Here is a 449536-nt window from a genome sequence, read left to right on the forward strand (position 1 = left end):
TATAAATGCAATGTTGGCACTCATTTTGAGAAAACTAGAATATAAGAGCAAGGATGTGATGCTGAGGCTTTATAAGCCACTAGTCAGGCCACACTTGGAGGATTGTGAGCAGTTCTGGGCTCCTTATCCAAGGAAAGATGTGCTGGTATTGGAGAGGGTCCAGAGGAGCTTCATGAGAATGATTCCTGGAATGAAACGGTTAATATTTGAGGAGTGTTTGATGGCTCTGTTCCTGTACTTGCTGCAGTTTAGAATAAAGAAGGGGGAAGCTCATTAAAACCTATAGAATATTGAAAGGTCTAGATAGAGTAGATGAGGGGAAGATGTTTTCTATACTGGAGGTTCGAGAATAAGGGGGCACAGCTTCAGAAAAGAGGAACATCCATTTAGAACAGAGATGAAGAGGAACTTCTTTAGTCAAGATGATGGGGAATCTGTGGAGGCTAAGTCAATGAGGATATTCAAAACAGAGGTTGATAGGTTCTTGATTAGTCAGGGCATCAAATTTTATGAGGAGTTGGCAGGAGAATGGGATTGAGAAGGATAAATCAGCCATGGTGGAATGGCAAAGCAAACTTGATGGGCTGAATGGCCTAATTCTGATCCTGGGTGTTGTGGTCTTATTATCTATATGTTCTTGCACCTAACGTTCTCCGTCATTTCTGCCTGCACCATCCCCGGCACTGCAGTCCAGGCATTCACCACTCTCTGGTAACAAAACTTAACCCGTACATCTACTTCAAATTTTCCCCTTCTTACCTTAAGTGCCAGTTGTGCCTAGACGCAGTTTGCCTCATCCCTTCTCTCAGGACAATGCCCCAAGGGGCAAAGCTCGAACCGCTCAGATGGAATTGCACCTATTCCACTAGCCCCTCTCTCCCCACTCCTCTTCATTCTTTAAAGCTGATATTCTTGGCCTTAATTTTGGGCACATAAAGTCTCCTTTTGGGTTCCTTTGGTATTTTGCCCAGTTCTACACCTGCATTTGGAGTAACCTACCTTGGTAATGGTACAGATTGCTGCTTTTCATGACATTTTGCTGAGACAGCGTAGCAGCACCATCTGCTGGTGGAATCCTGGAGCATCTGCCAACTGTGAAACCCAAACTTTGTCCACACAATCCCATCAGCTGATTTTACTGCCCTTTCTTAAACTCTGAGGGCTTTTGATTGTCATTTAACTAAAGCCTTGGTGACAATGAAAAACAGTGAAGTTTTTCATAAACTGTTGAAAGTCGTTCTTTTACAAACCTACTGACTCTCAGTTATCTTGACTGCACCTTTTCCCACCCAGACACTTGTAAAAATACTCTTCTCTTTTCTTAATTCTTCCATTTCTGCCACATCTGTTCTCAGAATGAGGCTTTCCATTCCAGAACGTATAAGATGTCCTCCTTCCTCAAGGAGCATGGTGTACCTTCCACTACCATTAATGCTGCCCCTACCCACATCTCCTCCATTTCCAGTACATCTGCCTCACAATATTCTCCTGCCACCATTCCCCTTATCCATAACTAAAAACCCATGAGCCTCAGTATGCAGCACATCATACTGCATGATTTCCACCGTCTACAATGGATCCTACTACTGTGCTCATCTTTCCCTACCCACCACCCACCCCCCAACTCTCTGCTTTCTGTAATGATGGGTCTCTACATGGCCCTCCTGTCCACTCGTCCCTTCCCACTGATCTCCCTTCTGGCATGTATCCCTTTAAGCATGGAAGGGGCTACAGTTGCCCCTACACCTCCTCCCTCACCATCGCTCAGGTCCCCAAACAGTCCTTCCAGATGTAACCGGCGTGGCCTCCTCAGTGAGAAGGTGCATGATGAAAAAGTCCACCAATGGGACTGCTTCAACAAACACCATCGTTCCATCCGCTGCAAAAAGCAGCATCTTCTGACAGCCACCCATTTTAATTTGACTGCCCATTCCCATTCCAATATGTCTGTCCATGGTCACAGTGAGACCACACTTACACTGGAGGAGCAATATCTCATATTTAATCTGGGTAGCCTCCAACCTGATGGCATGAACATTGATTCCTCTTACCCCTTCTCTTCTCCTTGCTAGGCTATCATCTCCTTCCCTTTCTTCCACAGTACACTGTGCTCACCTATTACAATGCTTCCACAGCCCCTTACCTCTTCCGCCTGTCAACTCCTCCCTCACCCACCCACCTTCTCCTCACCTGGTTTCACCTGTCACCTGCCAGCTTATTCTCCTTCCCCTCCCCCTACCTTCATATTTAGGCTTCTGCCTCCTTCCTTTCCAGTTCTGATTAAGGGTCTCAGTCCAAAATATCAAGTGTTTCCTCCCTTCCACCGAAGCTGCCTGGCCTGCTGAGTTCCTTGAGCATTTTGTGCATGTTGCTCAAGATTTCCAGTATCTGTTGTGTTTATGTGAGGTTTGGTCGCCTCTTGCAATCCTGTAATTTGAGAAGTTTAAATCAAAAGTTTTATTGACCTGAAATATTGCTTCACTCTCCATTGATGCTGCTAGACCTACATGCTGTTTTACTTCAGATTTTTAGCATTTATAGTTTTGTATCTCACAGTTCCAGTGTTAGATATTTTCCCCCTCTGCTCATTTATTCCTCTTTCAAAGTCAAGGTCTAGTCCAGCCTTTCTTAACCTTTTTGCCCTGGAGGAAACCTTGAAATAATTTTCAGGTCTCAGGGAACCCCTGCGTAAAAATTATTATACTTACAGCTCACAGTATGTTAGTGTGATCAGTAAGCTGTAAATACAACAATCTTAAAATAATTGTCAATGCTCTTTTGAGTGGAGGCTGAACTCTCTGCCAACCTTAACAGGTAGTTAAGCTTAGATTACTTTGTTGAAATTAATCTCTCTTTCTCTTTCATAAAAACTCATAAGGTGAACATAATAAATTACTGTTAAATAACTGCCTTAAACCAAAATGGGATTTAATTTTTCTAAAAGTACGCTCAGTAGATTTAATTTAAATAAAGGTTGTAAATTTATTTTAATTAATGCTACTTACAACATGGAAATGTATTGACAATGTTGAATAGTAAAGTTACTAAAAACCGTAAGTCAAAGCAACATAAGTAAAAATATAGCCTAAGACACAATTTTATACATGACTTTGCGAAAACATTTTCTTATTAAGTGACATAATGAAACTCAAATATAGGCTTAGCCTGTGAAACCTGTGCTTGTATTTTGCTGAACAAATACTCAGTTCTGGGTTGAACTTAAGATAAGCACACACGGATTTCATCTTCAACTGAAAGAGATGATTTCTATCTTGATGCTTGACACTCTTGATGCTTGTTAAACAGGAAAAAGCTTGCTCACACATGTAAGAGGTTGAAAACTGCAGCAAAATGTTTGTTGGTTTCCTATGAATGGCAGGATACTCTTCTTTCATGGAAGTCCAGAGCTTGTCCAGGGGCAGGTCAGTAAATCTCACCTTGAGTGCATGATCAGACTGCAGCTCACAAAGCTCTTCCTCTTCTCTCAAAACACCCAGCAAAATTTGGCCTACTATTTTCTTAAAAGTACTCCTGCAATTCATCTTTTAGCTCAGACACCCTGTTGAGAAGTCCTCCTCTGCTAAGCCACCAGATATCTATATGTAGCAGGAGATTGATGTGCTCTTTGTCCAGGTTTTCACACAGTTTTTCAAACATTCTCGAGAGAACTGGTCTTTATTTAATAAAGTTAACTATTTTTGTAGCATCATCCAGAACTTTTTTCATATCATCTCCAAGAGTTCTTAATATCAGCACCTCTCTGTGAAGAAAGCAGTGAGTTGTGACACCACCAGAATTTTCTTTTTTTTACAAGGGAAACAAAACCTTTCATGGAGCTAACCATTGGTGGAGCACCACCAGAACAGATGCCAACACAGTTCCTCCAAGACAGATCTTTTCTTTCCAGGTATGAAGACAAAACATCAAATATATCTTGCTCTTTGCTTGTTTCGGGCAGCTCTTTGCAACAGAAGAAGCTTTCTTGAATTTCACCATCACTTACACATCCTGCAAATGCTATAACATGACATTTATTGGTGAAATCTGTTGACTTTTCAACTTGGATAGAGAAGCTGTTGTTTTTCAGTTTATCACACAAAACCTCTTCAGCATCATGTGCCATGTCTTGAATACATCGATTTATCATACTGTTTGGGAGTGAAACCGTTTCAATTTTTCTTACTGCATCTTGTCCTAGCATTTTACCCACCTTAATTTTGTATGCTGGCATTATTAAGTTCTCCCCAACTGTGTGACTTTTCTACTACACCAGTGGTTTGTTTGCTCCCATAAGTCAGGCAGCAGCTGGGGGAGGAAAATCGGGAGGAAGAGGCTGACGTCACAGCCCAATTGGAGATTCCATTTAACGCTTGGAAAATACACTTATCAGCCTACCATCCTCCCCTTCATGCAATACAGCACTCACCAGTTATGAACAGCTAAAAACTGAGAAGAGACTCAACCAAATAAACACGGTCTTACTGCACCCTGCCATACAGGGCTGAGAGACCGCTGAGATTGCTAACAGGGTTCCACCATTGTGCAAAGTTAAAAACACAACGTTTATTTTTTTAATCACAATCTCTTGTGGATCCCCTAGTGACCTCTCACGGAACCCTAGGGTTTTGTGGAACCCCAGTAAGAAACCCTGGTCTAGTGTGCTTTCACCTGCACCAGGACATGTCTGCCCAGGTACACTGAAAACCTTTCCTGAGGTAGCTTCACAGGTACAGTACATAGCTTCATATAAGCAGCATTCACACGAAAAAAAACACAATTATACACAGTTTTTACAAGCAAGAACTGAATTTTTTTTAAGTGTCCATTGTAGAGCAAATTGATGGAAGTAGTCATGTTGTTGCTCTACTGTGATAGAGATTAGGATTATACAGGTTGGTTCAAAGAAGTCAATGGCGGAAAGGAAGCAGATATTCTTGAAGCTGATGGTGTGGGACTTCAGACTTCTGTAACTCCTACCTGATGGTAGCTGTGCGAATTTGACGTGGCCCGGATGATGGGGATCTGTAATGACAGATGTTGCCTTCCAGAGGCAGCACCTGCTATAGATACTGATGGTGGAGAGAGATGTACCTGTGATGGATTGGGCTGAGTCCCAACAGATCAGCTGTCATTAATAAAACCTTCCCCAACCTTTCTCCATCAACGCCAACACCATTTATGTTTTCCAGGCCCCTCATCTGCACTGGATCAACATCACCCCTCATCTGCAAATTCAGCCCTAACTTTTTTTCCAACACTGATATATTTTTGAAAATAATCATCAGCCTGAAACTTTAGCTCTATCTGCCTGGCCTGCTGAATATTTCCAACACTGTCTCGTTTAATTTCATTTCTAAGACTTACAGCTGGCTGAAGTTATAAAACTACCTGCTTAAAGTCTCACACTTATTTGGTCACCATTTGTCTCACATATCCCCTGGATCCCTGAGGGCACTAGCAAAAAGTTCTGTTGTCTTCAGACTGTTCTACTTCACTCTGGCCAGATTCAGATCACCTGTCTGCCAGTAAACAAGTGCTTCTATTCTGCCTTGCCCTCCCTTCCTGCTATACCCCCTCCACCCTTCCCTGCCTTCACCCTGCCCTTTGTTCCTCCTATACCCCCTCCACCCTTCCCTGCCTTCACCCTGCCCTTCCTTCCTCTTATACCCCTCCACCCTTCCCTGCCTTCGCCCTACCCTCCCTTCCTCCTATACCCCCTCCACCCTTCCCTGCCTTCACCCTGCCCTTCCTTCCTCTTATACCCCTCCACCCTTCCCTGCCTCCACCCTTCCCTCCCTTCCTCCTATACCCCCTCCACCCTTCCCTGCCTTCACCCTGCCCTCCCTTCCTCCTATATTCCCTCCACCCTTCCCTGCCTCCACCCTTCCCTCCCTTCCTCCTATACCCCCTCCACCCTTCCCTGCCTTCACCCTGCCCTCCCTTCCTCCTATATTCCCTCCACCCTTCCCTGCCTTCACCCTGCCTTCCCTTCCTCTTATACCCCCTCCACCCTTCCCTCCCTTCCTCCTATACCCCCTCCACCCTTCCCTGCCTTCCCCTGCCCTCCCTTCCTCCTATACCCCCTCCACCCTTCCCTGCCTTCACCCTGCCCTCCCTTCCTCCTATACCCCCTCCACCCTTCCCTGCCTTCACACTGCCCTCTGTTCTTCCTATACCCCCTTCACCCTTCCCTGCCTTCTCCCTGCCCTCCCTTCCTCCTATACCCCCTCCACCCTTCCCTGTCTTCACCCTGTCCTCTGTTCCTCATCTTCCACTCTTCTTATGCATAGAAGACAGAGGGTAGTAGTTGAAGTGACTTATTCCATCTGGAGGTTTGTAATTAACGCTGTTCTGCAGAGATCGGTTCTGGGACATCTGCTGTTTGTGATGTATGTAAATGACCTGGATGAAAATGTAGATGGGTGGGTTAGTAAGTTTGCAGATGATACCAAGATTGGTGGAGTTGTGGATAGTTTGAAGACTGGCAAAAAATACAGCATGATATAGATCAGTTGCAGATATGGGCAGAAAAATGGCAGATGGAGAAATGTGAGGTGTTGCACCTTGGTAAGGCAAATGCTTTACATTGTCAAGGGCAAGGTACTTACCAGTGTTGCTGAGCAGAGACATCTTGGGATCTAAGTTCATAGCACCTGGAAAGTGGTTATGCAGGTCAACAGGGAGGTTAGAAGGCTTATGGAATGCTTGCTTTTATTAGTTGAGGAACTGAGTTCAAAAGGTTATCTTGCAACTTTATAAAACTCTGGTTAGGTCACATCTGGAGTACTGCATACAGATCTGGTTGCTCCACTTTAGGAAGAACATTGAAGATTTGGAGAGGGAGCAGAAGAGTTTGACCAGGTTGCTGTCTGGTTTAGAGGGCATGTGCTATCATGAGAGGCTGGATAAACTCGAGTTGTTTTCTTTTGGAGCAGTGGAGGCTGGGGGGAGATCTGATGGAGGTTTACAAGATTATGAGAGGCAGAGATAGAGTAGACGGGAGTATCTATTTGACAGGGTAGAAATGTCTAATACCAGAGGGCATGCATTGAAGATGAGAAGGGGTAGGTTCAAAGGGGATGTGAGGGGTAAGTTTTTTTATTCACAGTGGTGAATGCCTGGAACGCAATGTCTAGTATAGTGGTAAAGGCAAATACTCTAAGAGATGTTTAGATTGACACATAGGTATGAGAAGGATAGAGGGAAATGACATTGTGTGGGTAGGAGGATCTAGTTTTTGGCTGTCTTGACTCACTTTTCAGCTGGTTTGGCATAACACTGTGGGCTGAAGGGCCTGTTCCTGTGCTGTACTGTTCTATGTTCTAAGTTCCTGCCCTCCCTTCTTCCTGACTCCCGCTCCACTTGACCTCCACTCCACCTGTTCCCCATTCCTCCTGTCAACCACTCAACCTCCTATCTCTCCGCTCCTCCTTCTCTCCGCTCCTCCTTCTCTTCACTCCTCCTTCTCTTCACTCCTCCTTCCCTCTGTTCCTCCTCCCCTCCACTCCTCCTTCCCTCCACTCCTCCTTCTCTTCACTCCTCCTTCCCTCCATTCCTCCTGACCACTCCTCTTTCCCTCTGCTCCTCCTTCCCTTCACTCCACTCATCCTTCCCTCCACTCCTCCTTCTATCCACTCTTCCACCTATCCTTTCATCCTCCCCTCCACTCCTCCTGACCTCTGCTCTTCTTGACCTCTGCTCTTCTTGACCTCTGCTCCTCTTGACCTCTGCTCCTCCTGACCTCTGCTCCAGTTGTCCTCAACTCCTGTTCTCTGATCCTCCTGCCCTCCATTTCTCCTTCCCTCCATTCCTTCTGCTCTCCCTTCTTTTTGTAATATGAAGTTTCAATGACATGTTTCTGAAGGTAGGTGTACAAGTGGTATAAACGCAATTATGTCTCTGTTTTTCTTTGAATGAAACAACTGAAGATCACTGGGAGATGGTCATTGAAGAATTTAACATGAAAGAAGATCCGTGTATAATGGCCAAGAGCTCAGAATCTTGGTATTGGATCACGTAGCCAATAGTTCTGACATCAGAGGTTAGAAACATTAGGAGTTTAAATCATGCATCACTGTTATATAACTGGTGTGCTGACTCATTTGTTGGACTAAATCACGGCATTACGTGAGAGTTGCACCCACCTACTGGAAAGATGCTCTGTAGATCATTGCTAACACTGTGTCTCCAGTCTCCCTCTCGCTCATCCATCCACAAAGCAACACCCGCATCTAGTGCTAGAAGAAGGGATTACACCTCGACAGGGTACCATGCAATTTGCTATTTGTTCAATTCAGAGTTTAGCTGATTGGACTAGAGCTGTTTGCAAGTGTTTCATAATGGAAGCTGAAAATGCACAGTATGTTTTTTGCCAGGGCAGTGGTATCAGCTGTTGGTGAAGAGTGTCTGGGAACTCCCCAACACTGGCCTTCGGTTGAACAGTGACATTGATGCTAGCTATACAGCTGGCAAGCCATTTAACATCAAATATAGTTGGGAACAGATATCAGATGACATTCAATGGGACCTTTCTCAATTAAAAGCATAGCAAAAGTCTTGTGATGTATGGCTTGTAGTGTGTGAGAATTCTGAGCTACACTTTGTGATCTGGATGACTACAGCTGCGGAGGAGAGACTGGTTTCGCCAACTTTACATACTGGGCGTTAGAGCTCGTGTACTGACTGGATCCTCTATGGCTTGGATTTAGAAACGCAAACACGAGGAAACCTGCAGATACTGGAATTTCAAGCAATGCACATAGAAGTTGCTGGTGAACACAGCAGGCCAGGCAGCATCTCTAGGAAGAGGTACAGTCGACGTTTCGGGCCGAGACCCTTCGTCAGGAATAACTGAAAGAAGATCTAGTAAGAGATTTGAAAGTGGGAGGGGGAGATCCGAAATGATAGGAGAAGACAGGAGGGGGAGGGATGGAGCCAAGAGCTGGACAGGTGATTGGCAAAAGGGATATGAGAGGATCATGGAGGATTGCTCCCTATGCGACTTCCTTGTACATTCATCCCCCCCATCCCTCCCCACTGATCTCCCTCCCGGCACTTTTCCTTGTAAGCGGAACAAGTGCTACACATGGCCTTACACTTCCTCCCTCACTACCATTCAGGGCCCCAGACAGTCCTTCCAGATGAGGCAACACTTCACCTGTGAGTCGGCTGGGGTGATATACTGCGTCCGGTACTCCCGATGTGGCCTTCTATATATTGGCAAGATCCAACGCAGACTGGGAGATCGTTTCGCTGAACACCTACGCTCTGTCCACCAGAGAAAGCAGGATCTCCCAGTGGCCACACATTTTAATTCCACGTCCCATTCCCATTCTGATATGAATATCCATGGCCTCCTCTACTGTAAAGATGAAGCCACACTCAGGTTGGAGGAACAACACCTTATATTCTCTCTGGGTAGCCTCCAACCTGATGGCATGAACACTGACTTCTCTAACTTCCGCTAATGCCCCACCTCCCCCTCCTACCCCATCCGTTATTTATTTATATACACACATTATTTCTCTCTCTCTCTCCTTTTTCTCCCTCTGTCCCTCTCACTATACCCCTTGCTCATCCTCTGGGCTTCCCCCCCCCACCTTTTCCTTCTCCCTGGGCCTCCTGTCCCATGATCCTCTCGTATCCCTTTTGCTAATTACCTGTCCAGCTCTTGGCTCCATCTCTCCCCCTCCTGTCTTCTCCTGTCATTTTGGATCTCCCCCTCCCCCTCCCACTTTCAAATCTCTTACTAGCTCTTCTTTCAGTTAGTCCTGACGAAGGGTCTCAGCCCAGAATGTCGACTGTACCTCTTCCTAGAGATGCTGCCTGGCCTGCTGCATTCACCAGCAACTTTGATGTGTGTGGCTTGGATTTCGATTTAGATTTATGTATTTATTTATTTATCTTCTTCTTCTTCCTGCGTGTTACATGCTTGGGCGATCATGGCTCTCCACATTGAATGATCCCTCATAGCGTCAATGATATCTCGCACACTTAGATCTGTTAGTTCTTTCACAGTGTCCATATATTTTCTTCCTTGCCTTCCTCTTCCCCATTTCCTGGGCGTACGGCTTTGTAATGTGAGGCATTCTATTTCTCCCTTTCTGACGACATGGCCCAGGAACTTAAATTTCCTCTCATTTAATGTTCTCGTTAAAGATCTTTTTGTATGGGCACGTTGGAGTACTGTCTCATTAGTTACCCTATCTCTATGTGATATTTTCAGCATTCTTCTAAGAAACCATATTTCTGTTGCTTCGAAGTTTCTTTGGAGTTCTGGTGTTATAGTCCATGTTTCGGAAGCATACAGCAAGATTGAACAGATGTAACATTTTAGTAGCCTCAGCCTTGTTGTCGTAGAAACGTGTCTGCTGGTAAAAATGGGCTTCATTTTTTGGAAGTTGGTTTTGGCAATGGCAATTCTTCTTTTTATCTCTACTTTACTTCTAGCATCTTGCGATATAAAGCTAGCAAGGTAATTAAAACTGGTCTTTTGTTCAGTCTCTTGTTACCAATGTACAATTGGCAGTTGGGAGTATCCTGCTGTTTTGATATTACCATACATTTGGTTTTTTTGCAGTTGATGGTTAAACCAAAATCTGCACTTGTTTGTACTACTTTGTCTAGGAGGATTTGTAGGTCTTCTGCAGCACTTGCTATTAGGGTGGTATTGTCTGCATACCTTATATATGCCTCCAAAACCTCCAATTTTTATCCCATCTAGGTCTTCTATTTCTCTGAGAATCATTTCACTATAGCTCTCCGGTGAAAAATGATGTCGTATCTGTTAAATAGGGGCCGTGGACAATTCTGATTTGATGGAGAATGGACGTGAAATCACAGAGGAAAATCTGGAGAAATTTCTGAAACACCCGTCCGCTGCTGTCGTTACTGTGTGGTCGGGAATCTTTCGGAGGGTAGGCCTCAAAATCCCCGGCCTTGCCTGCTTTTGGCGACCGAGAAAGAGGTCGAATTGCTCGAACAGAGATGGCGCTCAGTACTCGGTGTTGGAGAGCTGATCAGAGCTCGAAGTTTTCGGATGACTCAGAGTCAGATTGTGGTCGGCATGGCAGGGGGAGTTTTTCTTCCATCTCCCGACTGCGTGAAATGTGGGACATTTGAGAAACTTTGAACTCTACTGTGCTCACGGACTTTCTTCATCAAGTTATGGTATTGTGCACTGTTGCAACTATATGTATAATTATGTGGTTTTGTCAGTTTTTTCAGTCTTGGTTTGTCCTGTGTTTTGTGATATCACACCGGAGAAAATAATGTATCATTTCTTAATGCATGCATTACTAAATGACAATAAAAGGGGACTACGTGTCTTCATAATCTAAATAATTCTGGTGAGGCAACGCATTCCTGTCTAACTCCTCTTTAAATCTTAGTCCAACTGCTTATATTATCATCAATTTTTACCGCCGCCGTTTGATTCCAATATAAATTTTGAAGCAGTTGTTGGTCCCTTCCGTCAATGTTTAGCTTAGCGAGAATTTGAAATAAGTTTTCATGTTGCACTTTGTTGAATGCTTTAGTGAAATCAATAAAACATAAAAAGACATCATTTTAAAATTCAATTGCCCTTTCTGAAAGCATCCGTAGTGTGAAAATTGCGTTCCTAGTTCCTCTATCCTCCATAAACCCATATTGCAGTTTGAAGTTTCTGGTCTTAACTTGTTTTTAATTCGACTCAGAACAACTCTCAACAAAATCTTTATTATGTGACTCATAAGACTGATTGTTCTATAATTTTCGCAATCAATAGTTCCAGGAATTTTTGGCAGAGCTATAAATACTGATTTCAAGAGATCATCAGGCAATACACCAGACTTGTATATGCCATTAAACAGTTCAAAAAGAATATCTATGCCCAGATCTTCTAGGGCTTGTATCATTTCCACTGAAATTCCATCAGGTCCAGTGGCTTTACCATGTTTCATGTTTTTCATTGCTTTAGTTATTTCTTCTTTGGTAATAGGTGGGCCAGAATTAGGGCGTTTAATATCTGGGGGTTCCCCTCTATTATCTTCAAAAAGCTGCTCTATATACTGAATCCACCTCTCACATACCTTATCTGGATCTGATAGCATGGATCTGTCTGCTGATGTTATGCATTCTGTAGAGGAGGTTTTCTTAATTCCAGTAATTTCCTTAATTTTCTTGTGCATTTCTTTGCTGTTGTCAATATGGCCTTCTACTTCATTGCATTTTTGATTCAGCCATTCTTCCTTTACAATATTGCACAATTGTCTGGTCTGTCTGTCTAGCTCTCTGTATTGTACTTCATTATTCTTCACTAACCTTCTTTGTTCCATCAGATCTAGAATTTCTTGGGTTATCCACCCCTTGATGTGTGTTGGATTTCTTGTACTGGGATTATCTCCTCTGCTGATTGCTGTATCGCATATTTAAATCTGTCCCAAATAGGTGTTGTTTCGTTTTCGTCGAGGTGTTCTTCTACAGCTGTTTTGAATTGTTGCTTAAGTATGCCATCATTTTTAAGTTCTCCCAACATATACTTTCTCCTTTTTCCACGTTGCAGTTTCTTTAATTTTGCTTTGATGGTAGTTATTACTGGATGGTGATTTGAACCACCGTCTACTCCTGGGTAGGTTTTAGAATTTGTGATACTATTTCTAAAGCGTTCATTGATAGTAATGAAATCTATTTGATTCCTTGTTCTATCTCCAGGGCTAATCCAAGTACACAATCTACGTGGATGGTTTTTATACCAAGTATTGGTGATCACTTGGTTGTTTCTGACACACCAGTCAGTAAACCTTTCTCCATTTTCATTTTTCTCCCTAATCCAAAAGGTCCTATGATGTTATCAACCCTTTCCTATTCAACTTTGGAGTTAAAATCTCCCATGACTAGTTCTATATCCTGAGATTTACATCGCTCATAAGCACTGTCAAGATCTTCATAAAACTTGCTGATATCCTTTTCATCCGCATCATTTGTTGGCGCATAGGCATGGATTATGCTAGTGTTAAAAGGGTTACTCCTTAATTTAACTAAAAGCAGCCGGTCGGATATCACCCAAAATCCCATAATACATTTTGATACTTGTTTGTTTAAAATAATTCCAACTCCATACATATGCTGTTGACCTCCAAGAATACATTATTAGAGAACTATTCTTAGTTTATTTATTTATTTATCTATTTATCCATTAATCATGTGTATATGGAAACATACTTCTCAACTGTGCCATTTGCATTAACAACCAACACTATCTGAAGACTTGCCGACCTCTGGGCTTCAACTCCAGGATTTGTCAATCATGGGCCTCTGACCTCAGGACCTGGCATCCAACCTCAGGACTCGCTGACCTTGGACCTCTGACTCCAGGCTCGCTGACCAGCCCTCTTTCTTGGGGCCCCACAGATCACAGATCTCCATCCTTGGGTATTGTTGGCCTTTGTTCTCTGAGTGCTCCAACCCCTTCCCCTTCCCCTCTACGCTCTCATTTCTGATACAGGTCTTGAACCAAAACATCAACAATTCTTTACTGCCACAGGCACACTCATCTGCTGAGTTCCTCCAGTAACGTGTTTTTTGCCATAAAATATGAGGAAGTAAATTACTGTACAGCTTCACAAAACATTGTCTATGCACTGTTCCATGTGCAGTTTGGTGGGCCACACAATAGCAAAGATATGATTACAGAAAAGATTCAACAAGATGTGTCCTGTGCTTCAAATATGAGGAGAGATTGCATAGGCTGAGTTTGTTTTCCTTGGAATGAAAACGGTTGATGGGGTGCTTGATAGTAGTACACAAAACTGAAGGGCGTAGATAGGGCAGAGAGTAGTGAACCTTTCCTCACAGCAGTGGTATCTATAACCAAAGAGCATAACTTTAAGGCAATGGGTCATGTTGCGTTCAATATTGAGGGAGAGTGCAGAGCATGCAGGATATTCAAATGAACTTTGTTGATAACTCTGCTTGTACAGTATGTGAACTCCTCCCGTATGGAGGTGGCTAGCTGAGTGGAATGGGAATAACCTATTAACTACCACTACACCTCCCCTTCTTGAAAAAAATGAAAAACTATGTGACATGCACAACACGCTGGAGGAGCTCAGCAGGTTGGGCAGCATCAGTGGAAATGATCAGTCAACGTTTCGGGCCGGAACCCTTCATCAGGACTGTAGGGGGAAGGGGCAGAGGCCCTATAAAGAAGGTGGGGGGAGGGTGGGAAGGAGAAGGCTGGTAGGTTCCAGGTGAAAAACCAGTAAGGGGAAAGATAAAGAGGTGGGGGAGGGGATAGGCAGGAAAGGTGAAGAAGGAATAGGGGAAAGCACAATGGGTAGTAGAAAGAGGCGGAACCATGAGGGAGGTGATAGGCAGCTGGGGGAGGGGGCAGAGAGAAACTGGGATTGGGGAAAGGAGGGAGAGGGAATTACCGGAAGTTGGAGAATTCTATGTTCATACCAAGGGGCTGGAGACTACCTAGACGGTATATGAGGTGTTGTTCCTCCAACCTGAGTTTGGCCTCATCATGGCAGTAGAGGAGGCCATGTATGGACATATCTGAATGGGAGTGGGAAGCAGAGTTGAAGTGGGTGGCTACCGGGAGATCCTGTCTGTTGTGGCGGGCGGACGGAGTGGAGGTGCTCAACGAAGCAGTCCCCCAATCTGCGTCGGGTTTCACCGATGTAGAGGAGGCTGCACTGGGAGCACCGGGAGCACCGGATGCAATAGATGACCCCATCAGACTCACAAATGAAAAACTATGTGTGTACTTCTTATCAATGGAACCGCATTGAAATTATAGTCACTGAAATTGAGCAATTCAGTTCACTTTACCCCCATAGCACTTAACTTATCCTCCTTACATAAACATAAGAAAGTATTGCCAGTGTACAATTGTCTTTCTTTTTGTTTTTAATGGTCTCTCTCCTTGTTTTCCTCCTTTATTCACCAATTCCTTTTATATATACACAAGTCTCATTTGTGAAGTATTTTCATCATTAGAACTCTTTTTAACAAACTCTAAATCTGATGGAGGTCAGGGTATGAAGTACATCTCTGAACACTCAAACAACGTGAGAGGATTATTCTGCCTCTTTAGTCACCTGCCCTCAGCTATTAGGCTATGGAGAATATCTCTGGTGGGACAGATAGACGACCCGATCTGGTATAGGTTCCTGGAAGTGTTGGAGCAGATGGAGATGCTTGAACAGGTGCTTCCACCTCAGGTAAGTGGTCCCTATCATGAGGATCAGGCCACTCTGTTTCTTTCTCCACCTTTCATGAATTTTGAAGGCACACAAACACACACCTGTTTCGCCTGATTTCACCTTGTGATGTTCTGATCACAAACACTCGTGGTGCATGCTCCAGGACTATTGTTCCTTCGGTGAATTTGTCTGAAACCCAAACAGCTTCACCATTCCTGAGTGGCGACAAAGATGTTGCTCTGTGACTGAGATCATGCGTGCTCTATGTTTTCTCACTGTGTTGTCTCAAAGTTTCTCACTTTGACTAAGTCTGACAAGTGAAGTTGGAGAAGGGAAGGAAGAATGAGCAGGCTTGTTCTCAGTCTCCTGCCCATTGACAGCTCTGATGGACTGTAGCCATTCACAAGAGCTGTGGAGTGATAAGTTCGCAGTTCTTTGTATGGGTTTTTTCCTTCACTGGGAGACTCTTCACGGTTTGCACTGTTCTTTCCACTTCTCCATTTGCCTGTGGTACCGTGGACGACTTGTTTGGTGTTTGAAATCGTAGCTCCAAGAAAAGGCTTTGAATTCTGAGTAGCTGAATTGTGGACAGTTATCTGACACCAGTGTCTGGTATTCCATTACACAGCTTTCAGGTGCTGTGTAATCACTGCTAAGAATATAGAGGACAGCTTGGACACCTCAACATTCTCTGAGTAGTAATCCACAGTGAGAAGATACTTGTCTCTTTTCAGCTCCAATGTGTCTGTGTCTTTAATTTGCTATAGGAAGTCTGAGGAACAGTGGAACAGAGTAGTTCACCATGATTTTTGTGCTGTTTTCAGCATGCTTCTCATTGCTTTACATAATCTGCTCTGTGCTTAGATAGACCAGGCCACCACATTGATTGCCTTGCTCGTAGGTGGCATTTTTGAAGTCTTTGATGGATTTGACTGATGATTTTGACATACATAGAAGCAGGAGTCTGGAGCCCCTTAGCAGCAAAACACCAAGAATGGTGACTGTGTCTCTTTCAATCCAGTAAGCTCTGAGATCGTGAGCTCCTTTTGGAACAGCTGGCGATCCATGTTCACAGTATTGCATGACCTTGCTGAAGATTTGGTCCTTTTTCAACATAGTGTGAACTTTGTCCCGTTTACTCTGTGATGCACAAAAGCTTTCATACACCTGAGTTAAGTAGATGTTGGTATCCTCCATGAGCAGTGAGTAAGCTCCTGTCCACTCACTTTTGCGTTGCATTCTCAACATTGTTTGATGTTGTGAAAAATTTGCCAGGGACATGTTCAATGTCATAACAGCATTGGATAAGCCTAATTCTGAATCTTTGCAGACGTGGAGGTAGGTCATCCAAGTGTTTTGAGCTAAGGAGGCTGACAAGTGGCTTGTGGTCTGTTTCAAGAAGGAACTTAGTACCTATCAAGTAGTAGCTAAAGCATTCACAAGATCACAAGAAAGCCAATGTCTCCTTCTCAATTTGCCTGTTATGCTGTTCAGTAGGAGTCAGTGCTCTTGATGCATATACCACCAGTTTCCACTGCAATTTTGCATGAGCTCCCCCGACCCCCAGGTCAAAGGAAGAAGCGTCTGTTGAGACCTTGGTTGCTTTGTTCAGATCAATGTTGGCAGAGAGATGAGCTCTGTTTGAAATGGTGAGAATGACTTCTCTGTCATGTGTCCCAGGTCTGAGAGAGGAGGTCACCTAATGGCTTGGTTTCTCTGCCAAATTTGGATTAAACTTTCCCAACTGGTTTACCCTGCCAAGGAAGCTATGGATCTCTGATACATTTGTACATTGTTCCATGTTCCGAGCTCCTGCCAGTTTGCCTGAATCTGATTGCACTCACATTGAGGACTGTTGGTGGCCTATGAACTTCACCTCTAACTTTGCAAATTTGTATTTTTCTGGTCAGAGTGATTCCAGCCTCAGTTTCTCCAAGGCAACTTCCACTCTTTTGTCATGTTCCTCACTTGAGCATCCGAAGATGAGTATATCATCCATATGGCAGACTACTCCTTCCAGTCCCTCCAAAATTTCATTCATCCTCATCTAAAAGAGTACAAGGGCTGATGAGATGCCAAAAGAGAGTCACTTGAAGTCATAGCATCCATTTGATCTGATAAAGGTTGCGAGCTTCTGCGACTCAGGAGATAAACAGATCTGCCAGAACCCTGAGTTTGCATCTAGCTTGGTAAAGATCTTTGCTCCACCCTGCATACCCAATGCGTGCTCAATAGAGGACAAAATAAACTTCTCCCTCCTCATTACATTATTCAATTTTGTTCAAGTAACACAGATCTTCGCCATGCCATCTGGCTTAGGAACAGGAACAATGCCCGCACACTAGTCAGTAGGTCCCTTCACTCTCGTTATGATGTCAAGCGCCTCCCTTCTCTCAAGTTCATCTTTGAGAATAGTGTCACTCCTGGCCTCAGTTGGATAAGGTGCTTTTCTTTCAGTGCCCCCAGTCCTGTGAACAACTCTGGGGACTTCTCCTGCCACTGAACATTGTTTAGTGAATCCAACCTTGCAATGAGGTTCAGCTTCTCAATGGCATTTGGTGAGAAAAGGTTCTGACCAATAGACATCCTCTCTTGACTGTTTCTCATTTGTACAGATGGAAGTAGTATACACCCCTTTCACACTGAGCTTATGTTTCCCTGGCCCCATGAGCACTGTCTTTGTTGAGTTTAGCGTAATGCCAGATTTCTTCACCAGTTTTCTGAACAGACATTCAGGGATGGTTGTGATATCTGCCCCAGTGTCTATTTTGCAACTGAACCATAGTACACCTGGCTTGTCTATTTAAATCTAGAGCCCCAAGGAAAGTTCTCTCTTAATCTGAAATATGGTATTCTTTGAGCTCCTGAAGAACTGTTTTTGAGTGACATGGGCCATGGCTATGACATTGGTGGCATTTCACTTCTTTTGCTGGACAGAGCTCTTTGACGTGGAGTGGAGATTTGTCTCATCTCTTGCAGATGGACATTTTACTTGCTTTTTGTTTCACGTATCTGTTTTATTTGAGCTGAGCTCTACTGTCATCTCTTTCTGCAGTCTTTCTGGCTGCATCTTGTTTGTTTCCTTCTCTTTGTACAACTTCTAGCTTTTTCTCAGCATTGTTTTCCTGCCTGATTTCTGCCTAATGCTGATGAACACTCTCACTCTGCCTGTCCATAGTAATAGCTTTCTCCAGTGTGAGATTTGCCTGCGAGATCTGACAATTTGGTGTTTAGTAGCCCGACAACAATCATGGCTCTAATGAGCTTATCTCTCAGATTTTCGTACGTACAATTGTCTGACAGGGGATACAATACTGTGATAAAATCATTTACACTTTGATCTGGCTCCTGTTTTCTGAAGTTGAACTTTGCCTTCTCATATAACACATTTTGCTTTCCTGTGAAATATTATTTGAATTGGTCCTGCACTGTTTTGAACTCCTTTTTCTGAGCATTTTTCAGTCCTAATCCACCCATGATGTCGTCTGCTTTGTCAGCAATGCAGTATGTCAGTGTGCTTACTTGATGCCTTTGTGAAGCCTGAGTGAGATTGCTTACAACCCTAAATCTAACAAAATATCTGAGCCATCTCTTAAAGTCCCTTGTTTTTTTTGGGGGGGGGGCTTTATAGAGTAAGTAGATGAGGTACTGCAGATATTTACTCCATTTTCCTATTTGTTTGTCTATCATTTTATTTATTTGGACTACAAAAGTCCTCTTTTCTCTCCGTGAGAGTTTGACCGACTTCTCTGACTTCTCTGCTGTATCTGTGTCTCTGTGCACTTCCCCAGGCTAGTGGCCCACAGATTACAATGTATCCACTTTCAAGTGCAGCTTGAGGGTGTTGTCTACCAACCCTGGTCAGTTCTCAGTTCATGCAGTGCATAAAACTAGTAATTAGGATAGGCAGTTTAGGTTGATAAGTCTCTGGATATTTTTTCATAGATATATGCAAACAAGAACAGTCTTACTGTAAATTCTTTCTTGTTGGGTATCTTACCTGGTCTGTAGCACCAATTCATTGACAATCAATCACCTCTGTAACCATGTTATGTTGTATTCCATATTGAGGGATATTTCAGAGCACACCAGAAGGCAAGCATGCAGGATACTCAACTAAACTTAACTGATAACATTGCTTGTACAATATATGTGTCATGGTCTGGTCCGTGAAGTCTGCATTCCGGTTCACCGTCCGGTTCATCAATCCGTATTCCAGATTTTCTGATTTTCCCTTGTCCTGTTATGTTCCTTAATTGAGGCACATGATTCTGATTTTGGGCTGGCTACATAAACAGCTCCTGGGTTTAGCTTCATTCACTGGACTGTTCCCTCCCCTTCCCCTTACTTCACCTGAAGCCTTGCCTGCTACCTTCGTCTGTGTCCCCGCCTGTAATGCCGTCAGATCGGGGCCTTACTGTGTCTACATTAGGAACTGTCTTTCATTGTTTGGAACTATCTCCTTGTGTCCCCACCTTCACTAGGTAGGTCCGGCCATTTACCACTACCTTGAGTTGGGAACTGTCTCTGTGTCCACACCTTCGCTAGGTAGGTCCGGCTGTTTGCCACTACCTTGTGTTGGGAACCGTCTCTTTGTGCCCTCGCCTCCGCTGAGTAGGTCCGGCCATTTGCTGCTACCTTGAGTGGAGATCTGTCTCTCAGTGTTCTGTGTATGAGTCCCGGCCCTACGTCCTACTCCCTAGGAGGGCTCCTGACTCTGTGTAGAGCTCCGGCCCCAAGTCCTGTTCCCAAGGAGGGGCCCCGGCTCTGTGTTCCATGTTCCTGTTCTCCCTCAACCAAGGCTCTGCGTTCCTGTTCTCCCTCAACCAAGTCAAGGCTTCGTATTCTCGTCCTGTCCATGTGCCTCGCCCAGCCTGGGACTGGGGTTTCTTCATTGTGTCCAGGAGTCTCACATCCAGTCCTGTTGCCACTCCTCATCCTGTAGCCACATCTTGTCCTCGCCCGGATCCAGAGCCCAAGCCCAACTCAAGACCCAGGTTCCGGGTCCCTGGAATCAGTCCTGGACACACTTAACAAACTCTGCCCCATCTAAACCATTAGAACTAATTAGATACCAATCAATATTAGGGAAGTTAAAATCACCCATGATAACAACCCTGTTATTTTTGCACCTTTCCAAAATCTGCCTCCCAATCTGCTCCTCAGTATCTCAGTAAAGGGAGCATTCGCGGGCTTTTGGCTTTTTCCAGCAGCTGAAATGAATCGAGATTCACTGGCAAGGGCAAATAAAAATAAATAGTGGCCAGTGTTGAAGTGGGAAGGCTTTGGCTCAAGACTTCGGCAAGAATAGCCTTGGACAAGGTAAGTTTCTGTTAAGTTTCTTCTTCATTCTTCATCTGTTAGTACATAGAGCAGTGAGGATGGCTCCAGGGACTGTGTTGTGTTCTTTGTGTGAGATGTGGGAATTCCGGGAGACCTCCAGCCATCTAAATGTGCAATCATAGTAATTTATAATAATTTATGATAAGTAGAACAGTCAATGTAATATAGAGTACACAAATCAGAGTGAGTTAATCAGTCTGATAGCCTGGCAGATGAAGCTGTCCTGGATCCTGTTGGTCCTGGCTTTTATGCTGTGGTACCGCTTCCCGGATGGTAGCAGCTGGAGTAGATTGTGGTTGGGGTGACTCGGGTCTCCAATGATCCTACGAGCCCTTTTTACACACCTGTCCTTGTAAATGTCCAGAATCATGGGAAGTTCACAACTACAGATGTGCTGGGCTGTCTGCACCACTCTCTGCAGAGTCCTGCGATTAAGGGAGGTACAGTTCCCATACTAGGCAGTGATGCAGCCAGTCAGGATGCTCTCAATTGTGCCCCTGTAGAAAGTTCTTAGGATTTGGGAGCCCATACCAAACTTCCTCAACCATCTGAGTTGAAAGAGGCATTGTTGTGCTTTTTTCACAACACAGCTGGTGTGTACTGACCATGTGAGGTCCTCGGTGATGTGGATGCCGAGAAACTTGAAGCTGTTAACCCTCTCAACCCCAGATCCATTGATGTCAATAGGGGCTAGCCTGTCTCCATTCCTCCTGTAGTCCACAACCAGCTCCTTTGTTTTTGCAACATTGAGGGAGAGGTTGTTTTCTTGACACCGCTGTGTCAGAGAGATGACTTCTTCCCTGTAGGCCACCTTGTTATTGTTTGAGATAAGGCCAATCAATGTAGTATCATCAGCAAACTTAACTTACAGATTGGAGTTGTGGGTGACGATTAAGTCATGGGTATATAGGGAGTAAAGCAGGGGACTCAGTACACAGCCCTGAGGGGCTCCTGTATTGAGAGTCAGAGGGGTGGAGGTGAGGAAGCCCATTCTTACAACCTGCTGGCGATCTGATAGGAAGTCCAGGATCCAGCTGAACAAGGCAGGGTGAAGGCCAAGGTCTCTGAACTTCTTGTCGAGCCTGGATGGAACTATGGTGTTGAATACTGAACTGTAGTCCAAGAACAGCATTCTCACATAAGCATCCTTCTCCAGATGTGCAAGGACAGTATGTAGAACAGTGGCTATTGCATCATCTGTCAATTGGTTGTGTTGGTAGGCGAATTGTAGGGAATCCAGTCTGGGTGGTAGCAAGCTGCAGATGTAATCCTTGACCAGCCTCTCAAAGCATTTGCTTATTATTGAGGTGAGTGCGACAGGACACCAGTCGTTCAGGCATGTTACCTTGGTCTGTTTTGGTACAGGGACAATGGTGGATGTTTTGAAGCAGGAGGGCACTCTACACCGGGAGAGGGAAAGATTAAAAATGTCTGTAAACACACCTGCCAGTTGTGCTGCGTATATCTTGAGAACTTGCCCTGGGATGCCATCCGGTCCCGCAGCCTTGTGACTGTCCAGTCGTTGGAAACATCTGCATACCTCAGTCTCAGAGATGACCAGGTTGCAGGTTGTAGCGGTGGCTTTTCTCAGAGGCTAAGAGTTAGCGACATCGAACTGAGCGTAAAAACAATTGAGCTCATCTGGGAGAGAGGCCGCGATGTTGGCGGCACCACGACGTTTGGCTTTGAAGTCTGCGATGGTATGGAGCTCTCGCCACAAGTCACGTGTGCTGTTCATTGTGAATCTTGACTCAATCTTCTCCCTATATCGTTGTTTCACAGCCTTAATAGCTTTGCACAGATCATAGCTGCTTTTCTTGAGCTCTAGTTGATCGCCAGCGATGTAAGCTCAATGTCGCGCTGTAAATGCTGTTCGCATGGAACCATTGATCCAGGGTTTCTGGTTCGGGAAGATCCTGACTGACTTCTGTGGGACAACATCATCAGTGCACTTCCAGATGAAGCAAGTGACTTCATCAGTGAACTCGGAGACATCCTCATCAAGGAAGACATTCCAGTCGATGTCACTGAAGCAGTCCTGCAGCATGGAGGCCGATTGGTCGGACCAACAGCGGATGGTTTTAACTATGGCCGCCTCTTGTTTCAGTTTCTGCCTGTACATTGGCAAAAGCAGGATTGAAGAGTGATCTGATTTTCCAAAAGCTGGGTGAAGGAGAGCTTTGTAAGCATGGCAGAAGGGAGTGTAGCAGTGGTCAAGTATCTTATCTCCACGAGTGCTCACCTGGATGTGCTGACAAAACTTCGGAGAGACTTTCATCAGTAAAGTTTGATTAAAATCACTGGTGACGATGAAGGTAGCCTCTGGGTGTGCAGTCTCCAGTGTGTTGGTCTCATACAGTTCCTTGAGAGGCAGGTCAGTATCAGCCTGCGGCGGAATGTACACCGCTATGATGATAACAGCCGTGAACTCCCTAGGCAGCCAGTAGGGTCTGCACAACAGCACCAGGAACTCCAGGTCTGGGGAATAAAAGGATTTGAGTGCATGCACATTCTGGGGTTTGCACCCAGCATTATTGACCATGAAGCATACCCCTCCTCCTTTACTCTTCCTGTGAGGTTTTTTGACCTGTCCAACCGGAACAGAGAGAACCCAAAGAGCTCAATGGCATGATCCGGTATCTCCTCCGTCAGCCAGGTCTCCACGAAGCACAAAACGTTGCATTCCTTTGTTTCCTGCTGATAGGAGATTCTGGTTCTCAGTTCACAAAGCCTGTTATCCAGGGACTGAACATTAGTCAGGAGTATGCTTGGGAGCGGTGGTTGATTAGGAGCTACAGTGAGGTAGCCACACCAATTTGTAGGAGGTGGGTACCTGGGTCAGGAAGGGGATAGGGAATAGGAAACCAGTGCAGAGTAACCCTACGGCCATTCCCCTCAATAATAAGTATATTGTTTTGGATACTGTTGAGAGGAACAACCTACAAGGGGAGTCAGAACAACCGGGTCTCTGGTACTGTGACTCAGAAAGTAAGGCGGGAAGAGGGGAGTGCAGTAGTGACAGGAGTCTGTAGTTAGAGAAGCAGACCCGAGATTCTGTGGACATGAAATAGACATCCAGATGGCCTGTTGCCTCCCGGGTGCCAGGGTTAGGATGTCTCAGATTGGGTCCATGGCATTCTAAACGGGGAGGGCAAGTCGCTAGAAGTCATGGTACATATTGGCATCAATGACATGGGTAGGAAAAGAGAAGAAATCCTGAAGACAGAATTTAGGAATTTAGGTAGAAAGCTGAAATGCGGGACCCCCAGGCCAGTAGTCTTTGGATTACTGCCTGTGCCACACACCAGTGAGGATTGACACACGCCAGTAAGATGTTTGACAGATGAATGTACAGCTGAGAAACTGCTGCAGGGGGCAGGGCTTCAGATTTCTGGATCACTGGGACCTCTCCTGGGAAAGGAATGACCTGTTCAAAAGGACAGGTTACACCTGAACACAGGGGTTGTTGGGAGAGGAACAAAATCCTTGTGGGCAGGTTTGCTAGAGCTGTTAGAGAGGGTTTAAACTAAATTAGCAGGGGTATGGGAACCAGAGTGATAGGGCAGAGGGTGGGATAGTTGATATACAGTCCGATGAAGTCTGTAATGAGACTGTGAGGAAGGACAGGCAGATGATAGGACAAAATTGCAGTCTGTGGAATGAGTTGCAGTGTAATATGGGGATAAAACCAAAAGGGTGATGAACACAGGACTGAAGTTGTTAGGTTTCAATGCACACAGTATACGGAATGAGCTAGATGACCTGGAGGCACAGTTTGAGATTGGCAGGTATGACGTTGTGAGCATCACTGAGTCGTGGCTCGAAGAATATTATAGTTGGGAGCTTAACATCCAAGGATATACAGGCAGGTAGATGGAGGGGATAATATGGCTCTGTTGGTAAAAAATAAAATCAAAATGCATGTCAAAAGGGCAATGTTATAACTGTCATGAAAGATTTCAATATGCAGGTAGATTGGGAATATTAGGTTGGTGCTGGATCCCAGGAGAGATAACACTGGACAACAAAGATATTGCTTCCTGAATATTCTTGGATGTATCTAAGCAATTTTGCACTGCTGATCATGAAAATCACCCTGACATTTCCCTATCATGCATCATTTATTTGAATTACCTATATTTTTAACTGATGCCAAGATTCAGGAAGGCATTTTTGTTGGTCCTCAAATCAAACAGGTCATCAATGACAGGCAATTCAAAGAACTTCCGGTGGGGACTGGAGAAAACCACATGGAAGGCATCCAAGGATGATGTTAAAAATGTTTTTTGGCAACTACAGAGCACCAAATTATGTACAGCTAGTTGACAGCATACTTCAAGCATATAAAACCATGAGGTGCGACATGTCCCTAAAGATTCATTTTCTGCAGTCCCACTTAGACTTCTTCCCTGCAAATCTTGTCACTGTCAGTGACGAGCATGGTGAAAGGTTTCACCAGGACATTGCAGTAATGGAGAAACAGTATCAGGGCAACTGGAATCCATCAAGGCTGATTGATTATTGTTGGGCACAACCGAGAGAACTCAGACACTGAGTACAAACGAAAATCAGCAACAAAACATTTTTAGCTTAGTTGAACAGTTGCAAAGCATCAGCACCATTATGCAATTAAATGCATTGTATTCAATAGACATTAATTTCTTGTTTCTCCAAATTCCCACATAATACAAGTAGCATGAAATTATATTTGAAGCAACACTTGAAAAAAGTTGTTGTCCAATGTAATTTATAGAATGCCTGAAGGATGGCTTTTCAGAGCAGCATGATTGAGCCCACTAGGAGAAATGCTATTCTGGATTAGGCGTTGTGTAATAAAGCTAATTTGATGAGGGAGCTTAAGGTAAAGAAGCCCTCAGGAGACATTGATCATGATATGATAGAATTCATTCTGCAATTTGAGAGGGAGAAGATAAAGTCAGATGTATCAGTTTAAATACAGAGGCATGAGCAAGAAGTTGGCTGTTTGATTGGAAGGGAGCACCAGATTGGATGATAGCAGAACAGCAGCGACTGGCGTTTCTGGGAGAAATTCAGAAGGCACAGGATAGATACATCCCAAACAAGAGGAACTATTCTAAAAGCAGGATGACCCAACCTTGGCTGACAAAGGAAGTCAAAGACACATAAAAGCAAAAGAGAGGGCATATAATAGAGCAAAAATTAGTGGGAAGTTGGAGAATTGGGAAGCTTTTAAAACCCAACAGAAAGCAACTAAGAAAAGTCATTGGGGAAAAAGATGAAATTTTAAGGTAAGCTAGCCAATAATATCAAAGAGGAAACCAAAAGTTTTTTTTTTCCAGATATACAAAGAGTAAAAGAGAGGTGAGAGTAGATATCAGACCACTGGAAAACGATGGTGGAGAGGTAGTAATGGAGGACAAGAAAATGTCGGATGAACTGAATAAGTATTTTGTATCAACCTTCAGTGTGGAAGACACTAGCTATATGCTGGAAGTTCGATGGTGTCAAGGGGCAGAAGTGAGTGCAGTTGCTATTAGTAGGGCAATAATGCTTGGGAAGCTGAAATGTCTGAAGTTAGATAAGTCACCAGGAGCAGATGGACTACACCCCACGGTTCTGAAAGTGGTAGCTGAAGAGATTGTTGAGGCATTAGTAATGATGTTTCAAGTATCACTAGACTCTGGCATGGTTCCAGAGGACTGGAAAATTGGAAATGTTACTCCACTGTTCATGAAGGGAGGAAGGTAGAAGAAAGGAAATTACAGGCCAGTTAGCCTGACCTCAGTGGTTGGGAAGATGTTGGAGTTGATTGTTATGGATGTGTTTTCAGGGTACTTGGAATCATGTGATAAAATAAGACTGTAGCCAGCATGGTTTCCCCAAGGGAAAATCTTGCCTGACAAATTGGTTGGAATTCTTTGAAGAAATAACAAGCATAGATAAAGGCGAATGGGTGGATGTTATGAAATTAGATTTTCAGAATGCCTTTGAAAAGATACCACACATGGAAACATAGAAAACCTACAGCACAATACAGGCCCTTCGGCCTACAAAATTGTGCTAAACATGTCTCTACCTTAGAAATTAACATGAGGATGCTTAACAAGATAAGAGCCCATGGTATTACAGGGAAGATGTTAGCATGGATAGAGGATTGGCTGACTGGCAGGAAATAAAGCCTGGGAATAAAGAGATACTTCTCTGCTTGACTGCCGGTGACCAGTGGGTTTTTGCAGGGGTTGGGTTTGTAAATGCTTCTTTTTACTTTATAGGTCAATGATTTGAATGATGGAATTGATGGCTTTGTGGCCAAGTTTGCAAATGTTACAAAAATAGGTGCAGGTGCAGGTAGTGTTGAGAAAGCAGGAAGGCTGCAATAGGACTCAGGCAGATTGGGAGAATGGGCAAAGAAATGGCAGATAGAATATAGTGCCATGCACTTTGGTAGAAGGAATAAAAGTGAATATTATTTTCTAAGCAGAGAGAAAATTCAAAAATCGAAGGTGCAACAGTACCTGGCGTCAGCGTGCAGGATTCCCTGAAGGATAACTTGTAGGTTGAAACATAGGAACATAGAAAACCTACAGCATCATACAGGCCTTTCAACCCACATTGCTGTGACAAGCATGTACTTACATTAGAAATTGCCTCGGGTTACCCATAGCCCTCAATTTTTCTAAGTCCCATGTACCTATCCAGGAGCCTCTTAAAAGACCCTATTGTATCCACCAAAACCACTGTCGCTGGCAGCCCATTGCACACACTCACCACTCTCTGCGTAAAAAAACTTACCCCTGACATCTCTGTACCTACTTCCAAGCATCTTAAAACTGTGTCCTCCTGTGTTAGCCATTTCAGCCCTGGGGAAAAGCCTCCGACTACCCACACGATCAATGCTTCTCATCATCCTATACCTCTATCAGGTCCAGTAGTGGCACCAGAGATTTTTTCTTGCTGGTGCTACAGTGGGGTTGAATTATTCAGTGATGATGCTGAAGGATGTACTGTATGGTAATATAGGCCAAACGTTTCAAGCATTATGTGCCTACTATAAACGCCTCTGTTGATCACAAGCAGCAGCAATTGACAGATATAATATAGAAGTGAACTGTGACAGTGTCAACAGCATTAGAGACAACCCGGGCTGCACAGAGCATAAACAAACAAACCAACAGAGTATCCGACCCACAGCGCACAACATGAATCACGCACCAATCCCACAATCAGCGTTAAATGCGTGCTTTTCAACTGAAAAACACAACACTAGCCCACAATGTCCATTGCTATTCACATTACATAGACAGACAATGTCAAAGGATACACCGTTATTAAAGTCAAATAAGGCAAACAGCAGATGCAAGGCTTTACCAGGAGTTGGACAAATCGTACTCTGACCATGCAATACCTCAATTAATTCGGCTACTGAATTTAAAACAAAAATCAACAGAATCACCGCTTGGAAGTCTAAGAAAAACCAGTAAGCTTAATAGCAGTAAAAATAATATTTCGAGTTTTGCAGGAAAAATAAGGACAATGGGGTATCCACCACAAAATAATAATAATAATCAGCATTAGTCTTGGCCCAAATTAAAATAAAAACAACTGCACTCACCATTGATGTTTTCAGAGAAGCACAATCCGTCTGTTGTTGTGATTGGTGGCGAAAGCATTAGTGATTTTCTGGATGTCAAGTGCCTTGGTCTTCTGGTTGTTTATGGCCAACAGGGCCAAGTTGCTGTTCTGAGCATCGCCGCTGCTATTCCTTAGGTAGTTTTTGAGGCGTCTGAGGCAAGAGAAACTCCGTTTGCATGAGGCAAATGTCACAGGTAGAGTCAGTGATATGCAGATTAGTTTGTATAAACCTGTGGTAGGGTCTCATTAGAGCTAGAAATTGCACTGTGTCATTCACTGTCTGTCCTTGCTAGAGACTCAGCCACAGCTCTCATATACTCACGATTTTCTTGGACAATCTTTGCATGTCCTTTGTCAAACATATTTCCCAATCTTGAACCATCTTGTTTTCTCAATCTGAATTCGGCCATTACCTCCATAGCAAACTTATGAGCTGCACTTACATGGTGGGTTTTGAAAGCTGTTATAGCTTTCTGCCAGTTGTGGTAACCGGTAACAGTGAAGGTAGACTCAGAATGGAACCCATGTCCTCCACACAGGAAATGCCTGTATGCGAAACAGAATGTAGTATCTTTCGTGATTGAATACTCCAGTCAGTCAAACCAGCCACAAATAAAACTCCTTTGCTGATTGCCAAACTGTTGCGAAGGGTACTTTTTCAATGCTGACCGACGGGGTCCTTCCTCAGGCTGCTGGCTAACATCGCTGACAGTATTCCCACTCGCACTAAGAGCAGCTTCATCCACGTTCTCTTCCGAATCCCGCTCCGTTTCTTGTTCCTCTACTTCGCCCTCACACTCCTTCGATGAACTGCTGTCGTCCTCATCCCCACTTACTCCTTTCTGCATGTCACTTTCAATTCAGACCGGCTCAGGCTAAGACACCACTGACTCCTATGGACAAGGTCGTTTTCTTACTAAAAATTGATCCATTTTTCACGCCGGCCAAAATAATGCACGTGCCAGGCCCACGCTAGCTTGTAAAAACACAATGTGTCTGAGCGGCATCCGTTAGTCTCGCGAGACCATGGATCTGCGCCTGGATGTATACTATCGATCTCTCGTGTGAGTGACATCACCACTTTAAGTGATCTTAGGTCAGTTTAACTATCTGAGGACAACAATGGCAAGACATTGACAACGAATGAATAAGCATATCTGACAGAGTTTATAACTTTATTGCTGCGTGGGTTCTATGGTAATTGGGGGCGCTGTTTCACTAGATCAACTGGAGAAACAAGCTGTATTCAAAACTATACAAAGAAAGCAAAGCAGCTGCAATTTGTATGTGAAATTTCAGTTAATTTCTTGGTGGTGCTACAGTGGTGCTATTGTAATTTCTGCTGGGGCTATAGCACCAGCTAGCACCACCTTAGCGCCACCCCCGATCAGGTCACCTCTCATCCTCTGTCACTCCAAGGAGAAAAGGCCAAGTTCACTCAATCTATTCTCATAAGGCATGCTCTCCAATCCAGGCAACATCCTAGTAAATCTCCCCTGCACCCTTTCTATAGTTACCACATCCTTCCTGTAGTGATGTGACCAGAATTGAGCACGTACTCCAAGTGGGGTCTGACCAGGGTCCTAGAAAGCTGTAACATTACCTCTCGGCTCTTGAACTCAATCCCATGGTTGATGAAGGCCAATACTCCGTCAACCTGCACAGCAGCTTTGAGTGTCCTATGGACTCAGACCCCGAGATCCCTCTGATCTTCCACACTGCCATTAATACTATATTCTGCCATCATATTTGACCTGCCAAAATGAACCACCTCACACTTAGCTAGGTTGAACTCATCTGCCACTTCTCAGTCCAGTTTTGCATTCTATCAATGTCCTGTTGTAACCTTTGACAGTCCTCCAGGGTGAGTTGGTGGTGAAGAAGGCAAATACAATTTTAGCATTCATTTTGAGAGGACTAGAACATAAAAGCAAGGATGTAATGTTAAGACTTTATAATGCACTGGTGAGGCTTCATCTGGAGTATTGTGAGCAGCTTTGGGCCCTTTATCTATGAAAGCATGTCCTGACATTGGAGGAGGTCGAGGTTTATGAGAATAATTCTGGGAATGAAAGTGTTGTCACATGAGGAGCATTTGATGGCTCTGGGCCTGTAGTCACTGGAATTTAGAAGAATGAGGTTGGATCTCATTGAAACCTATTGAATGCTGAAAGGACTGAATAGAATAGACGTTGTTACATACCCCGTAACTGGGTTCCCAAACCAGCAGAAGTGGAACGCTCGTTGGAGTCTGAATTACTAGGAACTAATAAAGTCTTATTAAAGAAATAAGTAATACAGTACACTAATTGTAAGGATATAAATGTAACAGGTTAGCAATGATATTACACACGTATACACAGAACTAGGGTAATAGGAATCAACCAAGCTCTACCGCAGTCTAGGGGTAAAATGATCAGTCTTAAGTGAAGCAGAGTTCAGTTCAGTTTAGTGCAGTTTGCTGTAATTGCTATTGTTGTACCGTTGGAGAGAAAGAGAGAGAGAGAGAGATGCAATTTGGTTCAGGCAGACCTTTGATGTCTTCACAGTTGGCTTCGGTCAGACACTTTTATGTCTTCTAATCTCCGCTGAGGTCACCGACTGTGACCCCTCCGTTCTGGATACGATCATTCTTCTGCGGTGAACCCGGGACCCAGGCAAGGGCGGACACACACCCCAGGTTCCCACCGATCGTACTTTTACACCCTGTGAGCCTCTGGTTGGTTCCCGTGAACTGGAATTCCAAACTCCCACCACTTGTGGGGGTACACAGCTCTTTCCAGGGTCTTGTGGTCTCGTGGTGTGTTGTGTGCCTTAGCAAACCTGCGTTTTTTATTCCCCTGCTGGGGTATCACCTGTCGATCAAACTTCAAACAGTTCAGGTTCAAAGCAACCGGTCTGTCAATATTCTAAATTGTGTTTCTTTTCCATTAATCCCTCTCTTCTCTCTCATTAGCATCAATTGTCCGATAGCTTTGCTTGGCGTCACAACGTAGAGAGGATATTTCCTATGGTGGGGAAGATTAGGACTCGAGGGCACAGCCTCAGGATAGAGGGACATCCATTTAGAACAGAGATGAGGAGGAATTTCTTTAGTCAGAGAGTGGTGAATCCATAAAATTCTTCGCTGTATGCAGCTGTGGAGGTCAGGTTATTCGGTGTATTTAAGGCAGAAGTTGATAGGTTCTTGATTAGTCAGGGTCCAAAAGGTTACAAGGAGAAAGCAAGATAATGGATTTGAGAGGGAAAATGGATCAGCCAGGATGAAATGGCAGAGCAAACCTCTTGGATTAAATGGCAAAATTCTGCTCCTATGTCTTATAGTCTTACAGAGGGGCAGCATCGGTACAGCGAGAAACAGTTCCTGGTTCAGTCAGATTTGAACTTCGTATGAATGTGAAAAAGCTCGCAGTTACAGCATCGGATGGTCTGGATGAGTGAAGGTAACGCTGATACTGTTTCATTATATTAAGCAGCACATTCCAGCATCTCCAGGTTTATAAGGAGTTGCAGAAGGTGGTCTTGCGTCCTCAACACGCAGTGGCATGGTAGGACAGCGGCTTATAACGCTGTTGCAGTGCCATCCACCCAGTTCAATTGCAGCAATAAGCAGTTTGTACATTCTCCCTGTGCCTGGGTGGGTCTCTCCCGGGTGCTCCAGTTTATTCCCAGATTGCCAGGGGGTTTGGTTAGTGGGTTAATTGGGAAGTGCAGGTTCAGTGGGTTGGTTGGAAAGGTCTGTAACCATTCTGTTTCTCTAAACAAACAAATGATAAGTAAATAAATAAACAAGTAGGTAAACACATTGGAAAGTGACTTGGTAAATAGGTCCTAAACAAACAGGCAGACAGATAGATAGGAGATTATGTGAATAAGTAATTACGTTAATTAATTTATTTATTTATTGAGATACAGCGCAGAATAGGCCTTTTTGACCATTCGAGCTGCACCACCCAGCAACCCCCATTTTAACCCTAGCCTAATCATGGGTCAATTCACAATGATCAAAATAACCTATTAACCAGTACGTCTTTGGACTATGGGAGAAAACTGGAGCACCCAGAGGAAACCCACACAGTCATGGGAAGAACGTACAAACTCCTGATAGACAGCTGAGGGAATTGAACCCGGGTCACTACTACTGTAAAACATTGCGCTAACCACTACACAGCCTGTTCTATCCCAAGATATTGTGAGATCCCTGTATCAAAGCGAAACATTTCAAACAGTTTGTACGCTGGAAAGGGAATCCAAAAGTAAGATCCACAAACCTGCCTGTCCAGGTAGACCCATTGTCTCAGCTTGCTCCTGCCCCAACAAACTCATTTCTGCATACCTCGACACTGTTTTATCACACCTTGTTCAATCCCTTCCCACCTATCTTCGTGACACTTCACACACTCTGAATTTTTTCAATGATTTTAAGTTCCCTGGCCACCACCACTTATTTTCACCATGTCCAGTCCCTATATACTTCCATCCCCCATCAGGAAGGTCTCAAAGCTCTCCGCTTCTTTTTGGATTACAGACTTAACCAGTTCCCCTCTACCACCACTCTCCTCTGTCTAGCGTAATTAGTCCTTACTCTTAATAATTTCTCCTTTGGCTCCTCCGACTTCCGCCAAACTAAAGGTGTAGCCATGTGCACCCGTATGGGTCCCAGCTATGCCTGCCTTTTTGTTGGCTTTGTGGAACAGTCCATGTTCCAAGCCTATACTGGTATCCGTCCCCACTTTTCCTTCGCTACATCGACGACTGCATTGGTGCTGCTTCCTGCATGCATGCTGAGCTCGTTGACTTCGTTAACTTTGCCTCCAACTTTCACCCTGCCCTCAAATTTACCTGATCCATTTCTGACACCTCCCTCCCCTTTCTTGATCTTTCTGTCTCTATCTCTGGGGACAGCTTATCTACTGATGTCTACTATAAGCCTACAGATTCTCACAGCTACCTGGACTATTCCTCTTCCCACCCCGTCTTTTGCAAAGATGCCATCCCCATCTCGCAATTCCTCCGTCTCCACCGCGTCTGCTCTCAGGATGAAGCTTTTCATTGCAGGACGAGGGAGATGCCTTCATTTTTTAAATAAAGGGGCTTCCCTTCCTCCACCATCAACTCTGCTCTCAAACGCATCTCCCCCATTTCACGTACATCTGCTCTCACTCCATCCTCCCGCCACCCCAGAAGGGATAGGGTTCCCCTTGTCCTCACCTACCACCCCACCAGCCTCCAGGTCCAACATATTATTCTCCGTAACTTCCGCCACCTCCAAAGGGATCCACCCACCAAGCACATCGTTCCCTCCCTCCCCTCTCTCTGCTTTCGGCAGGGATCGCTCCCTACGCGACTCTCTTGTCCATTCGTCCCCCCCATCCCTTCCCACCGATCTCCCTCCCAGCACTTATCCTTGTAAGCGGAACAAGTGCTACACATGCCCTTACACTTCCTCCCTCACCACCATTCAGGGCCCCAGACAGTCCTTCCAGGTGAGGCAACACTTCACCTGTGAGTCGGCTGGGGTGATATGCTGCGTCCGGTGCTCCCGATGTGGCCTTCTATATATTGGTGAGACCTGACGCAGACTGGGAGACTGTTTTGCCGAACACCTACACTCTGTCCACCAGAGAAGGCAGGATCTCCCAGGAGCCACACATTTCAATTCCACATCTCATTCCCATTCTGGTAAGTCAACCCATGGCCTCCTCTACTGTCAAGATGAAGCCACACTCAGGTTGGAGGAACAACACCTTATATTCTGTCTGGGTAGCCTCCAACCTGATGGCATGAACATTGATTTCTCTAACTTCCGTTAATGCCCCTCCTCCCCTTCTTACTCCATCCCTTATTTATTTGTTTGTTTGTTTATTTAGCTATTATTTTTCCTTTTTTTTCTTCTCTCTCCTTTTTCTCTCTCTGTCCTTCTCACAATAATGCCTTGCCTGCTCTCCATCTTCCTCTAGTGCTCCCCTGCCCCTTTCTTTCTCCCTAGGCCTCCCGTCCCATGATCCTCTCCCTTCTCCAGCCTTGTATCCCTTTTGCCAATCAACTTTCCAGCTCTTAGTTTCATCCCTCCCCCTCCTGTCTTCTCCTATCATTTCAGATCTCCCACTCCCCCTCCCACTTTCAAATCTCTTACTACCTCTTCTTTCAGTTAGTCCTGATGAAGGGTCTCGGCCCAAAACGTCGACTGTACTTCTTGCAATAGATGCTGCCTGGCCTGCTGCATTCACCAGCATTTTGTGTGTGTTGGCTGAATTTTCAGCATCTGCAGATTTCCTCGTGTTTGCGGAATCCAGAGGTATTTGCTTTACGCCAAGACCAACTTCACAGGATCTCTGCGACACGATCACATCCGTAAAATGTTATTAAGTCAGTCATTGAAAGATGTGAATATCAGGAGAGGTACAACTTCTAGACCATTGATGAATTCAAATGTTTTCCTGTCTTTGTTGTGCTAATGTCTAAGCATAATCATTATCATTATGTGCTGTGTTGTACAACGTGAGCAAATATAGTCAATGACCATGATTGTTTTTGACAAAATTTCTCTGCGGAAGTGGTTTGCTGTTGCCTTCTTCTGGACAGTGTCTGTGCAAGATGGGTAACCTCCAGAGATTGTCTGTCTGGCATCAATGGTTGTATAAACAGGACTTGAGATATGCATCAGCGGCTCATATGACCATCCACTACCTGCGCCCATGGCTTCAAGTGACTCTGATCAGGGGGCTAAGTAGGTGCTACACCCAGCAAGGGTGACCTGCAGGTGAGCAAAGGGAAGGAGAGCTTTAAACCTTCTTTGGTGGATACATATCTGCACACTGTCATCCAGTCTAAACATAAAATATTCCTATATTGGGCAAACAGACTGGGGATGAGACAATCAAAAAGGAAGATTGTCTCAATCTAATGGCCTTACTGTGATTTCTTAACTAATATTTAGAGTCTGAGGACAGTTTGTAAGAGAACTACAAAGGGGTTTGACATCCTGTAGAGATAGGAACATAGAAAGCCTACAGCACAATACAGGCCCTTTGGCTCACAAAGCTGTGCCAGACATGTCCTTACCTTAGAAATTACCTAGGCTTACCCATAGCCCTCTGTTTTTCTAAGCTCCATGTACCTATCCAGGAGTCTCTTAAAAGACCTTATCGTATCTGCCTCCACTACTGTCGCTGGCAGTCCATTCCATGCACTCACCACTCTCTACGTTTATACAAAAAAAACTTATCCCTGACATCTCCTCTGTACCTACTTCCTAGCACCTTATAACTGTGCCCTCTCCTGCTAGCTGTTTCAGCCCTAGGAAAAAGACTCTGACTATCCACATGATCAATGCCTCTCATCATCTTATACACGTCTATCAGGTCACCTCTCATCCTCTGTCACTCCAAGGAGAAAAGGCTGAGTTCACTCAACCTATTCCCATAAGGCATGCTGTCCAATCCAGGCAACATCCTTGTAAATCTCCTCTGCACCCTTTCTATGGTTTCCACATCCTTCCTGTAGTGAGGTGACCAGAAATGAGCACAGTACTCCAAGTAGAGTCTGACCAGGATGCTATAGAGCTGCAACATTACCCCTCGGCTCCTAAACTCAATCCCATGTTTGATGAAGGCCTTATGCGTTCTTAACCACAGAGTCAACCTGTGCAGCAGCTTTAAGTGTCCTATGGACTTGGACCCCAAGATCCCTCAGATCCTCCACACCGCCAAGAGTCTTACCATTAATACTATATTCTGCCAACATATTTGACCTACCAAAATGAAGCACCTCACACATCTGAATTGAACTCTATCTGCCATTTCTCAGCCCAGTTTTGCATCCTATCAATGTCCCGCTGTAGCCTCTGACAGCTCTCCACACCATCCACAACACCCATAACCTTTGTGTCATCGGCAAATTTACTAACCCATCCCTCCAGTTCCTCATCCAAGTAATTTATAAAAATCATGAAGAGAAGGGGTCACAGAACAGATCCCTGAGGCACACCACTGGTCACTGGCCTCCATGCAGAATATGACCCATCTACAAAAACTCTTTGCCTTCTGTGGGCAAGTCAGTTCTGGATCCACAAAGCAAGGTCCCCTTGGATCCCATGCCTCCTTACTTTCTCAATAAGCCTTGCATGGGGTACCTTATCAAATACCTTACAGAAATCCATATACACTACATTGACTGCTCTACATTCATCAATGTGATAAGTCACTGCCTCAAAAAATTCAACCAGGCTCACAAAGCACGACCTGCCTTTCACAAAGCCATGCTGACTATTCCTAATCATATTATGCTTCTCCAAATGTTCATAAATCTTGCTTCTCAGGATCTTCTCCATCAACTTACCAACCACTGAAGTACAACTCACTAGTCTATAATTTCCTGGGCTACATTTATTCCCTTTCTTGAATAAGGGAACAACATCTGCAACCTTCCAATCCTCCGGAACCTCTCCCATCCCCGTTGATGATGCAAAGATCATCGCCAGAGGCTCAGCAGTCTCCTCCTTCACCTCCCACAGTAGCCTGGGGTACATCTCGTCCTGTCCCGTTGACTTATCCAACTTGGTGATTTCCAAAATCTCCAGCACATCCTCTTTCTTAATATCTACATACTCAAGTTTTTCAGTCCACTGTAAGTCATCCCTACAATCACCAAGATCCTTTTCTGTAGTGAGTACTGAAGCAAAGTATTCATTAAGTACCTCTGCCATCTCCTCCAGTTCCATACACACTTTTCCATTGTCACACTTGATTGGTCCTATTGTCTCACGACTTATCCTCTTGCTCTTCACATACTTGTTGAATGCCTTGGAGTTTTCCTTAATCCTGTCCCCCAAGGCCACCTCATGGCCCCTTCTGGCTCTCCTAATTTCATTCTTAAACTGCTTCCTGCTAGCTTTATAATCTTCTAGATTTCTAACATTACCTAGTTTTTTGAACCTTTTGTAAGCTTTTCTTCTCTTGACTATATTTTCAACAGCCTTTGTACATCACGGTTCCTGTATCCTACCATCTTTTCCGTTTCATTGCAATGTACCTATGCAGAACTCCACGCAAATATCCCCTGAACATTTGCCACATTTCTTCCATACATTTCCCTGAGAACAACTGTTCCCAATTTATGCTTCCAAGTTCCTGCCTGATAGCCTCATATTTTCCCTTACTCCAATTAAATGCTTTCCTAACTTGTCTGTTCCTATCCCTCTCCAATGCTATGGTAAAGGAGATAGATTTGATAAAGGAGATACTGTGATTATGCGTTAACACTGCATGTAGTGTAGAATACAGAGCTCTTGTTACGGTGGTTTGCAGTATTATACTTCAGTAATTTTATGTGTCATTTGTGTAATTTTGTGTGTAATGTTTGTAATTATTCACCGTGATTGGTTGGATTTGATGGACTCTGGAAGAGTTTTAAATTGTGCTGTTCTGTGAGCTTTCACTAATCTTTTCCCCACCAGGATCGGTTCAAGCCAAACAACAGATCAGTCACAGCAAACGCTACCTATAGGAGAGGATGTTAAGCCCAGCTCTTTAGTGAGTGAGCAGTTTATTTGAGAATTGCTCTTGGACTGCCCTTTCCTAATGTGGAAGTTTACCAAAGAACAGCCTTGTGCTTAAGACAGTCCAGTTCTGTAACTGAATTTTGAAGCCCCCCACACCCCACCACCCACCCAATATGTCGGCATGGATCCATTGGGCTGAAGGGCCTGTATCTGCACTGTATTGTTCTGACTCTTGAATACCTAGCTGAGCTCAGCAGCTAGGCTGTTACCGCTACAGTGCTGCTGCTTAAACAGTTTGCTTACTAACAGGAAACGTGTGACTAAATCAATTACTGCTTTTTAATGTAGAATCTCACAGAAGTTGTCAGCCTTGGCCTACCCAAGTGTGTGCTCCATACAGTATGTGTTGTGTGTTTGATAGTTCAGTGATATTCGAGTAAGTATCTTTGTTCATTTAAAATAATTAATTATGGGTTAAATGTATTAATACATGAATTGCGTACATCATCACACTACCACGTGATACATACATGTCTCGCTTGAAGTAAACTCAAAGTAGGATGCACATTTTGGACTCCTGTGTCTTCCTTTGAATTAGTTTAATGCTTTGAAGTTACAAAACATTACATTCTCCTCCCTGTTCAGCTAAAAACCCCATACTCAATGTAGAAAGCACCTCAGCACAGTATATTATTTCTATATACAGACAGCCACAGCATAGTAAACTTTAACTGTCCCATTCAGATCTAAAGATTAATTGTAGTGGAGGCTTTCTTACTCTTGTGGAATAATGTCTTTCCTGACAAGGGGGATCTCTCTACTTGGCAGGTGAGAGTTGTGGCAGTAAACCAGTCGCAGGTTCTGGGACCTCCTCCCTGGTGACTGTAGGAGCTGACTCTGATCTACAGGAAGTGGTTCTGATAGTGGTGGCCAACTTTCTTCTCTAACAATTAACGCTGTTCTCAACTAATCGATGTGTCATTTCTAGATGATATCAGATGCACTCTCCATGGTGTATAGTGGCCCAGTTCCGTCCTTAATCTTTCCAAGTCACCATTTTTTGATCAGCTCCATAGTCCGTCACCAGGACTGCTTGTCGGGAGTAAAACACTGAACCTTCTTGTTTGGGAAGCTTTCAATTTGCCTCAGCCAATCACACCCCCACAATACTGATCCTTATGTATTACCACATGCAAGCTCAATTTTGCTTGTTGGTTATTGTATTTCACTGTTACAAATTTTTTTTTCAAAATATACTTTATTCAAAAATAAATATATACAATAAACCATTCAATAACTTTTCATCCTTTACATACGTTTCCATTATACTCAGTAAAATATCCGTGTTTATAGCCACCCACGTGGCACTCCAGTAGTTCAGCTTAGCATCTCATTGTTGAGGGGTATACTCCTCGCCCACCGACCCCTCCCACTCCCACGGGTGGAGAAACCTATACTGTGGTCCTTCCCCACCGGGCCCTTGCGGTGGCTGCACCAAGTTTCAGTGCGTCCCTCAGCACGTACTCCTGCAGCCGAGAGTGTGCCAGTCGGCAGCATTCTCCCACGGACATCTCCATGTGCTGGTAGATCATCAAGTTTCGGGCTGACCAAAGAGCGTCTTTCACCGAGTTGATGATCTGCCAGCAGCACCGGATGTTGGTCTCCGTGTGCGTCCCCGGGAACAGCCTGTAGATCAGAGAGTCCTCTGTTACGCAGCTGCTGGGGATAAAACGTGACACTAGCCCGTCCATCCTCCTCCACACCCTCTTTGCAAACTGGCAGTGTGCAAAGAGGTGGGTCACAGACTCCTCCTCACTGCAGTCCTCCCGTGGGCAGTGGGGTGCGGGGACGACATTCCGGTGTCACTGTTACAAATGTCATTCCCTCAGAAGCTTTCTTCTCTCCTGTATAAGTTCTTAGTGGGATATCTGCAGGGTTCAGTTCTTTGAAATGCCTCTCAAACTCATAGTGTGGAATGACTGAAACAGCTGAGGCAGTCTCCAATTCCGTTTTAATTAATTTGCTGTTCACTTCTGGCATAACCCCTATTGCTTGTTTATTAGTTTTCATAATATAAATCTCAAGGCTACACAGTCCTGTGCCACTCTCAGAATCAGAATCAGGTTTAATATCATAAGACCATAAGACAAAGGAGCAGAATTAGGCCATTCAGCCCCTCAAGCCCACTCCACCATTTCATCATAGCTGATCCTGGATCCCATTCAACCCCAGAGACCTCCCTTCTCACCATATCCTTTGATGCCCCAACCAATCAGGAACCTATTAACGTCTGCTTTGAATATACCCACAGATTTGGCCTCCACCGCAGTCTGTGGCAGAGCGTTAGGGTTCACCCACTCTTTGACTCAAAAAAATTCCTCCCTCTGTTCTAAAAGGTCGCCCCTCAATTTTGAGGCTGTGCCCTCTAGTTCTGGATACCCCCACCAGAGGGAACATCCTCTCCACATCCACCGTATCTAGTCCTTTCAAAATTTGGTAGGTTTCAATGAGATCCTCATGCAGTCCTCTAAATTCCAGTGAGTACAGGCCCAAAGCTGCCAAATGCTCCTCATGTGTTAACCCCTTCAATCCCAGAATCATCCTCATGAACCTCAGCTCGTGAATCATCAGCAAATGTTGTGAGATTTCGTAGTTTAGAGGCAGCAATACAATAAAACACATGATAATATAGCAACAAAAAATAAATTAATTACAGTAAGTGTATATATATATATGTATATTAAATAGTTAAATTAAAAATACTGCAAAAATGTAATAATAAAAAATTTAGGTAGTGTCCAAGGGTTCAGTGTCCATTTGGGAATCAGATGGCAGAGGGGAAGAAGCTGTTCCTGAATCGCTGAGTATGTGCCTTCAGGCTTCTGTACCTCCTTCCCGACAGTAACAATAAAAAAGAGTATGTACTGGGCAATGGGGGTTCTTAATAATGGATGCTGCCTCTCTGAGGCATGGCTCCTTGGATACTACAGAGGCTAGTACCCATGATGGAGCTGACTAATTTAATAACTTTCTGTAGCTTCTTTTGATCCTGTGCAGTAGCCCCACCATCCACACCCCCCCCCCCCAATACCAGATGGTGGTGCAACCAGTCAAAATGCTCTCCACAATACATCTGCTGAACTTTTCGAGTGCTTTAGGTGATAAACCAAATGTCCTCAAACTCCTAATGAAATATAACCACTGTCTTGCCTTCTTTATAGCTGCATCGATATTTTGTCACCAGGTTAGATCTTCAGAGATATTGACACCCAGGAACTGGAAATTGCTCACTCTCTCCACTTCTGATCCCTCTATGAGGATTGATTTGTGTTCCCTCATCTTCTCCTTTTTGAAGTCCACAATCAGCTGTTAGTTTTACTGACATTGAGTACAAGGTTGTACGTCTCACTCATGTACACCCTTTCATCTTCATCTGAAATTCTGCCAACAATGGTTCTACTATCAACAAATTTATAGCTGGAATTTGAGTAATGCCTAGCCAGACAGTCATGGGTATAGAGAGAGTAGAGCAGTGAGCTAAGCACACACTCCTGAGGTGCACTAGTGTTTATCATCTGCGAGGAGGAGATGTTATGACGAATCTGCACAGATTGTGGTCTTCCAGTTAGGAAGTCGAGGATCTAATTGCAGAGGGAGTTACAATGGCCCAGGTTTTGTAGCTTTTTGATCAGCTGTAGGAATGATGGTGTTAAACAGCATCCTAGCATAGGTTTTTGTATTGTCCAGATGATCTAAGGCCGCTTGAAGAGCTTTTAAGATTGTGTCTGCCATAGACCTACTGTGGCAATAGGCAAATTGCAGTGGGTCCAGGTCCTTGCTGAGGCAGGAGTTGATTCTAGCCATAACCAACCTCTCAAAGCATTTCATCGCCGTAGATATGAGTACTACTGAATAATTTGCTACTGTTGATTTTTCATCAACAGTGTGCAGATTAGTGCTCTTTCTGAAATTGCAACTTGACATTTTATCTTTTCACTTCTCTGTGCAGTCCACTTATTTTTGTAGGCCCAACATGCCCTTTTTATGTGTCCTAATTTGTTGCATTTTCCGCAATTTCACCTTTAAGCCTGCATTGGTCTGGTGTATGCGAGCCCCTGCCACAATAGTAATTTGTTCAGCCGTGCCGGTTTCTGGTTAGATGTTGAAATTTTGTTCATCTTCACTTTCATTACATACAACTCAAATGTGTCTCTGTCTGTGGTTTCCACTGAAACAGTGATTTCAATTGCTCTTTTAAATGTAAGTTGTGCTTCAGTTAGTGGCTGTTTTTGAATGTTTTCTTTTAAGATTCCACAAACTGAACGTCACAATATTTATTTACTTATTTATTAACTACTATTTGTGGGGATTTTTTGGATTTGCTGTTTGTTTTCTTTTACCCGTTAGTTGTTTTTCAGTCTTTGTGTGTAGTTTTTCATTGATTCCATTGTATGTTCTACTGTAAATGCCCACAAGAAAGTGAATCTCAAGTTAATAAATGGTGACATATATATACTTTGATAATAAATTTATTTTGAACTTTGAAATGTGAAATTTTGAAAACTATTCACCACTGCCTCATGAATGACTGAGTGGGGAAGCATGCACAGGGGCAGCAGATGACCCTGTGGGGGAAGAAAATGTGGTCCTTGAGATAGAACAAGCATTGCATGAGCTTTGTACAGCTGGGTTCAGCTGAAGCAACGCACATGACTTGGGCAGTTTGCTGGACGACCTGAATGCATGCAAGGTTCTAATTGAGAAGGAAGCTCAGTTCAGTCCGTGAATAGTTGCCAGCTTAAAGGATTGCAAGAAAATCCAATAGCCTGTGAACAAGAAATGTGGTAGGATTTTACAACCTTGCATAAAAAGGTGAGTTCTGCAATGTGACATCATGGAAGTGTCCAAAAAGCTACTGTATCTTCTCAGTACACTGTGGCTGAGAGAGAGTCAGTGTCATGGCAACAGTATGGGAACCATCCAGAGAGCAAAAGTCAACCAGTGACTTCTTAGCTTCAACAGCATCAGCAAGGAGAAGGAAAAGCCTGCAGTTCACAGGCCTGTTGAGAGCTGTGATGTAAAGCTGAGTGTGCTCAAATTCTTCAAGGAAATCTTAGGCAAGATAGACACAGTGGATGTTGGTTATTTGGATTTTCAGAAGGCCTCTGACAAGGTGCCGCTCGAGAGGTTGCTAAATAAGGTGAGAGCTCATGGTATGACAGGAAAGGTACCAGCATGAACAGAAGTTTGGATGACCAGCAGGAGGCAAACAGTGGTAATGGGGGCCTCTTCCAGTTTTCTGTCATTTACGAGTGGTGTTCCGCATGGGTCACTACTTTTCACGTTATATGTTAGTAATCTGGACAGCAGAATTTTTAGTTTTGTGGCCAGGTTTTCGGATGATACAAAGATAAGTGAAGGCACAGGTAGACTTGCAGAAGTAAAGAGTCTGCAGAAGGTCTTAGACAGATTAGGAAAATGGGTAAAGAAGTGGCAGATGGAATAAAGTGAAGGGAGGTGTATGGTCATGCACTTTGGTACAAGGAATAAAGACAAAACTATTTTCTAAATGGGGAGAAAATTCAAAAATTGGAGGTGCAAAGGCACTTGGGAGTCCCAGTGCAAGGGACTGTATCACTGAGTATACTTAAAACGGAGATTCATAGGTTCTTGATTAGCAGGGGTGTCAAATGTTATGGGGAGAATGTAGGATAATGGGATTGAGAGGGAAAACAAATCAGCCATGAAGAAATGACAGAGCAGACTCAATGGGCTGAATAGTCTAATTCTGCTCCTATGTCTTATTGGCTTAAAACTAGAAAATTTAAAGATTACTATTGACTTTGTGATATTTCAAGAATATTTTGGGGCAATATAATTTTACTGCTGCAATTACTATAATGATGAATTGTATAGGGTTTGCAAATGATTTCAAAAATGCATGTAATGCACTGTATTCAGTTTATATGTTATTTAAGTAATTCTTCTGTAGATGATGTATGACTTCAGGATCAGCTTCTTCCCCTCTGTCATCTGATTCCTAAATGAACATTGAACCTATGGACACTACCTCACTTTTTCTTAACATTTCTGTTTTTGCATTACTTTAGTTTAACTACTTAATATACATATATATACTTACTGTAATTGATTTACTTACTTATTTTTTTCTATATTATCATGTATTACATTGAACTGCTGCTGCTAAGTTAACAAATTTCAGGACATATGGCAGTGTTATTAAACCTCCCTCTGATTCTGATTTGTCATGTGAAGTACGCTCGGCAGCTGCTTTATTAGGTACACCTGTATGGCTGCTCTTTAATACAAATACCTATCAGCCTATCACGTGGCAACAAATCAATGCATAAATGCATGCAGGCAAGGTCAAGAGGTTCAGTTGTTGTTCAGACCAAACGTCAGAATGGGGAAGTAATTTGATTTAAGTGAATTTGACCATGGAATGATTATTGGTGCCAGACAGGGTGGTTTGAGTATCTCAGAAACTGCTGATCTCCTGGGATTTTCACGCATAACGGTCTCTAGAGTTTACAGAGAATGGTGCAAAAAAACATCCAGTAAAAGATAGTTCTGTGGATGAAAACACCTTAGTAATGAGAGAGTGCAGAACAGAATGGCCAAAGCTGACGGGAAGGTGACAGCAACTCAAATAACCACACATTACAACAGTGGCGTGCAGAAGAACATCTCTGAACTCACAACTCTTCAAACCTTGACGTAGATAAGCTACAAGACCAGAGGACCACCAATGTCCACTTTGTGGCCACTTTATTAGATACAGGAGGCACTTGATAAAGAGTCTACTGAATTTATATTGGAGAAGTTATTCATTGGGTACTTTGCTGTAGGTGTCATGTTGTAAGTTTACTTTGCCAGGTAGATGTGAAGATCAGAAAATGATTTGATCAATGTTTAGTTAATTTTATAGTTGTTCACTGTATGTAAATGTTTTTTGAATATTTTTATCATATTACACTAAACATAAACAGTAATCTGATTGTATAATTTTATCTGTGTAGACAACTGTGTGTCTGTGACTGTGCTATGTGGTCAGTGTGAACCAGCTGGTCTGAGGCAACTGTCTCTGTGCTGTATCGCTCTGTGACTCCAACTAGGTTTAATATGGGCTTGTTTGTTACATTTTTTTAGGGAAACTAAAACACAATAAATGTGTCTGTACGTTTGTATAATGATTATGTGTACTGTGTCATAGAACGTAGAAATAGGCCCCTTGGTCCACTATATCCATGTTCATTGTGGTACCCACTTAAACCCCAGTTACCAACATGTACGTAGTTTATAATCTTCCATGCCTTAGCATGTATTGTTGTATCAGCTACTGCTGTTTGTTACGTGCTATTATCCATTGACTGCTTTGTTGTTTCCATGCCATAATGAAATGCAGCTTAGAAAGAATGCTTAAGTACTCGCATCACTAAACCTCCAGCTCTACTTCTATGTCCATCTTACTTTCTGTTTAGGTCCCTACTGTTCTTCCTCTGTCATTTCTGTCTTCTGCCATTTCATTTTCTCTCTCTCTTTGTCACTGTCTCCGTCTCTGTCTTTGTCTCTGTCTCTCTCTGTCTGCCTCTCTCTCTCTCACTGCCTCTCTCTCTCTGTCACTGTCTCTGTCTCTGTCTCTCTCTTACTGCCCCTCCCTCTCTCTCTCTTTTACTGCCTCTCTCTCTCTGTCATTGTCTCTCTCTCTCTCTCTCTTTTACTGCCTCTCCCTCTCTCTCTCTCACACACACACTCTCTCTCTCTGCTTGTCTCTATACTTCTCTCTGTCTCAGGTCTCTATTGTCATGTGCACAAGTAGGGTGAGATACAGGTACAAAGACAAACTGCATGTACTGTAGTAGCATACAGACATACATGTTCGACAACACACAGAAATTACATAACACAATGAAGAAAAACTGTGTGAAACATGACATTAGTGCAAAAACTAATGGTATACCTGGTAGGGCATTGAAAACCTGTGCCAACCAAATGGCGAGTATGTTTAAGGCATCTTCAATCTTTCACTGCTGCATTTTGGAGGTTCCTATCTACTACAAAAGGGCAACAATCATAGCAGATCAGGGTGAGCTGCCTCAACAACTATTTCCCGGTTCAAAGGTTCATTTATTAACAAAGCACATATTCATATACAACTCTGAAATTTGTGTTCTCCAGATAGCCACAAAACAAAGAAAGAACATGAAAGTCATTCGGAGAGGAACATAGAAACATAGAAAACCTACAGCACAATACAGGCCCTTCAGCCCACAATGCTGTGCTGACCATGTACTTACTTTAGAAATTACATAGGGTTACCCATAGCCCGCTATTTTTCTGAGCTCCATATATCTATCCAAGAGTCTCTTAAAAGACCCTATCGTATCCGCCTCCACCACTGTCGCCGGCAGCCTATTCCACGCACTCACCACTCTCCGCGTAAAAAACTTACCCCTGACATCTCCTCTGTACCTACTTTTAAGCACCTTAAAACTGTGCCCTCTCATGTTAGCCATTTCAGCCCTGGGAAAAAGCCTCTGACTATCCACACGATCAATGCCTCTCATCATCTTATACACCTCTCTCAAATCACCTCTCATCCTCCATCGCTCCAAGGAGAAAAGGCCGAGTTCACTCAACCTATTCTCATAAGGCATGCTCCCCAATCCAGACAACATCCTTGTAAATCTCCTCTGCACACTTTCTATAATTTCCTTCCTGTAGTGAGGTGACCAGAAATGAGCACAGTACTCCAAGTGGGGTCTGACCACGGTACTATGTAACTGTAGCATTACCTCTCGGCTCTTGAACTCAATCCTACGGTTGATGAAGGCCAATACGCCATATGCCTTCTTAACCACACAGTCAACCTGCGCAGCAAGTGTCCTATGGACTCAGACCCCAAGATCCTTCTGCTCCTCCAAACTGCTATTAGTACTATATTCTGCCATCATATTTGACCTATCAGTATGAACCACCTCACACGTATCTGGCTTGAACTCCACCTGCCACTTCTCAGCCCAGTTGTGCAACCTCTCGATGTCCCACTATAACCTCGGACAGCCCTCCACACTATTCACAACACACCTAACCTTTGTGTCATCAGCAAATTTAGTAACGCATCCCTCCACTTCCTCATCCAGGTCATTTATAAAAATCACAAAGAGAAGGGGTCCCAGAACAGATCCCTGGTGCACACCACTGGTCACTGACCTCCATGCAGAATATGACCCGTCTACAACCACTCTTTGCCTTCTGTGGGCAAGCCAGTTCTGGATCCACAAGGCAAGGTCCCCTTGGATCCCATGCCTCCTTACCTTCTCAATAAGCCTTACATGGGGTACCTTATCAAATGCCTTGCTGAAATCCATATACACTACATCTACTACTCTACCTCCATCAATGTGTTTAGTCATATCCTTAAAAAATTCAGTCAGGCTCGTAAAGCATGGCTGCCTTTAACAAAGCCATGCTGACTATTCCTAATCATATTATACCTCTCCAAATGTTCATAAATCCTGCCTCTCAGGATCTTCTCCATCAGCTTACCAACCACTGAAGTAAGATTCACTAGTCTATAATTTCCTAGGCTATTCCTAACTCCTTTTCTTCCCATTTAGGAATCCCATTCAATTCCTAAATAGACTTTGAAGCTTTGGACACTACCTCACTTTTTAAATATACAGTATTTCTGTTTTTGCACATTTTTAAAATAATCTATTCAATATACATAATTGATTTACTTGTTTATTTATTATTGTGTTTTATTTTTTTTCTCTCTCCCTGCTAGATTATGTATTGCATTGAACTGCTGCTGCTAAGTTAACAAATTTCATGTCACATGCCGGTGATAATAAACCTGATTCTGATTCTGAATAAGGGAACAACATCTGCAACCCTCCTGGAACTTCTCCCGTCCCCATTGCTGATGCAAAGATCATTGTCAGAGGCTCAGCAATCTCCTCCCTCGCCTCCCACAGTAGCCTGGGTTACATCTTGTCTGGTCCTGGTGAATTATCCAACTTGATGCTTTCCAAAAGCTCCAGCACATCCTCTTCCTTAATGTCTATATGCTCAAGCTTTTCAGTCCACTGTAAGTCATCCCTACAAGAGCCAAGGTCCTTTTCCGTAGTGAATACTGAATCAAAGTATTCATTAAGTACCTCTTTTACCTCCTCCGGTTCCATACACACTCTTCCACTGTCACACTTGATTGGTCCTATTCCCTCACATCTTATCCTCTTGTTCTTAGAATACTTGGGGTTTTCCTTAATCCTGCTTGCCAAGGCCTTCTCATGGCCTCTTCTGGCTCTCCTAATTTCATTCTTAAGCTCCTTCCTGCTAGCCTTATAATCTTCTAGATCTCTATCATTGCCTAGTTTTTTGAACCTTTTGTAAGCTTTGCTTTTCTTCTTGACTAGATTTACAACAGCCTTTGTACACCACGGTTCCTGTACCCTACCATCCTTTCCCTGTCTCATTGGAACATACCTATGCAGAACTCCACGCAAATATCCCCTGAACATTTGCCACATTTCTTCCATATATTTCCCTGAGAACATTTGTTCCCAATTTATGCTTCCAAGTTTCTGCCTGATAGCCTCATTTTTCTCCTTACTCCAACTAAACACTTTCCTAACTTGTCTGTTCCTATCCCTCTCCAATATTATGGTAAAGGAGACAGAATTAGAAACATAGAAAACCTACAGCACAATACAGGCCATTCAGCCCACAAAGTTGTGCCGAATATGTCCCTGCCTTAGAAATTACTAGGCTTACCCATAGCCCTCTATTTTTCTAAGCTCCATGTACCTATCCAAAAGTCTCCTAAAAGACCCTATCGTATCCGCTTCCACCATCGTTGCCGGCAGCCCATTCTATGCACTCAACACCTCTGAGTAAAAAACTTACCCCTGACATCTCCTCTGTACCTACTCCCCAGCACCTTAAACCTGTGTCCTCTTGTGGCAACCATTTCAGCCCTGAGGAAAAAGCCTCTGACTATCCACATGATCAATGCCCCTCATCATCTTATACACCTCTATCAGGTCACCTCTCATCCTCCGTTGCTCCAAGGAGAAAAGGCCGAGTTCACTCAACCTATTCTCATAAGGCATGCTCCCCCAATCCAGGCAACATCCTTGTAAATCTCCTCTGCACCCTTCTGATGGTTTCCACGTCCTTCCTGTAGTGAGGTGAACAGAACTGAGCACAGTACTCCAAGTGGAGTCTGACCAGGGCCCTATATAGCTGCAACATTACCTCTCGGCTCCTAAATTCAATTCCACGACTGATGAAGGGCAATACACCGTACGCCTTCTTAACCACAGAGTCAAACTGCGCAGCTGGTTTGAGCGTCCTATGGACTCGGACCCCAAGATCCCTCGGATCCTCCACACTGCTAAGAGTCTTACGATTAATATTATATTCTGCCATCATATTTAACCTACCAAAATGAACCACCTCACACTTACCTGGGTTGAACTCCATCTGCTACTTCTCAGCTCAGTTTTGCATCCTATCAATGTCCCGCTGTAACCTTTGACAGCCCTCCACACTATCCACAGCACCTCCAACCTTTGTGTCATTGGCATATTTACTAACCCATCCCTCCACTTCCTCATCCAGGTCACTTATAAAAATCACAAAGAGAAGGGGTCCCAGAACAGATCCCTGAGGCACACCACTGGTGACCAACCTCCATGCAGAATATGACCCATCTACAAACACTCTTTGGCTTCTGTGGGCAAGCCAGTTCTGGATCCAAATTGTGATCAGTATCTCCAAAATGCTCTCCCTCTGAGAGACCTGACACCTGACCAGGTTCATTTCCCATTACCAGATCAAGAACAGCCTCTCCTCTTGTAGGCTTATCTACATACTGTGTCAGGAAACCTTCCTGAACACACCTAACAAACTCTACCCCATCTAAGCCCCTCGCTCTAGGGAGATGCCAATCAATATTGGGGAAATTAAAATCTCCTGTTACGACAACCCTGTTATTACTGCACCGTTCCAGAATCAGAATCAGAGGCAGGTCCACGGCAGTACAAAAGCTGTATTTTTCAGCCAATGTGACATCACTGAGATGTCTGATCTATGTTCTTTTCATTCATTACAGCATGGAAAGGGCCATTCAATACTTTGGGTCCAGCCAACTCCCAGCAGAGCAATTCCATCAGTCTTGCTCCTATTCAGCTTAATTTCTTATGACTTACTTTCACACGTATGTCCATTAACTCCCTTTTGATTGCTTGGACACTCACTTACCCACTGGCAATTAACCAGCAATGCCTCTTTGGTTTGTGGGCGGAAACCAGAGTACCTGGGGAGGGGTGGGGGGAAAATCCATGTAGTCAAGGTCAGGATTAACCCAGGTCCCTGGAGAACTGAGACAGCAGCACCATCTGCTGCAGAACACAGCCCGTTAATGGACCTACATGTAAGTGTGTAACCAATTCTCTTCCCTTCCTGATTCCATTATCCTCAACAATACATCCTGGGCCTCCTCTTTTTTCACTAGCTTCATTATGTCTAATTTTGTTAATTTTGCTGTTTAAGTAGTCTATAATTTAAGTAATGTACATGTAATTTATATTTGTCATGCTTGTAATGTACTGTGCTGCTGCAGCAAACGGGTGATGTTTGTGTTACTTATACCCGGAGAATGAACGGTATGCCCATGTCAATAAACTTGAACTTAGTTCTGATCCCCCTGCTTCCCCTGCCTCGGTGACATTTCTGGCCCAGCTCTCCCTCAGTGACATCCCATTATCTGGATGTTGTCAGTCTGTGAGATTCTTCACACTCCTCTTGTCTCCAGAGGAGCTCCTTGCTGGAGTAATGGAGAATGGAGTGTAACAGGACAGGAACAGAGCATGCCTGTGTTGTCCATTGTACCTGTCTACAGTAATCCTATGTTTGCTTACCTGTCTCTTTATCAACTGCATGGACAATGCTGGCCAGCAAGAACCAGACTTTTTTTTAATTCTCTCAGTTCCACCTTTTCACTCCAGAGATGCTGCCTGACCCTTTGAGTTCCTCCAACCACTTATTTTTCTGTTCCAGATTCCAGCCACTGCCACCTCCTCTGTCTCCAATTTTGAAACTATCTTGCTTACAGGCCCTTGGCTCCATCCTGGGGCTGAGCTGAGGCTCTGGGCCATCCCAAAGGCTGCCAGCATCCTGTCCCCACTGATGCTCTTGTCCCAGTCCTGATGGTGTCCGATCTCCATCCCGACGCTCTAGCCTCGACCACAAACAGTGCTTCCACGTCCCAGGCAACACCACAGCTCTTCTGTCCTTTGCCCTGCTCTGGGCAACAAGTTACCATTCTCATCATGTCAGTATTCCTCTGTAACTGTCTTCCCCTCCTGGGCTCCAGGTCCTTGTGCTGCTGCCTCTACCATTTGCACACCCAGACTCCATCACTCCACCATTTGCACACCCAGACTCCATCACTCCACCATTTGCACACCCAATCTCCATCATTCCACCATTTGCACACCCAGACTCCATCACTCTAGCATTTGCACACACCTTCAGTAGAACATGTTTCCTTCCTACTTCAATCTCTCTCATTGCCACCTGTCCCCCTCCCCCCACCGGCTTGGTGTCACTCTTTGCCTAACTCTGCCTCAAAAGAATGTTTACTGCAGTAAAATTGCTCTGTGAATGTAGATTGCTGCTGTATGTGGTAGTTAGCTACAAGCAAGAAAGGGTACAGGAAAGATTATGAGCATGTTATGAGGTCTGGTTATTAGAAAATGCTGGATAGGCTGAGGTTTCTTTCCCTGGAGCAAAGGAGGTTCAGAGATGACCTTACAGAGGTTTATAAAACTAGAGGTGTATAAGGGGCCAAAGGCACGTTGCCAGGGTAGTGCAGACCAAAACTAGTAAGCAGAGGTTTAAAGTGAAAGAAGAGGCTTGAAGGGCAAAATTTTCACATGGGGTGGTGAGTGTATGGAATGAGCTGGCAGAGGTAGTGGTGGAGGTGATCACGTTTACAATGGTTAAAAGATATTTGGATATGGATAGGAAAAGCTTAGATGGATATGGGCCAAATGCAGGAAAATGGGATTGGCTTCATGAAGGGAGGTGGTCTGCATTGATCAGTGAAGCGGGCGGTGGGGGGGGGGGCTGTCTCCGTGCGGTCTAACTCTGCGACGCTAACTGTGTACCTTTGCCAGGAGTGGTGTTCAAACTTTCTGGGTTCAATCCCCTGCCTGCTAGGCTAGTCTGATACTCCCCTTCTGTTCTGAGGGAGTGCTGCTGTGTCAAAGATGTCACTTTTCAAGTACAGCACGAAACCAGACCACACCTTCCCGCCTCCCCAACAGTCCTGGGAATCCTGTGTGTTTACCGGATCAACACCCGGATGTTTCCCAACAACATCGCCAAAGAATAGCTACCTTGCAGGGAGTCTGTCCCCCGAATTGGCAATTGTATGTAATATGTCACAAGGGTGGCCGGCTTGGGGAGTATTTCATTGGCCGAGACCTTCCTGAGCCTGCATCGCTAGTCCTTGTCGTTAGTCCTATTTCTGTTATCCCATCTGCAATTATTGCAGCCAAGCGCAGACAATAAAGACTTCAGATTCTGGGTGTTTTGCGCGAAGTGACTGTCCCCTGCGTGACACCGGTTTTTAATTGAATTGCACAGAGCATCACCCTCGGGCAGCTCCGCGCTTGGCAATCGGCAATGCTGGCAGTCTCCAGTAGGGGTGCGGCGACACTGCCGCAAGTGGAGCTTGCGAGCTGGGTGAGCACAGGACAGAGCCACTGAGATGTGAATCTGTTCGCGGATATCAGGCTGTCAAAGCAAGGGGGGAGCTTTCTGAGTGAAACAAGCACCCTCCGACTGTGCACACAGACCTGACTGCACCTCCTCCACCCGGATCACACAGACACTCTCCTCCCTAACCAGCCGCAGCGCGGGGCGAATGGCACTGGCAATGGAGTAAGTGACTTCAATGTGATCCTATGGAACAGGCTACTGATCCACGGGTCCGGTGTGGGTGGGAGTGGGTGTAGCACTAGACTGCTGTCTGTGGGCATTTCACTGGAAGGGTACACAGTGCCTCGGGCTGGGACAGTGCCTGTACACTACTGCTGCGAAACTGAGTGCTTTGCGTTCAGCTGAGATTTCATTGTGGTCACACCTTTCCTTTGTTGCGGCACGCTGGTTTAGACTGTATTTTGATTTGAAATTGTGAAATGGCTGGGATGCGAGCGGTGTTTCTCACTGAACCCAATATGGCTGCAAAGCCGAAGATCTTGAAGCTGGGAGTGGGTGCCCGCTTAGCGCCGATCTCCGGGCTGCGTCACCCGGGTTCGTTCTTCCATTGAAGAATATGACCGCCGTGATCCGTTGTCGCCTCTGACCAGTTGTAAGCTGACGCTCCATCCTGACAGAAAGTTGGCTGCTTCAATTCTCTCTGTCTATTTCATGGGTGTAGCGAGAAAGCAAATTAACCATTTATTGGACAATTTGTTTCAGCATGGTACCTAGGGTAGTTTGAAGCTTTCGGCGAATGGAGAACGAGGCAGTTTTTGTTTTTTCCGAATGAACTAAAATCCACTACTGTGGACTGTTTTGATGACAGGTTGGCATTTTGAGAAGTGTTTTACCGGGCAGGTTCTGGAAATGCAACCCCCTCCCCTGCAGCTGTGGACAGGGTGGGTGGGTGGTGGGTGTTGAGGGGAGGGGAGGTGCTACGTCTTCCTTCAGCTTCCGGAGCAGCAACCCGGGTGAGCTACCACCTACCGCTTGGAGGGCAGCGAGTGAGCTGGGCTAGTCCGGAGCTCCGGGTCTCCAGGTCTCTGCCGCTTGGAGGGCAGCGAGTGAGCCGGGCTAGTCCGGATCTCTGGATCTCCGGGTCTCTGACAGTGCATTGCATTGACAGAGAGCCCAGGACTCCCGAACTGTAGTGGCTGGGCCACTCACTATCTCCCAACACAGGAGAAGTTCTTCAGATGTTCTTAGATGTTCAAATTTGCAGCGGTCGGAGACATTACAAATGACATTCCGATAATGCATAATTAATTTTGCACATACATATACAGGCGCATTCTCACATATGAACATAGCATGCATATACATATACTTACACCTACAAACTTGCATATGGACACACACAGAGAATGCTGGAGGAACTCAGCAGTCCAGGCAGCGTCTATGGAAAAGAGTCTGATGAAGGATCTCGGCCCGAAACGTCGACTGTACTCTTTTCCATACATGCTGCCTGGCCTGCTGAGTTCCTCCAGCATCTTGTGCGTGTTGCTCGGATTTCCAGCATCTGCAGATTTTCTCTTGTTTGTATATGGACATGCTATGCAGCTCATACACATTTTTACACGTAGGCACATGTTTTTCAGGTAGGCACAGATACACGTGGATTTTTATCCATTGCACCCACATACAAACTTTGAGCAATTTTCCTTTAGGTTGCTCAGGAGTCACAGTGCCAGAGATTGATCCAGCTCTATTGGAATATCATGCAATGAATTAGAAGTGTTTTATGTTATGTTCAATAACTGGTTGGTGTACAGCTAGAAGATGGACATCTTCCTGTACAACTGAATTAATGTCAGCATGCAAGACATATTCAGAATTTCGTCACTGAGAACAGTCATTGCTGAGATTAACAGGGCAGTGTCATGAGAACTGTGCTGTAAATGGTGCCAGTGAAGTAAATAAATAGAAAATTTTCAATGCACATCTTCACACCTTGAAGTAGAGTTGTACAAGCATACTCACAGAATGTGTTGGAGCCAAGGTGTACAGTCTGTCTACAGTGTGTATTGGACCATGGTGTACAGTCTGTCTACAGTGTGTATTGGACCATGGTGTACAGTCTGTCTACAGTGTGTATTGGACCATGGTGTACAGTCTGTCTACAGTGTGTATTGGACCATGGTGTACAGTCTGTCTACAGTGTGAATTGGATAACGGTGTACAGTCTGTCTACAGTGTGTATTGGATCACGGTGTACAGTCTGTCTACAGTGTGTATTGGACCATGGTCTACAGTCTGTCTACATTGTGTATTGGGCCATGGTGTACAGTCTGTCTACAGTGTGTATTGGAGCATGGTGTACAGTCTGTCTATGGTGTGTATTGGAGCATGGTATACTATCTGTCTTCAGTGTGTATTGGACCATGGTCTACAGTCTGTCTACATTGTGCATTGAGCCATGGTGTACAGTCTGTCTACAGTGTGTATTGGGCCGTGGTGTACAGTCTGTCTACAGTGTGTATTGGGCCATGGTGTACAGTCTGTCTACAGTGTGTATTGGGCCATGGTGTACAGTCTGTCTACAGTGTGTATTGGGCCATGGTGTACAGTCTGTCTACGGTGTGAATTGGGCCATGGCGTACAGTCTGTCTACAGTCTATATTGGAGCACGGTGAACAGTCTGTCTATGGTGTGTATTGGAGCATAGTGTACAGTCTGTCTATGGTGTGTATTGGAGCATGGTGTACAGTCTGTCTATGGTGTGTTGGGCCATGGTGTACAGTCTGTCTACGGTGTGAATTGGGCCGTGGTGTACAGTCTGTCTACGGTGTGTATTGGAGCATAGTGTACACTTTTGTCTACGGTGTGTATTGGGCCCTAGTGTATAGTCTGTCTACAGTGTGTATTGGAGCATGGTCTACAGTCTGTCTACAGTGTGTATTGGGTCATTTTGTACAGTCTGTCTACGGTGTGTATTGGAGCATGGTGTACAGTCTGTCTACGGTGTGTATTGGGCCATGGTGTACAGTCTGTCTATGGTGTGTATTCAATCATGGTGTACAGTCTGTCTACGGTGAGTATTGGAGCATGGTGAACTGTCTGTTTAGGGTGTGTATTGGGCCATGGTGTACAGTCTGTCTACGGTGTGTATTGGACCATGGTGAACAGTCTGACTACAGTGTGTATTGGAGCGTGGTGTACAGTCTGTCTACGGTGTGTATTGGAGCATTGTGTACCATCTGTTTTCGGTGTGTATTGGAGCATGGTCTACAGTCTGTCTACAGTGTGTATTGGAGCATGGTGTACAGTCTGTCTACGGTGTGTATTGGACCATGGTGTACAGTATGTCTACGGTGTGTATTGGGCCATGGTGTACAGTCTGTCAACAGTGTGTATTGGACCATGGCGTACAGTCTGTCTACGGTGTGTATTGGAGCATGGTGTATAGTCTGTCTACGGTGTGTATTGGGCCATGGTCTACAGTCTGTCTACAGTGTGTATTGGACCATGGCGTACAGTTTGTCTACGGTGTGTATTCGGCCATGGTGTACGGTCTGTCTACAGTGTGTATTGGACCATGGTGTACAGTCTGTCTACAGTGTGTATTGGACCATGGTGTACAGTCTGTCTACAGTGTCTATAGGACCGTTGCGTACAGTTTGTCTACGGTGTCTATTGGACCATGGTGTACAGTCTGTCTACGGTGTGTATTGGAGCATGATGTACAGTCTGTCTATGGTGTGTATTGGACCATGGTGTACAGTCTGTCTATGGTGTGTATTGGACCATGGTGTACAGTCTGTCTATGGTGTGTATTGGAGCATGGTGTATAGTCTGTCTACGGTGTGTATTGGAGCATGGTGTACAGTCTGTCTACAGTGTGTATTGGACCATGGTGTACAGTCTGTCTACAGTGTCTATAGGACCGTTGCGTACAGTTTGTCTACGGTGTCTATTGGACCATGGTGTACAGTCTGTCTACGGTGTGTATTGGAGCATGATGTACAGTCTGTCTACGGTGTGTATTGGACCATGGTGTACAGTCTGTCTACGGTGTGTATTGGAGCATGGTGTATAGTCTGTCTACGGTGTGTATTGGAGCATGGTGTACAGTCTGGGGTGTGTTTTGGGCCATGCTGAACAGTCTGTCTACGGTGTGTATTGGGCCATAGTGTACAGTCTGTCTACTGTGTGTATTGGAGCATGGCGTACAGTCTGTCTACATTGTGTATTGGACCATGGCGTACAGTTTGTCTACGGTGTGTATTCGGCCATGGTGTACGGTCTGTCTACAGTGCGTATTGGACCATGGTGTACAGTCTGTCTACGGTGTGTATTGGACCATGGTGTACAGTCTGTCTACAGTGTGTATTGGACCATGGTGTACAGTCTGTCTACAGTGTCTATAGGACCGTTGCGTACAGTTTGTCTACGGTGTCTATTGGACCATGGTGTACAGTCTGTCTACGGTGTGTATTGGAGCATGATGTACAGTCTGTCTACGGTGTGTATTGGACCATGGTGTATAGTCTGTCTACGGTGTGTATTGAGCCATAGTGTACAGCCTGTCTACAGTATGTATTAGGGCATGGTGTACAGTCTGTCTACTGTGTGTATTGGAGCATGGCGTACAGTCTGTCTACATTGTGTATTGGACCATGGCGTACAGGTTGTCTACAGTTTGTGTATTGGACCATGGCGTACAGTCTGTCTGCAGTGTGCATTGGGCCATGGCGTACAGTCTGTCTACAGTGTCAATTGGGCCATGGCATACGGTCTATGTTGTGTATTGGGCCATGGTGTACAGTCTGTCTACGGTGTGTATTGGAGCATGGCGTACAGGTTGTCTACAGTTTGTGTATTGGACCATGGCGTACAGTCTGTCTACAGTGTGAAATGGGCCATGGCGTACAGTCTATATTGGAGCATGGTGAACAGTCTGTCTACGGTGTGTATTGGACCATGGCGTACAGGTTGTCTACAGTTTGTGTATTGGACCATGGCGTACAGTCTGTCTACAGTGTGAAATGGGCCATGGCGTACAGTCTATATTGGAGCATAGTGAACAGTCTGTCTACGGTGTGTATTGGACCATGGTGTATAGTCTTGTCTACAGTGTTACGTACCCCGTAACTGGGTTACCAAACCAGCAGAAATGGATCACTCAGTTGGAGTCTGGATTACTAGAACTAAGAAAGTTTTATTAAAGAAACAAGTAACACAGTAATCGAAAGGATAATAAATGCAACAGTTCAGCAGTGATAAACCCACATGTGCACAGAATTAAGATAACAGCATCAATCAAGCTCTATCGTTGTCTAGGGATAAATGACCAATTCAAAGTGACACAAAGTTCAGTCCAATTTAGTAGTTCAGTTCGCAGTAATCGTTGCCATGGTGATGGACAACATGGGGGGGGAGAGAGAGCGAGAGAGAGAGAGAACGGGAACGACTGATCATTCAGGAACGGTTTCCACTCACAGACCGGCGATATTGCTCACAAGCAGCTTTCGGGCGGGTCCTTTGTGATGTCACCTGAGGTCACCGACTGTGAACCCTCCTCCAGATGCGGTCGATCCTCTGCAGTGAACCCGGCACCCAAGCGAGGGTGGACACACACCGGGTTCCTGCTGATCGTACCTTTCCACCCTGTGCGTTTATGGTCCGGTACTTCCCACCGACTCGTGAGAGGCGCACCGCTTCCAGGGTCTCGTTACCTCGGGTGTCGTCGTGTGTCCTTCCTTAGCGAACCTGTCCCTTTCTATCCCCCTGCTGGGGTATCGCCTGTCCATCACTTCAAACAGTTCAGGGTTCAAAGGGGGAGCCGCTCCAGACAGCTCTCTCTCCCATCCCTTCATTACACATCTCCAGATCGCCTGTCCATCACTTCAAACAGTTCAGGGTTCAAAAGGGGAGCCGCTCCAGACAGCTCTCTCACCCGTCCCTTCATTACACATCTCCAGATGCTGCTTCATTGTTCCTTATCTCTCCCTCCCCTGAGGACAGGTGGCAGACCAACTGCTGATCTCACAGGACAGCTAACATCTATGTGTATTCTCGTCACACTTCCCCCCTTTAAGGATTTTTACCGGGAGGTAAAAATTACAAACATGAATACATTATTTGATACACACACAAATATACATCTTTATCAGCTATTTGGCTAACACAGCGAGTTTGAAGTTGTCAACACCTTGACAGACAGTCACCACATTTTCTGCCCCTTTTTATATGTGTTATTAATAATCCCTTAGACCAGGCTCCAACTCAGCAAACTTCATAGTGGCCAAAAACACTGATGAATTTCGATCAATGTAACCTCTCATTTGGTTTTGTCCCGGACCACAATAACAAGGGTCGTCCCATTCCGACTCAGTTTTCTCTCGCAAGGGCTTAGTAGGAGAGGGAGGGGTAGTGACCGCAGAGTTATTGCAAAACTTCCTACAGTACCCCACCATCTCCAAGAGCCTTCTGAGGGCCCTGTTGTCTGTCGGGGTTGGGAGGTCAGCGATAGCCTGCACTGTAGCTTGCATCGCTGCCAGCTGCCCCTGTGTCACCACAATTCCCGGGTAAGTGGCCCTCGTGTGGCCGAATTCATTTTCTTCAAGGTTCACTATCAAGCTGGCTTCAGACAGCCGTATTAAATTGGCAATACACACCTCTGTGTTCATCAGCCCTTTAGTCACTGAATTACTCATTATATATGATTGTTGTTTGCTAGGCTGCCCTATTGTAACAGACATCACCCAACGTCCCAGTTCTTTGCATCGCCTCGGGACAATCAACCACACGGGTGCGAGTCGTTTCATTACTCCTAAAGAGTCGCTTTGTTCGGGGATTAAGGGAGAGACCTTATCAGTAGACCTGGCCAAAACAATAACCTTCTCCCATCTAATCTTTTCAAAATGGTTTTTCTCCCTTATCAGGGGGCCCCTAGCTTCATTGATTTCCACGCTAACACCAACTAGGTTTGTTAGCATATCAAAAGCCGGTGACCGTCTCAGTTTGCGTCGGTCATGATCAATAACATTCTTCCCCCTGGGCAGCCGGTAAATCTCTTTCATGATTCCACCAACTGTTTCCTCCAGCACCGCAAAATGTCCACCGGGGGGTACCTCGTGGGCCAGGTTAAAAAATCTCATCCCCATAACCCTTTTGCACCACCCCCCACTCCTCATCTGCGGGTACTGTACTTGATTTCCCTTTTTTCCTTAGCACTTCCTCCTCCACACAATAGCCTACAAGTTCCCTTGTCAAAGCTGTGTCAGAGAGAGCTGTCTGTGCCGAAACCATCAGCCCCTCATCTCGCTCCTGCGTCTGCACAAATTCTTTCCTGGCTACTGCTACGTCTGTCCCAGCTCCCTCACTGCCTCTTGTCTCACTACACTCTTTCTTTTCATTTTCTACCCTCTTCTCGTACAAGGTTGGCAGAAACGTTTCAGCTAAATTCACTACCGCGGTCCCGTGATGAACCTGTGAGTCCATGGGCGGGGCCTCAATGCTGGCAGGCTGACCTGTCAATCTCACTGCTTCGAACGTGATTCCCCCGGCGAGGTCATTACCGAGCAAGACTTCCACGCCTTTCATCGGTAATTCGGACCTCACCCCGATCGTGACTAGTCCAGAGACCAGGTTGCTTTGTAAGTGTATCTGGTGCAAAGGGACTGACTCTATCCCTTCCCCAACACCTTTGACCTCTACCTCCCCAGTCTGGGTCTCTGTGCTAAACTCTAATACACTCTTCAGTATTAGTGACTGACACGCTCCCGTGTCTCTCCAGATCCGCACTGGAACTGGTTTTAATCCCTCCTTCACTGACACCAATCCAGCCGAGATAAACCTCTCGCGCCCTTCCTGAAATTTGGCAGACCTGACTGTCCCTAGCGGTTCGCTTAACAACTCGATACAGCCATTCAAAATTTCCGCTTTTCCTTTCTCCGTCTCCTTCTTTGGGGCAAAGCACCTGGACACAAAGTGTCTGACTTTCCCGCAATTATAACAGACGACCCCAGGAGACTTCCTACCAGACTGCTCCCGGTCTACCTTATCCTTCTCACTAGTCCCCGGCTTACTTTCTGACTTTTCCGGCGGACTCTCCCCGCCGTCCTGACTACCCTCCTGGTAGGCTTTACTCGGGGCAAACTTCATTTTGTGCGTCAACCATAATCATCCGCTAACTTAGCAGTTGCGGCTAACGTGGCTGACTCTTTCTCATCGAGGTAGGGTCTCATACCCTCAGGGACACAACCTTTAAACTGCTCAATCAGGATCAGCTGTAGCAGTCTGTCATAATCCCCCTCTACCCCCTTTGAGGCGCACCAATGCTCACAATATGTCTGCATCTCACGGGCAAACTCCAAATACGTGCGGTCCCACTGCTTCCTCACATTCCGGAACCTCTGCCGGTATGCCTCCGGGACCAACTCATAAATCCTGAGGATGGCCTCTTTTACCACCTCATACCTCTGGGCATCTTCCGCGGACAAAGCGGAGTAAGCTTCTTGGGCTTTCCCTTTCAGTACACTCTGAAGTAAGACAACCCACTTATCCCTCGGCCAGTCCTGACTTATAGCCACTTTTTCGAAGTGGAGAAAGTACCGATCCACGTCGGTATCGTCAAATGGGGGAACCAGCCTAACCTCCTGGGTCGCCCGGAACCCTCCACCTTGGTTCGGCATGAGCCCCTGCTCGGCCCTTATCTTTAACTTCTCCAGCTCAAATTCCCTTTCCCTCTGTTTCCCTCTCTCTCTTCTCGCTCCCATTGCCTCTCTTTCTCCTCTCTCTCCAACTGTCTCTCTCTCTCTTGCCTTTCTACCTCTTTCTCTTTCTCCCGCCTTTCTAACTCTCTCTCCTGCCTTTCTAACTGCTTCTCTTCGTGTTCTAACTGTCGTACCCGGAACTCGTGCTCGAGTCTCAGTTTTTCCAGCTGCACCTGTACCACGTCTCCAGAAGGTTTTTCAATAGACACCACCCCCAGCTCGCCTTGGGGAAACACACCTTTAGATACATAGTGCTCTACGATAGCTCTGTGTATCTCCTCTCTCCTCATTGTCGACTTCTGGCATCCTCTAATGCCTCCAAGGTCGGCGCCTTTATAAATTCCTCAACCTCCATTTCTGCTGTTTGTCTTTTCTTTCTTTCGGGAATTTTAACCCAATCAATTTACTCCGTCCCAAATTTAGCGTTCAAAATCCCGGACGAGCCCCCACTTATGTTACGTACCCTGTAACTGGGTTGCCAAACCAGCAGAAATGGATCACTCAGTTGGAGTCTGGATTACTAGAACTAAGAAAGTTTTATTAAAGAAACAAGCAACACAGTAATCGAAAGGATAATAAGTGCAACAGTTCAGCAATGATAAACCCACATGTGCACAGAATTAAGATAACAGCATCAATCAAGCTCTATCGTTGTCTAGGGATAAATGACCAATTTCAAAGTGACACAAAGTTCAGTCCAATTTAGTAGTTCAGTTCGCAGTAATTGTTGCCATGGCGATGGACAACATGGGGGGAGAGAGAGAGAGAGAGAGAGAACGGGAACAACTGATCATTCAGGAACGGCTTCCACTCACAGACCGGCGATATTTCTCACAAGCAGCTTTCGGGCGGGTCCTTTGTGATGTCACCTAAGGTCACCAACTGTGACCCCTCCTCCAGATGCGGTCGATCCTCTGCAGTGAACTCGGCACCCAAGCGAGGGTGGACACACGCCGGGTTCCTGCTGATCGTACCTTTCCACCCTGTGCGTTTAAGATGCGGTACTTCCCACCGACTCGTGAGAGGCGCACCGCTTCCAGGGTCTCGTTACCTCGGGTGTCGTGTGTCCCTGCTTTAGCGAACCTGTCCCTTTTTATCCCCCTGCCGGGGTATCGCCTGTCCATCACTTCAAACAGTTCAGGGTTCAAAGGGGGAGCCGCTCCAGAAAGCTCTCTCTCCCGTCCCTTATCTCCCCTTCCCCTGAGGACAGGTGGCAGACCAACTGCTGATCTCACAGGACAGCTAACATCTATGTGTATTCTCGTCACAACAGTGTGTGTTGGATCATGGTGTACAGTCTGTCTGCAGTGTGCATTGGGCCATGGCGTACAGTCTGTCTACAGTGTCAATTGGGCCATGGCATACGGTCTGTCTATGTTGTGTATTGGACCATGGCGTACAGTCTGTCTACGGTGTGTATTGGAGCATGGCGTACAGGTTGTCTACAGTTTGTGTATTGGACCATGGCGTACAGTCTGTCTACAGTGTGAAATGGGCCATGGCGTACAGTCTATATTGGAGCATGGTGAACAGTCTGTCTACGGTGTGTATTGGACCATGGTGTACAGTCTGTCTACGGTGTGTATTGGACCGTGGTGAACAGTCTGTCTACGGTGTGTATTGGAGCATAGTGAACAGTCTGTCTACGGTGTCTATTGGACCATAGTGTACAGTCTGTCTACGGTGTGTATTGGACCATGGTGTCTAGTCTGTCTACAGTGTGTGTTGGATCATGGTGTACAGTCTGTCTACAGTGTCAATTGGGCCATGGCGTACGGTCTGTCTACGTTGTGTATTGGACCATGGTGTACAGTCTGTCTAGGGTGTGTATTGGACCATGGTGTACAGTCTGTCTACGGTGTGTATTGTATCACAGTGTACAGTCTGCCTGCAGTGTGTATTGGACCATGGTGTACAGTCTGTCCATGGTTTGTATTGGACCATGGTGTACAGTCTGTCTAGGGTGTGTATTGGGCCATGGTGTACAGTCTGTCTACGGTGTGTATTGTATCACAGTGTACAGTCTGTCTGCAGTGTGTATTGGACCATGGTGTACAGTCTGTCCATGGTGTGTATTGTACCATGGTGTACAGTCTGTCTACAGTGTGAGTTGGGCCGTGGTGTACAGTCTGTCTACGGTGTGTATTGGACCATAGTGAACTGTCTGTCAATGGTTTGTATTGGACCATGGTGTACAGTCTGTCTGCAGTGTGCATTGGGCCATGGCGTACAGTATGTCTACAGTGTCAATTGGGCCATGGCATACAGTCTGTCTACGTTGTGTATTGGACCATGGCGTACAGTCTGTCTAGGGTGTGTATTGGGCCATGGTGTACAGTCTGTCTACAGTTTGTATTGGGCCATGGTCTACAGTCTGTCTACAGTTTGTATTGGGCCATGGTGTACAGTCTGTCCATGGTGTGTATTGTACCGTGGTGTACAGTCTGTCTACAGTGTGAATTGGCCGTGGTGTACAGTCTGTCTACGGTGTGTATTGGACCATAGTGAACTGTCTGTCAATGGTTTGTATTGGACCATGGTGTACAGTCTGTCTGCAGTGTGCATTGGGCCATGGCGTACAGTATGTCTACAGTGTCAATTGGGCCATAGCATACAGTCTGTCTACGTTGTGTATTGGACCATGGCGTACAGTCTGTCTAGGGTGTGTATTGGGCCATGGTGTACAGTCTGTCTACAGTTTGTATTGGGCCATGGTCTACAGTCTGTCTACAGTTTGTATTGGGCCATGGTGTACAGTCTGTCCATGGTGTGTATTGGGCCGTGGTGTACAGTCTGTCTACGGTGTGTATTGGAGCATAGTGAACTGTCTGTCTACGGTGTGTATTGGGCCATGGTGTACAGTCTGTCTACGATGTGTATTGGAGCATAGTGAACAGTCTGTCTACGGTGTCTATTGGACCATGGTGTACAGTCTGTCTACGGTGTGTATTGGACCATGGTGTCTAGTCAGTCTACAGTGTGTGTTGGATCATGGTGTACAGTCTGTCTACAGTGTCAATTGGGCCATGGCATACGGTCTGTCTACGTTGTGTATTGGACCATGGTGTACAGTCTGTCTAGGGTGTGTATTGGACCATGGTGTACAGTCTGTCTACGGTGTGTATTGGATCATGGTGTGCAGTCTGTCTACGCTGTGTATTGGGCCATGGTGTACAGTCTGTCTGTGGTGTGTATTGAGCCTGTATTGGGCCATGGTGTACAGTGTCTACGGTGTGTATTGGGCCATGGTGTACGGTCTGTCTACTGTGTGTATTGGACCACGGTGTACAGTCTGTCTACGGTGTGTATTGGATCATGGCGTTTGGTCTGTCTACTGTGTGTATTAGAGCATGGTGTACATTCTGTCTACAGTGTGTATTGGACCATGATGTACTGTCTTGTCTATAGTGTGTAATGGATCATAGTGTATAGCCTGTCTACAGTGTGTATTGGACCACGGTATACAGTCTGTCTACAGCGTGTATTGGACCACGGTATACAGTCTGTCTACACTGTGTATTCGATCATGGTTTACAGTCTGTCTACGGTGTGTATTGGACCATGGTGTATAGTCTGTCTACAGTGTGTCTTGGACCATGGTGTATAGTCTGTCATCAGTGTGTATTGGAGCATGTTGTACAGTCTGTCATCAGTGTGTATTGGAGCATGGTGTACAGTCTGTCTATGGTGTGTATTGGATAATGATGTACAGTCTGTCTACAGTGTGTGTTGTATCATGGTGTACAGTCTGTTTATGGTGTGTATTGAACCATGGTGTACAGTCTGTCTATGGTGTGTTTTGGAGCATGGTGTACAGCCTGCCTACGGTGTGTATTGGTGCATAGTGTACAGTCTTGTCTACGGTGTGTATTGGAGCACGGTGTACAGCCTGTCTACAGTTTGTATTGGACCATGGTGTACAGTCTGTCTACGGTGTGTATTGGATCATGGTGTACAGTCTGTCCATGGTGTTTATTGGAGCATGATGTACCATCTGTCTTCAGTGTGTATTGGGCAATGGTGTCCAGTCTGTCTACAGTGTATATTGGACCATAGTGTACAGTCTTGTCTACAGTGTGTAATGGATTATGGTGTACCGTCTGTCTACAGTGTGTATTGGACCACAGTGTACAGTGTGTATTGGATCATGGTGTACAGTCTGTCTGCCGTGTGTATTGGGCCATGGTGTACAGTCTGTCTATGGTGTGTATTGGATCATGGTGTACAGTCTGTCTGCAGTGTGTATTGGACCATGGTGTACAGTCTGTCCATGGTGTGTATTGGACCATGGTGTACAGTCTGTCTACGGTGTGTATTGGAGCATGTTGTACGGTCAATCTATGGTGTGTATTTAGCATGGTGTACAGTCAGTCTACTGTGTGTATTTAGCATGGTGTACAGTCTGTCTTCAGTGTGTATTGGACCATGGTGCACAGGCTGGTCTACGGTGTGTATTGGGCTGTGGTGTACATGCCTGTCTACGGTGTGTATTGGGTTGTGGTGTACAGTCTGTCTATGGTGTGTATTGGGCCGTGGTGTACAGTTTGTGTGCTGTGTGTATTGGATCATGGTGTACATGCATGACTATAGTGTGTGTCCCTAGACGACAGCGAGGCGAGTGACCCTGAGGCTGGCCAGGGGGGCTACATGTGTTTTGGAGTCTTACATACAGCATGCTTACAATACATATTGGAGGGTTGGAGTACAGCATGCCTACAGTGTGTTCTGGAGCCATGGTGTACAGGAATGCCTACAGAATGTATTGCAGCAATGTTGCAGAAACCTGCCTGTCGTATTTTTTGGAGACACATTGTACAGTTGTGTCTGCAGCATTGATTGGAGCTGTGTTTTGCAGTCATGTCAACAATATATACTGTGTATTGAGACTTGGTTTAAAGACTTGCCTATACTATGCATTGCAGCAGTGTTGCACAGACATTCCTTCGATATTGACTGGAGACACGTTTGTGCCTGCAAGATACATTGGAGCTGTATTGTACAAGCATGCCTGCAGCATGCATTGGAGCCACGTTGTATCGAGGCATGCATATTCTATATAGAAACTGCACATCATGTCCAAAATGAAGGCTTTTTCTCTAAGGTCTCACCACATGGTGGGCAGTGGGTATTATGGGGAATGTGGAGGGGTCAGGTTGTGTTAGGTGAAGTGGAAAGTTTTGGGAATGACTAATGGAGAGTTAATCACAGGATGAGTTGGAGTGCTTTGTGTTAACTACAAAAGAACAAGAGGGTGGGAGAGTAGATAAGGGGATAAGATAATGAAGGGACGGTTGGGTCGGGAGGCCAGAATGAGAAGATTGGAGGTGAGAGGCTTCTTTGGGAAACTCGGAGAGAATGTTGGTGCCAGGATGATGATCAGAAAAAGAGCAAAATATTGGGAAAGAGCTAAAGCACTTTTGATATGGGTTTGGCAGTGCTCACATGGAGTACCTGGTGCACTGGATCAGTGGAAGGGATGTGAGTTACCCTGGGGAATGAGAAGAGTGTGGAGCTTGCTGCTGACTGCAGTGGTAGATGGAAGTGGTCATTCAGTTGATGCATCTTGAAGTACATGGTGCATGGAATGAGGCTATTCAGCCCATTTTGCCTGCTGGGCAAAGAGCTACCCACTTCCCAGCCCTTAACCTATGTTCTTGGCTTATGACACCTCAAGCATTCATAATTCTGAGGTGACAAGTGTTTCTGTCCCTGTCACCCTTTCAAGCAGTGAGTTCAAGACCTGGGTAGAAGGTAGTTTTAACTTTCTTATAATGCTTTGTTATATGACCCAAAATCCACCCCCATACTGACCTAACCCCTCCTTACCCTCAGCTTCTGACTTGCAAAGGCAAAGAGATCCTTCCTGTTTGCTTCACAGTTGAACTCCTCAATTAAATCCTCACTCAGTCTCCACTGTTAAAGGGAAATCACTATCATGGTATACACTGAAGCAGCTGAGAGAACACTTCACTTCACACAGCCAGACTTCATTCCTATGGTAAGGCTGAAGACCTGCTCTCCAGAACTACCTGTGTCTCATGCCAAGATGTTCCAGTATATTATTGCACTAGCATGTACCCAGTAAAGTAGTTATGTGCAATGCACAAAATCAACACATATCCAGACAATTCAATTACTTCCCTATCAGTCTGTCCTCAACCATCAGCACATAATGGAAGATGTCATTGACATTGGTGTTGTGACCCTCACCAATAAGCTACTGATTCAGGGTCACTTGCACCAGGACCATTGTGGTCCAATTGTGGCTCAAAGAGCTGGTTCCAGATGAGGTGCAACTGACTGCTTTGAAAGTATTTATCCAGTGGACTCAGACCTCTACATCACAGACACATCTATCCCTACTATCAGTAGTATTTACAGGATGTGCTCCTTCAACAAAAAGCAATTTCCATCATCAAAGATCCTTACCAAACGGGCTCTGCCATCTTCTCACATCTGCCACTGGGCAGGAGGTACAGAAGCTGAAATCCCTCACCACCGGCTTCAGAAGTGGTTCAGCTATTCTGTTCCTGAACCAACCTGCACAACCTTAATCACTGCAGCTTAGCCACACTCCGATTGCTTGGGCTGCTTTTGTACTGCAATAGCTATTATTTGTTCAAACGATGTTCATCCTTGTATAATTGTAGTTAATTTATATTTAGTTTGTGTTTTTCTTGTGATGCTGTGTGCAAATGACAATAAAATCAAACTTGACTTTCACTTTGACTAAATACGATGTCGAGACACCCTGATAAAACTGGCTAATGGGAATCAATAAAAAAACTTCCAGTGGCTGGAGTCACAGCTCACAGTGAGTATTGTGGTTGTTGGAGGTCTGTCATCCCAGCCGCACAACACTGCACGAGCAACTCAGGGTGGTGTTCTTGGCCTATCTATCTTTCCGTCACTCTCAATGCCATGGTAAATTCTCAACAAACTCACAGTGCATTATCGTGCACAATTCCTCATACAGCAAGACCTGGATAACCAAGGGTGAAAAGTGGTGAGGAATATTTGAACTACATCTCCATATAACTGCATATCCAAATAGAGAAGGTCTTTATTGACACTCTGTACTTTTACCTTTGCTGGGTTCCTCACCATTAACATTCTGGGAGGCACCATTGATCAGAAATTCATAAGTACCAGCCACATAAATCCTATGGCTTCAAGCACACATCAGTGGCTGGGTGTCCAGTGATGAGGGTCTCAGTTCCTGACTTCCCAACGTCTACAACTATCTGCAATGCATGATGGACACCCTGTACTTGCTGGAGCAGTACAGTCCCAACAACTCCCAAGAAGCCCAACACTAACTTCCCTCAGCTACGCCTTCCCATGACTCCAGAATTCTGTAGCCATTTTATATGAACAACTTGTGACTTCTGCGCTGGGAAGAATAAGCAGCAGCCCATCATTCTGTAGTATCAGCAGAGCTACTCGGCTGCACATTTCCAACAAGTGGTGATAGGGACACAGCGTGTTCCAGGTGCAATTCTAAAGAGGATTTCACTCTGAGAGGCAGACGCCGGAAAATTCTATTGAGCAGTTCTCATGTCCACGTATCATGGAGCTTTATCTAAAGCACTGCTCCCTAAATCCACCTGGGTGTAATAATTGTACGTAATTCCAGTATGTGCCTGGAAACTTGCTAAGCTCAGCCCCTATCCTCTGTGCATAGGGTGTACGACTATTGTCACATGCATGCCTTTTTGTGTGCATGGATGATGCCTCTACATTCTGCTCAGGCGCAGAAGGAAACTATTGGGGCCTCCTCCTGTGATAATTAAACGTCTTACTTCTATGAGAGATGCTGTCGGTATTAGCCCAGTGTAGATTTCCTGAAGGTGAGACAACATTACTTGCTTGTAGGAGAGTGAACAGTGCAGACGTGTCAGAGGATCTTGGAGAACATGTCCCTAGATCCCTGAAGGTAGCGGCAAAGCTAAATGGGATACATACAGTATTTATAATGAATTTATAGGATTACAGGCAGAACTAGCAATTATTGCCCAAAATATATCTCCCTTGAGAAGGAGGCAGTGAGCTGCAGTCCTTCTGGTGAAGATGGGCTGCTCGGGAGGAGATAAACCCTGTGACAATGAAGGATTGGTGATCTTTTTTCAAGTGCTGGAAGGGTTCTGAGGTTCCTGCAGACTTTGTGTCTCCTAGAAGCAAAACTCGCACTTTCTACAGGTGCTTTGAAGTGACTAGGACCAGCAGCTATGGTGTATTTTGCAGGTGAACGTATCATAGGGTATTAGAAGTAAAACTGGAATGTGCCAACTTGTTCAGCATGACAACAAATACACAAAGATCCACATCAGGAGAAACACACAGAGAAAACACCAGGGCAGATACAACACACACGAAATGCTGGAGCAACTCAGCAGGCCAAACAGCATCTAGGGGAAAGAGTAAACAGTCGATGTTTCAGGCCAAGACCCTTCACCAGGACTGGAAACATCTTTGGATTATGGGAGGTCTTCACCCATGATGGGCTGGGCCATATATCCATTATGGTTTGTGGGATTTTCTGTTCAAGGGCATTGGTTTTTCCATAACAGGCTGTGACTCAGCCAGTCAATATACTCTCCACTACACATCTATAGAAGCTTGTCGAAAAGTTTTAGATGTCATGCTGAATCTTTGTAAATTTCTAAGGAAGTGTAGGTGCTGCTGTGCTTTCTTTGCAATTGCTGTTAAGTGCTGGGTCCAGAACAGGTCCTCTGAACTAGTAACACTGAGGAATTTAAAGTTGCTGACCCTCTTCACTTCTGATCCTCCAGTGAGGACTGGCTCATGGGCCTCTGGTTTCCTCCTCCAGCTCAATAATCAGCTCTTTGATTTTGCTGACACTGAGCAAGTGATTGTTGTTATGGCATCACAGCCCCCTCAATCTCCCTCCTATATGCTGATTTGGCCAGCAGCAGTGGTGTCATCAGCCAACTTGAATACAGCATTGGAGCTGAGCATAGCCTCACAGTCACAAGTGTAAAGCGGATAGAACAAAGAGCTACGGGCACAACCTTGTGGTGCACCTGTGCTGATGGAGATTGTGGAGGAGATGTTGTTGCCAATCCAAACCGATTAGAGTCTGCAAGTGAGGAAATTGTGGAGATCATAGAGAGAGGGTGGTAGGAGCATTGGGGGTAGGGCTGAGGAGGTTGGATCATCGAGGAGGGGGTGAAAGAGCGACGCATGCAAGATTTGTATGTTGTTCTGTTGCATTGAGAAGGAAGGTCAGTACATTTTCCCAGCAGCTCGTGCACTCCCACAGATACTCTCAGCAGAAGGGGTCTGAGTGTTACCTGAACTTTTCCAAGCAGCACACTGTGTGGCCTGGTATCCCAGGTGAACCAGGAGAAGGCTGGAAGTTACAAAGAACCAATGCAATGGGTTATTGAAATCCAATGCCTTCAGCTGTTGGCTAAGCTACCCAGTGATTACAGCCATGTGCTTTACTCTCCTGCAAGTTGTTGACATTTTGCAGGGTTAGGTCAGATAAATCTTCATTTTCCAGAGCTGGCTTGGCTGGCAAGTGGAGATTAATGAACCAGCTCTACAGTATTTTAAAACATTCACCAGTAGATCATTGCAAAAAATCTGCCTTGACATCAGACTCCAAATTGAAGCTTGCAATTTAGTTAGTTCCTACTAAACTTTATATACTTTACTTTGCTTTATTGTTGCCAAACAATTGATTCTAGAGCGTACAATCATCACAGCGATATTTGATTCTGCGCTTTGCGCTCCCTGGAGTACAAATCGATAGTAAATATTAAAAATTTAAATTATAAATCATAAATAGAAAATAGAAAAGGGAAAGTAAGGTAGTGCAAAAAAACCGAGAGGCAGGTCCGGATATTTGCAGGGTACGGCCCAGATCCGGGTCAGGATCTGTTCAGCAGCCTTATCACAGTTGGAAAGAAGCTGTTCCCAAAACTAGTTGTACGAGTCTTCAAGCCCCTGAGCCTTCTCCCGGAGGGAAGAGGGATGAAAAGTGTGTTGGCTGGGTGGGTCGTGTCCTTGATTATCCTGGCAGCACTGCTCCGACAGCGTGCGGTGTAAAGTGAGTCCAAGGACAGAAGATTGGTTTGTGTGATGTGCTGGGCTGTGTTCACGATCTTCTGTAGCTTCTTTTGGTCTTGGACAGGACAGCCTCCATACCAGGTTGTGATGCACCCTAGAAGAATGCTTTCTACAGTGCATCTATAAAAATTAGTGAGGGTTTTAGGGGACAGGCCAAATTTCTTTCGCTTTCTCAGGAAGTAAAGGCACTGGTGGGCCTTCTTGGCAGTGGACTCTGCTCGGTTGGACCAAGTCAGGTCATTTGTGATATTGACCCCGAGGAACTTTTGACCATTTCCCAGTTTCAGAAAGTCAACTTTCAATTTGCAGTCAATTTTTTTTCAATGCAACGTTGCCAGAATGCAATCAAAATATTTAAAGAAAGAAAGAACCTGTATTCAAATGTCCACAATTCATACCGTAAGGATATCCTAAGTGCTTTGCAACCAGCTATGTATTTTTAGTGTGGTTACTGTTCAATGTTTCCTCTAATTTTTTTTAATAGCTGCGTGGACCAGCCATTGGTCTGAGCAGGAAATTTGTACACAGCCTGAAAACTGCGCGGCACTTTAAATGTTTTTTGAAAAATGTCAGTGTTCAGCATGATGGCGGTTTTCAGTGTTGTAACTTGAAACACAGGCAATGTAAATACACTGAAGTTCTAAAATGTTTCAAAGTAAGGCTGTAACACACATATTTTAGAAAATTTATGGAATATATTCATTAACATAATTAATTACAGGGTATTCACAATCATAGTAACATAGATTTCAAGACTATATCAACATAATTTCAAAATTATATTAACATTATATAAAAAAAACTTCCAGCTGCATGGCAACAAAGGTTATGTGCGTGGGAGCATTCTAGTTACTGTGCAGCCGTGCACCGCACAGCTTAGAGGGAACAGTGTTACAGTTGTAGTACAGGGACATGTCAGCAGAAATGATTAGGAGACCACCTATTTTCCTGGAAAATCTGTAGGTCATGTTCTGAACCATGAGGATTTGTACCTGGATGGAGTCTTCCTAAGAGAAGTCCACTCATAGCGATGGCTGCCCAGTATCCTTTGCAGCTCAATGTCTTCAGGTTATCTGTCACTGAACCTTCATTTTCTAACAAAGATGGAAGAATACCAACAAAGATTTTTTATTGCGAGTTGAAATGGAAACAGAAATCTGTCAGCTTGAAAGAGTTGATCTGGTTCACATGTGGGAGGAAATACTCTGGGGTTAAAGGTCAAATGAACTACTCATGAAAACATAATGGGAAGATTACTGTAAATGTTAAAGGGGAAGGTGATATATAAAATCAGCCTTGAAACCTCTCTGTACCCAGAACCCAAAAGCCATGATGGCAACACAGCTTAAATGTACTCCATATGCACTGCCTTTTGAATGAGATTTTTAACTGTAGTCTCATTGGTCTGATGCATGTGTCATAGTCATAAAGTCATTAAGCTTAGAAATGGGCCCTTTGGCCTAACTGATCCATGACGGCCAAGGTTCCCATCTGTGCTAGTCCCATTTGCCTGTGTTTAGCCTATATCCCTCAAAACCTTACGTCTCTGTGTCCCTGTCCACAGCAGGATTTTGGAGAATGGGAATTCTGGGCAATAAAAAATGGAGTCATTGCTCAAGTCTATTCCAGCCCATTCCCTGTGCTCGGTCTCTGCTTCACTCCATTGATGTTTCACAGCCTCGTGTTGCCACGGAGACCACAGTCATCCCATGAGGCAGACGAGACCTCAGGTGGCAGATACTGAGGCACGTCTCTCAGACTATTCCCGCTGGCCATTAAACATTACAGCTTTTAAGCTTTCCTTAAAAGCAGATAAAACAATTTAAATAATGAATAAAAATCTTAAAGAAACTTAAAATTGTTTAAAAGAATATTAAGTTTATTTAAAACACCTTTAAGTGTTGTGAATTAGTTAAAAAGCATTGATAAAGTTAAAAAAACATTTAGGTACACTTATTGAATCAGTAACCTAGCTCTTCCCACTTCCATCTGCTGTCAGATTTCCCAGAAACCCTGGGAGACTGACTTAAATACAGTACAAGGACGTTCATCTTGCAATCTACAACCATAAAATAGCAGCGGGGGGGGGGGGGTGTGATGGGATGAAAGCACTATTCCATCTTTCAATATTAGCTCCTCTCCTTTCACCTAACTGTGTCCTGGCCACTGTTACGTGGGAAGGGAAGTTTAATATTTCACACTATATGTTTCTTCATGGCTTTTAAAGTTGCTTCATGTTGTCCTAGTAGCCTGGCTTAGATATTATTCCACAAAAGGTGGTGCACGTCAGACCAACTGTCCACCATTGTCCCTGTACCTAAAAAGGCCAAGGTAACATGTCTGAACGACTGGCGTTCTGTCGCACTCACCTCAATAATAAGCAAATGCTTTAAGAGGCTGGTCAAGGATTACATCTGCAGCATACTACCACCCACACTGGACCCCCTACAATTCGCCTACTGACACAACCGATTGACAGATGACGCAATAACCACAGCTCAACATACTGTCCTGACACATCTGGAGAAGAAGGATGCTTATGTGAGAATGCTGTCCTTGCATTACAGTTCAGCATTCAACACCATAATTCCCTCCATGCTCAACAAGAAGCTCAGAGACCTCAGCCTTCACCCTGCCTTGTGCAGCTGGATCCTGGACTTCCTGTCAGATCCCTGGCAGGTGGTAAGAGTGGATTCCCTCAGGGCTGTGTATTAAGCCCCCTCCTTTACTCTCTGTATACCCATGACTGTGTTGCTCCAATCTGCTAATTAAATTTGTTGACGACACCACACTGATTGGTCTAATCTCAAATAATAATGAGGCAGCCTACAGAGAAGAAATCACCATGACACAGTGGTGTCAAGAAAACAACCTCTCCCTCAATGTCACAAAAACAAAGGAGCTGGTTGTGGACTACAGGAGGACTGGAGACAGGCTAAACCCTATTGACATGAATAGGTCTGAGGTTGAGAAGGTGAACAGCTTTAAGTTCCTTTGCATAAACATCATTGGGGATTTCACGTGGTCTGTACATACTGGCTGTATGGTGAAAAAGGCACAACAGCAATACTTTCACCTCAGACAGTTGAAGAAGTTTGGTATGGGCCCCCAAACATTCGACAGGGGCACAACTGAGAGCATCCTGACTGGCTGCATCACTGCCTGGTATGGGAACTGTACTTCCCTCAATCACAGGACTCTGCAGAGAGTGGTGCAGACAGCCCAGCACATCTGTAGATGTGAGCTTCCCACTATTCAGGACATTTACAAAGACAGGTGTGTAAAAAAGGCCCGAAGGATCATTGGAGACCCGAGTCACCCCAACAACAAACCATTCCAGCAGCTACTGTCCGGGAAACAGTACCGCAGCTTAAAAACCAAGAACAACTGACTCCGGGACAGCTTCTTTCATCAGGTCATCAGACTGCTTAATTCATGCTGATGCAACTGTATTTCTATGTTATATTGACTGTTCTGTCGTACATATATTGATTATAAATTACTATAATTGCACATTGCACATTTAGACGGAGACGTAACCTAAAGATTTTTACTCCTCATGTATATGAAGGATGTAAGAAATAAAGTCAATTCAATTCAATGGGATTGTTCTTTAATTTCTGCAGTGGCTTCTACATCATCCACACGGCAAAACAGACCAATGGCATTTGGTCTCTGCCAGGGAAAAGAAAATGCTCAGAAATGCCAAATGAAAGCAAAATAAATCAACCTTATATCAAAAACATTTATTTATTTTAGTCAGCGCATCCTGTGGAAAATCTGTCTTTGAGAGTGATAGTGGGTAAGTTCAGGAGGAAGAAGACCAATTTCTCAATGTTTATTTTCAAAGACAATGTGAAAGACTAAAAGGATTTGGCTGAATTTTTGATGTGTTGCATTCTAGATAATGGATTGGAGAAAGCTTTCTATAGAGTCTGCAAGTAAGGAATGAAAGTTAACAGAATCAAGATCGGATTAATTATTACTGATGTAGTTACAAAATACACGTGGACTAAGATGTTAACTGTCCTGTGCTATCACCAGTGGGATCATCAGTTGATCTGCCACCTGTCTTCAGGAGTTTCGGCCCGCTTATGATCAAGACTCCCTCGAGGTGGTGGGCCAGCAGGGCTAAAGCACCACTTCCCACTGGTGAGCTTAAAAACTTGGCATCTGCCTCTATCAGAGTTGTTGGTCGCTTCCATCCAACAGATAGCCTGCTCTTCAGGTGTCTATGCAACTACTGAAGGGTTTGCAAGGTACGTATACACTGTCAGACTATCTGCCCCTCTGGACATACTTGGTCCACACCCATGCTGATCCTTTCTCTGCTCCCTCAGCTACAGCCCTGCTGGTTGACTTGATCTCTTTTCTAGTGAAGCCAAGGTCACGCAGCCACTTCTGGAGAGTGAACGCAATAAACACACGGCAGCCTACTTCGAATGGATAGCATGAGACCTTCCACCCTCTGTCTCTGCACTCTGATCTTAACTCTGCATACTTGGTTAACTTGCGCTCATGGGCTTCATCGATGTTGTCTTCCCAGGGGATTGTGAGTTCACCAATAACCGCTTCTACTGGTGTCAGACCATACGATCATACCTGGACGCAATGTGGTGAAAGCTATTTGCTCCGGGAAACTGCCTTTCCCGTTCAGGTCAGCCTTGACACACCAATCATTGGCTGAAGAAAGTATGCTTTATTGTGGGCCTGCGCTGTGCACCCTTGACTTGTGATGTGAATTCTACTGTGTTGTGGCAGCAGTACAAGGCAAGACATAAAATCCATAAATTACAAAAATAAAGAAATAGTACAATGAGAAAAGGAATAATGAGGTAGTGTTTATGAGTTTATGGACTATTCAGAAATCTGATGGCGGAAGGGATTAGTGGGTCTTCCAGCTCCAGTATGCTTTCTCTGATGGTGGTAATAAGATGAGGACCTGTCCCAGATGCTGAAGGTCCTTAATAATGGAAGCCGACGACTTGAGGCACTGCCCCTTGAAGGTGTTCTTGATGGTGGGGAGGGTTGTGTCATGATGGAGATGGCTCCCCTTGCTTAATGATATTGGTCCATGGCATAAAGAAGGTTGGGAGCGCCTTCTCCACAGCCTCTTGTGATCCGGTACGTTGGACCTTCCATACCAGGCTGTGATGCAGCCAGTCAGAATGCTTGCCACTCTACATCTGTAGAAATTTGCTACGGTCTGTGGTGACATTCCAAATCTCCTTGATGCCCAAGAGCTTGAAGCGTTAGCTCTATCCACCACTGACCCCTCAATGGACACTGATGTGTGTTCTCCCAACTTTCCCTTGGTCTTACTGGTGTTGAATGCAAGGTCGTTGTTGTAACACCACTCAACCAGCTGATTTATCTCACTCCTGTACACCTCCTTATCACCATCTGAGATTCTACCAACAGTGATGCTATCAACAAATTTATAGGTGGCATTTGAGCTGTGCTTAGCCGTACAGTCATGAGTGTAGAGAGAGAACAATGGGCTATGGACAGTTCCTTGAGGTGTGAGTGTGTTGATTGTCAGCGAGGACAAGATGTTATAACTGATCCACACTGACTGTGGTCTCCGAGTGAGAAAGTTAAGGATCCAGTTGAAGAAGGAGGTATGGAGGCCCAGGTTTTGAAGCTTGCTTAGCACTGAGGCCACTGAGAGTACTGAGGTGCTGAACATTGAATTGTAATCAGCAAACAGTAGTCTTATGTATGGCTTGTAGCTATCTAGGTGTTCTCAAACAGAGTGGCGAGCCGGTGAGTTTGCATCCACCCTAGACCTGTTGAAGCAGTAGGTGAGTTGCAGGGGGTCTGGGACCTTGCTCAGCTAGGAGTTAATTCCAGCCGTAACTAACGTCCTGAAGCATTTCATCACAGTAGGCAATAGTTGATGAAGCACCCCGACCTTCATACGCACTGGTATGATTGATGCCTTTTTGAAGCAGGTGGGAACCTCTAACTACAGCAGTGGAGAGATTGAAGACTCTCGTCAGTTGGTCAGCACAGGTTTTCAGTACCTTGTCAAGTACACTGTTGGGGCCTGGTGCCTTGCTAGGGGTTCACCCTTTTCTTCATTTACCTCTGAGACAGAGAAAACAGGATCATCTGATACTGTGAAGATTTGCCCTGTTATTCTTCCCTTCAAAGTGTTCACAAAAGGCGTGAGCTCATTGATACTGTTAGGTTTCACCTTGCGGGAAGCCAAGGCATGCAGACCCTGCCATAGCTATCGTGCATCCGACTGTGTCACTAATTTCACATGGAAGTGCCTTTTTGCTCTCACAATGTCCTTCTGTGGCTTGCAACTAGACTTACAATGTTGTAGGATTCTGAATCAGTAGTCTTGAATGCCACAGATCTAACCTTCAGCAGACTGTGAATCTCTTGGTTCATCCAGGGCTTTTTTGTTTGGGAAGACTTGATATGTTCTTGAAGGCATACGCTCATCCCTGCAGGTCTTGATGAAGCCAGTGATGGCTGTGACATATTCATTCAAATTCAATGATGAATCCCTGAATATAGTCCTGTCCACCGATTGGAAGCAGACCTGTAAACACTCTTGTGCCTCTGTTGACCTTAACTTCACAGTCCTCACCACTGGTGCTATTATGTTTTGCCTTATAGGAAGTAATGTCTCATCTCTCCCATGAGCTGAGTGCCTTTTGTGCACACTTGAAAGGGAGAATAACACTATTATTTCTACTTCTAGCATACTTGCATAAAATCTCTGCCTGTATGCTGGGAGTAAACCTTCAGCCAGGTGACTGGACTTGACCAAGTGTGGGCATGGGCGCAGTAAGCTTTCTTATTGAGGATGTAGCAGTGATTGAGTATGTTGGCTTCTCTGGTTCTGCAGGTAACCTGTTGGTGGTAACTGAACAGTGTGAACTTAGTGAATAAACATTTTTATTGATTCTGTGGAAAGGTCATGTTTACACTTGGAATATCATCACTGGCCACAATATCTCTGACCTGTATGAGTAATGTGAGTCATTATATTGAATACGAATCCTAGCCAATGTACGTGACAAGAGAGGTGAAGATAATTCGAGCACCCCTGTTTAAGAGTCTGTCCAAGTTCGATGTCAATGACTGAGAAACACAGCAAACAGCCAAACCAGTACTAATCAGAGCTTGTGGCAGAAAAACAAGTTTCTGCAGGTTCTGCATCTTTTGTAATTAGTAATCATACTGAGTAATGATCTGGTCATTTTCTGTAGGTTCCTATTCTAATGATAATATGCAGCCGTTCATGTTTTGCACTTTAACGGCTAAGTCACATCTAACATGCATGATTAATTTATTGGGGTAGCGTTTAAAAATAGCAAAAGGTGCAATGTAAAGTATGTAGCTTATTTGCACTTCTTAGAAGCATTTAATAAACTTTCACACAAGAAGCTGTTAAGTAAAATTAAAACATAAAAATCTTAGATAAATTAATAACCTGTGTAGGGGATTGAACAGGCAGTAAAAGACAGAGAATTGGTTTAATGTATTTGTAGTCAAGGTAGATGGAGTGACGAGTGGTATCTCACTAGGATCAGTGCTGGCCCTTAACTAAGTCTATTGTCCATTTGGTCACTGTTTCAACAATTCGTGGCACTCTGTGTGAGGGGAAAACTCACACATTGTTAGGGTAAGTGACAAGACAAAGATGTGACAAATGGATTTCAACTTTGGATAATGTGACGTTATCCAGTTTGGATCATAAAGGGACATGTTTCATGTAATAATTGGGTGGTCGAAAGCCAGAAACAGATGTAATTCAAGGAGGTTTAGTTCTCCATGTCAACAGATAATTAAAAATTAGATGCAAGAAGTAATCAAAGAGTGAGTATAATGTCATCTCTGGTAAATGGAAGGCTCGAGTTAGTAAGGAGGAAAGCTCGAGACCCAACCATAGGGTAGTGTTATTAACAGACCACCTTATTTGGAATTATATCGAAAAAACTCCAATTGCTGTCTAACCTCTTTTGTCAGGTACAGACCAGGGATATTGTTAAGCGACTGAGACCAAACTCAGACATCCCACCCTGCAAAAACTCATTACAGGGAGGTAGCACCCCTGCCCCCGCAACCCCATATCTCCCCCTCCCAGTTGACCTCCAAGGGTGTATGTAATACTATGTTTAGTGATTTTGTCTAATCTGTAAACCAAGTTGGGTATATGCAGAAAATGTGACATTAAAATATGTACTTATATTATATTATCATTTTTATTCTATTACAACCTTAAGCAAGTCTACAGGGAGTTTGGCCTCATCACGTAGGACATCAATAGAGTAGCTCCTTAGCAGCCAGCCTGCTAGGTTAAATAACGTTAGCTGTGCTAATGAACGAATGACACCTGTTAAACTCACCTCAACATGTCTTTTACATTTTAACCCACCATGGGCAATAGAAAAGTCACTGTTGCAAACAGTGCAGTGAGCAACACTGTCATTATTTTTGAGGTCGACTGTAAAGCCCGCCCACAGAGAAAACTGATAGGTCTACTTAGCACGAAGAGAGACCAATCACGATGCTCACTCTCATTCTCCCTCTCCCTCTCAAAAAAATTGATTTCCGGGATATTGTATATAATTTCCGGGAGACTCCCGGAACTCCCAGGAGAGGTGGGATGTCTGCAAACTCTCTAATGCAGTTGAGTGTTGTTGCCCTCTCTTCCTGTATGCCTTTTCCTGAGGCAATCAACTCAGTAACAATAATGCACTTTTAACACAAAAACATAATCAGACTAAAATGGAAACACAGTGGGTAGACCAAAAGAAAACTTAAGTCTGTGCTGGAGGTAGAGAGAAGGCAACATTAGCGCAGCTGATTCCTAGCTCCAGTGATCTGGGTTCGGTCCTGGCCTTCGATGCTGTCGGTGTGGATTTTGCATGTTCGTGCTTGGATTTCCTCCAGATGCTGTATGGTTTCTTCCTCTTGCCAAAGAAGAGCTGGTTGGTGGGATAACTGGCCACGAGTGTAAGTGAAAGGTAGGATCTGGCGGAGCTGATGCAAATGTCTAGAGGAATGAAGTAAGCTGAGTGGAAATGGGGGCCTGATGGTGTGCATGGGCTGGATAGGCCTTGTCAGTGCTCTGTGACTACATTTCCATGACAGCTCTCTGGAGCAAGGATTTCCAGACTCAGTGGAAAGAAATGTCAACACACTTTAGTAATTAAAAGGCTTCCTCATTCGAGACTCTCCCACTGTTGGGAAGTTCTCAACTTCTGTCCTGCCACACACTCTCAGGATTTTACATGTTTCAGTAATATCTCCCCTTATTCCTCTCAACTCTAAAGAATAACAATCTAATTCCTTCAGTTGTTCATGACAGGGGAACACTCTCATCCCGGGAATTAGCCTTTTGAATCTCTGTGGACTGTCCAAAGCCATTGTGTCCTTACATAAGTAAAGGGCTCAAAACTGTGAATGATATTCTGGGTGAAGCCCCTGTAAAACCTCTCAAGTTATAATCTCTAATCTCTTGCTGTACCTGCACACAAGAACACCTAGATCCCTCTGTATCCCACACATTTGCAGTCAACTCATCATTTAAATATCAGTCTGTCTTTCGATCCCTCTTACTGAAGTGGCTGACTTCACCTTTCCTACACTTAATTTCATTCGCCAACTTTTCAGCCATCCCTTCTACCTTTTGCAGAGTCCAAATTACTCCTGCCCTCCCACCCATTTTCATGTCATTAGTAAACGGATACCTCAGCTGCTCTCGCTCTTATATATAATAAATAAATTAATGGTGGAGAACCAAGGGCTGATTTGTGGGAACTTGACTAGCTACATTATTTCTTATTTATTCCAACTGAGTGTCTTCAATGTGATAACCAGCCTTCAATCCATTGTTATCACGTCTCCAAGCTTTGTGTTATCCTGTGTGCTAAGCTTTTATGGGGCACCTTATCGATTGCCCTTTGAAATTTAAGCACACAGCATCTACAAGTTCTCCTTCATCAAGCCTACTTGAAGATATCTATTATAGACTCATAGAGCTATAAAGCATGGAAATTGGTCATTCACTGCAATTCGCCCATCCAAATCAACTTGCCCGCGTTTTGCTGATATCCCTCCAGGCTTTTTCTACCTATGTACCTGTTCAGACGTCTTAAACATTGTAATTGCATCCACACCGCAACTTCTTTCAGCTGTTTGTTTCATATAATCACCACCCGCACGTGAAATATTTGCCTCTGAGGACCATTTTAAATCTTTCTCCTCTCCTCCTCTCACTTTAAACCAATGCCCACTTGCTTTGGACTCTCCTACCCTGGGAAAAGACTTTGCCTTTTCACCTTATCTGTAATGTCAGCCTCTTATTCTCCAGGGAAGCAAGTCCCAGCCTACCTAACCTACAACTCAAGCCCTTCAATCCCAGCAACATCCTTCTGAACCTTCTTTGCACCTTCTCCAGGTTAATGACATCTTTCCTGCAGCAAAACAACTAGAACTATTCACAGTAGTCAAAATGTGGCCTGACCAATGTCTTGTACAACTGTAAAATGAAGTTCCAACTCATTGGGGATAGGGATAGAATGTAGAAACAGGAGGAGTTTATGCACGTGACAATGGGTGACCTTAATGATGCTGTACTAGGTGTCTTTCCCATAAGTTGTGTTTACAAAATTCAATGCCATACACAGAGCACTGTTGCATGTCCCTTACTGGAACTCATAGATAGGTCCGATAAGCCATTAAGTGGTTGTGTTTCAGTGGGCAGCCTCTTGCCTTCGTTAGGACAAAGTCCCAATCAGAGTCACATCTTCAGTCCAAGTCAAAGTCGAATTTGTTGTCATACACACAACTACATGTATGCAAAGGTGCAATGAGAAACTTCCTTGCAGCAACATTGTAGGTACATAGCATTCACAAGAAAAACAAATTAAGTACAGTGATACAAAATTTTTAACAAGAAAGAAAACAATTAGAACAAAAACAAGTCAATATTGGTGCAAAGTGATCAATGTAGTCATATTGCTGCTAAACTATAGTGACTAGGGTAGTGCTAGTTGGGCCAAGAACTGAATGGTTGAAGGGAAGTAGCTGTTGTTGAACCTGGCAGTGTAGGACTGAAAGGCTACATGTGTCTCCTGCCTGATGGTGGCAGTGAGAAGCTGGCATGGCCCAGTGCTGGGGACGTTTGATGATCGATGTTGCCTTCTTGAGACAGTGTGTCCTGGAGATACTACTGTTGGTGGGGAAAGATGTGCCCATGATGGGCAGAGTTTATTTCTCTCTACAACTTCTTTCATTCCAATACCTTTGAATTATTGTACTAGGCAATGATGCAAACAGTCAGGACACCTTCGACAGTAGATCTGCAGGAGTTCGTTACAGTGTTTAGGTCCTTGTCGTGCAAAATCCAGTGTTGATTGTCTTTGCTGTACAAAGTCCAGCTGCTGTGCTTGCTGCACAGTAGCTACACTGCATAAGACGCGTGCCGTTGTCTGTGAAGGGCTCTAGGAGGTGCTGTGACTGGGAAAGGTGCTGCAAGTCTTTGTTTAACACTGTTTGTAAGATAGTAATGAGCTTTACCTGTATCAGCTCATCATTACCTCCATGATCCTGCCGCACCATCAGCAGCAGACAGTACCTGCCCCCGGGCTCTCTTCTGTTTAATTATTCTAGAGACGTTGCACAATGAGGTCAGACAGAGCTCTCGCCGCCGACTGCAGTCAGTCTGGTTAACGGGCTCCCCAAGGCCTTTGCTTTCATGCAATATTCAGTGCACTCGCTAGTGGTTTTCGCACATTAACACAATTCCACAGTCACTCAATAATGTATATGGATAATAGTTAGGATTATTTGCTTTAAAAGTGTTTGTTTCATTAGAGTCAAGATCCTTTGCCAATTCTTCAGCCTTCTTCTATGGGATTGTTGTTTAGATACAGCAGCTTCTTGGTCAGATCTCTGTGAAATTTCTCCAGTTAATTCTACTCCTTGTCTATTGCTACAGATCTCCCATCTTCAGGTAATCGCACGACTGAACCTAATTGCAGTGATTTTTTAAACCTAGCAGATCAAACCTTGCAGTTCTACGTGCAACAATAGTCATCTGACCTCTGGAGCTTTTGTTCTTCAGGGTCTACCACCCAATTACTGCCCACACCCCCTGCCAGACTCTCTCCAGCACCACCTCACCACACTCCCTCCCAGGGAAATATGTTCCTTTACCCGATCAAAATTTAAACAAACACTCTGTCCCTAACCTCTGAATTTGAAGTATTCACCTTTGCACAGGCGAAAGTAACCTGGCTCCGTTAGGGGAAATGCAAAATGTGCAGAAGCCTTTTCTCCCTGGAAGATGTCAGACATGTTTGATTCATTCCTTGGTCTTTGCCTTCTGCTGGTAAAGGAGCAGTGAAAAGAGCAGGGATGAGAGCTAGGGAAGACTTGGAGTAAAGTGCCAATGTTATCTGGAAATTGCTGGATGGGATGGGGAAAATGAGAAAGAAATGGATTAAGGGACAGAGATCTCTTCCAGTAGGAGTTGAAAGCTTTACCCATCCTCTCTGTGTTTCTGATTGAAGAGAGGAGTTCATCATTGTTCCCAGTAGAGGAGGGTTCCTGCCCTCACAGCAAGAAAGGTCACCTCATCTCTCCACCACCCTGTACCAACATTGTACCGATATTTCATTAAGGGGAGAGTATATTCACAGTGACATCCAGGACAGAGCATCAAACATGCCATCTTGGTCAATCTCAGCAGAGGACAGGAGATGACCACTAGGAGCATGTTAATGCCTTATCCCACTCCTTGACACTAAATCCATTCCACAGCTTCTGTTACCTCCCAGCCAGATTGAAGATGGGGTGTGTGTGATAAGTGTGTGATGGGATCTGGTATGAAGATCTTCCCAATCCAAGTGGCCTCACCATGGTAGGTCCTCCCACCAGCCTGGCTGGGTTGTCTGCCATCTTCACTACCAGGCTAGAGGTTTGCAGGGACCCTATGTGTGTTACTGCCATTTGATTGGCCTCTTTGCCCTTCCCCATGGCTTGCTAGGGTAAGTGAGAACATAAAGCACAGTCCTGTGCTCCCAGCACCAACATTGTCCATTGAATGCATGCAAAGATAGCAGACCATCACAAGTGATTTCTGGAAGGTCATTAGTTTAATGGAGACCTGTTACTTTTGGATCACTGCCGGCCTTGTTAGAAGACCGAACTACACTTACTGGAGGAACTCAGTAGCTCAGGAAAATCAACAGTCGATGTTTCGGGCTGAGAACCTTCAGCAGGACTGTTAGAAAGTTTTGGCTTTCAGTTCCATAACCTTCCAAAACAGCCAGGAACAATCCAAGAATTCAGAACTACACCTAACATGTTGATCCAAGGCATTACTGAGGGAGAGCTGACTGTTAGAGGTGCTAACTTTTGGACAAGATGTTAACTGAAGACACATCTGTACCTCCAGATTGATCACATGGTGCAGTTTTGCATTTTCACTGGTCAATACATTTCCCTCAGTTGACATCAATGAAGCAGATGTTTATTTCTGTTGCAGAGCCACTGCATCACACTTAGAGGTGAATGTGTCCAAATGCAGCAGCTGATGCAAAACCAATGGCAAGCAACTGCTCTGTCCTGGATGTCACTGTGAATATGCTCTCCCCTTATGAAATATCAGTACAATGTTGGTACAGGGTGGTGGAGAGATGAGGTGACCTTTCTTGCTGTGAGAGCAGGAACCCTCCTCTACTGGGAACAATGATGAACTCCTCTCTTCAAACAGAAACACAGAGAGGATGGGTAAAGCTTTCAACTCCTACTGGAAGAGATCTCTGTCCCTTAATCCATTTCTTTCTCATTTTCCCCATCCCATCCAGCAATTTCCAGACAACATTGGCACTTTACTCCAAGTCTTCCCTAGCTCTCATCCCTGCTCTTTTCACTGCTCCTTCACCAGCAGAAGGCAAAGACCAAGGAATGAACACCCAACCTTGCAGTGCATCATGAGAAGCCAGTCACTCTCCCATCTGCTTGACATCAGGCCCTGAGATGTGAAACACTCACAAAACCATGGCTGTGTAACTGCTGGTGGAGACTGCTTCACACCAGTTTAATCAACATTAGAGCTTTGAAGGAAATATTAATAGGAAACAATTATTTTGGGACTTTGAAGAATAATCAGTTCCAGCAAAAGAAAGAGTGGAGAGAAATGATGAGGCAGGCCGGCAATAAGGCAGCTGGTGAATCCACAGTAGTAGTTCTGTCTAGGCTCCCAATGAAGTAATCCAGCTGTGGTTAATAGGCTGATCTATTAATTCTGTCAAATGCTCCCACACCACTATCACATTATTGAATATCTGAATTGAATTCTTTGCTATAAATTACTACAAATTTGCTTTGAACATTGCTTGAGAGCGATCATAGCAAGCCTTTCTTTTCAAAATGGCCTCTGTTGCTTTGCGATTGGTAAGGCATTCACCCCACAGAGCAATGGAAATTTTACACAGTTCAGCATCTCAGAGTTTTGAATAACCCAGTTCACTTGCATCCATTTATGATGCAAGTACCGAGCTGTTCGAGGGGGCAGAAGATACAGGACAAATGACATTCAAGAAGAAGGAGTAGGTCATTGTGATGGCTGAAAGCTCCCCAGAAGGTGTGGAGGCTGTGAAAATGACAGTGGGCTGGAACAGTTTCAGAAGCAGTTTGCCAGGGCACTGGGGCCCTGACAGTTGCAGTGTGGGTATGGGAAGCCAACACTGGAGGTTGGGGAGTTTGTGGGAGAGCTTCTACTGCTGGAGAGGAGATTCTGGAGAGAGGGAAGAGACACATCCACAAGTTGTGAACTCAAGTACCTGGGGTCCACATTTGAGCAGAAAAATGCAGGATTAAATTAGAATTTATTTGACTGTTAAACAATTGTAGGCAGGCTGAGGTAGGTCAAGGATTAGGTAATGTATTAATAAATGGTTTAGGTGAGGATTAGGTCATCGTTAATAAGTGGGTTAATAGGTTTGGTAGTGAATTAGTTAGTGCATTGGGTAGTGAATTAGGTAAAGGAATAATCATGGAATATCTCATGTTTTAGGCAATGGATTAGTAAGTGGATAACTAACTCAGTAGTCGACTCAGTAATGATCAAGTAATAGACCATAGGACCATAAGACATTGGAGCAGAATTAGGCCATTCAGCCCATTGAGTCTGTTCTGCCATTTTATCATAGCTGATCCCCGATCCCACTCAACCCCATACATCTGACTTCTCGCCATATCCTTTGATGCCCTGACCAATCAGGAAACTATCAACTTCCACCTTAAATATACCCACGGACTTGGCCTCCACTGCAGTCTGTGGTAGAGCATTCCACAGATTCACCACTCTCTGGCTAACAAAATTTCTCGTTACTTCTGTTCTAAATGGCCACCCTGCAAATCTGAGGCTGTGCCCTCTAGTTCTGGATACCCCCACCATAGGAAACATCCCCTCCACATCCACCTTATCTTGTCGATTCAACATTCGTTAGATTTCAGTCAGATCCCCTTCCACCCATTTCTTTTAAATTCCAGTGAGTACAGGCCCAAAGCTGCCAAACACTCCTCATATGTTAACCCCCTCATTCCCAGAATCATCCTTGTGAACCTCCTCTGGATTCTTTCTAATGACAACATATCCTTTCTGAGATATAGGGCCCAAAACCGTTGATAATATTCCAAGTACAGCCTGACTAGTGTCTTATAAAGGCTCAGCATTATCTTCTTGCTTTTATATTCTACTCCCCTTGAAATAAATGCCAACATTGCATTTGCTTTCTTTATCAAGGCTCGCCCTGTATATTAACCTACTGGGAGTCTTGCACAAGGACTCCTAAGTTCCTCTGCATCTCTGATGTTTGAACCATCTCCCCATTTAGATAATAGTCTGCACTACTGTTCCATTTACCTAAATGCATTATCATACATTTCCCATGTATGATAATGCATTTAGGTATTCCATCTTCCACTTTTTTCCCATTCTTCCAATTTGTCTAAGTCCTGCTGCAATCACATTACTTCCTCAGCACTGCCTACCCCTCCACCTATCTATATACCATCCACAAACTTTGCCTTAAAGCCATCAATTCCATTATCTGAATCATTGACCAACAATGTGAAAAGTAGCAGTCCCAATACTGACCCTGAGGAACACTACTCATCACCGGCAGCCAACAAGAAAAGGTCCCCTTTATTCCCACTCGCTGCCTCCTGCCAGTCAGCCATTCTTCAGTCCATGCCAGTATCTTTACTGTAACGCCATATAGGATTTTATCTTGCTAAGCAGCCTCATGTGTGCCACTTTATCAAATGCCTTCTGAAAATCTGAGTAAATGACATCCTCTGCCTCTCCTTTGTCCATCCTGCAGGTTACTTCCTCGAAGAACTCGAACAGATTTTTCAGGCAAGATTCCCCTTTACAGAAACCATGCTGACTCTGACTTATTTTATTATTAGCCTCCAAGTACCCAAAACCTCATCCTTAAAAATAGACCGCAACACTTTCCCGACTACTGAGATTAGGCTAACTGGCCTATAATTTCCCTTCTCTTGCCTTCCTCCCTTCTTAAAGAGCGGAGCGACGTTTGCAATCTTCCAGTCCTCCGGGACCGTACCAAGTGATTCTTGAAAGATCATGACCAATGCATCTGTTATTTTTTCAGCAACCTCTCTCAGGACTCTGGGATGTAGTTCATCTGGTCCAGGTGACTTATCCACCTTAAGATCTTTCAATTTGCTTAACAATTCTTCCATTGCAATAGCAATGGCACCCACTCCTGCTCCCTGTCACTCTCGGACCTCTGGCACACAGTGAAGTCTGATGCAAAGTATTCATTAATTTCATCTGCCATTTGTATCAAAAGGACAGGCAAGAAGGCATAGGCGATAGTGTGGTAAGAGATGGAATTACATCTTTAGAAAGAGGTGCAGATGCGGTCATCGGGGAGGCAGGTGCTCTGGTGGAAACCCCTCGTCTTTTAGTGGACAGCAATGCACCATTCAGACCACCATATATCATGCTGACCTTTTTACACTAATCCCATTTGCCTACGTGAGCCCCATAACATTCTATACCTTGCCTATTTAAGTGTGTGCCTTCAATGCCTCTTAAAGAAAGGGTTTGCACCTGCTTCAGCCACCTCCTCTGACACTATTTTCTACATATTGACCTCCTTCTCTGTAATAAATTTACCCCCCTGATCCATTTAAAACTCCTTCCTCTCACGTTAAACCTATTCCTTGATCTTGATACCTCTGCCGTGAGAAAAGGATGTATCTTATCTGTCCCATTCACAGTTTTATATGCCTCTGTCACATCACTTCTGACCTTCCCAGCACCAGCATCGCATGCACAAGCTCCCTAACCCTAATGGAAGAGTTGTGGAATGTGAGAGGAAACTGGAGCACAGGGAGAACAGACTGTGCAGACTGCAGTAGAGTTTGAACCCAGGCACTGTAAAGCAATGCGCTAACCACTACATTACCTTGCTGCTCCTAACATATGCCTTCTTCATCATTCTATCTAGCTGCATTGCTACTTTCGGTGGAGTCTCTGCTATCAACATTCCTTAGTACCCTACCCTTTACTGTATATGTCCTCCCAAATTTGACTAAATAGTCATGCAATAAATGTCTAAAGACTTTCTGGATGTTTCATTTGAGCACAGGCTCCACCAGGGCTTCCCCCCTCTTACTGCAAGACTCTACGCTTCTTCCCATCACACACAGTGCCCATTGGCTTTCACTCTTAAGTCCTGCTCTTATTCCACAGCCTTTCCCAGTTTAATCCCAGTTGGAATTCTGAACAGTTATACTGTACTGCATTTCAGAATTCAGGTCTTGATGCACATCAGAGACAACGATGGCCCCAGCACTGTGCTTGAAGCAGAGCATGCAGAATTGACCCATGTCGTTACAGTTCTTCCTTCTGCTTAACCACAGAGGCAGAGGACATTACAGCACAGTAACAGTCTCTTTGGCCACCTAGTCCATGCCATACTACTATTCTGCTTGTTTTCATTAACCTGCATCCAGACTATTGCCCTCTGTTCCTCTCCCATCCATGTACAGTTCTTATCCAAATTCCTGTTAAATGTTGGAATCGACCCACATCCACCACTTACGCTGGCAGCTCATTCCACACTCTCACCCCCCTCTGAGTGAAGAAGTTCCCCCTCATGTTCCCTTTAAACATTTTACCTTTCATCCTTATCCTTTGACCTCTAATTCTAGTCTCACCCAACGTCTGTGGAAAAAGCCTGCGTGCATTTACCCTATCTACATCCTTCATAATTCTCCCCTCATTCTCCTACACTCCAGGGAATAATGTCCTAATCTTTCCCCATAAGTCAGGTCCTTGAGTACAGGCAACCTTCTTGTAATTATTCTCTGCACTCTTTCATCTTATTCATATGTTTCCTGTAGGCAGGTGACCACAACTGCAAACAATACTTCAGATTAGATCTCACCAACGTCTTACACAACTTCAACATAACATCCCAGCTCCTGTATTCAATAGTTTGATTTATGAAACCGATGTGCCAAAAGCTGTTTTTATGACCCTATCTACCTGTGATGCCACTTTCAAGGAATTATGGATTTTGGCTCACAGCTGTGAGTCAGATCTGTAATCCTCACAGCTTTCTGTTGAAGTGGCAACCTTTCTTGAGGAAATTCATCTAAAAACCTGTGGAAACCCTGACACAGCATATTTCTGTCAATCCTGTCCCTCAAAGATGATAGGGAGGTCCACCTTCCCAGTTGGGATCCATGCCAACTGCTGCCAATCCCAGTATAGCTGCATCAAGAGTTACTCGAATTGGGTTGGGTCTGTAATGAGCTTTCCTGACGTTCAAATATAGCCACTGCACAACCCTTTGTAGTAAAAGTGGATGTCAGTAACACTGATGTCAGCCCTGGCTCGATGTTGTCACATTCAGTTCTGGGTCAGGATGTCATGAGGAAAGTCCCTGCTCTAAAATCCAAGCTGATATTGCAGTGTAGCTGTTAGGGAGTGCTGCACACTGAAGGTGGCACCTGTCACTTTAACTTGAGATCCTGTCTCCCTTTTCAGCTGGGTGCCATGGTAAAGCCCTTTGTTCGTTCAGCAATGAGCACTACTCTCCTCACAGGGGAAGGGACTTACAGCACATGAAGATTGAGTGAGGAGATCACTGAGGTTGACTTACTAGGGAGCTATGCAATGATCAAAAGTACAGTTAGAACTTCAGGCCCAAGAGTAGAAGATGGCAAATCCTGGCCCTGTTTCTTGTCCCATTGTTAGAAAATATGCTGAAAGATGAAATCAGTTTAAATGGGAATCATGATCAGCACAGACATGGTGGCCAGTGGACTTGTCTTTGTGCTGTTCTGTTTTATGTTATATATTCTCTTCAGGAAGGACCCAAGATCATCTTGCCACAGAGCTGCAAATCAGAATGATGTTCCAAACTGATTTTCTCTTCTTTCCCCTTGTCCATTTTTGGGTTAGTATTTATTGACTTGGAGTAAGTGGAGAAGCCTGGGGCTTCTGTGGAGAGGGAGGGTACCTGTGTAGAAACCAGTTATGTTTGATGTAGAACGAAAAATGTGTCAGATGTTTGGAGAGCTGGGGTGGATGTGGAGAAGAAAATCTTTTCACTGGAAATTAAAATGTTGGGCTGCATCCAGCATCCATTGTTCTGATTTCCAATCGTCTGTCATTCCATGTTCTCCTGCATTCTAAATCATAAATTTAAAGAGTATACAGCACAGAAATAATCCCTTCAGCCCAACTCAGTCATGCTGACTAAGTTGTCTATTTTGGCGAGTGCCGTTTCCCCATGTTTGGCCCATATCCCTCAAAGCCTTCATGCTGTCCCCATTCATGTACTTGTCCAATTGTCTTTCAAGTGTTGTAATTGTACTCACATCTACCACGTTCTCCGGCAGCTTGTTCCATGTACCCAGCACCTTCTGTATGGAAAAGAATCTAATATTACTGCCTCAGTTACTACATTTTGTCTTTGTTCAGCATTCCCACCATTTTGTATATAAATAAACCTTTATTTGTCCCTTTGTTTCACATTCATTATAGTGTCTTGATTGTAGAAGAGGTGATCTCAAAATGAGACATAGAGATCAAGAGTCATCACTGTTGGCAACTAACCAGTCTTGTTACCATGACTGAGACACTTTTCAATTTGGCTTGTTGTAAGACAATATGGGCACTGATCTTACCTTGAAGTTGTTACCATCTCATTAAAAATATACGATGAACTCTGGTTTGACAACTTCTTGAAGATTTCATCAAAGCAGTCAATCAGAGTGACAGCTCAAAATCACATGTCATCTTATCATTTATTCTCTTTGAATGTCTAAACTTCACTAAGACCCAAAATAAATATTTGACACTTTGTTTTATTGTTATATGTGTGAGTTAATATTTAAGTCAAAGGACATAAATAAACCTACTCCTGATATTTGAGTATTCTGGATTACAATTGCAAATGACAAGTAAATACCACTGATTGCCCAGCAATGTCTGATCAGAGATTTCAGACACAGTCATGCTATTCTTCACATAAAATAAAAACAAACCCAAATCTAATTAAATTCACTGGCATACACTCCCATCACTAAAGTCCCAGGTGTATTGTCCCTCTTTCAAATTTGGATTAATCACTCCTCCCCATTTGTAAATCCCTCTATTTCTATTTCCGGGATCTTGGCTGTTATTGAAGACCTGTTCCACAATTTCTATTGAATGTGTCAAAGAAAGTATAATGATCTAGAAATTCATCAGCATTTTAGTCAGAGAGGTGAGTTGGTAAACTGGCTAGGTTGGAGAAGACAGAGAGTGGGTTTGAGGGGTATTTTTCTTAATGGAAGTCTGTGACCAGTTGTGTTCCATAATGATTAGTGCTGATGTACATATAATTGCTTTGGATGAAGATATTGTTGATCTGATTAGTAAATTTGCAGATGCCACAAAAATTGACGGAGTTAATGGATTAAGAGAAAGATTGTCAAAAGATGCAGCAGGATAATGGTCAGTTGAGTATCTAGGAGGAGGAACAGCAGATGAAGGTATGTAAATTGATGCATTTTGGGAGGTTAGGTGCAAGAGGAAGATACACAGAAAATGGTGAGACACTTGCGAGCATTGATGTCCAGAGGCATCTTGGGCACAAGTTCAGAACTCCCTGAAAATGTCAACACTAGTGGTAAAGAAGGCATGCGGCATGAGAGTAAAACTTGAGGGGTCATATTGCAACTGTATAAAACTTTGATTCAAAGTCTAAGTCAAGTTTATTATTATAGGCACAAGTACACGTGTTTAGTGCAAAGTGATTATAATGTTGCCAAACTGTTATGTTTAGAGATTTGCTGGTAGGTTCAAGAACCGAATGTTTGAAGGGAAGTAGCTGTTGTTGAGCCCGGTGATATGGAATTTCAGGTTGCGGTGCCACGTAATGATGCTTGTGAGAAGATGGCATGCTCTGGATGGTGGGGTCTATAATGATAGATATTGCCTTCTTGAGGCAGTGCATCCTGCAGATACTTCCAACGGTGGCGAAGGATATGCCCATAAGACATAAGCAGCAGAATTAGGCCATTTGGCCCATCATCTCTGCTGTCATTTGGCTCATTGTCTTTGCTGGCATTCGGCTTATTTATAGTCCCTTTCAGCCTCAGTCTCCTGTGTTCTGCCCATAAACTTCGACAACACTACTGATCCAGATTCTGTCAGCCTCCACTTTAAATACACCCAATTACTTAGCCTCCACAGCTGAAAATCGCAGTGAATTCCACAGATTTACCATCCTCTGGCTAAAGAAATTCCTCTTCCTCTTCATTCTAAAGGGACATCCTTCTGTTTTGATGCTGTGCCCTCTGGCCCTAGACCCCACCATTATTAGAAACACCCTTTCCGCATTCAGTCTACCTAGGCTTTTCAAAATTTAGTAGGTTTCTTTGAGATCTTATGTTATACTTCTAAACAGCAGCAAACACAGGCCCAGAGCCATCATACTCCGCACATATTAACCCTTTCATTCCCAGGAGTGGTATGGGTGCAGGCCATCCCTCCATGAGGTCCTCACTCACTTGCCCACAGCTGTGCCCCTGAAAACCTGCCCTTGCAGTGAAGGTCAGGGTAGTTGTCACTGTCAGGAATGTGGCCTCTGGGTCACAGTGACTCTTTGCCGCATAATGGTGTGTTGCAGAGGCTGGGACAGTACAGAATCTCGACTATGTAGGGGTGTGTTCAGTGGGTTTCCTGAGCGGGTGACTCGCTTGAGGTACATGGGTGTGCAGCGGGCGGCACGAGTTTAGTGCTTACTTGGGGATAGAGATCCATTGATGAATGTTTGTACAGACTGTTGGAGGTTGGGGATAGCTTGATTTAAAGGTTATAGACTAAAGACTAGGGGTTGGTCAGAGTGTCCAGTGAGCTGGGATTGGTTGTGGAGTTAAGGGCTATTTTGGAGATCAGGACCATGAGGGCAGCGTCACTCTGGATGACTCTGTCCCACTGGCCAAGCAGATCTACCAGAGGCGTCACCACAGTGGTAGAGGAGTGAATGAGTAGCCCAACAATGTCTTCAACTCTTTGAAATCTCATAAAATTTCATCCTATGGCTACAATCCCACCATCACCACCATTCAGGGACCCAAGCAGCTCTTCTAGGTGAGGCAGTTTTTCACATGCATATCCCCTGGTGTTGCTGATTGCATCCAGTGCTGCCATCATGGCCTCCTCTACATTGCTGAGACTGGATGCAGACTGGGCGTCCACTTTGTTCAGCACCTTTGCTCCATCTGCCTTGTCTGCTGGAAGCTCATGGTTGGCAGCCATTTTAATTTTCTCCCATTTCCTACACTGAAATGTCTGTCCTCAGCCTCCTGCCCTTTCAGGGTGGGCTAAGTGTAAACTAGAGGAGCAGTACATCGTATTCCCCATGGGTAGTCTACAAACCAACAGCATGAACAACAAGTTCTCCAGCTTCCAGTAACTGCTGCCCTCTGTCCCTTTTCTCCTCTCAGCTGATCTACCCAGTTTCACATACAATCATCACAGTCCCTGTTACCCCATCCCTTTCCTCTGCTCCATCTAGCCAACACCCACTGGTTTCCCTCCCCCACTGATCCCATCTGCTCTCCGCTTCCCCCAATTATATACTCTACATTCAAAGGAGGTGATGTTTATATGTATAACTGGATGGAGTTGTTTTTCTTTAAAACTGGTTGGGACTTGAACTGGACTTCCTGAATCTATGGTTCCAGTGTGAATTTCCAGGTGGAATTAACATGGCAATGGGAAAAGGCTCAGAGCTAGAACTGGAGGGTTGCTGTTGTACATGGAGGCTGATTATGCTGTGCCCATTCAATAATCGGATGTCCTAGTGGTACCTTTCACAACATGAAACTATGAATTAGAAACAATGGAGCATCTGACGTGTAATGTATCTTATTTGTAGTGATGTATCTGATTTGTAGTGGCATAGCTGACATTTAGTGTATCTGATGTGTAGTGGTGCATCTGATGTGTAATGTGTATCTGATGTGTAGTGGTGTGTCTGCTGTGTAATGCTGTATCTGATGTGTAGTGCATCTGATGTGTAAGAGTGTATTTGATGTGTAGTGATGTATCTGATGTGGGGTATCTGATATGTAGGGATGTATCTGAAGTGTAGTGGTGTATCTGAAGTGTAGATCTGAATGTTAAGGCCCAGGTTCCGGAGCTTCCAAATAAACTGATTCCTAAGCTCCAGAACCTGGGCCTTAGCACTCAGATCTGCAGCTGGATCTTCAACTTCCTCACAGACAGGACTCAGGCTGTAAAAATAGGGGACAAGCTCTCCTCTACAATCACTCTGAGCACCGGAACCCCACAAGGCTGTGTACTCTGCCCCCTGCTGTACTCACTGTACACCCATGATTGTGTGACCAAGTTTCCATCAAACTCAATATATAAGTTTGCTGATGACACAACAATTGTAGGCCGTATCTCGGGTAATGATGAGTTTGAGGACAGAGAGGAAATTAAGAACCTGGTGGCATGGTGCGAAGACAATAACCTATCCCTCAACGTCAGCAAGACGAAGGAATTGGTTGTTGGTGGTGCGCAAGTGGAACAGGTCAGAAGCTTTAAGTTCCTCGGGGTCAATATCACAAATGACCTGGTCCAACCAAGCAGAGTTCACTGCCAAGAAGGCCCACCAGCGCCTTTACTTCCTGAGAAATTTGGCCTGTCTGCTAAAACCCTCACTAATTTTTATAGATGCACCGTAGAAAGAATTCTTCTAGGGTGCATCACAACCTGGTGTGGAAGTTGTCCTGTCCAAGACCGAAAGAAGCTGCAGAAGATCGTGAACACGGCGCAGCACATCACACAAACCAATCTTCCGTCCTTGGACTCACTTTACACCGCACGCTGTCGGAGCAGTGCTACCAGGATAATCAAGGACACGACCCACCCAGCCAACACACTTTTCGTCCCTCTTCCCTCTGGGAGAAGGCTCAAGAGCTTGAAGACTCGTACGGCCAGATTTGGGAACAGCTTCTTTCCAACTGTGATAAGACTGCTGAACGGATCCTGACCCAGATCTGGGCTGTACCCTCCAAATATCCGGACCTGCCTCTCAGTTTTTTGCACTACATTACTTTCCATTTTTCTATTTTCTATTTATGATTTATAATTTAAATGTTTAATATTTGCTAATTTTTACGATTTTAAATATTTTTAATATTTAATATTTGTAATCCAGGGAGCAGGAAGCACAGAATCAAATATCACTGTGATGATTGTATGTTCTAGTATCAATTGTTTGGCAACAATAAAGTATAAACTACAAAGTATAAAGTATCTAATGTGTAATGGTGTATCTGATGTGTAGTGGTGTATCTGATGTGTAATGATGTGTCTGATGTGTAATGGTGTATCGGATGTGTAGTGGTGTATCTGATGTGTAATGATGTGTCTGATGTGTAATGGTGTATCGGATGTGTAGTGGTGTATCTGATGTGTCTGATGTGTAGTGGGGTATCGGATGTGTAGTGGTGTATCTGATGTGTCATGGTGTGTCTGATGTGTAGTGGGGTATCGGATGCGTAGTGGTGTGTCTGATGTGTCATGGTGTGTCTGATGTATAGTGGGGTCCTTGGTGTCGGCAGAAGACAGCTGTTTAATCATAAGCAGAAAGCCGCCTACAAACACGACGATGCCAAGGTAACCTGTTTTTTAGCCAAGGATACCAGAGAGAGAGAGCTGGTGCTGTTCTTGGGAGTGGAATCAAAAGGTTTTTTTTTGCTTCCACAAACAGCAGTTAGCCTTACACCTTTTTACAAAGGAAGGTAATGGCAACGTTGGAGCTTTCCCTCATTCCTGCAACAGGCATGTCTCTTCAGTACATCTTGAACCCACTTTCATCAGATCAGTGAAGCTACATTGTACCAATCTTAGCTAAAATATCACCAAAGGTTTGGTCATATTTTAGAGGTCGTAATAGGAGGTGAAAAAAGCAATGATACCTAGACAACTGATGACACATCACCCAACTGTAGGGTGAAAACTGGGAGCTGGAAAGGAGACTAAAATTAGCAGCATGCAGCCTTGCAAGGCAGTGTGTGAGGCTGAGGGGCAAAGGAGAGGCCAAGGGACGGGCAGGACTCACGAATCTGGATCTGGGGCCAATGTAGGCTAGTCATTGTGTGGATATCCTTTCCACTCCTTGTGCATCTTCATCCTTCTCTGGACCCTACCTTTCTTCCCTTTAGTGACGACAGAGTCACAAGCTCTCTGCTCTTTTTGGCTTTTCTTTATCCTATGGATCCACGTAGATCTTGCTGATTTGCCAGGTTGAGCTCATGCGCAATGTCATGTGTGTCTTTTAAATCAGGCAGAATGCCCTGCAACGCTCTCGCCGCAGGTTTATGTAAGCACAGTCATAAGAAAGTAAGGATTTGTACATGATGTCGTTTACTGTGCAAACCACTGAGCTCAACAGCCACTCTTAAAACGTAAGTGTAGATGCAAGGTAGGGAAATGTGGTAGCCTGTGACAGCTGGAAACAACAAAACCTCAAAGATCCTCCTTCAGGTTATAGGGCGGTGCATGGTGTGCTGGCCTTCATTAGTCAGGGTTGGGGGAGTTCAAGGACCACGAGGTACTGTTGCAGTTTTATAAAACTGTGGTGAGATTGCACTTGAAGTATTGCATTCAGTTCTGGTTACGTCATTTATAGGAAGGACATGAAAGCATTCCAGAGGCTGCAGAGGAGGTTTCCCAGGGTACGGCCTGGATGAGAGAACACGTCTTATGAGGATAGGCTGAGCCAGCTGAAACTTTTCTCTTTGGAGCAGAGGAGGATAATAGAGGTATATAAAACTTTAAGAGGTATGGATTGAGTGACCAGCCACTGCCTTTTCCTCAGGGTGGAAATGACTATTACCAGAGGACATCATTTTAAAGTGAATGGAAGAAAGTTTCGGGGAGATGTCAGAGGTAGGATTTTATTACGCAGAGGGTGATGAGTGCGTGCATCGCAATGCCGGGGGTGGTGGTAGAGGCTGATACATTTGGGGCATTTAAGGTTCTCTTAGATCAGTACACGGGTGAAAGAAAAATAGATGCTAAGGTTGTGTAGGAAGGAAGGGTTAGATTGATCTTGCAGTAGGTTAAAAATCAGCACATCGTGGGGCGAATGGCCTGTACTAGACCATAAGGCCTTAAGGCATAGGAGCAGAATTAGGCCATTTGGCCCATTGAGCCTGCTCTGCCATTCCGTCATGACTGATTTATTTATTTTCCTTCTCAACCTTGGTCTCCTGCCTTCTCTCCATGACCTTTGACCTCCTGACTAATCAAGAACCTATCGACCTCCACTTTAAATGTACTCCATGACGGTCTCCACAGCCATCCGGGGCAATGAATCCCACAGATTTGGCACCCTCTGGCTAAAAATTTCTCCTTATCTTTGTTGTAAATGGACGTCCCTCTTTTCTGAGGCTGTGCCCTCTAGTCCTAGACTCTCCCACTGTTGGAAACATCCTCTCCACATCCACTCTATTTAGGCCTTTCAATATTTTATAGGTTTCAATGAGATCCTCTCTCATTCTTGTAAACTGCAGCGAGTTACAGGCCCAGAGCCATCAAATGCTTTTCATGCATTATTCCTTTCATTCCCAGAATCATTCTCATGAACCTCCTCTGGACCCCCTCCAATGCCACCACATCTTGTCTTAGATACGGGGCCCAAAGCAGCTCACAATACTCCAAGGGCAGTCTGACCAGCATCTTACAAAACCTCAGCATCACATCCTTGCTCTTATATTCTAGTGCTCTTGAAATGGATGCTAACATTGCATTTGCCTTCCTTATCACTAGCTCAACCTGCAAGTTAACCTGCATAGAATATTATGCAAGGACTTCCTAGTCCCTTTGCACCTCTGATTTTTGATTTTTCTCCCCATTTAAAAAATGTCTATGTCTTTATTGCTTCTACCAAAGTGGATGACCATACATTTCCTGACACTATTCCATCTGCCACTTCTTTGCCCATTCACCCAGTCTGCCTGGCCTGCTGCGAGTTTCCTGCTTCCTGATTTTATTTCCAATTTCCAGCCTCTGCCGGTTTTTGATTTACATTTATCAGTTTTACCATTCACGCTGTGCTATTCTATGTTCTAAAACTGGGAAATAGAAATAGAAACCAAAAACCTGCAGAGGCTGGAAACTGGAAATAAAATCCGAGAACAGGAAACACACAGGTCTGGCAGTATTAAGAAGTAACTTTTCAGGCCAAGCTCCCTCATCGGAGCTGATGGCCTTTCTCCAGCAGGCCGGTTCGGTTATCGTTGTGGAAAAGTGGGCAGCCAGCAGGATTCTCTGTGACTGACTCTCACAGAGGAGGAGTTCCTCTTCCTGGCTACATGGTGCCCAATGGTTATATTTCTCCAGAGACTGAATGCAATTGTTCTGCTGCTACCACTGATTCTACTGATACAAGACCACTGATTCCATTGGTAGAGGACTACTGAACTGACCATGGGCACAAGGCATGTCTAAGCAGCAGCCAAGGCAGAGAGTCTGGCACACCCTTGGTACTTAATGCAGTGCATCTAACAGGTGCTCTCGGCCTGTCTATCGTTCTGCTATAGTAGCTAACATTGTATTCCGCACAATGTCAGAGACACCCACATTTTAAGAATCAATAAAAACTAAGCTGGCTGGCGACAAAGGGTTACTTTCTCATTGATTCTGACTTCATTGCCGTCCTTGTGATGTGATCCTGGTATCTGGTTCTCCAATTCATAAAACGTAGCTGATAAAGTGGTTCCTGAATTATTACCAATGAAGTCCAGATAATTTAGAATTATATGGCAATAATGAATGTTTAATTATGAACATCCCTCAGAATAAAAATGTGCAGCATTTACTTAATGGTCAGTCGAACTTTTATTTTAATCTCTCAAGGATCTCTTATGAACACTCAGCAAACACACATCAAACTCCTGCTTACACGCACACATCCCATACTAACCATCTACTTGCACACAGCCCACACAAACAATTGCTCACACACAGCTATGTATATCCTTTTGGCTAATAAATAAAGATGTCTTCTTTTCTACCCACTTTCTATCTCTGTCTTAGTTTGATTTCAGTTCCATAGTTACCCAAACCCTGATGAAGGGTCTTAGCCCAAAATAATTTTGTGTTGGCGCGTGGCCAAGTGGTTAAGGCATCGATCTAGTGATCTGAAGGTCACTAGTTTGAGCCTCAGCTGAGGCAGCATGTTGTGTCCTTGAACAAGCCACTTAACCACGCTTTGCTCTGTGATGACACTGGTGCCAAGCTGTATCAGCCCTAGTGCCCTTCCCTTGGACAACATCGGTGGCGTGGAGAGGGAAGACTTGCAGCATGGGCAACTGCCGGTCTTCCATACAATGTTGCCTAGGCCTGTGCCCTGGAAACCTTCCAAGGCGCAAATCCATGGTCTCACGAGACTAACGGATGCCTATACGATTGACTATTTATTCCTCTCCATAGATGCTGCCTGACCTGCTGAGTTCCTCTAGTATTTTGTGTGTGTTACCCAAGTCTTCTTTACAGATTATATGTTAAGATATCAGATCCAAGTTCATAGCTCCCTGAAAGTGGTCACACAAGCAGATAGAATAATCAGCCCATATCGGAGGCGAGAGCCAAATTTGCTTGCTCTCCGTGACGTTCATTCCTCTGTCCAGGGGTCTGGAGCCTTTCACTTTCCCATTGTTGGGTCAGTTTAACTGCTGGCCCAGATGGACTGAGAAGACAGGGAGTCAGTCAGGACGAGAGACGCTTTTGCTCATTCTCCGCGATGGTCACCTCCCTGGTGCTGAGGCTATGAAGACTGCTGTGCTCCATTCCTGCTAATATGGTGAACTGATAAGCGAGACCTTGGGCCTACTTCAGGCTGCCCTGGGGTTCAGATATGAGAATCCATTTTTGGTTCGGAATACAGTACTGTTGTTTACTTCAATCATCTGCATAATGTGTATTTTTTTCTTTCTCATGCACATTGAGTATTAGTCTTTGTTTTCTATAAATTAGGTTCTTTTCAGCTTTCTTGCTTTGTGGCTACCTTTGAGCAAGCAAATCTCAATGCTTTTTCATTCTTTGGTGATTAATGTTCTTGAATCTTGAAGGAGGCAGATGGCATGTTTGCCTTCATTGGTTGGATCATAGACTATAAGAGTCAGGAAGACATGTTGCATCTGTGTTAGGCAGTGCATGGAGTATTGCATGCATTTCTGCTCACCCTGTTACAGGAAGAATGTGGGGACTCGAGAGAAGGTACAGAAAAGGTTTATAAAATTATAAGATACATTGATAAAGTAGGCGTGCGTGGAATATCAAACTTGAAGGCAGAGTACAGAGTTAATGGCAGGATTATTAGCAGTGTGGAAGAACAGAGGGATCTTGGCCCAAATCCATAGATCCCTCAAAGTGGCTGCACAAATTGATAGAGTTGTTAAGAAGACGTGGTGTGTTGGCCTTCATTAGTCAGGAGATTGAGTTCAAGATCCTTGAGGTAACATAAAACTCTGGTTAGACCTCAATTGGAGTATTGTGTTCAGTTCTTTGACTCATTATAGGAAGGATGTGGCAGCTTTAGAGAGGGTGCAGAGGAGATTTACCAGGATGCTGTCTGGATTAGAAAGCATGTCTTATGAGGAGAGGTGGAGTGAGCTAAAGCATTTCTCTTTGGAGCAAAGGAGGATGAGAGGCAACTTGATAGAGATGCATAAGGTGATGAGGCATTGATAGAGTGGACAGCCAGTGCCATTGTCCCAGAGCTACAATGGCTAATACAAGAGGACATACTTTTAGGTGGTTTGAAGAAATTTTAGGGGAGGTGTGAGAAATAGGCTGAAGACCCCTCATCAGAACTGTTTTCACAGTTGCAGTCTGACCCGCTTAATATTTAAGGCGGGAGGAGGAGATAGCAGCGTGTCACGCGTGCACAGCCCTCTGGTGAAAATGATATCGTATCCGTTAAATAGGGGCCATGGACAACTCTGATTTGATGGAGACAGACATGAAAGCACAGAGGAACATCTGGAGAAATTTCTGAAACGCAAGTTCACTGCTGTCGTTACTGCGCGATCGAGAATCTTCCGGAAGGAAGGCCTCAAATCCACGGCTTTGCCTGCTGTTGGCAACTGAGATTAAGGATGAATCGTTTGGATAGAGATGGTGCTCAGTACTCGGTGTCGGAGAGCTGATTGGAGGCTCGAAGTTTTCGGACGACTCGGAGTCGGACTGTGGTCAGCATGGCAGGGAGAGTTTTTCTTCCTTCTCCCATCTGCGTGAGATGTGGGACATTTGAGAGACTTTGAACTTTTTACTGTGCTCATGGTCTGTTCTTCATCAAGTTATGGTATTGTTGCACTGTTGCAACTATATGCTATAATTATGTGGTTTTGTTAGTTATTTCAGTCTTGGTCTGTCCTGTGTTTTGTGATATCACACTGGAGGAAATATTGTATCATTTCTTAATGCATGCATTACTAAATGACAATAAGAGAGGGCTGCGTGTCTTCATAATCTAAAAAAATCTAATATTTATAGCGTTTTTTTACTGTTCTTAAATCAGGGATGTAATGTCAGGCTGGTGGGGAGTCAGTGAAGCCTAGGATGGAAGAGGGAGCAGCTGAGAGCTTTGGAAGTGAGGGAGCAGCTGAGAGCTTTGAGAGTGAGCGAGCTGTATCGGTGTAGCCCTGTGTCACAGTCAGAGGTTGAGCACTCTCGTCATCAATGAGAGTTGGATGTCCTTGGCATTAACAACAGCGAGGCTGGAGGGGGATTCTACTAAACCAGTGGCAACTTACCAAAGAGGTTAAACCTTTCGAAAGCATCCGATTTGGCATTAGTCAGAGATAAGGTGAAATGTTTCCTCTCAGATGATCAGGAGTATTTGGTATAATCTTCCTCAAAGGGAAGTGGAGTCAGACACTTTAGACATTTTTTAAGATCGAGTTAGTTGGGTAATTGAAAAATAAATGGGAGAAACGTTCCTGAGAATCAGTGAGATCAGTCATGGTCCTGATGAATGGGGAGCAGGTTGAGAGCTGAGTTGTCTAATTCACGTGTCACAGTTCTACAGGCTCTTTGTCCTACTGAGTCCACATGGACATTTCAAATACCCATTGAAACACACCGGTGTGTTTCTTGCTGTTACAGTCACCAGGGGCAGTGGGGACTTTACATGGAATATTTTTCAGAGTGCCCACTAACCATGCAAATAGCATTGGCTTAGAAAATCTACTGTGCAGAATAATCAACTTTTGGGAAGTTTAATTCCATTGAATTTCTGCCCCAGATTCCAACACTGCTCTATCAAGCAGCCCGAGGTTCAGGGTTAATGTCTGGCTGGTGAGATGTTGGTTCCACATGCGATTTACTGCACTCCCTTCCCGTGAGCTGCAAGGAGCACGAGTGAGACACGATCAAAATTTCCGTATTACAGGCACAGCCAACGCCTCGCCCCAAGAAGCACTAGGAGGCTAAATCCATCCCATAATATCCCTGACCAGACCCTGACACATTCTCACCTCCTCCCACTGCTCACAGACAACCCGAAGAGTTTGCCTGAGCTGATGCTGTCATTAGCACACTGTGAAACTGGGAGTGCAGGACGGGTCTTCCTATCAGGGCATCTGCTGTTTAACCCTGGTTGACCTGGCTCCGTGTTTCCTGTGAAGGTGCTTCCTCTCTAAGTTTCTGCTTAGCTCAGGGGGAAGTCACTTTCTGCCCCTTACCATGAAGAGAATCCCCCTCCGTTAAAGAGAAAGCCACAGGGCTTCAAGAATTCCTTGCCTGAAAGTGTTATTGCAAGATTTCACACACTCAGTACTGTAAAATGCTGATAGTTCAGCACCCTTGGGACTTTGAGAGTGACAGACAAGCAAATTTTCCAATCTACATTACTCCTGTTAATCCCCAGCACATGATTATGTCACTTTTAATAATACTACGCGGTGGTGTTGCAATTTTCCAGTGAACCCAGTGAGTTTACAGGGAGGGAAATGAGAGCTGGTACTGTCACACCAGCTCCAAGAGACCAGAACATGACCCACACTCTAGACCCTGGGACTAATGAGTGAGCCAAATGCCACACCAGTGCTACGTTGAAACAGCTGGATACCAAAATATCAGGGTCTAACCATAAAAGAATTCTGTTTCAAATCCCGATGGCATTGTGTGTCAGTCACACCCATTCTGGTGATCCATCCAGGCCTCCTGAACATGAGCTAGGCTCACACCATGACATCAGAGAGTGGACAGTGCTCATTTTGAGGACACCTTCAAAATTTTACTCCGCCCATTACAAATATTAGAACTAACAGTGAAGGCTAATTTGGCGTTATCCTATCTGAGTGCAGTGTGTTGGATAGTCCAAGATGTCCTCCGCTTTCACATTTTCTCCTTTAGCTTATCATTGTTAATCAGCCCACTCACGGTACAACTTAATTCCTTGCCACTGTCTTCATACCGCACAAGACCTCCCTCAATCTCCTGCTCCAGTATCCTCCCACGTTCCACCCTAAAGACATCTCTAATCAAAGCCCCAGCCAAGTCATTTCCACATCCAATCCCAGACTTGCCCAAAATCAACTCTCTCATTCCGAGACTCCTCCCTGTCTCCCTTTCACAACACACTTCCTTCATGACTGTTATTCTCTGTGGGAAATGATGGAGAAAACGATCTTGTGAATGGCTATCATTACAGCACCACTCAATATATCAAAGCTTCAAGTAGAAGCAGCATTCACAATTCAGCAGTAAAGTCCATATGCAGCTGTAGGTGAGACACTATTATTTTATGTTCACCCATTCACTGGAGAGCATTGATAATAATACAATTACAAGTTGGGGCAGTAAGGTACACTCAACCACACATGTCATTGGATCTCTTCCATCTAGATGAAAACCTTCAATAAATACAGTCAAAGGCGCAGCGTTGACTGCCATGTGTCTGGCAGCTCCCTTACTCATTGTTTAGGACATAGTTTACCTTGTGCTGGAGTACCACAGGCAGCTGTTAATATTTCATTTAGAGATGTCCTCTTTCACGTTGGTTACAATAGGAGAGGAAACCACGTTCAGGAAATATTCAACCTCGTCAAATACAGATTACGGGCTCTGTTGGGTGTTCCAGCAGGGAAATAAGTAACATCAATGTTTGCTGTAACTTCACTTCCTTTCTCCTTTCATTGTCTCAACTGCCTTTAATGCTAAGGTGTTTGAGGTTGATGGATAGGACTGTGCAAGTTTGATTAATTCCGGTCCTTGTGTGGAAGTCAGCAATTTCAGAGGAGACACATGATACTGAAACAGTAAACAATCTGCTGGAAAGACTCAATGGGTTGGGCAGCATCTGTGGGGTTGGGGTGATGGGAAGAATTGTTGATGTTTCAGGTTGAAACTACACATAAGACGATAAGACATAGGAGCAGAATTAGGCCATTCAGCCCATCTAGTCTACTCCACCTTTCAATCATGGCTGATATATTATCCCTCTCAATCCCATTCTGTTTTCTGCCTGTAACCTTTGATGCCCTTACTAATTATGAACCTACCGATCTCTGCTTTAAATATACCAATGACCTAGTCTCCACAGCCATATATGGCAATGAATTCACAGATTCACCACTCCCTGGTGAAAGAAATTCCCCCTCATCTCTGTTCTAAATCAATGTCCTTCTATTTTGAGGCTGTGCTCTCTGGCTCTAGCCTCGCCCACTATCGGAAGCACCATCTCCATGTCCACTCTAGTTAGGCCTTTCAATATTCAGTAGGTTTCAGTAAGATCTCCCCCTCATTCTTCTAAACTCCAAGGACCACAACATATCACCAAAAGGCGATGTTAATTGAGATATCGAATGCTACCATCACCAAACAACGAACTGCTCACCCTGCTGCATGTCGAATAATTGATGGGGACTTCAAAATAGCCTCTTTGCATTTAACACACATCAAAGTTGCTGGTGAACATAGCAGGCCAGGCAGCATCTCTAGGAAGAGGTACAGTCGACGTTTTAAGCCGAGACCCTTCGGCAGTCCTGCCGAAGGGTCTCGGCCTGAAACGTCAACTGTACCTCTTCCTAGAGATGCTGCCTGGCCTGCTGTGTTCACCAGCAACTTTGATGTGTGTTGCTTGAGTTTCCAGCATCTGCAGAATTCCTGTTGTTTGCCTCTTTGCATTTACCCTATTTATACCCTCATAATTTGGCAGAGCTCTCCCCTCAATCTTCCCTAATTCTTCTACAATCCAAGGAATAAAGTCCTAACCTATTCAATTTTTCCTTATAACTCAGATCCTCCAGCCCCAGCAACATCCTTGTACTCTTTCAACCTTATTTACATCTATCTTTCCTGTAGGATAGGTGACCGGAACTGCACACGATACTGTGAATTAAGCCTCACCAATGTCATATAACTTCAACATGACAAGCTGTCTTCAACAAACATCCCATTTCCTGTACTCAGTACCTTGATTTATGAAGATCAATGTGCCAAAAGCTTTCTTTATGATCCTGTCTATTAGTGACGCTACTTTCAATGGATTATGGACCTGTATTCCCATATCCCTTTGTCGTACCACATTCCTCAGTGCCCTATATTCACTGTGTGAGACCTACCTTGGTTGGTCTCACCGAAGTGCAACACCTTGCACATGGCTGCATTAAGATCCATCTGCTACTTTCTAGCCCCTTTTTCCAGCTGGTCCAGATTCCGCTGCAAGCTCTGATAGTCTTCTTTGCTGTCCACTACACCCTAGTCTTACTGTCATTCAGAAATCTGTTGATCCAGTTGACCACATAATCATCCAGATCATTGATAAAGATGATAAACAACGACAGGCCCAGCACTGATTCCAGCAACACTTCTCTAGTCACAGGTCTCCAGACAGAAAGGCAACCATCTACTACTCCTCTCTGGCTTCTCCCACAAAGCCAATATCTAATCCAATTTACTACCTCATCTTGAATGCTGAGAGTCTGAACCTTCTTGACCAAACTCTCATGCAGCATCTTGTCAAATGCCTTACTAAAGTCTGTGTAAATAACATCCACTGCCTTGTCTTCATCAACTTTCCTGGTAACTTCCTCAAAAAACTCTGTTAAAATTGGATAGACAAGACCCACCACACACGAAGCTATGCTGACTTTCCATAATCAGTCCGTGTCTATCCAAATAGTAGCAGCGATATTTAAATCATCCTTAGCGACAGGTGAAGTACAGGAGGATTGGAAGACAGCTGATGCTGGTCCGCTGTTTAAGAAAGGCTGTAATAATAAACCAGGAAATTATAGGCCGGTGAGCCTGACATCAATTGCGGGACAGTTACTGAGAGACTGGATCCATATCTTCCAATAACCTATGCTAAGCACCTCTTTTTTTCAATATCTCATGAAAACCAAGATTCCTTACACAGGCTATCACTACTTTTTATTCTGACAGGGACATACAAGCGTTCCACTCTTAAAATTTCACTTTTGAAGGCCTCCTTCTTACCAAGTACACCTTTGCCAGAAAACAGCCTGTCTCAATTCACACTTGCCAGATCCTTTCTGATACCATCAAATTGGCCTTTCTCTAATTTGGAATCTCAATTCACAGACCTGACCTATCTCTTTCCATACTTGCTTTGAAACTGATGGCATTATGATAACTAGATGCAGAGCATTCCCCCACACAAACTCTGTCACCTCTCATGTCGCATTCCTAACAAGGGACCAAGTATCACAAACTTTCTCATTGGGACCTCCATATATAACCATATAACCATAACCATATAACAATTACAGCACGGAAACAGGCCATTTCGGCCCTTCTAGTCCGTGCCGAACTCTTATCCTATCCTATTCCCACTGACCTGCACTCAGCCTATAACCCTCCATTCCTTTCCTGTCCATATATCTATCCAATTTAACTTTAAACGACAACATAGAACCTGCCTCAACCACTTCTGCTGGAAGCTCATTCCACACAGCTACCACTCTCTGAGTAAAGAAGTTCCCCCTCATGTTACCCCTAACCTTTTGTCCTCTAATTCTCAACCCATGCCCTCTTGTTTGAATCTTCCTCACTCTCAATGGAAAAGGTCTAACCATGTCAACTCTATCAATCCCCCTCATAATTTTAAACACCTCTATCAAGTCTCCCCTCAACCTTCTACGCTCCAAAGAATAAAGACCTAACTTGTTCAACCTTTCTCTGTAACTTAGGAGATGAAACCCAGGCAACATTTTAGTAAACCTCCTCTGTACTCTCTCAATTATATTGACATCCTTCCTATAATTCAGTGACCAGAACTGCACACAATACTCCAGATTTGGCCTTACCAATGCCTTATACAAATTCAACATTACATCCCAACTCCTATACTCAATGCTCTGATCAATAAAGGCCAGCAAACCAAAAGCTTTCTTCACCACCCTATCCACATGAGGTTCCATCTTCAGGGAACCATGCACCATTATTCCTAGATCCCTCTGTTCTAGAGCATTCTTTAATTCCCTACCATTTACCATGTATGTCCTATTTTGATTAGTTCTACTAAAATGTAGCACCTCACATTTTTCAGCATTAAATTCCATCTACCATCTTTCAGCCCACTCTTCTAACTGTCCTAAGTCTCTCTGCAAGTTTTGAAAACCTACCTCATCATCCACAACACCACCTATCTTAGTATCATCTGCATACTTACTAATCCAATTTACCACCCCATCATCCAGATCATTAATATATATGACAAACAACATTGGACCCACTACAGATCCCTGAGGCACACCGCTACAAACTGTCCTCCAATCTGACACACAGTTATCCAGCACTACTCTCTGGCGTCTCCCATCCAGCCACTGCTGAATCCATTTTACTACTTCCATATTAATGCCGAATGATTGAACCTTCCTAACAAACCTTCCGTATGGAACCTTGTCAAAGGCCTTACTGAAGTCCATATAGACAACATCCACCATTTTACCCTCGTCAACTTTCTTAGTAACCTCAATAAAAAATTCAATAAGATTTGTCAAACATGACCTTCCACGCACAAATCCATGTTGACTGTTCCTAATCAGACCCTGTCTATCCAGATAATTATATATACCATCTCTAAGAATACCTTCCATCAATTTACCCACCACTGATGTCAAACTCACAGACCGATAATTGCCAGGTTTACTCTTAAAACCCTTTTTAAACAATGGAACCACATGAGCAATACACCAATCCTCCGGCACCATTCTCGTTTCTAATGACATTTGAAATATTTCTGTCAGAGCCCCTGTTATTTCTGCACTAAGTTCCCTCAAAGTCCTAGGGAATATCTTGTCTGGACCCGGAGACTTATCCACTTTTATATTCCTTAATAGTGTCAGTACTTCCTCTTCTTTAATTGTCATACTTTCCAAAGCTACCCCACTTGTTTTTGCAATCCAAAAATCCATGCACTGATTAAGGAAACTTTCCAGAATACATTCGACAAGTTCTACCCCACCTACTCCTTTTACAGTACAGGAGTCCCAGTGAGTATGTGGAAAGTCAAAATCGCCTACTATAATAACCTTATGTTTTTTGCAACAGTCTTGTGATGTTGCTACAGATTTGGTCCTCTAAATCCCACAGACTGTTGGTGGTCTATAATATAGCCCCATTCATGTGGTCATACCTTTCTTATTTCTTATTTCCACCCATAAAGCCTCACTAGATGAGTTCTCCAGTCTGTCTTGACTGAGCTCTGCTGTGACGTTTTCTCTGACTAGTAACACCACCCTCTCCCTTTAATCTCTCCAGCTCTGCCACATCTAAAACAATGGAACCTCAGAATCTTACAACCAAGCCTCACTAATGGTCACAATATCACAATTCCGAGTGTTGATCCACGCCCTGAGTTCATCTGCCTTTCCTACATTACCGTTCAGACGTTCTGCCTGAATCAGTGACAGCGGTTTCAGCAGGAAGCTGATTCTGGCGGTTAACCTTGCACTGCACACAGCAGGACTGGGGGTGCACCAGCCACTCAACTGCTCAATCACTTTAGCTTCAAGTGCCTTCAAGTGTCTCCCTCCTTGCCTGGCTGGAACCAGCACATTCTTACTGCACGCTATATTTGTCCCAGCCATTCCGCATAGTCAATGCTTGCCTTACTGACTACTGAAAGAATCTGAAGTAGCAAATGTGTGACACAATACAAAGAACAAACAAACCTTACTCCCAAGATTAGCCTTTGTTTATCCTCATCATTAATGTTTATAATGACACCATTCAATGTGTTCAAACAAGGAGACAGACAGTTCAGCCCCTGAATTCATGTGCAGCTTTATTATTGCTATTTAGAATTGTCCTCCACTGGCAGCCATTGATAAAAATATAATTACAATGGAAGATTTCTTTGGGGTAAGAATAACCTCACAACACATGTTCAAAGTTCAAAGTAGGTTTATTATTGAAGTATATACATGTCACCATGTACAGTCCTGTGATTCGTTTCCTTGTGTGCATATTCAGTAAATGCCTGAAACATAATAAGTCAACGAAAGATCACTCCAGCAGGATAGACAAACAACCAACGTGCAAAAGGCAACAAACTGTTCAAATACCAAAGAAAAATGAAGAAATAATAATATTAAATAAATAAGCAATAAATATCGAAAACATGAAATAAAAAGTCCTTGAAAATGAGTCTATAGGTTCTAGTGATAGGGCAAGGGAGGCTGAGGGAAGTTAGGTAAAACCATCCCCACCAGCTCAAGAGCCTGATGGTTGAGAGGTAATGACTGGACCTGAATCTGCTGGCGTGTGTCCTGTGGTTCAAATAACTTCTTCCTGATGGCCCTTGTAGTGGAAGTCCTTGATGATGGATGTTGCTTTCCTGTGACACTGCATTATGTAGATAAGCTCCGTGATGGAGAGGAACTGAGCCATGTCCACTACTTTCTGTAAGATTTTCCATTCAAGGGCATTGTTTTCACCTTGCCAGGGCATCATGCAACCAGTCAATAAATTCTCCACCACATATCTATAGAACTTTGTCAAAGTTTCAGATGGCATGCTGAATCTCTGCAAACTTCAAAAGTTCATTTATTACCAAAGTATCCAACTTTGAAATTCTTCTCTTTTGATCATAAATAAAGAAAGGACGTAGAAGTGTTGCCATGCTTTCTTCATAATTGCACTCACATGCTGGGCCCAGGACAGGTGCTCTGAAACAATAACACCAAGGAATTTGAAATTGCTAACTCTCTTCACCTCTGATCCCTGATGAGGACTGGCTCATGGACTTCCAGTTTCCTCTGGAATGATCTCTGGAAGTTAATGATCTGCTCCTTGGTCTGGCTGACATTGAGTGAGAAGTTGCTGTTATCTCAGTTATTCAATTCTGTGGTCCAGGATCCTACAAACCTTACATTGGCTACCCCTCAACACTATTTTAAAATGTGTTCCAATCCCAGCCTAACTGTTGTGATGCTCTCTACCCTAAACCTTTACAGGGTCCCATATCTTACATCGACAAGTTACTCCAAAGGTTCAAAGGTTCAAAGCTTCACTTTGTTGTCAAAGTATGCATGTACAATACAACTCTGATATTCGTCTTCTCCAGATAGCCATAAAATACAGAAAGACCATGGGAGCTGAATCATGGAGACCACGGAAAGACATCAACTCCCACCACCAGCATGAAAAAGAAAAGAAATAGAACTCGCCGACTCCAAAATCCCCCATCCCAACCCGCAGAAAAAAACAGTGACAATAACAGTCCCCAACCCCCTTAGCTGCAGAAAACAAACAGCGACAGTAACAATCCCCGACCTCCTCACCCATAGAAAAAAAAGAGCAGCTGTTCACATTGAGCCGGTATTGAATTTAGACAGGAACCCACATCTTCATAATCATACTACTGGAATCACATATTGATTGGGAAGATAATAGGATTATTTTTTCCCTGAGGAATGTCAGAATCAGATTTAATATTAATACTCATTGTTGTGAAATTTGTTAACTTTGCAGTAGCAATACATGATGAATATAGAAAACAATGGAACATTATTTGTTTGTATATAAAATAGTTAAGTTAAAATAAGTAAGTGCAAAACAGAAACTAATCAAAATGTAGTGAGGTAGTAGTGTTTTTAAAAACACAAACACCAGGAATTCTGCAGATGCTGGAAATTCAAGCAACGCACATCAAAGTTGCTGGTGAACGCAGCAGGCCAGGCAGCATCTCTAGGAAGAGGGACAGTCGACGTTTTAATGCCCCACCTCCGCCTCGTACCCCATCTCTTATTTATTTTTATACACACATTCTTTCTCTCACTCTCCTTTTTCTCCCTCTGTCCATCTTACTATACCCCTTACCCATCCTCTAGGTTTTCCCCCCTCCCCCTTTTCCTTCTCCCTAGGCCTCCTGTCCCATGATCCTCTCATATCCCCTTTGCCAATCACCTGTCCAGCTCTTGGCTCCATCCCTCCCCCTCCTGTCTTCTCCTATCATTTTGGATCTCCCCTCCCCCTCCCACTTTCAAATCTCTTACTCACTCTTCCTTCAGTTAGTCCTGACGAAGGGTCTCGGCCTGAAACGTCGACTGTTCCTCTTCCTAGAGATGCTGCCTGGCCTGCTGCGTTCACCAGCAACTTTGATGTGTGTTGCTTGAGGTAGTAGTGTTTTTGAGTTCAGTGTCCATTTAGGAATTCTATGGCAGAGGGGAAGAAGCTGTTCCTGAATCACTGATTATGTGCCTTCAGGCTTCTGTATCTTCTTGCTGAAGGTATCAGTGGAAAGAGGGCGTGTCCTGGGTGGTGCGGGTCTTTAATGATGGATACCGCCTCCCTGAGGCAACACTCCTCGAAGATGTCTAATCTCCATCATGGAGCTGATTAATTTTACAACTTTCTGCCACTTGTTTTGATCCTGTGCAGTAGCCCTCACGCACCCCCCCCCCATCCCACCCCCGCCATAGCAGATGGTGATACCGCCAATCAGAACGCTCTCCATGGTAAATTTGTAGAAGTTTTCAAGTGTTTTAGGTGACAAACCAAATCCCCTCAAACTGCTAATGAAATATAGTCACTGTCTTGCCTTCTTTAAAGCTGAATCAACATGTTGCGACCAGGTCACCATCTGAGTTTCTCCCAACAATGGTTTATCATCTGCAAAGTTATAGGTGGCGTTTGGGTTATGCCTAGCTACACAGTCATGGGTGTAGAGAGAGTAGAGCTGTGGCTAAGCACACATCCCGTGGTGCCCCAGTGTTGATTGTCAGCAAGGTGGGGATGTTCCTTCCAATCCGCACAGATTGTGGTATTCCGGTTAGGAAGTTGAGGATCCAGTTGCAGAGGGAGGTACAGAGAACCAAGTTCTGTAGCTTTTTGATCAGGACTGTAGGAATGATGGCGTTGAACACTAAGCCACTGTCAATAAACTGCATTCTGACATAGTCTGTGTGTTGTCCAGAATATTGTAGGTTGTTCAGAAGGCAGTTAATGCTGAGAGAAGATGGGTCCCATTACTTCTTCCAAATTGTGATGCAGGAACCACTTCCATCCTTGGTCAGGTAAAGAAAGGAATGTCCCTGTGGTTCTTCTCTAGAATGGATCAGAATAGGGCAGACTGACCCTGAATATCAGAGATTCTGGAGCGGTGCTGGAGATTGGCAGCACCATGACCGACTCAACAGAAAAGTGAGAAGCTGAAGGTATCCCCTTCGCCCACTCAGCCCTGAACGTTTTGCAAAGTTGATTGCAGGACAGTCTAGGAATGGGAAATTACTCCTCTAATCACATCAGCCGCAGCTGATATTTGAATGAGATTCTGTGGAGGTTCAGACCTTGCGTGTGCACCCACTTCCTCACGTAACAAGCTGAACAGTTAGCTGACCTCTCCTCCCTTGTCCCACCCACGTCAATAAGTAACTGAACGTAGAACAGGACCTTCGACCCACCATGTCTCTGCTGACCATGATGACAAATTGAACGAATCTCATCTGCTTGCACATGATCTGTACCCCTATGCTTTGCCTGTAGTTTAATTATTTTTTAATGTTTAATTTTTTTAAATTATTTTTTCAGTTCGTAACATAGTTCTAGGGACAGAGAGGGTGGTTAGAGGTCAGAATATCGTTTAGGGAGAGTTGTGGGGTAATTAGAGGCCAGGTTGCAATCTAAGATTCTGCTCCGCATTTGAAAACCTGAAAATGCAGACTTGCGACATTACTGGTTGGGTATTGAACTTGACAGAAAGTAAACAGGAGTTCTCCAAGTCGAGTGGAGTTGGAGTTCCAAGTGGGCAGGAGGAATGAGTACAATGGCTCCGTGGATTCATGAATTAGTGAAAGTGGACTTTGAAGCCTAGTTTTCAGGAGCCCATCCAAAGATCAATGTCAAGGATCAAGGCTTGAGGGCCAAATCGGAAGTCCAGAAGGGGAGGCCAAATCTAAGAATCTCTGTAAGTCCACTGGGGAGGTGGAAGCCCCATGTCTGCGGGCTGAAATCTGTGTCTGCTGGAGGCTGTAGCGGTAGGCCTGTCCTATATGTGTGTGGGTGGGAGGGAGGAATGGGGTTTCTTTCTGCTGTCCTTGTGTAGCTGCGCCTTTATTCCTTGTTGTTCTGCCAAGCATTGTGGGCATGCTGTGTTGGCACTGGAATGTGTGGTGACAGCTGTGGGCTGCCCCCAGCACAGCCTTGGGTTTATTGGTTGTTAATACAAATGATGCATTTCACTGTATGTTTCAATGTACTGTACACGTGACAAGTAAACTTGAATCATATCATCTGCAATCTTTGCCACAAAGCCATCAATTCCATTATCCAAATCACTGACAAACAATGTGAAAAGTAGCGGTCCCAGTACTGAGCCCTGAGGAACACCACTAGTCACCGGCAGCTAACCACAACAAGGTATCTCCAGCAAGTTGGAAAAACCAACATTATGAAGGCAGGAATTTGTCTGCATTTCATTTTGAGCAGCACTGGGTGGGTGGTATATGTCCGGGTGATGTGTGTGTTTCAATCTCACAAGCTATTGTATAACAGTGCTCAGCTCTGAGAAGAGGCACTTAAGTTCAGTTGGTTTTCAACTTGACAGAAGCATGCATGCTCATACCTGAAAGAGGAAAAATAGTGCCCTTGAAGTTGTGCTGAAGGAATTGTGGTTGACGATATTTGCACAGCAAGCTCCCAAGAACATGTGATGAAGATAAGTACTACCCAGGCCATGCTCTCTTCTCGTCGCTGCCATCAGGAAGAAGGTACAGGAGTTTCAGGACTCACACCACCAGGCTCAGGAACAGTTATTAACCCTCAAATATCAGGCTCTTGGATCAGTGGGGATATAACTTCACTCAACTTCACTCACTTTCAAAGACTCTTCATCTCACATTCTTAATATTTATTGCTTATTTATTTTCTATTATTATTTTTATTTTGTATTTGCACAGTTTGATGTCCTTTGCACATTGGTGGTTTGTCTGTCCTGTTGGGTGCTGTCTTTCAATGTGTTTCTGGTGTTTCAGTGTGTATTGTGTTTCTTGGAGTTGCTGAGTGTGCCCGCAAGAAAATGAATCTCGTGGTTGTGTATGGTGACAGATATGTACTTGGACGATAAATTTACTTTCAGCTTCGAAGTGGCAGTGGCGCAGCGGTGCTGCTGTTGGATCGGGTGCCTCACAGAACTAGCATCGTGGGTTCAATTCCGACTTCAGGATCTTGTGCCCTCTCCTTTGATAGCATGTATTCACCCGGAGTGGCCCAGTTCCCTCCCGTTCCTGAAGACGTGCAGGATGATTGATCAATGCAAATTGTTTCCAAAGAGGTGACGGGTGATGAAACTGGGCCAATGGAGGGGGATGGTTAGTTGATGGAGTGTGGGGACAATAAAACAGGTTATTGTATCTTTAGTGTCAGTGGGTATTTGGTAGTTGACACAGACTGGGTGAGCCGAATGGCCTGTTTCTGTGTTGTATCTCTCTATGATTCTATGATTAGTTGTTGCGGGGTTGTAGGGTCAAGAACAAAATGTTGTCCGGGATTTTCCTTGGACTTCCCCAGCATTGTACGAGACCTGGTACATCTCCCAAAGAGAGCCAAGTGGCTCTTGGTTTAACACGTCAGCCAAAGAGTGTCATTCCACGCTACCTTTCATGTCCTCAGTAGTGAAAACATCACCTCCTGATTCAGAGAAGAAAAATTGACCATCTGAGCCACACCGACAGATTTTCCAGGAATCTGCCTTCACGGTACCACATCTGAACCCAAGTCTGCCCATATTTCAGATCATTAAGTCTAACCTCTCAGTAACTTGTAGATACAAACCTATTAGATCTATTAGAAAGGTAGCCGTCCCTACACGCCCTCCCCAATGTCACACACACCAGCCTGACTTGGAGATACAGTACCGTGCAAAAGTCTTAGGCACATATGTATATTAAGGCTTTTTCATAGTACTGTATTTGTCAACATGGAGCAGAGAGTGAGTTTGTAAATCTGGCTGGAGCAAAGGATGTTGGGAATGGTGAGGCTGGGGCACTGTGGGAGGTGTGTGGCATGGGTGGCAGAGAAGGAATGCCGGGGGCAGGGGGTGACGCGGATGGAGACACATCCAACCTCGAGGCACCAGTTAAGGTCACATAACTCTAAACAATTGGTTTATTGTTCATTACAGGATGTCTCTCTGGTGCTTCCTGCTCCTTCCCCTTCCCTTTCCCCTTTTCCGGACCATGATTCCCCACTCCCTGCCCCCTTCCCACTGTCAGTCCACAATAGACCCATATCAGAATCGGGTTTATCATCACTCGAGTCGCATACGTTGTGAAATTTGTTTATTCTGTGGCAGCAGTACAGAGCAGTGCTAGGTCCTGCAAGTCCTTCCCCGTCTGAGATTCAATCCAAGTGGCTCACCATCAGCTTCTCAAAGGCAATTAGGGATGACCAACGTATGTGTGCCCAGCACCGTGGCGACAGAATTAGAAAGATTCAATCCCTTCATAGAGAAAAAAACCTCCTCCTCCTCGCTGAACAGTGTTTCAACAGAGTAGGTTTAAAATGGAAACCCCCTCAGCTGAAACAAAACCCTAAAAGCACATACCATCAGGCTTAAGGACAGCTTCTATCGCACTGTTATCGGACTATTGAACAGATCTCTTGTACGATAAAGCAGACTCTTAATCTCACAATCCATCTCATTATGACCTTGCGCCTGTTGTTTACCTGAACTGCTGTGACATTTTATCCTGTGCTGCTGATATTTTACCTTGTTCTACCTCACTGCACTGTGTGATGATTTAATCTGTATAAACAGTGTGCTGGGCAAGCTTTCCACTGTACCCTGGTACATGTGACCATAGTAAACCAACACCAATACTGTACCGTCAGTACCCTCCCAAAGGCAGCGGAGAGGCAGACACAGCAGTGTTGCTATTCCACATTGCCTCAGTTAATCCTGACCTTCTGTGTGAATTTTACACCTTATCCCTCTGACAACGGGTCTCCAGTTCCCTTCCTCAGCCCAAAGCTGTTAACTGGCCACTGTAAGTTGCCCCTAGTGTAGTTAGGGGGTAGGGACATGGACTTCGAAGGGGGAAGGTGGACTGATGGGAGGTAAGTCGGACAAATAGACTGCTGGGATTGTTCTGATATTGGCAAGGACTGAGTGGAACAAATGGACTCCTGTGTTGTAAGGAAAATATGCAAAATGATGTGGCCACCATATACAAACGAGAATGGGAGCTGAACTTTGGGACTGTTAGCAATGGATAAATGAAATAGATCTGGGTCTCACTGCCAAGGCCAACATTTACTGGTCACCCCAAATTGCCCTTGAGATGATGGTGGTGAGCCACATTGACTGAATCTCAGTCAGTGTAGGTGCTGAAGAGGAGAGAATTCCAGGATTTACTCCCAATGACACTGACCGACTGGTAATCTATTTCAAGGTCAGGGTGATGTGTGGGACGTTGGGTGGTGCCGGCAGGTGCTGCTGCCTCTTCATCTCTGATGTCTGAGGTGAAAGGCTTGGAAAGAGTTATTGCAATTACCAAATCGCAGCACGAGAAGGAAACTGCTCAACCCACTGAGTTTGCACCTCTTCACTGCACAGTAGTTGGATGATGATACATACCGCAGGCACTGGGAGCTTGTCATAGCAGAATGAAGGTATGTGAAGGAACGAAGGCTGTCAGAATAGGGACCATGCTTTGTCCTGGATGGCGTTGCACCTCTTAAGAGTTGGAGCTATATTCATCCAGGCAAGTTAGAGGTTTTCTACACGGCCTTCACTTGTGCCTTCCAGATCCTAAAGGCTTTATGATAGACAAACACTGTAGTCCATCACCACATCACCACAGAGGTCTATGGAGACCGAGTCACTGAGTAGATTTAAAATGGACATTGTTAGGTTCTTTATTGGTAAGGGTATCAGAGGTTACTGGGAGAAGGCAGGAGAATGACTGGGCTGAGAGAGATAATAAATCAGCCACGCTGGAATGGTGGAGCAGTTTCGTTGGTCAGGATTGCCTAATTCGGCTCCTATGTCTTATGGACATAATCATTTGCCGCAGGATGCCCGCTCTCTGACCTGCCTTAACAGTCAAAGTGTTTATGGAACTGGTCAGTGAGGTGACCCCCAGCATATGATAGTGGGAGAGGGGGACCTGGCAATGCTAGTGCCAATCAATGTCAAAGGTGGACTTCCTAACTCTCTCTGATTGAAAATGGTTATTGCCTGGCACAGATGTTACTTGCCACTCGGCGACCCATGCCTGAATGTTGCCTTGGTCTGCCTGTCTGCAAGCACAGACCGCTTTAACTGCTGAAGAGCTGTGTAACTAAACGTTGTGCAGCCATCAGCAAACATCTCCGCTCGTGATAGAAGGATGGACATTGGTGAGGGTGGTTGGGCTCAGGACACAGTCCTGGCCTTGGGTTGATTGACTTCTAGTGACCACAACCATCTTCCTTTGGACGAAGTATGACTCCCACTACTGGAGAGCTGTCACTTGCTGCCATTTGACTTCAATTTGTCAGAGCTCCTTGATTGTGTCCTTGGTTAATCCCATCCTGATGGAAAGAACTGTTCGCCTGATCATAATTAACTTCTTGTGCGCACTAGGTCCACTTCCTATCAGATGTTAGGCAGTATCTCTCTTCTGTTTCACTGTCTGGATTGCTCGAGGGAGACATGCTGGTGTTTACAACATCCAAAATTATCTAAAGTATCATCAGATCGTACTTGAATTAAAGCTTAGCAATCTGCCAAAGAAAAGAAGTCTTTCATAGCCTTCGCAACATGGTACTTGCATATAATTGAGTTGATGATTGTAGTCAACAGTGTCATTTTCAGTTCATTAGAGGCCAAGTTAAAGCCAGGAGGGCAAGGCTGCACTATGTGCACCAGGGTCGTCAGGCAGCTCAGTACAAAGCAGTTGATTAACGGAGTACAATAAACAATGGTAGTTCTTCAGAAAGAAGGCGCTCTTTGCTCTTTGTGGATGCCTCACATTTCTTATTAATATACTGACCACAAGTCATTCGATGATTTGGAAGAGCTTTCATGTCCTGGAAAATGTGTGGGTCTGAGTTTGGGGCATGTTACTTTGCTCAGCTCCCGACTGCTTTCCGTGATGAGAAAGAGTGATGGGTTTGACTCCATTGCCAGCTGACCCAGTGTTGCACAGCCATGTAACACAATTTACAGCAGCATTTCCAGCTTGATACAGGGCAGAAGCTTCTTTCACTTTGCAAGGGTGCAGCACCTCATATGTCTGCTGCTGATATTACTACACGAACTGACCCGGATAGATCCAAACTAGTGTAAATTCCTTCAACTTTGCCCAGTCAAACTGATTTTCAATTAATTCTGGCTCAGCAGATTTGTGCTGGTGAACTTTAGCAGCAGACCAAAGAGGCAAAATGCCAGGGTAATCATGGAGTTTCAATAAGTGCAGACTTATCTCTCTGCTGCATTGCTGTGGGCTTTTAGGTTTTAAAGGTAAGAAAGTTTGAATTGCTTCATTGTGTCCTTGACTGTTGTATTCTGAGGCATAAAAAACCTCTTGAACTGGCCAATGAAGTTATCTTACTGAGGGTTTATATAAACAGACTAATTAATTACAATTTGTAGCATCGTGTGTACAATTTGACACATCATGCACCTCAATTCTCAGTCATGGATCCAGTTTAATGCAATTTTGATGCCTTAGAGTTTGGCTTTCAAACCATGAGCATTTATTTTAACTGAACGATAATCACATGGTGCCTGTTTTGAGAATTTACATAACCGTGACCCGCATTAATGCAGAGGGACTGGAGTTGAACTTTTGGAATGAGTTCCTGTGTAAATAATCTTGAGCAAGCCAGAAAACTGAAGCCAAAATGAGCTGGCACTCAGTGAGAGAACTTTTACTGTGGACAGTGCATTATGTGTGTATGTGGGTGAGCAGCTTCTGGCTGAGGGACATGTGGGATAACTCTCCAGTGGGAGAGCAGAATGACCGGATAACTGACTTGCATGCAATGGGTTGCAACAAAGCTCGGACCAAGTGGCTCGTCTGATCCACTTAGATTGCCACTGGGTGAATTGGGATTGAATCTCCTGGAATCAGAATCTGGTTTATTGTCACTGACACTAACTGTTTGAAATCCATGCCTAGGTCTGTGCAAGCGGGTGTACGTAATCCAACCTTTATACCCATGCAATAGCTGCAGTGTTCTGAGCCAGCAGAAATAGCGCTTATAGAAAGTAGAACAGCACAGCGCAGGAACGGGCCTGTGCCACAACAATGTCAAGTTAATCTCTTCACCCTTTACATGATCCTATATCTCAGAAAGGATGTGTTGTCACATCCAGAGGAGGTTCACGAGGATGATTCCGGGAATGATAGGGTTAACATATGAGGAGTCTTTGGCAGCTTTGGGCCTGTACTCACTGGAATTTACAAGAATGCGGGGGGATCTCATTGAAACCTACCAACTGTTGAATGGACTAGATAGGGTGGATGTGGAGAGGATATTTCCTATGGTGAGGGCATCCGAAACTAGAGGGCACAGCCTCAAAATTGAGGGGTGACCTTTTAGAACAGAGGTAAAGAGGAACTTTTTTTAGCCAGAGAGTAGTGAATCTGTGGAATGCTCTGCCACAGACTGCAGTGGAGGCCAAGACCATGGGTATATTTAAGGCAGAAGTTGATAGTTTCCTGATTGGTCAGGGCATCAAAGGATATGGGAAGAAAACAGGTTGAGTGGGATCCGGGATTGGCCATGATGGAATGGCGGAGCAGACTCGAAGAGCTGAATGGCCTAATTCTGCTCCTATGTCTTGTGGTCTTATGATCCATATCCTTCTATTCTCTACACATTGATGTATTTATGGGCTCCTACTGCTCAGTCGAAATACACCACAGTGCAACTAGGTGTTGGACTTCCTAACCAACAGACCTCCGATAGTCAGGATGCACAACCACTCCTCCCTCCCCATCACCCTCAACACGGGTGCCCCCAGGGCTGTGTGCCAAGCCCATTGCTGTACACCCTGCTCACACACGATTGCACGGCCAAACACCCGAGTAATCACATTGTCAGTTCACTGATGACACAACTGTGGTGGGGCTCGTCACCAACAACGATGAGATGGCCTCCAGATAGGAGGTGAAAGAGTTCGAGGCAAATAACCTCATCCTCAGTGTCAACAGGGCAAATGAGATGGTCATCGACTTCAAGAGAACTCACAACACTCACACCCCTCTTTCCATCGGCAGCACAACAGTGGAAACTGCAAGCGGTTTCAAACTCCTGCGAGCGCACATTTTGCACAACCTCTTGTGGCCCCCGAACATATTCCACACAATTAGGAAAACTCACCAATGCTTCTACTTTCTCAGGAGTCTGATGAGAGCTGGACTATGCAGATCGATACTCACGTCTTTCGACATCTGCAGAGTAGAGAGCATTCTGACAAGCTGCATTACTGAAACTACACTGAACTGAATTGACTTTATCACTGCGGCAGACACGAAGACTCTACAGCGGGTGGGCAAAGCTATCCAACGCATCTTTGGCACCAGCCTACCCGTTATCGAGGACATGTATACAGAAAAGTGCTGGAAAACAGCCAGTAATATCATGAAATATCCCACCCACTCCCATCAGGGAGGAGGCTATGTAGCATCCACCCCAGGGCCACCAGGCTCAAGAAGAGTTACTTTCCCCAGCAGTACTGCTGATCAAAATCTCCACCCACTAATCCAACCCTCCATACACCCCACCACCAACACTACTTCATCATTTCCTGTCAGTCACCTTATGTACAGACACTCCTGTGCATAATCCGACTTTATGGACAGACAATCAATCTCTGTATATGAGCTATCAGGTATTTAAATGTATTGTGTTTTTTATTATTATTCTGTTCTTTATCTTTTTTTTTGTGCTGTATCAGATCTGGAGTAACAATTAGTTCTCCTTTACACTTGTGTACTGGAGATGACATTAACCAATCTTGAATCTTGTCTGAAAGCTTTTTAAAACACCCCTGCTGGCAGCCTGTTTCAGGCAACCCCCATTCTCTGTATAAAAATACACACCCTGCACATCTGCTTTAAAGTTGCCCCCTTCACCATAAATGCATTGCCTACCCTATCTATGCCACTCATAATATTATAATCAAATACCTGGGCTCTCCTCAGCCTCTGATGGTTCAAAGAGAACAACTCAAGTTTCTCCAACCTTTCCTGATGGCTCATACTCTCTAATCCAGGGAAAATCCTGATAAACCTCTTCTATACCCTCTCCAAAGACTCTACATTCTTCCTGTAATGGGTCAACTAGAACTGTACACAATACTCTAAACATGGTCTCACCAAAGCTGCAACATGACTTCCTGCTTCTATATTCAGTGCACTGAACAACGATTACAATCATGCCATGTGCTTTCTTTACCACCCTACCTACAAGGCTGGTCACTTTCAGGAAGCCTCCTGCAGCCTTAGGACACATCAGTGCAGCATTATATTTTGAAGTAGATTCACTGTTATAGTTTAGAAAAAGGCATGCACGGTGTGCACAGCAAGCTTCCACACACAGCAATGTGATAATGACCAACTACTCTGTTTCAGAGATGCTGGCAGAGGGATAGCTCACCATATTCCCATTTAAGGATTTATGTGTTCCTGAGCAACAACATTCCAACTCATGGGAGAAAGTTTACCGTTGAAACTTGTTGCTGGAGTGGTAGAAATCTGATGTTGTAGAAATGTGACTTGAAGAAGGATGTCAGTAGTGGAGGTGTATGTTTATTAAACTGTCAACACTGCAGGCACTGTAGAAAGACCCACTCCTTGATTCCTCTTTAGATCAAGTAAAAGCAGTTATGCAACTCACACTGATATTCTTCTCCCACTGACTTTTAATTCCTTCTGGAAGACATTCAGCCAATTCCTTCAACCCACAAACCAGTTTTATGGCCAGTTAACCACAGTGCTAAGTAGCTAATTGCTTTCCAGCATATGATTCAATATACTAAGAACAGAAAAATCAGGAGCAAAAATAGGCTATCTGGCCCTGATCTACCAGTTATGAAAACCATAGCTGATCTTCTATCTCAGCGCTATTTTCCTGTACTAGACTTGACTTTTGTCCAGAAAACATTGACAGTCTGTTTCCCTCCTCAAATGCTGCCTGACCTGTTGAGTTTGTTCTGTAACACCAGATGACAGCATTTGCAGTCCCTCTGAGTGAAGAAATATCCCCTAATTTCATGATTAAATGTCCAGTCCCTTATTTTGAGACCTTGACCCTTGGCTTAGGAGTCTGCATCCAGTGGCAGGAAAAATATTGAAAAAAATTTTTGAGAGAGAGGATTAATCTGCACTTGGAAAGACAGACTTTCTTAAGATTAATTTGATTGAATATTTTGGGAAGGTGACTATGTTGTTGAGGATGACGTGGTTGATGTTGTCTAGATAGACTTTTCTATGGCCTTTGACAACATCCCATGCAGGAGACTGGGCTGAAAGTGTGGGACCATCAGATCCAGGGTAGGGTGGAAAATTGGAAACAAAATCAGTTTGGTAATAGAAGGGCGATTTTGTGATTGAAAGCCCATGGCAGGTGATGTTCAACAGAGTTCAGACCTTGTTCTTTTTTTACATGTACTAGTAATTTGGACTTGGATGTAGGTGGTACAGATGACATGAAAATTGATGACGTGGTTGATAGTGAGGAGGGTCATCCGATGGACAGAAAAACGGCAGGTGGAATTTAATGCTGAAAAATATGAAGATATGTGTTTCGAGAGGATGAAGATTTGGTGATACACAAAGTATAGTGCACTAGGAAGCAGGGAGAAATAGGGGGGCCTTGCTGTACACATCCTCCACAACAGTACAGAAAGTTAAGTTGGTACAGAATGCACAGGCGATATTTGTATTTATTAGAACGTAACAGCAAAGATATTATGAGACAATTAAAAAAAGCTTCGGGGAACAGTTGGAGTATTGTGTAGAATTCTTGTCACCACGCTCTTGGAAGTGTGTGATTGCACTGGAGAAGACATTGAGGAGACTCGCCAGGTACCACTTGGGAGATCTTTTTCACAAGATCGAAATTTAAGGTGAGAGGGGGAATTCCAAGGAGATGTGTGGGGCGAGTATTTTCAGCAGAGAGTGGTAGGTGCCTGGTATATGCTCCTGAAGTAGTGATAGGGACAAATACAATCGTGAGATCTAATAGGATGTGAGGTAGGTGCATGAATCTACAGAAAATTTTGGATATGGACATGTACTAGCAGAAAGGATTAGGTGTCAGTGGCTTAAATAGTTTGGCACAATATTGTGGACTGGAGGGTCTGTCCCTGTGCTATATTATATGTTCTAAGTGTCTGTTGTCAGGGAGCATAGACTTAAGGTGAGAGGAGAAAGATCTAGTGAGGACTTGAGGGTACATCCAGAGGATGGTTAGAATCTGGTACATGCTGTTGGTGCTAGGACTCTCCAAAAAATTGGAGAGTGTTTAGATGAGAACTTGAAACACAGTACACAACATGGAAGACAATGAGGTCTGTGGATACAAGGACATGACCAACCTGGGGCCTGTTTCTACTCCAGTGCTCTATAGAATTGCATTTAAGGTACCTTTACTCCTGTAGTCAAATCCTCTCATAAATAAAGGCCAACATGCAATTTCTCTTCTAAGTCATTTGCTCCACTTGCATACTAGCTTTCAATGACTGGTAGACAAATATTCCTTGGGTCCCATTTCTCAATCTATCACCTTTTAGAAAGTACTCTGCTTTTCTGTTACACGCACCAAAGTGGATATCCCACATTTTTTTATCTGCCATATTCTTGTCCACTCACTCAGCTCTGTTCAAGTCCCCTTGAATTCTCTTCCCTTCTTCCCCCTCCCATAGAACCATAGAAACTACAGCACAGAAACAGGCCTTTTGGCCCTTCTAGGCTGTGCAGAACCATTTTCTGCCTCGTCCCACTGACCTGCACACGGACCATATCCCTCCATACACCTCCTATCCATGTATCTGTCCAATTTATTCTTAAATGTTAAAAAAGAACCAGCATTTACCACCTCATCTGGCAGCTCATTCCATACTCCCACCACTCTCTGTGTGAAGAAGCTCCCCCTAATGTTCCCTTTAAACTTTTCCCCCCTCACCCTTAACCCATGTCCTCTGGTTTTTTTCTCCCCTTGCCTCAGTGGAAAAAGCCTGCTTGCATTCACTCTATCTATACCCATCATAATTTTATATACCTCTATCAAATCTCCCCTTATTCTTCTACGCTCCAGGGAATAAAGTCCTAACCTATTCAACCTTTCTCTGTAACTGAGTTTCTCAAGTCCCGGCAACATCCTTGTAAACCTTCTCTGCACTCTTTCAACCTTATTTATATCCTTCCTGTAATTTGGTGACCAAAACTGAACACAATACTCCAGATTCGGCCTCACCAATGCCTTATACAACCTCATCATAACATTCCAGCTCTTATACTCAATACTTTGATTAATAAAGGCCAATGTACCAAAAACTCTCTTTATGACCCTATCTACCTGTGATGCCACTTTTAGGGAATTTTGTATCTGTATTCCCAGATCCCTCTGTTCCACTGCACTCCTCAGTGCCTTACTATTAACCCTGTATGTTCTACTTTGGTTTGTCCTTCCAACGTGCAATACCTCACACTTGTCTGTATTAAACTCCATCTGCCATTTTTCAGCCCATTTTTCCAGCTGGTCCAAGTCCCTCTGCAGGCTCTGAAAACCTTCCTCACTGTCTACTACACCTCTAATCTCTGTATCATCAGCAAATTTGCTGATCCAATTTACCACATTATCATCCAGATCATTGATATAGATGACAAATAACAATGGACCCAGCACTGATCCCTGTGGCACACCACTAGTCACAGGCCTCCAATCGGAGAAGCAATTCCCCTCCCCTCCCCAATCCTAGTTTTGTATCATGTTAAGTTATAAATACGACATTTGGACGCAAAGGCCAAATTATTGTTTGTGAATGTTTGAGGCCCAAGGACCAATTCCTGAGGTGCCTTACAGGTCATAAACTGCCTGAGGAAAACATTTATTCCTACTCAAACAACAGGAATTCTTCAGATGCTGGAAATTCAAGCAACACACATCAAAGTTGCTGGTGAACGCAGCAGGCCTGACGAAGGGTCTCGACCTGAAACGTCGACTGCACCTCTTCCTAGAGATGCTGCCTGGCCTGCTGCGTTCACCAGCAACTTTGATGTGTGTTGCATTTATTCCTACTCTTTGTTTTCTATCTCTAAGCTGTAATCTTGTAACCAAGTTTTTGTGTGAGACCTTATTGAAAGGCTTTTAAAATCCTAAATATTTCACATCTACACGGTCTTCTTACTATTCTGCTGATCATATCCTACAAGAACTCTAACAGATCACTCAAATTTATTTATCTTTCATAAATCCATGCTGCTCAGACCTATATTCTTTTTATTATGTTGCTACATTCTTCATTATACAATAGTTTGCAAAAGCCAGTAGTTCCTGCTTCCCTTCTCCGTTCTTCCCCAAGTATTGGGGTCACATTTATTTCCCCAGTCATCTGTAGGATTCATTCCAGAACCTAGGCAGCTTTGGAGGATAATATTCAGAGCAGCTACCATCTTCAAAGAAACCACATTGAAAACACAGGGGTAACGATCAGGAGCTTCGGGATTTATCATCATTCAAGTTCACCAACTTCTCCAATACTGTTTATTACTGATTCTAAATCCCTTCATTTTCACCCGACACGTAGTTTTCTGGTATTTCTGGTCAGTCTTTCTTCCATGAAGACAGGCACTACATATTTCTTGAGCTTCTCTGCTATTTCTTTATATCCCGTTATAACTTGCCTATCGAGTGTTCCCATATGAAAGCACTAAATTCTTCAGCAAAATGTTGATGCAGTAATGGCTACCACCATTGAGAAGCAAGGCAGAATGAGGCTGATGCAAGGACATAATCTTGTTTCCTCCTGCTCCTGCAGGCATTAGCTTTTTCCTTCATTTTGTCCCCAATTTAAAAGGTTTGGTCTTCATTGAACATAGCAAGCAAGCTCAAAGAGAGGGCTATTACTTACTTTTTGTCTTTCTATTATTGATTGATTGATTGATTCATGAGGTTTTTGTTTCAGCTTCAGGATGTTCCAGAATAAAACCAGAAAATGCTAGAAGCACCTCTCAGGTCAGGCAGCATCTGTGGGAAGGAAAACAGACCAATTGGTGAAGGGTCTGCCACTTGATACATCCACTATTCTCTCCACAGATGCCACCCGACCTTCTAAGTGTCTCCAGCACTTTCTGTTTTGATTTCAGATTTCCGGCAGCTGCCTTCAAAATGCCTCAAAATTCTTCGCAGCCAAGATATACTTTTGAAGTGAAGATTTTATTTTATAAAATGTGACAATCAGTTTGCAAAGCATGATCCCACAGGAATAATTCTATGAACTACTGTAATGAGTCTTGGCTGGGAGATGAATATCCTGGGGACATCAGGGAATTTATTCAGCCAGAGGGGTGGTGAACCAATGAAAATCATTGCCACAATGCGTTCTGGAAATCGAGTCGTTGGGTATACTTAATGAAGAGACTGTTAGGTTCCTGATTGATAAGAGGGTTAAGGGTTATGGGGAGAAGATGAAAAAAAAAATCAGCCATGATTGAATGACAGCACAGCCACGATGGGCTGAATGGTGTAATACTGCTCCTGTGACTTACGGCTTTATGAGAACTCCCTATCCTTTATCAAAAATGTGCGATGTGATTGTTTCTACTCTTGGGACACCAGACAAAGCCTGGATTTAGCACACAGTCAGATTGCTTGCTAAAGGTTATTCTGCCCTTATCTGATGGAAGCTCCCATCTATCATTCTGCCCTTTCTCCCAATTACCACACCATCTCCTCTAATGCCTCACCCCATGATGACGTACTGCAAACAAAAATCAACGGTCAATATTCCAAAATAATTTAAATGGGGACCACATCCCAATTTCACTCTTACCTATCGTTTCCAATGCAGACTTAATCCAGTGGTCAAATGCCCTCTTCAGTTTCCAGTCTCTGATAAACACAGTGTGAGGAGTTGAAGAGAGTATTTAAATGTGTGGGTAAGGATTTAAATTGACTGCGTACGTGTGATGCAGGGTTTGTATAGGTCAGCAAAAGGAAGAATTTAGCCTTTTTTCCCACTATAGATGTCTTGTTGCTAAGGTTATTTTTTTGTAAATAAAATATAGCAATTGCACTCAGACTTTACAATATCGCTGAGCTTCCTGACATCTGGTCTGCACAGAAAGCCAGGAACTCATAAACAAGGCTTTGCCAGGGACAAAGTTTGTGGATTAGCTCAGTGATCAGCTTAAAGTGGGTCAGCTTTGTGTAAACACAGATATTTTACACTGAGCAGTTATTGGCCAGACTTTAGATTTCATTAACAGATTTCTTCAGTGCAACAAGTCCTTATGGTTCAGACTGTGCTTCCAGGGCAGGAGCGGAGTCAAACTCAGCCACAGTGTTTAAAGGGATCTGGGTAAGTATCTGAAGGCATGGGCTTGCAAGGCTCTGGGGAAAGGGTGGGGGAGCAGGTTGAAATCGCTCCAGGGCTGTGCTGAGCTGAAGAAAGGGATAGATACTGAGGCACTGTGACTGAGAGATAACCCTCGCTAGTACTTTACCCTCAGAAATACGTGTGAGGTAGACCGAGGAATGGAAGGACATGATTAATAGGGGCCTACAGCGTATCGAGGAAGGAAGGGATTAAAGAATGATTGAAGATGGCAGAGGGAGTAGAGTGATGAAGAAGTGGCACAGATTTGCCTTCATTAACTGGTGCTAAATTATAAGATAGGAGCGTCTTAAAACATCTCCTATTGGTATTGGTATGGGTTAATATTGTCACGGCAGTGGGCCAGCTTCTCTTGCTTGTCGCTCGTACAGATCAAATCATTGCACAGTGCTTTGAGGTAGAACAAGGGAAAACAGTAACAGTGCAGAATAAAGTGTAACAGCCCCAGAGGAAGTGCAGTGCGGGTAAATAATGTGTGAGGTAGATTGTGAGGTCAAGGGTCCAGCTTATACCCAGAAGCTATTTAATAGTGTTATTACGATGGGATAGAAGCTGTCCTTGAGCACGTACTTTGAGGTGTTTGTATCTGTTGCCGTATGAAAGTGAAAAGAAGCAGGAATATCCAAGTTGCAGCTGGAATACTGTCTACAATTTTGAGTAGCACACAACTGGAAGAACACAATTTCACTGGAGAAGATGCAAAGGATTCACCAGTGTGTCACCTGAATAGAATGTTTCAGTTATGAGGAGAGACTACGGGCTGGATTTGCTTTGGAACGGAGGAGGCTGAGGAAGGATTTGATAGAGGTGCAGAAAATATGGTAGTTAATGAGAAAAATTCTCATTGTTGAGGTGTCTAAGACCACAGGACATAGGCTTAGGTGAAGGGAAGAGATTTAGAGAGGAAGGATTTTTTTCACCCAGGGGTTGGATTCTGGAATGCACTGCCTGAGTGGGTGGTAGAAGCAGAGATTCTCAGAATATTTCAAGTTCAGGTTCAGTTTTTATTGTCATTCAACCATAAAAAATGTCTATAAAAAGTCCTCATCTCCCTTGGAAGTTTTCATGTTTTATTGTTTTACAACATTGAATCACTGTGGATTTAATTTGGCTTTTTTTTGACACTGATCAACAGAAAAAGACTTTTTTCTGTCAAAGTGAAAACAAATTTCTACAAAGTGATCTAAATTAATGACAGATATAAAACACAAAAGAATTGATTCCCCCTTTAATATGACACACTATATCATCACTGGTGCAGCCAATTAGTTTTAGAAGTCACATAATTATTTAAATGGAAATCTGTTTTTTGGAGACCTGTGTGCAGTCAAGATGTTTCAATTGATTGTAGTAAAAATACACCTATATCTGGAAGGTCCAACTGCTGGTGAGTCAGTATCCTGGCAAAAACTCTACCATGAATTCAACAAAACACTCCAAGCAACTCTGCAAAAAGGTTATTGAAAAGCACAAGTCAGGAGATTGATACAAGAATATTTGCAAGTCACTGAGTATCCCTTGGAGTACAGTTAAGTCAAGAAATGGAAAGAATATAGCACGGCTGTAAATCTACCTAGAACTGGCCATCCTCAAAAAGACTGAGTGACCATGCAAGAAGGGGACTAGTGAGGGAGGCCACCAAGAGACCTGTGCCAACTCTGGAGGAGTTACAGCTTCAGTGGCTGAGATGGGAGAGACTGCACAAACAACAATTGTTGTCCAGATACTTCACCAGTTGCAGCTTTATGGGAAAATGGCAAAGAGAAAAGCACTATTGAAAAAAATTCACAGGAAATTTAAGCTGGAGTTTGCCAGAAAGCATGTAGGAGACTCTGAAGTCAGCTGGAAGAAGGTTCTATGGTCTGATGAAACCAAAATTGACCTTTTTGGACAACAGACTAAATGCAATGTTTGGTGTAAGCCAAACACCGAATATCATCAAAAACGCACCATCCCTGCCGTGAAGCATGATGGTGGCTGCATCATGCTGTGGGGATGCTTCACTGCAGCAGACGATGGAAAGCTTGTGAAGGCAGAGGATGAAATGAATGCAGCAAAATACAGGGAAATCCTGGAGGAAAACTGATGCGGTCGGCAAGAGAACTGAGACTTGGGGGAAGATTTGTTTTCTAGCAAGACTGTGATCCCAAGCATAAAGCCAAAGCTTACAGGGATGGCTTAAGAACAACAAAGTTAATGTCCTGGAATGGCCAAGTCAGAGTCCAGGCCTCAATCCAATTGAGAATTTGTGGCTGGTCTTGAAAAGGGCTATTCATTCACATCCCCATGTAATCTGACAGAGCTTGAACACGAGGAAATCTGCAGATGCTGGAATTTCAAGCAACACACATAAAAATTGCTGGTGGAGCGCAGCTCAGCCCGAAACGTCGACTGTACCTGTTCCTATAGATGCTGCCTGGCCTGCTGCGTTCACCAGCAATTTTTATATGTGTTGCTTGACAGAGCTTGAACAGTTTTGTAAAGAAGAATGGGGAAGGGTTGTGGTGTCTTGATGTGAAAGCTGATAGAGACCTATCCACATAGATTCAAGGCTGTAACTACTGCCAAAGCTGCATTTACTAAATACTGGGAGTGAGTAATTATGCTATCAATTATTTTGTGTTTAATAATTATAACAAATTGAGACCAATTTGTGTGTTTATTTTCACTCACTTTGACACAAAAGAGTCTTTTCTGTTTATCAGTTAAAAAAGCCAAATTAAATCCACTTGTCAAAGTTGTAAAACAATGAAACGTGAAAACTTAGGCAGGGATGAGTAGTTTTTATAGGCATTGTTTATGTATACCACCAAAAGAAACAACGTTCTTCCAGACCAAGGTGCACAACACAGTCCATATAACTCACACATATTGCCACAAAGTAATATTGCAACAAATATATTAACAAATAATAAGGTGCATTTATGACACAAGTTTAAAAGTAAACAGCAAAATACTACTGGCACTTGATTAGTGATGAGACCTGAGTAGTGGCAGTCACATGGCCTGAGGGAATTGGCTGCTTCCCATCCTAACAGTCCTTACCCTAATGCTATGGGACCTCCTGTCTGATGGTAGGGGGTAAAAGAGATTATTGGACTGACCTGAAGCATCTGGACCAGCACTTGCATGGCCACAGTATAAGACACCGCAGAGCAGTGCAGGTAAATGGGGTCACAATAGGTCAGTAACTGACGGTCGACGCGAACATGTTGTGTTGAAGGGCTGGTCCCTCTGTGCACAACTTGATGTTTCCATGAGAACGGGAGGGTGGTTGAAGCTAAAGTAGGGTAGCTATTACATGGAGCATTTATTGAAGAAATAGTTCAACAATTTGTCTTTTTAGGGTATCTTCTTGCAATAAACCCACTGAGAAAATAGAGAGAGGAAGACCATTAGCATGGATAGGAAATTCAGCCCTTCAATGTTGTTCCTTCACCTCACTGCCAATTTCTTGCACAAACCTCAAATCCTTTGATAACTTTAATATCCAAAAATCTATTTATCTCCACCTCGAATACACTCAGTGACTGACCCTCCATATAGAGACCTCCATATAAAGAGTCATGGGTGAAGACATTTTTCTTCACTTGTGTCTGGAATGGTTGACTTCATATTTCAAATCTGTGACCACCCCCCCCCCCACCATTCTGAATACTCAACTGTAAAGAACGTTAATTTCTACACTGTCAGGCCCTAGAAGAACTTGAATTTTTTCTTTTGTTTGAACGGAGAAGGAACTTGTGTGCATTTCCCTAGCACCTGTCCCATCCTCAATTTATCCTTTTACAGAGAATGCAGTACTTCCAGGTCACTGAGAATGGAGAATGAAGCAGCTGATTTGCAATGTAACAGCCAGCTGAGAAATCAGTTCTAACAACATAGGTAAAGGGAAAAGGTGGCCTGAACTGCCTTCTACCCCATTGCTTGTAACCCGAGCAGCCAGGAAACTGCAACCTCCTTGAGAGAGTGCAATTCTGACAGTGCAACATTCCACCTGAACTGTGATAGGACACAAACCAATAACTTCCCACATCGAGTGGTGTGGTTGGCACCCACTGGCATCACAAGATCACAGGACAAAGGAGCAGAAGTAGGCCATTCGGCCCATTGAATCTACTCTGCCACTCCACCGTGAGCTAAACTATTCTCCCATCTAGTTCCAATTTCCGGCTTTTTCCCCATACCCCTTGATACCCTGAATAGTCAGATACCTATCAATCTCCTCCTTAAACGCCCCCAATGATCGGGCCTCCACAGCCATATGTGGCAACGAATTCCATAAATCCACGATCCTCTGGCTAAAAAAATTTCTCCTCATCTCTGTTTGAAATGGGTACCCTCTAATTCTAAAACTGTGGCCTCTTGTCCTGGACTCACCCACCAAGGGAAACAGCCTTTCCACATCTACTCTGTCCAACCCTTTCAACATTCGAACTGTTTCTATGAGATCCCCTCTCATTCTTCTATACTCTAATGAATACAGTCCAACAACCAACAAGTGCTCCTCATATGTTAGCTGTATTCCTCCCTGTACTCCAGGAATCATCCTCATAAATCTTCTCTGATCTCTGTCCAACATCAGAACATCCCTTAGGGGGTCCAAAACTGCACCATGTTGACATTTTTTAGGCAAACCCAGCATGGGAGATTTTGTCTAACAAAGAAGTTATATCTGATCTAACAGGATGTATTTTTACCATAGGACCTTGCAGATGTTCAAAACGTTGTCCTGTTTTAGGTGACAGGCCAACCTTAAGATGAACAGTAAATCCGGCCTTATAATGGCTGATCTTCCTCGGCTACAAAGGCTAGACTTACCTACAGCCCATACATATGAGTGAGCATTTGGGAGACTGGCAGGATGGATTTGCTAGATGCTGCACTCAACGTCAGCAAGACCAAGGAATTGATTGTGGGCCTCAGGAAGGTGAAGTCAGGAGAATTCGTTCAAGTCCTCATTGAGGAGTCAGTGGTAGAAAGAGAGGCTGCTTCAAGTTCCTGAGCATCATTATCTCAGAGGATCTAGCCTGGACCCAGCAGACTGACGCAATCACGAAGAAGGCAGCTTGACTACATTGGAAGTTTTGGGGATTCGGTATGACACCAAAGACTCCAGCAAATTCCTACACCTACAGTGGAGAGCGCTCTGACTAGTTGCATCACCACCCGGTACAAAGGCTCCAATGCACGTAACTGCAAAGTGTTGCAGGCTCTCCGTCACAGACAAAACCTCTCCACCACTGAGGACACCTTTAAAACGTGGTGCCTCAGGAAGGTGACATCCATCTGACCATCCAGAGCATGCCCGTTGCACATCGCTACCACCTGGGAAGAGGTACAGAAGCCTGAAGACCCACACACAACACTTTGGGAACAGCGTTTTCCCTTCCGCCATCAGATTTCTGAATGGTCCATGAACCGATGAACACCACCTCGCTATCCCGCTTTTGCACCACCTATTTATTTATGGTTATAGTCACGGAAACAGGCCCTTTGGCCCATCTAGTCCATGCCAACCTGTCAACCTGCCTGGTGCCATCAACATGCAGCTGGACCATTGCTCTCCATGTGCCTCCCATCTTCGTATCTATCCAAATGTCTCTTAAATGGTGAAATCAAACCCGTATCCATCACTTGCGTGCCAGCTCTTTCCACACTCTCACCACCCTCTGAGTGACGAAGTTCCCTCTCATGTTCCCATTAAATATTTCCCCCTTCACCCTTAACCCATGGCCTCTAGTTCTAATTTCACCCAACCTCAGTGGAAAATACCTGCCTGCATTTACTTTATCTATATCCCTCTCAATTGTCTATACCTCTGTCAAGTCTCCTCTCATTCTCCTGTGCTCCAGGAAATAAAGAACTAACCTATTCAACCTTTCCCGATAACCCAGATCACCAAGTCCTGGCAACATCCTTGTAAATTTTCCTTGCACTCTTTCAATCTTACTGATATCTTTTCTGAAGATAGGTGACCAAAACTGCACACAATACTTCAAATTATTATGCCTCACCGACATCTTGTACAACTTCAACATAACATCTAACTCTTGTATTCAATATGTTGATATATAAAGGCCAATGTGCCAAAAGCTCTCTTTATAACCCTACCTACCTGTGGCACCACTTTCAAGGAATTATGCACCTATATTCTCCAATCCCTCTACTCTTCGTTGTAAATTATTGTAATTTTTATGTCTTACATTGTACTGCTGCCACAAATTGACAAATATCATGACATCTGTTCATTATAATAAGTCTGATTTTGATTGTGGCCACATTTCCAATCTGAAAACAGTTTGGGTTACGGGCTGTAACCTTCCTTAACTTGGGGATGCCATGTACAGAGGAATCAGCTTCCATCTGAGGTGTGAATGTGTCAAGATATGTGCAGATCTCACTCCAGCCTGCTGTGTGGATGATGGAGGGGAAGGGACAGTAAAAGGCAGGGCCCAAAAAATAAGGAGGACAATAAGACTAATCTTGGACAAATGGACATCTATGTTCACAAATCCTGCTGTTAAATGCTCATTAGATAGAAGGACAAAGGAAAGAAATATTGAGCAGCCAACAGCCCTTGTGCTCTCTCAGCCGAGGTGAAAGTGGAGGCAGGGAGACAGGCTAGCGTGACGAGCAACTAGTGCTGTGGTACGGAAGAATGTCAACTTATCTTGGCCGGCACGCACTTCGAAGGAAGAATGGTTTCATTTCCTGAGGCACCCCATTGCCCCTGGCCAGTTCATGCACAAAGATCACACGGTGCAGAAGTCAGCCCAGCTGAATTTTTGGAACTGTAATAAAAATAACAGACAAAACCATTCTGCAGGAAGGGAAAACCTCAGCAGGAGCTTGAAGCTGTGCTGAAAGCCCCACTGACATACAGACAGCCAAGGTGCTGGGATTGGAGACTGCATAATGTTTCCATGGCCACCAGCTTTGGCTTCCTCCTCATTTCACGTCCCAAGCCTCAGTGTTAAGGAAATAGATATTGAGCATGGTTTCTTTCACGCCCCTCCCCCCTCCCCCCACCCCCCCACCCCGACTTGTCTTCTTCCGTCTGTGATTATTTGGAAATTTGTATCAAGACCCATACTCTGTGCTGAGTTGGGAATGTGATGAGTAAATAGTTTTCAGTTAACTGAACAGGTCCCTCTTGTTCATTCCCAGGGTGACAATTCTTGAAAAGCCATAGCCATTTCAATACCTTTCCTGGGCTGCTGATTGAGTGCTCCAGTCATCATCTATTCCAGTACACATGGGCTCTCACCAGAGCCGAGAGCACAAAATCCAGATGAAGGAGAGAGGGGGAAAGATTAAAGGAAGTGTGTGGGATAAGTTTTTTACAGATAGGGCCAGGTGCCTCGAATGTACTTTTGGGTGGTACTGGAAGCAAATGAAATGGTGATGTCTAAGAGGCTGTTAGACAAATACATGAATATGCAGGAATAAAGGGATGTTGGATCCTGTACAGGCAGAAATGATTAATTTGTCATTATGTTTTGACAGACATTCTGGGCTGAAGTGTCTGTTCTCGTGCTATACAATTCTATGTTATGTGTTATATTTTGAGTTCAAAGTCAGGAACAAGAGCCAACGCATGTATAATGTTTGAGAAACTCAGTGGGCTAGGCAGCATCTGTGGAGGGGAATAAACAGTCAATGTTTCAGGACAAAACACTTCATCAGGACTGAAACTCAGCCTAAGACGTCAACTGTTTACTCTCCTCCATAGATGCTGCCTGACATTCTGAGTTCCTCCAATATTTTGTGTGTGTCGCTCTAGATTTCCAGCACCTGCCAAATCTTTTGTGTCAGAAACGAGAGGTATTGCCTTTGCACATGGCATCAAAACAAGGCCACGTCTGGTATTTCGAAAATGAGCTGGGACTTATTCCTCAACTCCCAGAGCTAAAAGCTGGTGACTGGTCATTTCATCCATCACAGTTTGAGGGAGCTCTTTATGAGCTCGCTGGCGGAATAGCTTACAGTGCTGGTAGAGTGAATACACTTTGAAAATACTTCATTGGCTGTCCCCTCATTGAGGCAGTCAAAGATCATGAAATATCCTCTAGAAATGCAAGTCTTTCTGTTCTGCATGCATCCTGATTTGCCACTGTCCTTCAGGACTTGTTTCTATAGAAGATCCAGTGGTGACTTGCTTTACGGTAACTAAGAGCTCATTGTCTGCAATTTGGATCGCACAGCTGTTGATCTTCAGTGCTGTAAAATGAACAAGGCACTTACACAGAGTGAACCAGTAAGATAAACATATCTCTGTAGCTCTAGAAATTCCACTAGGTGCTTCCTGCCTTGAGTCGTACTGTGCATTTAATGCAAATTCCTAGTTGGTCATCTACTGAATGACGTACTTCGCCCAACCACTATCCCCTTAGAGGAAATTAGACCATGTTGCTCTGGGAGCAGCTCACATGCACACCTTTAAGTCAGCTGTGTTTTCTCGATGCAGCACCACACTGATAGATCACCATGGTAACCCCTGTACCATCCTTACACAACAGAAGGGCATTGTACAGGAGTGTCTCCTCAACTTCCCCTTCCTGAAATGTACAGTCAAGTCCTTGGTCTTACTGATGTTGAGTGCAAGGTTGTTGTTATGACACCACTCAACCAGCTGATCCATCTCACTCCCGTACGCCTCCTCATCACCATCTGAAATTCTGGCAACAATATCAAATCAACACATTTGTAGATGGCATTTGTGCTGTGCCTTGCCACACATTCGTGGGTGTAGAGAGATTAGAGCAGTGTGCTAAGCACACATCCTTGAGATCAGAAGCAGCTCAGGCTTTCCACACAGACAACCTGTACCCATGCAGCAGGGTCTTGGCAATTTTCAGACTGTGAATAACAAGTGATTTGATAGCACAACAAGTAGTATATTTGAAAGGCAGAAAGTGGGAAATACTCAACTGGTCAGGCAGTATCTGCGAAGAGAAAAACAGAGTTAATATTTCAGGCTTTTCTTGCATTTCATCTTGCTTTTCATACAGCTGCCTACCCTGGATGACTTAGGTATTGATTTGACGTTTTCTGTGTTGATTTTCATGGGTCCAAAGATAATCAACAGCAGGGGGATGACATCAGTGCAGCTTATCCCTAACTCAGCAGTAAAGCAGCTCACCCCTAACTAGCACTGAGGATGGAGAGGAACTACTGCCAAGCTTGTGGAGAGAGCTCCAAACTTGCAGTAAAGGAGACTGTTCTAACATGGTCAACTGAGGCATATGTGGGAAAGGAAAGAAACACTTCTACATAAATTGACTATGTGATGGATTCCTTTCAATGAACATTAGAAAGTTTTTGACAAGAACAGGCCATTTGGCCCAACAAAGCTTGCCAAATTCCTATTCATATTGTGTTTTGAAATAACTATCAAGTTTTGATTTGGAAGTCTCTGAGGTACTACTCTTAACAAGACAACGAGATAGTTTGTTCCATGTGTCCACAACTTGCTGTGTAAAGAAATGCTTCCTGATGTTAGTCTGAAATCTCCTTTTAACCAGTCTCCACCTATGTCTCTGTGTTCTTGACGATGGATTACCTTTGAAGTAGCTGCTGGCATCCACCTTACTTATACCCTTAATGATTTTGAACACTTCTATCATGTCTCCTCTCATTCTACATCTACTTAGGCTAAAAAGATTTAATTCTTTCAATCTTTCTTCATTGCTCATACCTTGCAGACCTGAAATGAGTCCTTCTCTGAACTCTGTCCAGTGCCTTTACATCCCTCACACAATATGAAGACCAAAATTGTACACAGTACTCAAGGTGAGGTCTTACAAGTGCATTATTCAGCTTAAGGAGAACATCTCTAGACTTGAGCTCCACTGAGCACATAATATATCCCAATATTCTATTAGCCTTCCTAACTGCTTCTGTGCATTGTTGAGATGTTGATAGTGATGAATCTACCAGGACGCCCAAATCCTTCTCATACAGTGCGCTTTCTCACTCAAACCATCCACCCTCACCATTGTATACTTATATCTCATATTTCTACTTCCTATATGTAATACTCTACATTTACTTACGTTAAATTTCATCAGCCACATATCTGCCCACATCTAGATTTTGTTTAGATCTACCTGTATTGATTCTGCTGCCTGAATGTTATCCATGTCATGAGCCCCATGGCTTGCCATAGAGCATTGAGCTTCTAGGGTTTTGGAGCACCTCTATTTACTAATCAACATCTTAACTAGAGTTGTTAAGGCCTTGTGTTTTTGGTTTAATCTTGTTAAATTGACTGTCACTGACATGTGCTTCCTGCATTTTATGATTACTTAAAGAGGTCTCTTATTCAGTGCCTGAGTGGGGTCATTGTGTCGGACAGGATAAATTGCCTCGTAGTGTCACTCAGTTGCTCTGATTCCAATGTCTATCCTCTTGTTTCCCTCTCTTCCTGGAGATCCTGCCGTTCCTCTACTCCTGGGTCCAGTCCTTCACGAGTGCACCTTGACGATCAGCCCATCCTCCTAATTTTGTGTCATCTGCAAACTTCACTAGTTTATTTGTTTTGTGCTTACCCAAATCATTAATGTAAATTAAAAACAGAAGCGGCCCTAAAACTGATCCCTGAGGAACCTCACTTTTAACATCTTCTAGGTGTGAAAATGATGCTCTCATCACAACTCGTTGTTTTCAGTTTTTGAGCCAATTCTGCAACCATTTGCACACCTTACCCTGAATTCCCATACCCTGTAATTTGGTTGATAACTTGAGGTGTACCTTGTCAAAAGTCTGCTGAAAGTCCAAGTAAGTAATATCAACTGTTCTATTGTTATCATAAATTTTAGTTGCCTCTTCATAGAACTCCAGCATATTAGTAAAACATGATTTCCCCTTTTGGAACCCATGCTGGCTTCACTGACTTTTGTAAAATAGATTTCAGGGGTTTGTCTATATAATCACAGACCTCTTTAAGTACTCTTGGATATATATTGTTTGGCTCCGGAGATTTCCTAATGTTCAGCCTTCTCCGCTGAAGCAGGACCTCACTTTCTAAGATCTGTAAGACACTAAAACAACCTTATTTTTCTCTGGACCTTCTTCCATATTGCTAACATCTTCGCAGGTGAATATTTGTGCAAAATATGAGTTAAGAGTATCCGCTATGTCCTTCTCTGCATAATTTAACACCCCACTATTATTCCTAATACACTTAACTTCTTCCTTGCATTTTCTTTTATGACTAAAGTATTGAAAAAATCTCTTGGGGTCAATCTTAGCATTATCTGCAATATCCTTCTCAACCTCCCTTTTGGCAATCCAAATGTCCCTCTTGACTATAACTCTAATCTTTCCATTTGCTTTACGGTTAACATCATTACTATCAACATCTCCCTCTGACATAGACAACCATCGCTAATTTCTCCACCACACTGACAAAAACAAATATTACTTTGATTATAGTGTTAATTAAAAAGGTTGTTAGAACATAACAGAGGCAATATATTGTATGTGTATTCAACACTTTGAACTCCCCACCCTGGAAAGTCATTGTAACTCCTATAAGCCGTAATTCCCTCGATTGTCCAGAGATAGTGAAGAATTCTCTCCACTTTATGCTCTGAATGCTTCTCTAAAGTCATTGCATTGAACATGAAGGCAGCCTTAAACTGCTATTCCCTGAACTTCACCAAATTTCCTCTGCAGTCCAACACTGACACAATGCTGGAGTGTGTACTGTGTGTAGAGGGAAAGAAACAAGTTGCTAAAATGGTCTTCCCATTATTAGGAGATGCATTAAACTATACCACCCAAAAGCAAGGGCTGCTTCATTTTAAAATTTTGCCATCAACAGGAAGGAGTCTGTCTTAGAGGCATATAGAACATATACAGGCCTTTGGTTCAACCATGGCCATGCTACTCATTGTACTTTGCAGAATCGGAGTCAGGTTTAATATCATCAACATACATGGTGAAATTTGTTAACTTTGCGGCAGCAGTACAATGCAATACATGATAAATAAACAAAAAGAAAACTGAATTACAGTAAGTATATATGTACATTAAATAATTAAATTAAGATAAGCATTGCAAAAAACAGAAATGAAAAAAAAGTGAAGTAGTGTCCAAGGGTTCAATGTCCAATTAGGAATTGGATGGCAGAGGGGACAAAGCTGTTGCTGAATCGCTGAGTGTGTGCCTTCAGGCTTCTGTACCTCCTTTCTGACGCTTTTGTACTGCTGGATGTTGCTTGTACTGGCTGGTTACTTGATTTTATTTATTGTTTATTTATTTTATTTGTTGATTTATAGCATTGAGTATGAGAGTTGCAAACTCATTTTCGCTGTATTGGTGTGGTGCATGACAAATTGTACTATGCAATGACAAGAAGGATATTTCATTTCATTTCACCATGAGAAGAGCGTATGTCCTGGGTGGTGTGGGCCCTTGATAGTCAAAGCCGATTTTCTGAGGCACCACTCCTTGAAGTTGTCTTGGATGCCGGGAGGCTAGTACCCACGATGGAGCTGACTAATCTTACCACTCTCTGCAGATTACTTCAATCCTATGCAGTAGCACCACACCCAGACTCCCATACCAGACGATGACGCAGCCAGTCAGAATGCTCTCCACGGTACATCTGTAGAAGTTTTTGAGTGTTTTAGGTGACAAACCACATCTCCTCAAACTCCTGATAGCCACTGTCTTGCCTTCTTTATAGCTGCATCAATATGTTGGGACCAGGTCAGATGCTCAAAGATCTTGACAAGCCAGGAACCTGAATTTGCTCACTTCTGATCCCTCTGTGAGCATTGGTTTGTTTTCCCTCGACGTACCCTTTCTGAAGTCCACAATCAGCTCCTTGGTCTTACTGACGCTGAGTCCTTGGTCTTACTGACACTCCACTTGTTGGTATATCTTGCTCTGTAGGCCCTCTCATCACCACCTGAGATTCTACCAACAATGGATGTATCATCAGCCAATTTATAGATGGTATTTGATCTATGCCTAGCCACAATATCATGGGTATAGAGAGAGTAGAGCAGTGGGCTAAGCACACACCCCAGAGGTGCACCAGTGTTGATTGTCAGTGAGGAGGCGATGTTATTACCAATCCATACAGATTGTAGTCTTCCGGTTAGAAAGTCAAGAATCCAATTACAGAGGGAGGTACAGAGACATAGACTCCATAGCTTTTTGATCAGGGGAGTAGGAATGATGGTGCAAAACGCTGAGCTACAGTCAGTGAACTGAATCCTGACATAGGTATTTGCAAAGCTCAGATGATCCAAGGCCTCGTGGAGAGCCATTGAGGTTGCTTCTGCTGTAGACCTATCGTGGTGTGGGTCCAGGTCCTTGGTGAGGCAGGAGTTGATTCTAGCCATTACCAACCTCTCAAAGTAATTCATCACAGTAGATGTGAGTGCTACTGGGTGATAGTGATTAATGCACCTCACCCTGCTCTTCTTTGGAACTGGTATAATTGTTGCCCTTTGGAAGCAGGTGGGAACTTCCGACCATAGCAGTGAGAGATCGAAAATGTATTTGAATACTCCCACCAGTTGGCTGGCACAATTTTCAGAGCCTTACCAGCAATCCCATTTATCTACATTAGGTACCTAGGAGGCTGGTACTGTATACCAACCATTTCTGCAGTAGGACTGTTGTGCTCTGACCATCTCTACAGCATCACCACTGAACCCCGCCCTTTTCTGCATGAATTTCAACTGTCTGTGCAGTGGGATACTAAAATGACCAATACTGAGCTGCATTCTTTATTCCCACCAAGAGCTGCATCCTGTGATCAATACGGGCCCTGTAGCTGATGGTTCTGGCTGTGGAAATCAGGGTTTTCCCAGCCTCAGATCCATTCCAGGCTGCTGACCTCTGCCACGTCTCTCTGAGGCTGCTTCTTGCTGCGTTAGAGAAGACACAGAAACTTCATGCTGAAGAAGAGGAGTCTTCACTTACTTTTCCAGGTAGCGTGTTGTATTAAATTCAATGAGCCAGCATATTACTGGCAACTTTGGCCAGTGCCGCACAATTGAAGATCCTGATCTCATGAGACTTGGGTAATCAAGGCAGAGAGGTTTCCTCAAAGTTCCTAATTATGACTTCACAGAGATGTCCCTGGCAAATTCCAGCCTGGAGAACTTGTGCTGTATTGACAGAGGGTCCCTATGTACAAAAATATAATTCCCATCAGCAATGTCTACTCTCCTGTTGAGGTCCCTCGTGCTCCCTGGGAGCATTCTCCCTTAGCTTGGTCTCTCCATGTCCTTGGGACCATTCACACAACCTCTCCAACGCTGTTGATCCCGGCCATTCAACAACACTGCCCAGCAGCTGGAAATGTGTGGATTGTACAGTGATAACAAAGATCATATTTTCAGGGTTAAGTGACAGGAGTAAGTAGAACTTGGGATAGATCGGAGAACGTTGCACTGAATTCAACATGGCAGGATGCTGCTGGCAACATTGGCCAATGCCTTGCAGTTGAAAATCCTGATTTCATGAGATTTAGGTAATCAGTATCATGTTGACCCACTAGCCTGTTTAAGGTTACTAATATATCGCTGTGCAATTTCTAGCCCTCAGTTAACAACGCATCTCTGGTTAAAGGCCACATGCCATTCACCAAACAGCAACAGACATCTTCTCGTTCCCCCCGTAAATAACAGACCCGAAACAAGCAGATTAATTGGTCATTTGTCACACAGATATTTTGCGAGTTCTTGCTGTGCACATAATGGCTACCTCAGTCAACAACAGCTTGCTTCAAACTATTAGAAAACATTCTAAGTGATACTGTGAACGCCTTTATTAAATGCAAGTTAATTTCTTTTACTTGGTTAAAAATAAGGAATGGTTCCTGTGAAATAAATTTCAGGTCAACAGTGTTAGAACACTCCTCGACTGAACGTCTTATGCAGTACAACTTGGAATCCGCTGCATGGAACAAAGCTCCTCTGAGCAGAAAATAACCTTGAGACCGTTTGAAAGAATGTGTCCTAAGGTTGCTATGTGACCTTTGCCAGAAGAGAAAGCTAAATAGGCACTCCTCCCCTGCTTCCTTTCACTTGATTGGCCCCTTGCATTTGTCCTCTTAAGAACTGGTGTCAAAGTATTGTAGAAATATTAACCAGAGTGGGAATCAACACATTGCCTTGAATAAATCTAAGTCAGCTGCACAGTTCAGTTTTTCCACACTGCTAACACTAATGCAGAATGTTAGTTTTAGGCTGCAATGATGGACTGCAATCTCTCAGAGGAGACATTGGGCCAAGTGGTAGGGTTCAACAGTTCAGGTGTTCCATTGCACCAATCATTTGGGTTGGAGGCTGACCAATAATTTGCAGGGCTACCTGACAAGACATAGGACAGGAGATACCACCTCCCAGCTAAATGGAAGTGGACCAGCTGCACTACGAGGTTGTGGTTGGAAGACAACTGGCCCAATTTGTAGCCAGACCCAGCTACTTTCTGGCTGGAAACGATGACGTATGTTGGTATTATCCCAGTAACTGCCCATCACCAAATCCAGGCCATTAACTTAAGGCTCAGCCCACACTCTAAAGCAGGAGCTCCCAGACTGAGGTCCACAAACCCCTCAGTTAATGTAGAGGTCCATGGCATGAAAAAGGTTGGGAACCCCTGCACTAAAGCTTATGCAAAAACATGCTAAGTATATTTGGGATGGGGAACATTCTGTCCAATGCCTGGTTGATATCCATTCCTGCAGCCAGTACCCAGAAAAATCTGATCTGGTTATTTATCCCCTTATTGATCATGAGAGTCTGCAAATTGACAGAGGTGTTTCCCACATTACACTGCATTGCATCCTGAACTTTAGAAAGTTCTATTCAAATACTTTCTTTGTTTTTACTTAATCTTCAAAAACAGCATGACTTCAGAGAGTTGTGACCTTCTACATGCAGTGCCTCTGAAAACTGCCACATATTACCACATATATTATTTATTCTGTGAGCCCCATGTGACCAATAAGTTTCATTCTACTTATTTTTCGTTCACCGACCGAAAAACTAAAATGCACCTAATTTCAACCCTTTGGGTGATGACATTCTGTAAGGACTCTGATCCCTCCGTTTGGGCCCTGGCTCCTTGTCTCAAAGATAAAGACGAAGATAACTTGCTGAGGTTCCTCCACTCAAGACTGAACCTCTGAGAAGGGTGAAGGACTTTGTCAGTGCTTCCTTGACGACTCTGGTTGAAGCCCATTGACCCCCTGTTAGACGTCACTATCAAGGGAAGCAGGGGTTGTAGAATTCCACTTTGGGCCTCAGCTGCGAACTGAGCACTGTGGCTTCCCAGCTTGGCCAAGCAGCCTGAAAGAGAAGCAAGATACATCAAATGTGGAATCTCCCAAGGGACAAAGTTTTTATAGTACAGAATCTGTTCTGATGCTTTCAGAGATGAAATCTGATAGCCTCAACAGATATGCATAATACATGACATTAGGAATCTACAATGGCTGATAATGAACTTGTGCATTAGAGTAATGTCTGAAACACAAAATTGCATCGAGATTGTTGCACACTGCAATCTATATAGGGTCTGTTAAAAAAAACATTCCTCGTGTTGTAATTCGTGTACTAATTGAAGTATCTCTCACCAAAGTGATTCCTATATTAGGACACATGCATTTCATCAGATCCAAAGTTGTTCATGTAGATAATGTGATAACCAGGTTACTAGCTCACAGTTGCTAAGCCCAGTAGACCATTACCTAACTTGATCACTAACATGTGGTCACAACCTTTAAGTCATTGCTATCTAACAGGCCACTAACTCTTAATCATACAGCTCAGTAAACCGTCAGCTATTTTGTCTGGTGCTTGCACTATGGACTCATATGTGGCAGGTACCATTCATGTCACACTGTGATATTCTGATGGTGACTCCAAGAATTATTGTGGTCCCTTCATTCAACTCCCACTCCAGACAGATGACAACAAAAGTAAGATGCTTTCATATGCAGAGAAAGCCTAGTGTTAAAATTATAGAACTATGAGTCTTGTTCTCACTTCATATGTGGCTGTCCCCTATGTGATGCAACCTGACTTCCTCCACTTGACATCTAATTCAACTGACACCATTGATCTGAGCCATAAAAGAACAAGTCAAAATGTGAGGTTAAAAGAGAAGATCAGCTACTGGGTATTCTGTGTCTTAGATTAAAGCCCTAAACTCAAAAGAAGGTTTATTACTGGTTTTTGTTTATTACAGTATTGTCATATGTACCAAGAGACAACGAAAAGTTTCTCTCGCACTCCGTCCATACTCATCAAATCACTGCATAGTGCATTGTGGTGGAACAAAGAAACACAATAACAAGACAGAATGAAGTGTAAAAGCTACGGAGAAAGTACAGTGCAGACAAACAATAAAGCACAAGATCATAAGGAGGTCAACTGTAAGGTCAGGAGTCCATCTTATCATACAAGAGGTCCATTACGAGTCTGGTAACAGTGGGATCAAAGTTGACATTTGTGAATCCCTTACTCACTCTTCCTTCAGTTAGTCCTGACGAAGGGTCTCGGCCTGAAACGTCGACTGCACCTCTTCCTAGAAATGCTGCCTGGCCTGCTGTGTTCACCAGCAACTTTTATTTGTGATGGTACTGAGTTCCCTGTGTGCAAAGCCTTAGACTCAAAAGGAGATTTTAATCCCTATCCAAATGTATGGGTACCTCACTTTTGGGGGGCTCTACTGTGTCTACCTACTCTTCAAGGACTAATTTACTTCACTGTCTAGTCTCTGCGGCGAGGCTAGATGCCATTATCCACTGGTTGAGTGGTAGGTCGCCCCTCTCTACCAGGGAGCAAGTACTTCCACCGAATGAAGTAGTTTAAGCAATTTAACACCAAAAGGATTTCTAATTTATAAATGATTTTCTGGATTACAAAGGATTTCCAAACACAGGTACAGTTCTTATGAACTAGAAGGGCATACCAGCAAGTTGCAGATGACTGAATGGTCTGTCGCAGAAACCAAAGGTTGAGAAATGAATTCTAGTTCTTTCTTCTGTAATCCAGTCTTTCTGACATTCTCCTTGTCAGTCCCAACGACCCTCAATGATTGTTATTATTAATAATCCCCAATGAAATATTTATAATATTTTCTATTAGATTACATCATTTGCACGATTTTTTCCTAGATACCTTTGCTGGGACAAAGCAAATCACACAGATGGTCTTAAAAGCTTCTGATGACAGAGATCCTAAACATCTACAATTAATGGTGTGAGGGCTGACCCTCTGAGTACACAAACATCCCAATTTGCAATCACAAGGAATTCTGCAGATGCTGGAAATTCAAGCAACACACATCAAAGTTACTGGTGAACACGAAGGGTCTCGGCGTGAAACGTCAACTGTACTGCTTCCTAGAGATGCTGCCTGGCCTGCTGTGTTCACCAGCAACTTTGATGTGTGTTGCTTCAATTTGCAATCACATTTGCTGTGCTAGGTGGCATAACTGCATTGTGTGCATTTGGCTAATCCAGATAAGAAATCTCCTGGTCACTTGATTTTGCAAAGCTGTGTCTCCAACTTCAAACTGATTGCTGCTTCCAATTTACATTAAGAACTGGAAGCTGGTTTTTGTTTACAACAAAAAGCTCAGCAAAGGACATTCATTCAAAATTTAATTTTATCACCAACAACTCTGACCCTTTGAAAAGGCCTTGCCGCTCTGCTAAAAAGCTGAGTTTAGCAGTAAGTCTCTTGGAGCCTGGAAAGTAAATATCCATCACACCTTAAGCCTGGTAGTACATATATTCCTGTTAAGGTGAGGAACTTTGTTATGTAGTACTACAACGATTTCCAGATGAGGTTTTCCACTCAGCAGTTTACAACTAGATGGCAAAACTTGGATGTTGGAATCCCAATGGGATGTGCAATTTCACCCATCCTTTTTGTGTTAGCCATGGAGGTCATTGTGAGGGCTGCAGAATCAGTGGGACTAGGTGTTGCACTTGATGGCGGAGAGGAGTTACCAGCAATACGGAGAGGAGTTACCACCAATCGTTCATGGACGATCTGACCCTTTGGGGTCCCAGCACGGAGGCAGTGGAAAGTATGCTATCTAGACTCAAGGAGTTAATGGATTGGGAAGGATGAAGTTCAAGACCCAGAAGTCAAGGAGCCTTGTTGTTAGGAGAGGAAAGCTGTTTGACTTTCATTTCACCCTTTGTGGAGAGGAGATTCCATCCATTCAGAACCAACCAGTTAAGAGCCTCGGGTGATGGTACACAGAGGAGCTGAGAGACACCAAAAGGGTTCAAGAGACAGGAGAACAGATCAGCAGAGGTCTGATGTCTGTCGACAAGTGTGGCTTGCCTGGCAAGTTGAAGTTGTGGTGCTTGTAGTACGGACTGATGCCATGGATAATGTGGCCACTAACTGTCTAAGAAATGGCAATGTCCCATGTTGAGGTAATGGAACGGAAGATCAACAAGTATGTGAAGAAGTGGCTTGGAGTACCGAGCAGCTTCACCAATGTTGCAATCCACAGTAGCCAGACAAGGCTTACCATCCCAGTGCAATCCCTCGTTGAAGAGGTCAAGGTTGCCAAGGTAAGATCATTCTTGATGCTTTGAGACTCAAAAGACCCTGTCATCAAGAACACTCAGCCAGATGTGAGATCGGGCAGGAAGTGGTCAGCCCATGTAGCAGTTGATGAGGCAGAGTCTAGACTGAAGCACAAAGAGACGGTTGGGGCTATCCAGCTAGGCCGCCAGGGACTTGGATGGACAACCCACAAGTGGTGGTCATCTTCTACGGGTAAGGAGCACCGTGAGCTTGTAACACAAGAAATACGAGAGGTAGAAGAGGAGAAGAGGTTAGCTAAAACAGCTGGCCTGGCCAAACAAGGGGCTTGGACCTGGTGGGAAAGTGTTGAACAACGACATCTATCTTGGAATGTTCTGTGGCAGATGGAACCACTCTGCATTTCTTTTCTATGCAGAGCGGCATACGATCTGCTCCCAACACCTGCCAACCTCAGCACCTGGTATGAAGATAAGACAGACAGGTGTGCTGCTTGTGGCGAGAAGGGAACACTTCAACATATTTTAAGTGCATGCAGAGTCAATCTTTCCAGCAGCATATACACTTGGAGACATAACAACGTTCTCAAAGTTGTAACAGAAGCGGTTGAGCAGAGAGTACTGCAGCACAACTTATCTCATGCCCCATGCTGCACAGAACATCGCATATCATTTGTGAAAGAATGCTCTAAGTCAAGGGTGTACAGCGCAGGCCCACAATAAAGCATACTTTCTTCAGCCAATGGTTGGTGTGTCAAGGCCAACCTGGATGGGGAAGGCAGTTTCCCGGAGCAAATAGCTTTCACCACATTGCATCCAGATATAATCGTATGGTCTGACACCAGTAGAGAAGTGGTTATTGGTGAACTCACAGTCCCCTGGGAAGACAACATCGATGAAGCCCAGGAGCGCAAGTTAACCAAGTATGCAGAATTAAGATCAGAGTGCAGAGACAGAGGGTGGAAGGTCTCATGCTATCCATTCGAAGTAGGCTCCCGTGGGTTTATTGCGTTCACTTTCCAGAAGTGGCTGCGTGACCTTGGCTTCACTAGAAGAGAGATCAAGTCAACCAGCAGGGCTGTAGCTGAGGCAGCAGAGAAAGTATCAGCATGGGTGTGGACCAAGTATGTCCAGAGGGACAGATAGTCTGACAGTGTATACATACCTTGCAAACCCTTCAGTAGTTGCATAGACACCTGAAGAGCAGACTATCTGTTGGATGGAAGCGACCAACAACTCTGATAGAGGCAGATGCCAAGTCTTTAAGCTCACCAGTGGGAGGTGGTGCTTTAGCACTGCTGGCCCACCACCTCGAGGGAGCCTTGATCATAAGTGGGCCGAAACTCCTGAAGACAGGTGGCAGATCAACTGATGATCCCACTGGTGATAGTACAGGACAGTTAACATCTTGTATTTAACAACAGTTAACAACTTCCAAGTGTATTTTCAATTCTTATTATTTATTCTTCCAGATCACAAGGTTAGTGATTAGTCATTAAAAACAGAGATGTGGCTGCTTCTTGCAGAGGCAGGAGAATCTGTGGAATTCTCTGCCCAAGCGGGTTGTGGAGGCTGAAGCACTGGACATATTTATAGAGGAAGTAAGCAAAATTTTTAAAGCTAAGGGCTCTAGGGAATTGGCATAAGGCCTGGAGCAGATCAGCCATGATCATATTGAATGGCACAGCAGGCATGAGGGACCAAGTGGCCTATTGTGCTCCTGCTTAAGTTCTCAAGTTCTTGATTGCCTGGACACTATCTATTATCCAAAAGGGATGAGTCGGGAGTTCCCTGAATGAGTGCAGCTCCAACAATATTCAAAAAGCTCAACACCATCAGAACATAGCCTCCTTCAGGAAGGACACATCATTCAAAGTTCAGAGTAAACCTTATTATCAGAGTACATACATGTCACCACATACAATCCTGAGATTCTTTTTCTGCGGGTACGCTTAGCAAATCTATAGAACAGTAACTGTAAACTGTAAACATCAAGAACTGTTGTCTGTAAACAACCTGTACAAATGCAGATATAAATAAATAGCAATAAATAACAAGCATGAAATAACAAGATAACAGAGTCCTTAAATGAATCTGGCTATCCCCTTTGTTGGAGCTTAGTAACTAATCTTGAACCTGTGGTACGAGACCCGAGGCTCCTGTACCTTCTACCTGATGGCAGCAGCACGAGAAGAGCATGGGGTGGGTGGTGAGAATCTTTGGTGATCCTCCCACTCCCCCAAATATTCACTCCTTTCACCATCTGTATATTATGTTGGCAGTGTTTGCTATGTACAGATGGTTGTGGCCAATGCTTTTCTGATAGTACTTGTCAAATTACCTAGACAAGAAAGGATGGCAAACACAAGGAAAAGCAAATTCCTCTGCAGTTTGATGGCATAAAAATATACTGGTGTTTTTCACCACTGCTGCATTGAAATCCTGACATTTCTAACCCTGGTAGCAATGTTGGAGCACCAGAAAGTACCAGAATGATGGGACTAGTCAAAGAAGACAGTTCACCTTCACCTTCTGAAGGGCAATAATGGGTGTGTAATAAATTTTGTCTGGTCATCAGATCCACATCTTGTAAATCAATAGAGAAATGTAGAAGATTATTGAATTATTGAATAATTGTTGGATCTTAAATGCTGAAACATTAAACATGAGAACAGAGAGAGCCACACAGACTATGTGTCCAATCATTTGCAAATTGATAGCAGGTGTTGTTGGCAGCATTATCAGGTAACATTTAATCACAGTGACCTGCTGAGCTGTGTCCATCTTGGATTTGATCAGAATCACTGTTCTCTTGACCTCATCACAGCTGTGGTCCAAACAGTGGTCAGAGTCGTGCCTTCCATTTGGGAAAGTGGTTGTGGTTATTTGGAGCTCAGATACTCCATTGCTTTAAGTGGTCGTCTGGGCAACATCCTTGACCCACTGCCCTCAGCTGCTCCATCAAAAGGTCAGAGAGCAGATGCTCAGTAATGAATATATTTTGTTCATTTCTGTCCACAATTCTTTAGCAGGTGAAGCAGCTCATTTCTGTGTGCACTGAGAGCTGCACAATGTACAGGCGTAGGCTGAGAAGTGGCCATTAATATGTTCTGATGCACAGTTTTTGATCCTTAGTGAGCTTGCGTTGTAAGGAGTTTATACATTCTGTCCGTGACCACGTGGCTTTCCTTCAAGCATTCCATTTTCCTCCCACTCTCCAAAGGTGCATGGAATTTATACAGAATTTTTCGAGGAAGTTACCAGGAAAGTGGATGAAGGCAAGGCAGTGGATGTTGTCTACATGGACTTTACTGAGGCATTTGACGAGATCCTGCATGGGAGGTTGATCAAGAAAGTTCAGTCACAAGCTATTCAGGATGAGGTAGTACATTGGATTGGATATTGGCTTTATGGTTGAAGCCAGAGAGTGGCGGTAGAGGGTTGTCTATCTGACTGGAGGTCTGCGACTAGTGGTCTGCCACAGGGTTCGGTACTGGTTCCTTTGTTGTTTGCCACCTATATCAATTATCTGGATGATAATGTGAACTGGATCAGCAAATTTGTGGATAACACCAAGATTGGGGGTGTAGTGGATAGTGTGGAAGGCATCGTAGTTTGCAGACGGATCTGCTCACCTGGAAAAATGGGCTAAAAGATGGCAGATGGAACTTGATGCAGACAAGAGTGAGGTTTTGCATTTCAGTAAGACCAATCAGGGTAGGTCTTACACAGTGAACAGCAGGGAACTGAGGAGTGTGGTAGAGCAAAAGGATCTGGGAATACAGGTGCATACTTCATTGAAAGTGGCGTCACAGCTAGATAAGGTCACGAAGAAAGCTTTTGGCACATTGGCCTTCATAAATTAATGTATTGAGTACAGAATTTGGGATGTTATGTTGAAGTTCTATAAGACATTGGTGAGGCCTAATTTGGAGTATTGTGTGCACTTTTGGTCACCTACCTACAGGAAAGATGTAAACAAGGTTGAAAAAGTGCTGAGAAAATTTAATGTTGCTGAGTCTGGAGGACCTGAGTTATAAGGAGAGATTGAATAGATTAGGGCCATATTCTTTAGAACACAGTGTGGCGCGTGGCCAAGTGGTTAGGGCGTTGGACTAGTGATCTGAAGGTCGTGGGTTTGAGCCTCGGCCAAGGCAGAGTGTGTGTCCTTGAGCAAGGCACTTAACCACACAATGCTCCAGTCTACCCAGCTGAGAATGGGTACCGGCAAAAATGCTGGGGGTTAACCTTGCAATGCTGTGGGTTAACTGGCGTCCTATCCGGGGGGAGTCTCGTACTCTCAGTCGCTTCATGCCACAGAAACCAGCATAAGCACCAGCCTGATGGGCCACAAGGCTCGTGACAGACATTAATCTTAACCTTTAGAATGTAGAAGACTGAGAGGAGATTTGATAAAGGTATACAAAATTATGAGGAGTATAGATAGGGTAAATGCAAGCAGGCTTTTTCCACTGAGGTTGGGTGGGACTACAACCAGAAGTCATGGGTTAAGGGTGAAAGCTGAAAAGTTTAAGGGGAACAAGAGGGGAAACTTCTTCACTTAGAGGGTCATGACAGTATGGTGTGAGCTGCCAGCACAAGGTCCATGAGAGCTTCATTTCAACATTTAAGAGAAGTTTGGACAGGTACTCGGATAGTAGGGATATGGAGGGCTATGGTCCAGGTGCAGGTCGATGGGGGTAGGCAGTTTAAATGGTTTCAGCATGGACTAGAAGGGCCAAAGGGCCTGTTTCTCTATGCCTGTGACTGTATGTATGGTTAGAGTTAGGGTTAGAGAGTTGTGGCAAGCTATGGTGGTGCTAGAAGCGTAGCAACACTTGCAGGCTTCCTTCAGCACAATCCTTGGACTATGTTCGTCATTGATGTAAAACAATGTAAAAAATACATACACTGTATGTATCAATGTACATGTGACAAAGCTAATCTCTTTTCTTTAAAAGATACAGCTGGCCTCCTCAAGATGAGGTACTGCTGCCTGTATCAGTCGGCGAAGGGGAGGGAGTGGCGGTCTCACAGTTCACACATAACAGATGAGGGGGCTGCCTGACAATGGTGCTAATCAAAGCTAGTCTCAGGAAAGAGTTAGAGGATCAAGGAGACTGAAAGACTGAGGGCTTGGAGGCAGAAGAAGGAGAATGGTGGCTCCAAGAATAACAGGAGGAATAGGACCAGCATTGAATGCCATCAGTGAAAGTGCTTTCAAACCTTTGCTGCTCTTTGTGGTTTGATGCATTTTTTACCTTTGCACCTACCTCCTCATCGCTACCTCCTGTAACTCTATCTTCTGGTCCTCCCCTCCAAATCCACCGGGAGTACTCTGGATGGGAAAACGCAGACCCCTTTATTTTGTAAGAATTGAATTACCCCTTATCCTCTCCCTTTAAATCCTGGGAAGTATATTGCTGTGTTGTATCATCTCTCCTTATAATCTAGCTCCACCAATATTCACACTGCAAGACCTCCAAAGGTAAAATTTTCACCTGAGGGTGATCCTGTGTTGTTCAGAATCAGGTTAATTATCACTGATGCTTGTTGTGAAATGTGATCACCCTCTATGTAAGTTGTATTATATGTACTATACATAATATGGTGTGTGTGTATGTACTTCACCTTTTGCAAATGTCCATGATGCTAGTCCCCTTGATGGAGCTTGCTGGGTTTACAACCCTCTGCAGCTTTTTACCATCCAGACGATGATGCAACCAGTGAGGATGCTCTTCATTGTCCATCTGTGGAAATTTGCTCAAGTCTTTTGTGACATACAAAGTCTCCTCTAAACTCCTAATGAACTAGAGTAGATGTTTTGCCTTCTTTGTAATTGCATCAGTAAGTTGGGCCCAGGAGAGATCTACAGAGAGGCTGACACACAGGACGTTGAAGCTACTCACGCTTTCCACTGTGGATCGAGGAATGATAGTGTTCTCCCAATTTCCCCTTCCTGAAGTCCACAATCAATTCCTTGGTCTTACTGACATTGAGTGCAAGGTTGTTGTCAACCCCACTCAATTAACCAATCTATTTCACTCCTGTACCTTACAGCACCTTACCTCATCTTCTGTCCGGTCTCTAGAGATCATGAATAACTTGATTCCACTCCCGTTCTGTGGGTTTTGAGGTGCCTGATGAGGCAAGTGTCTGCCCCCATAGGCTTTAATGTATTCTTTCTGCTGTTCACAGTGGTCTTCAGTGTGTTCCCAACCATGACGTTACAGCCCCACTTGAAATGCTCACATTGCTCTTGGTTTAGTTTAACCAGGGCTTTCTACAGTTGCCACACTCCCCTTGTGCCTCACTCTGCTAACTGCAAAGGTGAAGGTCCAGTTAGCCTTTCTGAACTAGGTAAATTCAAAGATTCAAGATTCAAAAAACTTTATTGTCATTCTAACCATACATCAGCTCTGCAGGGCAGAATGAGACGGCGTTTCTCAGGGGCAGTGCAATCATAACATAACAAACGCAACACTAAATAATAAACATAGCAATAAATAGTAAAACGCAATAGCCACATGTCAGTTAAAATCAAGTTATAAGTGTCCAGTGCAAGTTAAAAGTGTCCAAAGCAGAGTCAGGTGGAGCAGTTATTTAGCAGTCTGACTGCCCGTGGGGGGAAGCTGTTTAGTAGCCTTGTGGTGTACCTTTCTGTGATGGCTAAAGTAGAACGACAGTTAAATTAGTGAGCTAATGTCTGAAGGCCTGGGTGATTGAACCAGGGATATGAGTTCAGATCCCAGGAAAGCAAGTGGGAATGTGAGTTTGTGTTATCAAGTAACTTTGGAAACAAAAAGCTAGCATTAGTAATAGTAGACATGAAGCTGTGAGATTATCATTAAAAAGAACTATTTTCAGGGGAGGAAATCTGTCATCCTCACCTGTCTGATTTATATGTGACCCCAGACCAACTATTTCAGGGTTATTGCACTCACCTTTGTATCAAGTCATATGGCAGCTCAAGATGGCCCAGTCTAGAACATTGGGTTGTTTCAATGGCCCAGGAAACATTACTTGCAAAACTGATCTCATTTGACAAATGACCCTGTACTCACGAATGTCAGAAGTGAAAACAGATGAAGCTGGTCAGGCAGCATCAGTGGATGGAGAAACAGTTAATGCTTCAGGTCAATGACCCTTCATCAGAAACACCCTTCCTCAGGTAAAACAAAGTTCAGAGGAGGCACTGCTGCTCGAACCCTTCTCTCCCCTTGCCATGATGAACCCCTTCAACGTGAGTGACCTGTCTCAGGATGTTCCCACAGACTCCACTCGACACATCAGGACTTTTGCATGTCTCATTTTGATTACAAGCATTGAATAAAAACTGAGATACAAGAGACTGCAGATGCTTGCACCTGGAGCAAAAACTAAATGAATTGGTGGAGGAACACAGCAACATCTGTGTTCCTCCAGGATTTGTTTATTATTTCATATTAATATCACTCACGATCACTGCAGTAAAATTAAATGTATACCTTTGCTCCTTATCACAAAGAAGAGGAGGTTATGGTAAAAGGATCAGTAACAAAGGATGCAAATTTGTTGCTAGAAGAACCAGGAGGGAGGTGAACCTTGTGCAACAGGGAGTGATGGAAAGTACATCACCCCGTAGAACAGTGGTAGCTGACTTAACAGGATTTCTCAGGAGGTATTAACTGCAAACTTGTAAAGGATCTCCGAAAGGCCGCGTAGAGGTACACAGATTGGAAATCTCTTACCGTGAGGCTCAGTGTGCTGAAGTGGTTTCCTACATCAGTCTGGCATTTGTTGAATTGGATGGCTAAATCTATTATAGCATAAATCAATGCAATTTCTCTGGTGTTTGATTGGCAGAGCTGTACATCCCTGATCAGAATATGCTGATTATACTTGATAGTCTCCTCGTGCTCAGGGCATTACGGTACTGTGAGATTTTACTGAACAGCATCTTGAAATACTGGAGCTGGGCTAGGCTGCACTTTGCTGCTGAACCTTCTACAAGCAGACATTATGAGGCTAGACCAGAGCAGGTTCTCAAAGCTTTCTTCGTTCAATCATTTCTGATTGATTGTACTATTTTTTTTCAGTAGAACTGCTCTTAATGTCTCTGTTTTCTCTTAACAATTATCTTTTTTAACTGTAGGATGTCCGAGACATTGTTTCAGCAGGAGAGGCTCCAAGCGATTGCGGTGAGTCTAAATTTAACATTCTAATCTTTCCATTTTACCACCTCGCGGGATTCTTGCAAACATTCAGCTAAGGAAATAGTGCCCAGAGATCTAGAATCCCCAGTCTCCTTTACTTTAGAAGTCCATAAGGTTTGTAGGCCAAAGCCCAGCCAGATCTCACAGAGAATCAACAGCTGTGGCAAAGAGCGATTATGCTGAAAATATCCTCCAGATAGTAGGATGGCCTCACTGAAATAATCCCACTTCAATGCATCTCTTAGTAACCCTATGTATGAGATGATTGGCTGCTCTCTGAGAACGAGTAGGAAGATCAGTTAACTTTTCAACTGGAGCCCTCTCCCAGTTTCAACTAAGACCTGCCTCTCAGGTGGAAAGTCCTGACTGTCTGCGACTCATATCTCCTCTTTATAGGAGGGATGTTGTCTGGTGCAGGTAACTGAGACAAGGCAGAAGATCAGGCTGGCATGGTCTGTATTGTAGTACTCTTTGACCCTTTGACTCTATGAGAACTGAGCCTCAGTGAAATCCCGCCTCTACCCACAGTTTGCAGTCATTCTCATCAATGAGTTGCCATTCTGTGCAATCTCCATCAAACAACACCAATTATCCAGGTACTTTAAGGATTAAATTAATATATGTTAAAAGATATAAAACATTCAGTTAGTATAAGATTAATTTCCTGCCTTGTTCCGCTGTAAATAAATGGATTCTTGGGGAAATACAACCAGCAAAGCAGCTTTAATAATTTTGTGCTGATGCAGCAAATTCTATTGTTGCTGTGCTTGATTGATGAGACTACTCAGATGTCCCTCTGTGAACAGCCTAAATGGGACAATGTATTGAAATCCGTTGCACCGGCAAACGAAAGCTCTGGGTTGTGCTTGTCTTCAGCTAGTGCTTCTGTAGAGAACCACCTACGAACACAGGTAAATATGCTCCTGACTCACCGGCCTGTGCATTACAGCGCACAAGACAAAATTGTGCTGGGATTTCAGGTGCCAGTCCATCTGACCTTGCTTTCTGCTCCAGCACTGAAACCTGGTGTAGACATCAGTCACACCTCTCTGACCGTCAATGTAACCAGCACAACCCCAGTTATTTGAAAAGGCTCACTGACATGGCTAGAAATGGTAAATGATTTTTAAAATTTCAATTAATATTAATTTTTGGATGATTTATTTCATTGTTTTAAATAGTAATTCATTTATTATTGTCCTTAAGGACATGGTTGTTTACTATCATCCTGAGATACAGTGAACAGCTTTGTATGCTTACCATCCAAAGAAGGTAATTCCATACATAAGTACACTGAAGTAGCACAAAAGCAAAAAAACAATAACAGAATGCAGAATAAAGTGTGGCAGTTTTAAAAGAGATTTAATTTAATATTGTTAATGATTTAACTCTCATTTGCAGATTGTTCAGTGGTCTTTAGTGCAGGAAAACTTTGATAGGCCATGGGGTTGGTCTGTGACAGGCACAGCCCGGACAGTGGGGGGTCTTTGATGACAGGCGTTGTCTTCTTGAGAGAGTGGCAAAGCTACTGCCCTCCCCTATGAGCAATCCTGGATTCCCCTAAAAGCTGACTTGGAACTGGCAACCTGCAGCCACGCTGGACTCGACTGGCTCCCAGCGATGCTCCAGCCGAGTGATTCAGTCACAGGGGCAGGCTGCCATTGGAACTCAGTGGCATTTTTCACCTCTTTCCCCCTGCACCACCAAACCATTACTCTGTCACCACATGCTACCAATGTGCTGGCATGAGGTCATGGGCTGAATGGTCCCGCAGCACCTTTCTGACGAACAGCAAAGGAGATCTTCCCCGCGTCGGGTAATATTTATCACCTACCTAAGGTTACCCGAATATTTTCTCATTTGTGGTTTGTGGGATATAACAATTTTTAGATTGCCTCCACTAAAGTTAAGCTTCAGTATAAGTACTTCATTAACAGTGCAATGCTTGGAGCATTGAGAGCTCTTGCTTAACTTATTTGAAAAAACCAGGCTCCACTATTTACTGGACTGATTCACTTTCTTGATTCATATTTATGATTTCAAACGGTAAGTTGGGCTCCCTTCTCTGTATTCCCTTCCTTGTTCTCTCTCAGAAGGCCTCAGAATAATAACCACTGGCAATGATAGCCCCAGTTCTGACAGCTCAACATCTAACCACCTATGTCCAACCTTTAGTTTTCCTCAAAGGACAAACATCTGGCCTATCATGCTACCTTCTGGCACGTTTACATCCCAGACATCCCACCTCTCCCGGAAGTTCCGGGAGTCTCCCGCATATTAATAGTGGCTCCCTGATGCCCGCAAATTATATACAATATCACGGAAATCAATTTTTTTGAGAGCGAGCGAGGGAAAGCAAGAGAGGCAGAGAGTGCGAGAGCGACCACGAAAGAGAGCGCGTGCGAGAGAGAGAGCTGGAGCAAGCAAGCGAGCGAGAGAGAAAGCAAGCAAGAGCGCGCCCACTAGAGAGAAAGCAAGCGAGAGCGCTTGAGAGCGAGAGAGAAAGCAAGCGAGAGAGAGAGCGAGAGAGAGCGAGAGAGAAAGCAAGCGAGAGCGCTTGAGTGCGCGCGAGCGACCACGAGAGAGAGAGAGAGTGCGAGCGAGAGCACGCCATGGCAGAGTGTTCCAAAAAAATATGAAACATACGTCACCCCAGACTACACTAAAGTGTACCCCTGCCTAATAGGGGTCAAAAATAATGACAGTGTTGCTCTCTGCACTGTTTGCAACAGTGACTTTTGTATTGCCGGTGGTGGGTTAAAATGTAAAAGACATGTTGAGGTGAGTTTAACAGGTGTCATTCGTTCATTAGCATAGCTAATGTTATTTAAACTAGCTGGCTCGCTGCTAAGGAGCTACTCTATTGCAGACTTCCCACCTCTCCCGGAAGTCTCCCGCAAATTGATGGTGCTACCTCCCTGAAATGAGTTTTTGCAGGGTGGGATGTCTGATATTCAATGTACATAACCCGAACAGTGACGGTGCAAGCAGTAGCAGGGTGATGGGGGTAAGAGCAAATTAGAAGCTCATTTGTCTCCTAAACCCAATTTCTACTCTGTAACTTGGGCAAGTTACTGATCACCTTTACCATCAGCGAGGCTGGATTTGATGCAGCAACCTCTTTGCCAACACCTGTCCGTTAGGACAGCTTGGCCCCTTTTTGTTGTTGTGGTGTATACTTACAGCTCATTTGCACTCCATTCCATATATATGACAAAACCATAAATGAATGTGGTTAGCAATTCAAAACAGAAAATCAGATCAGCCAGTCTAACCAGAAGATCAAACAGCCACTTGAACCTGCATCAGTCAGCACTCATCAGCCCAGTGAGATTGTTCTTAGATCCTTTGTTTTGAATCTCAGCCTGGGAATTGAAGACTAATTTGACAGGGGACATGAGAACAGACACATGCAGAACTCCAACCATTTCCCTCATCAACAGCAACCCTCCGCTGAACAATGAAAGGAACATTGTAGCATTTGCCTTTTACATCAGATTTATGGTGGGGTTCCACGCCCTCCCCCTGTCACCTCCCCTTCTGCAGGGCTGTCTTAGCTCTCCCAAAACAAATACATTTGGGTCAACTTTTTCCACTTCTTCCCAAACTACTGCTACTTATCCTCCATCCCTTAAGCACAATTTAAAAATATTTCAATGCATTTATAATCATATTTCAGCTAAGAAAATTATGTTGGCACAGAATCACATTTTGATGATTAAGAAAGTTATTCTGGAGATAGAGACACTGGAAGATTAATTACTCTCTGCTGAGGAGTCTAGGGATTATGTTTAGGATAACTGTAAAGTGGTTACAGCAACTGGAGTGGGATGGCAAGGGGTTGGTGGATATGTGACAGTGATTAGCACACAGTTTCTGAGAAAGCATATCCGACATCTTTATAAAGAGGGAGAGCTTCCTTCCCAAAAGCTTCTGTGTGTATTCTTTGCAGATGTTTCTTCATTTTGTTTCTAGATATGATGAGTAATTTGAATGTCCATAATTGTTACTCACAAGTCTTTCACATAGATTCTTCAAGTCAAAGATGCAGGAAATCGAGGCTTAATTGCCCTTTCATTAGCCAGTGTAATATGAATGTCATGTTCCTTTTCTGGTGGGTTAATGGACAGAGACGCCAGGCTCAACGGCAGCTTCTATTCCACAGTTATAAAACTATTAAATAATTCCCTAGTACAATAAGTTGGGCTCTAGCCCTCACAACCTACCACTGTATGATCTTGCACCTCTCTTGTTTACCTGCGCTGTGCTTTCTCTGTAGCAGATACACTTTATTCTGCATTGTTATTTTACCTCAATGCACTGTAGAATGATTTGATCTGAATGAACATTATGCAAGAGAAGCTTTTCACTGTATCGTGGTACAGATAATAATAATGAAGCGATTTCAATTCCGGTCTATGACAGGGCAAAATGCACAAGGCAGTCAGTCCCCTGAAGAGAGTCGGTGATTTGGGGGTGAGGGGCCATGCCTGTAACAAGATGGCTGCCTGTTATTGCTGTGCTAGTAATTGAAATGTTGGGGTTGAAAACCAGCCTTCTTCTGAACAACTATTAAATAAGTTTCCAGTCTCACAGCCACTGTTTCTGCTGTTCACAAACCTCATGGAGACACATTGGTGGCACTCCAGGACATGGTTACTTCTGCTCACATCACAGAAAGATATGCTGATCTTGCAGGGCACCTTGGTTTAAAGCAGGATGTGGTATTAAGTCTGTTGAAGAGCATTAAGGTAGGTGGGTCCCCAGGACCTGATGGGATCTATGCCAGGTCACTGAGAGAGACAAGAGAGGTGGTTGCTGGGTCCTGACAGAGACCACTGCATCCGCACTAGCCACAGTAATTGAAATTGCAATTAGACACTTATTTTTGGTAATGTGTGTACCTCTGGCCTCTGTATTACAGGAAGAACCTGGAGACTTTGGAGAGGGTGCACAGAATGTTCTCTGGATTAGAGAATATTAGCAATGAGGAGAAGTTAGACAGACGGATTATTTTCTCTGCATCATCAGAAGCTGAGGGTCTGATAAAAAGCTGTAAAGTTAGAAGTATAGACGAAGTGGAAATGTCAAATACAAGAGGCCATAGCTTTAAGGTGAGAGGAGGAAAGTTTAAAGGAGATCTTTCCCACAACTGATGTTCAGCACCCTTCATCACCGACAGTGAACGTTATGACATTATCTGTCTGGGACAGGGTTCCCGAGTACAGTGCATCACACACAGAGGCTATGCTCTGACTGATGAGCCCTAAAGCATATTTGTTGTAAAGCCCTTCAGCACTCTCCAATACATTCACTGGCAACGATCTGTCAGGATTATTACTCCCTTTTTGATTTGCATAACAGTGGGCATTGTCTCTACCTTTAGGGAAGATATTAGACCATAAGACCATAAGACAAAGGAGCAGAAGTCGGCCATTCGGCCCATCGAGAGTGCTCTGCCATTTTATCATGAGTTGATCCATTCTCCCATTAGTCCCAGTCCCCCGCCTTCTCACCATAACCTTTGATGCCCTGGCTACTCAGATACCTATCAATCTCTACCCTAAATACACCCAATGACTTGGCCTCCACTGCTGCCAATTCCATAGATTCACCACCCTCTGGCTAAAAAAATTTCTTTGCATCTCTGTTCTGAATGGGCGCCTTTCAATCCTTAAGTCATGTCCTCTCATACTAGACTCCCCCATCATGGGAAACAACTTTGCCACATCCACTCTGTCCATGCCTTTCAACATTCGAAATGTTTCTATGAGGTCCCCCCTCATTCTTCTAAACTCCAAGGAATACAGTCCAAGAGTGGACAAACATTCCTCATATGTTAACCCTCTCATTCCCGGAATCATTTTAGTGAATCTTCTCTGTACCCTCTCCAACATCAGCACATCCTTTCTTAAATAAGGAGCCCAAAACTGCCCACAGTACTCCAAGTGAGGTCTCACCAGCGCCTTATAGAGCCTCAACATCACATCCCTGCTCCTATACTCTATTCCTCTAGAAATGAATGCCAACATTGCATTCACCTTCTTCACCACCAACTCAACCTGGAGGTTAACCTTAAGGGTATCCTGTACAAGGACTCCCAAGTCCCATTGCATCTCAGAATTTTGAATTCTCTCCCCATTTAAGTAATAGTCTGCCCATTTATTTCTTCTGCCAAAGTGCAAAACCATACACTTTCCAACATTGTATTTCATTTGCCACTTCTTTGCCCATTCTCCCAATCTATCCAAGTCTCTCTGCAGACTGTCTGTTTCCTCAGCACTACCGGCCCCTCCACCTATCTTCGTATCATCAGCAAACTTAGCCACAAAGCCATCTATTCCATAATCCAAATCGTTGATGTACAATGTAAAAAGAAGCAGCCCCAACACGGACCCCTGTGGAACACCACTGGTAACCGGCAGCCAACCAGAATGGGATCCCTTTATTCCCACTCTCTGTTTCCTGCCAATCAGCTAACGCTCTATCCACGTAAGTAACTTTCCCGTAATTCCATGGGCTCTTATCTTGTTTAGCAGCCTCATGTGAGGCAGCTTGTCAAAGGCCTTCTGAAAGTCCAAATTTACACCATCCACTGCATCTCCCTTGTCTAGCCTACTTGTAATTTCCTCAAAAAATTGTAATAGGTTTGTCAGGCAAGATTTTCCTATAAGTAAACCATGCTGAGTTCTGCCTATCTTGTCATATGCCTCCAGGTACTCTGTAACCTCATCCTTGACAATCGACTCCAACAACTTCCCAACCACCGATGTCAAGCTAACAGGTCTATAATTTCCTTTTTGCTTCCTTGCTCCCTTCTTAAATAGCAGAGTGACATTTGCAATTTTACAGTCTTTCGGAACCAAGCCAGAATCTATCGACTTTTGAAAGATCATTGCTAATGGCTCCGCAATCTCCACAGCTACTTCCTTCAGAACACGAGGGTGCATTCCATCTGGTCCGGGAGATTTATCTACCCTTAGACTATTCAGCTTCCTGAGTACTTTCTCTGTCATAATTGTGATTGCACACACTTCTCTTCCCTGCCACCCTTGAGAGTCTGGTATACTGCTGATATCTTCCTCAGTGAAGACTGATGCAAAATACTCATTCAGTTCCTCCACCATCTCCTTATCTCCCATTACAATTTCTCCAGCATCATTTTCTATTTGTCCTATATCTACTCTCACCTGTCTTTTACTCTTTATATACTTGAAAAAGATTTTAGTATCCTCTTTGATATTATTTGCTAGCTTCCTTTCGTAGTTCATCTTTTCCCTCTTAATGACCTCCTTAGTTTCCTTTTGTGAGCTTTTAAAACTTCCCAATCTTCTATCTTCCCACTAATTTTTGCTTCCTTGTATGCCTTCTCCTTTGCTTTAACTTTGGCTTTGACTTCTCTTGTCAGCCACGGTTGCATCCTTTTTCCACTCGAAAATTTCTTCTTTTTTGGAAGATACCTGTCTTGCACCTTCCTCACTTCTCACATAAACTCCAGCCACTGCTGCTCTGCCGTCATTCCCACCAGTGTCCCTTTCCAGTCAACTTTGGCCAGTTCCTCTCTCATGCCAATGTAATTTCTTTTACTCCACTGAAATACCGACACATCGGATTTCGGCTTCTCTTTTTCAAATTTCACAGTGAACTCAATCATGTTATGATCACTGCCTCCTAAGGGTTCCTTCACCTCAATCTCTCTAATCACCTCTGGTTCATTACACAATACTCAATCCAGTACAGCCGATCCCCTAGTGGGCTCAACAACAAGCTGTTCTAAAAAGCCATCTCGCAGACATTCTACAAATTCTCTCTCTTAAGATCCAGTGCCGACCTGATTTTTCCAATCTACTCGCATGTTAAATTCCCCCACAATTATCATAACACTGCCCTTCTGACGAGCTTCTGAATATCTGACAATATTCACAGTCATTTTCTTATGGTAGGAGTATCCTGAACATGAGAGTATTGGTTTAAGGTGAAGAGATAGAAATCTGTGTAGTAGGTTTTTTACACAGAGTGGTTGATACCTGGAACTCACTGGCAGAGGAGGTGGTGACACCAGAAACAATTGCTACATTTAAGAGGCATCCTGAGAAGGATACCGACCTAAGGCAAGTAAATAGGATTAGTGTAGGTGGGCAAATTATTCAACATTGATGTCTTGGCCTATTTCTGTGCTGTACATTTCTATGACTCTATGGCTGCAGCATAATAGTGAAGTGATCGGGCTGGGGTCACCACTACCATCTGTCTTGGTGTTGCCAGTACTCACTGAGAATGTACATTTCTCTGACCTGTGAGAGGGAAGTCCAAGAGGGAGCAGCAGGAGTGGATGGATCGGGAGGAGACCATAAAGAGCGAGGGTGTGATGTTGAAGACAAGAGAGGGAGAGTCAGTCTACTTGATCCTGTTTCAGAGGCAGTTAAGTGTGAGGATTAGGTTAGAGGGTAATGTTCCACATGCAGTGAGAGCAAGCATAAATGGCTGCAGATGTAAAGATGAAGGTGTGTGATTCACTGTGTGTGTGTGTGTGTGTGTGTGTGTGTGTGTGTGTGTGATTCACTGTGTGTGTGTGTGCGCGCGTATATGTGCATGTGTTTGTGCGCGCTTGTGCGTGTGCATGTGTGTGTGTGTATGTGCTTGTGTGTCTGTGTGTGCGCGCGTATATGTGCAGGTGTGTATGTGTATGTAGCCCCCCCCCCCCCAGCCACCCTCAGGGTCGCTCGGCTCGCTGTTGTCTAGGGAAACAGCCCTCGGCCCCGCCAAACTGGGTAATTAGTTTGTGTGGATGCTGTGTGATGTACCCCACCCCACCCAAATAACAGACAATACACCAGATGCAATTAAATGATATACAGTTTATAGATATTACCGGAACTATATCATTAAGAGAGAATAAAATATAAAAGGAAAATAAAAGGTGCCACACTTATCAAAGTTCAATCTCTTCGTGCACGAACAGTTGGAGCTCAAGGACCTTCTTCTTCACCCTGCAACCCCCTCGGACCACCTCGACCGGCCACCTGGGACCAACAACGGTGGTCGACCAGATGCTCCACACGAGTCCGTCTCCTGTCCTCATCGAATGTCCCGCTCGGGGTCCGACCCCATTAGCGGACATCACAGCACCTCGTCTATCCTCTGTCTCGCTCTCCCACCTTCTGCCCCAAAACCCCGCGCATACAGTATCTTCAAATAGACCAAAACCATAACAACTATCCCAATTGGTTAATAGCACCCTCTTATCACCATCTAAACCAAAACAAGCTTCTGGCGCAAACTTTCTCAGTGTTTAACACAACAAAGCCGCATTCCCCACATTAACATAACAACGACGCCATTTTAATTAGCCTCCGCAGTAACATAAAAGTCGAAACCCCCTTACATTCTCCCCCCCACCAAATAAAGTCATGTCCTCATGACTTCTAAATAACTCGCCAGGCAGTCCTGCAGACACACAATACACCCATACACAGATACACACAGTAACAGAGCTCCCCAAACAGTGGACCTTACTCCCGTCCCATGGGCGCTACATAGGCCAACCTATCTGGGAGCTTCTTAACCCTCCGAGACCTCCGTACCCCCTCACCTAAACCCAAAAGGCTCAGACACTACTAGGGATACCTCGGGCCTGCTTGCCAACTCCTCCCTCACTCAAGCCACCACTACAGCTCGGAGCTCCCTGTCCCATGTCCGGGGCCCAGCCTCTCCTCCTTCCTGATCCTGCTGTAACTCAGTCTGCCCACAGCTAGCCCTCCCCACTACACCTGACTCAGTGGGAGAAGGGCCAAAGGTCTCTTCCTCAATCACGGGGAAGTTAGCGAAAGGCAGCATATACCACATGTGCAGCACATCATCCTTCGAATCCGTATCCTTCCTCATTCCCGCGATCGGTAGCTGCTGTTTAAGTTTCTCCAAATTGAAACATTTAGCCGGGGCTATCCCTTCAGCCTCCTGCAGTCGAGACGTCAGTTTCTTCGGGGACTCCTTCAACTCTTGCCACAGCCTCAACAGTTCTGACTCAGGGTTCCTCCCTGACCTGAAAAGCAGCAGTTAAAGGATGTTCAGCCTCCGGTTGTTTCTTCCTGAGGATGTCTTCCAGGTCAACTTTCAGTTTTTCCACTTCATTTAAACTCGCGATAATCACCTTCAGGTTCCTTTCAAGCGTCCGCCTCCCTTTTCCGAGATCTGTCCTCCATTTCTTCACCTCCTCGGGAGTGTGGTCAAACTCCCCTCCCTGGCCGCTGGATTTTCTGTTGACCTTAGTCAGAACACTTCCTTGATCTTCCCCACCTTGCAAGTCTTCCAATCTGTTCTGAATCGACGTCTTGAGTTTCTGCTGATCCCTTCGAAGGTGGGTCATTGCTTCTTCTCGCTGGATTAATTCATAAGTACATGACCGCAGTGCGGTGCAAATCCCCTCACTTCCCTGGGTTTCCATCCCCCGGTCCACCACCGTCTGTTCCAACACCAGGAAGTTCAACTGGTATGTCGGGTCATTTTCCTCACATTGCACCAAACTCCTCCGGCCAAAAACTCCTCCACATTGACACTTCGCTTCAGTCGCCCAGGCTCAGCCACTCGCCTCGCCTCATAGTCCCCCCAGGCGAATCCAAACTCTAGGCAGTCATCCACATACGCCAAAACTCCACACACCTTCACTTCCCCCATGGTCTTCCTCATGCCCCGCGGGAAGGATGCAGGGGCTCCGGATATGCACTTGGGCATCTTTTCGGATCGGAAGAATCCTAGGGAACTAGTAACGGCCGTCTTCGGCTCAACGGCCGCACTCCTCAGGATCTGGCAACATCCACCCCTCAGATCCAGCACATTAAACCACGTCGCATAATCCACACACACGCTGCCCTCATCTTCCACGCCGCTAGGGTCCAGTTGCCGCGACCTCTCTCTCACTGAGGTGTCTTCAGCGGTCAACTCCCCTCCCTCGTGGTAGTTCAGAGCGTCTACTAAGAGGGTCTCACTCTCAGCTACTTTCCCCAAGCCGTACCACCGCTGGGTCTCGTTTAAATTCAGTACTGGCTCAAGGCTGCTACACACGTCCTCAGAAGCAACTCGACATGCTGGGTGCCCAGACAATGCCCCCATGAACTCCAGGGTCATTAATCAATCATCGTTTTCTGGATAACTACTGGCACTAGTACCCAAAGTCTCCGGTGCCCTTGCGGTTGTCAAGGATAAATGCTTCAGACACCGGTTGTAAAACAAACTGTACAACAACTTGATCTGTGCCCCGGGGTCGAGGATGGCTTTAGCATCGCTTCCCTCTATCCATAATGACACCCTGGGGCGTGGCCCCTCTAAGCCTTCAGGAATGGGGTCTTTTCCTTTCGGAAGTTCATTGGTACATTGCTGGGAACGTACTTCCCCAGAGACCCCAAGCCGTTCCCCCACTGGGCCTCCGCTAAGTTTCCCGACACCTCTCAGATCAGCTGAACAACTGATCCCCTGAAATGATCCCCCTGGCACTGCAAACAATTTAGCTGCCCTCCTCGCCAGAGAAGACACACTGAAAACTTTCCCCCCTCTTTCAAATTACTGACAGCTGTCACTATGGTGTAAGTGAACCTGACAGCTCTAACACCGTCACCAGCCCGCCTACTCAAACTTTCAACCAATCCCTGTCGCTCTCCCTCAACCGAGCACTGCCACTCATCTAACAACTGTGAGATCCGCTCCACCCACGTCTCGCACGCCTCCGCTCCTCCTGGGGTGGACACTATCCCAAGTGCCAGGCAGAGCCTGCCAGAGCTAGAACATTTATTCGCAGACTCTACTTCCAAATCAGACCACTCTTTCCTCTCTCCCCCAACCGCATGGACAGCCCCGAGTGCCATCTCCAACTCGTCAATGCCAGCCCGAACTCGAACAAAGACCACACCCACAATGCATACAGCAATCACCAGCAAATAACCCACAGAGACACACATTACAGATTTAAACAGGGCACCCACGCAGCATACCAGCAGACTCAAGCATCCCGGACAAAGCCCACACAATGTAGCCCCCCTGGCCGCCCTCAGGGTCACTCGGCTCGCTGTCGTCTAGGGAAACAGCCTCCGCCCCGGCAAACTGGGTAATTAGTTTGTGTGGATGCTGTGTGATGTACCCCACCCCACCCAAATAACAGACAATACACCAGATACGATTAAATGATATACAGTTTATAGATATTACTGGAACTATATCATTAAGAGAGAATAAAATATAAAAGGAAAATAAAAGGCGCCACACTTATCAAAGTTCAATCTCTTCGTGCACGAACAGTTGGAGCTCAAGGACCTTCTTCTTCACCCTGCGACCTCCTCGGACCACCTCGACCGGCCACCTGGGACCAACAACGGTGGTCGACCAGACGCTCCACATGAGTCCGTCTCCGTCTCCTGTCCTCATCGAATGTCCCGCTCGGGGTCCGACCCCGTTAGCGGACATCACAGCACCTCGTCCATCCTCTGTCTCGCTCTCCTGCCTTCTGCCCCAAAAGCCCACACATACAGTATCTTCAAATAGACCAAAACCATAACAACTATCCCAATTGGTTAATAGCACCTTCTTATCACCATCTAAACCAAAACAAGCTGCTAGCGCAAACTTTCTCAGTGTTTAACACAACAAAGCCGCATTCCTCATATTAACATAACAAAGACGCCATTTTAATTAGCCTCTGCAGTAACATAAAAGTCGAAACCCCCTTACATATATGTGTGTGTTTGTGTGTGTGTGTGTGTCTGTCTGTCTGTCTGTCTGTGTTCACCCATGTGTTACTGTTGCGTTATGCTCAGGTTTAACTTCATTTGTTTATTCCAAGACGTGTTTATTTTCCTCATCCAGTGTTTCCAGCCCCGTCTCTGCCCACACACACAGGGTGCGTTTATTCATACTGAGTAAATTGAATTGCACACGCTGCATTGAGTCCTAAAACAAATTATCTCTAATGTTTGAAAGCAGCTAAAATGCCTACTCAGAGATTCTATCCTTGTAGCAATTAATTGTACTTAAGTAATTGAAACTTTGAAGGACAGCCAAAAGGTATATTAGGTGGTCATGGACAGGGCTGAAAAGAATGGGTCTTGAGGAAACTTCAATGAGGAGGAGTTAGGGAGGAGGTGAGTGCTGAATGCGTGGGAGAAGGTCGGGAGGTGATGACCTAGAGGGAGATAGGGAGGTGACTGTGCAGTGAGAGGCGGGTGGAGGGAGATGGGGAGTGGATTGGATGTGAGAAGGTGGGGAGGTGATTCGCCTTGAAAATTACTGGGTCATGGGTGATGGGTGATAGTGGTGATGGGCGATGGGTGATGGGTGACGGGTGATGGGTGATAGTGGTGATGGGTGACGGGTAATGGGTGATAGTGGTGAGCTGTCTGAGGAGGTAGTGGGTAACGGACTTCTGAAGAGCGGAGAGCAGGAAGTGAGGAGGAGATCAAAGGCCCTGAACTTTTGGCAGTGATGAGTTACTGAGGTGGGAAATTAGGTGTGGGATTGGTTATTATTCAGGAACATCTAAGGAAGAACCTAGTTGGGAAGAGTAACAGCCTTCAGACAATAAACTGAGTATGGTTAGACCCTCTTCACATAACAATGAAGCTACCCTAAACCATTTCTCTTCAATGTGGGCAATCTCACCATCTGCACACCTCGTCTATGTGGTATGGTTTGATACCACATGAGTGAAGCATGCTGCTGGCCCAGCTGTCTCCTTCTGTGTCCATCATCTCCAACTGTATATTCTTCATAAGATCCACTTCTCAGTACAGGTATACTGTACAAATTATACTATATCTGTGTTAATTGTTGGCACAGAGTTTCCATCCAATGTTGCTCAAACTTCCCTCTGTCACTACAGGGTAGTCATGGAGTGTAAGCGCCTTCCTCCTGTACAACGCCCTGTTAGACTCCTCAAGGAGTCCAAAAGAGCTGAGTGAACTTCCACAGGTCACTGGGCCTCCAGCAGGTCTAGCACCCGCACTGAAATCAGTGGAAGAAATGACTACTGAACGAACAAGGAACTGGACCTATTCTCAATGTTAATTTATAGAGTTTTACTTTAAGTGTGATGATCTTAAAGATCAATATTTAATATTTTTTTTAATATTTGGTTGTTCCTGAATGTTTTCTGAATGCTTGTGAATGCCTTTCAATGACAGCTTTGACAGGGACTGAGGTATCTGTTGGGACCACACCAGTGGTTCATGCTGGTCATCAAGTGCCCATTGACACTTATCACACATTTATCAGCACCAAGATCTGACCTTTCTATGTCTTGGCAATTCAAGTCTAGGCAATGCACTCTAAATCCCAACCACCAAGATGGAGAGTGCTTTCTTATATCCCCTAAATAGTTGCGTCCAATTTTGCTTAGTGCATTTTACACAGGATATGAGGGTTTGCATGAAGGTAAGGAAGAGATTTATTTGAATAGTTTTAATGATGAGGAATTACAATAACTTAGACTGGAGAAGCTGGGGTCAATCTTAAAAAGAGGAGATTTGGTTGAGGTGTTTAAAATTGTGAAAGGTTGCAGTAAAACAAAAGCAATGCAACTGATGGCTGGTGGGTTGATAACGAAAGACCAAAGACTGAGCATACATATCATTCAGCACAGTTTCCATCCGCTGTTACAGACCCTTGAATGGGCCTCTCATACATTAAAAGATGTATTCTTGATGTCTCGGTCTACCAAATCATGGTGTTCTTTGCACTTTATTTGCCTGCTTGCATCAACTATATTCTGTATTCTGTTTTCCTGTTTACTACATTGACGTACTTACGATGGAATGAACTCTGGACAGCACACTGACCAACGAATTTCACTCCATCTCAGTAATAACCCAATACAAAGTGATACCAAATTGAGGTCCCTTGAACAAAGAACCAGAGACTAATGAGGAACATCTTTTTACATAATGAGTCATCAGGATTTGGAACGTGTTGCCTGAAATTGTAACTGGTAGAAGATCAGTAGTAGCTTGCTGTTTCTAGCAGTGGGACTGGGACCATGGTCCGGGACCAGACTCCAGCCCATGGTTTCATGAACCATGCTGGTGAATGGCAGCTTGCAGAGCTGGAGGAAGGAGCTGGGTTCCACACCCAGAATGGTGATGCTCCTTTGCCGAATGGGCAAAGAGCTGGTTCCAGTGTTGGTGAGCTTCAGCCAGGATCGGAGAACCAGTGGCTCCACAGCGCTAGTTACAGCCCCAGGGCTGGAAACGCAATTCACAGCCAGTATATTATTAATAAAATGCTGTCATTCTTGTAATATAATGTGACCTTAAGTCCTGAGGTCTCCATCACACTGACTCAACTATGAAAGTTTACAATGCAAGAACAATTTAAATTGCAAATTTAATTAAAATGCTTGGTGGTGAGGACCATGGCCCAGGATGAAAAGCTGTTCTCAGGCAGCCGTCCAAGTGAGACGTTTCCAAGTGCAAGCTGCAGAGGAAATCCTCCAGGCTGTTCTTTATTTGTGTTTCTTATGAGATTCTTTGAGTAGATTCCGGTCACATAAATCTTATCATAAGACTCAGGACATCAATTAGACCATAAGACAAAAGAGCAGAATTAGGCCACTCGGCCCATCGAGTCTGCTGCACCATTGGTTGATTTATTATCCCTCTCAACGCCATTCTCCAGCCTTCCCCCATAACTGTTCTGGTTGCCTTCCAATTGACGGGGTGCAGAAAAGACATATTGCCTTGTTAATTCACGCCTAATCTCTCTACAATAAAAGGAAAAGTGATTTAGATTTTTCTTCTGTAAAGTGCTGACTCACTCTGGTGACTCTTTCTTTCAAGTTACTAACCCAACAGCAGCTCCCCAATCTGGACCCTGTGCAGCCAGATTCTGCCATTCTGTGTGAGTGGCTGGGAGGGCCCTTTTATGCAGGAATATCCTATATTCATAAACCTTGTGAGAGCAACAACCTAGGCAGTGTCACTACCTCACAGCTCCTGTGACCCCGTCCTGACCTCGGGTGCTGTCTTGTCTGTGAAGACTTGGCGCATTCTCTCTGTGACACTATAGGTTTCCCCCGGGTGCTCCAGTTTCCTCCCACATTCCAATGCCATAGGTTAGCTGGCCATCTAGGTGAATGGTGGGAGAATCAGGGTGGGCACGTGAGGAAGGAATTGGGGATTAGGATTGATGGGACAGCTCCGCGAGCAGCCAGTGACTCGAAGGGCTGAATGGTTCCTTCACCATATAAAAATACAAAGGAGGGGCATTGTCATTCATTGTACCAGACACACCAATACAGTTTCTTGAGTTGTTTACTTAATATTAAGATTGCATCAGGTTTTTGTTTCCCAACATTCCATCAGCGATAAGCTTGTGAGTGAGTTACACTGGGCCCAGGCCCTCCATGTCCACTGTTACCCTTCACTTTTCACGCTCAGCCCTTACGGGGGCTGCACTGGGTTTCAGAGTGTCCCTCACCACATAGTGAAACGTGGAATGTGCCATTCGTCAGCATTCAGTTCATAATCTTCCTTGCTTTGGAAAATCGGCAAGTTTCTGGCCAGAGCAAAGTCTATCTTTCATTCAGTTGGTGATGGTCCTGCAGCAGTTGACGATTGTGTCAGCGTGTGTGGATCTGGGAGCAGTCCATAGATAAGAAAGTCCTCTTTGTGGGATAACCCTTGCTATTCTCTGTGGGATGACCCTCGCCCGGCACCACCCATTTTCTTTCTTGGCAAACACACAGTCTACGAGGAGGTGGATCTCTGTCTCACCCTCACTGCAGCCCCCTCAAGTGCAGCATGCATTGGGAGTGAGATTCTGGCTATACAGAAAGGATCTGATGGGGAGAGCCCCTCTCCCTGTCAGCCAAGCAAGGCCTTAGTGCTTGTTTGTGAGATCTGGAAAAGAGACATTCTGTCGAGTGACTTTGCAGCCTTCTTCGGGAACTGTCCCACAGGATCCATTATCTCCTTCTCTCACAGGGACCCAGAGAAATTCTGTGAGGAACACTATCTAATTACTTTATGACCAAAGGAGTTTTATTGAACCATGTTCTCTGCAAGGAATGGGTGGAACGGGAGTGTCCAGCTAAATAGATCATTCTGTGGCAGCGTGGCCTGTCCCATCCCTCATGTCACCAATACAAGTCGTGACACATGGCGCTCTACTTTCCCTTGCCTGGAGCTAACAGGAGTGCTCAGAGGTTAGAGAGGACAGTGGTGCTAGGGTTAATTTACTGGATTTTATGTAAAAGGAGATGAAATCCCACCATTGAAGCCTGCATATCTGAAATCAGATGGAACAGAGATCGCGATATAAAAAGCTCATTTTGATAAACTTAGTTACAGTTTGTCGTAAAGGCCCATTTGGTTCAGGGAAGGGAAAAGAAATTGGGTTTACATTGTACTTTCAACACCTCCAACAATGTCCCTAAACATTTTTAACCAAATCCAGTGATTCAGGAAACACAGGAGCTAACTTGTGACTTGTAATTTCCCTATGACCATGTGCGTTTCTCCCAGCTGCTCTGGATTCCTCCTACACCCCAAAGACATGCAAGTTGGTGGGTGAACTAGATACTGTCAATTGCCCCCAATGTGTAGGTGAGTGGTAGAAACTGGGAGTTGCTGAGACCGAGGGGAGAATAAAGTCAATGAGATTAATGAAATGTTATTGAAACTGAGGAACTGGTGATTGGTACCACCCCGCAGCCCAAGTACATATATGGCTCTATGAGATAAACCGGGCCCAGTTTGTCCAGGAAAACAGAGAAAATTAGTGTGGCAACAGGATTGCTCTGAGAGCTGGCATATTCTCTAATGGCCAAAATGTCTTACTTCTTACGTAAGGAAATACAAAGCTGGTTGTCTTAGAACATAAGACCATAAGACAAACTATAGGACAGAAGACAGAATTATATAAGACAGAATTAGGCCTTTTGCCCCATTGAATCTGCTCCATCGTTCATCATGGCAGATTTATTTTCCCTCTCAACTCCATTCTCCTGCCTTCTCCCTGTAACATTTGATGCCCTTACTATTGAAGAACCTACCAGCCTTCGCTTTAAATACACCCAATGACTTGTCCTCAACACCTAGTTGTGGCAATGAATTCCACAGATGTACCACCCTCTGACTAAAGAAGTTCCTGTTTATCTCTGTTCTAAAAGGACACCCTTCTATACTGAGGCTGTACCCTCTGTGTCGTAGACCCTCACCTATAGGAAACAAACTCTCCACGTCCACTTTATTTCCATATACCTATCTAAGAGACTTTTAAATGTTTCTATTGCATCAGTCTCCATCACCAGCCTTGACAGTGTGTTCCAGGTACCCATCACTTTCCATGTAAAAGTCTTACCTCTGATGTCTCCCCTACACTTTCCTCTACTTACCTCAAATGGATGTCCTCTGGCATTGACTGTTGATGTCCTGGGAAAAAGGCACTAGCTGTCCACTGTATCTATGGATTTTATAATATTCTATGCCTCACAGGTCATCTCTCATCCCCCTTTCTGCAAAGGAAAAAAACACTCTTTCACTCAAACCTTCCCCATAAATCATGCTCCCTAATCCAGACAGCATCCTGGCAAATCTCTGAACTCTCTCTAAAGCTTCCACATCCATCCACATGAGGTGAACAGTACTGAACACAATATTCCAAGTGGGGTCTAATCAGAGTTTTATATAGATTCAACATTACCTTGCAGCTCACTAACTTAGTCACCTGACTAATGAAGACCAACACACCATATGCCTTCTTAACCACCTTATCAACTTGCGTGTCAACCTTGAGGTAATCTATGGATGTTATCCTCAAGATCCCCTATTCCTCCACACTGCTAAGAATCCTGCCTCTAACCTTATGCTGTACTCTGTCTTCATCTTCAACCTTCCAAAATGTATCACTTCATACTTTCCTGGATTGAACTCCATTTGCCCCTTCTCCACCCAGTGCTGCATCCTGTCTGTTTCCTTTTGTCACCTACAACAACCTCTTCATCTACAGCACCACCAACCTCCATATTATCTTGAAAGTTTCTAACCAACCCACCCACTTTCTCATCCAAGGCATTTATGAAACTCAGAACAGGTCCCTGAAGAACACCAGTAGTAACTGTCCTCCAGGAAGAATATGCTCCATCAACTACCACCCTCTTGATCTTCCTTTGGTGGGAGGCCAATTCCATGAATCTGGTGCCTCATAACTTTTAGTCCAGATCTCCCTTGGTTCTAAACTGGAGTTTAAATGTAGTCAAGGAGCTGAAGTCCCTGGGTTGCGTCTTGGACCCACAGACCTGGCCCTAATATGACTTACCCTTTATGGACCAACATATTTCAAGAAAGATCTCTGTTGACTTTTATTCAGCCTTCCCCCCTCCATGGCTCCTGCCCACATGGAAGCGATTGACTCTAACTTGTGCTTTAAAGTGATTCATCACCACCTTCTGATACCCATAAAACTGATGATGACTGCCAAATCTGAGAAGAGTGATGACGTCCCAAAACGCTTTTCTCACCCAAGTTTTGGTTTGTGTACTGTAGGGAAATGAAACCACTGCAGATCCAGCAGCTCGGAAAGAATAGTTGTACAATGCCCCTCACGGGCAGTTGGAGTTGTGCAATTAATGTTCGTCTTTCCATTCCCGTCAATGAGTTTTTAGAAGATGGTAATTTAGTCCCTTTTGCCTGCGCTAACGTTCAATGAGATCCTGATAAAAACAAACAAAAAATCTATAGGTCTGTTTTATCTCTTATCTGGAATAAAACAAAAATGTGGGAACACAGAGCAGGTCAGGCAGCATCTGTGGAGGGGGGAACAGAAATGATGTTTCAAATCAAACACCATTCACAGGTACTGGTAAGATGGAAACAATTTAGATTTAAATTGTAGGGAAGGTGAGGTGAAGGAGGGAATGGGAAATATCTCTGACTGGAAGAAGCAGTGGTTGCCAGATTGATGCACCCCATCCACTCAGAGTCTGTCCCATCTATCCCTTCTCCCTCCCTCTCTATAACTAAAAGTAACTTATTTACTATCTTTTCCAGTCTGATGAACAGTCGATAATGTGAAACATCAACTCTGTTTCTCCTTCCATATATCATGGCTGATCTTTGAGCTCAGTTTCTCTTTCCGCCCAATCCCCTGATCTGTTGTTCCAATTAGAATTCAAAGACCTATTATTCTCCAGCTTGGATACACACCAGCATTGGACACCCACAGCTCTCTGCAGTAGAAAATTGCCAAGTTTCATAACTGTCTGAGTGAATACATTCCTTATCCAGCCCAAGAGTCTAGCCAGGGACTCCAGCCAGGCCAAGCCTCCCTTTAGGGCTCATTCTGAGAAGCCCACGTTTCAATGCAATCAACTTCTGATCAGCTGTCCAGACAAAAGACTTTATACCCATCTAGCAACAATCTCTCCTCTTCGAGCAAACCTATTGTTCCAGAGATTGTGTGAGTGAATCTACATCTCACTGCCTTTATGCAAGTGTATTCTCCCCACAGTGCAGGAAGTAAAGGGTCAGGCCATAGGGTGTATTGAAGAGCAGCGATACCTCAATATACATGTGTAGGAGCAGAGCAGCAAATAGATAACAGGGTGAAGAAGGCATTAGGATACTCGCCTTCATTAGTTGAGGCACAGGATTTGGGACGAGGAAAGATATCATACGGCTTTATAAATATTGAATAGGTCACAGCTGGAATACCATGTACAGTTTTGGTCACCGCGCTATAGAAGGAGGTGGTTGCGTTAAAAAGGGTGTTTTCTGGGATTAAGTGTTACAGGAGAGAATGGACAGGTTCGGCTTCTTTTCATAGGGTGGGGCAGTGCAGGCGGAAGGAAATCTGATAGAGATTTACAAAATTATGAGTGGCAGAGAGAGGTTAGATAGAAGGATACTTTTCTCCATGGCAGAGGTGTATAAAACTAAAAGATATTTATTTAGGGTAAGGGGTAGGAGGTTTAGAAAGAATCAGAGAAAGAACTTTTTCACCCAGGCAGTTCAAGTGTTGGGAGATTGGATTGCTATAGATGGTCAGGGTGGACATGGTGAGGCAAAGGATATGCTTCTGTGCCTTCATATCTCACATGTCCATGGCTCATTTCCAGTTATGTCTCACCATAAGACCATAAAGACTCAAGGAATAGAAGCAGGAGTAGGGCATTCTACCCCTCGAGCCTGTTCCACTGCTCAGTAAAATCATGGCTCACCAAACTTTCCTTGTTCATTTTCCCACAATCCCCACAACCCTCCATTCCATTATTGACTAAATACATGTATGTTCCAGCTTTGAAAATCTTACCTCCAAGGCTTTCTGGGGCAAAGTATTCCACAGGTCCACAAGCTTTTGAGAGAAGACAACTTTTCCTTTCCTCACTCTGAAATGAGAACCTCCTTTTACAGGGATGGTGCCCTCTTGTTCAAAGTGCTGACGTCACAAAGGGGAAATATGTTCATTGTAGCTGTATTAACCTAACAGCCTCTTGAAAAATCTTAGAATTCTGTTAAGATGGCTTCTCATTTACCTAAACTCCAGTCAGTAAATGTAGACGGATTCTCTTTTATCCTGAACTCTAAGCACTTTACACAAGGCTCTCTCCTTCTTAGCCTGTCATGACTGAGGGTGATTTTCTTCCTTTCCAGTTCTGTGTGTTCTGGGATGGTTAATGAATCCAATATGAGAAAAGCAGACTCTTCCGTAGACGGGGAAGCAGGTGCCTGACTAGAGAAGCAGGTGGACGGTTTGTATGGAGGTGCACTCCTTCCTCCCATTACATAGTACTCCCAAAGCCTTGAGGTGCTCAATAAAATCCCAAATCCTTCTTGTGTGGCTGTAGGCCAAATATTCTCAGGAACTAGAGGGGATGTTGACTTCCTTCAAACAGGCTGTCAATACGTCCTTGAATCTTTTCAAAATCAAGGTCAAACTCAAGTTTATTGTCATATGGATAAGTACAGGTAAAATGAAAACTTTACTGGCAGCAGCAATCCAGGCACATGGCTTCACATAAGCAGCATTCACAAGAAAAAAAACATAAATTAATCATAATTTATACACAATTTTTACAAGAAAACAAAATTCGTATATAAAGACAATTTTAGTGCAAAGTGATCAATGTAGTCATAGTGTTTCTGAACTGCTGTAAGTGATTAGGTTTGGTTCCAGTTGGTTCAAGAAGCAAATGGTTGAAGGAAAATACTGTATATGTTCTTGAACCTAGTTGTGTGGGACTTCATTCTTCTGAACCTCCTGCCTGATGGTAGCTGCGGGACATGGCATAGCCCTGATGGTGCAGGTTTTGATGATGAATGTTGCATTTTTGAGGCAGCATCTGCTGTTAATACCATGTTTGGTGGGAAGTAATGTTCCCGTGATACATTAGGCAGAGCCCACGACACCCTTCAACTTCTTATGTTCCTGCCCATTTGAATTAATGTGCCAGACCAAGACGGGATACTTTCAACAGTACATCTGTAAAAGTTTCCGTAAGCATTCAGCAACACGCCTCCTTCTGCAGGGGGCAGTGTTGGGGCCACTACTTTTCACCGATATGTCAATAATTTGGATTATGGATTTGATGGCTTTTTGGCCAAGTTTGTGGATGATGCAAAGTCAGGCAGTGTTGAGGAAGCAAGCAATCTGCAGAAAGCCGTGGACAGATTTGGAGAATGAGCAAAGAAATGTCAGATGGAATGCAGTGTAGGAAAGTGTATGGTCATGCATTTTGGTAGAAGAAATGTAAGCATAGACTATTTTCTAAACAGGGAGCAAGTTCAAAATCAGAAGTGCAAAGGGCTTAGTAGTCCTTTTGCGGGATTCCCTGAAGGTTAACTTGCAAGTTGAGTCAAAAGCAAGGAAGGCAAATGCAATGTTAGCATTCATTTTGGGAGGACCAGAAAATAAAAGCAAGGGTACAACGTTGAGGCTTTATAAGACATTGGTCTGCCTATATTTGGGAAATGGTGAGCAGTTGTGGGCCCCATTTCTAAGAAAGGATGTGCTGGCATTGGAGGGGTTCTAGAGGAGGTTCTGATGATTCTGGAATGAAAGGGTTAAGTTATGAGGCGTGTTTGATGGCTCTGGGCCTGTACTCACTGGATTTAGAAGAGTCGAAGGTGGGGGGAGGGGAATCTCATTGAAATCTACTAAATATTGAAAAGCCTGGACAGAGTGAATCTGGAGAAGGTATTTTCAGTTGTGGGAGAGTCTGGGAGCAAAGGGCACGGCCTCAGAATAGAAGGATGTCCCTTTAGATGAGGAAAAAATTCTCATCGCACAGATGAGGGTGATACATCTGTGAAATTCAGAGTTCAGTGCTTCAGATGACTGTGAAGGCAAGTCATTGGCTATGTTTAGAGTGGAGGTTGATAGGTTCTCAATTAATAAGGACACCAAAGGTTATAGAGAGGTGGTAGGAGAATGAGGTCGAGAGGGTGGAATGGTGGAGTGGTGGAGCAAACTCAACGGTCTAATTCTGCTTTTATGTCCTATGGTGTCATGGTCTTATAGACATGCCCTCTTCTCATTACTACCATAATGGAAGAGCTATAGAAACCAGAAGATCCATATTTAATGATTTTGGAACAGTTTCTTGCTCACCGCCATCAAATTCCTTAAAGGTCCAGGAATTCATGAACACGACTTCTTTATTCCTTTTTTTGCATGTTTATTTATTTTGTAATTTTGTAATCTATAGTAACTTTATGTCTTGCACTGTACTGCTGCCATAAAACTGTAAATTTCATTGCATATGTCAGTGATATAGCTGATTCTGATTGTGGCATACCTTCCTTGTGATTGCCACTACGTGCTGGGCCCAGGAACTTACGTCTGCTGGTGAACAGGAGAAAATCTGCAGATGCTGCAAATCCAAAGCAACACACACAAAATGCTGGAGAAACTCAGCAGGTCAGGCAGCAGCTATGGAAAAGAGTACTGTCAATGCTTCGGGCCGACTCTCTCCACAACTACATCTGCTGACTCCACCACTGATCACCATTGTAGATCAAAGTTCTTCAAAATTCAAAGTTCAAAGTAAAATTTATTATCAGAGTACATACATGTCACCACATACCTGAGATTCTTTTTCAGCGGGCATACTCAGCAAATCTATAGAACAGAAACTGTAAACAGTATCAGTAAACTGTAAACACACTGTACAAATGCAGATTATAAATAAATAGCAATAAATGAGGAGCATGAAATAACAAGATAACAGAGTCCTTAAACGAGTGCAGTTATCCCCTTTAGTCACAATTGCAATCCAGGAAATATTGTAGCATTTCGCACTCAACACAGTCCAACAAACAGCAATGGGATAATGATTAGAAAGTCATAATTGAATTGAATCAACTTTTAATTGAAAGTTGAGGGATGTTTATTATTTAAGACATTGTTCTTCCCAAGAGAATCATGGGACAGTTTACATCAGTAAGTACTGAAAATGACAGACAGTAATCTCACGGAAAAGTTTCCAACTAGCAAGATGCATTGTTTTAACCCTTTGTTTTTACCCGGTATACAAAGTTTATAAATATGCTCTCCTCTTTTGCTGAGAGTTTAAATCTAAATTTACCCAACATTTACAGAAGTTCACCAAGGTTTTTAATGACAAGCCAAATCTGCGCAGACTCCTGAGGAAGTAGAGGCGCTGTCGTGCTTTCTTCACAATTATATTTATATGAAGGGTTCAGGACCGGACCTCTGAAAGAGTGACACCCAGGAGTTTAAGGTTACTGATCCTGTCCACCTCTGATCCTCCATTGACTAGTGGTTCATGGACATCTGGTTTCTCTCTCCTGAAGTCTACTATCAGTTCCTTGGTCTTACTGGCATTGTTGTTATTACACCACTCAGCCAAATCTTCAATCTCCCTCCTGTATGCTGATTCATCACCACCTTTGATACAGCCCACAACAGTGGTGTCATCAGCCAACTTGTACATGGTGTTGGAGCTGTAATTAGTTACACAGTCATAGGCGTAAAGAGAGTCAATTCACACATATTTGCTCTCCTTACCCCTTCTCCAAGTCAACAACCAACTTTTTAAGTTACTGACACTGAGTAAGAGGTTGTGGCAGCACTGAACCATCTCCTGTGTCTGCCTGGAAATCTGTTGCTGTAGCAGAATTTATAACTTGCATGCTACATGGCTTACTAGTGCTTTGTTGTACCTTGGTGTTACCTTCCTTTTGATCTAGCCACAAATGTCCCTTCTCCTCCACACCATCCTGTCAAAGTTAGCCAGCCAGCACAGAGATAGAAACAACAACAGCTCCCCACTGTTCAAAGTTCCAAGTAAATTTATTATCAAAGTACATACAGTATATGTCACCATATACAACCCTGCAGTTCATTTTCTTCACAACTCCCTGCAGTAATAGCTCAGTCATTCAGCATGCTGATCAATGTTAATCAAGGTTACAAGTACAATCTATATGACTGATAACCCCACTCAACAAAATTACTCTGTTTCTGGCATCAATTCCACCATCAATTTCTGTATCTGTACTTAACAGAGTAATCTGCAAGATTGGAAGGTCACTCCATACAGTGATACTATACTGGTGCACATATCGGGCGATAAATTGATAGATAGACTGGCTGTGAGCGCACTGGGAGAATGGACACTGGGCTGGTGCTCCCTCTCACTGCTTTGCTCAGCAGTTATCGGGCATGTTGAATGTAATGTAATCCAGAGAGCAGGGTGAAAGAGTAGTGCTGCCTGGCCTGCAGCCTTGTGAGCTGGCCGCTAGCAGGTGGGAATACAGATACGGGCTGTGCAGTTTCCCTACACCTCGCCTGCCAACCCTTATCCATTCAGTCACCCTTCACCATCTCTCCTGATCTCCTCTTCTTCCTACCTAGGTGAGGTGCATACAATTAAAGGAGGAGGTGAGGTGTGGAAGTGCATACAAACAAGCCTGAGATCCGAGAATTCTCACTGCCTATGATTGGTCCCTTTCCCCAGCTGTACCAGTCAGGCTATCCACCTGCCTTCCTGTCCTAGAAGCATGAGCCAGTTGTCAATACCATACTTGTTCCAAAACTGTTCCTGAGTGTTAACGTTTTGGAGGATTTATCGTCAGCCCAACACATGGATGTGATCGTGAAGAAGATACACCAGCAGTCTTAAGAAATTTGGTATGTCGCCAGAGACTCTGGCAAATTTCTGGGGATGTACGGTGGAGAGCATTCTGACTGGTTGCTCCACGTCCTGCTATGGAGGCTCCCATGCACAGGATGGCTAGAGGCTGCAGAGGGTCGTAGTCTCAGCAGTTCCATCATGGTGAGCCCTCCTCACCATCCATGGTATCTTCACGAGGTGGTGCCTCAACAAGCTGGAATCCATCATTAAGGACCTTCAACGTCTGCGACATGTTCTCTTCTCATTACTACCATGGGAGAGGAGGTACAGGCGCCTGAAGACCCAGTCTCAATGGTTCAGCAACAGCTTCTTCTTCTCCACAACCAGATTTCTAACTGGTCCATCAACCCACAAACTCTTATTCATTTTTGCTTCTCCACTTTTTTTTTGTAATTTACATTTTCTCACTATTCCATTGGAAGCCATCTCCAATCTGCTGGCTTCTGTGTTTAACTCTGCAGGTGTCAGCTTCAGTGTGAATCACTCACTTGCAGTGACATTTCCACAGCTTTTCCAAGGTGACTGCAGTCCTGGGTTCATTGGGCTCCTGGGTGAACAATGAAGGCAGCAGCATCTGAGAGGACTGACGTCCTTTCTGAACAGCTGCTGACTTCCTGTGGAGGGTTTGCTCACAGGGCTGTGTGCTCAGTGGCGGCACAGGAGCTCTGATAGTCTCCTGAGTGATTCCCACACTGGGCTGCCTCGGGCCTCAGGTGAAGAGCAGCTGAGCGTGGAACAAGGTCAGTGATCCCCCTCCTCACAGACCAGTGTCTCCACTAGAGAGAGGCAGGAGGGCACAGCCCATGCACATGGTCACTGACGAACGATACGATTCTCTAACACATCAGACCCCAGTGTCTCAGATTCTCACAATTAAATGTCTGTAATGTCACAGCCCGGGAGACTGAGATTCAATACCAAGCTCTGGTGCTGGGTGTGTGGGGTTTTCACGTTCTGCCCGTGACCATGTTGGTTTCCTCTGGGTCCTCTGCTTTCCTCCACATCACAAATACCTGCATGTTGCTGTAAGTGTGTAGGTGACAGGTAGAATCTGAAGGGATTTGATGGGAAGAATAAAATGCAAAGGGGAAGGATGTGTATCAAATGGGTGGGGTGCTTGATCAGCACTGACCTGGTCATCTGAAGGAACAGTTTTCCGTGTTCTGTCTCTCCATTTCACCAAAACTGTTCAGAAGCTGAGAGCATATACAATCAGGGCAAGCACAAAGAGACTTTTACATAGCAGGTTCTCAAACTGTCGCCATGATTCTTTCACTCTGTGCTACTACAAATTCCCTGATCATTGCACTTTTTCATCTGGCTGATCAGCGACAGGAGACACCCACTTAAAATGTGGTTGAAATACCCTTGAGGAACCCAACCAGAGAGAACCAAGAGAAGCACAATGAATGTTGGAGACACCCAGAAATATAATTGAGGAATCCTTGAACAAGTTGAATTTGCATCTCTGGTCCCTGGATAGAGTTGGCGACCTTCACGGATCCCACAGGGTGTCTGGAATGGCTGTCAGATCCGGCTCTCTGTACAAGACTGGAGTTCAGACATGCAGAGCAATGTGATTCAGGACTCATTGATCTCAGAGAAAAGATGCCTCCTTCATCCCTTCAAGGCACAAAAAATTACCTGCTGAAGGAACTCAGCAGGTCAGGAGCATCTGCGGAGGGAAATGGACAGTCAACCATTTGGGCTGAGACCATCCGTTCACAGGCTCTAGTTTTCAAAGACATTCGCTGGGAAACGTGGCATTCTGAGGGACCGTTCTCAGTCTAAGTTCACTCTGTGTGGGTGTAGCAACTGATAATTCAGCTTCCTCATCTCGGGATCAGTGCAGTTGACCACAGGTGATCTCTGTCAGAACTCACAGGTTCGACAGAACAAGAGTGGTCACTCTGACTCTTTATTCACCGAGGAATGACTTTACTCATGTTGGCTTCAGTGAAACAGGTGCAGTCATCAAAGATTCCCACTGTCCAGCCATACCATCATCTCATAGCTACAATTGGGCAGGAGTTCCCACCACCAAAATTCAAAAGTTCAAAGCTCAATGTAAATATATCATCAAAGTACATATATATCACCATATACAGCCATGAGGTTCATTTTCTTGCAGGAAAACTAGCTGCATCTTTTCAACTATTCAGTTATTTGTTTAATTTAAATTTTTCTTGTAACTGCTGCATGCATATATGGTGCTATGTGCCTGTGATGCTGCTGCAAATAATGTCCTTGTTTTCATTGCACCTGTGCAACATGTATTTGTGCATGTGACAATAAACTCAACTTACAGTTGAACACAAGGACAAACATGTTAAATAAATTAATATAATTTTTATATAACTTAACAGGTGCAAAATAAACTAAAATAGATATAACACCTCGAGTGAAAGATTGAGAGAGTATAATATATTCCGAGGTAGTGTTAGCCCTTTTAAGGTCAGTTCCAGGCCTGGTGGAAAAGTGACCACTGAGTTTTGGGTCTTCAGGGTCCCGTATCGCTTGCCTGATGGCAGCAGTGGGGAGAGAGCATAGCTGGTTGATGGAGGTCCCTGATGATGGATGCCACCTTCCTGAGCCATCAAGCTCTTGCAGATGTCCTGGATGGTGGGAGAGCTCTACTTGTGATGGAACTGGCTCTCTGTCCAGCACTGTCTGTGGCATCTTGCCACGCAGAGCATTGGAGTTCCCATACCAGGCTGTGAAGTTATGCTGCTAAATATAGAGCTTTATTCCCAAGTCCATGTCTGTTACTGGATCTTGCCCTCATCTGCAAACAGAGCCAATGGCAGTACTAGTGAGCAGATGCTCATGAGCTTCATTGCATTTCTCCTCTCCTCTTTTAACGAGAACATGACCCATTCCGTTAAAATACAAGTCGGGAAATAAAGGCCTGGAAACTATGGTGAGCATCAGAATGGGAATCAGGTTTATCATCACTGACATATTCATGTGATTTGTTGTTTATGGAGGCAGTGCAGTACAAGACACACAAAATTACTGTGTTACAAATAAATAAATTGTGCCAAAGAGGAATAGTGAGTAGTGTTCATGAAGTCATGGACCTTTCAGAAATCTGATGGCGGAAGGGAAAAGACTGTTCCTAAAACACTGGATATGGGTCTTCAGGCTCCTGTACCTCCTCCGGATGGTGGTAATGGGCAGGGGTCTTGTCCCAGGTGTCCTCGTTGACGTGTGGCACCTTGTCGAGGCACTTCTTCTTGAGGATGTCCTTAATGGTGCCGAGTGTTGTGCCCACGATGGAGCTTGGTTGAGTCGATAACCTTCTGCAGCCTCTTTTGATCCTGTGCATTGTAGCCTCCATACCAGGCTGCATACACCCAGTCAGAATGTTCTCCACAGTACATCTGTAGAAATTTGCTGGAGTCTTTAGTGACGTACCAAATCTCCTCAAACTTCAAGTGGAGTGTAGCTGCTGGTGTGACTTCTACGTAATTGCATCAATATTTTAGGCCCAGTGTAGATCCCCTGAGAAGGTGCATTAACCCAGACTAGCTGGTGAAAGGAGTTTCAGAGTTTGCCAAGCCCAAGGTTTACTTGGTATGACAAGAAGTCTATGATCTGAAATAGCAACCTCTTCAAAAGCAAGCATTGTTTAAAAATGCCCTCTTTTCACCTAGGATTCTGATCAGATCTCCTCTCCTTGTGCCTGTATGAGAAATCTAAACCTTATGAGTATTCCACATTACAGATCCTAGCAAAGTAATGCAAAGCTACATGTTCTCTGTCTTACCAACTTTGTCAGAAAGTAAAACTTTTTATCCCACAAGTTTAAGGAAATAGCCCCCTGTATAGTGGTGATGAAACTATTACGGGCTCACGCAGCTCTGTCATATTACTTTTAGTGCATTAGTGTGGCTTACGTTTCAGGCAGTAAATTCTCAGATCATATATAAGGTTCTACTCAGTCTAAGACAATTTCTGCATTTGTTTTAATAGCAAAAAGTTAATACTAAGTGTACAATGGTGCAGTTATTTTTGTGTTATCTGCAAAAGTGAAAGATTGTTAATTCTCAAGAAACTCTTCTGGAGATTTTCTAATGATCCATTTCAGACTTTCATACTAAGCATAGCTAAAAAGGATTTTCCTATTTCTATCCACAAACCGTTTTCCTGTTCACCTTTTAGCTGAACTAAGTAAGACCTTGGTTTCCTTTAATTGTGTGCAGTTCTTGCCGGAGTTTTCTACGAATCCTCTATTGCTAATTTATGGAAATACTTTTGTTTCACTATTATTTGTCTCTGTTTATGAGCAGTAAATCATTCTTATCATTCACATTTCCCCTTCCTTAAGAGCAATGCATGACCACTGTATGTGCAATTTCACTCTTTCCAATATCTCACTTACATCATTAACGTAGGGTCTAACTGCCAAATCGTTGCATGAGTTTAGTTGTGACCGAGATTTAACGGCAGATATTTTATTTGGTGGGAGCAATTAAATGTAATAGGATAGTTATTATTTTCAGAGTAGGATCTTGAAAATGACAAAACAGTTCTTGGAAAAATCATTGTAGCTGTATGCAAAGTCACAAGTTTCTGCACCTTTTGAAAAGTTCATGCTGCAAAGTGGAGGTTGAATGTCCATTCCCCAATTCAGAGAAAATCCAATGTGCCTGGTTCCATTATGCTGGTGGGCCATCCCTGCAGCAGTTCCAGCTCCCCAGTAACTCGGGTGTAGCATGAAGACCAGAATCAGTTGCAGGGTTTGTCCTGCCCTCCCCTGCAATTCACTCCCTATCTGAGCCACGTCTGTCTGAATAATCTTCCCAGCCTTTGTCCCAAATGAGATTCTTGATGCTTTTGTTACTTGTAGTTCTTTGACCTCCTGCTCATCTTTAGCAACCAGGCTAACTCTGCAGGACAACCTCTCTCCAGCACCATGTTTTCAATCCCAAGGGGTAGATTTTGTTTTGTGGCTGCTTTTTAAGATCTGATCTGAGACAATGTCACCGTACTTCAGTTGCCCAGTTTCCAGCACAGGTTTTAATTTCTCTCTTCTTGACCAATCTGAATGTCCCATGAGCCCTCAAAGGATCTCTGCAGGTGCAGAGCCTATTCCTGGCCACGCTTGGTGATTCATTCTTTGAATGAAGCTCTTTGAAGGAGATTTAAATTTGGTAAGGAAACCAATAACTGTTTAGTGCTCTTTCAGATATTGTAATAGAATTGACTCATCTCATCAATTTAACTTTGAGGCCATTCCTGAGCCATTTGGTCAAAGGCTGACCCACCGTTAGGTTGAGACACAGCTCCCTGTCTGACCCTCCTCTTGACAGAGGTCACTGACTTTGATAGGAATTGCGTGGATCTACCCTGCAGTACCGAGAGCCCAGAATATCGTCACTGTGCCTTTAACAGTCATAGAGTGATTCAGCACAAAAACAAGCCCTGCAGCCTAGCTCGTCTGTGCTAAGCAAGTTGCTTCACGGAGGTAGTCTGCATTTATAAGCAGAATTCGTTATAGAAGGCACTTCAAAATCATGCAGTTATTAAACACACTTCTATCTACAGTGACACAAAAATACAAAGGAAGTCCACGTTGAAAAGTACAGAGAGGGGAAAGGAAAAGAGATAACCAGGATTTATTGTTTCCTTGTTAAAATGTTACATCTATTAACTAAAACACTTTTCAAAGTTATTGGCAGAGTTATTAACTTCCAAAAGTAATGGGACACCAACCCTATTTTATAAACTTGCCTTCATCTGAGCTTTGAAAGATTGGCGATCTTTCAGCTGAATGGCTTCTTTCATCTTTTGTGAATCATTTCCCTGCTGTTCAGAGAACTGAACCACTGTTTAAAGAAATATCATCACACCACCTTTTGTGGCCAGAAATAACAGCAGCAGCATTTTAAACCTTTGTCTTTGTAATACTATTGCTGTTATTCCAGTTTGCAGGTGGCCAGACTCTCTCTCAGACAGTGTTTCTACATTCAGTACAGTCTCTGTATATCCCCAACACTGTCCCCACCGCTGAAACCTTCAGCCAGACTCTCAGTGTCTCGTTCTCCTCGAAGGCAAGAGGTGGTGCTTCAAAAAGGCAATATTCATCATTAAGGACCCTCATGATCCGAAACATGCCTTATTAGCATAAACAAGAGAAAATCTGTAGATGCTGGAAACCCAAGCAACACACACAAAACACTGGAGGAATCAGCAGGCCTTTTTCTCATAACTACCATCGGGGAGGTACAGGAGGCTGAAGATGCACACCCAATGTTTTAGGAACAGCTTTAATTAGATTTCTAAACTACTCCATGAATCTAGAACACTATCTTACTCACCTTTGTCACTTATTTATTTATTTACTTGTAACTTACATTTTTTATGTCTTATGCTGTGGTGCTGCCACAAAACAACAAATGTAATGACATATGTCGATGGCAATAAACCTGATTCTGAGGTCTTTTTTTTCCCCCTTTTCCCTACTCTAAGAAGTGGGAGAGACCCTTCAGCCCCTCAGACTTGTCCTACCACTCAGTTTGACATGGCTGAACAGAACCTCGGGCCATTACCTTGCCTTAATCTGACATTCCTTGCTTCCTTTAATCAACAGATTTGATTAATTTCTCTCTCAAAAGCTTTATCGGCTCTCAGCCTTCACCTCCTTTAGTGAAAGCTGGTTTGAGATTTTCACCAGTCCTTGGCTGGAACACAGTCTGGGCTAAATTATAATGTTATCCACTTACCTCCACATTTTCTCCACCAGAGGGTTTATTTTCTGCACTTGCTTTTTAGCATTTGAAGTGCCTCGCCCTGATTGACATAAACCCAAAATTACTGTATGTCACATTTTTATGCCCTTAAGGTCAAAGGTAAAAGCAGGTGATTCAGTAGAATTTCAGTAGCTACAATGACATCGTTCACCTCAATATTTTGGGTTGACAATGCTTGCATTGAATTACATATCTACAGTGGGAATGTTCAAACATCTTTGTTGCTAAGTAATTCTCACAAATAATCTCAGTGCTTTTGAAGACAGAGAGGCAGACACCCGAGATTAAAGATTGTCTCTGAGTACACAATAACTAATGATTGCCTATACCTGTGACCATGTTTGATATGCTGAGTGACAACGTCCATTTGCTCTGCCAGCTTAATCTCAAGTTACAATTTTGCAAATAACTTAGCCATGTTGCCTGGATTGATGCAGGCCAATTAACACGACCCCATTGTCTTAACGCTTGGTTTTTGCATGTGCAAACATCTCATTGTCTCCATTTTGCAAGCCAAATCTAGACTATGGGGCAGTTTAACTTCAATTTACTGACTGCAATTTACAGTAAGAGCTGAATATTGGTTCTTGCTTGAAATAGTATCACCTATATTTACATAACTCCAGAATACTTCCGAACACTACCAGAGATAGTGACCTTTTCACTTCCAAGACTCTGCTCCTCCACAATTCATCCTTTCTGATGGACTGGGAAGTATTTTGATCTGTTTTCTTTTATCCAAATCTTGACTGGCCTTCTGTGCTGCCAAGAAAGTCGAAGGGGGAGGGGGTGATAAGGTGCTGATTTTATTCCTCCCACCCAACAAGGAAGGGGAAAGTATGCAGGTTCAAATGGTGAATGAGACTAATTCCAGTCAATTTCACCCCCTGCAGAAACCGGGACTGAGTCTATGCTCTTGTGCAATCGTGCAGGTGTGATTGTCATGGATGGATGCAGCGGAGAAGCAGACCTTTCAGCCCATTTCGTCCATACTGGGCATCAAGCACTCATCCTACAGCAACCCCATTTTGTTCGCCCCACGTTCCCAAAGCCTCGCCCCAGATTTTACCATTAATTGACACACTTGAGCAATTGACTGTAGACACTTACTTACAAACCTGCAGTTCCTTGGGATTTGGGAGGAAAAAGGATCAGTAGTGGAAATCGATGCTTCACAATGTGTAGATGTTAATGGGTCAGTGCATCAGAGATCCCACATGACAAGACAAGATCCTGAGGCTCCTGGTCGGTTTCTAGTTCATCATAGGGACCTTGACTTTAATGGCCCAACGTTCTTGTCACTCCTCTGAATGAGGCAGGCAAGAAAATATTTAAGGGGAACCTGAGGGGGAACTTCTTCACTCAGAGGGTGGTGTGAGTGTGCAATGAGCTGTCAGTGCAAGTTGCAGATAATTTGTAACGTGGGAGAAATTTGGATTGGTGCATGAGTGAGGGGGGTCTGGATGGCTATGGTCCAGGTGCAGGTAGATGGGACTAGTTAGAAGGTAGGCTGACCTGGACTAGGTGGGCGAAGGTTCGGTTTCTTTGCTATAGTGGTCTATGACTCTATGCTCTAAATTGGGGCTTGTAATGCCAAAAGCTGTGCTTAGTTGGGTGAGGAGGGAGAGATATCTGTGACTCAGGAATCAGCTCCTGTTTTGTGAAACATAGCCCTAACTCCTCCTGATACCAAGCACTCACTGGAGAGCCAGTTGGACAGCTACTTGGTCCTGTGATTCTGAATATGATGAGGTGTCTCACTTGGCTCACTAACTCAGGAATCAGCTCCTGTTTTGTGAAGCATAGCCCTAACTCCTGATACCAAGCAGTCACTGGACAGCCAGCGGCCAGTTTGTTCTGTGATTCTGAATGCAGTTGAGCTGCCTCTCTTGGCTCACTCACGTAACTGAGAACATAAAGCAAAGACAGCCCAAGCCTGGAACGGATAACAGTGAGAGTTGTAAATCTGGTGGAGGTGGGGTTGGGGAAATCTCACACCTGCACAGTACTCCCAGTGAAAGTCCTACCACACTCTGAGAATATGAGAGGTGGGATAGGAGTTGGAGATGGGTGTATGAGGGAGGGGATGCAAACGCAGTTGCGGCTGGAGTGAATACAGAATGTTGGCTACTTGGAATTTAATGTAATTCACTTCAGATCTACCTCAGCGATAGTGCCTAACCAAAGAGCAATTCATCCTCTTCTTGGTGAATCTCCATTGATAAGGTTCCCCTCCCTGTATAAAGAGAGTCTAATTAGATTGCCATTTCAGTTTAATGGAGATGGGATGTGGAAATCAGGAGGAAGGGAGAGGAGACTTGGAGACACTTCCAAATTAAGCTGTTTCTATCTCTTGTCCCCAGGAGAAGAGGAAGCGGCAGACGGAGATCGAGAACAAGAAGCGACAGTTGGAGGATGAGAGGAGGCAGCTGCAGCACCTGAAGGTAGGTCTCTCCTCCGCAATGCACACACCAGCTGCCCTCTCACAAATGGTGCCACAGGCAAGCCCTGGTTATCCTTTCACCGGAAGGCGTGTGCAGTCCTCACCTTTTTGGACCAACTTGGTGCTACTTCATTGGCACCGAGCCACAGATTACTGAGAAGCTCCAAATGGATGGATTGATTGTTGCTTATAGTCACGTATACCCAGATACAGATCAAATCATTAGACAGTGCATTGAGGACGAGCAAGTTAAAGCAGTTTCAAATGAGGAATAAAGTGTAACAGCTACAGAGAAAGTGTAATAAAGGTAAACAATATGGTGCAAGATTATAATGAGGTAGATTGTGAGGTCAAGAGTCCATCTTGTCATATTAGAGGACTATTTAATAGTCTTATTAGAAGTCCTCGAGCTTGGTACTACATGGTTTTAGGCTTTTGTATCTTCTGCCTGATGGTGGGGGTGGGGAGGGAAGAGAAGATGTCTGGACTGGGTGAGGTCTTGGATTATGCTGGTTGCTTTACCTAGGCAGTGAGAAATATAGACAAAGTCCATAAAGGGGAGGCTGGTTTCTGTGATATGCTGAACTGAGTCTACAACTCTCTGCTGTTTCGTGCAGTCATGTGCAGAGCAGTTGCCACACTAAACAGTCCTTCACCAGCCAGCATCCTGTCTGACATCAGCAGTCTTACCCAACTGAAGTAATTGCATGGAAGATCTGTCCTGTCTTTCTGTATGGGCCATTTTGTAGAGTGGGAAGGTTGGTTCTGTTGCCCTGAATTGACATTGAAGCATCACTTTCGTTGATCTGTTTGCTGTACCACTTATTAATTGTCTATGTGAATGCAGTATCTTGAGCTGTCTCTGTGTTTATTATTTTGAGATACAATGTGGAACTGACCCTTCCAGCCTAACGAACCACGGTGCCCAGCAGCCCACCTATTTAGCCCTGGCCTATTCACAGGGCAATTTCCAACGACCACCTAATCTACTAACTGGTATGCCTTTGGACTGTGCGAGGAAACCAGAGCACCTACAGTAATGGGGAGAATGTAAAAACCCCTTACAGACCTGAAGTCTGAACTCCGACACCCTGACCTGTAATAGCATTGCGCTGACCACCATGCTACCCTGGCACCCCACGGTCTAATCCAAACCCCGTCCTATTCGAAAAGACTGCACCTCGAAATGAGGATTAGAAAGGAGTGCTTGGAATCAGGCAGTATGCTGCCTGACCTGCTGAGTTCCTCCTGCACTTTGTGTAGGTTGCTTCTGGTATGTCTGATGTCTCCAATTTCGTGTGACTCCAAAGAGATGGGGCTGCTAAGGTTGAAGAAAAGCTCAGAAGCAGTGTGTGTATGCACCACCCAGCTTGGCAAACTAGAAGTATCAATCCTCCTGCTGGGTGCAATTAAAGTATTAATGGCTCGATCTCCAATGTGTCCCACTATTGCCCAGCAGTTAAAGGGTAATCTCCTAGACAACATTGTAGGTAGTTATTGACATAGTGAAGGAACTTTTTCCTGTCTTTAGGAATGCACAATTATTACTTATAAGGGTATTGGGGTGTCTCGAACAGAGGGTTACTGTTACAAGATCATGGGGCAATCTTTAATAACTATGATGCTGCTGCAGAATAGATTTTCATTGCAGCTGTGCAGACATGTATTTGGTGTATATGACCATAAACTTGACTTTGACTTTGATGGCTGAGGTGTGGAGGAACTTTTCGCTAAGGATTGGTGAATCTCTGGATTTCCACTCTGAATGGGTGTGGGAGGTTGGACAATTGGAAGTAGATAAACGTTTGTTAAGTTAGGGACGTGAGGGATACAAGGAGCTGTCAGAGGAGGAGGCAAGATCAACATTGAACATATTGAATAATGGAGCAACACAGCACAGAAACAGTTCCTTTAGACAGTCCCAACTCGTACATGCTGACCAAAATTACCATTTAAGCTAAGCTAATATGCCAATGTTTGGCCCATAAGTCCTGTCTAACCATGTAGCTGATCAAGAGTCTTTTAAATGCGACTGTTGTACCTGCCTCTGGCAGTTCATTCCTTATACCCACCATCTTCTGTGTGAAGAAGTTGCCCTGAGGTCCCAGAGAGTTCAGTGATGGACACTGCGTGAAGGACTCGACAAACAGCAAATCCATCTCTTCCCCACTTGAAAATCCACCACCTCACCAACACACAGAAATAAGGGACGGGAAAGTTCCATTTTATTATTGCTACATCTGAATGGTATAAATCCCTCTCCACCATTCAGTACATCCACAAGGAGCACTGCCACAGGAAAGCAGCATCCATCATCAGGAACCCCCACCATCCCGGCCATGCTCTCTTCTCACTGCTGCCATCAGGAAGGAGGTACAGGAGCCTCAGGTTCCATACCACCAGCTTCAGAAACTGTTACTACCCTTCCGTCATTAGGTTCCTGGACCAGCGGGGGTAACTTCACTCACTTCAACTCTGAACTGATTCCACAACCAATGGGCTCACTTCCAAGGACTTTATAATTCATGTTCTCAATATTATTTATTTATTGTATTTTTTCAATATTTGCACATTGGTTATTTGTGGGTCTTTGTGTGTAGCTTTTCATTGATTCCATTGTATTTCTTTGTTCTGCTGTGAATGCCAGCAAGAAAACGAATCTCAGGGTAGGATGTGGTGACATATACATATTTTGATAATAAATTTGAACTTCGAACTTTGATATATGGAGATATGGTGAAAAGCTTTTGTATACGTGCCACCCAGATGGTTCATTCGATACATTAGTACACTGGGGTGACACGAATGGAAAAGGAAAATGGTTACAGGGAAGTTTTAATTCAGGTAGGCAAAGTGCAAGTGCCATGCCAAGGTAGACTGAGAGATCAAAAGAGAAATCTGTTTCAGAGTCTTGTAACAGTGGCACAGTGATACATGTTCTCGAGCTTTTATATCTTCTGCAGGTTATGCATGGCAGGGGTCGAAGAAATAATGACCAGAGTGGGAGGGATCCTTGATTATATTGGTTACTTTCCTGAGGCAGTGGGAAGTGTAGGTGGAATCAGTGGAGGAGACACTGGTTTTTGTGATAGAGTGTGTTGTGTTTATAACTTACTTAAACTCCTGCAGTCGCAGGCAGAGCAGTTAGAATACCAAGCTACGATGCATCGGGGTAGAATTGTCTCCATGGAGTATCTACCAAACTTGGCGGGGCTCACTGGGGACAAGCCAAATTTCATGAGCTTTCCTTGGGGAGGACAGGAAGGACACTCCTGAGCCTGTGCCCAGGAGGTGTCAACGTTCCTCTGTAAACATGAAAGAGAATTCTTGCCCCTAGTCCACAAGCAAACTTAAACAACAATGTTAAACTTACCACTCTGCAAGCCTTAGTTCCTTCTCCCTCTGGGAGAAGCCATCACAGATCATCACTCCCCACCACACCAGCTCACAGGTTTAGACAGCAGGTTCAGGCCGGTGCAGCTTACAGTTACATTTATAAAGGACCCTAGCAGCTTAACACAGGCACAGAAAACAACAGGCGCTGCTTGACGCCACTAGCCTGTTCCAACGTTTCAGAAACTCTTTGGCTGACCTGGTTTTGGTACCAACACTTTTCTACCCAATCCCCACAAACTCTGGTACCCTGTAATCCTAAACATCATCACAGCTTTCAGTGTACCTAATTGTTCTGCTTCCACAGTCTTTCCCCAACCACCCCTCTTTCCCTTCCCCTCTCTGTGCCTTCCTTCCCCTCATACTCAAGTAGATCATGAAACTATAGAGAACAGCTCACAGTGTCTATGCTGAACACATGGCGAATCAGGTATAATGGCTGTGCGGTTAGTTACACTGGCCTCTCTGGTCCAACAAATGCTGCAAACAATTTGTCTGAAACATTTTCTTGTGATCACAAGACCCTCTTGGACATTGGTAAGTACAAAATCCTCTACATTTAGTGTGTTAGGTGAGCCTGATGGCAGAGGAGCTACGTGAACTCAGGTTGTTGCACGGACCAGAACATTATGCCACACACCATCTATTGCAGCCACCCAGGAGACGAGATGCCAGAGGCGGTACAGGAGAGAACAGAGGTTGGAATCCATGTTGGGTTGGGTGCTGGCCCCTGTGGGGCAGCCCTCCTGTCAGTGCTGCGCTTCAGTGTTCGCTCCCTGGAAGATAACCTGGATGGCCTCCGTCTGCAGCAAACCCAGCGCCATCTGTCTTCAAGCCATGCCACCCAGGGTCTTGCGCAAATATTATTTGTGATTGTACTGTATCGGACCAGTACGTGCTGTGTGTGACTGTGTGTGATATCGGACCTGTACATGCTGTGTGTGACTGTACGTGCTGTCAGACCTGTACGTGCTGCGTGTGACTGTACGTGCTGTCGGACCTGTACGTGCTGCGTGTGACTGTGTGCTATCGGACCTGTACGTGCTGCGTGTGACTGTACGTGATATCGGACCTGTACGTGCTGCGTGTGACTGTACGTGCTATCGGAGCTGTACGTGCTGCATGTGACTGTACGTGCTGTCGGACCTGTACGTGCTGTGTGTGACTGTACGTGCTGTCGGACCTGTACGTGCTGTGTGTGACTGTACGTGCTGTCAGACCTGTACGTGCTGTGTGTGACTGTACGTGCTGTCGGACCTGTACGTGCTGTGTGTGACTGTAGGTGCTGTCAGACCTGTACGTGCTGTGTGTGACTGTATGTGATGTCAGACCAGTACGTGCTGTGTTTGACTGTATGTGCTATCGGAGCTGTACGTGCTGTGTGTGACTGTATGTGATGTCAGACCTGTACGTGCTGTGTGTGACTGTATGTGATGTCAGACCTGTACGTGCTGCGTGTGACTGTGTGCTACCGAAACTGTACGTGCTGTGTGTGACTGTATGTGATATCGGAACTGTACGTGCTGCGTGTGACTGTACGTGATATCGGACCTGTACGTGCTGTGTGTGACTGTACGTGCTGTCGGACCTGTATGTGCTGTGTGTGACTGTACGTGCTGTCGGACCTGTACGTGCTGCGTGTGACTGTATGTGCTACCGAAACTGTACGTGCTGTGTGTGACTGTACGTGATGTCGGACCTGTACGTGCTGTGTGTGACTGTATGTGCTATCGGAGCTGTACGTGCTGTGTGTAACTGTATGTGCTACCGAAACTGTACGTGCTGTGTGTGACTGTATGTGATATCGGAACTGTACGTGCTGCGTGTGACTGTACGTGATATCGGACCTGTACGTGCTGTGTGTGACTGTACGTGCTGTCGGACCTGTATGTGCTGTGTGTGACTGTACGTGCTGTCGGACCTGTACGTGCTGCGTGTGACTGTATGTGCTACGGAAACTGTACGTGCTGTGTGTGACTGTACGTGCTGTCAGACCTGTACGTGCTGTGTGTGACTGTATGTGCTATCGGACCTGTACATGCTGTGTGTGACTGCATGTGATATCGGACCTGTACGTGCTGTGTGTGACTGTACGTGATATCGGAGCTGTACGTGCTGTGTGTGACTGCATGTGATATCGGACCTGTACGTGCTGTGTGTGACTGCATGTGATATCGGACCTGTACGTGCTGTGTGTGACTGTATCTGCTGTCGGACCTGTACGTGCTGTGTGTGACTGTGTGCTACCGAAACTGTACATGCTGTGTGTGACTGCATGTGATATCGGACCTGTACGTGCTGTGTGTGACTGTACGTGATATCGGAGCTGTACGTGCTGTGTGTGACTGCATGTGATATCGGACCTGTACGTGCTGTGTGTGACTGCATGTGATATCGGACCTGTACGTGCTGTGTGTGATTGTATGTGATATCGGAGCTGTACATGCTGTGTGTGACTGTACGTGCTGTCGGACCTGTACATGCTGTGTGTGACTGTACGTGCTGTCGGACCTGTACGTGCTGTGTGTGACTGTACGTGCTATCGGAACTGTACGTGCTGTGTGTGACTGTACGTGCTATCAGACCTGTACGTGCTGTGTGTGACTGTATGTGATGTCAGACCAGTACGTGCTGCGTGTGACTGTACGTGATATTGGACCTGTACGTGCTGTGTGTGACTGTACGTGCTGTCGGACCTGTACGTGCTGTGTGTGACTGTACGTGCTGTCGGACCTGTACGTGCTGCGTGTGACTGTATGTGATATCGGACCTGTACGTGCTGTGTGTGACTGTACGTGCTGTCGGACCTGTATGTGCTGTGTGTGACTGTACGTGCTGTCAGACCTGTATGTGCTGTGTGTGACTGTATGTGCTATCGGAGCTGTACGTGCTGTGTGTGACTGTATGTGATGTCAGACCTGTACGTGCTGCGTGTGACTGTATGTGCTACCGAAACTGTACGTGCTGTGTGTGACTGTACGTGCTGTCGGACCTGTACGTGCTGTGTGTGACTGTATGTGGTGTCGGACCTGTACGTGCTGTGTGTGACAGTACGTGATATCGGACCTGTACGTGCTGTGTGTGACTGTACGTGCTGTCAGACCTGTACGTGCTGTGTGTGACTGTATGTGCTATTGGAGATGTACGTGCTGTGTGTGACTGTATGTGATGTCAGACCTGTACGTGCTGTGTGTGACTGTATGTGCTATCGGAGCTGTACGTGCTGTGTGTGACTGTATGTGCTACCGAAACTGTACGTGCTGTGTGTGACTGTACGTGCTGTCGGAGCTGTACGTGCTGTGTGTGACTGTACGTGCTGTGTGTGACTGTACGTGCTATCAGACCTGTACGTGCTGTGTGTGACTGTATGTGATGTCAGACCAGTACGTGCTGCGTGTGACTGTACGTGATATCGGACCTGTACGTGCTGTGTGTGACTGTACGTGCTGTCGGACCTGTACGTGCTGTGTGTGACTGTACGTGCTGTCGGACCTGTACGTGCTGCGTGTGACTGTATGTGATATCGGACCTGTATGTGCTGTGTGTGACTGTACGTGCTGTCAGACCTGTATGTGCTGTGTGTGACTGTATGTGCTATCGGAGCTGTACGTGTTGTGTGTGACTGTATGTGATGTCAGACCTGTACGTGCTGCGTGTGACTGTATGTGCTATCGGAGCTGTACGTGCTGTGTGTGACTGTACGTGCTGTCGGAGCTGTACGTGCTGTGTGTGACTGTACGTGCTGTGTGTGACTGTACGTGCTATCAGACCTGTACGTGCTGTGTGTGACTGTATGTGATGTCAGACCAGTACGTGCTGCGTGTGACTGTACGTGATATCGGACCTGTACGTGCTGTGTGTGACTGTACGTGCTGTCGGACCTGTACGTGCTGTGTGTGACTGTACGTGCTGTCGGACCTGTACGTGCTGCGTGTGACTGTATGTGATATCGGACCTGTACGTGCTGTGTGTGACTGTACGTGCTGTCAGACCTGTATGTGCTGTGTGTGACTGTATGTGCTATCGGAGCTGTACGTGTTGTGTGTGACTGTATGTGATGTCAGACCTGTACGTGCTGCGTGTGACTGTATGTGCTACCAAAACTGTACGTGCTGTGTGTGACTGTACGTGCTGTCGGACCTGTACGTGCTGTGTGTGACTGTATGTGGTGTCGGACCTGTACGTGCTGTGTGTGACAGTACGTGATATCGGACCTGTACGTGCTGTGTGTGACTGTACGTGCTGTCAGACCTGTACGTGCTGTGTGTGACTGTATGTGCTATTGGAGCTGTACGTGCTGTGTGTGACTGTATGTGATGTCAGACCTGTACGTGCTGTGTGTGACTGTATGTGCTATCGGAGCTGTACGTGCTGTGTGTGACTGTATGTGCTACCGAAACTGTACGTGCTGCGTGTGACTGTACGTGCTATCGGAGCTGTACGTGCTGTGTGTGACTGTACGTGATATCGGAGCTGTACGTGCTGTGTGTGACTGTACGTGATGTCAGACCTGTACGTGCTGTGTGTGACTGTATGTGATATCGGAGCTGTACATGCTGTGTGTGACTGTACGTGCTGTCGGACCTGTACGTGCTGTGTGTGACTGTATGTGCTATCGGAACTGTACGTGCTGTGTGTGACTGTACGTGCTGTCGGACCTGTACGTGCTGCGTGTGACTGTGATATCGGAACTGTATGTGCTGTGTGTAACTGTATGTGATATCGGAACTCTCTGTGCTATGTGTGACTGTATGTGATATCGGAACTGTACGTGCTGTGTGTGACTGTATGTGCTGTGTGTGACTGTATGTGCTGTGTGTGACTGTACGTGCTGTGTGTGACTGTATGTGCTGTGTGTGACTGTATGTGCTGTGTTTGACTGTACTGCTGTGTGTGACTGTATGTGCTGTGTGTGACTGTGCGTGCTGTGTTTGACTGTATGTGCTGTGTGTGACTGTACGTGCTGTGTGTGACTGTATGTGCTGTGTGTGACTGTACGTGCTGTGTGTGACTGTATGTGATATCGGAACTGTACTGCTGTGTGTGACTGTATGTGATATCGGAACTGTACGTGCTACGTGTGACTGTATGTGCTGCGTGTGACTGTACGTGCTGTGTTTGACTGTATGTGCTGTGTGTGACTGTATGTGCTGTGTGTAACTGTATGTGATATCGGAACTGTACGTGCTGTGTGTGACTGTATGTGCTGTGAGTGACTGTACGTGCTGTGTGTGACTGTATGTGCTGTGTGTGACTGTACGTGCTGTGTTTGACTGTACGTGCTGTGTGTGACTGTACGTGCTGTGTGTGACTGTATGTGCTGTGTGTGACTGTACGTGCTGTGTGTGACTGTATGTACTGTATTTTGTACCTTGGCCCCAGAGGAATGATGTTTCGTTTAGCTGTATACGTGTGTATGGTTGAATGACAATTAAACTTGAACTAATCCCTTTTACCTATGCATGATCTATATCTCTCCATTCCAAACTTATTCATGTACCTGTCTAAACACTACTATCATATCTGGTTCTACTACCTCTCCTGACAATACATTCCATGTCCCTACGATTATCTATGTAAAATCTTGCCCTGCACAGCTCCTTTAAACTTTCCAATCTCAACTTAAAGTTGTGCCCTGTAGTGTTTGGACATTTCTACCCTGGGAAAAAGATCCCAGCTTTCTACCTCATCTGTGCCTCTCACAATTTTATAAACTCTCCGGTCTCATCTCAGCCTCTGATGCTCCAGAGAAAATATTCCAAGTTTGCCCAAATACTACTTAAATACACTTTATTGCAGGTAATGTCCAGGAAAACCTCCTCTGCATATCTCCAAAGCCTGCACATCCTTCCTGAGAATCACAATCAAAATCAGCTTTATTATCACTGACATGTTGTTTTGGGATAGCAGTACATTGTAGGCCATAAAATACAACAAGTTGCAAAATAAGTAAATAGTGCAAAAAGAAATAACAAGGCAGAGTTGATGGCCATTCAGAAATCTGGTGGCAGAGGATAAAAAGCTGAACCATTGAGTGTAGGTCTTCAGGCCTCTGTACTTCCTCCCCAGTGGGAGTAATGCACAGAGGGCCTGTCCCAGATATTGAGGATACTTAGTGATGGATGCTGCTTTCTGAAGATGTCCTCGATGGCAGAGAGGGTTGTGCTCTTGATGAGACTGTTGAGACTCCAACCTTTTGTAGCCTCCAGCAATTCTGTGCATTGGAGCCTCTAGAGCAGGTTGTAATGGAACCTGGAACCTGTCAGAATGCTTCCACTGAATGTTCCCACCGAAATGTAAATCTCACCAAAAGTGATATGACAGAGCAAACCCTCCACAGGAAGTCAGCAGCTGTACAGTAAGGACGTCAGTCCTCTCAGATGCTGCTGCCTTCATTGTTCACCCAGGAGCCCACTGAACCCACGACTGCAGTCACTTTGGAAAAGCTGTGGAAATGTCACTGCAAGTGAGTGATTCACACTGAAGTTGACACCTGCAGAGTTAAACACAGAAGCCAGCAGATTGGAGATGGCTTCCAATGGAATAGTGAGAAAATGTAAATTACAAAAAAAGTGGAGAAACAAAAATGAATAAGAGTTTGTGGGTTGATGGACCAGTTAGAAATCTGGTTGTGGAGAAGAAGAAGCTGTTGCTGAATCATGAAGAGTGGGTCTTCAGGCTCCTGTACCTCCTCCTCCATGGTAGTAATGAGAAGAGAACATGTCGCAGACACTGAGGGTCCTTAATGATGGATTCCATCTTGTTGAGGCACCACCTCGTGAAGATACCATGGATGGTGAGGAGGGCTCACCATGATGGAACTGCTGAGACTACGACCCTCTGCAGCCTCTAGCCATCCTGTGCATGGGAGCCTCCGTAGCAGGATGTGGAGCAACCAGTCAGAATGCTCTCCACCGTACATCCCCAGAAATTTGCCAGAGCCTTTGGTGACATACCATATCTCCTCAAATTTCTAATGAAGAAGAGCAGCTAGCATGCCTTATTCATGATTGTGTTAGTGTGTCGGGCCTAGGCTAGATTCTCTGAGATGTTGACATCCAGGAACTTGAAGTCATGTGGTGATGAGAACTGCGCCCAGTGCTCCAAGAGAGGCCTAACCAACGGTTTATACAACTGCATCACGACTTCCCGAATCTCATACTCATTGTCCCAACCAATGAAGGCAACGAAAGCCATATTCTTTCTTGCATTACCACTTTCAGGATGGTCCAGTACTTTCCTTCCCTTGAGGATGTCACAGTAGGGGGGCAATGGGGGCAAGGGTGGACCCAAATGCAAGACACATCTTGTGAGGTTACTAAGATTTAGTTTATTGTTCGATACTAGGAGAGCAAGGCAGGAGCAAGAGTAGCGAACTGGACAAGGACTCAGGACTACTACTAGGCTGGGAGTAGGGGTCTGGGCTAGGAGTCGGAATTGGATCCCAGAACTAGAGGAGACATGAAGAGGCTAGGGTATGGACTCCGAGCCCGAGACTGGGCAAGGACCCAGTACCTGGGTCTTGCCTCAGGCTCAGACCCCAGAACCAGGTATAGACATGACATAGGCTAGGGAGAGGAGGAACATGGGAACACAGAGCCTCGGTCTCAGGAGAGCAGGTACATGTAACCATGGACACATACACAGAACACAAAGCCGGGACCCCTCCTTGGGAACAGGACATAGGGCAGGGACTCACACATAGAACAAAGAGCCGGGACCCCTCCTTGGGTACAGGACATAGGGCCAGGACTCATGACCCCCGCGGGGCAATGGCAAGATGGCCTGACTTACCCCACGGAGGCGAGGACAAGACAAGACCAACACAAAAGCACACTAGACAGTTCCTATCTAGCTCCAGCAATAGAACTAGACCAAGGTGCAGGTGAGGGCTGCAGCCAAGGGCTAGAGGCGAGAGGGGCAGAGAAGGGATTCAGACATGGGGATAGGACAGGAATCACAGACCGCCAGGGCCAGGACTTGACTAGGTACTCAGATGCTGCCAGGGCCAGGACTTGACTTGGTACTCGGATGCCGCCAGGGCCAGGACTTGGACATGGTACTTGGGTGCCACCGGAGCCAGGACTTGGACATGGTACTTGGAACCTCCGGGTAGTGGCGAGCTCTAGACTCGGCCCAGGAACAGTAGACAGCGGCTCCTGATTCCCTCCGGCGGGTTAACTAACGGACCCAACTTGATGAGGAAACTTCGCAGGCTCGCTTCGGCGAGGTAACTGGACAGGGTTGCTCTGGTGAGGAAGGGCGAATTACCGGCACTCGCTTCGGCAGAGACTAGGCTTGCTCCAGCCAGATGACATCGGCACACCGTACCTTTAATGACTTTGCAGACACTCCCGCGCCGAACGGCTGAAAGCCGGAGACTATAAGCTACTGGTTCAGTTGAGCATTAATTGCCTCTAATCACCAAAGCCGAGGGACATGGGAAAACAGGGAATCAACGGTCCAGATCGTAAAATAAACATGGTAAATTTAAAGGGACCCCGATCCGGACCTTGACAGAGGATGGAATTCCAAAGATTCAAAACACCTTGGGACAAAAAAACCTCATCCTGTCAGTCTTCTGTAGCTCACTTCTTATACTGAGATGATGCCCCTGAATTTTACACCTCTGCCCCTCTACCAGTGTAAACAGAGTCCTCAGAACTTGACAGCCTTCAATGTGAACAAAGTTCAAGTTAATTTATTATAAAATTATATATATGTCACCATATACAACCCTGAGATTCATTTTCTTGTGGTGTACTCAATAAATCCATTAACCTCAATAGAATCAATGAAAGACCAGCAGGGCAGACAACCAATGTGCAAAGGACAACAAACTGAGTAAGTATCAAAAGAAAGAAAAACAAACAAACAACAACAACAACAACAATAATAATAGAGTAATGATCATATAATAATAGTGGGATAATTTATTCCAAGGCTTAAGAAAATCTGCCAAACAGAGCTCAGTAGTAAAAATATAACAAAGGCAATAAACACTTTCACTTACCCATATTAACATATCCTTTTGACATAATATCTTGGTCCAAAACTGATCTGTAAAATTTACAAAGAAAAATAAGGACTGAAATGACAAATTTTAGAAAACACTGTGTACACTCAAACACACTTGGATTAACACTACCTAGGACAGAAGGAGGAAGAGGAATAATAGACATAAAAAGTTTACACAACAGATAAAGCTTCTAGGGATACATTTTCATCAACAAAAACAGGATTCAGCACTCCACACAAGCAATTCCAATAAAGTAAGTACCAGAAAAATGAAGAAATTATCACTATAAAAGAAAAGGTTAACCATTGGAAAGCATGTCTATGGAAGACATCCCCATGATTTAAGCAGACTAGATGTCGGCCAGGAAGTGTCGAACACCTGGCTCAGATTTGGTGACGTCTTCCCAGAAACAGAGGAGTTCCTTGTGGGAAAGCAGGACCAGGTGGTTAACACAGAATAAAGATCAAAAATCCATAATAAAGCCCAACAAATTCAAAACAATGAATATAGAAAATGCCAAGAGAACCTAGGAACAATCCAACACATTACAGGATCCTGCAGCAGTCTTACTCAATCTGATTACTTTCACAGGCACGACCAAGTGGCAAACATCATTCACCAAAATGTTGCTTTAAAATGCAAACTCACGAAAGACACCATACCTCACTATAAATACAAGCCTGATCCAGCTTTAGAGTCAGAGTCTGACAAATTACATCATGACCGGTCCATTATTGCAGATGGAACGAACAGTAACTGTCGGGATATCATACTACAGGATAAACAAGCAAGAACAAAATACTTAATAGATAAAGCCATTCCAAGCACACAAAACATACAGAAATCAATAAGTGAAAAACACCAGAAATATGCTAAATTGACAGAGGAAGTTGAAAGACTATAGAACATGAACAGGGTATATATTGTCCCAATAGTAATATCTATAATTGGTATCATCCCAAAGTCTCTTCACAATAAAATTAATCAATTAGACCTGCACAGCAATATCTATGTAAATCTTCAGAAAACCACAATACCAAACACCACTAATTCTAGTCTGAAAGTTCCTAGCAATTGAGAAATGAATGTGTTTAGCTATGCCTGTACCTCAGGTTTTACCAGCTTGAGCTAAGAAAAAAATAAAACTATAATAATAATAAATATATAAACAATAAGTATCGAGAACATGAAATGATGAGTCCTCGAAAGTGAGTCCATTAGTTGTGGAAACAGTTCAGTGATGGGGCAAGTGAAGTTGAGTGAAATTGTCCCCTCTGGTAATGACTATTCTTGAACCTGGTGGTGAGGTAAGTCCCATGACTCCTGTACCTTCTTCCTGATGGCATCAGTGAGAAGAGAGCATGACCTGGGTGGTGGGGGTCCCTGATGATGGATGTGGCTTTCCTACGACAATGCTCTTTGTAGATGTACTCAGTGATGGAGAAGGCTTTACCCATGATGGAATGTGCCATATCCACCACTTTTTTGTAGGATTTTCCGTTCAAGGGCATACCAGACTGTGATGCAGCTAGTCAATATATTCACTACCACACATCTATAGAAGTTAGTCAAAGTTAAAGATATCATGCCAAACTTCCACAAGCTCCTAAGGAAGCTGAGGCACCTCCATGCTTTCTCTGTAATCACACTTACATGCTGGGCCCAGGACAGCTCATCCAAAATGATAACACTGAGGAATTTAAAGTTGCTGACCCTCTCCACCTCTGATCCCCCAGTGAGACTGGCTCATGGACCTCTGGTTTCCTCCTTCTGAAGTCAGCAACCAGCTCCTTGGTCTCACTGATATTGAGAGAGAAGTTGTTGCTGTGGCCAGATTTTCAGTCTCCCTCCTATACGCTGATCCATTACCACCTTTGATTCGGCCTGTGACATGAGGAGACAACATGCTCCTGAAGTCAAGACAGCAAATCTTGCACTGCTATATCTTTTCTCATAAGAGGAACTCTACATCCAAGAATCAGTCTGATGAACGTGGCTGATCTGTTTGTAAGGAGATTAAATTCCTTTACTTCAGAAATGTACTTCATTCTTGCACAATATATACAGGAAGTACAATAGAATGTCTTAATGTATGTTCATTGTCAGATCAATATAACCTATTTACCATGTGTCAATAATGCTCATGTCTCCTCCTTAAACAATACACCCATGTAGTGTTTGAGAGACACATATTGTCACAGACCAGAATGTGCCAGTCAGCAACATTTAGTTACAGATAGCTTCTTACACAAGAAGATCAACAAGTTTCGGCCAGGCTAAAGTGTGTCTTTCACTGATCTTCTAGCACATTTAGACCATAAGACCACAAGACATAGAAGCAGAATTAGGCTATTTGGCCCAAAGTTCCACAAGTAAATATTTCCTTGAATAAGGAGACTAGAACTGTGCGCAATGTCCACATGTGGTCTCACTGTAGAACTGAGACCTGTCTTCTTCCCCAGTGCAGTGAAGGTTGGGCGAGGGCTGTCTCTCCTCGCAATGAGTTAACAAAAACAGATGGGCTTAAATCCCATGGTTAATTTCCGATCATTTCTGACCAGTGAGATGGAGAGTGTGGAGATTAAAATTGAGCACCTAATGGATAGTAGGCCTTGACAGATGGATTTCTGCTGGGTGGACTTACAAGGACAGGTTTTGGCAAATGATATAACCTGTCATGTGATGGTGGATTTCCTTCTTGCTGTTGTCTTACTGGTTGCCAATGGAAACAGCACGTCAGCTGTTGGACCTTGCTTGAGTGAGATGGTCTGATCCCAGAGATTGAACAGCTTGTCTCTTGCAAACCTGTGGTTCGTGATGGTTGACGGGAAGTTACAATTAGTGCTTATGTTTTGGCCGTGAACTCGAATGATGGTGATAACCTAAGACAGTGAGAGTAATGGCTCAGGTGTATGCTCAGCAGGTTAACATTTGTGCCATTTAAGCTGAGGGTCTGCACCAGGCAATATAAGATTTCAGTTTAACTAGTCAAAAAGGTGTTAACATTCACCTAGACTTAGAACAAGACTCCACACCAGGTAAGTGATGCTGAGAAAAGAAGTTGCCCTTGATTTAATAGACCAGAGGACAGGGCTGAGGGACAGAATGACTTACTAATGCTTGTCAAAATCAGAATCAGCTTTATTATCACTGACACGTTGTGAGATTTGTTGTTTTGTGGCAGCAGTTCAGCTCAATACATAAAAATTACCATAAGTTACAATCAATCAATCGATGAATAGTGTGAAAGAGGAATAGTGAGGTATTCGTGGTTCATGAACCGTTCAGAAATCTAATGATGGAGGGGAGGAAGCTGTTCTTAAAACATTGTGTGTGTATGTCTTCAGGCTCTTGTACCTCCTCTCTGGTGGTAGTAATGAGAAGGGGGAAGTACCTGGTGATGCGGGCCCTTAATGATGGATGATTATGAAGACACGCAGTCCCCTTTTATTGTCATTTAGTAATGCATGCATTAAGAAATGATACAATATTTCCTCTGGTGTGATATCACAAAACACAGGACAAACCAAGACTGAAAAAACTGACAAAACCACATAATTATAACATATAGTTACAAACAGTGTAACAATACCATACCTTAATGAAGAAGTCCGTGAGCACAGTAAAGTTCAAAGTTTCTTAAATGTCCCACATCTCACGCAGATGGGAGAGGGAAGAAAAACTCTCCCTGCCATGCTGACCACAATCCAATTCTGAGTCATCCGAAAACTTCGAGCTCTGATCAGCTCTCCGACACCGAGTACTGAGCGCCATCTCTCTCTGAACGATTCGACCTCCTTCTTGGTCACCAAAAGCAGGCAAGGCTGGGGATTTTGAGGCCTACCCTCTGAAAGATTCCCGACCACACAGTAACGACAGCTGCAAACGGGCGTTTCAGAAATTTCTCCAGATGTTCCTCTGTGCTTTCACGTCCATTCTCCATCAAATCAGAATTGTCCACGGCCCCTATTGAACAGATACGAGATCATTTTCCACCGGAGGGCTGCGCAGGCACGGCGCGCTGCCATCTTTTCCTCCTGCCTTTTGTGGCATCGTGTTTTGAAGATGTCTGTGATGGTGGGGTGGGTTGTGCTCGTGATTAAGTTGGTTGAGTCTCCAACCTTCTGCATCCTCTTTCGGTCTATTTTCTCTCTGATGCATTAGCTGGCTAATACCACACACCCAGATTAGCAGGCTGTTACAGCTGTCAAAATATTGACAATCAGTAACTATTACAAAATGTTTTACACAATAAAGTGCCAGAAACACTTAAAACCCACGAAAACATTTAACTACTCACAGCAATCTGAGATCTGGATGAGATTGAGTCTGCTGCTGGCAGTCACTGTGCTTGGGTGAATCAGTGGGGAAGTGGGGCCCGGAGTGAGGGTTCAATCTGGCTGGTCAGGCAGACATCTCAAGGGAATGGAGAGCAGCCACAACATCCCTGGGAGTCTGGCATTTCATCGAGTCAGGAAACAGCTGCAACCACCTGGTCTCAGCTTCAAGATCCAGCTCTCACACATGGAATTGTAGTAGTGCTTGTGTTGACATAGGACAACGTTGGGAACTTTGCAAATCCAGGCCCAAGATTGGCACACAGAGTGGGCTGTGGTGATCCATCAGCCTTAGATACCATCTGGTGACTTGGCCATCCACTGACAGATTTGTCCAGCCCCCATGTATCCTATACACTACTTCATGGCCACTGGCACCAGAGGAAATCAGCTGCTTGACAAGGAAACCCTCAGTGACATCTCCCTGCCGAGTTAAAAAGCAGTTTCATACCCTCCTCAAGCCAGGACATAGCTGAGGAGCATCACTAGGATTTCCGTGTCAACCACCTGGGAGACCACCAGAGTTGATAAGGTTAGTGATGGAGTGGGAAACAGTGGCATGTCGGTCTGGAGTGGGGTCCTTTTCAAGGCTTAAGTATGAGAGGTGTTGAGGGTGGCCTAAGCAAGGTAGCAGTCAGACCGCCACTCTACAACAGCAACCTCTTCGTCTGCGGCTTTGATGGTGAAGTTGGGATTGGTGCGGGGAGAGTGGAGGGCAGTCCGTTCAGAGGGGGTAAGGTTCGAGGAGGAGAGAGGAGTGCTGAAGGTGAGTCTGTTGATCTCTCATCAGCAATTAGAGATGAAAAGATCCAGAGCAGGGTGTCCAAGAAGAGGAGAAGGGTTGGAGCTGGGAGTAGGGGTCATCGGAGAGGGTTGGGAATCCTTGCCAAAGAAATGGGCTTGGAGATGGATGGGATGAAAGGAGAGCTCAGCATTGTGGTGGGTGTAGAACTCACGGAGGTGCAAGTGGAAGGGGACAAAGGTAAGGGCCTTACTGAAGACAGAACATTCCAATTCAGAAAAGGGAAGGTCAGAGGGAATGGTGAAGACATGGCAGGGATCAGAGAGGGGGGAAGAGAATTGGTGACATCAGAGGAGGGGGCAGGGTTGGGATGCTCAGCCAAGGTAAGGTGGGAGGAAGATGGAGGCTCTGAGGACCCAAGAGGTGATGTGGAAGCTTGGGAAACCAGGTGTTGTGGAGTAGTGGTGGCCACTCCATAATAGTCTTAGTCTTTGTTGACATACAGTACCAATCTTCTCAAATTCCTGGCATGCCTTCTTCATAACTGTATCAATATGTTAGGCCCAGGTAGATCTTCCAAGACATTGATGCCCAGGAACATGATGCTGCTCATCCTTTCCACTGATAAGGTCTGGTGTGTGTTCTCCTGACCTCCCCTTCCTAATGTCCACAATCAATTCCTTGTCCTTACAGACAATGAGTACCTGGTACTCATACTCATTACTTTGTAACTGTCTGGACCTTTGTATTCTCACAGATGATGATGCATATGTAGATCTTTCTGGAATTGTGAGATACTCAGAGGTACAGAGCAAACAGGACAAAACAAATCATTCCAAAATGAGTCAACACTTCAGGCTGAGACCCTTCACCAGGTCTTAATTGAAATGTCAACTGTTTATTGTGCTCCATAGATGCTGCCCGGGTTTCTGAATTCCTCCACCATATTGTTTGTGTTGCTTAAGATTTCCAGTATCTGCAGAATCCCTTATGTCTATTCCAAAATGAGTGACCCCCCCCCCCCCAAAGAGGTGTCCAATGATGGAAAGTCAGGATGTCTGGTCTGGCCCACGGAAGTTCTAGACATTCCTGTTGAATTAGGTGTAGTCCCCATCCTGCTCCTAAAGTTATTAAGGTAGCTGACCTTGTCCCCTGGTCAGCAGGGTTGACTGACTCTTGCCCAGACTGATATCAAGATGATAACAAGCTCACATCTCCAGTGAGTATGAATGGGTGACTGAGCTTTGATAGTGGAGTTAAAACAGCTGATGGGTGAAATGAAGTCAATAGGAATGGAGGTGAAAGGACTGGAATAAGAAAAAAAAATACCAAGACCAGACCCTCTCAGCCCACAAAATATTTGGCTACCATCAACCACCTATTCATACCAATTTAAATTTATTCTCCTCACAATTCCATCAGTCCCTCCACACTCTATTAATCCCTCACAAATAGTAGGGGCTATTTATAGTGTCCAGTTAACCTACCAACCAGCTAGTCTTTGGGATGTTGGGGAAAACCAGGCAACCTCTCAGAAAGTTATTGAGAAGATGCTGGAGTCAATTGTTAAGAACGAGGTTTTGGGGTACTTGGAGGCACGTTATAAAACAGGCCAAAGTCAGCATGATTTCCTCAAGGGAAAATCTTGCCAGACACATCTTTTGGAATTCTTTGAAGAAATAACAAGCAGGATACCAAAGGAGAATTGGTGAATGTTTTTTACTTGGATTTTCAAAAGACTTTTGACAAGATGCCACACATGAGGCTACTTAACAAATTAATAACTCATGATATTACAGGAAAAATACTAGCATGGATAGAGCACTGGCTGATGGTCAGGAGGCAAAGAGTGAGATTAAAAGGAGCCTTTTTCTGGTTGGCTGCTGGTAACTAGTGGTGCTTTACAGGGGTCTGTGTTGAGACCACTTCTTTTTATATTAAATGTCAATGACTTGGATGACAGAATTGATGTCTTTGTGGCCAAGTTTGCAGACGACATGCAAGTAGTGTAGAGGAATCTGAGAGGCTGCAGAAGAACTTAGACAGATTAGGAGAATGGACAAAAAGGTGGCAGATGGAATACATTGCCAGGAAGTGTATGATCATGCATTTTGGTAGGAGAAATAAAGCACAGAGTATATTATAAATGGAGAGAAAATTCAAAAATCTGAGGTGTAAAGGGACTTAACAGTCCTCGTGTAGGATTCCCTAAAGGTTAATGTGCAGGTTGCATCTGTGGTCAAGAAGGCAAATGCAATGTTGGCATTCATTTCAAGAGGACTAGAATATAAAAGCAAGGGTGTAATGTTAATGCTCAAAAGACACTTGTGAAAACCTCATTTGGAGTATCGTGAACAGTTTTGGTCCCCTTATTTAAGAAAGGATGGGCTGACATTGGAGATGGTTCAAAGGAGGTTTACAAAAGGATTTCCAGGATTGAAAGGCTTATCATATGAGGAGCGTTTGATGGCTCTGGAATTCAGAAGAATGAAGGAGGATTTAATTGAAACTTATCGAATGTTGAAGGGACTCAGTAGAATGGATGTGGAGAGGATGTTTCCTATGATGGGGGAGTCTAAGACCTGAAGACACAGGCTCAGAATAGAGGGATGTCCATTTAGAATGGAGATGAAGAGGAATTTCTTCTGCCAGAGAGTGCTGAATCTGTGGAATTCGTTGCCACAAGTGACTGTGGAGGCCAAGTCATTGGGTATATTTAAGACAGAGATTGATAGATTCTTGATTAGTCAGGACGTGAAGGGTTATGGGGAGAAGGCAGGCAATTGGGGTTAAGAGGAAAATTGACCAGACATAATAAAATGGCAGAGCAGACTCGATGGGTGGGCCAAAGGGCCGTAATTCTGCTCCTATTTCTGATGGTATTTTGGTCACAGGGAGATCTTGCACGCTCCAAGCAGAGAGAAGTGCTGGACAAGATTGTATTTTGATCAGCAGAAGATGGCGAAATACATATGGAGTACACTCCTTCCCAGTAAGGGACCCGCCATGTCTCAGCATGATATGTGCCACAGTGCACTTCTGGCAGCCCTTTCTTCCAGCATTGTCTTGGAGCTTCATACTGGAACACACCTATCCCTCTCTGAACAGGAGAGCCATTCCCCATTCCTTCTCCCCTTACATTAGGCCAGTTTTCACTCCCCATTGCCCTCCTCCTTCAACAGGACAGCCTCTCCCTATATCAGGCAAGCTATCACCTTCCCCCTCTATCTCCTCTCCCCCAATGGATCCATTAATTGGCCACTTCTGCACTTTCCAATTATCCTTTCATTATTGTCTCCCTCAAAGCTGCATTAGCTTAGAGGCAGGAGGGACACTCAGCAAAGAGTCTGCAGAATCTAGTTAATGTAGCTATATCAACAACAGTTAGCAGAAATAACCAAGTTTATTGCAACACATTGACAGTGATTGACATTCCAGCAGCTATCCCCAGATTGTGGTCCTTTCTGCAGTGCATTCCTTTTTATTTTAATCTTTCATAAAAAAAATGCTTCAAGCCATTTTACAACAAAACTGTACTTCAGGAGCTATTACATTGCTACCTCATGGTAGAGAGATAGGATGTTCTGCAGATACGAAAATCTTCAGCAACGCTCAAGTTGGTAACACTAATGGCAATGTGGAGGATCAGCGAGATTTGGGGTCTGTGCCCAAAGGACACTCGAAGCTGCTGTGCAGGTTGATAGTGTTGTTCAGAAGGCATATGGTATGATGGCCTTCATCAACCATGGGATTGAGTTCAAGACCATAGGTAATGTCAAAGCTATGCAAGACCTTAGTTAGACCCCACTTGGAATACTGTGTTCACTTCAGATCACCTCACTACAGGAAGGATGTGGAAACCATAGAAAGGGTGCAGAGGAGATTTACAAGGATATTGCCTGGATTGGGGAGCATGCCTTATGAGAATAGGTTGAGTGAACTTGGCCTTTTCTCCTTGGAGCAATGGAGGATGAGAAGTGAGCTGATAGAGGTGTATAAGATGATGAGAAGCATTGATCGTGTAGATGGCCAGAGGCTTTTTTCCAGGACTGAAATGGCTAACACGAGGGGCATAGTTTTAAGGTGCTTGGAAATAGGTACAAGGGGGATGTCAGAGGTAAGTTTTTCACACAGAGAGTGGTGGGTGCGTGAAATGCACTGCCAGAGACAGTGGTAGAATCAGATACAATGGGGTCTTTAAGAGACTCTTAGATAAGTACATGGAGCTTAGAAAAATAGAGGGCTATGCAGTAGGGTAATTCTAGGCAGCTTCTAGAGTAGGTTACATGGTTGGCACAACAGTGTGGGCCAAAGGGGACAACATATCCCAAACTGCCACAATTATACCACCCTGCAGGGAACCACAAGTAGGGTCGGAAATGAATAGCTAATAAGTATCATTCAGTGTTAAGGGAGTGTCCTCCTTCACAGTACCGTTCAGCGTAGACATAGTCATTCCAGGATGACTTCCCTTCTCACACTCACTATATCCCACCGACTGATTGGACTTGAGCTCATCATATCGCCTACACCTAGAGTCAGGACCTTTGGATGAGATAAATCGTAAGCAGGTAAGTACCAGCCCTTAAAGTACTTACTGCACCATGGGTTATTAAAGCTCAAGTCTTTAGGGCTGTTGCCATGAAATGGGCAAGGTTGGTAGCAATGGACTACCCTTTCCCCCAGAACAGAATGCCAAAGCTGGAGAAGATAGACAAGGTCCTCCATCAGTCCTTTTGCTTTTCATCAAAGGGGATTGGTATTAGTGGTACCCCTTCTGCAGCACGCGTTGGAGACTTCATACGTATCCAGAAATTCAAAACGGAACGGTAGAGCAATTCACACATTGAACACCATCCACAAGAATGTGTTGTAGGATATCACACAGCAGGCCATTGACATCACCACTGCCCTCAGTGTCCACCACTTTGTCACTCTGCAATGTAGGGAGACACACACACACAGACTCCTCCTAGTTAGTCATTACGTACTTAACCATAAAGCAGTCTTGTTAGCAAAAACAACAGCTTTCAGGATTGTTCCCCAAATCTTCCTATCTTCCAAAATATTAATTCCAAGTTCCCAATCTAACTGTCAACCCATCAATGAGCAATTTCCCCAGATGCTCATTTCCGATTGCTTTGGGGGTATCCCACACCCGGAATAGAAATGAAAAGATTTCCCTCACCTTAACCTGGATTTCACATGGCCTGTATGGAATCTGGGTCTCTCTCTAAACTCAGTTCCATGAGAAACAAATAATCAAAATCAGGTTTAATAATCAGAATCTCATTCTGATTCTGAATAAATGAACACAAACTAAAAACACAGATAAGGCAAAACAAAACCTCTCAGCTTCCTTCTTTCTGGTATTAATAACCCCTGGCTATCTAATCTCTCATTATGTTTAAGTACAGGGAGATTCATTAGGATCTTGACTTTAAACATAATCTCTCATTATGTTTAAAGTCAAGATCCTAATGAATCTCCCTGTACTTTCCCTACACTACCCTATCCTCCAGTGTCACCGCTTTCTGGGAGCTATGCACTTGCACCCCAAGGTCTTTCTGTACGCTAAATCTCCTAAGGACCCTGCCATTTACGTATGTCCTACCAAATTTTGACTTCATAAAGCGCATTACCTCACATTTGTCAGCATTAAATTCCATCTGCACTACCATTTCCACTGTTTCTTTAGACAACCATCCTCACTAGCTACAACTACACCAATATTTGTGCCATCTGCACACTTACAGTCTCGTCCATTTACATGTGTTCTAAATCAGTACTAATCATTGTGGTACACCACTTCTAACAAACTTCTTGACAGAAAGCACCCACATACACTACGACCCTCTGCCACCTCTCACCCAGCCAATCTTGGATCCAGTTTGCAAAAGAGAAGAGCTCACCTGTGCCCTCACCTTCTGGACAAGCCTACTACACAGGACCTTGTCAAGAGCCTCACTGAAATCTGTGTAAACCACATATAACCATATAACAATTACAGCACGGAAACAGGCCATCTCAGCCCTTCTAGTCCATGCCGAACTCTTACTCTCACCTAGTCCCACCGACCTGCACTCAGCCCATAACCCTCCTTTCCTTTCCTGTCCATATAGCTATCCAATTTAACTTTAAATGACAACATCGAACCTGCCTCAACCACTTCTGCTGGAAGCTCGTTCCACACAGCTACCACTCTCTGATTAAAGAAGTTCCCCCTCATGTTACCCCTAAACTTTTGCCCTTTAACTCTCAACTCATGTCCTCTTGTTTGAATCTCCCTAACTCTCAATGGAAAAAGCCTATCCGCATCAACTCTATCTATCCTCCAACATGACGTTTTTCAGTTCTGAGCAGGACTGTGACATAGCTAGTAGACCTGGGTTCATTCCCAATCTCTAGTGCTGTCTGCATGGATAGTGCACATTCTCCCTGTAATCATCTGATTTTGCTGAATTGCTCCCAATTTCCTACTACGTCCCATGGACATACATGCTGAAAGTTAATTGGCCAATGAAATTACCCTGTGTGCTGGTCAGTGGTGGAATCTGGAGGAGATGAAATGGAGACAGGAGGAGTAAGACTGGATTTGTGTTGGATTAGTGTAAATGGGTGGTTGGTAGACTCAGCCAGTTCAAAGTTCAACGTAAATTGTTTATCCAACTACTTATAACTACCATATACCTTGAGATTCATTTTCTTTCAGGCATTTACAGGAAAATAAAGAAATGCAGTAGAATTTATGAGAAACAATAGATAACAAAGACTTACAAACAACCAATGTACAAAAGAATAAAAAGTAAAATATCGTGCAAATAATATAAACTAAGTAAATAATACCGGGAACATTCATTGTAGAAACATAGAAAACCTACAGCACAATACAGGCCCTTCGGCCCTCAAAGCTGTGCTGAACATGTCCTTACCTGAGAAATTACCTAAGGTTACCCATAGCCCTCTATTTTTCGTGTCCAGGAGTCTCTTAAAAGACCCTATCGTATCCGCCTCCACCACCATCACTGGCAGCCCATTCCATGCACTCACCACTCTCTGCGTAAAAAACTTACCCCTGATAAGTTCTCTGTACCTACTTCCAAGCACCTCAAGACTGTGCCCTCTCATGCTGACCATTTCAGCCCTGGGAAAAAGCCTCTGAAAGTGACTCCTTGAAAGTGAGTCCGTGGATTGAAGGAACACACACAAAATGCTGGAGGAACTCAGCAGGCCAGGCAGCATCTATGGAAAAAAGTAAACAGTTGATGTTTCGGGCTGAGAGTCACCATCAGATGGTTTCCTGATGAAAGGTCTCGGTCCGAAATTTTGACTGTTTACTCTATTCTATAGATGCTGCCTGGCCTGCTGAGTTCCTCCAGCATTTTGTGTGTGTTGTTCTGGATTTCCAGCGTCTGCAGATTTTCTCTGGTTTGGCATAGGTTGAAGGACCGGTTTCCACGTTGTCTATTTCAATGACTCTGTGACATCAGAAATGAATGCTGAGATCCCACTGTTATATTCAGTGAGGAGCAGAAAGCACTCCCTGTCATCCCGTTGATATTCATCCCTGAAATGTCATTATTACAATGGATTAGCCAGTGCTCCAGTGATAAAGTTCTGAATTTGCTATGTATTTTAGTGCCTAGAATCCCATATTACAGCAATGTACTGCACTTTGGAAAGTACAGTAGTTTGTGACATTCCAGGCTTATGAAATAATGTTTTTGCCTGTCCTGTCTTCTTCCAACATAAAAGTGTTATCCTAACTACTTTTTGACAATGATAGTTATTGTTTGTTGTATTGTTGGGTGTAATCTGTGCACTGTCAAAGTTCTTGTTCATTTCAAAAGTTCATTTCAAATCAGTATACATGCAAAGCTTTTCTCAGTAAAACTGCTCACAACAGTATAAATCAGCATTGGGGTGAGGAGGTGTAAGTGAGAACCTGCTGGCACCGGAATATCTCCAGAGAAAACATTGCAGGGTGAAGGTCGCTGAGCTTCTGATGAACACAGCACAGGAAAGCTGCAAATCAGTAGAAGGGAGTATTTGGAGTTGGTCGTTTGGCTGGGATAACAGTGGTCCCTGCTAGAAGTATAAAATATATCAACCTGTTGTGATATCTCTGTGCTCAGTCGATTCCATATTGAGTTATAAAACACAACAGGCATTTCAGCCCCTCTAGTCCATGCCGAAATATGCTGCATAGTCCCATCGACCTGCACCCAGATCAGATCTGGGCATCAAGTCGGGCTGCAGACTATCAGTCAGAGAAGACTTCATCCAAGTGGTTCCCAGCTCTCTCCCCACCCTCCCTGTGTCACCTACGCAAAAGCTGAAACCCTGCCACTTGCTGATGGTAACAGAGGAGAAGGCATACGTGAAGAAGGGTGTAGTATGTAATTAGTTGGTTGAATGAGATGGGATAGCTCTCTCGACTTGAAGTGAAAATTCTCTCTAAATTAGGATCAATCAACAAACATAGAGCACTGCTGTGCCAGCCACAATGTCAAACTAATCCCACTTCTCTGCACATGGTCCGTATCCCTGAATTCACTACACGTCCATGTGCCTGTCTAGCTGCCTCCTAAATGTTGCTTTCTTATCTGCTTCCTCCACCTTCCCCAGCAGCGTCTCAGGCACCTACCATTCTTTGTGGAAAAAAACTTGCCTCAGAAAATTTCTTTAAACTTTTCTCCTCTCACCTCCAAGCTACACCTTCTAGTATTTAACATTTCTGTCTTACTTTCTCAATGCCACTAATAGTTTAGATGCTGTTATCTGGTAACCCCACAGCCTCCTAATCAGTTGCATAAGGTTACAGGCGTTAAAATAGCTGACAAGATTTGCTGAAAAAGGCATGTAACCATTGTGAAGTTTCAGCCCTCGTGACAGAACCTATGATCTGCACATTTCAAGTACACCAGAACCTACAGTAGCAATAGCTTGCTTGCTGATCCCAAGGGCTAGCGCTAGAAGAAGGAGATGAAGTAAAATGAACCTATCACTGAGGTGTTTTAAAGACAATAGACAAAGGGTAAACATCGTCACCCAGTTTTAGAGGCCTTGCTAGTCAGTAAAGTTACAGACATTCATTACAAATGGGGAAATTCACGGTGTTCTCTTGCAAGGGAGGGGAAGGTGAAGTTCAAACAGAGTAGGACCTTGCTGATAAACAGCACAAAGCTTCAAGGTTTACATTGTTGAATGTAAATTCACAGAGCAGAGGCCTTTACAGGCCTTTAGCAGCAGGTAAAGTCAGGGATCCTGGAACATAAGGAGGGACCAAAGGGATGGATCACTATTGGAAGGGTGGCACTGAGGGAACGACACACAGTGATAGGGGAGGTACTGAGGGAGAGTCACATTGGGGGAAGAGTGGTATCGAGGGAGTCTCACACTGTGGTGGGGCAGTACTGAGGAAATGTCACACTGTGGGAGGGGCAGTACTGGGGGAATGTCACACTGTGGGAGGGGCAGGTCTGAGGGAGTGTCACACAATGGGAGGGGCAGTACTGCGGGAGTGACACACTGTGAGGGGGCAGGTCTGAGGGAGTGTCACAATGTGGGATGGGCAGTACTGAGGGAGTGACATAATATGGGGTAGGCAGTACTGAGGGAGTGACACAATGTGGGATGGGCAGGCCTGAGGGAGGGTCACACTGTGGTAGGGACAGTACTGAGAGGGAGTCACACTGTGGGAGGGACAGTACTGAGGGAGTGACACACTGTGGGGGGGCAGGTCTGAGGGAGTGTCACAATGTGGGATGGGCAGTACTGAGGGAGTGACACAATGTGGGATGGGCAGGCCTGAGGGAGGGTCACACTGTGGTAGGGACAGTACTGAGGGAGTGTCACACTGTGGAGGGGCAGTACTGAGGGAGTGTCACACTGTGGGGGGGCAGGTCTGAGGGAGTGACATAATATGGGGTGGGCAGTACTGAGGGAGTGACACAATGTGGGATGGGCAGGCCTGAGGGAGGATCACACTGTGGTAGGGACAGTACTGAGAGGGAGTCACACTGTGGGAGGGACAGTACTGAGGGAGTGACACACTGTGGGGGGGCAGGTCTGAGGGAGTGTCACAATGTGGGATGGGCAGTACTGAGGGAGTGACACAATGTGGGATGGGCAGGCCTGAGGGAGGGTCACACTGTGGTAGGGACAGTACTGAGGGAGTGTCACACTGTGGAGGGGCAGTACTGAGGGAGTGTCACACTGTGGGGGGGCAGGTCTGAGGGAGTGACATAATATGGGGTGGGCAGTACTGAGGGAGTGACACAATGTGGGATGGGCAGGCCTGAGGGAGGGTCACACTGTGGGAGGGACAGTACTGAGGGAGTGTCACACTGTGGGGGGGCAGGTCTGAGGGAGTGTCACAATGTGGGATGGGCAGGCCTGAGGGAGGGTCACACTGTGGTAGGGACAGTACTGAGGGAAGGTCACACTGTGGGAGGGGCATGTCTGAGGGAGTGCTGAACTGGTAGATGAGCAGTATTGTGGGTTACAAAAAAGAGAAAATCTGCAGATGCTGGAAATCCAAGCAACACACACCGAATGCTGGAGGAACTCAGCAGGCAGGCAGCATCTTTGGAAAAGAGTACAGTCATTTTTTTTTTTGGACTGAGACCCTTCAGCAGGACCCTGTCAATCCTGCTGAAGTGTCTTGCCCCGAAGCATCGACTGCTTACTCTTCCCACAGATGGTGCCTGGTTTGCTGATCTCCTCTAGCACTGTGTGAGTGCTGTGGGTAAGGTCTAGTTCAGTGGTGTATACCTGCACGCCTTTATGATCCTAAGAGGGATAATGATACTAAATGTGTCCCAATAGCTTGCACTTACAGGGCTGTGGATCTACGGTGCTGGCAGGTAGAAGATCTCTGACGCTGTTGGATATGTGTGGCACTCAGCTGCTCCTGACCTCCAGACCCAAATCAGAGGGGTCAGGGGAGAGAGAAGGGTGGGAAGAGTCAGGATCCCCACTGAATCATGTGTGGGAGGGGCTGGTTGGGAGCGATCAGCAGTTAGCAGATCAGCCTGGGGTGGTGGGTCGGAGATCCAGGTCTTCAGCAGCAGTGCTGGGGGTGAGGTTGCTGCTTCTGTTGGAGGACCCATTGGGCATTTTGGAAATCAAATGATCAGGGACATCGGGGGATTGTAGTTCAAGATATTAAGGCGTTGAAGGAAATGGAGATCAGAATGTCAAGGAACAGCAAACAATCTGCTGGAGGAATTCAGTAGGTCGAGCAACATCTGTTGGGGGAAAGGAATTGTCAACGTTTTGGGTCAAAATACTACATCAGGGCAAGAATCAGGTTTAATATCACTGGCATATGGTGTGAAATTTGTTGTTTTGTGACAGCAGTACATCGAAATACATAACAATAAAAAAGCTATAAATTAGAAAAAAAACATAGAAAAATATAGAAAACCTACAGCACAATACAGGCCCTTCAGCCCACAAAAGTTGTACGGAACATGTCCTTACCTTAGAACTATCCAGGCTTACCCATAGCCCTTTATTTTTCTAAGATCCATGTACCTTTCTTACAATAAGAAATATATACAAAAATAGAATGTACAAAAAGAGATTAAAATAAGAAAAAATATATGTAGTGAGAAGGTGTACAGGGGTTCATTGTCCATTCAGATATCTGATGGTGGAGGGGAAGAACTGTTCCTGAAACATTGAATGTGTGTCTTCAGGCTCCTGTAGCTCTACCTTGATGATAGCAATGAGAAGAGGGCATGTCCTGGGGGATGAGAGTCCTTAATGATGGATGCCACCTTATTGAGGGATCACCTTTTGAAGGTATCTTCGATGCTGGGGAGGTGAGTGCTCATTAAGGAGCTGGCAGAGTTTACAACTTTCTGCAGCTTTTTCCGATCTTGTGCAGTGGCCCCTCCATACCAGACGTTGATGCAACAAGTCAGAATGCTCTCCAGGGTACATCAGTAGAAATTAATGAGAATCTTCAGTGACATACCAAGTCTTCCTGAGCTCCTAATGAAATATAGTGGCTCCCATGCCTTCTTTGCAATTGCATCCATATGTTAATCTCAGGATAGATCTTCAGAGATGTTGAAACCCAGGAACTTGAAACTGCTCACGCTTTGCACTGCTGATCCCTCGATAAGAACTGGTGTGTTCCCTCAACTTCCCCTTCCTGAAGTCCACCTTCAATTTCTTGGTCTTACTGACGTAGAGTGCAAGGTTGTTGTTGCAACAGCTGAGCCATTTCACGCCTGTACACCTTCTCATCACCATCCGAGATGATCCTTCTGACGCCCGTACACCTTCTCGTCACCATCCGAGATGATCCTTCTGACGCCTGTACACCTTCTCGTCACCATCCGAGATGATCCTTCTGACGCCCGTACACCTTCTCGTCACCATCCGAGATGATCCTTCTGACGCCCGTACACCTTCTCGTCACCATCCGAGATGATCCTCCTGACGCCCGTACACCTTCTTGTCACCATCCGAGATGATCCTCCTGACGCCCGTACACCTTCTCGTCACCATCCGAGATGATCCTCCTGACGCCCGTACACCTTCTCGTCACCATCTGAAATGATTCATCTCATGCCTGTACACCTTCCTGTCACCATCTGAAATTCTGCCAACATAGTTGTGTCATCGGCAAATGTACACATGGTGTTTGTGGTGGGTGTTGACAGAGTAGAGCAGTGGGCTAAGCACACCTCCTTGAGGAGTGCCAGTGTTGATTGTCAGTGAGGAAGAGATGTTATTATCAATCCGCACAGACTGTGGTCTCTCAGTGAGGAAGTCAAGGATTCAGTTGCAGAGGGAGGTACAGAGGCCCAGGTTTTGGAGCTTATTGATTAGAACTGAGGATATGATTGTGTTGAACACTGATGTGTAATCAATAAACAGCAGCCTAACATAGGTAATGCTGTTGTCCAGGAAGAGTGGCTTTGACAAATCAGGATGTCAAAGAACCAGGTTGATTTGAGAGTGAAGGAGAATGGCTAGGAATACTCCAACACTCTATAGAGTTTTGCAGCTCTCCCAATTAATCTACTCTTTGGAATCCTGGCCACCTGATCTCTCAGGAATGGGGGATGGCAGGTGGTGAAATGGGAAGTGGCCTTTCTGAGCATTGTGGTACTAAATGCTCTTAATGCAAGGTCTTGTAAAATGGACCAGACAAGGACTTCACTGAGAACTCCATTTCCTTACATCTAATCAGGTAGCTCCTGTGTCCAGTGTCTGCAGATTGGACACACTGGCTCTTAAGGGAGTTGTTCAACAATGAATCACAGTGCACATGGAGCAGTAGGAAAAGGAGGGGGGGAGCAGTGTTTCCCCACTCCACATTATAAGGTCTGGGGTCACACGTCCTGAGGATGAATACTTGGTCTCCCAATCCATCTCATCATTACCCTTACCCTGCACTGCATTTGCTCTGCATCTAGCACACTATTTTCAGCACACTGTTTTATAAACTCAATATACAGTTCTTAGGCGTGGCATCTTCTGCCCGGATGGCACACAAAGAAAATGTTTGTCAGATACTGAGGGAAACAAGGCATACGGGATGGAATGAGACAATGGGCTCCTGACAGGGATAGGACATGGTGTAAAATGGTGGAGAAGGCAACACGGTTCTTGTGTTCTATGTTCGTATTAGCAAACAGAACCCGATACACCAGGGCAGCAAAGGACACGCTTGTTCGAAACGACAGGTCTGACGGGGAGTTGTAACAGAAGAATGAGGTTGAGATTGGGATGTTCAGTGAACAAAAGACAGTGAAATCAGAGGTGGAAGAAGCCAGGTTGGGAGGCGTGCGGAAATTTCAGAGAATTCGAGGAATGGTGTGATATTGAAATTCCAGTGGCAAGCAAGGTTTTGCGGAGATTAGAAATGATAAGAATGTTAAATGTTGGATGCTGTGGACAAGGAGCTAAAGTAAATCAGTGAATGTAGAGCCAATGCATTAGGGGTGATGGATTCTTGCAGGAATGAATGGCGTAAGGGTATTAGTTGTAACAGGGGTGATGAGTGTAGCAGGAATGAGGGGCGTGAGAGGATTGTACCAGAGGGGATGGATGCTCAGACTTCTGTGTAACAGGAGTGATGGGTATAACAGGGGTGAGTGGTGTAGCTGGGGTGGTAAGTGGTGGATTTACAGACAGCTGGAGCTGGAGGAACTTCTCTGAGTTCTCAAGAGAGACTCCACAGTTGGCATTAATTATGTTGCCTGTAATCGAGCTTCCAGCCAGTCTCATTCACCTTGCTCCAGTACTCACCAGTTTACATTAGTACTTGGTACAACAATGGTTCGGTTTTACAATTCATGTTCCTCATAGTCTCACAGCTGCCTCTCTGAAACTTCCACAGGAGGCAAAAAGAGCAGGAGGATCATTTTTGGAAGGATTGGGGAATTGAGAGCTAGATGGAGCTGGACCCAAAGAGTCGCGAATGCCGAAGTAGGTTTGAAGGGGCAGGTGACCAACTGCTGCTCCTGTTTTCATGTTTTTCTCTTCCTCTGCCTCCTCGAGCACTTCCATAATTTCAGCAGGTCAGGGCTAATCAATACTGGAGCTTCATTTCTGAACCACTGATACCTTTCACTCAGGGAACACCTGTAACTCCTCAATGCAAAATTCCGGAAACTAGTCATACAGAAGTTTCCTTTCATCAATACAGAGTACTTCCATAAATCTGGGTTTCTCTGTTAATCTATCACAACTTAAAGCTCTCTGCACTTAGTCTAGCAAACATTGTACTTATAGTCAGCATCTAGAGTAACATCTGTGTGTGCAACATTCTTCCAGTCACTTGAGAGTGTTGCTACTGAATGAATGAATGCTGCAATTTTGGGAAGTGTGCTCCCAGAGGATCACCTGGCAGGAGATTTCTGGAGGGAATACAAAGGTAAGCTTTGAATGAATTTATACCTCACTTTAGGAAAGCCTGCAATGCAACTACCTGTGACTATTCCCTCTTCCTATGGGGTGAAGAAAAAGTTGAGGCAGACTCCTCAACCTGAATGTCTGATGTGCAGCAGTGAGCAGTAAAATATGAGATGAGGTAGAGACCAGCAGCAGTCTAGAATGATCCTGAGACTACAACACTGACAGAGATTTCATTTCCATTGGTAAAACTGCCAAGAGCATGTGTGAGATTCCACCTGTGGTGGGAGGGGGTCTCAGATCTCAATGTGGGGAAAATAAAACAGCTCTTCAGGATCAAGAGAGTTCGGGGACCCTGGGTGTCTGTGAATAAATCAGACCAGAAGTTGTAAATTGCGCTGAGGTGAATTTTGCCCATTGCACCATTGTTGAAATCACTGGGGATTGTAGTGAAGAAAGGTACTTAGAAGCAGAGAATACCACCAAAAGCTCAGGAATTCAATGTCCGTCCCAGTAACACAAACAATATTGTTCTCTTCCACTGTAAGCCGATATTTCACCACACAGTTCTGGTTTGATGTGTGGGGTGGGAAGACGATGGTTGGCTGTTTTGTGAAGGGCGCAGAATACAATAGGACTTCAATATAAGGCAGACTGGATAGAACATTATCATTGTATATGTCACCTCAAATGTCACCAACCCATGGCAGGGAGATATTGGGTACTCTGAACTGTTGAACTAGACCCATTCTGAAGCTTGTTTACCCTTTTCCTAGTGACTGTAAAGGTAAGTTGTGTTTAGGAATTCCCCATTTCCACGAACAAGCTCACATTCTCAGGAGCCATTGCAAGTTACTGTGTTGTAATTTACTGAACATAAGCTTTAACATTCCCATGGAGGTTCTTAGCCTGGAGAAGGTTATCCAGCCACACGGGAGTGGAGTTATTGTGTGTTTTGGAGCCTGCTTACTGCCCCAGAATAGCTCAGGCACGTCCGACCTGCATGTTTAAGTATAATTTGATGATAAAGTACAAAGGAGCGGATTCTCAAATTTTATGAACACGTGGTTAGGCTTCATAAAAGCAGACATCCCACCTCTCCCAGAACTTCCGGGAGTCTCCCGCATATTAATAGTGGCTCCCTGATGCCCGCAAATTATATACAATATCACGGAAATCAATTTTTTTGAGAGCGAGCAAGAGAGAGCGCGAAAGTGACCACGGGAGAGAGTGCACGCGCGAGCGAGAAAGCAAGCGAGAGCGCACGAGCGACCACGAGAGAGAGAGAGAGCACGCCATGGCAGAGTGTTCCAAAAAAATATAAAACGTACATCACCCCAGACTACACTAAAGTGAACCCCTGCCTAATAGGGGTCAAAATAACGACAGTGTTGTTCGCTGCACTGTTTGCAACAATGGCTTTTCTATTGCCCATGGTGGGTTAAGACTGTAGAAGACATGTTGAGGTGAGTTTAACAGGTGTCATTCATTCATTAGCATAGCTAATGTTATTTAAACTAGCTGGTTAGCTGCTAAGGAGCTACTCTATTGCAGACATCCCACCTGTCCCGGAAGTCTCCGGCAAATTGATGGTACTACCTCCCTGAAATCAGTTTTTGCAGGGAGGGATGTCTGATAAAAGTGAATCAATTGTGGAAGAAATTGTGAATGGCACATTGTATGGTCTTTGAGGTGAAAATGTTTTGAGGGAAGTAGGAAGGATAAACAACAAGCTTGTCCATCAGTCATTCTTGTGGTGTTGGCATCAGCATCGGTGGCTAAGTGGGAATTCAGTGCCCACCACCAACTCCAATGGTGCCTCTTGGAACTACTAAGGCCTAGATAGTAACTGACACAGAGGGAGTTCCAGTGTCTGATGCCACACAGATTGAAGAACAGAGTGGTGTACAGCTCAGAGGTGAGCTTGCAAGTGCTACTGATTTCATATTGCCTACAGCTGCCAGATCGAGGCTTTGTGGGGTGCTATTGAAGTCAGTCTTCATTGCAGGAAAATAGAAAGTAGACAGAATTAAGAAGGAGTGCTGGTCAGGTGGAGCATGGAGGTCTGTTTCAGGCAGCTTCTTCTTCAGAATCGTGTCACAGACACAAGATATTCTGCAGATGAAGTCCGGATGAAAGCTCTCTACCCGAAATGTCAACAGTTTCTCTCCATAAATACGGCCTGGCCTGCTGAGTTCCTCCAGCATTTTGTGAGCATTGCTTGAGCATCACGTGTTCATCTGGAGGTAACTGCAGCCACCATTAACCACTCTGGTACAAGTGTTTAATTAAGGGCTGAAGAGTAGGTAAATTGTTTCTTACACTGGCAGGAGATGGTTATAACTGAGACGCTGAATGATAGCGGGAAGTAAGATTGCAGAGGGATTAAGCTTCGGAAGCTGCTTGGTGCTGCACACCATGGAAACTTGTTTCAGCAGTCCGTTGGGATCGAGGATCACCCTCCCGCTCCATTTTTATGAGTTCTGAGGAAGGAGATCCAGAGACTCTGCCACAGGGGGACAGCAAGTGGCTGTCTCTACCATGGGAAAGGTCGCAGAGGTTCAAGGTGTTTCGGGACCCTTCTCCATTTTGAGTTGTCACAGGTCAGTGAGGTTCCTACATGTTTACAAAGTTCAAAGTACATTTATTATCAAAGAATGTGTAAAGTTATACAACCTAGAGATTTGTTTGTTTGCTTACAAGTAGCCACAAAGCAAGAAACCTGAAAGAACCTAATTAAAGAAAAACAATAAAAATAGAGGACGAAGGAGACTTTGAAAAACACCCTTGAATTTCCTGCTGAAATTCCCTTGCTGTGATGAAGCTTTGAATAAGGTGCCTGCTTCAGGAGGCAGGTTGTCAAATTCATGGGCATACACACACAGGGTATAAATGCCATGCAAGTTATCTTTGTGCCACATCAGCACAGTACATTACAAACACATAAATGTATTAACATAAATTATACATAATTTACACAACAATATAGGCAAAAATGAATATAGTGACATTAATGCAAGTTGAGGAAAGTATAGTCCAAAGCAGAACCTGATGGCAGTGGGGAAGGAGCTGTTGTTAAACTCTGAACTCTGGGTCTTCAGGCTTAATCACAAAAGGATTAAACAGTGCAAAAAACATTGACATTCTTGGTCAGTACGTTACATAGTGTAAGTTTAAAGGGAGGAAAAGGAACATACAACATAGCGTCATTGCCACGACATGCCTCTGAGCATCTCCACCCTACTCCCGCCCCTCTGTGTGGAGGCAGAAGGAGCCCGGACTGTCCTTCGCCATCGGCTCCACTGAGCTGCAGTGCGTCCCTTCGTACAAACAACTGCACCGTGGTCTGAACCAGCAGCGGCATTCCCTTACACACATTTCAGAGTAGATTCAGATGAACTTAGGGCAGTCTCTGTAAATGTCCTGGCCTCTGAAGCTCAAAGCCTACCATTCCCACCCTTTACCTTGTGGTGTGGGGGAGGGAGGGGATGTACTTTAAGGCAACAGAACTGCTTCCAGTTCAAACCAAATGAAGCCCAAGTCACAGTCACCACAACTTGTGAGGATGGTTCTTCTCCCCCTCCAGCAACTGGGACCAGTGTTAGTTGAAGTGCATTGCCAGGGTCAGTATCTGCCTGGTGTGGCAGTGATGGACAGGGTGTGGGGTTTGAAATTACACAGGGAGAAAGCTCACAGGCAATATCAAAGTGTCTGGGTAGGAAAAGTGTCGAAGGGCCCTGCCCTCCCTGCCCTGCCCATGTCAATAACCCAATCAGAGCCTATCTTATCAGCTTTCACTCTTTATTGAAACACAGAACATTAACTTTGGTTAATTACATCACAGTAAACAAATTAAATTATTGGACCAAAAATTTTTATTTGGCTCTGACTCGGTAAAATCCTTGTCCATGTTCTCACACAGACAGCCCCACTGGCTGTAAGAATATGGCAAACTCATACAAACTTTGCTTGCTCTTTTTTTAGAATTTTTTTAGAACTGACTGGGAAGGATAATATTTGTTACCCATTCCTACTTGTCCTTAAGAGTTTGGTCTGTCAGATGAAGTTATCCCCACAGGGAGTTCCAGGACTTAGACCTACTGACACTGAAGGGGTGGCGGTGGTGCGTGACAGGTAGGGACAACAAGCAAGCTCTGGGTGGTGTAGAGCTTCCTGAGTGCTATTGTAGTTGCACCTAGCCAGGCAACTGAGGGAGTATTCCTTCACTGTCAAGATCTGTGCTCTGTAAATAATAGAAATGTTCCAAGCATTGTCTGAAGAAATCCCTCCAAAGGGAATCAGACAGCTGCCTGAACGTGTGGCAGGGGAAAGGAATGAAGTTTGCATTAATAGAGCTTAATATCCAACAGGGGGATATCCCAAAAACATTCTTCTCAGCAAAGGCAAAACCCTTGGAAGTGCTTACACTGATGAAACTTGGAAAACCAGGGGCTAGATAGCTCAGAGCAAGCTTCCAAAACAGCAGGAAAATACGATTAGTTAAGAACAGTGAGTGCTGGCAACATTCAACAGGTCAGACCTCATCTGTGGGAAGAGAAACAGAATTCAAATTTCAGGTCAATGACCTTGGGTTAATCTGTTCTAGTTATGTTGGTCAAGTGGTAAGTATTGACCTGGAAGTCGGGAAGAATATATTCCATTGAAACATACCAGGGGATGCTGGAAAGCAAGACAGAACCTTGTGAGCTGGTGGACTGCACACAGACTGGTCTCAACATCCTGCTTCCAGGGTGGAGGAGGGGACGTGGTGTGTGTCACCTGTTCTCACTAATGTTGCAACCTCATTGGGGGTCACACCATGATTGAGGAGGTTAAGTGTTCTTTAGCCTCTTATTGCTGACCCAGTGACCCAACATGAATTAACCGTTCTGGAAGACCCTGCCACACCTCTACCAATAACATGGGGGGTTGTCTCTGGGCCAAGTAATTGGTTGTAGAGCATTGTAGACACAGCCAGGTCCACCGGGGGCACAGCCATCCAACTTTCAAAGACATCTTCAAAAGCTGGTTACTCAGGAAGGCAGCACCACCCAGGAAATGCCCTCTACATCAGGGTGGCAATACAGGAGCTTGAAGACACACATTCAATATTCTCCTTTCAGGAACAGCTTCTTCCCCTCCACCATCAGATTTCTGAATGGACATGGAACCCATGAGCACTACCGCACTGCTTTTTCCCTTTTGCACCTTTTTTTTATTCTGTAAGTTAAAGTAATTTTTTAAAGTTTTGCACTGTACTACTGCCACAAAACAACAAATTTCGCAACATATACCGGTGATAGTAAATCAGATTCTGGGTCTGCTTTGAGGCCAATCCGCTCAATGAATCCTCATGTCCTGTACAACCAGCTTGCGTCCTGCAGCATACCCACAGCTAAAACCAGTGCTTTACATACATGGTTCCTGCTGATGGCGCCAGTTATGTGAGGTACCGTGAGGGGCTGTTCTAATGTGAGGAATAGTTAATGAGGCTCTTGTGTTGTATGGGTGTGGGAGTAAATTCGATAAGAAAGGTCCTGGGAATGAGGGTATTAATGTATGAGGAGCGTTTGATGGCTCTTGGCCTGTATTTGCTGGAGTTTACAAGGATGAGGTTGACGGCTGGTGGCGTAGTGACATCAGCGCCGAACTTCGGAGCGAAGGCCCCTGATTTCGAATCCAGCCAGCTCCCTTGCACGCTTTCCATCCGTGCTGGGTTGAGCGTCGAGCTAGCAGCTCGGCCTCATAAAAACAAAAAAGCTTGCTAAAAAAACGCCATCACAACGGCGTCCCGATGACTCCACTCGTAGTTAAGGGCTTTCTTCTTCTTCTTCTTCTTCTTCTACAAGGATGAGGTGGATCTTACTGAAAAAAAAATGAATATTGAAAGATCTGGATAGCGTGGATGTGGAGAGGATGTTTCCAATAGTGGGAGAATTTACACCAAAGGGCACAAACTCAGATGCAGAAATGAGTAGTAATGTCGTTAGCTAAAGGGTGATGAATCTGTGGAATTCATTGGCAAAGAAGGATGTGGAACCAAAGTCATTGGGTATATCTGAAGCAGAGGTTGATAAGTTCTTGATTAGTATGGGTGTCAAAAATTATGGGGAGAAGGCAGGAGAATGGGGTTGAGAAGGATAATAAATCAGCCATGATTGAATAGCAGAGCAGACTGGATGGGCCAAATGGCCTAACTGTTCCAATGTCTTATGGTCTTATACTTTCAGTGGGGGGGCGGCACTCAAGGGGGAGGGTTTGAGAAAAGGGGTATTTTCCTCTGAATAGGAGGGGCTGAATGAGAAGCATTCTACTGATGTGAGAGCTACTGGAGCGCAGAGCCATTCTACAGTGAGCAGTGTGGTGGTGGTAGGTCAATGGTGCTTGGTCCCACATCGATCATTATCTAAGCTGATACTTCAGTCCCACTGGTGCTGATGGCTTAGGGTGTGATAGAAATGTAACATACAGGATCTTTTTACAAGCAAGAAGCCCTTTTCAACCTTAGCACAAGGAAGAATATCCAGCCAATTCTAACAGCACTTCACAACAAATAACAGCTGCTTCATATCATGGAAACTCCCACTACTCCTGACTTATCCACATTCCAGTCATGTGTGTGTGTGTGTGTGAGAGAGAGAGAGAGAGAGAGCACACACGTATATGTGTATCTTTGTGTGTGTGTGCACGAGTGCGTATGTGTGTGTAAGTGTATGTATGTGTCGAAGTGTGCTTGTGTAAGTGTGTGTGTTGGGGTTAGAGTGTGTTGGGGGTTGATGTGTGTTGGGATTGGTGTGGTTTGGGTTTGAAGTGTGTTGGGAGTTGAAATGTATTGGTTGATGTGTGTTGGGGTCGGAAGTGTGTTGGGGTTGGTGTGTGTTGGGGTTGGTGTGTATTAGATGGAGTCTGTTGGTGGTTGGTGTGTATTGGGGGTTGAAGTGTGTTGGGGTTTGGTGTGTGTTGGGGGTGGGAGTGTGTTGGTGTGAGTTGGGCATGGTGTGAGTTGGGGTTGGTGTGTGTTTGGGTTGGTGTGTGTTGGGGTTTGATGTGTGTTGGGGTTGATGTGTGTTGGGTTTGGAGTGTGTTGGGGGTTGGAGTGTGTTGGGGGTTGCTGTGTATTAGACGTTGGAGTCTGTTGGTGGTTGGTGTGTATTGGGGGTTGAAGTGTGTTGGGGGTTGGTTTGTGTTGGGGGTTGAAGTGTGTTTCAGTTGTTGTGTGTTGGGGTTGGAGTGTGTTGGGGGTTGGCGTGTGTTGGAGTTGGTGTGTGTGTTAGGGGTTGGTGTGTGCTGTGGTTGATGTGTGTTGGGGTTGGTGTGTATTAGATGTTGAAGTCTGTTGGGGGTTGGTGTGTGTTGGGATTTGTGTGTGTTGAGATTGGTGTGTATTAGATGTTGGAGTCTTGTTGGGGGTTGGTGTGTGTTGGAGTTGGTGTGTGTTAGGGGTTGGTGTGTGCTGGGGTTGATGTGTGTTGGGGTTGGTGTGTGTTGAGGTTGGTGTGTATTAGATGTTGGAGTCTTGTTGGGGGTTGGTGTGTGTTGGGGGTTGAAGTGTGTTGGGGTTTGGTGTGTGTTGGTGTTGGTGTGAGTTGGGCATGGTGTGAGTTGGGGTTGGTGTGTGTTTGGGTTGGTGTGTGTTGGGGTTTGATGTGTGTTGGGGTTGATGTGTGTTGGGTTTGGAGTGTGTTGGGGGTTGGAGTGTGTTGGAGGTTGGTGTGTATTAGATGTTGGAGTCTGTTGGTGGTTGGTGTGTATTGGGGGTTGAAGTGTGTTTCAGTTGGTGTGTGTTGGGGGTTGGAGTGTGCTGGGGGTTGGTGTGTGTTGGGGTTGGTGTGTATTAGACGTTGAAGTCTGTTGGGGGTTGGTGTGTGTTGGGATTCGTGTGTGTTGAGATTGGTGTGTATTAGATGTTGGAGTCTGTTGGGGGCTGGAGTGTGTTGGGGGTTGAAGTGTGTTGGGGTTTGGTGTGTGTTGGGGGTTGGAGTGTGTTGGTGTTGGTGTGAGTTGGGCATGGTGTGAGTTGGGGTTGGTGTGTGTTCGGGTTGGTGTGTGTTGGGGTTTGATGTGTGTTGGGGTTGATGTGTGTTGGGTTTGGAGTGTGTTGGGGGTTGGACTGTGTTGGGGCATGGAATGTGTTAGTGTTGGTGTGAGTTGGGGATGGTGTGAGTTGGGGTTGGTGTGTGTGGGGGTTGGTGTGAGTTGGGGTTGGTTCGTGTTGGGGGTTGGTGTGTGTTCGGGTAGGTGTGTGTTGGGGTTTGATGTGTGTTGGGGTTTATGTGTGTTGGGTTTGGAGTGTGTTGGGGATTGGTGTGTGTTGGGGTTAGTGTGTGTTGGGGTTGGAGTGTGTTGGGGTTGTAGAGTGTTAGGGTTTGGTGTGCATTGGGGTTTGTGTGTTGGGGTTGATGTGTGTTGGGGTTGGTGTGTGTTGGGGTTGAGGTGTGTTGGGGTTGGAGTGTGTTGGTGTTGCTGAATGTTGGGGGTTGGTGTGTGTTGGGGTTGGTGTTTTGGGGTTGATGTGTGTTGGGGGTTCGTGTGTGTTGGGGTTGGTATGTGTTGGGGTCGGTATGTGTTGGGTGTATTTAGGGATTGAGTGTGTTGGCATTGATGTGTCTTGGGGTTGGTGTGTCTTGGGGTTTTGAGTGTGTTGGGTGTTGATGTGTGTTAAGGGTTGGTGTGGTTTAGGGTTAGTGTGTGTTGGGTTTGATGTGTGTTGTGGTTGATGTGTGTTAGGGGTCGGTGTGAGTGGGGACTGGTCTGTGTTGGGGTTGATCTGTGTCGGGGTTGGTGTGTGTTGGGGTTGATGTGTTTTGTGGGTTGATGTGCGTTGGGGGTTTGTGTGTGTTGGGGGTTCGTGTGTGTTGGAGTTGGTGTGTGTTGGGGTTGGTCTGTGTTGAGGTTGATGTGTGTTGGACTTGGTGTGTGTTGGGGTCAGTCTGTGTTTAGGGATTGAGTGTGATGGCGTTGATGTGTCTTGGGGTTGGTGTGTGTTGGGGTTGGTGTGTGTTGGGGTTTTGAGTGTGTTGGGTGTTGATGTGTGTTAAGCGTTAGTGTGGTTTAGGGTTAGTGTGTGTTGGGTTTGATGTGTGTTATGGTTGATGTGTGTTGGGGGTTGGTGTGAGTGGGGTTTGGTCTGTGTTGGGGTTGATGTGTGTCGGGGTTGGTGTGTGTTGGGGTTGATGTGTTTTGGGGGTTGATGTCTGTTGTGGGTTGGTGTGTGTTGGGGGTTGGAGTGTGTTGGGGTTTGGTGTGTGTTGGGTGTTGATGTGTGTTAAGGGTTGGTGTGGTTTAGGGTTAGTGTGTGTTGGATTTGATGTGTGTTGTGGTTGATGTGTGTTGGGGGTTGGTGTGTGTTGGGGTTGGAGTGTGTTGGAGTTTAGTGTGTTTTGAGGGTTGATGTGTGTTAGGGGTTGGTGTGTTTTGGGGTTGGTGTGTGTTGCGGGTTGGTGTGTGTTGGGGTTTGGTGTGTGTTGGGTTTGGTGTGTTTTGGGGTTTGTGAGTGTTGTGGTTAGTGTGTTGGAATTGAGGTGTGTCGGAGTTAATGTGCATTGGGGGTTGGTGTACGTTGGGGGTTGGAGTGTGTTGAGGTTGGTGTGTGTTGGGGTTGGTGTGTGTTAGGGTTGGAGTGTGTTGAGGTTTGGTGTGTGTTGGGTTTGGTGTGTTTTGGGGGTTGGTGTTTTGGGGTTGATGTATGTTAGGGGTTGGAGTGTGTTGGGGTTTGGTGTGTGTTGGGTTTGGTGTGTTTTGGCGGTTGGTATGTGTTGGGGGTTGGTGTGTGTTGGGGGTTGGAGTGTGTTGGGGTTTGGTGTGTAGTGGGGTTGGTGTGTGTTGGGGTTGGTGTGTTGGAGCTGAGGTGTGTTGCAGATTGGTGTACATTGGGGGTTGGAGTGTGTTGGGGTTTGGTGTGTGTTGGGGTTGGTGTGTTGGGGTTGATGTGTGTTGGGGGTTGGAGTTTGTTTTGGGGTTTGGTGTGGGTTGGGGGTTGATGTGTGTTGGGGTTGGTGTGTGTTGGGGTTTGTGTGCATTGGGATTGGAGTGTGTTCTGGATGAGGTGTTTTGGGGTTGGTGTGTGTTGTGGTTGGTGTGTTGGAATTGAGGTGTGTCGGAGTTAATGTGCATTGGGGGTTGGTGTACGTTGGGGGTTGGAGTGTGTTGAGGTTGGTGTGTGTTGGGGTTGGTGTGTGTTGGGGTTGGAGTGTGTTGAGGTTTGGTGTGTGTTGGGTTTGGTGTGTTTTGGGGGTTGGTGTTTTGGGGTTGATGTATGTTAGGGGTTGGAGTGTGTTAGGGTTTGGTGTGTGTTGGGTTTGGTGTGTTTTGGGGGTTGGTATGTGTTGGAGGTTGGTGTGTGTTGGGGGTTGGAGTGTGTTGGGGTTTGGTGTGTAGTGGGGTTGGTGTGTGTTGGGGTTGGTGTGTTGGAGCTGAGGTGTGTTGCAGATTGGTGTACATTGGGGGTTGGAGTGTGTTGGGGTTTGGTGTGTGTTGGGGTTGGTGTGTTGGGGTTGATGTGTGTTGGGGGTTGGAGTTTGTTTTGGGGTTTGGTGTGTGTTGGGGGTTGATGTGTGTTGGGGTTTGTGTGCATTGGGATTGGAGTGTGTTCTGTTTGAGGTGTTTTGGGGTTGGTGTGTGTTGTGGTTGGTGTGTTGGAATTGAGGTGTGTCGGAGTTAATGTGCATTGGGGGGTTGGTGTACGTTGGGAGTTGGAGTGTGTTGGGGTTGGAGTTTGTTGGGGTTTGGTGTGTGTTGGGTTTGGTGTGTTTTGGGGGTTGGTGTTTTGGAGTTGGTGTGTTGGGGTTGATGTGTGTTAGGGGTTGGTATGTTTTGGGGATTGATGTGCGTTGGGGTTTGGTGTGTGTTGCGGTTTGGTGTGTAGTGGGGTTGGTGTGTGTTGGGGTTGGTGTGTTGGAGCTGAGGTGTGTTGGAGCTGAGGTGTGTTGGAGATTGGTGTACATTAGGGGTTAGAGTGTGATGGGGTTTGGTGTGTGTTGGGGTTGGTGTGTTTTGTGTTTTGGTGTGTTGGGGTTGGTGTGTTAGGGTTGATGTGTGTTGGGGTTGGTGTGTGTTGGGGTTGGTGTGCATTGGGATTGGAGTATGTTCTGGTTGTGGTGTGTTGGGGTTGGATTGTGTTGGGGTTGGTGTGTTGGGGTTGATGTGTATTAGGGGTTGGTATGTTTTGGGGATTGATGTGTGTTGGGGGTTGGTGTGTATTGGGGTTGATGTGTGTTGGGGTTGGTGTGTGTTGGGTTTGGTGTGTGTTGGGTTTGGTGTGTGTTGGGTTTGGTCTGCTGGTGGTGTGTGTTGAGAGTTGCTGTGTGTTGGTTTTAGTGTGTGTTGGGGTTAATGTGTGTTGGGGTTTGGTGTGTGTTGGGGGTGGTGTGCTGGGGTTGATGTGTGTTGGAGGTTGGTGTGTGTTTTGGGGGTGCAGTGTGTTTTGTGGTTGTGTGTTGGGGGTTGGTGTGTGTTGGGTTGGTGTGTGTTGGGGTTTTGTGTGTGTTGGGGGTTGGTATGTGCTGGGATTGATGTGTGTTGGGGTTGGCGTGTGTTGGGTTTGGTGTGTGTTGGGTTTGGTCTGCTGGTGTTGGTGTGTGATGGTGTTGGTGTGTGTTGGGTGTTGGTGTGTGTTGGATTTGGTGTGTGTTGGGCTTTGGTGTGTGTTGGGGGTTGGTATGTGTTGGGGTTGATGTGCGTTGTGGTTGGTGTGTGGTTGGGTTTGGTGTGTGTTGGGGTTGATGTGTGTTGGGGGTTTGAGTGTGTTGGCGTTGATGTGTGTTGGGGTTGGTGTGTGTTGGTGTTTGGAGTGTGTTGGGGGTTGCTGTGTGTTGAGGGTTGGTGTGGTTTAGGGTTGGTTTGTGTTGGGGTTTAAAGTCTGTTGGGGTTTGGTGTGTGTTGCGGTTTATATGTGTTAGGGTTGATGTGTGTTGGTGGTTGATGTGTGTTGGGGTTTGGTGTTTGTTGGGGGTTGGAGTGTGTTGGGGTTTGGAGTGTGTTGGGGGTTGGTGTGCGTTGGGTTTCGAGTGTGCTGGGTGTTGGTGTGTCTTGGAGTTGATGTGTGGTTGGGGTTGGTGTGTATTGGAGGTGGTTTGTGTTTGGAGTTGGTGTGTGTTGGGTTTGCTGTGTGCTGGGTGTTGGTGTGCATTGGGGTTGGAGTGTGTGTTGGTGTTGCTGTGTGTTGGTTTTAGTGTGTGTTGGGGTTAATGTGTGTTGGGGTTTGGTGTGTGTCGGGTTGGTGTGTTGGGTTGATGTGTGTTGGAGGTTGGTGTGTGTTTTGGGGGTGGAGTGTGTTTTGTGTTTGGTGTGTGTTGGGGGTTGGTGTGTGTTGGGTTAGTGTGTGTTGGAGTTTGGTGTGTGTTGGGGGTTGGTATGTGTTGGGGTTGATGTGTGTTGGGGTTGGTGTGTGTTTGGTTTTGGAGTGTGTTGGGGGTTGATGTGTGTTGAGGTTTGGTGTGGTTTAGGGTTAGTGTGTGTTGGGGTTTGGTGTGTGTTGCGGTTTATGTGTGTTGGTGTTGATGTTTGTCGGGGGTTGGTGTGTGTTGGGGTTTGGTGCGTGTTGGTGTTGCTGTGTGTTGGTTTTAGTGTGTGTTGGGGTTAATGTGTGTTGGGGTTTGGTGTGTGTTGGGGTTGGTGTGCTGGGGTTGATGTGTGTTGGAGGTTGGTGTGTGTTTTGGGGGTGGAGTGTGTTGGTAGTTGATGTGTGTTGGGGGTTGGTGTGTGTTGGGTTGGTGTGTGTTGGGGTTTGGAGTGTGTTGGGCGTTGGTGTGCATTGGGTTTCGAGTGTGCTGGGTGTTGGTGTGTCTTGGAGTTGATGTGTGGTTGGGGTTGGTGAGTATTGGGGTTGTTTTGTATTTGGAGTTGGTGTGTGTTGGGTTTGCTGTGTGCTGGGGGTTGGTGTGCATTGGGGTTGGAGTGTGTTGGGGTTTGGTGCGTGTTGGTGTTGCTGTGTGTTGGTTTTAGTGTGTGTTGGGGTTAATGTGTGTTGGGGTTTGGTATGTGTTGGTGTTGCTGTGTGTTGGAGGTTGGTGTGTGTTTTGGGGGTGGAGTGTGTTTTGTGGTTGGTGTGTGTTGGGGGTTGGTGTGTGTGTTGGGTTGGTGTGTGTTGGGGGTTGGTATGTGTTGGGGTTGGTGTGTGTTGGGGTTGGTGTGTGTTTGGATTTGGAGTGTGTTGGGGGTTGATGTGTGTTGAGGGTTGGTGTGGTTTAGGGTTAGTGTGTGTTGGGGTTTGGTGTGTGTTAGGGTTTGGTGTGTGTTGGTGTTGCTGTGTGTTGGTTTTAGTGTGTGTTGGGGTTAATGTGTGTTGGGGTTTGGTGTGTGTTGGGGTTGGTGTGCTGGGGTTGATGTGTGTTGGAGGCTGGTGTGTGTTTTGGGGGTAGAGTGTGTTTTGTGGTTGTTGTGTGTTGGGGGTTGGTGTGAGCTGGATTTGGTGTGTGTTGGGGTTTGGTGTGTGTTGGGGGTTGGTGTGTGTTGGGGTTGGTGTGTGTTGGGGTTGGTGTGTGTTGGGTTTGGTGTGTGTTGGGTTTGGTCTGCTGGTGTTGGTGTGTGTTGGGGGTTGGTGTGTGTTGGGTTTGGTGTGTGTTGGGTTTGGTGTGTTGGTGTTTGTTGGCGTTGCTGTGTGTTGGGCATTGGTGTGTGTTGGGAGTTGGTGTGTGTTGGGGTTGGTGTGTGTCGGGGTTGGTGTGTATTGGGGGTTGTTGTGTGTTGGGGTTAATGTGTGTTGGGGTTAATGTGTGTTGGGGTTTGGTGTGTGTTGGGGTTTGGTGTGTGTTGAGGTTGGTGTGCTGGGGTTGATGTGTGTTGGAGGTTGGTGTGTGTTTTGGGGGTGGAGTGTGTTTTGTGGTTGTTGTGTGTTGTGGTTGGTGTGTTTGGGGGTTGGATGGTGGTAGGGAGTAGAGTTGTTGTTTTTAGCCTGTTTATTTAGACTTGTTCCTATCAAATCATCGATGGGCTATTTGTGGTGGGGTGGAGTTTAGTTACATTAGCTGTGGGAGCTCATTCCAGGCCCACAGATACAAAACATGAGAAATTCTGCAGATGCTGGAAATCCAAAGTAACACATACAAAGTGCTGGAGGAACTCAGCAGGCCAGGCAGCATCTATGGAAAGGAGTAAACAGTCGACATATCAGGCCAAGGCCCTTCATCAGGACTGGGAAGAAAGATGAGAAGTCAGAATAAGGAGGGGAGGAAGAAGTACAAGGTGGTAAGTGATAGGTGACACCAGAAGAGGGAGATGAGTGAAGTAGAGAAGTGGAGAGATGGGAAGTTGAATGGTGAAAGAGATAAAGGGCTGGAGGAGGGGGAATCTGATAGGAGAGGATAGAAGAGCATGGGAGAAGGGGAAGGAGAAAGAGCACCAGAGGGAGGTGATGGGGAGGTAAGGTAAGAAAGGGAAACAGGAATAGGGAATGGTGAAGGAGAATGGGGGGGCGGGTCTCATCTACATTGCCTCTGGAGTGGATTCACTCAAAATATTTTGTGGGCAAGGAGGTAACCGCTCAGGTCAAACTCCCCAGTTCCACCAGTTGTAAAGAACAAATGGAATTCCTGAACTTGTGCTTGTTTTTGAGAGGCAAGGGGAATATTTGTCATGGCATTTTACAGTAAGGAATTCTGAATTAACCAAGAACCCGGAACGTGGACACAATGGAAGCAGCCTGCTCCTCAGTGCTAGCGGTAAGAATCACTGTCAGTGGGAATTCTATCTCACTAGATCCCATGGCTGGGTCTCGTCTCATACGAGTTAAACCAGTGCAAAGGCAGACTGTGGAGACTGTACAATTAACTGACATTACAGTCGGTACCTTTGTTTGGAACAGTGAGATACTGACCCATTCTCTCCACCTGCACCCTTACAGTGGAACATTAGTAAAGCCCCCCCACCATTGAGCACATGGACAAGGAGTGCGGTTGCAGGAAAGCAGTATCCATCATCAAGGCCTCCCACCACCCAGGCAATGCTCTCTTCTCACCGCTGCATCAGGATGCTCAAGGCCCACATCACCAGGTTCAGGAACAGTTATTTTCCCTCAACCAGGGGAAACTTCACTCAACTTCACTCACTGCAACACTGAACTGCTCTCACAACCTATGAACTCACTCTCAAGGACTCTCTCACATTCTCGATATTTATTTTTTGTGTGTATTTGTACAGTTTGTTGGCTTGAGAACATTGGTTGTTTGTCCGTCTTGATGAGTGCGAGTTTTCATTGATTCTATTGTGCTTCTTTGTATGTACTGTGAAGACCAGGAAGAAAATGAATCTCGGTGTAGTATATGGTGACATATATGTACCTTAATAATAAATTCACTGAACTTCGAGCGTACAGCAGTAAAACAAATGACTAGGTTAATCTGTTCTCGTGAGAGTGGGTAAATAAGAATTGTTTTGTAACATCAGTACAAAAATTAACCATTCAGTGTGTGTGTGTCCGGCCACTCAGTTGGACTGCAGATGAACTACACAAGAACCTATCGTTCTTTGATCTGAGTCTTGCAGGTTCCTCAACTGCCAGCCTCAGATTTTCACAGTCCAAGCACTGCAGTGGAAAGATTTAGCCTTCTGGAACAGTCTGAAAATGTGTGTCCAGTGCTCCCTCCGAGCTCTTTGATCATCTCCCTCTGTTCTTGGAAATGGCTTGTTCTGCACTGCCTCTCATGCACAGCACCGGCCATGTAGTAAATTAAAACAGCACAGTGGTGTAGCTGGTGGAGTCACTGCCTCACTGATCCAGAGACCCGGGTTTAACCCCGAGTGTTTGTGTGGAATCGGCACGTTGCCCTGCTACTCCAGTGTGGTTCTAGTTTGAAAGGTCAAACTTGACGAGAGAGTACAGGGTTAATGGTAGGATTGTTAGCAATATGGAGGAACAGAGGGATCCTGGGGTCCATGACCTCAAAGCTGCCATGCGGGTTGCTAAGAAGGCTTATGGCTTTCATTAGTCGGGGGACTGAGTTCAAGAACCACAAGGTAGTATTACAGCTCTGGTCGGACCAGGCCTGAAATATGTGTTCAGTTCTGTTTACCTCATAATAGGAAGGATGTGGAAGCTTGAGAGAAGGTGGAGAGGAAATTTACTAGGATGCCGTCTCGATTAGAGAGCATGTATAATGAGGATAGGTTGGGCAAACTAGGGTTTGGGTTTTTTCTGTCTGGAGCAAAGGATGACGTGAGGTGACTTGATAGAGGTGTACAAGTTGATAAGAGGCATAGATCAAATGTATAACCAGAGATTTTTTTATTCAGGGTGAAAATGGCTAATATGAGAAGGATAATTTTGTGGTGATTGAAGGAAAGCATTAGATATCCGAGGTAGGTTTCTTACATGGAGACTGGTGAGTGTGTGCAACTTCTGGCAGGGGTAGTAGTAAGTCAGATACATTAGGTGGATTTAACAGACTCTTAAACACATGGATGAAAGAAGAAAGGAAGGCTTTGTGGGAGGGAAGGATTGGATCGATTTTAGAACAGGCTCAGAGGTCAGCGTGACATCATGGTCTGAAGTGCTTGTACTATGCGGTACTGAGCTATGTGCTATGTTCTATGTTCTACATTACATCATAAAATTTGTGCTTTTCTGGCAACAGTATAGTATATAAAAACACTAAGTAAACAAATAACTAAATAGTGCAACAGAGGAATATCAAGGTAGTGTTCATGGGTTTAGGGATTGTTCAGAAATCTGACGGGCTGGGGAAAACGCTACTCTTAAAATGTTGAGTGTGGACTATCTTCTTCCTAATGGTAGTAATGAGAAGAGGGCATGTTCTGGGTGGTGATGGGCCTTAATGATGGATGCCACCTGCTTGAGCCACCACCTTTTAAAGATGTCCTCAATGGTGGAGAGAGTTGTGCCTGTGATGGAGACAATTGAACCTACAACCCCCTGCAGCTTCTTTCAATCCGAGGCATTAGAGCCTCTATGCCAGGCAATAATACAACCAGTCAGAATGCTCTCCACCTGTAGAAGTTTGATAGCCTTTGGTGACATACCAAATCTCTTGAATCTCCTAGATGCTGGGCTGCCTTCTTCGTGAATGCATTAATGTGTTGGGCCCAGGAGAGATGCTCTGAGATGCTGATGCACAGGCCCTTGATCCTGTTCACCCTTTCCATTGTTGACCGATGGAGATTGGTGTATGTTCCTCTGATTTCCCCTTCCTGAAGTCCATAATCAAAACAGAAACAAAATCTCTGAAACAGAAACATACCATCTTGGAAGGTAGTTTTTGGAAAAAAACTAATGCAGATATATCAAGGTGCCCAAGCGTATGGACCACAAACACTACTGTAATAATTAGGAAAGCTTCAGTTATTGCTTGGAGAATCAAATACAAAGATTGGGATGTTATGCTTTATTTATAAATATATCTGGTGAGGCCACATCTGGAGCACTGCTTACAGTGTGATCTAATTCAAGGCAGGATGTTGTGTTAGAAGCAGGTTTACTTCTCTGGTATCTGGGCTGAGTCACGTTTTGAGGCTGGAGTTGAGAACACCGAGAGGAATGATTGAATCTGGGAGGTTTTGACAAGGTGGGCGGGGAGAAGGTGTTTCCTCCACTTTGAAGATTTGTAAGGAGGAACTAGATGGATACTTGAATGTGAGAGGTAAAAGGTTAGAGTGAGATCACCCATGATGTTATAAAATGATGGAGCAGGCTTGAGAGACCAAGCCTCATTTGTATGTTAGTATGAACAAGGAAAAGGCCAGTGATTGGTGACACTTGAGCACAGAGTTTAAGTCGCAGAACTTGCATTCAGAATCTTGAACAATTTTTTTTGGAATGTGGGTTTGAATAGCCCCTACATCAGCAAAGATATTTAAATTCAGACAGTTTAAAAATCCAGAATCATTAGTAACTTTCCTACCAGATTATTGTAAAACTCACCCTTTCCTCAATGTTTCCCAGTCTGCCCAACATAGCTTCATCCTCATCAGTGTAGCTAACTCCAACCTTACCCCTCCCCCGCCAAATTAAGCCAGCAAGCTACTCTGTATGAGGTACTGTGGTGGGATAATAGGCAATGGCTCTGCCAGTGATATCTGCATTATGTGAGTGAAGGGAAATGGTTATGGCGCTGCGCTACCTTCAGGATTTGTGATAACTCCAGCACCTGTTTGTCTCCTTGAACAATGTGAAAGGAAAGAGAGAGCTGAGTGCCTGAAGTACAGGAAACAGGAAGAACTCAATCCCTGGCTGGAAGTTACCATGGGAGGGGCTTTTGGGGTCTCTGAAACCTTTCCTTAAGTCAACGTTTTTAGTCTTTGCCCAAACAACCTCAGTGTTATCCTTGATGACTGCAAGAATTGGGATATCTGCTTCAAATTTTAGAGTGTGTGAGAGGGTACAGCTAGTAATTCCCCCATTACCAGTCTGGGCACAATTCAGTGGAAGAATTTCTTTCAGACAAAGGTGTTCTCCCATTCCTGGCCTCTGCACTGATGTTTCAGCCATGCCTCAGTGAGACAAAACACTGTCTAGAGGCCTTGCATTAGAACCCGGGTTGATGTTCCACTGCGGAATACTGCACTGTCACAGGGTCTGTCCTTCATATGAATGCCAGTCTGCCTTCGTAAATACACTGAAAGATCCCATTCCAGTACATGGATTCAGCCCAATATCCACCCCCTCACCATGCCAGTAACATCAAGTTTCCTGTTAGTTATCTCACTGCTGGTTTGAGAAGCCTTCTGCACACAACTCGACTTCTTAAATTATGTGGAAACACGTAACTGGCTGAAGAGCCTGAAGGAAATAATTGATGGAAGAGGTAATCTAAGTGGATGTCCTGCCTGTCTTTCTGATCCAGCTGCTCTGTAATTGGGTTGCCTGCAATCCATTATTAAATCCCTATTATCAATCCTTCCTTCCCACATCTTCCCTATTCGTGCTACCTTCCCCAGACTGTGAGACTCCTGATCTCTATCATCCTCTAACTTTCTGGCCACTTTGACATTGCTTGTTTTTCATTGCTCCAAAGCTGATGACTGTGTCTCCAGCTGCCTTGGCCCAGACTGTTAAAATTCCATTGCCTCCTTCCTCCATTCAAGCCCTTCCTATAATCTAACCCAAGTTTTGCTCCTCTGCTCTACTGTCAGATTTTGGCTACAAACAATCTTGTGACATGTCTTGGGACATTATCACTACAATAAGGTCCCTATTTTAATACTTCTTGTCGTTTAATTTAACTTGAAACCTGTTGCAAGCCACTCTGATGCAGAGAGGCTCAGGTCTCTGAAAGAAGGTCTTGCCAAAGAGTGCTTTTAAGTTCCAACACAGCGCTCAGCAGAGGGTGTAACCATCTCACGACGAGATTTATTTTTCATCCACTCCTTAATCCATCTTCCAATCACTGGCCTTTGAAGGACATCCCAAAGCAATAGCTGGAATGTGCTTAATTAGGAGAAAATGAAAAAAGATGTTCAAGATTGAGGTGGTGCCCAGAATCACTCTCTGTTTGCTTTCTTTCACGTCAGCCAGGGGAAAAATAACCTTGCTATAATTCTAAGAAGTCAATGTGCTGTTTGCGGTGATGTGACTGCCGACAGGTTCCAGACTTGCTTGGACATCCGTGCTTTGAAGCTAGGCTCCGGATAGCTTTGATGGTAATTCTGGATTACAGCTAAAGTATCCAGTAACCTGCCATAACTATTCCCAGGACCACTAAGCCACTATCAGAAGGCAAAAGCGTGGAATCTAAATAGGAAGTACAGGGATAAATTCAGTACAGTATTAGGATTCTGACACAGAGGTGGCTATGATCAGTAAGATCACTGAAACTTTTTGGTCTGAATATCGCCAGGTTATTGATATCATTTCTTCTTCTTTCCTTCCACCCAGAACAGTGCTGCCGACATACTGAAAGGCAGAACACCTGCATGATGTTTAACTGAGTAAGATCGAGCAAGTCTGTGGTAGAGGTCACCAGTAGCAGCGTGGACTTGCTGGGCTTAGTGGCCTGTACCCTGGGTGCACGGGTTTCATCAGCACTCTCAGGACACAGGCGGGTCCTTGGCGTTTAGGTGTAGTCATAATGCTGCTCCAGGGGTCTGACCGAGTGAAGGTGAAGGAACAACATTCTTGTCAGGATGGTGTGTGTCTTGGAGGGTAACATTCCACCAGTGGTGTTCCTTGCTTCACAGAATCATTACACAAAAATATTTTGATATCAAGATATTAGGATGTCTGACCCCAGTCAGAGTTAGATAACCAAGAAAGGCAGAGAGGTATATCAACAGAATTTCAGTTTAGCTCCTCTGTTGAGGAGCTGTGGAAGTCAGTGTTGCACAGAAACAGGGGAGATTTTACAGTGTTGCAGAGGAGGAGGTAGGAGGTAGGTGAAGGGATGGAAAGTGGTGATAGGGATTTTAAAATTGAGTCATTGCTAATGCTGGTTAGCGAGCACAGAGCTTTGATCGGGGATAGGTTTCCGGAGATAGTGGCAAAGGTGAAATGTAGCTTCACCTATACCACCACAGAAGTGTGTTAGGTCAGCCTAGCCCTGAGCATGTTGAGGGGGGGTTCATTGGCAGCCACAGTGCTGAAGCAAGGTCACACTATGTTCCCAATGGAGAAACTGGAGGCTTTATTGACGCAGTGGCAATGGAGTCCACAGTTTATCTCAGGGTAAATGAATGGTAAGATTCTGATGTCAGGTGTCAAGGAGAAGAATGGTCTCACAGGTACTCACAGAACAGTACCACACAGTATGAGCACTTTGGACCAAGATATTTTGCATCCATTAAGAACCCCATCACCCAGGACATGCCGCCTTCTCATTGCTACCATCAGGGAGGAGGTACAGGAGTCTGAAGACACACACTCAACATTTCAGCAACAGCTTCTACCAATCTGCCATCAGATTTCTGAATGGAAAATGAGCCCATGAACACTACCTCACTATTTTTTGCTCTCTTTTTGCACTACATATTTAACACACACACACACATCCTGTAAAAAGTATTCACCTCCCCCGCCCCCCCCCCCCCCCCCCCGGAAGTTTTCATGTTTTGTTGTTTTACAACATTGAATCACAGTGGATTTAATTCGGCTTTTTTGACACTGATCAACAGAAAAAGACTCCTTTGTGTTGAAGTGAAATCAGATCTCTACAAAGTGATCTAAACTAATTACAAATATAAAATGCTTTAGAATAGTTGATTGAAGTCAGTATTTAGTGGATGCACCTTTGGCAGCAATTACAGCCTTGAGTCTGTGTGGATAGGTCTCTGTCAGCTTTGCACATCTGGACACCACAACTTTCCCCATTCTTCTTTACAAAACTGCTCAAGCTCTGTCAGATTGCATCGGGATAGCGAGTGAACAGCCCTTTTCAAATCCAGCAACAAATTCTCAATTGGATTAAGGTCTGGACTCTGACTTGGCCACTCCAGCAGATTAACTTTGTTGTTTTTAAGCCATTTCTGTTTAGCTTTGGCTTTATGCTTGGGGTCATTGTCTTGCTGGAAAACAAATCTTCTCCCCAGATGCAGTTCTCTTGCAGACTGCATCAGGTTTTCCTCCAAGATTTCCCTGTATTTTGCTGCATTAATTTTACCCTCTACCGTCACAATCCTTCCAGAGCCTGCTGCAGTAAAGCATCCTCACAGCACTATGCATCCACCACCATGCTTCACGATAGGGATGATGTGTTTGTGATGACGTGCGGTGTTTGGTTTACACCAAACGTAGTGTTTAGTCTGATGGCCAAGAAACTCAGTTTTGGTTTCATCGGACCATAAAACCTTCTTACAGTTGACTTTGTCTCCCACATGACTTCTGGTAAACTTTTTTTTCCCAGCAGTGGCTTTCTCTTGTGTGCTGTAGCTCTTACTTCTAATTCGCAGTTATTTTGTAAATAACACTTTTTTTTGCATTTCTGGTTAGATGCTAACTGCATTTCATTGGTTTTGTATCTGTACTCGGCACAATGACAATAAAATTGAATCTAATCTAATCTAATCTAATCTCTTTGTCACTCTCCCATAAAGCTACAACTAGTGAAGCACCCAGGCAACAGTTGTTGTATGCGCAGTCTCTCCCATCTCAGCCACTGAAGCTTCTAACTCAGGCTGTCCTCTAGGCAGATTTACAGTTGTGCCCATGTGCTTTCCATTTCTTGATAATTAACTGTACTCCAAGGGATGTTCAGTGACTCGCAAATTTTCCTGTATCCATTTCTTGACATATGCTTTTCAATAACCTTTTCATGGAGTTGTTTGGAGTGTTCTTTTGTCTTCATGGGGTGTAGTTTTTGACAGGATACTGACTCAAGAGTATTTTTCTGTTGATTAATATCAAAAAACGGCAAAATAAATCCACTCTGATTCAATGTTGTAAAACAATAAAACATGAAAACTTCCAAGGAGGGTGAATTCTTTTTGAAGGCACTGTGTATATATGCGCATGCGCGTGTGCGTGATTGCATGAGTGTCTGTGTGTGTGTGCATGATTGCATGTGTGTGTGTGTGTGTGTGTGTGTGTGTGAGATTGTGTGTGTGTGTGCACGTGTGTGATTGCGTGTGTGTGTTGTGTGTGCGTGTGTGATTGTGTATGTGTGTGTCTGAGTGAGATTGCTTGCGTGTGATTGTGTGTGTGTGTGTGCGCACATGTGTGACTGCGTGTGTGTGTGTATTGTGTGCGTGTGTGATTGTGTATGTGTGTGTCTGAGTGAGATTGCTTGCGTGTGTGTGTGTGTGCACATGTGTGATTGCACGTGTGTGTGTATTGTGTGCGTGTGTGATTATGTATGTGTATGTCTGAGTGAGATTGCTTGCACGCGATTGTGTGTGTGTGTGTGTGTGTGTGTGTGTGATATTAAACCTGATTCTGATCCTGACCCCTCCAACACATCCAATAATCTTGCATTTATACAAACATATTTTGATGGTAGTTTATTAGGATGGCTGACCCAGTCAAAAGGAATTGCACAGCACTAATTTGTCTGCAGTCAAACAGAGAACATAACCACAGAGGGGCAAAGAGCTATATTAAGGAATCCCTGATGGGACGTGAAATTTGTGTCAGGCAATGGAAGATGGAGAGTACGACTTTGCGGACATTCAGCTGGACGGAGTTTCTGCTCACTCAGTACGGGGTATGTTGATAGGGCAGCTGGGGAAATAGAGGTGGAGTTAACCACAGTAACAGCTTACTGAGGTTCAAGATTAAAACAGATATTTGCTCATTTCTTCATTCAGCTCCTATTACCCTATCATTGAAATGTTCCCACAACCTATGGACTCACTTTCAAAGACTCTTCATCACATGTTCTTGATAATCATCACTTGCTTGCTCGCTTGCTTATTTATTTATTTATTTATAATTTCTTTCTTTTTGTGTTTGCACAGTTTGTTATCTTTTGTACGTGGTTGAATGCCCAAGTTGGTGCTGTCTTTCATTGATTCTGTTATGGTTAATATTTTATTATGGATTTATTCAATATGCTCACAAGAAAATGAATCTCAGGGTTATATATGGTGACATACTTTGATAATAAATTTGCTTTGAACTTTAATAGTTCCTGCTCTTTGTGCTCTATATTTTCGCAGACTATTTCTCATATTAAAACAGAAACTGAAAACAGTGGAGCCGTACTTCGTGCTTTCAAATCTTGTCACTGCAGGAACTTTTGCAGATGAGAACAGGAAGGGTTGGGTGTCAAGGAAGCAACCCTCGATCTCAGGGCTGTGTTCCAGCAGCAGAGGAGAGGGCCTGATCAATGTGCTGCTGTGTATCTGCAGCACAAATCACCTGGCCTTTATCACAAAGCTGTTAGTGGAACCTTAATCTGCACAAATTCACTGATAGTGACCATGATAACTTTGCCTATTAAGCTTTGTGAGTCACGAGGCACTATATCAATGCACGAGCCTAGGAAATGCACCACATCTTTTTTTTATGTTAAAACCTCTTTTTTAGACACCTTAATGCCATGAGTGTTGGATAAAAGAGTTGGAATTTCAATGGTGAGGTTTATAGAACAGTACTGTTGGGTTTCTGTCTGTAGTTGCCCCTGAAACTGATATCATTGGCTTTAGCACAACCTTCCATACTGACATGTTGGAATTTCTCACAGTTCTTAACAAAACACCCAGTAAGTGCAATCTTTGCAGGAAGCTCCAAAGATAACCATTCAAGTTACAGAACTCTTTCAGCCACTGGGGAGTAATGCTGGCAAGGGATATGGGAGGGTGACGCCAAGGAGCCAGAGGTAGCAGGTCACTGAGAACCATCAGCTAAGGTGAACCAGACAGGAGATTGCCAAGGAGATTCTGAGAGAGAGATGAGGAGACTTGTCCTGAGGCTTGGAAATTGCGAATAAATACTGCCCTGATCTCCATATCCTAGGAATATGTGTGAGGTGCATTCACAGTCATGGATGGTGGCAGATCCACTGAGAACAGAGAATGCAGCTTGCCTGGTCCCCTTTAAGCTGCTGATTTTAGAAAGTAAAAGGGAGCCATGGCTTCTCAAGTCAGTGATGTACCACACTCATCAGAGATGAAATTAGCCCTTTGGACTGTAGACTGTGAAAAACTTACGTCAGTGAGAAGTGCTGAAACAATCAGAAATAATTCCAGGAAAATTAGGAGAGTAATGTTCCATCAACACCCAGTCATCCAGACACACAAAAACACTCAGATACCCAGACATACAGACACACAAAAATGCTCAGATACCCAGACACACCCAGACATACAGACACACAAAAACACTCAGATACCCAGACATACAGACACACAAAAATGCTCAGATACCCAGACATACAGACACACAAAAACACTCAGATACCCAAACACACAAAAATGCTCAGATACCCAGACACACCCAAACATCCAGAGACACAAAAAGACTCAGGGACCCAGACACACCCGGTCATCCAGACACGCAAAAACGCTCAGATACCCAGACACACCCAGACATACAGACACAAAAAATGCTCAGATGCCCAGACATCCAAGCACACAAAAACGCTCAGATACCCAGACACACCCAGATATCCAGAGACGCAAAAACACTCAGAGACCCAGACACACAAAAATGCTCAGATACCCAGACACACCCAGACATCCAGACACACAAAAACATTCAGATACCCAGACATCCTGACACACAAAAACACTCAGAGACCCAGACACACAGAAATGCTCAGGTACCCAGACACACCCAAACTTCCAGACGCACAAAAACACTCAAATACCCAGACACGTCCAGACATCCAGAGACACAAAAACACTCAGAGACCCAGACACACCCGGTCATCCAGACAGACAAAAACACTCAGATACCCAGATATCCTGACACACAAAAACACTCAAATACCCAGACACACCCAGACATCCAGACACACAGAAATGCTCAGAGACCCAAACACACAAAAATGCTCAGATACCCAGACACACCCAAACATCCAGAGACACAAAAAGACTCAGGGACCCAGACACACCCGGTCATCCAGACATGCAAAGACGCTCAGATACCCAGACACACCCAGACATACAGACACAAAAAATGCTCAGATGCCCAGACATCCAAGCACACAAAAACGCTCAGATACCCGGACACACCCAGATATCCAGAGACACAAAAACACTCAGAGACCCAGACACACAAAAATGCTCACAGACCCAGGCACACCCAGACATCCAGACACACAAAAACGTTCAGATACCCAGACATCCTGACACACAAAAACACTCAAATACCCAGACACATCCAGACATCCAGAGACACAAAAACACTCAGAGACCCAGACACACCCGGTCATCCAGACACACAAAAACACTCAGATACCTAGATATCCTGACACACAAAAACACTCAAATACCCAGACACACCCAGACATCCAGACACACAGAAATGCTCAGAGACCCAAACACACAAAAATGCTCAGATACCCGGACACACAAAAATGCTCAGATACCCGGACACACAAAAATGCTCAGGTACCCGGACACACAAAAACACTCAAGTACCCAGACACACCCAGTCATCCAGGCACACAAAAACACTCAGATACCCAGATGCACCCAGTCATCCAGACACACACAAACACTCAAATACCCAGTCATCCTGACACAAAAAAACACTCAAATACCCAGACACACCTGATCATCCAGACACACAAAAACGCTCAGAGACCCAGACACACCCAGACATCCAGACACACAAAAACACTCAAATACCCAGACACACCCAGACATCCAGACAACCTGGACATGTAGACTCACAAACACCCAGATACACTCAGACATCCAGATCCCCGACAAACAGACACACCCAGACCACTAGACTCACAGGCACTCAGACATCCATGCACCCAGACACCCAGAGACATGGGCACAGAAATGCCCAGACATCCAATCACACAGACACATGGACACCCGGATACAATGATACCCAGACCAAGTCCACACAGTCACCCAGACAGACAGAGAGAAACACCAACACACCCAGACAGCCTGACACAGATACACAAATACGCAGACTCAAAAGCAGTGACACTCAGGCATATGGACACACAGACACATAGACATGGATACACAGACACATAGACACCCCAAACATACAGACAGCCAGATATATGGATGCATAGACACCAGACACACTGATACACAGGCACCCACAGACACAGTGTGCTCAGACACACAGACACATAGATAAACAAGACACCCAGATGGATGCCTGGATACCTAGACACCCTGATACACAGTCACACAGGAACATGGATATATAGACACACACACACAGAATTGTGCACATAGTTGCCGTGATCTGGGGCAATCCAGCACTGAACAGCACACTATCATTTCTTATGGCGTGCACAAATGTTATTCTAGCAAGGATGTTGTTTCTTTTCATCGCAACAGGGTGCATTTGAGGCGATTTTAAATCAAAACAGGCAAGTGATATCTGTAGCCAAAAGCAATTGAAGGGAATCTTGGAGTGGAGACAGAGTACAGAGAAGCTGAGACTTCAGGCTGTGAACTTTCCCTGGTGACTGCCAGCAAGGAACTATGTGCTCATTGGCAGGTGTTTCTCTTCAGCTGGGCTGAGGAGTACTCCCATGGGGCCTGTCAGGAAGCCTGCGCTCCCTCAGTCACTGCCTCCCAGTGCTCGCGGCCAGAATGCGTCCTGCAGATCTGTGAATGGACAACACCCCTTCACTGCCAAATTAGAAACATTACGTGCATGTGCAGTGGATTCCAGATAAATGAACCATCAGTTAATCAGAGCAACATGTTTGAGTTAATCAGGGCAGCTGTTTAATTGGGACAACTCTTAAAGAACAAAAACTAATTGAGGAAATAGCTGTGGTTCCCTTCATTAACTGGGGACACTCTGCTGCTGAATTGGGACAGGAGGCTGTTGCCAAACAGTTCTTAAACTGGTGTCAGTTGCATGCGCTTACATGGCCGTAAGACACAACACTGTGCTTCGAGCAAACATATTTTAAATAGCATCAGTTGTGTGTGTTTATTTTCAAAAAGTAGTGATTTTTGTCACTGATACTTGGTGAGAAATAAGCGGTAAGACAATTCGGAACTGCTTTTCCCACTGCAGTTTCAAGCCTTCAGTGCCAGAAACAACTGGGAGTGAAAATGAATGATTTCACTACTTCAACAAGTTAGAAACTACAAAGACTTTGAAGGTATTTACAATCATCTTGAATGTTACAATGAAAGCGCAGATTTGGAGAATGTTCTCATTGACAGCATTGTATGAAGGCAAACACGAGGAAATCTGCAGATGCTGGAATTTCAAGCAACACACATCAAAGTCGCTGGTGAATGCAGCAGGCCAGGCAGCATCTATAGGAAGAGGTACAGTTGACGTTTCGGGCCGAGACCCTGCTGCGTTCACCAGCAGCTTTTATTGTATGAAGGCAGTCCATTACCTACACTAGGTGTCTGCGCTGATTTTGTTTATTTACAGTCAAAAGAACATGACGCAGATGAATTCCTCTGTTAATAAGTATTAGGAACTAATACACAGTTTTACGGTACTGGTAATGTTCTGATTTGTTTTGTACATCATTTAAATACAATTTGTTACATAGTTTGTCTTCTTTGTACATTTTTAACTCTTTCCATGAAACTTCGGCTAAGTGGGACAGCCACTTAATTGAGCCATAATGTACTGGAACCCATTATGTTGGTCAAGAGAATCCAATGCCTCTGGGTTAGAAGCTAGTATTAATAGTTCCATTCAAGGTTGGGTTGTTAATATGTTTATATTAGAGGTTACGCTAATGGCTGTGTTCAAAATGAGAATTAGAGGTATCAGCAGGAGGAAATAGGCATCCAGTTGTGGAACTATAAACATGATTAGGAATCATTGAACCAAATAACTCTTAACTAAATTATAGATTTTCCTATTTAAAATGTGTTATTTGTGCAGAGTGCTGTACCATCAAGGATGCCAACATTTAGAAGCGATGTTAGGCAAAGGACCTGTCTGCTTGAGTGAGTGTTAAAGATCCCATAGTTTAATTTGAAGAGAAGGAATTATGCTGGCTAACACACGCAAAATGTTGGAGGAACTCAGTAAGACACTCCGGGCCTGATGAAAGATCATGGCCTGAAACATCATCCGTTTATTCTCATCAATAGATATTGCCTGACTTGCTGAGTTCCTCCAGCATTTTGTGTGCCTTGCTGAAGATTTCCACCATCTGCAGAATCTCCTGTGATATTACCAGCCAATATATATTCCTTAAACAGGAATAAATGCGTTGATCAATGAGGCCATTGCTACTTTTGTTAGGTGCTATATGTAATATTCATTTAGTAGCACACCTCCCAGTCCCTGGAAGAGTGTTGCCTGTGGTGTGAGATGTACTTTTTGGAGACAATGGTGAAAATCATATGTTCTGTGTTATATACTCAGACCAGCAAGAACTTGCAACCTATCAGTGAGGAACATTGCTCTAAGTTCCCGCCCTGGCAGCCAGTTCACTGCGAGTCCTGAAGTTATTTATTATATAATCTAAGGCAAATCATTATCCTCATTCAGAAACACAAGTTGTTGTGCTGACTCCAGCCCTCAGACCTTGCATCTTCTCTACTAACCTGCAAACTTCAGTACTGTGTTGGTCTTCGGAAGCCACAAATTTCTGACCCTCATGTAAACCAAATGAAAATGGCTCATGGAGGAACTCCACAGATCTCAAGAGGTTCACATTGGGGCGGGAGAGTGATGCAGAGGTAGAGGAGCTGCCTCTCAACTTCAGAAACCTAGTTTCAATCTTGACCACAGGAGTTTGCACATTCTTCCTGTGACTGCATGGGTTTTCCCCACATCACGATGATATGCAGGTTGGTAGATGAATTAGGATCTGCAAGTTGCCCCTGGTGTGTATATGAGTGGGTGGTGGTAATGTGTAGAGAGTAAAAATGGGTCAGCATGGACTCAGTGGGCCAAAGGGCCTGTTTCCATGCTGTATGACTCTGTGACTCTATCATCACCCAGGTCACCTGCTCTGACATTATTCGATCTTGTTGTTCAAAGGTTTCCATAACTACACACAAGACGGGCAAGAAGCTTCCTTTCAGAACTGGAGATGTAGAACAGTACAACACAGGAACAGGTCCTTCAGCCCACTGTGTCTGTGCTGACCATGACGACAATCTAGCCTGCATGTTATCTGTATCTCTCTGTCCCCTGTCTGTCTAAAGGCCTCAGAAGTTTCTGACCACAACCCCTTTCTGCTTCTCCTCCACGTGTAATATTCTGGAGTAAACTCCTGGCCCCTTTTTATCACCAGTATTATATTTCTGAAGGAATAGCCTGTTTTTCCACTCCTCTTACTGTGTCAGGGATTCAGTTTGAAGGCAAATCAAAAAGCTTTTGAGGTCATTCCCATATACCAGCTTGCAGGCTGAGGCTGTTTCTGTATCCCTGAAACTACTCCAGGTCTGAGATAGGAGAAGCTGAGCTTGCACAGTACCACCTATGTACAGCCAGAATCACCCCCCTCCCACCCCCATTCTGACTACAAAAGGCCAACAACCTTCTTTGTAGTATGAAAGGTCAAGAAGGCTTAGACTTTGCAAGTCAAAGGACTGCAGATGCTGAAAACTTGAAATAAAAACGGAAACTGCTGGAAACACTCAACAGGTCAGGCAGTATCTGTGGAGAGAGAAACCAGTGAAGGCATGGAACATAGACTGTTCCACATAGGTAACGAAAAGGCAGGCATAGCCGGGGATGATGTGGCTCATGGCTATACCTTGAGTTTGGCGAAAGACGGAGAAGGGTGGTGGTGGAGGGGAACTAGTTACGACTTTTGTCGAGAAAAAGCAGAGTGCTTTAAGGCCTTCTTGATGGTTGACAGAAGTGTAAGGGAACTAGATTCTTGATGGTTGACAGAAGTGTAAGGGAACTAGATTCTTGATGGTTGACAGAAGTGTATAGGGACTAGATTCTTGATGGGGGATAGAACATACATGGGCCCCAGTTATGCCTATTTTTTGTTTGCTTTGTATAACACTTTATGTTCCAAACCTTTTCTGGTAATGCTCCTCAACTCTTTTTGTGCTACGCTGACGATTGGTGCTGCTTCATGCACCCGTACTGAGCTCATCAATTTCATCAGCTTTGCCTCCAACTTTCACCCTGCCCTTAAATTCACTTGGTCCACTGCTGACAACTTTCTCCCCTTTCTCAATCTCTTTGGCTCCAAGGTGTTGTAACACTTCCAACATGTCGGTCCACGGCTATCTCTGTTGCCACAATGAAGCCACTCTCAGGTTGGAGGAGCAACACCTCATATTCCATCTGGGTAGCCTCCAACCAAAGAAAGGAAATTTACAAAATTATGCAGGGTATAGATAGGGTATACGCAAGCAGGCTTTTTACACTGAGGATGTGTGGGACCACAACAGAGGTCATGGGTTAAGGGTGAAAAGTGAAAAGTTTAAGGGGAACATGTGGGGAAACTTCTTCACTCATAGGGTCGTGAGAGTGTCGAACAAACTGCCGGCTTAATGGTGTATGCAAGCTTGGTTTCAATGTTTAAGAGAAGTTTAGATAGGTACATGGATGGTAGGGGTATGGACGGTGATGGTCCCAGTGCAGGTCAATGGGAGTAGGCAGTTTAAATGGTTCAGCAAGGATTAGATGGGCCAAAGGGCCTGTTTCCAGGCTGTACTTTTCTATGACTCTATGACTCTATCTCTGGAGACAAATCGTCTACCGATATCTTTTATAAACCTACCAACTCCCAACGTTATCCTGACTATAGCTCCTTCCATCTTGTCTCCTGTAAAAATGCCATTCCCTTTTCTCAGTTCCTTTGTCTCCAACACATCTGTGCCCATGATGAGGTTTTCTTTTCCCGGACATCAGAGATTACCTCCTTCTTCAAAGAACAGGGTTTCCATTTCACTACCATTGATACTGCCCTCGCCCATGTCTTCTCCATTTCCCAACATTGCCCTCACCTTAGTTTCCTACTGACTTAACAGAGATACAGTTCCTCTTGTCCTCACCTACCACCTCATTAGCCTTTGTATTCAGCACACCATTCTCCACAACTTCTGCCATCTTCAACGGGACCCTACCACCAAACACATCTTTACCACCCCCCCCCCACTCTCCACTTACCACAGGGACCATTCCCTCCATCATTCCCTTGTCCTTTCATCCCTCCCCATTAAACTCCCTCCTGACACTTAACCCTGCAAACTGAAGAGGTGCTACACCTGCCCATTCACCTCCTCCATCTCCATTCAGGATCCCAAGTTGTCCTTGCAGGTGAGGCAACACCTCATCTGTGTACTTTTTTGGGTCATCTACTGTATCCAATTTTCCCAGTGCAGCCTCCTCTACACAGATGAGACCCAACGTAAAGTGGGGCCTGTTGTGCACCTTCGCTCTATCCATAAAAAGCAGGATTTTCTGGTGGCCAACCATTTTAATTCCAATCCCCATTCCCACTCCAACGTGCTGGTCCATTGCGTCCTCCACCACCCTGATCAGGCCATTCTCAGGTTGGAGGATCAACACCTCATCCTGAACATCAATTTCTCCAACCTCCAGTAACTTTTCCCCCTCCCCTTCCCTCTTCTTCAATTCCCCACTCTGACCCCCTCATACCTCTTCTCTTCCCCTCATCTGCCCATCTCCTCTCTCTGGTGTTCCTCCTCCTTTCCTTTCTCCCATGGTCCACTCTCCTTTCCCATTACATTCTTCTTCTCCAGTCCTTTACCTTTTCCACCTATCACCTCCCAACTTTTTACTCCATCTCCCCTCCCACACTCACTTGGCTTTTCCCATTACCTCTAGCTTGTATTCCATCTCTGATGCACCTTCAATTACTTCAAAAGACTGGAAGTAGGGTAAATACTGAAAGGCTTTCATTCGCAGTAAAACGTGACCTGCCCCTGGACTGAGGGGGAGGAGCAGGGCAAAATCGCCTTTATTCAGGGGTCTGTGGGAGGAGCCACGGGGGCAGTCAGCAGAGGGACGTGTCCAGACAGGTAACCCAGTTACAACATGTTTTACCACAATCTCCACCACCTTATTCTGGCTTCTTCCCCTTTCCTTTCCAGTCCTGATGAAGGGTCTCAGCCTGAAACATTGACTGTTTATTCGGTTCTGTAGATGTTGCCTGACCGCTGAGTTCCTCCAGCATTTTTTGTGTGTTACTCTGGGTTTCTAACATCTTCAGTGTCTCTTGTTCCTGTTGTTAGATTTGTCTTTTCATCTCTCCCCTAGTCAACACTTTAGGGTCCCAAGCATTCTTTCCAGGTGAAGGTTATGATTCACCCCTACTTGTTCAAGTCTAGCGTAATGCATTTGGTGTTCACAATGTGGTCTCTTCCACATTAATGAAATCAAACACAGGTTGGGTGATCACTGTGTGAACAACTTGTGTTCACTCCTCAGGAGTGACCTTGATTGCTGTTTCAATTCCCCAACCATCTCCTACTTTGGCCTGTCCATCTGTATCCCATACTGTTGCAATGAAGCCCAGTCAAAGCTTGGAGAACTCTTCATCTTTCTTCTGGGCACCTTCCAGCCTTCCCATTCAATACCGAATCCTCCAGCTTCAGGTGACTTGCTGTCCCTCTGTTTGTATCAGAACTGCGTGAGGTCAGAGAAACAATGAAGGGCTGATGCTGTAAACTTGAAATTGACAGCATTCACGGAGAAAGATACAGAGTGTGAGCTCGGATTAAGAGGTTATTCAAATTAAATGCCAGTCCTGTGCTGATGTACCCTACTCGTTCACTGCAACTTCCAAATGTGCTGACCTATTGCAGGGGATCCGTCATGGTTCTGACACACACTGGAAAGGCTGGAACTGAGAGTTAGCTGGTGTGCATCCAGGCTGAACCTGCACCAAAAGCTGTTGCTCCTTGAGTTAATGGTCACTCCGTTTCAGCAGATTAGCTGCCATTAACAAGCACTTAACGCTCCCTCCTAGTTTAAAAAAAAATTAGTCGTCTCCAACCTCACCTTTTGTCTCCTGTCCCTTCTCTCCCAAGTGCCCTAGTTTTGATAAAGCCACACCAAGGTGATACTCTGACCTGCTAAGCTGCATTTTCTGCTTTTATATTCAACGAGCCTCCTGGTACTCGTGGCCGCGGTGTCTCTTTGCTCTGCTTACTCCTTGAAAACTCAGCAATTTCAATATAGATTTGTTCTATAACTCCATATGAAGTCCATAACAAACGTGATGGAAGAGTAGAGAATAGTGCTTTGATTTTATAAAACAGAAAGCACATTGACATGAAACTCCTAACTGCATCAGACCCAGATGTTGCCACAGAGAATCACAGTGTACATTAAATTCAATAATATTGTATCCAGTTCTGTAGGCTCACTCGGCATGTGACTGACAATATTGGATTATGATGTCTTGCCTGCCTGCTTGTTATTTACAATGTGTTTGTCACTGGATTTCAAGGAAATCCCTAACTAATTTCCTGATGCAATTCGTACTGAAACATCGGGAGGCAATGATTGTTCTCAAATCAGTGCAGAAACACAGCAGTTCTGATTGGTTCATGCAGCTATTATGATAACCCAATCGCTGAAATAAGTTCATTAATTTGAAGCTGAACTGTGCGTAGTGTGATTTACATCTCTTCACGTATCTAGGTCTCTCCTGTTGATGTAAAAAGCACCCTTACCTGAATACACAACTACCAGGAATAAGTGCCGACCCTCTGTTGCTGACTGATGGGTCACAGGCAATAAAGCTGACAGGCCTGTAAATAGATCTAAATCTGTGTTAGTGCTCTGTTCAGCGGAAAGAACCACAATTTCACTAAATACACTATTGGCAGAAGCCTTAGCATTTCCGGGCAGAGGAGCTGTTCCATGGATTTATATTTAGGGCCAAACTTCAGACAAATTCTTAGTTGAGGAGCAGTGGAAGCAAATGGAGTGGGCATTGAGTAATAATCCTCTGGGCTTCTGAGGACTCTGAAAAGAATTCCACATCGTCCAGACTTCATGCACAAGTATTGGCAAAATTTCTTACCCACGTTATGGTAGATTTAAGAAATCTTTTAAAAGCTGCCACAGATAGACTTGATAACTTGAATGAATTCAGTCTGGTACAGTTTTGGTAAGGGGCTCTGTGACTTCAGTACTGACCTTGCAGAGTGTTGCCATCAGTTCCTGCCAGTATAGCAGGAACCACGCTTTTGACGAGGAATGCAGGCTTATCCATCTCACTAGAGCTCTTAATGCTTATTTAGTGCCTGACAAAAGGGCAGGGTGCCAGCAGATGGCTGGGCTGAAGTTTTTAAACTCGGCTTAATATACAGCAGATGTTATTATTTTAGCAAACCACCACCACATCACTGAGGCTTGAGTTAATTTACAAATTGTGGTGAGGTTTCGACCAACTGATTGACACAGTTTTAAGTGACTCCACAGGAAGATTTTATTCTCAAGCTCTGTATGGGATATGATTGTACCTGGTTTTGTTTCAGCAGATGATCAGGGATGAATGAGAGCTGAAGCAAATGCAGAGGGTTTCATTCAGCTCTCAGACATTGTGGCTGGTGTTCTTCAGCTGATGGTGGTCTCAGCTCATCAAAACGGTGGGCAAGGAACTTCAGTCAGGGTGAGAGCTGTTCAAGAGTTAGAGCCAGGAACTTCTGGATAGATGAGCTGATAAAACCAATATAAGTGGTACCCATGGACATCAACTCATTTAAATGACCAATGCTCTAACCAACAGAGGAAGACTCCAAGATTAAAACCTTTATGAGCATCTACGTTGAGCTAGGTGATCTCTTGTTCTGCTCCCTTGGAACTCCAAGTCTAAGTGTGAAGTCAGAATGAAGGCTTTGGACAACCAGGCCATTTAAGAAGGTGCATCCCACTACCCTGTTCTTATTTTGTATTTTTACTCAAACTATAAATTAGGTTAACCAACAAAATAGGCAGAAACTTGGAAAAAGAAGAGGAGGAGTAACTCGGAGGTGGATGAATGAGGTGTTATGCCACCAACAACGGGATTGAGCCCAGTCCAAGATTAGCCACTCCCTGATAATCGAGGAATGGGAGCTTTGTAGAATTTATTGTTGACACCAGGTGCAATCACATAACAGTAGTATTTGTGGATAGTATACAAGAATGTAAGTGCAGGATACAAAAAAGAAAATCAGATTTTCAGTCATGATCTATCTGTTAATATTGATTGGATAAAAGCTGTGGAATTGTATCTCAGGGCAAGGTGAAAGAAAAGTTGGCAAACTCCTCACCCATTGAAAATAGAAAGGTAAATTGGACAAGCTCGCTACCATTATGACTGCAGGTCCACCCATGTATTCAATGAGAGAGCCTGGAACTCATGGAATACTGTAGCTCCAGCTGATTCCAATTTCTTATCTTCAACAGTCTAAGGCTCTGCGGGAACGATGGCTCCTGGAAGGAACTCCTTCTTCTACATCAGAGGAGGACCAGGGAATGAATAAACAGTTCCAAGAGGACAACATCAAAACAAAACAGTTGGAGGAGACCATCCAGAGGTAACTGGCATGATATCTATGGTCATTATGTTTCTAATATGAAGCAGGCAGGCACCTGCCAAGTTGTCACCTATCAATTTATTACTGCCTGCTGGAACTGGTTATCTGTGCATGTAACAAGAGGTAGCATCATTTACCGGATGTACCCCACTGCTGGATGTAATCAAGGGATTTTATATTAGCATAAATGGCGTGGCACCGAGGTAAACGGTAGAATAAAGGGGCCTGGGAAAACCAATCCGTAGTTTGTTGAGAGTGGCGTCACAGGAAGGTAGGGTCATAAGGAGAGTTTTTGGCACATTGGCCTTCATATATCAAGACATCCTAAGTCAGAGTACAGGAGTTGGAACGTTATGTTGAAGCTGTGCAAGATGTTGGTGAGGCAGAACTTGGAGTATTGTGTGCAGTTCTGCTCACCTACCTACAAGAAAGATATCAATAAACTTGAAAGAGCCCAGAGAAAATTTACAAAAAAGTTGTCGGGTCTTGAGAACCTGAGCTATAAGGAAAGGTTGAATAAATTATAATTTTATTCCCCGAAGAGTCTGAGAATAAGGGGAGATCTTATAGAAGTATGTGAAGTTATGAGGGGTAAAGATAAGGTGAAAGCATTCAGATTTTTCCCCTCAGGCTGATGAGACTGGAACTAGAGGTCATATGTTTAAAGTGAAAGGTGAAATATTTAAGGGGAATATGCAGGGAAACTTCTTCACTCAAAGGCTGGTGCAACTGTGGAACAAGATTCAGATGGAAGTGGTAGATGTAGGTTCAATTGTATCACTTAAAAGAAGTTTGGATAAGTACCTGGATTGGAGGGATCGAGTCCAGATTTCACAACATGTGCATTTTGTTAAGATAATAAGGTGCTCAGATTTGATATGATGAGACAGAAAAACACCAACACCAATTATCTACTTAGAACTACAAAATTCTGTTCATGAGCACAATTCAAAGTTCAAAGTAAATTTTATTATCGAAGTACATATATGACACTATGTACAGCCCTAAGATTCATTTTCTTGTAGGCATACTCAACAAATCTATAGAATAATAACTCTTAACAGAATCAATGAAGGACTGCCCAACTAGAGGTTTCAACCAGAACGCAGAAGACAACAAATAGTGCAAATACAAACAGGAGAAACAATAATAATAAATAAATAAGCAATAAATATTGAGAACATGAGATGAAGAGTCCTTGAAAGTGTGTCCATTGGTTGTGGGAACATTTCAACGATGGGTAAGTGAAGTTGGGTGAAACCCTTTGGTTCAAGAGCCTGATAGCTGAGGGGTTGCAACTGTTCCTGAGCCTGGTGGTGCGAATCCTGGGGCTCTTGTATCTTCTTCCTGATGTCAGCAGTGAGAAAAGAGCATGTCCTGGGTGGTGGGGGTCCCTGATGATGGATGTTGCTTTCCTGTGACAGCATTTCATGTAAATGTGCTCAATGGTTCAGGGGGCTTTACTCGTGATGGACTGGGCCATATCACTACTTTCTGTAGAACTCTCCATTCAAGGGTATTGATGTTTCCATACCAGGCCGTGATGCAGCCAGTCAACATACTTTCCACTGTACATCTAAAGAAATTTGTCGAAGTATTAGATGTCATGCCAAATCTCCTCAAACTACTAAAAAAGTAGAAGTGCTGCCGTACTTCCTTTGTAATTGCACTGACACGCTGGGCCCAGGACAGGTCTTCTGAAATAATAACACTGAGGAATTTAAAGTTGCTGACCCTCTCCATCCCTGATCCTCCAATGAGAACTGGCTCATGGACCTCTGGGTTTCCTTCTCCGGAAGTCTATAATCAGCTCCTTGGTCCTGCTGGCATTGAGTGAGAGGTTATTGTTATTACACCACTCAGCCAAGTTTTCAATCTCCCTCCTGTATGCTGATTCGTCACCACCTTTGATTCAGCCAACAACAATGGTGTCGTCAGCAAACTTAAATGTGGCATTAGAGCTCTGCTTAGCCACACAGTCATAAGTATGAAGTGAGTAGAGCAGGGAACTAAGCACACAGCCTTGTGGTTCACCTGTGCTGATGGAGATTGTGGAGGAGATTTTGCCAGTATGCACTGACTGGGCTCTGCAGGTGAAGAAATCCAGGATCCAATTGTACAAGGAGGCTCAGAGGCCAAGGTCTTGGTGCTTATTGATTAGTTTTGAGGGAATAATGGTATTGAATGCCGAGCTATGATCGATAAAGAGCATCTTGATGTTTGCATCTTTGCTGCCAGATGTTTCAGGGTTAAGTGAGGAGCCAATGAAATGGCATCTGCTGTGGTCCTGTTGCTCTGGCAGGCAAAATGGAGCCGATCTAAGTTGCTCAGGTAAGGGTTGATATGTTTCATCACTACTGGGCAATAGTCACTGAGGCAGATCGCCACGCTCTTCTTGGACAGCCATGGAACATGAGACCCGAGCCAACATTGAGTTGGGGTTCACTTTAAGAGGCTGATCTGACGTGATGACATAATTATATACAGGATTTTGTCACACTTTGCGTTCAGCTTTTTGGAGTTTAATAAATGAGTTGTCAGAGTTACGCCTCACATCATTTAATTTGTGAACATCTACAATGGTATACAAGCCCTGCCACAACTATTGCGGATCCTCCGTTGATTCCGGTTTGGTCCGGAATTGCTACTTCACCTGTGAGGTGGCTTTCCTGGACCTCTTGTAACTTTCTTGGTTACCAGACTGGAACGCCTCTGATCTGACTTCCAGCAGATTTTGAATTTCATCATTCATCCGAGTGCATCTGACTGGGGAAGAGGGGATGATTTTGTGGGGACACACTCATCTACAGCTGTTTTAATAAAGTCTATTACAACCATATTCATTCATTCAGATCCCTAGATGAACATAGCTAAGTCCACTGACTCGAAGCAATCCTATAGTTGCTCCTCTTCCTCCTGCAAGCACCTCTTTGTTGTCCTAATCTCTGGAGCCTTGCCCTTCAGCCTCTGCCTGTATGCAGGTCAGAGAATCACAGCCTTCGGCTTGTTAGGCAGAGTGAGGAGGTGATAGACAGGAGCTACCGGAGGTAGTCACCCTGGGGCCACAGGAGACAGGTAAGTGGGTGACCGTCAGGAGAAGGAAGGAAGGACGTCAGGTAGTGGAGAGAACCCCTGTGGCTGTCCCCCTTAACAGAGGCCGTGCCTCTGGCATTGAGTCCGGCCCTGTGGCTCAGAAGGGTAGGGAATGGAAGAGGCGGTCAGCGGTAATAGGGGACTCGATAGTTAGGGGGACAGATAGGCGAGTCTGTGGGTGCGAAAAAGAAACAAGGATGGTAGTTTGCCTCCCAGGTGCCGGGGTTCGTGATGTTTCTGAGCATGTCCACAATATCCTGAAATGGCGGGTGAGCAGCCAGAGGTCGTGGTACAGATTGGTACCAATAACATTGGAGAAAAAGGGTGGAGGTCCTGAAAGCAGAATACAGGGGGTTAGGAAGGAAGCTAAGAAGCAGGACCTCAAAGGTAGTAATCTCGGGATTGCTGCCTGTGCCACACGACAGTGAGTATAGGAATAGAGTGAGGTGAAAGATAAATGCGTGGCTGGAGGATTGGAGTGGGGACAGGGATTCAGATTTTTTGATCATTGGGACCTCTTCTGGGGCAGGTGTGACCTGTACAAAAAGGACGGGTTGCACTTGAATCCAAGAGGGACCAATATCCTGGTGGGCAGGTTTGCTAATGCTATTGGGGAGGGTTTAAACTAGATTTGCGGGGAGTGGGAACCAAAGTGAAGAGGCAGAGGATGGGGAGGTTGGAGCACAAGTAGAGACAGCTTGTAGGGAGTTTGTGAGGAAGGATAGGCAGATGTTAGAGCAAAGATGCACTCAGTCTGACAGTCTGTTTAAATGCAAGGAATATCATAAACAAGGTGGATGAACTTAGAGCGTGGATCAATACGTGGAGCTATGATGTTGTGGCCATTACAGAGACTTGGATATCTCAGGAGCAGGAATGGCTGCTGAGTGTGCCAGGCTTTAGATGTTTCAAAAAGGACGGAGAGGGAGGCAAAAGCAGTGGGGGTATGCAATTGCTAATTAAGGGTAGTGTTACTGCTGCAGAAAAGGGAGAAGTCATGGAGGATGGTCAACTGAGTCAGTGCAGGTGGAAGTCAGAAACGGGAAAGGGGCAATAATTCTACTGAGTTCTACTGAGTGTTTTTATCAACCCCCTTCCCAATAGTAAAAGGGATATTGAAGAGCAGATAGAGAGGCAGATGTGGAACGGTGCAATAATAATAAGTTTGTTGTGGTGGGAGATTTTAACTTTCCTAGTATTGATTGGCATCTCCTTAGCGCAAGAGGTTTAGATGGGGTGAAGTTTGTTAGGTGTGTTCAGGAAGGTTTCCTGACACAGTATGTAGATAACCCAACTAGAGGAGAGGCTATACTTGATCTGGTATTGAGAAATGTACCTGGTCAGGTGTTAGATCTCTCAGTGAAGAGCATTTTCGTGGTAGTGACCAAAACTCTATCTCCTTCACCATAGTGCTGGAGAGGAATAGGAGCAGACAATTTGGGAAAACATTTAATTGGGGCGGGGGAAATATGATGCTATTAGGCAGGAACTTGGGAGCCGATGTTCTCTGGGAAATGCAGAGCAGAAATGTGGCAAATGTTCAGGGAACATTTGCATGGAATTCCACATAGGTATGCTTCATTGAGGCGGGGAAAGGATGGTAGGATTAAAGAACCATGGTGTACAAAGGGTGTAGAAAATCTAGTTGAGAAGAAAAGCTTATGAAAGGTTTAAGACATTAGGTACTGTGATCTCTAGAAAATTACAAGGTTGATAGGAAGGAGCTTAAGAATGGAATTAGGAGAACCAGAAGGGGCCATGAGAAGGCCTTGGTGAGCAGGATTAAGGAAAACCCCAAGGCTTTCTACAAGTATGTGAAGAGCAAGAGGACAAACCGTGTGAGAATAGGACCAACCAGGTGTGATAGTGGAAATGTGTGCATGGAGTTGGAGGAGGTAGCGGAGGTAATTAATGAATACTTTGCTTCAGTGTTCACCAGGGAAAAAGATCTTGGCAATTGTAGGAATGATTTACAGTGGACTGAAACGCTTGAGCAGATAGATATTGAGAAAGAGGATGTGCTGGAGCTTTTGAAAAGCATTAAGTTAGATAAGTCACTGGGACCGGATGAGATATACCCCAGGCTACTGTGGGAAGAGAGGGAGGAGATTGCTGAGCCTCTTGCGATGATCTTTGCATCATCAATAGGGAAGGGAGAAATATCAGAGGATTGGAGGGTTGCAAATTTTGTTCCCTTATTCCTTTTCAATATTTTTATTTGTTTCTACATAGAAGAATACAGAGTACAAGAAAGTATATATAAAAGTTCAAAAAAGAGAAGAAAAACTACCAATTACATTATATCTATCCATAATAACAATCTCATTACCCCGTATTCATGTAGGTTAGTCAATAGTTATATTGAAATATACTAATTTATTACAAAAAAGAGTCTAACTCCTACCAAGACCGAAGCTGCTTATTAAGGAGAAAAAATGGCAAGATACCTTCTCGTATAATAAAAATTAATAATAGCCAACATCTAAATTTAAACAACGAATTGAGGGTTTTGAAAGTTTTGAAAGTGATTCAGAAAGGGTCCCCACAATGTTTGAAAGCCTTGACGAGATTCAGAAATTGAACAACAAATCTTCTCTAAATCTAAGCATGACATAATGTCGCATAATCATTCAGCATGAGTAGGAGGAGAAACATCTTTTCATTTAAACAAAAGGTTTCCTTGTTCAAGAAAGGGAGAAGAGATAACCCAGGAAATTATAGACCAATGAGTCTGACTTCAGCAGTGGACAAGTTGATGGAGAAGATCCTGAGAGGCAGGATTTATGATTAGGGATAGTCAGCATGGCTTTGTCAAGGGCAAGTCGTGCCTTATGAGCCTGATTGAATTCCTTGAGAATGTAACAACACACACTGATGAAGGCAGAACAGTGGATGTAGTGTATATGGATTTCAGTAAGGCATTTGATAAGGTTCCCCATGCAAGACTCCTTCAGAAAGTAAGGAAGCATGGAATTCAAGGAGACCTTGCTTTGTGGATCCAGAACTGGCTTGCCCACAGAAGGCAAAGGGTGATTGTAGATGGTTCGTATTCTGCATGGAGGTCAATGACCGGCGGTGTTCCACAGGGATCTGTTCAGGGACACGTCCTCTTTGTGGTTTTATAAATGACCTGGATGAGGAAGTAGAAGGGTGAGTTAGTAATTTTGCTGATGTCACAAAGGTTGGAGGCGTTGTGGATAGTCTGGAGAGTTGTCAGAGATTACAGTGGGACATCGATAAAATGCAGAACTGGGCTAAGAAGTGGCAGATGGACTTCAACCCAATGTGAAGTGGTTCATTTTGGTAGGTCCAATTTTAAGTCAGATATAATATTAATGGTAAGAGTCTTGGCAGTGTAGAGGTTCTGAGAGATCTTGGGATCCCTGTCCATAGGACACTCAAAGCTGCTGCGCGGGTTGACAGCGTTGTTAAGAAGGCGTATGTTGTGTTGGCATTCATCAACCATGGGACTGAGTTCAAGAGCCATGAGGTAATGTTACAGCTGTACAAGAACTTGGTCAAACTCCACTTGTAGTACTGTGTTCATTTCTGGTCACCTCACTACAGGAAGGATGTGGATTCTATAGAAAGAGTGCCGAGGGGATTTACAAGGATGTTGCATGGATTGGGGGGAGTACCTTATGAAAATAGGTTGAGTGAACTTGGCCGTTTCTCTTTGGAGCAATGGAGGATGAGAGGAGATCTGATAGAGGTCTATAAGATGATGAGGGGCATTGATTGTGTGGATAGCCAGAGGTTTTTTCTCGGGGTTGAAATGGCTAACACGAGAGGGCACAGTTTTTAAGGTGCTTGGAAATAGGTACCGAGGGGATGTCAGTGATAAGTTTTTCACACGGAGAGTGGTGGGTGCGTGGAATTCACTGCCAGCGGTGGTGGTGATAGCGGATACAATAGGGTCTTTTAACAGTCTCTTAGATAGGTACATGGAGCTTAGAAAAGTAGAGGGCTATGCGGTAGGGAAATTCTAGGCAGTTTCTAGAGCAGGTTACATGTTCGGGGCAACATTGTGGGCCAAAGGGCCTGTAACGTGCTGTAGATTTCTATGTTCTATGTTAAGTGATCAGATTCCTGAAATGCGATCTGGGCATGGAACAGTTGACATTCCTTATTTTACTGTAACAGTGGTTTAGTATGTTGGGACCTCTGGTGCTACAGGTTATATGCTGATGGTAATTAGGTAGGGTTTTCTTCAAGCAAGCTTAGTTGAAGTCTCTGACTATGATTTGAAATGCGTCAGAATGGACTGTTTCTTGTTTGGAGACAGCAGTGCAAGCATTAAAATACTTTTCTAGGTATGGGCACACCCCACTCACTGCAGCATACCTCCCGTTCTGCCAATCCACGGAACTGCTTGATGGTAAAGGTCAAAAAGCTGCCCCTCGAATGCTCTAATTTATTGATATTAAGCGCTGCGGTAAGTGAACCAATACATAGCACCATGTCAATCCACTGAATCAGAACCAATCATCACTTGTCACCACTCTTCACAAGTCCCACCCCTGTGTTGAACTAATCTTCATGTTGTTCATACAGTAGTAATCAAAGCTCCTGCAGCCAGTTCTGTTACGTCCAAGGCCACAGTGGTGCTGAGACATTCAACAAGCATACAGATTAACCCTTTAAACCCCTCTTCAGATATATAAAGAGGAAATGAGAGGAAAGAGTGGATATTGGACCACTGGAAAATGAGAATGGAGAGACAGGGCAATAAAGAAATGGTGGATGATCTTAATAAGTATTTTGCATCAGTCTTCACTGTGGAAGACACAAGCAGTATGCCAGAAATTTGAGAGCGTCAGGAGACAGAGATGAGAGTAGTTGTTATTTACAATGAAAGGGCTCTTGGGAAACTGAAAGATTTGAAGGTAGATGAGTCACCTGGACAGATGGACTAAACCCCAGAGTTTAGAAAGAGGTAGCTGAAAAGACTGTGGAGGCAGTAGTAATGATCTTTTAAGAATCACTAGATTCTGATATGGTTCCAGAGGACTGCAAAATTGTAACTGTCACTCCACTCTTTAAGAAGGGTAGGAGGCAGAAGAAAGAAAATTATAGGCTGATTTCGGTGGTTGGGAATAGGTTGGAGATGGTTTCAGTTACTTGGAGGCACATGATAAAATAGGCCAAAGCCAGCATGGTTTCCTTTAGGGAAAATCCTGCCTGACAAATCTGTTGGTGTTGGAATTCTTTGAGGAAATTACAGGCAGATAGACAAAGGAGAGTCAGTGGATGTTGCTTACTTGGATTTTCAGAAAGCTTTTGACAAGCTATCATATATGAAGCTGCTTAACAAGAGAAGACCCCAAGATGCTAGCACGAATAGAGGATTGGTTGATTGGCAGGAAGCAAAGAGTCAGGATGAAAGAGGCCTTTCTGGTTGACTACCAGTGACTAGTGGTGTTCTGCAGGGACCACATCCTTTTATATTTTATGTCAATGATTTGGATGGCAGAATTGATGGCTTTGTGGCAAATTTTGCAGATGATGTGAAGATAGGTGGAAGGGCAGGTAGTTTTGAGGAAGCAGGGGAGTCTTCAGTGGGACTTAGATTAGGAGAATGGGCAAAGAAGTGGCAGATGGAATATAGTGTAGAGAAGTGCATGGTCATGCACTTTGGTAAAAGGAATAAAGGTGTAAACTATTTTCCAAACAGGAAGAAAATTCAGAAATCATAGGTGCAAAGGGACTTGGGAGTCCTTGTGCAGGATTCTCTGCAGGTTAACTTACGGGTTGAGAAGGCAAATGCAATGTTTGTACATATCAAGAGGACTAGATTATAAGAGCAAGGGCATAATACTGAGGCTTTATAAGGCATAGTTAGACCGCACTTGGAATATCATGAGCAGTTTTGGGCCCCTTATCTAAGAAATTATGTGCTGGCATTGGAGAGGGTTCAGAGGAGGTTCATGAGAATGATTCTGGGAATGACAGTTTTAACGTATGAGGAGCATTTGATGGCTCTGGGTCTGTACTTGCTGCAGTTTAGAAGAACGAAGGGGGGGATCTCATTGAAACCTATCGAATATTGAAAGGTCTAGATGGAATGGATATGGAGAGGATGCTTCCTAAAGTGGGTGAGGCTAGGACCAGATGGCACAGACTCAGAATAAAGTAATGTCCATTCAGAACAGAGATGACGAGGAACTTCTTTAGCCAGGGGCTGGTGAATCTGTGGAGTTTGTTACCACAGACAGTTGTAGAAGCCAGGGCATTGAGTATATTTAAAGCAGTGGTTGAAAGATTCTTGATTAGTCAGGGCTTTAAAGGTTATGGAGAGCAGGTAGGAGAAAATTGAGTTGAGAGGGATAATAAATTGTTCATGCTGGAGAGATGTAGCAGACACGATGGGCCAAATGGTCTAATCCTGGTCCTATATCATGATCTTATGGTCTCTACAATACAATATGTCAGTGATAATAAACCTGATTTAAATTCTGAGATACAGCTACAGTGGACCAGCAGAAGATCAGGTTGGCATGGAGTAGACGGGCTGGAGGGTCTGTTTCTGTACTGAAATACTCTGTGACTCTGACTCTGAAGCAGAGGGAAAATAAAAATAAGAGTAAAATAGATCAAACATGGGGGTGTTCACTGATGAGAGTTCAGTGTGCAATCCATTAACAACTACTCAGCCTACGGATGGTATTCGTGAAGTGAAGACAGTCCCTGTTCTTCGGATTCCGGTAAGGCCAGGCTTTCGATTGGAAAACAGAGAAATGGGGAAACACATGATCTGAGATTTTAAAATGCCTCCAGTCCTAGGTTTATAGGTGTGGACAGAACAGAAGTTTTTAATGCCTTCGAATAGGGTTCTTGGCTGAGAAGGTCCCCTCAAAAATACCTGCAGCCTTTTAATAGTCATTCTCCTGGGCAGCTGAGCAGGGTCTTTTAGCATCCCCATCAGGCCTGAGTTTTAATCTCATTTATCCCTCTTGCAGGAGAACATTGGCTAAGAGGACAATATAGCCCATGGTCAATGGGTGATGCAGCAGTCTTGTAACATACACCACTTGGTCTTGAGTACCATTTCTGTTTACTTCAGGCAACAGACAAAGGGTTCCTACAATCTAAAGATGGCTTGGGTTAAGAAATAAGTGTTTAAATTCGAGTTAAGGACTCTGTCCAACAGGGAAGTGATTAAGGGATGCATGTGCCCAGCAGAGGCAGTTAATAGGGCTGATTGCTTTTGAAAATACAATTTAAGCTCCTAAGGATAATTGGAGACTGGGGTAGGGATATGTGCATTGTGTAGGGTAGGATGAGATAGTTCCCTGTAGCTTCAAGCAAATACATGAGATCCCACTGCATTAATTTGAGGAAGAGAACAAGTGTTCTCGGTGTCCTCGATGATTTCTATCCCAGAACTAACAGAACCAGAAAAGATTAACTGCTAATTTAACTCATTGCTCTTTAACGGGCCTCAATCGGCATTGATTAATTGCAGTATTATCCCCATTCCAAGAGCAATTACAAAGCACAAACTCTTCCTCGATTGTAAAGTGCTTGCTGGATCTTTTGGAAGGTGTGACAGAAATACGTATCAATTCCCTCCATCCTTCCTTCCACACATTAGACCATAAGACATAAGAGCAGAATTAGGCTATTCGACCTATCGACTGCTCCGTAATTCCATCTCAGTTCCGAGGCTTTGCCTTCTGGTCTTAGACTTTCCCGCTACAGGAAGCATCCTCTCCACTGTACCTAGACCAGCCTCTCTCACCCTTTCTTTCCTGGAGGAACCCTTGAAATAATTTTCAGGTCTCAGGGGACCCCTGCATAAAAATTATTATATCTACAGCTCACGGTACATTGGTGTGATCAATAAATTGTAGATATAATAATCCAAAAATAATTGTCGATGCTCTTTTGAGTACAGAGTGAATTTTAGCCAACATTTCTTAGGGGGAAAAAAACAGGCAGTTAAGCTTAGCTTACCTTTCTTGAAATTAATCTTTCTTTCCCTTCCATAAATTTTAGAAACTCATAAGTTAAACATAATAAATTTCTGTTTTCAATAAGACTTCCTGATACCCTTCTTCAAGCCTAAGCAGCAATGGAAACATATCAAGATTTCCTTTTGCAACATGATTTTTCTAGCGATTTAGTTTCCATTTGAATCCAACAATCTTGTTACCTAAAGTCAAAACATTTTCTTCAGGGCCTTGCAGAGACTTGTTCAGCTGGTTCATATGATGAAAAATGGCTGCTAAGTTTCTGCAGCCATTCTTCATCTTCAAAGCACTCAGCAAAACCTGGCCTACTATTTTCTTGAAAGTACTCCTACAATTCACCTTTCAGCTCAAAGAGAAGTCTTCCTCTGCTAAGCCACCACATTTCCGTATGTAGCAGGAAATTGGTGTGCTCTTCGTCCCAGTTTTCATACAGTTTTTTTAAAATATTATCAAATAAACTGGTCTTTGTTTAATAAAGTTATCCATTTTTTGTAGCATCATCCAGAACTTTTTGTTCATTTCATCTCCAAGAGTTTTTGATATCAGCACCTCTCTGTGAAGAAAGCAACGTGTTGTGAAACGTCAGGACTTTCCTTTATTTTACAAGAGAAACAAAACCTCTAATGGAGCCAACCATTGATGGGGCACCATCAGCACAGGTATCGACACTGTTCCTCCAGACAGACCTTTTGTTTCCAGATTATGAAGAAAGAAGATTAAATGTATCTTGACCTTTGCTTGTTTTGAGCAGCTCTTTGCAACAGAGAAACTTTCGTTGAATTTCACCATCATTTACAAATCTTACAAATGCTGTAACATGACCTGTATTGGTGAAAGCTGTTGACTCATCGACCTGGATAGAGAAGCTGTTGTTTTTCAATTTATCACACAAAACCTCTTCAGCATCATATGACTTGTCATCAATACATCGACTTATCGTACTGTTTGAGAGTGAAATATTTTCAATTTCTCATATTTTATCTTCTCCTAATACAAATTAGTAAAATATAAAAAAGAACGGCTTAATAAATAACGAAAGAAGTAAACTACAAAAAGATAGGAAAACTTCACAATACAATTCACTTCTAACTTACACAATCCACCTTTTGCAACATTTACAACAGCAAAGCGGCAGGCCAGCGGCTGAGTCACGCCACATAAAAATTCTTTTTTTAAAATGAAAATTTCCCTCCAATTTTCTACTACACTGGTAGAGTTTGTTTGCTCCCATAAGTCAGGTGGCAGCACATCAAGGGAAGTTGGGGGAGGTAATTCGGGAGGGAGAGGCTGACATCACAGCCCAAGTTGGTGAGTCCATTCAATGCTCGGAAAATGTACTTCACCCTCCTTATCAGCCTACAGTCCTCCCCTCCCTGCAATACAGCACTCATCAATTATCAGCTTACCACCCTCCCCTCCCTGCAATACAGCACACAATGGTGCTCACCATCAGCCTACCTTCCTCCCCTCCAAGCAATACAGCACTCAACAGTTATTAAAGGCTTCCCCTATCTCGTGTTAAAAACTGAGAATGGATTCAAGCAAATAAGCATGGTCCTACTGCGCCCTGCCACACTGGGCTGAGAAACTGCCAATGAGATTGCTAACAGGCCTGCTCGGTCACTGCCCAGCACTGTGAGCGCTGGCGTCATACGTTGTGCAAAGTTCAAAAAACTATATTTATTTTCTTTTAATCACAACCTTTCGGGGAACCCCGAGCGACCTCTCACAGAACCCAAGGGTTCCACGGAACCCCAATTGAGAAACCCTGATCTCAACTTTCAATATTCGATAGGCTTCAAAGAGATTTCCCCTCCCCATTCTTCTAAACTCCAGTGAGTACAGGCCTAGAGCAATCAAACCCTCCCCAGATGTTAACCCTTTCATTCTGTAATGAAAATTACTGAAAAATTAGTTATGTGTTCTTTTCTCATTCACTCTGGGTGTTTGCATATGTATCCACAAAAGAGACACTGCACGTGCATTCAAGGCCAAGAAAACACCTTATTAGAAGTAGCACAAATGTAATAGAGAAAGGAAAATAAAAGTCTACAGTAGTAGCAGTGCAGAAAACAAAATAGTGCTGATCATCCGATCTCTGCAATGCTGGAGAGGAGCCAAGAATCTGACAATCCTACAGGCAGTCTGTTTTCTTTCTGTGACTTGGCCTACAGCACTCTAACCTTCTTGACATACTTATCCCTTTCTTCTTAACTCTAGCATGAGTCATGACCTAGCTAAAAACCAAAACTCTCTCCCCCTCACACAAAAGAAATGCCCTTTTCAAAACCCTTCAAAACTCTTTACACAAGTACTATCCCATCTCTTGGTTGTACCAGCTGCACTCCCTTATCTCTTACGACGTCCAGCCCAGACGAACATGTTTTTCACAATTTTCCATTATTATGTCTGCAGACTTGTACTTCCTTGACATTCCCAAACATTGTTGTGGGCTGGTTCTCTGCACTTTCTCTAAACAATCCCACTCCAAACTAACACCGTTCTGGTTTACAGGCTTCCATTTTCTTTTTGCATATACCAAGGAGGAATCACATTTCTGGAACCATTCTCGTGATCATCCTCTCAACACTCTCCAATGCCAGCACATCCTTTCTTAAACAAGGGGCCCAAAACTGCTCACAATGCTCCAAATGTGGTCTGACTAACACCTTATAAAACCTCAGCATTCTTGCACCATGGTTGCGTTGTGGTTAGTGTGACACTGTTATAACGCAGGGTATTCTGGAGTTCGGAGTTCAGAGTTCAATTCTGCCTTCGTCTGTAAGGAGTTTGTACACTCTACACATAGAGTGTGTGGGTTTCCCCCAGGTGCTCTGGTTTCCTCCCCCAATCCAAAGACATACGAGTTAGTAGGATAACGGGCCATAGTAAATTGTCCCAACGTTAGGTTAGGGTTAATTGGGTCTGTCAGGGGTTGCTGGGGTGACATGGCTTAAAAGGTCAGAAGTGTCTGCTCCAGGTTGTAAAATAAAATATTCCTGTCCTCTCGAAATGAATGCTAGCATTGCATTTGCCTTCCTTATCACCTTAGGAAGAGTGATAAATACTGATTTTTTCATCTCTTCTGATATTATTCCAGTCTCATAAATTTCATTGATTAAATCAGTAAGTTTTTCAATTCCATAATCTTCAAGGGCGATAATTTGTTCTGTTACTAATTCATCAGGACCTGCTGCCTTTCCTTTCTTCATCTTATTTATTGCATTACGAACTTCAGATTTTAAAATACTTTGACCGTCAATGTTTTTCTTAATTTCTTGTTTTTCGCCTCGATCGTCTTCAAACAATTCCTGAATATACTCAGTCCATCTGTTCATAATCTCATCTTTTTCCATGATAATGGCACTGTCCTTTGCTTTCAAACAACCACCTGAAGAACTGAGGAGCTTTTTACCAGTGATATTCTTGATTTGTTGATGTAACCTTTTTGGATCTGTGATAGGGATTCTTTCTATTTGCTCACATTCCTGGTTTAACCATTCTTCTTTGGCTTTTTGACATAAGCTTTTAACTTTTTTATCTAAGGACTTATATTCTACAGGATTTGCTTTCTTCGGTCTCCTTTCTTCCATTAGATTTTTGATTTCATCTGTCATTCAGTTATTCTTTGTGCTTTTTTCTTTTTTAGGAATCACTGACTTTGCTGATTCTACCAAGGCATCCTTTAGATAGTTAAATTTCATTTCTACATAATTGCTATCGTCTTCAACAGATTCTATTTCTAGACTTTGAAATCTATTCCTTACTTCAATTGTAAATTTTTGTCTTAAGTTTTCTTCTTTAATTAATTGCAAATAGTCAAGGGATCATTCAGGTTTTTGCTTGTTTAGTTTTTTAAGTTTTACTTTTACATGACATACTACTGGGTTATGGTCACTATTACAGTCTGCACCTGGATATGTTTTGCATTGAGTCACTGAGTTTCTAAATCTTTGGTTTATAGTAATAAAGTCAATTTGATTTCTGGTGTTATCACCTGGACTTTTCCAGGTCCACAAGCGTCTCGGATGGTTTTTAAAGTAGGTATTCATAATGACCTGATTATTCATCTTGCACCATTCTACCCATTTCTCACCTCTTTCATTTCTTTCCCCTAGTCCAAATTTCCCAATCAGTGGATTCAGTTTGAAGACTCCCTTCCTCCTCAACACCACTTGCCTCTCCACCTATCTTCATATCATCTGCGAACTTGGCCACAAAACCATCAAATCTATCAGCCAAACAACAGGAATTCTGCAGATGCTGGAAATTCAAGCAACACACATAAAAGTTGCTGGTGAACGCAGCAGGCCAGGCAGCATCTGTAGGAAGAGGTGCAGTCGACGTTTCAGGCCGAGACCTGACGAAGGGTCTCGGCCTGAAACGTCGACTGCACCTCTTCCTACAGATGCTGCTTGGCCTGCTGCGTTCACCAGCAACTTTGATGTGTGTTACCCCTCAACCACTAGGCTCCTGGTCTGAATTGATTCTATGACCTACAGACTCACTGTCAAGGACTCTTTCAGCTCACGCTCTCTGTATTATTTTTATTTGCTCACTTTGTCTTCTTTTGCACATCAGTGTTTGTCAGTTGTTGTCTGTTTACGTATAATTTTTCATAAAATTTTCTTGTATTTCCTTTTTCCCATAAAGAAAATTAATCTCAGGGTAACATCTATCTATACTTTGATAATAAATTTATTTTGAAGTTTGAAACTTGAATTAACACAAAACAAAACAAAGCATCGACTGTTTGTTTATTCCCTTCCTTTGATGCTACATGAGCTTCTGGGTTCCTCAAGCATTTTCTGTTTGTTGCTCTGTATTTCCAGCATCTGCAGAATCTCTTGCATTTGTGGCTTCAAAGATTTCTAGTTTGAAAAATCTTAGCGCTTTAATTTTATTTCAAAACTGCTTGAAGCAGTGCTGAAGACTCCGGGCCATCCCCAAATTGTTCGATTACCTGGAGACTGGGCAGACTGTCCACACAGGATCTGCAGCCAGTCCCAGGTCTGGGGAAAGCCTGCCCCTCCAGCAGAGGGGCCACTTTACACCCAGGCATCATCTCTGCAGCAAGTACTCCACCACTGGCCTCCTCAATTAAAAAAACTCTCTCCATCTAACTTGTTGGAGAGTTTTAAATATCTAGGCTTTGAGAATACAGTATCAATAGCACACACAGCAAGAGAGGGCAGATGGTGGGACCCCCCCCCCTTTTCTCAAGGGAGGTTCCTGAGACCTTTCACACTAGTCTCAACAGTAGCCTGTTCTGTGGAAAACTAGCACGATAAATTGAATAGTACTTATAGCTTTCCCGCTGAATACATGGTAACCTCCTTTTTCCAGTAAAATGTAGGATTGTCGCAGCAGGGAAGTTTACCCACAAGCTTGCTCCTTGCCCTCCACTTGTCTGGATGAGTGCTATGCCAACTATACTCAAGAAGCTAGCTGCCATCCAGGAGAAAGCAGCCAGTCTGATTGACACCCCATCCACCAGCCTCAACACTCACTCACTCCACCACTGGGACACAGTGACTGCAGTGTGTGTCATCCACAAAATACACAACAGTTATTCCATAAGACCATAAGATATGGGAGCAGAGTAGGCCATTCAGCCCATCGAGTCAGCCATACCATTCAATCATGGGCTGATCCAATTTTTCCAGTCATCCCCACTCCCCTGCCTTCTCCCCTTACCCTTTGACGCCCTGGCTAATCAAGAACCTATCTATCTCTGCCTTAAATACACCCAATGCCTTGGCCTCAAATTCCACAGACTTACCACCCTCTGACGAAAGTAATTTCTCCACATCTCAGTTCTAAATGGACATCCTGCAATCCTGAAGTCATGCCCTCTTGTCCTAGACTCCTCTACCATGGGAAATAACTTGGCCATATCTAATCTGTTCAGACCTTTTAACATTTGGAATGTTTCTATGAGATCCCCCCTCATTCTCCTAAACTCCAGGGAATACAACCCAAGAGCTGCCAGAGTTTCCTCATACTTTCATTCTTGGAATCACTCTCGTGAATCTTCTCTTAACTCTCTCCAATGTCAATATCCTTTCTAAAATAAGGATCCCAAAACTGCACACAATACTCTGTGTGGTCTCACGAGTGTCTTATAGAGCCTCAACATCACATCCCTGCTCTTATATTCTATAGCTCTAGAAATGAATGCCAACATTGCATTTGCCTTCTTCACCACTGACTCAACCTGAAGGTTAACCTTTTGGGTATCCTGCTTAAGGACTCCCAAGTCCCTTTGCATCTCCACATTTTGAATTCTGTCCCCATCTAAGTAATAGTCTGCCCATTTATTTCTTCCACAAAAGTGCATGACTATGCACTTTGCAACAATGTATTTCATTTGCCACTTCTTTGCCAATTCCCCTAAACTATTTAAGTCTCTTTGCAGGCTCTCTGCTTCCTCAACACTACCTGCACCAGAGCTCTCCAGCTCATGATTAGTGCGCCAATATCCAGGCTGAGCCAACAGCATCACCCAAATTCATGATCTAAAGTACCAGAAAGGACGAGGGCAGCAGGCACATAGGAACCCCACCACCTGTAATTTCCCCTGCGAGTTGCACACCAGCCTGATTTGGAAACAGATCACCAGTCCTTCATTATTATTGAGGATAAATCCTGGAACAGCCCCACTTTGCCACAAGGACTGCATTGACTCACCGCCACCTGCTCAAGGGCAATTAACGGTGAACAAAAAATAATGTCCAGATCCTGAAAAATGAACAAAAAGAACAGCACAGTGATATATCTGATTGGAGCATCTGCTTGTGTCTAACGCATCAATTGTACCTAGCTAATTTAAAGACACCATGACATCTGAGAGCTGGTAATATTTAATTTACTGTCTCTGTCTTCTGTTCGCCCTTGTGGTGGAGAAACCAATACCGCTTTAATGAAAACTGCTATACTGCTAATGTACTCATCTTTGCAGTAAATTATAAAGTGACCACAGTTTGTTGTTCAGGAGTTCTGCAGCCTATCAGAAGCAGCATTACTCAAGTACTTTAACTGTAGATTCGCAGAAGGTTCTCCCATGTTCACACGTGAATGGTTCTTGCACACCAACAAATCAACATCCATCTACAAACCCCCTCTTCTCTTTCCAGCACCCGACATTTGGGACAATTCACTGCAGCCAATTAACGTACCAAAACAACTTGCCTTTGGGACTTGGGAGGAAACTGAAACATTGGAAAGAACCTCATGTGGTCACGGAGAACATGCAAACTCAGCACGGACCGAACCAGAGGACAGGATCAAACCTGGGTCATTGGACCAACGATGCAAGGGTTCTACAGTAGCAGATGCTGGAATTCTGAATTGAAAACTATGAATACTCAGCAGATCAGGCAGCATCTGTGGAAAGAGAAAGGGAGTTAATGTTTTAGATTAGGAACGCTTCATCCAAAGTGATTAAGAGATAGAGATAAAGAAAGATAACTTGAAGTTGCAGAGGAATGGATATCCTCCTATTGGCAACACTAATATGGATAAAGGAGGTAATCATAGAATCTCAGCATGAAAATAGGCCCTTCGGGCCGCAATGTTGTGCTAAAGAAATTAAACTATCTTTTTCTTACTCTTTCCCAGTTCTGACAAGGGGTCTTCAACCTGAAACATTGGCTCTGTTTCTGTCTGATTAGCTCAGTGTTTCCAACGTTTCCTTATTTTATATATCAGTATTTCTCTTCCTCTCTGAGAAGCTCCTGCTGCCCTGTGGCTGATCAACATTCATCAAGCCCTTGAGCCCCAGAGGGCAGCAGGGCTCTATCATTCAATGTCGTACTGATGGTGCAACACTCCCCAGGTCCTGCACAGTAGTTAAGACGCTGAACTTTTCATGCTTCTGCAACAGAGCCATGAACACTAATCGTCGTGTCCCTGAGATGCTCGGCCAAGGAACCACTGACTCATTGTTTCCGAGATGCTTGCTCCTGCAGACAGCCAAATCCCTCGCTATAAAAACCATTAGAAAATAGAACACAGAAAGAACATAGAAGGAGCCAGTTATCTTAATGGCTCTCTGCAGAATGCCGGAGAACAAGGCTGCACACCTTACTGTCCACACTTGCTGAAGTTATAAAACTTTGAGCAAAGTCACCCTTCCTGCATTCACCTGCTCAATTACTTTTTGCAATAACAGAGCATGTTACAGAAGTCATTTAAAATGGAGAGGTTTTACCATCAACCAATGTCTTTAATCTTCTGTATTTTATGAGATTTTATCCTTGTAAGTCCTTGCACTGACATTAATTTTAGTATACGTTCTAACCATAAGAACTGATAGTGACCACTGTCAGCAAACACCAATTCTAGTTTTGATTCCTAAACTAAAAATGTGTTCTTAAAACTCCAAACGAAACAGTGCCCTCTGGAAAATTGGTTTAACTTAGAGGAGTGTGATAGTGCATGTGTTTCTGAGTGCTACGAAGAACTTCATCTCCTCATTTTTCAATGAGATTCTCATTCTCCCTGGCACTTCTTTCTGATGTACAACTCCAAAATGACATTCACGGAAATACAATGCTGTCAGGCTTTCAATCTCACTTGTTTGAAAAATGTCACTTCTTATTTATTTACAAAACATTCAGATTTTACGAACACCATGTGCTCTGAAGCTGTATTACTGAAAAAGGGCCAACACTCAGACAGAATTTGATGTCCTCACTGTGATCTGTGGCCTTGTACATTCTCTGATATAGTCCCATGTGTGTCCTGGAGCTGCCCAAGCTTTGTTCTTACAATCTGACCCATTCTCGGCTGCTGATCTCTGCCACGGTCAGAATTTGCTTCTCACTGCAGTGTTAGTGATGTCACCCAAGTGAGGAGATTTCATTTATTCTTCCTTCAACCCACAGGATCAGAAAAATTTGGCATAGAGATGCCTATGCTGGAGGCTTCCCCGTGGTTCAGGCATTCAGGCCCTGCACCACTTGGCCTACTTATCCAAGCAAGTGCTTCCATCAGTTGGCTTCTGCGGTAACATTAATGTAGCCAACGGCAGTGCTTTAATGCAAAGTTCCCTTTGTGGAGCAATTGAGAGCTATTTTCTACCACCTTTTTCATCATTGCATCATCCATTCATTCAGAAGCAATGCTCTCCAGGAGCTGGAAGAGTGCTACCTCATGGGAATTCTACAAAGTCCATTGCTTGTTTAATGAACGTTGTTTGATGTTCAAAGACACCAAGGTGAGACACTGACAACCAAGTTGCTGGTACAACAAGTAATTAGGAAGCTATATTGAATATTGCCTTTTATTATGAGAGAATTTGGCTCCAGGAGTAGAGACGTCTTACTTCATTTGCATAGGGTCTAAGTGAGAACAATGTACAGTTTTGGTCTTCTTCTTCTTTATCTTAAGCCGATCACCCCTACTGGAGCATAGACTGCTAAATGCAGCTCACCAGAGTCCTCTGTCCTAAGCCAGTCTTTCAGGTTGTCCCCAGGTGCAGTCCATCTTACGTGTTCTGGTGAAAATAATTCCTCACCCAGGGATGAGGTCTTTGGAGCTTCTGATGATATTTCTATATCTCTGGGTTTTATGGAATGGGGTTACAAGCCCTATAGCCAACCCTCCTCCAGGCTTGGTACCAGCCATGGCAGAGTTATATTTTTAGTCTCCTAACTTTAAAAGGATGTATTGTCATAAGGGAACATTCACTGGACTGGTTCCAGGGGTGGTAGGTTTCCATAGGAAAAGAGATTTAGTAAGAGATCGGATGTGGATTTTGAAGTTGGTTAACTGTTCTTCAATTTGTGCTAGCCATTCATTGATTCAATTTAAAATTGTACATCGTTATCATTTGACGAAGGAGAGACTTTCTAAAATCTTTTCTAATGTTGGTAGTCATTGTGATAGATGTAAAACTGAGATAGCTACACTGACACTTATGTTTTGGTCTTGTTCTATATTGGAACAGTTCTGGAAGTCAGTTTTTCCAACAATCTCTAAAGCACTTAAAATTAATCTACAACCTAATAAATTAACTGTGCTTTTTGGAATAATTCCTCAAAATATTCATGGTATTTCTGTGACTGACCAATATGTGATTGCATTTGTTACATTGATAGCTAGGGGGGCCATTTTGTTGAAGTGGAAGGATACATCAGCTCCCACTTTGTCACAATGGTTCTCTCAAGTGTTGCTATGTCTTAGTCTGGAGAAAATTAGAAGTCGAACCTTTGAATCTTTATTTGATTTTGAGAAAAGATGGGGCTCATTTGCTCGTTATTATCATTTGAGCTAATTGATATAATTTTTCCACGATCTAATTGTAAATTTTTTAGTATATTTTCTTTTCTTGCTGGCGGTTTGATGTTTATTTTTAGAAGCTTTTTATATGACTCATGACTCGGGGGTTGTACACCTAATGGGTTCTTTTTTTTTCTCACTTTTCTGCCTAGTAGGTTTCTTTTGTTATCACAAAAATTTTTTTCAATCTTTATGATGATGTCTTTTTTGAGACATTGTAAGTGTTGTTACTTCAATATACTCATGTTATTTTTTCTGTATAATATAACAATAAAAAGATTTGAAAAGAAAAGAAAGAGATTTAGCAGACCACGTCTATATTCCCCAGAGTTTAGAGGAATTAGAGGGGTTTTATTGAAGCATAAACTTTATACAGAGCTGTACTGGCTGGATGCAGGAGGAGGTTCCTCTGGTCAAGGAGTCTTGAACCAGATATCACCATCTTGGAATGATGAGCTGGTCATTTGGGACTGAGATCAACAAAGCCTGAGAAGAAGGTGAACCTTTATAGTGCTCTACCCCTGTGGAAATTCAGTCACTGATTGCATCTACAAGTGAGAGTGATAGATTTCTGGATATTACAGGAATAAAGGGAAATGCGGAGTGTGTAGGAAAATGGTGCTATGTTGAAGATCAACCATGGCCTCGATGACTGGTGGATTGGATCAGGGCCGCGGATGGCCCAGTGCTGATCTGTTCCACAGTGGTTAAGTCCCTTTAAAATCTGACTGCAAAGGTAGTATCTGCCATGGCTGTAAGAGCGTACTATAGTGCATCCACAGAAATACAAGAGGTGCTGGAATACAAAGATGCTGAGTATCTGGATCAACGCACACAAGCTGCTGGTGTAATTCAGCAGCTCGGGCAGCATCTATGGAGGGAAATGAACTTTCAACAGTTCGGGCCGAAGCTCATCAGTCTTGATGAAATGTTTCAGCCAAGAATGTTGACAGTTCACTTCCGTCCATGGGTCCTGCCTGATCCGCTGGGTTCCTCTAACTTTTGTGTGTTAGAATCTCGGAGCTGTACAGCACGTCCACAAACCCACCACCCTCTGTGTGAATATGTTGCCTGGCAGATTTCTTTTAAATCCTTCCCCTCTCACCTTAAATCTGCGCCCCCTAATTTTAGACTCCTCAATCATGAGAAAATTACTTCAAACCTGCTCAGACACAGTTAGAAGGAAGGAAAATCTGCCTCTTCCTCTTGAAGCAAAACCCCTCAGGAGTCTGATCCAGATGTTTAAGAAACAGGCTGATATCTGCGCTCCAAAGCAACATGGCTAGAACACTATATATTTGCTACAATCATCTCAGGACTCTTTTTCTCCTACATCCCTCGATCAAGACTCTCCTGCCAAAAGAAATAAATTCTAGCCGCCTATCTTATCTATGTCCCTCAAGAATTTATAAAGCTCTACAAGGTCACCACGCAGCCTCCCACGGACATTGAGAATAAGCTCAGCCTATCTAATCTGGCTTTATAATGACAGCCCCCATTCCAGGCAACATCCTCGTGACTCTCTTCCACACTCAGCACATCCTTTCTGTAGTGTGGCAATCAGATCTGTACACAGTCCCCCAACTGCAGCTGAACAATGGTTTGTGCAGCTGCCACATGACGCCCCAAACAGCAGTGATTTCACTGCACGGTGCTGAGGAGAGGCCTGCTCTTTCCCCTCGTAGGTCACTTTCCCCAGATGCTGCACCCACGTAAATTTCCCCAGCTAGCCACAACCGAGGTGATACTAACATTCAGTTAGTGTGACAACAAAACCATAAGCCCATAAGAGATAGGAGCAAATTAGGCCATTCAGCCCATCAAGTCTGCTCCTCCGCTTCATCATGGCTGATCCATTTGGCCTCTCAACCCCATTCTCTTGCCTTTTCCTGTAACCTTTCACACTCTGACTAATCAAGAACCTATCAACCTCTGCCTTAAATGCACGCAGTGACTAGCCTCCATAGCCACCTGTGGCAACAAGCTCCACAGATTCACTACCCTCTAGCTAAAGAAATTCATCCTCACCCCCATTGTAAATGGACATCCCTCTATTCTGAGGCTGTTCCCTCAGGTCCTAGACTCCCCCACTATAGGAAATAGATTCTCTGCATCCATTCAATCGAGGCCTTTCAACACACCCCCTCATTCCTCCAAATTCCAGTGAGCACAGGCCACGAGCCATCAAATGCTCCTCATTTGATAACCCTTACATTCCTGGGATCATTCTCGTGAACCTTGTCTGAACCCTCTCCAATGTCAGCATGTCCTTTCTTAGATAAGGGGCACAAAACTGCTCATAATACTCCAAATGAGGCCTCACCAGTGCCTTATAAAGCCTCAGCTACAGTACTATGCAAATATCTTGCGTACATTATATATATATATATATATATCTAGAATGCCTAAGACTCTTGCATAGTGCTCTGTTTGTCAACGTGGAGTAGAGAGCAAGTTTGTACGTCTGACAGGACCAAAGCATGTTGGGAGCACCAGGGCAATGGTGTGGGACAGGTGGCAGACTGCCAGAGGCGAGGGTTGGTGCGGGTACAGATACGCTCGGCCTCGAGACCCCAGGCAAAGTCATTTCATTCCAAACAATTGGTTTATTGATTATTACAGAATGTCTCTCTGTGCTTCAATCTCCCTCCCCTCTTTCTTCCCCTTTTCCCAACCATAAATCCCCTCTCCCTGCCCCCATATCAGAATCAGATTTTTATCTTTCACATATGTCATGAAATTTGTTTCTTTGCTGCAGTACAGTGGAATATGTAAAGTTACTAGAGTGCCATTCAAAAGTCTTAGTCTTTGAGCAAAGACTTCTGTACAATATTGTACATTCTTGCTTTTATTTTCTAGTAATCCTGAAAGGAATGCAAACATTGCACTTGCCTTCTTCTCCACCAACTCAACCTGCAAGTTAACCTTTAGAGAATCCTGCACAAGGACTCCCAGGTCCCTTCACACCTCGGATTTTTGAAATTTCTGCCTGTTTAGAAAGTAGTCCACGCTTTTGTTCCTTCTACAAAAGTGCATAACCATACACTTCCTGACACTAAGTCGGCCCGAAACGTCAACTGTACCTCTTCCTGGAGATGCTGCCTGGCCTGCTGCGTTCACCAGCAACTTTTATGTGTGTTGACTGTATTCCAACTGCCATTTCTTTGTCCATTTTCCTAATCTGTTTAAGTCCTTCTGCAGACTCCCTGCTTCCTCAACACTACCTGCCCCTCCACCTGTTTTCATATTATCACATACATGGCCACAAGGCCATCAATTCTATCACCCAAAGTATTGACATTTAACATAAAAAGAAGTGGTCCCAACACTGACCCCTGCAGGACACCACTAGTCACTGGCTGCCAACCAGAAACGGCTCTCATTATTCCCACTCTTTGCCTCCTGCCAATCAACCAATCTTCTGTCCATGCTAGTATCTTTCCTGTAATACCAGAGGCTCTTATCTTGTTCAGCAGTCTCATGTGCAACACCTTGTCAATGGACTTCTGAAAATCCAAGTACACAACATCCACCGATTCTCCTTAGTCTATCCTGCTTATTATTTCTTCAAAAGATTCCAACAGATTTGTCAGGTGAGATTTTCCCTTAAGGAAACCATGCTGATCTTGGCCTATTTTGTCCTGTCCCTCCAACTACCCTGAGACTTCATCCATAACAGTCGATCCTAACAGCTTTCCAACTGCTGAGGTCAGGCTAACTAGCCTACAATTTCCTCTCTTCTGCCTCTCTCCCTTATTGCAATTTTCCAGTGATCTGGAACCATGTCAGAATCTATTGATTCTTGAAAGATCATTATTAATGCCTCCCCAATCTCCCCAGCCACCTCTTTCAGCACCCTGAGATGCAGTCCATCTGGTCCAGGTGACTCATCCACCTTCAGACCTTTCAGCTTCTCAAGCACCTTCTCCCTAGTAATAGCAATTGAACTTTCTTCTGCCCCGACACTCTCGAACTTTGGACATACTGCTAGTATCTTCAACAGTTAAGACGATGTAAAATACATGTTTAGATTGCCCACCATTTCCTTGCCCCTCCCCCCCATTACTACCTCTCCAGCATCATTTTGTTTTTCCCTGTGGTCTGGTATCTATTCTCATCTCTCTTTTATTCTTTATCTGAAGAATCTGTTGGTATCCTCTTTGATATTATTTGCTAGCTTACCTTCACATTTTATCTTCTCCATCCTTATGGTTTTTTTTAAGTTGCCTTCTGTTGGTGTTTAAAAGCTTCCCAATCCTCTAACTTCCCACTAATTTTTGCTCTGTTATGTCCCCTCTCTTTATCTTTTATGTTGGCTTTGACTTCTCTTGTCGGCCATGGTTTGTGTCATCCTGTCTTTAGAATACCTCTTCTTCTTTGGGATGTACCTATCCTGCGCCTTCCGAATTTCTCCCAGAAGTACCAGCCGTGGCTGTTCTGCCGTCAACCCTGCTAGTATTTCCTTTCAATCAACTTTGGTCAGTGCCTCTCTCATGCCGCTGTAATTCCCTTTACTCCACTGTAATACTGATAAATCTGACTTTAGCTTCTCCCTGATGGTGAATTCAATCATATGATGATCACCATCTCCTTTACCTTAAGCTTCCTAATCAAATCCAGTTCATTACACAACACCAATCCAGAATCGGCTTTCCACTAGTGGGCTCGACCGCAAGCTGCTCTAAAAAGCCATTTTGTGAACATTGTACAAATTATCTCTCTTGGGATCCAGCATCAACCTGATATTCCCAATCTAGCTGCATATAGAAATCCTCCATGACTATTGTAACATTGCCCTTTTCCCAACCATTATTAAGGACGCCCATCACCCAGGGCATGCTATCTTCTCATTGTTACCATTGGGAAGGAGGTACAGAAGCCTGAAGGCACACACTCAGTGATTCAGGAACAAATTCTTCCCCTCTGCCATACAATTTTTAAATGGACATTGAACCCATGAACACTGCCTCACTTTTTAAGATATATATTACTTCTGGTTTTGCACTATTTTCCTTTTATTCAATATGCATAATTGATTTACTTATTTGTTTTTTACTTTCTGTATTATTTATATTATCATGTATTGCATTGTACTGCTGCTGCTAAATTGACGAATTTCACGACGCATGCTGGTGATAATCAACCTGATTCTGATTATTTGCCGGTCCTTTCTCACTACACAATACATCTACGTGTATACCAACTAGATTCAGTATGAATCAGCTGCCTGTTTTGTACCCTGACAGTTTCTTTATTTAAGCCAACCAGATCTGATTACTCAGGGGGGTTTGTCTGATTGTACAAAGGAGTCTCCCAGACATCCTTCCATCCTCTGTAAACCTCAGGTCATCCCTAACCTCGTTTGTTGTCTGTGCTCAGGGACCACATCAGAAACTCCCTCTGTGTCTCCTCCTCCCCTTCCCCTGCAGCGTCCAACCCTGGGAGAGAGATTTAAGGGGGTTCTGAGAAGCAGGATTATCGCACAGAGGGTGGTGGGCATAAGGAATGAGCTGCCAGAGGCACTGTTAAAGACTGGAACAGGATGCAATCACAGTATTTGAAAAACATTTAGACAGGCACATGACAGGAAAAGTTAAGAGGGTTATGGTTCGAACACAAGCAAATGGGATTAACATAGATAAACACCTTGGTCAGCATGGATGAGATGGGCTGAACGGCCTGTTGCTGTACCGTATAACTATGTGACTGTGTGCAAATGTATCTGTGAATGAGCTGAAGGTCAGCTAGGTGAATGGAAATGTGAGTGGGTTTGTGAAGTGTGTGAGATGGCTCACAATGTTTGTGAATGATCTGGTCACTGAATGTGATTGAATCACAGGCACCACTCCATTCACACACCCTGTCAGCATTCCACTCACACTCCCAGTCATCAGTTCTCTCACACACCCAGGACGTGAATGGGCTGAGCAATTGCTGCAGAATGAGACTCTCTCTCTCGTTCAATGATTAGGTTATTTAAGGCAAGAATCATTTGAAAAGCAGACTGTGTCTGTAATGGCTCTTACTCCAAGGGCACACAAAATTGAAGAAGTTACTGTATGTCATCTGACTACATTACAATGCCAAGGCCCTATGTTTATCCTTAAGTCATTGTAGCATTGAGTCTAAGTGATCTGTCAGTAAGATAGGCCACTTTCAGTGTGATTTATGCTGCAGAGCAGGAGAAGTAATTATCTGTGGCAGTTACAAGGCCCAGACTGAAACGAGGCTGCAATCTACTCAATTACTGGCAGCACTGTTACAAGTTCCAGTTGCTTTTAGGCAAGAAATAGTCTTTAGTATTTGAGTCAGGCCTATTGGTCTGAACCTCTTCAGTCTCTGTATTACGGATTAAGACAAACTGAAACGTCTCCCCAGCCTATGCTGCGGACAGATATGTGGGGTCCTACCCTGGGGAGACCCCATCGTGGTGTGTTTAATTATTAACACTCATTCATCCCACAGTCCTGCTGCATTTGTGGGCAATCCAGTTCCAGCGAATGCAGGACTGAATGAGTCGGTGTACGTCCTGAGGCAGGGGGATCTAAAGCTGTCTGCACCGCTGCCTCCTGGTGAGGGGCATGGCAGCGTTCCTGATTCTGGCCTGCTCAATGTGACAACAGTAAGACATGGCTGGCAATTATCTTGATCCTTCACTGTCCCCAACTTCCTTTACAACTCCGGATGTGCAGTCAGTGCTCTAACGAAGAAAGCTGTGTAGCTAAGTCATCCACCTCAACACACACAAAATCCTGGAAGAACTCAGCATGTCAGACAGTATCCATGGAGAGAAATAGTCAGTCAATGTTTCGGGCCAAGACGCTTCATCTGGGCTGTAAAGGAAGAGGGCGGAAGTCGGATTGACGAGGTGGGGGTGGGGGTGAGATGGAGGAGTACAAGCTGGCAGGTGATAGGTGAGGGGGCATATGGTGGGTGGGGGGGGGTGTTACTGTGAGAGACTCTAGGTAATAGGTGGAAGGCGTAAAGGGCTGAAGAAGAACAAACCAGATAGGAGAGGACAATGGACCATGGAAGAAAGGGAAGAAGGTGGGGAACCAGGGGGAGGTGATGAGCAGGTCAAGAGGGGAAGTGAAAGGGTGAGACGGGTGTTTTCCGTGATCTGCTGATTTCCTCCAGCATACTGTGTGTTGCTCAAGATTTCCAGCATCTGACGCTGATGCCTATTAGCATTCCGTTGGTTGATATCAGCTGAGCCCTCCAGCATCCTCTCTCACTCTTTGTCAAAATAGTGCATTGAAAGAGGCGCAGACTCGTGGATGAACCGTTACCATAATTGAAACAATGACCTGGTGTGCTGTAAAAAATCTTAATCCATGTCACCAGTGTCAAATGAGGGAGCAGGAACTGGCACATTTTGTACTGCGTAATCAGAGTGCTGGGTGTTGGGGTACAGACACGTCTCTACCAAAGGAGGTAAGCCTAACCCTAAGACGCACATTCTCTCTGCTAGCCTGTTTAGCCCACCCACCCCCACCCCGATCAGGGCCTCGTGAAGCCATGGGAGCAGGTGGTGGGTGGTCGTATGAGCAGCTGGTGCAGTCCTGGTTATGCGACCACTGACGCCAGGCAGACAATCTCTGAAGAGTATTGTTAATGGCTGGGGTCACCCGTCTTGTAAAGACACTGCCCAGAAGAAGGCGATGCCAAACCACTTCTCTAGAAAAATTTGCCAAGAACAATCATGATGATGGAAAGACCATGATCACCCACATCATATGACGCGGCACAAAATGAACGAATAAATGCATCTGAGTGTACAATAACGAAGTGTACCGAGGTAACAACAGGATGTCCAGTGTCAATCTACTCAGGCAAAGATCTCACAGCAAACTCATTCTTCTTATGAGTACAACAGATACCAAAAATGGAAAGTAAATCCCCTCACCTTACTAATGAGGAGGCAAAAGAGGCTGCAGCTGCTGGTATCTGGAGCAAAAAACAAACTGCTGGTGGAACTCGGCAGGTCAGGCAACATTTGTGGAGGGAAATGGAGAATGAGGTCCGAGGAAGATGACCTTAACCTTCAAATCGCAGCTTCTCGGGGGTGAAACCAGAACCAATTTGTTGATTGTGTGTACCTGCAAACCTGGGGCTGTTTCTGCCAAGGGACGCAAGTAGAGTTCTCTGAGGAGGTTTAGAACTCATCTCTGCACCTCCAGGGATACGGAGCAGAGGAGGATGCAGGGTTTCAGATCAGCAAATGATCCAACTTTGTTCCTGGTTCAGAGATCTCTTTCACCATTCCATCTTTTGCCAGATTTGAAGGACTGATGCATTCTACCCCATTCCTTACACTCCAAACCTACTCAAATTATGGACCTCAACAGGAGGTGAATTATGTCTGCATTAAAACAGTCAAGTTGTACTACTTTGAGGAATGAAATTAGGCACTGATTTTTGCATTTTTCATGATAAATTGGCCAAGTTTTCAGGAGGAACCTTGAATGCGCAATAAATTCTGGCCTATTCATTCAGCTACTCCCCTTATCAGGGTCAACAGCAGTTAACGTGCAAGCACCCTGGAATGTGGAATTGCAAGGAGAAAGCTTGCTGTTTCCATAGCAATCCTGAGGCCCTGTCATTGTGCAAGTGTTTCATAACAGCACTTAAACTGATTGTAAATGTTCGAACAGCCATGTGGAAGCAGTTCAGGCAAGAGCCTGTGGACATTATGAAAGAGAGAACTGTGGGGGCAAAGCTGTAGGAGAGAGAGTGAAAAGTATAGAAAGCACCAATTGCCTCCATACGGGGCAGCACATTGAAGGTTGCTGTGTTAGTTTCTTGTCAGAAAATGTTGCAAAAAGCTTTGATTCCTTACTATTCCTGATTATCTCAAAAGCTGATAGTGCAGTTCCCTATATTTTTTTAAGCAGCCCTATAAATCAATCCCAGTTCAAGCCTACTCCACCATTCAACAGATGACTGATCCTCAAAATCAGGACCAAATTCCTGTCTCTCCCACATATACTTGAAGCATTTGTCTAGAAATCCATCCATCTCTTTGGTGCCTACATACCCCAGAGGCGGGTAAGGCTGTGGAATGGCAGTGGATTCCACAGCATTTCCAGACCCTGAGTAGAAGAATGTTCTCCTCATCTCTCACTCATCAATTTCTCATTGAGTAACTCTTTGTTCTTGATTCACCCCGCCCCACCAGAGAAACACCCAGTCACATCCAGTCTCCCTAGCTCAGTCAGAATTCGATGTCTTTCATTTAGATCCCTTTCTCACTCTTTTAAGTTCTAGTCAAAGCCAAAAGTCAAAATTGTGTTTATTGTCTTACGTAAAGGTGCATACAGGTAAAATGGAGAACTTAAGCACAAGAGATTCTGCAGAATGCTGGGGAACTCGGCAGGTCAGGTAACATCTCTGAAAAGGAATAAAACAGCCTGATTAAAGATCTCGGGCGGAAACACTGACTGTTTACTCTTTCCCATAGATGCCTCCTGCTGAGTTCCTCCAGCATTTTGTGTGTGTGGCAATGAAAACCTTAATTGCAACAGCATCATAGACACATAGGAACAGATACACAATATTCACAAAAGAAAAACATAAATTAAGCAAAATTATACAAGAAAGGATTTATACAAGAAAGGACAGAATTAGAACCAAAAAAAAGTCCATTGTAGTGCAAAGTGGTCAAGTGGTCTTAGTGGTGCTAAACTACAGTAGTGATTAGGTTTTTGCTGGTTAGTTCAAGAACCGAGTGGTTGAAGGGAAATGGCTGTTCTTGAATCCTTCACACTTTTGTACCTCCAGCCTCATGGTAGCTGTGAGAAGATGACATGGCCCAGATGGTGGGGATCTTTGATGATGATGCTTTCTTAAGGCACAGCCTCCTGTAGGTAACAGTGAATACAAACCCGGTTGACTTAATTTCTTCTCAGATGGCAGCTCTGCCATCTCAAGAATTAGTCTGATGAACCTTGGCTGCCCTCTCTCTACAATTAACCCTAGCTTACCTTATGGTATCGGTGAAGGAGAGCAAAACTATACATACTACTCCAGGCATGGCTCGGTATAACTGTAACAAGACGTCCCTGGTCCGGCACACATATTCTCTATTCCTGAAGACCAACGTACTCCGCCTGGTGTTTTCAGTGGATATTGTGACAGGACACCCACATTTCCTTATACATCAACACTTCCCAATGCAACATAAATAATAGTGTTATCTTTGCATCTACTGAAGCGGGTTACTTTATCTTTCTGCATTTCATTATGTTACTGCCATGAAGATGCCCAATGCAGGCCTCTCATGGTCCGAGTCGACGTTCCCCTCCCCTCCCCATGTAGTTACCTACCTGCTCAATCTAACTCAATCGTAGAGACACAGTTAGAGATAGATACAACACGGAATCCATCTAGTACCCAGTTTTTGACTAATCTTGCCCTAACTTATTTTATTCTCCCCTCGATCCCATTAACTCTGTCCCCACAGACACGCTAGGGGAAAATTACAGAGGCCAATTAAACCTTTGGGCTGTGAGAAGAAACTGGAGCACTCAGAGAATACCTACTGGGCCACAGGGAAAACATGCAGACTCGACACAGACAGCACCTGGGGTCAGGATTGAAGTAATTGTGAGGCAGTGGCTCTACTGGCTGCACCAGTACCCCACCCACAAGGTCCTTAGAAGTTTTCCCGGTTGTGACTGAGGTCCAGCACTTCCAGAGTAACTATACTTTTATCTTGTAATACTGGGTTGGGAAGCTCTTAAAGTCACTTCCACCCTTGACAGTGACCCTGAGGGGTACCCTCTCAACACACACCAAAACAGCCCTTAGACTTCAAACCTCTGGTCTCAAATCACATCCTCTTAGTCTCAGGTCCTGTACCTCGAAGCACAGACCCCAACGTTCTATTCTCAGACCATCTACTATCGGATTTGGAACCCAGCCCACCAATTTCAGGTTCAGAATCTTTGATCTCACCCTGGACCTGACCTTTTAATCTCCATCTCTGATCCTCTCTTCATGGATTGTGAGGTCCCAAGCCTCTCATTTTGGCCTCAAGTGTCTACTCTCAGAACCCAATTCACTTTCTCCCAGTCCCCACACTCTAATCTCAAGCCCCAACCCTCTGACTCCAGGCCCTGCTGCTCTGATCTTAGGTCCCAATCATCCTGTATCAGGGTCCTCATCTTCAAATCCATGGCCCTGGTCCTTTGATCTCAGATCCTGACCTTTCATCTCAACCCTGCCCTTCCAATCCCAAGATCTGACTTTCAATCTTTAACCTGGCCAGAAAATCTCAGACCCTAGCTCTCTTATATTCTTTTTATTTTTTTTAATACAAACAAAAAACTGAAAAGAAACAGCACATCTACAAAAACTACGACCTTAACAAAATCTAATTAAATATTGAGCAGCAAAAGGGAGAAAAATATACAGGCAAAAGTAAACATACACAGCAGAGGTGCACCACACCAAAAAACCTCAGTCCTCACCCCGTAAGAAAGTCCAATACAGGGCCCCATATCCTTTCAAAGATGTCCCCTCTGTCCTCATTACATAGTCTCAGTCTCTCCAAATGTAAAGTATTTGCCAGTTCTCTCTGCCACAGATTGCACATAGGCACAGAGTCCATTTTACACATTTGTAGGATTAACTTCTTAGCAGTCACTATGCCAAACAATACAGCCATTTTTTCATACTTATTGGCTGAAGAGAGGGAGCTTGTTGCTCCAAGGATGGCTATGAGCAGGTCTGGTTCCCACCACTTCCCATAAGCCTCAGAGAAACAGTGAAAAATACTTTTCCAGCATGCATAAAGCTTACAACATGACCAGAATGAATGTGACAAGTTACTGTTAATAGATTTACATCTATTACAAACTGGTGAAACATCAGCGTAGAAACTGTGCAACTTTTCTTTGGAATAATGAAGTCTATGTATTGTTTTAAACTGTATAAGTCTGTGTCTGACATTGACCGAAGAATCATGTATACTCTTTAAACACTCATCCCAGACCTCCTCTGTCAGTTCTATACCCAATTCATCCACCCATGCCTGTTTAAGACCTGCAGTAATCACCCGAGCTCCATTATGTAGGAAAAAAATAGGATACCGCACTACGAGTAACAGGATCAAATTTAATTATTGCCTCCAGGGACTCATGTTTGTCTAAAGCTTCGAAGTTATGTATATATTTTCTAAAATAATCTTGAATTTGTAAGTATCTAAAAAAATTAGATGCAGGGATATTGTAAACTGCTTGTAACTGCACAAATGAGGCAAAGCTTCCATTAATATATAGGTCACCTACGCTACAGATGCCTCTCTGTTTCCAGGTAGGAAAAACAGTATCATTCAGGCCAGGCAAAAAGGAATGATTGTCACAAATCGGAGTGTTAATATAAGTTTTTGGGGCCTTAATGTGTAGTTGAATCTGCTTCTAAATTCTTATAGTGCTGCCAACCACGAAGCTGTTACTAAAATGTGACTTATTAACTGCAGTGGGGCTATTAGGGAGAGCTGGTAAGGAAGTCTTCTTACAAAGCTAGCTCTCTTATGCCTGAGCCTCTGTTCCCAGATCCCACCCTCTAAAATCAGGCCTAGACCCTCCTGATCTCAGATCACAACCATCTAATCTCAGGCTTTGAATCATTAATCTCAAGTTAATCATAATCTCAGACCTCTGATTTTGGACCCAACCCTCAAACTTTAGGCCCCAAGCTTCTGATCTCAGTGCCTCATCTTCCAGTCTCAGGCTCCGACACTTTCCCGTGAATCTGATCATTGACTAGACCATCTCCAGGCCTAAGTATATTCTGTCCTATTTACTCATCGTCAGTGTGAATCCTGTGAGAGACTCTCACTGCCACTGCCAAGCCGAGGTGGGTGTGGCTCAGATCAATAGCTCCAAAGTCTCGTGCTGTTGGAAGTTCCAATAAGTTTCAATCAGTTATTCTGCCTTTGTCTCTTACAGCTCCTGTGTTCACCTCGTTCCCTCCTTGTTGGTGATTCCTCTCACTCCCCACTCCCCCCACCCTAGATGTGAGGGGAGATCCCTCACATCTCCCCCAGACGTACACTTTGTCATTCACCAGCTTCAGCACCTTCTGTCAGCTAACCTTTAGAGTACTCCCAGTCTTCACCCTTCTATCAACCTTTTCTTTTGCTCTCTCCAATCTTTCCCTCTTTCTCCACAGTGTATTTTCTCTCTATCTGCTTTTCCCAGCCATCAAGCAACTCTCCACAGACAATGTCTGATGTGATCTTCCCATTATTTACTCTTTTTATTCTATCTGAAATCTGAGCGGAATCACGAGATGGGAATTAACATCCTGGTGGAATTGTTCTCAACAATTGCCTGAATAATGTGGCTCCTCTGACATCAGCCAAATTCTTCCCCAACAATTGCTTTGTGCTGCAGGAAGTACATTTTTAATGGTACAACGTCCCCCACTGTTCAGCAGCAAATGAGGATTTGCTCAAGCACGTCAACATTAACCAGCTTTCAGTTGAGATTACAGTGTGCTGTATTGTCAGCAGCTGCCATATCAGTGTGACTTTATCTCTTTCCACTGCGGAATGTTATGTGCTCTAAGTTACTACCCATTGAACCTTTCTGCTGACTTAAAAATTATGTATAATGAAGAAACATCAAGCAGTTTGCTAAGTTATACATCACTGTGCCTCCTTTGGCTGTAGTCTGGCTGTTGAAAGGTTGCTCAGTTTGTTCTAAGTCCATGCAGACATCCCTGGGGAAGCTCTCGCCCAGAGGGTCAAAGTTCACACATCAGACAGCATCGCTCACGGACAGTCCAGGATGGCTGATAGTGAGGCATGGGTGAAAATAGAAGGCAAGAATGTGCCCTGGTGACATGGGGTCACCAGTGTGCTGAGCCAGGGTGGGCAGTGCTGTAATGGTCTGCTGGCACTCAGACCCTCCTGAACCTTTGGCTGCCTGTGGTCTACTTCCCCTGTACTTCAAACATGGAAGCTTATGAGGTGTGAGTCTGCTCCTTCAAGATTCAAGATTCGGATTTATTTATGGAAGCATCAGTGAAATGTGACAAATGCACACATTCTGGTGATAAAACAGCATGCCCACTATGCTCGGCGTAACAAAAACAAAATATAAGCAACAAAACAACAAGCCCCATTCCTCTCTCCATCCCACTTACGTACATACACAGTCCTCTAACCCCAGGACAGGACGTCTTCGGCCTCCAACCTCAGACATCCCACCCTGCAAAAACTCATTTCAGGGAGGTAGCACCATCAATTTGCGGGAGACTTCCGGGAGAGGTGGGATGTCTGCAATAGAGTAGCTCCTTAGCAGCCAGCCAGCTACTTTAAATAACGTTCGCTATGCTAATGAACGAATGACACCTGTTAAACTCACCTCAACATGTCTTTTACGTTTTAACCCACCATGGGCAATAGAAAACTCACTGTTGCAAACAGTGCAGCGAGCAACACTGTCATTATTTTTGACCCCTATTAGGCAGGGATACACTTTAGTGTAGTCTGGGGTGACGTACGATTTATATTTTCTTTTTTTGGAACACTCTCCCATAGCGAGCTCTCGCTCGTTCGCTCTCTCTTGCTTTCTCTCTCACTCACTTGCTCTCGTGCTCCCTCTCGTGGTCGCTCTTGTGCTTTCTCTCTCGCTCACTCGCTCTCTCTCTCTCTCGCTTGCTTGCTCTCACTCTCTCTCTCGTGGTCGCTCTTCGCACTTTCTCTTTTGCTTTCTCTCTCGTGCTCTCTCGCTCACTCGCTCTCAAAAAAATTGATTTCTGTGACATTGTATATAATTTGCGGGCATCAGGGAGCCACTATTAATATGCGGGAGACTCCCGGAACTTCCGGGAGAGGTGGGATGTCTGCAACCTCCAGCAGACACGAGGAATTGCACACACTGGCCCTCAACTTCGCCAGCTGAATCACATAGATCTGCAGAGACACACACAGGCTCCTGTCATTGGGCCCCAAATCTAGGCTTCTGATCACCTTCAAGGTTCTGTCTGGACCTCCTCTGAATATTGTCTCCATTGTCCAGACATTCTTGTTCCCAGAGCAGGCAACTGCCACCAGCTCATGTGGGGAATGGGGAGAGGGGGTAATTAATCACCAAGACTAAGAAAGCCATACCATTCTTCTCCAGTTCAGATTGCCTCAGGGAGTTTCACAACATCAGAGATGTGGCTGTGTGGTCACTATTTCTCAACAAAGCACACAGTAAACTCCAGCAAGATTACCAAGAAAATGTTTCATTGCTGAGGAGTAAACAAGGCCATGTTGTGATCAAGAATAACTCCAATGTTACAATATTTCTCCTTTCTTGGGAAACTTATGTGTAGTGAGATGTTAGATTATTGCCCATTGATTTGAAAATGTAGAGGAAAAGAAAATTGCAGTTAGCTGGAGTTGAGCCAGATATGAAGGATGTAATGGTGTTATAAGATGACCCTATTAGTCAGGACAGTTGTCTTTCCATTCCCAATTCAACATGCCAGCTGCGAAAAATAACCCTGTTATTTGACTGGCACTTAATAGCTTTGCTTCCAGGATATTGAGGCATATTCATCTCTCTGTTATTGAATGTAGTCTCATCTGTTCCAGGCTTGAAAAGGAGCTCGAATCACTGGAAAATGGAGACATTACTATCTGTAAAGAAAATAACATTGACGAGAAGGAGAAGGAGAAGGAGAAGGAGAAGGAGAAGGTATGTGCAGTGCTGAAGACCCTGCAGGGAGAGGGTGCCTGCACTGTTGTATATGCTTGCTGACTTTATTATACGTCAAAGATCAAGGATCACAGTACTTCGAAAGAACTCTGCTCAATGAGGTCAAAGATTGGGCCGGAGAGTCACACAAATCACATTAAGTAGCACGTGCCTGGATTTTCTTATTGACTCTCTGTTTTCTTACCCATTGATTTATGACTGACCTGCAGATATTGCGTCTGCCTCTGATATGTGAATATCTTAGGTTAACAACAACCTATCAATTACAGATTTAAAATTATTAACTCAGTTTTGTCAGAATCAGAACTGTTTAATAATTCGGCATTTGTCATGAAATTTGTTGTTTGCGGCAGCAGCAAATTGCAATACATAATAATAAAAATTATAAATCACAATATGAAATATATATATATAATTAAATAAATAATGTGAAAAGAGAGGGAAAAAAGAAAAATATATAGCGCAGTATATATAATAACATACCAGCCGGTGGTGTAGTAGCATCAACACCGGACTTAAGGCAGATGGTTCTGAGTTCAGACCCAGCCGGGTCCTGACCTGGAAGCAACAGTATCTGTGCGGAAGAAAGGCCTGGCAATCTTCTTCCATATCTTGCTGTGAACACCCTATGGTCCATGAGGTCACGAAAAGTCGGACTCAACTGAACAACAAATAATAATAATAAACTATAAATTACAGAAAGAAATACAGTGACATACAAAATTTTGGGCACCCCTGGTCAAAATTTCTGTTACTGTGAATAGCTAAGCGAGTAAAAGATGAACTGATTTCCAAAAGGCATAAAGTTAGAGATGACACATCTCTTTAATATTTTAAGCAAGATTACTTTTTAAATTCCATCTTTTACAGTTTCAAAATAACAAAAGAGGAAAAGGGCCAGAAGCAAAAGTTTGGGCACCCTGCATGTTCAGTACTTAGTAACACCCCCTTTGACAAGTATTGCAGCTTGTAAACACTTTCTGTAGCCAGCTAAGATGCTTTCAACTCTTGTTTGGGGGATTTTCACCCATTCTTCCTTGCAAAAGGCTTCCAGTGCTGTGAGATTCTTGGGCTGTCTTGCATGCACTGCTCTCTTGAGGTCTATCCACAGATTTTTAATGATGTTTAGGTCGGGGGACTGTAAGGGCCATGGCAAAACCTTTGCTCATTGCGGCCAAAACTCAGTGTCAGAAGTTTGCAAAGCAACATCTAAACAAGCCTTATTCATTTTGGAAACAAGTCCTGTGGACTGATGAACTTAAAATAGAATGTTTTGGCCGCAATGAGCAAAGGTATGTTTGGAGAAAAAAGGGTGCAGAATTTCATGAAAAGAGCACCTCTCCAACTGTTAAGCACGGGGGTGGATCAATCATGCTTTGGGCTTGTGTTGCAGCCAGTGGCACATGGAACATTTCACTGGTAGAGGGAAGAATGAATTCAATTAAATACCAGCAAATTCTGGAACCAAACATCACACCTTCTGTAAAAAAGCTGAAGGTGAAAAGAGGATGGCTTCTACAACAGGATAATGATCCTAAACACACCTCAAAATCCACAATGAACTACCTCAAGAGGCGCAAGCTGAAGGTTTTGCCATGGCCCTCACAGTCCCCCGACCTAAACATCGTCGAAAATCTGTGGATAGACCTCAAAAGAGCAGTGCATGCAAGACAGCCCAAGAATCTTAAAGAACTGGAAGCCTTTTGCAAGGAAGAATGGGCGAAAATCCCCCAAACAAGAATTGAAAGACTCTTAGCTGGCTACAGAAAGTGTTTACAAGCTGTGATATTTGCCAAAGGGGGTGTTACTAAGTACTGACCATGCAGGGTGCCCAAACTTTTGCTTCAGGCCCTTTTCCTTTGTTGTTATTTTGAAACTGTAAAAGATGGAAATAAAAAAGCAATCTTGCTTAAAACATTAAAGAAATGTGTCATCTTTAACTTTATGCATTTTGGAAATCAGGTCATCTTTTACTCGCTTAGCTATTCACAGTAAACAGAAATTTTGACCAGGGGTGTACAAACTTTTGCATGCCACTGTATGTATTTAAAAAGTAAATAAATACAAAAGAGAACAAAAAAAAATAGAGAGATAGTGTTCATGGGTTCATCGTCCATTCATAATCTGGTGGTGGAGGGGAAGAAACTGTTCCTGAAACACTGAATGTGTCCCTTCAGGATGTTGTACCTCCTCCCTGATGGAGGCGATGAGTAGGGGTCATGTGCTGGATGATGGGAACCCTTAATGAGGAATGCTGCCATTTTGAGGCATTGCCTTTTGAAGATGTCCTCGATGCTGTAGAGGGTAGTACCAATGATGAAGCTGACTGAGTTTACAACTTACTGCAGCTTTTTCCCATCCTGTGCAATGGCTCCTCCATACCAGACATTGATACAACCAGTTAGAATGCTCTCCACAGTCTACCTATAGAAATGTGACACACCATATCTCCTCAAACGCTGTAATTTAGGGGCACAATATTGGATTCCATTGTACCCACTGATCAGACACTAGGGGTCCCAATGTAATGGGCAGCACGCACCAGCCACTCCTATATCACAACTTGTCCTTCTGCCATATTCGAAAAGACGATACTATGTATGATAATTGCTCATTCAGAAGTGTACAGTATGAGTGTGGAATCGAGTAAAAGCACAACCATCCAAGGAACACTACACTTAAAACATGCCCAGCACATCAGCAGGAAGAATCACCCCACCCACCCCGTCTGATTATTGAGAAGGGTCATCAGAGATTGTGGTGTACTAGGGATTGACCAGGGGAAGAGCAGCCTGTGTGGAATTAGTATTGCTTGCTTTGTAGATGATGTTAGAGGGTCGGAAGCCTTGAGGGACAACTTGAAATTTACTGTGGAAGCCCGCCTTGGAGAGAGAAAGAGAAGAAGGAGAAGGTGGGGGAGAAAAGAAGCTCTCAGAAGGAGTGCAGCAACAAACAGTGGTGAAGGAGTAACTGACCTCAGGGAGGGGCAGAATCTGCACCTCAGCGAGGAGTTGCTCATTGAGGTAGACCAGATGTTGAAGGAACTACCACTGAAGCAGAATAAGGCTGTAGTGCTTTGGGAGACTGGAGGAAGTCGGCGTGTGAGGGTCTGCAGTCGGTGTGTGAGGGTCTGCAGTCAGTGTGTGAGGGTCTGCAGTTGGCGTGTGAGGATCTGCTGTTGGCGTATGAGGGTTTGCAGTTGGCGTGTGAGGATCTGCTGCTGGTGTGTGAGGGTCTGCAGTTGGCGTGTGAGGGTCTGCAGTTAGTGTGTGAGGGTCTGCAGTTAGTGTGTGAGGGTTTGCTGTATTTAACTGTTGTGTCCCAGCCCTGGCAGTAGAACGGGTGTGCTGGATGTATGGGTGCTGCTATTAGTGACAAGTGAGCCCTTTAACAATTACAGGTGTGGCTTCAATCAGTAACATCCTGTGTTATGACTGTGACTACATCACTGGAGAGGCTGGTGGATGTGAAAGTCTTTATTCTTCACCACAAGCAGACATTCTTCTTGACACTCTCTTGGTAGAGTCTTCCAAACTCAAAGTAAATCAAGATTTTATATTCTTAAAGACAATGGTAACAGTAGGTAATTCAGTAGGTGAACAACAGCATAGTTTTTTTAATAAATTTCACTATATTTCTTTTTTAGCTATAGATGTCTGCAAAAAATATTCCCAGGTAACATATAAGTATTTTGGCACTAAATTTACTTTGAACTTTGAATGATAAAATTTCGAAAACTGCAAAGACGCCGTTTAATTCAATATATTGATTCTGAGAAATGGTACCTTTGAAGTAGGTATTTATAGTGGGAGTACTTTGTAACTGATAAAGACACTTCTGAAGGTTCAAGCTTTTTTGTCTAAAAGCTTCAGAGCAGGATGCCCAAGATTGGTATGAGGGATGATTCTCTGAGCACACAGATATCCCGGTTATTGATAAAGCATATGTGCCTATATTCATGTTTGATAAGTAACAAAATTTAGTCTCCTTGATCTCTGCTGGTGCCTTGTTTAGTGTCGCACAATTAACATAGCCATGTTGTCTTATGCTTGTCTGATGCAGATGAGACATTTCATGGCCACATCACTTGACAAACCATATCCCTTGAGCAGCCAGCCCCCTGCTGTGGGCTATCAGCCTGTGCTCTGTACACAGTGCCATGTGCTTGCAAAGCTGTTCTTTTAAATGCTTGCAATGTGCATGAAGACTGGTTCTCATTTGAAATAATATCTGCTAGATTTACATAATTCTATAACCTCTGAATATTCCCAAACACCTAAACCATACACTCAAGCTTGCAGCCTGTGGCTCTACATCCAATTAATAAGTGACTAGTTAAACACTGGCCTGTCACTCAAATCAAACTATTGAGGCATAGTATGAAAAAGGTGCAGTCCTACACCAGGTCAAGCATCAAGTTAATTGACCATCAGAATCCCAGCATAGCCCAGTTCATTCATCCCCTGTTATTATTCTGGTAACCCCACAATGACCTCCCTCCAATATCCATCTGTTCGGCTTCAGGTCCTATGCCTGGACCGTTCATAGGGCTCCAGGCAAGGTGTAACTGAGCCAAGTCCTCTCTGCTCAGTAAACACAGGCATGCCATCAGCTCTGACATTTACTGACCTCTCCTTCTTCCAGCTGCTTTCCATTTAGAAATTATCCTAGTCCGTCACTAAAGGTCAAAGGTCTCTGATCCCAGTTTTCTTACACTGAAAGCCACTTTGCATACCGTCGTGAGCATTGGATTCACTCACTTTGTAATTTAAGCTTCCAGCTACACAGTCTACATTTCTGCCACCAATGTATCATTGAAAATGAGCATATCTCAATTTCTATCCCCTCACCGGTGAATATGAAGAATAGCCCTAGTACAGATTGTTGTCGGACACCTCTCGTCATATCCTGACAATAAAAGTGGGTGTGGCCTTTACTCCTCCTGACACTTAGCCAGCTTCTGACCCTGGTCACCCTTTTACCTTCAACCCCCTGACCAACAGCTTTTTATGAGGAATTCCATCAAATGTCGTAGACCTAGAGGTCTGTGTAAATAACATCCAAAGGCCTCCTACTTCCCACTCTGAACAAAATCTATAAATTCACAGCGGCCTATATCTGATCGAGAAAGCATTTTCAAATCACTTTATTTCCTAAGTAATATTCTTAATACTTTCTCTCAAAAGATAATATATCTACAACCCTCTCCCTCTCCCTCTCTCAGCCTACCCCTACCCCTACCCCTCCCCTCCCCCTCCCCTTCCCTCCCTCTTCCCCACCTCCCCTCCCCCTCCCTCTCCCCTCCTTCCCTCCTACCTTCCTTCCCTCCTTCCTTCCTTCCCTCCTTCCTTCCTTCCTTCCCTCCTTCCTTCCTTCCTTCCCTCCCTTCCTCTCTCCCTCTCTCCCTCCCATCTTTAACTCCCTTTTTTTCCCAATCTCTTCAACACTCACCCAACTAATACATACACTGTCACCCAACAAAAGTCTTCTCGGAGATCACAGTATTGCCAGTCCCTCACAGTCATTGGCAAGTGCAAGTGATATGGAAACCGAGAAGCCACTTAACTCCTCAGACCCATTGCATCATTCAACTGGACCAAGTTTGATCAGTCCTCAACTTTGTATCCCATAACCTTTCACATGAAACCTGGCTATTAACATCTGCTCTGAACATTGGTCACTGACCTAACCCCCCCCCCCCCCACTGACTCCAGATCCCACTCCCTTTAGTGAGATGCACATTTCACCAATGATAGTTCAGCTCTGGTCTCAAATACACTTCTGATTCCAGACGAAACACCTTGTCCTTAACCCATCTTTTCCTCATTGTGAGTGCCTCAGTTAGATCTGCCGCTCAGAATATGAGCCATACTTGTCCAGCCCAGCCCCTCTGTGCCAATTGACCAGGGCAGGAAGAGCCGAACGCCATACTTCACTGATCCATTGGAACTGGTTACCGAGGCACACTAAAAAGCTTGTACTTCGATACCTCCATACAAATCAAATCATTACACAGTGCATTGAGGCAGAACAAGGTAAGACAACAATGGAGTCCGGAATAAAATGTAACAGCTATGAAGAAAGTGGAGTGCAGGCAGATAATAAGATTTGCAATTATAACAAAGTAGATAGTCAGGACCAGGCTTCTTATCACTGGCATTGTTGTGAAATTTGTTAATTTAGCCATCCAGTCCAACTGAACATACAGCTCGGTGGTCTTATGATAGAAGCTGTCTTTGTGCTGGGTTATGTATGCTTTCAAGCTTTGAAATGACTATGGGAAGCTAGAACTTACCCGTGGCTGAATCCTGCCTCGGCCTTGACCCCAAGCTCCAATTCACTTTGCATTCTTCTCTGTCGACCTTGAATCCCCCCACCGCCGGGAGTATACAGTCAACATTTTGGGCTGAGGCCCTTCATCAGAGCTGGAAAGGGAGGAGGCAGAAGCCAGAATGAGAAGCTGAGGGGTTCAAGCTGGCAGGTGATAGGTGAGACCAGGTGAGGCGGAAGGCAGGTGGGTGGGATTGTGGGATGATATGAGGTGATAGGTGGAAGAGGTAAAGGGCTGGAGAAGAAGTAATCAATAGGAGAGGAGTGGATCATGGAAGGGAGGGGGAACTAGGGGAAAGTTGAGAAGAGAAGGGGTGAGTGGGTACCAGAATGGCAAACCAAGAAGGAGAGGAGGAGGGGTAAAATTGCTGGAAGTAATTGCCATCTTTCTTATTCTGGCTTCTGCCCCCTTCCCTTCCTAATCTAGTGTTTTGGCTTGAAATATCTGCTGATTGTTCTCCTCCATAGATGCTGTCTGATCTGCTGAGATCCCCCAGTATTTTGAGTGTTTTGCTCAAGATTTCCAGCCTCCGCAGAATTTCTTGTGTTTACTAAATTATCTGGAGTTGTTTGCCCAATGCTGTGTGTCTCAGAACTGCACAATTGCATGTAATCTCCTGATGCTGCTCCTGTCCCTGTTGCCACTGTCTAACTTCCCTTCTGGAATGAAAACAGAAAACGCTGGAAACACTCCGCAGGTCAGACACTAACCGTAGAGGCAAAAACATGGTTAAAGTTTCAGGCCAATGATCATAAAAATTCCCCTTGGAGCATTATGGAGGGGATACCAGCCTATCGGCATTCCCAGGACAATCAAACATCAACAATACAGCACCCAGCTGAGAACTCTCCCTCCAGCAGAACAGTCCCAGCCCTCCCAATGACCTCCCAACATACTTCCCAACCATTCCCCTTCAGAACTCAGTCATCTCATTGCCCCCCCCAAGTTCATTTCCACCCCCAGTCCTTCATCGCATGGCTAACTGCCCCCAATGTTCTCCTTTCTCTCTGGTGTCCCTCAGCCTCAAGTCTGACAGGGACACTTTTCTCTTTAAAAAAGTGCAACACTAGTTTGCTTACCCTTGAGGTCCAAGGCTTTCATTGCCACCCCCCTTTAACAGTGGCGAAAACCATCAGTGACAAGCCAGTGTTCCAACCCTCAAGAGAACTCATTAAGAAAACTGGAATGGTCACAGATGAGAACACAGCATAGAATTCCTGGCAACATCCTTGTCAGTTTTCTCTACACTCCTTCAATCTTATTGATATCTTTCCTGTGGGTAGGTGAATGGGACTGCACACAATGCTCCGAATTAAAGCTTCCCAATGTCTCATACAACTTCAACATAACATTCCAACCCCTGTACTCAATACTTTGACTTATGAAGGCCAATATGCCCACAACTTTCTTTACAGCTACCTACCAGTGATGCCACTTTCAAGAAATTATGTTGATGTATTCCCAGATCCCTCTGCTCTACTGCACTCCTCAGTGCCCGACTGCTCAGTGTCCTGCTCTGGTTGGTCCTCCCAAAGTGCAACAGCTCACACTTGTCTGCATTAACTTCCATCTGCCATTATTCAGCACATTTTTCCAGCTGGTGTAGATCCCGCTACAAGCTTTGATAGCCCCTGCTGTCCACAACATCCCCAAAATCTTAGTACCATCCACAAATTTACTGATTCAGTTTACCACATTATCATCCAGATCATTGATATAGATGACAAATAACAACGGACCCAGCACTGATCCCTGTGGCACACCACTAGTCACAGGCCCCCAGTCAGAGAGGCAGCCATCTATTACCACTCTCTGACTTCTCCCATGAAGCCAATGTCTAATCCAGTTTACTATCTCACCCAAATCAGAAGCAGAGTCCAAGTCAGAACGGGGTTCAATATTACAGGTACAGTATATGTTGTGAATTGTGTTGTTTTGGGCAGCAGTACATTGCAATACATAATAATAATTGTATGTGTCGTCTCCAAATTTACAGATGTCACTTGAGCTGTGCCTAGCTACGCGGTCGTGGTTGTAGAGAGGGTAGAGCAGTGAGATAAGCACACATCCTTGAGGTTTGTCAGTGTTGATTGTCAGCAAGCAGGGGATCTTACATCTGAGCCGCATAGACTGAGGTCTCCTAATGAGGAAGTCAAGGATCCAGTTACAGAGGGAGGTACCGAGGCCTGGGTTTTGGAGCTTGTTGATTGGAACCGAGGGTATGATTGTGTTGAACCCTGAGCAGTAAACAGCCACCTGATAGAGGTATTGCTATTGTCCAGGTGAGCCGAGACCAAGTGGAGAGGCAGTGAGATTGCATCCGCTGTGGACTGTCATGGCGATAGGCAAATTGCAGGTGATTCAGATCCTTGCTCAGGCAGGAGTTGATTCTAGCCATGACCAGCCTCACAAAGCACGTCAACACAGGGTGACAGTCATTGAGGCAGCTCACCATGCTCTTCTTGGGCACTGGTATGTCTGTCGCCCTTTTGAAGCCGGTGGGGACCTCTGACTGTAGCAGTGAGAGGCTAAAGATGTCCATGAACACTCTCTCCAGTTGGTTGGCACGGGCTTTCAGAGCGGCCCCATGTACACCACCAGGGCCTGACGCCTTGTTCAACCCCTGGAAAGATGTTCCGACATCAGCCTCCAAGACAGAGGTCACAGGCTCACCAGATGCAGCAGGAATTCGCACAAGTGCAGTTTTATTCTCCTTTTCAATGCACCCATAAAAGGAGTTGCGATCATCTGAGAGTGAAGCATCCTACCCATGATGTTAGGTTTTATGTCAAGCAACTGAACCCTCTTGACCAACCTGCCAAAGACCTTGCTAAAGCCCATGTAGACAACCTCCATGCCTGATAACTTTCAGCTTTGCTGGTAACCAGGTCTCTTTGAGAAAGCATCAAGTCTCCTTACACAGTTTAGGTGGTTGATGGTCGGTGGGATGAAGAGTTTGTTTCCTTGTCTCTGTGAAACAGTGAAATCTTGAATGAACACTGATGCCATTCTCTTTCATTTTCCATAACAGGTGTCTCCAAGCAAAGGCAGTGGTGAGTATTTCAATAAAAATCAACTGGTGATATATATAGAAATGTATATTCATTCTCTGCAATAGAACTGAAGTGCACCCCAACATGAGTCAAATGTAATATTACTGCCAGATTATATGAAATAAAAGTCAATTGAGAGTCTGTTTTACCACCCAATGACATTATAGAAATCCAGGCACAGTGAACTGATCCTATCCTGGGTTACCCATTAACACTGGACCCCAGTAAATCTCAGGCAGAGGATAATGGACTGCAACTAACTTCAGAGCAACTTTGTTGATTATTCCTCTGTCTTATCTGGTGTAAGGTGTGCTAATATATCGATCCCAGGACAAAAGAGGAGTAACGGATGTTAGAATCAGAAACAGAATTAGATTTATTATCACTGACTTGGATTTGTTGTTTCGCAGTAATAATACAATTCAAAGACATAAAATTATGAATTGCAAAATTAATAAATTGTCAATTAAAAAAAGAGTAAGGAGGTATTGTTAATTGAACATTCAGTGATCTGATGAAAGAGGGGAAGAAGTTGTTCCTCAATCATTGGATCTGGCTCCTCAGGCTCCTGTACCTGCTGTCTGACGGCCGTAGTGAGAGGAGGGGGGCATGTCCCAGATGCTGAAGTTTCTTCGTGATGGATGTCACCTTCTGGAGACACCACTTCGATGGTGCGGTGAGTGTAGTCAAAGTCGAATTTATCAAGTGTACTGTCACCTGCACAAGTACATGTATGGACAGGTGCAATGAGAAACTTACTCGCAGCAGCGTCACAGGCACGTGGCATCGCAGAAGCAGCATCCACCAGAAAGCATAACCATGAATTACACACTCAGACTCCAGGAGGGAGCAGGAGTATTGCAGGAATGCGAGTCTGCGAAGAAGCTGGAGAGAATGAAGGGAGGGGAACGAGGGTTCCAGGGATTTTTACACATTAGTGAGACAGAGATGGCAGTGATGGGAACACCAGGCTGAGACATCAGCAAAGCTGAGTAGGTTTGTAAAAAGGGGTGAATATTTTGAATATATCTGTCTAAAACTTTTAGAATATAGCAAGTGCTGACAAGGCAAGCATTTCATGTTCTTTATTTGATTTCCCTCAAAAATGAGGGTGAACTGCTTTTAAAAAGTGCTGCAGTCCTTCAGATGCAAGTGTTTTCCCCCATCCCGTCCCGGTGTTTATTGGGGAGGGAGTTCCAGGATTCATATCCAGTGTTTATTGGGGAGGGAGTTCCAGGATTCATATACAGTGACTTTGGAGGACTAGTGATATATTTCCAAGTCTGGATAATTCATAGCCCACAAGTGCTTGAGTTTCAACACACCTTCTGCACTTGTCCTTTTGTAGTGATAATGGTGGCAGGTTTGGGACCTGTTGCTGGGTACGCCTAGGCGAGAATCTGCACAATACTTTGTAGCTAATAACAATAAAGATAACGATTAGCTTTATTTGTCACAAATGTACATCGAAACATTCAGTGAAGTGGTTGGTCACATCAAACAAATCAGCAAGTGTCAACGCACTTTGGCGCCACTATAGCATCCCAGAATTCACTGACATTATCCGGACCTTTTTGAAATGTGGGAGGAAACTGGAGCACCCAGAGGAAACCCACGCAGTCGTGTGGAGAAAGTACAAATTCCTTACAGATGGGGCGAAATTGAACCCGCATTGCTGGTGCTGTAATAGCACTGCCCTGACCACGACACTACCAACGCCCCCAGTACAGTGGCTACTCTGCAGCCTCTGTGTTCCAGTGGTGGATGGTGCGAGTGCTAATCAAGTAAACTGCATTGACCTGGATGTTGTGGAGTTTGTTGGAGCTGCCCTTATCCGGGCAAGAGGAGAAATTTTCCTCACATTCTTGAAATATGCTTTGTAGACTGTGGAAGGCCTTGGGGTGTCAGGAAGTGAGTCACTGAATGCAAAATATCCAGCCTCTGATTTGCTTTCATTGCGGCAAGATGCATGTAGGGCATGCATGCAAGGCGCTCCAGGGTTGTTTTGAGGTGACAGACTGGCAGGCACTCTGTGAGTCACATGGAGAGGATATTGATGGGCTCACAGAGTGCATCACTGATTACATCAACTTCTGTGTGGACTGCAATGTTCCGACAAGAACTGTCCTTTGTTATTCAAATAACAAGCCATGGGTGACAAAGGACATTAAGGACATCCTGAACGCTAAAAAGAGGGCGTTTAGAGATGGAAATAGGGAGGAGCTGAGGGCAATACAGAGGGACCTGAAAGCCAGGATCAGGGAGGCTAAAGACAGGTACAGGAGGAAGCTTGAGTGGAAACTCCAGCAGAACAACCTGAGTGGTCTGGAGGGGGATGAGGACCATCACTGGGTTCCGGCAAACTAGCAACAGAGGAGCTGAAGGCAGTGTGGACAGGGCCAATGAACTTAACCTGTTCTTCAAACAGATTTCACATTGTGGCCCCTGCTCATCCCCCACATGAGCCATCTGTTGTCAGCCCCCAACCAACACATATTCCACTCTCCCCTCCTACCCCTCCTCACAGTCCCCCACCCTGCTCTCATGACTATACCCCTTCCCCACACAAAACCGCCACGGTGGGCTTCAAAGCTGAACAGGTGAGAAGACAGCTGAAATGTCTCAAACCAAGCAAGGCTGCAGGACCGGATGGTGTCAGTACCAGGGTGCGCAAAGCCTGTGCCCCTCAGCTATGTGGAGTACTTCGCCATGTATTCAACCTGAGCCTGAGGCTCCGGAGGGTTCCTGTACTGTGGAAGACGTCCTGCCTTGTCCCTGTACCGAAGACGCCGCCCCCCAGCAGCCTCAATGACTACAGACCGGTGGCATTGACCTCCCACATCATGAAGACCCTGGAGAGACTTGTTCTGGAGCTGCTCCGGCCTATGGTCAGGCCACACTTAGATCCCCTCCAGTTCGCCTACCAGCCCCGACTAGGAGTTGAGGATGCCATCGTCTACCTGCTGAACTGTGTCTACGCCCACCTGGACAAGCCAGCGAGCACTGTGAGGGTCATGTTTTTTGACTTCTCCAGTGCGTTCAACACCATCTCCCCTGCTCTACTGGGGGAGAAGCTGACAGCGATGCGGGTGGATGCTTCCCTGGTGTCATGGATTCTTGATTACCTGACTGGCAGACCACAGTACGTGTGCTTGCAACACTGTGTGTCCGACAGAGTGATCAGCAGCACTGGGGCTCCACAGGGGACTGCCTTGTCTCCCTTTCTCTTCACCATTTACACCTCGGACTTCAACTACTGCACAGAGTCTTGTCATCTTCGGAAGTTTTCGGATGACTCTGCCATAGTTGGATGCATCAGCAAGGGAGATGAGGTTGAGTATAGGGCTATGGTAGGAAACTTTGTCACATGGTGTGAGCAGAATTATCTGCAGCTTAATGTGAAAAAGACTAAGGAGCTGGTGGTAGACCTGAGGAGAGCTAAGGTACCGGTGACCCCTGTTTCCATCCAGGGGGTCAGTGTGGACATGGTTGAGGATTACAAATACCTGGGGATACGAATTGACAATAAACTGGACTGGTCAAAGAACACTGAGGCTGTCTACAAGAAGGGTCAGAGCTGTCTCTATTTCCTGAGGAGACTGAGGTCCTTTAACATCTGCCAGACGATGCTGAGGATGTTCTACGAGTCTGTGGTGGCCAGTGCTATCATGTTTGCTGTTGTGTGCTAGAGCAGCAGTCTGAGGGTAGCAGACGCCAACAGAATCAACAAACTCATTCGTAAGGCCAGTGATGTTGTGGGGATGGAACTGGACTCTCTCACGGTGGTGTCTGGAAAGAGGATGCTGTCAAAGTTGCATGCCATCTTGGACAATGTCTCCCATCCACTACATAATGTACTGGGTGGACACAGGAGTACATTCAGCCAGAGACTCATTCCTCCAAGATGCAGCACGGAGCGTCATAGGAGGTCACTCCTGCCTGTGGCCATCAAACTTTACAACTCCTCCCTTGGAGGGTCAGACACCTGAGACAATAGGCTGGTCCTGGACTTACTTCATAATTTACTGACATAATTTACATATTACTATTTAACTATTTATGGTTCTATTACTATTTATTATTTATGGTGCAACTGTAACGAAAACCAATTTCCCCCAGGATTAACAATGTATGACTATGACTACTACTACCATGTGGCTGGATTGGCAGAATTTGTCGTCAGTGGTGATTGCCAGGATGTCGATGGTTGGGGACTTAACGGTGGTTGTCCCACTGGAGTTGCAGGGGACTGCAGATGCTGGAATCTGGAGCAACACACAAAGGTGCTGGAAGAACTCAGCTAGTCAGGCAGAATGTATGGAGGGAAGTGGACAGCTGACATTTCAAGTCAAGGCTCTTTATCAGGACTGGAAGGAAAAGGAGATAGTCAAGAGATCTACCTATCAACTGCAGCTCTGGCTCCACACCTTCCTCTTTTTATACTGGTTATCTCTCCTCCATCTTTCATTCCAGATGAAAGATCTCGACATGTAACATCAATTAACGCACATCAAAGTTGCTGGTGAACACAGCAGGCCTGGCAGCATCTGTAGGAAGAGGTACAGTCGATGTTTCAATTGTCCATTTCCCTCCACAATCCCTGCCTAACTCACTAAGTTCCTCCAGCTTTTTGTTTGTTGCCCCATGGCCATTGACCATGAAGGGAAGGAGGCCAGGATCTCTGTTGTTAGATCTAGTCATTGTCTACCACTAACACAGTACGGACGTTATTTACCCTTCACCATCCCATATCGGAGTGCTTTCCAGGCTTTGCTGCATACAGACAGGGATTGAACATTCAGCAATCATCAGTGAACTCCCTACTTCTGACCCTTTGCTGGAAAGAGGGCCAATGATGAAGATGGTTAGGACTAGGACACTGCCCTGAGGAACTCCCGCAGAGATGTCCTGGGATGGTGATTATAAAAAAATAAGAACAGGAAAAGTAGAATCAAAAGGAAGTCAGTCAGTCCTTGCACCTGTTCTGCCCTTCGGTGAAATCACGGCAGAGCTTTCACCTCAGCTCAGCTGCACAAACCCAAGATCCCTTGATTTCTTGATGTCTGAAATAGTTTGACCTTCTTCTTGAATCAGCTCAGTGACTGAGTCTCAACAACTCCACTGGGAAAGAGTTCCAAAGGTTCCCATCCCTCTAGGTGAAAATACTTCTTCTCTTCTTTATCCTGAATGTCCAACACTTTATTTAGAGACTGTGGACCTTGGGTGACCCAGGAGAAACCTTAAACTGGCATCCTCCCTGTCAATGAATCTCTGACAACCACAAGAATCTGTTTGTGCAAAGTATGCCCCCAGCTATGGCAGTCTTTTCCCCTTGATGGCCATTGACTTCAGATAAACCAGGGCAACCTGATTCTAAACTCAGTCAGTCTCCCCTCACCTCTGGTGCTCTGCTGTTTGGCCCATGTTTGACCAAGGATATGATGAGGTGACCCTGAGTAGAGTCATGCAGTCACGGAGTCATTTAGCATAGAAACAGGCTCTTCTGCTCACATCTTCACTGCTGGCCAGTAAGCCTATCTACCCTAATCCAATCTACCTGCATTAATTCTATATCCCTCCGTGTCCTGCTCATCCAAGTACCTATCCAGAGCCCTCTTCAATATTGTCACTGTTCCTGTCTCCACCACCTCCTCTGGCAGCTCATTCCAGGTACCAATTACTCTTTGTGTGGAAATATACTCCTCAGATCCTTTAAACCTTCTCTGGCTTACCTTAAGCCTATGTCCTCTAGGTTTGGACTTCCCCCGCCCCCAACCCCCAAGAAACAGCTCTCTACTGTATGTAATTCTGTACCCTATATACATCTACCGTATCTTGTCACCTCTCAGCCTCCATCACTCCAGATCAAGGTTATTGCCAATCGAACTATTGATGACACGTGGATAAGTGATCAGGTTTGGGAGTGGATTTTTACTGCTTCCAATGGACAGCACTTATGTGAGTAAGTTTGTATTTTGTTTGTAGCTGCCAGTGTTGTAACTGCCCTGAAACAGCTTGGCTAGACGTGCAGCTAGGCCTTCAGTCCTGCAGCTGGTATGTTATCTGGTTCCACAATCTGTGCTGGAAGCAGTGCTCTTGGCCACTTATCAACATCACACGAAGCGAATAATGGATTTGAAACTTAATTTCTGTGCTGGTTGGAATCTCAGGAGAAAGCTGAGATGGAGAATCCGCTCAACACTCCTGAGTGAAGGTGACTGTGGACGCTTCACCGTCATCTCCAATGCTGACATACCGGGCCCCACTTTGACTGAGAGCTGGGACACCTCCAGCTCAGCCTTCGGTCTGTGTCCACTCACGCTGAGGCGCGCTGCAGTGAAACAACAGAGCCTCAGTCTGATCCATCGGTTGTGAGATCACTCGGCCCTGCTTGGTACGTGCTGGCTTTGCTGCTGCGGCTTCATTAAAGTCGCACCTCACAGGGATGGCAAACATTTTTGAGACCGTGTGCCCAAATCTTTGAAAAATTTCTCTCACGTATCATGCTAATTTTGAGCAGAGATTATCATTGACTAATGATTTACTAACAATAACCATGGACTTTTCCAAGGAAAAGAGGATGAGTCCTGTTGTTTATTTATGTGTATTCATTATTTTATTATAAATAACTGAGACAGATTGAAATAAATGTTGGATTTTAGAAAAAGCTGTTCAAAATTATTAACATTAATCTTCTTAAAAGACAGTTAAAAAATAACATAATTTCTAAATAGTATTGTTATTGTTCAAAGTAAATTTATTATCAAATCACATCTGTGTCACCATATACAACCCTGAGGTTCATTTTCTTGCGGGTGTACTCAGTAAATCCAAGAACCACAATAGAATCAATGGGCAACCAGGCCCAACAAGCAGACAACCAGTGTGCAAAGGACAATGACTGTGCAAATACAAAAAAAAATAATAATAATAAATAAATAAGCAATAAATACCAAGAACATGAGATGAAGAGTCCATGAAAGTGAGTCCGTAGGTTGAGGGAACAGTTCAGTGATGGGGCAAGTGAAGTTCTCCCCTCTGTTCCTGAAACTTGTTGGTGTGAGTCCCAAGGTTCCTGTGGAATCCTGATGGCAGCCGTGAGAAAGGAGCATGACCTATGACCTAGGTGGTTGGTAGTTGGGGGGGGGGGTCCTTATTGATGGAAGCTGCTTTCCTCCAACAACGCTCTGTGTGGAAATGGTCAACAGTGGGGAGGGCTGTATCATGATGGAGTGGGCAGTATCCATTACGTATTGCATGGTTTTCCATTCAAGGGCGTTGGTGTTTCCGTACCAGCCTGTGATGCAGCCAGTCAATATACTCTCCACCACACATCTACAGAAGTTATTCGAAGTTTTAGATGTCATGCCAAATCTTTGCAAACTTCTAAAGAAGTAGAGGCACAGCGGTGCTTTCTTCGTAATTGCACTTATGTGCTGGTCCCAGGACAGATCCTCTCAAATTATAGCACGGAGGAATTTGAAGTTGTTGACCTTCTCCATCTCGGCTCCCCAATGCGGACTGGATGGTAACACAAGATGGCGCCAGTGAACAAAGCAACCAAGGGCAACGTCCTTCAGACGGGTCGCAAAACTACTTCTTTCACTTCCTTTTCTTTCAAATATGGTTCTGTCACTGTTGAGCTTGTGATCTACATTTTGATGATGTGCTTTGAGCATTCTGGCACTTTGCTGTCTCCGAGTGGTTCCATGAGGTTTTGAACAAACTGTGTGGCCTCGAGGTCAAGAAGCATGGAGACGGGGTGCGAGCCCATGATTTACTCAATTTCCTGCTTTTCTCAGCGATTAAAGTGTTGAAATCATCGAGGTGAGAGCGGAAGGTGAGTGAGTGGGTATTCAGCACTGTCTACCAGTCTCTCTCACTCTCTCTCGCTCTCTCACGCTCTCTCACGCTCGTGCCCGCCCTCTCCTGCCCTCGCCCTCCCTCGCCCCGCCCTCGCCCTTGCCCTCTCACGGATGGTGCTGGAGTCCTAGGTGTTGAGCAAGGTTTAATTGATGCAATTTGTGGACTGAACTCTGTAGTTCACATTATGATATGTTTCTGGTTTCTGATCACGCCGCTTTAGTTGTTATTTTGTGTGATTTTGACTGGGGCAGACTGGCTGAGCGACCTGAAGTTAACAGACAAGATTAAACTGAACTTAACTGAAACAGAATATACCTCGACTGGGTCGATGATTTGTGGTTTGGTGTTTTATATTTTGTGTTTTTGGCTCTTTTTTTGCGTGTTGGGTGTTTGATGTTCTTTGAATGGGTTCCATGGCTATCTGTTGTTGTTTCATGGCTGTCTGTGGCAAAGACGAATCTCAGGGTTGTATATCGCATACATTATTCAATAATATACGTACTTTGACATTGACAACATGAACTTCTGGTTTCCTCCTCATGAAGTCAATAATCAGCGTCTTGGTCTTGCTAACATTCAGTAAGAGGTTGTGGTTGATTCTTCACAACCTTTCATTTGGGCAACATTTGAGCATCCTGGACATCTTCAAGGAGTGATGCCTTGAAATGGCAGCATCACCCAGGACATGCCCTTTCTCAATGCTGCCATCAGGAAGGGGGTACAGGAGCCTGAAGGCACACACTCAGCGATTCAGGAACAGCTTCTTCCCCACCGCCATCAGGTTTCTGAACGGACAATGAATCCATGAGCACTACCTCACTATTTTTCCCACCACTTACTTAATTTAACTTTTGACTTCTTACTATAATTGGCAGTTTTTACGATTATGTATTGCCGCTGCATAATGACAAATTTGACAACGTTTGCTAATGATATTAATTCTGACTCTGAGTCTGTGCCTCACGAAGACAGTATCATTATTAATGACCGTCACTATCCTGGTCCCATCTTATTACTACCGCTGGGGGGGGGGGGTACAGGAGCCTAAAGACCCACACTCAATGATTTCCAAACATCTTCCCCTCCATTATCAAACTTTCAAATGGTCCATGAGTCCACCAAAACTACCTTGCACAAAATATTGACCTTTTGTAACTTACGGTAACGTTTTATGTCTTGCACTGTACTCCTGTCACAAAGCAACAAATGTGACATGCTGCATGTTACTGATTACAACACTGAATCTGATCCTCATTCTGAGAATCCTTAAAACTTTCTATTTATGTTAAAAGAAAGAATCAAAATCAAGATGATTACCACTGTCTTAAATGATGAGAAACTTGTTGCTTTGCAGGAGCAATACAGTGCAAAAACATTTAAAAATTGCCATAAATTATGTAAATAATAAATAATACAACCAGAAAAGTAAAAATAAGTTTAATATTCATGGGTTTATGGACCATTTACAAGCTGATGATGGAGGGGAAGAAGCTTTCATTAAAATACGACAGGCCATGGAGCATAGAGAGGGGTTCATGCCTGCCACTCATCGAGTGTTGAGTGAGATGGTGCTGGGTAAAGTTGCCCATTGCAGCTACAGGATCAGCAACTAACCTGGTGCAACACTTTACAATAAGGGTTGTTGCACCCCATCTGGCTGGCTGCCAGCTTGGTCTAGACTAACAGGTACCACAACTGGTTAACAGAGAAAGACATTGCCCTGGGAGCACTAATTGCAGGCTGGGCCCACACCTGCTGCCACGCAGCGCTACCCAGAGACAACATCAGTGACATCAAACAATCATAATCCCACAACATCCCTGCAGAGCCCGGCTACAGTCGTCAGTGCAGAGCGTGGTGCTAACCTGATCACACAAAGCACAGCCCTGGTGATGGAACATCACATCGACATCTTCCAGATGCAGTCTCTAATCAAGTAAACTTTTTGTCCCTTTCTCTCCTTTTATCTTTTCTTTCCTGGTGTCATCTCTGTCCATCTCTGACTCACATCCCTTCATCTCCTCTGTCTTTCAGGTTGTTTAATCTTTTCCATCCTCATCTCTATCTCTCCCTTGCTCTCTACTTTCCCCATCCTCTCTCTATCCCTCCAATTTTGTTGTCTTTCCCCACTACTTCTCTCTTTTCTTTCTCTCCCTCTCTCTTTCTCTTTCTCCTCCTCCTCCCCCCCCCCACCTCCCCACCTCATTCCTATCAGATTCCCCCTTCTCCAGCCCTGTACTTCCCCCCTCCTGGTTTCACCTATCACCTAAAAACAGGAATTCTGCAGATGCTGGAAATTCAAGCAACACATATCAAAGTTGCTGGTGGACGCAGCAGGCCAGGCAGCATCTCCAGACAGCACCTCTTCCTAGAGATGCTGCCTGGCCTGCTGTGTTCAGCAACTTTGATGTGTGTTGCTTCACCTATCACCTTGTGTTTTTTCCTCCCCTCCACCACCTTCTTGCTCTGACTCCTCATCTTTGAAGGGTCTCGGCCTGAAACGTCGACTGTCTACTCTTTTCCATAGACACTGCCTGGCCTGCTGAGTTCCTCCAGCATTTTGTGTGTGTTGCTTTGTATTTTCTTCTCTTGTATGTAATACAACCCCATTGTATTCTAAGGCCCTTACACTCTTTATTCTTTGTCAACAGTAAAATCTCACAGAAGATTAACACACACAATTGGCCCATTTTCTTCTCTCCAAACATATCAGTGTTTATAACCTGATCAAATGTGAGCAAGTTACACACAGTTATTGTGAAGAGAACTATTATTCCCAAAGTCAAATGGCACCTTCTTTTCAAGATTCCCTCTGTCTGTAACCTTTGATCCTCATTAGCTGTGGTGAAATACTGTGTAGACTAAACTGAATGGTTAGGGGAACAGACATAGCCTGTGTGGGCAGACCTCGTTTAACCTGTGCCCTCTCTATTTGCAGAGCTGGAGAAGCACCACAGTAGCCCAGTGGCCAACAAACCCGAGGGATGCACGGAAAAGATGAAAGCTGGTAAGAGGAATGAGTACGCAGGTCTTATTCTCCCATCCTCCTCCAGCCACCCCTTCAGTGCGACACTGCTCAAAGGAAGCTTCCGGATTCACCTGCTCCTATAGCAGCTTGTGGCTGGGTCTGCAGTGTCTCCCAGTCTGAGCTCAGGGCGGGTAGCTGGACTCCCCACACTGAGTCTGAACCCGAATATAACCAGCTGGTTAAAAGCCACACCTCTCACACTGGGTGTGCTCAGTCCCTCAGGAGGCAAAGGACAGAGAGCTGCTGCCTCTCAGCTCCAGAGACCAGCTTCTGTCCATGTGGAGTCTGCCCGCTCCCTGTGTGGTAATGTGGATTTCCTCCCACATCCCAGAAACGTAGAGTTGGATAGGCTAATTGGCTGCAGTAAGTTGCCCCCTATGTAGACTGGTAGTTGGTGAATTATTCAATTGGCTTATTTTGTCATATGTGCTGTGAAAAACCTGCCTTGTATACCATCTACACAGATCAGTTCTTCACAGATGCACTGAGATGATGCAAGGTAACAGAGTTACGGTTACAGAGAAAGTGCAGTGTAGGCAGACAATGAGGTGTAAGGTCATAACGAGGGAGATTCTGCAATCAAGAATCCATTTTATCGTACTGGGGACCATTCAATAGTCTTACAGCCACAGGGTAGAAGCCGTCCTCGAGCCTGTCTGTACATACTTTAAGGCTTTTGAAGATTCAGGAATGGGCATGTGAGGGGGAGCAGGTTATCAGTGAGATATCCCTTCACTCCCCTCTCCACTCATACAGCCTCCACACTCGGTCAGTTGCCAGTGTTACTTCAAATCTACAGCATGTAAAGCCTGGGACAAGAGGAGCAGGAACACGGGAATGAAACGTCCCTAGAGTCTCCACTCCAAAGTACACACACCTTCCCCTGACATTGAAGTGCATTCTTCCTGGCGCTGTGTGTGGGAGGGAGCACAATGTGGGTCAAGCAGGCAGCTCCCCACTGACTCATCAAGGAGTGACAACACATTCTCCCCGTATCAGCAATAGACAAACACTGAGGGGTTCGTTGGCTGGAGTGTGTGACCTCAAACACTGAGCAATTGGTGTGACCAGGCTGAGTGAGGACAGTACAGGAATCCTTCCAGAAATCCTTCTCCCTCTTGGATCATTTAGTGGAGGATACATCCAATACAGGAAAAAATCAAGCACAAAGTCGTCGAGTTATACAACAAGGAAACAGGCCCTTCAGACCCTCTCATTCATTCTGAGCAAGATGCCTACCAGAGCTGGTTCCAGTTACCCGAAAGCAGACAGACCAGGGAACTGCTGTGTGAGCTCCGTGGTCACAGAGCCCGACACCACCACACCCCTTTCCTTCCCCAGGTCACAGCTGACACTACAGATACACTGCTCTTCATCTGATGCTGACTCACCAGGTCTCTGCCCACTACCACCTCCACTCTGCTTCTCAGCTTCTGCTACAGTTGTGGTGGCGACTGCTGCCACCCTCTGGTGATTGTGCTAAACAGCAAGAAAGCCCACAGCTGATTCCAAACTTGTTGCTCACCAGATTTACATTGGGTATAGCGTACCGTTCTATACATGGTGCAATGAAATTCCTTGCTGTGTGAAGCTCACAGTGTACATGGCAATATTAAATATAACAACAGTCACAAATCAGCAGAACAGTGCAGAGACAGTAGTGCAAACTGAGGTCGTGCAAAAATAAATGCTAAAGTGACAGTAACAGAAGAGATCAAATCAAGGATTTCGGAATGCAACAGCACCATTGGGAAGGGGACATCAGAGAGGTGAATAGCTCAGGAGCCAGACAGCAGGGAGGAAGAAGCCATTCTTCACTCTTTGATTCTCAAGACTTTCAAGCTCCTGTTTCTTCTCCCAGAAAGTAAAAGAAAGAAAAGGGAATGGCCAGGCCAGTGGGAGGCAGCATGGGAGCATAGACTTCACACTGAAAACAAAATAAACACCAACACCACAGGGCCACTGGCACAGGCGGCGTACAGCAGCCAACCCCTCCATGGGCAAGACAGCATTATCAACATTTGAACTTATATTTAAGCACTTGGAATTTTAGCTCCATATACATCCGGTGTCCACACTCAGGATCCTGGCTCCCACTGATTCTTAATCCCTGCTGTTCCCAATCCTGATCCTGCTTCCAGCCACACACTTACAATGGATACTCCGCAATCCACGTTGGGGCAGACGCCAGGGGAGTGCACTCCGTAAGACAGTAGATGTTTACCGCACACAACAGCCCCAGGAGTACAAGATCGGGAGGCAGTAAGACAGTAGACAGTGAGAACTCGGTGTAGAATGGGCCAGGGAAGGGATAAAAGAAAACGGAATGATGATGGAACAATCAAAGGAGGATAAGACGTTCCCTATGGAATGTGGGTTTAAAAATGTTCAACAGGGAATATTATTTCCAACTTCTATCCGCACCCAAACCACAGACTTGATTAACCCCTTTTCTCCTTCAAATACTAAAGCATCCTCTACCACTCAGCCCCATGTCCAAGCTGGGCAAAGGGTGATGGACCACAGGGAGGTTCCCTGCAGGGAATGTTCATGTGCCAAGCTCACACCCATTGGGATGCTGCAGGGAGTGTTCATGTGCCAAGCTCACACCCATTGGGATGCTGCAGGGAATGTTCATGAGCCAGGCTCACACCAATTGGGATGCTGCAGGGAATGTTCATGAGTCGGGCTCACACCCATTGGGATGCCACAGGGAATGTTCATGTGCTGAGCTCACACCCATTGGGATGTTGCAGGGAATGTTCATGTACTGAGCTCACACCCATTGGGATGCTGCAGGGAATATTCATGTGCTGAGCTCACATCCATTGGGATGCCACAGGGAATGTTCATGAGTCGGGCTCACACCCATTGGGATGTTGCAGGGAATGTTCATGTGCCGAGCTCACACCCATTGGGATGCTGCAGGTAATGTTCATGAGTCGGGCTCACACCCATTGGGATGCCGCAGGGAATGTTCATGTGCTGAGCTCACACCCATTGGGATGTTGCAGGGAATGTTCATGTACTGAGCTCACACCCATTGGGATGTTGCAGGGAATGTTCATGAGTCGGGCTCACACCCATTGGGATGCTGCAGGGAATGTTCATGTGCTGAGCTCACACCCATTGGGATGCTGCAGGGAATGTTCATGAGTCAGGCTCACACCCATTGGGATGCCGCAGGGAATGTTCATGTGCTGAGCTCACACCCATTGGGATGTTGCAGGGAATGTTCATGAGTCGGGCTCACACCCATTGGGATGCTGCAGGGAATGTTCATGTGCTGAGCTCACACCCATTGGGATGCCACAGGGAATGTTCATGAGATGGGTTCACACCCATTGGGATGCTGCGGGGAATGTTCATGAGTCAGGCTCACACCCATTGGGATGCTGCAGGGAATGTTCATGAGTCGGGCTCACACCCATTGGGATGCCGCAGGGAATATTCATGTGCTGAGCTCACACCCATTGGGATGCTGCAGGGAATGTTCATGTGCTGAGCTCACACCCATTGGGATGTTGCAGGGAATGTTCATGAGTCGGGCTCACACTCATTGGGATGCTGCAGGGAATGTTCATGAGTCGGACTCACACCCATTGGGATGCCGCAGGGAATGTTCATGTACTGAGCTCACACCCATTGGGATGCTGCAGGGAATGTTCATGTGCTGAGCTCACACGCATTGGGATGCCGCAGGGAATACTCATGTGCTGAGCTCACACCCATTGGGATGCTGCAGGGAATGTTCATGTGCTGAGCTCACACCCACTGGGATGTTGCAGGGAATGTTCATGAGTCGGGCTCACACTCATTGGGATGCTGCAGGGAATGTTCATGTGCTGAGCTCACACCCATTGGGATGCTGCAGGGAATGTTCATGTGCTGAGCTCACACCCACTGGGATGTTGCAGGGAATGTTCATGTGCTGAGCTCACACTCATTGGGATGCTGCAGGGAATGTTCATGAGTCGGACTCACACCCATTGGGATGCCGCAGGGAATGTTCATGTACTGAGCTCACACCCATTGGGATGCTGCAGGGAATATTCATGTGCTGAGCTCACACGCATTGGGATGCCTCAGGGAATATTCATGTGCTGAGCTCACACCCATTGGGATGCCGCAGGGAATGTTCATGTGCTGAGCTCACACCCATTGGGATGTTGCAGGGAATGTTCATGAGTCGGGCTCACACTCATTGGGATGCTGCAGGGAATGTTCATGAGTCAGGCTCACACCCATTGGGATGCTGCAGGGAATGTTCATGAGTCGGGCTCACACCCATTGGGATGCCGCAGGGAATATTCATGTGCTGAGCTCACACCCATTGGGATGCTGCAGGGAATGTTCATGTGCTGAGCTCACACCCATTGGGATGTTGCAGGGAATGTTCATGAGTCGGGCTCACACTCATTGGGATGCTGCAGGGAATGTTCATGAGTCGGACTCACACCCATTGGGATGCCGCAGGGAATGTTCATGTACTGAGCTCACACCCATTGGGATGCTGCAGGGAATGTTCATGTGCTGAGCTCACACGCATTGGGATGCCGCAGGGAATATTCATGTGCTGAGCTCACACCCATTGGGATGCCGCAGGGAATGTTCATGTGCTGAGCTCACACCCATTGGGTTGTTGCAGGGGATGTTCATGTACTGAGCTCACACCCATTGGGATGCTGCAGGGGATGTTCATGAGTCGGGCTCACACCCATTGGGATGCCGCAGGGAATGTTCATGTGCTGAGCTCACACCCATTAGGATGTTGCAGGGAATGTTCATGAGTCGGGCTCACACCCATTGGGATGCTGCAGGGAATGTTCATGAGTCGAGCTCACACCCATTGGGATGCTGCAGGGAATGTTCATGAGTCGGGCTCACACCCATTGGGATGCTGCAGGGAATGTTCATGAGTCGAGCTCACACCCATTGGGATATTGCAGGGAATGTTCATGAGTCGTGCTCACACCCATTGTAGAACCACCTGGGCAGTTGTTGCAGTTTGATGGTCCATGGTGGGATGTCCTTGTGTAGAACCAACTACTATCTTTCTGACCTTACAACACTGAACGGTCACTGACAGTGACGTACTCGGGAAGCCTGTGCTGATGAAAGTCTCCACACAAGTGTAACAGCCTTTCACCTGAGCGAGCTGGGATGTTTATTATGATGAATGGTCAGAACCCTCAGCCAGAGAGTGATGCCATTCATTGTACCCATTAATCAGACAGGTACAACAAACAGCAGTTTAGCTGTGATAAGATCTACGGTACCTTTTGTAAAGTTCTCAGGCAGATAGTTTAAGAGATATTTGAAAAGGTACACAGATCAGAGGGGTTTGGAGGGATATGGCCTAGGTGCAGGTGGAGGGACTAAGCAAAAGATCAAGTTGGCATGGACTAGATGGGCCAAAGGCCTATTCTAGTTCTGTGCTGTAGTACTCTGTGACTGTGACTCTAACAGGTTCTGCTGATACGTAAGCTGGTGGAAAGGTCCCCATCAGGAATGAGAGATTGATTCTCCCAGTGAAGACTAAAGCAACAGTACTTGCTGTTGTCACAATTAAACAATAAAAGGTTCCCCTCCACTTGTGACTGGTAATTGATTGATTATTGTCGCGCGCTGAGATGCAGTGGGAAACTTGGTTCTGTACGCCATCCATACAGAACATTCCAGACATCAATACACTGAGGAAGTAGGAGGGGAAAGCAATCACAAAGTGCAGTGCAGACAGGCAATGAGGTGCAAGGGTCATGGCAAAGTAGATTGTGAGGGCAAGCATTCATCTTCATTGTACCAGAGGTCCATTCAGGAGTCTTATAATAACAGTTTAGAATCTGTTCCTCAGCCATAATGATCTGGGTTTTCAAGCCTTTGTATATTCTGTCTGATGGAAGAGGAGAGAAGAGAGAATGTCTGGAGAGGGAGAGGTTGGTCTGCCAAGGCAGTATAAAGTGTAGACAGTCCATAGAGGGGAGGCTGGTTTCCATGATGGACTAGGCTACGTCCACAACTTTCTGCAGTTACTTGTCTCAGGCACAGCAGTGGCATCTGAACAAGATGCTTTCCATGGTGTATCTATAAAGACTAATGACGATCAACAGGGACATGCCAAATTTCCAAAGCCTTCTCAGGAAGTAGAGGTACTGGTGTGTTTTCCTGACCATTGTGCCTATGTGGCTGGGCAAGGACAGACTTTTAGTGATTCTTACCCCTCATGTAGTTTATCTCCTCTAGACCATTGCTTGTAGAGCCTTTTAAAATGCAAACAACAGGAATTCTGCAGATGCTGGAAATTCAAGCAACACACATCAAAGTTGCTGGTGAACGCAGCAGGCCAGGTAGCATCTCTAGGAAGAGGTAAAGTCGACGTTTCAGGCCGAGACCCTTCGTCAGGACTAACTGAAGGAAGAGTTAGTAAGAGATTTGAAAGTGGGAGGGGAGGGGGAGATCCAAAATGATAGGAGAAGACAGGAGGGGAAGGGAAGGAGCCAAGAGCTGGACAGTTGATTGGCAAAGGGGATATGAGAGGATCATGGGACAGGAGGTCCGGGGAGAAAGACAAGGGGGGGGGGACCCAGAGGATGGGCAAGGGGTATAGTGAGAGGGACAGAGGGAGAAAAAGGAGAGAGAGAGAAAGAATGTGTGTATATAAATAAATAACGGATGGGGTACAAGGGGGAGGTGGGGCATTAGGGGAAGTTAGAGAAGTCAATGTTCATGCCATCAGATTGGAGGCTACCCAGACAGAATATAAGGTGTTGTTCCTCCAACCTGAGTGTGGCTTCATCTTTACAGTAGAGGAGGCCGTGGATAGACATGTCAGAATGGGAATGGGATGTGGATGTGGATGGGACGTCCCCCCCATCCCTCCCCACCGATCTCCCTCCTGGCACTTATCCTTGTAAGCGGAACAAGTGCTACACATGCCCTTACATTTCCTCCCTTACCACCATTCAGGGCCCCAGACAGTCCTTCCAGGTGAGGCGACACTTCACCTGTGAGTCGACTGGGGTGATATACTGCATCCGGTGCTCCCGATGCGGCCTTCTATATATTGGTGAGACCCAATGCAGACTGGGAGACCGCTTTGCTGAACACCTATGCTCTGTGCACCAGAGAAAGCAGGATCTCCCAGTGGCCACACATTTTAATTCCACATCCCATTCCCATTCTGACATGTTTATCCACGGCCTCCTCTATTGTAAAGATGAAGCCACACTCAGTTTGGAGGAACAACACCTTATATTCCGTCTGGGTAGCCTCCAACATGTTGGCATGAACATTGACTTCTCTAACTTCCGCTAATGCACCACCTCCCCCTCGTACCCCATCCATTATTTATTTATATACACACATACCTTCCCCCTCCTGTCTTCTCCTATCATTTTGGATCTCCCCCTCCCCCTCCCACTTTCAAATCTCTTACTAGCTCTTCCTTCAGTTAGTCCTGACGAAGGGTCTCGGCCTGAAACGTCAACTGTACCTCTTCCTAGAGATGCTGCCTGACCTGCTGCGTTCACCAGCAACTTTGATGTGTGTTGCTTGTAGGGCCTTGGTAGGTAGGTAGTACCCACACAACTATCCTTCCAGCACTGATAACAAGTATGGACGTAGTTTTCAATAACATTAGTGCAATGGTTATCTAGTCATAGAGGGCAGTTTTACACATTCTTCTCTCATTTGCTAATATACTGCTCCTTTACTGTTGGCCAGCAATGTTTGCAGTGGAAATTACTGTGGAGAAGGACAATGTGACAGGAGAGACTAAGGTTTTGTCCACCTCCAGCGTATCTCCCAAAAGCATCCACCAGCAAGGTGTCAAGGTCTACGAAGATGACCTCAAGGTGATCCATGAAGTACGCAAGGGCGATGGAGCAGCAGAAAATGGAGTCCATCTCCTGAGCACTACGGAGGTCGATGAGCTCATGCAGAAGGCAGACAAGGTGTCAGACTACAACAAAGCTGTGGTTCCTGAGGGGAAAGGACCTTCTATTCAACTGGAGGCCAACAGTCAGTCACCAGGAAAGTGGCAGGCAGACAGGATAGCCGGTGAAAATCTTAAAATCCTTCAGAAAATGCCCGGAGATGGTGCAGAGCCCAGCAAAGACCAGCCAGTGACCATGATTTTCATGGGATACCAGGATGTGGAGGATGAGAACGAGACCAAGAAGGTCCTGGGCTATGATGGAACAGGGAAAGCAGAGCTGGTGGTAATTGAGGATGGTGACGCCAAGAGCGAGCGGGTGGTGACAGGCCAGGCCCCACCCAATGGCACAGCGGCCGAGCCCCCAGCCACCGAGGAGAAGCCAGCTGGGAAGGAGAAGGAGGCAGTCGATGATACAAAGGATCTCAAGGAGAAACAGCGTTGTCAGTGTTGCATTGTGATGTGATTATGTGCTGTTATTACTATAATGTACAGTTGGAATGTTATATGTCCATAGTCTTCATGTCTTCTAACACGTGCTTTTAATTGGGGATGCAAGGATCACAGCCAATTCATCATGATATCTCAAACACCTGAAGTTTTATATACATTTAATCAACATGGTTAAAAATATGAAAGCTAGTTTTCTGAGGATTGTCCAAAACACCTCTTCCATACAGCTACACCCCACTTACACTTCCTTGATGATGTCATGACGACATTGTAATATCCTGTTAAATTTATCAACAGCAGAAGCTGCATTTAAAAAAAACATTGAACAGTACAGAGAGGAAGTGAAGTTGCAATTGACCCTTTGAAATTGCTCTTGGTCAAGCTGTAGGGCAAGGTGCTTTCCCAATGGCCATAGTGTTCCCAGTCTGGAAATCTGATCATCCTTCATAATCTCATCCTATTGCCCTCAAGTTTTCAATTGGCTAAAAGGTCCCCTTCAGTAATCAGCCAGAGCAAAGCATTTTTTCCTCTAGGGTAGCTTGTCAAAAGGCACTTGCTAATATAAAGATCAACACTTGTAAAGATATACAGTAGCTAAATTAGAAAAACTAAAATTTTAAGAAATGGCAGAAGAGCGAAGGAGGCAGAATGGGAGAAAAAGAGGCGTATGCAAGTGAATTTGTTTAAGTTCAGCTTTTATGTAAAACAGAGTTAGTAAAGCAGTAATAAATCTACTGTAGGTAATTTATGGTGTATCTTCATGACTGAAAATAGAGTTTTATTTCAGTATGACAATCCCTGAAATGAAGCCAAACAATTCAGCAATGGGGGGGAGGGGGGACATATGAGTTGAGAATAAAATGTTCAAAAGTTATTGTGGCAGTCAACTTCCAGTTTTACATTTTGTCATCTGGTCCAGGACAAACACTGGACCACATCCATAGTGTTTCTTCCTGCCCTTCCTTCGAATTATGTCCATCTTTCATTGAACCAGGGACCACTTAGTTCGGTTTTTCTAACTTGATGTTATATATGATGCCTTAAATCATCTGAATAAGCAAAAATTAATATTGATCTTTGATAATTTTGAATCATAATTAAGTTTTCAAAAGAGCTGAAATGTCCCATAGAAGGGGGAGCAGCTATTTTCTGTGAAAACTTTGAGTAGATGAAGGAAAATTGACGTCACTGGGTCCTGGGGAACAGCCCTCCTGTTGAGTTCAAAGCCAGCCACTTTCGGAGAGACCTGAAGCTCAATTATTCTGTTTTCTTTTTGTCACAAGGTCACTTTAATTCTTGTTCAAACCTCAGGTTTAGTGGTCAGTTAAATCATTGCAGGAACTCATTTACACAAACAGGAATCTCTAACCCTGACTCTTTCAGCAGCAAAGGTGAATAAATAGGTTGTTCCGCTTTGTCATAGGGTGATCTGATTAATCTATAATCAAGCTTTTAAATCACTGTTTAACAGACCACAGAATTAAAGAATACCTTGCTTACATACATGCTGAATTCTGAATTTTTTTTGCAATTCCCACATCAAAACTATACCTGAAATATCTTAGCAACCCTACAAGGTTATTTAAACTGGATTTTCTGAATCATTGCATCCCTAATTTGAATACACTTTTCTATGTCACACGTAAGTCAGATCAACATATCTTATACACTGCCAGTCACCATGCACAACTCTCAATATTTGATGTGTAACAGTGGGACCATTTTATTTTTTCTGTGCATGTTCTCTAGCTGATTGCAGAACATTATGAAAGCTGTTAAATGACATTGTGTGTTTATTACTTTACTGAAACCTGTCTGGAAGATTTTACATCACTAACTAACCTCCAACAACATGAAACCAGAGGCCATTTGCAATGGCATCATTTAGATGCGGACCGTTCAGCTGTAGTAAGTGAAAGTACCCACTACAAGTCCTCTGAATCAACCATTCCTTCAGATTAAAGAGTCGGGTGCAGCAAACCTTGATCTGTGATCGGTTCTGAGCCCGCGCCAGCCTGATCATAGATAACCTAAGACTATGTTGTCGAAGGACACACATCTCTCTGCTCCAGTGCCAAGTCCCTGAAGTTGCCTATGGGAGAGAGGGAGAATGCAGACAGAAAAGGAACTCATTTGACCACTATTCTTAGCAGTCACTTTTAATTGCTCCGAGATTCCACACGTACCAAAGACCCCATCAAATTATATCACAATGAGAGTTGCTTCACTGGTTGAATTATGGCAACTTTATTGCAAGTGAGCAAACAAGACAATCAAATTTCCCTTAAAATAATTTCACTACTTTATTGCTGTGCTTGAACTGTAATTGAAAATTCATATATATACACCATACATATATATATCTATTTTTAAACACATTGCCTTGGGAATGGCATTAGCCATGTTATGGACTCCACTGAGCAATTGACCCAACAACAAGGATGTGATAGGCTCCATTGGACTTTATACTATTGTTTGAGCATGCTCATTAGAAGAATAAAGTAGTCCCATTTTATTCAAACACATTCCAGGGGCCTGTGGCACTAGCATTCTCACACAAATTCCCAAGTGTAGCACGTGTAAGCATAACACGCACTTCCTCGAAGATTGTGCGCTATGTCTCTCGTGCGCTAATGGATTTCTGAGACTTGAGGCTACGGCCCTCTGTACCAGAGAGGCAAGTATCATTCTGAGTGCAGATTTCCATCACGTGTCGGAAGTTAGCCTTTGTAACTAGTCTGTGTTCTTCGTTTTTGAGTGCTGGTATGAGCTATGTTGTAAAGATGGAAACCCTTATCAATTTCTTCTCTATCGCACCCCATTCCAAAATCCTATGGCATATCAATGGATTCTTTAGGAGCTTTCAAACAGCATATTGTCCAAAAGACTATCTTACAGCATTAACCAGATAAAGGATTCCTATTAGTAAACCATAACAAAGGTGCACACAGAGTGCTTTAATTATAAATTGCAAATGTTTGTCTAACTTTATGTTTTAAAATGAAGGCTTTGTTTTTTTTTTAAAAAGCAGAACTCTAAGTTGCCATTGAAAAAAGAAAATGTAATGCATATATTTTTGTTATGACATCTTATATTTACTCTTGAGTTGTGGTGTGCTCTTCACCCACACACCCACGCACTTCGGTGCAGCTGACTGAGGTGTCCAAATGCTTATTTGGTAAATCATAGTCTCTGGACTTGTACAGGATGAGTTATACATGCTGTACAATGTTTGCTCTATGTTACAGAACCTAAGCAAATCCTACAGGATGAATTCGATGCCTACAGAGTTTTTTTTTGTGAGGGAAGGTTGTATGAGGAATGCAATACAGTTCACTCCCTGTAGGAGCACACGCCTACAGAATGAGTGGCAAGTCCTAGCGAAATGTTGGCTATGCACACAGCTAGCTCCCCAGTCTCGTCTTTCACAGATAGAGCTGATCTATCAACTTTCAACTACTAACAGGACATTATTGGATAATGCTGACAACCTGCACCACTGACATGATGCAGCACAAGAGCTTGTTCGTTTTACTTCTATCAGGGATTGACACGGAGTGAGTGTCTGCCCAATGGCAGGACGGTCTCTAAAACACAGCATTTCACTTGATGCTCGCATTAGACCATAATGGGAAAAGAAACTAAATTTTAAAAATAAAAGGCATGGAGCTCCCATGCTCCTAGGTGGAGTCAACTGTATTTCATTATTTGAATCAATGTGAAACTCAATATGCAAAAATGTATAGCAATCAAAAATAAAATCTAGATGTGGTTAAACGGAGTGCATTAATGTGAGTAAATCTAGAGCAAGATTTCAAACAAAACTTAAAGTTCAACTGAAAATGGATCAAGAACCCATCCAAATTTCTCCTGGTAGTGTTTGACTGATTGAGTCAACCCGCTCCTGGTTTTCCGGGTAAATGTGTCTCCAGTTTTGCAGATGCTTTAATATTTAGATGTTCAGGACTATCCATATGTTAGATATGTGCATCTTCGCAGATTCCCACAAATGGGAAGGTAAGACATAGAAGCAGAATTAGGCCATTTGGCCCAGAGACTGCTCCGCTATTTCATTATGGCAGACCCATTTCCCCCCGAAGACCCAATCTCCCACCTTCTCCCCGTGCCCCTTCATGTCCTGACTAATCAAGAATCATGAAACTCAGCCTTAAATATACCCAAGGAGTTGGCCGCCACTGTCATCTGTGGCAATGAATTCCACAGATTCACCACTCTCTGGCTAAAGTTCCTCCTCACCTCTGTTCTAAATGGACATCCCTGTATTCTGAGGCTTGGTCCCCTAGTCTTAGACTAGCCACCATAGGAAACATCCTCTCCAACTCTGCTCTATGAAAGGCCTTTCAAAATTCGATAGGTTTCAATCAGATTACCCCCTCATTCTTCTCAATTCCGGTGAGTACAGGCTTAAGTTCTCCTTAAATGATAAGCCTTTCAGTTGCAGAATCATTTTCATGAATCTGCTTTGAACCCTCTCCAATGTAAGTACATCCTTTCTAAGGGACCCAAAATTGCTCACATACTCCAAATAAGCCAGCACCAGTGCCTTATAAAGCCTTAACATGACATCCTCACTTTTGCATTCTAACCCTCCCGAAATGATGCCAACATTGCATTTGACTTCCTCGCCACTGTCTCTACCTGCAAATTAACCTTTAAGGAATCATGAGGACTCCCTAGTCCCTTTGCACCTCAGAATTTTAAATTTCCTCACCATTTTGAAAACAGTCTATCCTTTTATTTCTTCTACCAAATTGCACGACACTTCCTGACACTGTATTCCATCTGCCATCCATTCTCCTAATCTGTCTAAGTCCTTCTGCAGACACCCTGCTTCCTCAACCCTATCTGGCCCTCCACCTATCTTGGTATCAACCACAAACTGAGCCACAAGGCCATCTATTCCTTCATCCAAATCATTGATATATAAAGTGCCTATAAAAGGTATTCACCCGCCCCCCCCCCCGAAGTTTTCATGTTTTATTGTTTTACAACATAGATTTACAACATGGATTTAATTTGGCTTTTTTGATACTGATCAACAGAAGGAGAGTCTTTCGTGTCAAAGTCAAAATAAATTTCTACAAATTAGTCTAAATTTTTAGAATTATTAAATACAAAATAATTGATTGCATAATTATTCACCCCCTTCAAGTCAGTATTTAGTAAATGCATCTTTGGCAGCAAATACAGCCTCTATATAGATAGATCTATCAGCTTTGCACATCTGGCCAATGCAGTTTTCTCCATTCTTCTTTACAAAACACTCAAGCTGTTAGATTGCATAGATCATGAGTGGATAGCCCTTTTCAAGTCCAGCCACCAATTCTCAATTGGATTGAGGTGTGAACTCTGACTTGGCCACTCCAGGACATTAACTTTGTTGTTTTTAAGCTATTCCTGTATAGCTTTGGCTTTATACTCAGGGTCATTGTCTTGCTGGAAAACACATCTTCTCCTAAGTTACAGTTCTCTTGCAGACTGCATCAGGTTTTCCTCCAAGATTTCCCTGTATTTTGCTGCATTAATTTTCCCCTCTACCGTCACAACCCTTCCAGGGCCTGCTACAGTGAAGCATCCCCACACAGCGCGATGCATCCACCACCATGCTTCATGGTAGGGGTGGTGTGTTATTGACGATGTGCTGTGTTTGGCTTAATGCCAAAAAGAGCGTTTAGTCTGATGGCCAAAAACCTCAATTTTGGTTTCATCAGACCATAGAACCTTCTTCCAGCTGACTTCAGAGTCTCCCATATGCCTTCTGGCAAACTCTAGCCGAGATTTCATGTGAGCTCCGCACCCCCCCCCCCCACCTCGCCCAACCCCACCACCACACCCAACAGTGGCTTTCTCTTTGCAACTCTTCCATAAAGCTGCGGCTGGTGAAGCATCTGGGCGGCAGCAGTTGTACGCGCAGTCTCTCCCATCCCAGCCGCTTGAAGCTTGTAAATCCTCCAGAAATGTCATAGATCTCTTGGTGGCCTCTCTCACTGGTCCCTTCTTGTACGGTCACTCAGTTTGAGGACATCCTGCTCTAGGCGGCTTTATAGTTATGCCATATTCTTTCCATTTCTTGATGATTGATGACTGTACTCTGAGGGATATTCAGTGATTTGTAATTTTTTTTCTATCCACCTCCTGACTTGTGCTTTTCAATAACCTTTTTCCGGAGTTGCTTGGTGTTCTTTTATCTTCATGGTGTACTTTTTGCCAGGATACTGACTCACCAGCAGATCCAGGTGTATTTTTACTACAATCAATTGAAACACCTTGACTGCACACAGGCGATCTCCATTTAACTAATTACGTGACTTCTAAAACCGATTGGCTGCACCAGTGATGATTTGGTGTGTCATGTTAAAGGGAATGAATACTTATGCAATCAATTATTTTGTGTTTTATATTTGTAATTCATTTAGATTTGTAGAGATTTGTTTTCATTTTGATACCAAAGAGTCTTTTTCTGTTGATCAGTGTCAAAAAAGCCAAATTAAGTCCACTCTGATACAATGTTGTAAAACAATCAAACATGAAAACTTCTGGGGGTGGGGAGTGAATACTTGTTATAGGCACTAATGTAAAAAGAAGCGGTCCCAACACAGACCCCTGTGGAACACCACTAGTTACCAGCAGCCAGCCAGAAAAGGTTCCCTTTATTCTCGTTCTTTGCCACCTGCCAATTAGCCAATGCTCTATCCATGCCAGTATATTTAATACCATGGGCCCTTAACTTGTTAAGCAGCCTCATGTGTGGCACCTTGTCAAAGGCCTTCTGAAAATCCAAGTACACAATATCCTTTGTCTATTCTTCTTGTTAATTCTTCAAATGAATTCCAACAGATTAGTCAGCCAATATTTTCTCTTAAGGAAACCATGCTGACTTTTGGCTTATTATATCATGTGCCTCCAAGTACCATGAAACCATATCCTTAACAAATTGACTCCAACATCTTCCCAACCACTGAGGTCAGACTAACTGCCTTATAATTTCCTTTCTTCTGCCTTTCTCCCTTCTTGAAGAGTGGAATGACATTTACAATTTTCCAGTCCTCCAGAACCATGCCAGAATATATTGATTCTCAAAAGATCATAACTAATGCCTACACAATCTCTTCAGCCAATCCTTTCTGGCCCAGGTAACTTACTTACATTCAGACCTTTCAGTTTATCAAGCACCTTCTCCCTAGTAATGGCAACATCACTCACTTCTATCCATGAAACTCTTGAACCTCTGGCATACTGCTAGTGTCTTCTACAGTGAAGAGTAATGCAAAATAGTTATTCAGTTCATCTGCCATTTGTCTTGTCCCCCATTACTACCTCTCTAGCGTCATTTTCCAGCAATCTGATATCTACTCTCACCTCTATTTTGCTCTTTATATATCTGAAGAAGTCTTTGATATCCTCTCTAATTATTATTGACTATCTTACCTTCGTATTCCATCTTTTCCTTCTTTACGACTTTAGTTGCTTGCTGTTGGTTTTTTAAAAAGCTTCCAAATCCTTTAACTTCCCACCAATTTTTGCTCTATTTTATGCCCATTTTGGCTTGATCCTACCAAAGAATACTTCTTTGGAATGCATCTACCCTGCGCCTTCAAAATTGCTCCCAGAAATTCCAGCCACTACTCCACCAGCATCCTTGCTAGTGTTTTCTTCTAATCAATTTGGCCAGCTCCTCTCTCATGCCTCTAATTCCCTTTACTCCACTGTCATACTGATAACATTTGACTTTAGCTTTTCCTCAAGTTGCAGGGTGAATTCTATCATATTATGATCACTTCCCCCCCACCCCCCCAAGAGTTACCTTAAGCTCTCTAATCAATTCCAGTTTGTTGCACAACACCCAGGGGCCTCTACCACAAGTTGCTCCAAAAAGCCATCTCGTATGCATTCTACAAATTCTCCCTCTTGCGAAACAGCACCAACCTGATTTCCCTCAATCTACCTGCATATTGAAATCCTCCATGAGTATTGTAACATTGGCCCTTTGACATGTATTTTCTATCTCCCATTGTAATTTTAAAACCACATCCTTGCTACTGTTTGGAGGTCTGTACGCAACTCCCATCAGGGCCTCTTTACCTTTGCAGTTTCTTAGCTCGACCCACAATGATTGTGCGCCTTTCGACCTTATGTCACTTCTTTCTAAGGTTTTGATTTCAGTTTTTAAATCAACAGAGTCACCCCACCACCTCTGCCTGCCTCCATTCCTTTCAATACAATGTGTATCCTGGGACGTTAAGCCCCCACCTATCATCTTCTTTAGCCACAACTCAATGATGCACACATCATACATGCCACCTTGTAACTATGCTACAGGCTCATCTATCTTATTTTGTGTTCAGCACACATTCAAATGTAACACCTTCAGTCCTACATTCATCACCCTTTTCAATTTTCCCCCTTTTTTACATTGCAGCTCATCCTGTTGACTGCAATTTTGCCTTTTCCTCGCCTCTCCTTGCTAGCAGGCTCACTGCACACCACATCCGTTTGTAAGCCAACTGCCCATCCTCAGCCCTATCACTCCATGTATTGTGACCTGGCTTGGTTGATCTCAGCTCTAGTGATCTTTGTCCTCAACCTTTGATTCCATTGATCTCCCTGGATTTGGTGATCTTGATCTCATTGATTTCCCTGAATCTGGCCTTCCCCAACTTTCCTGGATCACTTGATTCTGATCCTGTGGATTTTCCTATCACAATTTATTTCAAGAACCTGATGCTTCGTTTCTGAGTTCAAAACTTTAGTTGATGTCCACACTCTTTGTAATGTACTGAGCTCAAATACAGAGTAGTAACTCACAGCTGGTGTGCAGCAACTGAACACATCCGATGGAAATCTCTGGGATTCTATTTCCTTTCAATAATTTGTTTTAGGTTTGTCAGTCCTGCTTGATAACACAAGGAAACCTCATCTGCCACCCCTCACCTCCAAGTGCTGCCTTTTCTCATTGGCTGGATGATGAACAATACAGGTTATGTAACCCAGGAAGTTCTCCTTCATCCTTTCATCAGGTGTTTGAGGAGCAAGAAACCAGCACCATTGAAACTGGGTTGCCAGTTGGCCAGGTAAGCCACTTACAGAAGTACCGTTCCTCCTGCAAAAATAACAGCTACTTCTCAGACAGAAGAGACTTGAGACCAAGGTCTGCACTCCTCCTTAGTGGATGCCGCTACGGTGAGTGAGGTGTACTACCATGTGAGGTATAAGGCCACAAGATGTAGAAGCAGAATTGGGCCTCTTGGCCAATTAGACTGATCCACCATTTATTTTCCCACTCAAGACTATTCTGCTGCCTTCTCCCCATAACCTTTGATTCACTTACAAATCGAGAACCTGTGAACCTGTGCTATAAATATAGCCAATGGCCTGACCTCCAGTTCTCAGTGGTGGACCATGCCCTAGCCTAGTATGCTGACTTGCCTTCCAGTGACAAACCCTCATAGTTCTGATCAGCCACCCAACAGGCACTAACCTTCCACACACACAACATACATAAGGAATAGGAGCAGGAGAGGGTCATCTGGCCCGTCGAGCCTGCTCTGCCATTCAATATGATCACGGCTGATCTGGCCATGGACTCATCTCCACCTGGTCTCCAAGTGGTCACATCAAAGACGTGCATTCATATAGTGCCTTTCACAACCCCAGGATGTCCAAAGTACTTTACTATCAACAAGGTTTAGAAAATGGTATAGCTGTTGTGATAGCACTCAGATAACGTACCCCAATGAAGAAACCCAAAATAATTATATTCTTTCATGGTTATGTTGAGCCTCGATCCAACATTGAAGCAGGAGAACGCTCTCCTCTTTATCCAGTACCCGCTCCTTCACATCAATGGCTGGACCTGGGTTAATCCTGGGTGCCTAGCAGATAACCACTCCAGCAGACCTGCTTCCCCTTAGTACACCACTGCAGTATTAGCAATCAGCAAGTCCTCAGATTGGGTTGGATCTGCAACCCTCCTGGGATACTGAGCCAAGGTGGACATTAGGACAAAAATCATTATTAAAATCTGCCGAGTAATAAATTGAGAGTGATGATGGGGACACTGAGTTGTCAATGAGGAGTGCTTTTCAGGTGGAGAAGAATCAGATTTATAGAACATAGAAAACGTAAAGCACCATACAGGCCCTTCGGCCCACAAAGCTGTGCCGAATCTATCCCTTCCTTAGAACTACCTACACTTTACCCATAGCCCTCTATTCTTCTAAGCTCCATGTAGCTATCCAGGAGTCTCTTAAAAGACCCTATCGTTCCCGCCTCCACCACCGTCACCGGCAGCTCATTCCACGCACTCACCACTCTCTGCATAAAAAACTTACCCCTGACATCTCCTCTGTTCCCACTTCCAAGCACCTCAAACTGTGCCCTCTTGTGCCAGCCATTTCAGTCCTGGGGAAAAAGCCTCTGACTATCCACATGATCAATGCCTCTCATTATCTTGTACACCTCTATTAAGTCACCTCTCATCCTGGGTCGCTCCAAGGAGAAAAGGCTGAGTTCACTCAACCTATTCTCATAAGGCATGCTCCACAATCCAGGCAACATCCTTGTAAATCTCCTCCGCACCGTTTCTATGGTTTCCACGTCCTTCCTATAGTGAGGTGACCAGAACTGAGCACAGTACTCCAAGTGGGGTCTGACCAGGGTCCTATATAGCTGCAACATTACCTCTCGGCTCTTAATCTAAATCCCACGATTGATGAAGGCCAATGCACCGTGTTTCTTAACCACAGAGTCAGCCCACGCAGCAGCTTTGAGTGTCCAATGGACTCAGACCCCAAGATCCCTCTGATCCTCCACACTGCCAAGAGTCTTACCATTAATACTGTATTCTGCCATCATATCTGACATACCAAAATGAACCACCTCACACTTACCTGGGTTGAACTCCATCTGCCACTTCTCAGCCTAGTTTTGCATCCCATCAATGTCCCACTGTAACCTCTGACAGCCCTCCACACTATCCACAACACACCCAACCTTTGTATCATCAGCAAATTTACTAACCCACCCCTCCACTTCCTCATCACAAACAGTAGGGGTCCCAGAACAGATCCCTGAGGCACACCACTGGTCACCGACCTCCAAACAGAATATGACCCATCTACAGCCACTCTTTGCCTTCTGTGGGCAAGCTAGTCCTGGATCCACAAAGCAATGTCCCCTTGCATCCCATGCCTCCTTACTTTCTCAATAAGCCTTGCATGGGGTACCTTATCAAATACCTTGCTAAAATCCATATACACTACATCTATGGCTCTACCTTCATCAATGTGCTTAGTCACATCCTCAAAAAATTCACTCGGGCTCATAAGGCATGACCTGCCTTTGACAAAGCCATGCTGACTATTCCTAATCACATTATGCCTCTCCAAATGTTCATAAATCCTGCCTCTCAGGATCTTCTCCATCAATTTACCAACCACTGAAGTAAGACTCACTGGTCTATAATTTCCTGGGATATCCCTACTCCCTTTCTTGAATAAGGGAACAACATCTGCAAACCTCCAATCCTCTGGAACCTCTCCCGTTCTCATTGATGATGCAAAGATCATCGCCAGAGGCTCAGCAATCTCCTCCCTCGCTTCCCACAGTAGTCTGGAGTACATCCCGTCCAGTCGTAGTGACTTATCCAACTTGATGCTTTCCAAAAGCGCCAGCACATCCTCTTTCTTAATATCTACATAAAGAATATCAAGATTTTCAGTCCACTGCAAGTCATCCCTACAATCACCAAGATCCAATATCCATTGTGGGGAGATTTGCGAGGGCTACTGAGGTGACTTTAAACTAGTATAGTTGCGGGAGGGAATCAAATTAAAGAGACTAGGAGAGAGGAGGTTAGTTCACAAATAGAGAAAGCAGGTAGACAGTGTGTGAGGGAGGATAGGCAGGGGACAGAGATCAGGAGTACTCAGACCAAAGATGTAGGGGACAAGGAAGAAAAAGATAACAAAGTTGTTTGCTCCATTAAGGATAAACAGAGAGTAGGAGGTGGAGAGTTTTTTAAATGCATCTATTTTAATGCTAGGAGCATTGTAAGAAAGGTGGATGAGCTTAGAGCATGAATTGATACCTGGAAATATGATCTTGTAGCTATTAGTGAAACGTGGTTGCAGGAGGGGTGTGATTGGCAACTAAATATTCCAGGATTTTGTTGCTTCAGGTGTGATAGAATAGGAGGGGCAAGAGGGGGAGGTGTTGCATTGCTTGTCAGAGAAAATATAACATCTGTGCTCTGGCAGGATAGATTAGTGGACTCGTCTAGGGAGGCTATTTGGGTGGAATTGAGGAATAGGAAAGGTGTTGTGACACTTATAAGGGTGTATTATAGACCACCTAATGGGGACCAAGAATTGCAGGAGCAAATTTGTAAGGCGATAGCAGATATTTGTAGTAAGCACAAAGTTGTGATTCTGGGAGATTTTAATTTTCCACGCATACACTGGGAAGCCCATTCTGTAAAAAGGCTGGATGGTTTGGAGTTTGTCAAATGTGTGCAAGGTAGTTTTTTGGAGCAATACATAGAGGTACCAACTAGAGAAGGGGCAGTGTTGGATCTCCTGTTAGGGAATGAGATAGGGAATGAGATAGGGCAGGTGATGGAGTTATGTGTTGGGGAGCACTTCGGGTCCAGTGATCACAATACAATTAGTTTCCATATAATTATGGAGAAGGATAGGACTGGACCTAGGATTGAGATTTTTAATTGGAGAAAGGTTAACTTTGAGGAGATGCGAAAGGATTTAGAAGGAGTGGATTGGGACAATTTGTTTTATGGGAAGGATGTAATAGAGAAATGAAGGTCATTTAAGGGTGAAATTTTGAGGGTACAGGATCTCTATTTTCCTGTTAGGTTGAAAGGAAAGGTTAAAAGTTTGAGAGAGCCATGGTTTTCAAGGGATATTGGAAACTTGATTGGGAAAAAGAGAGGGATCTTCAATAAATATAGGCAGCTTGGAGTTAATGAGGTGCTCAAGAATATGAAGAATGTAAAAAGAATCTTAAGAAAGAAATTAGAAAAGCTGAAAGAAGATACGAGTCTGCTTTGGCAAGTAAGGTGAAAATAAATCCAAAGGGTTTCTACAGTTAAGTTAATATCAAAAGGATAGCGAGGGATAAAATTGGTCCCTTAGGGAATCAGAGTGGACGGCTATGTGCGGAGCCAAAAGAGATGGGGGAGATTTTGAACAATTTCTTTTCTTCGGTATTCACTAAGGAGAAGGACATTGAATTGTGTAAGGTAAAGGAAACAAGAAGGGTAGTTATGGAAAGTATGACGATTAAAGAAGAGAAAGTACTGGCGCTTTTAAGGAATATAAAAGTGGATAAGTCTCCGGGTCTGGACAGGATATTCCCTAGGACCTTGAGGGAAGTTAGTGTGGAAATAGCAGGGGCTCTGACAGAAATATTTCAAATGTCATTAGAAACAGGGATGGTGCTGGAGGATTGGCGTATTGCTCATGTGGTTCCATTGTTTAAAAAGGGTTCTAAGAGTAAACCTAGCAATTATCGGCCTGTGAGTTTGATGTCGGTGGTGGGTAAGTTGATGGAAAGTATTCTTAGAGATGGTATATATAATTACCTGGATAGACAGGGTCTGATTAGGAACAGTCAACATGGATTTGTGAGTGGAAGGTCATGTTTGACAAATCTTATTGAATTTTTTGATGAGGTTACTAGGAAAATTGACGAAGGTAAAGCGGTGGATGTTGTCTATATGGACTTCAGTAAGGCCTTTGACAAGGTTCCACACGGAAGGTTTGTTAGGAAGGTTCAATCGTTAGGCATTAATATCGAAGTAGTAAAATGGATTCAGCAGTGGCTAGATGGGAGATGTCAGAGAGTAGTGCTGGATAACTGTGTCAGATTGGAGGACGGTGTGTAGCGGTGTGCCTCAGGGGTCTGTACTGGGTCCAATGTTGTTTGTCATATATATTAATGATCTGGATGATGGGGTGGTAAATTGGATTAGTAAGTATGCAGATGATACTAAGATAGGTGGCGTTGTGGATAGTGAAGTAGGTTTTCAAAGCTTGCAGAGAGATTTAGGACAGTTAGAAGAGTGGGCTGAAAGTTGGCAGATAGAGCTTAATGCTGAAAAATGTGAGGTGCTACATTTTGGTAGGACTAATCAAAATGAGACATACATGGTAAATGGTAGGGCATTGAAGAATGCTGTAGAACAGAGGGATCTAGGAATAATGGTGCATAGTTCCCTGAAGGTGGAATCTCATGTGCATAGGGTGGTGAAGAAAGCTTTTGGTATGCTGGCCTTTATTAATCAGAGCATTGAGTATAGGAGTTGGGATGTAATGTTGAAATTGTATACAGCATTAGTAAGGCCAACTTTGGGGTATTGTTCACAGTTCTGGTCACGGAATTATAGGAAAGATGTCAATAAAATTGAGAGAGTACAGAGGAGGTTTACTAAAATGTTGCCTGGGTTTCATCTCCTAAGTTACAGAGAAAGGTTGAACAAGTTAGGTCTTTATTCTTTGGAGCGTAGAAGGTTGAGGGGGGACTTGCTAGAGGTGATTAAAATTATGAGGGGGATAGACAGAGTTCACGTGGATAGGCTTTTTCCATTGAGAATGGGGGAGATTCAAACAAGAGGACATGAGTTGAGAGTTAAAGGGCAAGCATGAGGGGGAACTTCTTTACTCAGAGAGTGGTAGCTGTGTGGAACGAGCTTCCAGCAGAAGTGGTTGAGGCAGGGTCGATTTTGTCATTTAAAGTTAAATTGGATAGATATATGGACAGGAAAGGAATGGAGGGTTATGGGCTGAGTGCAGGTCAGTGGGACCAGGTGAGAGTAAGAGTTCGGCACGGACTAGAAAGGCCGAGATGGCCTGTTTCCGTGCTGTAATTGTTATATGTTATACGTTATATAAGATCCTCTTCTGTAGTGAATACTGAAGCAAAGTATTCATTAAGTACCTCCGCTATTTCCTCCAGTTCCATACTCATTTTTCCATTGTCACACTTGATTGGTCCTATTCTCTCACCTCTTATCCTCTTGCTCTTCATATACTCGTAGAATGCCTTGGGGTTTTCCTTAATCCTGTCTGCCAAGGCCTTCTCATGGCCCCTTCTGGCTCTCCTAATTTCATTCTTAAACTCTTTCCTGCTAGTCTTATCTTCTAGATTCATATCATTACCTAGTTTTTTGAACCTTTCATAAGCTCTTCTTTTCTTCTTTTATTGCCACTGACTTATGCAAAGTGAAATTTGTTTTGCAGCAGCAGTATAATACTGAGATGTAGGGATCTATAAATAGCAAAATTAAATAAATGGTGAAAAATTGAGAAAGTTAATGGATCATTTAGAAATCTGAAGATAGGGAAAGAAACTTCATAAATCATTTAGTGTAGGTTTTCAGGAAACTGATAAGGATCTCTATTGATAGATGCCATCTCCTTGAGGCACTGCCTATTGAAGATATCCTAGATGGTGGAGAGGGCTGTGTCTGTGATGAACTGGCATCCTTCTGTGATCTGTGTATTGGAAGCTCCATACCAGGCAGTGGTGCAACCAGTAAGAATGCTCTCCACAGTACATCTATAAAACTATGACCAAGGAGTCCATCGCTGTACAACAAGTGCAGATATCTAACAACATCTTCTAATTAGGCTTTTGGGCAGAGATTAAAAATAATGAGGTGTGATCATCTTGCTGGAGTTAATCCACAGGCCTCCCAGAGGGCAGCATGAGATGAGCAAAGCAGAGAACTGTAACCGCAATAGGATTATAGATACAGGGGATTTTCACTTTTTAAATATTAACAGATCACCTGAGTGTGAAAGGTTTAGATGTGAAGCTTTTCAATTACCTTCAGGGGAACTTCATGCACCCGGACATAAACAGCCCCACTTGCAAATGAAGCAGATCAAGTGGTTGAAATGGCAAAGGCCAAACACTACAGCTATAGTGGCAGAACTCAGCAATGACAATATAATAATGGAAATGACTTGGTCTGAATTGGCTGGAGTGGGTGACTTAATTTCTACATCATTAGACAGGGCCTGGCAAAAGTTGACTCAGCATCTACGTGCTGTTTACTTGGGCAATTGGAAGCCAGAAAAAATCAGTATTAGGACCTTTTCTAAATGCATTAACATTAGTGGTATGTAGGAGGTATGATTAATGTATTTACAGAAAATAAATAGTGCTATGGATAGGGAGAAGGATCATTTTAAGACAAAGTTTAACCAGCTGGTAAATTGGGCAGAACAATGGCAGATGAAGTTTAATCCAGATAAGTGCAAGTAGGTGCATTTTAGAAGGTAATAATGGGGCTTTGAGGAATAAAGGAAACTTAGTGTACAATTCCCAAGATCTCTCAATGTGACAACAGGTAAGATAGCTTTATAAGACATTAAGGAACCCACTTGTATACAGCTTTGGTCACTGTAATAAAAATAGGACACAACTGTAATGGCACTCTTCCCACAGCACCTCTACTTTCTTAGAAGTTTGCAAAGATTCAGCATGACATCTACAATTTTGACAAGCTTTCATAGATGCACAATGGAGAGTATACCGACTGGTTGCATCACGGCTTGGTATGGAGACACCAATGGCCTTGAATGGGAAGTCCTATAAATAGTGGAAAGAGATAAAGTCCCCCACCTCCGAGCACACCCACAAGGAACACGGTCACAGGAAAGCAGCATCAATCATAAAGGAACAGCATCTAGAACTTGCATGTAAAGTTGTAGAGCCCTCAGAAATCCACAGGTTGTGGACTCAGTTCAGGTTTGGGGTGAGTGAAGTTATCCCCCCGGGTCAAGAGTCTTGTGGTTTAAAAGTAATAATTATTCCTGAAACCCATGGTGTGGGACCTGGGGCTCCTGTACCTCCTTCCTTGATGGGAGCAGAAAGCAGAGCATGGCCTGGCTGGTGGGGGTCTTTGATGATGAATGCTGCTTTCCTACGACAGCACTCTTCGTAGATGTGCTCAATGGTGAAAAGTGCTTTGCCTGTGTAGATGTGCTCAATGGTGAAAAGTGCTTTGCCTGTGTAGATGTGCTCAATGGTGAAAAGTGCTTTGCCTGTGTAGATGTGCTCAATGGTGTGATGGGCTGGGCTGTATCCACTTTTTGTAGACTTTTCTGTTCAAGGGCATTGATGTTCCCATACCAGACCATGATGCAACCAGTCAGTATACTCTCCACAGCACATCTATAAAGTTTGACAAAGTTTTTGATGACATATCAAATCTGCACAAACATTTGAGGCACTGCTGTGTCTTCTTTAAACGGCACTTGCATGCTGGACAGATACCCGGATATTCCACAGCACTGAATACTTGTTTCCCCAAAATCTTCCTTTGTTACAAATTGAAAGGTCCAAACCACAGGTCAACCTTGCTTCACACCAGTTCAAATTCAGGTAGCCACTTCCTCTCCACCCAACTGAGTAAATCTAAACCCACTCCAGTTAAAAACTTGGCAGCAAATCAGCAGTGTCAAGAGAATTTCAATAAGGCCAATATGTTCTGATTTAACACAGGTAACGTTTTGGATACTGTTGATGGGGATGACCTACCAGGGACAAGTTGCAGTGGTTGCGTCTCTGGCACCAAGATGAGACCCTCAACTCAGAAGGGAAGGACGGAAAAGAGGAGAGCAGTAGTGATAGGGGATTCGATAGGGGGACAGATAAGAGGTTCTGTGGAAGAGATCGAGAATCCCAGATGGTCTGTTGCCTCCCTGGTGCCAAGGTCCGCGATATTTCGGATCGAGTTCTCAGTATTCTCAAGAGGGAGGGTGAGGAGCCGGATGTCATGGTCCATGAAGGGACCAATGACGTGGGTAGGAAGAGTGAGGAGGTCCTGAAAGGCGAGTCTGGGGAGTTAGGCACCAAGTTAAAGGACAGGATCTCCAGGATAGCAATCTCAGGATCGCTACCAGTGCCACGTGCAGGTGGGTTTAGAAAGAGTAAGATAGCACAGATCAACACGTGACTGAAGACATGGTGCAGGAGGGAGGGCTTCAGATTTATAGATAATTGGGCAGTTTTCCAGGGAAGGTGGGACCTGTTCTGGCGGAATGGTTTACATCTGAACTGGAGTGGGACAAATATTCTAGCGGATAGGTTTGCTAGAGAGGTTCCAGTGGATTTAAACTAGATACAAAGGGGGGAGGGGAACTAGAGTGTATGAATAGATGTTGGGGAGAAGGAAGAAAGAGGAGATAATAAAGTTGTTTGCACCATTAGTGATAAACAGAAAGTAAGAGGTGTAAAATTTCTTAAATGCATTTATTTTAATGCTAGGAGCATTATAAGAAAGGTGGATGAGCTCAGAGCATGAATTGATACCTGGAAGTATGATGTTGTAGCTATTAGTGAAACGTGGTTGCAGGAGGGGTGTGATTGGCAAATAAATATTCCAGGATTTTATTGCTTCAGGTGTGATAGAATCAGAAGGACAAGAGGGGGAGGTGTTGCATTGCTTGTCAGAGAAATTATTACAGCAGTTCTCTGGCAGGATAGATTAGAGGGCTCCTCTAGGGAGGCTATTTGGGTGGAATTGAGGAATGGGAAAGCTGTAGTAACACTTATAGGGGTGTATTATAGACCACCAAATGGGGAGCAAGAATTGGAGGAGCAAATTTGTAAGGAGATAGCAGATATTTGTAGTAAGCAAAGGTTGTGATTGTGGGAGATTTTAATTTTCCACACATAGACTGGGAAGCCCATTCTGTAAAAGGGCTGGATGGTTTGGAGTTTGTAAAATGTGTGCAGGATAGTTTTTTGCAGCAATACATAGAGGTACCAACTAGAGAAGGGGCAGTGTTGGATCTCCTGTTAGGGAATGAGATAGGTCAGGGGACAGAGGTTTGTGTTGGGGAGCACTTCGGGTCCAGTGATCACAATGCCATTAGTTTCAATATAATTATGGAGAAGGATAGGTCTGGACCCAGGGTTGAGATTTTTGATTGGGGAAAGGCTAACTTTAAGGAGATGCAAAAGGATTTAGAAGGAGTGGATTGGGACAATTTGTTTTATGGGAAGGATGTAATAGAGAAATGGAGGTCATTTAAAGGTGAAATTTTGAGGGTACAGAATCTTTACGTTCCTGTTCAGCTGAAAGGAAAGGTTAAAGTTTGAGAGAGCCATGGTTTTCAAGGGATATTGGAAACTTGGTTCAGAAAAAGAGAGATATCTACAATAAATATAGGCAGCATGGAGTAAATGAGGTGCTCGAGGAATATAAAGAATGTTAAAAGAATCTTAAGAATTAGAAAAGCTAAGATACGAGGTTGCTTTGGCAAATAAGGTGAAAATAAATCCAAAGGGTTTCTACAGTTATATTAATAGCAAAAGGATAGCGAGGGATAAAATTGGTCCCTTAGAGAATCAGAGCAGACAGCTATGTGTGGAGCCAAATGAGATGGGGGAGATTCTTAACAATTTCTTTTCTTCAGTATTCACTAAGGAGAAGGATATTGAATTGTATAAGGTAAGGGAAACAGATAGGGAAGTTATGGAAACTATGATGATTAAAGAAGAGGAAGTACTGGCGCTTTTAAGGAATATAAAAGTGGATAAGTCTCCAGGTCCTGACAGGATATTCCCTAGGGCCTTGAGGGAAGTTAGTGTGGAAATAGCAGGGGCTTTGACAGAAATATTTTAAACGTCATTAGAAATGGGGATGGTGCCAGAGGATTGGCGTATTGCTCATGTTGTTCCATTGTTTAAAAAGGGTTCTAAGAGTAAACCTAGCAATTATCGGCCTGTGAGTTTGACGTCAGTGGTGGGTAAATTGATGTAAAGTATTCTTAAAGATGGTATATATAATTATCTGGATAGACAGGATCCCATTAGGAACAGTCAACATGGATTTGTGCATGGAAGGTCATGTTTGACAAATCTTATTGAATTTTTTGAAGAGGTTACTAGGAAAGTTGACAAGGGTAAAGCGGTGGATGTTATCTATATGGACTTCAGTAAGGCCTTTGACAAGGTTCCACACAGAAGGTTAGTTAGGAAGGTTCAATCGTTAGGCATTAATATCGAAGTAGTAAAATGGATTCAGCAGTGGCTGGATGGGAGACACCAGAGAGTAGTGGTGAATAACTGTTTGTCAGATTGGAGGCCAGTGACTAGTGGTGTGCCTCAGGGATCTGTACTGGATCCAATTTTGTTTGTCATATACATTAATGATCTGGATGATGGGGTGGTAAATTGGATTAATAAGTATGCAGATGATACTAAGATAGGTGGAGTTGTGGATAATGAAGTAGGTTTTCAAAGCTTGCAGAGAGATTTAGGCCAGTTAGAAGAGTGGGCTGAAAGATGGCAGATGGAGTTTAATGCTGATAAATGTGAGGTGCTACATTTTGGTAGGACTAATCAAAATAGGACATACATGGTAAGTGCTAGGGCATTGAAGAATGCAGTGGAACAGAGGGATCTAGGAATGATGGTGTATAGTTCCCTGAAGATGGAATCTCATGTGGATAGGGTGGTGAAGAAAGCTTTTGGTATGCTGGCCTTTATAAATCAGAGCATTGAGTATTGGAGTTGGGATGTAATGTTAAAATTGTACAAAGCATTGGCAAGGCCAAATTTGGAGTATTGTGTACAGTTCTGGTCACCGAATTATAGGAAAGATGTCAACAAAATTGAGAGAGTACAGAGAAGATTTACTAGAATGTTACCTGGGTTTCACCTCCGAAGTTAGAGAAGGTTGAACAAGTTGGGTCTTTATTCTTTGAAGCGTAGAAGGTTGAGGGGGGACTTGATGGAGGTATTTAAAATTATGAGGGGGATAGATAGAGTTGACATGGATAGGCTTTTTCCATTGAAAGTAGGGGAGATTCAAACAAGAGGACATGAGTTGAGAGTTAAAGGGCAAAAGTTTAGGGGTAACATGAGGGGGAACTTCTTTACTCAGAGAGTGGTAGCTGTGTGGAACGAGCTTGCAGCATAAGTGGTTAAGGCAGGTTCAATATTGTCATTTAAAGTTAAATTGGATAGGTATATGGACAGGAAAGGAATGGAGGGTTATGGGCTGAGTGCAGGTCAGTGGGACTAGGTGAGAGTAAGCGTTCGGCACAGACTAGAAAGGCTGAGATGGCCTGTTTCTGTGCTGTAATTGTTATATGGTTATAGGTAGCTTATGGGATGAGCTACCAGGAAAGTGATATAGTGGGTACAATTACTAAGTTTAGGCAGGTTTATGGATGGGAAAGGTTAAAGTAGTATGAGCAAAATACAGGTGAAACAGGACTAGCTCAGGACTTCACCCTCCATGGCATGGACAGGGTTATTCCAAAAAGACTATTTTCTGTGCTGTACCATTATGGGGGCAGATGGAATGAGGTGCATCTAGGGTTTTAAAGTCAAGAGAGTCAGAGCTGAAAAGCCAAGTACTAATATCCATGTTTGTTAAACACAGGGGAGTTCAGATAAACCAAGGCAAATACGAGCAATTTTATGATACAGGTAGTGCTCAGAGCAGTGAAAGGATGCTTGAAAGAAGCAGCAAAATATTTGCCAGGACTCAGTGAGATGAAACCATGAGCCACCAGCCAGAACAGAGGGTAAAAATGTCAGATCAGCTGGAGGTTATTCTTCAATGGGCATTCACCTTGTAACTGTCCTTTAGTGGGATGTGTTGCTTAAATGAGTGCTGCATAATTAACCCATTTATTCGGTCCAATGTTCCATCTGCAGGAAGAAAGCCCAAAACAACCAGGATTGGCAAAGAATCCTTTTGCTCACCTCTTCATAGATGTGCTTGAGGGGAAGTAAAGGGCTGTTAACTATAGATTGGTAGGCAACTTTTGATCATTTTTTAAAGATCAGTATTGTAATACAGTTCTACATTACAGAGAGATCACCTTTTTCCAGAGATTCACCCAAAACAGAAGAAACAATAAGTAAACAGCTACAATTAACGACACATGAGAAATTCATGAAGTCTCTAAACATTTTTGGTATAATTACAAAACACTTAGCCTGAAGCCAATTATTTACAGAATGAGAGTTCACAACAAGTCAACATCAAAGTCCATTACAAACAGGATTTGAATCCACAAAAGTTCACCAATCAATGATCAAGATGGTCTGACAGTTGGCAGAACGTAATTGCTAATTTGGAGATTCTAGTTGCATACTCAATATCCCGGTCATTACAAGGCAAAGATGGGGAAGTGCAAAAAGGAATCGCCACAGTGGAAACTTATCTGGGGCGCTCTTCATGGTGGGGTTCCAGATGAGAGACACTAGTAAATCGTTAATTGGTGAATTGCATTGGAACTTAAAGAGTTTATTCCCAGCAGAACTGAGAAAGCGATTAAAATTTGTAAAAAGCCAAGTGCAATAGAGGTGTACCATTCCAAGCAACGTAACCCATAACAAATTACCATTTCATTCCTCCATACCTTTTGTATTTACCAACATCTGTAACTGGACCTGATATTTTGCAGGATCCACCCATCGGAAAATTCACTTATTCTAAGAGCTTCAGATTTCAACAAAGTTTCTCAACTGTGGATTGCGGAGGAGGTGAATTTAACGATGCTTAGAAGCTGGATTTTGTTAAATAACTATTAACTTTCCTATATCATAGCCTTGTGTAGTTCTATTACAGATCATTACTGTGCAGTGTATTTGTACAAACCAAGTTATTGAAGTTTGGTATATTATTGCACAGAATTGTAATCATTCAGTGACATGTAGACTTTGGGTTTGTTGTACAGAATATAATGTTGAACCATGAAAATGACATCAAACAATATGGATACCAGTCCAAGACCAAACTTTGTTGGATCTCCAAAGATCAACATCCACTCATCTGCAATAGAAGAATAGATTTCAGTAAAGAACAGCTTCAGTCACTTCAAAACCTACCCGAGAGGGGTTAATTATAATCATCTAGATTTCGAGACTTAAGTACTCTGTGCAGTTGTCCAAGTAGCCTGATCACTAGAGGAGATTTACAGACCAAAGAACATGTGACTGATATTCTAGGAGACAGACAAATCCCCTCCTCCTGGGGTTATTTCACAAGGCAACTATTTCTGGAAAGGGGGTCTTACCATTGTTGTAGGATTGCAAGAACATCTGTAGAAGGCTAAAAATGCCCCCAGTCAAGTCTAGCAGTGTGTTCCAAATACACCAACCAACTGTGCTCTTCCTTTGATAGTTCATGTAAACCTGGAGGCAGAGGAAATTACAGTGAAACCAGTTTCTGACAAACTGCAGGACCACTACCTTGCAATTACGAACTAATCAGGTAATCTGTACTGACAAAGTCCAGAAGGTCAGGCAAAAACATACCAAATAACAACCAACCTGGCTTTCAGGACAAAATAATGAATAAGATGGTGCCAGCGATCATCGACAACATTCTGTGGGCTGCAAAAACTTGTTCCAAAATTTCACTTAAATATACTTTTGAATTACTTTCACTGCAATCTGTAGTGTGCAACTTCTCTCCAAGCAAAGGACTTTTAGGTGCACCACAAGGCAATACTCATCTTACACTTGTGTGGCTAAGCGCAGCTCCAATGCCATACTCAAGTTTGCTGATGACACCACTGCCATGGGCAAAATCAAAAGCAATGATGAATCAGCATATAGGAGAGAGATTAACTATCTGGCTGAGTGGTGTCATAACACCAGCCTCTCACTCAATGCCAGCAAGACCAAGAAACTGTTTATAGAGGTCAGGAGAGGGAAACCAGAGGTCCAAAAGCCAGCCCTCAGAGGATCAGAGGTAAAGGGTTAACAACTTTAAATTCCTACGTGCTGCCCTTTCAGAGGAGCTGTGCAGATGTGAAGAAAGCATGGCATACAGGGTAGTGCTATGCTCCGTTTGCAGGATGTGGGAAGGCAGGGAGACCTACAGTATCCCTGACAACTACAGCTGCAGCTTCTAATAAACTGTTAAGGAGTTGGAGCTGGAACTGGGTGAACTCCAGATCATTTGGCAGGCTGAGTGATTGAGAAACAGGAAATACATGGAGGTAGTTACATACAAGGTGCAGAACACAGGCAACTAGGTGACTGTCAGGAGGGTGAAAGGGGGCTCAGAAGTGGGGAGAGAGGTGAGCTCTCGTAAAAGGGGAACAGAAAGGAGGTTCTGTGGACAAGAACAAAATTCCTGGATGGCATGTTGGCCCCTGATTGCCTGGGTTAGGGACATTGAATCGAGTGCACAGCAATATTAGTGGAAGAGTAAGCAGCCAGAAGTAGTGGTTAGCATCATGACATCCTGCAGAGTGAGTTCAGGGAGTTAGGTACCAAGTTAAAGGACAGGGCCTCCGGGGTTGGAGTCTCAGGATCGCTACCCATGCCACGCACTAGTGAGGTCAGAAATAGGAAGTCCATGTAGGTGAGAGAATTTCAGATTTTCAGATTATTGGGCCCTCTTCTAGGGCAGGTGGGACCTGTACAGAAGCGACCACTTGCACCCAAGCTGGAGGGGAACTAATATCCTATGCTAGTGCCGTACAGGGGAGTTTAAACTAGAGGTGCAAGGAGATGGGAGCCAGATTACCACAACAGATAGTGGAGTGGCTGTGGAGAAAGATGTCATTAAGCCCATGTTCATTCAAAATCAGAGATTAAAAGGTTAAGCACGGGGGTGGGGGGGGGCGAAATTAATGTTCTGAGATGCACATTTTCAATGCAAGGAGTATTACTGGAACGGCAGATGAGCATAGGGCATGGATCAGCACACGGAATTATGACATTGTAGCCATTAGTGAGACTGTGTTGCAGAAGGGACAGGACTGGCAGCTCTGTCTTCCAGGGTTCCATTTCAAATGTAATAGAATGGAGGGATTAAAAGGGGAACTACTGTAGTCAGAGAAAATGTCACTGCAGTGCTCAGTCAGGACAGACTGGAGAGCTTGCCTAGTGAAGTTTTATGGGGAGAATTGAAGAACAAGAAAGGGATGATCACATTAATTGGATCACGTCATAGACCACCCAACAATGGCTGGAATTTAGAGGAACAAATTGAAGGAAGATTACAAACTGTTGCAAGAAACACAAAGTTGTGATAGTAAGTGATTTTAACTTTCCACAGATAGACTGTGACTCCCAAACTGTTAACAGTCTGGGTGATAAAGAGCTTGCCAAATGTGGTCAGGAAAGTTTCCCAAATGAAACATTATAAGTCCCAGACTAGACAGTGCGATACTAGATCTACTATAGGGAATGAGACAGAGCAGGTGACAGAAGTTTCTATAGGGGAACACTTGCATCCAGTGATCACAATGCCATTAGTTTCAAGGTACTTATGAAAAAGGATAGGTCTGGTCCTTGGGTTGAGATTCTAAATTGGAGAAAGGCCAATTGTGATGATATCAGAAAGGAGTTGCAAGTGTGGTTGCTTTCTGGAAAAGGTGCACTAGGTAAAGGAGAGGCTTTGAAAAGTGTACAGACTTTGGATATTCCCATCAGAATAAAAGGCAGGGATATTGAAGTCCTGGTTAAAAAAAAGTCGGTGCACAGCAGGTATAGGCAAATTGAGTACAAGAAATGCAAGAGAACACGAAGGAAATCAGGAGGACTGAAAGGCATGAGGCTGCTCTAGCAGACAAGATGAAGGAGAATCCCAAGGCCTACTACAGACACATTAAGAGCAAAATGATAGCAGGGACAAAGTGGGTCCTCTGGAAGATTAGAGTGGTAATCTGTGTGTGGAGCTGAATGAGATGGGGAAGATCTTAAATTGATTCTTTTTGCATCTGTATGTACTTGGGAGAGAGAGGTTGTGGACTCTATACAGATTACAGAGGAGGAGTTTGCTGTCTTGAGACAAATTCGGGTGGATAATCCCTAGACCTTGACAAGGTGTTCCCTCGGACCCTGTGGGAGGCAAGCGCAGAAACTGCAGGGGTCCCAAAGATATTAAAACATCCTTAACCACAGGTGAGGTGCCAGAAGATTAGAGGATAGCTAATGTTGTTCTGTTTAAGAAAGGTTCCAAGAACAAGCCAGGAAATTTATAGGCCAGTGAACCTGACAACAGGAGAGGGAAGTTATTGGGAGGCATTCCAAGGAATTGGATAGACAGGGGCTGATTAGGGCCTAGTGCGTGGTAGGTCATGTCTGACCAATCTTGTAGAGTTTTGAGAGGAAGTTACCAGGAAAGTTGAAGGCAAGACAGTGGATATTGTCTGCATAGACTTTAGCAAGGCGGTGGATGTTGTCTACACATAGACTTTAGCAAGGCCTTTGACAAGGTCCCACATGGGAGGGGAGTCTAGAATGTTCAGTCGCTTGGCATTCAGGATGAGAGAGTAAATTGGATTAGACATTGCCTTAGCAGGAGAAGCTAGTGCGTGGTAGTAGATGGTTGCTCCTCTGACTGGAGGCCTGTGACCACTGGTGTTCCATAGATACTGATGTTGGGCCCATGGTTGTCTGTCAAGGATATCAAGAACTTCAGAGTTCAAAATACATGCATGATCATGTGGTAAACTAAATCAGCAAATTTACAGATTACAGCAAGATTGTGGATGTTGTGGACTGCCAGGAAAACTCTCAAAGCTTGCAGCATGATCTGGACCAGCTGGAAGAAAGGCAGATGGCATTTAATGCAGATAAGTGTGAGGTGTTGTACTTTGGGAGGATCAACCAAGGCAGGTATTAAACGGTGAGCGGTAGGGCACTGAGGAGTGCAGTAGAATCTGGGAATACAGATCCACTTTCCTTAAAATGGCATTACAGATCAATAGGGCCGTAAAGAAAGCCTCTGGCACATTGGCCTTCATAATTCAATGTATTGAGTCCACTCAGACCCCATTTAACACTGAGGATGCATTCCTCAGAGATGGAACTGTATGTAAATCAGCACTATACGGGGTCATTATAACATCATGCATATGGACGTGTACCCGATTTTTAAAACAATAAATCAAACTCTAGATACAAGATGTATTATTTTATGTATACACAGTAATTTGTGGAGTAACGATCACACAGATAGGCCTAACCCATACATCAGTGAAGCAGCAACACATCGCAGCAGTAGTGCAGGGAATCGGGTGGTGGTTACATCTTACAGGGACCAGGCTGTGGGTCCTCCTCTAATTTTGGTTTCTTCAAGTAGGTGTCGAGATTTTCCTGCCTTTTCTTAAGTTTCCTCCAATGAAGCGGTTCTCAGTAGCAGGAAATCATGTTGCAAACACGTCTCTTTGCCTTACTGCTTCGCTCCCAGTCAGGCTCATTATCGATGAACTAGTTCATGATTTGTGTGACTGCAGTCATGTTAGTGCTGAGGAGTTTTGTGATGAGGTTTGCTGGTGTTCCCTCTTCTCCATCCGTGTCCTCTGATTCACCGAGGATGTGTTGCTCTGCCAATTCTCAAAGCTCTTCGTTATTGAGGCTCTCACCATAAGAATGCAGTAACTCTTTAACAGCGTGATCATTAACATCCTCTAATCCTGCTTCATTGGACAGTTCAATGACGTTTTGGATGACAGGTTCCATCTGAAATCCCAGGACGTCGTTGCATGCTTCTTCCACACTGTTCGTGCAGTTTGAAGTTACTTCATCCCAGGCTGCTCTGATATTGTCTACAGCTTTCATGACATAGTTTTTCCAAGACTGGCTGATGGATTGTTTGTCTTGACCTTTCGTTTCCTCTACAAGTTGCTTGAATGTGTGACAAAGGTAGCAGGCCTTAAAATTTGATATCCATTGGTTGGAGTAATGAAGTGGTGTTGCGTGGAAGGAAAGTCACTCCTACAGGAATGCAGGTCGAAAGTGTGTCATGATTCTCAGTGTGTCCTGCTGGGGCATCATGGAGCACCAATACTGCTTTAGGTTCAAGGTCACGCTCCTTACAGTAATGCTTTACCGCTGGACAAAAATGTGAAAAAAGCCAATTTTGGAAAACATCAATTGTCACCCAGGCTTTCTTGTTTGATTTCCAAATCACTGGAAGACTTGACTTTAAAATACCTTTCAGTGTTCGTGGTGGTTCAGGCTTTAACTTAAAATCACCTTTAGCATAGCCTCCTAGCAAGAGTTTAGAGAGATGAAAGTATGAGAAGGCATTCTTTCCAAAATAAGCCCATTTCATTCACATTGAAGATGAGCTCAGGAGCATAATTGTCCTTTTCAATAATGGCTTTCAGTGCTGCAGGAAAATCCTGGGCTGCCTTGCCGTTTGCACTAGCTGTTTCACTGGAGATATATGTATGCTATGGAAGGAACTGTGCTGTTTAAAATCGATCCAACCAACCTCTGCTGGCTGTGAACGTTAGCAATGTTGCTTCTTAAATATGATTGAAGATGCTTCTTGCCTTTTTCATTATTATCAGCTGGCTTAGGGGCATGTTTCATTGTGTTTGGTTATCCATGTATACTTTTAGCCTTTTTCAAGCAAATGGCTCCTTGAATGAGTCACCTTTGTTGGTGATAACTTAGAGGTTGTCATTGCAGAAGCTTTTATCTTGCCTGCATTTTTTATAATTGTTCTGATCATCACATGTAGCCAATTTCAAAGAGGCGCGAACATCAACCTGACGCTCATCAGCTTCCAAACACCGTATCACTTGCAGTTTCACATCCATTTTAATGCTTTTCCTAGACATCTTGGATGTGCTACCCTCTCTGGAAGTAGACAGCTGTTTTCCAGACATCATGGGTGGAAAAAAAATGGGATAAATTGGCATGGGAGCAAGAAAGTTTATACACGTGGGGGAGGCAGAGTATGAACTAATACGTGATTGGCTGTGAGTGGCTCAGAGCGTATGTAAAGCGCTCTCATTGGCTGATAAATGATTACTGCAGAGGCGGCCACTCTTGAGAAGTTTTAAGTATTGTTTAGAATGAATTTGTCATTTTTTAACATTTCAATGGAGAATTAAATAACTGTATTGCAATGAATCAGTGCTATGCAGGGTCTGAGTGTATAGAAGTTGGGATGTTATGTTGAAATTGTACAAGACGTTGGTGAGGCCTAATTTGGAGTATTGCATGCAGTTTTGGTGACCGACCTACAGGAAAGATACAAATAAGATTGAAAGATTGCAGAGCCAATTTACAAGGATGTTGCTGCAGCTTGAGGACCTGAGTTATAGGGAAAGGTTGAATAGGTTAGGAATTTATTCTCTAGAGCGTAGAGGATTGAAGAGAGGTTTGACAGAGGTATACAAAATGAAGGGTATAGATAGGGTAAATACAAACAGGCTTCTTCCACTGAGGTTAAGCGAGACTACAACTATAAGTCATGGGTTAAGGATGAAAGGTGAACGGGGGGGAGGGGGGGAGCTCATTTTCCACTCAGAGGGTGGAGAGTGTGGAATGAGCTGCCAGCACAAATGGTAAGTGGTTGATATGGGTTTGATTTCAACACTTAAGGGAAATTTGGATAGGTATATAGATAGGGGAGGTATGGAGGGCAATGGGCTGGGTATGGGTTAATGGGATGAAGCAGATTAATGGTTTGATACAGGCTAGATGGGCTGAAGGGCCTGTTTCTGTGCTGTAGTGTTTTATGACCAATTTCTATGACAGGCACTCGCCTCTCCATCAGTAGCACCTACACAAGGCACTGCCTCAAGGCGGCAACTTGTATCAAGTATCCCGACAATCTGGGCCATGTCATTTCTCACAGCTACCATCGAGCATAAGATACAGGAACCAGAAATCCTACATCACCAGGTTCAAGCCGGTTTTGCAGCTAGTACTTCCCTTCAACCATTCAGTTCTTAAACCAACCTGCACACCCCCAATCACTACCTCATCACAGCAACACTACGACCACTTTACAGTAGACTCTCTTCTATTTATGCACTTTCCTGCGAAGGAAAAAACAATACCAGCTTCCCTCACGAATGTTCTGCCTCTAAGTGTGCCCACAATGCTGCTGCAAGTTCTTCGTTGTGCTTTGTGAATACATGTCAAGTTGATTGTTACAGGAACAAATGTCCTCCATGGCGCGGAAGCAAGTTACGTCCCAGATAACAACCTTTCCATTTGATGCAAAAGGCAAACAGCAAGCCCTTCTCTGAAAAGATAAAGATTTTAAAAGACTGGCTTCATTTTATTTATTGATACAGTGCAGATTAGGCCCTTCCAACCATGCTACATCAGCAACCCCAATTTAACCCTCAGCTGGTCATGGGACAATTTACAATGATCAATTAACCTACCTGGTAGGTCTTTGAGAGGAAACTGACGCAGCCAGAGAAAACCCAAGCATTCCATGGGATGGATGTACAGAGGCTCCTTAGAGAGGACATTGGGATTGAACTCCAATGTCCCAAGCTATAATAATGTCACACTGACGGTGGTGCCCAATGAATTTTGTTCTTTTTCGTTCATGTATCAAAATCCTCACATTAAAGTTTAAGCTACTTTGAGACAAGGGTGTGGAGCAGACTGTGTTAATGGCATTGCCTTAGTTGTTTAACCAAAGGGGTCTGCAACAGAGTACTGATGTAATCAAGTTGCCAGAGATAAGTTCTGGTCAGTGAGAGCTAAAGCACCTGCTTATCAGTCAACATTCCACAAAATCACTTTGACATCAAGATGCAGATCCAAGATTTACTTATTTATTAAACATAGATGGGATTGCACCATCATAGATGTCAAAGTGGTTTAAAAACAAGACAGCTCCTGTCATTGGTTATGCCCTGCACAACCCTGTGCTTACCTGAGGAATATACTTAATGAGGACGATGCCCAGCTTGATGTAGGAGAAATAGTAGACAAGTTGCAGCCATGTAACTTGACCACTTATAGCCAGGATGAGAGAGATCACAGCAGGTAGCCAAGCCGCTACAAGAAATCCCAAAGCAATCTTGGACACCCTCTGTGACCCCCGCTGAACGACAATGGAAACAAAACAAAAGATATCAGTAACATGGCTCAACAGTCAAAACAACAATATTCTAGACTGAATAACGTCTAACAGCTACACAAAATTAGTTCAATAGCCAAAATTTTAGTGAAGATTTAGGAGCAAATTGATGGGATGGTTTAAGCTTTGTAATTATATTGCACTAAATATTAAATCAACTTCACTTAAAGTGATCGTTTAATTAAAGAAGTTCATTTAATATGCAAATCCTAATTAACTGGACAGATGATCTGGGATAGATCATATGGTATTGTTAAAGTATCTAGTCCACAAAGGATGCAGCTGCAGCAGGTTAAATGATTCTAATGAGACGTGTGGGAGGAGAGGAAGGGGCTATATGAAGGATTCTACTGAGACGTGTGGGAGGAGAGGAAGGGGCTATATGAAGGATTCTACTGAGACGTGTGGGAGGAGAGGAAGGGGCTATATGAAGGATTCTACTGAGACGTGTGGGAGGAGAGGAAGGGGCTATATAAAGGATTCTACTGAGACGTGTGGGAGGAGAGGAAGGGGGCTATATGAAGGACTCTAATGAGACGCAAGTGGGAGGAAAGGAAGGGGGCTATATAAAGAGTAGCTAATGCTGGAAAGCACGGTTTTGTTCTAAAACACAAAGTTTAGGTTGCTGGAAAATAATCCCAGAAAATAAGTGTTAAAGTCAAGGTGGAAGCAAGTACCAAATGTCAGACCGTACACTTCTATATTCAGTCATTCAATAACTGGATAAGAAATAGAAATATTGTAACTGAGAGGTGGAGAGCGATGAGCATAAAATTCCATAATTGGTATTAACATGGAAACTGAAATTTCTAAATGACAATAAACGAGGACTGAGTGTTCTCATAATCTAAACATGGAAACTGAAATTTCTGTGGAGAGCATTCTGACTCGCTGCAGGTTCCAATGTGCAGGACTGCAAGTGGCTGCAGAGGGTTTCAGACCCTAGCCAGCCCCATCACTGGCACTACCCTGCCTGCCATTACAATATCAAGAGTTGTCATTCATCATTAAGGACCAGCACCATCCAAGAAATTCCATCTTCTCACTACTTTTATCAGGGAGTGGTACAAGAGCTTGAAGACCCATATTGAATGATTTATGAACAACTTCCCCTCAGCCAGATTGCTGAATGATCTTGAACACTACCCCATTTTGCACTGTTTTAAGGTTTGTGTCTGCACTATAATGCTGCAAAACAAGTTTCACATACAGTATGTCAGTGTTAATGGATCTGGTTGTTATTTACAGCATTGCCTCAGCTAAAGTGCAACAATTGTTGGGGCGGGGAAGGAGGGAATGAATATTCTATGCACCTGTGGTTAGTTACCAAACTGGAGCTTGCAAATCAGCCCTCGCTGTACAGAGACACCAACCTCGTAGATGCAACACTGAAAGATTGTAATCAAGGTTAATAAGATGGCATGGAGACTAAAAAAGACATCATTTGATTCCACTGGGCTCACTCCCTCTGGATTACACTGAAGAAATTGTTTCTGGAAAGACAAATCAGAAACACCACTCACCAATATGTTTAGGAGTCAAGGTTAAGTTCATTGAAATACCTCTTTCAACTATTGTACTAACCTCACCATTTCCTCCCCCCACATCACAAGAAAACAGAAGCAGAAATATCTTCGCTATAAAGTTCAAAGGTCATCCATTATATTATAATATCTGCTAGCTCGGGTGTTTTACTTTTTAAATGGATAACCATCATGTCTCCATTTGCTACCACAATATTGGTGGAAATCAGCACTTCACACTCAGTAATGCACAGCTTGTTTTCAACCCTGCCACCACTGTTATTTTGATGTTGGACCACTCTTTACCAGCTGAAGGTCATCATCGACTTCAAAGATTGCCATTTGGTGAATGAGTCTGTAGAACTCACTCCCTTGGGAGTGCATCCAGTAATTTAGCACCAAGTAGATCTAATCAAAATTCCAAGCAGCACAGCAGTATCCTTGGCAAAGGGCAAAAATTAAAAAGCAACTGAATAGCAACTATTCAATCAAAACATTCTCTTCTAGTCAAATGGTTTCCTGGGATTAAAGCACAACGTATGTTTGACCAAAGCTATGAAGTGCAAATCATTTGTCTAAATTTAAGTCACTCAATCTCAGCATTCATCATTTCAATAAATTGATATTTACCTTAACACAAGGAATCCAGAAAAGGCCAATGTTAAACACCCCATATGCCAAGTGACCAGTCAGGTTCAGTGCCAGAAAATCAAAGTTCAATCCTATTACGCTGTTAAGGAGATAGAATTAAACAATGTCAGCTAGTATTGAGGAATGATCCTGGAATAGAGCCCCAAAACATGGTCACAATGCATCACCGAACTAGATAATGAATGAGATATCTCAAACACGAGGAAATCTGCAGATGCTGGAAATTCAAGCAACACACATCAAAGTTGCTGGTGAACACAGCAGCTGGAAATTCAAGCAATACACATCAAAGTTGCTGGTGAACGCAGCAGCTGGAAATTCAAGCAACACACATCAAAGTTGCTGGTGAACACAGCAGCTGGAAATTCAAGCAACACACATCAAAGTTGCTGGTGAACTGGAAATTCTGCCTGGCCTGCTGCGTTCACCAGCAACTTTGATGAATGAGATATCTGAAGTCTTTTGCACATTTCAGCCTTGTAAGCTATTGTCTTAATCAGGTCTTCATACATCTGTCATTCAGGGATTACTGTGGAAAACAGTGCAAACCTTAATTGACCAACATTAAAATCACAAGATCACAAATCAAAAGACCAGGAAAAGGGCAAAAAAAAGTCAGGACCCTGGCCAATATTTATGAAAGGCTTTCCCTTTTAGACTGGTTTCTAATGAACACTAATGGTTTGGTGGCTTGTTCCTCCTAGTTTTACTGATATCATGAATGCAAGTACATTATGGCGATCTCACATCCAGGTTTGGGACAAAGATCAAACAAGGAGTACAAGCAAGAGGGCTGTAAAACCGACATTGATACAATGCAAGTGGAAGGAGTACAATCCCAGCACCACAGCAGCGAAAACAGCTGAAGATTGTTGAGTATCAACAGGACTGACATGACGAACACCACTTCCCCCCCCAATACAGGATGTCAATATCTGGCAAACCCCACAACGGCCCCCTCCCAGATCTAAGGGGGATATTCAACCTGTAACAATATTCTATATTACAGTACGGTTGACTCTTGATGTAGCAAGATCCGAGCCGCTGCTTTCAACTTTGTTTTCTTACAGTATAATGGTGTAAATGGCCTCCTGAGCTTATGCCGGCTTTCAGGGTATTCCTATCTGTCCTTTTCTGTAACTTATTTAGTGAACAATTCCACATCCACAGTACAGGTAATTTACAAGAACTTTAAAATCAGCCAGTTCACCATATTCTGGACCACGTGGATACATTATTCTACAAGTGACTGAACTGGAACTTAAGTCTGGTTAGAGTTCAGAAGTCATTCATCAGTAGCCTTTACCTTTTACGCCTCCAGTTTTCAATGACCTGAGGGTAGAAAGAGATGGACCATGCCAGGAAGTATATCCAACCAATAACCTTATTTACAAACTTCAGAGCACTACTGTGCAGCACCAGAAAGTGAATGTGTGCTGAAGACCTACAAAACAAATTTCAGCAATTAATACAGAAACTGAGAGTGAAGAGGAATGCATGCATCAGGAGTCATTATGATGGTAAGAAAGGTTTGAAGTTGCAGCTTAATTCTATCTTGCCAAGATATCTCCTCGTTCTGTTCAGGCTAGTAGGGTGCCACAGTGGCAAAGCAATTAGCTCAATGTCATTACAGCTCAGGGCATCAGTGTTTGAAGTTCAATTCCAGTGCCATCTGCAAAGAGTTCGTACATACTCCCTGTGAATATGTGATTTCCTCCAGGTGCTCTGGTTTCCTCCCATACTCCAAAGATGTACCAGTTAGGAAGTTAACTGGTCACTAAATTGTCCATGATAAGGACAGGGTTAAACAGGTGGGTGCCAGCAAGTGCAGCTCATTGGGCCAGAACAGGCCCCTTCTCTAAATAAAAATAAGATTTGGCTTGATAGGGTGAAAAGACATCCCTACCAAAGGAGATGCAAGGTGCTCTGTTCCTCCGCTAGCCTCCAGGTCACCTTTGGGCAAAGTGGAGTACCTCCTTAGCACCCCCCCCCCCCAAATGGACACGTGAAGCCGTTGAAGCAGGTTAGTAGCTGGTGCACATCACAAGTCCTGATTATGTGGCCACTAACTGCAGGTAGAAAACCTGAAGAATATTGATACGGTTAGGGTCACCCATCTTGTTAAGACACCACCCAGAAGGTAGCAGTGGCAAGCCTCCTCTGCAGGAAAATATGCCATGATTAATCACGGTCATGGAAAAGCCATGATCACCTACATCACACAACACGGCACATAACAAACAAATGAATGGCTTGATGACATATTGCTGGTTAGAGTTTCTTGCTCTACTTTCAAATTGGATTCAAAACTTTCTGGCTTGCTTTTTGTATATCTCAACTTCCATATTGCACAGAAGGCTACTTTGGCCCTCAAATCTATACCAGCTCAGAATGACCCATTTTGCCTATAGCTTCTACCCACCAGCCTAGAGACAAAGTATTGTTGTCAATTAACCTACTATCTATGGGATGAAATCTACAGAGTCACAGGGAGAACTTGCAGTCTTCACGTACAGTAAAGAGTCTCAGGAGCTGCAAGGCAGCAGCTCTACTTGGTGCCTATGAACTAATTTATTTCCAGTGCTCTTTAATTAAATATTCCCATCCAGTACAACAGATAGAGGAAAAAAAACACTTAGTTTATTGATGTCCCGTCACATTTCTATTCAAGTGATTCAGTCACTGCAATTTTGGCCAATGTTCTTATTAGATTTCCCCTAATCCCAGTGACCTAAGCCTATCATGTCTGCTTATTGAACAGCCTGCAAGAATGGAGCAAGTTCAAGGACAGTTCTATCTCACTGTTGAATGATCCTATAGTATGATAAGATGGACTCTGCCTCAAATCCACCTTTTCCCCTGAGAGCACTCTAACTATAATACCACATACTGCATTGTTATTATTTTACCTGTACTGCTTCATTGTGCTGTGTAATGAAATGATGTAACAGAAAGTTTCAACTGCATCTTAGTACATGTGACAATAATAAACCATCTTATTCATCAAGGTATTTTAAAAGATTTCTGAAAGTTTAAGCATCTGCCATCACTGACATCCTTCAGGAGCCAGGGGTATGCCCTACAGTCTTCCCTTCATTATACAAAACATACATCAAATGTTCTCCATAGGCCCATGGTCTTTGCAGTTTCGTCATTTTTTTCCTCTGGCCTTGAAGTGGTAATCACTGAAAATTCCTGCTTAAAGAGTACCCTTGAAAAAAAGATAGGACCCAGGAATTCAAATAAATGAAGCAAATGTACGGCAGTCAGTGTCACCAAGTTGTGTGGTAGTGGACTGAAGATAAAATAACAGTATCTTTATTCTTAAAATCTCAATTTTCAAACTCACACCTCTTACTAAAATGTCAGCCCATTTTTAAAAAAAAAACAAGGCTGACACAGCAATAAGCAATATCACTCCCTCCCCCCCACCCAAAAACAATCTCATTTTAAAGTAATTTGAATTTTAAATTCAGTTGAAGTTTGGTTATCATTCAGCCATACATGAATACCCATGACTACAGCCAAATGAAGCAGCATTATTCTGGGGCCAAGATGCAAAACGCAGTACCAAGTCACACACAGTGCAAGGCAGACAGCACATACAAGACAACAAGCACACAAGATAGCAGTAAAACAGAGTCACAAAAATGATATATAGTTCAAGACCCCGAGTCCAAGAATGTTGCAGAAATCTGCAGTTGACCACAAAACAGCTCAAATTCTGCCGAGCAAACACTGAAACAGCACAGACCCCAGCTGGGACACCGCACCATACCAGGCACACCAACTCCAACGCCTCTCTCCTGGGCAGCTGTAAACAGGTGACGCTGCAGCTCGAGACCCCGTCCTCACTACGACTGAGGCCATGTATCTCCACCGGCGTCCGTCAATCGGATTTGCAACATTCCATATTAGTGATGTCCGACAGGGTCTTGTGATCACAAGAAAAGCAACTAATATGCTCACTCGCTGTTAGACTGCATACTGACTCTTGACACCCTTCTGATACAGGCAGCAGCACGATCCACACCAGATCCAGCTCCTTCAGTTTCTCTACCAATGAGCAACTTGCTGCTGGGGTAGATCTGCAGTACTTCTTGTGATCATAAGAAAAATGTTTATACAGGACATTAACACCTTTGGTTGACCCTGTGGAAGCAGCACCATCTGTGGAAATCTGGTTCAACTAGAGTACAGACACTCCAGGCCCAAGGCAGTGATTTGTAATAAAGTAGTGAGCAATTAGAGAGATGTTCAGAAGGAACACCATGGTTCCAATGAAAGCCACCACTGGGATATGGAGATAACAGAAAAGGATTATTACTTCACATTTCAGTCTGTATAGAAATACCCACCTGGTTAAATTGCTGCTGTTAGAATAAAGGTAAGCACTGACTTGTCCAACTTCAATTCCTCTAACTGTAAATAAAGAGAAGTTTGCAAACTTGGGCAATAAAATCTGAAATAAGAAAAACATTTTCCATTAGTAAATGGTGAAATCAGCAAGTGCAACTCAACTTTAATAAAGACCCCCTCCCATCCCTAAGGGATTATATGTACAGTGTAAATACAAGCACAAATTACAACTACACAAAATGCCCAAATCCTTCTGCAGTCAAGTTTTCACTTGAACCATGAAAATAAAAATGGACCAATATGTTCTAATGTCATCTTCCCATGAATATTTTTCTACACAAGGCCAAGACCAGATCAAAAAGTAACCAAATGTGCCACTAAACTTGAAAAGCAAACAGTAAACATTGGGATTTTATACATGGTAGGCAGAAGCCTGCAGTGACAAGGATAAAACCTTCATTTACAGGATGCACAACCATATGAAAGCCTGAGAAGGAGCTGAACACAAGAACGTGGGAGCAGTGTGGATCAGCATTACCATCATGGAGGACATGAGTTTCCAGGAAAGACAATTGCTGGACTTAGAAGTAAATTTGATTATCAATCTAACATTGTTTTACCCTGCTAATTGTCAAGTCTGACCAATGTTACTTACTTGTTCAGGGAGTTCAACAATACTAGTTTGTTTAGATGAAAAGGTCACAGCAAATCTAATGACTAAGGTCTCTGGCAGAGGAGCACTGGAGAGAGGAAAGTAGAGCAGTTTTTAGAGCAGAGATTGTACACAACAAGTAGCTTCCTAATATAGTCCAACCCAAGTAGCAAGTTCACGTTTCTTTACATTGCACAGTTACTTGGGACTTACCTTGTAGCAATCTTGATATTCTGAATGGTGTTAACTGTCAAACCAACAAATTCTGGTACAATCAATGTCTCTAATGCATCTGAAAATAGAAGATTGACCACTCAGATTATAAATGAAGTCATTCGCCATACAACCCCATCTTCAATTCAATCACAAGCCTTCTTTCCAAGGCCTATCCTATTTTTCCCTTAGCAATTACAATCTGTCAGAGGAAGTACAAGCCTTAGCCTTTAGTGGGGTGGAGAATACTGCATCATTACCATATACTAAGAAATATTTCCCAGCATCTACTCAAATCCAAGCTCATGGCTGTTGTTCCTCAATGCTACAGAACAGTTTCTACACCTCCCCAGCAAAATCCCACAATCTCAAATTACTTTGGATATACAAAATGAAAAAAAAGATTTTTAGATGACATCCAAACGTCAAAAGGCATAACAAGCAGCAAGGAGAGTACAACTACTGGAGCAGCATAGAATTGCTGTAGTCAGTACTGCCTCCACAGCTCCAAGGGCAGATTCAATCCAGATCTTGTGTACTTTACGCCATGGCCGCATTGTTCCCTGCTCCTGCTTCCCCCGAACTCCTAAAGATGTGCTCGTAGGTTAATTGGCCAGTGCATAGGCAAATAGCAGAAGAATCACAGAAGAGTTGAGAGAGAACAAGTCAGAGCAATGGAGACATAATGTGAGAATTGGAATGATGGAATGAAGTCCAAGCCAGCTGCCTACAATGGATCAAATGGTCTATGTAATAATAAGCATGTATTCCTCAGAGAGCTAAAATTAAGCTGGCAAACCAAGACATCTCAGCAGCAATTCCAGGTTGGCAGAGAAAGGGTTACTTTAACATTGAAAACTAGAATGAAGGCAATTCTTCACTTCCACAGAAACTTACCAATTTGGAGCAAGTTGACCAGACTGTAAAAGAGAATCATAAGGGGCACTAGGAGCTTCATATCTCTGGTTACAGACCTGCAGGAGAAAAAGTATTAAAACTGGCTTCTATACATCCGTTTACAGTATAATCATTTGCCATAAGGTGAAATTGCTGGCCAATAAATACTTGCTCCAATTCCCATTTTCACTTTGTATGATTGAGATAGTGACCAAAAATCCATTAAAATTTAGTTATCCAAAGTACAATTTTCAATTCAATCAGGAATCTTAATTCTGTCCATGTGCCCAAAACAAGCAATAATTTTTAAGCAGGTACATTGGTACAAATACTAAGCTACTCCCAACCGATTGTTCAAGAGTTTAAGCAGTTATCTACAACTTGGACAACTTCTGATCAATGGGCTTGGAGTTAAACATAAGGAGAGCAGTTTATTTTAGTTGTTGAGTGTAGCAGCAGCATTTCCAAGTGATTGTTCCCCCCTCGCGACCCCCAGGAGGATGAAGTTAAAACTCAGTGATACAGATAAGCTAGTTCCAGGATGTTGACCCAGAGATAGGTATCTGGTTATAAAACTTGAAGACACTTGTGATTTGTATACTTCTGTTGCCTTGTCAAGGTAAATGAACATAGCAATTTAGAAGTGAAAGGAGCCTTGGAGATTCCAGTGCAGCTATGGTTTACTCTGGACAAGGGCAGTCTATGAAGTCAATATGGCACAGCAAGGAGAGCTGGGTTCCAATTTGACCATGCTCCTTTGATCTTGTAGACAGAAAGGAAGATGGTAAATCACTAACAAAGATCTAGTCTCAGATCAGGTCTTGTTACTACAGTATGCATGTTGGTCTATTGACTAGAGTCTAGACAAGTGCTTCGTCTAGCAACTGCAAACATGCAGGTGATCACAGCAAGCACAGATGTTAACACAAACTAGTTCATCCAAATCTCAGAAAAGGCCCATTTCACCTGGCAATATGCAAACGGCACCAAATCTTGCAAGAATCACGGCCTTTATTATATCCTGTGCACATCAGTCTTGCTGTATGCTTCCGAAACATGAACTATAACACCAGAACTCCAAAAAAACTTAGAAGCAACAGAAATGTGGTTTCTTAGAAAATGTGGTTTTCTGCAATGTCCTCCCAAGTCCTCAACAAAAGGGAGGGCATAGGCTTGGGGAAAAAAAAAATTCCATGTACAAGCAAGCACTTCTAGTTGTCAACCCGACCAATCTCTCTCCACCCCCCTACACTATTCAATAAAGCTCCATCACCTTACTTTAAGGAAACATTGACACCTTTCAGACTCCATTCCAATGCTGGTTTCTATGATCGCATTTGGCCTCCAGCTCCATCCTGGTATCTTACTCATTCATTCTGCTAGTCTTTTTTGTGGTTCTTAGATATTTGTCTTAAGACACTTAAATCGACAAAGCGTAGGACACGGTCCTAATGCAAAGAAATGAGATTATTAGAGGTGGGACAAAGGTCAACAAGACAAAGTAGGCTAAAGGACCTATTTCTGTGCTGGATGATTTTATGACTTAACTTCTGCCACTTTTACACCAACCACATTTGCCTCCATGCCAAACACATTCTAATGTAGGGTCACTTGCCTGAACACCAAATTCCCAAGATGTTATTTAGATGATCACTGTATTTGTCATTTACAAAATCTCTAGTTTTGTTTTATGCCAAAGGAACAGCTTTGTCACCAAGCTACTCTGATGATGGGTATTTAAAACCCTCACACCCCACCACCAGAGCACATTCCATTCCCTTGTTGTTCAATCTTTCAGTATCAAAGTAGGACATTAGCTTGCCTCGTCTAATTCAGGCCATGTGGAATCAGTCTCCAAACCACCAGTGTACCACTGGCAGCTTTAACCCATTGGTGATACAAGAGTTATGAAGCAGGCCAAAAGTATGCAATGAGTATATACAGGTATAACTGTTTTACCAATCTGTGGGATAGGATTCACACTATCAACCACAGTCAAAATTTACAAGGGCTCTAACCGTGTACTACAGTAAACAAACTCCAGCTTATGCACTATTCTGCTGGAGTAACAACCAAATGCACTACTAGCCCAGTTCAAAAGGTAGTGGAAGGACATTGTTGATTCAAACTTTCAGTGTGCAGTCACAAACCTGAAGGCGTAATGACAATCCTCACGAGAAAGGATCAACAAACTACCAGAAGATCTCAGCAGGTCAAGTTGCAGAGTTTCAGCAAATTTTTACTCCAGGTTCAAACATCTGCAATCTTATGCCTGGATTTAAAGTGACCATAGGCCACAAGAATACAAGACAAGTGCAGAATTAGACCAATCAACTCTCTGGGCTAATGTACCATTCTGTTATGGCTGATGTATTATCCCTCAACCCAATTTTCCGGCCTTCTCTCTTTGATGCCCTTATTAATCAAGAACCCATCAACCTCCGCTTTAAATGTACCCAATAACATGGCCTCAAGAGCTGCCTGTGGCAATCAATTCCACAGATTCACCACACTCTAGCTAAAGGAGTTTCCCCTCTATTCTAAAGGGACATCCTGCTATTCTGAGGCTGTACCCTCTGGTCCTAGAGGAAAGTACATGACCATATACTTAGCTACACTGTATTCCATCTGCTACTTACTTGCCCACTTTCTTAATCCAATTCCTTCTAAAGACTTCCTGCACCTCCACTTATCTTTGTATCATCCACAAATGAAGCCACAAAGCCTTCAATTCCATCATTCAAATCATTTACATACAACATGAAAAGCAGTCCTAACCCCAACATCTGCAGAACACCACTAGCTAACCAGAAAAGGTTCCTTTATTCTCAATCTTTGCCCCCTGCCAGTCAACCAATCTTCTGCCCATGATACTATTTTTCCTGTAATACGGGCTCTTATCTTGTTAAGGAAGATAATCTTCATAATTTTTTTAGTGCAGCACCTTGTCAAAGGCATTCTGAAAACCCCAGTGCCCAACATCCACTGACTTGTCTACCCTGTGTGTTATTTCCTCAAAAACTTCCAGATACAGCGGGAGGAGAAGATGGTGGCGTGACGCAGCTCACAGCGGCCACTCCGGTGGTGATGTCTATTATTTGTCAAGTAGGGTGCCGTGCACAATCCTGATTTGATAGAGACAGACATGAGAGCACGGAGAAACTTCTGAAATGCCTCCTTCGCTGCTGCTACTACTGTGTGGTCCAGAATCTCCAGAGGGGAAGGCCCCAAGTCCTTGGCTTTGCTTGTTGCTCGGCGGCCGGGGCGGGGTCGAAGCGCTCGGCAGAGGATGGTGCTCGGAGAGGCTGGTCGGAGGTTCGAAGTTTTCAGATGGACTCAAGAGTCGGCTGCCGTCGGGTGCTTCCAATGCATCGGCAAATTTTCGGCATTTGGAGGTTCATGGCAGGGAGAGTTTCTCCCTTCTGCTGCCTGCATTAGATGATGAGTCGATCAGGACTTTGACACTTTTGTTTTTTTTTTACTGTGCCCATAGTCTGCTCTTTATCAAATTATGGTATTTCTTTGTACTGTTCTAACTATATGTTATAATTATGTGGTTTTGTCAGTTTTAGTCTTGGTTTGTCCTGTGTTTTTCTTGTGATACCATTCTGGAGGAACATTGTATTATTTTTTAATGCATGCATTACTAAATCACAATAAATGAGGACTGAGTGTCCTCATAATCTCATCTAATCAAATTTGTCAGGCAAGATTTCCCTCAAGGAAACAATGCTGACTTTAGCCTTTTTTATCATGAGTCTCCAAGTACTGAAACCTTAGCCTGAATGCTGCTTCCTGCACCCATGCTGAGCTCGTCAATTTCATCGACTTTACTTCAAACTTCCACCCAGCCCTCAAATTCACTTGGTCTATCTCGGACACTTGTCTCGATCTCCATCTCTGGAGACAGACTGTCCACTGACATCTTCTATAAGCCCACTGACTCTCATAACTACTTCAACTATACCTCTTCCCACCCTGCTACATGCAAAAACGCCATTCCATATTCCCAGTTCCTCCGTCTCCGCCTCATCTGCTCCCAGAATGAGGCTTTCTGTTCCAGGACATCTCAAATGTCCTCTTTCTTTAAGGATCGTGGTTTCCCTTCTGCTGTTATCAATGATGCCCTCACCAGCATCTCCTCCATTTCCTGCACTTTGGCCCACACCCCTTCCTCCCGCCACCACAACAGGGACAGAGTTCCTCTTGTCCTTACCTACCACCCCACCAGCCTCCAGATCCAGCACATTATCCTCTGCAACTTCTGCCACCTTCAAAAGGACCCCACCACTAAGCATATCTTTCCCTCTCCACCCCTCTCCGCTTTCCACAGGGATCAGTCCCTCCGCGACTCCCTGGTCCACACGTCCCTCCCCACGGATCTCCCACCCGGCACTTATCCCTGTAAGCGTAAGTGCTACACTTGTCCCTACACCTCCTCTCTTACCATCATTCAGGGCCCCAAACAGTCCTTCCAGGTGAGGCAACACTTCACTTGTGAATCTGTTCGGGTCATCTATTGCATCCGGTGCTCCTGGTGTGGCCTCCTCTACATCGGTGAAACCCGACGCAGATTGGGGGACTGCTTCGTCGAGCACCTCCGCTCCGTCCACCACAACAGACAGGATCTTCCGGTTGCCACCCACTTCAACTCTGCTTCACATTCCCATTAGGATATGTCCATACATGGCCTCCTCTACGGCCATGATGAGGCTAAACTCAGGTTGGAGGAGCAACACCTCGTATACCGTCTAGGTAGTCTACAATCCCTTGGTATGAACATAGAATTCTCCAACTTCTGGTAATTCCATCCCTCTCCCTTCCCCTATCTCTATTTCATTCTGCCCCCTCCCCCAGCTGCCTATCACCTCCCTCATGGTTCTGCCTCCTTCTACTACCCATTGTGCTTTCCCCTATTCCTTCTTCACCTTTCCTGCCTATCACCTCCCTGCTTCCCCTCCCCCACCCCTTTATCTTTCCCCTTACTGGTTTTTCACCTGGAACCTACCAGCCTTCTCCTTCCCGCCCTCCCCCCACCTTTTTTATAGGGCCTCTGCCCCTTCCCTCTTCAGTCTTGACGAAGGATTCCGGCCCGAAACGTTGACTGATCGTCTCCACGGATGCTGCCCGACCTGCTGAGTTCCTCCAGCATGTTGTGAGTGTTGCCTCAGCCTGAATAGACTCCAATACTTTCCAACCACTGAAGTCAAGCTGACTGACCTATAATTTCCTTTCTGCCTCCCTCCCTTCTTAAAGAGTGAAGTGACATTTGCAATCTTCTAGTCCTCCAGAATGATTCCAGTATCTAGTGATTCTTGAAAGATCATCAATGCCTCCATAGTCTCTTCAGCTACCTCTTTCAGAACCTTGGGGTGTAGTCCACCTGATTCAGGTGACTTATCTAACTTCAGACCTTTCAGTATCCCAAGCACCTTCTTAGTAATAGCAATTTCACTCTCTTCTGCCCCGACAATCAAATTTCTAGCATTTTGCTATTGTCCTCCACAGTAAAGACTGACACAAAATAATTCGAATTTGTCCACCATTTCTTTGTCTCTCTTCCCCCTCATCCCCCATTACCAACTCTCCAGCATAACTTCCCAGCCATCTGATATCCACACTTGTCACTTTTACTCTTTATATTTAAAAAAACATGTGGTATCCTTATTATCGGGTAGTTTATCCTCATATTTCATTTTTACTCATTGTTTTTGGGAACCATCTTTTGATTTTTATATGTTTCCCAATCTTCTAGCTTCCTACTAATTTGCTAAATTATAATGCTTTTTTGCTTTTATACTGTCTTTGACTTCCCTTGTCATCCACAGTTGCCTCATCCTCCCTTTTGAATAGTTCTTTGGTGAAAATCTATGCTGCACTTTCCAAATTGCTCCCAGAAACTCCAGCCATTGGTGCTCTGCTGTCGTCCTTGCTAATGTCCCTTTCCCATTAACTTTGGCCAGCTCATGCCTCCTTGTTTACTTTACTCTGTAATATTGGTAAATCTAACATGAGCTGCTTCCTCTCCAACTGTAGAGTATTAAGATCATATGATATTATGATCACTGCCTCCTAAGAATTCCTTTGCCTTGGGCTCCCAAATCAAATCTACAGTTGTTCATTACTCAACACAAAACATAGAATTGTCTTTACCATACTGGGTTCAACCACAAGTTGCTCTAAAAAGCCATGTCATAGGCATTCTACAAATTCCTTCTCTTGGGATCCAGCACCAACCTGATTTCCCCCACTCTACCTGCATATTGAAATCCCCCATAACTATTACAACATTACCCTTTTATACTTTATTGTCGCCAAACAATTGATACTAGAATGTACAATCATCACAGCAATATTTGATTCTGAGCTTCCCGCTCCCTGGATTACAAATATTAAATATTAAAAATAGTAAAAATTAGTAAATGTTAAAAATTTAAATTATAAATCATAAATTGAAAATTAAAAATTTGAAAAAGTGAGGTAGTGCAAAAAAACCAAGAGGCAGGTCCGGATATTTGGAGGGTACGGCCCAGATCCGGGTCAGGATCCGTTCAGCAGTCTTATCACAGTTGGAAAGAAGCTGTTCCCAAATCTGGCCGTTTCAGGCTCTCGAGCCTTCTCCCGGAGGGGAGAGGGACGAAAAGTGTGTTAACTGGGTGGGTCGTGTCCTTGATTATCCTGGCAGCACTGCTCCGACAGCGTGTGGTGTAAAGTGAGTCCAAGGACGGAAGATCGGTTTGTGTGATGTGCTGCACCGTGTTCACGATCTTCTGCAGCTTCTTTCGATCTTGGACAGGACAACTTCCATACCAGGTCATGATGCACCCTAGAAGAATGCTTTCTACGGTGCATCTATAAAAATTAGTGAGGGTTTTAGGGGACAGGCCAAATTTCTTTCGCTTTCTCAGGAAGTAAAGGCACTGGTGGGCCTTCTTGGCAGTGAACTCTGCTTGGTTTGACCAAGTCAGGTCATTTGTGATATTGACCCCAAGGAATTTAAAGCTTTTGACCTGTTCCACTTGCGCACCACCGATGTAAATTGGGTCGTGTGGTCCGCTACTCCTTCTTTAGTCAACAAGGTTATTGTCTACGCACCATGCCACCAAGTTCTTAATGGGTTTTACAAGCCCATTGTAATTTGTACTCCACATCCAGTTTTAATTCCCCCCCCCCACCAAGGACTTGGTTTCATTTTTTAAAACCAGAGTCATCCCACCCCATCTAGAAGATATCACGGCTACACATCCAACTTGAGATTTGCAGATGTTCAGTAGCAGCGGCTAAACAAAGATCTTGTCTTAGATATTCAAAGTTGATATAATAATTTCCAAATCGTAAGCCAACAGTGGACAACAATAGATTTATCTGTAAGCAGCCCATACTTGACAAAAGGACAGGGTTGAAACTATTGGGCCAGAACCTCTCCATCAGATTGCAGGCAAGTAAGTGTTTCTGAACTCCAGAATTCACAAGGCCACTTGATTGAAATAAGATCCTGAGAGGTCTTCATTGAGTAAAGGGGAAGATCAGAGTCTTTGGAACTCTCAAAGGATGATAGAAACAGAGAGTGGGTTTTGGATTATCTTAGTTAGATGAGAATGTGGTGTAGGGGTCGCAAGCCAATTAACTAACAACCCACCAAATGGTGAAGCAGCCTACTGATGTTCTTTGAAAGTTTTACCAGCCACTATTTAGTCCAAATGACAGTAGTCAATATAATCCCTTTTGCTTCTGGTTTTACTAGCTCCAACATGTCTTTGTTAATGGCTTCAAGCTCTTGTTCCCAATTAAGTGTTGAACACAGGATCTCATTTAGTACTCAGTTGCACTGAGTACCAAATCTACAACAGTTCAATGGACAATTGCCTCTGATACTGAAAAGGAAAATAATCCCAAAGGAACAGTTGTTATTGTTAAGAGTTGTTGATATCATCAGAATTGAACCAATGCCCTGAGTTATAATAAAGTCACATTAACCATTACACTACCTTAGCACACACAATTTAAATCCATAGCATGTAATAACATTCAGTAGTTCATATTTCAACAGCAGCTCAAGTTGGTTCTGTAGCTCAATGCATTAAGTATTACCTCCAGATTAAAACTCCAGCCAAAATTGTTAATTCACCATGTGGATGAATGGTTCAAGTTTTTCCTTTGGAAGAAATGTTTCTCAACATCTTAGCAACAATCAATATCATGCTTCCAAGTTCTAATTACCCAATCAACCCCTTAATTAGATCCCATGTTTCACAAAGCAATATATTTGATGCAATTATACATGCACTCCCTCCAATGGAGGACATTTCAAAGCTGTGCAGAGAACCAGAATGCCTACTGGGGTCCAGTACAGCTTTATTTAAGCAAAAAACATCCACATATTATACTCCAACCCATGGAGAAACAGGTTACTTTTAAAAAAAAAAAATCTGCATCATTTTATCAGCTCAGATTTAGAAAGTAGAAAAGAGGAAACAATTTAGTGAAGGATAGCAAAGAACACACAAACATACACCCACGTGCAGGGAAGGGTGCACCACTGATACCAAAGATCCACAAAATTCAAAGCTTCCCAGGAAATAAAAATGTGGAAAAGTGCCGTAAGCTGCACCAATGAACTGGCTCCAAGCAAGAAATAATTACAGAGCCTTAGTCGGAAAATTGCAATTCCCACCCCCTTCTATGAGCCCTCTAGAAATAAAAGTTTGCCCAGTGTCCTGGGTTTTACACTCAAAAACATTTCCTGGGAGCGGGGGCTGGAGGGGGAGTGAGCCCAATCAGATGCTTGGGTCAATGGACAGCTACAATGGCATCGAGAGCAGTGACCGGGGTGGGCGCTCATTTCCTGCCCACCTGCGTCAGCGACGGACGATTCATGGACCCAACAGCTAGGCAAGGTAACTGGTTGTTTCCAGATACAGAGAGACTGGTAGGAGCCCAGAGAATATGCTTGCTTGATTGAAATGTTGATCATACGGTATAATATTACCGGCAGGAAATGTGCGTGAGGTAAGCCCCTGACTGCTGTTGGTTTCTCTGGGTCGGACCTCACATCATGAAGCCCATGGAGATATATGACTTGGTGGTGAACTTGGGGAGCGGTGGTGTTTCTACACAACCTCGCACAGGCCATTAACGAGATAAAATCGGGAATATCGAAGCCATAAAATCCCTCTTCCCGTCCCTGATGATGTATTAGGCGCGTGTCGGATGTATATGCTAGTAAGAAGCATTTACACGTGGTGTAACACTGTTGCACCAAACACTGTTGTTGGTTTAATTTTCATTGCATTTAGCAGGGGATGTTTGACTTTCCACGTTAAACAGCAAGGTGGAGAGAATCTACGCATGCTACATTGGCTCCAGGTTCGGGACGTTGCTGCTGAGCAAGTGTGAGGGAAAGGGTCAGAGGATGCACCGGACAGATACGGTGGTGACACAAGAAATTCTGCCAATGCTAGAAACCTTGAGTAACACGCAGAAATATGCTAGAGGGACTCAGCAGGTTAGGCAGCAACAAAAGAGGGAAATAAAGATGTCTGATTTACAGGGTCACTTTCCTCTACGTAAGTTCCTGAGGGCCAACGAATTCACTGAGAAAGCACGGAGCAACTATACAGAAAGCAGGCATAGTCCAGGGGTTAAAGGATGCAAGACCCACAAAACAAACGGCGCGTGAGGTTTCTTACGGGACTTTTGTATCAATCTCCTTCTGAGATCCCAGTGGAAAGGCGATCGTCCCAGGTATGAAGCTGCAGTGCAACTTGGGAAGATTTATGAGTATACCTTTTTCAACAGAAGAATGCCAGTATTATTTTCCAAGCCCAGGGAGGTTACTGCATTCTCTGTAGTGAAGTGGTAGGGGGATACTCTTGTCCATGGTGGACGTGTCTGTGGAAGGACAGTGAAGACCACAACATGAACAGAGCAAGGATACATGTCAGAGACAACAGCTCCTGTTGGCAGTGGAAAGGGGGCAGCCAGCCCACTTCCCTGAGCAGAGGGAGTCTTCGTGGTCCTCAGAAGTGAGGAATTCAGAGATGGATGATATCAGACAGCCAGTACAGGAGTGTGTTGGTGCCACAGCTAACTGTCAGCTACAACTCCCAGTGATAACATAACCCATCAATTACTCTGCAAATGTGCATTACTTGCAAAACATTTCTAGGTATTACTAAACTAATAAAAACAATGCTTAACTTAATTCCTCCAAAAGTCTGGCATCTTCCTGTCCTTGAGCATAAAAACACTTTGTCCCATCAGGGCCATATTCTGTACTTCCCCTTCTCTTTGTTAACCCTTTTGAAGCTGGGAATTCAGTACTGACCTTCCTGATCAGATGGTCCCCAAAATACGGTTCTCAGTCTATTCCTCTGCTCTGGCCACACTGCACTAAGCACATAGAAAAGTGCAAGAACAGCCCATTCGGTCCTTAAATTTTACAAAACTACTTAAACTAATAACTAAATGCCTAACTAAACTAAAACAACAGGAATTCTGCAGATGCTGGAAATTCAAGCAACACACATCAAAGTTGCTGGTGAATGCAGCAGGCCAGGCAGCACCTGTAGGAAGAGGTGCAGTCGACGTTTCAGGCCGAGACCCTTCGTCAGGACTCCTAACGAAGGGTCTCGGCCTGAAACGTCGACTGCACCTCTTCCTACAGATGCTGCCTGGCCTGCTGCGTTCACCAGCAACTTTGATGTGTGTTGCCTAACTAAACTAATTCATTCTACTTACATAATGACCATATCCATCCATTCTCTTACATCTTCATGTGTCTATCTATGAGCCTTACATACTTCTATCATATTTGCATCCACTACCACCCCAGGCAGTGCATTCCAGACACCCTTTAGTCTCTGTGTAAACAAAAACTTGCCCCACGCATCTCCTTTGAACTCACCCTGTCTCCCCTTAAGTGTATGCCCTCTATTTGAATCATGGGAAAACTGAAGGCTGTCTTCTCTCTACCTCTCCCCTCCCCCACTCTTCTCCCTTTCCTCCTTCATAAACTTCTATCAGGTCTTCCCTCAGCCTCCACCATTCCTGGCACTTGGTATCAAATTTGAGGACATTTGGTCCGTCACCAAAGACTTGAAGGTGTCTACAGGTGTATGGTAAAGAGCATTCTGACTAGTTACATCACTGCCTGTTGTGGAGGCTCAAACATACAGGGTTGAAAGAGGCTCTAGTGCAGCCGTTCTCAACCTTTTTGCTCTGGAGGAACCCTTGAAATAATTTTCAGGTCTCAGGGAACCCCTGAATAAAAATTATTACATTTACAGCTCATGGTACATGAGCGTGATCAGTAAGTTGTAGATATAATAATCTAAAAACAATTGTCAATGCTCTTTTGAGTACAGAATGAATTTTTAGACAACCTTTCTTGAAAAAAAACAGGTAGTTAAGCTTAGCTTACCTTTCTTGAAATTAATCTCCTTTTCCCTTTCATAAATTTTAAAAACTCTTAAGGCAAACATAATAAATTTATGTTAAATAACAGGCTCAAGCCAAAATAAAATTTAATTTTTCTAAAGGTAGACTCAGTAGATTTAATTTAAATAAATACTGTAAATTGATTTTAATTAATGAACACTTATTGACAATGTTGAATAGTAAAGTTACTAAAAACCATAAGCCAATGCAACAGGAATAAAAATATAACCTAAAACACAATTTTATACAAGACTTTGAAAAAACACTTTCTTACTAAGTAACATGATCAGGCTCAAATATAGGCCTAGGATGTGAAACCTGTGCTTGCTTTTGCCGCACAGATACTCAATTCTGGGTCAAGTTTGAGATATGCATATACAGGTTTCGCCGTCAGCTGAAATGAGAGAATTTCTATCCTTGCTCTTGATGCTTGTTAAACAAGAAAAAGCTTGCTCACACATGTAAGAAGTTGAAAACTGCAACAGAGTGAACATTGCTTCCCTTGAATGTCAGGACACTCTTCTTTCACAGAAATCCAGAACTTGTCCAGGGACAGGTCAGTAAATCTCATCTTGAGTGCACGATCAGTCTGCAGCGAGTCTATTCAATGCTTGGAAAATGCAATTCACACTTATTAGCCTACCATTCTCCCCTCCATGCAATACAACGCTCACCAATTATGAACGGCCTCCCCTATCTCATGTCAAAAACTGAGAATGGACTCAACCAGATAAACACGGTCCTACTGCCACACTGGGCTGAGAGGCCTCAAATGAGATTGTTAATGGGGCTGCTCAGTCACTGCCCACCACTGTGAGTGCTAGTATAGTGTGTGCACGAATTTCAAAAGCAAAGTTTTTTTAATCATGATCTCTCACGAAACACTGGTTGAGAAACCCTGCTCTAGAGGTTCCATCACAGCCACAACAATAGGGTTGTTGTCATGGGCATTAGACTTCTCTAATATAAACTGGGATCTTCTTGATACAAGATGTTCAGATGGAGCAGAATTTGTTAGGTGCATCCAGGAGAGTTTCTTAACTTAATATGTAGATAGTCCAACAAGAGAAGGGCCTGTACTAGACCTGGTGTTGGGTAATGAGCCTGGCCAGGTGACCCATCTTTCAGTGGGTGAGCAGTTAGGGAACAGTGACCACAAGTTTTTAAGATAGATAAGGATAATTATAGACCTTGTGGTTGAGTATTAAATACGAGCAAATTAGGGGAGCATCGGGCAAAAACCAGGGAGAGTTCATTGTGACCAGCTGTTTTTGGGCAAGTCCATATCTGACATGTGACGGTGTTTAAAGACCAACTGCACTGAGTACAGGGCAGGTATGTACCAGTGACAAAGAAAGACAAGGGAGGTGATGGATTTAGTCAAGAAGATAAAGGAAAAGTATATAAAACTTAGGACGCTAGAATCAAACAGAGACCTTGAGGAATATAAAGAAGCCAGGAAAGAACTCAAGAAAGGAATTAGGAAAGCCAGGAGGGACCATGAAAACCCTTGGCAAGTAGGAGTAAAGAAAATCCCAAGGCATTCTATACATACGGTACATCAACAGCAAAAGAGGATAACTAGGGAGAGGGTATGACTGCTCAAGAATAAAGGAATGAACATATGCTTGGATGCAGACGAAGTGGGTGAGGACCTTACATCAGTACTTTGCATTAAGGAAAAGGACAAGGAGGATAGGGTAATCAGTGCTGAGCATATTAATATGCTGGGTCATTTAGAGGTAGAGGAGGTAGCATTGGGTCTCTCAAAGAGCATTAGGGTGGATAAGTCCCCAGGGGCTAACGGGGTATGCCCCAGGTTATTAAGAAAGGCAAGTGAAGAGATTGCTGGGGCCTTGACCAGTATTTCTGAGTCCTCTCTAACCAAAGGCGATATCCCAGAAGACTGCCAGTAGCTAATGTTCCATTATTCCAGAAGGGAACCAGGGATAGTCCTGATAACTCTAGATCAGTGAGTCTCACGTTACTGGAGAAAATTCTTAGGGTTAGGATACATGGGTTAAAAAGGGAAAGCCAGCATGGCCTTGTGTGAGGCAAGTCATGCCTTATTAACTTGACTGAGTTTTTTGATGAGGTGACATGGGTGATTGATGAAGGTAAAGATGTGGATGTTGTCTATGTAAGGCATTTGACAAGGTCCCTCATGGGAGGCTCATCCAGAAGATTAAGATGCACGGGATCAATGATGAATTGCCCATTTGGATTCAGAATTGGCTTGCCTGTAGAAGACAGAGGGTAGTGATCAAAGGGACTTATTCTAGATGAAGGTCTGTAATTAGTGGTGTTCTCACAGGGATCTGAAATGGGACTTCTGTTGCTTGTGATGTATATAAACAACCTGGGTGAAAATGTAGATGGGTGGGTTAGTAAGTTTGAAGATGATACCAAGATTGCTGGTGTTGTGGATAGCATAGATTAGTTGCAGATATGGGTGGTGAAGCAGCAGATGGAGCTTCACCCAGCCAGATGTGAAGTATTGCACCTTCGTATGTCAACTGTGAAGAGACAGTAACTGTTACGGGACTTGATGAGCATAGGGATCTTCGGAGACAAGTTCATAGCTCCCTGAAATGGACAACACAGGTTGATAGGGTGGTTCAGAAGGCATATGACATGCTTGCCTTTATTAATTGAGACATTGAGTTCAAAAGTCCGGAAGTTACTGTATGTTGCAGCTTTATAAAACTTCAGTTAGGATGCATCTGGCATATCGCTTACAATTCTGCTCACCCCCTTATAGGAAGGATGTCGATGCTTTGAAGAAGGTGCAGAAGAAGTTTACCATCAGAGTGCATGTGTTATAATGAGAGGGTGGACAAACTTGGATTGTTTTATTTGGAGCAGTGAGGCTGAGGTTTATAAGATTATGACAGGCATAGACAGAGTAGACAGACAGTATCATTTTCCCAGGATTGAAATATCTAATACTAGAGGGCACGCATTTAAGGTGAGATTGTGTAAATTCAATGGGGACGTGGAGGGCAAGTGTTTTTTTCACAGAGAATGGTGGGGGCCTGGAATGTACTGCCTGGGGTGGTGGCAGAAGCAGACACATTAGGGATTTTAAGAGGTGTTTAGATAGGCACATGAATGTAGGGTAAATGGACAGATATGGACATTGTGTAGGCAGAAGGGATTAGTTTAGTTGGCCATTTGATTACTAACTTAATTGGTTCAGCATGATATTGTGCACTGAAGGCCCTGTTCCTGTGCTCTACATTCTGTGCAATCCTCCCCATCATTAAGGACCAGAGGTGGTATCTCAAGACGGTGATATCTATTATTAAGGACCCTCACCATCTGGGACATGCTCTCTCCTCAATACTACCATCAGAGAGGAGGTACAAGAGCCAGAGGACCCATACCCAGCATTGTAGGAACAGCTTCTTCCCTTCTGCCATCAGATTTCTGAATGGTCCCGGAACCCATGGACACTACCTCACTATTCCTCCTCTGCATTATTTATTTATTTTGTAACCTATCATAATTTTTATGTCTTGCACTGAAATGCTACTGCAAAACAATTTTCACCACATACGTCAGTGGTCATAAACTTCATTCTGAGAAAATGAACATGAAAGGCTTGATTTACTTTTTTTTAAATAATTCTGCTGCCTTGAAAATGATAAGGCAGTTGAAGTTGGTATGCTATTGCTTTTTCAGAAGGTTATGTGAACAGGGCAGATTGTCTCCAGATGCAGCAATACAGGTCTTTGGGCTGTTCACGATCTGATCTTTAGGAGCAGTGTGTAAGACAAGCTTTTCACTGTATTTGGTACGTGAAAGTCTAATTCCAATTCCTCTATTGCAAAGGGGGGGAGATCACCACTTGGCCCGGCTGGGATACTTCCCTCAGTTTGGCTGGAATCACGATCAGCACGTCAGCAACCCACAGCAGCAGCACCTTTCTAACACTTTGTTCTGGAAGCTATGTGGTGAGGCAGATCCTCCTGGGTGTGTAGCATTGGGGCAGGACATGCCATCAGCACAGCACTGAAGATGTTGTGCAATGGAGAGGATGCAATGCTGGAAAGATTTACTGAGATATAACTCCCTCCTTAGAAGTGAACCTTGATTAGGAGCAAAGAAGAAACTGCTGGAGAACCTCAGTAGGTCCCAAAACATTGGCCATTCCTGTTTCCTCAGATACTGCTCAACCTAGTTTTTCATTCCAGGTTCAAGAATCTTTAGGTTGATTGGGACTTTTAGGCTGGTCAGACTGTACTATTTGGGGATGTGTTCAGTACAACATACCCCTGTTGTACACCCACCAAAGGGTCCCTTTTGTAAACTGTTTTTCTCTGTCCATGGGCACTGCCTGAGCTGCTGAGTATTTCCAGTACTTACCTTTATTTCAGATTTCTGGCATTTGCAGTTTCCTTGATTTTCAAGGTGCCAGCTTCCAAAGGTGAAGGGAAGCATTTCAGGGGAACACCTTCACTGGGAAGTGGATGGAAAGAATGTCTATCCTTTGCAGTACAGAGAACTGGGGTTTTGATGGTATACACACACACACAGGATATGGAGTCAGTGTAGGAGACAGAGAAAATGGGAGCAGAATTCTGCCCACCATTCAATATGATCAAGGCTGTTCTGTCTCAACACTCCACTCCTCCTGTCAATTCCCTGATCTTTTGAATGTTATCTTTGTTCCCCTTAAATACTGCCAATGAACCAACCTCTACAACCTACCACGGCAGAGAATTCCAGAGATTCACCACTGCTGCAAGAAATTCCTACACACCTTAGTTTTAGATGTCTGTCCGCTAACCATATAATGAAGTCCCTTTAGTCAAAGCTCTCCTGGATCTTAACATTTACGATCTCAGTATGACCGTTAGGGATCTCCTATGTTTTAAAAAGATTACCCCTCTCTCTCCACAGATGCAATGTGTGATAGGCCAACCCTCTTATCCTAGGTATTAGCCTAGACTGGAACGCTTAAACAAGATTCCGTTGACTAGAACGGGAAGAGGCAGCTGATGACTTAAACGCCAGCTTGGAGATGTTTGGCTGAATATTCCACCTGAGGTTGTGGGGCTGACAGGGACTACAGATACCGGAATCTGGAGCATCCAACAATCTGCTGGAGGAACTCAGCATATCGAGCTGTGAGGGGGGGAAAACTCGTAAGGGGTTGCCTGAACTTTGAAAATTCCTCCCCCGCCCCCGCCCCCGCCCCCGTAGATGCTGCTCGACCTGCTGAGTTCTTCCAGCAGATTGCTGCCTCTCTGAGGGTCCGAAGCCGGGCTGGTGTGGTCAGAACCGGGTGTGTGCGGGGTTATTGTGCTGGGACCGGAGCGGGAGCGTGGCGGGACCGGAGCGGGACGGGAACGTGACGGACCCACTCCACCCGCAATCCTCACGACCCCGCCCCTCGCGCGCCGCGGCGCCCGTCCCCCTCCCCCTCCGCCTCCCCCCTCCAATGCTGCCTCAGCCATGGCAACTGCGGCATCGCAGCCGCGGTCGGCCGACGAGCCGACCTGCCCCATCTGCCTGCAGCTGTACACCGACCCGGTGGTGCTGGGCTGCGAGCACCGTTTCTGCCGCTCGTGCTTGGCCGAGGCGGCGGCGGCGGCCGAGCGCTGCCCCGAGTGCGGCCCGCGGGAGCCGGTGCCGGTGCCGGTGCCCTGCAGCTACTGCAGCCGGGCGCAGCAAGCCGCCGTCAAAACCTGCCTCAAATGCGAGGCGTCCATGTGCTCGCTGCACCTCAAGCTGCACACGGGCAGCGGCGTCTTCCGCAACCACCCGCTGGTGGACACGGCCGCCGACCTCTCCGCCTGGAAGTGCGCCGAGCACGAGAAGGTGCTCGACGTCTACTGCAGGGACGACCGGGTGTGTGTCTGCACCCTCTGCACGCTCATCGGCCGCCACCGCGGACACCGCTGCGGCAGCATCAGCGAGGGGGAGAGGGAGCTGAGGGTAGGTGCGCGCCCCCGCCCCCCCGCCGCCGCGACCCCCACCCGCGCTCCCGACACCCCGGTTAACCCGCTTCTACCCCGCCCCATCTCCGTTCCAGGCTCAGTTGTACCGGCACCTGAAGACCATCGAGCGGAACACCGCGTCCGTGCAGGCCGCCCTCAGCGAACTTCACACCCAGAAGGTGAACACTCAGGTAGGTTCCCGGGACCCCGTGGGCACAGTCGGCCGGCTCCACCCACTGGGTGGGGTGGCTGCGTTTGAGTCAGGGATAGGAGGAGGCTCCCTATGGGACGGGAGGAAACTTCTTGTGGGTCAGGGACAGGGTGAACTTTTGTGTGGGTTAAAGCTAGGAGAAGACTTTATATGGGGCAGAGTAAGGCTTCTCGTGGGTTAGAAGCAGGGTGAGGTCAAGGTGTGAGCAGACTTTGTGTGGTCAGGAGCAGGGTAGACCTGGGATAGTTAGAGGCAGGGGCTATAGGGGAGCTGGTTGGTGTCTGGGAATCCTTTCAGTGAATCACATGTAAAGCCCCCAGAGGTGGTGTTGGCCAGGAAAGTAATAAGTGAGAGCAGAAAAGGGATGGGTGGTGGGCAGATGGTATCATTTGAGGAAGGGGTTAGGACGCTCCATAAGTATAGTGTATAGGTGACAAGCAAATGGAACGTGGTGAGTGAGGGGAGCAAGAGTAGGTGCAGGAGGGAGAAAGGAACACAGAAAATGTGGGTTACCTGAAAATGGAAAATTCAATGCTCATATCACTGGGTTGTAGATTACCCAGACAGAACGTGTGGTGTTGTACCTCTTATTTACATTTGGCCATGGAAGGGGTTGAGGATGTAGAAGTTGTTGTGGTAATGGGAAGGGGAGTTGAAGTGACCTACAACTGAGAGGTTAGCATGGCTATTGAAGTCAGAGCATACTGTCGGTCCTCAGCAAAATGGTTGCCTCGTCTCTACTTGGTTAGTCAATGTGACAGAGGCCATCTGGGAGCACTGAATGCTGATGTTTGATCTGAACCTCTTGACCAAGTCTGCATGCTTTTATGCATTGAGTACCTGCTGCACGATTTGCTGTTAGATATCTGCTTTAATAAGCAGGTGTACAGGTGTAGCTAATTAAAGTGGACACTGAGTGCATAATGATTTATATAGTATTAATCATTTCAAACTAAATGTAGACGACATGATTAGAATATTGACCATGTTGGTGACAGTGATGGTGTTTCTGAGCCGCTGGCATGGTTTCCACTTCTCAGTTGTGAATTTGTGACTGAGGTTCCTCACTGTCATGTATCAACAGGGATACCCCAGGCCCATCGTTTTTTCAGCTGGTGGATGGTTTGTTCAACTTTGTTGGTCAGACGTGACACCACATTGGATAGCTACTTATATTTCTATGGAATGGAGTGAAAGGCACTCTCACTGAAGAATGTAGCATCTGAGGAGGTTCTTGAAGTCTTTCTTCCAGTGGGTCTTGGCTGCTGCTTCATCCCTGAAAAGATCACTTCTTGGTTCTCAGTGGGTGAGTCTTAGGGTGTTTGGGCCATAGATGATCTCACCAATGCTGAAGAACTCACACCTGTCATGCTGTGAGCCACCCACCTGGATTTCCTGTACTCTTTTGGAGTATTGGATTAATATCGTGACATGTTCTGAGATAAGGAGAAAAGTTTCTCTTTGAGTGCTATCCAGACAGATCATTTCATACATAAGCACATTAAGGTAGTACAACTCAAAACAGAATGCAGAATATAGAGTAACACACACAAAATACTGGATGAACTCAGCAGGTCAGACAGCATCCATGGAAATGAACATACGGTCGACGTTTTGGGCTGAGACCCTTTTTCAAGACTAGAAAGAAAAGGGGAAGATCCCAGAATAAAAAGGTGGGGGGGGTGGGAGGGGAAGAAGGACTAGCTAGAAGGTGAAAGGTGCAGCCAGTGGGTAGGAAAGGTTAAGGGCTGGAGAAAAAGGAATCTGATACGAGAGGAGAAAAAGGAGGAGGAGGAGCACCAGGGAGAGTTGATAGGCAGGTGAGAAGAAATAAGAGACCAGAGTGGGAATAGAAGAGGGGGAGGGGGGATTTTTTTTACAGGAAGGAGAAATCGATATCTATGCCATTAGGTTGGAGGCTACCCAGATGAAATATAAGGGTAAGGGTTGCACCTCCACCTTGAGGGTAGCCTCGTCATGGCACGAGGAGACTATGGACCGACATGTTGGAATGAGAATCGGAAGTAAAATGTTTGGCTACCGGGAAATTCCACTTTTGTCAGATGGAGCAGAGGCGCTCAATAAACCAGTCCCCCAGTTTACTACAAGTCTCACCAATGTACAGGAGGGGGAAGGCTGCATCGGGAGCACTGGACACAATAGACGACCACAGCAGGTTGGCAGGTGAAGTGTTGCCTCACTTGGAAGGAATTTGAAGCCCTGAATGAAGGGGAGGGAGAAGGTGAATGAGCAGGCGAAGCATTTTGGCAGCTTGCAGAGACAAGTGTCGGAAATCACAGAAGGAGCGATCCCTGTGCAAAGCGGAGAGAGGGAGAGGGGTAAAGATGTGTTTGCTGGTGGGAACCCTTTGGAAATGGCAGAAGTCGTGGAGAATGATGCGTTGGGTGTTTGGCACGTAAAGACAAGAGGAACTATCACTGTTAAGGCGGCAGGAAGATGGGGTGAATGCAGATGTTCGGGAAATGGAGGAGATGCCAGTGAGGGCAGCATCAATGGTAAGGAAGGGAAACCCTGTTCTTTGAGGAAGGAGGGCATGCCTGATGTCCTGGAAAGGAAAACCTCTTCCAGGGAACAGATGCAGCAAAGACAAAGGTACTGAGAAATGGGAACAGCATTTTTACGGGAACAGCATGGGAAAAGGTTTAGTCCAGGTGGCCGTGGGAATCAGTAGGTTTATAAAAGATGTCAGTCGACAGTTTGTCTGCAGAGATGGAGACAGAGAGAACGAGAAAGGAGATGGAGGTGTCAGAAATGGACCAAGTTAATTTAAGGTTGGAATGGAAGTTGGTGGCAAAATTTATTAAATTGATGAGCTCAGCAAGGGTGCATGAAGCAACACCAATACCGTTGTGTATGTAGTGGAGTCAGAGTTGGGGAGCATTACCGGGGAAGGCTTTGAACATGGACTGTTCTACGTAGCCAGTGAAAGGGGTATGGCCCTCCTTCGAGCCTGGAGAACATGGGTGAGGCGAAGGAAAAATTATTGAGGGTGAAGACCAGTTCTGCCAAACAAAGGAGGGTGATGGTAGAGGGGAACTGGTTGGTTCTTTGATTGAGGAAGAAGCAGAGCTTTAAGGCCTTCTTGATGGGGGATAGAAGTATATAAGGACTGGATATCCGTGGTGAAAATGAGGCGGTCAGTGTCAGGGAGTTGAAAGTTACTGAGGAGACAGAGAGCATGAGAAGTGTTGTGGATGGTGATGGGAAGAGACTCAACCAAGAGGAGTAGAATGGAATTGAGGTATCAAAGCACAAGTTCAGTGGGTCAGGAGAAGACTGAGACAATTGGCCTACATGGACCATCAGGTTTGTTTGTCTTGGGTAGGAGGTAGAAGCAAGTGGTGTGGGTAAAGGTAAAATGAGTTTGGTAGCAGTGGATGGGAATTCACCAGAGTTAGAATTTCATGTCATAGCTATAGTGAAAGTGCAGTGTAGGTAAACAAATAAAGTGCAACAGCCAGAACAAAGTAGATTGGAAGATCAAGATTTTGGCATGTGAGAGGTCCATAACTGTGGAATTGAAGCTGTCCTTGAGCCTGGTGGTATGTGTCTTCATGCTTTTGTATCTCCTACCTGACAGGAGAGGGGAGAAGAGAGAATGTTCAGGGTGGGAGGGGTCCTTGATTATTTTGGCTGTTTTCCTGAGGCAGCAGGGAATATGGCTGGAGACAGTGGAGGGGGAGGCTTGTATGCATTCACAGCTCTCTGCAACTTCTTGCTGTCTTGGGCAGAGCAGTTGCCATACCAAGCTATAATGAGGTTCCTTAGATCATGGTTTTTCAGTTGGACCTTGGCCTTCAGATACCTGTAGAGCCTCTTCTCTCTTGTGTGGTGAAATTTCAGTTCCAATACCTCCTGGCCCAAAATTTTACTTAAAATAGGTAATACATAGCTTAATCCCTCCATCCCACTTTACAGCTCACCCCTTCGATAAGCCAAGGTTATATTTTCTTTCGTCTTTCCTGGTCTTCATGTTCTTTTTGTTCCTTTATGAAGTGCTCTCTGATCCACTTGGGAATACTTCCAGCATCAATGACAGCTCTGAACATAATTGTCATCAACTGAGATTAAACTCCGGACAAAAAATTTTCTTTGAACACAAGTACATTACGGTAGCTCTTTTTGACCATTGTAGACACGATTCAAATTTAAGTTCAAGCCATCGGAAGGCCAATAATCTTTAAATAGTGCATTGTTTTATAATTATTTTAATTTTACAACTAATTTCTGAGTCCAATTTGATGTTTATCTACAGTACAATAATCTACAAATGAATAACCAAAACTAACACATCTCTTTAAGAATCTGATAGCAGAAACGAAGAGGGAAGTCAAGGAGAAGTATGATGAATTGAGGAAACACATTGAAAATGAAGAGCGGGATGTTTTCCTGTGTCTGGATAAGGAGCAGAACCGTGTGATAACAGAAATTGACATTCAAATCCACAAGCTGGAGAAGGAAATCAAGTTCTATGAGATGTGCCTGGACAATTTTAATGACCTCTCACAAAAGAGTGAAAAGCTTTCGTTTATACAGGTAATAGGATCCATCAGAACTTACTAAATTTGTCATAATGCATTGATAATTCAGGTTACCTGCATCTTTTACAAGTAACGTGCTGTCAGATGTGCAGTTTATATAGCTAATATGCTAGTTATTTAGATACTGGAAAGTTATAAGAATAATAATGTTTATACAAGTAATACAATATTGTGGGGAATGTATAATTTACAGTTGATATGCCTTTACTCAGGTGATATTTTTACACAGTTTTATCTACTCAAATTGTTATTTTCACTTAAGATGCATACATTATGGTATTGCTAGAAGTGCTATTCTTGCTGAGATTGCTTCGCAAGGCTCACGCTCGGAAAACACAGCAGCGTTTTGGCAGGACCTGCACCACAACACCATTTCACTGACTTTGAAGGTTCTTAGAATTTCTGTTTTCATTCCATTGTCATAATAGTGACACCATAGTTTGATGCCCTCTCCTGTGTAAAGAACTCGCTGATGCTTTATGATTTAAAGCCGCCCTCTTCATCACCTCAACTAGTCATCTCAACAGTACTGTGGGGGTGGGGGAGTAACATAATTCATCAACCTTCATAATTCCCAGCAATCCAGAGTTCCTTATTGTCTCTGTGCACAATCTAATGTTTTTCATGAATTAGATAGGTCCTATTCCACCAATATTTCACTGGTATGCAATAACTAGTACATGGTAACATAGTGTTTCTCAAACAGCTCCCACATGCTGTTTTTCTAAGATATTATCATGTCACCGTTATTGAAAGGGGAGTGGGAGGATGACTCTTGAGAAATCGTAGACCGGACTGAAGCAGAGTGAAAGCTCAAGGCAAATACTAGGTAGAGCATAATTATCTAACCTTCCCTCAGACAGCTGCATTAGACACCCTGGGCTATGAATGATGCTGGTAAGTGTGGATGTTCGATTCAATGATATCATCCATGACTCAGGTTTGCTGGAAATCAATCCTCAGCCACTTTCACCATCCCCGACATATATGAGTTAGAGCTTCATAGTGGGTCCTGTCCCTTTGCCTATGACTCGTATCAGTGTGAACTCTCTATAGATAATGGAGGTGAGAGGGTCATAACTCACCTAGGGAGCAAGGGCATATGTGTCAGATAGAGATTATATTCTGGAAGGTTCATTTAAATTTTAGTTCGGTGATGCCTCCACTGTCCACAAGCCCTGTCAATAATCAAATCTACAGTCAATTATATCTGTCAATAATCAAATCTACAGTGAGTTCAGGTACCCTGTCCTTTCCATTGTATTACTCAACATGCCTGCATGAGATGTAATGAACCAGATTTGATTCGGGACCTTATATTAAAGGAACACATAGGAGACAGTGATCATAATATGATAGAGTTCACCCTGCAGTTTGAGACTGAGAAGCTAAAATCAGATGTATTTCAGTGGAGCAAAGGGAACAGCAGAGGAATGAGAGAGCGGCCATCCAAAGTTGATTGGAAGGGGACAATGATGAGATGGCTGACCTTGAGGCCTGTTGCTAGACAAATATCCACTTTCACAATGTCAACAAGACAAATGAGATGGTTATCATAAACATGAGAAAGTCTGCAGATGCCAGATATCCAAAGCAACACACGCAAAATGCTAGAGGAACTCATCAGGTCAGGCAGCATCTATGGAATGAATAAATAGTCGATGTTTCGGGCCAAGACCCTTCTTCAGGACTGAACTGGAAGAGGAATACTCCAGAATAAAAAGGTGGGGGAGAGGGGGGAGGTGGCTAGCTAGAAGGTGATAGGTGAAGCCAAGTGGGTGGGAAAGATAAAGGTCTAGAGTAGAGGGAGTCTGATAGGAGAGGGGAGTGGACACAGGAGAAGGGAAAGGGGAGATGATAGGCAGGTGAGGAGAGATTGGAAGGCAGAATGGGGAATAGAAGAAGAGGGGAAGAGGAGGGAAAAACACTTTACCAGAGGGAGAAATTGATATTCATGCCATCGGATTGGAGGCTACCCAGATGGAATATAAGGTCTTGCTCCGCCACCCTGAGGGTGGCTTCAGCTTAGCACAAGCAGAGGCTATGGACCGACATGCTGGAATGGGAATGAGAATCGAAATTAAAATGTTTGGCCACCAGGAAATTCTGTTTTTGGCAAATGGAGCAGAGCTGCTCGACAAAGCAGTCCCCCAACTTACGGTGTGCCTCACCAATGTAGAGGAGGCCACATCAGGAGCACCAGACACAACAGACAACCCCAGCAGATTCACAGGTGAAGTGTTGCAGTTGGTTATCAACTTCAGGAGAACTCATATCACTCACACCCCTTTTTATATTGACAGCACAGCAATAGGAGCTGTGAGCAGTTTCAAATTCCTGGGAAGTGCCCATCACCCACAACCTCTCATGAACACGTTCTACACAATCACCAACACCTCAACTTTCTGAAGAGAATGAAGAGAGCTGGACTATGCACATCTATACTCACGTCATTCTACAGATGCATAGTAAACAGCATCCTAACACGCTGCATTACTGCATGGTACGGAAACTGCACTGCAGTGGACAGAAAGTCAAAAATGGCCGAAGCACCAGAGGTAGCAGCCTGCTCACCATCAATAACATATAAACAGAAAAGGGCCAGTAATATAGTGAAGGATCCCACACCCATCCTGCTCATGGACTATTTGTTCCACTCTCATTAGGGAGGAGACTACATATCATCCATGCCAGGACCTACCAGACTCTCAAACAGTTACTTTCCCCAAGCAGTAAGACTGATCAATTCCTCCACCCCAACACCATTAGTTTATCATTTCCTGTTAGTCATCTCATGTACAGACACTCCTGTACCTAGCGTCACTTTATGTACAGTCAATCTATGTATATAAGCTATATTATGTATTTATATTTGTGTTTTTTTTAATTGTGCTCTTTATCTTATTGTTAATTTGTATTGCTTCAGATCCAAATTAATAATTATTTTGTTCTCCTTTACACTTGTGTACTGGAAATAACATTAAACACTCTTGAATCTTGACACTAGCAGAGACGAGAGCAGAACAGCAACTGGGAGCAATTCAGAAGGCACTGGTTAGATACATCCCAAAAAAAGAAGTATTCTAAAGGGTGGATGAGGCAGCCTTGCCTGACAAGGGAAGTCAAAGACAGCATAAAAGCAAAAGAGAAGGCATAAAATATAGCAAAAGTTACTGGGAAGCTGGAGGTTTGGGAGGCTTTTAAAAATCAACAGAGGACAACTAAAATAGTAATAAGGAGAGAAAAGATGCAATTTTAGCTTAAACTATTTAGCTTAAACTAGGCAATAATATAAAAGAGGATACCAACAGTTTTTTTCAGATAGATAAAGAGTAACAGAGGCAAGAATAGATATTGGACCGCTGGAAAATGACATCAGAGAGGTAGTAATGGGGGACAAAGGAATGGTGAACGCACTTACTAAGTATTTTGTGTCAGACTTCGCTGTGGAAAACACCAGCAGTATGCCGGGAATTTAAGTGTGTCAGGGGGCAGAAGTGAGTGTGGTTGCTCTTACTAAGGAGAAAATGCTTTGGAAGCTAAAAGGTCTGAAATTAGATAAGTCACCTGAACTGGATGGACTACACCCCAGGGTTCTGAAAGATGTAGCTGAAGAGATTATGGAGGCATTAGTAGATTATGGAATGGTTCCGGAAGACAGGAAAATTTCGAATATCACTCCACTCTTTAAGAAAGGAGGGAGGCAAAAGACAGGAAATTATGGGCCAGTTAGCTTGACTTCAGTGGTTGGTAAAATATTGGAATCCATTATTAAGGATGAGGTTTCAGGGTACTTAGAGGCACATGATAAAATACACTGAAGTCAGCATGGTTTCCTTAAGGAAAGATCTTGCCTGGCAATTCTGTTGGAATTCTTTAAAGAAATAACAGGTGGGATAGACAAAGGAGAGTAAGTGAATGTTGTTTGCTTGCATTATCAGAAGACCTTTGACAAGGTGCTGCACATGAGGCCGTTAACAAGATAAGAGCACATGGTATTGCAGGAATGGTATTAGCATGGATAGAAGATTGGTTAACTGGCAGGAGGCAAAGTGTGGGAGTAAAGGGGGAATTTTCCGGTCGGCTGCCAGTGACTAGTGGTATTCTGTGATGGTCAGTGATGGGACCACTTCTTTTCATGTTATGTGTCAGTGATCTGGATGCTGGAATTGACGGCTTTGTGCCCACATCTGTGGATGATGTGAAGATAGGTGGAAGTGAATGTAGTGTTGAGGAAGCAGGGAGTCTGCAGAAGGACTTAGATCAGAAGAATTTGCAAAAAAGTGGCAGATGGAATATAGTGTAGGGAAAAGCATGGTTTGGGATTTTGGTAGAAGGTATAAGGGCATAGACTATAGTCTGAACCGGAGAGAAAATTCTGAAATCAGAGGTGCAAAGGGACTTGGTAGTCCTCGTGCAGGTTTCCCTAAAGATTAACTTGCAGGTTGACTTGGCAGTGAGGAATGCAAATACAATTTATTTCGAGGGGACTAGAATATAAAAGCAAGGCCATAATGTTGAGGCTCTACAAGGCATTGGCCAGACTACATTTGGAGTATTGTGACCAATTTTGGGCCCCTTTGTTAAGAAAGAATGTGCTGGCAATGGAGAGGGTCCAGAAGATGTTCACAAGAATGATCCCAGAAATGAAACAGTTAACAAGTGAGAAATGTTTGATGGCTCTGGGCCTGTACTCGATGGAGCTTAGAAGAATGATGGGGGATCTCATTGAACCCTATTGAATATTGAAAGGCTTAGATTGCCTGGACATGGAGAGGATATTTAATATAATAATAACTTTCATGCATTATCTCCAAGAGGACCACAACCTTGTCGCAGGGTTTGCAGGCTTGTGTGCCGCAATGACTCAGAGCGTTATGTTAGCTGGAGTCAGGGCCTTGTGCTTTGGCTCTTGGTAAGGTCACCCATGCTAAAAAAAAAAATCAAAGGTAGAGGCCAGACTAAGAGTAGCCCACTAGTCCCCCAGCTTCGGGGTTCAGCTCGGGGCTAGCAACCCTGACTGGCCAAAAAAAATTCTTATGGAAACTGCAATGAAGAATCCTTCTATATCTGTGTTGCAATGGTATTCCTGAGTCTCCACCTGGGATTTGCATGGCTGACAGTAGTGAAAACCGAGAGGAAGCTACTGGTATGATGAAGGAAGCCCTGGCTTCATTGGGCTCCTGGAGGGTGGAGGAGACACAGGAGACCACGGACTACTTGGTGCTGTATCGTAAAGGCTGAAGTGAGGACCCTGAACCACTCCTGGGCACAATAGAGAAGATGGCCAAAGACAGACAGGGATGGACATTCATTGATGCCCTAAGCACCAGCGGCCTAACAGGCAATAGGTAAGTAAGTCTCAAACGTTAAGATGCAGGCTCAAAGTGCTTTACATAGATTGTAAAGATAGATCAATATAGTTATAAAAATACAAGACAAAATTAAAAATCGTAAGACAAATATTATACAGAATAAAATGTAGTCATCAAGTATGCTGAATAATATAAATGTAATCAACATCAACAGGCATTAAGAAATCCTACTAATAGGCCAAATTTTTTAAAAAGTAGGTTTTTAAAGAAGTGTTTTGAAACGTTCTACAGTACTAGTCTGGCATATCTCAGTTGGTAAAATATTTCAGATTTTTGGTGCATAAGAGCAAAAGGCCGCATCGCCTGTTCTTATATGCTTGGTTCTAGGAACACTAAGCAAACACTAAGATTACGATTAGGGATGTAAGGGGATAAACACTCCAAAATTTACAAAGGAGCTAGATTATTCAGAACCTTGGACAATAAAGAATATTTTAAAATTGATCATAAAGAACACGGGCATTACCAGTGTAATGATTCCAAAACCAGTGAAATGTGCTCAAATTTTCTTCTTTTTTTTGGTTAAGATTCTTGTTAATGCATTTTGAATAAGCGCAGCTGATTGTATCTTTTGTAGGCAGACCTGAAAAGAATGCATTACAGTACTCTAATCAGCTCAAAACGGAAACGTCTATCAATGTTTCTGCATCTTGAGATGTTATAAGAAATCAAACTTTTGCTGTACTGAACTATAGCGGGAGAGTCTCGGATCAGAGGGCACCACCTGAGAATAGAACGATGTCCCTTCCGAACAGATGAGGAGGAATTTCTTTAGCCAGAGCGTGATGAATCTGTGGAATTTATTGCCACAGGCGGCCGTGGAGGCCAAGTATTTGAGTATGTTTAAAGCGGAGTTTGATAAATTCTTGGTTAGTAAGGGCATCAAAAGTTACGGGGAGAAAACAGGAGAATTGGGTTGTGAGGAAAAATAAATCGGCCATGATGGAATGGTGGAATAGACTTGAGGGGCAAAATGGCCTAATTCTGCTCCTTTGTCTTATGGTCTTTTTAAGGTGGAAGTTGATAGGTTCTTGAGTAGTAAGCGCGTCAAGGTTTATGGGGAGAAGGCAGGAGAGTGGGGTTGAGATAATGGTTGAGCACACTCAACCTAATTCTACGCCAATATCGTGTGATCTTTTGGTTTTACGGCTGGAATTTAGCCTGGGAATGTTGCAGACTTGAAGCAGCCCCACTGTTGGTTGAGAGTCTAACCACGTTTAAATAGGAAGGACAACTGTCCCATTATAGGACAGTTATAGGAAGTCCCACTATAGGAAGGATGTGGAAGCATTGGAAAGGGTACAGAGGAGATTTACCAGGATGCTGCGTGGTTTAGAGAGTATGCATTATGATCAGAGATTAAAGCTTTACTCTTTGGAGAGAAAGAGGATGAAAGGAGATATGATAGAGGTGTAAAAGATATTAAGAGGAATAGATAGAGTGGATAGCCAGCACCTCTTCCCCAGGGCAGTACTGCTCAATACAAGAGGACATGGATAAGAGGTGGGAAGTTCAAGGGGGATATTAGAGGAAGGTTTTTTACTCAGAGAGTGGTTGGTGCGTGGAATGTGCTGCCTGAGTCAGTGGTGGAGGCAGATACACTAGTGAAGCTTAAGAGATTACTAGACAGATATATGGAGGAATTTAAGATGGGGGGTTATATGGGAGGCAGGGTTTGAGGATCGGCACAAGATTATGGGCCGAAGGGCCTGTAATGTGCTGTACTATTCTATGTTCTATTATTTTTATTTTACTGGAGAGTCCAGGAACAGTTTTTAATTTGCTTGTTATGTTTTTTTTTGTTGTGTTCTGTGTTGTTCTGAACATTGTGGGCATGCTACGTTGGCGCTGGAATGTGTGGCAACACTTGCGGACTGCCCCCAGCACAGCCCTAGGTGTACTGATTGGTAACACAAATGACGCATTTCACTGTACATTTCAACGTACTGTATGATAAATCAATCTGAATCTAAAGCCAGATCTGAATCATTCAGAGCACTATCCATGGAGATAACTCTCCATCCTGGTAATCTAGTGTTTAGACATGCTCAAGTCCATTCAGGCCCCGCAGACTGTTCAGTGAAAAACACAGATGGTGCACAGGTTTAATCCAGCTCAGCCAGCACTCTATCTGCTTGACACCCCTCCCCTCTCTCCTTCTCTGTGTCTGACACACACACTTAGTGCTTCTGAATGACTCAAGTCTGTAAAAGGGCTGAAGGGACCCTGCTGATGTGACATTTTTCTAGTGAGTAATCCACCATGCTATGAAAATGCACTGAGTCAACCTGAGTTTCCAGCATAACCTCACTATTTATAGCCGCCGTACTAATGCTTATCTGACCTGGTGACGTTTGCTTGAAAAATCAAGTAAGAACAAGACTTTGAGCTTAGGTCTCGCCCACCCACGTCCTTCAACTGCGTGAGATTCTCTGTGGATTCTGCAGCTCCTGTGTACGGGAAACATTTAGGAGAAAGGCATAAATGGGGTCTAGACAATGTCAGGACCCCTACAAGGAACCAGCACTCAGGGGAACATGAGCTGGAGACCAGGATCCAATTCAGAAAAGGCTTAGATTCCCTCTGCACAGGTGCTGCCTGACTTGCTGAGTATCCCCATTGCGAAATATCTGTTTTTGTTTCCAGTGGGTGGATTGCACAAGGAGCATGAAAACATCCATTATAAGCTCCACTGACAAGATTCCTTGCTGTCCGGAGGTGATGCTTAACGTCATGTCATGAGCAGCAAGCTTCCAGAGCTCTTTATAGGAGCTATCTATTTATCACATCCATGGCATGACATTCATGTCACATAAGTTCCAGGAAATGGTCTTTTTGTAGTTACTGCCTCCTTCGTCTGACATGACCTTGAAAAGGTCATAGTTCAATTGGCTGTTTCCACCCCTTCCACCTTGAAAAGGTGGCTAATGTCCCATTGTTAAAGGGTATCAAGGATAAGCCAGGAAACTACAAGCTGGGCAGCCTGACGTCAATAGTGAAGAAGTTACCAGAGGGTATTCTGAGGGACAAGATCTACCAGCATTAGGATAGACAATCTGATTAGGAGGAGTCAACATGGTGTTGTACATGAGAAGTCATGTTTGATGAATCTTTTAGAATTTTTTGAAGAGCTAACCAAATGTAGAGGAGGGTAGGGCTGTGAATGTTGTCTAAATGGACTTTAACAAGACCGTCAACACGATCCTGCATGGCAGGTTGGTCTGGAGGGTAGGTCCCATGGATTCTAGGCGGAGCTGGGAGATAGGAAAAGGTGGTGGTTGGAAGTTGTTTCTTGGAATGGAAGCCGATGACTAATGGTGTGCTGCAGAGGTCTGTGTTGGAACTCTTGTTATTCATTATTTAAATGATTTTTGGATGAAAATACACATGGCTTGATCAGTAAGTTTGCAGATGACACAGCATTAGTAAATGTTGATCATGAAGAAGGTTTTTGAGATTACAAGGGAACTTTGATCACTTAGGGAAATGGGCAGAGGATTGACAAATGGAATTCTATACAGGTAAGTGTGAGGTTATGCATTTTGGAAAGTCAAGCCAGAGTAGGATTTATACTATGAACAGTAGGGCACCAGGGAATGTAATGGAACACGGGAACCAGAAATACAAGTACACAGTTAATTAAAAGCAGCATCACAAGTAGTCAGAATGGTGAAAAGGCATTTAGCATGCTGGCTTTCATCAGTCACACATTGAATATAGGATTTGGACTTTGTTACAATTGTGTAAGTTATTGGTGAGGGCACACCAGGAGTATTATGTATAGTTTGATCAACATTATAGGGAAAGTGTGGTTAAACTGGAAAGAGTGCTGTAAAGATTTGTGGGGATGTTGTCAGTACTAGAGGGTCTGTATTATAGGGAGAGGTTGGCCAGGCTAGGCTTTATTCCTTGGAACATAAGAGAATGAGAAGCCGCCTTAGAAAAGAAATTATGGGAGGAAAGATAAATTGGATGGTTACAGTCTTTTCCCCAGGATAGGGGACTCCGTAACTAAGGGGCATAGGTTTAGGGTGAGAGGGGAAAGATTTAAAAGGGAATTGAGGATCGGCTTTTCACATGGAGGGTGATGAGTATGAAATGAGCTACTGGAGAAAGAGGCTGAGGCAGTACAATAGTCTCATTTAAGAAGCACTTGGACAGGAACATTAAGGGATATACGCTGAACACAGGAAATTGGGACCAGCTGGGTGGGTACAGTGCTTGGTTGAGCAAAGGGTTTGTATCCATGTTGTATTGCTCTATGACTCTATGATACCTTTGACCTCTCTTATACCGTCCCAATTCCAGAGAGTGGTTGGACACAGTCAGTTTGTAAGAAATATTCCCCTTTTCCACTGTAAAACCTTGTTAGTTTCTGCAGTTACAGAAGCTTTTTTAATTTCAAAATTAAACTTTACACATAAAACATACGTAGGAAAAATAATGCACAGCTTTCTCTACACCAGTAGTATCATTGTTTGAATAATACAGGGTTAAGGTGTTTGAGAAGGTGCTGCACACTGCCCAGTGGTGCAAGAAGGGCCTCAGACAGCGGTCTCACAAAGCTACTCCGTTGGCTGCACCAAATTGTATGCATACCTTAGCACCTATTCTTGCCATCTGGGATATGTCACGCTGTTTGTTAAACCTGTTCCTGTGTCCATAGTGACAAGTTCAAAAAGCAGACCAAATTAGAAATGGCTGATAGCTGGACATTACACCATGCTTGTGCCCAGGCCAAACTAATCACTGGCAAACTGCATCCAGAAAAACACCTGAGATAATTGTTTGGCAATGGCTTTGGCACTGCTGCCTCCTTCCTCTGACGTGACTTTGAAGAGGTCATAGTTCAATCAGCTGTTTCCACCCCTTCAGCCTTGAGAAGGTGGGGCTGCTGCCTCGCCGCCCAGGGCTTAATCCTCATCTGGGTTAACATTCTCCCTGTGGCCATCCGGGCTTGCTCCAGGAGCTGTGGTTTCCCGTCATACGATATGTCAGTTAGTCACTGTAAACCGCACCTATTGTAGGTTTATGGAAAAGAATAAGGTGATGGGAAAGTAGTTAACAGGGAATGCATGAGTTAAGATAGATGTTTGTGGCATACAACCGTATGACAAATGTCATTTTTGGTCAGTAAACTTGATATGATTTATTGGTAGTTTATTCTACAGAGATAAAAGATACGTGAAAATCTATATCAGGACAACACACAAACACGATGAGAACATAAGATAAAACAAAAATTGAAAACCAGTAATTTGCATTAAAAACAATGTTTACTCTGACAAACAGGAGAAAATGTGTAGATGCTGGAAATACACATATACACACACACACACACACACACACACACACAATCTATGGAAAAAAGTAAAGGCGATGTTTCGGACTCTTCGGCAGGACTGGAGAAAAAAAGATAAGGGGTAGATTTAAAAGGTTGGGGGTAGGGGAGAGAGAAACACAAGGCGATAGGTGAAACCTGAAGGGGGAGGGATGAAGTAAAGAGCTGGGAAGTTAATTGGTGAAAGAGATACAGGGCTGGAAAAGGGGGAGTCTGATAGAGGAGGACGGAAGGGAGAAAGAAAAGGAGGAAGGAACACCAGAGGGAGGTGATGAGCAGGCAAGGAGTTGGGGTGAGAGAGGGAAAAGGGGATGGGGAAAGGTGAAGGCGGGGGGTGCATTACCAGAAGTTCGAGAAATCAGTGTTTGTGCCATCAGATTGGAGGTTGATTTCCAGATGGAATATAAGGTGTGGTTCCTCCAATTTAAGTGTGGCCTCATCACAACAGTGGAGGATGCCATGGATAGACATTTCAGAATGGGAAGTGGGATTAAAATGGTGGCCACTGGGATATCCCGCTTTTTCTGGCAGATGGAGTGTATGTGCTTGGCATAACGTCTTCCGATCTGCATCGGGTCTCACCAATATACAGGAGGCCATACCAGGAGCACTGGATACAGTAGATGAATCCCCAGCGGAATCCTAGGTGAAGTGCCGCCTCACCGAGAAGGATTGTTTGATAGCGAGGGAGGAGGTGTCAGGGCAGGTGTAGCACTTGTTCTGCTTGGAAGGATGAGTGCCAGGAGGGAGATCAGATCAGTGGGGAGGGACGAATGGACAACGGAGTCACGTAGGGAGGGAGTGATCCCTGCAGAAAGCAGAAAAAGTTTGGGGGTGGAGATATGCTTGGTGGTGGGATCCCATTGGAGATGCTGGAGGTTGTGAAGGACACGAGGGCTGGTGGAGTGGTAGGTGAGGACCAGAGAAACCCTATGCCTGGTAGTATGCACCTTGAAGTATGCATCTCTGTAAAACTTGGGCCTAATCTATTAATGTTGCTGTGAGCAGTTCAGTTTTTCCATAGATACTTTGGTTATCTTTGCAGCTCCCAGTCATATTCTTAGACCTGGCTAAATACCAGAGTTTTACATAAGATTTCTTAGGCAATGAAAAAGTTGTTATTCTAAAAATTAACTAATCATCATGCTGACTCACATAATTTTTTTTAATTTCAGGATGTCAATACAAGCTGCCTGTCTAAGAGGTCATATTGATGTGGGGGCAGTACTGAATTGAACTAGCATACAAATCATCAGTCACTTGCACTTAAATACAGTGGACGTTAAAAGGGAAAACTGGTGGTAGGAGAGAGCAGAGGGCAGGAGATGGGCAGAGCTTCTTTCATTTTAAGATGTAAATTACGCCTTGCGCCAAATAATATACAACAGTACAGAACTGAAACAGGCCCTTTGGCTCATGATGTCTGTGCTGACCATAATGACAGATTAACCTAATCCCATCTGACTGCATGTGGTACCTATCCCTCCATTCCCTGCATGTTCATATGCCTGTCTAAATGGCAATTAAATGCTACTACTGTATTGTATTTGCTTTCACCATCACTCCTGGCAGTGGATTCCAGGTACTCAACAAAATAAAAATTTGCCCCGCACATCTCCTTGAAACATACCCCCCTCACCTTAAAACTATGCCCTCTATATCTGACTGTGTACCCTGTCTGTGCCTCACTATTTTATAAATTTCTATAAGGTCTCCCCTCATGCCTTGTAAGGCATGAAAATGCCCAACGCAGGCCTCTCATGGTCTGAGTCGATGTTCCCCCTCCTCCTCTCATCATCTGATGGTCAAGAGGAAACAACCTAAGGTTAATCAAACTCTCCTTATAGCTAACAGCCTCTAATCCAGGCAGCATCCTAGTGAAGGTCTTCTGTATCTTCTCCAAAGCCTCCACATTCTTCCTCAAATGGTGCAACCAGAACTGCACACAATACTCCAAAACCTTATGCATCTGCAACATGAGATCCTGACTTGTAAATTCAATGTCCCAAATGCAAAATGAAATTCTCAGTGCCTATTTGAATTCTTAATGCATTTGAAAGAAGTGCAATTTCTGAGTTTACATACTGGAAATTTATTCATCCTGTCTCATATTTTACAGGGATTCAGTTCAATGATAACCAGGTGAGTGACCATGACATTATCACTGTTATATTTAAATGGATCAGCTAATTTTCAACAGTATCTCAATTTTGGCACTGAGTGAGTTCCATCCCTGTACATTAACCCATTGTTTGCTTTGATATTGTGATGTGGTGCACACTGCGGCTGTGAAATGAGAGTGTGTCACAGTACAAGTAGAGCGCCTGCCCCACAGCTACACCAATCCTGACCTCGGATGCTACCTACGCGAAGTTTGCATACACTCCCCCTGACTGTGTGCGTCTCCTCTTGGTGGCACAGTTTCCTCCCACATCCCAAAGACACAGCAGGTTAATTGTCATGTAAGATTTCTTGTAAATGTGTCAGTGGGTGGTAGAACCTGGCAGGGCAGGGGCGGTGTTGTTGAGGGGATGTGGAAGAAAATCAAATGAGATTGGTGTATGGGTGCTTGATGGATGCTGTGTACTCAGTGGGACAAGAAGCCTTTTTGCATTTACATGATTGTATTATTACATAACCAGGTCATTACAAGCTGGAGGTGCACTGGCTGCACACTGAGATATTAGATATAAAGGAAATTACGCTGTTTACATACACGAGTCTGACCAGGGTGAGGCCCTCCATCTAAAATTATTTTTCCTTGAGGTAGCTGATAGTAAAACCTTGAATTTCTCTGTTTTTAAATGCAACCAGCCTGTAAATTAACATTTAAAATATTTATTAATGTTGCTTAAAATGCTAAATCTATATACCTGTTTTTGAATATTTCCCAAGAATTGCTCGTTTTTCTTTTCATTTCAGTTTTGCCTCTCCATTTATTTATCGAGCTTTGGAAAATCAATCTATTGGGGCTTTGGATGGTGTATTTTTATAATACACAAGAATACCATGGCAACGTAGCAGACAATATATCACATCTGCAGGAGCTTTATACTCAGGCAATATCATGCACGAGGACTTGAGTGTTGCGCTGTTATATAATCCTTTCACAGGAATTTTGGTTTCCTAGTAACGTGAATTGAAATAAAATCAGTACTTTGTGATGGTTCGGTTCACAACACACGGTTGCTGTTTATCAGAACCACGTAAGAGCAAGAATTGTTTAAAATCCACTTCCGCTTGTCTCACTTTGATGTATTTTCTCAGTGAAGTGACTTTCCTTCACAGAACAATGTTACAAATGTCAGCCCTCTTCCCCTGTGTAATATACTCCCACACTTGATTATAGTCTTATCAATACCATCATCTACCCCAGTGCTCATGCATCCTGAGTTGATCCACCTACCACTGCCACAGTGATTTAGCAGTAGGTGCTGTGGGACCATTCAGCTCACAGAACCTGTTCCATTATTGTTAGTTTATAGCTGATTGGTACTGTAATCCGGAGATGAAGTGACTTGTGCTGCTAGTACTCTGGTACTCTAATGGAGATGGTACTTGACAGGATTGAGACAGGAGTTTGCAAAGGTTACTTGGATTAGGTTGTTCATGGCAAGAAGGAGGCATTTAAAGGTGAGATAATGAGAGCTCGAAGTCTGTACGTCCCTGTTAGAGTGAGGAGCAAGGCTGATAGGAGAAGGAAGCCCTGGATGTCACAGAATATTGAACCCTGGCCAGAAAAAAAGGAAGAGGCATGGGTCGGATACAGGCAGCTAGGATCAACTGAATTCTTGAAGGGGTGTAAATGATGCTCAAAAAGGAAATCAGGAGGGAAAAGGAAGCATAAAATATCTTTGACAGAGAAGATTAAGGAAAATCCAAAAAGATTTTGTAAGTATATTAAGGGACAGTGAATAACAAGACCCCTCAAGGACCAAAGGAGATACCTTTGTGTGAAGCCGCAGGAGATGGGCAAGGTCCTTAGTGAATATTTCTCTGCGGTTTTTACTGTGGAGAAAGATATAAGGACTTCAGAACTAGGAAAAGTAAATATGGAAGACTTGGGGATGGTCCGCATTAAAGTACTGGAGGTGCTGGATGTCTTAAAAGGTATGAAGGTAGACAGATCTCCAGAACTTCACTAGGTATATCCAAGGACACTGTGGGAGGCTAAAGAAGAAATTGTGAGAGACCTGGTTGAGGTATTTGCATCATCATTAGTCATTGGCGAGGTGCTGGTAGACTGGCAAATGATGTATATTTGCAGCAAATGATGTATATTTATTTAAGAAGGATGGCAGATAAAACCCTGGAAACTATTGGCCAATAAATCTAACCTCTATGATGGGTAAGTTATTAGAGAGGATTCTGAGGGATAAGATATATGTACATGTGGAAAGAGCGGTTGGTTAGGATGGCTTTGTGCATGGGAGATCATGTCTTACGAAGTTTGATTTTTGATCAAGATAGTTGAGGACAGGGTGGTAGACGTGAATTATATGGATTTCAATAAAGTCTTTAATTAACAGTGTACCTCAGGGGTTGGTGCTGGGCCCACTTGTTTGTCATCTGTATTAACAATTTGCATAGGACTGCACAAGGCACTGTCACTAAAATAGTTGATATAGTAGATAATGAACAAGGCTATCAAATATTACAGGGGATCTTGATCAGCTAAGGAATGGCAAAAGGAGTTTGATTTGGAAGTGTTGCATTTTGTAAAGTCAAATCTAGGTAGGATTTTCACTAAGAATGGCAGAGTCCTGGGGAGTGTTGTAGAACAGATGGACTTTGGAGTACAAGTACATGGTTTCCTGAAAGTGGAGTCAGATAGGCAGAGTGGTAAAGAAGGCTTTTAGCGATAGGCCTTCATAAGCCAAAGAGGGCACTGAGTATCAAAGTTGGGAAGTCATGGTGTGGTTGTTCTTCATGCAGGTGAGGCTGCACTTGAAACATTTGGTTCAATTTTGGTGACTATGCTATAGGAAAGATACTATTAAACTGGAAAGACTATAGAAAAGATCTATAAGGTTGATACCAGAAGTTGAGACACTGAGTTATGGAGAGAGATTGGACAAGCTATGATCTCATTCCTTGGAGTGCAGGGGATTGCGGGCTGATCTTAGTTGTGTAAAATTATGAGAGGCATAGATAGGATGAATGCACTCAGTCTTTGTCCCAGAGTTTGGGTATCAGGAACTGGAGGGCATAGGTTTAAGATGAAAGGGAAAAGATTTAAGAGGAACTTGAAAGGCAGCATTTTTTACACAGAGAAAGTGGTTGCAGCAGGTACAATAACAACACTTTAAAGACAATTACATAGGTAGATAGACTGAAATGTTTCAGAAGGTTATGGGTCAAATGCAAATGGGACTAGCAAGATAGGAGCATCTTGGTCAGCATTGACCAGTTGAACCAAAGAGCCTATTTTAATGCTACATGAATCTGTAACTTAAGAACTGATACCCTTGCTTGTGTGGAATAGGCAAACCCTCATCCTGAATATCTGATATACTCACATCTTATGTGCTGAAGGTATCACCCCAGCACTTGTTCTTTAGTATGGGTTGAGTCCTCCTTATCCGAAATGCTTGGGGCCAGAAATGTTTTGGATTTGGAATTTTTTCGGATTTTGGAATATATATTAAGATAGCTTGTGATCGCCACCATTTCCGACTCTGTATTTATGTGTTACCGGTAAGCAGTCTTTGTCTTACACTTGTTCATCACACACATGTACTGATGCAGCTGTTCAGTGTGTTAGATTTTCATCAGCAATGATCTTGGCAAAATTCATCAATAAATTTCTTTGCTGCTTCATTGACAGCAGCTGCTTTATCACCATAAATCTTTAAAAAATTAATATTGTGCCTTTTCCTAAATTTCTGCAACCAGCCTGTTGAATATTCACAATTAATTTCAATTTTCAGTTAGTCGTAATGGATCTTTGCTTTTCCATGATCAGCATAACATTAAGTAGTATATGTTCACCCTGACACTGACGAATCCACTCTTTCAATACATGGTCGAGATCTTCATTTCTTACTTTATGCAGCGTTTTTTTTCTATTTTTCATTAACTTCTGTTCATCACATACGTGAAGTCACTTCTCAGAGCTGTCTTGAGTGTGCAGAGATCTTCTCTGGGAACCATCCCAGAATTTTCCATTTGTGATGTCATGTCAGCATTCAAGAAAAACTCAAAGAATTTTCGGATTTCCAAACTTTTCAGATTTTGGAATTTCAGATATGAGGTACTCAACCTATACTTCCAAATATCAATGCCTTTCTGATCTCCTACTCAAACTTCAGGGATAACAGTCTGCACTTTCCAACATGGTCCTGCTCACATTCTGATGGCTGTTACATCTTCACTAGCACCCACTTGTCCAACATGAGCATTGCCTTTATTTTAAAATGCTCACCTGTGTGTACAAATCGTCCCCGTACATTCATCCTTTCCTCTAATCTAAACCCTCTTGAGATCCGTCTCTTCTTTCAATTCTTCTGTATTGCCAACTTTCCTTGCTCTGCCTCACAATAGTAGCTGTGCCTTCTGCTACCAGACCCCTGAGTGCTGGAATTTCTTCCTTAAATCTCTGCTTCATCTCCTCTGAGACCTTCTATCTCTGTGTCTGTCCCTCTGGCTGTCTCTCTGTATCATTGTGTCTGTCTCTGCCTCTCTTCCTCCTGTTCCTCTCTGTCTCTGCTCTTCACACACTCTCTGTACGTCTTCCCTCATAACTCTCTGCTTCCTTGTCTTTCTTTCTTTTTCATCTGTCTTACTACCCGTCTCTTTTCTTACCTGCTCAAATATCATCTGCCCTCAGTGACAATCTTTCCCAGATAATGCTGCTATGAAACAGCTTGAGATGTTTAACAAGGTTAAATGTGCAGCATAACTGCAAGTGTTGTTTTCATATTGTTATTAAAAAAAGAAAACCATGGTTTTACAATTTGGCTTATCCTCAGTCACCTTACCTTCCAGACAAATATAAAAGTGATTGGCCCTGAGTGCTAGTGCAGATACAACTGCTTAAGTGTGTTGAAGTGGAATCTCAGACTTTTATTCCTGAACAGGCCTCTCTGTGTCTTTATCTTTCATGGATAGAGTGATTTCTATTGTAAAGGCCAGATCACTGTGTGCGTGTCAAGGTGGATGAAGTGATGGCCTTTCTTCTGGCAGTCACTGTCTACATGGCTAACATACTGCATTGGTATTTCAGGATCAAGAATGCATCAGAACCATTCAAGTCGCCTCAGCCTCATCCTTGCCTGGATAAAATAAAACTGGATAGGATAAAAAATCACACACAGAAAAACTTCGAGCTTGTCTCCCACGTGAAGAAAGACAGGGATCGCCTGGTTTCTTTGTGTAAGTGGCAGTACGCAACTGCTAATGAGCCAAAATGTAAAGGAGCCTTTCTGTGCAACCAAGAATCACACAATGCTGAGGAAGACATTCGTCCCACTGCCGCTCTGTAGGATCCAGTCCTCGTTCCTCTGTCCTTTCCTCACAGCCCTATAAACGTCACCTTTTTGAGCACAGGTGATTTTTGAAACTATCCTTCTTAACATAAACAATATTTCCAAGACATACAGTATAATAGGTACATACCCATATTCCTCTTCACAGTTGCTGCCTGACCTGCTGAGTGTTTCTGGCATTTTATCTTTTATCCCATAATATTACTATTGTGTGCCAATTACCAGTGGTATAATTATGATATGTTAGGAGCACTGTGGCTACATACCCTCCAAGGATCTCATGGACAACCGCTTCTGGTGTGCTTCCTACACAGAGAACCATGGGCTCTGGGGTAAGGGTGCTTTATGAGGAGCTAGCAAGGGGGTTGCTGAGGGCAGTGCTTTTGTTGTAGTCCTTTGGTTCCAAGATACTTAACAAAGACCCACATGATAGATTGATAAGTAAACACCCTTAGGATCCAAAGGAAAATAGGATCTCACAGCTTCTCTCCAGCCCAGGGCCTTTGACACAACGGTTGGTTCCCTTTGTTCTTCATATGCTATTGATCATGCCACCATCCCTCACCATTCCTTGACCTCAAACTCAACCTTCGCTCCTTTGAACCTATTTCCCCCCCCCCCCAACTCACTACCTCACCTCTCGCCCTCTGCCTCTGCCCTCTTCGGATGCTCCACCTGACACCAGCTCTCGTATCTTTACCATCCGCTCTGACCTCTCCCGCTCTGATGCAGAGTGGTCTGTCCTCAGTTGAGACCTCACCTTCATCCATCTGTGTCCTCACCTCAAGTTCTGCAACCACCATTAGGTGGTGCTCTTCTTCCATCACCCCCACTTCTGTTTCCATGGTAAAGAATCCCTACCCCCACTGATGATCCCTTCTCATGCCTCAAACTCTCCTTTTCCACTTGGACAATCCCATCTGGTCTTTTGCACTTTCTAGACCTTTTCATTTCCTCAGTCCAACTGAAGGGTCTTTCCCTAAAATGGCAACTGTCGCATTTCCCTCCATGGATGCTGCCTGACCCACTGAGTTCCTCCAGCATCTCATTGGTTGCTCCAGATTCCAGTGTTTTCGTGTCTTGAAAGTGGGAAATTAGATAAAGTACTGCCTCAGGGACTGAAGTAAAGGCCAACTGGAGTGTTAGTGGTTGGAAAGCTGTGTGTGCATTGGGGATCTACAGGCCTCACTATCAGGTCCATAGATTGTCAAGCTATATGTTACTGGCCTGGACAGATGTAGGGGCTGTGATTAATTAATTGGTGTGGTTAATAGTTACAACAGAAGCTCTAAGCTGAAGGAAGATATCAGTGGACTGGCTTGGTGGATGTAAAAGTCGTCGGTTCAGTGAAGTATGAGTTACACTAATGGACAAGGGACAGGCAAAAATTGTAGAGGAACGGAGGGACTGTGGAGAGCTGGTCTACTGATCCCTGAAAGTTGTAAGATGGTTAAATAAGGTGATTATAAAGATATACGAGATATTTGCCTTTATTGGATGACACATAGAATAGCAAAGTTACGTCAGAATTTGTAAGGTCACAATTGAAGCACTGTGTGCAGTTCTGATGACCACACCATGGGAAGAATGTGAAGTATTCAAGGTGCTGCAGAGGAGCGTTACCAGGATGTCTCCACGGCTGGAGTTGCAAAAAAGTTGGCTGGGACTATTTGTTTATGAGTAAAGGAGCCCAAGTGGGGAATTGATTGAGAGGTTGTTAACCAGGACCACAGATGTACAGTCATTCATGGAAGGGTCAGAGAGGAGTTAAGGTCATAGTTCTTTCACCCAAGGAGTAGTTGAGTTCCAGAATAAAACACAAACCCTCATGGCATTTGAAAGGTACCTGGATGAGGTCTTGCAAAGCTGCGAACTATGAGACTACAGATCAAGAGCTGGGAAATGGGAGCATCAAAATTGATCCATTTTGTCTGTCATGAACATAATGGATCAAGTGGCTTCCTTCAATCTGAAGTTTCCATGTTTCTGAAGCCCTACAGTATGAGGAAAACAGAGCCATGGATGTTTTTTGTACTGAACAGGAGATGCCAAATTATGACTTCCCCTGATATCTGGACAAAGTTAAGGTTTGGCTTTATCTCATTTTCCTCCAGCTTAAAAATGCGGTGGAAGATTTGGCATGTGGTAGCTCCCTGGCTGATGGGAACTTCCTAATCATTTTCCCACTCGTGGATGGAAGGATGCACATCAACTCCATCCCACAGAGCAGCATTCCAAAAGCTAATGGCTTTATTTATTGGGAAGCAAATGTGGAATTCCAGCTTTTCCAAGTTCAAGGCACTAATTTGGGGATCAGTGATAATATGCCTTTAGGAATTCATATTGTACTTTGAATAGAGCACTGTGAGAGGAATAGAAATACTGATTTCATTTTATCTCTAGAATGTAATAAATACCAGTTGTAACATATAATTATTGACTTGTCACCAGACTTTACAATCAACTATACAACACAGGAGGTCTTTCAGCCCATAATCTATGCTGACCATGCCAATCTAATTAATACCACCTTCTGCACAGGCAGGGAATCCCTCTATGCCTCTTAAACATTGCTATCATATCTGCTACCACCACCTCTCTTGGTGGTGTACCTACCACTCTGTGTATTAAAAACTTGCCTCATAAACCCTTTAAACTTTTTCCTCTCGTATGAAAGCTGTTTCGACCCTGGGAATAAGACTCAGACCATCAACTTTCTCTATGCCACAAGATATTCCTCCAACAAGATAATGGGATCTCTCCCCAAGAGGCTCAGTTGCTGACTCTATTTAAGAGAGTGATCAGAAGTGTATTAAAGCCATCAAGGGACAGAGCCTTAGTGCAGGAGAGTAGCGCTGAGGTGAGAGATTGGTCATGATCATGAATGGTAGAGTGGGGATGAAGAGATGAATGTCCTCTTTCCACTTCTGTTTCTTACTTTCTCATCATAGCGCAGGATAGAATATTCTTATTCAATGTGGTTGAATAATGGCCTTTGATCCTTACCCTGAGAACCCTACCACTCTCTGGCTAAAGGGGATCCTCCTTATCTCTGATTTTTAAAAAAATGAGCGTGTTTGTTTCTATAAATGGACAGTCAATAAATGGAATGAGCTGCCAGGTGGAATGTTTGAGGCAGGTACCTTAACAACATTTAAAAGACACTGGATATGTTTAAGTTTAGGCCTATTATTGTCACATGTAACAATGTACAGGTTGTCTTACATTTTGTTCATACAGGTTAATTCATTACATGGTGCATGGAGGCAGTACAAGGTACGTGTAATAGCTACAGAGAAAGCATGATGTGGTTTAAAAGTATATGGGCCAAATGCAGGCAAATAGGGACAACCAGGTTCAGGAACAGTTATTACCCTTCAACCATCAGGCTCCTAAACCAGTATGGGCAGCTTCAACGCTGAACTATTTTCACAACCTATGGGCTCACTTTGAGAACTCTACAACTCACCTTCTCAGTAATATTTATTTATTTACGTGTTTTGTATTTGCTGCTTGTCTTTTGCACATTGGTTTGTCAGTCTTTGTGTGTAGCTTTTCGTTGGTTCTGTTGTATTTCTTTGTTCTATTGTGAATGCCTGCAAGAAAACGAATCTCAGGGTAGGATGTGGTGACATATACTGTGCGTACTACCATAATGAATTTACTTTGAACTTTGAAATGGGGGCAGTATAGATGGGAATCTTGGTCAGAATAGGCGGGGGGGGCGGCAAAGGGCCTGTTTCCGTGCCCTATGGCCCTATGACCCTATGACTCTCTGAATCCACAGATGGACAACGGCTGACCCCGGATCTGAACTCGGCCCACGCCCAGTTTATCCTGTCTGACGGGAACCGAACGGTGTCCCTGTCTGCCAAGAGGCAGCCGGTGGCTCGGAGCACGGAGCGGTTCGACTGCTGCCAGCAGCTGTTGTGCGCCGAGGGGGTGAAGGCGGGCCGCTCCTACTGGGAAGTGGAGGTGACTGGGGACAGCGGGGTCTGGAAGATCGGGCTTTGCTACAAGACCATCAGCCGCAAGGGCAAGGGCACCGAGTGTCTGCTAGGCCGCAACTCCAAGTCGTGGTGTCTCTACTCGCTGGTGGGCTCGGTGCTGGCTCTGCACAATGACAGCGACACCAAGCTGACGGTGGGGAGCATTTCCAGGGTGGGAGTGTATGTGGATTTTGAGGCTGGAACGATCTTGTTCTACAGCGTGTCGGATAGGAAACTCACCCTAATCCACAGCTTCCAGGAAGCGGCATTCACCGAGCCCCTCTACCCGGCACTACAGATCGGAGATTTCACCACATCTCTGACCCTCTGTTCACTCAAGTGACTTGGCCACGTACAGCGGAACAGCAGCAACCCGCTGTGCCTGGGTCTTGAAAGTGCTTTTTAATTAGTCTCACCCTCTTTTCCTTCCCCACAGACCTGCGTATTTTACACCATCTTTGATTGAGCTCATTCTTTTTATGGTTAGGATTGCGTGGTGATTTTACACATTTCTCGTGCCTGCTTTTTAAAACTTAAATGCCTTCCCGTACAGTAACTCATCGATAGGGCTGAGTGTTTAGCCTCTTTACAACTAAGCATTCGTTGGGACCAGCAGAACCTCACCTGGCAGCCGAGGCAAGGAGAATGTCTGGGTCATTTGTAAGACATTGGTCTGAGACTACGGGGTGACAGGGTTAAGTCTACATGAGTGGCAGTGGCAGGGTGTGTGTCCTGGCCATAGCTTGAGTGCTCATTACCCCTTTTAGCCCACGTGATGGCTCAGGGGTTGGAAGAGGCCTGGTCCCACTTACAGTCTTGTCTCCACTCAGTCCGCCAGCTCACCGTTCGGTCAGTAATGGATCAGCTATAACTCCACACCCCCATTTCCAACGTCCATCTCAGGCGGCTGACCTCGCAGTTGATTTTGGCTATCGGTTTTAACAGATCGTGACCAGTACGGCAGTCTTTGTCCTGCAATCTTTAGTTGGCCACTAAAACTTTCTCCCCCTCCTACCCGAGTCACTACTTCCAGCCTTGGACGCCCTGTAGGGAACTGGGACTTTTGTGGACAACCCGTTGGTGGGAATGAAGGCCTGATCTTGTTGCTGACTTTCCAGCACAGGAGAGTCCAGCCCCGTGTCCCGTTGCGTTTCACCTGGTTACTCTCTAATTCCCAGAGGCGCGACTGTTCCTTTCGCTCGAAAACATTAGACCGTTTTGCTTTGACCTCTCTCAGACCGATTCAGCCCTCTGTCCCCCGTGACTTTCTTTACCTCCTGAGCTGATGTGTGTTGGCTGCTGCGCTTGTAGTGGAACCTGTGAACTGAAATATGACTGCCAGTGAAACATTGTGAAACGTTCAGGAACTCCTTGTATTTCGATCGGTGCGTACTAAGTGTTTTATTTTGTTATGGAATGGCACGAATGCCAATGTAATTCTTGCTCGTGAACTGGAAGCTGCTAAGATGTTTAGTATTTTGGATTTTGAAAAATAAAGTGCTGATATATCGAAAGCCTGATTTGTCGTTAATTTCACAAGATACGCAATGTGTAGCACACTTCACGATCTGCTCTGAAACTGCTTTAGATCCAAGTGTTTTTGAACCATGGACGCTGCAGGAGCGTTGAACTGAGTCCCATAAACACCCATCCGACAATGGCTACACCATCCTCTTGAAGTCGGTTAAGGGGTAAAGTAGCGGCCAGAACACTGGGGAGGATTGCTACGTTCCTCTTCAGGATAACGAATGAAAAAGACTAGTCGTTAACCATTGCACTGCTCTGAAATACAGAACAAAAGAATACTTGTCTGTCAATCAGTCAATCAACCAGCTGATTGGATAAAATGGCGGAACCCCGGGTTCCGACATCATCTACAGTTTAACACATACAAAATGCTGGAGGAACGCAGCAGGACTGGAAGCATCTATGGAAATGAATAAACAGTCGACGTTTCGGGCCGAGACCCTTCATTGAAGCTGGAAAGGAAGAAAGGAAAGAAGCCAGAATAAGCAGGTCGGGGTGGGGGGAGAAGGACTACAAGCTACAAGATGATGGGTGGGGGAGTGGGGAATGAAGTAAGACACTGGGAGGTGGTACTGAAAGGGTCGAAGGGGGAGAGGAGAGGAAAAGGGGAAGGAGAGCTGGTCATCCCATCAGGTTGGCGGGTAGCCAGACCGAATATGAAGTGCTGCTCCTCCGAGCTGAGAGTGGCCTCATCATGGCAGTAGAGGAGGCCGTGGACTGACATGTCGGAATGAGAGTGGGGATTGGAATTAAAGTGGTAGGCCACTGGGAAATCCTGCTTGTGGCGGATGGAGCGAAGGTGCTCGACAAAGCGATGGAGGGTCTCGGCCGAACCGTCGACACCTCCATAGATGCTGCCAGGCCTGCTGAGTTCCTCCAGCATTTTGTGTGTGTTACTTGGATTTCCAGCATCTGTAGGTTTTCTCTTGTCTCCAATCTACGTTGAGGTTTCTCTTTTTCTCCACCTTGTGTCACTGAATCTAGCACTGGTCGCGACTTCAGCTTAAAGCTGGGAGTTCGTTTTGTACAAGGGAATAGACCCTTTGCACCTTTCAAAGCCACTCCTTAGTACTTTTCCATTGTACCAAGCTGTATCTACTTACCTCTCGTGACCTCTCCGGTCTAGGCACAAAACTTAAAGACATAAGATTTTGCAGAAAAACACTTTTCACTGTTATCTACTCTCAAAGCTGGGAATCAGGGCTTCTGTAGATTCTCAAAACATCCTCCACATTCACAGCCGACATCATTTTGTCTTAACGCACCTTTGCACATACTAACGAGGAATCGAATATAACTTAGAGAAAATTTAACTCTCCCTGTACACTCCGCCCTTTGATTCCTCGTTAGTACACTATAACAATAAAAAGAATAAAATACGATGCACTATTAAACACAAAGTGGGTTGTAATAGATGTTTAAACAGCGGGATTATAACAACGCTCTCTATGGGTAATATACCGTACAACATGGGAGAGGCCTCGTGCTACAGACACAACCTCTCGCTGAAGGCAGTGAGCAAAATAAACTGCACTACAAGAACAACAAATCTTATGATTACAGCAACATAAGAAAGGAAGGATCCTAAACCAAGGTTGTCCTTGAATGTTGTTTCCCGATTGCAGCCCTGCCTCCTCAGATCCTTAATCTGTCTCGGTCTTTGTTTCCCGGGCTTGTTCCTCCCTGTTGCATTTTCTGTTCCTTGTGTATAATTAACCAGTCTAAACCAACCACCAAATGCTTGCTCAGACCCTCCTGGGTTACTGAGACAGTCCCACCCTCCAGCTGTGTTGTGCCTGCGGCAGTGACCCTGAACCGTGAAGTGAAAAATGACATGGCCACATTGCACCTTTGATTCTCAAGTCCCAAGCTTTATTTCGACTGAGGTGGACCCAATTACAAATAATAACAGTCAGATACAGATACCATGCTGAGGCTGGGGGTTGGGGGTGGGCAGGGAGAGGATTGCCGCATTGAAAGACTTCTCTTTCTGTGTTGAGCTGACGTCCTGGGGTGTCCCTACCACACGTCCAGAGGGTACTCTACCTGAAGAAGGGTCCACATCTTCGATAGGAGTAACTCCAACACCCTCATTCCATCTAAAAGAAAACAGAACATTTGTTACTAGAACAGAGCATTGTTAATTACCCTCTCCCTTCCCATTCCCGTTTCCGTCTCTCACCTTCTCTCCTTTCCTGCCCATCACCTCCCTCTGGTGCTCCTCCCCCTTCCCTCGCCTGTCAAATTTCCCCTTCTCCAGCCCTCTATCTCCTTCACCTATCACCTTCCCAGCTCTTTACTTCACCACTCCCCCTCTCCCGGTTTTACCTATTATCTACCAACTTGCACTTCTTCCTCCCCTCCATCTTCTCGTTCTGACTTTCATCTTTTTTTCCAGTCCTGATGAAGGGTCTCGGCTCGAAACGTCGACTGTTTACTCTTTACCGCCTGGCCTGCTGAGTTCCTCCAGCGTTTTGCTGCCATAAACCAGGCGTGATATTTGTCTGCTTCAACCAGCCGTTCATACGCATGCCCCACGTAACAGGAGAGAGGGACACCAGGATGGAGTGTTGGATAGTCTCTGTGGACCCATCCAGAGGCGTATGGACTACATGTTCGTGCGGCTCATTGACCCCTTCCACACCCTTGCTCGTACCACTTCAACTTCACAGCAGAGGCTCTCTGTACCTTCCCCAACCTGTCAGCACAGCCCTCCAAAACCATTCACGTCGTAACGGACTGGTCAGCTCTGTCACACAGGGATACGTCACCGTTTCCTTGGCAGCCCTCAACACTTGTTTCTGTTCTGGGATCCCACTCAAAAGCTACCATTTCCTAGTTACTTTGTACAGAGGTCGTAGCAAAACAATTAGGCATGGAGCGGGTGAGACGGACCGTCATGCACAAGTCCCTGGACAACGGGGGCAAGAACGTCCCCAATGTCGCCCTCACCCTGATGGCCAGCTTCGTGTATGGCTGCATCAGGCTGTGTGTGGATCCCAGATACGTGGGCACAAAGTACTACTATGTGCCCAGGTTCTACCTGTCGCCCTGGCTAAGAAGGATGGGTCTGGCCCCTCTCCCGCGCAACACCCCTGTCAGCTGGTCGTTGCCTCTTTACCTGTCCTTCGTAGAAAAATTCTTCAAGGCCAACGCATTTGACCACAAGGCCATTAGACAGTGGTCGGCACGTACTGTCCTGCAGGCACTGCAGGAGAAGGACGAGATGGACTCAGTGGGGTGGTTCCCCGAGCAGACCGTCCAGTTCATCTGCCAAAATGCCTCATCACCAGATCTCACCAACAGGCACAAAGATCTCGCCTGGCTGGCGGTGAGAGGGGCCCTCCCAGTCAGATCCCCCCTGTACGCCAGGAATGTCGTCTCCGCACCCCTCTGCCCACGGGAGGACTGTAATGGGGTGGAGTCGGTGGCTCATCTCTTTGCACGCTGTGGGTTCGCGAAAGAGGTGTGGAGGAGAGTGGAGGGGACAGTGCTAAGATTCATGCCCAGCAGCTGCGTTACCGAGGACTCCGTGATCTATGGGCTGTTCCCGGGGACGCACACGGAGACAAACATCTGGTGGTGCTGGCAGATCATCAATTCGGTGAAAGACGCGCTTTGGTCTGCCCGAAATTTGATGGTCTGCCAGCACATGGTGATGTCCGTGACTGAATGCTGCCGACTGGCTCACTCTCGCTTGCAGGAGTACGTGTTGAGGGATGCACTCAAGCTTGATGCGGCCACCGCGAAGGCGCGGTGGGGAAGGACAACAGTTTAAGGTTCATCACCCGTGGGAGTGTGAGGGGTTGGGTGGGGAGGAGAATAACCCTCATCAGCGGTGTGGACAGATGAATCAACATGGTGCCCCAGGAGAGGGTGGAATTGTTAATTTGGAAAAGGAATTAGAGCCAATGCCTGCATTTATTGTTGATAATTTTATTGTAAATAAGTTTTAACTCTTGACCAAGGGTTGAGAGTAAATGAACGATTTATTGTAAACATCTTTCATTTGTATATGAACAGAGAGTCAACGCATAATTTTATTGTAAATAACTTTATTTATTGAATAAGGACTCAGGGTCAACGAATGTTTTTTTTATATATGTATATAACTTTATTTTGTAATACTTCTGAATAAAGTATTTTTGGAGAAAAAAATAGGCATGGAATGTGCTGCCTCCAAGCCACAAAGCAGACAGAAACACAACTGAATTGGTTCCTCTGTCTATTTTATCCATCATTCTCTCCCACAGGAGAAGCACCAGGCTCAGCTTTCTTCATGGCACTGTAGTGTTTCCACGTAGTTACTGTGGAGATACCATCAGTCATTACATTTTCCACTGCTGCCTTCAAAAGAGACAAACATTTCTTTGTGAGTAAACTGGAGTTACTGACTGCATGATTTTGATCAACTACCCCCCCCCCACCCCCCACCCCCCGTACTTCCTTTTGACAGACTGTTTTTCCATCATCAATCTGCCTCAGTCCCTCAATCCTGCCAACTCCACTAATGTTGTACTGGAATATTTTAATATTTCTTCCTTGTTCTTCCCTGATTTAGCAACATGAAGGATTCACAAACAAAAGAGGTGCTGTAAACGTGTTAAAAGTTGTTTTAAAAGCTACTTTGTTACAATTATATATAGATGACATATTAACTTCATAAAACTAAAATGGAAAGAATAGTTATCAATTAATCCGACTTAATACTGACAATAAAATCTGCAGATGCTGGAAATGCAAGCAACACACACAAAATGCTGGAGGAACTCAGCAAATACCAGGCAGCATCTATGGAAAAGAGTGCAGTCAATGATCAGGCTGAGACCCTTCATCAAGATTGGAGAAAAAAAGACCAGGAGTCAGAGTAAAACTGAGGGGTGAAGGGAGGAAGAAACACAGGGTGACAGGTGAAACCAGGAGGGGGAGGGGGAGGTAAAGAATTGGGAAGTTGATTGGTGAAAGAGATACAGGACTGGGGAAGGGAGAATCTGGTAGGAGAGAACTGAAGGCCATGGAAGAAAGAAAAGTGGGAGGAGCACCAGAGGGAGGTGATCAGCAGGTGAGGAGATAAGGTGAGAAAGGAAAAATGGGAATGGAGAATGGTGAAGGGAGGGCATTGCTGGAACTTCGAGAAATTGATGCTAGGTTGTATTAGGTCAGTTGACTGATTGATTGATTGATTGATTAACTAATAAGGATCGAAAAGTATTCCAGATTCCACTCAGATTTGTCAATTTTACTCAAACATTGACCAATTGAACACCTTATACACTTCCTCATATATAAAGAATAAAGTTCACCAATCACAAAAATTACAAGCTTAATGACCAATATAAACTACATTATTCGATTCTTCACTTAAATTCAATTGACTTAATTTACATTTAGCAGAAAGTTCGTTAAACTTCATTAGCATTTTAATTTTGGTTAGTCTACTGAGTCTGTTCACATCATTGGTATTTCACCATGCTCTCAGGGGATGTTATTCTTCCAAGGACCTTGTTCTCTATAGCTGCATGTTATTTTAACTTTACTATGCCACGACTTCCATACGCGCTCCCCCCCCCCCCCCCCCCACCTTTTCATGCTGTAAAGGACAGAGTAGGTCTTTGCCAAGGTTCTGGAATTCTGTAGTGTCTCTGTCAAGGATGTGATGGATCATAACAGAGGCAGTTCTTCTTTGAGCTACCATTCTACAGAGTGATGCCAAGCAAGAGATTGAAACAAATACCATAACCAACAGAAGAAAAATCCCAATGCCTACAGTTCAACGAAGCTGCCCCAATCAGACAGCAGGGAATAAAGCCAGCTACAGGGCTTTTATGCTGAAGAAGGGAACTTATGTAACTCCTGCCCAATTGTTTCAACCTTATCATTCTCCCTCTGGATACATGTGTGAAATTAGTGATGTTCTCAGACAAATCAGGAATGTATGTGCATCAGTCAATGCCAATGACTCAGCACAAGAGTGGCCTTCCTTGGTCAACAGTAAGTCTAATGCTTACTGGTTCTGAAGTGCCACAGTGTGAATTGCTACAATCTCAGCTGTAAGGTTTCGAACTAACATCCTGGTTGATGTGATGTAACTCCTGGGCCATCTCATCTGCCAGCTTTCACATTGTTGATGCCACACTGATGTTATCACAAGCCAGTTCTTGCAGGTCCCCATAATGAGGCCATTATTACCCAGCAACATACAGTATTTGTAATGGTCTACAAAGGAACATGCTACCTTAGATCCGGTCCTATGTAAAGAAACAGGTAAAATTAGCGATCTTATCATTAGGGATCCTCTTGGAAAGAGTGATCACAGTATGATTGAGTTTCTCATACAACTGGAGGGTGCAATAGTTCAACAAAAAACCAGTGTATTATGCCTAAACAATGGAGACTACAAAGGGATGAGAGAGGATTTGGCTAGTATAGACTGGGAACACAGGCTATACGGTGGGACGATTGAGGAACAGTTGAAGACTTTCAAAGAGATTTTTCACAGTGCTCAACAAAAGTATAGTCCAGTTAAAAGCAAGAACAGTAAGGGTGGGGAGAGCCAACCTTTGATAACTAAGGAAATAAAAGAAGGCATCAAACTAAAAGCTCATGCATATGAAGTCAACAAGAGTACTGGGAAACTGGAATATGGGGAAAACTTTAAAAAGCAACAATGAACCACTAAGTGAGGAATGAAGAAAGGGAAGATAGATTATGAAAATAAATGAGCACAAAATATAAAAACGGATAGTAAAAGTTTTCATAATTATATAAAAGGGGAAAAAGGTGGTGAAAGTGAACGTAGGTTCCTTGGAGGATGAGAAGGGGAAATTTATAATGGGTAATGAGGATATGGTAGAGGCTTTGAACGACTATTTTATATCTTCAATGTGGAGGTCACATCAAACATGCCAAAGAGAGATGTTATGGATATGATGGGAGGTGAGGAACTTGGTACTATAGCTATCACTAAAGAGGTAGTGCTGAGCAAACTTGTGGGGCTGAAGATAGATAAGTCCCCCGGTCCTGATGGAATGCATCCCAGAGTACTGAAAGAAATAGCAGAAGTTACAGTAGGGGCTTTGGTGATAATTTAACAAAATTCTCTGGACTCGGGACAGGTCCCAGCAGACTGGAAGACAGCAAATGTTCAAAAAAGGATGTAGGCAAAAGGCAGGTAACTACAGGCCAGTTAGTTTAACATCTGTAGTTGGGAAAATGCTTGAAGCTATCATTAAAGAAGAAATAGTGAGGCATCTGGAAAGAACTGGACCCATCAGGCAGACACAGCATGGATTCAACAAATGCAGGTCCCGTTTGACAAACTTACTGGAGTTCTTTGAGGATATAATGAGCGCAATGAATAGAGGGGAACAGATAGATGTTATTTACTTGGATTTCCAGAAGGCATTTGATAAGGTGCCACATAAAAGACATATCCATAAGATAAGGATGCTTAAACTTTTCGATGATTTTAAGTTCCCTGGCCCCCACGGCTTTATTTTCACCATGGATGTCCAGTCCCTATATACTTCCATACCCCATCAGGAAGGTCTCAAAGCTCTATGATTCTTTTTGGATTTCAGACCTAATCAGTTCCCCTCTACCACCACTCTGCTCCATCTAGCAGAATTAGTCCTTACTCTTTATAATTTATCTTTTGGCTCCTCCCACTTCCTCCAAACTAAAGGTGTAGTCATGGGCAGCCGTATGGGTCCTAGCTATGCCTGCCTTTTTGTTGGCTTTGTGGAACAATCTATGTTCCGTGCCTATTCTGGTATCTGTCCCCCACTTTTCCTTTGCTACATCGACGACTGCATTGGCGCTGCTTCCTGCACGCATGCAGAGCTCGTTGACTTTATTAACTTTGTCTCCAACTTTCACCCTGCCCTGAAGTTTACCTGGTCCATTTCCGACACCTCCCTCCCCTTTCTAGATCTTTCTGTCTCTGTCTCTGGAGACAGCTTACCCACTGATGTCTACTATAAGCCTACTGACTCTCACAGCTATCTGGACTATTCCTCTTCTCACCCTGTCTCTTGCAAAAACGCCATCCCCTTCTCGCAATTCCTCCGTCTCCGCCGTATCTGCTCTCAGGATGAGGCTTTTCATTCTAGGACGAGAGAGATGTCTTCCTTTTTTAAAGAAAGGGGCTTCCCTTCCTCCACTATCAACTCTGCTCTTAAACGCATCTCCCCCATTTCACGTACATCTGCTCTCACTCCATCCTCCCGCCACCCCACTAGAAATAGAGTTCCGCTGGTCCTCACCTACCACCCCACCAGCCTCCGGGTCCAACATATTATTCTCCGTAACTTCCGCCACCTCCAATGGGATCCCACCACTAAGCACATCTTTCCTTCCCCCCCTCTCTCTGCATTCCGCAGGGATCACTCCCTACGCGACTCCCTTGTCCATTCGTCCCCCCCCCATCCCTCCCCACTGATCACCCTCCTGGCACTTATCCGTGTAAGCAGAACAAGTGCTACACATGCCCTTACACTTTCTCCCTTACCACCATTCAGGGCCCCAAACAGTCCTTCCAGGTGAGGCAACACTTCACCTGTGAGTCGGCTGGGGTGATATACTGTGTCTGCTGCTCCCGATGTGGCCCTTTATATATTGGCGAGACCCAACGCAGACTGGGAGACCGCTTTGCTGAACACCTACGCTCTGTCTGCCAGAGAAAGCAGGATCTCCCAGTGGCCACACATTTTAATTCCACATCCCATTCTCATTCTGACATGTCTATCCACAGCCTCCTCTACTGTAAAGATGAAGCCACACTCAGGTTGGAGGAACAACACCTTATATTCCGTCTGGGTAGCCTCCAACCTGATGGCGTGAACATCGACTTCTCTAACTTACGCTAATGCCCCACCTCCCCCTCGTACCCCATCTGTTACTTATTTTTATACACACATTCTTTCTCTCACTCTCCTTTTTCTCCCTCTGTCCCTCTGAATATACCCCTTGCCCATCCTCTGGGTCCCCCCCCCCCTTGTCTTTCTTCCTGGACCTCCTGTCCCATGATCCTCTCGTATCCCTTTTGCCTATCACCTGTCTAGCTCTTGGCTCCATCCCTCCCCCTCCTGTCTTCTCCTATCATTTTGGATCTCCCCCTCCCCCTCCCACTTTCAAATCTCTCACTAGCTCTTCTTTCAGTTAGTCCTGACGAAGGGTCTCGGCCTGAAACGTCAACTGCACCTCTTCCTAGAGATGCTGCCTGGCCTGCTGCGTTCACCAGCAACTTTTCTGTGTGTTGCTTGAATTTCCAGCATCTGCAGAATTCCTGTTGTTTAAGGATGCATAGAGTTGGGGTGATGTATTAGCATGGATAGAGGTTGGTTAACTAATAGAAAGCAGAGAGTTGGGATACATGGGTGTTTCTCTGGTTGGTAATCAGTGGTGAGCAGTGTACTGGGCCCACAACTGTTCACAATATACATTAACAATCTGGTAGAGGGGACTGAATGCAGTGTATCTAAGTTTGCTGTTGATATTAAATTGAAACATAGAAACACAGACAACCTACAGCACAATACAGGCCCTTCGGCCAACAAAGTTGTGCCAAACATGTCCCTACCTCAGAAATTACTAGGGTTACCCATAGCCCTCTGTTTTTCTAAGCTCCATGTACCTATCCAAAAGTCTCTTAGAAGACCCTATCATACCTGCCTCCACCACTGTTGCTGGCAGCCCATTCCACGCACTCAACACTCTCTGCATAAAAAACTTACCCCTGACATCTCCTCTGTACCTACTCCCCAGCACCTTAAACCTGTGCTCTCTTGTGGAAGCCATTTCAGCCCTGAGGAAAAAGCCTCTGACTATCCACATGATCAATGCCTCTCATCATCTTATACACCTCTATCAGGTCACCTCTCATCCTCTGTCACTTCAAAGAGAAAAGGCTGAGTTCACTCAACCTGTTTTCATAAGGCATGCTCCCCAATCCAGGCAACATCCTTGTAAATCTCCTCTGCACCCTTTCTATGGCTTCCACATCCTTCCTGTAGTGAGGCGACCAGAACTGAGCACAGTACTCCAAGTGGGGTCTGACCAGGGTCCCATATAACTGTGCAGAGGGACTTGGGAGTGCTTGTGCATGAATCGCAAAAGATTGGTCTGCAGGTATAGCAAGCTATCAAGAAGGCAAATGGATGTTGGCCTTCATTGTAGAGGGATTGAATTTGAGAGCAGGGAGGTTATGCTGCAACTGTACAGGGTACTGGTGAGGCCGCACCTGGAATACTACAGGCAGTTCTAGTCTCCTTACTTGAGGAAGGATATATTGGCTTTGGAGGCAGTGCAGAGGAGGTTCACCAGGTTGATTCTAGAGATGAGGGGGTTTGACTGTGAGGAGAGATTGAGTCACCTGGGACTGTACTCACTGGAATTCTGAAGAATGAGAGGAGATTTTATAGAAACATATACAACTATGAAAGGGATAGATAAGATAGAGGCAGAAAAGATGTTTCCTCTGGTAGGTGAGACTAGAACTAGGAAATATAGCCTCAATATTTGGGGAAGTAGATTTAGGACGGAGATGAGGAGGAACTGCTTTTCCCAGAGAATAGTGATCTGTGGAATTCTCTGCCCAATGAAGCACTGGAAACTACCTCAATAAATATTTTAAGACAAGGTTGGATAGATTTTTGCATAGTAGGGGAATTAAGGGTTATGGAGAAAAGGCGGGTAGGTGGAGATGAGTTCATGGCCAGATCAGCCATGATCTTATTGAATGGCGGAGCAGGCTCAAATGACCTACTCCTGCTCCTATTTCTTATGTTCTCTGCCTGGATGTACAAGTCTTGTCTGTCAGTTTCACTAGGGCCAATAAAAAGAAGTTAGGTTTAAGCAGAGTGGCCATAGTCTGAGTGGACAGGGTTAGAATGAGTAATTGAGGCTTTGGCTCAGGTGAGAGACTGAGATGAGTCTCCTTCTTCCTTTATTATTGTTAGAGAGTTTCAATTGCAGGAGTCGGAACGAAGCAAATGCGAGAGAATTGAAAAGAGATGAGTCTCCTTGCTTTCTGGAGAGTTTCACTTGCAGGAATTTAAAAGAGGTAAGTCAGTTAATTGTTTATTGATAGGTGATTGACTGAATAACGGCAGCCAATAGAAAAAAGTTAGGGTCAAGCAGAACAGCCATTTTGAATGGGGCTGCTGAAATGTCAAAGAGGTGCTGGGCGTCTATGTGTTGGCATTGGTGAATACCAGGCTTCAGAGAGGGTTGAGCTGCACTAAGGTAAGGTGATGTGAAGTTCCTTTTTTTTTGACTCTCCCGCCCTCCTCCTCCCCCCAAAGCTTTATAGTCGTAGCAGCCCGTGTGATGCTCCTTCTGCATAATGTGGAAACTCAGAAAGGCTGCCAGAGTCCCTGATGACTACCTGTGTAGGAGGTGTGTCTAGCTGCAGTTCTTGATAGATCTCATGATGGCCCTGGAGCTGTTGATGAGTTCACGATGTTGTGGATAACACATTTAGTGAGGTAGTCACACAGCAGTTTAAGGACCAAGGGAAAGAAAAGGAATAGGTGACCAACAGGCAGAACAGTAGCAGTAAGGTGGTGCCAGAGACCTCTGCAGTCAGATATACTGCTGTGGATACTGTTGGGGGAGATGCTTTATCAAGCGAAGGTGGCAGTAGCCAGGATCTTGTCATAATGGCTGACTGTGCTGCACAGTAGGGCAGGACAAAGCATGGCAGAGCTATTGTGGGAGGGGATTATATGGTAAGGGGAAGAGATGGAGGTTCTGAGGAGATGATTCTGCCACAAACAGGACAGACGTGTGGTCTCCCAGGTACAAGGATCAGAGCAGCTGCACAGCATTCTAGAAGGGGAGGGTGAACAGCCAGTTATCATGGTGCATGCATGATACAGGAAAGAAAAGTAGGAGGAGGTCCTACAAGCTGAACTTAGGAGGCTAGGAGATAAATTAAAGTAGAACCTCAAAAGTAATAATCTCAGGATTGCTACCTGTGCCACATGATAGTCAGAATAGGGATAGCAGCATATTTAGGATGAATATGTGGCTTGAGTTGTGCTGCAGGAGGGAGGGATTCAGATTTCCTGGGGCACTGGAATTGGTTCTGGGGAAGGTGAGACCAGTACAAACAAGATAGGCAGCACCGGAATCAATGTGCTAGAGGGATTGTTTGCTCGTGCAGTTATGGAAAGTTTAATAAACGTGGCGGGGTGGGCAGGATGGAATCCAGGCAGAAAGACAGAGGGAAGCAATACAGAGACCAAAGCAAAAGTTAGAAAAGGGTCAGAATGGAGCAAGGAAAAGTCAAATGCAAAGGACACAAAGGTTACTAGATTCTAAAAGAGCAATGAGTGTAAGGGCATTTTATCTGAATGCCTAGTATTAGAAACAAGGTCAGTAAACTTGTGGCTCAAAGGGATATGATTTAGAGGTCATTACAGAAATGTGATTGCAGGAAGGAGCTGATTGAGAATTAAATATCTAAGGGTATGAGGTAAAATGAAAGGGAAGTGGGATAGCGCTCTTAATTAAGGATAAGATAGTGAGAAACATGCAAGATATAAGGAGCAGAATGTTGAGTTAAGCACAGTAAGGGAGAAAATCTCCAATCGCAGTTGTCTATAGGCTACCGAATAATAACATCACAGTGGCTCAGGCAATACATCAAAAATATCTGATGCTTGTAGGAATAGAACCATGGTTTTCATTGGGGACTTTAACTTGCATGTAGATTGGATGAATCAAGTTGGTCAAGGCAGTCTTGAGGAGAACCTCAGAATGCATTTATGATAGTTTTCTTGAACATCATGTTAGTTAACCTACAGGGAAAATTATATCTTAGATCTGGTCCTGTGCAATGAGACAGGCAAAGTTAACAATTTTGTAGTTCAGGATTTCTTGGAACAAGTCATCAGAGTATGTCTAAAATTGTTGTACAAATGGAGGATGCAATACTGTAGTTTGATCTAAAACTAGTGTATTATGCCTAAACAAGGGAGCCTACAGCAGAATGAGAGAGGAGCTGGGTAACATAGACTGGAACATAGGCTATATGGTGGGACTGTTAAGGAGCAGTGATAGACTTTCAAAGATTTTTCTCAGTGCTCAATAAAAGTTGTTCCAGTTAAAAGTAAGGAGAGTACAGATGGGGAAAGCCAGCCAGGGAAATAAAAGAAAGCATCAAATTCATGCATACAAAGTCACCAAGAGTTGTGGAAAATGGGAAACTAGAAGACTGGGAAAACCTTACAAAAGAAATACAGACCACTAAACCAGAAATAAGGAAAGGGAAGATAGAGTATGAAAGTAAACTAGCACAAAGCATAAAAACAAAGAGAAAGTTTTCATAATTAAATGAGATGAAAAAGGAGTGGGGGGGGGGCTAAATTGAATGTAGGTCCCTTGAAAGATGAGAAGGGGAATTAATATTAGGTAATGTGGAAATGGCTGAGGCCTTGAATGTCTACTTGGTGTTGATCTTCATGGTGGGGAACTCTTCTGACATGCTAAAGAGAAATCTTATGGATGTTACTGGAGATGAGGACCTCAATACAATTGCTGTTGCTAACTAAGTGGTGATGAACAAACTAATGGGCCTAAAGGTAGCTAAGTCCCCGGTCAGAATCAGAATCGCTGACATATGTCATGAAATATGTTGTTTAGCGGCAGCAGTATGTAATAAAAGAACTATAAGTTACATTAAGAAATATATATAATTAAATTAAGTAGTGCAAAAAGAGAGAAAACAAAGAAATAAAAATAACAAGGAAGTGTACATGGGTTCATTGTCCATACAGAAATCTGATACAGGTGGAGAAGAAGCTGTTTCTGAAACAAGCTCCTGTACCACTTCCTTGATGGTAGCAATGAGAAAAGAGCGTGTACTAGGTGATAAGGGTTCTTAATGATGGATCCTGCCGGAGAAGCTAATACCCATGATAGAGCTGGGTAAGTTTGCAACTTCCCACAGCTTTTTCCAATCCCGTGGATTGGCACTTCCATACCGGACAGTAATGTAACCATTTAGAACGTTCTCCACATTATATCTACTGAAATTTGCAAGTCTTTGAGGAGACTTGGTATTTCACCAAAGACTCTCACAAATTTCTTGCAAAATCAGGACAAGTCCCCCGGTACTGATGGGGTGTTTCCCAGGGTACTGAAAGAAATGTTGGAAATGACGGCAGATGCATTTGAGATAATTTACCAAGACTATCTGGACTCTGAGCAGGTTCCAGCAGATTGTAGGATGATGGATGTCATGCCACTGTATAGAAAAGGATGAAGGTAAGAAGAGGCTAACAGTAGGCCAGTTGGTTTAACGTCTGTTCGGAACATATTTGAAGTTGTCTTAAAGAAGAAATAATGAGACACCTGGATAGAAGTCATTCTGTCAGGCAGACACAATTTGGATTCATGAAGAGCAGATCCTGTTTGACAAATTTGCTGGAGTTCTTTGGGGATATAGTAAGCCCGGTGAATGTACCGGAACAGGTGGATGTTGTATACTTGGATTCCCAAGAGACATTCAATAAGGTGCCACAAGACGAATCCAACTATCTTCGTTGGGATTCAACATACTTCTCTGTAACCGGAACTTGGACCTCTTGATGGAAAGAAACCAGTCAGTCTGAGTTGGCAGCAGCATCTTAAGCTCCATCATGCTGAGACTGATGTCCTCCAGGGTTGTGTGTTCAGCCCATACTGCTCACACTGCTGGCTCACAATTGCACTGCCAGATCCAGCTCAAACCACATCATCAAGTTTGCTGATGATGCAACAATAGATAGCCTCATCAGCAATGATGAGTCAGCACACAGAGAGGAAGTAGAGAGGCTTGTCAAATGGTGTGAGAACAGCAACCTGAGTCTCAACATGGACAAGATAAAAGAGATTATTGTGGATTTTAGAAAGGCACAGGTTAACCACTCTCCATTGCACATCAATGTCTCTGTCATAGAATGAAAAGCACAACTTTTCTTGAAATGCACATAATGGATGAACTAACCTGGATCCACAACACCTCTTCATTAGTCAAGAAGGCACAGCAATGCCTAACTTCTTGAGGACAAGGCTCCCGAACCTCATTCCTAACAACTTTCTACAGGAGCACCATTGAGAGCATCCTGTCTGGCTGCATCATTGTGTGTATTGGAAGCTGCAAGACATCAGACCACAAGATCTGACAGAGGATAACAAAAACCACTGAGAGAATCACCACGGTCTTTTGAAAATATATCTGTAAACCTAACTCTTAATATGGATGTGACAAACTACAAACTATGAGATCCCAGAGTACTTTGCTGGTTTGGATGCAGGCTTATAGGAAGTGTGCATGTGTGTGTGTGTGTGTGTGTGTGTGTGTGTGCGTGTGTGTGTGTGTGCGCGCGCGCGCGTGCTCAATTGATATTCAGAAGTTCAAATTAATCTTGTGGGTTAGAACAAAGTAAAATATTTTACTCTGTAGTGAATTCACTTTTATATTTTAAAATGTGTTCATGGGTTGGGGCCCCACATAGCAGGCTTTTCTCTCTCTCTCTCTCTCTCTCTCTTCCTTGGTACTTTGTAAATTATGTGAAAGTTTTCACAGTGATTATTAACTGTTTATTCTAAATTTTCCAGGTACTTGCAGAGAAGAACAGTACAGGCACGGATTTTTGTTTTGTTGTCTGTGTTTTTGGTTTGTGTTTCTTTATTTATTTTCCATAGAATTCATTTTAGAGAAACCCTGGTTCTTCACTGGCCAAGTGAAATCTAGGTTAAGAAAACCTGTAATTTGTTCATCTGTATTCTGGATATGAAATGCTCACATTTGGTGGAAATTACTCATTTATGGATAATTAAACTGGGAATTGAAATTAACAATTTTGGAAAGATTGGAATGTTTTTGGGAGCAATTCTAAAAGTTGCTTTACTAATAAGACTGCTTTCTTTCATAGAATATAAAAGATGTTGTTTGAGACCTTTGACATATTGATTTTAAATGTGAGATTCCTTGGAAATTAGTTTTGTTTCATAGGTGTTTTGTCATGTAAATTGCAAATGGAAGAAGGTAAGGAATATCCCTGGAGGCTTTACTCTAATACGGTATGTGGATGACCTCCAATCAAGCTCCCCAAGCAAGGAAGTCTGTGGGCAGTACTTCTTCTACCTTTTAGCTAAGAAAGTTCATAAAGCAGCAAAGCAGAAACTACAGTTTGGATAACCAGATATCTTATCCCAGGGTACAATGTCATTGATTAAGACTCAGAATAACTTATAGGGAAATGAAGCACTTCATGGGGATTTTGCAGTATTGTAGACAGTGGATTTTAGATTATGCCATTATGGTTAGGTCCCTCCAGAATATATTTCTTCCCAGTCAACCAGAGGTTTGAGGGGCAATCACTAGAAGTTCAAAAAGTCAATGTTCATGTCATCATGGCATCATGGACTGACATTTCAGAATGGGAATGGAAAATAGAATTGAAGTGGGTAGCCACTGGGAGATCCCGCTTTTTCTGGTAGATGCAGTGCAGGTGCTCTTCGAAGTAGTCTCCCAATCTACGTCAGATCTCGCTGATATATGGGGGGCACACTGGGAACACCAGATACAGTAGATGGCACCAACAGATTCACAGGTGAAGTGTTGCATCACCTAGAAGGACCGTTTGGGGCCCTGAATGGTAGTGAGGAGGTGTAGGGGAAGATAGGGCACTTGTTCTGTTTGCAAGGATAAGTACCAGGAGGGAGATCGGGGGCAAGAGTGAATGGACAAGGGAGTTGTGTAAGGAGTGATCCCTGCAGAAAGTGAGGGGGAGGAAAAGTTCTGCTTGGTGGTGGGGTCCTATTGGAGATGGTGGAAATTACAAAGAATTATGTGCTGAACGCAAAGGCTACTGAGGTGGAAGGTGAGGACGAGGAATGCTATCCCTGGTGAGGTGGCGGCAGACTTGCGCAAAATGGAAGAGATGCAGATGAGGGCAGCGTTGATGGTGGGGGAAGGGACGCTGTTTTCTTTGAAGAAAGAGGACATCTCATTAGTTCTGGAATGGAAAACCTCATCCTGAGAACAGATGCAATGAAGACAGAGGAACTGACAGAAAGGGATGACAGTTTTACAAGTGACAGGGTGGGAAGAGGTGTAGTCCAGGTAGCTGTGAGAATCAGTCAGATTGTAAAATATATCAGTAGATAAACTGTCTCCAGAGATAAAGACAGAGAGGTTGGGAAAGGAGAGGAAGGTTTTGGAAATGGACCAGGTAAATTGAAGGCAGGGTGGAAGTTGAAGGCAAAGTTGATGAAGTCAACAAGCTCAGCATGGGTGCGGGAAGCAGCCTCAATGCATTTGTCAATATAGTGTAGAAAAATTTGGGGAGTGATACCAGTGTGGGCTTGGAACATGGCTGACAAAAAGGCAGGCATAGCTGGGACCCATGTGAGTACCCATGGCTACGCCTTTAGTTTGGGGGATGTGGGGGGAGCCAAAGATGGAACTATAGAGAGTGAGGATCAGTTCAGCCAGATGGAGGGGTGGTGGTGGGGGAGGGGAGGAAGAAGTACAAGGTGGTAGAAGATAGGTGAAACCAGGAGTGGGGGAGGGAGTGAAATGAAGAGCTGGGAAGCTGATAGGTGAAAGAGATACAGGGTTGGAGAAGGAGGAATCTGATAGGAGAGGATAGAAGGAGAACAGTTTGGAGTAGAAAAAAGTGGGATTTCCCGGTGACCACCCACTTCAATTCTACTTCCCATGTCAGTCCATAGCCTCCTCTACTGCCACAATGAGGCCACACTCAGGCTGGAGGAGTAGCACCTTGTATTCTGTCTGGGTGGCATAAACATCGATTTTTTGAGCTTGCGGTAATTGTTCCCCGCCCCCCCCCCCACCATTTCCGTTCCCGTTGCCCTTCATCTCATCTCCTGCCCCATCATCTCCATCTGGTGCTCCCTCCCTTCCCTTTCTTCTGTGGTCTTCTACCCTCTCCTATCAGATTCCCCCTTCTCCAGCCCTTCATCTCTTTCACCAGTCAGCTTCTCAGCTGTTTACTTCACTCCCTCCCCCTCCCGGTTTCACCTATCACCTACCACCTTGTACTTCTTCCACCCCTCCCCTCACCCTCTTGCTCCAACTTCTCATCTTTTTCTCCCCCGTACAGTACCGATAAAGGGTCTCGGCCCAAAACGTTGACTGTCTACTCTTTTCCATTGATGCTGCCTGGCCTGCTGAGTTCCTGCAGCTTTTTGTGTGTGTTTCTTGGATTTCTAGCACCTGCAGGTTTTCTCATCTTTCTGCCAATATTTATACTGACTCACGTTATGCCTGTAAAGTAGCACATGATTGTGGACGGATCTGAAAATTATGGGGATTTTTTTTAACCTCAGAAGTTCCTCCTAGTAAAAAAATTCAGTGCACGTACACAACTTATTGGCAGCATTACAGGTGCCTAAACAAGCTGGGATTATTAAATGTGTAGTGCATACTGTACAAGTGGATGAGGTCTCCACGGACAATAAAGCAGCAGATTGTACTGCTAATGAAACAGCTATTAGACCCACCCTTGTTGTGCCAGAAACAAGCAACCCCATGCAGTTGGCCCTGATGACACCTCAACTTTGGAGGACATACGAGCATACCAGTCCACCTCTCCGTGAACCGAAAGGATAACGTGGGAAAAGCTGGGCTGTAAGCCGCATGATGATATGTGACTTCACCCCAATTAGCTCATTATGGCCCCAGATAAATTGGTACTGTGGATTGCCCGATCTGTTCACAAGTTCACACGTGAGCAAGAAGGGAATGAGTTAATTAAATAAACCACACTTGGTATGCCTCTGGAGTATTGCAAGTTGCAAAACAAATCTGTAGACAATGTACAATATGTGCCTTACAGAATCAAGGAAAGCTGGTACAAATAACAGGGGTTCCTACAACACCATCAGATAGCCCTTTTGTACACTTACAGATGGACTTGATTAAATTGCCTTAATGAAAAGGGTAAAAGCATGTATTCGTCATTATTGATGTGTTCTCAAGATGGGCTGAAGCATTTCCTTGTAGAAAGAATGATGCAGATACAGCAGAGAAATGTTTGTACTGCAATTTGGGATCCTCCAGAAACTATCCAGCAATAACGGTACCCGTTTCACTGGTCAAGTCATTAAAGAAGTATGAAAAGTCTTTCAGGCAGATCAACGTTTTGATTGTGACTACCAAACAACTTTTGTAGAAACCCTCCGTCAGCAGGCTGAGTGAAAAGGATGAATGGAACAATAAGAACAAATTTAGCAAAATATGTGAGGAAACTGGACTAAAGTGGGAACAGCTGTTGCCTTTGGTTCTGATCACTGGTTGAGCCATTGCTAATAGAACCATTGGCCTGTCCCCACATGAAATCATAGTGGGACGGCCCTTGCGCCTGCCACTGGGATTTAAGCAGGTGGATGTACATGATGATAGTATTCTGAACTATTGTGCTAAAAAAAAAGGCAGGACCACATATCATCAATGGGTAAAGGAAGCCCAGCAGCCAGTAGCAAGCACGAAGAGCCACGACACTGAGCCTGGAGACTACATGGTGGTGTGTACATTTAAAAGAAATAATTGTTTGGAACCTTGATTTACATAGAAACATGGAAACATAGAAAATAGGTGCAGGAGTAGGCCACTCGGCCCTTTAAGCCTGTACCTATCATCCAACTCAGAACCCTGTACCAGCCTTCTCTCCAAACCCCCTGATCCCTTTAGCCACAAGGGCCATATCTAACTCCCTCTTAAATATAGCCAATGAACTGGCCTCAACTGTTTCCTGTGGCAGAGAATTCCACAGATTCACCACTCTCTGTGTGAAGAAGTTTTTCCTAATCTCGGTCCTAAAAGGCTTCCCCTTTATCCTCAAACTGTGACCCCTCGTTCTGGACTTCCCCAACATTGGGATCAATCTTCCTGCATCTAGCCTGTTCAATCCCTTTAGGATTTTATACATTTCACTAAGATCCCCCCTCAATCTTCTAAATTCCAACGAGTACAAGCCCAGTTCATCCAGTCTTTCATCATATGAAAGTCCTGCCGTCCCAGGAATCAATCGGGTGAACCTTCTTTGTACTCCCTCTATGGCAAGGATGTCTTTCCTCAGAGTAGGGGACCAAAACTGCACACAATACTTCAGGTGTGGTCTCACCAAGGCCTTGTACAACTGCAGTAGTACCTCCCTGCTCCTGTACTCGAATCCTCTTGCTATAAATGCCAACGTACCATTCGCCTTTTTCACCGCCTGCTGTGCCTGCATGCCCACTTTCAATGACTGGTGTATAATGACACCCAGGTCTCGTTGCACCTCCCCTTTTCCTAATCGGCCACCATTCAGATAATAATCTGTTTTCCTATTTTTGCCACCATAGTGGATAACTTCACATTTATCCACATTAAATTGCATCTGCCATGAATTTGCCCACTCACCCAACCTATCCAAGTCACCCTGCATCCTCTTAGCATCCTCCTCACAGCTAACACTGCCGCCCAGCTTCGTGTCATCCACAAACTTGGAGATGCTGCATTTAATTCCCTCATCCAAGTCATTAATATATATTGCAAACAACTGGGGTCCCAGCACTGAGCCTTGTGGTACCCCACTAGTCACTGCCTGCCATTCTGAAAAGGTCCCGTTTATTCCCACTCTTTGCTTCCTGTCTGCCAACCAATTCTCTATCCACATCAATACCTTACCCTCAATACCATGTGCTTTAAGTTTGCACACTAATCTCCTGTGTGGGACCTTGTCAAAAGCCTTTTGAAAATCCAAATATACCACATCCACTGGTTCTCCCCTATCCACTCTATTAGTTACATCCTCAAAAAATTCTGTGAGATTCGTCAGACATGATTTTCCTTTCACAAATCCATGCTGACTTTGTCCGATGATTTCACCGCTTTCCAAATGTGCTGTTATCACGTCTTTGATAACTGACTCTAGCATTTTCCCCACCACCGATGTTAGGCTAACCGGTCTATAATTCCCCGGTTTCTCTCTCCCTCCTTTTTAAAAAAGTGGGGTTACATTAGCCACCCTCCAATCCTCAGGAACTAGTCCAGAATCTAAAGAGTTTTGAAAAATTATCACTAATGCATCCACTATTTCTTGGGCTACTTCCTTTAGCACTCTGGGATGCAGACCATCTGGCCCTAGGGATTTATCTGCCTATAGTCCCTTCAATTTACCTAACACCACTTCCCTACTAACATGTATTTCCCTCAGTTCCTCCATCTCACTTGAAGGACAATTTCAGGTATTGCTGGTTACTAATACAACCATCAAGGTAAGAGAAAAGCCATCATGGATTCACGCCTCTCACTGTAAAATGGTACCTAACAACATAAAAAAATATAAAACCACTGAAATTCCTAATGACATCAGTTGGATTAGCCCTTATCTTTTCTGAGACAGATGTAACTTCCACGAACACTTATGAACGACTTATGGATGTGCAACAGGACCAATGTCTGAAGCTATTGGGTTTGAATGGCTGTCCCAGCACATGTAGAAATGGATGTTCCCCTTTTACCCACGCCCTTAATGAAACAGAGATGAAATGTTATTCTAATTGGTCCAACACCAATAGATAATGTGGAGGCAGTTTCCCTCGCAGGTAAAATAATACAGTGCATCTAATATTTGATCCACTGTGAACTTGTAGTTTGTTTCTGTATATTAGAATGGTACACAACAGTCTTGCTCCCCACTCTTTGTGACATTTACCAGGAGTGTTGTATACGAAGAACCCAAAACATTGTTGAGGATCCCAACCACCCATGTCACAATCTCTTTGACCCAGCACCTTCAAGAAGGAGGTACAGAACTATCAACGCCAGACTGTGTTACAGCTTCTTCCATCAGGCGGGGAGACTAATGAATATCCAGCACTACAAAGGTCTCATCACTAGGACAGTGAGCTGCTTACTGTTTACCTGTGAGAAAACCAGAGGTCCATGAGACAGCCCTCACTGGGGAAGCAGAGATGAGGAGGGTCAGCAACTTTATGTTCCTCAGCATCATCATTGCAGAGGATCTGTCCTGGGTCTAGCATGTCAGTGCAATCATGAAGAAAGCACGGTAGCACTTCTACTTCCTTAGAAGTTTGTGAAGATTTGGCATGACATCTAAAACTTCGACAAGCTACTATGGATGTGTGGTGGAGAGTATATTGACTGGCTGCATCACAGCCTGGTATGGGAATACCAATGCCCCTGAACAAAAATGCTACAGAAGTAATGGATAAGGCCCATTCCATCACAAGTAAAGTCCTCCCCTACATGGAAAGTAGCATCCTTCATCGGGGACCCCACCATCCAGGACATGCTCTCTTCTCTCTGCTACCATCAGGAAGGAGGTACAGGAGCCTCAGGACTCACACCACCAGGTTCAGGAACAGTTATTACCCCTCAACCATCAGGGTCTTGAACCAGGGCAGATAACCTCACTTGCCCCATCACTGAACTTTCCCACAACCTATGGACGCACTTTCAAGGACTTTTCATCTCATTCTCGATATTTATTGCTTATTTATTATTACTGTTATTTATTTTTTCTTTCTTTTTGCAAAAGTCAACAATTTGTTGTCTTTTGCACATTGGTTGTCCGCCCTGTGGTGCTATCTTTCATTGATTCTATTATATGCTTATTGGATTTATTGAGGATGCCTGCAAGAAAATAAATCTGAGGATTGCATATGTACTTTGATAATAAATTTACTTTGAATTTTGAGATGCTTTTTGAATGATATTTTATTGACTTATTTGTGGTAATACTCAGTTTTAAGTGTTGTGTGATATATGTATTGTTGGTGCACCGTGGTTCAGAGGAATATTGTTTCATTTGGTTATATAATGTACAGCCAGATGACAATAAACTTGAACTTAAGGTTGTATGGACTTGAAGATAATGTATTAGCATGGATGGGGAATTGGTTAGCCAATAAAGGGCAGAAGATTGGGATAAATAGATGTTCCTCTGTTTGGCATACAGCGGTGAGCAGAATGCCAGAGGGTGCTGGGCCTGCAATCGTCACAATATACACTCAGTGGCCACTTTATTAGGTACACCTGTATCCTGCTCGTTACTGCAAATATCTAATCAGTCAGTCATGTGGCAGCAACTGAATGCGTGAAAGTATGCAGACATGATCAAGAAGTTCAGTTGTTGTTCAGACCTGTGAGGGGATCCAGGAGTGCCCCTTTTAACTGTTTGAAGAGAGACACAGAGAGAGTTATTTATCATCGATGGTTTGTTTTAAAAAGAGAGAGAGAGAGATGAAGATTGACGGTTGGACTGTCACTTTAAGGCATTGGAAGTAACTTTGGATTTTTACTGAGTTGGAGTTGGAGACAGCATCGAGCAGCTCGAAAGTTGCTATGGTGACCGAAGGTGGTGTTATTTAATGGACACTCGATGTTGTGAATTTCAGCAGGTTGTTGATGTTACTTTCAAGGACTTGTTTTCTGCTTGTGCATTTCTTCACAGACAAAGGAAGGAGGGACTCTTTCAATGACAGGTGATGCTCAGCCTGGTGGAATAAATGGGAGGTCAGATGATACAGACCTCAGACACATGATCTGGACACTGAATCAGCATTGTTGTGCCCGCAGGGAAGGTGGGTTTTGGAGGATCGATCAGGCAGATTGATCCAAGTTGCTATTCCAACGCAGGAGAAGGGGTTGACTGGTGGGGAGTTGTCTATGTGTCCACCCTCGCCGGGGTGATAGCTTCACCACAGGAAAACCAGCCCCCCGGTTAAAGTCACAGTCGGTGACTTGTAAAGGATTTCGGAGGACGACGAGAAGATCGACAGCATCAGCTCACCTGAAGACTCGACTCACTCTCTCTCTCTCTCTCTCTCTCTCTCCATCACTACTCAACTAAATACCACAAACTGAACTGAACTGAACTTTACTCAACATCGTAAGACTGTATCTTATTACCCCTAGACTTAAAGAGGCTTGGTTATCATACATACATTTCAACACTTACTGATTTACATACTTTTATATATAATCATTGCTAACCTGTTTGATTTATGTACATTTATATTACTGTATTGCGTAGTTACTAATAAATATTATTAGTTTATAGCAATACTGGACTCCAAAGTGTTTTCCATTTCTGCTGGTTTTATTATCCCTGTCACGGGGTACATGACAAGACCAAACATCAGAATGGGAAGAAATGTAATCTAACTGACTTTGACCATAGAATGATTAATGGTGCCAGACGGAGTGGCTTGGTTATCTCAGAAACTGCTGATCTCCTGGGATTTTCACACCTACCGTCTCTAGAGTTTACAGATAATGGTGTGAAAAATAGTGAGCCGCAGTTCTGTGGACTTAAATGCCTCGTTAATGTGAGAGGCCAGAGGAAAATGGCCAGATCGGTTCAAACTGGCAGGAAAGCGACAGTAACTTCAATAACCACCTGTTACAGCAACAGTGAGCAGAAAAGCACCTCTGAACACACAACATGTTCAACCTTGAGGTGGATGGGCTACAACAGCAGAAGCCCACACTGGGTTCCACTCCTGTACCTAATGAAGTGACTACTGGGTGTGTATACATAACAATTTGGAAGAAGAGACCAAAAGTGTAGCATATCCAAGTCTGTATTGACATTAAGCTGAGTGAAAAGGCAGATTGTGCAAAGGATGTGGAGAGTTTTCAGATCAATATAGGTACATGAGTAGGGAAGGGTCTGGCAGATGGAGTACAATGTTGGTAAGTGCGAGGTCATCCACCTTGGAAGGAAAGACAGAAGATGAGATTAATGTTTATCTGGTGAAAGAACACAGCATGCTACTGTGCAGAGGGACTTGAGAGTGCCTGTGCAGGAATCGTAAAGGGTTGGTTTGCAGGTGCAACAGGCTATCAAGAAGGCAAATGGGATGTTGGCCTTCATTGCCAGAGGGATTGAATTTAACAGCAGGGAGGTTAGGCTGCAACTGTACAGGGTACCAGTGAGGCCAAACCTGGTGTACTGCATGCAGTTCTGATCTCCTTGTTCACTGGAATTCAGAGAATGAGATGGGATCTTTTAGAAACATATAACATGATGAAAGGGATAGGTAAGATAGAGACAGGAAGGTTGTTTCTACTGATAAGTGAGATTAGAACCGAGGTTCGGGGAACAGATTTAGGACAGAGATGAGGAGAAATTGTTTTTTTTGCAGTAGCGAATCTGTGGAATTCTCTGGCCAGGAAAGCAGTAGAGGTTAGTATTAAAGACACAGTTGGATAGATTTTTGCACAGCAGGTGAATTAAGGGCTATGGTAGAGCTGAATCTATGGCTAGATTAGCCATCACCTTATTGAATGGTGGAACAGGCTCAACAGACCAAATGACCTACTCCTGCATCTGTTTTTTAATATTTCTATGTACTTATATGGTATCACCATCGGCCAAGTAACAGCAACCCTTCCAGAGCCTTGCCTCAGGCCAGGGATCCCATTTGGAAAGGGGCATCCCAGGTAGCCAGTGCTATAGACCCAAGAGCACTGTTAATTAACAGGGCTAAGGGGTCTGGTGGTGGTGGTGGAATTACAATTTAGGTTGCCATGGGTTTGGCAAGCCTTTCACTGACATTCACAGATCAACCCACTGCAGGAGGGATACATGACCTATAGTAACAAGGCTGATCCCATCCCTCATAGCAATGGCAATGGTAAGGTTGGTCCATATGGTCAGTGCAGTTCCTTGCTCCCCCTACACCCCTGCTGTTGTTATCAGAGTAGAAGACGGACTGGAGTTCTGTATGATTAAGGGCTACTGGCTGCATTGGCATCCTTACTCTTCAACATGTGGAGCCTCTAGTACACAGCCAACAAGTGGACTAGTTAGAACCCAGAGCATATTTGTAACTATGGAGTAAAAAGATATTATGATGCAGCTCTGCCTTCGAAGAGAAAACAAACAGACAATATCCACAGTCTAAGACACATAGTGATTGCTTAAAGGTCACAATTAGATAATTCAATTACTCCTTGTCCTCAAGTCTTTTTCGCCTCTGATTCCCTGGTTTAATGGAGCTGTAGGTCTGACATGTGATGCATCTTCCCTTGGACATTTACAGCAGTAGGCATGATCAACCACAGTTGGTATGTACCTCCCACCAGCTGCCAAGGCAGTTTTTCCATCAATAGCATTTCACAAGAACCCAGTTGGCAGGTAGGATGTTCAGCCATCTGGGCTTAAGTTGCCTGTTGACGGAAATGTTTAGGAGGTTGCATTAGTGCTGCACAATACTGCAACATGCTTTTACTTGTTTGTTTAACAGAGGCAAGGAATAACTTCCAGTCGATTGTGGGTGAGATGGGCAGGTGCAGTGATGTTTACACTGTAAAACTTAATCGGTTCCAGTACCACCTTACCTGTAAAGGTATCCAGTAACAGTCACACCCATTGTGACGAAGTGCTTTGAGAGATTGGTGACAAAACATATCAATTCCTGCCTGAGAAGCGACTTAGATCCACTGCAATTTGCCTACCATCACATCCAGGTCAACAGCAGATGCCATTTGAGGCTCTTCACTCAACCCTGGATCATCTGGACAGTGAAGGTGCATCTATTAAGGTGTTTTTCACTGACTACAGCTCAGCATTCAATACTATCATCCTCTCAATCAATATGTGCAATTGGATCCTTGCTTCCCTCACATGCAAACCCCAGTCAGTTTGGATTGGCAACAATATCTCCTCCACAGTCTCCCTCAGCACCGGTGCACCACAAGGCTGGATGCTTAGCCTCCTGCTCTATTCACTTTATATTTATGACTTTGATGCTAAGCTCAGCTCCAATAGCGTATTCAAATTTACCAATGACACCACCGTCATTGGCCCAATCAGGGGTGGTGACAAGTCAGCATAGTGGAGGGAGATTGAAAATCTGGTTGAGTGGTGCCACAATAACAACCTCTCACTCAATATCAGCAAGACCAAGGTGATGATTATCCACTTCAGGAAGAGGAAACCTCCTGTACAAAAAACTTTTCTGTAGAAGGGTATTAGTGTTTCCATACCAGGTCATGATATGAAATGCCCTTGTAAGGAAAACCCTACAGAAAGTACTGGATTCGGCCCAGTCCATCAAAGGTAAAGCGCTCCCAACCATTGAGCACACCCATACAGAGCGCTGTCACAGGAAAGCAGCATCCATCAAGGACCCACACCATCACTGTTCCCTCTAGGCTCTGCCGGTGCACGGCCATGCAGTAACTGAAATGTTCCCGTGCACATAGCCTTTGTTGCCACGCAGCAGGAATTTTCTTTTATATAATGTTAATATAATTTTGAAACTATAGTAATATGAATTTGAAAATGGAGCAGAGTGATGATGGCACTAAACGGCAACTCCTTTGCTTGCATCTTCAGAAACAGCTCTATTTCCATCTTTAATATCTTTATTTTTCCCTTTCAGAGTTCTTTTCAAGACCCTGACCTGGAGTTACTCGTTGACTACAGTTGTTTGTGGGAATGGGACCTGCACTCGGGGTTTCAGAACTGACCGTTGTTCGGCACACCAATGGCTCGGCCTAAGTATTCAGCTCGAATTCAGAAGCCTAGGATCTTGGGCCTCCGGGGATGGGCTGATCGAGGGTCGGTGTCATGACAGGATAACTGTGTGTTGTCGGGGGAGTTGGAATATCTGCGGCTGTGTGACCAGAGAAACGTGGCAGACTTTTAACGTCGTAAACCGGCGAGTTATTTGTTATGTCTCCCCGCTCGCTGTGAAAGCAGAGACACCTCCTTCTCCCTTATTAGGGGGAGAGAGAGAGCGAGCCTGTGGTATGTCGTATACCGGGTGAACAATGTAGTCACTGCAAGCCTTTGTCATTACTGTTGCTTTGCTCATGCTTGAGTGCTCAGTGGAGGATGCCAATACTTTTATTGCCAGCGGGCGGACGGGGGATTGTCGCTTGCTGCCACTTATGCATGGGAGGGAGGGGAGCTGGGGGGGACTTTGGGGTTCTAGCATTTGACTGTTGTTCATTCTTTGGGGCACCCTGTTTTCCTGGATGGTTGTGAAGAAAAAGCATTTCAGGATGTACCTTTCAACCTTTGAACTTAGAAAACCATTTGAATATGATTATGAAATAGCCTGTAATTAATCATGTTAATGAATATAATCATAAATTTTCTAAATAATAAAAATTTACTTCACAACCTTTACTTTGAAACATTTTAGAGCTTCAACGTGTTTAGATTGTTCAGCATTTCAAGTTACAACACTGTTACAAAATATAACAAGAAACACAAAAGCTGGCAGCTCATTGTTCCTAAACTACCAGTCCAATGAATGTCAATGACATCTAAATAGTCACAGTAGGCATATTACAAAAAAAATTAAAATCTGGTTCTGTTTTCGGGGTGTGGAAAGGTTTTCTGCTCCGAGCAATGGTTGGTCCACGGAGTGGTAAAAACATAATAGAGGGAACGTTGACCACCATAAAGGATGTGCTCTCTTTTCACTGCTGCCATCAAGAAGGAGGTACAGGCGCCCCAGGACCCAGAGCAGCAGGTTTACAATCAGAATCAGAATCAGGTTTATTATCACCGGCATGTGATGTGAAATTTGTTAACTTAGCAGCAGCAGTTCAATGCAGTGCATAATAAAGAAATAAAAACACAAATTAAAGTAATAATAATATAAATAAGTAAATCAATTACGGTATACATATATTGAATAGATTAAAAAATGCAAAAAAACAGAAAAAAAATATATATATAAAAAGTAAGGTAGTGTTCTGCGGTTCAATTTCTATTTAGGAATCGATGGCAGAGGGGAAGAAGCTGTTTCTGAATCGCTGAGTGAGTGCCTTCAGGCTTCTGTACCTCCTACCTGATGGTAACAGTGAGAAAAGGGCATGCCCCGAGTGCTGGAGGTCCTTAATAATGAACGCTGTCTTTCTGAGACACCAATCCCTGAAGATGTCCTGGGTACTTTGTAGGCTAGTGCCCAAGATGGAGCTGACTAGATTTACAACCCTCTGCAGCTTCTTTCAGTCCTGTGCCGTAGCCCCCCCCACCCCCCATACCAGACAGTGATGCATCCTGTCAGAATGCTCACCACGGTACAACTATGGAAGTTTTTGAGTGTATTTTTTACATACCAAATCTCTTCAAACTCCTAATGAAGTATAGCCGCTGTCTTGCTTTCTTTATAACTGCATCAGTATGTTGGGACCAGGTTAGATCCTCAGAGATCTTGACACCCAGAAACCTGAAGCTGGTCACTCTCTCCACTTCTGATCCCTCTATGAGGATTGGTGTGTTCCTTCGTCTTGCCCTTCCTGAAGTCCACAATCAGCTCTTTTGTCTCACTGATGTTGAGTGCCAGGTTATTGCTGCAGCACCACTCCACCTGTTGGCATATCTCACTCCTGTACCCCCTCTCATCACCACCTGAGATTCTACCAATAATGGTTGTTTCCTCAGCAAATTTATAGATGGCATTTGAGCTATGCCTAGCCACACAGTCATGAGTATACAGAGAGTAGAGCAGTGGGCTAAGCACACACCCCTGAGGTGCTCCAGTGTTGATCGTCAGCGAGGAGAGAGTGGTATTACCAATATGCACAGATTGTGGTCTTCCAGTTAGGAAATCGAGGATCCAATTGCGGAGGGAGGTACAGAGGCCCAGGTTCTGCAACTTCTCAGGCAGGATTGTGGGAATGATGGTATTAAATGCTGAGCTCAGTCGATGAACAGCATCCTGACCTAGGTATTTGTGTTGTCTAGGTGGTCTAAAGTCACATGAGGAGCCATTGAGATTGCATCTGCCATTGACCTATTGTGGCGATGGGCAAATTGCAGTGGGTCCAGGTCCTTGCTGAGGCAGGAGTTCAGTCTAGTCATGACCAACCTCTCAAAGCATTTCATCACAGTAGATGTGAGTGCTACCAAGCAACAATCATTAAAGCAGCCCATGTTAATCTTCTTATGCACTGGTATAATTGTTGCCTTTTTGAAGCAAGTGGGAACTTCCGCCAGTAGCATTGAGAGGTTGAAAATGTCCTTGAATACTCTCACCAGTTGTTTGGCACAGGTTTTCAGAGTACTCCATCTGGACCTTCCGCTTTGCGAAGGTTCACCCTTTTTGAAAGGCAGCCTAACATCAGCCTCTCAGACAGAGATCACAGGGTCACAAGTACAGTTACTACCCCTCAACCATCAGGCTCTTGAACCAGAGGGAATAACTTCACTTACCCCACCATTGAACCGTTCTCACTGAACCAGACTCACTTTTAGATTGACGACATTCAGTCCTCGTTTATTGTCATTTAGAAATGCATGCATTAAAAATGATACAGCATTCCTCCAGAATGATATCACAAGAAAACACAGGACAAACCAAGACTAAAACTGACAAAACCACATAATTATAACATATAGTTACAACAGTGCAAAGCAATAGCATAATTTGATAAAGACCAGATCATGGGTACGGTAAAAAACATCTCAAAGTCCCAATAGACTCATCATCTCACACAGCGGCAGAAGGGAGGAACTCTCCCCACCATGAACCTCCAAGCGCTGCCAACTCGCCGATGCAGCACCACTGGAAGCACCTGACCGCAGCCGACCCTGAGTCCATCCGAAAACTTCGAGCCTCCGACACAGTCTCTCTGAGCACCCTCCTCTGCCGAGCACTTCGACCCTGCCCCTGCCGCCAAGTAACAAGCAAAGCCGAGGACTCAGGGCCTTCTCCTCTGGAGATTCTGGACCACACAGTAGCAGCAGCAGCGAAGCAGGCATTTCAGAAGTTTCTTCAGATGTTCCTCCATGCTCTCACATCTGTCTCCGTCAAATCAGGATTGTGCACGGCGCCCTACTTGACAAATAACAGACATCACCATCGGAGTGGCCGCTGTGAGCTGCGTCGTGCCACCATCTTTTCCTCCTGACAGACTCATCTCATGTACTCAATATTTATGGCTTATTTATTATTATTTCTTTGCTTTTTTCATTCTTTATGTATTTACAGTTTGCTGGGTGTTTGTTTTTGCACATTGTCTGCTGTCCGTCTTGTTTAGTGTGGTGTTTCATCAATTCTATTGTGTTTCTTGTATTTACTGTGATTGCCCACAAGAGGAATCTCAGTATTGTGTCACCCCACCCCTGGGAATTTTCATGTTTATTGTTTCACAACATTGAATCACAGGGGATTTAATTTCACTTTTTTGACACTGATCAACAGAAAAAGACTATTTAATGTCAAAGTGAAAACGGATCTCTACAAAATGATCTGAATTACAAATATAAAGTACAGAATAATTGATAGCATAAGTATTCAACCCTTTAATATGAAAGGCCAAATCATCACTGATGCAGCCAATTGGTTTTAGAAGTCACATAATTAGTTAAAGGAAGATCACCATGTGCAGGTGGTTCAATGGATTGTAATAAAAATACACCTTGATCTGGAAGGTCCAACTGCTGGTGAGTCAGTATCCTGGCAAAAACTACACCATGAAGACAAAAGAACACTCCAAGCAACTCTGCGAAAAGGTTATTGAAAAACAAAAGTCAGCAGATGGATACAAGAAAATTTCCAAGACACTGAATACCCCTCGGTGTACAGTTGTCAATCAAGAAATGGAAAGAATATTGTACAGCCGTAAATCTACCTAGAGCAGGCCATCCTCAAAAACAGAGTGAACATGGGAGAAGGGGACTAGTGAGGGAGGCCACCAAGTGACCCATGACAACTGTGTCTATTAGAGTCCATTGCTATAGCTTTGGCAGGGCAATCAGCACATTCATTGCCTTTAGATGCTTCACTTTCATCAGAATGAGCTGCATATTGAATAACAGCAGGGCAAGTGTCTTATGAGGAAAAGTTAAGCAAGCTATGACTTTTCTCTTTGAAGTGATATACTGTAAGTGTATAAGATTATGTGAGGCATAGGTATTAGACAGTTAATGCCTCCCCCCCCCCCCCCCAAACAGGGCAGCAATTGCCAATACAAGATGGAATCTGTTATGTTTTTAAACTTCAAAACATTAAACTAATTCAAAAGAAGACACGGGAAATGTGGGTCTAACTTCGGGCATACTTTAAGTGAGGTGTGCATGGATCATGTGGTGACATGTTGATGTATTCAAATCACATATTTATACATCTAACCCATAGTATATTATATAATACAACTACTATATACATTCACAGCACAGTGAGTTTTCAACTGTTCCATTCAGGCCTAAAGATTTAATTACTGTGGAGAATTTCTTACTCTTGTGGGATAATGTCTTTCCTGACAAGTGGAATTACTCTGCTTGGCAGGCAAGACTTGTGGCTGTGAAACAATCTCAGATTCTGGTGCTTCCTCTGTGGTGGTTGCAGGAGTTAATTCTAAGACTGCAGGAAGTGGTTCTGACAGTTCTGGGCATCTTTCTTCTCCTTCCTTTTTCTTCTAGTTTGTGCATCTTGATCCTGGGAAGGTGCATTTAGTTCACTGAAATATTGTCTTATTAATCTTCTATTGCTCACTTTACGATTTGATCTCTCCTCTTGGTTTCCTCACCCACAATGACATCTGATGAATCCTCTTTTCATATCTCCATTGACTCCTTTCTTTTTGGCTTTCCATTCATCCAGCTGGGCTTTGGTCATTAGATCCACTTTTATAAGCAGCTTTGTGTCTCCCACTTGTAGTTCATGCAACAACGTTAATACACGCAGGATAGACTCTGGTCCTTTATACTCACAAAAGTCAAATGCTTGCAACTTTCCCGAAGTTCCTTGAACTCTCTTCCAGTTTAAATCCAAGCCATATTTTACAAGTAACTGCCTGATTAACATATCAGAAGTTTTCTCAGAAATGGTGCCTACATAAACCATTGTAGTTGGACCAGTGCTTTTGTCACTTTCATGCTTCCTCTGAGAAGCCTGGTCCTTCATTGGTCCAATATGCTTTCCATTCAAAGGCACCAACACCCGTTTGTCCACTGTTGGGTAATGGATCATGGTGCTCGGCATGGAGACGCTTGTGGCATCATCCAGTACATTTCTTAATTCACTTCCATTTGGCTCCATTGCAGGGGATGTTGCATGCAAATAATGGATGGATCTCAATCAAATTGTAGATGTCTCAGCCAATCATGCCCCCACAGCACTGGCCCTCCCGTTTTTACCACATACAAGCTCAATGGGGCTTGATGGTTGTTGTATTTCAGTTATGAATGTCATTCCCACTGATGTTATCTTTTCTCCAGTACAAGTTCTTAGTTGGATAGCTGCAGGCTTAAGCATTTCATATCTTTGAAATACCATTCAAACTCAATTTCTGGAATGACTGAAACAGATGAACCAGTGTCCAATTCCATTTTAGTTAATTTCCCATTCACTTCTGGTGTAAGCCATATTGCTTGTTGATTGTTAGTTTTTACATTGTAAGTCTCAAGGCTGCTCAGTCTGTGTCACTCTCATCATTATCAATTTTTTCCATCAACAGCGTGCAGATTAGTTCTCTTTTCGAAAGTGCAACCTGTTAACTTGTTCTCTTCCTTGTGCAGTCCATTTATTTTTATCCTTTGTTGCAGTTTCTGCATTTCACCTTTAAACCTGCATTTGTTAGGTGTATGTGAGTCCAGCCACAATGGTAACACAATTTGTTTGGCCAGGCTGGTTTCTGTTGGATGCTGCAATTTTATTCACACTCAATTCCTTGAGGAATTGGATGCTGGATTTCCTCACTTGCACACCCAGTCAGTTCAGATTGGCAACATCTCCTCCACAATCTCCAACAGCACTGGTGTGCCACAGGGCTGTGTGCTCAGTCTCCTGCTCTAATTACTTTACACTTGTGGCTGCTGACACCACTGTCATAGGCAGAATCAAAGGTGGTGACGAATTAGCATGTAGGACAGATTGAAAAGCTGGCTGAGTGGTGCCCTAACAACAACCTCTTCCTCACTGCAAGACCAAGGAGCTGACTGACTTCGAGAAGAGGAAAGAGGTCAATGAGCCAGTCCTCATTGGGACATCATTAGTGGACAGGGTCAGCAGCTTTAAATTCCTTACTGTTATTATTTTGAAGGACTTGTACTGAGCCCAGCACACAAGTGCAATTACAAAGAAAGCATGACAGCACCTCCATTTCCTTAGGAGTTTGCAAACATTCAGCATGACATCTAAAACTGACAAAAAACTATAGATGTGTAGTGGAGAACAAATTAATTTGCTGCACCACAGCCTGGTATGGAAACACCAATGCTCTTGAACAGAAAATCCTACAAAAAATAGTGAATATGGTCCAGCCTAGAACAGGTAAAGTTCTCCCCGCCATTGAGTATATTAACACGAAATGTTGTCGAGGAAAAGCAGCACCCATCATCGAGAGCCCCCACCACTCAGGACATGCTCTCTTCTCGCTGCTACCGTCGGGAAGGAGGTACAGAAACCTCAGGACTCACACCACCTGGCTCAGGAATAGTTACTATCCCTCAACCATCCCACTCTCGATCAAAAGAGGATAACTTCAGTTGCCCCATCAATGAAATGTTCCCACAACCAATGGACTCACTTTCAAGGATTTTTCATCTCATGTTCTTGATATTCATTGCTTATTTATTATTATTATTTGTATTTGTAGAGTTTGTTGTCTTTTGCGAACTGGTTGAACACCCAAGTTGGTATGGTCTTTTGTGGATTCTGTTATGGTTATTATTCTATTATGGATTGATTGAGTATGCCCACAAGAAAATGAATCTCCCAGCTGTATATGGTGACATATATGTACTTGATAATAACTTAACTTTGAACTTTTACTTAAATTGGCAAGTATGCTCAGCCAGTCAGTGCCTGTGGCATGAAGAACCCTGACTAGTTTCCTCATCCAGTGGCCCAGCTGGCTTAACATGCAATGCATGGACCTAGGCTGCCCCAGCAATTTCAGATATGGAGACTGACCTGTTACGTGGGTTGGAGTGCGGTGCATTGACATGAGGGCCAGTGGAAGTACCTGTGGGCATTTTAGTTATGTTTCCAAACATTATTTAGCCATTCTGCTTTTTCAGGGCACAATTCTGTCTCTCCACTGCTCCACTAAATTGAGATGGTATGGGAAAGTGAAGTGATGCTTGCACTGTAGGGCTTTTGTCAACTCCTGTATCACCTTGCCCGTAAAGTATGGACCACAATAACTTGAAAGTCTTTTTATGGATCCCAACCTAATTAATACATTCTCATACTAAAAGTTTAGCAACTGTTCTACGAGTTGGATAAGCTTCTGAAAAAAGAAAAGATACAGTGCCTATAAATTATTATTAAATTGGTAATTAATTTAGATCACTTTTGTAGAGATCTGTTTTCACTTTGACTTGAAAGTCTTTCTCATTCGATCAGTGTCAAAAGAAACCAAATTAAATCCATTGTGATTCAATGTTGTAAAACAATAAAACATGAAAACTTCTAAGTGGGGGGGTGGGGGGGGGAGTTGGGGGAGAAGGCACCATACCTTTGGGTAACCACAGAAGGTCCATTTGGAGATGAACAAATGGCCCCAGGATGATGGTCTGACAGAGGCAGATACTGGCAGTATCTTCCTAGCATGATGTTTCTAGCAATTCATACAATTTGCTGCAAATTTTCCTATTATGGTTGGGATTGCTGGTGCACACAACTCTTAAAATTATACCCAATGCTTCCCTTTTATTCACTTAGAGTATAGAACAGTAGAGCACAGTTGACTCTTGATATCATGCCAACCTTTTAACCAATTCCAAGATCAAACTAATGCTTCCCTCCAGTATAGCCCTCCATTTTTTATTCCATCCATGTGTATCCAAGAGTCCCTTAAATGTTCCTAATGTATTTGCCTCCATCAATACCCCTGGCAGCATGTTCCATGCAGCACCCTCTAAAATGACTAACTCTGATATACCCCCATTCTCTGCTCCAGTCCCCTTAAAATTGTGCCATCTCATGGTAGCCATTTCTGCCCAGAATATAATGCACAGATTATCCACTCTATCAATGTCTCTCAACTTACAAACCTCCATTAAATAACCTCTCATCCTCTTTCACCCCAAAGGGAAAAGCCCTAGCTCTTTCAACCTTTCCTCATTAGACATGCTCTCTAATCTAAACCCTCCATCCAGTCTCTAATACTTCCACATCCTTCCTATAACAGGGCAACCAGAAATGAACAATACTTCAAGTGTGGTCGGGGTCGACCACGGATGTTGCATCCCAGTTGTCTAATGTGATACACCAGCTAATACGCAAGCCAGGGCAGTATGATGTAGAGAGCAAGCTGTTGTCCATGCAGCAGGCTCTCCCTCCATGCAGTTGATGATTCCAAAGGGATAGCAGAGACAGATATAGTTTGGCACCACTGGCTTCACAGGAGTTGCCAGCATTGAACTTAATGTAAAACTCTCTTAGGCACTCCAGCTCCAAATTTTTCCCTTGGAGTTTACTCCAGAAGCCTTCCCTGTGGGTGGGTACAGCCATAAGACAGCAGAGGTTTGAGATCAGAGTTTTCCTTCTCCTAGATGAGCTGTCAGCCATGGCTGACAAGCCCCATCTGCCTGAAGCCATTGGTTTTAAGATGGCAGTAACCCACCTTTGACCCTTCTCCTGTCAGTAGAAATGGTTTTGCCAGGTTTAGTAGCCAAGCCACATGGAGCTGGATGTGGTTGTCAGAGACTATTTAAGGTGCACGTCATTGGGAGCATTTAATAGGTAGTGGGAGCATATCCTTATTAGCACCCTTGGCTATGACAACCTTAAGGAACCATGTGTCACCTACCAGAGTTCTATAGAGATGTAACGTCACCTTACAGCCAGGCCAGGGCTCTCCCACTCAAATGAGAGGTAATGAAAATTACCTTTCTGCACTCTGAAGGGAACTAGAGTTGAAAAACTAATAAGCACTGGATAAGGAAGCTGTGGCAAGAACCTGGTCACTGGGGAGCTTCTATGGGTGTGCCATAGACGACTTATCACACTTTAATGCCCTCTTGTATGGACTATTGTTGTAGGATTTATGAGGAGGCAGCTTGTTCAGTCTTGTATAGGTTAGATGTTCTATAGGCCAGGACACTTCAAATCTGTAGTGGAGCATTCTGGACCACACCTAGAGATGAACTGGTGGTTGAACTAGGTGAGATGCCTCTTGTCCTGCAGACAGCCTTGCATATTGGATTTCCGTGGTAGATTGGGAGTCATCCCATTGAACGTATTCAGTTTTAATGGATTGCTGGGAATATACTAACAGAATTGCAAATGTTTTGCTCGGATAATTGGGAATATTTGAGGGAGTATGGTCTTGGGGATTTGCAAATTAGCCCAACAGTAGCCTGGCCAAGAGTTCTACCTTTAATCTGTTGGGTGTTCCCTGTCCAGGGTTCCCATGGTTAAATACTTGCGGTTATGTCTAGATTCAAGACTGACTTAGAGAACACACATACATGTAAGCAGGTCATTAACACTGGAATCTCGTTATAACCTCCAACACCATTATTTACTTTAGCATTCTCCACACCACCGTTAGACCAGTCCCTCCCCCGCAAATGATCAGCAAAACCCCCTCAAAGCTAAGCTTCTAGCATTCCTAATAATAGACCTTGCTATTGTTCTTTGCTTCTGAAAGTTCAGCAAGACCTCTTGCGTTTAACTACGTTTCAAAACGCGTAATGCCCATCTCTGGTCTCCTGTACATTCCTGTGTCCACCAAGGAACACATTTCTTACCAGCTCCCTGAGACACCACCAAAAGGAATGACTTGACGGGCTGCCCCACACAAACTAGAAATTATACTCTGATAGTCTTATTCTGTGGTATCACCTAGAGACAATTGATGAAACGATTTCTCACACTTAATGGAAATTTCCCCCAGTTTGCTCTCTTAAAACACCATTTAGTACCAGAAACCAAATTCTGACAGTGAACCTTGATCCCTACAATACAAAAGGCTGGGAGATGATCACTCTCCAACTAATTATTCCATCCTAACTACTAAGTCCAGCAAGTAGAGCAGATACAGGAGTCAAGCCCAGAGAGGAGTCCCCACCTTTAGAAATATCCACCCTGGTCTTTCTTCCATAATTTAAACAAGTTAAATAACATTCTTCCAAAAAATCCTCAACTGCCACCCCATCAGCATCTGTTGTCTTACTGCCTCACAAATCCTCACTATGTGCATTAAAGTCACCACAAAAAGTAATTTTACCAGAATAATTTCCCATTATTCTCCTCAACCCTTCCACAGACAGTTCCGGACCTGGATTATCATAGTTCACACTTTTGATTCCACCCTATGGATATAACAATTCACTAATTACACATTCAGTTTTCTCTACAGAAGGCAGAAATCTGCATGATAAACCCTCCTTCACAGTCTCTTTCTGCAGTTGTATGTCATATCGCACAGTCTCATAATCCGGAACCTTAAATGATAAATGTGATAGCAATCGGATCTTGTGCAGAAATCACACTCAA

At 44.2% G+C, this 449536-nt stretch overlaps 3 protein-coding genes across 5 annotated transcripts; 2 read left to right on the forward strand and 1 right to left on the reverse strand.

Moving 5' to 3' along the window:
• The first annotated feature begins 52418 nt into the window (after positions 1 to 52418).
• Positions 52419 to 329820, forward strand: palm1a (paralemmin 1a). 3 transcript variants are annotated; one of them, XM_072244277.1, is made up of 8 exons: positions 52419 to 52629; positions 156565 to 156610; positions 191878 to 191958; positions 260180 to 260310; positions 297256 to 297358; positions 306742 to 306763; positions 317568 to 317636; positions 325380 to 329820. In XM_072244277.1, the coding sequence occupies exons 1-8, from the start codon at positions 52613 to 52615 to the stop codon at positions 326054 to 326056; spliced, it is 1146 nt and encodes a 381-aa protein (XP_072100378.1). In that variant the 5' UTR covers positions 52419 to 52612; the 3' UTR covers positions 326057 to 329820. The 3 variants fall into 3 exon arrangements, with proteins under 3 accessions (XP_072100378.1, XP_072100379.1, XP_072100377.1); XM_072244278.1 differs by lacking the exon at positions 52419 to 52629 and adding an exon at positions 119738 to 119776; XM_072244276.1 differs by lacking the exon at positions 52419 to 52629 and adding an exon at positions 128766 to 128848.
• An 18227-nt stretch (positions 329821 to 348047) lies between these two features.
• Positions 348048 to 382796, reverse strand: LOC140187985 (cystinosin-like). The gene is made up of 11 exons (XM_072243852.1): positions 382707 to 382796; positions 365216 to 365292; positions 364319 to 364397; positions 364109 to 364193; positions 363453 to 363556; positions 360401 to 360538; positions 359074 to 359173; positions 358294 to 358413; positions 356714 to 356884; positions 349131 to 349248; positions 348048 to 348886 (listed from the first exon to the last, which is right to left on the reverse strand). The coding sequence occupies exons 1-11, from the start codon at positions 382721 to 382723 to the stop codon at positions 348735 to 348737; spliced, it is 1161 nt and encodes a 386-aa protein (XP_072099953.1). The 5' UTR covers positions 382724 to 382796; the 3' UTR covers positions 348048 to 348734.
• LOC140188271 (E3 ubiquitin/ISG15 ligase TRIM25-like) lies at positions 382115 to 409908 on the forward strand. Its single transcript, XM_072244364.1, has 6 exons — positions 382115 to 382597; positions 382695 to 382790; positions 387134 to 387367; positions 400208 to 400230; positions 405314 to 405462; positions 409363 to 409908. The coding sequence occupies exons 1-6, from the start codon at positions 382115 to 382117 to the stop codon at positions 409905 to 409907; spliced, it is 1530 nt and encodes a 509-aa protein (XP_072100465.1). The 3' UTR covers position 409908.
• The last annotated feature ends 39628 nt before the right edge of the window (positions 409909 to 449536 follow it).

Source organism: Mobula birostris, chromosome 26 (assembly GCF_030028105.1).
Source record: "Mobula birostris isolate sMobBir1 chromosome 26, sMobBir1.hap1, whole genome shotgun sequence".
Lineage (NCBI taxonomy): Eukaryota > Metazoa > Chordata > Chondrichthyes > Myliobatiformes > Myliobatidae > Mobula > Mobula birostris.

Coding starts and splice junctions, on each gene's coding strand:
- LOC140187985 (XM_072243852.1), bottom strand. Junction 349,249..356,713: donor TCATTAAGTATATTCCTCAG/GTAAGCACAGGG, acceptor CTCTGCCTCCAG/GTTTACATGAACTATCAAAG. Junction 348,887..349,130: donor CTTGCAATCCTACAACAATG/GTAAGACCCCCT, acceptor CTTCTATTGCAG/ATGAGTGGATGTTGATCTTT.
- palm1a (XM_072244276.1), top strand. CDS start 128,781: ATGGTTCAGACTGTGCTTCCAGGGCAGGAGCGGAGTCAAACTCAGCCA. Junction 128,849..156,564: donor CAGTGTTTAAAGGGATCTGG/GTAAGTATCTGA, acceptor TTTTAACTGTAG/GATGTCCGAGACATTGTTTC. Junction 306,764..317,567: donor GTCTCCAAGCAAAGGCAGTG/GTGAGTATTTCA, acceptor CTCTATTTGCAG/AGCTGGAGAAGCACCACAGT.
- LOC140188271 (XM_072244364.1), top strand. CDS start 382,115: ATGGCAACTGCGGCATCGCAGCCGCGGTCGGCCGACGAGCCGACCTGC. Junction 382,598..382,694: donor AGGGGGAGAGGGAGCTGAGG/GTAGGTGCGCGC, acceptor TCTCCGTTCCAG/GCTCAGTTGTACCGGCACCT. Junction 382,791..387,133: donor CCCAGAAGGTGAACACTCAG/GTAGGTTCCCGG, acceptor CATCTCTTTAAG/AATCTGATAGCAGAAACGAA.